General features: G+C 41.2%; 3 protein-coding genes, 1 long non-coding RNA gene, 1 other non-coding gene and 2 pseudogenes across 13 annotated transcripts in view; 3 read left to right on the top strand and 4 right to left on the bottom strand.

Moving 5' to 3' along the window:
* Dnah7 (dynein axonemal heavy chain 7) overlaps positions 1-141,115 on the bottom strand; it is a 275,393-nt gene extending 134,278 nt beyond the window's left edge. The window contains exons 1-24 of one of the 4 annotated variants that reach the window (XM_040753634.1): positions 140,996-141,115; positions 97,828-97,890; positions 89,872-89,934; positions 88,066-88,174; positions 86,741-86,888; positions 80,319-80,406; positions 78,181-78,361; positions 63,558-63,633; positions 59,748-59,873; positions 57,842-57,961; positions 53,143-53,326; positions 52,438-52,617; positions 47,163-47,435; positions 45,919-46,046; positions 43,470-43,548; positions 40,628-40,852; positions 38,079-38,225; positions 35,919-36,604; positions 34,051-34,237; positions 16,529-16,722; positions 14,897-15,095; positions 10,831-10,971; positions 3,524-3,736; positions 2,389-2,498 (exon numbers count right to left, since the gene is read on the bottom strand). In XM_040753634.1, the coding sequence (XP_040609568.1) occupies positions 2,389-2,498; positions 3,524-3,736; positions 10,831-10,971; positions 14,897-15,095; positions 16,529-16,722; positions 34,051-34,237; positions 35,919-36,604; positions 38,079-38,225; positions 40,628-40,852; positions 43,470-43,548; positions 45,919-46,046; positions 47,163-47,435; positions 52,438-52,617; positions 53,143-53,326; positions 57,842-57,961; positions 59,748-59,873; positions 63,558-63,633; positions 78,181-78,361; positions 80,319-80,406; positions 86,741-86,888; positions 88,066-88,174; positions 89,872-89,934; positions 97,828-97,830 (3,860 nt within the window). In that variant the 5' untranslated portion in view covers positions 97,831-97,890; positions 140,996-141,115. Of the gene's footprint in view, positions 1-2,388; positions 2,499-3,523; positions 3,737-10,830; positions 10,972-14,896; positions 15,096-16,528; positions 16,723-34,050; positions 34,238-35,918; positions 36,605-38,078; positions 38,226-40,627; positions 40,853-43,469; positions 43,549-45,918; positions 46,047-47,162; positions 47,436-52,437; positions 52,618-53,142; positions 53,327-57,841; positions 57,962-59,747; positions 59,874-63,557; positions 63,634-78,180; positions 78,362-80,318; positions 80,407-86,740; positions 86,889-88,065; positions 88,175-89,871; positions 89,935-97,827; positions 97,891-103,066; positions 103,219-140,995 lie in introns of those variants that run through there. The other 3 variants (XM_040753633.1, XM_040753635.1, XM_040753636.1) reach the window with 3 other exon arrangements.
* A 5,564-nt stretch (positions 141,116-146,679) lies between these two features.
* Stk17b (serine/threonine kinase 17b) lies at positions 146,680-176,488 on the bottom strand. Of its 3 annotated transcripts, XM_013121108.3 has the most exons (9): positions 176,340-176,484; positions 169,613-169,659; positions 167,511-167,675; positions 162,863-163,075; positions 157,342-157,486; positions 155,446-155,572; positions 153,806-153,854; positions 152,538-152,717; positions 146,680-148,504 (listed from the first exon to the last, which is right to left on the bottom strand). In XM_013121108.3, the coding sequence occupies exons 3-9, from the start codon at positions 167,630-167,632 to the stop codon at positions 148,222-148,224; spliced, it is 1,119 nt and encodes a 372-aa protein (XP_012976562.1). In that variant the 5' UTR covers positions 167,633-167,675; positions 169,613-169,659; positions 176,340-176,484; the 3' UTR covers positions 146,680-148,221. The 3 variants fall into 3 exon arrangements, with proteins under 3 accessions (XP_012976562.1, XP_005080971.1, XP_040609566.1); XM_005080914.4 differs by lacking the exon at positions 169,613-169,659 and having other exon boundaries at positions 176,340-176,488; XM_040753632.1 differs by lacking the exons at positions 169,613-169,659; positions 176,340-176,484 and adding an exon at positions 168,726-168,746.
* Positions 176,489-195,921: 19,433 nt separating this feature from the next.
* Hecw2 (HECT, C2 and WW domain containing E3 ubiquitin protein ligase 2) lies at positions 195,922-552,115 on the bottom strand. Of its 4 annotated transcripts, none has more exons than XM_013121118.3 (29): positions 551,996-552,115; positions 397,562-397,888; positions 330,735-330,842; positions 319,993-320,087; positions 314,435-314,510; positions 310,246-310,415; positions 308,175-308,317; positions 304,397-304,497; positions 302,628-303,995; positions 301,519-301,614; positions 292,953-293,103; positions 292,199-292,302; positions 291,447-291,571; positions 282,605-282,790; positions 270,618-270,752; positions 267,064-267,166; positions 264,891-264,987; positions 253,633-253,716; positions 248,486-248,595; positions 237,443-237,563; positions 235,966-236,079; positions 224,622-224,774; positions 221,719-221,817; positions 217,712-217,841; positions 216,585-216,731; positions 215,715-215,829; positions 213,170-213,255; positions 212,125-212,237; positions 195,922-198,059 (listed from the first exon to the last, which is right to left on the bottom strand). In XM_013121118.3, exons 2-29 carry the CDS (start codon positions 397,851-397,853, stop codon positions 197,948-197,950), a joined length of 4,734 nt encoding a protein of 1,577 aa, XP_012976572.1. In that variant the 5' UTR covers positions 397,854-397,888; positions 551,996-552,115; the 3' UTR covers positions 195,922-197,947. The 4 variants fall into 4 exon arrangements, 3 of the variants coding, with proteins under 3 accessions (XP_012976572.1, XP_040609565.1, XP_012976574.1); XM_040753631.1 differs by lacking the exon at positions 551,996-552,115 and adding an exon at positions 551,512-551,718; XM_013121120.3 differs by lacking the exons at positions 397,562-397,888; positions 551,996-552,115 and adding an exon at positions 343,440-343,814.
* Positions 256,461-256,646, top strand: LOC121143018. The gene has a single exon (XR_005880156.1). It is a non-coding gene; the product is annotated as a U2 spliceosomal RNA (small nuclear RNA).
* Positions 266,296-266,449, bottom strand: LOC121143008 (annotated as a pseudogene).
* LOC121142826 lies at positions 401,798-483,618 on the top strand. Its single transcript, XR_005879939.1, has 6 exons — positions 401,798-402,243; positions 416,417-416,540; positions 471,518-471,604; positions 477,357-477,388; positions 482,658-482,782; positions 483,061-483,618. It is a non-coding gene; the product is annotated as an uncharacterized LOC121142826 (long non-coding RNA).
* Positions 545,579-546,016, top strand: LOC101840842 (annotated as a pseudogene).
* Positions 552,116-576,716: the final 24,601 nt, after the last annotated feature.

The following is a 576,716-nucleotide window of genomic DNA, read 5'->3' as shown; positions in this document are numbered from 1 at the left end:
GAAATAAAATTATGTATTAGGAGGTAAATATGATGGGATCAAATATAAGAAAAGTTAAAGGTCATAGAATAAAGAAGGGAGAAAATGGTGAAGAGGTACAATTTAAATGGTAATAGCCAAGAATCTTCCAGAATGGAAGACATGAACAACAACAACAAAATCCCAAGTAACAAAAATAAAATTAAATAACTCCTAGTAACATTGTGTCAATAATCAAGGGGGAAAAACATAACAGAGATAAAGAGGATGGTTAAAATAATATTTAATTTTAGTGAATGCTATTAAAATAAGTGAATTAAAATAAAAATTAAGGCTCTGGGGATATAAAACATACAGCATGACTATTTTAATGTGTCCAATTAGTTTGCTAATCATATTAAATGTAAGTGAATTACACTCACTCATGAAGCAATGCAGAGAGCCTTTTCATTTCCATGTGATCAAGTCCACTTGTAATATATGATATCCATTCAGACCCTCCTTAGTGCACTGCTTCTCAAGGGATTTTCCCATGAACTCTGTTCCCATGTGGGTAGCACACACCTCTGGCACCTAATGTTTCCCTCTAGTACCTCACTCAGTACACTCTACTGCAATTGTTCTCTAATCTAGCTTCCCCATCTGATGGCAAAACATTTGAATGACACAGTGTGACTTTTTTTTATTTTATGAAACTAAAAACAACAGCATGTTTTTTATTTATCCTATGTCCTGCCAAGGTTATTATTACTAGACAATGAAATGGTATTTTGTATTGTTTTCTAGTCATACTCATTTTGAAACAAAAAATGAAAAGACATATATTTTCCATCTTTGTTCTAAGCTACCAGAGGATATACTTTGTACCTTGAATGAGTAAGTGAAATGTATGATTCCCCTCATAGTTACAGGATGGGTGTGTGGATATATGTTGACTGTAAGGAGTATCCTATACTGTGAAGGCTTCAGTTGGATATGGCATTCCATCATAAGCAATACCCTTCTTGCCAATGGTGTAGCTTCTTCGAGTGAGTGTGCCTGCCCATGCACCTGGTCACCAGCACAAAACAAATGTTGTTTGTCTTGAACATCATCCTGAACAAATCATCCTACTTTACTTCATGCTCCACAGCCCTCATAGACCTATGAGGATAACCATCTATTAGTACTATCCTCTACCTGAAAGGCCTCATAATTCATAAGCAAACATGTGAGAAGTCATAATGTTCCTCCAAAAGTATCCACAATTCTAAGTAGTCTCTAAGAGTCTACTTTAAAACTGCAGTTAAATATATCGTATATAATGCCTCCTTTAAGCCATAATATGTGCTGGTATCGGAGACAAGTAAAAAAATAGCATACAGTCTTTATCCATGAAAGGATCTAGTAGAGAATATAAAATATAATAAGAACGCTTCAAGCCATTGGGATGAGCGGTAAGATAGAGGAAGAAACCAGGTGTGACAGGGCTGCGACAGGGAAGCTGCACATATGAATTAACAATGATTATGATAGCATGCACAAGACCTGTGTACACTCAAGTCAGATACAATCTCATGAAGTCCCGCCTCTAGTTGAAGAACTATTGGTAACTGGTAGATGCTGACAGAGGGAGATCTGTTTTGTTTTTAAAGACGTCACCTCTGGCAGGTCAAATGTGTCCTAGGGGATGTCAACATACCCAAGAGTACATGGGCAGAACTAACTGGCTTAATAGATTAAAAAATAATTAAGAGTTCATAAAGTTGAGTAGGTATGAAATGGTGTCAGGGTGGATCTAGGAAGAGATGTCAGATGGGAATGAGTAGAATCCAATACAATGTGTGTTTATTACCATCTTCTGAGATGTACAGCCTGTTAGTCTAAGCTAATTTAATACATAAAGTGGTTAATCTGTGCCTGGAATAAAATGTAAATTTTAAGGACCTATGAGATATCAGAGAGGGTGTACCAGGCAGATGTGTACACTGTGGATGACTGCAGCAGAAAGATCCAGACACGGTTCTTTAGGACATGGGTAGTTAAAGTCTGGAAATGAACAGTCTGGAAACCATGCAATGTAGAAATAGAACTCTATAAAATTCAGCGTTCAGGGGAAGGAAAAGTAATATACTTCAAGTAATCTAAGGAGAAGTCAGAGAGCTTGAGGCAGAAAGGAGGAAAGGGAGAATAGAAGGTGCTAACCACAGCCATGCCTAAGAACACCCTGGTCCCCAGAAACGACAAAAAGAAATAAGAGGAGTGAGAAAAAGAAACTGACAGGAGGCATAAGAGGTGTGTGGGGGAAGCAACGAAGCACACATTTATAGAATGAAAGGTCAAAAGAACGAAGTACCTTTTACTCGGTGATTGGCCTAGACGGTGGGTGTGGAAGTTATTTCCCATCCGTCTTTGGATGGTGGGGCTTACCTGTAGCAGCGGTCTGTGAGTGGGGTTATGACCAGTCTAGGGGAATTGCCCAGATATTCATAGCCATATCGCAAACCAGCATTGATCATCTTTGTTTCTAACTGATTTTCCTAGGGTCAGTCACATCAAATGGAGTTGGTTAGAAAGCAGTGTCTCAAACAATATGAATTCACAAGCTCTTTTACTAAGAACAACCACAATGCAGACTTTTTTAGAACTACCTTTCAGGCACTGGTTCACCAATTAGGAAAATTCAACAGCTAGTTTTCTGAATGAATAATAGAAGTCAATGGTTCCCATGTTTTTCATAGAATATTTTAAAATATGTTCTCTTTTTCTTCTGTATTACCACTTATTATTCTTCAGTATGGAATATGGCCATTATCACAATTTTGTAGCTGAGGAGCCCAGTGATACATAGCTAAGTTCCTTGTCTATACTCTGATAAGAGAGTATCTGCCTTCTGAAACGCAGGTTGCATCACCCATGTTCCCACCAACAGATACTGTGGTCCTGAAATGGCTTGCACAGTGCAGGTTCCTGGCTGTCTCCTGCTGCGCATGCCTTCTAAGACTCACATGGCACCTGAGAACTGCTGAATCCCCATCTCTTCTGCACTCAGTAGGCTACCGTAACTGTCCCTGCCCCACCCCCTTCCTTCCTATCCATGACAAGCATCACCATCCACCCAGAAAGCTTGAAAAATTCCTTCCTTTATGGGTCATGTTTCTGGCTTCTTTAATGACTAAACCAAACCAGAAGACTGACCTGTACATCACGCAGATACATCAGGAATCTAAAAACACAATGTTAAAGCTGACTAACCCATTTTGTAATAACTAGCATAATAATGCATTGGAAAGTACCTAATTTCTGCTCATTTTGTTGCCTTTACATGGACATATATGTTAATATAATACATTTGAATACAAATATAGATACGTAAATATAGATATTGATGATAATATCTATCATGGATAGGTATAGTTATTGACTGCCTTAATTTTCATTCTGGAAAAACATATATAGGAAGTCATTAGCAAAAGGTCCTGTATTACTGATCTGATTACCCTTCTGTTCAGGCAAGCACAAATTAAAAAGCTATGAGCTGAAATTGCTCTGTGAAACCACTTACTTGCCAGTAATATCTAAGCTGACTTAACCATTCGAAGTCACTGTCATCACTGATTTTCTTTCTGACGAGGTTTGCAAGGACATCTCTAGCATGGACATCCAATACCACAAGGGCTCCCAGAGTAACACGGTTCTGCTTAGACAATTTGCCACGGACCAACGTAACAATATCATCAATTTGAATGTTACACTTATTCAAGTAGTTCTCAAGAGCCTGAAAAAAAAATAATGTACTATTCCCTATGTGATCAAAATCAGAGTGAACGAAATAGTTTGAACTAGTATATTTATGCATATATATGTGGTGGTCTCATATATAGATATGCATGAGATATCTGCTCCATTTTTGTCATAATTTCCATGTAATTTAAAACTAATCTATTTTTGCTACGGCAAAGGAATTAATAAGGCAAACCCATTCTGGAAGACACAGTGGGCAAATGTGACTCATGTCAGCCTCTTATTTTAATTTTACTACTCTCTTCTATTCTCTGTGGTTATGTTGGCACTGTTAATCTTATTGTTCCATCTTTATGAGGGGGAAAACACCCAACCAGCCAAAGCTCTTCCCAGGGGCTCAACAAACTACTTTTCCCTAGTGTAGGGAGACTTTTCTTTCCTGCTCACCAATTCCCAATTAACCAACATGGAGACTAAATATTAATTATAAATGCTCAGCCAATAGCTCAGACTTATTATTAACTAGCTCTTACAACTTAAATGAATCCATTTCTACTAATCTACATTCTGTCACATGACATTACCTCTCTTTCATCTTGCACTTCCTGTTTCCTCTCTGCTTGTAACTCCTCTGACTTCACCCTTCTTGAAAATCCTAACTTATTAACAAGGAGAGCAATACATTTACACAGTGTACAAAAGGATTATTCCACAACTTTCCCTTCTTTTTGTCTAAATAAAAAAGGAATATAATAAGTATCTGTGTAGCTATTTGGGAATGGCTGCCCAGACATAGAGAAATTCCACCTACAAATGGCATTCCAACATGGGGTTAGAATTTCTACATAAGACCTGACAAAGATTTAAAAAGGATTCTAAACATGCAAAAATGAAGTCAAATGCATATTCTTGGTAACTACCTTTTCTTGGATAGGCTCTGTATGCCAGAGGCAAGCAGATGTGTGTAGATCCTTTAAGCGGTGGCTTCCTGGCTCAACTTAATGTGCCAGGTTCTGTTGACTCCCCATGGGAGATCTTACCTTTGGAGAGGAGTGGATAGGGGAGGGCTGGGAGGAAAGCAAGAGGGGATGTGTGGAGGGGTGGGAGGGAGAGTATTACTCAACTGCAAAAAAACACTGGCATAATATTTGCAGGCAAAGGGATGGAACTAGACAAAACCATCCTGAGTTGGTAACACAGACTCAGAAAGACAAACAGTATGTACTTACTCTAAGTAGATATTAAATGCAAAGCAAAGGAAAAGCAAACTACAATCCTCAGCTCCAGAGAAACTAGATAACAAGGAGGACCCTAAGAGGGACACATGGATCACCCTGAAAAGGAGGATTAGATGAGATCTCCTGGATAAACTGGAGGTAGGGGCAAAAAGGGGAAGGGATGGGGGACGAGGACATGAGGTAATGGGATGGTCGAGTTGGGGGAGGGACAGAGTGGGAGAGCAAGGAAAGAGATACCTTGATAGAGAGTACCACTACAGGGTTAGGGAAAACCTGGTGCTAGCAAAATTCCCAGGAATCCAAAAAGGTAACCCCAGCTAAGACTCTTAGCAATGGTAGAGAGGGTGTCTGAGCTGGTCCTCCTCTGTAATCACATTGGTGAACACCCAATACCCCAACTGTCTACATTGAGCCTTCATCCAGTAATTGATGGAACCAAATGCAGAGATCTATAACCAAGCACAAAGTTGAGCTCTGGTAATCCAGTAGAAGAGGGGGAGGAGGGAATATATGAGCAAGGGAGGTGAAGATCATGAAGGAGAAATCTACAGAGATAGTTGAACCAAGCTTGTGGGAACTCATGAACTCTAGACTAGCAGCTGTGGAGCCTCCATGGGACTAAACTAGGCCCTACATATGTGTGGGAGATATCTTGGACTATTAGAGGGGCCCCTAACAGTAGGACCAGGATCTATTCCTGATGTATGAGCTAGCTTGTTGGAGTCCATTCCCTAAGGAGGGATACCATGCTCAATCTTAATGCAGGGGAGAGAGGCCTGGTCCTGCCTCAACAGGTTTTGTTGACTCCCCACGAGAGGCTGAATAAAAAACAAACAAAAATGTTTAATAATCTAAGGCTTTTCGTGACACTGAGACATGTATGCTCCTGTCAACACCAGTTTACTTCAGAGAAAATAATGGGCATCAAAGAAACTCCATATGGAGTTTGCTTTCTTTGTGGTAAAAGATAGCCACCGGGCAAAGAAACTGCTCTTCTTTCAACTTCTGGCAATATATCATCAGAACTGGACCAGCAGGATGCAACCATGGCAATTGTTAAACTTTGCCAAGGTAGGTAGGACAGTCCTTTAAAATATCCTACTTCACAAAAATATCTTTCAGATATACTAGGCCTGTAGGCCAAAGTTGGATGCCAAATATCATAGAAGAACTTTGGATACTGTCCAGGCAGTCAGATATCCCTGCCATTAGGTAATATTATCTTTCTGGGGTCTTTGTTGGAGTTGAAGATTAACTAATTAGACTTAAAGTTTTCCTTAGTTATGATAGAAAGTGAATTAGGTACAAAACTTTAGACTCACCAAGATAGGGTAGACAATTATTTTCTCTAAATTTGCCAAATACAAATGGACTAGATTTTTATTTGTAATTCTTAATAACTGTTTTGTTGTACATAATTTCACTATGTTAAAATTAAAACTTTCTTTTTTAATAAGACAAAAGGGGGACATGCTATGGAATAATCCTTTTGTACATTGTAAAGATTTTTCAATTGAATTGGTTTAATAAAAAGCTAACGGGCCAGTATCCAGGCAGCAAGTATAGGTAGGCCAACCAAATTAAAGACATTGGGAAGAAGAAGGGTGGAGTCAGAAGAGTCACCAGCGGGAGGAAGCAAAACATGCCAGAGAGGTAAATCCATTATCCTCTTGGCAACACATAAAATAATAGAAATGGGTAAACTAAGTTATAAGAGGTAGTTAGGAATAAGCCTGAGCTAGCAGCCAAGCATTTATAATTAATAACAAGACTCTCTGAATGGTTATTTGGGAGTGGACTGTCAGGACAATAAAACTCCACCTACACCCTAGACTTGGTTGACTGTGAGTCTGTCACTCTCGGCTACTGAAAAATGTCATCCTCTCAATAGAGACTTGTACATAGGAGAGACAGACGGGGAAAGTGACACTAGGAAGTGATGGGATACTCGGGTCACCTCTTTCTCCCTTTGATCTCATGGGTCCTCTAAGCATTCTTCTATAAGATTGCTACATGAGGTTTGAAATATCAGTTCTGTTATGGTTGAAATATGATTTGCATGTGTTCCTTGGTGTTTCGTGTGCTGGAGGCTTGATCTCCACTGTGGCAGAGCTGAACTGGTGGAAGCTGTAAGAGCCTTGTGGGGGATTAAGCACCTTCTGGGGGATTAAGTAATTCATGTGGAATTGGATTTAGTCCCATGAGAATGGATTGTGTTCTGCTTTGGATATGAAATATTCCCCCAGAGGACTTGGTTGTTGGTGATGACATTGTTGGGAGGTGGTAGAAACCTCAGGAGGTGGGAATTATTGAAGGAAGTAGATTGATGGGGTGTGTCATTAAAAGGCACAATGGACATACCTCTTTCTCTTCTTTTTCTCTTCCCTTTTCTTTCTTTCCTCCTCTTCTTCCTCTCCCTCTCTCTTTTCCCCCTGAGACAAAATAAGTGCATCTTCCTCTAAGCTGATCATCTAAGGTATTTTGTCATAGTGGTGGAAAACTGACATGGGTCGTTATGTGAAGGGGATCTTGGCCTCTTGTCAGTCCCTCCTGTTTTTCTTATACTGTATCTTTTTCTCTTGTCCCCTCTCTAGCCACAGTGCTACCCACCATGTTGTGATGTAACCAGAAGGTTCTCATCAGAGTAACCAAAAACAGACAGGGCTGCCTAAATCTTGGACTTGCAGCCTACAGATGTAATAGAAGTAACCTCTTTTCTGTATTAAGTATATATGGCATTTTCTTAAACAACAAGGAGCAAAGATGTAAAAATGATAATAAATAATAATAATAGATAATGTCAAGTGATTTGGTTACCTTGCACTAAGGTAAATTCTAAGGACCTGGCTTGCTTTGGAATCTCTCTTCCAGTAGATGAGAAAATTCAAAACTGGAAGAGGATTCATGATGAAAATAAATTGAAATCAATGAAAAATACTGTGTTTAAGGGAATTGTCAATATGTTCCAGTAGACTGGTGGCCAATTTCTCCACTCTCATAATTTTTAATAAATTTTGCATGCTAAGGAGTTTATTTTAGATCTGTTGTTAAGAGGCAACAATTAAACCAAGAAGCCAGCTTCTGAGCTTGTGAGCAGTTTAGAGAACCAAGCGGGGGACAGGACACGTCTTCCTTGAAAATTTTTATCATTTTAATTATTACTTTTGCAAAAGCTCTTTATTCAAGTGCTTGGGGCTTAAACACCATTTCATTTCTATTATTTACATGAATGACTTGCTAGTGATTTGCTTCTTAAGTAATGAAAAATTAACTTCTGTTCCACCCATGTTTAACCATATAAGTGTTTAAGTTTCTTGAACTCAATTAGTGAATTTCTCTATATTTAGTAGCTAAATCAGTAAAGACAGTTTTGGGTCCCATCATACAAGGTTCGTCTTTGTCCTCTCATTAGTACAATTTGGCTCCTCTCAGCCCCCTTACAGTTTCCACATTCTATTACAACATGGATGAGAATTTAACATTCAGACATACTGGGTGAACATACCAACTAACTACATGCCCATATAAATTTATTTGCACTAGAACAATGTATTTTACAGCAACAAAACAATAACGTTCGAACTGAAATTTGGCTCCAAAATACTAAAAACTAAGCTCTTTTGGAATGATGTTATATTATCAAATGAAAATTTAGTCAACTAAACTGGAGAAAATGATATTTCTTCCTTTTCAACATTCTTACAGTGAGACAGAGATGCTAATGGTAACTACCACTGTGTTCTCTGGAATTGATTATTTTTGTCAGGCCTAGATCCTTCTTTATTCGACCCCAATAAACTAATTCAAAATCCCACTCGCACTCTCAACATCCTGAGCTCTACAACAGTGACATTTCTTCAATTTATTTTAAAGAGCCTCTTACATCTCTCATGGTGTCATTTCACAATCAGCACTTATTGAAGAGGGAAATGGACACAGAGATGCCGAGGCAAACATTTACTTATTGTGGATGCAGTGGTATCAGAAACTGTTGTAGTTTTAAGCTTCAGGAATCTCTAGGTGTTTGCAGAATCATCTGCCACTCAATCAACTCAGCAGTTTCAAAGGTAAACCACTCATTCGTTAGGAGAAAATTATCAAAGTATGGAATATTAAAGGTACATGGTAGGGACATCCAGGGACTCCACATACTTACTGCTGCTGCGGAAACTCTACGCTTTGGCATTCTGGCACCTGAAAACCCTTGACCTTGACCTATATCCCCACACTTTCTCTTTCCTGCAGAAAAGTGAGTGGCACGTTGGTGAGGTGCAGTGACTTACACATACATGCCTGCATCCTTCCTTGTTGGGAATCTGCTAGCCTAAAGAGGACAAACAACCCTCTCAAACTCCTGCACTTACTTGGCTTTCAGTAGTGCCTTAAAGTCCTATCAAATTCCTCACCAAAAAATAGATGTAAAACTAACTGTTTTAAGCTAAAGATCAGTAACTTCCAGGTCTCAGATGATCCATTGGTTAATTACAAGTTGGCTTACTTGAACTCTTACTTCAAGTATAGTAAGAGTGTCTTACTAAAGCCTGCCCATGACATGGGACTCATATGGTAGACTATTAATGAGGCTACAATCTGTGGCTAGGGAGGTTACAGCCCTAAGGGAAACCCACTACTATTATTCTGCTAAGTGGACATAGCAATAAAATGAGTCCTAATGATTTTGCCATGCCCATAGATCAATACACTGCTCAGCCTTCCTCAGAGAAGTTTCTTCTTACAGTAGATGGCAATTAATTAAGAGGCCACAACTGGTCAACATGCAGAGAACAAGACACTCTAGACTCTAGTGTTTAACCCTATATGTCAGTTTTCTTCAATAGTGTGACATTTGGTATATAGATCACACTCCAGGGCAGGTCTCACAACCAGAAGTAGTCAAGCAATATGAACTGGACTCGGACTTGATGGGTTTACAAATAAAACAAAAAACTGACCATTTAAATGGACAAGAACTGGATAGTGCTCTGAAATGTTGACTGGCCTGATACATGCAGTATTACAGTATTGCTGGAAAAATGCTAACGGGGCTCTTTAACATGTCTAACACCGGATGTGATTTCTAACTTGCAGCATGCCTCACATTTTCAAGTACAGTATACAGACGAAAATATGCCAAAGAGGCTTTCTTTAACTTTTTCTGCCATTCCCCAAAGCTCGAAGACAATCAAAACTAACAAAGCAAATTTATAGGGGAGACAGGAAATCTTCCACTCCACTGTTTCCTTGCTGAGTCCATACCCAAAACAATGCCTGGGATAATATAGACATTCACAGTATCTGTGATGAATGGAGAAATGTTAAACATTCCTTAAAAAAAAAAGCATTACACTAAGTGTAATGTACAATTTTATTTTTAAAATTAGTAGCAGTTATCCAAATAATAATATTAAGTCCATATGCTCAAATATATTTGAATATTTGGTATTAAGCAGAATTCAAAATATTCATATATTCAAAATCAGTACATTAAAATGGTCAAAATAAGTGAAAATTAAGTGAATTGATGATTTTTCGATACAGGGTAGTTTTGCTTAAGGCACAAAAGAGAATTCTATTATTCTATACCTCCAGATATTTCTGAGCTTTGTAACTTCATTGGTCCTGTTACCATTCTGTTAGTAAAGGCAGAAAAATGTGCAAACAACAACACTGGGAATCCGGTCCTTGACTCTCACATGATGGGAATAAACAAGCGCTTCTGATACCAGTCTTGAATAACAATGTGCCTTTTTCTACACATCTTATTTTTAAAACCTGTAACTTGGCTTACAGCACAAAGTGTGTTTTCAAATGAGCTATCCTCATTTTGTACTTATTCTTTGCATAACAACTATTTTCTAAATTCTGGAGAATGTGGGTAACAAAAGCTTACCGGCAGTCCCTTTGGTATAGAGGATTGGACCTCTGCCGTCCAAAAGTTTTGAGATACACAGAGCACAGTCTGTCCAGGCCACTCTCTTACCCAATTAATTCGTTCATTTTTTGTATAGGCAAGAATTGCATCTCCAATCACCTAATTTAAAAAAAATGTAAAAATGAACATTTTTAGAGCAAGATACCCAGTGAAGAACTGAACTACTAAACGAAATTGACTCACTCCACTTATTGTTTTACAACATCCTTATTCAGTTGATAGACTTACAGAAAATGTGAGTAAATTAACTTCTACTTACATACAAGGTAATTCATATGGGCAGGCATATTACATATTATTGTTGAGCATTATCAATCTGTACAAACCACACTTGTCAAATTATTATTTTATTAGTTTTATCAATTTGTACAATTTTGGAACAAAGCATAAATTCAAGTAATTTTAAAATGAGAGAACTTGAAGTTGTGGCACATGATTTTTTCTCAATTAAATCAGTTCTCCATGAAATCTCATGTGTGTGTGCACACACACAGGTCACACAATCCTCCTGCTGCCTGCCTCTTGAGTTCCAGACCTTAATTCCTTCTCTGGACATAGGTCTGATGCACAAGGCAATGGTGATGGGCATTGGGGACAGATGGGCAGTTCTCTTATGGAAGGGCAAGGACTATAAAGCCACGAAGTCTAACTTATATTCTTTGTTACACATTTTCAGTGGACTGATACATCTACTTTTTCTATACGATATCAATGGGAAACAACTCCACTGTCATATATACCAACCCAAAATAGCAACATCCCCTGGGAAGTGATATTGACCTCCATGTTTAAAGTTCAGAAGGGACTATCAAAACTAGAGTTTCCAGAGACATATATAACAACTTAAAACTTTCTAGACAACTGAGTTAGCTGGATTTATAGAACGATGCTAATGCCAAGAGGTGACTGTCAATGGTAACAACATTTTTTTGAGGCAGTGTGTCTTTGTATAGCTTTGGCTGTCCTGGAACTGGCCCTGTAGATCATGCTAGCCTCAAACTAAACCACTGACAGTACAGATGAAAGCAAACAGCTAAAGAATGGGAGAAACAATGAAGGCACCAGGCATTTCAGACATAGGACCCAAGCTTAATCTAACCTGAAAGCCCCCTCCTCCTCAAGGACTAACCCTCATGGTACCAGATGTTGCCATGCAAGTTTCCAAAGAAGGGAAGCAACCAACAGTCCTACCCAGCTATGAGACCTCTAAACCACATCAATGACCAGCATGGCAAGGTATGCCTAATGATGCAATAGTGGCATGCATACAATGATAGTAACCAACAGCTCTCTAATTTGACTTAAGGCCCTCTCAACACAAAAGAAATCATTCCTGGTACTGAAAACCTAAGAAGCTGCCTGAGGCTAGAGGTGAAATGGGTATTGGAGGAGAATCTATAACTGCCACTTTTCTAAACCTGCCCAATCTCTAACTATATTCTAAATATTGATCCTTACACCTACAGATAAGTATTGAGTATAGTTCTCACCCCTCAGCAAGGAAATGTCTCTTGTCAACAAATGGAGATTAAAAACCCATAAATGATCAAAATTCAGAGTTGTGGAGCCCAGTGCCAACTAATATATCTACCACCAACTTTGGCACTTAAGGCTAAGAGGTTACTGTGTAAGAGGTGGCAGAAAGAAGGTAAGGGCCAGTAGAAGAGAAAGTTTGCTGTGAGACTGTGTCACCTAGACATGAAGTCTCACCAACGTGGCTGCCTAAACATGACCTGAACAAGAATAACACCAGTAGAGATGCTAATGTGGAAGGGAGAAAAGTCCACAGCCTCAACCTACATAAAGAGCTACAGGCAGCAACTTAATGCTGAGAGAAGAGCATATTAAATCCAATCCAAATGATCAGCCCTGAAAACACCCATGTGAGCAACATCATACATACTGAACAGATTATATGTATGTATGTAGGCACACAAACACACAACAACAATTAAAGAAAATTAAATATTAGAAAAAATTAAAGAAAAAAGGTATTGAATATTGTTGCAGGATATATGATCACACTGTGAACCCTGAGATTGTGTTATTTAGTGGAAAAACCTGTTTCTAGTTGTATTGTGGCTCAGCCCTAGCACACACCTTTAATCCAAGAGCTTTCTGCATGAATACTGTAAATTAATTAAGTTAAATTAATTCAATCATGGGTTAAGTGGTAGAACAAGCAACCAGCTGACAGGAAAAAAACCATAGGGAGTAAGAGAGTCAGGAGGATGGAGAGAGAGACACACACAGGAAGTAGGAGGAAGGGACATTGAGTTGGAAGAATTTTGTTTGAGACAGTGTAGGAGAAAGCTGTCTTTCTGGGACATTGGTGGAGGAGCAAAGTCAGCTGGGTGCTTTCTCTGCCTCTCTGAGCTAGCAAGCTTTCACCCCAGCATTTGGTTCCCAAGTCTTTATTGGTAAAATTGAACAATTGAGATTTAGTTAAAAACAACATAATTTGGAAGAGAGCAAGGTAGGTATGGGAGAGTGTAAATGGGAAAGCTTGAAGGGAGAAAGGAAAATAATATTATAACCTCAAAATTTGTTAAATTATTAAAAACAAAACAATGAAAGGAATAAAGGGTAGAAAAGCACAGCAGAGAAAGTTAAAATGGAGTACATGTATTCTAGAAAAACAATGGGCACCAAGAGGAAGGAACTAACATTTAAATCATACAAATAGATTCTACATAGTTTGATATGGAATATGCATCATATATGTAATATATAATATATAAGATACCCTTTCAAGGAAGGTGAAAATACAAAAACTGTCTTCACTATGAGAAACCATCATCAGGAAAGGGCAAATTGAGTCCACTGTGAGAAACCATATATTTTGGGATGACCATTACTATTAACAATAACAACCAATCAATAAACAATAGCAAAAGTAAAGTTTTAACAAGGATGTAGAGAAAGGAAATCCTTGTATACTGCTTGGAGGAATGTATATTGGTGCAACCACCATGAAAACAATGTAAAAGAGTGAATGGGATTAGAATTACTATTTGATCTGACAATGATACTTCTGTGTACGTGCCCAAAGGGAAATAAATCAATTCCTTGAAGATGTTTCCAAGCAAAAAAAAAAAAAAAAAGATACCCTTTCAAGTATGCCAATACAAATAATATACATATCTCCTATTTATAGTATTTATAACACATTTGCTTATATAGTTTACTAATAAAAGTTTGCACATGAACATTTTAGCAAGATGTCCATTTTCTACACCATTTCTTGTTGCCCCATTTTAGTACTAAAGTGACAAACCATACTATTTCCTCTAAGCATTCTGCCAACAGGAATTAAAAGGGAAGATGGATAGTAACAACTATACCTACAATACCAAGCTGTCTCTGCATATCAAGTCACCTAACATGTGACCTAAAGCTGATAATCAGTGGTCACTGTGGAATTCATCTACATTGCTAGCAGCAATATAAGTAGTCGTGTTATTTGTCAATATTTACCAATACTGTCTGAATAAAACTCATCCTCTCAGGCCTGGGGTGGGGGTGGGGGGGCTCATACATATCAGTTACCACAGAAAATAAACATCTCTATCAATGAAACCAACCATATGCAAAGGGACATTCACTGTACTGTAACTCAGGAAAAGGATGAAATGGGGGAGAGTCCAAGTCTAAATGATTTGGTGTACGTTTGCCAAAAGATTTATTTAGGATTATGGCATCATAATACATGGTGACATCAAACACCTTGATTTGAACTCATCTCTCTAATAGTGCAAAGGAATGAGGAAGTAACTAAGTACCAGCATTCTCTATGTTGTGACAGACACACTGTGCGCTCAAACCAAAGTAAACAAAAGCCCTTTCTTCTTTAAACTTCTTTTGTCAAATACTTTGTCATAGCAACAAGTAACCAGTGAATTATTAGACTTTGAATAGCAACTGCTGCCTTAGTTCCTACCTAATGTCCACTTATCAGTGACATGCTCTTAGCAACATAAGGAGTCCATCATTTTTTTTCTAAGATAATAAATATAACAGTTACCTTATGAATGGAATTAATCATAACTCTCTCTAACTCAACCAGCCACTTCTCCACTTGACCTCTGGCTTTGGCTGTTGAAATGGTGTCTGTGAGTTCCACAACTTCTCCTTCACTACTCTTCATGTGTGTAATATCTAAAGTTTCTGTAAACTCCACCTTTGCAATCCCTTCAAAGCATTTCTTCAGGTGAGGCTGTACACTGTTGAGAAAAAATTAAACAGCTGATCAAAGTAATATAGAAATCTAACATCTCAGGCTTCTTTGTACACTAATCTTCACTTAAAATTTATAAATGTGTACAAGGTAGTAGGTATATGTTTGTTTTCAATAGAGTGAGTTGAAATATGCTGAGAGTAGCACAATGAACAAACCAGTTTTAGCTACAGCACTCCAAAAGGTCTTTGAGCCCAGTAAGCCAGCCAGGCTTTCAGTGCTCATAGCCATTTCCAGTGGAATCTTCAACGATTTGGAAACTTACGGACTAGGTTAGTGGTTCAGCAGGTCTGGCATGCCCGCCATCTTTCTAGCCACTACGACACAGACTATGACTGACACCTCACTTTGGTACATTTTTTAGCTGCATTCATCTTTAAATGGGCAAAAAGAAGAAGTGAATAAAATTCAGGTGGAAATTGCAGCCTAAATTTATCTTATTTGTCTAGACCCTGTGACTCTTTCTGTGTAGGCACAAGAGATACAATAAACAAAATTGCTTGGTAAGAGCATTTATTCACTACCTGCTTTAAATTACATTCTTTCCTAAGAATTGAGAAATGTGCTGTTAGAAACAAAAACAAACAACCCAAAAACCTAATGAAAACCCTTTGCCTCTGTGGAGCTTGTGTTCTACTTGCGGAAAAGAAACAGTAAATAAGTCTGTTATAGACCATGCCTACGATAACAAATATGTAAAGGGAAAAGGAGTCAGAGACACACCTCTGGGATGAGAAGTCAGAGAATGCTAGGTGTCAGAGGTATGCCATCTTAAATAGAGTGGGTGGGAAAGGCTCCCTGAGTGGTAAATGGTGGTGCAGTTGTCCATGAAGACCTCCAAGAGACAGACAAAGTCACACGGACATTAAGGGAATATTCTAAGCAGAGAGAATGGCACATAAGGGAAGAGGCTGCTCCATTTATCAGAGAATTGCAAGGAGGTTGGCAATTCTGATTAGAATTTCTGATTAGAAAAATAAAAAAACCAACAACACCCTCTTAAAATGCTAGTTATTAACTTCATTCTTGTTCATGTTATATTTGAGAATGGTCCATTCCTGAGACCATAGCAAGTCATAAAGCACCACGGTGCCTGGCTTTTATGGATATAATCTGAATATGGATGAAAAGATTAATGTCATGTGGATAAGTGATATGCCCTGAAAACCTTAAGAAAATATGTGATGAAATAAGAATTCCACTCCAAGGTTCATCACATTTAGGAATACATATTCAGAGACATTATATGTATTTTCAGTAACTGATAGCAACCTATAATTGCTAATAATGTTTAGAATGTTCTTGTAGAAAGTTTATATAGCCATAGTTTCCCATAATTATTTATGTTCTATCTTATTCAAAACTATTAAATTTGAACAGAAGAATGTAGCCGAGCATCCTGGCATTGATGATACTTACCGGGTAGGATCTTTAGTCTCAGACAGTATCTCAAGGAGCTCGTCATTGGACAAGAAAAAGAACCTGGGGAAGAAGAGGCGCTTCTTTTCCAAGTACTCATTCAGTCCTTTAAGAATGAGCTCCAAGAGTTCATTGGACTTTTTCAGCCTCTCCAGCATTCTCTCGATAGTCACAACCGCCAGGACATGCTTATTCTAAAAATAAAAGGTAAACAGCCCTTGACTCAGTTTGATTTCTGTTGTTGTGATGAACATTATGACCAAAAGCAACTGGGGAGGATGCAGTCCATCTTATACTTTCAGGTCACACTCCATCGGTGACAGAAACCAAGGAAAGAACTCAAAAGGAAACCTGGAAAACAGGAACTGAGACTGAGACCATAGAGGAGTGCTGCTTACTGGCTTGCTCCTAGCGCCTGGCTCAACCTGCTTTCTTATAAAACTCAGGACCATGTGGCACTGCCCACAGGGTGTTGGAGCCTCCAGCATCCATCATTACTAGAGAAAATAGCCCACAATCGCATCCACAGGCCAGTCTGATGGAGGCAGTTCCTCAGTGGCGGCTCCCTCTTCCCAGTCAAGTTAAGGAAAAAACTACCCCGTGCAGCATGCAATGCAAAATATGGTTATTAATTTTTCTTCTAGTTACATTATACTTTAGACTGTAAAAGATTTTAATGAGATTTTAAGAGACTTTTAATAGAACGAAGGTTATTTATCTCTAAAAATATAGTCTTGAATATTCTGTGCCTGCTAAGTTCTTTCATGCCAAAATCATGTTGACTCTTGTCCTCAAGACATGCTGTTCCCAACTCCCACAGTAAGTAGAAACATAGGAAGAGAGAGAGAGGAGGGAGAGGAAGAAAGTTGGAGAGAGAGGATATGCTATCTGAACTCACAAGAAGGGGTGGGAATGAAGAGTGTAGCAGGAGACACACCTTTTGTCCTTCATTCTCGAGGGAAAACACTACAAACTCCAGGTCTGCATAGCTGTTATTTTGAATACTGTTATTAACAACTGGGAACTAACATTAGCCCTGGTTTTTATAATTATAGATTTAAAAATGAGTGTGGGGAAGTTTTCTGGAAGGATTTTGGAAGCAGCCACCTGGTGTCTGTCTACATTGTCCCTCTGCTAGCAGGGGATCATAGGCAAGGTGTGCTCTCCTGAACTTTCTAGAGACAAGACTGTTCTGTCTCTAAGGCTGAGGATCCTGAACTTCTAAGCACTTGCAAGTGTCACCGCAGGTGGCTTGCTTCAAAGTGACTCAGTGATTCAAGCATTTCAAAAGGAGCTCTCTGGCTGCTGGTCTCAAAATTCTCACCAAAAGCTGATCTTAAGAACTCTGGCTTTTGTGGTTTGGAAAGATAGCTCAGAGGTTAAGAGCACTGGCTGTTCTTCCAAAGGTCTTGAGTTCAATTCTGAGCTTTTTTTTTTATTTAAAAAATAAGGTTTACTGACTTCTCAAGGGAGTTGTGCACTAGCCGCTGCATTTATAAAACTCGTATAAAAATATGATCTTGAGTTTTAAGTAAAACTCTTTTCCCCTCTTTTCCGTGTGCGTGCATGCATGCGTGTGTGTGTGTGTACACAACTGTGTCTGTGTGAGGAACACAGAGGCCAACCTCCAGTCTCATCATCAGGAGCTGCCCCTCCTGATTTTGACAAGGCTGCCCACAAGCCCCAGGTTTTCATCTCTGCCACCCTCTTCTGCCGGGCTACAGGATGGTCACAACAGCCAACTTTTTTGTGCAAACAAGGATGAATTTCAGGTCTTTATGGTCCTATCACAAGCACTGTCATGAGTTGAGCAACCCAGCTTCCTCTCTGTTTCTCTAACACATGATTCATATCATCCAAGTCTATTCTCAGTCTTACAATTCTAAGCTTGGTGTTCACAGTAGCAAAAGTAGAGTTCTTTCCAAAACACACTTAAAATGTTTAAGGGGATGAACATAATAGAAATCTCAATCTGACCAAGCTACGAAGCGCATGAGATCACAGCAGGCATCTTTAATATAATAGGACATTCTCAGAAGGTTTCGTGAAATTGAAATGAGAGGATGACATTTTAAGAGTAAACACTGAATTTTAAGATTGACTAATTATTTATATTTTGAATTGTACTCAACCACGACTGGAAGGTAAACCAAAAATATCAGCTGTAAATTATTTCTTGCATGAATGTCATTCCAGGACTGGAGATGGGGCTCAGAGCTAAGTCACTGAGCTAGCATGTGCAGGGCCTTGGGTTCAATTCCCAACACCAGCAAAAAATAACTAACTTTATTCTTTTTCAAGAATCTCAAAATGCTTAATTTTTGTTAATGTGTTTTAGGTTTTTCTTCTACTTTGTCTGTTTCTGACTTGAAACTTGCTATGCAGGCATCCACGAACTCCTCACAGGCGTTCTACTTTTGCCTTTCATGGGCCAGGACTGCAGCTACTCAGGACTGTCAGACTCAGGGCTTTTGTTAATAGTTAGATCATGGCTTTGAACTATGATGGTGTAACTTAGAAACACAACAATTTAGTGAAGAAATAACTCATTAATAGCCATCTTATCAATGAGGCAAAGCATGGAACATGTGCAACGAGAGATTAAGCGACCTCTGACTTTCAAAGGAATTTTATTATAATTCTCAGAGGTTTTTGTGCTTCAAATAGACATTAAACACTACGTCTCCCTCCCCCCTACACACACACACACACACACACACACACACACACACACACACACACACACACACAGACAAACTCAGGCCATAATTTTTAAATGTGCAAGTCATGCAGGGTGGAATGCAGGGTGGACTAGCAGCCTTATACTCCTAAATCTAAAATTCAAAATCGTGTTCTTTGAGCGCCATCTACTGGAAGAAAACATGCTTTTCTTGTTTGTGAAACAAAAAACAATGATTGCTAATGAAAGTGAAAATTTTCTTTCAAAAAGTAACAATAATTGTTTGGTGGAAATTCAGGTAGTTTATCATAATTTGACTATTTTAGGTTTTATATTTGAAGGTTATTGTCTGATATTTGAAAGTACTTTAGAATAAGCAATTGTTTTTGTTCAATAAAAATTAAAACCATTGAACAGCAACAACAAATAAACCAAAAAAAAAAAAAAACTCTTAGGGAAAGGCATTCAGGTAGAGCTGGTAAGTTGAGCATCTCCCATCTGGAATACTTAGGAACACACATGTTTTATATTTCAAAGCTCCGTGGGTTGTTTAGGCTTTACTGGGTGAACATCTTAAATCCGAAAATCAAAAATTCAAAACAAAAACTTCAGATTCTGAGGCAATCCAGGTTTTAATTTAGATGTGCTGAAGTTATTCTGAATTCCTGAGGTCAGTCCTACTTAGCCAGATTAGCTCAATGGCTCTGACTCAAACTTCTAAATGGTCTGCATATGTTTGCATATGGATGAAAACCACAGGAAAGCCATCATTCTATACCTGGAAGATACCTCATGCAGAGATGGACACAGCAAAGACTTGGATAAAGCAAACCCCCAGTGAGCCATGCTGATTTCAATCCTGCCCTTTTCTTCTGTGTGCCCATGCAACCTTATATCTCTTGTCTAATGTCCTGTGTTTTGAAATGAAGAAGAGAGGTCTTTCTCAAAGTTGGTGTGACAATCAGGTTAGATAACATGTCTGAAGTGGGCCACTACAATGCCTACACCCCTACACATGTTGAAAACCTCACTTCATTCCTTTTCCCACCTATAACTGGCAGACAGAGGGGCAGAGAGAGACTGGGAAAGAGGAGAAAGAGACACGTTATCAGCTTTATTAAGATAAAATTAACATTTTATATCTTTAAGAAATACATTTTATTACATTTATTTTGGGGAGGGGCATGTGTATGCACAATGTGTGATGGGGGATGTCCTTCTGTATGTTTCTCTTATTGGTTAGTGAATGAAACACTGTTTGGCCAATGAGGCAGGAAGATAGGCGGGTCTAGGAGACAAGGAGAATTCTGGGAAAGGTAGGCAGAGGGAGCCCATCACACAGTGGAAACACTGAGGAAGAAATAACAACATGCCAGGGCATTACCGGGTAAGCCGCAGCCTCATGGAAATACATAGATTGATAGAAATGGGTTAATAATTAAGACAGAACTAGTCAATAAGAAGCCCTAGCTACCAGCCAACAGCTTTATGATTAATATAGCATCTGTGTTTATTTGGGGCCCAAGGGCAGCAGCACCAGGTGGAAAGAAAACCATACAATGTGTGTCTTGGTTAAGATTATTATTGCTGTGCTGAAATCCCATGGCCAAAAGCAAACTGGGAAGGAAAGAGTTTATTTGTCTTACACTTCCACATCACTGCTCATCACTGGGAAAGGAACGCAAGCAGAATGGGAACCTGGATGCAGGAGCTGATACAGAGGCTATGAAGGGGCGCTGCTCACTGGCTTGCTCATCATGGCTTGTTCAGCCTGCTTTCTTACAGAATCCAGGAACACCAGCCCATGATGGCACTACCCACAATGGGTTTGGCCCTCCCCCATCTGTCACTAAGAAAATGCCCTACAGGCCTACCTATAGCCCTATCTTATGGAGGCATTTTCTCAACCAAGGCTTCCTGATCTCTGATTAATCTAGCTTGTGTCCTGTTGACATAGCCAGCACACTGTTCACTTGGAGGTCACAACACAACCTGTGGAAGCTGGTTCTCTTTTTCCACCATGTGGATCCCATGGATCAAACTTGGGTCATCAGGCTTTGAAGTAAGTACCTTTACCCATCGAGGTATATTGCTTGCTAGAAAAAAATAGTTATCGCAGGGCGTTGATGGCTCACGCCTTTAATCCCACCACTCGGGAGGCAGATGCAGGCGGATTTCTGTGAGTTCCAGGCCAGCCTAGTCTACAGAGAGAGTTCCAGGTCAGCCTCCAAAACAATACAGAGAAACCCTGTCTCAAAAAAGAAAAGAAAAGAAAAGAAAAAATAGTTATCATAAAGTAAGAAGACCTATTATCTAATCCTCTAACTGTTATCATGAACCCCTCAACAAAGCGGGCATTCCAGGACATTGTTAAATGTTTGTATGCTGCATTAAACCTGTGGACATAAAGAACTCAGAAAACACTGGGCCCTTGCACTGTGCTCAGCTGCCAATGGCTAGCTAAGGTCTTAGATACAATGGCTGGTAAAGTGCTTTAACAGGTGTTACTAGAAATGCAAAATTTGGTGTGATTTCCTTTGATCCTTTATGCCTCTCATAATTGTTGGTTAAAGAAACAGGTTTATAACTTTCCTGTGTGTGTTTTCCTTCCTAGCCACTGCCAGTCTGGATAGCCCAAATGAAGACAGATGAGTTGATTGACAGGAATTATCACCAGTTTAGATAGTCCAAATGAGGACTGACGTGTTGATTGACATGTCCAGACAGAGTGACCAGGGTAGGCAGACCCTGAAACTCCATTTTGGCAAATGGAAAAGGCCAGGAGCTTTATGGGAAATATAACATTATGTGCTTAATGGAGTTAAGCTCCAACCTCTTAGTAAGATGGAGGAATTACCTTCCTCAGCTTAAACCCCTGGACAGCAGAAACCTGGACAGGACCTCATTAAATCTGTGGCACTCAGAGAAGTAAGGCAGGTGACCTGCTGGACAGAACCAGAAGGCTTTTCTGACTCCAAGACTCTGATTCTGCCAGGAATGGAAAATTGTTAAGACCCAGAATATTTCCGGGATTAAGAAAGATCCCAGGGACCACTTACCTGAAATTGAATTTTCAGTTATGTTTTTCAAAACAAACTTAGAAATCTTTAGAGCTAGCAATAATTCCAGGATCAGTCCTGATTTTCCTTATTTTTCAACAGTTCTCTCCCTCTCTCTCCCTCCCTCTCCCTCCCTCCCTCCCTCTCTCTCTCTCTCTCCCTCTCCCCCCTCTCCCCCTCCCCTCCCTCTCTCTCTCTCCCCCCTTCTCTCTCCCTCCCCCTCCCTCTCTCTCTCCTCCCCCTCTCTCTCCCTCTCTCTCCCCCCCCTCTCTCTCAAAGGCCCAGCTCTGTGTGAGCCAGTTCTCTGGGCTTGGTGACAGCAGTGAACAAAACAAAGACCCTAGCCTCCATGGACATCGAGGAGCACAAAATAAATAACAAAGATAATGATTGATAGGCCGTGTGCTCATCACATTCTCTCCTGTCTTTACTACTGGGAGGATGTTGCAAATGAAAGGTTTGTGATGACCCTGCGCCAAGCAACTCTGTCAGTGTCATTTTTCCAGTAGCAGGCGTTTGCTCATTGTCCCCGTGTCACATTTTGGTAGTTCTCACAGTATTTCAAACCTTTATCATTACCGCTTCTGTGGTGATCCGAGATCACTGATCCCTGGTGTTAGTACCCTGACGTGCTGAGCAGCGTGTCTCACATCACAACCCATAAAACAGCAACTTAATCAGTCTGGCTGCCCCCTCAACTCCCCCTCCCACACATAGCTGTCTTGGAACTAGGCCAGTTAATAACCTGGTCTCTAACTGTTTAAGGGAAGTCAATATCTCCCGCTTTAAACCAAAAGCTAGAAATTCCAGGAAGATTCTCTGAAAGCCAGGATAGGCTGAGAGCCAAGATCCCTGTGACAAACCGTTAAGGATATTGTGAATTCAAAGGCAAAGTGCCAGGGGGAAAATGAACAGCTTCACATCTCATATGGAGAAGGTCCCCATGGTCTGGAGAGGAAGGGATCCCTGGCCACAGCCTTCTCTTAAGACAAAGACATCAGGGAGAACGCCGCAGAGGAACAGTTAAAAACAGTTAAGTCTACAGAGCTCGACCTACATTGTGTAAGCAAAGACACTGGGACCTGGGAGTGCAAGATGGGGCACTCATTGCCTTGCAGAAGCTTCGCGGCTACCTGGAAGCTCTGGCAGGGGGGTGGATGAAAGTGACCACACCAAATGGCTGAGTTTTCACTACAAGGAAAATGGTCTTTTGTCATCTGAGACTTTCACGGCTGTGAAGAAAAAGCCAGTGCCATGATTTAAGCTACAAAGGGCAGGCTGCCTCCCTTCGTGAGGAGCTCATTCCAAGTTGAAACCGGTACTTATTTACCATTCAGAAACCCTGGGACCTTTGAGGATTATACTAAATCTTCTCAGCCTGTACTCTCTAAATGGAACAACAGAGCCTGGGCAACAGGGCTTTTACAGCATGGATTACTTAGTATTTACCCACTTTTAAGAATAATGGCTCAGAAGGAAAAACAGAAACAAAAAAAATTCCTTTCAAAATGTTATTTTCCTTGACAATACATCTGTTCATTCAAGAGATGTACAATAAAATTAATGTGTTCTTGCCTGATACCACAACACCTGTCCCACAACCCAAGGACAGAGGGGCAATTTTGACAGGTGAGTCATTATTTTAGGACATTCTGTAAAGGCTGCCACAAGGACCTCAGTTAATAAAGTGTTCACCACGCAAGTGTGGAGCTCTCAGTTCAGTCCCCAGGACTGACACAAAAATGACAGTCATGGGTGGCAAGCACCTTTATTCCCATCCCAGGGAAGGGTAGGCAGAGACAGGAGCAGGATCCCTGGGGCCCACTGACCAGCCAGTGGAGTGGCTGAGAAGTGGGGGCCTTCAGCGACAGTCTCCTGTACTAATTGCATCTCCAAAACACCTTTCCTTTGTTTTCAGCTGGAACTTTATGGTGCGAACCACATGTTCAAGGATGCACTCCTAAAATGAGCATGCTTAGGAAGAAATCAGCCCAGGACTCCATGAATGAGGGTCTAACCCCTGAACAAGCCCATGCTTGCTCTGTTGGGGAAGAGCACCACAGTGGACGCGAATCCCATGCTTGCCTTGCCTTGCCTGCTGCAGGTAGTAAACCTTTCTCTAGTCTTCTGTGTGATTAGCTCTGCAGGTACCATGATCCAAAGCCATCGTATTTGGTTACACCCATGGGAGATGTGTCTCAAAAGCTAAGGTCTTTAAAGAATGCCACGAGAAGTTGCCCTCGGGCCTCCATGTGCACATGCACACACGTGCATTCGTCTTCGTGTGAGCACACACACACAAATTTAAAAAACAAACACGCAACATGGAGCTACCAGAGATGGCGATTCCTCTGATCACTTGGGCCAAGAAAATCAGACACCCAGAGAGGAGTCAGTGTTCTAAAGGTCCTTAAAAACAGGAAGAGACCAATACACGCACATTGACAGGCACATGGAGCAATTCCCATGTTGCTTGATAAATAAAAGATCTAGACTGATACTAATACTGGGGTTCAAGCTTCAAGCTGCAGAGCAGAAAAACAAAGCAGTTGAGCTCTAGCTCTTAACTCTACCTCAGACTGAAAGACGATCCTGGCTCCACCAAACCTCAGACTGCTGCCTCTCCTCAGCGTGGCTGGAGAATCCTGAGACTTCACTGCCTCCTTATCTTCAAGGTGACTGAAGAATGAATGCCAACTCTGAGACCTTACTCCAGTCTTACGTACCTTCTAATGTTGGGATTAAAGGCGTGTGATCCCAGGTGCTGGAAGCAAAAGGCGAGCGCAAAGAAAGTGGTTTTTGGGAAGTCGGGTCACTGCCTGAGAAGATGCTGTAGCTATGAACCAAAGACAGAAGGTTTCCACTGGTGTGTAAAATTAGTTGGAAAAGTAGAAGCCAGGTTTGAGATGACTGACTCCAATTTCAAAAGCTATACTGTGGGTATAAAGTAAAATGCCATGCTGCCAAGCCAAGCAGCACTGCATGCTATAGGAGTCTCTTATGAATGGCGACTTCATTGTTGCTGCATTCTCAAGAATTTCCCAAGGCAGCACAGTCTTCAGCAGTCACCACCCCATCAGGCAGCAGTTACCATCAACACGGAGAAGCTCCACCAGCAAAATGATTACAGTGAGGCTAGAAGTCTCTTTAGCATTGCCTGGCAGCAAAGGACTTTTTTTTATATATTTCTGTCCAGATACGTTTCTTTTATTTTCTTGGTCTTTGACAAATTGCAACACATTCTTTTTTTTTTTTAACTCCCATTCTTCTTTAAGTTAATTTTAAGTGAGTTTACAAAGTAGTAGGTTTCATGGTGGCTTTTTCATACATGTGAGTCATTATTCTTTTTCTAATTCCTCCCTTCTTCCATGCCTCCTGCCACCAGCGACTGGTTCCTTTCTTCCCCAAAATAGTCCTCCCTTCTGCTCTCATGCCACAAGGATTTCATTAGCTTATCTTCCCTTCTCTCCTGTCATGATTTCTATTCTAAGACTGGCTTATTTTGCTTAACATAATGGCCTTCGGGTTCCATCGCCACCTTTTTTTCACTGAAAATATCATGATTTAATTCGTCTTTACAGGTGAATAGGATTCTATTGTGTATAGACTGCAGATGTAAACGTGACTTTCATATACACTAGGAAACTAAAAACATCAAAACATTATGGTCCCCTCAAAAATGCACAGCACATGAAAATACAAGTGGGACTTGCTGCCAAGAGGAAAGGGAGCAACAGAAATGGGAGGGGCACAGGAGAGGATAATGAGGACTATGATCAAAGCACATTACACATGTGTACAAAGATCTCACAATGAAACACATTCATATAATTAATTGATATATTCTAATAAAACTTCTTATATTCATGACCTGGTTTATTACATTTTTTGTGTGTACATTAGTCTAGAACAGAGCCAGAGGTATCTCTGAGGCACGCCTGTAGTACGCTAGAAGACAGATACCATGAAAGGAAGGGAGGGGACATGAGGTACCAACAAAAAAAAAGAGAAATTTCATTTTAAATAAAGTGCCTACTACGTGTGTCTCTTCATGATGATGCTATGTGAGCTGACTTCAAGGATGCTGCACTGAAGATGTTTGGACAGAACATTCCAGGAAAAGGGTTCTGCCAATGCAACAACCGGAGGGAAGAGTTAGTATGCCTCGTAGAAAGAGGAGGAGAAGAGAGGGGAGAATGAGGAGGCAGGGCAAGAAAGATGAAGGAAGAAGAGGAAGGAAGAGGAAGAGGAAAAGGGAGAGTAAAAAGAGAGGGAGAGGAAGAAGAGGAAGGGAGGTGGAGGAGGAGGAGGAGAGGGAGAGGAGGAAGAGAGGGAGAGGAAGAAGAGGAAGGGAGGTGGAGGAGGAGGAGGAGAGGGAGAGAAGGAAGAGAGGGAGAGGAGGAAGAGGAAGGGTGGAGGAGGAGGAGGAGGAGAGGGAGAGAAGGAAGAGAGGGAGAGGAGGAAGAGGAAGGGTGGAGGAGGAAGAGAGGGAGAGGAAGAAGAGGAAGGGATGTGGAGGAGGAGAAAGGAAGGGAGGATGATCGGAGCCAATGCAGCTGAAAGAGAGCAGGAGCTACCTGTCCTTCACAGAATGGTAAAGGAATGACACCGCCGATCCAGGTTTCCCACTCAGTGACAGACCCACTGTCACATCCCTACACAGATGTGTCTCTCCCTGTCACTAAGCATACTTCATCTAGTAATGCAGTGCTGCATTTCAACAGCATAAGCCAAAGACTGAGAAGCACTTGTTCTGAGTAGCTTCTTGAATAAACTAGGAAAGGTGCTAATCCCGTTCCCATGTCTCCACTCCCAGCCTCCCACTGTCTGGGCCGTAAGCCAGCTATCTGGAGCTGATAAGGAACACACCCTTAATATGCAGCCATACCCACAAACTGTCATCTTCCTTCAGCACAGCAAGTGAATGAGTGTTTCCACTTATATGAGACCATCTGCTTTTTATAAGGTCAATGCTCATAGTAGGACCTATAAATCTCATGAGTGTCAGTCAATTGCCTCATTTCCCCTGGAATGTGAGTTCCCCAGGAGAAGCAATGTTGTGTGGAAGGAGCGAAAAGGAACAAGTCAGTCAGTGCATCGGTGAATGACAGTGCTCCAAAGAAGCCTGGCATGCAGAAAGAAAAATCTATCTGGTGCCGACCAGTCACGGCTTCCCTCCACGCTGAAAGAGAGCCTGTGTGTTCGTTTCCTTCCTCGTGGCTACCTGGTTCCTGCAGGTGGGGTTGCCTCTCAGAAACATTGTACTACATCTGCTGTTGGAAGCTGGGGGAATCAGCCATGTTGAAGAGTGCACTCTGTAGTGGTTAACCCTTTACACAGGCCCACCCCTGCCACTGTGACTTCTTTGCCCTTTGTTTAGAGTGACCACATAGACACTTGATGAGAAGAGCTTGGGTGTGTGTTTGTCCTGCATTGATTATGAGTGCCCGTGACTCACAGCCGTTCTCCAGGTTGCATAATATATTACATGATCACTCTATCTCATTGCTCACCATGCGCACATGGAATATGTTAACTGATGTTCAGAAAATACAGCAACTAGTCAGCCAGATGGTTACATATGTTCTTTTGCAGCTGTGTCTTTTACTAAGCATTCATTTAAAACATAAGTCCACTCACGTCATAGTCTGTATTGTGAGCCCTGAGGTACCACCTCCTCAAACCTTCATATTACTCCTTTCAATCTAGTTTCCCCTAAGCAGGTTTGCTACTGACCATGATCAATGTAAGATCACACTTTGACCACCTCTCTTCCAAATGAAGTCTAAAAAGTAAAAAGCACTAATAAACTCAACTGTGCACATTAGGGGTCTCCTTCCTACTGTTCTGAACAGCTGTGCTTAAGTGGAGCAACCCTGTCCACTTCTAAAAGGTACAGGCATGTATTGCATAAGTGTCTATAAATCCATGTCCAGTTTCCTTAGGTCATGTCAAAAGATTCTTCTACACTTTCACTGAAGTAAGCCATAGAGGTTGTTTGGTCAACAGAACTACTCATGCCTCCTTGACTAGCATGCTGCACCCAGAGTCTCTGGTAACTGCATTCTCATCAACACCTTTGACCATGTCTGAGAGACTCTTTCCTCCTAAGCAAGCACCATTACAATATATTGCCACCCATATTTTCTGCTGAGCTCTGCTGAGACTTCTAATAAGAGCCAGCATAATTGGAGGTGCTGAGTGTGTCAACCAAACACATTCAAATGTCCCCCTTTCCAGCCCTTGCCATCCTCCTCTTCCTCAGTGAGTAAACCATGTTTCACAGAACAAGTCCAGAAGACTGTATAGTTAAACCCTAAGCCAGAAAGTCATTGGATTAGACTCTATAATATTTTGGGCTGTGTCAAACCACAGCTCTAAGAAAAGTAATCACAGATACTCCTTGTCCTCTGAATACATCTTAAGCAGAGAATTTAAAATACTAAATTATGCCATTTTCTTAAATCCCTCTTAGGGCTCTTGTATTTCAAAGTCCTGTCATATAGACCAATTCCAGGAACCACTATAAAGACTTGCCTATAGACTACACAAGAACAACTGTACAGTTTCAATAACGGATTTTTTGAACTGCATGCAGGGACTACCACCATGGACTACCCGTACAGTACATAGAATCAGAGACATGTGCCAAAAGCCACCACTGGAAGTTAATTTTCAAGATGCAGCCAACTCTCAATGTTGCCTAACCCTAAATAATGCGGTCAGGGTGAAGTCCAGCGGCAGTCAGAGCTAGGTTGATGATGTCTTCACCTACTCACACTGAGCAATTTGAGACACATCATGATGGGGGATGCCCTTCTGTATGTTGTGAATATATGTTTCTCTTATTGGTTGACGAATAAAGCTATTTCAGGCAATGGACAGGAAGGATTTAGCCAGGCAAGAAATCCAAACATATAGAGAAAGGTAGCAGATGGAGTGTGAGAGATGTCATGTAGCTGCTGAAGAAACAATAACCTGGGCATCACTAGTAAGCCAAGATCATGTGGAGATACACTGGTTAATAGAAATGGGTTAATAATTAAGAAAAAGCCACAAAGAAACCTATACTTAATATTGCAAATGGCCTTCATCTCCAGGAGTGCAGGTGTACAGAGCCTCTCGACAGGCCCAGTGCTAGGGGAAGACATGCAGTCCCTGTCTGTCATCAGATCCCCCTGCCCAGAGATGGCTGCAGCAGTGTAGGGTCATGCATGAGTCATCTTAGCAGTAAGCAGTCCATAGCACTTCTGGCTTTGGTCCTAGACTAAGGCTATGCTTGTCTGTGTGCTGAGTATGGTTTTATAGTATTGTTGGCTGTGATGTCACATGGAAACCTGAGGCTGGTTCATCCATGGTGATTCTACATGGAACCAGTCTATACTTCCTGATCACAGCCTGGTTATTATAAATGAGAATGGGGGCTTGGGGTCTTATTCCCCTAGGATGAGTCTTGTGGGAGTAGACTACACGCTGCACTAGTTCATCAGAACAACCAACACTTGCTACACACGCAACTTTGGATCACTCTCTGGTACTTAGACAGTGACCACACACCAGCAACAGACTCCTGAATCCCCGGACCCAGGTGCTTCCCAGCACTAAAAAGAAAATTAAGTGACTAATGCCTCAGAAGTAGACAAGCTGCCCATTTAGAGGTTCTGGAATGACAAGTACAAGGCCACGTCAGGAAGATGACATAAATCTGTACTCCTCCAGTGCTCAGGTGACATCATACACCAACAGGCACCAAGACTTTCAAGAAATTGTATTCTTCCATAACAGTTAACGTGAGATTCCAGGAACTGACCAGGCAGCTATTGCTGTGGATGACCGGGGTGGTGATGGAGAGTTTTTATCAGGTGCTTTAAGAAAACTCAATGAGATCCGAGAAATACAAAAGCAATTCAGTTCCATTACAAAGAAACTTTCAAAAGAGATGAAAGCAATTTATAAAATTCAACCCAAAATCTAATTGAAAATAGAACAAGCCAAATTTAAAATATGGTTGAAGGTATCATGAGCGGGCTAGGTCTCCCCAAAGAAGCATTAGAGAGTGGGAAGGGAGGCGGTTTCACAAATACAGGTTCAGGGGAAGGAATGAAGAAGAATGAGGAAAACTTACAGAAACTGTGGGCCTACATTAAGATAGCAAATATTTCGGTTACTGGGGTTCAAAAGGATACATGAGAATGACAAGAGTACATAGCTTATTAAAGATAAAAAATTAACAAACACGCGGGGCATTGATGGCGCATGCCTTTAATCCCAGCACTCGGGAGGTAGAAGCAAGTGTATCTCTGTGAGTTCCAGGACAGCCTGGTCTACAAACAGAGTTCCAGGACAGCCTCCAAAACAATCAAGAGAAACTCTGTCTTGAAAAACCAAAAAAAACCAAAAACCAAAAAACAAAAACAAAAACAAAAAAAACCACACATACACACAAAAAAATGTAACAATGAAGCACTCCTCAGTACAGCAACAGTAAGCGAACCAGAGACCACAGTGGCATGAGAGTCTCAGGCACTGAAGCAGAAAACCTGCCAGTCAAAAACACTGCGCCCAATCAAAACTGTCCTTTGAGAAGGGAGGAGGGATAAAGCCACCACCACCAGACAAACAGAAGCTGTGAGAATAGATCTCCACTAGACAAACCCTACAGGCAGCTTGGCAGACTTCAAGAGACATTAGCACACGGCGAGTAGAAAGCATAGGAAAGTGTACAGCTAACTGGGGAGAGTAATGACAGTGAAAAACCCAATGGTCCTTTTCACAGTGAGAATGTAAGTTCATACAGTCATTATGGAAAACGGTCTGGAGGCTCCTGGGAAAATCTCAAAATAGAAACAACACGTGATCCAGTAACCCCACTAAGAACACATCTAACATTGAAATCGGTGTGTTCAACAGACGTATCCACTGTCACATAACTGTGTAGCCAGGAAAGGAAAACAACTGAACTAAGGTGACTACACACATTATGTCGAATTGGGATCATTATGTTAAGTGAAACAAACCAGGCGTACGAACGCAAACACTGTGTGATCTCACTCGAGTGTGCGGAATCCTAAAGAGACTCACCATGTAGAAGTCGAGACTGGACTGTTGGCTATCAGAAGCTGAGGAGACGGGGGGGTTGAGCAACGCACAGTGCATTGCTACAAAGCAGGGGCAAAGGTTCGGGGATGCTACTGACTATGATTATGTTATATGTTATATGTTATATATTATAACATGATTATGGGTGGTGATAATACGGCGTGCACTTCAAATAGTCAGAAGAACATGATTTGGAAGCTTTCACCATAAGAAATGATAGCTACTTAAGGATATGGAATTCCCTGAACATCCTTGATACGAGGCTGTTCATCTTATGACCTACCCACAAGAGCAACAGTCCGTGTGGCAGTGAGTCACACCAGGGGTGCTCTTACACAATGCATCCCTTTCCCCACATCCTCTCCAATTCCTACTGCCCTCCTCTGCTCTGTTTCCCTTTAGTTGGTCCTTGTCCCCACACTACATCATATGCATTGGAATGACAGGCACAGAGTGGGGAAGGAGTCCCCTCATCTTCCGGAGCCTCAGGTTTACCTGTGCTGCTTGGGGGAAGAGTCAGAGTAGATATGACCCTGAACTTCTGAAACAGGCAAGTCTTCATAGACAAAAATGTACTAGTAACCAAAACCAATAGGAAATCTCTAGAACTACAATGAAAGGTCTTGGAGTGAGGAAGGTATTTGGGTTATGTACACAGTGAAAAAAACATTAAAATTACTTAATGTTTACACTCTGGCCATTATATGGATGAGAGACTGAGCTGTCAGTCAAGCCTGTCATGCTAACAATAGTAGTGAAGTTCTGTTCTTAACCTCAGGAAGTTTGTCACGGAGAAGTCCACCACATAGAGAACCTTCCTTAGGGCCCCTAAGGGTGAAAGGGAAACCTCTTGTACCAAGCCATTGATCCACTGGCTTCCACCACACAGACTATCTCATCAGACTTCTTGAGAAAACATGGCCGTATGCCTGTCTTCAAAGCTTTAGAGAGTGTGCACAAGACCTTCTCTGACTACTACCACTGAGAACATGCAAAGAACTTTGGGAAGACAGTGGTATCATATGCAGCAAATGTTAATGAAGTGTAACAAAAAAGAGCAGCAGTAACCACAAAACCCAAGCCTATTTGTTTGAGAATTAGTGTAAGAGCTGTTCACTTATTTGAGTTGCACAGTTCCATACGGCCATAATGATCCCTTCTGTCTTCACTCAGGCCAGCATAGCTTCCTTTCTAGTCACCAAACAATGTATAAAACTACAACTCCTTAGAACTATGGGATTTTAAAGGGTATTTGCATCAAATATCAAAAAATTTTTCCAGGAGTGATGGTGCATGCCTTTAATCCCAGCACTCAGGAGACAGGAGCAATGAATCTCTGTGAATTTGAGGTCAGCCTGGCAGCAAGTTCCAGGTCAGCTAGGGCTACAAAGTGAGACTGTGCATAAACACATGCTATACCAATAAGATGAACAGAAATATCTACTTAAAATTTGGGGAAACAAAAATTCTAGTTAATCCTTTCTTAATGAAATTAATACACTTTATAAGGACTTTGCATTGTGGTAAGGAAACTGTGACAGATTATATTTGTGAACTACACTAGAAACGACTCAGTGTTACACAATAACTCACCAATAGTTCTGTTAAGTGTGGCATTAATTACGTTGTGATTAGCTTTGCAGCTTGGTTTGTAGATATTTGACAATAACATTATAAAGCTGAAGTAAGCATAGAAAAACAAACCCATGTTCATCTTTCTGAAATTATCCTGTCAAGTATATAATTGCCTTTGGTAAATGGTGATATGTATTTTGTACTATAAGCATAACTTTGTAACTATGGATACATTGTCATTTCTGGTTAAGGCATTGTAGATGCAGTTCTTCTATCTTCCAGGGTATTTGATCAAAATATCAATGGAGAAGTTTGTGTTCTTGCAATAATAAAACCAGTACCTTTGTAACTGAACCTTGTGCATGTTCTTTAGTGTGACTACACTTTATTAAATTCCTCCTTGACTCAACTTCACCTCTCAAGGATCTATGTTTTTTTTACTTTATTGCATTTTGTTTGCATTTATTAGACTATCTGGATGCATTCTTTATTTTAAACTCCTTAGGAGAGATACTCCTGCCTGACCAGTGGGCATGCTTGCTGGTCATTTCCTGTCACAGTGCATTAGAGAACAATGAGGCTACAGCATGGAGACAGAGTCCGCATAGACATAGCATCCAGAGAAGGTGCTGGCTTCCTAATAGAGCCTCTGGTATAAAGCCATGCCAACAAACAAAGGTCACTGAGTAAACTCCAGGCAGTGTAGGCCTCCAAGAGGAATCAGGACAAAATATCCATTTCTGATTTTCACATTCTTTTCTCCTGGAATTCTAAAATCATAGCTGAAAAGACAATGTATATTGGGAGAACTAATGGCTTATTAGAAACAGTAACTGTTCATGTGAATTTTTAAACATTTATTTTTATTTCATGTGCATTGGTGTTTTGCCTGCATTTGTCTCAGTGTGAGGATGTTGGAACCCCTGGAAGTGGAGTTACAGACAGTTGTGAGCTGCCATGTGGGTGCTGGGAATTGAACCTGGGTCCCCTGGAAGAGCAGTCAGTGTGCTTAACCACTGAGCCGTCACTCCAGCCCTCATGTGGCTCTTTAAAACCAAAAGTCATATAACTTCTATTACATAATCACACTTTCAGAGACTTTTACCTACCTGTACCACATTCTTCATCACGTCTCTCCACGTTTTATCCACTGCTGTAAAGCGCCTGCCTTCTTCTGGCATCTGAGACATGATGTCAGGGGAGCTGAAGATGGGCTCTAGGTAAAGCCAGGTGGCTTGCACCTTTAGCCACTCATCCAGGATCTCCTGCAGCAGCAGCAGCTTGCCCTCCCATTCTCTGTGGGACAAGGACAGTGGCTCTCAGAACGGCAAGCCAGGCAGAGGCTCAGAGAACGACGACGTTCCCACCCGCAGCTGCCTGCCAACCCCACGTGGGACCCTGTTACTCTAATCTCTCCCTCTCAGATCACAAGCAAAGGTAAATCACCAGAATTCTTTTTAATAAAACCTGTTTGAAAAAATAATTACACCAGCATTTAGACTTCTAACCAAACACTAAGACAGAGCTTGTATTCACAAATACACATTCCTCTAAAGATGATGTGGCACACACGAGGGAGAGGAAATAGTTAAATTACGGGGCGGGGGGGGTATCAGGTCATCTCTAAATATTGAAAAGTTCATGACCGAAGTTCCTTTATGTATTAGCACCATAATTACTTCAAAATTAACATTTATAGTCAAAGTTTTAAAATCTCTCTGCATTTTCACCCATCTTTGCAATAACCCTGTGCACAGCATTTCCTTAACTAATGGGGGGAGGAGGGGCAAGGTTATGTGGAAGGTGTCAGTTCTCCCAGATAACAAAAACAGAACCCACAGATGTGAAAACTGTCAGAGAAACCAAACAAGGAAGAATGCCTTATTCATCAGCAAGACTTGGAAGGAAATAGCTTTGTTTGTGTATTAATGCCTTACTCATTTGCAAGAGATAACCTCTAATTTTTCAGCTATTAAAGAAAAGAAGTGTAAATAGTTCTCCTGGCTAAAAGGTGCTTTCAAATGTCTTTTCAAAATGATTTTCCCAGCGTTTATCTGTTAATTGGGCAGCTGTCTTACTGAAGACAATATGAAAGCCTCTGCTTTCTTCTGACATTTTTACCTTTTCTCTAATCCCTTTATGATGCAGAAGAAAAATCCCACTAGATAATAATATTATACCCAGTCCCTCAAAAATAGTCTAGCAATGCCACTCAGACGTGCTTGCTCTCAGTGGGACCTGGAAGGAGAACAACCAATGACAGAGTTTCAGATGGTCTCTCAGAGGCAGAAACCCATCCGGTTTCCCCTACCTGTCAAATGCATACTGAAGATGGCAGTCTGATTTGATTGTCTGTTCCTTAAGGTAAAATGTACATTACAAAACAATGGAAACAGTCAGGGATGGAGGAAAAATTCAACCTATTTAGCTATCTTCCTTTAAGAACTTCTGGTTAAAATTAGTCTGTTTTTTATTTGTTTGTTTTGTTTTATTTTGTTTTTTGCATTTGCATTTGCCAGCTATCATGCATGGAAGTTGAAACTACTGATGATCCATTTGAAAATTTGGGAAATGGCATTATCTTCATTATTATACAATATTGTCATTAAACTATGTTCCTCACAAAATTACTTCTTAGGGCTAAAAAGGTAAGATCCGTTTGCTGGCAACAAAAATGAGTATCTGAATGCTGCCTAAAGGAATCCATACTCTTTCAAAACTATGAAGCTATCATTCCTTACAACTGATTCCACAGAATCTTACACCCTCTTCTGGCCTCCACAGGTACCCAGACATGTGTGCATCTCCTCTCTCTCTGTCTGTCCCTGACTCTCTCCCTCTCTCTGACATATATACAACTAGAACTGAAACAATAAAGTTAAAATATTAAATGTGAAATCCAGAATCAGTCCCCAGAACTTAAGACTAAATGCATGTGGCTTGGGTGATGTCACATAAGGATTCCATGTTATTTTACCTCATTTGCTTTTCATAAGGCTTGATGAAAGGTGATCCTCGCATAGTTTGGGTTTTAACAATGTGGTCATCCAGCAACATCTGAATTTCATCAACTGATGATAAAATGTATGTCCCACTCTCTCTGTAAGGAAGAATGACAAATTCCATTGCCTCCCATTCGGTGATCATCTTATCCATGGCCTTTTCAAGAGAATATTCTTTGCTGGCTGATTCACTAATGCCTTCAAATCTGTCTAAAAATGGTTCCAGATTCATGTCTATGAATGAGAAGACAGTAGAGTCATCGGCTGGCTGCAGGGGGAAGCCAACAATGGCGGACATAGCCTCCCAGTGCCTGGGGCGCAGGCCAGGGTTACAGATCACCTGGATGAGAGGAATGTACTGTTTGAATTCTTCAACTCTTGCTCTTACTTTCTTTGTCATCGCTAGTGCATTTGGAGAATCATGGAAGGACTTCTCCAGCTTATAGAGTCCTCTCCAGTAATTCCCAACATCGCTTTCTACTTGGTCTGGGTTCACCTTGTGATATGGTCCTTCTGTCCAGGCTCTGTGTTTGGTACTAAACTCCACAGCAATTTCGTAGAAACGGAGATAAGGGTTCAGACCATCTTGGATCTTTTTACGCTGGGGATACACCGATGGGACCCAGCCAAATGCCTCCTCTTCTGCATTAAACTGCTCAATCTGAAAAGATGGGTGGTGAGTAAGTGATTCTGAAAGTGGATGCCGTTTACTGTGTTAATCACCAGCTCTCCCTGAACCCTGACAGTAAATCTAGTGAGTGGAAGGACTGAGCATCAATCTGGTTCCTGTTTATTTTGTCTTAAAATGAACAGAACATATATGTTGATGGTGTACATATGTATGTAGTTTGAAATGAGAAACTCAGAGCTAATGGAGTAGGTATTTTTTTTTGGTGGTCATGCTTGGGGCAATGCTTTGCTACATTAGCTTAACAGACAAATAAATCTACAAATAGAAGAAGTTTTACCCACTAAGACAGGCTGAGGATCTGGCTTCATTCATTGAAAGAATGTAAGTGCTTGGAATGAGAACATCATTGTGTTAGATAATCTGGAAAATAGACCAAGGGTCTGATACCTAAGAATTCTTGAATCAGCTCAGGAAAGACACACATAAGTGGAAATACAATAGGAGAAATATTGCAGACCAGTAGCTACTTAATACACATGTAATGTTATGTATGCACATGTATGTGCTGTGCCTCAGACGTATGCAGAGGCATGAAGATCACAGTGCAGGATGAACATGGAGAGACAGAGGAAGCATTTTCTTAGTCATGGATTATGTGAAGACTTGGGCTGCATAATCTCCAAAATTGCAAAGTTGCAGTTGGATACATCAATTAATTAACCAGGTACTTAGACTTTCAGTGACCCCAGTTATAACCCAACTTAAAAGTTTATTTCTTTTTTTGATGTGTGTTTGACCTTTTTGAGATGATTATAAAATATTTAATTACCTAAGTAGACACTCAGGCCTTTTAATGTAAGAACGGTAGTTTGTTTTCATCATAAAACATAATGAAGACTACATTATGTGCGGCAAAGCATATAGCTTTCATCTTCCAGGTTCTAAGCAAGCTGACTCTGATGCAGCAGTGTAGGAACACAGAGGCTCAGCAAGAGCCAATAATGGGTTCAATTTTAAACCAGCTGTGCAATCTAAGCGGGCATCTGAATACAAAATCGCTAAATAGCAATCAAATGCTATTATATGCGAGCTTCTCTCAACAATTACAGTGGAACTACGATGCCGATGATTAAATGATGCAATGTGTGACAAACTGGCAGAGATAACTGTCTTTAAAATAAAAGCCGAAGACCACAGATACATATTGCCACCCACAGAGAAACACCCTGCTGCTTCTCCTTGAAGCATGACTGGAAATTTGGATTGCTTCTATTGTTCTCTTGTTTAACATAGTTCAACTGTTTTATCATTTTTTTTTAAACCACATCTCACTTTGTAGCCTAGGCTGGCTTCAGACTTGCAATCCTGCTACCTCAGCCTCTCAAATACTGGTAGTAAGGTGTGGACCACCATGCCTGGCTAGATCCATTTAAAAGTGAACACTCAACACAAACTTACTGCTCTCTCATTGGGTTACTTCATCCTTTAGAGATTTTAATTGTACCTTGTCTGCTGCTGCATCCAGCTTGCTGTTCAGCATCTGGGCCTTTTTCAGGTACCGCTGCACATCTTGCAGGTCCGCAAATGTATGGAATTCTTCTGCTTGTTTGGCATAGCTTTCCAATTCCTCCACAAACCGCTCACATCGCAACTAATCAAAACAATACGCATGCTTACTATTATTACAAAATGAAAATTTAAGTGTTTAAAGGCTTATCAAAATTATATTTTTTCATGGCAAAACATAAAGACAACCTAAAGAATGATTGGGATCTAGAATACAAAAAAAATTAAAATAGACGTGCTAAAACTTCTCTAGCCCCCTAGTTTATAAGCTGGCCCTAAATAATATAAGGAGTTCTGATTCACTTCAAAAATGTATTAAAATTATATTCTTTAGTATGCTGAAAAATTGATGCAAACAAATGACTGAGCATTTGAAAAACTCCTAATAACTAGGATGCGGTTAGACAAAATATATGTTTATTTAAGGGCTATACAAATAGCCACATCATTTTCATACTCTTTCTGAAAAACTGAACTTCTTTAATTATGCTGTTTCCAAGACAGCTCTTCAATTAGCAACACTGAACCAAGATATCCCAAGGTTATTGCTGTTTCCCATGAGTACTCATGACAAGAAATGTGCGAAGCTAATAAATCCAGGTGTGAAATATTAATGTTTTAATATTCCAACATAAAACAGATGTGTGTGCTACACAAAAAGACACTTATTATAAAACTGTCATGGGCAAGCTATCCCAGATTAGATGATTCTAAAATTATCTATTAATGAAATATCTAGAAGTCAAATCTAGGTTATTCAAAAATAGGATTTTTTTCTATTTTATCGATCCTATATTAGTTTTCTGTCATCTTTTATTTTGTTTCCCAGTAAATTCATTGTTCTGACTTAATGAGTGAAGGAAAATAAGAACAAGATTGCATCAATATTATGTGTAGATTTTTGAAATAGGACATTTCATAATCAACTATAGATAATTCTGGGCTACCTACAAATTTTCTAAGGGTCCAATTATTTTATGATTTAAGCATCTAATATTCATTTTCATATTTCCACATTCATAATGTTGGAAATAGGCTAACTGTAAAAAAATAGTAGCAGTAGTTTAAAAGTAAACAATTTTAAGGCTATAAATTCGTCTCCAAGTAACATAATATATGAACTGAATCTTCTTCAGTGTGGTAGAAAAACCAGTAGCTTGTGATCAAAGAGCACCTTAATTGGCTGACCTAATTAATTTTTAAGATTAATCAATCTTAAGAGTTTTAGATTCTTCTGTAAAACGAAACTGAAAAATTTAGGTGATTCACACATAAAAATCTGTGTTGTGCTCAAGCCCTCTGAAAGCTGGGATTTGAATATGCCCCACATTCACACATTGGAAATAAACGCGGGAGGAGATGGAACTCTAAGAGTGAGCAGGGTCATGGATGCAGTAGCTCCACAATCACAGAAGTGAGTTAACAAAAGACTGGCTCCTAAGGGAAAAGATGGTTTGGTCACTTCCTTTCCCTCCATTCCTCTCTATTATTCTCGTTCTTATAAATGTGTCCCCATATTCTCTCGCCTTCCTTTACGTCAAGGGATGATACAGTATGAAGCCTTCAGCAGATGCTGCTCTCTTGAATTTGGACTTCTCAGTCACCAGAAATGTAAACAATAGACTTCTGTCTTTATTCAGTACCCAGTCGTCAGTCAGTGTGCTAGCCAGTGGGACACAAATAGAGAATAAACAAACATGAAACTCTCAGGAGTTGGCCATATAGTGGCAGATAGACCTGAAAGGAATGATAGTGATTGAGTCGTTAAATTAGTGGCCGTGTGTGAAAGGGTGTAGTCAGGGCAATAGAGAATCGATCTGAGATCTAGGAGATCTCAGAAAAAGCAACTAAGTCTGACTGGTATAGGTCAGGCAGTGTGCTACAGAGTGCAGAGGTAACAGAGAAGGTATGAGAGATGTGCAGAGCAAGGAACTAGAAGGCTTTTGGAGTTAACACAATCAGAGGTGTACCAAAAGGCAGGAAACAGGGCTACACAGAAGGTACAGGTAAACCACAGCTTTCTAACAGAAAAAAACGTCCGGTCAGGGCACTGGGTTCAGGAAAGCCGGAGTGACTAGGAAATATAAAGGAGCATGTCAGCCAGGGAATCTTAACATTGATGCAGTAGAATAATAGAAAATCAATCAATCAATCAAACAAATAAACCCTGAAGTTAGTACAATAAACCGCATAAGACAAACACTGTCCTATTTATGGTCATTTGTGGGCAATATTTTTCAACATTTTCTTTACACTACCTCTAAAAATGAGGAAACGATCTCACGTCAATCAATGCACTGTGGACACAAATCAGTGCACTGAATTGTACATTAGAAAAGATCCAATATGTGTGCACTCTTCTACTAAGATTACAGGGGGGAGAAAGCTACGGCGTGTGGGCTGTGCAGCAGAGGAGCTTCTGATACCATGGAAAGAGTTAAAATCCTAACATTTCCAGAAAATATTTGTAAAATCTCCTACGCTGACCTTAAGGCCTTCTTGATACTGTTCTGTCTTGTCTTTGATGATTTTCCTGTGTTCCTCGAAAACCTCCCCCATCCTGGCATACCACTGGAAAACACTGTTATTCAGCCGAATGTCCGCAGGAGAAAAGTTGACACACTCAATGAGGAAGGCCAGACAGTTCTTAGAATCCACTAGTCTCTGTCCCAGCTCCACCATGTCAGTTGTCTCCACTTTCTGAATGTAAGCCTGAAGGAAAACAAAGGTTACAGGCAGCGCTGGGAGAGCTCTGTGCAAATACACAGCACGTTACACACAGGCACATCAAAAAGTGTGGCCCAGAACTGAGGCCTTGGCACAGTTTACTTCTCAACCATCCCAGCCACTTCACCGAAACAACAGAAAGATCAGAAAATGTGAGAATATACTTAGTAACACACAGCTTTTACCCTCGTGGAGTTTGCTATCTAATGCGAGAGATGGTTATTAGTCAAACAAGTGGGAATGCAAGCCTTCAGCATGGATAGCGCACCAACAAGGGGCCTGCTGTTGCTTACAACATGGTACAGACCTCTGAGACGGCCAGACATGAACAGCAGCTCTCCACAGACACACGTGGAGGCGGCAATGGGGTGTGGCGGGTGGGAGTGGAGCAAGAAGAGGGGGCTGTGTGAGGGTCTGAGTATGCCAGGGCTGCAGCAGGGCACACGTCTAGAATGCTTATTTTTAAGTACTTATTTTTAGTTTGGATTATGTATATGCACGGGCATGGGGGAGAGTAAGGTCATATGAGAATGGGTGCTTATAGAGGCCAGAAAAGAACCTCTGAACCGCTGGGGTTGGAATTACTGGTGGTTACAAGCACCCCAAAATGGGGGCTGGGAGCCAAACTCAGGTCCTCTCCATCTTTAACAGCTGAGCCATCTCCCCAGTCCCAAGAAAGTGGTTTTAGATTGAAGCCAGATCTCACGGGACATCCTGGACCCTAGTCAATTGCCCAGATCAACTGAAGGAAGAAGATTGTACCTGGTCAAAGTTTCTCACAAAACTATCTTGCTTGCATGGGAGAAGACACTGAGTAAGTAGTAGGGAATCGCAGAAGGAGTCAAGACTGTACGGCTATAAAATAAAAATACCCAACCAACAATATCCTAACATACAAGTAATAGAATGCTTTAGAAACCATAGTTTCCACAAGTCTAGTCAAAATGTATATCTTTAAATTTAGCCAATCTGGTTTCTACAGAGCTCAATAACTAGGCTTATATTTCTCCTTATTTATAATAAATGACTATTTTTGTATCGAATAAATCTACCAACTTGTTTGCTCTTATTGGAATAAACTTTTTAAAGGGCAGAGATATTTTAAATACAAAACAATGAATTTTATTTGCTAATTTTGAATAGAAACTCATATTGAAAAACCCCAAGCCGGGCGTTGGTGGCGCACGCCTTTAATCCCAGCACTTGGGAGGCAGAGGCAGGCGGATCTCTGTGAGTTCGAGGCCAGCCTGGTCTACAGAGCGAGTTCCAGGACAGCCTCCAAAGCCAGAGAGAAACCCTGTCTCGAAAAACCAAAAGAAAAAAAAAAAAAAAAGAAAAACCCCAAATCTTTCCACAGAAATTTTCTTCTAACAAAGAGGAAAGTATGATGCAGAGGTTATCTATACTGATTACCAACCAAAGAATTACTTGATGACTGAGGACAGTTAGCAAAACACAAAAATGCCCTCTTGAACTTGAAGTCTACTAGAGCCTGTGAATGTGTTCACACACTGAGAACCCCAGTCCAAACACAGACAACTTTAAAGAAAATAAAAATCTGAGTAAAACTAAAAAGAAATATAAAATTTAGTTCCAATAATTTTAATAAATTTTTATGCAACAACTAGAAGGCTATATTCAGGTAACTATTTTCATTGTTTTTATAATTTCTGTTTATACAGAGTTTTGAATGATTTTTGCATGTTTCCAAGTTCAGTTAAATGCCTAAAAGTAAATGTAAAATGGTTCTAATTTGGATTTGGGGAATTCTAGAAAACAGGAAAAAAAAAGGAATTCCATAAAAAGTAAATGTTGTAAGAATAAAAGGACCATTAAATGGAACTGCTATTAGTTACTTTTTATGACTTTAGACAGAGTTTAAAAACCAGAAGCCACTAGAAAAATAGCAATGGGCAAACAGAAGGACTTGATGCCGGAAACATTTCTGCTGACCGTCACAGTCAGTGTGACACAAGACACAGCCTTTTCAGAAAGAGAAGGAAATATTGCTTGAGGACTGAATTCCTGTTGATGAAAATGAGTGACTGCCCAGGCACATCTCAGGTTACCCTGACCAGTCCTGGCCAACGTCTGCCAGCACGGTGATAATTACCAACATTGTTCTCATGACCGTCCCTGCAGACAGCCGCATCACGGCTCTAACACCATTAGTATCCATATCCCCTTGTTCCCCTCATTCTGACCTGGTTTGGTGAGTGAGATATTAGCTAATGTCACAGCAGCAGAAAAACACGTATAGAACAGGCAGGCCTGAGTGTCTGCTCTGCCAGGGGAACCTGCGCAGGGACCTGCCAGAGCTTGAGAGACCCATGGAGTAGAATCACTTGCCAAAGAGTGTTTACATCAGGCAGCTCAACCGAGAGCCCTGAGCAAACTGAGTGTATTATAGCAGGAGGCCTGATCAAGTGCCCACACAGAGGCCAAAGGGAACATCCAGGAGTAGCCAGACTGCAGGCTTGTGAAGGAAGCGTTTAACGCATCCTGATAACTGGAAGCCGCTGTCTTAACCTTCGGAGTGGCCTGCTCCCCTGCACTAGTGACAGTTCTGATAGACGCAGTGACATAGACCCATCAGTGATACCTTCATCTCCATGAGCTCTGCGGTGTTCGGAGGCGTACTCAGAGCTTTTTCAGCTATTTTCTCAAACTCATCACACAGTCTGAAACAGTGGACAAAATCAATCTCACAAATTCACGATTTAATTTCACTCCAACACATATTTACTATTTAATGTGCCATTGCATGAAAAATAGGTTGTGATTTATCTATATGACATCTGATGAATTAAATACATTTGTGTTCACTTCCTCATTTGCTCAATATAAATTTAATGATCACCTGTCGTATTCCTAGCTGCAACATTAAACGACAGAGATGTAACATAAATAAGATTTTAGAATGACCCCCACACAACTCACAGTCTGATGCCAGAAACAATTCTTTCAAGGAGTGGTTCCTGTGCTCAGCCCACTGAGATGGTAAAAGGGAGGGAGTAACCAACTCTACTTATGGGGAATAATTAAAACAAACAAAACGAAAACAGGCCTGTTGCCCAGAAACGACAGGCATGTACCGATATTTCCTACCAGACAATAAAAGTAATGAGCAAACTTGGAGTTGGTAAGAAAGAAAAACGTTCAGAAGTAAGGGACTCCAGGAAAAAAAAAAAAGATTCTTCACAAAAGCAGGCTGTGCCTGGGAGCATGAGGGCGGGGCTAAACTGAGGGCGGGGCTGGAAGATGGATAAGAGTTTGAACAGGTGTGCAGACCTCAGGGGCAGAGCCAAAAAGGACACGTGTGCCACACGGGATACAGAGGCCATGGAGTTCCACTGGCAGGCATAGAGCTATGAGAATACGGAAACCATGGTAGAGACCTTCGGGGTGAGACTAGGTGACTCTTACCCCGGGCTCCTGCAATAGTCGTGCCCTCTGCACCCCCAGTGAGTCTGACTGACATCATTAAAAATAATGGGGGTAAGGAAGGGGAGCTGCCATGAGCTCAGAGGGTCATAAGAAGGGGGAGGGACAAACTAAAAGTGTAAAACTAAAGCAAGCGCTCGCCCCCACAGTACAGAATCCTCAATAGGAAGCATTTCTACCATTCCTCGGCACTTCTAGGGGGAAAGCTGAAAATACGGTGGGACTCCTGGAGTGTCCCACAAACCCCAGCCTCTTCTGCCGGTGCCTCCCTCGACAGCCTTCTCCTCGCCCCTTTGCCTTTATCTACAGAAAGAAGCAAGGCAACCGGCTCTTCCCTGGTTGCCTTGTTACCTGGCCTGCTTGTTACCTGGATCCTTCGTCTGGACCACTCTCCTGGCAGACTCATCCTTACAAAGGAAATTCCTACTCTGCTTTGTCTCTGCAGCTCTCCCTTGCTGCCTCCTGTCTTCCAAGCACCACACAGAGAAAGCAATCTGTATTTTCTCCCTGTCGAGTGTAGTACTTATTGTACCCTAGTTTGTATTTCATTTCCATTTCTGCACTGTAACATCCCTCAGCACATTTCATTCATAACTTAAGCCGAGTCCCATGTGTAGCGCAGGTTAGGTCAATGAAGCCTCCTTCAGGCTTCTATACAATTTATAATGATCTTGTTTTTCTCTGACGTCAGGGTTATAAGAAATGGTCTACAAGACAGATGTGGTGACTCACATCTGTAATCCCACTAGGATATTGAGAGATGAATACTTGGGAGTATCATGGCTTACAGACCAGTCCAGGGACCTAGTGAGACCCTGCCCTCGAAAGCCACACAAGGCAAGTCCTGGTTACCTGGTTTCCCACCTTGTCACATAGTAGACACAAGGCTCTCTGTTTGAGGACCCGTGATACTAGCTGTGCTTCTTGAGTTAGATAAGCAGGCCAGCTTTACAAGCACTCATAGTCTCTGAATTTAGACTAGCCAGCTTTCCTACCCTCACTCCCTGTTTAGCCAACAAATACCTCTCCAGTTAAGATAACAACTTGTCAAAGCCTTGAAGAATAGTGATAGTTTAACAAAGTTCCAAATTTGACATGTCCTCAGAATCCCCCCAGAGCTCCTATGTCAATCTACTTTGAAAACTAACTTACATGTTGATTGCATACATTTTAAAATATGAGGTGAATGTCTTGTGCAAAAGAATTAAAGCTTGTTTTAATTGCAACAATTAATTTAGACAATTGGGAAGGCATATTTGTGACAGAAATATTACTGACTGTCATATCACAAAATGTCACTCCATAGTTGGGTGGTGGCACATGCCTTTAATCCCAGCACTCGGGAGGCAGAAGTAGGTGGATCTCTGTGAGTACGAGACCAGCCTGGTCTACAAGAGCTAGTTCCAGGACAGGCTCCATAGCCACAGAGAAACACTGTCTGGAAAAGTCAAAAAAAGAGTCACTCGATGTAGAAATAAGTTTAGCATAAGCCTTTCTTTCAAATCACTTGTGACACTGTCCTAATTCACTGCTGTAGCAGAGTGACACAATGACCACTCCCAGCACGCGCGCGCGCACACACACACACACACATACAAAATCTGTACCTTGTGTTCACTTCCTGGTGGTCTCGGAACATCTTAGCTATCAGTCTCCCACAGATAACATCTGCTCGCTTTACCAGAGCTCTGATCAGTTCCTCACAGTGCATTTCAAACATTCCCAAACGAACCATCTGCAGGATGATAAAGACGTAAATAGACACGGACAAGAATAAAGAAGAGATTCTCTTAATTCTTCCATTCTCTGACGTTGGTACATTGTGTGCAACATAACAAAGTTAAGTTTTGAGTTTTGGGGTTTTGTTTTTTTGTTTTTGTTCAGGTCTATAATCCCATGAACTTGGGAGGCAGAATCAGGACTGAGAGAGTTTGAGGCCAGCCTGAGCTACAGTGAGTTCCAGGCCAACCTAGGCTATATGCAAGATCCTTTCTGGAAAAACAAACATCAGAAGACAACAACAAATTCACATGTGGGGATGGGGGAGTTTCTGATACCTATCCCCCACTCTTCTTTATATTTTACAACTGTCTTGTGAATAAATACCCTTGAAGTTTGTTATTTTGGAATCCAGAATTATAATAATAGATTTTAAAAGTTTAGGAAGTTAGGTTATTGTTAAATCATTAAAAATTGACTTCATTTATCTTTATTTTGTTTTGTTTTCTCTTGTTTGTTTTCAGACATTGTCTTGCTTTATAGTCTAGACTAGCTGACCATGAACTTGTGATCCTCCTGCCTCATGAGTGCTGGAATTATATATATATATATATATATATATATATATATATATATATATATGTATATCGTCAAATCCAGCAGTAAGATGGGTTTCAAATATTTTATTTGTTCTATATTTAAAAATAATACATGGGCATGGTAAAGAATTTGGAAAAAAAAGGTGTTGATAAAAAGGCCAAGAGAGGATATGTCAATTTTTGCCCATTATGGGAGGATAGGAATCTAAACACAATGGAAGCAAGTACATTTTGGTTTATTGCTGTAGTCCCCAAATGATTGTCAACATGCAATTAGAAAGTCAGGTTCTTGGAATTGGGAGTAGACGTGGTACACGATATAGGTCACCAGTGGTGCTGGCATCTCAGGCATTCAGCACAAGAACTGTGTGTGTCCTAGTTGTGCTGTACGGAGACTTAACACCATGCCTGACACGTGTCACCATTCTGTGAGTTTGGTGCTGAATTTTTCACTATGGGTTCTAACATTCGATGTTAATACTGAGAAAAGATCATTTGATTCAGTTAGGAGTCAGAATGAAAGGGCCATTTACCTTTCGAGATGTATACTGTATTTCTTCTATTAGTTTTTGGTATTTGCAGATTTCCTCTATTAGTCTCTCGTAACTCTGATTTTGTGACAAGAACTCATCGACATCACGCTCTGCTTTTCTGGTAATCAAGAACTGATACTTGTCGTACAGTTTGAGGTGCTCCGTTGGTGCAATGCTCTCTCTTATCACCACCTCTCTAATTTTTTCTTTATGAGCGTCTACAATTTCATTCAGAATTATGGGCTTCAAGGTCGTTGGTTTAGATTTACTTTCCTAAGAAAAAGGAGAAAAATGATGTTACTTCATGAACCTTTAGTTACACTAGCCCTATCATAGTATCTTTGTAAAAGTGTCAGTCTTCTAACAATGTCATTTTTATTCCTAAGTGTCTGTGACTTACTAGTCTCTTATCTATAGGAATACATTTAATCTAACCCAAAGAAGTGTTGTAAAATGGGGATTTTATTGTGCAATTTTAATTTTCCTTAAAGGCTAGCTGTTTGTACTTTCTTTTCAGTATGGTTGAGAGAATGGGCATTTGAAAACACATGCAAAGCCAGACTTACAACACAAAGCAGCAAAGCCCACATGTCGTCGTGCTAGGTTTCTACGGCTGGCCTGGGCCTGCGCTCTTAAAAAGAAAATGCTCACAGAGTCATCACCACACTCCACAGTTCACCTGTCTGCAAGGTGGAAACAAAGATTGCCACTCACTAGGGACCTTTGAGGCTCATCTTTAGTTGCCAAATTCCTATTCTGCTGCCACCATTAGGGTAACAGTGCGCAAGAATGCATGAGACCGCAATTTTAAATGAGCAGATAAATCTCAACAGCTTGACTCCTTCCCCTTGCAAATAAGAGGATAAGTAATTGTGTTGACATAGCTTATAATCTGCATGGTTACCCTTAGAAACATTGTGCTCTGACACCTAGAAGAGACTTTAAAACTTGTAATGAACAAAAATCATATTCTGTGGTGGGTATTCTATGATATAGAAATTGATCACGCTGATTTAGTAATCCAGTGAATATTTGCCTGCTACGCCCCCTAGTGGGCACTTTGGAAGATCATCTATCTTAAAGCTAGATTGCTCACAGGGGACACTATCAAATGCTGCTGCCTCTAAAGGTCCCTCATTCCTGGATTCAGCTAACACTTGGTGTCGTCTCTTCTACAAAACGGCCTTCAGAACAATGCAGTCCACACAACAGGCTGAGTACAGTGTGGATTTATGGGTTTACTCATCATGGAACACTTCTTACATTTTTAGCAGCTTGTCTAGTTTCTAAAATAGAGCTATCTTTCTAGACATAATTGGATTCTCAGAGTTGAGAAGTACCTTAGAAAGTTTCTAATATTAAATTTAATTAGTACCCATTGAGAGTTAAGGAAAATGACATTTTGTGTGATACCTCGGGTGTTGAAAGAATATCAAATTTGATCGTGAGTCAGTTATGAGCTTGGACTCATGGTGCATTAGCCCTTACCAGGTTTACCTTCCATGGGAAATAAAGGTGTATTTTAATCTATTTTCCATTTCTATCAAATATAATAATGGACAGCAATATGAACTGGCTTCTGAATTTACTGTCAGAGGTCATTGAGACTGGCTGTGTAATTATTTTACTCAAAGTGCTCTTTTAATTTATTTTCTAATCTGGCTGGTCCGCAGATCACCTAGAGACATCTAGGGGTGGTGATCATGATGAACCCCAGAATTTTTATTTTTAAAATGTGCAAGTAAGGTTGACAAAACCAATATTCCACATACAATGTCCCATGCAAGTCCTGTCTCTCAAAATCTGATATCAGAATAAATATCATTCACTTCTTGCAAAGTCTAAAGTGTGTATTTTCATACTAATTGAAACTCACTATGTATCCTCTTTACTCTAGACACCAGGAAGGGAGCAGTCATGTTTTACAATCATGAAATCATAGAAACAGAACTTATTTGGATACTGTGATTGGTACTGAGAGCTTGGTAATTCTTATCTTATTAACTTGCTATGTCAATGTGTTTCATAAGCTATCTTGACATTTTCCACTCTTTAAAAAAAGGTAAAGTATTATAAATGAGTGTAATAAATGAGTTGGGGTTATGCCAAGGCAAAGGAAGCACTGAATTTTGACAGACTTCAAAATTCGGCTATAGGAAGAACTGATAAAAACGATTATCTCAGAATACGTAGGTGCAGGTGCGTAGGGAGTGATTTTACATATCCTCCAGCACCGACCACTCCCATGTGGGTGTGTTCACAAGTATGTAGAAGATATGGGTAATTAGAGCTAGGGGGAGGAGGCTCTCTCTTTTTGGGTTTCAGTTTCGACCTGGAGAGCAGTGTGCAGAGCTTTGGTTCTCAGCTTTCTTGGCTTTTTGTGTAAGTGATTTCTTCTTTCAATAAATGTCATAGACATCCCTAAATTTGTGTAGTTTAATATTTCTGCTTCATAAAGGTGTCTGAAAATTATTAAATTTACCTCTTCCAATGCATGGCTAAGGAATAAAAGTATAAAGGGGGAGTCATGGGGCCAAGATGGGAGAAACTAAATTTAGAGAAGTCACACGTGTACAACTGACTGCAGACTTCACTCATCTCTGTGGTTAGGCTAGGCTCCAGCTCCCCAGCAAGGAGGGATTGGGGGGCAGGGTCTGACACCAGGAGACAGGAGTGGGGGAAGGGTCTGATACCAGGAGACAAATCCTCAGAGCAAAGTGGGACACAGTAATTCATAGCTGCACATTTAGTTAACAGAATGAAGGCTCTCAGGGGACGGACCTTGACAAAACTAAAAGGAAACAGAATCCTTGAATGGGGTGGAGGAGTGAGGGATATGTCAGTTCTTTGCCTGTGAGAGAAAAACAGTTGCCTTAACAGTCCATGACCAGAACTCTATTCTCTGACTTGGATAAACACACAGCCAGTGAGTTCAAAACATTATTAACTCAAAAATCACTCAGCCAAAGCTGAGCCTTCCAGAGCTTTCACACAATTACAGAATTTCTGAGAAGCCGACTTAAACAACAGCCACAAAGACCTCCTGAGAAAATTCTTATGTCTGCCCCATAGTAACAAAAGGAAAGAGTCCAGAGAAATTAGCCGCCATGGGCAGGATTCCCCCAACAGCAGAATCACACAGGTCAAGGGCACTGACAGCTGAATTCATAAATTCAGGATCAAAGAGAATTAGTATATGAAAAGACAAAAATATCCTAATGAATAAGTAGAAAGGACCAAACAAATATCCAAATCTGTTTGCACAAAGAATTAATAAATTAATATAATTCCTAGAAAATAAAATAATAGGAACTCCACGAAAGGGACACAGTCCTACCAATTCTTCTTTTTTTTTTTTTAAGTTCTTTTCACCTTTTATTGAGCATAGATTCTTTTCTCATACAATATAATTTGAATAGTTTCCCTCCCTCTTCCCCCAGTTCCTCCCCACCTCCTCTCCCACTCAGACCACTCCCTTTCTGGCTCTCTTTAGAAAAGTACAGCCAGTGAGTGCATAACTTCATAATCAAAATGTGAGGCAAACTAAACCTGCCCTCGTTAGGATTTCCATTGCTGTGATGAAACACCATGACCACAAGCAACTTGAGAATGACATACTTTCTTTTGCTTATACTTCCTTATCACTGTCTATCGTCTGAAGAAAGCCAGGGCAGGAACTCAAGCAGACAGGAACCTGGAGGCGGGAGCTGATGCAGAGGCCAGGGAGAGGAGCTGCTCACTGGCTTACTCCTCATGGCTTCCTCAGCCTGCTTTCTTATAGAACCCAGGACCACCTGCCCAGAGGTGCCACCATCAACCACTAATTAAGAGCATGCCTGGGCTAGACAGGTGGCTCAGAGGTTAAGAGCACTGTCTGCTCTTCCAGAGGTCTTGAGTTCAATTCCCAGAAACCACATGGTGGCTCACAACCATCTGTAATGAGAACAGGTTCCCTCCTCTGGCCTGCAGACACACATGCAGACAGAACACTGTATATAATCAATCAATCAATCGTAAAAAAAAAAAAAAAGAAAAGAAAAGAAAAGAAAAAATGCCCTACAGACTGATCTAATGGAGGAATTTTGGGCTTCCTCCTCTCAGAGAACTCTAGCTTGTATCAAGCTGATGTAAAAGTAGCCAGCACAGAACCAAATCATGAGTTACATATGTCTTTTAGATAAGCATATGCAGCATTTAAAAAGAAATCATTTATGAATATACAAAAAATTTATAGCTCTCTCTCCCTCTTTCTCTCTCCTCTCTCCCCTCTTTCTCCTTTATAAATTAACAATAGTCACTCCAAAACTCAGAATAGTGATGCTTCTGCTATAAGCTAAGATGGGAATGTGAGCACTATAGTAAGATATGATGGGGGAGAGCTTCCAGGGCAGTGACACTCCATTCCTTAAGATGGGCTGCAACTAAGTAGGCTAACTCTGAGGCTATCTAAGCCTTTACCGCCAGTATCCCGCCTGTACTTTTTGTATAGGTAAAATATGTGTAAGCTATTTTACAAACAGAAAAGGAAGAAGAAAGCCACTGATTGGAGCTATGAAACCTGAAAACCTTGCAAGTTAATAACGTGTTGGGCATTCCTGTGTGACAGATTGAACTGAAGTGGCCACAAGGAAATGTTGAGGCAGGGTCTGTGAGGACAGAGACAGGAGCTTGCTTCTGATAGAAAACACTGGCTACGAGAAGGGCCAGCAATCACAGGACAGTTTTACAAAGCTGTGATTGTGATGATGTCATTGAAGGAGTGCTTCAGCAAATGGCATGAGACATACAGCCAGCACTCATCAGCTCTTCAGACCCCATCACAGCTTGATTTCTTGTCCCACAAAAAGTTTCCTGCTACATCCAGTGGAGGATTAGGCTAGTGTGTATAGACCATGAAAGAAGCTGGTGGGAAATGATAGTTTTCAACAAATATTTCTATTTTTCAGTGTTATATGTGTGAGTGTTTTGCCTGCATATATATGTATACCCCATGTGTATGTAGTGTCAGAAGACAAAAGAGCAGGTAGGATCCCCTGGAACTAGAGTTAGAGACAGTTATAAGCAACCATGTGGGTGCTGGGAATCTAACCTTGATCCTCTGGAAGAGTGCCTTGTGCTCTAACTCATGAGCCATCCCTCCATCCCCCAAGTTTTATTGTAAGCTGGTATTATTAGCTTTCATACTCTGGAGCGGAGAGTTTCTGTGAACTCTTAGTAGGCCTTGGGTGAATGGAATCATGCAAACTCAAGCAATCAGAATGTCCTTGTTACTTACCCACTTGGAATACAGTTTTGTCTCAACTCTTGGCACAAAGCTGACAGCCTTAATCATGACTTCATAAACATTTATAAGGATATCTATGTAGTCACTAAACTCAGGTTCAAACTTAATGCTGTTATTATCAAGAATCAGCCTCATGATGAAACCTGGATGTTCATAAGCTCTAACAGAATCCTATAAAAAATAAATAAAATAAGTATAGGTATACATGGAGATATAGAGAGCAATTGTAAAGAATGAGAAAGTATGCCAGCCCCAATTAAATACACGGAACACATTTCCTCTTATGCCTGAGATACTTAAAACATAAAGGATCTTACTGGAAAGACAACAGGGGTGACTGTCATCCTGACTGTCTGGATCTGGGTATCTGTTTAGACCTACAGTTTAACTAGAGGACAAGCACATTCTGTAGGAAACAGCCCCTTCCAGACAAAAATGGGACTCCTCATGCAAGCTCTACCCAAGGCTTCATGACTCTATCTTCCCCAAAGTATTTACCCAAATCCTCATGATTGTGATGATAATCTTATCAGAACTATGCAGGCTAGGCTAACCTAGCCTTTTAGCGTGTGGGGCCAATGGGTCTGCAGATGACTTTCTGCCGTCTCATTGGAAAAGCTATCTTGCTGTTTTCTTCTCTGAAATAACTGAAAACTCACTATGTAATGTGCAGCTACATAGCTGAGGCACACTTACTGGGGGTTGGGCGATGAGGTCTGTGAAGTCTTGCATGGAGACAAGAGTGAGGTCCTGCAGCTGTAAGGTCATAAGTGTAGCAGCACAATTGAAGAAAGAGTCCAATTTGGCGCTGCTGTCACCAGTTGGCAATTGCTTTTTTTTATTGCCTTGGTAATAAATATTCTGCACTTCTGGAACCCACCTTGAAAGGACAAAAGACATTTAGAAGTCAGTGCTCTAAGGCAATTACTCCATTCACATTACGCATTAACGGTAAATTCTAGACATCCAAAGTTCTTCATAGAGAGGTGTATTGCTAAGTGACATTACCCACTCTCCGAGACCTAAGTGCTAGAGTATTTCAACTTCTCCTAGGAAAAGAAATTTTAAATCACAACCAATAGAAAACGGCTCAATGATGTGGTGCTGGAAGCCATAAATCTAACCCTGCAATTATGGTTCGTGCAGGTTTTGAAGAAATATGAGAACTAACCTTATTGGATACTTCAGGCTCTTAAATGGTCTCTGTGGAATATCTGCTAGCTTAAAGTTATAGAGAACCTACCAAACAAGAAGCTAGCTTCTACCAAGTTAAACCCACATGGTATGCCAAGCTACTGTTTCACAATGGCTTAAAAATAAGGCACAAATCAAAAACAGTATGGATTTTACTTCCCCAATTTCCCTTAATGTGAATAGAGCAACTGACTTAAATACAAGTTTCAAATGGGAATGTGTCCTTCCCATAAAAGAATAATAGTGCAATTTCATATATAGGCACCTCATTCTGAAAATCACTGAAGATTCCAGCTTATAAAACTCCTACCAACACTGCAAGATTAAGGAGTAATGCTACTTTCTGTCATAATAATAGTCTTAAATAATAGTCCATAGGAATGACCATAGTGTTCCAATAGAAGAAATCTAAGCCTATATATATATATATATATATATATATATATATATATATATCTTTTCAGCAACATGTACCATGAGTGCACTTACATCCTAGGAATATTGTTATAGAGATATTACATCATTCTTTCTCTCATAAAGATGAATAGTGTAGAGTTCATCATGGAAAACTAAGTAGGAAGTCAAAGAACAGAGAGACACCCTGTATTTCAATCTTGGAGAAAGGGTTTAAGTGAAGATAGCAGGTCCAGAGTCCTAATGAAGTATCTGAAGCAGAAATAGAATAAAAACTGACAGAATTCATCTCGTGTTTTTGAAGGCCCAAGGTGAAAGAAATTGTACTCAGAGAGAGGACACTGAGACATGGGGTCCCTGCTGCAAGCTCTCAAAAACAGATTAAGAATTTGTATTTCATCATATCCCAGTCTATTCTCCCACCAAGAGCTTGCCCACAGTAACCTAATGTAAACATTGAAAGCCTGACTCCAGTCACAGGGTCAGCAGTGTCCCTTTGAAAAATAAGATTGTATTGGCTAAGTGTTAGAATTCACAAGAGGTGTCTTTTTTCTCAGATATGAAACATTTGCATCAGTTTTATGTTTGTTTAAAGTAATCAGTAAATTTGCTGCTGAAAAGTGGTTGTTTTAATGTTAATTATAGCAGCATGTTAGAAATGACTTGTTTTTCTTAAGTGTTGATACAGTGAAATTCTTTAATTTATCCTAAATACTGTCATGTTAAGTTAATGGATGGAGTTGGTATCTTTGAGTTACTAATTTGATGTAGATTTCTTTGTTGTATGATGCTTCAAAAACCCAACATTTAAAAATATTTGTATTTTTTAAAATAAAGCTGACAATAAAAAGGTTCTGAAACTGCTTAGAAACAAAAAAGGAATTTGTATTTATTGCTTTTCAATTAATGGGAGATGCTGAAATGAAGGTTAATAGGATAGTTTGAAGAGAGAAGTTTCCCAAGACAGGGAATAGAGACACCATTAATATTTTGTAAAGGTCTGTCTGAATGGTGGGCAAGAATTGGTTACAAAGACAACTTAGCTGGTAAAGTACTTGCCATACAAGCATGAGGACATGAGTTCAATCCCCAGAACTCACTTTAAAAATACCAATACTGTACTGTGCCTCAGACCCCATTGTTTGGCAAACAAAGACTGGAGGATCCTGGAGAGCTACTAAAGTCAAAGAAAGCCACAAGGCTCAGCCAAAGAGAAAACAAGCTATAGACACCCAAGTATAACAGCTGAGGTTGTCCTCTGGTCTTCACATGCATAGGGGTGTGTGTACCCCAACACCCATGACTGTTTGCATGTGCATATGTGCACGTGTGGGTCTGCCAATGGTAGAAGCAATGGGAATTAAGATGAAGGGATACATATTAAATGGGAACAGAAGATGCTTTAAAAAAACCTTTAAATGGTAGTCATAAAATAGGTCTCAATAAATATAAAAGGATTGAACTTCAAAATTAGTAATCAATAACATGATGCTTGGAGATTCACAAGTATGTGGAAATAAGATAAAATGAATATACATATCTACAATTCACAAGACAATTTAGAAAATAATTTAGGATGAGTGAATATGAAATTATCATATTCTAAAACTGAGGGATGATCAAAAAGTGAATGAGTAGAAGGAATTTTTACCTCTAAACACCTGCATTAAAATACAAGACAATTCTACTAGACATTTAAAGAGAAGAGCAAACTAAACTTAAGACAAGAAGGGAAGAAGTAAGCTGGGCGTTGGTGGCACACGCCTTTAGTCCCAGCACTCAGGAGGCAGAGGCAGGCGGATCTTTGTGAGTTTGAGGCCAGCCTGGTCTACAGAGCAAGTTTCAGGATAGCCTCCAAAGCAATACAGAGAAACCCTGTCTCAAAAAAAAAAAGAAGAAAGAAAGAAAGAAAAAAAGAAAAGAAAAGTGTGTGTGGGGGGGAGAAGTAATACAAACAACACAAGGAACATAAAAAGTCAACAAATCTCAAAGTGATTTATTTGAAAGAACCAACAACACCAGGAAACTTAGAAATCAGGCATGCCTAGAGTCCAAAATGATAGAAGCAAGACTTCATTTGAGGTTCCCTCTTCTCAAATGTCTCTGGCTTGAATCAAATTGACAAAAAACTGACCAAAACAAGGCTGTACCATAGATAAGCCTGGAAAGCATGTTTCCTGTAAGAAACCAGAAAGAAATGGCCACATACTACATCATTCTGCTAAAATACAATTTACGACATCATTCTGCTAAAATACAATTTACCAAACAGGGAAAGTCCACACGGACAGAAGTAAGATGAGTGATTAGCAGGGGCTTGTGGAAAGGAGAGTGGGGAATGGCCACCAAGGGAGGATGAGGTTGCTTGGGGATAGAGAAAACATTCTGGAATTAGTGGTGGCGATTGCACAACCTTATGAATGCATATAAGCCACAGAACCATATACACTCTGCTAGAGTCAGAGTAGACATAGATTGATGAATAAAGGGGATTTTTGAAAACCAAAAGATTTTAAGGAGCTCTGGCAATGGTCCCCCTTTTAGGGGACAGTAGAGCCAGGAAAAATAAATGAGGGGTGGCATAAAGAATTTAAAAATGCAGAGAGAGGTGGACAGACCATGTTAGCAGCCAACAGGGCACTATGAGAACACTCCACCCTGGAGTTCTGAAAGGCTGTAGTAATTTCTTCACTAGTTTGTCTACTGTGAGCTCATTTCTGCCTTTTAGAAATGATGAATGCTCCTGGCTCACCAAGAGGTGCTTAGCCTCAGTGTGAACGCACCAGGGGATACCGCCAACCAATCTACATTTCTGTCAGAAAAGAAATCAATGAAGTTTTGAGCTCTATTCTATTCTGTGACACCATCTCGCCGAAGTTTGCAGTGGGGTTTGTCCCCAGTGTTATATGTTGAGGGAGTTCATCTGTGTCCTGTCCTGAGGAGGTCACTTTCTTCTCTGCACGTAATTATACAGTACCATCCTTTCTCTTCTTTCTACTTACATTGTTCTATCAACTATATATAATCTTAAATAAAATTATTTTAGAAAATAATCTTATTTTACAGGAGGAAAAAAAGAATATATTTATTCTTAGATGATCAACATACATTTCTATTTAACCTTTAGAAATCATGAGGATGGCCAGACTTTTGTATCTTTTTAAATTTTAACTTGACCTAATTTTAATGTCCTATTTTTAATAAATTAATGACCACATTAGAGGCAATAGTCCCAAGTGGCTGCAGAGTGCAATGTCTGGCACCTGCATAATTAATTATCATATCTGTCTATTCCAGTCTGAAGGACCAATCCAAGCAGATGTTAAATCATGTTTTGGTAATTCTAACACCACTGAGGTTATAAACTCCTCCAAACTGTACACTTTCTCTTCTGGGTCATCCTTTCAATGCTTCTGTGTCTCTCACCCAAAGTCAAGATGACAGAGCACAGCCTGTGCCTGGTGCAGGTGGCAGGAGAAGCATCTGGTGGTGCCTAGTGCATGGCTGTATCTGCCTGGTGTCCAGCGGCTCTCAGGCCAGAGGCAATAGCAACACGTTTACAAAACAGCCACCATTAGTGACAAGCATTTCAACTTCTTTCTGTCTGTCGTTGCCTCAATATCTCAACATGTCACAAACCAAGATAATTAAGGGGAAATTTAACTCTTAGACTGAAATGTGTTAAAAAACTTTTTGAAATGGATTTTCTAAAAGCAGTTAAAATGAAATACTTCATCAACCATATCTCTAAACGTAAACTTTCCCATATAAGAGTTCCAAACTTTACGTTTTAAGCAGAGTATCCTTGGCAGATTCCATGTGTCTCATGACAATGTTCTGAAAGATTGACAGCTCCAGTGAGTCCTGGCGGTTGTGGAATTCTTCTATGTCAACTAAACGCAATTTCCTGCAAGAGATACAAAGAAACGGCAATGTGAGATCAAGGTTTTGTGGTGCTTAGTGATTTTGCTAATTTGTCTGTTCCAAAAAAAAATACTCCTAAATTTATCATCAGAAGTCGTACTCTACAAAATGAAATGGTCAAGAATATGAGATTTTTCTGTGTGGGGCAGCAATCTGTTGCTGTGACAAAATGCCACAGAAAACAAAGCTTTGGCTCCTAGTTTCAAAGGATTCAAGTTCATGGCTCTGTTGTTTGAAGGCCTGTAGTGAAACAGACATGCTCAGCTCAAGGCAACTGGAGGGACAGAGCAGGGAAAGGAAGGGTAGTGGTTAGGGAGGGAGGGAAGCACTTCTGAAGTAAGGGCCTGAGGACAAGATACATCTCTGAGGGTGTGCCTCCAGGACTCACTGTCTTCAGCTAGGTGCCACCTCCTAGGTTCTTGAGTTCCTGTCATCTCCCAATAGGCCTACAGATGGTGAACTCATGAAGGGATAATCTACTGAGGTCAGAGCCCCCATGATCCAGTCCTTCTGAATACTGAGGCACTGGGAACAAGCCTTCAACATATGAGCCAGTGTGAGTTTCTGAAGACAGGGAACTTGCTCAAGTCTAGTTCAGTCACAGTCTTAAGAGAAAAAAATAGGATATGTTTTCATTTCTGTATAAAAATGTTTGTTAAAGACTTAGGCTTTAAGTGTTCTACCAATCTCCAACTATCATGTGTGTGTCTATGCAATGTCTGTATGTGTGGGAGCATTCATATGTATGTAGTTAAATGACTGCAAAACAATCTAGAAAATGTTCACTCCACCGCAACTGTGAATCGGTTGTTTGGGTTGGTGGGAAGAAGTCAAGGATTGAAGAAGGGGAAAGGGGGGCATCCCAGTGATCGTAGATGCAGGGATGGCCCAGGTTTTAGACGCTGTCTTAAGAAATCTGAATTTGTATTATTTTGGTGAATTTTGAAGCATATGTCCATGTGAGCATATTGCTAAGTGTTTCCTTGAGACTTGCAGCAGGCCTGCAAGAGAGGGGACGTGATGCTGGAGTTTCCAGACAGCCTAGTGGGTCCTCCTCAGCCTGAAGGGACAAAGCTTTGCGCTCCAGGTGTACCAAGCAACCTTTATTTCCATCTCTGCCAAGCCCTTCCTGTCCACAGCTGCTCCGCTCCACCAGAATGCCTGTGAGGGCGGTCATGCTCCCCACCAGCTATCAGGGATCTTCAACGCATGCCACTGACTTGGGCAATGTTTACCTTGTTTCTGAGCTAATGTTCCAGATCACTTAAAGCAAGGTATGGACACTGAGTCCCTTAGCTGAGATTGTCCGTAAAGCATATATGTCGATTAGATGGAGAAGACGGGCATAATGTGTTAGATGTAAAAGACAACACTAACTTATTACTTTATACATTATGTATCATTTACTAAAACCATGTTTGAATACTTGCCTTACATTTGTGACTAATTTTAATTTACAGTTAAAATAGAGAAATAACCCGAATGTGATTAAAAAAAAGCTTTCTTTTAAAAATTCTAGTGTGAGGCCTGGAGATGATGGTAAGTGGTTAAGAGCACTTGCTGTTGCAGACTTGGGTCATCTCCTAGCACCAGCATGGCAGGCTTACAGTCAACCATAACTCCAGCCCTGAAGAAATCCAACGCCTTCCTCTGACCTCCCTAGGCATGAGGCACACACATGATGCACATGCACACATCTGGACAAAACACTCACACACATTAAATAAAGCTAAAACGAACTTAGTTTCAGGAAAGTAAAAGATACTCACCTAAAAGTGCTATGCCACAGATCGAGCACAGCCAACATCGTAGGGTTCATCGCATTCAAGTGGTCCCTAATATAACTACAAGCAGACAGGAAAGATCTCCTCCATGGCTTTGGCAAAACTTCCATTCTGCAAACAAAAAGGAAAAGCTGAGTTCTCTTCTTTAAAAATCAAAATGGATATTTGCTTGGGCATTTAGCTCAGTGGTGGAGCACTTGCCTCCCACATACAAGGTCCTGGGTTTGTTCCTGATCACTGCAAAATGTTTTGTGTGTGTGTGTGTGTGTGTGTGTGTGTGTGTGTGTGTATGTGTGTTTGTTTGTTTACAATAAATATATATTTTGAGCAGTGATTATTTTTAATATGATCCATTAGAAACTTAAACTGTGTAGCCCATGCTGTCCTGGAACTTGCTTTGTAGACCAGGCTGGCCTGGAACTCACAGAGATCCACCTGTCTCTGTCTTCCAAGTGCTGGAATTAAAGGCGTGCACCACCATGCTTGACTTGAACTTTCAAGCTCTGTGATGGAAGAACAACACGTTTGGAATTTGCCTTTATCCTGAGCTGGCCATAGGCTCCAGTCAGTGCTTGGCACTATGAAGGAATAGGCCTGGCAGCAGGTAGGACACACATGAAGGGACTGTAGGGCACCAAATCACCAAGCTGTGAGATGGTCAGGTATTTCAGATGCACTTTTGATTGACAGTATTTTCAAGTATCTGTATATCTAATCATTTCCACTTTGTGGCTATAATTTTATCACCCATTTTATTTAAACACTTGGGTTAAGCATTTGACTTTAAACACTTGCAGTTGACACAATTACTCTAAGTGTTAAAGATTTAAATCAAATTCCATTTGTTTGACTGGACCTGGCTCAGCTTCAACACTACTTAACCTATGCATGGGACCTGCAGCTGAGGAAAGCCCATTGTTGTTTTAACCTTTTAAAAAATGATGGCTAAAGTTCTTCTCTCGGTCCTTAGAAGCCACATGGGAAGTACTCACACTGTGAATCTAGCCACCAAACAGCCATCAAAGTGCCTGAAAGTGAATTCTGGATTCATCATTCTTAAGTCCAGCCTTGGAAGAAAGGAACTCAATGGGTAGATGCTGCTGTAAGCACATCGAGTGATTCTAATGAACTCTAATTCACATATTTTAAAATGTCTTTTGTGCTAACTTTTCCTGGTTCTCTGCCTAGGTCTTATGTGCTAGTAACTCTTGCCTTTACTTCTGCCTCTCATCTCTATCCAGTCAAGACTTCTTTTCCCTACATCTGGTCGTTGTATAAATGTAATCACTTATACAATCCCCAGGTCTCCAAGATAGACCCTCTCTCTGAAGGGTACCCCAATTGCCACACATGATGATCCCATGTAACGAAGAGAAGCCAGATTCAGTTGTATCCCAAACTCCCTAACTGGCAGTTAACATTAACCTCTTTTGAGGGAAGATGATGAGGACAGAGACAGAAATGAGACAGACAATTTAAGGACAGGGACTTCCATTCCTGTCTTTGGCCATAAACCAAAAACATTCTTGGTCATGTCCTAGCTGGAGGCCAGAAATCCTAGAAGTGTGTCAGGATTGCAGTCCTTGGTCTGGTTCCTAAATGAGTTAGGGTCACCTATTCAAGAGAGAGATTATCTCTGTGACCTTGATCAGGGCTCTCTGACAGTCCATTAGGGGAAGCTATTTCTCTGGCCTGGACAGAGACCCCACACTCCAAGTTATAAAAACAAATGGGTTGATTCAATTGTGTGGCAACACATTTTGGGAGAAAAAAAACCAAACTCTTACATTAAAAGAGATGGGAACTATCGCTGAAAGTCAGAATTAACAACACACCTCTAGGACACTTATGACTTATGACTGCTGTCCTATTGTATGCTCAGTCTGTTGGTTTAATCTGCATCTGAGAGAACAATGTAACAACTAACATTACTTGTCTTAGATTTCCTATGTAATCAACATTTACAATCTAAGTTAATGCACAGATGTAGTCTTAAATTACATACTCTTTCATGCCCTGACACAAGAGTAATACATGTATGCTTATATATGAGTAATGATAACAATTTGATGAAAGTAGGATAATAGTAACCTTACAAAATGAGTACCTACCATAAATGTTGAAGACAACATAAGATATTGCTTGACAAATAATGGTATGTATAATATTGCTTGTTATCTGGGTCATTTGGAGTCAGTGACTTGCTGTCTTGCAAAACTGTTAAAATATCTCCTATCCCTTCCCCATGTGATGTTTTCTGTGCTGTTCACACGCACAGACACACACACACACACACACAGAGAGAGAGAGAGAGAGAGAGAGAGAGAGAGACGGAGGGAGGGAGGAAGGGTGGGAGGGAGGGAGGGAGGAAGAGAGAGGGAGGGAGGGAGGGAGAAACAAGGACAAACAGAATCAGACTCATATGACAGTATTCAGGCAGGCACTGATTCAAACTCATGCAACAAATAGACAGGACAACAGAAAACACAGGGAGAGTGGAGTAGAGAACTCAAATAAAATGCTTTGATTTTTTTCCCTCAAAGTGACACACCAACACACTATTGGTAACTCTGAGTTTGTTAATATGTTCAAACTGACCCACACTTGGATCAGTCAATCACACAGGACCACTCACTCCTCAGGAAAATGGAGTTTCATGTAGGAAGGTGGGCTCACCTAAACCATGCTAACAAGATGGTAGAAGTAATTACCCCTTTGATGAGGTAATGCACTCTTCCTCCACATAATTCTCTCCTCAGCACTGTCCCTAAGGCTGCCCTGAAGTTGTCAGGTCTGCCTGTCCTTTTGTGTGCTGAATCAGAGATGCTGGCTGTCTCGCTCTTTAGCAGATGTTCCTTTCCCTCTGTGTGACTGCTTGTTGTGACCTCCATAGTAGCCTGAAGGGCATGATTTATTTTCGCTTCTTTTCTCCATTCCCCTGGTCTTGTGAGAATTACCAATTGTTTGTCTTAAGGTTTTTTTTTCCTTTTAGCCCCTAATAAAATGGACCTCCAGTTTTCCTTTGACGCTGTTCTTAAACACCTTTACTAACAAGACTAAGAATGCCAAGGGACCCTAGTATCCGTGGTACCACTTCCAGAAACAGCAGGCCTTAGCTTAAAAAAGGAAATGTTCCCATTCCCTTCCCCCTTCTCCATTTCTACCTTATAGCCTCCAACCTGTAGGTGGAGGACAGCTTCTCATGCCTAGACTAGAGAACTCCTCCACAGGGTTTCCCGCATAAAGCTCATGCTATTGCTGGAGAAACATTAATAACTTTTTAAAATCTATGTTTTATTTTTCAAACATTTAAGAGCTGTACTTCTAAATGCTCCTTTTAAGGAAAATGTACAGCAAATGGTATTACTCTCATATATTCTGTATTTTAATCCATAAATAAATTGAATATTCTATGGATACATTTGATTTTTTTCAGTGTTCCAATTGTTTTTGTAAAAACTATCACCAAATTTTCATGGCTCTACCATGCCTGAAGCCTGATCTACATGCCATGGAGGTAAGAGAGCCGCATCAGGTTCTTTCCACAACAGGTTTTTTTCCATTGGGTTGGTTGGTTGTTTAGTTAGATGGTTTGGTTTGGGTTTTGAGATAGGGACTCATACACTTCAGACTGCCCTCAAACTCACTTATGAGAAAACTATGAAGATAGGTGTAATACACCAATTACAAACACGGATGTGAGAAAGTGCAAGCATGAGTGGGACAGTTTGGCAGTGCTCACACATTGTTGATCATATATAGCGTGAACGCCATAGAGAAACCCTGCTCACTTACTCGGCACGATGAGGAAGGATTTCCGTTGTTTTGCTATCATCTTCTTTTTCTCTGGGGTCTTTTAAAACAAAATCAACTAAGGAAAAATTGAAAAGTTTGTATGAATAACCTTTCATTAATTACATCAGATTTCCAAGAAAAGCAATTCTTTTAGAATTAATCACTTAAACTGTGTTAGAAAATGTGTGCATTTAGGAAGAAACATTTGTGGGAAAAATCTATCAAGTCTGTCTTGAAGAGTGTTTTATTCTCTTTCTTAACAATGTGTTTCTGTAGCTTCATTTGAAAATGATAACTGACTTGAATACTACATTTTCCTTTAGAGTTGTTCCATCAAAAGCACTCTTGTTGAATTATGGGTCAGCAAGAGGGGAGCATTTCTTTCACTGAGGAAAGGCGCATTACCTTGTTGCATTTGAAACTGCATAAGAGCACCACACAGTCATCATAAAACCAGCAAAGCAGGCTCCTTCTGGGCCTGCCTGTCTTCTGTGTTTAGACACAATTGATTCCATTTTCCTGCCTGTGTTTCAAGAACCACTTTCTACAATGCAGAATTTACTGCTACCCTCTGCTTAAAAGTCTTCAGACTATCCTTTTGCCTTCCAATACTTTAAAGGGGCATGGAAACCCCTCTCAGATACTGTCTCTTTCTCGAGATGCACCATAAACTTTGGCTATCACAGTGGTTTGCAAGTCTAGAACACCCTTTTAAACATGTCATTGCCTGAACCAAGCATGTTATCTAGTACTCATGGTTCTAGAATCCACTCAGGATCTGTGAATGCTGTTTATAAACCTGTGATCCAAGGACTAGGCGGGCAGAAGCAGGAGGATCACAAGTTCAAAAAAAAAATCTTAGGCTACATAGTGAATTCAGGCCAGCCTTAGCTACTTAGGGAGGCCCTGTCTCACCCCCATCTCCCATCCCAGCACTCCTCAGTTCAGAAGCCTCAGGAATCCTCCCTAAGTCACAGTGGCCTCCTCTTTCTTACGGATCTCTTCATTGCACTTGCTAGGCAGACTCTCTTATAGTCAAGACATTTGACCATCTCTCTCATTATGATCTTATATTACCAGGAATGCAGTGAATGCCTGTTTACTGAAGTGTTAAATCACTGTAGGCATTACGATTTCACCACCCTTTAGTGGAACATTCATTGTACATGCTCTACTATCACAAACAATTGAAAAACTTTCTTAAAAGTACATATTCCAAGGTTCTGCCTCCAGGGACTTTAGTTTTGATTGGGCCAGAAACCGCTACTTCAAGAAAATAATTCTTATCAACTTAGAGATCTCTATACTTAGAGATCAACCTGTTAAGTCCATACCATGGCTCAACAAATGTCTTACACAAAAGGTCTTAAACCACTTCCACTCTGTGAACCACGAGCTTTCTTCTGTTCAGCTGCTCAACTCTGTTGTAACTCAAAAGCAGCCATATACAATGTGTTAAAAATGTTAGAATAGCTGTGTAACATCATTTGCAAAAGAGGTACTAGTTAGTTTTGACTTCTGACCCACAGGTCTGAAGCAAAAAATATAATCAACCATATTTGAATTTCTTATCAGTAATGTTAATGATAGTTGGTGATGGTTAAAATCTTTGGTAATTATTCACCTACACACATACCTGCATGCATACACAATGCACACACATGTATGCATCCACACATTCATGCACATACAAACACACATGCACACACATATTCACAGGGTTTTTTTCTCTCATACCCATACCAAGAAACTTTTAAACCAGAAACCATCCTGAAGGGAAAGCCTGCTTCACAAGTGTCTATTGTTTTCTGCTGACTGAGATAATAAATATTATGAGGGGCTAAAAATGTTGTCCTTTAATGAGGGACAATATCTTTATAAGTAAAAGAATTATCTAAAACACAATTTATACCTAATTAATGACAGTTGACTGTTTTTTAAATAATTTATTTTTATGTGCATTGATGTTCTGCCTGCAAGTGTGAGGATGTCATATCCCTTGAACTGAAGGTACAGACAGTTGTAAGCTGCTATGTGGTTAATGGGAATTGAACCCAACTCCTCTGGAAGTGCTCTTAACTACCAAGTCCTCTCACCAGCCCTGACTGGGGTCTTAAGAAACACACCAATGAGGTAAGAAACTGCATAATTGCTTGACTCCCCCCACACCCACCACACTCTGCTTCAGGTGAGTTTGGGCCCTTCTCTGGCTCCAACTCCCACCCATAACCCACTCCCTCAATCTTCCTGGGACTGCTCCTCACATCAAGTGGACCTGCCAAGACAGGAAAGACATGAGTTCTCCCACACCCCACTCTTGATTCCCCCATATCCCCTCTGCGCTCAACTTCAGACAGAAAGGAGAAGATTCCTGACACACCACACTCTTGGCTGCCCCTCTGCCCACCAAGCTCTGCTTGAGTGTGGAGAATACCAGGAGAAGCAAAACCACCTAGAGTTGTGGATGCTGAAGTCCTGGCCTACATACACCAAGGAGACCAGTGGAGACAGAGACCCTACCTGCACCCACTTGAAGATGGGATGGGAAGACGACAGTATAAGAACACACTCAGAAAGAAGTCCCCACATCCCGGCATGCCTTCCAGTGACAGGACGGCCACAGAGCTTCCCACCCTGGCAGGAGCCAAACACACCAGATCCCAGGTCTCCTCTTCCACCAAGGAGACCAGGGGACCAGGTAAAACAGGCCCTGCATCCGGGCCTGCATTCCAGTGCCTGGGAACTGTACAGAGCTTCTCATCTCGGAACTAGGACACGGAATAGAAGAACTACCAGAGTATTGGACTTGCTAGCATCCACCGAAAGGGAACTCTGGTCCCTTAACCACCAGACCAGTAAGGGGCTCTTTCTTCATCCTCTAGAAGAAGAGATGGAAAATAGACAATACAAAAATACACTCAGCAACAGAAAAACAAATATGACAGTGCCAGATTCTAGAGACTCCACACCAGCAAGACACCAACATTCCAATGCAAATGAAGCAGAAGAGAATGACCTTAAAAACAACTTCATGAAAATGATAGAGGCCCTAAAAGAGGATATAGGAAAATCCCTCAAAGAAATGGACAAAAAAAACCCCCAAAATTGCAAGAAATGGAAGAAAGAACAACCCCCCCAAAAAAATTCAAGAAATGGAAGAAAAAAACAAAGCAAAAAAATTCAAGAAATGGAAGAAAAAACAGACCAAAAAAGGCAGGAAATGGAAGAAAAAACAAATCAAAAATGCAAGAAATGGAAGAAAGAACAAACCAAAAAATTCATAAAATGCAACAAATGGATGAAAAGATAAACCAAAAATTGCAAGAAACAACTCAAACAGTGGAAGGGCTGGAAACTGAAATAGAGACAATAAAAAAAACACAATCTGAAGAAAGGCTGGAAATAGAAAAGCTGGGCAAATGGTCAGGTACTACTGATACAAGCATTACCAACAGAATAGAAGAGATGGAAGAGAAAATCTCAGGTGTTGAATACACTAGGAGAAATGGATTCATCAACCAAAGAAAATCTTAAGTCCAATAAATCCTTAACACAAAACATCCAGGAAATATGGGACACCACGAAAAGACCAAACCTAAGAATAACTGGTAGAAGAAGGTGAAGAAAACCACTTCAAAAGGGCAGAAAACATATTCAACAAAATCATAGAAGAAAACTTTCCTAACCTAAAGAAAGATATGCCAATGAAGGTACAAGAAGCTTACAGAACACCAAATAGAGTGGATCACAACAAAAAATCCCCTTGCCACATAATAATCAAGACCCCAAATATACAGAATAAAGAAAGAATATTAAGAACAGCTAAGGAAAAATGTCAAGTAACATATAAAGGCCAACCTATCAGAATTACACCTGACTTCTCCATGGAAACTCTGAAAGCCAGAAGGTCCTGGATAGATATGCTACCAACACTAAGAGACCATGGATGCCATCCCAGACTACTATAGCCAGCAAAGCTCTCAATCACTATAGATGGAGAAAACACGATATTCCATGACAAAACTAGATTCAAGCAATTCGTATCCACTAACCCAGCCCTATGGAAAGTTCTGGAAGGAAAACTCCCACCTAAGGAAGTTAACTACAACCAGAAAAATGTAGGCATTAGATAATCTCACTTTACCAACAGCTGAAAGAACAAATGGGTAGAATTCCACACATAATTCCACCAACAACAACCATTCCAAATCAAAGAAGAATGAGAAATTAATGGTCATTAATATCCCTCAATATTAATGGCCTTAAATCACCCATAAAAAGACACAGACTAACAGAATCGATTTGAGACTGAACCCATCCTTCTGCTGCATACAAGAAACTCACTAAACCCTCAAAGACAGACATTACCTGAGAATTAAAGGTTGGGAAAAGATTTTCCAATCAAATGTACCCAAGAAACAAGCAGGGGTAGCAATCCTAATATCTAACAAATTAGACTTTAAAATAAAATCCCTCAACAGAGATGAAGGAGGTCATTACATACTCATCACAGGCAAAATCCACCAAGATGAAGTTTCTATCCTGAACATCTATCACCGAATACAAAGGCATCCACATTCTTAAAAGAAACATTACTAAAACTTAAATCACATATAAAGCCCCACACACTTATAGTGGGAGATTTCCACACCCCACTCTCACCAATAGAGAGGAATACCAGACAGAAACTGAAACTCAACAAAGAAGCAAAGGGTCTAAAAGACGTCATGACCCAACTGGGATTAACACATCTATAGAACATTTCATCCACATAAAAAAGAATATATCTTCTTCTCACCACCACATGGAACCTTCTCAAAAATTGACTACATACTTGGCAACATATCAAACCTCAGCAGCTACAAAAAATTGGAATAACTCCATGCATCTTATCAGACTACCATGCGTTAAAATTAGAATTCAACAACAACACAAATTGCAGAAACCCTACAAACTCATAGAAATTGAATAATGCACAACTGCACCATTCCTGGGTCAAAGAAGAAATAAAGAAAGAAAGACTTCCTAGAATTCAATGAGAATGAAGACACAACATACACAAACCTATGGGACACTTTGAAAGCAGTGCTATGGGGGAAGTTCATAGCACTAAGTACCCATATGAAGAAACTGGAGAATAGTCATACTAGAGAATTAACAGCACAGCTGAAAATTCTAGAATACAAAGAAACAAACTCCCCCAGGAGGAGTAGACACCAGGAAATAATCAAATTGAGGGCTGAAATCAATAAAGTAAAAACGAGGAAAACAATACAAAGAATCAATGCAACGAAGAGTTGGTTCTTTGAGAAAATCAACAAGATAGACAAACCTTTGTCCAAACTTACCAAACAGCAGAGCGTGAACATGCACATTAACAAAATCAGAAATGAAAAGGGGGCCATAACAATGGACTCTGAGGAAATTCAGAGAATCATCAGGTCATACTTTGAAAACCTGTACTCCACAAAATTCGAAAATTTAAAGGAAATGGACAATTTTCTGGATAGCTATCACTTGCCAAAATTAAACCAAGAACAGATGAGCAATTTAAGTAGACCTATAACCCCTATGGAAATAGAAGCAGTCATCAAAAGTCTCCCGACCAAAAAAAGCCCAGGTCCAGATGGCCTCAGTGCAGAATTCTACCAGAAATTCAAAGAACAGCTTATACCAATTCTTCTCAAAGTATTCCACACAATAGAAGCAGAAGGGTCTTTGCCAAACTCTTTCTACGAGGCTTCAATAACCTTGATCCACAAGCCACACAAAGACACAACTAAGAAAGAGAACTTCAGACCAATATCCCTCATGAACATTGATGCAAAAATACTCAATAAAATACTGGCAAATCAGATCCAAGAACACATCAAAACAATCATTCACCACGATCAAGTAGGTTTCATCCTAGGGATGCAGGGATGGTTCAACATACGAAAATCCATCAATGTAATCCACCATATAAACAAGCTGAAAAACAAAAAATCACATGATCATCTCACTAGATTCTGAAAAAGCATCTGACAAAATCCAACACCCCTTCATGATAAAGGTCTTGGAGAGATCTGAGATAACAGGAACATACCTAAACATAATAAAAGCTATATGCAGAAAACCAACAGCCAACATCAAACTAAATGGACAGAAACTCAATGCAATTCATCTAAAATCAGGAACAAGACAAGGCTGTCCACTCACTCCATCCCTTTCCAACATTGTACTTGAACTTCTAGCCAGAGCCATACGACAACAAAAGGGGACCAAGGGGATACAAATTGGGAAGGAAGAGTTCAAACTTTCACTATTTGCAGATGATATGATAGTTTACATAAATGACCCAAAGAAATCTACCAGGGAACTCTTACAGCTGATTAACACCTTCAGCAAAGTGGCAGACTACAAGATCAACTCAAGAAAATCAATAGCCCTACTATATACAGATGATCAATGGGCTGAGAAAGAAATCAGAGAAACATCACCCTTTACAATTGCCACAAACAACATAAAATACCTTGGGGTAATGCTAACCAAACAAGTGAAAGACCTGTATGACAAGAACTTTGAATCTTTAAAGAAAGAAATTAAAGAAACCCTCAGAAAATGGAAAGATCTCCCATGCTCTTGGATAGGTAGGATCAATGTAGTAAAAAGGGCAATCCTGCCAAAAGCAATCTCCAGATTCAATGCAATTCCCATTAAAATACCAGCACAATTCTTCACAGACCTTGAAAGAACAATAATCAATTTTGTATGGAAAAACAAAAGACCCAGGGTAGACAAAACAACCCTGTTCAACAAGGCAATTTCTAGAGGTATCATCATCCCTGACTTCAAGCTATTATAGAGCTATAGTCCTGAAAACAGCTTGGTATTGGCACAAAAATAGACAGGTAGACCAATGGAATCAAATTGAAAACCCTGATATTAACCTACACATGTATGAACATCTGATCTTTGACAAAGAAGCTAAAAATATACAATGGAAAAAAGAAAGTATCTTCAACAAATGGTGCTGGCATAACTGGATGCTGGCATGTAGAAGAATGCGGATTGATCGATGTCTAGCGCCATGCACAAAACTTAAATCCAAATGGATCAAAGACTTCAACATAAATCCAGACACACTGAACCTCTTAGAAGAGAAAGTGGGTGGTACCCTTAAATGAACTGGTACAGGAGACAGCTTCTTGAACATAACACCAGTAGCACAGACAGTGAGATCAACAATTAATAAATGGGACCTTCTGAAACTGAGAAGCTTCTGTAAGGCAAAGGACACAGTCAGCAAGACAAAAAGGCAGCCCACAGAATGGGAAAAATATTCACTAACCCCACATCTGACAGAGGGCTGATTTCCAAAAATTACAAAGAACTCGAGAAGCAAGTCTCCAAAACATCAAAGGATCCAATTAAAAAGTGGGCTACAGAACTAAATAGAGAATTTTCAATAGAGGAGGCTAAAATAGCTGAGAGGCACTTGAGAAAGTGTTCAACATCCTTAGCCAATGCAAATCAAAACAACTCTGAGATACCATCTCATTCCTGTCAGAATGATTAAAATAAAAAACACCAATGACAATTTATGCTGGAGAGGGTGTGGTGAAAGGGGAACACTCCTCCACTTCTGGTGGGAGTGTCAACTTGTACAGCCACTTTGGAAATCAGTATGGAGATTCCTCAGAAAAATGGGAATAAACCTACCACAAGACCCAGCAACTCCACTCTTAGGCATATATCCAAAAGATGTCCATTCATACAACAAGGATGTCTGTTCCATACAATTGGACTTTGGACTCCCATTCAACAATGAGAGATGCACACTCACCATGAACTCTTGGGGGAGGGTCTAGGCCCTTCCTTGGATGAAATGACAGACTATGGACACTCCCATGGAGGGCCTCACCCTCCCTGGGGAAATGAGGGGATATTGGGGGGTTGGTTGAGGGCATGGGAGGAGGGGAAGGAAATGGAGAGGAACCTGAATTTGACATGTGAAGCAATCTTGTTTCTAATTTAAATTTAAATTTAAAAATAAAATATATATAAAAAAGAACACACTCAGCAACAAAAAGGCCAATATGACTCCACCAGAATTTAGAGACTCCACACCAACAAGACCTGAAAAGCACAACGTAGATGAAGCAGAAGAGACAGGCCTTAAAAATTACTTTATCAAAATGATAGAGACCCTAAAAGAGTAAGTGAGAAAAAATCCCTTAAAGAAATAGAAGAAAAACAAACAAGAAATTTCAAGAAATAAACAAATCTCTTAAAGAATCTAAAGAGAACCAAGGAGAAACAAACAAACAAGTGAAGGAAACAACTCAAATGGTTCAAGGCTTGAAAGCTGAAATAGAAACAATAAAGAAAACACAGGATGAGGGGATGCTAGAAATAGAAAAGCTGTGCAAACGATCAGAAACTACAGATGTAAGTATAACGAATAGACTACAAGAGATGGAAGAGAGAATCTCCAATGTTGAAAACTCATTAGAGGATCTACAGTCATCAACCAAAGAAAATCTCAAGTCCTACAAATACCTAACTCAAAATATCCAGGAAATATGGGACACCATGAAGAGGCCAAACCTAAGAATAATAGGTATAGAAGAAGGCAAAGAAATACAGCTCAAAGGTACAGAAAACATATTCAACAAAGTCATAGAAGAAAATTTCCCCAACCTAAAGAACGACATGTCTATGAAAGTACATGAAGTTATAGAATAGCAAATAGACTGGATCACAAAAAGAAGTTCCCTTGCCACATAATAATCAAAATACCAAACCTATATAATAAAGGGAAAATATTAAGAGCTGCAAAAGAAAAAGGCCAAGTACCATATAAAGGTAGACCTATCCAATTACAACCGACCTCTCAATGGAAACTATGAAAGCCAGAAGATAGGTCCTGGATAGATGTCCTACAAACACTAAGGGAACAAGGATGCCAGCTCAGACTACTGTACCCAGCAAAGCTTTCAATTACTATAGATGAAGAAAAGAAGATATTCCATAACAAAACCAGATTTAAACAATACATATCCACAAATCCAGCCCTACAGAAAGTACTGGAAGGAAAACTACAACCCAATGAAGATGAGTACACTCACAAAAACATAGGCAATAGAAAACATAGGCACCAAAAGCAAAAAGGGGGAAAAATCCACACATAATAACACCACCACCAATAAATCCACAACAAACAAGAATCAGCAATTAACCAGGTGCTGGTGGTGCATGCCTTTAATCCCAACACTAGGGAGGCAGAGGCCAGCCTGGTCTACAGAGTTAGTTCTAGGACAGCCTCCAAAATAATACAGAGAAACCCTGTCTCGAAAACCAAAAAATAAATAAAAAATAAAAATAAAAAATCAGCAATCAATGGTCATATTATCCCTCAATGTCAATTTTCTCAATGTGACTATAAAAAGACACAGGCTAAAAGAATGGATATGAAGGCAGAATCCATCCTTCTTCTGCATACAAGAAATACATCTCAATGTCAAAGACAGATGTTAACTCAGAGTAAAGGGTTGGGAAAAGATTTTCTAATCAAATGGACCCAAGAAACAAACTGGTGTAGCAATCCTAATATCCAACAAATTAGACTTCAAATTAAAATCAATCAAAATAGATGAAGAAGGACAATTCATATTCATCACAGGAAAAGTCCATTAAGATGAAGTCTCAATTCTGAACATCTATGCCCCAAATACGAAGGCACCCACATTCATAAAAGAAATATTACTGAAGCTCAAGTCACACTTAAAAACTTCACACACTGGTGGTAGTAGACTTCAACACTCCTCTCTCACCACTAGACAGGACCTCCAGACAGAAACTTAACAAAGACCCAAAAGAACTAACAGAAGTTATGACCCAATTGGGATTAACAGACATCTATAGAACATTCCACCCAAATACAAAAGAATATACCTTCTTCTCAGTGCCACATGGAACCTTCTCTAAAATCGACCACACAGTCAGCAACACAGCAAACCTCCACAGATACGAAAAAAATTGGAATAGCCCCCTGTATCTTATGAGGCTACCATGCTTTAAAGTTATAATTCAACAACAATACAAATCGCAGAAAACCTACAAACTCATGAAAATTGAACAATGCGCAATTACACCATCCCTGGGTCAAGGAAGAAATAACAAAAGAAATTAAAGACTTCCTGGAGTGCAATGAAAATGAAGTCACAACATACCAAAACTTATGGAACACTCTGAAAGCAGTGCTAAGAGGAAAATTTATAGCACTAAGTGCCCACATGAAGAAAATGGAGAATACTTTCACTAGAGGATTAACAGCACAACTGAAAGCTCTATAACAAAATGAAGTAAACTCAGCCCAAAGAAGTAGACACCAGGAAATAATCAAATTGAGGGTTGAAATCAATAAAGTCGAAACCAGGAAAACATTACAAAGAATCAATGAAACAAAGAGTTGTTTCTTTGAGAAAATCAACAAGATAGACAAACCTTTATCCAAACTAACCAAAAGGCAGAGAGAGCATGCTAATTAACAAAATCAGAAATGAAAAGGGGGACATAACAACGGACACTTAAGAAATCCAGAGAATCATCAGGTCATACTTTGAAAACCTGTACTCCACAAAGCTTGAAAATCTAAAGGAAATGGACAATTTTTGAATACATATCACTTACCAAAATTAAATAAAGAACATATAGGCAATTTAAACATGCCTATAATCCCTAATGAAAAAGAAGCAGTCATCAAAAGTCTACCAACAACAACAACAAAAAAAAAAACCCAGGACCAGATGGTTTCAGTGCAGAATTCTACCAGAAATTAAAAGAAGAGCTAATACCATTGCTCCTTAAGCTGTTCCACACAATAGAAGCAGAAGGGGCATTTCCAAACTCTTTTTATGAGGCTACAATTACCTTGGTACCCAAGCCACACAAAGACACAGCTAAGAAGGAGAACTACAGACCAATATCCCTCATGAACATTGATGCAAAAATATTCAACAAAATACTGGCAAATCAAATCCAGGAACACATCAGAAAAATTCACCATGATCAAGTAGGCTTCATCCCAGAGATGCAGGGATGGTTCAACATATGAAAATCCATCAATGTAATCCACCACATAAACAAACTGAAAAAGAAAAAACACATGATCATCTCACTTGGTGCTGAAAAAGCCTTTGGCAAAATCCAACACCCCTTCATGATAAAAGTCTTGAAGAGATCAGGAAAAACAGGATCATACTTAAACAGGATAAAAGCAATATACAGCAAACCAATGGCAAACATCAAACTAAATGAAGAGAAACTCAGTGTGATTCCTCTACAAACTGGAGCAAGACAAGACTGTCCACTCTCTCTAATCTCTTCAGTATTGTACTTGAAGTTCTAGCTAGAGCAATAGGACAACAAAAGGAAATCAAGGGGATACAAATTGAAAAGGAAGAAGTCAAACTTTCACTATTTGCCGATGATATAATAGTTTACACAAGTGACCCAAAAAACTCCGCAAGGAAACTCCTACAGCTGAAAAATACCTTCAGCAAAGTGGCAGGATACAAAATTAACTAAAAAAAATCAGTAGCCCTACTATATACAGATGATAAATGGGCTGAGAAAAAAAATCAGAGAAACATCACCCTTTACAATAGCCACAAAGAGTATAAAACATTTTGGAGTAATGCTGACCAAACAAGTGAAAGACCTGTACAGTAATAACTTTGAGTCCTTAAAGAAAGTAACTAAAGAAGATACCAGAAAATGGAAAGATCTCCCATGCTGTTGGATAGTAAAAATGGCAATCAGGCCAAAAGCAATCTACAGATGCAATGCAATTACCATCAAAATCCCAACACAATTCTTTACAGACCTTGAAAGAACAATACTCAACTTTATATGGAAAAAAAGAAAACCAGGATAGCTACAACAACCATGTACAATAAAGGAACTTCTGGAGGCATCACCATCCCAGATTTCAAGCTCTATTATAGAGCCATAGTCCTGAAAACAGCTTTTTTGGCACAAAAATAGACTGGTAAACCAATGGAATTGAATTGAATTGAAAACCCTGAAATTAACCCACACACCTATGAACACCTGATTTTTGACAAAGAAATTATACAATGGAAAAAAGAAAATATGCAGACATGTAGAACTTTGCAGATAGATCCATACCTATCAGTCTGCACAAAACTTAAATCCAAATGGATCAAAGACCTCAACATAAATCCAGCCACACTGAACCTCTTAGAAGAGAAAGTGGGAGGTGCCGTGCCCACTGCGCAGCCTGTATCCAAGAATGTGGCGAGGGTGTTGGGATTGATGACACAGAGACCAGTCGGTTGCATTAAGAAAACTTTATGCTCCCCAAGAAGGCTTAACAGAACTTCCCAAGAAACGCTTCCCTCCAGAAAAACTTCTGCCACACACACACATTTCCTCCTCCTGGCTGGTGGTTATATCCCTGACACCAGAATCGGTAGCAGCAGCAGGGGCAGGAAGAGGCTGCTAGCCATTGGAAAGATCAAAGTCAGGGTGTTTCAGTGATCAAGCCCTTATCGGTAAACATTTCTTAGGGCACTGGATTGTTTTCAGTAAACATGTATCCAGTAAACATTGTCTCACAGCTGCCTGCTCCTAGGCTGATGGGGAAGTGGGTCTCTGATCAAGGTCTGTTGTTCCCACAGGAGGTACCCTTAAATGAACTGGTACGGGAGAATGCTTCCTGAACATAACACTAGTAGCACAGACATTGAGATCGACAATTAATAAATGGGACCTCCTGAAACTGAGAAGCTTCTGTAAGGCAAAGGACACAGTCAGCAAGACAAAACATCAGCCGACAGAATGGAAAAAGATCTTCTCCAACCCCACATCTGACGGAGGGTTGATTTCCAAAATATACAATGAACTCAAGAAGCTACCCACCAAAACACCAAACAATCCAATTAAAAAGTGGGGTGCAGAACTAAATAGAGAATTCTAAGTAGAGGAATCTAAAATGGCCAAAAGACACTTAAGAAAGTGCTCAACATCCTTAGCCACCAGGGAAATGCAACTCAAAACAACTCTCAGATATCATCTTACACCAGCCAGAAAGGCTAAAATAAAAAACACCAATGACAGTCTATGCTGGAGAGGATGTGGAGAAAGAGGAACACTCCTCCATTGCTGGTGGGAGTGCAAACTTGTATGACCACTCTGGAAATCAGTATCACAGTTTCTCAGGAAAATGGAAATTAGTCTACCTCAAGAACTAGCAATTCCTCTTCTGGGCATATACTCAAAGAATGAACATTCATACAAGTTCAACTATGTTCATAGCAGCATTGTTTATAATAGCCAGAACCTGGAAGCAACCTAGATGCCCTTCAACTGAAGAACAGGTAGATAAAATGTGGTACATTTACACAATTGAGTACTACTCAGCAGAAAAAAAACAATGGAATCTTGAAATTTGCAGAAAAAATGGATAGAACTAGAGGAAACCATCCTGAGTGAAATAACCCAGTCACAAAAAGACAAACATGGTATGTATTCACTCATATATGGTTTTTAGGCATGGAGAAAAGGATTACCAGTCTATAATCCATACCACCAGAAGAGCTAGAAAACAAGGAGGACTGCACGAGAAAAACTCATAGTCCCCCAAAGAAGAGAAGGGGGACAAGAACCCCTGAGCAAATTGGGAGCATGAGGGAGAGGGGGGAAGAGGGAGAGGAGGGAGATGGAAAGATGAGAAGGGGAGAAGGGGGAGGAGAACTGAGACAAGTGAGGAATAGAGGAGGAAAGAAAGGAGATGCCTTGATAAAGGGTGTCAGTACAGGTTTGGAGAGAGGTCTGGCACAGAGGAAATGGTAGGGGATCCACAGGGATAACCCCAACTAAGAATCTAGGCAGTGTTGGAGAGGTTGCATTCGATGCCATTCCCTATAAAGAGATTGACAACTACCTTGGTTACCATTCCTAGTGCCTTGACCCAGTAATTGATTGAAGCAGAAACAGGCACCCCAGCTGAGCACTAAGCCACAGTCCCGGAATCCAGTTGCAGAGAGTGAGATGATCAAATGAGCCAAGACTGAACTGGAGACACCCGCAGAAACAGTTGACCTGACCTAATGAGAGCATGCAGGCCCTAGTTGTAAAGTGGGGGAACCAGCATTGAACTAAACCAAGCCCTCTGAATGTGAGTACCAGCTAAGAGGCCAAGGCACTCTATGGAACTTCTAACATTGGAGTCAGGGTTTATTCCTAGGTCACAAATGGACTTTGGGAACCCTTTCCCTATGGAGGGATACTATTGCAGCTCAGATGCAGAAAGGAGGGCCTGGGCCCTCCCCCAAATGAGGTTATGGACTTTGATGATCCCCACACTGTGGAGGGTCTCACTGTCTCAGGGGAGTGGGTGATGGGTGGGTTGGGGAGTTGGTGAGAAGCATGGGAGGATGGAAGGGCAAGGGAATGGGGGGATGGATATGTAAATAAGATTGTTTCTAAAAATAAAAACAGAAGCTGCATAATTAACAAAGTGAAAAGTGTCACATACAGTTCGTAACTTTCAATTCAAAAATTACCTGTAACAACACACACACTCGAATTGGAAAACAGAGGTACAGCAAATTACCTATGGATTTCTTCACACTAAGAAGATAATCTTCTCTCATTTCATCTGACAAGACTGTTATGCTGTCAGTGAGGACTTTCAGATGTTGTGGAACCAAATCCAATACGTGCTCCAGCCAAGAATCTTCCATCGGGGCCACATGATCTGTATCAATTCCATGATGAATGTAATAGTAATATTTCTGGATGAATGAGGAGAGAGACAGGGGACTTAGTAGTACAATAAGGGAGCATGTTTGTCAAAACACAAAACCACAGGGGAAGTGCAAGTCTGTGAATAAGAAAGAATTTTTAAATCATAAAACGTTTTGTGTAATTCATGTAAGCAATGTTGGAGATCTCTTAATTCTTTTAAATGCTATTTCCTGGGAGCAAAAGCATCATTCTCAGTTTATAACTATACCATAGCATTAAAGTTACATCATCAAATACATGATGTTCTGAATAGAGTACATGCTGAGTTACATTAGGGTTTTTTTGTTTGCTTTTTTGTTTTGTTTTGTTTTGAGTTGGTTTTTTTATTTACAAATTTTTGGAATGTATTGTTAGGTTTGCTCTTTTACTTTGATAACCAGAAGTCAGCCTGAAAAGCTGCCTTCAAGTCAATATCCTTCCACACTAACTTTAGAAATCTACAACAGAGTTAGGATGTTCTAATTGGACTCCGTGGAAGTCTGTTTGCATGCCTGGTCCCCGGTTGATGAACTGTTGAGGACTGATTAAGACCTGTGCCCTTACTGGAGGAGGTATATCACTACAAGTGGGCTCTGAAGCTTCAAAAACCATGCCAACATCCAGTGGCTGGCTGCGCCTACTTCTCCTTCCCTTCCTCCTCTCTCTCTCTCTCTCTCCTCTCTCCCTCTCTGTCTCTCTCTCTGTCTCTTCCTCTCTCTCTCTCTCCCTCTGTCTCTCTCTGTCTCTCCCTCCCTCTCCTCTCTCTCTCTCTCTCTCTCTCTCTCTCCCTCTCTCGCCCGCTCTCTACCTGCCTGCCTGCTTACATACAGGATGTAACTCTCAGCTACTTCTCACTTCTCTAGCACTATGCACTATGCCTACTGGCATGCTGCCATAATGATAATGGACTAAACCTCTGAAACTGTAAACAAGTCCCCAGTTAAATTATTTCCTTTATAAGAGTTGCCTTGGTCATGGGGTCTCTTCATAGCAGTAAAACATTAAGTAAGAGCCTATTTCTATTCTTTATTGTAATATTATAAACATGATATGTGTTACTACTCATTTTAAAATCTGATAATTCTCCATTTATTTATACACAACTCAGGGAAAAATTTCAAGTTCACAATGTTGAAACTTCTGTTTATTTTATGTGTAAGAGTTTATCTTGTGTGTGTCAGAGTGTTTTGTCTGCACGTATGTCTGTTCACTACATGAATGCATGGTGTCCACAGAATCTGGAAAAAGGTATTAGGTCCCCTGGGACTGGAGTTACAGACAGCTGTGAGCCACCATGTGAGTACTAGGGATTAAACCCAGGTCCTCTAGAAGAGCAGCCAGTGTTCTTAACCTCTGAGCCATCTCTCCAGCCCACAACATTGAAGGTTTTATTTGTTTGGTTGCTTGTTTGGTTGGTTGGTTTTGGTTTTCAAGACAAGGTCTCTCTGCCTAACTTGTATATAATTTTGGCTGTTCTAGAACTTGCTCTGTAGACCAGACTGACCTTGAACTCACAAAGATCTGCCTGCCTCTCCCTTCTAAGTGTTAAGATTATAGGGGTATGATACCACCGCCCAGCAACAATGTAGAAATTTTTAATGTTTACATTTCTAAAACTTCTTATGTATTTGAAACACCTGAATTGCTACTTCTAAAATAAGTTAATGTACATTATCATAATTCAGAAAATTAATCGTATGAGAATAATGGTGCACAAAGGTACATGTGACAAAAACGAGTTTTAAGGTGGTATCAGGCAGAATTGAGATTCCTTCACTGTAGCCTTATGGGCAAGGAAGAGGGTGCTTTCTTTCTCCCACTAATCTAACAGAATAATTTGATGCAGCTCTCCATTCCTGCATATATAGTGATGCATAAGGAAAGGCAGAACACTCTCAAGGACATAGACATTTTTGGGTCCTCCAACCATTTGCAGTTCTACTAACAAAAGAAGTGAGTTGTTACCAAGATGTCTTTCTCTATTGCAGAAGTGGTTGTTTTTGAAATCATGCTCTCATCGGGGACAACGGGCTCTAAACGACCATCTTGTTGCCTAAGACAGTGACAAACAAACACAGATGTCTCAAAAACATACAAAGGCAGTTCAAACACAAAACACTGATGTAAAAACACAGGACTGTTCTCTATTAAATCACCAGAAAAATAAACGTCTGAACATATTTTCTTGGTGCAGCATTCCTCTTAGAATGCCCTTTTCTCTGTATATGTGGGAAGACAATTAGAAGTGCTCTCCCAGACCTCCATCATGGGAAGCATGCCCTGAAGAAGCCTTTACTCATTTGCTTTTACTGCTACAAAACCGAGTTCTCTCTTCTTTGAACTTGCAGGGCATGTTCTTGAATTACCCTAAAAATATGTTGTTTTTCATCTGAAATGAAGGGACGACAGAAAGTTCAAGCACTGTTTTGCAGAAAACACAGACACATTCTCTGAAGACCTTTGCCTGAACCCCTAGAGACATCCACAGTGACCCCAAGCAATATTGAGACTCATGCATCCCTTTGCATTTTATTGTGTGTCCTGTTATGATTATAAATCCATTCAAAAGGTATGTCAGATATGAGCCACACTCTGTGACTTTTTCTGAAGCTCCACTGTGTAGCAGGCATAGCTACAGCTTCAGGACAAATGACAGGTTGTGCTGTGCTAGCCCTAACTTCTACATTGTGTTCCAGAACCCAGTGGGGCCTGTGGATACAAATAAATGGTACTTAATCAGAAACGCCTGTCCCTTCACTGACTGAAGAGCAGATGCAGAAAATTTATTGACTATGTTTCTCAGAAACCATATCAAAGTAGGTACCCCGGATATATCTTTTAATTTATCTTTTCTAATTCCAAGAACCAAATATTCTATGAAGTTCATACTTGTGTTTTTAAAATATGTAAAAGAGTCCATTTACTTTAATACATGATGGGTGATCAATAAATCTTTAACAAATGGTAGAATGTTAATATGAAAGTAGTAGGAGATCCTCAAAGTATTCAATAGCCAAAAAGACAAGAATTGATTACTCTAACCTGCCAATGTAACCTCACTGTACTGTTGCTTACGCAGAAAGGAACTAATGGGATAATACTATGTTTTCAGGTCGTCAAGACTGGGTTCACATTCTGCCATTAAAAGGTGCTTGTGATTCTTTTTGATTCATCAATCTCATCCCACAAGCCTTTCTGCATCCTGGGCTCTACCCTTTCATCTTTTGTGAGAATAATGCCTAGGAGGAGGCAACCAACAAGGCCACGGTGGGAAAGGAGAATGCTAGAGTTGCAGAAACCACTGTAGGCATTCTGAGTGAGTGTCAGCATCCTTTTGGCTCCACAATCACATAATTCTATCATTCTAGGTCTACCCACAGAAATTATAAGAGCTATTCATCACCAATCAAGCCCTCCAAAGCTTTGGAAGTATTATCTCTAAGTCTTGCATGTACTGTTGAAAGAAGCAATTATCCCCACTTCACAGATGAAGAAATTTAATATCAGAGAGAAGAAATAGCTCTCCTTTGGCCACCCAGCTAATTTTGTATGGAAAGAGGGATCAGGGTATCACTGTGTGACACTGAGCAGCCATGCTCTTTCCAGGAGAATGGTATTCCATTCAGAACTAAAAACATCTGAGTATGGGATACTTTGGCCAGTTAAGAAAAACAGGATATAGCCAGGCGTTGGTGGCGCATGCCTTTAATCCCAGCACTCGGGAAGCAGAGGCAGGCAGATCTCTGTGAGTTCGAGACCAGCCTGGTCTACAAGAGCTAGTTCCAGGACAGCCTCCAAAGCTGCAGAGAAACCCTGTCTCAAAAAAAAAAAAAAGAAAAAAGAAAAGAAAAGAAAAAGGAAAAAAAATAGGATATGTTTTATTTCTCAAAGGTGAAAGATAACTATATTGACATTTTTCTGTTTATAAAATTAAGAGGCCTTTGATTCACAATAGCAGCACAGCAATCACTTCTTCAAGTGTAAAAACAGAAGGGGAATGATTTTAACCCATGATTATGAGGAGATGAGAAGAAAAAAATCAGTCATTGAGGAGACAGGCTGCAGTGGGTAGACAGCACGGTTTAAATGTTGTAGCCCATCTGCCACAGAAGGAAGCAGGCAACTCCCCTGGAGCCTCACCCTGGAGCCAGTGGGTACCAAAGGCGGCAGAAAATGAGGTTATCTCCATAGCTAATTACACAGAAAATTAGGCAGCTGAATGGGAAGGACACATACCCCAAAGGCAAAAATGTTCCCAATACAGCTCCAGAATAGAAAAAATGACTAGAACAATATCGAGCAAATTAATTGAATTAGTAATTAATAATTTCCCAGAAAGAGAACTCCAGGTCCAGGTGGCCTCACTAATGAGTTCTGTCAGGGAAGAAATCCAAACAGTTCTCCAGAAACTTCTTCTAAAAACAGAGAAGGAAAAAAATGTAAAAAGTCACAATTCATTTTATGAGGATACTACATAGAGATTTGTAACAGCGCTTAGACGCATGACATGGCAGGGCCAAATTGTTCACCTTGTTTAAAAACTCATCGCAAAATAGCAAATCTGTCTCCTCCAGCCCAGCAAGATGCTGGAAGGAAAGGAGGCCAAGAGGAAGACAGAGACCTGAGACCCGCTCCTGTGATGCCCAAACAATAGTAAGTCCTCTGTGTGAGCAAGGGTCTAGGACCAGGGGTACTAAGACACCCAAGGGGAAAGAGGTCTCCAGTGCTTTGTCAGGCGTCCCAACGGCATCTGGCAGCTGCAGTAAACGTCTCTCCCTGGGCTTTGGATGGTCAAACAGCTTCCTGCAGCGTAAGCCAGTGAAAGGCAAGAGAAATAGAGCTTCCCTGATGAAGAGAGCAGTCCTTCAAGTGGGAGGTCAATACTGCTACAACCTTTGTAGAGGTCTAGATGGCTCAACGGAGATTGGTTGCACATGATGTATCTATCCATTTGCTGTTCTTCCTGCCTGTCCTGTGCTACAAACTGGGGGGGGGGGCACCTACTGCGTCATCGAGGAGAAAGCCAGGCTGGGCGGCTGGCGTGCAGGAACATGTGAACCACCGATGCGTTTTCACGTTAACTGGATAAGCTGGCGGAACCTACCAGAACCAATTACAACAGCAGTGGTGGGAGGCAATGTCCACATTGTGTGGCTTCACTGCCAACCTGGAAAGGGCAAGGGACTTGCCACCAAACTAGGTTAGAAGAGCATCGTTGTGTTTTCTAGACATAAATATAGTTTTTAAATTGTCCTTCAAAATATTTAGCAAATAAATTCCACTAATATTATAGAGATGGTATGCAATGACTAAGTAAAACATAGGAGAGCCATTAGGGAAATGCATCCTAATTTGATAGAATAAAGGAGAAAGGCCAAAGGTCATCTCAGAAGGGAAAAAAGTAGCACCTATTCATAATAAAACCTCTCTCAAACTAGGCAAGGAGGGAGATGTTCTCAACCTATAACATAAATTATCTCCAATACTCATCTTTTTCAGAATGAGACTTTTTAAATCTACTCACCTCAGTGACCTGTAGATATATGGCTGTTGTCTGCCATGTTTCCCCCTGCTCTGCAAAGATTCTCTGAGGAAAATGCCTCTAGTTCCTCCTGTGTGATTGCTGCCTTGTGGCCTTTCACGATCTCACACCTACCCACACCCAGCCAGCCTTTGTTAACCTCCGCTATGCTGAGTGAGGTAACCCAGACAAATGTTACCTTCCTCTCTCATCTTCAGCTATGAGTACGTAACCTGGAATAACTGCGAAAACAAGGGAAGCAAAAGAGAACCAGAGAGAGAGAGAGGAAGCCCCAGAATGGGTATGGCAGAATACACATCTCCTGAAGGGGGGATGGGGGATGGGGAGGGGCTGCTGCCTGGGAAGGAGAAAAAGAGGTCACTACAAAACGACAGAGAGGGCAGAGGGAGAAACAACACTAAGAATATTGGAGAAAGCCTTAAGGAATCATATTTTTATTTACCTAAAATTACATGTATGTCTTAAAGGAAGCAATGCCACTTGGGTGGACAATACTCCCCTCAAGAGTCATAGAGTAACAAAAACCCTGGCACCAGGCATGAGAAGCCTATTTTTAAGTTGTTGGCCTTGGGTGTCCAAAAGACTCCCCCAGGTAAATATAGTCTATTGCTGTTGTTCTCAGTTGCCTCTCAGACAGCAAATGTAAGTTTTTATTGCTGAAAACACCATAGAGTAGGACATACAGAATGAGGCAAAACATAGATGAAGAGAAACAGGTTAAATCAAGTTATAAGAAATAGTGGGGCAAACATAAGATAAGGCTGAGCGCTCATAACTAATAAGTCTCTGTGTCTTTGTTTGGGAGCTGGTTGGTGGCACAAAAGAAACCCCACTACAGCTTCTCTTGCCAGCAGATGGAGACCATCACAGAAAATCACAGCAGGTCTAAATACAGGGAATAACTTATCACAGGATACGCATTCCTAAAAAAATATATCTGTAAGACAACTCCCGCACCTAAGACTCAGGGAACATTGAGGAACTGAGAGCAGAAAGATTGTAAGAACCAAAGGATCAGGAAGTCTGCTATGAGAGTGTGTCTCCTAGAAATGACAGGAAGCTATACCCATGATACCTCAATATTATGGCTACATAAGCAATACTTGAACAATGACAACACCAGCAGACATGCTAACATGGAGGGACAAATCTCATAGGGGCTTCACCCTTAGACGTAGAATTACAGGCAACTAACAGCAACTAAGACTGAGAGAATTTGTCTTTCCTATGGCTGAGCCCCCAGTTGATTGACCCACTGGGGTCAGCCTTGAAATCACATACATACAAGTCACACTAAACTGATCCAGCAGGTTGTATTTATCTATTTATGTGTGTATGGAAGGGGTAGGGGTGTGTATATAATAATAATGAAGGAAAAAGGCCATGAACTTGAAAGGAATCATAGGGAGTCATGAAAGGGGTTTAAGGGAAAAGACACAGGAGAGGTTGAAGGAAGGTAAGGGGAAGAGGGAAATAATCCAAAGATTTTTAAATTAAAAAAAATGTCAAGGCAGAGCTAACAAAAATACTGAGACTGTAGCTGTGCCTGTTGGGGCCTTGGGTCTTCACACTCAAGGAAGGAAGAAGCTAAGACTACAAGCCCGAGTGAAACGGGGACTCAGACTGAGACCCTCAATCAAACTGAAACCCAAGATGCATTCTTCTTTCAATGAAATGGGACCTAGAAATTACAAGAAGCTATATCAAGAAAGCTCACTGCAGCCTCTCCATGCTCTGATACCTGAGGGGTTTGACTGGGGCCCTTGTGACTGACCAATCAGCACACCATAAGGATCCAGGATGGTAAGGGAGGAAAGAAAGTCATAAAGGACAAGTAGGAAAAAAAGCAAACTCATATTCCTTGCTAGGTGTGGTGGCACATGTCAACAGTCCAAGCTATTTCTGAGGCTGAGGGAAAAATGATCCCTAGCCTATAAAACAAGACATTATCTCAAAATAATTGGGTGCATAGTTCAATAATTCAATACTTGTTTGGAAGCCTTGGATTCAACCCCCAATAACTAGAAGTAAAGGGAGAAGAGCATTTCCTCCTCTAAGAATTTGTAACTACAGGCTCTTTCTCCAGTTGATTTGGTACTGATTTTACACCATGTGATCTGGATGTGCTCACTCAAAGAAAACAACAAAAGCAACACATATGGGATAAACTGGTAATGTTCTTGTGGCACCTGTTAAAAGCAAGCTCAAAACCACTCTGCAGCTGGATTCAAAGGCAAATGCCTGCATCCCCTCCAGCACTTGGGGGCCAGAGGTAGGATTGTGAATTTGTCTCCATCCAGGGCTACATAGTAAGATCCTGGCTGAAAGTGAAAAGATAAATACATGTTGTGAAACCATGTTCTCAATCCACCTGTGAGAACGCACACATCCCACTCTTTCCATGGAAAGCTCCAAAACTCAGGCAAGGTGAGGTCAGCCATGCGCATACCGCATACCATTCCACCCTAATTCCTGCCCCACATGAGGAGACCATCAACATCATAGAAGTCACCATATCACCCGAACAGACAACATGGGGTGGGGTGAGGACAGCGTACCCACATCCTCTGCCAGTCACCATGATGACAGTCAGAACTCCCAGATAGTCTCTGCTTACTCAGCTGGCATCAATTATCAACTCAGTCACCTTCACAAGTGACGGTATTTAAAAGTGAGACCTACTTAACATTGGTAATCTCAAATTCTTCCAGTCTCTATTTTTACAGTAACCTCACTGTAACAAGGCTTTGAGGCACCCTCTAGAGACATGCAGAGTGCTTGTATTTCAGCTCTTACTTCCCGCGGCTTTGCTAGGGTAACATGCTGGTCAGTTTGTGGAACTCACATAATGACATTGACGAGAGTGCTTCTAAAATTCTCTCGCTCCTTATGCGGAGATTTGACCTTTGATCTAGAAGTTGATGGTCCAGCTCGGCTATCATCAATCTGGTCCAGTAACTTGCCTTTTCTTCCCAAGTGCTCCATGTATTCAGCTTAAATTTTAAAAACAAGTTGTTCTTGTGAAAGGTAAGCTAAAACATATAAGTCCTTAGAATAAGGTGCTGTGCCACCATCAAGAAAAATACTACATACTTTACATTCTAATTTCAAAGAATCCTAATGCATCTTGTTTTACTGTCAAAAGTTATTCAACACTACTTTAAATCATCATAATAGAGCCTCTTTTACTGTAAGAATATTGTTGAATTGTGTGGTGCTTTGTTTGGTGCAATAAATATTTTCTGTTGTATTTCTATCAGTCTCTTAAAAAGATCATGATTTAAACTATGTTAAAAAACAAAGTTATACTGTTCAAGAAAATCTTAAAAGAACCATAATTTCAAAAACATTCTAATTTTAAATGTAACCATTCTGATAGTGCTATGCATTAGAATGAAACAAAATGTGTGTGTAGCTGTGTGTGTACTTGTGTGCCGATGCCAGATCTCTGTAGCCTGGAACTCAAGAGTTGGGCTTGAAAGAATAGCCAGTCAGCTTCAGGGATCCTCCCATCTCATCCCAACACTGAATTTGTAAGGACAAACTACCACACCTGACTTCTTGTGTGGATGTGGGAAATAAACTTGGGTCCTTGGGGCCTCATGTTTTAACAGATTAAGATATCTCTTCAGACCCTATCGTAAAGCTATTTTTAAATGATGAATTTGGAAATGCTGTTTACAACTTAAGACATTCTTTAAAAAAAGTTCTTAGCCTTTGACACAAAGGGCCCATCAACATTATCGAGTAGGGAGGGCTGAGCTCGTAAGGCCTCACTCAGGAGCCTTCAGAAGTCAAGGGTTGCTCCAGGAGGGTAGGGCTGTTATGTCTCAGTAGTAACCACCAGGAAGTTGCCTTTCCTATGCAGACAACCCTAAATGAATGCAGAAGGAATTTGCTGGGAGGAAGTGGCTGGGGTAAGAGAGAAAAGGGGATGTGAAAAGATAATGGAGGAGAATATGATATTATATATATATATATATATTTGAAATGGCTAGAGACAAAAATAGAATAAACATAAATGTTTCTTGAAAAGCATTTACAATGGCCTTAAATAACTATGAACTGGAAACAATTTTCTATATGACCTGTGCTACTTAGACTTCATAATTTTATGGTTTTATTAACTATACATATAACCATACATATTTTTAATCAAAAAGTTCTTACCATATGACTGCTCATTCTTAACAGTATAGGGTTCTGGAATCTGGGGGTCCTGTTTGACATTTAAATGGAATGATGGAGCAGTCTGCTGCCACTGGGGCTTAACTCCTGTCTAAAATAGAACATTTAAATATGATTAGTAAGTCATATCGGAAATGTTTCATTTAACCCATGAGTATTTCTGTGAGCTGCTCTAGCCATGTCCTGTCCTCTCGGAAGATGCACAGTCAACAGCAGTAGATCTTCTTTTGCCTGGGCATCACCAGGAAACATTACAGAAAACTCCACACTACATGGTTATGAATGCCCATTACCCAAACATGGAGTGTCTATTCCACACAGTCTGCTCACTGCCCATGCCAGGCACTGTCTATAATTTCTCTCAACATGTTTTTGACTGATGAATAATGGCATGAAATTCTTCATATCAAAACACATGCAGTGTTTCAGTATTTGCATACATTGTGTAAATATCTAAGCTAGGTTAAACAAATCTCTGTGAAAAATTATCACTTACAATGAGAGCTTTCAAATTCTGTTAGCTTCCTGAAATGAGCAGTGCATTGTAGTTATTTACAGTCACCCTACTGTACACTAGCAGACTCGGCTGCCTCAGCCTGTCTAGCTGTAACTTAGTGCCCCATCCCCTGTGCCTCCTTAGTAAGATGCCTAGGAATTAATTTGTTACTTCTAAGTTGTCAAGTCCATCACCACACAGTTATTCATAATGATCTCTATTAATGTAACAAATATTTTCATCTTTTGTATTTTTGTGATGTTAAGTTGTGGTGTCTCCTTTTCATTTTGAATCCTCTCTTTTAATTTTTTGTTTGTTTGTGGGTTTGTTTCTCAGATCTTTGTCAGAATCCTTCCCATCTAGTTCTGCTCTGTTCTTTCTTAAACTCCTTGGGGTTTGGTTGTCTCGGGGTTCTGCTTGTGAAGATGCAGTGATGGGTTTGATCATCATCATCAAACCTACTTACTGAATGGTGTAGCCTTTCTTAGTGCTACATGCCACACATTGTGGAATATTATCTTCCCCATTTCATTTAATTTTTAAATTTCCTTCTTGATTTTCACTTCATTAATTTGCTGTTCAAAAGGAGCTTCTTTAGTTCCTATGATTTCTGTAATTTGCTGAGATTTACTCATGATTTCTCAGTTTTATTGTACTTTGGCTAGAAAAAAAATTCCACATGACTTCATTTAAAAAACAAAACTTTTTTTTTACTGAAACTCGATTTAAATTTAAATCCCAGAAACTACAAGCAGGTAATTCAAGGCAGTTATGAAAGAGAATAAACATTAAGTAGTCAGCGCTTAACTAAATGCCTGCTGTCTTCCCCACAAGACAATGACCATTCAAAATCAAAATAATGAAAAAGGAAGCCAGGATCCATGAGAACATTGGTAGAATGGCCTTTTACCACTGAAAGGTCCGTCTACACAGAGACAATCAAATCCTCTCACTTTCAGTCCAGAACTGAGGCCCAGAGAGGGTAATGACTCCCCAGAGGTCACACAGTTTTGCTCTGAGCCCTTATTTCCTGGCAGTGATATTTCCTCTGCTAATTCATCTTGGTAATGCTTTTATTTATCCTTAAATACTCTATACACAATGAGAAAGTATCGTTACAATAGTCTTACTAGATATTTGTATTTATTAATATATTTAGCTTAGAGAATTACTCTATCAAAAAAAAGAATCAAATCAGAGCACAAAATCAGAAATTTGGCATTTCATTATAAGTTTGGATCCTATAAACCTTTGAAAATGGCAACATTTTAGAAATTATATAGATACATTACCATAGTTAATTGGGGTAAAACTCTTTTTGGCAGTTTGGCCTTTTCTTTGCTGGCTGGTTTATCCTGCATAAAATACATGAGAGAAAAAAGAGAAAAAAAACATTAACACAAATTTTATGTTGTCCAATATAAAGTAAAGTACCTTTTAGCTAAAATGTTCGAAGGTGAACTCCAGGACGCAGAATGTGTGAGCCAGGCATGGTTGTGCTTTTAATCCTAGCACTCCAGAGACAGAGGCAGGCAGATCTCTGTGAATTCAAGACTGGCTGGGTCTACACAACAAGCTCAGACCAGCCCTGTTTGTCTTAACATTGCCTTCTGTAGTGCAGGGAAACAAACAGAAACAATGTGCAGCAGCAAGACATCAAAAGCCTTAAAAATCAGATAAAATCTTCCCTACATCACCTCTGCTCAGAATTTAATCTAACCTTAGTGTGTGTGGCTTACTCAGCTTTACATCTATTACTAAGATACCTTATTTTCCTCACTGATGTATTGGAATCAGTCCTTCCTGAAGCTACAGCATGTTTGGGTTGATGCATCCAATGGCCATAAGTAACAGCTGTGCTTTTCTGCAATTTCCTTAAGGGAAACACCCGGCAGCAATGATACCATGGGAGAAACATTACCAGTTAGGGGGCCGCACTGCTGGGGTTAGGGACAGAATGTCTGGATGTATAAAATAGATATCAGCTGTGTGTTGGGCCAGCTGTCAATGTTCTGGCTCTCGGCTGCAAACTGACTCTGTTCCCACTGGATACTCAACATTACCCTCAATGTTTCTCTATTGCCAGCCAGTACACTCTTGGAAGATGCTAAAGAGACCTTTAAGATAGGATCTTTCTTCCTGGTCCAGGCGGTTTTTTGTTTGTTTGTTTTTTCATACTCTCCTGGTGTGACTGCCAGCAGTTAGCACCCTGGTCGGTAGGTACCCTCCCCACTTGTGTGTGGCTGACCCAGTGCAGACACCCTCTAGCACATTTCACTGGCCCTCCATGGTGGCTTTCCACTAAGTGCCAGGGAAAGGGGTTTCATTTTAAGATGTCAGCATCCCAGGATGTTGTGAAATACTCCTTTCCACTGTGTCACTGTGTATTTACTATATGACACTGTGATTGGTTTGGTAAAAAGCTAACTGGACAATAGCTAGGATTTTCTGGACAGAGAGAACACTGGGAAGAAGGAGGGTGGAGACGCCAGGAGAAGTCAGCCAGACATGAAATGAGTTGGACCCACAAAATGGGATAGAGGTATAAGACGCGTGGCAGAATGTACATTAAAAGACATAGGTTAATTTAAATTATAAGAGCTAGTTAGGAACAAGCCTAAGATATTGGCAAGCTTTCATAATTAATAATATGACTCTGTGTCATGAATTGGGAACTGGTGGCTGGGACAGAAAAATCTGCCTACACCAGCGAGTGGTATCCATGCTCCTGCAGGCCTGTACCATCTAGCAAATGCCTCCACATCTGGAGAGCCACAGCCACAGCCACACCATCTCAAGAGAAGTTCCAGTCTGAGCTTTGTGGAAGCAATGGGTCTTGAAAGAGTGTTTCTTGAGCACTCTCCTTCAAACCTATGGAGGGCGGTTGTTCCATTTTCTAGCTTACTTTTTACATTTTCACTGCCAAGTGGCACCATTAGTCCTCTGTGGCTATGAATCGCTTGAAATGTGACTGCCAAGAATTTAAATATACCTACAAATAAAATATATGCTGGATTTTGAAGCTAATTCAAAACAGAGGATACAAATTATCTCACTGTAACTCCTCAAATTTATAAGATCATAGTTTATGTTATTATATTTGGCATACTCCACTAAGTTTATATAAAGTAGCATATTTTTGAGATAAATACCATTGTACCACTTTCATGCCTTTTATATGGATAATGAATGGCATCTTTCCTATTTCACATATAAAATCTAACTTCTTCTGTCCAGGACAGATTATTCAGAAGAACAGTCAAGGAAAGTTTTAAAAGGAAAACTGATGAAAGCCAAACCCTGAAACACAATTGGCTCTCCACAGAGAGGGAAAGCAATGCTTTTACTAAGGGCAGGAAGGCATCAGGAATTAGAGGCCAAAGAAGAAAAGCAAGCTTGAGAGAGGACATTGGAGTGGGAGGCCTGGTACCTTGGGTAACTCAAGCCAAAGGCAAGCCATTTCTTTTAAACAAGGAACTACTGAGTCCCTACTGTGTGCTGGGCTCTAGAGCTCTACTTAAGGCAGTGGGTCTATGGTTATAGACAGTCTGACCCTCCCTTCATGATGCATACGTTCTCGCGGAAGTATAGACAATTATTTCAGAATGGATGTATCAAATAATATCAAGAAGTAATGAGACAATGGAGAAAAACAGTGAAGAGATGGTGATGTGCTAGATATTCATCTAGGAATGAGAATAAGAGACTGAAAAGTTATATTTCAGTGGGAACCTAAGAAAAAGAGTGACAGGGAGGGAAAATGAGACTGCATAGGTGGGTACTGTTATATCATGGAGGACACAGACTTTAGGCTCTGGCTAGCAACAGAAACTTACTGTGGTTCCTCTTATGGTGACCCTAGTGACAATTTACAGGCCTCAGTTCCAGTTTATACCTCCTGCCCGTGAGAAAGTAGTAGCCCTTCTCTCTATCAATAGTATGTCACTTTGGATGACAAATGATTCTCTACCCCACTGACCATACAAGGACACACAACATATTATTTCGTACATGTTTCTAGAAACAGTAAACACAATACATATGAAGAGACTAGGGCCAGCAATAGGGCAGAGCTGACAGTAATTTTTTCATTATTTTTATTACATTTTTTTAGAAAAGAGCTTGCTTCACATGTCCCAGCTCCCTCTCCCTCCCTGCTCCCGCACCCCCCACCATCCCCCCCAGCCTCCCACCCTATCCCCACTCCCTTCCACATAAAGGATATCCAGAATTTGTCATTTCGCTCAGGACAGGGTCCAGGTCCTCCCCAAGAGTTCAGGCTGAAAGAGCATCCCTCTTTGTGTTATGGACACATGAAGTCCATTTGTATGCCAGGGATAAATACTGACCTACTTCCCAGGGCCCCATAGGTTGTCCAGGCCTCTTCATTGACTGTCACATTCAGGGGGTCTGAATCAGTCCCATGCTGGCCTCCCAGCTGTCGGTCTGGGGTCCAAGAGCTCCCCCTTGTTCGGGTCAGCTGTTTCTGCTGGTTTCGCCAGCCCATTCTTTACCCATTTGCTCATCACTCCTCTCTCTCTCTCTCTCACTGGGTTCCATGGGTTCAGTTCAGTGTTTAGCTCTGCTTCCAACAGTCACTGGATGAAGGTTCTCATTCCTCTTCTCTGTGGTACCATGCATATCTCTCCTAGGTTCTTTCCTGTTTCCCAGATTCTCTGTTAGGGGAATTGCAGACTGGCTACTACCCTGATCCATGTCTAAAATCCATATATGAGTGAGTACATACCACCACTCAGGATGGTTTCTTCTAGTGTCATCCATTTGCCTGTAAATTTCAAGATTCCATTGGTTTTTTTTTTCTGCTGAATAGATCTCCATTGTGTAAATGTACCACATTTTCTCTATCCACTCTTCAGTTGAGGGGCATCTAGGTCACTTCCAGGTTCTGCCTATTACAAATAATGCTGCTATGAACATAGTGGAACAGATGTCCTTGTTGTATGAATTTGCATCTTTTGGATATATGCCTAAGAGTGGAATTGCTGGGTCTTGTGGTAGACTGATTCCCACTTTTCTGAGGAATCTCCATACTGATTTCCAAAGTGACTCCCACAGCAGTGGAGGAGTGTTCCCTTCTCTCCACAACCTCTCCAGCATAAATTGTCATTGGTGCTTTTGATTTTATCCATTCTGACATGGGTGAGATGGTATCTCAGAGTTGTTTTGATTTGCATTTCCCTGATGGCTAAGGATGTTGAACACTTTCTCAAGTGTCTCTCAGCCATTTTAGACTCCACTATTGAGAATTCTCTATTTAATTCTGTACCCCACTTTTTAATTGGATCCTTTGATGTTTTGGAGACTTGCTTCTTGAGTTCTTTGTAAATTTTAGAGATCAGCCCTCTGTCAGATATAGGGTTAGTGAATATCTTTTCCCATTGTGTAGGCTACCTTTTTGTCTTGTTGACTGTGTCCTTTGCCTAAAGAAGCTTCTTAGTTTCAGGAAGTCCCATTTGTTAATTGTCAATGTCAGTGTCTGTGCTACTGGCGTTATGTTCAGGAAGTGGTCTCCTGTACCAATTTATTGAAGAGTATCTCCCACTTTCTCTTCTATGAGTTTCAGTGTGGCCGGATTTATGTAGAGGTCTTTGATCCATTTGGACTTAAGTTTTGTGCATGGCGATAGACATGGATCTATCTGCAGTCTTCTGCATGTCAATATCCAGTTTTGCCAGCACCATTTGTTGAAGATGCTTTCTTTTTTCCATTGTATAATTTTAGCTTCTTTGTCAAAAATCAAGTGTTCATAGGTGTGTGGGTTAAAATCGGGGCTTTCAATTCAATTCCATTGGTCTACCTGTCTATTTTTGTGTCAATACCAAGCTGTTTTCAGGACTATAGCTCTATAATAGAGCTTGAAGTCAGGGGTGGTGATGCCTCCGAAAGTTCCTTTATTGTCCAGGGTTGTTTTGGCTATCCTGGGTCTTTTGTTTTCCCATATAAAGTTGAGTATTGTTCTTTCAAGGTCTGTGAAGAATTGTGCCAGTATTTTGATAGGGATTGCATTGAATCTTTAGATTGTTTTTGGCAAGTTTGCCATTTTTTTTTTATTTTTCAGTTTAAATTTATGTTAAGAGAAGCTTTTTCCTTGCTTGCCGATTTGGTATATCCCCCGCCAATCGCCTGGGCTCTGCCGCACCAGCCTGGTTCTAGATCCGCATGAGTCCCAAATAAACACACAGGAGGCTATATTAATTATGAAGCTGTTGGCCTTGTTCGTCTCTTACTGGCTAGCTCTGCCTTAAGTAATTACCCCATAATTGTTAATCTAAGTATGTTTCTTACCGTAGAATAGTTCCCGGCGTCCTACTCCCATGGCGTCACATGTTGACTCTCCTGTGTTTCTCCTACCCAGAATCCTTCTGGATTCCTAGCCCCACCTATCTAGATTCCTATTGGCCAGACAGTGCTTTATTAGCATAAGACTTCCCCAACAAATTTAGATAAGAAACAAGGTTGCTTCACAAGTCAGTTCCAGGTCCCTCTCCCTTTCCCTCCCCTCCTCCCATGCCCTCCCCCCAACCCCCCCATTATCCCCTCATTTCTCCAGGGAGGGTGAGGCCCTCCATGGGGGTGTCCATAGTCTGTCATTTCATATAGGGTAGGGCCTAGACCCTTCCCCAAGAGTTCAGGGTGAGAGTTCACCTTACATTGTTGGGTGGGAGTCCAAAGTCCGTGTGTATACTCGGGATGGGTACTGATCTGCTGCCCAAGGCTCAATAGATTACCTAGGCCTCCTCAGTGACATTCACATTCAGGGGGTCTTGATCAGTCCCATGCTGGATTCCCAGGCTGATGCCTGGGATTCAAGAGTTAACCTTTGTCAGGTCAGCTGTTTCTGGGGGTTAAACCAGCCCAGTCTTAATCCCTTTGGTCATCAGTCCTCCCTCTCTGTTACTGGCTTTCTTGAGTTCAGCTCAGTACTTAACCGAGGGAGTCTGCCTCTTCTTCGATCAGCCACTAAATGAAGTTTATGTTTCCCAGACTCTCTGGCCATGGGATTGTAGGCTGGCACTCCCCAGATCTATGTCTAAAATCCATATATGAGAGAGTACATGCCATGTTTCTCTTTTTGTGACTGGGTTACCTCACAAGTTTGCCATTTTTATTATGTTGATCCTACCAATCCAAGAGCATGGGAGATCTTTCCATTTTCTGGTGTCTTCTTTGATTTCTTTCTCTAGAGACTCAAAGTTCTTGATATACAAATCTTTCACTTCTTTGGTTAACGTTATCCCCAGATATTTGATGCTATTTATGGCTATTGTAAAGGGTGATGTTTCTCTGATTTTTTTCTCAGCCCATTGATTATCTGTATATAATAGGGCTACTGATTTTTTGAGTTAACCATGTATCCTGCCACTTTTCTGAAGATGTTTATCAGCTGTAGGAGTTCCCTTATGGAGTTTTTTGGGTCACTTATGTAAACTATCATATCATCTGCAAATAGAGAAAGTTTGACTTCTTTCTTTCCAATTTGTATCCCCTTGATCTCCTTTTGTTGTCTTATTGCTCTAGCTAGGACTTCAAGTACAATACTGAAGAGATATGGAGAAAGTGGACAGCCTTGTCTTGTTCCTGATTTTAGAGGAACTGCATTGAGTTTCTCTCCATTTAGTTTGATGTTAACTGTTTACTTACTGTATATTGCTTTCATTATGTTCAGGTATGTTCCTGTTATCCCTGATATCTCCAGGACCTTTATCATAAAGGGGTGTTAGATTTTGTCAAAGGCTTTTTCTGCATCAAGTGAGATGATCATGCGGTTTTTCCTTTGTAGTTTGTTTATATGGTAGATTACATTGATAGATTTTCATATGTTGAACCATCCCTACATCCCTTGGATGAAGCCTGCTTGATCATGGTGGGTGATTTTTCTGATGTGTTCTTGGATCCGATTTGCTAGTATTTTATTGCATATTTATGCATCGATGTTCATGAGGTTTCTTTGTAGTTCTCTTTCTTAGTTGTGTCTTTGCGTGGCTTGGGTACCAAGGTAATTGTAGCCTCATAAAAAGAGTTTGGCAGTGAACCTCCTGCTTCTATTGTGTGGAACACTTTGAGAAGTATTGGAACTACCTCTTCTTTGAATTTCTGATAGAATTCTGCACTGAAGCCATCTGGGCCTGGGCTTTTTTTGGATGGAATACTTTTGATGACTGCTTCTATTTCATTAAGGGTTATAGGTCTGGCTGACAGCATTTTTAAACAAGGCAGACAGGAAAAGATTTACAGGCAGAGCTGTAACAGAGGGCCACCTCAGCATTCCTGAGAATCTGCTCACTGCACTGTTCAGAAACATTAACAAACTCTCAGTAAAGGAAGAACAAAACTTTAGCTTAATTTTCAAAGCTCTCATCCACAGTCTTCAAATTATCTCACTTCCAAGTTTTTCATATGACCTTCACTGCATAGACATAGCAGTTGGTCAATATGGTCAGTACGGCATAGACATAGAGATGGTCAATATGACCTACTGCATAGACACAGAGATGGTCAATATCACTTATACTGCATAGACATAGAGATGAGCAATATGACTTGCACTACATAGACATAGCAGTTGGTCAATACAAACTATACTGCATAGACACAGTTGGTCAATATGGCCTATACTGCATAGATATAGCAGATGGTCAAAAGCTACTAAGATGTCCTCCATCACTCACCCTTGCACCCACAGGCATGAAGACCATCTAGTCCTAGGTGTCATAAGAATATAACTCAGTGCCACTAAATACAACATAATTAATACATGGTAAGTTTTACTGCAGTGGAATCTAACTTTTCCAATACTTTATCCACTAACAATGCCTGTTAGCTACCTTTTCAATAGACAATGATAATTTATAGTGAAAATAAATAAAACAAAAGCCAATATCTACAAAAATCTCTTGTAGTATAGCTGTTCAGCCTTGGGAGAGCCATCTCCTCAGATATTACCAAATCCTCTCAGGTTTAAACTTTTAATGGTGGTTCCAGGTGACTCCCAAAGATCACAGAGCCAGACACAAAGCTGTAACCACCCAGGTCACTTGGGAATTCTTAGCTCAGCTTGCTAAAATAATCCATCCATGCTAGAAATTATGAATTCAGTGACTTCATTAAGAAAGGGGGTTTCCTGGGATATGTATCACACAGAATTCTTCCATCAGCTAGAACCTAGAATTTTAAATCAGACAATAGTGAGCAAGGCTATCATAATATACGATATATTAACAAATTACCATAGACAGCTGTGGTAGGAATCTCACTGGTGCCTTGGATTTTTCTTTGCCAGATAGTTTATCCTGTGTACAGAAAATTTATTTACTCGTTATTGCTAAATTTAATTTACTCAGCCAAATTTTACATTTTTAATACAGTCAAGCACATATCCAAAATATCCTAAAACATGATTCACTCATGGCATGATCTTATATATAGAAATCTTATAATACACCAAGAAACTATTAGAACTATTTAGTTCATTCAGAGTGTTGCAGGATACAAAGTTCACACACTCACACACACACACACACACACACACACAGATAGATACTAGTAGTAAACAGTCCAAATTTGAAATTAAGGAACAACTTTAGGGCTGGTAAGATGGTATCTCAGGGTTTCTATTGCTGTTACAAAGACCATGACCAAAGTCACTTGGTGATGAAAACCTTATTTGGCTTCTCCATCACCAGGTGAAACCAAGGCAGGAACTGAAGCAGAGACCATGGAGGAACACCACTTACTGGCTTGTACCTCAAGACTTATTCAGCACTCCTTCTTATATACTCCAGGACCACCTGTCCGGGTACGGCACCACCTACAGTGGGTTCGGCACTACCACACCAATCACCAACCAAAGAAATGCCGACATAGACTTGTCTACAGGCCATTCTGATAGGGACATTTTCTCAACCAAGTTTACCTCTTTCTCAGGTAGCTCCAGTTTATGTCATGTTGACAAAAATGAATTAATTGAATAAAATAAAAACCACTTAACCAGGGCAGATGGCCTTGCAGTTAAGGCACTTGCCACCAAACCCAGTGACCCGAGTTCAATAGCCTGGACCCACACAATGGAAAGAAAGAACAGACAACTTCTGTAAGTTGTCCTTTGGCTTCCATTGTGTGCTCAGAAATAAATGTGGCATAAAAAGAAGTGTAAGATATTTTAATTAAGCTATAAGGCATCACTAAAGAAGATTTGAATCTGGGGTCTCACACATACTAGGCAAACACTCTACCAGTGAGCTGTATCCCGCCTCCCCCCGCCCCCAAAGATTTGTGAACAGGAAAATGAACCTACTTATCTTAACTTCTATGAAGGCTTCATCTATTTTCAACAATTTCTGTGACGGTTATGCTGTTTGCCCCAGGTTGAGTCTCTACCTTTTTCCTGCTCTGTGATGGAGAGGATAGATTGTATGTGTGGACGCTATCCTCTAACATCTGATCTGGAATAATCAGTGTTCTCATTGCATCCCAACATACTGACCACAGGAGACAAGGGAATTGGAATATTTATGCCCAAGTACTATTCTTCTGTGGGGATAAACAGTAGTTCTCAACCTTTAACACAGTTCCTTACCTTGTGGTGACACCAAGTAAAAAATTATTTCACTTCTACTTAACTGAATTTTGCTACTGCTATGAATCGTAATGCAAATATCCAATATGCAGGGTATCTGATATGTAGCCCCTGTAAAAGGGTCATTTGATGTCCAAAGGGGTCACAACCTACAGGTTGAGTACCACCACTCTACACTAAAGTTAGTCTCACACTCATGTGTGCTCCCTGAACCCCACCCATACCTCTGCAAAAGGTGTCTTCTGGAACTCTTAATATAAGTTTATATTCCACAATAAAACTGCTGAACAGTCTAGTTCTTCCTAGAGCAGTCAAGTCTAGCTTTGCATCCAGATTTTTCTTTAGTGGTTTTCATCGACTCATCTTTTAAAAGAGATATTGTAAAACCTGTTGTACAACCCAAGCATTAGCCACGGCAATCAAAGGTTTCTGTTAAACTGACAATAATTTTTTTCTGCTAAGTTGACAATAACTTCTCAAAATTTAATAGGGTTGTTGGACATTTTGTCATGCACCTGTATCCCAGTGCTTGGGAAGCTGAGACAGGAAGATTATATACCAGTTCAAAGTCAATCTCAAACACAGAGTAAAACTTTGTTTCAAAAATAAATTTTAACATGTTAGTTCAAAACTGAGTGTCACATGTTAGAGCTATGGTTGATAAAGTTGTCATTATGGGATTGGTCTCACAGTAAACTTTTTCACAGCTTCCTTTTGTTAATAAGATGATATGATGAGGGGCTGGAGAGAAAACTTAAGGTTAAGAACTTGTTGCCTTTACAGAGGGCCTGGGCTCAGTTCCCAGCACCCACATGGCAGTGCCTAGCTGTCTATAATTCTAATTCCAGGGGTTCTAATGCCCTCTTTTCAGCCTCTGAGGGCACTGCACACACAGGCAAAACTTTTATACACATAAAAATAAAAATAATCTTTAAAACAAGATGGCAAACAGGATGACCACAGCAAACAAATGACAATCACTTGATACTGTAACTTTAGAAAGTGCTGAGTGCCACAAGGCTACAATAGTTTCCTCCCTCTGCCCTCAAGCAACCATTAGTTCTCGAGGACTTTCCTGTGTGCATCGACACATTTGAACTCCAGAAAATTCTTCAACAGAATCTCCAAGTGTCTGGAGCTTTTTTTTAAAAACTAGTTTTAAAAATGAAAGGAGCAACTGCAAAAGACCCATATTTTTCTTTAAATACCTAACTTAAGAGAAAAACCCAGACAGCTATCTCTGAAACATGCCATGTCCCTTTCAACCTTCCACTAATGAGATGAATATGTTAAAGCCTCCTCAGTAAATAAAATTCTGCCACCTGCTCACTTCTTCAAATGGAGTGAATACATAAGTAAATGTCATGTTAAAATGGAATTTCCGAAAATTTAATCCATTCTATTTGTTTTAGATTAAAGTATAAAACTTTCATCTGTTCAAAAGGAAAACTGTACTCTAAATTAGCATAGACAAAAGCATCAAGATGACTTTAAAAATTATAAAATCAACCAAAACAGTAGGAGAGAGCCATCTGCTGCTTGAGACAATGGCAAGAATCTAGATGGGTCAACAATGCCCATTCTTGGTGATGCCAAGACTTCTTCAGTGGAACTGGCCCTTCTGGAGGGTGTGAAGAGACAAAGGTGTTGGTTCCAGTCCACTTTTTAGAAAGAGGGAGCAAACAACTTCCAGTGATTGCTTAGTGGCTGCCTCATAGCTCTAGCTGGATAGGTAGAAGGAATTATGGAATATAGCTCTCTAGAAAAACCACTGTATATTGAATAAAAGAAGTATTTTAGATTTGACAGTATAGAATATGTATGGTTCCATGATTGGGCCAAAGACTGACTTGGGCATCAAACAAATGAGCTACTAAATTATAGATGGCAATGATTCATGATTTTGTTAAGAAGTTTGGGCACAATGCTATTGAGGTCTAGTGATGCTTGCATGTATGTTATGATGTTTCCTTTGTTGTTACATGTACATGAAATTTGGGAGGATATGTTGATGTATGAATCATGGTACCTGCTTCTTCATCCTCAATTTATTATATGAATTTCAAAACTACTGAAATAAAATTTTCTTGAGCATTTAGGTAACTATTACTTATTTGCTTAATAAGTTAGAGACTTGATATTGCTATTAATCTATAACCTATATAATCTAGAACTATAGATGCTATATATAGATATGACATTTCTTTCCAAATGGCTCACCACATTGAGGGATGGGACCAACTAATGCACTTAGGAAGCTATCAGGCCATGAGGATGCTATTTTTATCTAATGTAAGTTTATGACAGAATGGGCTGTTGAGAGGTAGGGCCTGGCTGAAGGACATGAGCTATTGGGTGCATGCCTTCCACGTTCTGTTCTTTCTCTAGACTCTTCCTCAGTGATCTTGGCCTTCAGGCTGCCGTGAGGTAAGCATCTTTGCTCTCCCATGCCCTCCTTGGTGTAATGCTTTGGTTCAGCACCTAGGAATGCCCAGAGCCAAAGAACCTAAAAACCATGAGCCAAAATAAACCTTCTCCTCCCTTGAGCTGCCTTGATCTATTTTGTCACACACTCACAAAAAACCTGACTGACACTGTAAGGGTCTAAAAAGTGCTCTCTCTCTCTCTCTCTCTCTCTCTCTCTCTCTCTCTCTCTCTCTCTCTCTCTCTCTCTCTCTCTCTCTCTCTCTCTCTCTCTCTCTCTCTCTCTCTCTCTCTCTCTCTCTCTCTCTCTCTCTCTCTCTCTGTGTGTGTGTGTGTGTGTGTGTGTGTGTGTGTGTGTATGTTTGGTATCCAGGTGTATATGGGAGTACCCTGCCTCCACACAGAAGCCAACCAATTGCTCTCTGACTTCCTACTTTGAGGCAGGGTCTATCACTGAAGCAGAAACTAAGTTGATGGATGGAAAGTCCCAGCAATCCTCTCCTCTCTGCTCCTCACACAGGCAAGCTCAGTAACACTGGGCCTTGAAGTAGGTGCTGGGGATTTGAGTTTATGTCTTCATGGCATTCACATGAAGCTCTTAAGCACTGAGCCATCTCCTCAACCCCTAAGCCACTTTTAAATAATTTCACAACAAACTCAACTCACAAAAGAAAGCAGTATGATGTGATGAAAAAAAAAAGCTGAGTAAAATTTTCAGATGGAAAATCAACTTCTTTTTATTTGGGTTGCTTACAGAGTCCTTTTCTCATTTGTCATGGTTTAGAGAGCTGGAATTTTTCTCCAGCAACCCAGAAAAACGTCTGCACTGTAGCCTTCCTGTGGTGTGCTGGCATCAAGACCATCGACCATGGCTCTATGCTGTAGTTACTCTTAAGGTCAACAAAGAAAGATCTTTATTTTCACAACTATTTATTTTTACAAGCTATTGTGGCATGCATCTTTTATTACACACCACAGGACTAAGTGAGAGCCCTGGGTGGCCTGAAATCTCAGCGCTAGGCTGGCAGAGGCTGCAAATTCAAGGCCAACCTGACCTAAATAACGAACCCCCAGCCAGCTTGGGGTGGGAGGGGTATAGTAAATAGGGCGTCTCTCCTCAGAAAGGAAAAGTCTAAGTGGCTTGCAGAAAGTCACCCTTCTAAGAAGTGCACGCCCACATTGAGATCCCGCCCAGCCTCAGGCTACCCAAGTACTACTCCAGGAGAGCAGCTGGGGTCGCTGTCGAGCTGTTCCCGCAGCTGGTGCGTCCCAGAGAGTCCTGTTTCATAGTTAAAGGTGACGGTGAGATACAGTGGATGGGAAGGGAACAGGAGGGAAATGCTCAACACTCGGGGTGGCACAGGAGTTTAGGGTGGGTCCCCGAGAGCCACAGTCTTCACTACTCCTGCCTCCTGCGCGCTTGGACCCCCGAGACCCGCGACCCTAGTTAGCGTCCCCGTTCTCACCTGCTCGCTGCTCATGGCTGCCAGGACTTGCGAGCCGCGCACGGCGGGGGGCCTGGATCGCTGCTGCGGGACACCAGACCCAGGGACAGAACTGGCCAGAGCTGGAAAGCTCTCTCCACCTGGGCTCTCTGAGCTGGGAGCTCTAGCGTCCCTGCCTCATTTGTTGCTAAGCAACAAGCTGGCTAGTTCCACTTCCGGTCATCTGTATCTGTGTGATCAGGCCCAGAACTTTCTGGGAGGCACAGTAGAGTGGTTTTCTAGGACCACCTGAGGGTGGTGGCAGGCAGCTGTGAGGGGCGAAGACCCTTTGATGACTAAGTGGGTCCTCTGCCTTAAGCCTTCATTGAGCAGTTTCTGCAGATTTCATTGCTAATGTAGGCAAACGGAGTAATGAGAAGGCAGAAAATGTATTCAGGTGCATCGGTATTCAGTGCTGTTGACTCCTCCCACACTGGAGGAAGTGTGCCTTCAAAGATACATTTAAATCAGCAAGTGATTGTAGATGAATGAGTCCAGACAAAACCTCAGGCACAGACTTGCGAGAGCATCAAGCAAGTCAGAGACAGTGCTGTGAATCACAGCTCTAGCCACTTGGAAGACGCGTGATCTAAAGGAGGAGACATGGCTGTGTGAGAACTGCTCCAGGCGGAGAGGAGATCGCACACAGAAACCTGAGACATTTCATGGCTACTAGAAGGAAAAAACAAACAAACAAACAGTCTGCTAGATTGAGGAGTGGGGCAAAAACGGATTAGAGTCCAGTGATGAAGGTGAAGAGATAAATAGGTGCTATACTTCAAAGACCTGATAAAATATGGTGAGGAGTTTAGACTTCAAGGGAAACAGCCTCCCACTGAAAAGTTCTTAGTTTATTTTGATTTGTTTTTGAGATGTTCTCACTGTATAGCCCAGATTGGCCACAAAGTCTCCAGATATTTCTGTGGCAGCCTCCCAAGTGCTGGTATTGCAGACCTATGCACCAAACCCGACTGTAAAATTTTCTGTTGAGAAATGACAGACTTCTAACCTAAAATTTATGTGTGACAGGTTAAGGGATCTCAAATGGCCAAAACAATATTTTAAAAGAATGACATATTTGAAATCATATTTCTGATTTCGATTTTTAATTCAAAATGACAGCAATGGAAACAACAAATGATTGTAAGAAAGGTAGACATCCACACGCACAAACATGAAGTAAACAATCAATGCCACATATAAAAAGGAACTCACATGGATTGCCTAAATATAAGAGCTGAAACTTTAAAACTCTTTAATGAAAACACAGGGAAGACTTCACAGCCTTTGACTTTCTTTTGGTTTTATATATTTATTTTATTGGGTAAAGTATGTGGAGGTCAGAGGACAACCTGCTCTCCTTCTACCATATGTGTTCCAAGAACTGAACCCAGGTCATTAGACTTGACAGCAAATGTCCTCAGCCACTATGTCATTTCACTGGCTCTGTGATATTGGATTTTGCAATAACTTCTTAGGTTGGCACCCGAAACAACAAAAGAAATTAAACAAACTCAACTCTATCCAAGCTTAAATCCTTTGTACTACAAAGAACACCATGCGAAGACTAAAATGGCAATGCAGCTAAAATATCAATTCCATCCTTAAAATGGAATAGGAACTATTCTTTACAAAGTTTATGCTAGTAAGAGGTTTATACCCAGAACATTAACAAGTGCTAGCAAAGGCACAGAGAAACTGGAACTCTGCACCACAGGGAAGTGTAAACTGGTAGAGCTACTAAGAAAAAAAATAGCTTGATGGTAACTCAGAAAATTAAACTTGGCATATGACCTAATTAGCAGCTAAGACACAAGCAAATGTGTGTACACATATCAGAAATGTCCATAATAAAGAGAAAGCAATCCAAATGTGTTTAAGTGGAGGAATAGATTTAACAAAATATAGTATATTCCAAAATATACTATCACAGGAATGAACTACGATGACATTCTGCTACCAAAATATAGACCCTGCAAAGGAACAAATACTATGTCATTCCAACCACACGGCATACGTGGAGCAATCAAGTTTATATAGACAGAAAGCAGACCGGCGAGTCCCGGTGGCTGAGAATGAAGAGACCTTGTTTAATGTTACACAATTTCAGTCTTACTAGATGAGAAAATGAAAGACTTTGCAGATGGGTGACTGGTGGGTGCACAGCCATTAGAGAGATTTAATCCCACCAAATTATGCACTGAAATATGATTAAATGATAAATATGGATATATATTACTTTAAAATTTTGCTTTAAATGTCCTTGAAAGCTAGAGGGGAAAAAGAAGAGAAGGATGACAAGGAGGTAGAAAAGAAAAAAGAAGGAAGAAGAAAGTAAGGTAGGAGAGAGAAGGAATGGGTGAGGAGAAAACTAAGTAAGATTGGTGGTGTTGGTATTTTACACATTTAGCTTTTTTGTTCCTTTAGTTTTTTGGGGGGGGCATCTAGCTGCCAAATAAATCACACCTGAGGAGGCTTACTCTTATAAATGCCCAGCCTTAGCTTGGCTTATTTCTAGCCAGCTTTTAAATCATCCAATCTACCTTTTGCCTCTGGGCTTTTACCTTTCTCTTACCTCTGTAAGTCTTACTTTCATTCTTACTCCTTGTCTGGTTAGGTGACTGGGTGGCTGGCCCCTAGCATCCTCCTCTCCTTGTTCACTCTTGTTCCTTCTCCTCTTCCCAGATTTCTCCTCCTACTTATCCTCTCTGCCTACCAGCCCTGCCCATCCTTTCTCCTGCCTATTGGCTGTTCACTTCTTTATTAGACAGTTACAGAGGGATAGAGCGATAGTTCGTAATGGCAGAACAGAGGCCTGGCAGCTAGAGCCGGAAGCTGAGAGCTCCTGTGTCCACACCGCACAGGCGAAGCAGAGAAAGAAAACAGGAAATGAATGGTATGTCTTTAAATTCTCCAAGCCTGCCTTCAGTGACCTGCTTCTTCTAAACTCTCCAAAAGAGCACCACCAACTGGAGGCTCCAAGTTCAAATAACTGAACTCAAGGGTGACCTTCTTATTTTAACCACCACACGGAGAGGAGGAGAAAGAAGAGGAGGGTGAGGAAGGAGGGACAGAGAAGAACCGTGATGACAAGATCACATATGCATTTTAGAAAGACCACCCTAGCTTCCACAGATCAGAGGCCTGGGGGGCTATTTCAAGAATTCGCTGAGACCAGGAGCTGGGATACGGCAGCAGTGGAGAATGGAGTAGAGTGGACGGATTCAGAGGTGTTCAGAAGGAAGTTTCATTACGATGCTGAAGGTTCCTTCTCCTTCTGATACCCTAGTGGATGGCGGTATCATTACGTAGAGAAAAGAGGGGGAATAAATAGGATTAAAGAGAAAGCAAAGAAGCAAGTGTGGACCATGTGGTCTGTAAGATAGCTGTAGGACATGGGAGTTCATACATCCCCACTAAGTGTTATACACTGTTCAGAACTCAGAAAACAGCCATGAAGCTAAGACTATGGATTCAAAGCTAAATATAAAGATGATCTCAAGTCCCTAAGCTCCAGCGAATAGTTCACAAAGTGTGTAGACCAAGAGCAAATGGAAATCTATTTTTAAAAAACCCAACGACAACAACAACCTAAATATTAAACATCAATAGTTGAAAGCTGGACAGAAGGAGGCCCTAAAAATAATAAAAAAATGTTTTAAAATCCAAAAAAGTGACCAGTGATAAAAAGAACATAGAGCAATAGAAACCTAGGCAGAATGCACAAAACTTAAATCCAAGTGGATCAAAGACCTCAACATAAATCCAGCCACACTGAACTTCTTAGAAGAGAAAGTGGGAGGTACCCTTGAACGAATTGGCACAGGAGACAGCTTCCTGAACATAACACCAGTAGCACAGACACTAAGATCTACAATTAATAAATGGGACCTCCTGAAACTGAGAAGCTTCTGTAAGGCAAAGAGCACAGTAAGCAAGACAAAACGGCAGCCCACAGAATGGGAAAAGATATTCACCAACCCCACATCTGACAGAGGGCTGATCTCCAAAATATACAAAGAACTCAAGAAATCCAAAACACCAAAGGATCCAATTAAAAAGTGGGCTACAGAACTAAATAGAGAATTCTCAATAGAGGAATCTAAAATGGCTGAAAGACACTTAGGAAAGTGCTCAACATCCTTAGCCACCAGGGAAATGCAAATCAAAACAACTCTGAGATACCATCTTACTCCTGTCAGAATGACTAAAATTAAAAACACCAGTGACAGTTTATGATGGAGAGGATGTGGAGAAAGGGGAGCACTCCTCCATTGCTGGTAGGAATGCCAACTCGTACAGCCACTTTGGAAGTCAGTATGGAGATTCCTCAGGAAAATGGGAATCAATCTACCACATGGCCCAGCAATTCTACTCTTAAGCATATACCCAAAAGATGCACATTCATACAACAAGGACATTTGTTCAGCTATGTTCATAGCAGAATTATTTGTAATAGTCAGAACCTGAAAGCAACCTAAATGCCCCCAACTGAAGAATGGATAAAGAAAATGTGGTACTACTTAGTGGAAAAAAAAAAAACAATGGAATCTTGAAATTTTCAGCAAATGGATGGCACTAGAAGAAACCATCCTGAGTGAGGTAACAAAAAAACAAACATGGTATGTACTCACTCATATATGGATTTTAGACTTAGAGGAAAGGAGTAAGTAGCCTACAATCCACACCGCCAGAGAAGCTAGGAAACAAGGAGGACCCTAAGAGAGACATACATGGTCCCCCAAAGAAGGGGAACGGGACAAGATCTCCTGAGCAAATTGGGAGCATGGGGAAAGGGGAGATGGAGTAAGGAGAAAGAGAAGGGGAGAAGAGAAGGGGAGAGGAGGACATGAGGCAGCAGGAAGATTGAGTCAAGGGAAGAATAGAGGAGAGCAAGAAAAGAGATACCATAACAAAGGGAGACATTATAGATAAAGAGAAATCTGGCACTAGGGAAATGTCCAGAGATCTACAAGGATGACCCTAAGTAACAATCTAAGCAACAGTGGAGAGGCTACCTTAAAAGTCCTTCCCTGATAATGAGATTGATGACTATCTTATATGCCATCTTAGAGTCTTCATCCAGTAGCTGATGGAAGCAGAAGGAGACACCCACCAGTTCAACACTGAGCCAAACCCCTGGAATCCAGTTGCAGAGAGGGAGGAGTGATGAGCAAAGGGGTCAAGACCAGGCTGGAGAAACCCACAGAAACAGCTGACCTGAACAAGGGGGAGCTCATAGACTCCAGAGCAATAGCTGGGAGTGAACATGGTGGGTGTCAGTTAGGAGGCCTGGGCAATCTATGGGGCCTCTGGTGTTGGATCAGTATTTATCCCTAATATACAGATGGACTTTGGAAGCCCATTCCATATAGACACATGGGGGAGGGTCTAGACCCTGCTCCAAATGATACCACAGACTTTGAAGATTCCCCCATGGAAGGCCTCACCCTCCCTGCGCAGCATAAAGGGGATGGGATAAGGGGTTAGTGGGGAGCAGGGAAGCCGGGGAGGAAGAGGACACTGGGATTGACTTGTAAAACAAGCTTGTTTCTAATTTAAATTAAAAAATACAAATAACCCAGAAAAAAGAAACCTAGGCAGAAGATATCTTAAGGAACTGTGAAAAAAAATGACATCAAAGGCTTCTGAAAAGTGAGTAATGATGTAAGATGGTCAGTGATGAGCAGACTAAGGACCCTCCGAATGGTGCAGCGTGACACAGCAACACTAGACGGGTACAGATAGGGAAGAGCACCAACAGTGGACAGTACCCAACAGTATGCAAAACATTTGTGAACAAAAGGTAAAGACTCAGGCCTGGAGTGTCTCCTCAAATAAGAACTACATTATTTTAAACAGGAGAGTCTCACTTGTATTTAAATTCAAGTGAAAAGGAAGCAGAGAAGTAAATGAAAGGAGGTAACATCAATTTCAGATAAAGACACCCCTGCAAAGAACGTCTTGTAATGAGAAGGGGTGGGGGGGGGAGGGTAGCTGGGGATGCATCTATGTGAGTGCGATAGTGTGTAGTTACTGGGAAAAGAGGAATTTTGTTTTTCCTGTGATAAAGCCTGGCACCACTTGTGCTAAAGCAATAGGAAAGGTAGGAGGGGAAGACTGACGACAAACCTAAGGGAAAGGAAGCTGGTAGGAAAGGAGGGACAGTGGGAGAGAGGAGGAAAGACCTCACACGCAGTGGGGGAGGCCTCTCAGTTAGTGAGGGCTGCAATCCCCAAGGGCCCTGAGTTGCTTTCTAAAGGGCTGGCCATACACGCTTTGAATTCAGAGAGACAAATGCATCTTTGCAATGCCTGGTACCACAGCAGGATGATGGAGACAGCATGAAAGAGTCTAATGAGGGGAGGGCACGAGAACCTGAAATCAATAGAGGAAGAAAGGCAGTTAAGTGCGAGGAAGGAGAGCTAAATAGGGGTGTGTGGAGCCTCAGCAAGGATAATGATGTGGGAGAAAATAATTGCTAAGGATGAAGGATAAGAGTCAAGAATTGAGCTGGACCTGTAGTGGTGCACGCCTTTTATTCCTGCACTCAGGAGGCAGAGGCAGGCAGATCTCTGTGAGTTCCAGGTCAGCCTGGTCTACAGAGCGAGTTCCAGGACAGGGTCCAAATCTACAGAGAAACCCTGTCTTGAAACACACACACACACACACACACACACACACACACACACACACACACACACACACACACAGCGTCAAGCACTGACTTCAATTGCAGAAGTGTGGCACACCCCTATTTGTCCTGGAAGTCTGCATCTGAGGGAAGGACTTTGACCATGGAAAGTCAAATATGAGCAGTCAAAAGCACAGCAGGAGGAACACTGAACAAGTCCTCGGCAAACAAACATGAGACAGAGGACAACGGGAGAAGGCCACAGTTGGTAAGAACTGGTACTCGAAAACAGTATGCAGCTTGCAGCTAAGGCAAAAAGCAGCAACCAGGAGGCAAAATGGCTTAGAAAGATGTGTTGCCTGCAAAAGGTATGGAGACACTAGAACCATCTTGAAAGAAATGCATCCCTGAGTAAGGGAGACTTGGGGACTTTATTTGTGATACACATATTTGTGTCTTAATACACTTCAGGCATGCACACATTCCTGAGCTTACTCAGCTCAGGAGCATAAAGACAATGAGCTACATGCTTCTGGGCATTCTCAGTTCCATTTCAGAAATCACTTATTTTTAATACATATTAATTGTACACAATAGAGTTCCATTACAACCTTCTCATACATGTATACATTGATGGGAGCAGGCAAAAGCACCTTGGCCTGAGTACTGCCATTTTGACTTGACACTCCATTTTACCTGTAGGGGAAATAAAGTTCATGTTCCCAAGCCTGAGGGGAGCTGAGACCTTGCCAGTGGCTGACCAACCTCCTCCCTAAACCATAGAAATATTCGCTATGCATCTTTAGTTCTTTAGAAACATTATGACTGTTGCTAACAACAGAGGAAAGAAATCAATCTGTTTGGTTGGGCTGAAAGGCTTGCATTGTTTGTCGGTTGACAATGATGGAACAAACAAGGAAGACTTTGATTTCTGACTGGTGAAAATTGTAACTATAACGTGGCAACAAATGTTTGTTACTTTCATGCCTATAAACACTATTTCTGCCCCTGCTTGGGGCTGTCAGAGGCTATATCCCTGATCCACTTATGTGACCTGCTAATGCAGTGAATTATTAAAATCTTTGGGATCATAAGTGTTGTCTCTTTTCTTCTTCATGGTGAATAATGGGCTAGGTGCAACAACATGTATTTTAATTTTATTTTACCCACAATTCCTCAGTCTTCTTCTTCCTACGGAATATTCCTTCTAGTTTATGGGGTTTTTTCTTTTAAATCTAGGTTCCACATGAGAGAAAAACGTGATATTTGTGTTTCTGAGTCTTCTTTGCTGGACACGGTGATCTCCAGCTGCATCTGTTTTTTGGTTTTTTGTTTTTGCAAATGACACAATTTAATTCTTCTTACACTTTCTTCATCCATTTATCTATTGTACCTAGGCTGATTCTGACAGAGTGGCTATTGTGAACAGTGTCTCAGTAAACATGGATGGACAAGCACCTATGTTGTATGTTGACTTAGGTTCCTTTGGCTATATACCCAGTGGTTATACAGGTGAATCACATGACTTACATTCTGCCTTCAGAGTTTCCTTCCTTCCTTCCTTCCTTCCTTCCTCCCTTCCTTCCTTCCTTCTTTCCTTCACCTAATGCCAATTTCCACAGCAACCATAATTTAAATTTCTACCAGTACTACATAAGGGTTCTATATCCTTGCCAGCATTTTTTTTTCCTTTTGAGATAGGGTCTCACTGTGTAACCCTAGCTAGCCTGGAATTTGTTTTGTACATCAATCTGACCTCCCAGACACAGAACTCCATCTACCTCTAATTCCCAAGTGCTGAGATTAAAAGCATGTGCCACCATACTCGGTCAATAAGATGTTTCAATGAGCCAGGTTTACTATTATAACCTTACAAGTGAACCAGGGTGACTCAGTCACCCTGCCTGTTTCTTGCACATTTCTCTGGAGTCTTAGTTAAAACAAAATAAAATAAAGTGAAATAAAAACCTGACAACCCCCCCCCCAAAAAAAAGAAACCTGACAACTCCAAAGTGTGTTCACATATGAGTTTGGCTCCAAAGTACCTGCCTCACATAAGTAGCTAACATATAAAGGTTGTGATCCCAAATCTGGAGTGGAAAGAGACAAGTGTCACCAAGGCTTGGAGGAAGGAGGAGGGTCTGCGAATGAGTTGAAGCGGTGGCAACTCTTGTGCTCAAGGGGCATAGTGAGAAGACTGGAAATCCAGTCGAGTATAGCAGTTTGAGTCGCCCATATAGGAATATTAAAAACACTTGCAAGGTCAGAATATGAGAAGAAGTCTTTTGCCAGACAATGAGCTGGAGAAAGGATGGTGTGGCCACGCTAGCAGTTGACAAGGCCGTCTCCAAGCAGTTCCCAGGGACAGAGGGTTCTTGCTAGGAACCCAGGCTCAACTGGACAACTTCATGGGGGGGGGTCACAGCCCACCTTAGTAGGTCAGGGGGCATCTAGAGATTAGTAGCAACCACACTAGACACAGAAGAGCCTGGGCTTGCCAGCTGTTCCCATCTATAAGCATTCTTAATTGCTTTATTCTCTGGCCACATACTCCAGCCTCAAAGGCCACAGTTGTCACAGCAGGCGACACACTAGTGTGACTCTCTGCATTGCTTCTGCGACCCTCCATTCATACTTCTTCCCTGGCCAACTTCTCATTTGCAGAGCCCTGCTTCTAAATCTGTCTTCATCAAGGCGCCCTGCCAGAGTTCTGGTAAGAAAATCATTTACGAAATTTGCAAAAGCAGTGCTTTTAGGCCTGTCAGTTGTCCTGCACTCCGTCAAGCAGAAGGGACGTGGCGCATGGGGCTGGTGTTCCCACAGTAATTCTCTTCATTGTCTGGAATGCTGCAAACAGTACTGACACCAAAGAAATAAAGCAACCCCTTCTCCTCTTCTCTTTAGGCTAAGGCCAGCTCGAGAGATTTCTGGGAGTGGATTTTAGAGGAGAGATGTTGCAATGCTGGGACGTCAAGAGGCGGGAGGCATTATTCCACTCCTATAGTCTAGTTCCTGCATCAACTCCATCAGCTGCTTGGAGCTTCACTGCGGTAGAGCTATCTGCATACTTCTGATTTACTAATCTGTAAATGTGGAAGCGCATTTCTGGTAAAGTAGAGCTGGTTCCCAGCTAGCTAACTGTGAAAGACTAAATGGAGAACAGAAATCACTTCACATTTTAGTTTCCCTAGCATTGTTTTCAGTTGCATTTTTATGGCCCTATGCTCTCTTCGAAGTTTAGGGTGTTTTACTATTTCTACTTTGTTGGCAAGATGATTTTTATTGGATATTAACCAAATACTTGCTTAAGTATTGTATACCCCAATTTGTGCTGATTTTAGAACCTTTCTTACAAGGAGATGCTTTTAGAGTTTATAATACATTGTCTTAATCCCAGCACTTGGAAGGCAGATGCTGGAGAATCAGTAGTTCAATCAACCTTGGCTATGTGGAAATTCAGGGTGGGACACTTAGACCATCTGAGATTGTGTCTCAAATAAATAAACAAACAGTGAGATGGTTCAGTAGGTAAAGGTGCTTGCCACCAAGCATGATAGCCTGAATTCAACCCCCGGGTCCCACATGGTGGAAAGAGAACCTTCTCCCCAAAGTTGTCCTCCAACATCCACACGCAGGCTGTGACGCATGCGCACACACAATAACATAGGTGAATGTAAAACAAGTTATATCGTCTAAGTTTAAACCACTGAGTTCTGGCTTTTGCGATGCTCTTTGTTACTTTATTTTGTTTCTCTTGCTTTTGAAACTGTGGACACGTGGAAGGAAACAAATGGTGTTGTTTATCTTCCTTTAGAGGCACGGGAAATAGAGCTCAGCAAGGCATACGCAGATGCAGCACGGCCAACTGGAGAAGGCAGGGAGGGCGCAGAGGTGACAGAAAGCAGTCGGGATAGCAGTAGGTAGGAAAAAGGAGACAAACTGGAGATTGCTTTGGGGGAGAAACCGACTGGACTGTGATGTGCTACGTGTAAGGTCAAATGTCAGGGTTTGTGGTTCGGCTTTTGGTCTAACCATTCAGTAGACGTAGTGGACATGCCATGGAAAGTGAAAAAAATGAAAAATTTGATGTTAAATATGTTGGCGTTTAAGATGTTTATTTAGATGACCCAGAAAGATGTTGGGGCAGGGAAAGAAGCCATAGAGCACTTGGGTGTGTTACTAGTTAGGGTATAGATTGGAAGTTCATCCAGAGATGGTAGCAAAAGCCATGGAGACAGATGATGCCATCAAGTAAGAGTCTAGGGAGGAAGTCAGGGATGGAGAAAGAGAGAGAGAAAGAAGGAGGAGAAAAATTGTGTTTATATTTTGGTTCCCTAAATGTCAAGTTCAGTTGGATCTGCAATCTTGACATCTCCCACATAGTTCGAGTGTTTTGTTGTTACTGTTTCTTTTTGTTGTTGACATTATTCATCACGGAGGGGAAGAAGGACAAAGGTAGTTTGAGGACAGACCCGGGGCTCTTTTTTTTTTCTCTTTCGGGAAACTTTAAAAATCGCACATTTTTCAACTCTTTAACAAAGTTATGCAAGTACAAAGTCAAAGTTACAAAAGATAGAACCCTACAAAATGAGGTTGGCAATTCATGCATGTGGTATTTGTTCGGGAAGACATTGAAATATATGTGGACCAATTCCTAGGAAAACAGCGATGTTGCTTTTTTACCACATTTGACCTTCTACTAATCACAACCAGACAAATGAGAGTGAACGCATTATTTTCTTTGAACACTAGAGGGAGATATATTCACTTGCAAATCTGGAAGAGAAACTTGTTTTACATAGCACTTCAATTATAACATGGATCTTTTAATATGGACTATTTAAAACTCTGATAATTTTGCAGTCACCAAGAAACACCGGTATATATTAAGACTGGAGAAAATGACATATGTTTGGAAATTAACCTGATTTCTTTGACAGACCAGGATTTTTATGACTAGGTTGCTCTCAGGCCATACCTTAAGTCATTTTCCTCTCAAGCGATAAGAAGCATTAAGTATACAAAACAGCAAGTTTTAGTTTGGGCACACATCAGTTCTTCCTCCCTGGGAACTCAGGGGATTTGGACACTGTAAGTTAAATAGTCAAAAGCTTCTAGGGATTGGTGTCTATGGACATCTGAATCACCATCCTTCGCCACATCCTTGCCTGTCAGGTGGCTCAAAGGTCATTGGCACAGAGCTCATTCTGGACTTTTGTTTGCCCAATAAAATGTTTTTCGACTTTGCCTGGTAATCACATATATATGTAGTGTTTTCATGATTGCTTGGGGCAACTAAAAAAAACTTTCCCTTTATTTGCTTTGGTAATCTTTCCAAAGAACAGTCTGCAGACGTTCTATTTTTTTTCCTGATCAAAGGTTGTATGTGATCTCAGCCAGTCATTCTTGGCCTGACAAGTGCTTTGTTTGACCCTGTAAGTATTTATAAATTAGTTCTATAAATCTTCCATCCCCTAAGTTCCACCATTGAGGTTGTCCTGGTAATTTAAGGTGGTGGTATCCTTTCTACCTCCAAGGCAGGAGATCGGAGTCTGTTTTCTGGAATCAGAACTGGTATTCATCAAGTCGTAGTCTCTATTGGTTGGTGAATGTCAGCAAGTGACTTTGGATGCCTCCATGACTATTCTTGAGTCTCTGATGTGGGATTGCAGCCCTTCAGAACTATGGGGATTGATTCACACAATATATAAACTGTTCCCTGCTTGGTTTCTAGTGCCAAAGCAGGCATTCCAGGCCCCGTGTCTTCCTTGCTTTCCACCTGAAATGCTATCATCTCAAAGGACCCTACAAAGCATATGTTCTGCATTTACATGCTCTGAAGTTATGTCGCGTGCTGGTGTTCAATACAGAATGTGACCTGGGTCACATTTGCAAGGTTATCTCTTGTAAGACTACAGACATGGTCAGGCTTGTATTGTCCTAGGTTCCACTCCATTCGTGCAGATGGTGGGCCTCACCCAGACCCCAGACGGTACACAGTCAACCTCTCCTACATATGGTCTGGGGAGGAAGGAGACAGGAGAGAGGCAACTGAAATTCAGGTGAAGAGAGGGGCTGTCTTAGACAGGAAGACCTACTCTTTCTTGCCAGTTTGAGGTCTACTTTCCACCTCCATAAACTCCAGTGAAAGCCCTCTCTGTTCCACTTCCGGACTAACTGAACTCACCTCTCTCACACTCGGAGCATCTCCCAGGTCAGTCATCTGGGGATGCATACCTTGAATTCCTACTTAGCCACCTCATTTGTATGTCTCACCAGCCAGAGAGGAAATCATGTCCTATCTTGCAGTGTTTTTCTTAACACATTTTGCTGTGTCCAATATAAAGTAGGCACTGAACACACACTGGGTGTATTTCCATACCAGGTTTCCCACAGTTTACATTGTTATGTGTTTTTTGACAATAAAACTTGTTGGAGTAACTATACAAATACAGTTTGAATGTACTTTTTTGTTGTTGTTGGTAGCATCTGAGGATTATGTTTTTCCTTTAAATTATATATTCTTAAAAAGAAGCTGAGAGGCATGAAATGTCAGGGTTCTGTTTGTTGGTTTTGTCTGGTACCCACGCCAGGGATGGAAAAAGATCTGGAAAAGGACACACCAAAAAAAAGTAGATGCAGAAAAGACTATCGAAGCAGACTCCTTCTGGTCTGCTTCTAATGATGGGTGATGTTCCTAGCTGCAAAACGCATGCTTAAGTGGCAGCTTCTAAATCTATGCACATTCCCATTTGGTTGTCCCAGTTCCCCCAAATGGGCGGTCTTTACCCAAACCCCCTTCCTTAGCATGCTGTCTTCCTTCGCAAACCTCCATGATCTGACTTCCATCTCATGGTCTATAGAAACAGCCTTGTGTCATTAATGGCCAGGAGCTACAGCCCTGTTTTTCTTAACTACAATTCAGACTTTATTACTGCTGTCAGATCCTTAAACTCACCTTCTAGGTGGCCTTGTTCCCTTCACTCTGACATTTCCTTTCGTGTTACTTCTTCCATCCTTGGACATTCCCCAATACTCCCAGAGCCCTTGCTGGCAGCCTTTCTCCCTCTGTTCTCGCACAGAAGGCTCATCTGCCTTTGCAGCTCCATTTGTCACCTCCACGCTATGACCCCAGGTGTTGTATTCTCTCTGCTTTGGTTCTCAATTGCCTTCATGACTGTTCCCTCTCATTGCCTTACTCTTCAAAACTATAGGTCCCAAAGTGGTCCTTTTTTGTTCCTCTGATAATTTACTTATGTCCCCACCAATTTTCTAAGTGCAGCATCTTGAGATCTCACCTCTGTTTTCTCTCTGTCTTAGAATCCCATCCAGCAAGCCTTTCACAGGAGTGTGGCACAGATCATCCTTTCCTGCTAAGTCCTACTTACTGGGTGATGAGCACCTAGGTATCGGTATGAGTCCTCAGTGTCTTCCCTGTCTCTGACCTCCACAACATATGAATTTAAGAGCAGAAAATACCAGTACAATTCAGAAGAGTACTCACCAGCTCCTTCCTCCTTGCCAACCCAGCCAGAGCTCCCACAAGCCTTTTTTCTCAATGCAAACTCTGCACTGGTCATCATGCAACCTCTAGTCAGATTGTGAGCAGCATCTTTTGGCAGACATTACTTCTCTATATGTTTTTTTTGTATTTTTATGTTACACCTGCTTCAGTGATGTGCCATTAATTGAGCTTCCTGCTCAAACAGACAACCATAATGGTTTTGCTTTATAATACGTCATACAGAAGAATCTTCTGGTTTACTAACAATTATAGTTGCAAGAATTCTAATCACTTTTCATATACAACTTTTACTTACTCTTTAGGTCCCAATTGAAACATTAGCTCTTCAATAAAGTCTTTCCTGGCCACTCTAGGCATTTGTGACTGCTAAATTTATCAGATTTAGTTTTACATATTTAATCGAATGAATAAAACATCCCAGTTCTATATTTTGAAGAGTAATGACTTCATTGAAAGCAATTGCCTTCTCAGACCCAAAGGATATACACATAAATTAATAGAAGGCATTCTGTTTCTGGGTAGGTCATTAGTGCCATTACTGTAAGTAATAAATAAAAATGAACTCTTAGTGGTATCCCATTTCCAGTGGAGTTAAGAAATAGCTTATGCTCGTGAAATGCTTACTACTTTATTCTTAGAGAATGAACATCACTTTATAACTTCTGATTTTTCTACTGTAATTTTGGGTAAGTATCAATATACGTTTTTCAGAATTATAGGCTGCAGATGACAAAGAGTGAATCTTAATGTCAATTAAGGACCTCAGCTAACTATCATAAAATCTGTGCTTGTGCTCATTAGTTATAAATGTTATCACACTAATACTGGCATCCCTGATGGAAAGTGAGGTAGAAAAGATTAAGACAGCCTGTGGGAACTCTGTATTGTCCATTGTAATTGCTCTGCAAACCTAAAGTTAGCAGGAAGAAGCAATAATTAAGAAATATAAATTAAGAATAATAACATTCAGGGGCTTTGGATGATAATGTATCCATGCAGGTTCATGAACTGTCATAAATGTCACTCCGTGGGAGAATGTCTACCTTGCAGGAGGCCATGCACATGTGAGGAGAACAGTGGAAGATACAGGAAGTCTCTCTTCTGCTCAGTTTTCCCGTGAACTTAAAACTGTTTCAGATAGTAAAGTCACTACTATCTCAAACCGCTTACAAACCTCTATCCTGTCACACATATAGGGAAGAAAATGAAAGCCGTCCTCAAGGCCCATTGCATTGTCACTGCCAAATTTTTGGTGTCCTTCTAGCCTGCTGCTCACCGGTCTATCTATCAATGGTAGAACGTGGCTTGTTCATATGTAATATAAATATATTTGGATTCTTCATCTTCCTTTCTCAAAATGTTTAGTGTAAATTCTATGGAATATTTTCTGACTTCTCCTGTGGTAGTTTCATTGTGCTGAATTATTATTGAATTATTATTTTTTATTGTGCTAGAATTTCCTTCCTTAACACACTAGATTATTAGCAAGAATGGTTTTAAATATAAAGCAGAGATTCATAATAGATATATTTTTATATCTTACACACCGTTTCCATACCATATGGTATTTCCTTGGCTTACTAGTTGTGTTCACTTATACCAAATGAGACAGGTTAGAAGTAATACTATGTAAACTGGGCCTAGTATCTCAGGAATTTGATCCCAGCTACGCAGGAGTGTGAGGCAGGGGGATTGCAAGTTTAAGGCCTGCTTGGTTATAGAATTAGTTCAAAGCCAGCCTGGACAACTTGGTGAGACCCTGTCTCAAAATAAAAAGTCAAAAATAGTTTGGGAAATCAGATCATCGGTAGAGTACTTGGTTATCCAAGAAGCCCTAGATTCAATCCTTACTGCTAGAAGGATGATGAGGAAGATGAAGGGGAGGAGGAAAAGAAGTAACACCTTGCTGGGAGTTGGTGGTGCACACCTTTAATCCCAGCACTCGGGAGGCAGAGGCAGGTGGATCTCTGTGAGTTCGAGGCTAGCCTGGTCCACAGAGTGAGTTCCAGGACAGCCTCCAAAACAATACAGAGAAACCCTGTCTCAAAAAAAAAGAAAAAACCCAAAAAAACAAAAAGAGGTAACACCTTGGAGGATATCTGTGCAGTATCACAGAGGACCTCAGAGTTGGTACATTTGGATTAAACTGGGTCAAGTGATGGGGCAGACTCTCCATCCATTCTGGTGTGCATTGTTAGTGAGATGTCACATATCTTTCACCTGTGTGAAATGAGAGTGTTTAATATGAGTTAGTTTATATCTTGCTTTATATCGATGAGTTTTCTTGGGTTATAAACATCATCCAGTATGAAAGCCATTGTGAATGGGGATGTATCTAAGATATCTTTCTCTGTATCTTTGTTGGTGGTGTTTGGAAAGCTATTGATTTGAGCAAGTTGATTCTACATCCTGCCATATTGCTGAAATTTTTTTATTCATTGCTCTAGAATTCTGATAGAATTTGTGGGCTCTTTAATGAACAATGTCTTGTCATCTGCAAATAGGGATTGTTTTTTACTTCTTTTTTTTCTCTCTGTATCCTTTAATTTCCTTTCTTGCCTTACTGTTCCGGCTAGCACTTCCAGAGCAATGTTGTACAGGAATGTGGCTATTAGACAGCCCTGACTCATTCCCGACTTCAATCTCATTACTTCAAGCTTTTTTTTCATTTGGGATGTTGTTGGCTGTGGGTTTCTTATATATAGCTTTTTATGATATCAAGGTATGTTCCCTCTAGCCCTACAATCTGTAGATTTTTATCGTGAAGGCGTGTTGGAATTTGTCAAGGGCTTTTTTTTTTTTCATCTTTTGAGATAGGTGTGTGATTTTGAAAGCATCTGACTGGTATTTCCTTAAATCCTTGTCTGTTCTACTCTATTCCTACTATTTAAGGTAGTATGACTGCTTATGTCTCACAGGACACCAAAGTCCTATTTGCTTTTTTTTTTCTCTTGTGAGTCATGGACTCACTGACCTAGAACTGCAGTCCTCTTACCTCAAGCTCGTCTGTGCTGGCAGTTCAAACATGCAGCACTGTGCCTGGCTGTGTGCGTGCGTGCGTGTGTGTGTGTGTGTGTGTGTGTGTGTGTGTGCCCGTGCACACACGCGTGCGTGCACGCGCTTACTTTCTGTGTTCTTATTTCTGTTGTTTTATTTTGTGCTTCAGTTTTAATAGTTCCTGTGACCCACCTTTAGGATTTTTCTTCTATAATGTTAAGCTTCCTTTGTAAATTCATTTTCTGTGTTGTATTTTTCAGCTACAGAATTTCTGCTTTCTTCTTGTCAAAGCAGTCCATTTCTCTGTTAAGGTTCTTTGTTCTGTGCCCTATGCATTTCTTATAGTTAGCTGGTCCTTCACTGCATTCCTTATAATAAAACTGTGATTATAACTCTACAGCTTTCCCAGGGTCTGAGTCATCCTTGCAAATTATTGTTTTACCCTTGCAGGGAGTCCATGGGAATCCCCAAATTTACAGGCAGTTAGTCAGAGGCACACATGACTGTCAGGTCTTGCAACTGGTGTGTGAAGCGAGGGCGATTTTGTGAAGCTGACCAGTTCGTAGAATCTATGCTAACTCTGGGTAGTTAGTGTCAGGATTTGTGGAAAGAAATGCAAATGTAATGTAAACTCGCATGGTATATCCCAAGCTTCTGTAGGTGTTGTGAAGGCCAGAAGCCCCAGGATAGTTGCTTCTCTAACTTTATGAAGACTCATTCCTTTTTCTCACTTCTCTGTTATGTGAAAAGTTAACATTTGGGGGGGATTTTTATTGAGATAACCTTCACTTAAGGAAGTAACTATGTTGTCTTCACTTATACACTCTTCATGAGTAGATCAGATATATTTAAAATGTAGACATCTATAACTGCTGGTAGTCTAATCTTTTCTCCCAGCTCTGAAGTAATTGAACTACTGTTGATATAAGACTCTTGGGTCAAAGTATCTACATTTCCTTAAGGTGGTATTAATCACAGCCAAATCATTTGTCTTCAAATATAAATTTTTCCAGTAATCAAACTTGTATTTCTATTTCCAGTGTACCATCAGGTTCAGAATCAAAGCAAAGAGGAACTACTTGATTTATTGATCTTCCAATGTGCCACTGCATAAATTTTCCAAAGTGACTCAAAACTGGCTGGTGAGTCAAATAGAACTTAAGTGTGTTTGCTGATCATTTTTCTTTACCACAACTCAATGCCCAAGTCTGGGTAATTTATATAAAAATTTATTTGCTTCTTACAAATCTGAAGGTTGGGGATGTATGAAATTTGGTGAAGGCATTCATGTTGCATCAGAACATAGCACAGGGCTTCACAGAGTGAGAGAGCAAGTGTTCATCTCAGATGCCATCAGGGTCACGGATACCATCACAGGGCCCTCATCACATTGTCAGTTCTAAATATGAATCATAGGTTCTATATCAAAATGCCAACAATATGTGAATTTGAAGATTAAGATTCCAAACAGTGAACTTTTGGAGTACACATTCACCCTTAATACCAGGTTCTCCAAAGATGTGCAAACATTTCATAGACTGTCCCCTCCCCTTCTCCTGTCAGCATAAGCTGTCCCTTTAACAACTCCTTAAAACTCTCTGGTCATTGCTGGGCGGTGATGGTGCATGCCTTTAATCCCAGCACTCGGGAGGCAGAGGCAGGCGGATCTCTGTGAGTTCGAGGCCGGGCTGGACCGACAGCCTCCAAAACAATACAGAGAAACCCTGTCTCGTAAAAACCAAAAACCAAAACAAAACCCAAAAACCTCTCTGGTCATTGACCATACCCAGTCTGAGCCATCTAACCTACATTCTGTCACTACTGACACCATGACCAGTGTCAAATGAACCCTAGAGCGGACAGTCCCATTCTCCCCCAGCTCTCTTTTCCCTTTCTCACTGTCCATGCAACAGCCTCACTTCTTAGAGGATTTTACTGGTAGCTCTGCCTCAGGGAGCAGAAGTTACAGTTTTTTCTGCCTACTTGGTTCTCTATTTTTCAATCCTAATTAGCTCAGAACACCTTCTAGAAAGAATCACATCATGAATTGTTCTGGAGCAGACACCATATTAGTCACTTCTCTGTTGCTGTAATCAAACACTGTGACCAAGGCAACTTATGGAAGGAAAATTTTATTTGGACCTATAGTTCCATATGGATGAGAATTCATCATGGCAGGGAAGGGACATGCAGTTAGTATAGCAAGCTGAGAGCTCACAGCTTGAACTACAAGCAGGAAGCAGAGAGAGCATACGAGGAATGTGGCAAGTGTTTAAAATTATCAAAGCCCACCTCCAGTGCCATGCCTCCTCCAATAAAGCCACATCTCCTAAGCCTCCCAAACAGTACCACCGGCTGGTAACCAAGAATTCAAATTATACATCCAATGGGGGATATTCTCATTTAAACCACCACAAACCTCTTCCATGTAACTTTCATAGGGAAGTACTTGAGAGTACAGGCTATTACTGAACACCATCTCCTCTGTAAAGGGGGCTGTCAACTACAATCTAAAGAGTTTCTCCTGGTCATATTTTTGCCAATGTTTGTCCTATCACCCACCATTCCAGTCTCACACACACACACACACACACACACACACACACACACACACACACACACACTCATATACACAATCACACACACACACACACACATTCCTCCACTAGCACCACTGTATCCCCTACTTCCACACTCACAGGAACAAATGCCCTTCCACGAAGCAACAGCTAACATTTATTTGTGTCATGAAATACTGAGATTGTCTTTGGGATCGTTAGTGATGATGTTCCACAGAATGTACTTACTTACATAAGGCACGGAGCCTAGCCAAAGATATCAGGAAGGCTCATGCTGAAGCATTTCTTGTTGGGTCAGCTTTTATTAAATTGTCCCCAGGAGCTGATATTTGGGGGAATAAAATATTATTGGTAAAGAAAAGCATGTAAAGCTTCCAAAAGTAAAAGTGCATGTAACCAAAAAAGGGATAACATTTCAAGGCCTGCACAGTAAAGCAGCTGTGAGGCGATTTACTGGAAAATTTCTCTAAAGCATAATAGGAGCTGCTGCTGCTGCTACAAAGGAAATATTCGCCCTTCAAGTGCATGGTATTAAAGTTCAGTATGCATGCGATGTACTAAAAAACCCTCCCTGCTAAAGTCTGAGATCTTCCACGATAACCTCCCCCTTAGGGACTTGACTCCTGTTCCATCCTGCCGCAGCACCACTGGGGTGAAATTCACGACGTGAACCCTCAGCGCCAGGGACTCATTCCTTTCATGCAGCATCAGTAACTGATTACCCAAGCTCATTCCTCAAGCACACAAGTGACTCCACATGCTAGAGGGTGCAAATCTGATAGCATCTTGCTTTCAACTAGAGAAATTATCTTACACTTCCAGGGGACGGCTGGAGGATGGGCACTGCGTGATTTATGTGACAGCTGGACTGCTTGGAGCACCTGCCCTAGCCTCTGCATATGGGACTAGCGTGCCAGCCTGCGGCCTTCAGTCTCTCTCAGCATGCAGTGGAAACACTGAGGTCAGCAGCACACAGCGCAGTCACTATTCTACATCTATAGCACACAATTGGTACCAAATAGACAAAAAGCAAGCAAGCAAACAAACAAAGACCCTCTCTTAATTGTCCCCATGTAGCTTGTTCCTTGGCTCTGCTAATCCCAAGGGTGGGCAGGCACTTCTTAGGAGTATAAGATTGTCTTGGACTTCATGTGATGTTCTGTTTATACATACAACCCTAGTTGGTTCAAACTGCAAGGCTGACTCCTTCTGTACAAAGGGCTCCATTGCACTTGCGGAAGGCAGTTACTCCAGAGACTTTGGTCTACACGGAAAGCAGAAGAGCACAAATGCTGCAACAGAAGTCATGACAAGAGAGGTCATCATTACTCTGAATATCCCAGCCACCTTTAACCACAGTAGCAGGAGAGTCCTCTTGAGCAGCCAGCCTTGTATCTGGCCATTGATTCCTGGTGAGGAAGCTGCACTTAACTCAGGTCAGAAAACTTGTTTTCATGTGTGCTTCCATTTGATCAAAACTCCAAGCTAAATATCCTACTCTTCTTGAGCATGGAAATGATCTAATCACAGCAGGGCATACATGTCAAGTATCTCAATTGTAGGACCATCTCAAGAACAGGGAAGCAGGAGACTGAGGCACAGAAGGTTGCTTTGCAGGGAAAGCCTGAGTCCCTGTGTGGGTGACTCAGCCCTGCTGTGCTTGGGGAAGATAAATTGTCACATGCTTTACTCTTGGTGAAATAGGTTACTTGCGGTGGGGGTTGTAGAAGGAAACTTGTTTTAAGATTCCTGTAAGTAGCAAAGGGCTTTATCGGAGAAGATACACATTGGGTCTGCAATGGGAGCTTTTCCTTCCTCACGATAAAAGATTATCTTCCAAGTTATCTGGAACTGTTACTCCCCAGACCCTTTGAGCTGGGCAGATAAGAGGTGGAATTCTATTTACCCTGCTGCATTGCTCAGTACAGCCTCAGCAAGCTGCCCCAGCTGCCCCAGATGTCCCAGTGAGGCAACAGCTCTAAAGTCTGTCCTGAGTCACAGCAAGAAGTGGTCACAGGGTCTGGATCAGTCCCATGCTGGTCTCCCTGCCAAGACCCCCTGAATGTGGGTGTCAGAGAGGAGGCCTGGACAATCTGTGGGGACTTGGGCGGTGGGTCGGTGTGTTTCCCAGGCAGACAGATGGACTTTGGGTAACCTTCCCACAATGAGGAATGCTCTCTCAGCCTGATCTCTTGGGGAAGGACCTGGGCCCTGCCCTGGACGAAATGGCAGACTCTGGGGATCCCCCACGGAGGGTCTCACCCTCTCTGGGGAATGGAGTGGGGATTGGGGGGGCTTGGAGGGTTGGTGGAGGGGCAAGGGAGGAGGAGAGGGAGGGGGAGCTGAGATTGACATATGAAACAAGCTTGTAATAAAAAAGAAATAATAAAATAAAAAAAGAAGTGGTCAGAGGCTTTGGGGATGCCTGGCCCAGGCACACAACTGGCTTTCTGCATTAGCCTGCTAAACATCTTGCATTCTGCAGGTAGGCACAGCCTAGGGAGAGCAAGGCTCCCAGGCTCGCTATCTTCTCTCTTCACTGACTCTTGGCTTTGTTCAGGGCTCTGACCAGGAGAGTCAGACTTGGTCATTCCCCTTTTGCCAGGAAATGGTGCAGGGATCAAGCCACTAAAGGCACACTGCTTAGGGCCTTTGCAAATAAAACCTTCTTCCCTAATAAAAGGAAGCTTCACTTGACTAAGTTGCTTAATTAGCTTGCCTCCTGCCCCCAGCTCTTGCTCTGGAGTTCCTGTTTGGAAATGTGATAAATTCTGCTGGCCAAGCCCTCCTGGATGTAGTAAAGTCACAGTTCAATGCACCCTAGCTGGAGAAGTTTGCCTTTTTTTCTGAAAGAGTACTAAAATCCACGGGGTTTTGACTTATTATAAGCAGACAAAATCAGCATTCACAGCTGAATTTGCAGAATGGATATCCCTCTGCCGAATGGATATCTAATAGTGGCAATAATATCAAAGTAATACCCTGATTATCACATGCAGGGAAAGCCCTTAAAGCACCATACAGTAAAGGCTCAGTTGAGTTGTCAAGTGTTGTCACTGAGATGCCGGGCAAGACTGCGCATTCTGGAGTAAATTATAAGGCCCATGATAGATTGCTGCTTCTGCCATGTAAGGGCACCACAGGAAGGACCCACCTATGGCAAGGAGCCTCAGCCACGGTGAATCTGCTAGCATCTTGACGTTGACTGTCCAAACCTCCTGTTCTGTTTATAAATTGCTCAATGGAAGGTATTTTCAGACTGTAGTTCAAACAGATTAAAACAGGCCGTAAGCTGGGTAATGTAGAATATAGGCACTTACTGGAATCTGACAAGAAAAAAAGAATCAAGATTTTTTTCCCCGAGTCTCTAAGAAAGAACACACATGCCTGCTGGCAAAATGAAGTTTAGGCTTCTGACCACCAGAGCTGAATGGGCCTCGATGTGTAGCATCGAGAGCTCCCATTGTAGCCATCCTTTTCACCAGCAGAGGAAAACACATCTAGATAGCAGGCATGGTGTGCTATGATGCTAGCTTGGATATTTCTGCCACAAGAATGGAAGCCACAACTTAAAATGCTTAAATAGGATCTATTGTCTCACACATGAAAAGAGAGTGAGCATCGGAATCAGTGTGTTCCAGGTTAGCCCAACTGTATCGTGAGGTCCAAAGCTCATGCCTGTCTCAGCCTGAAGGCTATACTGGCCTGCTCCTGGTTGAGCTTGTTTGCTTCAGTTCCAAGCATTGGATTCGAACATAGTAACACCCAAAGGTGGAAGAGAGAGCTAGCTGCATCATGTATTCCTTTCCAAGTAGTGGGACTATGTCCTCAGAAACGTGCAGCCATCCCTAAGCCAGTTATTAGTGAAGGAAGGAATCAAGGCTGGCCCACTGGCCCCATGCAAAGGTTTGGTGGCCTCCTTCCTGGTGTCTGTAAGGAAGGGACAGGGATAGAGAGCTATGTGTGCCACAGTAATAAAAGTTCTCTCTCTCTCTCTCTGTCTATGTCTCTCTCTCTGTCTCTGCCTGTCTCTCTCTCTCTGCCTCTGCCTGTCTCTCTCTCTGTCTCTCTCTCTGTCTGTCTGTCTCTCTGTCTGTCTCTCTGTGTCTCTCTGTCTCTGTCTCTGTCTCTGTCTCTGTCTCTCTCTCTCTCTCTCCCTCTGTCTCTCTCGGATCCCTTGGAGCAATCAGCTTTCTGAGTGACAGAGCTGTAGCTCCAGTACCCAATAACAAGGGAAATGAATGAGTTGTACTACAGCCACATGATAAATTACTATTAAATGCCTTTAATTAATGACCTTTATATAAGTCAACAAAAATTAATGTTAGTGTCTTAGTAATATGTCTAATTAATATATTACCAATTAATGGTAAAATTAGCATAATGTATTCTCATTTTCTTTGCTATATATTAATATTAGTGTGTGTTAATGTTACTCTTCATACTAATTGAGACATCGGGCATTAATAACGTGGACACTCTTACATACAAATTTTTGTGTACGCATGATGGAACTAAGGAGGAGGACAAGAAACATGAAAATTGACAGATGATTACCTCCATCAAGAAAGCACAGAGTCAGAGTGGGCTGGGGATGAACAACAGACAGGGGGCAGTAATTTACAATGCTCTCTTCTCTGTCTTGGCTGCCACCAACTGTGTAATCGTGAGTCTCAGTCTCAACTCCTTCAGCTCTACACTTCTCCAGCAGGCATGGGCCACAATGCCTTGTCTAAGGTCACTTTCCCCAGTAAATGACTGGGTAGCACAGACTGAGCAGAACCTGGGTCTTAGAACCACACGTGAGGGTATTTATCCTCACCTTTACTCAAGGGGACATCCAGAGACAGGCTAGTGACAGATGCCCAGATGCCCAGGGAACGGTCCAGTGGTTGGAGCTGCCTCGGTTTCTATCCTGTCTTCCACCCCTTGAGTTTTGTAACTTGGGTCTCTTGGGTCCCATAACCATGAACCTGAGATGACAGAGATGCTATATGTTAATTAGATTCCCATCTATGGGGAACATGGAGCAATGTCTGGTGTGCAGCTGCCTCATGGTACCAGCTGATATTAATTCTAGCTTGTATTTTCATGACTTTCTGCCCTTCTCTTTTCTTGCCACACCACATACTCCTCATAGGTTGCTCTGAATTATTTGGGAAATGAAACAAGATGTAGACAAATATATAATGGAAAATGATCTTTATAGTACTATCTGAATCATTTTAGTGTTACGAAAGAGTGAGTCAAAATGGCACAAAGCTAATATTCTTTTGTAGTTGAAGGAACATACTTCTAGGAATATGTGATAGTATGTGATCTCCACCACTAGCTAGCCTGAATAAGTATCAGCTCTCAGTCCCAGGCTCTGATCTGACAGGTAGAGATGACAACAGTAGCATTGCCTCCCTCAACGCTCTATCCTGGCACTCTTCAGTTGGCTCTGTTCGGTCATCACGTGGCCCACACATGTACTTAGTGGGTACCTACTCTGTATTAGGCTCAGTGGGAGGCATCCAAAGTTGGACATATAAAGTCTCAAGGAGGAGGGACCTACAGTCCTGTACGTATAATGTGGAGAGTCAGTGTGGGTGTAAGTGGGTGTGGTGTGTTCAATGCATACATGTGTGAGTGCTTACACACACACACACACACACAATGAACTCATGAAGATGGACACACATACAGAGATAGGGACAGGACACAGAACTACAACTACAAATGACAACTTTTAAACTTTGGAAAACCCTCCAACCTCAATTAGAAAATAGCCGGTGTTAATGTTAACCATGCAGGAACAGATCCCTCTTTTTGACTCGGACATATACATATTTCCACTAGATTTCCTAACTTCATTTGTCCACATCATAAAAGTTTGGTTTGTGTTTATTTTAGCTCATTGAAAATTCCACAGACCTCACTCCAGCTTTTCAGCCCAGAATATTCCTCCTAAACAGTATTTGGCAGAGATTTTCTCACTTTCATGTTTGATTATTAAGTTAGATAGGAAATAAGGATATTACTGTTCTTTCCTGCATCTCATCACTGACATTTTCCATAAATAGAAACTTTGCTCACGTCAAAGACAAGATCGGGCATCAGTCTCCTTAGATAATAGAATGTGGGTCTCTGATTTAATTGCAGATGGAGCTGAATTTGATAGCTCTAAACTATCTGCTAATAATGGCTTTGTAGCCACAGAACGTGACTACTAAGTGCTAAGATTTGAAGTCAAATGAGAAAAAGTCCTACTGTGGGTCATATTCTACATCTCCTGTCCAATTCTTCACACATTCATCCAACAACCACCATATGTATCTGTCCATAGCAGAAAAGCCATACACTGTTGAAGGCTGTGCTTCAGTGACATCAAGCCTCATACAGTGTATTTCCAAAGGCTTTGGTTTTACATCTAAATACAAAACTCAGGAAAAAATCTAAAACCCATTTTCAATCTGTCATTGGAATTTATTATTGCTTAGACTGAGCCAAAATTATTTTAAAATCTTATTTCTAAATATGAAATAAAAAGACAAAGACAAAAGGCACACAAATGACCAAAAAGGAAATAGCAAAAAAAAAAAAACCAAAAAACAAAGTACTATTTTTTTATAAAATTTAAAACTGGGAATTCAGCTGATGGGTCTTAAAATATCATAATTTTTTTCTAAAAGGAAAAAAAACATTTGTACATTCTTTAACCTTGACATTGTACTTTCAAAAATTATCTTAAGAAAATAAAAACATTCACCTTTAAGGATAATATCTATCTTGTCTTCAATGATGACTACTTTTAAGATGAGATGTCCAAAAGTGAGAGAACTAGTTAAATAAAACATGAGCTACTCACAAAATGCCAAGTAATGAATAGTATTATTAAAAATAATGTTATGTTAAGAAATTTTGTGGAAAGAATAACCTTGTGACATGTTAACTAAGACTGCATGGATACTTTATAGAGCTTTAAATTAAGTTTACTTTTTTGCACTTTCTATGGTAAGTGCATTTTCTGCTTTAATTAAAACAACAAAATGTAATAGAATGCTTTCAGTAAGAGTTGAAACACAATGTTTATTAAATATAAACTCCTAAATTCTGTTACAGTCATGAAAACTCACCTTATAACCTGTTATTAATAGAATATTTTTGTAAAAGTACAGTCTATTAGTTGTTACCAATATAGTTCAGCCAATGCAGTGTTAATTGAAGGCTCTGGGAAAGCCCGGGTTCTCACTGCTACTCTTTAGATGGTTCTATAGTACATGAGTACTGGGGTGGGAGACGCTCCATGGGAAGCAGGTGGAATTGTTGGGTGGGTGAGTAGCAGCAGCACCAATACTCAGGGAGGCTTTATTGCATCCCTTTCCCCGCTCTACCTTGGCTATTACCATGAACTAAATATTTTGTCTCTCTTGAAATCCATGGGTTGAAGTCTCCAGTGATGGTATTTGGAGCTGGAGCTTTTTTGAGTACTAAAGATGGAAGGCCCATGGGTAGTACTGGTGCCATTAGAAGATGAGACAAGATGAGAATGATATCTGGCTCTCTGCACCATGTAAGGATACAATATGAAGACATCTGGCTGAGAATCAGGAACTGAGTTGGCTTTGATCTTGGACATTCAGTCTCCAGAACTGAGGAAAGTAATTTTTGGTGTTTGAACCAGTTGGCCAGTGGCATTTTGTTATAACAGCTGGAATTAACTCAAAGAACTATGAAAGTTTGTTTGGTTCACTAACTCCACAAAGCCTGGGAGAATAGCAAATTTGCCATTTTATTAGCCAGAGTGCAATAAGGGTTGGGCAACAACAGGGGATCCACTTGGAATTGCATGATGCTTTACTTCTCCTTAAAAATTACGCAAATGTTACCATAGTTTTTTAAAGGTTGGATGAAAAGTCTCTGCCTAAATTTGTAAACATTGCTGAATAGCACAGATGAGTTATCTCGACACAAGGAACAGCTGGACATATTCTTGCATGGAGCACAGACAGCTGGACATATACTTTACATGGAGCACAGAAGCAGTTACCCCTCTATGTGGTAAATAATCCACAGCTAGAACAATGACCACTGGAAGAAATAATGCAGGAAATTTTACTTAAAAGGTAAGATATTAGAACCAGGTCATGTTGGAATAGAGCTAGTTGTTAAGAACTAGTTGCATGACCCTTCTACAAAATTCCTTGGCCTTAAAGCAGGAAAAAAGATTTCTCTGCCTTCTTAAAAAAATGCACAAGTTCATGTTTCAGATTTTAAAAGGATATAATTTAGAAAAGGATAACTACAGACAATACTTTCTGCTAAGAACAAAAACTGAAGTGAACAAATGTTTAAGGACATTCCCATAATTCATGCAGAGGCTCTGAAACATCAACATCCAACAGGAAATGAAAGGCCTTTGGGAGATTGGAGGACAGCAGTAGCCTTTCTCCTACCCACACCTCTGTGAACTGCAAAGAAAGTCCTTATTTTTAGTAAGATTGCTATCACAATTGCAAACAGCACTTCTGGACGTGTGTCCACAGCCCTGGGCCAGCATCTCTGTGGTGTTATGCAGCCAAACCCACCAGAACATTCTGTTTTTCAGAAGTAGCGTTGTCTCAAAATACATTCACGTGGAAAGCAGGGGAGGACCACAGTGCCTAAGGAGCACTCCAGTTAGAACAAGGGCAAATCTGGGAGAAGTCTCAAGGAGTCTCCTGCAAGGCTATCGTTTTTTTAGCTCTGAGTGAATTCCTCGGCAATTAGTGGTTTGTCTTGAAATGACAGTAGTTTCGAGAACTGTGGCCAGGGATCTGTTGCTAGGTCGCTTCATGGGAATCTCCTCAGCCCCGGAAAAGCATGCTGCAGGGAATTTTATGGCACCGACGATGTTTTCAGAGATTTATGTGCCTCTCTTTCAAAGATACATGAAGCAAAGAAATGAACAGTGAGAAAACAAAAATGGCCTTTGATCAAAACTTCCCAGATCTTGGAAAATATAGTGTACCAATTCCACAAAGTATTGTTCTGAACAAGGAAATGTATCTCCGTTTCCCAAGCTACCCTCCAAGAAGAAACTTAAACAGAGAAATATAGTCCAAGATAAATGGCTACGGAACACTAGAGGGAAAATGACTCTAATTTCCTGGCTTTACTAAAAAGGTATAATACAGTATCATGAAACACCACCTCAGACTTCCAAAACCATCACAGATCTTCAAAGATAATCTATTATTTTCATTTTTATGCTACCACTGAGACAGTTTTCCACCCCTTTAGCAAAAAGGCCTGGTTATTAAAGAAATGCATGTTCACCATAGATAATTGTAAAGCCTGGAAAAAAACACAGCCTAGATTCCATTATGCAGAATCCAGGTTATCAGACTGAAGTAATTCACTGGACTCTTCTGTGTTCTGGTCTGGATATGAAATGCCCCCACAGGTTCATCTACTGCAGGCGTGGCCCCATTGTGAAACAGTGATCTCCTGACATGTTATGGCTTTGGCCTTCTTTAACACTGAGCAGTTGTGATTACCATACAAACTTGTATGTAGTTGGATCAATTAGGTTCTGTCAGGGAGGAGCAGAGGGAAGTCTGAGACCCTGCTTCTCTCCACCAACATACAGGCAGTAACAGTTACTCCTCCCTGAAGAGATACGGGTGGTTGGGTGGTTACTGGGAGACATTTTCTTCAGTGGTGTAACCTCCTGTACATTGCTCCTAAAATTAACTCCACACCCATTGCACCTGAAAGAAATCCCAATTCAAAACATTGGTTCCCTAACCTAGTCTTGGACACAATTGATTCTTTGGTCTGGGTTGGTGCCCTATCTGGAGTAAAAAGATAATTTGTCTCTCCAGGAGAAGGTCACATCATAGACCCTAATGCAGCACAGCCCCAAATGTGGGGTTTTAGGAAACTGATCAAACCACAAGAGTTCTGTCCTCAGTGAATTAGTCCACTGCTGGGTTCAGAGTTCAGTTGCATCACTGGGAGCGGGGCTTCACTGGAGGAAGAAGGACACCAGGAGATGTGCATCTGAGGGTCATCCCTGCCCTAGATTGATCCTGTTCCCTCTTTCTGCTTTTTGGATATCATGAGGGGAGTCAATGCCCTGCCACACGCATTCTTGTTGCCATGATAGTCCTTCCATCTTGCCTCAGACCTCAGGCAATATAGCCTACCCTCCTATCCCCCCATCCCCCACCCCCATTTAAACTGTTTCTTCCAAGGATTGTCACAGAAAATAGAAAGTCACACCAGAGTAGGCTTCCTACTGCTGTAGGAAATCACCAAGATAATCAGCTTGCAAGTTGGGAAGGGTTACCTCAGCTTATAGTTCAGAGGTTCAGTGTACTCACTTGCCTGTGTGCTTTGTGTCTATGGTGACGTGTTGCAGAGGAGACCTGTTTACCTCATGACAGCAAGAAGTGGTGCAGACTGAGGAAAGGGCCAGGCCTCAAAACCCCTTTGCAGAGTGTATCCACAGTGTCCTAATTTCATTCCAGTAGGCTAACCTCTTAAAGGTTCTGCCACCTCCTGATAGCGAAAGCCCTTATGATACTGTTCAAAAGTCAGGATTATGTGCTATTCTCATGGTATTATTAGATTTCCAGAACCCCTTAAAATAGTTTCTGATTCTCAATATGCAGAAAGTGTTGTTTTTACATGTTGAAACCACTGAACTAATCCCAGTTGATTCAGAATTAACTTTGCTATTTATTCAATTACAAGAAATAATTAGAAATACAAATCATGATTCCTTATATGTAAGATATACCAATCCATAGGGGTCTACCAGACCCTTTAGCTCAAGGTAATGATGAAATTGATAAAGTATTGGTATGAAATGTTCTAGAAGTCTCAGACTTTCATAAGAGACTCCATGCTAATAGCAAAGGTTTGAAAAGTCTGTCAGACACTCTAGGCCTGTAGGTCAAAGATGGATGCCCCAAAGTTGCAGCAGAAACTTGGGTGACAATCAATGCAGCCAGCTGTTTCTGTAATTTGTACAGTTTTGGAAGTTGTTTGTTCTGCATATTATATCTTTCTTGAGTCTCTGATGGAGTTGAAGATAAGAGTTATAATTTTCCTTGTTACCAAATTCAGAAAAGAAACTTACAAAATAGGTATAAATTGTACAAGGTTGAAAGACATAAAAGCTTAAATTGTTTATCTAAAAAATGTTTTGAGGTCTAAAAAGATAGTTTGGGGTTGATAATACAAGTTAGGATAGAAAATGAATTAGATACAAAACTTTGGACCCACCAAGATAGACTAGATAATGGAGTATTTTCTCTGAAGTTGCCAGATGCAAATGGATTTGACATTATGAATTTAATTCTTATTTGATAATTTTTGGAGGCTGTCCTGGAACTAGCTCTTGTAGACCAGGCTGGTCTCGAACTCACAAAGAGATAATTGTTCTTATTGCACATAGTCTTACTGTGTTAGAGTTACAACCCTCCCTTTTTATTCCGACAAAAAGGGGAAATGTTGTGGGATATTTTGATTGCACTCCTGAGACTGCCAATAAAGTTTGCTTTGAATCAGAGAGTGGAACCAGCATCTAGCTGGCCAAAACCAGCCATGGAAGTTTTGGAGGACTGAGGACATAGAGAAACATTGGAAGTAGTTCAAAGGGATTTAAAAAAATTATTGCCCTTTTTTGATTGAGGAAGGAGAGAGAGAGGAGGTCACTGGCCACTTTTTCATTGCTTCTCTGACCATTCCGGTTCTTACCCCAATATCTGACTCCTGAGTTTTTATTAAAAATTGAGGCTTGCCTGTATGTAGAAGGAAAACTGTTCCATTTTAAATTTTGCAGAATATTTGAAGATGGTTTTATGCACACTAAAAAAACATCAAGATCATAAGCCATCATAAAAAGGCACATCAAAGCTATGCAGAGATGCCATTGCCCCCCCACACCACACATATACATATACATATACATATGCATAACATACATATACATAGACATACCACAGACAGTCACAAGGCAGAAGAGAATGTTAAATCTTCAGGGTTACTGCTAGTGTGGGTGCAAACCAGAAAATAATGTGTCAGTTGGTTACAATTAATACCTGGCACTTCTTTTCCTATGTATATCACCAAAAGAAATGAGATCATTCATTCCCACAAAAACTTGTACATACATGTCACTGATTTTTGGTATTTATTTTAATCAAAATGTAGAAATGCTTCAAACATCTAATGATAAACAAAATGATATATCTGTATATAGAGATACTTATTTAGCAAGAAAAAGGAAAGCAAATACTGATTTATGCTATAAACTTTATAAATTTTAAAATACTGAGTGAAAGAAGGCAATCACAATGACCATTTTAGGATTCCATTTATATGAAACGTCTAGAATGGGCTAGTCTAGAGTGACAGAAAATAGATTAGTGGTTGTCACAGGCTGAGAAGATTTACAATAAACGTTTTTATTAGCAAATTCTGGATTTCTCATTGAGGAGGATGTAATGTTTTGGAATTATTGGTGTTGGTTATGTAAGCTGGTAAACAAAAATAATGACATAAATTTTAAATCTTTAAGTGGATCAATTTATAATGTGTGAATTATGCCTCCATAAAACTGTCATCTTAGGCTGAGAAGACAGTAAAATGCCGGTAAGCATGAATGAGGGCCTGTGTCAGATTCCCAGCAACCACAGACAGCTCCAGTGGCAGCCAGTTACCCTAGCCCTGTACTGGACAAATCTCCCAATGCCAAATTCAGGGAGAGACCCAGTGAAGTAGCTTTTCCTCTCTGGATTTGAATGGAGGATGTTCCATGAAAACAGATTCTTTATCCTTCACCGTTCCTCCAATCACTTCCTTCCATCTTTTCTTATCTCTCTCCTCCCACATGGAATCTTACTGAAGAGTCTAGGACTGAAGTGCCAGCATGAACTGTAGAAAATGTTTTGTGCTTCACTCCAGATTACTTCTGCCTTAATCTGAGCTCATCACCTTGTCCTCTTGGAGTGACAGGCAACACCTATATTTATGCTTTTGTGCTCACCAAACTGTCTTTTTAAAAGCCAGCATTCCAAACACGCAAAGCAACCTGAACCGCCTTGTCCATAACCTGCTCTGCCGACATCCATGTTCTCTGTGCTACTAAGTTGACAACTATGCAAATTCACTTAAAAGGAACGCCTGGACTTGATCCTTATAAGACACACTCCCCCATGGGGCACGCCCAAATAATCAGGAGATTCTATCCTTTCAATGTCTCAGACTTTGTTGTTTCTCTCAGCCCCATAACTCCATCCTCTTGCCAGGATATGTGGAACCATGGTCCTAGATGGCATCTCTTAGATCTGACCCTTGTCAACCCATCCTCCACACCACATCCAAATGAAGATCCCTTGAAACATGAAATATGATTATGTGAAACTCAACCTTAAAACTCTTTGAAGAGGAGCTCATGGCCCTGAGGGAAAGGCTAAGCTTGTTAACCCAATCCCTGCCTCCTCTCCTCCTGCCTTTCTGGAGACTCAGTTCCTTGGATGAGTCAGGCATTGTTGCCTCAGAGCAAATGCTGATCATCCTCCTGGAGTAGATCCTGCAGTGAGAACTATGCTCCTCAGATATTTCCCAGACACTGTGATTAAAGAAGATCAGCACTCACCTGTTTCTGATTCAAGTGTAGCCGACAGTATGGGCATAAGTAATCAGGACAATAGCTGTTTATGTACCATATAAATGCCATAGTATAGTGAATTTTTCACATCTCTATTTAGCACTTACTGCATTGGGTACTGTAACAAGTACTGCAATTTAGTATATTATTCTATAAATTTCATTGACTCTGGGATACATTTTCAGTTAAGCATGCAAAAATTAAAATTTTAATCCATTTTCAAACATGATCAAGTTCCAGCCACTTTCTCTAGCCTTTAAACTATTCCTAGAAATTTAGTTCCATTTTGGTATGATAGAAAGGGCAAAGAATATATGAAAAATGTCTTGAAAAAACTCATTTGGTTTACATATAAGGCAGGAAGGAAGAAAGGAATAGAAGTAGGAGGGAGGAGGCAGGAAAGCAGCCTTAGGAGTCAGGGGAACCTACACACAAATCCCAGTACATGGGAATTGGAGAACGTTGAAAGGTTACCTAACTGTCTGAAATCTGCTTCCTCTACTGCACACAGAGTGTGGCATTTGATTTGCCTGCATCATGCAAAGTGCATGAAATAACATGAATAAAAGAGCCAAATGTAACTCCTGACTCATGGTAGGTCCTTCAACACACTTCATTCTTTTTCTTCATGTATTATGTATTTCAGAACACAGATATATCCACAGGCAATACATTTTTTGCACAGACATACAAGCACCCATTCAGTAACGACACATTCTGTTAAGAGTTCAAAATGAGGCTGACTACTTAGATCCAATATTGTGGGGTTGTTTGCCATGTTTTTTCAGGGATACTGGAGCAAAGCCAAAGTAATTAAATCGCTAACAAATTTAGGAATATAGAAGTCCCGGCTACCAGCCAGTGTAACCATTCAACTTCTGGGAAGAAAGAGAGGGGTCCATTTGTAGTATCTCATGCTTAATCATTAGTGTTAAATGAATTAGGACCAGAACGAATCAAAGAAGCAAACAGCTGATAGCTGCTGTTCTGTAAGAGAAAGGAGTAGTTGATGTTCACACAGGTTGTAGCAGCCAAGAAGGCCTCGGTAAATGGCCAAGCGCTTTCTCTCCCTTTAAACTTGTTTTCAATGGTCTTTAGTCTGTGATTACTTAAATATTCATTTACTTCAGAGGCCTTTTTGTGCACATCTCAGTTTAAAACCTAATCACGTTCCAATTAAATTGGGATAACAACTGATTTCAAAAGAAGAAATAAACTATATTTTATCCGTAAAATTTGACTTTGAGTAAGAGAATTTAAACAGTTAATCCAGTTATACAAATTATGAAATTTAGCTATAAAATAACCCAGGTTTCAAGGGTGACACCACAGCAAATCAAAAAGCCTAACAGGCTTATGTGTGATTATTGGTTTACAGAGTGAGGGCTGAGCTATACATTACATGACAGAATATATTGCCTCATTTGTTCAGAAAGTCTATCTTATAATTTCCACTGATATATTTTGTATCCATTGGTCTGTCATTCCACATAACTGGGCTGATTGTACATTTGCAACTTCATAATTGATGACCCAGTTTCAATTTACAATCTGGCTAGAAATATCAGGATAATTAGCATATAGCTTTCCTTTGGTCTTTCAAAGGGGTATTATAATTACTAAATTTAAATTCCAGTGGTGAACCACAGAGGGTGGAATCCTCTGAACTAATTATAAAATAATCTTTTTTTTTTTTGCTCATCCTAAGGGTGAACTGCAGTATAGGTTGGCATAGGCCTGCACATGATTATTCATATGATTCTGGCCATGTTCATGCTTGTTGTGCCCACTGGAGGTCTTTTTGAAGTTTATTTAGCAACACATCCGAAGGGGAAGGAGTTCATATACTTCATCAAGATGGAAGATTGATTGGAAGATTTCCTACTAAGGAAACCTTAGTATTTCCATATAAGACCGTAGCTTTGTACACATATGTAAAACTATACAGGAAAAGACTGGAGTTTTTCTGTGGTCACAGACTATACTTGGTAAGGGCACAAAGATATAAAAAGACCTTAATTTTGAGTTATAGAAAACATCACAAAGAGGTAGAGTGGTAACAGTGGAGAAGCAGTGAAAGTTCTGGAAACCCAGGCACGGCCAGGTTGAGTCTTGAACAAAACTCCACTGCAATGACTTTCTACCTAGGAAACATCTTTGTCATATCTAGGGACCGTGAGAACAAGGGTACATTGTGCCAGACTCTGCTACCGATTCTGAATACGCATGTGAAGCTCCCAGAGCTATGAAGCGTGAAGCAGTGCTTCTCAAAGGGCCTGCCCTCACATTGCTTTCTCTAAAGTGTGGTTTCAGTGTCTCTCCACAGGCTCACATGTTTGGACACACAGCAGCTCTCGAAGGCTGCTGTAAGAAGCCAGGGTTATCTCTGAGGGCTCTCAGCCTGTCCACACGTCTATCCAACCCTGCTTTCTAACAAAGCCTGAAATACGTCGCGCTGGTTCATACTCCTGTCACCAGGCCTCCCCCACCTAGATGAACTACACAGTCAAACTCTTCCTCTCTTATGTTGCTCGTCTGGCATTTTGTCACAGCAACAGCAGCGATAACTGACAGACACACGGAAATGATTTGGCTCTCACAAAACCAAATGAATCCTACCCCTGGATAAGCTAGATTTTGAATAACATTGAACCACATTGCTTTGCATCTAGTACTATGTTCCAAGTTAAGTGTCCATGGCTAGTATCCAAAGAGATGTTAGCTGTGTCAAAGCAATTATTGAAATAGTATACATTAGATGTTTTACTTGGGGATTCCCAGGGCAAACTAAAGCTCCTGAAAAAGACAGCAGCAGCCAGTAGAGGAAAACGTGTGCTCTCATTCTTGACATGCAAATCCCTGTTTCTTTTCCCTCATTTTAAAAACACCTTCCTCCAACATGCTCAAATATTTGCAAATAAAAGTACCAATGGAAGATATCAGTGACCTCCTTCTAGAATGAAGAAGTAATCTTTTAATGTGAAAGGGGAAAAAAACTGGCAGACATCATAAATTTACATTATGAAGATTGCTTAATCACACTGTACGCAACAAGCTATTTAATCACAGACTAAGAGGTTCACTATTTATGACAGACCATAAATTCTACCCATTTGATAACACCACTCAAGAATTCTTGGACCCTTCTGTTGGTCTGTCTTGTCCAACTTAAATGTGATAGTTTTTGTTTTATCTTATTATATATTTTTAAATGAATGAACTGAATGAGAACCTAGTCACTAGGGTAAAGGTTAACAACTGAACTGTCACACTTGTTGGGAGAGGGAAACTCAATTTTCTCCAATAGAGTGACCACCGGTATATCAACCACTCCAAGACAGGCCTCATATTCAGGAGTACTTGACCAACATGTACCAAACTCCACAATTTTGTTTTGTGTGGTTTTGTTTGTTTGTTTCTTGGTGTGCTTTTATTTGGTTAAAGTTTGGTGGATTTTTTTTTTTTGTTTTCTTTTTGGATGTGATTTTATTTTGCTTTCTTGGTTTTGGGAGGGGTTGTTGTGCTGGGTTTTTGTTTTATGAGAAAAACAAAGTTGGGTGGGTAAGAAGGGAAAAGGATCTGGAAGGACTTGGGGGAGGGGAAGAATGTGTTCAAACTATATTTAAGTTTAAAAACTGAAATAAAATGTTTTTAGAAAAGAATTCTTCTGGCCAGGTGGTGGTGGCGCACGCCTTTAATTCCAGCACTCGGGAGGCAGAGGCAGGAGGATCTCTGTGAGTTCAAGGGCGGGCTGGACCGAAGGCCTCCAAAACAATACAGAGAAACCCTGTCTCGTAAAAACCAAAAGAGAGAGAAAAAAGACTTCTTCTGTAGCCTACTATTGTAATGTAAAAGAAAAAAAGCTCAAGAGTCATATGACAGAGCTCACATGGAGGATTTTTTATTATTGACAAGGGAATAGAAAAGGAGGGGGCATGGGGAGGAGAAAGAGGGAGGGAGGGGAAAAGAAGGAGAGAGGGGGAAGGGAGGGAGAGGGGGAGGGAGGAGAGGGGAGATAAGCACAGCCCTTTTAAAAGGAAATGTAGTGAATATGCACAGGTGGTGCCCTTAATGGCTACAGCTGAGGGCGTATCCTGTCAGAACCCCAAGAGCAGGCCAGTACAGATGCCTGAATGCTAACAACCACGTTTTGCTAAACTTTCACTCTTCAAGTTACACTACTCTCCAACTTCTTTACTCTGTTTCTATTTCTAGAAAAACATTTTTCTAGCGAGCCTGACCCTTCTATTTGTGATCATGGTGTCACTACTTTTATTGGCATGTTTTAATCACCGAACATCTTGACAACCTGGGTATATGCTGCTTACAGCAAGTAGAGTCTCCTCACCGACAAACGCTCCTCAAGACGGTTGTTGGTTGCTTTTACTCTTTTGTCTTTTTGGGCTCTGGGGCACCCGCCACCCAGCTCCAAAATACATCACACATGGAGTCTTATTATTACTTATGAATGCCTGGCCTTAGTTTGGCTTGTTTCTAGCCAGCTTTTGTCATCTTAAATTAAGCCACCTACCTTTCCCCTCTGGGCTTTTATCTTCCTTACTTCTGTATTATCTTAATTTCCTTCTTACTCCGTGGCTGGCTGGCTGGCTGGCTGGCTGGCTGGCTGGCTGGCTGGCTGGCTGGCTGGCTGGCTGGCTGGCTGGCCCCTGACGTCCCCTCTCCTCATTCTTCCACTGCTCCTCTTCCTCTTCCTTGTTTCTCCTCTTTATACTCTTCATATACCAGCCCCACCTATCCTTGCTCCTGTCTCGCTATTGGCTGTTCTGCTCTTTATTAGGCCCACCAGGTGTTTTAGACAGGCACAGTAACACATCTTCACAGAGTTAAACAAATGCAGCATAAACAAGTCACGCACCTGAAAATAATATTATACCACACAAGCCCTCTCCATTCTCTCCAACTTTTATTCTCTTCTTCCAGATTTCTTGGAAAATTGACCTATACCTACACCCTCTTTAATTACTTGGAAACTTGTTAGGTTCAATGATTGTTTCCTAATCCTCTCCCTAGAAGTCTACTTGTTAAACAAAGTCAACACAGACATTTTTTTCCTTAGCTGTTGACATTGCACTGCCCTTTTATAAAATTATTTTTATGTATATGTATGTGTGCCTGTGTAAGTTTACATGTACCGTGTGTTTGCAAGTGTCTGCAGAGGCCAGACGGCATTGGATCCCCTGAGACTGGACTTAGTGGCCACTATGAGCAACTTGATGTGGGTTCTGGCTCTCTGCAAGAGCAGTAACTGCTCTTCACCACTGAGCTGTCTTCAGTCCCAACCCCGTCTCTTTTTTTTAGCTCTCCTTACACCTTAATCACATTAGAGCTAGAAGAACAAGTAAAACATCATTGCAATGAACATCTGGATTGGGATTTACTAAATGCTCCTTTGTCTATACATTTTTATTGGAAACACAATTCACATGGTTGGTAGCTGCCCTTGTGCTGATAGTTTAGTAGTTACAGTAGAAATGGTCTTGCTTATGAGACTTGTAATATTTAAGAATTGGCCTTTAAAAGATTTGTAAAAATTCTACTTCTGTGAATTTGTGAGTGTGTCTATGTGCTAGGATGAACAAGCCTATACAGGTGCTGGTGGAGGTCAGAAGAGAGTGTTGGGAGTCTGAATGATTACAAGACACAGTAAGGACACATGAACTCTAAGTCAATGGCTAATTGAAAGAGGTGCAATAAGGAAATGCAAAAATACAAATGACTCCTAGAGGTTCCAGTTTTGATATTTGGGCAAGTGATGCTATCTTAACCAAGGAAGGACACAGATTCAAGGACCTAAATGTGAAGGTTATACTGAGGGGGAGAAGATATGATTTTGTTTAGATATATGCCATAGTTGAGGATGCTTAGATTACACCCAATAGAAATAATAGATAGGACTTAAGATCCAGGAGGAAAATCTGAGCAAAACAGGAAAGTTTGGAACTGCTTGTGCCAGAACAAGACAATAAAGCCTGGATGTTGCAAGGCATGTGATTTAAAGTAGTCCCATGCAGAAATTGCTCCTTACCACAGATTCACTTGCCAAGTTCCACACACCATTTTTCTCAGCACACTCTTAGGCTATCATGTACAGTTGATCTCATTATTCATCTACTTGCTTAAATTGGTGTCTCCAGAAACAACATTCCTGGTGACTCATGAGCATTTACAGACTACTATCAGTGATCAAAGCAAAACCAAGCTGAGCGAGGCTCCTTGCTCTTAGGTTGGCTTGATGGACTTCCTCCTGCATTCAGAGCCTGGGCCTTGGCTTATGCTGCCCCACACTAGAAGGATGCCCCTGTGTCAGGACAGACTGGCTGGCTTGTGAGTCCTCTCTTGTACTTTAAATAAAACTGTCTTTACTTTGATTTGGATTGAAACTTCCTAAGGAAAAAACTGGTCTTATTTTTTCAGTGCCGATAAATGAACCTTAAAGGTTTTCTTTGTCTTTTTCTTGTGGGGTTAGGGTGAGGCTGGGTTTTGTTGTTTTGGTGGTTTGAACTCCAAATTTTACATGTGCTAAAGCTCTTTTGAGTGAATATGCTAAGTATGCATGGGTTTCAGACGATGCTAGTGTCACTATTTTTAAAATCAAGATGAGAGCCTGCATAATGGATTTTTTGAGGAGGGGCTTGAATTAAAAATGTTAAACCAAATTTCTCACCAAAATATGCCTCCTCCCTTTATGCAAGGCAGATCTTCCCAAAGGAATTAGGGACCCTCTTTCTCCTGTACCCACAGTCTAGGTCACCTGCTGCCTTTTGTTAGAAAGTTTACATAAGGGTTGGTCTCATAGAGAAGGCTCTGAGTCTGAAATTGCCAGAAACATATTTGTGGCTTCTGTCATGATACTGTTTGAAAATTTTTTCAAAGAAAAATGCACCTAACAGAACTTGTTCTCTGCCAAGGTAACTTCACACTGTGTGTAGAGCAGTGTATGTTCACAGAGCTTTTAGGACCTCCAAAAGCACATACTAATATTGATTTCGTTTAACATGATGAAGTGTCTTGCTGTGTGTTTGGTCCCTATATCTAGAGGACTGTGATGTGGCTTGTGGAGAGAATTTAATGTTAGAAAACCAAGATTCAGGAGTTCATATGTGGGGACACCAGACCTTGAGCAGAGACCCACTTCCCCATCAGCCTGGGAGTAGGCAGCTGTAAGACAATGTTTACTAAAAACATGTTTACTAAAAACAATACAATGCCTGGGGCAATAAGTTCCTGAAAAGGGCTAGCCCACAGGAACCACCCTGTCCTCGACCTTTTCCAAAGACTAACCGCATCCTCAGACCCACCCACATCCACCTCTGGTGTCAGGGTATATAATAACCAGTCAGAGTAGGAATAAAGGAGAGCCTTCTTGAGGAGCCTTCGGGTCTATGTGTTGTCAATCCCTGACACCCTCACCACATTCTCGGACACAGGCTGCACAGCAGGCACGACATTCATACTTGTAGCCACGAGTTCAGCATTAATGTTAGGCACAGGTTTTTGTTTGCTTTGGCTTTTATGAGACAGGGTCTTGTAAATGTCATTCTGTAAATCTGTCTCTCTTATCGGTTGTTGAATAAAGCACTGTTGGCCAATAGGAAAGCAAGATAGCTGGGACTATCTTGGAGGAATCTGGGAAAGAGGGGAACAGACAGACACCATGTAGGCCACCAGAGTAAGAGGTCTGGACCCTTTTCTCCAGAGAAATACTTAGATTAACAATTATGGGCTAAATACTTAAGTCAGAGCTAGCCAGTAAGAAACCAGCAAACGGCCAACAGCTTCATAATTAATACAGTGTCTTGTGTGTTATTTGAGGACTGCAACTGTGGCAGGGCCCAGGCGGCTGGCAAGGAAGACTACAGGTTACAGGGTCTCACTGTATAGTCCAGCTAGTCTGTATGCATCTGAACATGCAGAAGACCCCCTGCCTTTGTCTCTTCAATATGGGCATTACAGGCATAAACCACTATTTCCAGTCAGTCCAAAGCAATGTAGATTATATATATATATTGGTTTTAGGAGACAGGGTTTCTTTGTATTGTTTTGGAGGCTGTCGGTCCAGCCCGGCCTCGAACTCACAGAGATCCTCCTGCCTCTCTGCCTCCCGAGTGCTGGGATTAAAGGCATGTGCCACACTGCCCGGCCGTAGATTATATTTTATGGGGTCTTTATCTTTAAGCAGAGATACAGTAAGTGAGGCTGTATTAAGATTATCTGCCAAAGAAAAGTGTTATAAGCTGAAGTTACTCAAACCCACCCTTGCGTTTCCTGGGGGGCAAAGCTTCAGAACTCAGAAGAGTGGGAGCCTTATACAGAATGTAGCTGTTACCATCATGAATGATGGGATCAACACAATCTCAGTCACAGATGTAGACCTCTCAGATGCTTACCTTTTATACAGAGTGACCTGCACAGACATGTGTTATTATTAGGGGACAGGCCTGTTTGTTTTCAAACTTGTATGGCTTTTCCAATGGACAGGATCAAATAAACACACTTGTACCAGAAGAGCACTCACAGACTGCCTGTGTCAAGGCTAGGCCTTCTGGGACGGTTTTAAGAACAGCAAGTATTAATATTCTTTAAGCACAAGGCAAATGTAAAGAAAAATGAAGGAAAGTGCTTTTTACTTCTTAGAAACAAGGACCATTAAACTGACAATGAGCAGCCTTTTGGGTTTTTTTTTTTTGTTTTTTTTGTTTTTTGTTTGTTTTTTTACAAGACAGGGTTTCTCTGTATTGTTTTGGAGGCTGTCGGTCCAGCCTGGCCTCGAACTCACAGAGATCCACCTGCCTCTGCCTCCCGAGTGCTGGGATTAAAGGCGTGAGCCACCACCGCCCGGCTCGCCTTTTGGGTTTTTAATCTAGAATGTTCATATAACATTTGTTGCATAAACAGTATGATTGTTCAAAGAAAGGATAGCAGGACAATCAACTTTATGTGAGCTTTACAATTAGTACTCAAAGTAATTTTGTAAATGTATAAATTAGTAATGACTTCCTAGTTGAAAGTCAGATACTTTTAACACAATTTGGAATTAAATACAGTCACACAACAATGACATAATTCTAAGCTGAATATCAAACCCAAACTTCAGGCTAGCGGTAGGACACAATTCTTAAGAACTAAGACTGGTAAATGCTGGATAGAAGGTTAAATGACAACCCACGGACCATTTGTAATCCACCCCAAATGAAGGAGCCGTGCCATAATGACACTGTCACCAGCCGCCTGCCACAGGAGAAATGCTGACTCTAAGACAATGGCTTTGTCTCCTTACAACTGCCGAGCCAGTGCTGCGGACTTGTATTCAGTGATTGTAATTCCAGTTTACTGGGTAACCTCAGCTGGGGGAAATAATGAAAATGACAATCCCATTGCCTTCTATACACCACCTGTTCCAAAATCTCACCTGCCCAGACCCATCCAAAACAGCACCAAGTTTTATGGACTATCCTACTTCAGCAGCTCTCCTGAGATGTGAGGTGGGTGCTTTGATTCCCAGAGGGGCTCTCCAGGTTCCTACTGAAGCAAGAGACGTCATCTGCTCTTGGTGGGCTTGTTCTTCGGGCTTGCAGGGAAAAGATTAAGAATTAAGGAATTTTCAGAGAGATTCTCTCAAAAGACATTCATTTCCACATTTCAACATGGGAAATATTTCAATTCACCTTTATGGAAAAACCGTTTTTATATTCTGTGTACAGCCACTATCTACTGTTTTACAATAAACAATTTCTCAAGAAGAGGTGCCAGAGTTCACAACTTGGTAGCCCATTAACTAAGGGGAACAGGCAAAGTATCTCAGGATTTTTCAGAGAAAGAAAGACAATGAAAAGTGATTTTTTTTTAACAAATGGCTTAAAATTAAATTTTCAAATGTTAACTCTTAGGGTCGGGTATTAATACTTTTTAAAGTTTTACAATAAAATACCACCTTTTGGGAAAGTAATCACTTTCCCTAATGATCAACTAACAACTTTACCTGAATTAACACTGGTGGAAAATACACAAGCATTCAATAATTGATCAACAACTCTTCAGCTTTAGACACACAAAAGTTAAATGTAGCATCTTCAAGTGTTTAGCTTACTGGGCCAACAGATGACTTCCTACAGAGTACATCTTTATTATTCCCAAGACAGGGCTCCTTTGGCACCTGAGTTGAGCACAGTACACAAGCAAAGAGTCTACACAAGGTTGTTTAAAGGCTGTTTTATCTTTCTATGCATATACATACACCTGTACACATACACATATGCACACACATATACAAAGGACGGCTTCTCCTTAAAAGATGACAAAGATAAAATGGACTTGATATTTAGTCAAACACCCAATGCCCATTTAAAATAGTTTAAAGTCATCTAAAGAATTCAGGATTTATTAACAATTTCAAGAATTTACAGGTTGTTAGACTGAACCCACTTCAATGTGGAAATACACAGGTTTTTTTTTTTTGGCAATGGAGTTTAATATAGTAGCATATTCATTTGACCAGTTATCTTAATACGACATTACTATAGACCTTTTATGGACACAAATGGGAAATCACCAGAGCATTCCTCAAGCCCCTCCCATCAGGACTGAACATAGTTATTGACCACAGACTCGATGACAGACTCATTTGTGTTGTTTCCAGCAGAACACACACACACACACACACACACACACACACACACACACACACACACACACACACACACACACACACGGACCCTGAAGACAGCTGCTTGTCAAGCCTCCTCACTCACCAGGAAATTCACATAACAACTCCAAGCAATGCATAATGTCTTATGCTACCTACTAAGGACTCTGGTGTTAACAGTTCTACCTTCTACCAATGTTCTGGTACTTTTGTGGGTGACTAATTGATGGGCTTGTGTTCTTGGACTTAGGAGATGCCCAACACTAAGTAAGCTGCCCAGACTTAACATTCCCTTCATGAATATGTCTAACTGATTGAGTTAGAGCACATTTGGTTTTACCCATTCTCCTCCCCTCTGATATTTCCAAAGGATGAGGAGGGCTCTTTAATTTACATACCACAAATATCCATCTTTAGGTCTGATGTATGAGTGTGCAAGCACATCTGAGTTGGAAAACGATCTATACTTTGACTCAGCTTACAGAGAAGCAGCCTGGATCGGCCTTGCCTCCCCTCTGCTTTGCCTGACAGGCCCTCTCACAGAGTACACTGCACACAAAGGAAGTTTTACAGTTTTCAGTTCGTGGTAACTGTGAAGCATTTTCAACTGCAAATGTCTCTGGAGTATTAATAATGAATAATGTCTCGTTACATATTGTGGTTTATACTTGACACTGTTTCCTCAAACAAATTCTGTCAATAGTCATGCATAGGGCTCGCCTTAGAGAGAACCTACATATTCCAATATTTTCATTTTGTTCCATCTTCTCTAGCCATAATATAACCCATTTTTCTTGATATGTAAAATATTTTAAAAGTTCAACTGAACTTGAATTCTTTAGTTGCATGTAAACTCACATGCACAATTTACATTTTTGTCATATATTTAAATATTTTTCTCTGTAAAACAATTTCAGGACAGGAAATGATATGCTAGCAAAAAGAAACCTAGCATTTAAACTGTTCCCTAAGTTGTTCTAAGCAAAAGTGCATTTATAATATAAACATATCATATATGAAGCTAAAAACACAATCTCACACCAGAGAAGATTTTAACTTTCCAAGTCAGTCCAGATGAGTCACAGAGAAAAGTGCTAACACAGCAAATCTGGAACAAGTTCGTGGGGGCTGGGCAAGGAGTCATCAAAACGAAATCTTTTAGAGATCATGCTGCTATCCTCAGGGATATTCTCCTTGTCCTCCCGGTCTCCACAGCTTCCATTACAGGAGGACTTTGGGGTCTTCTCTTCAGAGGACCTGAGGGTATGATCCTGGATTTGAGAGGAATCTGACGTTTCCTCAGGGTGAAACAAGCTTCCAAAGTCCCACTGCTGCAGCCAAGAATGAGAAAGGCAGGACTCCGCTGTTGGTCTTTTCCTTTGGCAGAAAGCAGAAAGGGAAAAGTGAGCATGTGAAACAAGATGAGGACGTCTTTCAATTACATTTTAAAATGAACATGAAGATAGCACATATCATAAAGTCCCACCAGTATAGTAGAAACAGCTAATTTTTATGAACTGCTTAGGCATATGTCACAGGGCTATTTCACATGCTTCAATACAGTACTTAATAATCATAAGAAACCTAAGAAATAGGTTCCATTATTGTCACTTAACAGATGATTGAAGGAGATACCAAAAGACTTGTATTTCAGGCAAATTTTCCCAAGCTGTCGGTATTAAGTTACAGTCTAGATACTGAATGTCTCCTAAAAGGCCCTGTGCTATCAAACTTAGCCAACAACCTGTGACATTACTGGAAGGTAGTAGAACCTTTAGGATAGGCCTTGCTGAAGGCAATCGGAACACTGACGATAACCGTGGTAGAGATAAAGTAACTGAGCCTTCCTCATAGGGCCTGTCAGGTTCCACCTCGCCACAGCCCCAAGCAGCAGAGACAACTGGCACACACTGAGAGGTCTTGAGTGAACCTCTCCTCCTTGCAAGTGAAGGTCTGTATTATCCTCTCATGGCAATGAAACCTGCCTAGAGTCAAGCGGAATCTTGGTCTACAGTTTGTACTTACAAGTATCTACCTAAGGAAGTGAAAAGTAAAATTATTTTCTCCATGTGACCTCCAGATAGTTCCTCTATGACCATTTTTGTCATTTGCATACCTGATAATGCACCAATCACAAACTATGCATCTTAGTGACCTTCCACATAGTTAGGATGGTATTCTGAAGCAATGGAGCTTCCCTTAGGGTTTTACACTTTCACTGTCAATTACATTTGTATGCACATACCACACACACACACACACACACACACACACACACACACACGGAAAAGAAAAAACTGAGAGAGAGCTGAAACTAGAAAAACAATTGACAATTGACTTTATATGCTCTTTTATGACTCATGAGTCCTTTGGTCTGCATTCTATCCTTCCTTATCACTTAATGTCACCCTGTCTTAGTCTCTTTCCTAAATGTTATACTATACTTACACTTTGAGCTCTTTACATCTATACATGCATATATTATAATCTAAAATACACATATCCGGGAGACCATACAAGCTGTTCCTCTAGTTTGAGGCACCTCGCTCAGTATACTTTCTAAGTTCACCCATTTTCCTACGAATTTCATGATTTTTCTTTACAACTGAGTAATATTTCATTTTGTATATGTACATTACCCATTCATCTACTGATGAGCATCTAGATTGGATCTATTTTCTTGCTATCATAAACAATCATGGGTGTACAAATATCTCTATGGTAGGATATAGGGTGTGAAATAGCTGGGTCATCTAATAATTTAGTTTGAATTTTAGAGAATCTACAAGTTAATTTCTATAATGAATATATGGAGTCTCACAAGCAGTGAATAAGGATTCCTTGTTCCCCAAATCCTCTCCAACATGAGTTATCAGATTTGTTGATAGCCACTCTGACTGACTGAGGTGATAACTCAAAGTAGATAATACAACTTAAGTATCTTTCTATAGCAACACAGAATTGACAGATATTTTATTTGTCACTTCCATTCTGGTATACCACAGTCTGTTTAACCAGACCCCTACTGGTGCTTCCAACATCATGTTGTTATAAACACTGGTCTGATGAACACTAAGGAAACGCTTTCTAGAAACCTGGTTGATTATCTCCAGAACAGGGATTTGATTTTTGTATTTTGAAACATGGTTTTAGGAGTCCTCCCAATTACCTCTAATATTCAACAATACCAGTATCTTCTAGAGGACTATGGAAAACAATTAAGTTCTTATAGTATTCCACATGTACTTTTTGGAACTTTCTTCTTTAATCTTTGTCATACATGTTCGTTTTCAGTCCTAGGGATCAATCCCAGGGCCTCACACAAATGAAGGAAATGCTACCATTTAGCTTCACCCTCAGTCCATGAATTCACATTTGTGTAAGGCAATACAAAAAAAAAACCTGTTTCTATAAATGTCTTCTTAGAGAAAACATTAGTCAATGACAATGACCACGCTTGCTTGCCACTGACTATAGAACAATGGGAATTGCACTTAACTTTTAGATATGCTTTATTACAGAATAAACACTTGCTTTATTTTCTAAGGATGATTGTGATGGTTTGAAAGAAAATGGCCCCCAAAGGGAGTGGCACTATATGGAAATGTGGCCTTGTTGACGGTGTGGTCTTGATAGAGGAAGTGTGTCACAGCAGAGGCCTCATATATGCTCAAAATACTACCTAGTGTCTCAGTTCACTTCCTGTTGCCTATGAATCAGAGACATAGAATTCTCTAATACCATGTCTGCCTGTTATATTCCCAGCTGTCATGCTCCCTCCCTTCCATGATGATAATGGACTGAACTTCTGAAACTGTAACCTGCCACCTCAATTAAATGTTTTCCTTTATAAGAGTTGCCATGGTCATGGTGTCTCTACACAGCAATAGAAACTCTAACTAAGATGATTTTTTTAAGCCAAACTGGTCAGTTCAATACTGCTAGTAAGTGAAATACTGCATGCTTCAATTATACACAAAGACACAGAATGGAGAGAATTGGACAATGATGAAGGAAATGGCTTTGCATTTCCTCTTCGCCTCCACATCTGGTATCTGCTCATAGAGAGGTTCCTTTTATACACGAAGATGCTCCTGTTCACAACAGTTGAGAGGAAAACTGCAGTGCAGATGCTGTCATCCTGACCTATGCTGAACAATAAATGTGTCAGAAAACTAGATGAGAATCTAGTCAAGCTTGAAGGCATGTGCTGGCCAAGCAAAGAAATGTTAGTGAAATTATCAAAATCCTTCAGTTCAGAAAGTCTCTGGAAGAACTATAAATCGAGAATTATTTTCTGCATTAAAGTTTATGCTCTTAAAAATAGTGACTGCTCCTGGGCATTGGAAGCAAACGCCTTTAACCCCAGATCTTGGGAGGCAGAGGCAGGTGGATCTCTGTGAGTTCAAGACCAACCTGGTCTACAGAGTGAGTTCCAGGACAGTCACAACAGTTACACAGAGAAACCCTGTCTTGCAAAAAAAACAAAAAAAAACCAACCAAACAAACAAAAAAACTAAAGGAAAAAAATAGTGACTGCTAAATCTTGAAAAGACTGATTTCAATGATATTTACCCAATACTTTGAGTCTTAAAACTGCTTCTTTATTCAAAAGTAGGGGAAATATGTATAAACTCAAATGTTAAATAGGAATCATTTGGTAGATATTTCTAGTTTTTTGTTTTTGTATATAGTCTTTTATAATTAAAGTAGTAATGTTCTTATTACAAAGAATTTAGACTTTAAGCAAAGACTATTTAAGAAAACAAAAATGGCTTGTAAACAGAAACCACAATATTATTTATATGAAATATATATTCATGTCCAAAATACACAGAGTTGTTTTTGTTGTTTATTTCTTTTATTTCATCTTGCAGATAAAGAAACTGGGTCTTCTAGGAGATTAACTGCCAAGAACAGAAGTCTGAAAAGTATGACCACTGGCCCTGAGGAAACAAGCCAGCCTTGAAGAAGAGCTGGGCCTCTCCTTGCCTTGAAGCTGACAATGGTCAAGGGTCTGGAGGTAGGATCAGGTAGGATCAAGTCCTTTCTTCAGTAAATCCCATGAAGCATTGCATTGTAAGCATATGTCAGGGTGAAAGATACTCTGTGCCCAAGGCTTTCTATTTTTAAGCAACAAAAATTTGAATATTCTTATATATAAAGTGAACCCACTCTTGAGCAGATATCTAATCCTTTAAGATTTAGAACAATGTCACACTTTGCACAAAATACAGTCTTCCCCAGGACCCCACCCACTTTCCTTTCAACTTTCATGTCACCCCATCATGGTTTCCAAACATGGGATAAAACATGTATTACTTGCATTTTTTGTGTGTATAGAATGTATCTTCTTAATAAACACGTGCAATTTGTTTTGTAACTACATTTAATTAATGTCATTACTTACTCTGGATTCTTTACTAGAAGGCTCTGGATGAAGTCTGTGGCCAGTTGTGAAACTGATGAGAAAGTCTCTTCTGAATAATCTACATTAACTTGAGAAATATTCAGGTATGTTTCTTGATTATCTTCTCCTACAAATGGTGATGTATGAGTTAACAACATATATGCTATTATGCCAATATTCCTGAAAAACAAATAAGGGATAAATAAACGTACATTAATTTAACATTTATAGGCAATACAATTAATAGTTCACAAATTCCTGTCCTTGAAACTGTCAGTTTAAAAAAAAAGAGAGAGAGACTTAAAATGCTTCTAGGGATTACTATACTATACAAACAAATAGTTGTTACTTCCATTTGCCTCACAAAGAGAACAGGGAGTCCACACTTATGTTACATATAACATCAACATAATCCATTGAAAATATCATTTTATTTATAGTCTATACAATGTTCAGTATAGACACATGCTGGGTACAAAAACCAGCTGCAGTTTTAAGTCTGTCCAATGACACAATAATGATCTGAGTGATATAACCAGGGTTTTGCGCAAACTCAATCTGCAAGTTTGGCAAAGCACAAGATTGGATGAGCAAAAGTTTTCAAGTTGTAAATATGCTAAGGTCAATGCTGGTGAGGAGCTAGAACAAGACAACACAGCATGCTTTACACATGTGCTAGTCACCAGATCTTCTGTATCATTGTAAACCGTTAGTTTCAAAGAACCAGGAGAATAAGGCTAAAGTCTGCACTCGGTTTAGGAAGTCATACAATCTGTTCTCACAACAGAAATTCTGTTGCCAATTCTGGTGCTACTCCCTGTCGGGGTCTCTCTGAGATAGCTGCGAACCACACAATTCCCTAGAGGTGAACCCTGTCAACTGAGCTTCTGTGTCCATTTGACCTCCTTCTGCTCAGTAATGCCATGACTAACCCTTCTAGACTCGCACAGCTAAGCACAGCATCAGGCCTGGCTGTGACTGACCAGCTGCGGCACCGTAGCTTCTTGAGCGTTTTACTTGACTACAGAGTATGTGTCACTGATTGGGGCTGCTCAACTGATGTGCCTGGACAGAGGGAGTTCCTACTTCTGAGCCTCTGGCTCGAGAGCTTACTGAAAAGAACAGGCAGGTCAAAAGTCTTCAATGATATCTTCTGAATAAAGCCTCTGAAAGAAAGTCTTATTTTTTAGCTATTAATTTTTTAAAAAAACTACATATCTATTATTTGATTATGAAAGATGGTATTTAGATAACCTATAGATTCTTACCACATATCTGTTGCTGTGGTAATGGGATCATAGTTGAGGATTTCTGGAGCTGAAAGAGAAAATTAAATTAAGACTCAACATAGGCAAACTTTAAAATACAATAATCATCTAGCATTAAATTACAGCTTGAATTGCTTATAGAAGGCAGAGTAATACAATGCCAGTAGGAATTTAGTGGAGTTTTAATTATCTTGAGATTATATGCTAAGACATATCTAATATTATGAAAATTGCATGATGAAGTGGGCAGTAGGCCAAGTCATCTCTGCACTTCTCGAGGGGCAACTGTGCATGAGGGAGAGCCAGCGGATCAAAGCGGATCTCAGAAAAGCCATTGTGAGGAGATGAAATGGAAAAACCCACAGTCTTTACAACTGTAGTTTTACTGCTTTGTTATTAATTTATATTATTTTGTTAGCCTTAGGTAAGCTTATCTTTTCATGAATCATGTACTTATAAAGACATTGTAAGAAAAAAATGAGGCTTCTTACAAATGATAAGATTTTCAAGCAGATTATATTTAAATCATCAAAAACCTAACTTCCTAAGCAATTTTTGGCTGCCTCTTTCCTTCCCCCCTCCAAAAGGAAAAGTAAATTCTCTATAGTTCCTGAACTTTACAGTAAATTTCCAATTAGTAAAGCTCAAAACTGAAAACTGTTTCTCAATATGGTTTTATAATCTCTTCAAAAAAAGTTCTTAACTCTAACATTCTCATGAATGATACCTTTGAATCATATACGCTGTCAGCCTCAGTAAGCTACCTATGACCTTCCAGTATACATCCGAGAGCTATGTTATCATTAACTACAGCTGTGTATTCTAGGACACTATAGCCTGTATTAGGATCCAACAGTTAGTAATTTTCATTTTTGGGAGAAAACTGCCTAGCTTATGGGACTTGCTCTGTTAGCTTTATCTTTTCAATGAGGATGTTCATTTGGGCAGTAACAGAAGGTAAAAATATTACTGCTATTTCTAAATATTTGAAACTTATATGCTGTTTAACACATCTTAAGAATCTTTTGTAGGTGTAATCAATATTTTTGATTTAGTACATTACTCCCAGATTACATCACCTTTGGTATCCCTTCCCCCCAACACACCTTTACAGCCCTATTAACAACTCTTACATTTGGAAACAGTAGCAACAAATAACAAATGACACCCACAAAACCAAAGACTGCATAGAGCTTTGGGGCTAGGACCAGACAGAAGTAGAAGTGAGAGCTATTCAACAGGCAGACTCTGGCTCATAGGCCACTGGGTTCTGTTTCTCTCCTCTGCCTTTTGCCTATTTGCTACTGATTTCCCTTTTATACTTTTTTCCTTACATACAAAGCCAGTAGAGACAAGCACTATGCTTTTACACTTAGCCAATGTCCTTGAGTTGTTCTAAATGCTTAATATATCCTTGTATTCACTATAACTCATTTAATGAGTCATATCCAAAGCTGAATACATTAAACTTTTTGAATCAGATGAATCCTGGTATTGTGTAATCTAAAGTATGTGAGGATCTTTCTGGTTTTGGTGCTAAGCAAGCATTCCACCACATGAGCTTCATTTCTATCATAAAATACAATTTTAAAGAGGTATCTATAATTTCAAAATGGCATACAAATCAATTGATTTCTTACCTAAGTATTCAGGTGTTCCCATGATTTCCCGAAGTTCACAAGCATTCCCAATTTTTCGAGACATTCCAAAATCTACAATTTTTATGTCCCCAAGTGGGTATATACTGCTCAATAGTATATTCTGTGGCTAAATAAAGCACACGAAAGGTGATAAGCAACAGAAAATAAAAGAGGACTTTTCTAGACTGAAGATAAAGCAAGTATAACTTGTTGCTTAGCTCTTACATATTTCTTAGAGCACTTCATCTAACATCCTCTGAATTGCTAATTAGGAGGAGTACACATTTAATAATGAAGGAATTAAAAAGGCAGTCAAGATGGATTTTCAGTGTAAGATGTTGGGTTCATTTTGAGACATGAAATACATAGTAATAAAGATAAGGGCAGCACATTCTGCCCACAAAATGTTCAAGTGATGAACACACACACATACCTGCACATATGCACTTGAGCGCGGGCGTGCGCACATACACACACACACACACACACACACGCGCGCGCGCACACGTACACGCGCGTGCACACACACACACACACACACACACGAAGTCTTAGAAGAAAGCTGATGTTCAGGCTGAGCCTCACAGGAAAAGAAGGAATCTGTCAATCAGAAAGGTGCTCTTGAGACAGCATGAAAGGACTAACATGCATATCCATGTCCACATTAGAAAGTGGTCCTATACAGCGAATGGTTCTAGGTGAGCTGGGCCTGACTGTCCCAGGTTCACGGCTTACACAGTAAGATGTGTGTGTCCTCCACTGTCTCCGAGAGCCATATGACTTGACTTTATTATTGGAGGTGTAGAGACAATGACAAAGTGCCCTGTCAGAACCCATTATAAATGCAGAAGCCCTGCTGACCAACTTTGTACAAAAATCCTAATAGCCTTTTAACTTGGGGACATTAAATCACAAGAGACAAGTAAACTGTTGTCGGCTTCATGGTAACAGTGTTAAAAGTCAGGTTTATGGGCCACCCGACTTCAAGTGCTCTGTGACACAGAGTACTGTGTGACAGTTTGCCTTACACAGGACAAAGACCAAACAGCTGCTGATCACAGATAATCACCTGGCATTTACTATGCTGCCTCTTCCCCAAGCATGTGATTACAGGAGAACAGTGGGGAGGCTAGATGGTTAAAAACTTCCTCCCCCTCCACAGGGGAGCACATACAGATGCAGTTTTTGTTTTGTTTTTTAAAGGGATAGGATAAATAGCTGGGCAATATACATCAAATGACATTGAATCTACAGGTGGAAAAAGATTTGGAAATTAGAGATAGGCCTGGGCTATGAGAGGCAACGATTCTGGAATTACATTATGAAAGTGGCAGAAGAACCCAAAGGCAGGCAAACTATACAGACAGAACAGAATCCATTGTTTAACAGATAGGAGACAGGTTCTTTGGACTTTAAGGCCCGTGTGCAGCTGCAGAGGACAGACAAGGAACACCACCACCAAAGCCCATGGCTCTGGGGACTGCATTGAGGACTCTGATTAACCTACAGAGACAAGGGACATGACACCTTAGAGACAGTGAGTGAGATATGGGGGCAGAGGAATGAGGAAAGGTAAGAGGGTAACAGTCAGTAGTCAGAACCAATCACTTCTAAGTGGGGACGTGTTAGGCAATGTCTGAGATGTGCCTCTTAAAGCAGGAGGGATTACATATAAGGGTGATGGATTTTAAGTGGTTTAATTCAAGCTTACCAGGAGTATATCCTTCTCCTGTCTGCCAATACAAAGGAAAGCCCAATGTGGCGCTACACAGGCAGAGGCACCCCCAAGTCTAGAGGACCATGACACACACCTTATTGCTACCAACACCAGTCTGACACTGAACTACCAAGAACAGAGAAGGAACACTAATGTTGTTTTAAGTCACATTGCCATACCTTTAAATCAAGGTGAACAATGTTATTCTGATGTAGATAATAAACTCCTTCAAGTATTTGTTTAATGAGTCTGATAACATCATTTTCAGATACCATTTCAGCCAACTCAGGTAAACACAGGTTGAAAATTTCTCCACCTGCAGCACTGAAAGAAAATTCAAATACAAGTATTAAAATCATCTATCTAAAAATAACCTTTAAATATTGTATACCCATTAGGTAAATGTCCGTATAAATGTTTGTTGGTATGTGTATACCATCTCAGTGGCTGCCAAGACTAAGAAATATGTATATAGGATATGGTGGCCTCAAACCTAAGTTCAAAGCTGAAAGTTCCAAGCACCAATGCTTCACACTGTAACTGTAAACTGTCACTGACTAATCTGTACATAGCATACCAAGGAAAACCATGAGAATTTGCTGCTAACACTTGTTTTATGACAACATGGGAAAAAATTTCCACTGGTAAAGAGCATGTCTGAAGGCACCAATAACATATACTCCACTTCAATCCTACCCTAATCACTAAAACATGAAAATTCAGGAAAACTGCAATCTGGAAAAAGAAATACATTTATCCTCATGGATATTTAATATACTGGCCACTTTTTTCCCTACATTCTTCCCCAAGGTCTCTTGAGGAAGGAGTAGGAATCCATGGTGTAGGCTGGCAGTACACCTTTACCCCTCCCTTTTTAGCTACACTATTTACAATAACTAAAAATCCTACTCAAAAATAGAGTGGTCTAACTACATTCCTGCAATGGTGCCAGGATAAGATTAGCAATTATAACTGCAAATACAATTCTAAGAAGGTAAGAAAAAATAAAAAGATGACACATTAAGTCTTCAGAAACTTGTTTGCTAGGCACTTAAGGGTACAGAATATACCATGAACTGAGAGCATCACAGAAAGCAAGGCGCAGCTCTGCAGGGCACATATTCTGGCTGTTGCTAAATTAGCTAGTACACTGCATTTTTAAAATGGTTTTCTACAGTGACATATTTAATCGACAGAACTTTGTAATTTCCTCACATTGCTGCCATACACAATTGCAGAGTTATTGCTTGTAAATTATAAGCAAGTTCCCTTTTTAAGTTATTCTGTTTCAAGGGCAGCTTTTGTCTCATAGCCTTCAAGAAAATTAACAAGTATATACTAGTTAATTTTAGTTTGCTCAAAATTCAGCACTATTAAAAACTTTCTATGCTTATTTAGAAAACATTTTCCTTTTACTAGTTTTTGAAGGTATTCTCCTATATATGCCTTTAAAGCAGTTAGTGTGGACAATGCCTTCACTTCATGGAATGGGGATGCAGTGACTCATCTATTCTCAAAATCCCAATCTATAAAAGATGTAACAATACCACCTTCTAGAAAAGCAGCATTTACTTATTTATTCAAACAGCAACAACAACAACAAAAAAAGGACTAAAACAGTCACAGACACATTATAACTAGAATGAATACTTTCATGTGGGCTACGTATGTTGGTAAAAAATAAAAAGATCTAAAACATATTTAAAAGTGACAAGGTGATTACAAGAACTTCGTTTAATTTACAAAAGTAAACGCTTGGTTAAAAAAAGGTTTGGATTGCCAGGTGGTGGTGGCGCATGCCTTTAATCCCAGCATTTGGGAGGCAGAGACAGGTGGATCTCTGTGAGTTCGAGGCCTACCTGATCTACTGAGTGAGTACCAGGACAACCTCCAAAGCTACAAAGAACCCTGTCTCAAAAAAGCCAAAAAAAAAAAAAAAAAAAAAAAAAAAAAGAAAGAAAGAAAAAAGGTTTGGATTGAAGCAAAACTCGAAAATACAAAACTACAATAGAACTATCAGAACCCCTAGCTATATTAATTTCTAAAGAAAGTTTTACATATATTTATAAAGTTAGCAAATGCAGTAACTGAAAAAAGTACATTTTAGAATAACCTTGGGGGATTCAGATTTTGTGTGTAGTTGGACATGCACTTATTCTTTGAGCCAGCAATCAGCTTCCAGGAATTTACCCTGACGCTCCACCTCCACAAATAATACCACCTATGTATGATGGGCTAAATCAAATGGCAAGCCACGCAACGGAGTCCTTTGGAAACTAGCCATACATGGGGTTGGGTCATGGCACAGTGATGTAGCATGTGCTTGTAAAGAATGAGGTACCGAGTTCAACCCTTATTAACACACACACATGCTCGCACACACAAGCGCCAAACATTTTTACATGTCTGAGTCTTAAATTGTGCAAACCTTTTTTTTATAGTTAGAATGATTTTTAACAACGTTCTAAAATATGAAATCCTAACCCTGAATATACACAGAAGCAAATGTACCTAACCTAACTGTATAATTCTGACTCTCTGAATATATGCCATAGCAGGCAATACTTTAAAAGAATGGCAAAAAGAAAAGAAAATGGGGGTGGGGGCTTGGGGGGCGATCCAGTCACTTGCTGCTAGGTGTGGCATTAGCAGGTTCGTGCTGAAGGGCCAGATACCACCCCAATGAAAACCAGACCATCAAGTAGAGTGGGCTGACCAGGTTCAGCCAGGGAAGATTTAAGGAAATATTAATGTGCAGAACCAGAAGTCTTCAAACACTAATCCAATCACATCAGAAAGATACAGAATGGAGATTTAAAGCCTACCTGAAAAATTTCAATCTTTGATAAATTAGGCATACAGAAAAATAATGGAAGAATCTGATTAGGGCCTACTAATTTAATCATAATGGGCTATTTTTAATTATTGCTAGCTAACAGTTTAATGAAACCATTAATACATGGTGATAGTCAAAAGGGAGACAGGGAAAAGAAACACTTTGACTAGAACACCAGCTTAATAAATGTAGAATGAATAATGGGATTAGACAGAGCTATGTCCTGACATCCACTGTAACTGCTAATTCAAGCGAGTATGTCAATGGCTACTGGAATTTCTGCAGGAACGTGTGTCAAAGAGAAGGGTATCCACTAGCTCGTCACTCACATTAGTGCCTAACCACAAGAGGCTGTTCCTTTCTAATGAATGCGAGATCTGGCAGACCACATTACTCATCTTCAAATTCAACAAAACCAGCTGACGTTAATGCTACTTGATGTGACGTACTAAGAGACACACATTATCACCCACACTACTGTCCTTATCAAACATGTTACAATCTAATGATGGGATACAATCAGACAAATCTAGAAAAAGTGGCATTTCCTGTGATAAATGATATGCATTCACCACCCCCAAAAGTCAATGTCATAAAAAACAGAATGATTAAAGAGACTTTACAAATAAATATAACTATGTGAAGCTTGACTGGATTTTGAGCTGGAAAAAAATAATTCTTATAAAACATTTTGGAGACCATCAGAAACATTTCAATGTGGACTAGGAATGACTTAATGCATGATTATGTCTGATGCTCATGTTGGCCACACAGAAAAATACCTTATCCTTCAGAACAAATCCTGCAGTATGCAAAAGAGAAATAACGTGCAATCTTCAAGAGGTTCAGTGAAGACAGCAAAATATCAACAGCTGGTGGTAAACCTTCAAAGTGAGCATTTTCACCATATAAAACATATGCTTCCTTGTTAAAAGTAATCTGTCTGCCAAATGGTTAGGATTAAATGAAAATGTTCATTATGACACTGCCAACACAAAAGTCATAGACACAATGAAGCCCCAATAATAACAATAAATCTTAGTCTTAGCCACTTGAAGAAATTAAATACACTAATCCTCGAACCCTTGATGAAAGCTAGTGATATTTACTAATTCAGCGGGCAAGATACCTGGGTCCATTTTCAGATTGTAAACATGAACTATGCATAAAATCCATCATGTTTCTGAGGAATTTTGTTGTAGCTTCATATAAACTCCAAACCGGATTTTATTGACACAGTCAATGTCCTGTACGTATTCATTCTCCACACCTAGTATTTAATTAACCGTTTTTTATGTTAACAACCTTTCCTACAGCTTACAGGAAGGATTCTATTTAGAGGAAAAGCAGTTGAAGACTCTCTGACAAAAGTAATCATAAAATACATGAAAACTGAAATGGTATTGGCATCCTAATGTTCCTATTATTCTAACTTATTCTGAAGGTCCTATAACAGACTTTCATATGTCTTGTTCTGGGAAACGCATACACTACTCATTGTTCAGTAAACTACATGTCAGTTTAAGCTTTTAGAAATCAGCACCTTTCCTTCACGAACTAATTTTAATCAAATCTATTTCCTTGCACAAAACAATTGATCTTCAAAAACTATATAAACAAATCTCTACTTGCTTACAATATAAATACTAAAACAAAACCCTTGGGAGCTGGAGCAGTGACTTGGCAGGTGACAGGCTTACCGCACAAGCTCCAGGACCAGGCAGATGTGGCAGCCCACCTGCAGTCCTGATGCACAGGAGGAAGGGACAGGGAATCCAAGGAGCCAGCAGGCCCGGCAGACCAGCAGACACAGCGAGCTCTGGGCTCAGTGAAAGACCCAGCCTCGACATATAAAGTAGAGACCAACCGAGGAGGACATCTAAACTCTATCTCTGGCCTCTGCATGTCTGTGCATATGCACACATACCACACACACACACTCCATATACACATAGCTGTGCAAGTAAGATAAAATAGGGCAAATGCACTTTTAAATTCAAAGGGCAATGATATACACTGGCAGGAAAAAAAGAATCACTATAGTTTGCAGCACTATTTTCTCTAAATAGTGCTTATCCCTTTTAGTTTATGCTAAATTAGATTTACTTTATTAAAGCCTATCAAAACCTGAGGTAAACTCAGTATTAATTTACCTGATCTCTTTCCAATATTGTTCATTTTCAAAAATTTGTAACTGTATTTACTGGACGTTAATCTATCTATGGGTTAGCAGGCCACTGCAATCAGCACCAAACTCACACTAACTACTTTATCAATTACTGAGCATTTTGGTGTTTTCAATGTTTCTCGCTTTCAGCAACAGTTCCTGACATTCTTTTTTACATCATATATACATATGTGTGTTTGTCTATATATATATATATACATATATATACATTTATGTATATATGTATATATATATATATATATATATATATATTACAAATGTCTTGATGTCAGAGACAGATCTTTCTGCAAGCCTCTTCTTGAATCACTTCCTTGGACATATTTTATTAAAATAAGTTTTAGAAAACATAAAAATGGCTTCACTTTTATTTGTCATTATACCATTTTCTAGAGGATAACCTCAACTTATGTACTATTAATTTGGAATTCAATTCTTGTAATTATATTCTCAAGTTATTGTGTTGTCTTTTATTTATTACCTGTGGTTAGTTAGTTTTGACATTTAAATATGAGGCTATACATTTGGCCTTGTCAAAATGTATAAATATAAACTATGTGTCTCTGTTATTGGCATCTTTATAAATTTTGTCATACTGCTATCACTATCTCTGACATTTCATACCATATTCTACCAGTTAAAATAAACACCTTAAATGTATAAGAAAGCACATACTTACTATTCTAACACCAGAACGATTTCAGTTGCATTTTCGTAGACCTCATGAAGATTAATCACGTGGGGACAGGCCCTGGCCAGCTCCAACACAGCTATCTCATGCAGAATCTCTGCCCGGCAGTCCTGGCCTCTTCTCCTCTTTTTCAGAAACTTTGCAGCATACTCTTGGCCAGTAGATTTTGATATACATTGTCTAACCACAGCAAACTTTCCTCTAGATAAAAAAAAGGGCAATATTATGCCTTCAACTTAAAGTAAATTCTTTCACATATCTGTGCCATTAGAAAATTTTCTTTTCTCTATAAACTTAATCAAATACCTTATCCTCATGGTTTCTATAAAGTCTACATTAAATAACTATCATAGCAGGATAATCAATTTATTTTTACTATTAGTATGACACATTTTCAGGGTACTTGATAATTTTGTTTACCTACAAACTCTATGCTTCTAATAGGCACATAAGGGACATGGAGCCTATGGAGAGTATTGAAATACATTTTATGATCAGCCAAGAAAATTCGGGTTATCAACAGTTTGGTATAAGCACATGCAGTAATGCCATGTTAATCACTCTAGGAAAGTACAAATGCCTTTATCTCTCTAACAGACATACATAGCATCCCACCCAACCTTAAAGCACAAAGATTATTTCTCCCAGCATATGCATGTATTTTAGCATTTAGTTTTACAAAGATGTAAAGCTATTTTGAAGCGAGGATTATCTGAAGAACTAATAAAAAGCTATCAATTTGCATACTCCAAAAAAAAAAAACGCACATACACCCTTACATAGGAAGATTTACATTCAATTCTGGAGGGTTTGCAGGCTGAAACCTATCATAACCCTTCTAGGTTTTACTATAAAAAATCTCATTTAATAACCTCCACACTGAGGATAAACCACACTCTAGTTTCTGATACTAACAGGTACAAATAATCTCCAGAAAGTATGGTACTTTACTCTATTGCTGCAGTTAGTCTCAGAAAGATGTCTAACACCTATGTCAGCTGATAGCAGGGTCCCATTTAACCCACAGCTGGGGGGGGGGTTAGCAGAATAAATTGCTTGACTGGATTTTAGTTCTTACTACTAAGAACCAAAATGACAGACTCCTTCATCATTACTCCCAATTACCTCAAAATTAGTGTCACTAATCTAAAACATGTAGTTAATAACTAAAAAGAAACTACACAAGCTATAATCCAAAGCCTACATTTATTAAAACATACCACAACTAAAGAATGCTACATGTACAAACCTGATCCTTTATTGTTAAGTGCCAAGAAGTAAACCATGAAATATGAATTTCTAACTTTCTTGTCTCACAACTAGGGAACAATTTCTACCCTTAAAATGACTTTGTTTCTCTATTAAGTTTAACATTTACCAATTCTTACTGAGATATAGACGCAAAAACTTTTCTAAAACAAAGGGAATTTGGGATTTTTAGGAAACAAACTAACACACACTAGCCCTGAGATGCTTCTGAATAAGCAGCAGAGGTGGTGTGTTCACTACAACACCACACATTATGCTATGTTTTTAAATCCATTTCATTTTGTGTGTGTGTGAGGAGGAGTTGCTGGAGACAGGGTTTCTCTGTGTAGCTCTGGCTGTCCTGGAACTTACTCTACATACCAGGCTGGCCTCGAACTCAGAGTCTGTCTCTGACTCCCGAGTGCTGGGGTTAAAGGTGTGCACCACCACCATTTGGCCCATATTTGCATTTTTAAAAGTTTGAGATCTTGATAAAGTTTTATCCATATATTAACACAGTTATGCAGGCATATATTCACATGTACTATGAAACAAGATAAATACTTTAGCATAATTATTAGAGGCTTCAAGAGGAAAACTTAAGTATCTATTTCATATTCTAAGATGCTAGTTGTAGTTTAGAAGTAAAACAATAATCTTCAATATATAATGTTCCTGTACCAAATTTAAGAGAGAGAGTCAAGAAAACTCAAAACTTTATCAGTAACAGTCAATGCACACCCTCAGAGGGCAAAGCTGACTAGATTTCCCAGCAGTGAAAGGTCTAGCCGTTACTGTCTGCATTCTAGAACACACAATAAAATATGAAGGGATGGGGAGGGTAAGCCACAAAGGAAGCTGACGTTTATTCTGAATCTGCCTCACCCTTCTAACCACAAGGCCGATGAAACTTTGCCTTAGCTGGGGGAGGGGTGGAAAAAACTTAACCAACATGTTAAAAAACAGGAACAATGCCGTTTTTTGAGAATAGTGAAAAATGAACTTAGACTTACTTTATATAATTTCCTTTGTATTGCTAAGGGGAAATATATTCTCAAACACTGACATTTTAAAATTAAATATTAAAAGCCAGCTGATACAGAAAGATAACTTTGTAGTTTTCTACATGCTAGAATTATGTTTATTTATTACAGAATATGCAAGTCTCCCAGAGAAGCTCCGAACCCCAGCATCACTTCACAAGGCTCTCACACTAAGACTGGTTACGAGTTTGAAAGGATTTTAAAGTTCATCGAAGATTAAAAAATAATATGATTTTGATTGCCAAAGTTGGAATTTAAATGTGCCAATATCTACCATGTTAGTAATTAGCCAAAAGCAATTCAAAGACACAATTTTAGTCTCTTCCATGAACACATGTGATGCTGGCATATTAGCAATCTGACTTTGTTTAAATCAAATCCTACCATGAGCTTTTGCTTTAAAATGTTTAAAAGCAAACTAACTCTAATTCATGATGGTTCCTTATGACATCACCTCTGTAAGACAATTTAAAGTGACCCACTCAAGGTCTCTAAAAAGTTAAAGGAAAAAACCTCTCATTAGCTACTACACCTATTAATTTTCAAAGTTAACTTAATAAAGCTACTCATCCAAATAGTAGCCTAGAAAAGTAAGTACAAATGCTTCTTGCTGCACAGATTAAAACAAGTCATTGTATAAGTATCTGTTCAGATGTTTTGCAATAAAAGGCAACTTGAACACATTAGTCTAACTTCTCAACTAAGAAAAAGAGGCAGCACACAACTAAGAACATCACACAAATTCTGATCCAGAGCAAAGGCAGCTCAAGTAACTCCTAGCTCAGACAGAGTAACATGATGCTGCTATGTGACACAGATTGGCCACATCTAATGCCAAAAGGGGGTGAACGGGAGGAGAGAGGGGAGCAAAGAATAGGAGGCAGACAGGCATCCAATGGCATGCTGGGTTTCTTCAATAGTCTACTTACAATCTAAAAGGAAGCTTTTAACAATGCTGTGTCTAATCCTAGGCCTCTCATTTTAACAGAACCAATCAGAAGCAGAAAGTGGTCCAGAAGAGGGTAACTGCACTAAGGAAGATTTCTGGACAGTGGATATTCAGCTTTTGTTTTAATATTTGAAAGACTATATATATATTACATGCAGCTGCAAAGCAAACTGTCTATCAAGTAGAGACTAGCAGAACAGAAAGCAACACACTCTATGGTTGTGAGATGGGTGGGTTCATCTTTATGTTATGAAAGAAGGGCTGTGTGAGCCGTCTGAAAGAGTGGAAAGGCCAGGGCCTGTCTCTACTCAACATAAAAGACACAAGCAAAGAATTAGTTTTCACAGACAGCCAGTCTGAGATTCCACACTGAGATCTTCAGGTGGAAATTAATCATACTGTTTTATATTCTGCCTATCAACAAAAACGGATTTTCTTAGCTGGGTGGTGGTGGAGCACACCTTTTATTTCAGCACTCGGGAGGTAGAGGCAGGCAAATCTCTGTGAGTTCGAGGCCAGCCTGGTCTACAAAGCTACACAGAGAAACCCTGCCTTGGGAAAAAAAAATGGATTTTGTAAGCCACAGTAACATAAGCCAAAACAATGACCTCCACACACACACACAAAAACTGAAGATCTATATGACCACTGTCCTCTAACCCTTCACAACCACATTTAATTAAACCTAAGAATACACACAACAGACAAATAACTTGGCACAGCTTTTCTAATTATCATATATACTAAATGTCAAGGGCACCCTTGGCCATAAGAAACATATATTTGGTTAAGCCAAGGCAGAATTTATACAGGCTTCTATTTATAGAACACCAATTCTTTGTGATATAAAATTGTGATATTAACATGAGTTAAATCTTAACTTATGAAAGTGTGTGTGTGTGTGTGTGTGTGTGTGTGTAATGGAAAGGCATCCCTCTATTTCTCTTTTAGACAAACACAGTAGCTAGAAACTGAAACAAATGTATTAAGACCAAACATATAATACTATACCAAGCACTTTACAAACACTAAGTAACTTAACCCTAAAAAATGTAAATAATATAAATGTAATTATCCTCATGTCTTTTTCAGAAGACGACACTGGCACGAGGAGGTACTGTAATTTAAGTGAAGACACACAGATAGCCAATGGCAGAGCTCAGATGGGAAGTTGGCAGCCTAAGCTGTCCCTTCCCATTTGCAGATGCAGAAAGAAATGAGATCTGAAGCAGTGGGAAGTTTGATATGAAGACCTCCATAGATCTGATTTTCTAGTCAGTCAAGAAAGCAGAGATAGCGGCTTTCCTTTCCAATCACTGATAATGGTTCCAAGTGAGTTTTAGGGCAGAAATAAAAAAATTGAGTCTAGACAGCTCACATATCAAAGTCTCCTTACCGCCCAAGTTCTTTCGACGTAAGTGTATAGAAATTATTAAAATTTTCCATCTTCATCGGCGTTTGAGGAGTTGTAGTTAGCAAGCCTGAGCTACTTCGACAATCAAACCTTCTCCGAGACATGTTAGATGACTGCCAGGTCTGCTTCTCTGGGCACTTACTTTACCTAGTTAAGAGAAGAGACAGGATGTAACTTAAATGTAACTAAGAAAAAGACACACTATCTCAGGCAGGATGTGCACTACATCACACAACTCCAAATATAGTATTAAGACAGAACCACAAGGCAGATAGGGCTGATTTCAGGGGCTTATGCTAGTCACAAGGAGAAAACACCAGAAGCACACACTGGTACTCCCTCCTCTATGGCACCTAAACAAAACTCCTGACTTCATTTCCAATGAAGTGGAATGAGGTGATCACTTTATTTGGTTGTGAGTTATTATTCTTTAAAGCTACAATTACCTGTGTAATTTAGTATAGGAATGTAATGACTTTTGTTTTAACTTCATATGGCCAAACAAACTTGGTGGCACATTCACATTTTGTGAATTAGATTACAGTCCCGTGAAATACGAGAAATAGGATCTGTTCATGGATTGGCTACTATTAACTGATATAAAAACTTCATTAAGCTTAAATAAAAAATATAAAAAAGCTTTAATAAGTTGTACTATCAAACTACCATTTCATATTAATTGAATTCATGTAATTATGGTGGACTGTCTGCCATGTCTGCCTAATGAAAGATCAGGAATTATTCTGCTAGCACTCTCCCATAACCTTCTAGACTGTTCCCATTGCCACATCTCCCCACCACCACTTCTTGCTTGAGAGCAACTGTTTTTTTTTATTTAGCTTCATTCAAATGCCAACTACTATCTTCTACTTAGCAAAGAGACATTGTGACTGGAGTACAGTTTTCTGTTCATCTGTAAATTGCTTCTCTGTAACCTTTGGACCTGCAGAAAAACACTTCTCTAGGTAGTTGGAGATACATCTCTAGGAGTAAGACTACCAATGCAGTCTACTGAAAAACAAACATCGGAGCTGAAATGCTCTTAGGTCTGCATTCCATTTTCTCTTCATTCCAGCTAGGAAGCCCTATGGTTTTCAGTTCACTACTGTATCAATCTGCTTCTTGTTACTATATTAGAAGTACAATAGAGTCAATGGACTATTTATTAATAAAGAAAATGTGATTATTTTAGCTTACAGTTCTGGAAGTACAAGGCCAAGGACCCTCAAATGATGGCGACCTTCTTGCTGGAGAGTCCCAAGATATCACAAAGCATTACATGGCAAGTGACAGGGAGTGTGTGCACATGTCTGGTCTCTGGTCTCTTTCATAAAGCCACTAGGATGCTTCATCACCATGGGGGTTCTAACCTAAGGACCTTATCTAATCCTAATCACTTCCCAGTGACTCTAACCACAGACTTGAAGTCCTCATCCACTTAACACCTCACAATGACTGGGTGTGATGGTGCTCACACCTATAGTCCCAGCACTAAAACAGTCTGAAGGCAGGCAGGACTACTAAGAGTTGAGGCCAGCCTCAAATATACAGTGAGTATGAGGTCTGCCAAGACTATACAACAAAACCTTGTCTTCAAAGAGGAAAGATAGCACCTCACAATGGGAATTCAACAGGAGTTTAGAGGACAAAGTATATTCAGATCCTAAAAGCTACCATTATAAGCCAAACTACACCTTCCTTGTATTTGTTAGTGAAATATTAACCCCAAGTACCTCACACTGAATCTGCTTTTTCAGATAAGGGCTTTTAAGGTGGTGACTAAGTTAAAATGAGATCATTAAGGTAGGTCCTAATCCACTAAGACTAGTGTTCTTATAAGAAAAAAGAAATGTAAAAGCACATGAAAGACAAGTGACAATATTGGCAGAAAATGAACAAAGTGGACAGTTGTCTGGTTTGTTTGTTTGTTTTGTTTGTTTTTAAGGGTCTCACTATGCAGTCCAGGTTAGCCTAGAAAACTCTGTAATCCCTGCTCACCTTGAACTAGTTATAATCCTATCTCTTCAATACTAGGATTATAGGCCTGGGTCATCACACCTAGTGCTCAGTTAACTTTTTCATACCTTTTTAGTTCTGAAGACATTCAGTTTCACTGGTCACATTTTATTGTCTGAAAAAATCAATACAGTTAGGGTGAAGCTTTTCTGTATCACCTTTGAATTTTAGAATCTAAGATTTTAGAATTTAAAATCTAATGTTTGTACGTATACTTAAAAGTCCATGCTTATGATTACACTTATATTTTATCTCCACAAAAGAGGGACAGGCCTCATCACTGATAACAATTGGGCTATCTTCCCAACACTTTTCACCAACAAAAAAACATGGCAATTAATCAGAGAGACAAGTTTATGATTTTTCATTTTTCTTTCATATATATTTTAGATTCTAGGATGTTTGCCTCTCATAGAAACTAAAATTAATAAACATTTTATGAATAATTATTTTCTACTCTCAGTTTTCAAGAGGTAATATGATCCTTTTAGGGCATCAACAATTTATGTTTAATTAAGCATGATTTATAGCCTTAAAACTACTGCAAAAACTTAAATTCATAAACTCTAAAACCCATATATTAGCACACTCAACAAAATTGCACTTTCAAAGATTACTTTTTACCTCAGTAAGTATGAAAAAGTAAAGATATAAAAGTTTATAAATAGTATGATAAATCAGTTCAAGAGTCATTATTGGTCAGGTTTTTCAAAATTTTTCTTTGCATTTACATACAGCTGATGGTGTTCATTATCCAAATCATAGGTCAGACCTCATGCAGAGACTGTGTACTACTTCAGGCTATATACTAAATGAAAATCAGTATACTGTTCAGTGTTACATAAAAACACTTAGCAGTCTTTAATTAAACTTACTTTTAACTCTATATAATGAGTAAGAAAGTAACTTTAAAATATGTCTTTTTCTCAGGAACATTTCAGAACTGGAGGAGGAGAGTGCAGTGAGATGCTGTCCTTTAGGCAAGACATGGCTGTTGCACTTATCAACTCACATATCACCTGCACAAGATGAAGCTATTAAAAATTCCAGCATGGAGGGGAGGAGCTCCCACGCCCTGCCCCTAGCTGAGGAGCTATTAGTAAGTAGTTGATGACTATCAGAGAGAGAGAGCCACTTTTCTTTAGGAGTGTGACCACCGATAGATTTCCCATGTTGGTGACCTCAGATCCATGCATATATGGACAGCACTATCTGGACTCAGGAAGATTAAATAAATAAACAAACAAATAAGGACACCAACTTAGGAGGGAGACGTGATGGAGTTCTAAAGAGAAAATGGAGGGAGGGAGTGGACATGGATATGCTATATACATTTATGAAATTTTCAAATAATTCTACACACATACAGTGAGTAGTTAGAAAAGTTCAATACTGGGACCCTTTAAGAGCCCAAAATTTGAGATTCAAGTATACTAATAAATTAAACTTTGGCCTGTTATTTAGTTATATGAGGAGGAAAGGAACTTAATTTTCTTTTTTCTTTTTAATAAAAGGAAATGAACTGCATGACAGTCTAAACCAGATCTTACTGATCAGCCCACTTAAAGGACTTTCATAATTGGTCTTTGCTTGTATTAACTTCATACCCTAATGAATTCTGTAACACCTACATGAACTGATGGCCATTATAATGGATGAACATACCACAGGTACTTGTATGACAATAGATGTAGCTAAAAACAATGTTGGGCAAATGTAGCTTTCCAAATACATTTAAATATGCAAATTAGTTCTGATGCTCTGACTCATTTCATTATGGCTCTGTATCTCCTGGGATACAAGCTTTGCCTCAGAAGAAGACATTTCAAGAGACTAGACCGTAGGCACATCTACCTATTGCTAATATACCTGCATCAAAAGCTGTTTAAGGAGCCATATAGCTTTTTGTTTGCTTCCTTTTTACTTAAAAGAACTGTCAGTCTAGGTATTTTGCTATTTCTCCTCCTCTAGCCAATTTTGCCTATAATGGAGCACAAATGTCATCTCTGTCCATTAATATCTTCACAAACAGGGGTTGTCTACCAGTTCTGTCTCTCCTTGTATGTCCTAAAATTATCACCAAATTCTCAATCCAATCCATAGATCTTCTCATAGACTTAAAACCAATTCTAACAAGAATATAACATCCTAAATTCACAAATTGCCAGTTTATCTTCCTCAATTTGAAATCATTTAATATTTTACCTGACTACACCAATGAAAACATTTTAATGGACTTAGTAAATTTGTGTTCACAAGCAATTACAGACACAGTGCCAGAAGGCATAAATGCATAACAGAAGATACAAGTAAGATTTCAATCATACACTAGTATGATGTCATATTCTTTCCAGTTTTCATTAACTCCCATTACAATAATTACAATAAGAATTCAGATATGAATCCATGAAGGAAGGAAGAGAGGAATTGTTAGATTTGATCTGTGCCTTGGCTGAACTGAATGGAGAAAGCCAGTATGATGAACACTAAATAAACATCCTTCTAAACCTCTAACCAGCTCCATTTAAAAGTTACTCATTGCAATATTCATTCCAAGGTCATCAAATGAAAAGAGCGTATGAATGTAGAGATTACAGAATACAGTACTGAAAGCATTTGGGAATAAGTTGCCTGCCTTGGTCCTTTATTAGCTCCAGGAACTATAGCTTAAAATCCTTTGTAGCATGACACTCAAAGACCTGGGAGCTCAGTATACCCTTGCTCCACTTCCCATCATACTTCAGTCTCAGATTTTCTCTCCACTTCTTTGCTTTACTTCTCTGTCTGAAACATCCTTTCCACCTTTCCTTAAATGTCTACTTCTTATACATGCTCTGCCCCAGGAAGCTTTGCCTAAAAACCACAGGTTGACTTAAATGCCTTACACTTCAAACAAGAGGACTCTTGATATACTCCTTTACTGAAAATTTAATGTTAGATTGCAATCACACTTTGTGTCTAAAGGACAATACTTGTACTTGAGCTTAAGCAACTCAGCATGATGTCCCTACTAAGAATTTAGAAATGTTGGATAAAAGTCTATAAATGATAAAACGCAGCAGAGTGCATGCTTAGGTACATGTAAGAAATTAACCTGAGATTCATCTTGAAATTGCAGTACAGAAGCTTCCAGTATAGTCCCTGCCTATTTCAGAGCAGTTGGCTAATTGTGAAGCATTTAAAACTGCTTTTACAGAATTTCAGTTCAAAACAAGGTAGTTACATGACCTAAAATGTGAATAAAATCATTTTTATCATCTATTAAATGCAAAATTGAAAAAACCATGAAGTGTGGACTTACTAATTATTTCAGCCTAGATGACCACTTGTTTTCATGTCACTATCTATGTCAGCTAAGATCACCCTGAAAGCCAAATAGCTGTCCTATCTTCATCAAGTAAATGTGAATGAATATGGCAGGAAGGCAACTTCTCTCTTCTACGTGGGCACCAACGAGACCAAGTTGTGTCTAGGAAAAGATAAACTAAAGATTCACTTATCTAGCATCCCTTGGGAAAAAAAAAAAAAAAAGAACTTTCTGCTGTGCTGAAGAATGTTTTAGCTGGCCAGGGACTGGAAGACAGCGCCAGTGTTAATAGGTGATGACTTCCACGTGCTGTGTATTCTACTGACAGCACTGTACTGTTATGTCTGTTTTTAAATACTCAACAGCAAGAATAATTCAATAATCTAATCCCCGGAAAATCACAACAGGAAGCTGGCCGACTCTGGTCCAACCACTGGGATATAGTTTACACCAGGGATACAGTCCCAGGCAAGGAACCCCAGCCTGACACTGGGCCAAGACAGTAAGGCCTGCCACCACCTCTACCACCTTCAACAAAGAGTAAATCCTGGAACTGTGAAGGGTGACAAGATGTTGAAAAATGGAAATAATGGTGGGCCAGCAATTACACAGAGCTTGTCACTCATCAGATGGAAAATTGGGTTTCTGTTGTAAAATAAATTACCATAACATTTACTAACAGCACCACCAAACTACTGTTTGTTCAGTAACTATTACAATGCAAAGTGGAATCTAATCCTTCAAGGATTAAAAAAGACTTGCCATTTCACCTTTAAAATTTCTTACTGCTTAAACTTACATCCTCTTTTGTACTAGCTGGAAAGAACAAGGGGATCAAGCAAAACATATTATGTATAGTTATTTAAAAGAGAACTCTTTTACATGCACAAAATAACCAAGCATGAATTACATGCTTGGGAAAAGGATAAAGAGAAGAAAGCAATTTAACGAAGTGTGCATTCAAAAGTGCAACTTTTATCAAAATATAATCATATAAAATATATACTTGTAACTTAATTAAAAATAATACTTCTCTGCTTTAAACCCAGGACCAACAAACAAACAAACAACAACAACAAAACCCTATCTTTTTCTAGTAGTCTGGTATAGGAAACAATGTATGGTTGTACATACAGCTCTGTTGGTAACTGCCAATCTTACATGCATGAACCCCACAGGTTCAATCCCCAACACTGCTGCCATATAAACAGATAATCAAAATTGAGTTGGTATAATGGTGCAAGTCTTTCTTCTTAGCACTTGGGAGGCAAAGGCAGGCAGATCTCTTCAGTTCAAAGCCAGCTAGGTCTACAGAGTGAGACTGTCTCAAATAGCAAAAAACCTTGGGATAAGGCTCAACTACAGAGCAAATGTCAAGATGTAGAAAGTAATAATTTCGGACACAGGAAATATGCATTATAATATACCTTAAGAAAATCTAAGCCAGGCGTTGGTGGCGCACGCCTTTAATCCCAGCACTTGGGAGGCAGAGGCAGGTGGATCTCTGTGAGTTCGAGGCCAGCCTGGTCTACAAGAGCTAGTTCCAGGACAGCCTCCAAAGCCACAGAGAAACCCTGTCTCGAAAAAAAGAAAAAAAAAAAAAAAAGAAAATCTAAAGATAAAGTGAAAGTATGTAACTGATTTCCTTGATTTATGAGTTTTAAATTGAGTCTCTACAATTAAAATTGGAACATTATGACATAGAAATCCTCCTTTATAATTATCAAATTGCTACAAAACAAAGTGTTAAAACATGTTTATATGTTCACTTAGTACCGGCAACCAGCAAGCTGTGCATTGTTAGTACGATTTTTTTTTTTTTTGAGATAGGGTTTCTCTATGTAACAATCCTGGCTGTTCTAGAACTTGCTCTGTAGACCAGGCTGGCTCAAACTCACAGAGATCCCACTGCTTCTGCCTCCCGTGTGCTGGGATTAAAAGCTTGTGTCACCACTGCCTGGTTGTCAGTACAAAGTTAAAAATGAAATTAATTAAAAGTATCTGCCATTAAAGGCCTGTATTTTCTATAGGTGTTATTCACATTAATTAATGAAGCCTCTACTAAAATGCCACTTCTACCTTAACCACATTGTAATTTCTTTTTTTCTTATTTTTTTTATTACATGCAAGTGGAGAGATCCATGAGAGTAGGGTCTCACTTCTATCATGTAGGTCCTATGGATCCGGACATTTGGGTTGGGGACAAACACCTTCCGGCAGAGCCATCTCCCCGACTTGGAACTGCAATTTCTTATTTAAAAATCCTGTCACCATTCTATCCACATACCAAAAAGGCTTTCAAATTGTTACAGAAATGTTGTTTTCCTAACTTAAACATACGGTCATGTTAAGTAAATGTACTTTAATAATAAACCTTCATTTTAGAAAAGTATCTACAATGTATGTATATCTCAAAAAATTAACAATTACTTGAAATATCAAAATTATCAAAAAGATAAATGTCAGACAAGACTAAAACTTGGTCACTAGCTCTTTCAAATACACACACAACTTTAAAGCAGTGTGATTCAATTTTTATGAAACTCTTGAAAACCATTTCTGGGCATCTCACCGTAGACTGTACAACGGTGTACCAATGAGAAAGTGAGTTTATACCTCTCTGTCATAAAACTGTGCTCTCTGAGTTCAAAATTCCATGTTTCGTATGCCTTCGCTTGCCTAGTTACCGTTGCAGACCCTGCTGCCCAAGGCAGTCTCTCTCTCCTAGACTTGAAAACTTAAAAAGTCCACACTGTATCAAACCTGCAGGTGAGGTTCGGCGCTATCGGCACCACCGATGTAAACATGACGTCAGCCAGACACTCGGTGAATGTCAAACTCAGACCTAATGTTTGAGCATGATTGAAATTACTAGACTTTCGGACATATTTCTTAATTCCAACTTGCAAGCTGAAGCCAGCGCGCCTCTAGTCCCAACACAAGCCACGGAGACTGGCCACCGGCGGGCCGGCAAGTTTCTTTCAACTTTGTCTCCACTCCTCTATATCCCGAGAGCCTTTTCCCACGGCTAAGGCCGGGGCCGGGATAAAGGTCCAAACCGTGGCCATGATGTGGCTCTCCAGTCTGCGTATGGGTCACAAGCACAGAGGACTTCCCACCTCCTTTTAAAGGAGAGCCGGGAAGTCTCCGCAACAGCTCGGCTCGCCACGCCGAGACTGACAGCGGCCCACGCGACGGCCGCAAAGTTTCTCCGGGGCTGCGGGCCAGGAGCGCCCGCTCGCCCCGACGTGAAGACGCCCCGCATACACAGCACGCAAACCCGGGAACCACAAGGAGGACCACGTCCACACGCCGGGGAGGCGATCGGGCAAGGCCACGCTCCGGGACGCCGGCCCCGGCCGGCTCTCGGGCTCCCCGCCGCGTCCCCGCGCCCCGCACCCCAGACGCTGGCGGACCGCTCGGCCGCAGCTCGGCGCCGCCGCAGGCTCTGCCCTCCCTCCGACGCGGCCGCGGCTACCCAGGCTCACCTCGCACTCTTTCCCGCAGCGGCCGGTCGCCGTCAGCCAGGCCCCGGAGAGGCGACTCCCGGCGGCGACCGCACAAACGCTGACCGACGCTTCTTACAGTTGAGGTTTGAAAAGTGCAGCCGCGTCTGGGGCGCTGGACTTCGATAGGCTCCGCCTACTCGAGTTGAAGAGCCAATCGGAGAGCGCGCGGAGGGTGGGGTTGTCACGTGGGGGCGGGCCGGGGCGCCGGCCGGCCGCGCGTGCTGAGGGGCGGGCCCGCAGTGGGGGAGTGGGCGGGGCGCCTGGAGCCTGAAGGCTTGGCTGCTGGCAGTCTGGAACTGGAGAGGGGGCGGGGTTAGCCCCTCGCGACTTTTTCCACCTGTAGAGTGTGGTCCCTGGAGGTGTGAGTAGTGGGACGCCAGAGAGAAAAGAAGCCGGAGACGTCCCTGCTGTTCGCCTCTGTGACGACCACAGTCCTGTTTTTGTTTGTTTGTTTTCTTTTTAAGACTTCCTCGTCCTCTTCCTTACACCTGAACCTACTCTGCAAATAAAGATTCCAGCTTGCTACCCATTCCAGGAGAAGTTCTTGGAACCATAAACACGACTCTTGGTCTCTACAGCTGGGTGTCCTGAGACACTGGCTCAAAGCACTGTAGGAGAGACCGAAGACGAACTAATTGCTACTTTACTTTGCTCAGGGAAAAGATGAAAACCTGTATCTGCTCAACATGCATTGCTAGCTTCTTTATTTTTTTTTTAACTTTTATGACAGTGTTAGTAGAGTCCGAAGAGAGCCCAGGGCCTTTCGTATGATAAGCAAGGGCTCCACCACTGAATTTCACTCCCAGCCCACAGGATCTGTTACTTCTTGGAGACAGTTAAAAAATTGAAAGTTCCGTGCTGGACACAGTAGGTTTACATAGTATAAAAGATCCTGGGTTACTTATATGTATTACATACATATAGAATCTCATATTGGTGAAGGGGCTATTTTTTTAGTAGGAGTAAAAAAAACTATTGGAGAATGATAAAAGATCTTAGCAATATTTTTAAGGGGAACTGTTCTTCCTCTGTCACATTTAACCAAGATTTCCTCAAGCCATTCGATTGTTCTTCCTCCAAAGATACAAGCATTTAAAACATCGCATCCATTTCACGAAGCCTGTCTGTTGTTCCTTAGACAGGATTCAGTATAATGTATTGATTCTCTAAGCTTTGTTTAACTGAGAAGATGGCATCTTTCTGGCCAGGGAAGCCTAACGTGAGGATGGAAACAAAGTCACACACTGAAATATATTTGCCAGGGTGTCCACAAACCAATAAGACTGTTCCCATATTTTCTTTCAGGAAAAATCGGCTGCATCCCAAAGTCTCTGCATCAAAGTGGGAGCCAGTACCCTCTTGGGGCTCCTTGTGGTGGTTTTTGGTGTATGCATGTGTAACTGTACCCTTTTAGTTTCAACACTTTCTTGGTTGCCAACTTTTGTGTGAGGAGGGATGTATTTGTGTGTTTATGTGGGGTTTTGTACGCCTGTGCGCATACATGTGGAAGCCAGAGGTCTCCTCATTAACTCTCCCCCTTCCTTTTGAGACAGTTTCTCCCTAAGCCACTTTAGCTAAGCCAGCTGACCAGTGAACTCTGGGGATCCATCCACTTGTCTCCATTTCCCCTGCACTGGGATTACAGGAGACAGGTTCAGGCACCATCGCGTCCAGCTTTTTATATAGGGATCTGTGCTGAGGTCCTGGTGGCAGCACAACAAACATTTTTACCAACTGAGACATCTCCCTGGCCCATTGCTAACATAAAACAACAACAATAAACAGTTCTTACTTCAATCCTTTGTATGTGAGGGGTTTGTGCACATGAGTACAGGTGCCAGAAGGGGCTGGAGGAGCTCCCCTCTACCCCACCTGAAGCTGGAGATAGACATGGTGAGCTACCCAATGTGGGTACTGGGAACTGAACTCTGGTACCCTGCAAGAGCAGCGAGTGTTTTAACTAGTGAGTCATTTCTCTACCCACCACCGCCTGTCACCAGCTCTTAAGCCATCTTCTTACAGTCCATTTAGCTTTGAACTGTAAACAGGTTGCCTTCTCCAGCAATAGGGACTCTTTGTTGAGCTGTGTTCTCTGTTTCCAGCATGGTCACCCTGTGTTCACTGGTGCTAGGGTTTGAACTGTGAGTTACTTTTGTGCTCCTGTTCCAGATTCTTTTCTGCTGTTGTGCCAAAAATATCCTGACAAGTACCCTAAGCAACTTATGGAATAAAGAGGCTTATTTCACTTACAGTCTCAGATATAGTTTATCATTGTGAAGAAGTCCAGGCAGGATATTCAAATAACTAGTTATACCACATTCTCTGTCAAGAGCAGAAAGAAACTAGTGCATGCTTGCCCGTTTGCTTGTGCTAGGCTCAATTTCTCTAGTGTTAAGCAGTTTAGGAACCCTTACCTAGGGAATAGGGCTGCCCATACTGGCCTGGTCTACCCACACCAGTTAACTTAATTAAAAGAATTCCACAGGCATGTCCACCACAGGCATGTCCACTGGCCAGTCCAGTGTAGACATCTCTCATTAGCTTCTTTAGGGATTCTAGGTCAAATTAACAAACCTATCCATCAAAGTTCCAGACTTACACTCTTCCAAAGACATTCAACTACATTTGCTTGGTCTCTGGTACTGTGGTTCAAGTGAAAAGGAATATCCTATTCTGAGGAGAACACTGTAACAACCTGTGGTCTCTCAAGAAATTTCAGGATTCGGTGCACTCATAGCCATGTATGTTCTTATTGTTGTTCCTTTAAAGAGGAAATGCTCACGTAGTGTGATGGTCATTCTGCTGTCACTGTCTCTGCCCTGTTTATTGAGCTGATCTCCTTGAACACCACTGACCAGGCATGGTGGTGGTTATAGACTGATGGGATTCTCCCAATTCATTTGCACCTTATATGAACATTAAAATAGGACTGTATCTGGAGATGTGACCTTTACACAGGCAGTTGAGGTCATGTGAGAGGACCTTAACACAGTATGACTGTTGTCCTGCTTAGGAGAGAGTCACTCACAGCACAGACCTAGGGACAATCATGTAAAGATACCATAAGAAGGTAGCCATCCATGGGCCAAGCAGAGACCCCTCAGAAGACCCTCAACTTGACACCTTGAGCCAAGGCTCCAGACTGCAGAAAGGCCAGTTATTGTTCTTTAAGCTCCTCACTCTGGTACACTGACTAGGAGAAGATGGTCCTTCCTGTTCATGCTAGTGAATCGTGCTCATGTCCAAAATGCCCACTGGTCTGCTCTGATCATACTGCTATGTCCACCATACCAGGAAAGTGACCTTCCCCAGGCCCACTATCACATATTGACCAGAGAAAGTAATTCTCATCCATGATCTCATGTTTAATACCTACAGAGGGAGAGGAGAGAAGTGTTCTGCACAGAGAAGGTGGCAAACTCCAACTCCTGCCACCTCATCCTTAAAAGAATATCCAGAATGCCTATCTTATATATTAGGGTATATATATTTATCTAGGTGCTTATATATTAAGGCCCTAACTTCAATCCATGTGGAAAGAGAACAAAAGCAAAACACTTAACTACTGTCTTAGTTAGGTTTTCTATTGTGGTGTTATAACATCATGACCAGAAGCAACTTGGGGAGGAAAGGGTTTATCTCATCTTACACTTCCATATTATAGTCCATTGCTGAAGGAAGTCTGGGCAGGAACTCAAGGCAGGAATCTGGAAGCAGAAGCTGATGCAGAAGCCATTAAAGAATGCTTCTTCTTGGCCTGTTCTCTCATGGTTTGCCCAGCCTGCTCTCTTACAGCATGCAGGACCACATACCCAAGGGTCTGAGCCCGCCCATATGGATCATCAATCAAGGAAATGTACCATAGGCTGATATGGTGGAAGCATTTTCTCAGTTGAGGTTCCCTCTTCCAAAATGACTCTAGTTTGTGTCAAAACGACATAAAACTATCCAACACACCCACCCACAGCCAGACACAAGAGGAGTTAACCGCTTCTATAGAGGTGTGGCATAACGCTGGATGGAGATCAGGCCTCCAAATAACTATTCTCTGAAGGCAAAGATCGTCACTTTAAGATGTCAGAAGAAGACCACAGTGCTTAAGCACATCCATGATGTGCAAGCCCCTCACACCACAGACACTGATTCAGATCTCCTTATGCTCCTAGGCCCTGTTAGCAAAAGTAATTGGGGCAAGTCTTCCAGCTAAGAACAGTGACTCAGGATGAGTCAGGTCTTCCTCAACTGGTGACACAATTCATGACGGACTAGGGCCATTATGCCCATCCAACCACCTACTACAGTTTATAGGGGAGGACCTACAAAGACATCTGAAAAAAATACCATGCACATTAGTAATTCTATGTGTTCTAATAGTCATATTTAACAAAATAAATTCAGTTAATTTTGATACTACATTTTTTGAACTTAGGATATCTAAAGTATTGACATTTCAAGATGGAATGAATTATTAGGATATTTTGCTTTCTTTTTATATTATCTTTATTTTACATTCAGTAGCAATCCAGTTCAACCATTAAATGTGTTTATAGCTCACAATATTTCCCATGGAATAAAACAGATTCACATGTATAAGTTACTCTGAGTATATTAATTTTTAAAGGAAATGATCATAGTATCTATCTCTTAATTAAATCTAAATAAAAAGAAATAAAACAGAAGTTCAGCCCTACTAGTCACATTTCAAGTGCTCTACAGCCACAAGTTGGTGGCTGCTTTACTATATGGCTCTACAAAGCAGGAAATGTGCTCTTTTAATTGGTCTAAATCTCAAATTGTCTAATTCAGTGCTAGCAGTAATACAAGCTTTCAATAAGTCATAGTATCAGAAAAATTTGGAATTTCAAATATCATTAATTCAATAGCCCAGTTTCCTTGGTTGAGTTTTAAAAAAAATGAACAAGAGAAGACAGGACTTGAAGGCGATCGCAAACCTAAACTCATCTTTAGTGCATTCATGAACAAATTTTTGAGTAATATTTTTGTTTATGTTTTATTTATATTGCATTTTGCAATGCTGAAGCTCAAACTCAGGGTCTTGTGCAAGCACTGGATCATAATCAAGCAATGTAGCTTGGTCCTATGTCTCCTGCTACTTAATCTCAAAATATTTTGTTATTCTTATGTCACATAGACACTTCAGGAGAAAAAACACCAAATGTGTTTGGACAATCGATCAAACTCTGTGATCAAAGGAAAGCAACGTGTATCCCAAATGCACTGGTTCCCACTTACACTGTGGTTTGAGGCCTGGGTGGTTGAACCTTGCAGTGTCTCTTACCTCAGCTTGTCTGACACTGTCTCCTCTTCTGGGAGTCACCTGACTGCACACACAGCCTACGCGCCCCCAGAGCATCCGGCCACATTTCTCTCTCTCTGCAGCTGTCACTTCGCAGCTGTCGGCAGCCACACTTTGTTCAAGGTTGTGCTTCAGAAGCTCCTTCTATTTGCAAACCAAAGTACTTAGTAGAAATGGCATCAGAGCAGTAAAAGAGCTGCCTGGAACACCTTGGACCCTGTGAGGAGGGTGAGAGAGAAAGAGGATGTATACATGACATGCTTTGGGTGTGGTGGCATCTGCCAGTTCCTTGGGTGAATTTGGAAAGTCCTTGGTTTTCTTGTTATTAAAATGGAAATAAAAAGAACAGCTACCTCTGTATGATTTAGATGTGATAATGAGTACAGAACAATGTCTGACAAGATTAAACATGGCTTGTATCACCTGATATAGTATCCAAAAGCCTGAAGGCTCTCTGCAGAGAAGGGCCATGTTTGCCTGGTCCGTTGCTAAACCTGTGACTGTCAAATGCTAGAGACAGAAGGTGTAACATGAATACACATCTAATAGCTGTGAGAGATGGCTCGTGAGAAGAAGGCATAGTGAAGTAAGTCCCTGGTAAGGGAAGGGGCAAAGGAGAGGATTGCTTTCAGTGTTTCCCACATTCAAAATGAAACTCTAAACTCAATAAATGGTGAAGCCCCGGGGCTACATGAGATAAAGGTGTTAGGCACTGGGATTTAAGGGAAGCAGACACACGCGGAGCACAGCAGTAAGTGCAGGGTGTAGACTGATATCGAATTGATTTGGGAAGCTAGGTCATGTGTACCAGGTCTCCCCAGCAGATCTCCTCCCATTTCATGTTCCTAAGAGACCCCTCTACCAACACTTGTACTGGAGAGTAGAGCAGGAAGGAAATAACTAAGCTTCCTTCATGATGTTTTCATACAGCAGGCAGTAACAGGTATAGCTGGGGTGGAGCTACCTTTAACCAAGTGCCTTCTTAGGAGTGAGCTCTGTCTCATCTGGGTTAAGGCAACGTCATAATCATTAAGAAAAGTACTCTAAGCACTGAGCCCTTAGTGACATTGTCATGGTATCTCTGACATGAAGAACAGCCAAGTCTTTTTGATGACGCTCTGAGACATAGAGAGCAGCCATTCATAATGTTATTTTTATAGAAAGAGAAATAAGTTTGGACATGTTCAGCAACCCTTTAAGGTCACAGTTTATGGGAAAGTGGCTCCCTAATTTACAAGGTGGGAGACCTTGAGCAAGATAGGAAATTTCTGTGCCTCTGTATTTTCATCTATAAAACAGAGATAATAATATACTTGCCCCACAGTATAAATAACAACAACTCACACACAATGAGCCTGGCAATTCTAAATGTGTAGCTTGTGTTAATTCACGGAGACTCTCACACATCCTCATGAATTAAAGTGCTACACTTTCCTCCTTTGAAGATAAGGAACGTGAGGGTTCTGTTCTACCCTCATAACTGAAGTAGTAATGCATGAATCCAGGATCCAAGCCCATCTGCACCGCACAGCCTTTTTCTATGGATATCTGCTAACTGTAGCTACTAACACAGAAGCACAGTCTCTTGGTGTTTAATTCTCCTTACTGCTGTGAGTTTAACTGGTGGTGCAATGCTGGTCTAATAGGTGTAAGACCCTAGGTTCAGTCTCCACCACGACAAATAAATAATTCACAAGTATCCCTGAAGCTCCTCTTCCTCTCCTCATATTTGGGCTTCCTCACACCTACCAGTCTCAGATTGCATCATTACTAAAAGAATGCTGCAACAATATAAAACTGCAGGAGACAGGGGTTAGACTATTCCCTGTGGCAATGAATCAGACTCATAAGTGTGAATTCATGTTTATCTTCATGTAGATAGATGTTTACCCCTATAAATGTCCATTGACATGCACAGCCTCATAGTGTGCACATGTCTCTCCTTGAATGGTCAGCTCACAAGGCCTAAAAACAATACGCCCAAGAAGCAGTTAGTATTCAGGCCTTGGCTTCCAATTCCATTCCCCAGTTAAAAAAAAAAAAAGCCAAAGCTCCTTATGGAGGTGGCTGGCTTTGTTGAGGACAGTGGTGAGCAGTTGGGCTTAAGTCAGTATGTAGCCAGGAAAAGAAGTGTGGACAGATGAGTGCCATCACACAAAGTGGGGTGTGTTCAAGGGTGTGTCCAGGAGCCAAGTGGAAGCACTCTGAGTGGCCAAGGGTGGAATGTAACTTGTCACCCTTTAGCTGTGACCTATCTAGACATACATGCATGATGGAAGAGAGAAGGCAGTGCGGTGTTAACAGTGGAGAGAAGTGATAACTGCTTCGAACCCTGTAGGTATCAAAGTCAAGAACACTTGTGAGGTCATGCTGATCACCTGTGTTCCTAAGTACAACATGATGAAAATGATCCTTTGCCTCTAGAGACTTCCACCCTAAGATTCATAGCCCTGACTGGTGAACATTCTATATTATACCACGGCTATGATCCTCAGAACAGTTAAAGACATCAAAACTAAGGGACGTCTGAGAAACAGTCACAGATAAGGAGAGTCTGAGGAGCTGTGGAGGCTGAACTGAATGTGATATCCTGCGTGGGACCTTGGAGTGGGAAAATGAGATTGGAAAAAAATAGAGAATCTGAATGACCCATATACTGTAGCTAATAAGCATGCATTTGTATTAACTCATTAGATATGATAAACATGCTCTGCTACAGGGGAAACTGGTCACAAGCACATGGGATCACTATCCTACATTTGCAATAATTCTAGAAATCTCTATCTTGTTTAAAATAACTTGTCTGCCATTTCTCAAGACATCTAAATATAAGAACTACACTATCAGAAACTGAAGATGGAACTAATCAATCTTCCAGATTAAAGGAGCTCAATAAAATGACTAAGAGTCCAGCTCTTGGTTCTGTTATCTATTCAAAACATGAGGAATGCTAGCCCAATGTGTGCTCTGAGTTAATAGACCTCATCTAATTTCAGTCACAAAGTACATCTTCCAACTAGCTGCTTTAGAACTATTTAGAGACACCAAGACCTTTTCAGAGACACCAATATCAAAATTGCTTTCATAATGACTCTAACATGTTGATCTTTTGTCATTCTGAGTCTCTCAGGATATGGTGAGCTTCCAGAGACTGCAAGACATGCACTATTATAATAAGTTAACACAAAGAGTCCATAAAAGACCACTCCTCACTGTGAATGAAGCCTTTTGCTTTCCACCAACTTGTTTGAGATCATAAAATGTTACTTAGTTTCATAATATACAATCGCTATTTTAAATGAATTGATGAATATTTTAAATATGCCTTCAATTTCTAAATAGTAAGCACTGATCGATATAACATATATAAACCAACATTCTTCCAGGTCCTTAGTCATTTTTTTGAGAGTATGAAGTTTGAGAATCAAAATAATTGAAAACCTCTGTTCTAATTACAGAAATCAGGCCTTTCTTTTGGGGAGGGGCAATGGATCTCACTGTAGATCACTTTGTATCTTAACCCATCCTGTGTATAGAGAATCCCTCACCTATCACACCTAAGCGAAAATGTCAGCCTTTGCTGCAGCTTAGGTAGAGCAACCTTAGGCTTATCAGTCATCTGGACTTTGAAGCTGGAGCTACTGAGATGGCGGGGGGGGGGGTGTGTGTGTGGCAGGAATATCAGCTCTCAGGGCAAAGGCTCTGGAGGCACCATCTGTGTCCACTGTGAGTGGCACCCATGGTATAAGCTGTAGCTTGGAGTTCTGTGTTCGGGAGCAGCAGAACTTGTCCTTACAACATCTGCACACAGGACTTTGGATATTGTTCATAGCTCTTCATCCCATCCCTGGCTCTCCTCTTCAGACCCATTCTAACATTCTTAAAATTTCACACATCCCAAGATGCTTGATTATTGAAACCAAGAATTCTGACCGATCCTACAAACAGTTGTAATTACAAATCTTCATCCCAATTCTACCAACCAACCTTTCCGCAACTCCATAAATGTAAACCATTAATTTTAAAAAGAGAAAACAAAATAAACAGCCTGACCTTTAGCCCTTTATCTGCCATTAAAAAAAAAAACTTAAGCAAATGAAAACATTTACGTTTTCAGAGTTTTTTTTTTTTAAAAAGTGCTGGCATTCTACTCCAGCAGTGAACTTTTACCCAGACTTTGGAACTAGGATCCAACTCTCAAGTAGTAGAATGTAAGATTTCCGCTGTTACTTCTCAGCTATGCATTTTCTATAAACGAGCAAGGGGCTCTGAGAGTAGCTGGTGACGCCACGCCATGTGCTTAGTTCGTTAGAAACCATTTCAAGCACCTCCAGCCTTTCGGAGCCAATCAAAACAGAACGTTTGAGAGAATCTCGTTATACAGAGTGTTTAAGAGCACCATGAGAGCCATGCTAGATTTCAAATGTAGCGAATTTTCCCGAAAGGATTCAGGACCTGGCTCCTATTAGGCTTCCCTCTTGTTATTTAATGTGATGTATACAAAACAGTACCACTCCATTTGAGCTGCTTGGGCCAGGAATGGTTCTGGTTTCTATAACTTTGCAAGTATATGTGAAAAAAAAAACCTTTTTTAAAATTCAAATTACCTTCCTGCTAGACATCAAGGGTAAAGAGTGTGCAGCCCAATTAGGCCCTTCAGATCTTTCCATTTTGTCCTAACTCACATTGTTAGGGGTTTAAATTAATTTAGACTAGAAACAGCATCCTCTTTTGGAAGTAGAAATACTGCTTGAAACTGAAATACTACTGAAGATTAAAGATTCTTTGAAGTCTTGAAATAATTCAGAAAAAAAATATAACCAGGGAAGCCTTTTTTTTTTTTAATTTTGTGTACTTTGATTGTTGGGTTTGATGTTGCCGAGGGGGGCAGGGAGCGGGGAGCATCCCTGTGTTCTCAGAAGACCGGCTTGGGAACAACACAACAGAAAGATACAAACGAACTAAGTTGAGAACAGGTTGACACATTGGAAAGCAGGCTTTTATAATGACCAGTGATAACCTGCTTCTTGCAGACTTAAATTATGGGTGCATCTTACAAACTCGAGAGCTCCGAGCTCGCTGTGGCTTATCTCGATGTGGTACTTGACACTGCCCAGGCATAAAATTGTGTGTCTTTGCCTCTTCCTGTCTCTCAACCAGGATGTCTGTCTGCCTTTCTTCTCCGCCTGCTAAGGAAATGGTAAAAACTGTTTTTGATCTGTTCCCACTACTTTCATGAGCGTTGTTCGGTTTGACCTAGGACAGCATCCCATACATGTGATCAGTTATATAAACCATCAGAATAGGCCAATTTTATTTAGTATTTAATTATCTCACCCTCTAACTCTTGAGTTCTCAGCGCTATTAATTAGCTCACCTGTAAGCAGGCTGCTCCAGCAAAGTAAAAATAGGCAGTGCCTCTGAGACCGTCCCCTTTACTTACTGACCTATAAAAATTCCCAATGAGTAGCTGAGCCCTGAGCGGGTATAAGAGCTTCTAGGCCAGCCACGCATGCTGTAGCAGTATCGTCATGTTTTAGAGTTACTAGACTGCCTCCATAGGCAGTCTATTAGCTGAGGCCAGGAACCCTAGGATGACTGCAAGCAAGGCTAACAGTATCCCATTCCACGATGATAAAGGGAACGAGAAAAGTGAGCTGCCCATCCGAGGCTTGGGCTCCAGCTAGTGTTGAAGGTGGCAGGCCCTTAGGGGCTGCACAAAAGGAGGGCTAGGCAGAGATAAAGCTGTGGGCTGCTTCCCTTCCCGACTCTCCGCTTCTGAGTCATGACAGGAGGCCCTCTGACACATCAGCCCCAGGCAGAGGGGAAATGGAAAGCATAATTTGTCAGCAGATGGCAAGAATGGGGAAAATATGACTGTCTCATATGCAGCTGCGTGTAATACCAGAAGACCTGAGACTTGGCCCTTTAGTGAACACATATTCTCTACTGGCTAGACCAAGCTTTCTCCCCTCTCCTGTCTGGGATCACCTGAGTTTGTGAGGGAGGATTCGGCAGGTCAGGGATGATGGACCTTTGAACTAGTCATATTAAGCATAAAATAGGATTGCAAACCAGCAGGCAAGGGAGCCTACTTATTCTTAAGCACCAGCATTTTCCAATTAAAGCTAGATAAATAAAAATACAAAGGAATAACACATTTGTAATAAAATGAGAAAAATCTGCCATACTTTCTCATACTAGAGAAAATGTACATGCCATTTTATAAATTCTTGGAGCATAGATTTAAAGCAGTCTCATTTAGGGAAATCCAGTCTGGGGCCACAGAGCCAGTCAATGGAGACAGATTTTTCAGTTTAGGCTGTCAATCTCATGTCCTTAGCACTCCGTAGTGCAAGCTAAGTGTAGGTCATGTGTTCTCACGTTTTTCCTTCTCATTGTGTCCTAGCTCCAAACTCATTATATAAGAGGTTGCATTACTGTAGAGAAGTCTGCTTTTAACTGGCTGTCTGACGGGTGGAAGGGGAAGGAAGCAGGTTAGATGTTACCGTGCTCAGTCTTCATGAGAAGATGCTCCTGCAAGAGACTCTGCCTTTCATGTGTGCTCTGTAATTATTCTGGATGTTTATGGGGCTGCAATGATAGGATGCAGCAGAGGCTTTCCCTCTGATCTTCCCCCCTTCCCTTCCCATCCTAAGTGTGGCATGCTCTGAGAGGGTTTTTTTCTTCCAGTGCTGCTCCTTCTTTAAAGCACTTTTTAAAAATCGCAATTAGTAATCACAGTACAGCGGAGACTGTGAACTCCCCAAAGGGAGTCCCACATAAGTATATGACTATTTTACGCACTAGTTTCCCAAGCACATATCTTGGTACCCAAAATAAAATAGCAACTCAATAAAAGCTCATTGGATGAATTGATGGGTAGTTGGGTGGATGGGTAGGTGGGTGGGTGGATGGATGGATGATGGATGGATGGGCAGATCATTTCTAGAAGTTCCCAAAGGGATCTGAGGAAGTGGGTGGCTTGATCATATAATCTAGGGCAGGAGGGGTCACATTTTAGATCAGAATAAGACAATCACCAGACCCTAAAAGCAGAAATGACATTTGAGAGTCTCCCAATAACAAAATTCAGGAACCAAGACTGGCCTGTTGGGACAGAGAGAGATGGGAAGTAGCATCTCCAAAGTATTTCCCAAGCACAAAGCAATGTCGCACATGTTCACTGCCTTAATACAAAGAGCAGGGCAGGAGAAAGGAATCATTCCTGTTTTACAAATAAAAATGTGAGACATGGATTGGTGAGGTTGCCTGAGGCTACATACAAATGACAGGGGCTGGGGAGATACTGACTTAATCTGGTTAATGTGCTTAAGAACTAGGACCTGAGTTTGATAACCAGAACTCCCCAAAAAAGGCCAGTGTAATGGCATGCACCTACAATCCCAGTGCTTTGTAAGGTATATAATCCCAGTGCTTTGGGAGGCAAGCTGATTTTGGGGCTCACTGGTCAACTGCGTCTACTTGGCAAGTTACAGGTTAGTGAGAAGTACTATTTCCAAAAAAATGGATAGCACCTGAGGAACACCACTCAAGATTACCTTTTGGTCTCCACATGCAAACATATATACATGCACTCCAACACACACATGCACCTGAACACACAACTCAACACATGCTCTCTGTCTCTGTCTCTGTCTCTGTCTCTCTCTCTCTCTCTCTCTCTCTCTCTATCACACACACACACACACAGGTATCAAAGGTCATGCTTTTTTAAAAAATCACTTTTAGAAGATTTTTCTTTTTTACTAACTATAAAATGTGCTTATATTTTAGGTATACAGCCAATAAAATTTAAAGACATGTATACCCCACAATCATTACCCAGATTAAGAAATAAGATATTTTGAGCCTTCTTCTCTTGAAGCTTCCCTGTGTTCTTTCCCCAGTCATTATCCTCAAGGCAGCCACTATTTTGAGTTCTGTCATCACAGGCTCCTGTTTTAGACTTTGCATCAGTAGAGTTGGACTGTATGTCCTGCTTTTGATGTAAACTTTATGAAATTCACCCATACTGTTATGGCAACTGATTCTTTTTCATCTCTGTGTTACAGTTCCATTAAATCATCAAATCATGTTCAATTTATTCTACTGTGGGTGGATATTTCATTATTTCTAGTTTTATTAATAGTGTTATAGGTATTCCTCAGCATTTATTTCGGTGACAGCAGGTACAAAGCGCCCATTTCTGCTGTATATAGTGAGATTGCTGGTCAGAGCTCTGCATTGTCTGGATGTAGACCCTACTGCTAGTTTTATAAAGTGGTTACATGAGTTTACACTTTTCTCCGAAGTGCAGGGAATGCTCAGTATTCCACCTCCTTCCAACTGTGGTCTCATTACTCCTCACTGTAGTCACTCTTATGGATATAGGCCCTAGTTTTATAGACTTATACTTTGGTGTTTTCACAGGTATCATGAGTCCTCAAAAGAGAAAAAAGCAAGAGTTCATTTCTGGTTTCTGGATAAAGTTGTCACAATCCCACCCCTTGGCTTCTGGTTCAAGAAACTGAGGTTCTCATATCTAGCCATATTTTAAGTTGAAGCATTAGAACCTCCACCAAAGGGTAAAACAAAATGGACTCACATGTGTCACCAGGCCAATGGTCCATTCAGAGATGAACAGACCAGAATGGTCTTCCACCAAAGGGTAGAACAAATTGTTGATAAACTCACATGTATTGCCAAGGCCAATGGTTAATTCAGAGATGAACAGACCAGAATGGTGAGGAAGGATTTGTCCTTCTGGTAGAGACACCAAAACCTCCAGGACAGAGATTTCCTTGTCAACAGAAGAGGTCAGGTGAGGCAGTGGCTGCCTCACGTAGGAGGTGAACTATTAGACCATAGCTACTCAGGTCCACTTTTGAGCAATTACTCCATGCTAGCTGGACAGGCTGAGTCATGCTTTATAGAATGCAGATGTTAGGACAAGTGTGTTGCAAATAACAGAATCTAAAAACACCGTCACTAAGCTAATTAACTAGGATTCATTCACTTGAAGAATAACTATTACTTTGTAGATTTTCCTTTTCTTCATGTGTTTGCTAAAATGTTGACCTATAAGGTAAATACAATCTGTGGACATGGTGGGTTTGATCCATCCAATAGATCAAACAATTTGGAACTATCATACCAACATTTGAATTTCTGAGTTTCTCTTTACAAATCAACGGATTTTCAATGCTAGACCAGAATTACACATGGCTAGGATCTGCTGGAACCAGATATTTGGAAGTCCCATTGGTGTGTTACCCACGCTGAGCCAATTTTCCTACCTGACTTTTACAGACATGAATACATGATCCTCAGATGAAACTGATGTGGCCGATAGTAGTGGAGATGGTGTACATATGATCATGAACTAACGATTCAACATGACCTAACAAATAGACTCAACTTGAGTGAAAAAGCCTATGGTTTATATTAATTAATTCATTTCTGTAACATCCATTGATGCACCACTAAGAATAAAATATTCTTGTAAAGATAACAAAATAGATTCCTAATTATAAATACAATGAAAGGAGAATTTAACATATCTGCAGGATTGTATATGAATCCCAAGTACTTTATTCCTATTTTTGTTCTCCTGAGTTTGTTCTTCCCCCAAACTATGACAGAACAGTCATAATTCATTTTTTAAAAGAAGATTTATTTTTGATTAAGTGATTTCATGATGTAACATGGTCTTAAACAAAAATAGAGATCAGTATGAAAATAAAACAAATTGTACACATTAAAATATCTTTCCGTCAAAGCATTTCATAATCATAAAAAATATAACACAAGAGTCAGGGGCTCAGTTGAGGATAAGAATACAGACTTCCCAGAAAATGAACAACTGATTCACAATTCAGTCCTAAGCTTTGTGTAATAGCACTCACGAAGCCTTTCTAGGATGGCTACCAACACCTATATTATGTGCCTTAAAAAAATGTAAATATAAGGTAAGACGAGGGCTATATAATCTTAATTATCATATCAAATACATCCCATTATTATTCTCTATTAAAAATTACACTGAATAAATACAAAGCTTAACTCAACTCAACAAAACCAGATGTGTAACTATTAACTGCTACCTATGACATAGTAGATGTGATGAGTAGGATTGGTGAAGACAAGTGGAAAGGCTTAAAAAAATACACCACCTGTGCTCTACTGAAATCTTAGAAATAAAATGTTTTTACAGAGCCTTAATATTAAAAAGGAAGATTATTATAAAATTAGATTAATACTTTCAGTAAGAGGCAAGAGAGATGCGTGCATTTTTATTCATTTGTTTTGGAACGCCTGCATCCCTACTATAAAAACATGTACTCCTATGCACTTTCCAGTGTGCTAACAGCCCCCATATTTCACTTGTGATATTGCATAAAGAAAAAATAAGCTGTAATTATATCTTTTAGGGCATTAAAGTCCTAAGAGAACATTCTGTCTTGTGTGTTTCCTGGTTCACCCTCCAAAGGTGTTTCTTGAACATTACCCATTCCTTTTACAGAAGGTGATAATTACCAAAATTTACTGATGATTTCTAACCTACACCAGTAATAGCGGATTCAGTTTGAATCATACAGAATACCTATAACACTCCTCGGGTTGTAGTATCTTACAGGGAAATTGGGTTTGAAGATATCACCTGCCCAAGGCCACCAGACATAAAAACCATATGCAGCTAGAGCCATCCTGTTCTGCTGAGCTATTCAATCACGAAATCAGAATAAAGTGCCTTGGACATCAAAATCAAAAGCAAATGTCCCTGCTGTCTTGATTTAACTTCTCCAGTAGGAAGCACTCATTAGGTCTCCTTTTGCAATTCAGTAACCTCACACTTAGGAGTTTGCTTTCTAGATTAATAGGGAATGTTTAAATCAACAATAGGTAGCTGATTTGAGAATGAGAATGTCTCAAAAGTTATGCTAATGTCAGCTGTAAAAACAAATTAAGCCCGGGAGGTGGTGGCACACACTTTTAATCCCATTACTTGGGAGGCAGAGGCAGGCAGATCTCTGTGAGTTGGAGACCAGCCTGGTCTACAAGAGCTATTTCCAGGACAGGCTCCAAAGCTGTACAGAGAAACCTTGTCTCAAAAAAAAATTAAGCATAATGAAATAAAAGCACTTTTTATTTCAGACAATGTCTGATAGTGGCAACAACAGTTTTCAAGTTAAAAAAATGTAATAATTTAATGCAAACTGTTGAACTTCCTGACCAAGCAATGGTTAGCCTTAACACTGTGGGACTAAGTGACATTTTGCAATACAGAAAACACTAGCCTACTGAAATCATACAAAAGGGTATTTCCCACCAAGTAGATGGCCAATCAGTGCCTTCACTAAACATGAAGGCATTGTTCTCAAAATTCAGAAACCAAAATGGACCGTGTTCCTACCCCCTAACCCCTCAGCGTGCTCGGAGTCTTGTTTCATTGTTCCCTTGGCTATGCTGTGATCTTAAATGTGCCTTCACTCCTAACCCTGATTGTTCTGATAGAGCCAAACACATTCATTATATCCATAATGCCAGTTCCTTGGAATGTACTTGCTATTCTTGAATCTTGAAAGCAGTTAGCAGTAGATTACCAGGCTGCACAACTGCCAGGCGTCTCTTTTCTGCCTTTTGTTTTTAATCACCCTTTTAATGGTAGTGGTTGGCCTTGAGTGACAGCTCAGAAACCTTGAATGTCTCTGTCATTCCTTTGTTTCTATGCTAGACAAAATATCTGGAAATGCAACAGAACTAACTACAAAAGCATATAAATTCCTCCGCCTATAATCTGCTGGCAAGGGACATTCCCGTTAATTTAAAGTCAAGTCACATGGAAGTAGGATGGCTGACTGAGGATGCCACTCACCATAGCTGACCTGAGTCTCAACTGTAGGTGGGGGCTTAGGTTGTATTCTTCAACTGCATGCTGCTTCTTATGTGGGGTTAGTGCCGGTTAATGATAGTGCAGACGCATTTCCTGCCCCTGGAATTTCCTGAATGAAGTTAAGTTGAATGAAACTCTAGACTCTTCATTATAAGTTATGTTCCTTGTTAGAAGTAGCCTTATGCAAAATGCAGAAAAAGCCATTTGAATGAGTATAAGGAAGACAGGAAGGAAAACAGAAGCTGCGGCTGGTCCCTTTCCTCCATGTCTCTGGGATTCAGCTGCCTGGCCTCTGAAGACTCAGGTTAATCAAAAATTAATGATGGGAGCCAGGGCTCTGGTTATTGCCTTTTCCATACTCATGCTTTTACATAATCCCCAAGAAGGCCAAACTCTCAGGTCGTGCAAAGCCACCAAACACCATCTGATTCATCTTCAGCTCCCCCCACGGGCAGTGAATGTGAACACAGCATGCGTGAAGAGCCTTTTCCGTGGACATACACCGCATGCGTGAAGACCGTTTTCCATGGACATACTCCTTTCTCCATGGCCTTTGCAGGAGTGTTACGTTTTAAGTGTGCAAGGGAAAGTGACAGGGGAAGTAAAGCATCTGAAAGTAGAGTATATCAGTACAAACGTTAACCTTCATATTTCTGGAGATAGAACAGGATTGTGACAACAAAGTAGAAAGATTCATCTCACCAGTTCTCATGAAATCAGCCTGATCCCAAGGCAAGCTTGACTCTTCTCCTGGACCAAGCACTGAGGACGGCAAGCAAATGCACTTGAAAGCACTGTGCAAACACCCATGCACTGTGCAAACATACCCTACAGTCACCACCTTCATGGCATTTTCATCATGATGGCAGTGAAGGGGCCTCAGTTCCCTTTCTTCAGTAAGACTAAAATTTAATTTAATGAGAATGTCTGGAGGAGCTACACTTTGATTTTGCAAAATGCATTTCCTTTCTAGTTCAATTGTGTCTTTTATATTTATTTATTACAGAGTGACCATTAAAGTATAAATACAACATATACTAGAAAAATGTGACTTCCATTCATAAGAAAAATGTGATTCCCACATGTATTTTGGGCTCAGGAACTGTGATATTTTACACTGAAGATGGAATGTATGTGTAGTGCAGGGACTGTAGGAAATCTTTGATAATTTGAAAACCTTTGACTTACTCTCTCACAGCTTAGTCCCTACCTACAGGCTTTAAACCTTCATTGTATGAGTGCATTTTGGGTCTCAAGACTTACCAGCAATGATATTCTATGACACCTTGTTGTTACCAAGAGAAATAGTACTTGTATGATGACATTTTTTAGTTACATAGTTTCACATACATGAAGCTGTAACCAAGCTTCTGAGGTGAACAGGCTATTTTCTATTCATTCATGAGATGTCTTGGATTTAAATGCCCCCTCTAGTAGTCTATGAGCATCTTTCTGAAGGCCAGATTTAGAATCTTGTAGCTCCATCAGCAAATAGAGTGACTAGCATGGAGGGAATGCCAATAGTGTGCCTGTGCTCTGAAAGACACATGGGGTATCAAATTGTCTTTTATATCATTAGTAGCATCATTTATAAATCTCTTAAAACAAAAGCAAAGAGCCAAGTTATCGGGGTTCACAGTCCAGAAGAACATCTTTATGAATATTTCTAGTTGTGGAGTACAGTAACATCCAATTTATTCTGTGGATGTGTTGTTTAACTTTTATAGAGCTATTATTTTCTGCCTCTTGTTGTACCCATAAAGAATAACAGATAGGTTATTATGATTTTCTGATATGCTAGCTACAATTTTGATAATTCCCAATTCTCAGAACAGTGTTAACTAGACTAAATCCTCTACTTTAAGAATATCCGGATATGTTTAAAACAAAGAATGTCTAGATACATTTAAAACAGTTATTTGAGAAGAAGTCAGTTGCCTTATCATCAACAAAAAATAGCATTAATTAGAAATAAAGGGGTACATTTTATTTCAAATATCTTCTGCTAGCAATATGGCATGTGGTGGAAGGCAAAGTGTCTCAAACCAAATGAACACTAATGTGGTCTATAAACGTATTTCTGAAAGAAAGGCAGCTTTCTCTTAACAAGCTCCTATGACAGCTGTTAGGGGATGCTCTGATGCATCCAGGGGTGACTCTTTTCTCTTTTGGTTTTTCGAGGCAGGGTTTCTCTGTGGCTTTGGAGCCTGTCCTGGAACTTGCTCTGTAGACGAGGCTGGCCTCAAACTCACAGAGATTCACCTGCCTCTGCCTTCCGAGTGATTTTAAAAGTGTGTTAATGTGCTCTGTTTTCCTCAGGATGAAAAAACACAAACAAGTAAAAGAAGTTTGCAAAAATTAAATATATACTTGTATTCATGACAAATAAGTACAAACTAATAATTCCAGTCAAAAAGTTGTAGTCGTTCTTTTTTTTCTGGCCCAATTATGGTATACAAATAAATGTTCTGTCTTATCTTTTCTAGGTTTCTATAGTATTTTTCTCCTGGAACATTTTCCCACATCCAGTACTTTAACACAATAACACAACATGAGTGTCATTCCTCTTGAGGGTCCCAACAGTAAACACAGCTTAACTAGCAGGAGAGTAACTGTTCTTACAAAACATCTAAAAGAACTGTGCCCCATGAAATGTAAAGTCACCCACATCCCACAACAGGAAGTCCATGATACTCATAAACAAGATTCTCAAAGCAATATGCAGATAATGCCTAGAACCCCCCCCAGACTGGCAAGCTAAATGTTAATCCAATGGTTGTCCCACCCTCAATTCCAAGTCTCTGTATCGTGTGTCTGGTTAGTGATAACATAAATCGAGGAACAAACAACGGCATGGGACAGTCCCCAAAGCAATTAAAATGAAGGATATCCTCTCATCAAATTAGGAAGTCTTGTCAGTGATGTCATGCAGTTTCTGAGAGACCATAGAAAATATTTTCTTGATATTAATAAGAAAATTATGCATCAGTGAAAATGCAGGCTTAGAAATATAGTACTGAGAGTTTCAATTCATGGTATCTTCACTGATGAGGGAAAGTGGAATTCTTACTACTAAGAGAGATGATCTCTCCAGCACTGTTGATGGCTCCCTAACCAAGCTTTGTGTTTGATGGTGCTGTACAAATAAAAAGCAGTGGGGGAATACGAAATATCTGTAATAAATGCCATCCGGTAAAGTATTTGATGGATGGAAGAGAATCTAATGCATTTTAAATAAATGCATATCATACTATCACATATTGTGAATCTTAAAAAATTATTACTTAGATGCACAGTCCTTGCAGTGGTTGACATGGCACTGTGAAGGGAGTTTGATTTAGAAGCTACTTCTATTGTTCTGGTCAAGTGATGGAGCTGCTGTTAGCCATATTATAATGTCCCTTCGACTTTGGTACGTTCAGTGCAAAATATTTGGGGGAATTTTTTTAACCTTTATAAAAATAAAAGGCCCTTTAGTTCCCTTGAGCATGTTTAAAAGGATACATAGCAAAATGCCCGAGTAAGCATGGAACATGAAAATGGAGAGGTGGTACATACAATATGGTATGTAGGTCCTTATATACATTTTAAAGAACAGAAATACAATGAACCTATAAAAATAAACAGAACTCACTGTGTACATTTTCCTGATATGCTGTGATTAATTGCTAGTTATTTTAAAATTGTTTTCATGCATTGTAAAGCATAAAATCTGTCATTAGTAATTCATTGAATAACAGTTTGTCTTCAGCCATAATTACACACATACCACTTGCATATACATTGTTACAGACCACCTTCTTGCAAATCTTTAAAGTTACTTCATACTGACTTGGTTTCATTTTCACTCTTGTCCTGTGAATGTTGAAACCTATAGTGCACACCATGCAGGCACTGGTAAGCAAGAAATGAATATTCTGTTATAACTTAGGGCTTAAACAAATGTACTTCCGGGAAATATATATTTTTATGATACTCTTTCACTTGCGCTAATTTAGAGATTGGGTCAAGTGCTGCCAGTTTGGCTTGAACTATATTTATGGGAGAGTTTCAAGATTCTCTCAAGTCCCTAAAGGTCACCATGGAGTTGATCATGTGCAGGGTCACCTTCATCTTGAAACATAACATTTGGAAAAGGTTTGGCAGTCAAGAACTGTTGATTGAAAGACTGTTGGGTTGTTCCACGGGCACCGAGCTCACCCCAATCCTTCCAAGAGGACACGCAGCCAGTCCCCAAACACACGAGCGCTGAGGAGCAGCACTCAGTTTGTTCTACTGGAACCCTGGGCTTCAGACTACCAGAGCTCTGTCACTCTTCAGAGGCCGGCTTCTGAAACTGCCTGTCCACGAAGAGTTGAGCAGCCTCCTCCCGGGTCACTCAAGTCCAAACGTACTGGTCTCTTCAACTGCTGTCAAGAGTTTCTCATAAAGCATAGAAAAGGAAGGGTATGGAGGAAGATCCAGGCGGTTAAAGCAAGTATGGGCTCTGCAAACAGAAGAAGCATATAGTTTAGCAGGGGGTTGCAAAAATGAAACAGCATTCATGTGATCATGTGTGCACACGTGGGTGACTGTGAGTGTGCTTGTGTGTGTGTACCCACAAGAGTGTGTTTCTCTTTCATATTCAGACTTCTTTGCTACCATTTTCACAGCGATTTCTGGAAAAGTGAGGATAGTTCAACTTTAAAATTCAGAGTTACATTTTTCTTAGGACACATACAAATTTTCTTTACATGTCACCCTTTAGAAGGCCTATTCCATGCCTCGTATTACTTGCTGAGATGTATGAGAATGCAAAAGCCAAGTTTAGTCTTTTTTTTTCTTCCTCTCTGTTCAAAGACCAGAATAAAGGCTTTTGCAAAGTGATTCACTTTGATTCACTTCCAGCACTGCCAGTTGCCTGGATGCCCCTTGGATAGTCTGTGGCTTGGCAGTTTTTCATTTTGTTGGGCAGGAAAGAGCAGCAACTGTTTCTAAAAGCCCAGACTGTGGTTCAGGGTTTGGGGAAAGTCCCTGGCTAGACTTGTCTATGGAAGTCAGTAGACATTGTGAGTGCTTTGAATTCCATGCTATAACCTGCCTTCTCCCTGTTCACAACACAGAAAAAAAATGCCCATTAAATCACAGTTCTGTGCAGCATTCTTTTTAGAAATACCCGCTCTTTTGCCAAGATCGGGGGCGGGGGTAGGGGGAGTTCCTGTTATTTGCACCTGACTCACAATAGAAAAAAAATTAGTCTCCAAATAGTACATCTTATCAGGGAGCAGATCTGCACTTTTGACACGGGATAGGAAGTGCCCTGTCCTGAATGTACAACAGTTTGTTTGTGGGGGTTCAGTAGTTTAGACTTAAGAAGGAAAACACAAAAAGACCCTGAAGTAACATGAAACTTGAGGAGCTGTGATTATTAGTCAGATATTTGTATTAAAGCAATGTGCAAATCTTATCGTTAAAGAGTCATTTTTGACTTGTGAGATAAATATAACTGCTGTTCCGATAGGCAATACAAAATGGGGGTAAGATTAAAACCTTGGAGCTGGGAAATTGTGTTTGAGTCCAACTTCCACCACCCACAACAACTGTGTGATTTGGAGTGTCATATTAAAATTGTCTTATTAGAATTCTGAGACTCAAACTTATTACCGGTTAAGGGGGGGTAATGTAATAAGACAGTTTATCTCAGAAGGGTGTGGGGATTCCCCGAAATAACAACACGATTCAGAGAATGGCTGGCACACAGTGTGTGACTACACAATAGTAGCTGCATTGTTAAATATGTTTCCTTGTCACCAAGAGGACGTTACCCTAATTGCCTTCAATAAATTGCCCAAAGATAACAATGACCCACAGAAAATATGGCATAGTAAAGAGAAAATAAAGCAGGTGTGTGTGAACATGACTTATAGAAACAGGGTTCTGAGGGCTCTGTTAAAATAACAGTGAAATATTAAGGCTCAGGTTTCCCACTCCTGATACCTCAAACTCTTAGGCACATTGGTGGAAATCACCTCATCAATCTTTACAGGCAAACTCAAAGACAAACAAAATAAACAAACCACCAAACATCCTAGAATTGTATTTGTCATAATTCTTCTGCTATCTCCTTATGATGGAGCCCAGACCTAGACCCCAAGGCAAAGATTTTACTTAGTGTGCCAAAACAGAGTCCTGTAGATAGCTTAAAATCTATCTGGTGTGAAACTCTGAAATAAGAAATATAGCTGGGCTGGGTGGTGGTGGCACAAACATTTAATCCCAGCACCTGGGAGGCAGAGGCAGGTGGATCTTTGTAAGTTTGAAGCCAACCTGGTCTTCAGAGCGAGCTCCAGGACATCCAGGGCTGTTACATAGGGAAACTCTGTCCCCCCCAAAAAAAACAATAAGAAAATAATAATAATAAAAGCATATGGTTTCGGTTTTTTCCAGAGATGGTGAGGGATAAATATAGAAGTGAAATATGTTTTACACAGAGTAACATGTCAGGCTTTGTGTGACAACCAGGGAATATTTATTACCCCATTTGATTGACATTTGTAGACACTTCACTGTTTCCTTTCATTCTTGATTTAGCAAGTGTACTTAGTCTTAGCATTCACTGTTTTGTGATCTTCACCTTTTCCTTTGCCTATCTTTCCTTTTTAATGCTTTTATTGCGGTAAAATTTACCATTGTAGCTGTTTTTAATTGTTTCGTGGTATTAAGTGCATTTACATGGTATGATGGTTACCACTGACTGTCAACCAGGAAGGATGGAGAATTACCTAGGAGACTTGGGTGTCTGCAGAGATTATCAAGGTCAGATCAGCCTCTGGGCCTGTCTACGAGGGATTATCTGGATTGGATTAGTTGAGAAGGAAGTCCCGCCCTCACCGGGGAGGCACCAAACCAACGTCCCAAGTCTTGGACTGAGTAAAAGGAAGAAGAGCTGAGCACTAGGAATCCTTGTTCTGCTCCCTGGCTGTGGATGCAGTATTATCAGCCACCTCAAGCTCCTGCCACCAGGGCAGATGTGTCCCTTGACCTGTGAGCTAAGACCCCCTCCCTTACATGCTTTTGCCAGGGCTTTGTAGAGCAGCAGCAGGAACGGGAGCTAAAACTCAGCGATCAGCAACCGGCACCACCTGCCAGCTCCACAACACTGAGAACAACCGAAACCGAGTCCATCAAGCAGTAAATAGATCCTGCTTGTCCTCCCCCTGGAACGCTCTGTTCTGCTTTCTGTCTATGAGTTTTACTATTCTGTGTACTTTAAGTAGAGTCTTGCTTATTTCAATTTGCATAATGTTTTTAACACTCATGTTGTAACCACCATGGCACAAAATTCCCTTCATTCTTAATGCTGAACAATAACTCCACTGTGCATATATATACCATGATTTGTTGGCCTATTCATCCATTGATGGACACAAGCTTGTTTCTCACCTCTGGCTATTATAAATGCTGTTGCGATGAACCTATGAACACATACACACACACACACACACACCTGTTTAAATCTCTCAGGGAGAGATCTAGACATACAATTATGGGACATGATGTATTTAGTATTTTAAGAAACCACCAGTGTTCCATAATGGTCTCATATTTTCCATTCACACCAGCAGTACACAGGAGTTCTAATCACTTGATATTTTCGCTAACATTAATTTTCCACATCTTATTTACTGTATCAGTTGGGGTTTCTATTGCTAAACTGAAACAGCATGACCAAAGCAAATAGGAGAGGAAAATATTTATTTAGCTTATACTTCCATATCACTGTTCATTGGTGGAAGCCAGGACAGGATAACTCAAACAGGATGGGAACCTGGAGGCAGAAGCTGATACAAAGGCCATAGGGGGGTACTGCTTACTGTCTTACTCAGCCTGCTTTCTTAAAGAACCCAGGACCACCAGGCCAGGGATGGCACCACCTAAAATGGCCTCCCCCATCAATCACTAATTAAGAGAATGCCCCACAGGCTTGTCAGCAGCTCATCTTATAGAGGCATTTTCTTAATTGAGACTCAGATGACTTTAGCTTTATGTCAAGTGAACAGCAAACTATCCAGCAATTTACATTTCTTAATCTTTAGACTAGCCACCTTAATGGGTATGACATCATTCATTTTCTGAAGTGTTCATATTGATTAGTCTAAATGTTACATAATAAAAATGGATTCTCTTGCTGGATTTGAGGAAGCAAGCTGCCATGATGCCCAGAACCTAAAGGGATGAATGTCACAATAACTTAAAGGAGCTTGGAAGCACACCCCTCCCTGGCTGAGTCTTCAGATGAGAAAGAACCCTAGCAGGTACCTGATTCCAGTCTTGTGAAGCTGAGAAGATTTCACTAAGCCATGCCTGACCCCTTGCACATTTTAAACCACTAGGTTTGCATGATTTTTAAGTGACCAGAAACTAGTAATAAGTGTCAAGGTCATCAAACATTCAAGCAAAGGTATAGAATGTGATGATGACAATATGATGTGATCATGCATCAAGGGCCAAGGCTGAAGCAAGGCAGACCAGTAATTGTGCATGTCTCTTTCAGTTTCTGTAGTATCTTCACTATTGTAGCTTATCCAGGAGTTTCCACAAGCCAAGGGGTTATTTTCAATTCTCAACACAAAGGGAAGGACTGAATAATTGTGTGTGTGTGTGTGTGTGTGTGTGTGTGAGAGAGAGAGAGAGAGAGAGAGAGAGAGAGAGAGACAGAGACAGAGACAGAGAGATAGAGACAGAGACAGAGAGACAGAGAGAGACTGTTGCATAGGGTAGATTGGAACATATAATGTAGTTCAGGCTGGTCCTGTACTCAAGGCAAACAAACCTCTTATCCTTCCAAGTAAGCTACCATTTCATCTTGAAATAATATTTTTTTGCTTCTTCTTGGTCATGAGACATAATCACCATTACTGCTCCATAATCTAATGTCATCATTGCTTCTCAAGTTACATCTGGTTGCATAACATATAGTTATCATAACCTAACTTTCCTTCTGAGTAAACACAGCCTCTAGAGAAGGTCTCATGAGTCTAGAGACAGACAGTATTCTGGAGGGAGAAGTTATATGGAAAGATTAAATGGTTTTCCGAAGGTCAAAGCTAAGCAAGTGGTCCAACAAAAAAATAGTACCTCAACCTCTTTGGTCTCCTCAAGGAAGACCAACATCCAAATGAAAACAGGGAGACCTTACTGTTCACTGGCTGAATTCTTTGGTTCTGTTAGTACCATGCAACCCTTGACTGTGGGCTGTGAGTTCCCAGCACTCCCCAAGAATGTTGCACTATAGTCACAATCATCCCTGAAAAAGGATTAGAGAAAAAAAAAGCTTTAGGGGATTTTTAAGGAGCTAGTCAGTGACAGTATACAGCCTCTCTGGTAACAATGGTCAAGTTTTGGTCAATCCAGAAGATCCTGGGAGATACCAGGGGATTTTTCAGTGACCAAGCTAGCAAGCTGAATCTCAGACTTATCAGAGAACAGAGGTACTCCATGGGGCATTTTGGAGTGCTTCAGAATCACCCAAGGAGTTATTTACAACAGAGAGTTCAGGTTTTGTCCCTTGAGGCTCTCATTCGGACAGTTTGGGGGGGTCCTGATGATCTGCATTTTAAGGTTCACTCCAATTGAGTCTGATGTAGGTGATCTCCACCACTGGAGAGGCATCAAGCCAATCAGTAATACAGTATCTAAACTGGATCTCCACACTGACATTCTGTGTGCTTGCAAATATTTCAAAACTTCAGACAAACAAGTAAACGTTGCTAATAAGGAAATTGAGGAATAGTGCGGCTAAATAAATTTCCCAATGTTTACCATCAGCTTGTTGTATGAGCCAAGTACAAGAAACAAAGGGGGAAAAAGGCAAACAACAACAAAAACTCCTCTGAGGCTTTTCCCACTCCACCCCACCCCTCCTCAGCTCATTCCATGGCCTAAAAAAGCTAGCACAAAATACCAGGAGGGCCTCTGGGCTGTGTTGATCTTGGCAGCAAGAGTGCACCCAGATTCTCAGTCTCCATAAGAGAATGTTTTCTCAAATCTCCCAAAGCCAGCCACCCTGAAGCCATAATGAGTTTACCTCACTCCAATCTAGGCAGCCAGAACACTCAAAGAAAGCAAGTACCCCCACCCCCTGCCCCATCTATGGTCTGACTTAATGGCTGTCTTGGTGCTTCCTAGATTTTTCTGATATTAAACACAGGGTCCGGGATTGTTCTTGTTTGTGCTTCCTATGGTTAGTTACTTAGACCTAGTGGGCATCACAAGCCACTTAGCCGATGAGTGCATCTCTCCGTCTGGGTTGACTATACTCACGCATTCACTTATTCTGTACCCAAATGTAATTTTTTTCCTCAAGCACCCCAAAATACTAGACAATGTAGAAATTAAAATCAAGATTTTAAAATAAGCGGGGGAGAGGGAGGAAGGGAGGGAGACAATCGCAAAGTAACAGGTGCTATACAAACATAAAATGTGTTGCCATCAAATAAATCCTTCTGTATGCTTTGAAAGCTAGAACGTGTCAACACTCTCATCTTCAACTTGCAGTGATGCCTCACCCTTCACATTTCAGTTTTCTTACTCTTGCATCATGAAATTCACCAGTCCGAATCAAATACTTAAAAACACCCCCAGAGAGTTCCTCAAGGCTCTTGAGAGGCATCGTTTTCCAATGTCAAAATTTCTTTGGCCATGAGTATGGTCTCATACTGATTTTTCTTTGGCCATGTTTATGATCTCAAACTGATTTAGCAGTTCCCAATTTTACCTGCTTGCAAGTGTGTTGCAGGCAACCCTCCAAGAGAAGTGGATGTGCTCCCAGTTGTATCAGCTGTTGTGGCTGGAGGAGATAATTCTGGGCTTCTTTGGGGTATCTCGGGGTTCTGGTATTGCCTCTTACATCTCCACCCTGGTTCTGGCTTTTCAAGTTTCCAATTCAGGGACCATTGGGTGTTCAGGAAGAATCTAACCCTTTCACTGATAGAAAAATACCCATATTGTTTCCCTCGTGAAGGTCCCATATTATGAAAGCTTGTCATGTGCATGCAAAGTGCCTTTGATGATCAAAACTTCAATCTTAAACTCGTATGACACTTTCCTTACTCCTTCACTTGCCGAGTCAATGTTCACTGAGTAGACGCTGCAGGTCAAGCACTGAGCTGTTCGGGTAGATGAGGAAGAAAGGTCTGGTCTCTGTCCTGAAAGAATTCACATGCTAAGGGAATGGAAGCCTAAGGGTTAAGCAGCTTGTGCTCCACATTGGGGAAATCTGCCTGGAGCAAGTGACTCTGAGATCCAGCATACCTTGGTTCTGATGGATAAACCATTAACCCCAGATCTGGGCTGCAGTTTTGGAAAACTAAGACACCTTTGTCTAAATAATCCAAAAGATGCCTGTGGGTTATTCGTGGTTCAGCGTACAGTGGTATACAATGACTTATAAGTCTGTCCAGCAAAGTTGGGGGAGGTTTTGTAGAGGATACTGTCTATGCCAAGGCTAGGAGGACTTGTAGGTGTGCAGGGCTTTTCTGGATCAACAAGAAGGGTGTTTCCCAACAGATGGGCTGGAAGCCTGGAAGAGAAAGCATTGTGTCACCAGGAAACCAGAGAAATTCAAGTGACCAGGGCCAAGGCTGGACAAGGTCAGAAAGGGTGGATGGGCCAGAGGGATGTTGGTGTGCTCATGCGAAGCCTTTTCCGTTTATGTCATGGATGAAAGGGAGCGAGCTTTGGGTGTACAGGGAGATGGCAGAGGTGCTGTGAAACAAGGAAGAGAATATAGGATCTAGATAAGACAAGGTGAACCATGATTATAATCAGCATGAGAAATCCAAAAGTACCAATTACCCAGTGACAGAATTCAGTAAAGTTTTCTTAGCCTGAGTAGCATTATTAGCACAAATAAAGGTATAACGTACCATAACTTAATATTTCTAATTCTCTAAAAAACGTTAATAATTTTTCTAGTATCCTTATTAATATCTTCTTGGGCCAGGAAGTTTAGAATAGAAACTCTTGGTGACACTAAGTCATAAATATCTATTTAACCTATTGAACACCTGACCAGGTGCTTAATAAAGGCAAACTAATGGGGAGGAGATCTACAGTATTTATTACTCCAACAACCTGCTTTTCATATTATTTGGTAGACAAAATGCTAACTATTCATTCATATAGGAAGACCACCACTTATTCTGTTTGAGGACATGTGGACAGAGATCAATTTATATGTCACATAAGTACTTGCTGAAAGCTAGTAGTAGGGAATTAGATCTGTTACTTAAGTCTCATTCCAGTGTCTCATGAGGTCACCTTAGTAAAGATGCCTGATCGATGAGCACAGTGTAAAATATGACTGCAGCTGGAGCCTCTGTCCTGCAGACAACTAGCAGAAGTGCCTCAAGCCATGCATTCCAAGCAAGTTCCTTCTTCACCCCCACTGCTGCTGTGTTAGCCTTCACTGTGCATGTAGAACCTCATTTAGTCCTCAACACTTCACAAAGTGAGCACGAGTAGCAGCCCCTGGCTTTTCAGATGAGCAGAGAGAGTCAAGCTGAAAAACATTCCACAAACAACATGCCGTGGGTGTCAGTTGCTCAGCTCACTGCCAAGATCAAAGCCATGTTCAATTCAAACAAGGTCCTTGTCCTCACAGGGTTATAATCTGGAGAGGGGAAAGGTAATAAGTTTGCTACCAACTGAACTTGGTAAGTGGATTAGGGTGGGTCCTCTGACAGAAATAAGTTTTGCCAGAGTGAGTGACAGGAACTGAGGCAAACGTCAGATGGGATCTTTCTGATGGGGTCTCATGGCAGCCGAAGGCTCAGGGATATGAGAAAGAGCCAGCAGAAAGGCGAGCCGGGCAGCAGGTCCCACAGTCTTGAACTAGAACTGGATCATTATGTTTGAAGAGCAGCCGAGAGGCCAGCAGCTGAGGCACGTATGGGCTGAGGTTGGAGCTGGGGGTGGGCTAGCCGGGTCTCCCCCCCTTGGGAAGGTGTATGAGTTTTACTTAGGCAACTGAAGGATTTAAGTAGGGGAGAGAGATGGCCTTGAGAAGTGGGATGAATACTTGTCAGGGTGGACGGAACGGGAGCATCTGGCTGGCTGGCTGTGGCAGTGATCCAGGTGAGAGGTGAGTGTGTCATGGAGTAGGCTGGCGATAAGAGATGAACCGAGTTTGTGCTCTTGGAGCCAAAGGAAAGGAATGACTATTCTTTAACAGTTGTGTTGTCTGCTGCCCACCAATATACTTAAGGAAATGAGTTATGAAACAGCCCTCAAGGCTTGCTTGTTAGTTTATCTTGGATCACGTCATCTTCTACTGCAGGTAACAAGAGAACTCTCATTAAAAATATGCAGTTCTTTTGGCGTTTTACTTTTTACCCTGGTCCATTTTTAGATGCCCCATTTTAAGATGGGGACTTTGAAAGTGGCTTTGAACATTAGACAATTTGGGCTGTGTTTTCTGGAATTGCAGGTAGGCACCACCAGCCTGGTTTCACAGTCTACCTCCCAAAGACCAATCCAAAAGATTTACCACATTTACACGTGTTACATGTCAATAAGTGGATTAAATGGCAGAATATGGTACAGTCGTTGAATATTGCTGGTCCACAGAACCGAGTGTGAGGGCAGTGGGGACAGGTGTTGAAGAAGGTCACTGTATTAGAGATTCCACTCTGAGAACCCATCACAAGTCTCTCTCACCTTCGCAGTCACCCCAGACACCAGCAGCTGGACACCTCAAGATAGATACACAGAGGAAGTGTAACCAAAGGGTGTTTCTAGGCCTCATCCTTGTTTGATTAGTTTTTTTTTAATTGAGCAAAGTGGCATTTTTATTTCAGCACTCCTCTGCTGTTTACCTATTTACTAGCTGCAAGTTCACCTTGACAGTAGACAATGCTCTTTTGCTGGAGGAGGAAAAACTGCATTATTGATGATACTGAAGAGCAATGTTTAAAGTCATGGAAAGAGGTTCATAATTAATGGTGTCATACACCAAAAGCAGCTTGCAAACAGGTTATGCAGTGCAACTAATGTGCATGTGGGCACTCATATGTGCATCTGAAGGATGAGAAGAAGCAGATTCGTCAAACTGTGAACAGAACTGACCTTACTGTTGGACTATAGACTGATTTTATGTGCACACTTATACACACATAATGTATTTTAAAATCTAAATATTTTCCTTGGCAAAGAGTTTCTTTTTATAACAAGAATAAAGAGTAGAACTTTACAGTGAGAAAAAGGTTCTCATTAAGAGAAAGTAAAGAGAGAAAGAGAGAGAGAGAGAGAGAGAGAGAGAGAGAGAGAGAGAGAGAGAGAGAGAGAGAGAGAGAGAGAGAGAGAGAGAGAGAGAGAGAGAGAGAGAGAGAGAGAGAGAGAGAGAGAGAGAGAGAGAGAGAAGCCATTGTATTTTTCTGGGTCTGTTCCATTGAGTGTGGCAGTGTGTGCTTCTGATGCCAGCACTTCTGAGAGAGGCTAAGGCAGGAGGTCATAAACTCAAGGTCAACCTGAGCTCAAAGATCACAAAATAACAATCCTATTCTATTGTGTAAAATTGTTTCCTTGAGACACCTATTTTGTAGTGAGCTCTTACACTTAATTTCCTAACTTTTGGGTTGACATTTTGTTTTTAATGGTCTCCTGAAACAACTAATTTCCCAAATTAACATTGTCTCCTCTGTCAAATCCCACCCTTCAACAGAGACTGTAGCTTCTAACTCTTCTCCAACTCCATTGGCAAAAGCCTCAGATGAACTTGGGAGCTCTGTGTCCAGATAGGAGAGAGGACTGCCCTGTACTCTGCAGGCTGGCATGGGAACAATCCAATTTTTTTGGACTGTGAAGAGGAAATGCCATAAAATGAGTTTACTCTTTACTCATAAAATCCATCAGGGCTCTGGGGGGTCAGGAAGTTTTCCACAGAGATGCAAATGCAGAGCTAGCCCAACCACCAACCACAAAACAGAGGAAGTGCAGTAATACGTTCAGGCTGCTGGTCTCCATGGAGACACCACTGAGTAAATCTCAAGTCTCTATCCTTATTTATCAACTAAATCACTGGTTACTTTATTACTAGAGAAGAGGAGGCGGAGTCATGGATACAACTTGTTCTGGCTTCAGAGGCTACCATATATACTTTAGTACATTTCTTGGGGGCACATCGTGATCAGGGCTACCTACCCAGGGTTACCGCAAAATGAGAGTAGGTAAGCAAACAGCAAGAGTCACACTTGCTTTGAAGGTTGAAAGACCAAATTGTCTGTCTGAAAAGACCAAGAGGCTCTCTGTCATCACTCTGGCTTGCAATGACAGCTTGCTGTCACCCTTCACAAACTTCCAATTCTGCAGGTTATAGACACTCTCATGAGAAGATGATGCCAAACTTGTTCCAGGTGACTTAAAACAATACATTTACTTTTAGTAAGGAGGACCTCCATCTGTTCTATCTAGTATGTAGGCACACCATCACATCTTAAACATTAGACACAGAATCACTAACAGGGGAAAGAATACATTGAAGCTGACCAGCTGGAGACAGACTGGCTCCAGCTCTGTGACTCACATGTACTGGGAAACAGCAGGAAAATGGATTGAATACATGTATTTGGGTCTTAGCAATACTAGACTCAGTAATAAAAAATATAATATCTTTAGGTTGGAATGAACTTGACAAATCTTTTTACATTCCAATGGTATTTTAAAGCTCATAAAAGACAATGTCCAGGTTGTCAGTGAAAACATTACTTCTGGCAAAACTATATTATCATGAAGTGAAGTTGTTTGTCTTCCGTTTTTTGTCTAAGCTCAGTGTGTGTGTGTGTGTGTGTGTGTGTGTGAGGGAGGGAGGAGAGAGAGAGGGAGGGAGAGAGAGACTTTCTTCTGAGTAGTTCAGTAGTTACAGAGGTTAAGGATTAGAGGCTTGAGAAGAAACAAGAAAGCATACACTTCCTAAGGACTTTCCAATACATTATCTCACTCAAGCCTTAGAAATAATCTCTGAGGCAGGCATTGTTCTTTCTACTCTATGGAGATGGATAACAACACCTTTATTTGTGCTACTTTATAATCATGGTAGAACCAGGTGCTGCACAGGAAGAGAGTACAAATGACAACAGCAGTTACCCAACTGTGCCTTTGCAATGATTCTGAGGAACATCTCCGTCGACAGTGAGTCAGCATGAGAACTTTCTGGAACTACCAGGGGGAAGTTGATATGCCAGTGCAGACAACCCCCAAGAATCTAGAGCAACTTTTGGTGTACCCAATCAACACAGCATCCCCTCTAGATGTCTACAGATAACCCATCTGAACCCTGAAACTCAGAGAGCAGTGGTCCTGAAGATCCCAGACTTTGATAGTGACAAAGTAGAACTGGTCCCAGAATCTCTAACTTCCAGCCTTTTCAATGTCACTGCCTAATTTGTTGTGGTGGTGGCAGATATTGCAGCAACGACCACAGCAAATTCAGGGCCGATGAGAAGAGTGTTTTAGGCAAATGACTTCAGTGAGTCCTCAGTATGAGGTGGAGGAGAAACCAACTATCTCTCTCTGCTCAACAAGTTTCAGGAAAATTACAGTGGTTAAGCGTGAACAGCACCTATACCTATCATTATTGCAGCCAATTCCATAAACTTCAGTGGTTTCATGGAAATAGATTCAGTAGAAATGCAGCACACAGTTAATCTGAATTTTCCTGCTTCTCCTATGCTAATTGTTACATTTCTCAGAATAGTGAAAAATCTTATTAAGATAGGATAAATCTATTTTTAAGATACAAATACGTGCTAAAGGGAGGGGGGAAATACCTCACTACCCATACACAAGTAAAATATAGTAAAACAAGCTAGTTCTTTAAGTAATAAAAATCACAGTCATCTAATTTAGTGTGTCAAATATACAAGATGCTAATTAAGTCTGTGCTGCAGAATTACAATACCTGGTTTGTGGTATGCACAGGTAGGCGAGGCACTTAGGCAAGCCCCTGAGTTGCCTCCATGTAACCTCATACATGCCTTTCTTCACAAGCCCTACCTGCCAGCCTTGTATATTTATTTCTAGCAGCAATAAAGCAATGCTTTTCCACCCCAATAAGATGTATGACAGTGTTGAGAGTCAGCTGCAGAGTATTCAAATGGAATGACATATAGACAGTATGTGCTAGAGAGGTAGACTATATTCACTATACTGAGTCCTCTTCCCTAACAGCAGTGTTTCTAGTGAAGTCATTCTCAACAGTTATTAACATATCTTTAACACATGGGAGCATTGTGCTGGTTAATTATATCAACTTGACACAAGCTAGAGCCATTTTAGAAGTCAGTTGAGGAAATGCCCCGACCACACTGCCTTTGGGCAAGACTATGGTACATTTTTTAAAACTGATGATTGATGTTTCAGGGCCCAGCTCACTGTGGGTGGTACCATCTCTGGGCTGTGGTCCTGGGAGTTATAAGAAAGCAGGCTGAGCAAGTCATGGGAAGCAAGTCTCTAAGCAGCATTCCTCCATGGCCTCTGCATCAGTTCCTGCCTTGAGTTCCTACCCTGGATTTCCTTGGGATATGGACTGTAAGTTGTAAGATGAAATATATCCTTTCCTTCCCAACTTGCTTTTGGTCATGATGATTTTGTTGTTTGTTTATTCATTTTTAAATATTTTTTGAGATCATAATATAGTCACATCATGTCCTTCTTCCTCCAAACCCTCCTTCACTTGCTCGCTTTCAAATTTATGGCATCTTTACTTTTAAGTGTGTGTGTGTGTGTGTGTGTATTCCTAGAAACATGAATACAATTTGCTCAGTCTATATAATGTTACTTGTATGCATGTTTTCATGGCTGACCATTTGGTACTGTATAACCAATTGTGAACTCGTCCTCAGGGAAGACAATTTCTTTCACGCTCAGAATTCCTTGGCTGCCTATAGTTCTTTGTCTAGGGTTGTGGCCTCCTGAACTTTCCTCCATCCATGACAGCATGTCTGTTGGTTTTATTAGTGGAGATTTTGAAAGCCAGAAGCACTGTATTCCAAGTCCTAAAAGACCATGATGACCAACTAAAATTAATATACTTAGCAAAACAGTCTTACATAGTTGAAGGAGAAAGACTTTCCATGATAAAAAAAAAGCCTAAAAAATTACATATCCAGCAAACCAAACTTAAGGAAAATATAGCTAGTGGTCATGGTGTTTCATCACAGCAACAGAACCCTAAGACAAGCTTCTGTTGCCTTCCAGAGTCAAGCCACAAGTGTGACGGCAGATGTTGCTTTACTAAAGTTAATCTTCCACCTTTGTTGTGTTTTGAACTTTGACACACAGATGCATGTTGTTTACACATGACCAAACAGGGCATCTTGTCTCTCCCCACTTTATTAAAGAAGATAATCAGAGAGAATTTCATCTTTCAAATTTTTCAGTCTTCATATAAAACAGTGATTGCTCCATATACACATATATTCATCCATACACATAAGACTACTAGAAAAATATAAATTAAGCTGAGGCTTCCTCGCTTTGTGTTGAGAGTAAAAAAATGTTACTTTCTATCTTACCTGGGAAGAGCGGTGATTTTCCCCCATTTCTCCACACAGAACCTTCTTGGGCCATTACTCCCTCGGAGAGAAGCAAATCCTTCATAGGGAATGCTAGATGTGCCTGTAACAAACTATCAGGCACAGAAACAGAAGGGAAAGGTGAAGCCAGAAACCTCATCTGGGACAGGAACTTCCTAATAGTTGTGTAGCACTCCCGAGAAGGAGGCATAAATAGGGAATTTCAGAAGCCAAAGTTTCACCAACATGAACAACTAAAACAGATGTGACAATCACTCTGCCACACAGAGAAAGAGAAGCGAATTAAACAGAGAAATGGGGTGTAAAGTATTTATGGAAAATAAAGCATTGTCTGCATTTGACCTGCTCGGGTGTTTAAAGCAGGCATATTTCCCAAAACAGATGAACAACATGGGTCTATTAATTGGCCTAAACACACTTAGCATCAGCCTGTCATCAATTCACCATGAGTTTTAGGAATTTTGTGGCCTGCAAATCTGAGTTCCAGATCCTTACTTAATCCAAAGGTACTAAGTCTGAGCCCTGTCTTAATGTCCAAGAGGCTTTCTTGTGTCTAATACTTTAGTGGCACCTTACCAGCAAGCTCCAGATGGAGAACTTTTATAAATGTCACAAAACACAGTGACTTCTCTAAAATTCCCTTGTTCTATAAACTATGGAAAGTCAAATAAGAAAAAGACTATGTCAACAAATGGGGTCCTTTCTTATAGTACTAAACATCTCTTTTTCTGATAAAGATGCTGACTGCATGGTGCCACTGGCTGTCACCACAAGGACCCAACTGTCCTGAGGGCACATGTCAGTCCTGGGTTTCTCAGACTAGCATTGGCACTTCCCCACAGCCCTCAAGAAGTTCTTTGGCTGGTGAGGCAGTACATGGACATGCAGTCAAAAGGGTATGGAAATGTCATAGCCAGATAAACAAGGTTTATATTTATGAAGAATATTTAACAGTTACTAAAAATATGCGTACTTTCCACAATATATTATTGTATTAAAAACTGATGAACTAATGGCATCTTACCTGTAACAACCTTAGTCGTTGTTCATTGTTGAATCGTTCTACTGCAGCCCAGAACCACCGGATTACGATGTGATTGTCATGATACCCTATAAACCACCATGAAAGCTCATATCACTTAAACTACCAAGAAATATAACAAAAGACCACCATGCTACACACAAATTAACACCTTTAAATGTTGTTTGTAATTTAAGATTAAGGAACAACACTGCAAATATGATCATACGGGTATCAAAAGGTAGACAACACAGCACAAATGAAACCGACGGGTCTCTGTTTTCATTTAGCAGAGGGAGGAACAACAAATGAGTTCCTTCAGCTCCACCACTTCTGAAAACTACGATTGCTAGGATGAGAAATGCTTAACTCCTTCGGTTATTTCTATAAGAAACGATTTCCAAATACCATTGCACCAAGCACTATACTAAGCTTGGGGGTTTAATGACAAAGAAAACAGACCCTTGCAGGACTTCCTGGTGAAAGCGAGACACATTAGTCACACAATTTATACCAGGAAAGAAGAATGGAAATTTTTCTGAAGCTGTCTATTTCAATCCCAGTGCTTCCCCAAAAGCTATGTATACTATTCATAATTCATAATAAAACCAAATTATTGAGAAGGAAGATGTAGCTCAATGGCAAAGCACTTTGGGTTCAGCTCCCCAGTAACACAAAAAGAATTAAAATAGAAATAAGACCAAATTATTTTCACACTATTTATTAATAAATAGGGAAGAAACATTTAATTTCTTCAACAAATTACCACAGTTTTACTTTTATTCCATACTTAGAATTTAGTGAAATTTCAAAATTATCTCACATTTTTATAAGATAAATGTCAATATTATCTCACATAAAATGCCAATATTATCTCACAGATCTGGGTAAGCAGTGGTTATGTGTTTTCTAACTTCTCAGTGAAAGATAATTAAGGTTAGAGAGAAGGGCTGACAGGAATTCACGAGCAATTAAGGACTTACATCAACTGATAGTCGTGTTTTATGAAAATTACTTTATTTAATTCTGTGCTATACTCCCAAAACGAAGGTGAGTAGAAGTTATCTTTAATCTGAATGTATCCTCACGGCACCATAGTTACAAAATTTACCAGGAAATCTCATTTTATTGCTTGCTGTTCTCTCAAGGGTACTGATCACCCTTGAAGAAGAAAGTCTTGAGTGAAGAGTAAATAGCACCAGATCAGGCATGGCAGCCGAGTCCAGTCTCTGTAAAGACTTTGTTAGTGAGCAAAAGATCAGTGCATTGGCTGTGTGAGGCTTCCTGGCCTCCCTAGCTAGCCCTTTCTGCTTTGCCTTCACTGTTTGTGCTAAGCCTATTTTGAAAGAAGAGTGATGTCCCATCATATCGTCCACAAACAGCTGCTGTGTGAACAGATGGTAAGTGACAGCACAACTTCCGTTTTATGGGGTGCCAACTCGCTGTGCTGGGCAAACATGGCAGCCAAGTATCGTCCTCTCTCCAGTCTCTTCTAAGGTCTCATTTGGGAACATCTACCACTAAAATAGATCCTTGATTTACTCATATGTAATGAATAAAAATCTTAGACTGTGGAAATATAAAAATGGCTAATTTGATTACTGTATTGCTATTAGAATCTCCTGTGATAATGGAACAAGGAAATAATATTTACCACAACATTTAAGTTAAGTGGGACATCAAAGAAAATACATTTTCATTCGTGATAATTAAAATAATTCAGCTGGTGAAGTTATCTAAAATAACTAATATCATATATGGATGCTACATAGGCCCAGTCAGAGAAAATTTATTACAGCTTGACTTCAGAAACAGCAATTGTGGAAACCTCAATTTAACACCTCAACACATTCCAGAAAATACATACTTCCGTTGCTTGAAATTATTCAATAAAACTCTGGGCTAGGTTTCAGCCTCTTAATAAGGAACCAACCCAATTACATTGGTCCAAATGACTAAGTAAAACTCTGTGCTGATCCACAGAGAGCCACTTCAAAACAGTCCCACTCAAAATGATTTTACAACAGTTTCCTTTTCAGTCAAACTCAATGCTCCAGGGCCTTGCAGATGGACACACTGAATTTTGAGAAGCCTATCTTGTTCCTGTTTGTGTTTTAACTGTGAGGCATACCTGACAGAGAGTTCAAGGAACTGTAGCAAACCCGTGCAGGTTAAGAAGCTCAAAGGGTGTGGCATCTGGAGGTTTAGAATGTAGATCAGTTAGGTGGGGCTTGACCAGCTGGGTATAAGGTCCCCATGCCTCACCAACAACGTCATCCAATAATTAATTGGTGTTCTTAGGATCACATTTCTTCACCAGCAATTAGGAGTTATGACATCCTCAGATGGGGTGTAAACAGTCCTTCCCCTTTTTGACTAATGAAGTAAGTCACTCATACAGAAGGGACTGACCTTGCCCAATGTCTCCAGGAAAACAGCAGCAGACCAGTGATTAAGGCAAGTGACTTTGTCTGCTCTGTGCTCAGACCTGTGTTTGAACTAGGCGCCCCCGTAACGTAAATCTAGACATTTCTAAATCAAACCTCACCGCCTCTGTATTCAGTGTTGTTTCTCCAGTCACTGAGGTCTATTTCAGCGGTGCCAGCGATGACCAGCTCCAGTTCTCGGGCATCGAAGACAGAAACTAGCCTGGCATCTACCACCTGTGGAGTAGAAATGGCACAGACACAGCTTAGGAGCCTGGAGAAATGTCAGCCATGAGGAAGTCTCATCAGAGATGCAGCACAAAGGAATTTCAAGAGGACTATGGCTGTACTCAGTGATAGCACGAAACTTGCCGTACAACTTTCAACTAGAAGCCTGTCGTACAGACGGAAGGCGGGCGTCTAGCTGAAAGTTGGTAAGATTAGCGTCTAGGATGTTTGTGTTGGTCGGTCACCATATCCCACAGAATATTCTAAGTTGTCTCTGGTCTCAGAAGCTAAGCAAGGCAGGGTCTGGTGAGTACGAGAAGAGGAGGGTTTTGTTGTACAACTCACCATTGATCAAGCTAGTTGTTTGCTATTTGTTTTGAAAAAGATCCAGTGACCATGGAATACATGTGACAAATTCTGGCCTGTACATGTAATCATTGCACATAACAAGTATAGGATTTGATTATGCATACCTAAGCATGAGTAAGAATCATAACTTCCATGCTATCAATAGTGATTAAATCATTAAAATGGAAGACCTAAACTCAGTGTAGTATTCATTTCAGTGATCTCTTATGACATGTACAGTAAACTTTCACATGTGTACTTTGGAGACATATCAGAAAATATTTGAATTTTTCAAATAAAAGAACAAGAGTAAACACAATAAGAGAGAAGAGAAAAACTATTCTATACGTGAAGCCTGGTAAAATGGACAGGCAGCCCAGTTGTGGGACTGCAGACATCAGCCACTGCTGCCTTACCTCATAGAAACCTCGAACTAAGCTCTCAGTCTGCTGCACCACACCCCTCTCGATCCTCCACTTGACCATCCTCTCAATGTACTCCTTCTTGTTCTTCTCTGTGACCGGGATATTGGCTCCCCCTGGTTTTAACTCTCTTTCAGTAATCTGTCATTAAAAAGCAAAAGAACTGATCAGAAAACAATACACTTGATGCTAACTGCTACCAATGAGGTGAAGTTAGGCATCCAGCCCTTCTCTGCCCCTGGTGGATCCCACAGGTAGGGAGAAGTATCTCAACCTTCCGAATGCCTACAACCCTGTAATACATTTCTTCATGATATGGTGACCCCCAACCATAAAATGTTTTTTGTTGATACTTCATAATTGTTATTTTGCTACTGTTATGAGGTATAATATAAATATCTGAAATGCAAATCGTTTTAGGCAACCACTGTGAAAGGAGGAGCATTCAACCCCCAAGAGGTCACAACCCACAGGTTGAAAAGGGCTAATCTAAGGTTTAGAATCAACTACACCTACTGAGCCAGTAGAAAAGATGTGCTGAAGGAAAACAGAAACATTTTCAAAACACATAGAGTACAAGATACCCAGGTGAATCCCAATGCCTGGTGAGAACTAATACGGAGCTCGTGACAGAAACCTTTGAGTCTTTCCTTCCATCAAATTTAAAATAGAACCAGTATGTTCTCTGCTTTGAAGCACTCTCCAAAATATTCTCTCTGTTTCAAAGTAAATAGCACAGTTTTTAAATCCAAATGGATCTGAATTTTATATTAAAATTAAATAATTTAATATTCAACTCAGGGATAGCAGAGACTATTCAAATGTATTCTGTATAAGATACATTCTCAAATCTCCAGGTATCTCTGGATATTCCCATAACTCATATCCACTTGAGGTGGAAATAAAAAGATTATTTATAATATATAAATGGTTCCCATAACCTATAAATGAGAACATCTTAAACTGTTGTTGGCAGTTGCATAATCTCTGTACCCAAGCTTACTACAAGTTAGTAGTCTTGGACTAAATCACCCAGTGAGCCACAAATAGACTAGCATTTAATCTTAATCATATAATTCACTTTTCAGCAGCCAAAAGCCTTCAGTTAGCATGTAACAGACCTGTCCAAAGACTTCTTCGTTCACAGTGAACGTGAGGTCTAGGATGTCATGGATGTCATTGTCTTTCATCCACTGCAGGCTTTGGTGGAACTCCTCATCAAGGTATTCCAGATCACTCAGATCACACAGACTAGGATGACAAACAGAAGCAAATACATGGGCCTTGTTATCATGAGGAAGGAAACTGAGGATAGTGACAACAAGACCCACTCAATAGGCTGTGACACTTGAAATATTCCTGAAAAAGTTCGTCAATCACACTACTGAAATAAGACAGAATCATGGCATAAATTTTTAAATCTTAGCTATATACATGTCACAGGAACCACTTACCTGTCTTTTCTCTCAAAAACAGAACCAGGAGGCACAAAGAATGGCTGTCATATACATGGTCATCCACAACCAGTGCCAGATCTGGAACTGCAACAGGCTGACAACTTACACTTCAATTCTCTTTTGCTATGTTATCCTATCAAACCTTACTGTTCTACCAGTGTAAATTTTTTTATTGAATTCCCTACTGTCCTTTAGCTTTGTTTTTCACTTGTATTTTTTAAAAAGACTAGATATTGTAACTGACGTCTATACATTTCCATTTTTCTCATGGTTCTTATTCTACCACTATAAAAATAGTAAGCCAAAGAATTCTTCTATGACTACAAAAGTTTCCTATACTTCATGCCACTGATGTGTTTTTTCTCTTTGCAGAGACAAGAGCTACTTGAGCTAGCTAGAGTTACTATTATATGCCCTGGTGTAAGGTGGAAGTAATTAATTTGCTATAGTTGCTTTAACGTTTCCTGTCCTTTAGCTCAATGTCATGAGTTGTCTGGTTTGCTTTATTTTAGGTATTTATTAGGTAATCAATGTGTGCCACACATTAATAACTGCTTGGTGAACGTGCTGTTATTAGAAGGAAGTGGTCTTGTTTGGGAGACAGGCTCCCCGTAGATAAGCTAACGTAAAGCGTGAGTGACAGCAGAATAGGCAGTGCTGTAATTCATGCATGGTTTCAAATGCATGCTACTTTCAATTAACAGTATGATAAGACTGGACACGGTGAACCATGCCACAGTTCCAACACTTGGGAGGCTTGAATAAGGACTGTAAATCTGAGCCCAGCCTGGGCTGTGGAGTAAAGCTCTATCTCAAAAAGAAGAAAAGGTAAGAACCAAGACCATCAGAGGAAGCAAGAGGTACATTTGCTTTGACTTGGACATTCAGGGAAAGACACTTAAATGAGATGGTGCCTGTACTAAGTCTTTCAGGATGAAGAAAATTTAGAGATAGAAAGGGAATGGGTTAGAGGAAAAGAGGAAGGGAGGAGAGAATAAAACAAACAAATCCAAAGGCATAGAGTGCAGAATACTCAAAGCACATGAAAAGGCCTGGAGTAGTGACCATAAGGCACTCTCAACATCCTAAGAATGCGGACAGAAAAGTAGGTAAGAGCAAGTCTTGAATGCCACTCTAAGGATTGTGGTCCGATTGGGGCTCAAAACAAGGAATGATGTAACCAGGTATGGAGATGAGGTATAAATAGTTCTTCTGGAAGATACTGAAAAGATTATTTTAAATGGATGGAAATCAATTAACAGACCACTTCAGTAATGTAGCCAAAGTAAGAGCAATGTTCTAATGAGAACAAGGCTATTAAGAGTGAGAGGCAGGAACACAGAAATTAGTAAAGGGTTATATTGGAAAGTAGTACAAAGGAGGATAATGTAGAATAGGGATGGCAAATGAATTCATATCACACATAGGCCAACTCTGAACGTCACTCTTAGACCTCAACCATGCTGCCTGCTGCATTGATCAACAATTTTCAGTGAATGAACTGAAAAAAATTTCTGAGGTCACATGATTTCAGTGGCAAAAAAAAACCCACCACACATCCTTTGAAAGTACTCCACATGATGGGAAAAGACCATGATGGATGCCGTGAAGGTTCATAGTGCCAACTGACAGGATGCAGAATCACCAAGGAGACAACCTTTGGGTATGCCTGTGGGGAGTTTTCTAGATTAATTTAATTGTAGTGGAAAACCCACCCAAACATGTGTAGAATCAACCATTCTTTAGGCTGGGGTTCCAGACTGAATAAGAAGAAACCGAGCTGGGCATTCTCCCTGTTTTCTGACTGAGGATGAAACATAACCAGCTGCCCTGCCAAAATGGCTGGCATTCCTCAAATTGTAAGTCAAAACAAACTTTCCCTTAAGTTGCTGTGGTCAAAGATTTTGTCACAGCACCAAGAAAACAACTTGAAAACCTGTACTGTGCATTTGCTACGCTTGCCTAAGGGCCACTTCTGATTACTAACCAGAATAACGAAGATCATGTGTACCATTAACATCTGGTGGACACACAGAAGTTTCACTTCAAGGCCCATAATGAGTTCTGCTTTAATTATGCAGATTTGGGATCCCCCTGAAACACCCAAGAAGCAATGTTCCGAGGACTGTTCACACAAGCCTCAACTCAAGACAGCAAGACCTGGGGCTCCATTCAGTGGTCCATAGGAGAAGAAACAAGTGAAGAAATTCCTTTCTGCAGCCTTAGAGAGACGGGTGTGGAATGGAAGCTTCAGAAACTCCAAGGTTAAGGGCAAGCCAGAGGAAAGGCCAACAGAGGAGCAAGAAGAGGTGAACACAGTGTCATGGGGATAAACTCCAGGGCAGCAGAGAGAACTTTCAGTTTCTGATTGTCTCTGCTATCCCAGAGTTGAATATCCGTATCAGAAGGAGCAAAACCATCTAAGGAGATAGGACTAAGAAGCACTCATCAACAGTTCCCAGGTATTCAAGGAGGGAGAGAAGCCAGAACAACACACGTTGAGGGTGTGATTTAGCAGCAGATATAAACAGTGGAACTTTCAGACAACCTATGAAACCATGAGAAGAAGACAATGAAATGCAAAAGTGTCAAGGGAGCCTGGGAGAAATAGGGATGAAGATCCTTGTTACCTAGGAGGAAAGTCTTCCTACTGAGCACGCTGAAGCCGCATGAGAAACATTCTGTTGGTTTTCATTTGGGGTCAGGACTTCACTTTAGGGATCAAGAGGTCCATGGGCTCGATGGGAGGACGTGCTAGACAGCTCCCAGCCATGATTCCGGACTTCAGTACTTTGCAACTGAAGTCTACATGTCTACTTTCCTCCCACAGCACTTGCTTTCCACTCGGTCTTGTAAGTGACTACCTACTGATCATAAGGGTGGTTTTGCTCTACACTGTACAATAATTGCTCTCGCATTGTAATAAAAACAAAGAAAAAGTTCTATGGATGCTAATTTTTCATCTGCCCCATACACTGCTATTTTGATTTAGGAAGGCCTCAAGAAAAGTACAGCACTGTCTACGCCTAAGAACGAAACACAAAAGAAAACAGAAATTAAACAAAAGAAAATGAACTTGTGACCATGAGCAAGCTATTGGAAGTGCATAAAGCAAAATACAACGTGCACTTCCTAAAGGGGCACAGGCTACGAATCACCAAGTCTAATCCACAACTATTCTATTAATAATCAGCATTGATGCCACAAGAATCTCAGGGCTGTGTTTGAAGTACAGTTGTCTTAAAGAAACATGTGTTGCCACAGATGAGAACCAACTATTTAGGGAAGAACAAAGCTTAAGATTTGGTGGGTAATCAGAAGGGAAGGGCCAGAAGCAAACAACTACGTTTAAAATTGTATTTGTTTTTAAAATCCAAACCACTATTCACTCAACAATCGATCTGTTATAATGTGCAGATAAACAGAGTCCTTGACAAAACTTGTTCTTGTTTTTTTTTTTAATGTGTATTCATGTTTTGCCATGGGTGCTGGGTCCTTTGGAGCTAGAGTTAAAGACAGTTGTGAGCTGCCATATGGGTGTTGGGAATTGAACCTGGGTCCTCTGGAAGAGCAGCCAATGGTCTTAACCGCTGAGCCATCTCTCAAACCCTCTTCAGAAAAGCATTCTTGAGCCTCACATGCCGACTAAGAGAGCACAAACATACGCTTACATTCTGAGAAGAGCCTTATAGAAGGGGCGTGTGAAGAAGGCGTCCAACAAATACTGGTGTATTAGTGCAAGACCGAGGATCCTCCCACTGAACCGGAACCTGTGAAGGAGAAAAACAAGGCAGCTGAACAACACTGAGCAGCTGGGCTGACATCCTAGAATGAATTTCAACTCTATTGTTTGTCCAAGATTACCTGCCCACCAGTTCCACCAGGGTTTTTGGGACACTGTAGTGTGTCTTCGTTAGCCAGTGTTTACTTGTGGAGGAAATCCGTTCCTCTAATGTTTAGGGACATCTTACCCTTACTCCATGTTAACGATGTCACTCTGGATCATCCTGCATTTGACAGTATGAGCTCCCCACAGCATTTCGGTGAAATTTCCCCAAACCACCCCAAGAGATACTAATAAAGACTAAGGCAGTTGAGAAAAAGTCACCTTCAGTTTGTGTTCATGGATATTAGCTCTAATGCAAACTAGGAGCAATTCCCTTCTGAGGGAAAGCCCTTATTCAGATTCAGGAGGTTCCCATCCATCCCTGTTCTCTCCCAAGCCTCACTCCTAATGGTAAATACCATCACTCACCAAGTATTCATACAGACATTGGGGGGCTTTCCTCATGAGACATTCTGTTCTCCAAAATTTCAAAATTGAAGCCTATTCTGAATCAGCTCGGAAACTTTACCAAGACTGGGTTTTCTGCCTGAGGAACACAATTGTTTTCTCCATCACACATTTCTTGGTTTCCAGCTATTCAACGTTTGATGCCTACAAGAGTACTGCCGGCCTGCAATTTAGTCAGGAGTACTGCTGGCCTGCAGTTCTCTGTATACCAGGAAGGCTTTCTGAGGTTAGTGGCCTGCAGGTTTGTCCCTCTTCGTCTCCACGTATGTTAGCACAGCTGCAACAGCCAGAGTGAGGAGGCCTCCAAATTTGTAACTAAACAAGAGGTTACTTTGAGGAGTAAGTCCTCAGAGTTAATCCTTTTCACCCGTCAATAACCCCATGACTCAACCTTTTCCCACTTATGCCCTTTCTTTGTTACTATCAGTGAAAACGACCAGGAACAAGTTAATAGGGGTTATGTAAATATTTAAAGTCTACAAATATAGAGATTTGAAAAAGATGTAAGGACATTTGGAAAGAGTGCAATTTGGGATTTTTCAGAGTAAGTGCCTCCAGATGGGAATCTTGAAATTGTTTGCCTTGGTTTTGTGTGATAAATTAAGAAAAAGGCAATCTCTGCCTCCAAATGTTAAGTGGGTAAAGTGTGCTGGAGTGCGAGCCGGTGCTGCGCGGACTTCCCGCTCCTGCACTTGATCTGCGGTTCCCTTAGGCCACTACCCTATACACAGGCTCACAGGCACACCCACTCTCACACATGCACACACTCGGACACTCACACACATACACTCTCTCACACACACTCACATATACACACACTCACACATACACTCTCACACATACACTCACATATACACACACTCACACACATACACTCACACACACTCACATATACACACTCACACACTCTCATATATACACTCACACACATACATTCTCTCACACACACTCACATATACACACACTCACACACATTCACATGCACACTCAAACACACACACTCACACACATACACTCTCTCACACACATATACACACTCACACATACACTCTCTCACACACATACACACACAATCGCATATACACACATATACACACACTCACACACTCACATATACACACTCACATATACACACACTCACACACATACACTCTCTCACACACTCACATATACACACACTCACACATACACTCTCACACATACACTCACATATACACACACTCACACACATACACTCACACACACTCACATATACACACTCACACACTCTCATATATACACTCACACACATACACTCTCTCACACATACTCACATATACACACACTCACACATACACTCACACACACTTATACACACATATACACACACTCACACACTCACATATACACACATTCACACATACACTCACACACACTCACATATACACATACTCACACACTCACATATACACACACTCACACACATACACTCTCACACACTCACATATACACATACTCTCACACATACACTCTCACACACTCACATATACACACACTTACACATACTCACATGCACACTCAAACTCACACACACTCATACACATATACTCTCTCACACACTCACATATACACACACTTACACACACTCACACACATACACTCTCTCACACACTCACATATACACACACGCTCTCACACAGACTCACAAATATGAACAGGCCTCAGCCAGGGCCCCAGTTGCCCCACCTCCTCTCCCTCGAGGCCAGATTTCTCTAGGCTGTTAAAGAAGCTGCTTGTCCTCTGCCAGAGGGACCTGGGCAGTGGTTCTCAACCTGTGGGCCAGGACCCCTTTGGGGTTGTATATCAGATATTTACATTACAATTCATAACAGTAGCAAAATTATAGTTATGAAGCAGCAAGGACATAATTTTATAGTTGGGGTCACCACGACATGAGGAACTGTGTTTAAGGGAGGGAGGTTGAGAATCACTGGACTTGGGGATTTACTAAGAAACAAGCCACTGTAACATTTCTCCAATGGGATAAAGTTTTGAATTCTATTCAACTCAGTTACAATTGACCTTATGCAATATAATTAATTACTGGCTGAGGAGGTTGCCTCTATAATTAAGTTTGATAACAAAAATAAAAACCAAATGAGATACACAACAGATAATTTAACTTTTATCCAGGAGTGAAAATGTTAAAAGAAATGTGGCTTCTTTTGGAGGGAGGTAGGGGGAGATCTAGCATCACAGAAAATTAACTGAGGACAACCGTCACAGAAACAAAATCCTTACCATTCATGGTGATTGTCTACAAAAGCAGACATAGGACTTATTTGTACTGTGTACGTGTCATTGGCTGAATATTCAAATAAGCCATAATAGGGGTTAAACAGTTCTCTGGATACCAGGAAGAAAAACTCTCTGGAAGGCCCGCTGTAATCTAACCTGTAAAAAAAAAAAAAAGGAAAAAAAATCCACAGGACGAATAAATTAGCTTTTACCTCTTCTAGGTATTGGGTACAGTTACTTCTGTGTTTAACTTTCTATAAAATGCTTATTACAGTATATTCTCATATCAGGACTTTCCAAACAAAAGTGAAAAAATTCTGATCTCAGTATTCTTGACCCAAAATAACAAACTAGATATTTATACAGCATATATCCAAGACTCCAGCTACCCATGAGACATGTAAACAATATGCAATGTACTCATGATTTATATAAAGACATACATATGTAACATACATAAATTTTTAAATGTCCAAAGCAAGGACACAGGGAAGGAAGTGTCATGGGATTGTTTCATCCACACAGAGGAAAGTAGTTATATCACTCAAAGGAAATGAAGACCTTGAGAATTTATGGAAATTTTCTGAATGGGGGAAGAAAAAGATGTCACCTTAGGGAGATCAGAGGCAAAAATTTGGAATAAGATGATACAAGTGAAAAGTATAAATTGTAAAACACCATGGAAAATTACAGCCAAGGAAAAAGAAGTTTTCTAAGGAAGGTTCTTGCACAGGAAGGTTCTGGAACTCTAGCATGTGAACTACGCTGTGAATTCATTCCACTCTACTTGCAATAGCTTCAGGTCAGAACGAAGTAGAATTAAAGACAGTGTAGGGTTTGAGGAATGACAATAGCCAACAATGCCCAAGTGGGAAGGGTGCAGTAAACAGAAGTGTGAAATATAAAGGAACTTGAGATGCTAAATTTAAAATGAAAAATATAAACTCTATCAGCCCTTTGATAGAAAGTGCACACAGAGATTCCATGATGGGAGTGAGGTGGCTAGCCAGCAGCCCCAAAGACCTTTGTTGGCTTTATCCTTCCCACCACCTGTATCTCTTTCCAAATCTGTTATTTGGGTATCATTGCAGTGTGTGTGTGTGTGTGTGTGTGTGTGTGTGTGTGTGTGTGTGTGTGTGCGTGCAGAGGCCAGATGACAAATCGTCAGGTGACACTCACCTTTTTGAGACATGCTCTCTGACTGCCTGGAGCTCAACACACAGGCTATGATAAGTGGTCATCTAACCTCAAGGATCCACCTGTCTCTGCTTCCCCAGGAGTGTCTCTACACCCCCAGTAGTGCTAGAATTATAAGTGTGAGCTAACAGGCCTTGACCAATTTAAAACTGTGAGTTCCAGGTACTGAACTCAAGTCCTCATGTTACTGATTGAGCTATCTTTCTAGCCCGTATAGTCTGATTTCATTATGTAGCCCTGGCTTGGCTGGAACTCACTTGCAGAGATCCACTTATTTCTGCCTCTGAATGCTAGGAACAAAGGCATGCACTACCTCACCTGGCCTCAACTATTGCATTTTTTAAAAAATGAAAGTGGAATCATCTGAGTCTTGTGCAGTGATGGAATTTTATGATCTCGAAAATAATCTTGTTAAGGCAGAAGATTTGGAAAAATAAAAATGTAACCAAATAGTGTGGACTTCAACTATTCATATTCATTTTCCAATTTGTCATATCTGACTATAGAAGCCATTATTTACTTAATATCTATTTTCAATAAATCAACTCCGATTTTTTTCACTGCACACTGTCTTACATAACATTTATATGACATCCATCTGCTAGTTCAACTTTTTCCTAATATACATTAAAAAGAACATAAGTACAGATAAAACTGTCTAGCACAGATGGGTGAAGACTGCAATTTCCTAAATTCATACCCACAGTGCACCTTCAGGAAACTTATTGGGTGGAAAAGGGCAGGTACTTGACTCTAGGGGCCAATCAGGCTGCATACAGTGGCATGGTGATCCTATCCTCAAGGTTACTGCTTATAATGAAATCAACTTGTGGCTCTGGGATAGACTGGGCAAGCCATCCTCCTGCCTCTCCGAGGCCACCCAGAGGTACCCGGAAACTCAGACTGCCCCCATCATGCAGCCTTTTTGTGGCTTCTCTTTCTCTCCTAGGTCTGGCTTCAGAGGTCAGCAGCAGCAACAACATCCTACCTGGATGTTCTTTGCTCACAACCTTCCAACGAAGACTGAAATGCCAGTTCCCGTCTAAGCACTAATCTAGGTCTTCAAGAGGAACAATTTCCAACAAGCTACTCCTGGAAGGACTCCATACTTGGATGCCTTGGTCTCTGGTATCTGTGCCTCTACCTCTTCTCTACTCCTGAGCAGTTCACCTCCTTTAACTTTCTCACTGCCCAGGTGCAGGTGCCCTGGTCTCCTGGAATTGCCCCCAACCCTGAGGCATGGCGAAGGAGCTAAGCAAGTTTGGACACTTTCCTTCAAGGTTGAAGTTACCCCACCTCCTGGGGAAGCCACTTCTCTTCATTTACCTCAACTGAGGAAATGCCTCCATCAGACTGGCCTGTAGGCATGTCTGTGTGGTATTTTCTTGTCTGTTAATTGATGTGGGAAAGCCAAGTCCACTGTGATCAATGCCACCTCTGGGTAGGTGGTCCAGGTAGTATATAATAGTTGAGGGCGAGACTTCCAGCAAGCCAGTAAGCAGCATTCCTCTATGATTTCTGCCTCAAGCTCCTGCCTTGAGAACCTGCCCTGGTTTCTTTTGATGACAGACTACTATTTATAGGATGAAGTAAATAATTTCCCTACAAAAGTTGCTTTTGATCATGGTGTTTATCACAGCAACAAAAATAAAGCTGGGACACCAATTTTCAAAGACATCATGGAAGCAATTTTGCTAAATTATTTTTTTTTTTAATAGAGAAGACTGAGGCCAGAGAAAACCAGTGGACTGAATCAGAGGGGCATTGTAATGAGGTACCAGGTACCGAGCCCTAAATAGGTGTCCTCATTTCAAGTTTAAGGTTATTCCATATGTCTTACCCTTCAGTAGATTTTAGCTATCTATCAAGATTAAAACAATATTATTTATAGAGCAGGGCTTGGAAAGCTATGTCCTGAGGGCAAATCTGCTGGAGCCCAGGTTTTGTAAATAAAGCTATAGTGAAATGCATCGGGCTGGCTTGTTTGTAGCCTGTTGCTGTGCCCTGATAAAATGTGAGGTGTGTACGTGCTATAGAGAGTGTACACTGGGCAAAGTCTAAAAATGTTTACTATCCGTCTCTTTATGGAAAAGTTTTGCCAACTGCTGCTGTTACAAAAACAGGGAAGAGGAAAGTGCTTTCTTAAAACATCTAGTTTACTATAAATCTTAGTGAGACTCCTCCAAGGAGACATCAACACTCTCTGACTTGCTGTGGTCACTCCTCTGCTGGGCTTTTCACTTTGCAGAGACCCACAGAATACTGGGGTCACAGAGAGCTAAAATAACAGACAAATGATAAAGTGAGCTCGCTTTCTTTGAAATAACTGGTATAAGTCAACTTGGCTCTACTATGGATTTTCCATTAAAAATCACAGGGTGGTCCCTAAGATTTACCTCTGAAGATTTCAACTATACTGCACTTACCAGAGTAATGACCCATGTGTGTCTGCCTCTCCCATACATAAATTTAGACTTTGACCACACTGAGAGCAGGTAATCTTGTTTACTCCTTATGTTGGATAGTTTTATATCAACTTGACACAAGCTAAAGTCATCGGAGAGGAGAGAACCTCAATTAGGAAAATGCCTCCCTAAGATCAGTCTGTAGGCAAGCCTGTAAGGCATTTTCGTAATTAGTGATTGATAGGACAGGACCCAGTCCACTGTGGGTGGTTGTATCCCTAGTGGTTCTGAGTTCTATAAGAAAGCAGGCTCAGCAAGCCCTGGAGAGCAAGCCAGTTAGCAGCACCCCTCTATGACTTCTGCATCAGCTCCTGCCTCCAGGAGCCTGCCCAGCTTGAGCCTCCTGTTTTCATTTCTGTGATGATGAACCATGATGTTGAAGGGTAAACCTAATAAACCCTTTCCTCCCCAACTTGATTTTTGCTCATGGTGTTTCATCGAAGCAACAGAAACCCTAGCTAAAACACTCATTTTTGCAGAATGATATTCAGTAGACGATCAATACACACCACTGAATTGTGGCTGGAGCTCCCTGATGCTCTCTGAAGAAAATTAGCATCACTTACATTGCTATTCGGCATTTGGCAGTATGAATAAATGTTAGTCAGAGCCGGGCGTTGGTGGTGCACGCCTTTAATCCCAGCACCCGGGAGGTAGAGGCCGGAGGATTTCTGTGAGTTCGAGGCCAGCCTGGTCTACAGAGTGAGTTCCAGGACAGCCTCTAAAACAATACAGAGAAACCCTGTTTCGAATAACCAAAAAACAAAAACAAAAAGAAAGTTAGTCAGTTTGCTGTGGGGTGGTGGTACATTAATTCAGTGCCATGAGCAAACTGTGCCAATCCCTAAGAGATGATTCAATCTGAAACCACTGTCATACAAGTGAGTTGGCTTAGAAAGTTTGACAATGTAGTATCTTCTAACATGGTACAGTTTGTTAAGACAACAATGACCTTATTGATTTGATTTCTCTTGTGGCTGAAAACAAACATTCTCTCTGAGGAGTTAATCTGAAAAGCAAAACGCACCTCAGAAGAGAAAAAACAAACATCTCCTTTAGAAGGAAATGTATGGTTAACTGGGAAAGTTTTTTTTTTCCTCTTGAAACATGAATAGAGTCACTCTAACACCAAGACAGTCATTCTACTTTAATTTGGTTGTAACTCCAAATGCAGAACTGCATATTTAGGAGTATGTTGTAGGCTGCAATTTCTATCTACATCAGGCAAATTCAATGAAACATGTCACAGCAGGGCATGTGTGCATGTGGTGCCTATAACACCTCTTCCATATAAATAGTTAACGTGACTCATATCACAGGGATCGTTTGTTACATTCCTGTTTTGCCAGTTAGGTTAGTTCCACAACTAAAGGCTTGGCAAGGAAATACAGAGACTCCAGACAACGGGTGTGTAGCCACATAACAGCTGCATCTGAGGGCATTTCTGAGTAAGCACAGATGTCAGGAGGGTGGCCATGGTGTCCCAAGCACTGCCCGCTGACAAAGCATTTTACCCATCATCACGTTGCAGGCCTAGCACACCACATGACCTATGTTAAAATAGTTAATTTTATTCTCCTGTTCTTTATATTTCAACTAAAAATAATGGAAAACAAAATACTCTAATGGGAAGAGACTTTAGAATGAGAACATCTGATAGCCTCAGGAAGTCACACTGCCTTTTTCCATGTTTGTTCAAACACATGTGGCCTGGGCACCTTCTGATTCAGCCAGAGATATTTAGAGCAGAGAGATATTTAGCTTTTGAGCCACTTAACAAGGATTGGAGCTGAGGAAGGGAGCCTCAAAAAATCTAGAAGTTGTTGGTGGTACCCAGCCAGAGTGTGGCTGCAGAGCATCCTTCCTTGGCAGGCTGAGATGATTCAAATGATGCAGATCCCTCTTTGAAGAGGGCAGACAGCAGTCCACGTTCAACCTACAGCTTTACAGCTCAGACCATCTGGTTATATGTGATGGCTACTGGTTAATTTATAAGTAGTAGGAAGAAACCTATTTCAATTCACCTCCCTAGGGGGTGTATTTTTATGTCCCTATCCTAGGAGAATATAGAAAGATACTGAACATATGTCCCCAAAGGAAAGCTATATGCACAGACTAGGCTCCTTCCTAGTCTTAGTGTGGCTGGCAAAACTAATGACTGATGTCATCTCAAGAGCACTTTGTGCATAATGAATTCATTCTTTCTTAAGTAAAGGTGCCCTTGACAGAGTGGAAGTGAAGAAAACGGCAGGTGGAGCAATCATGGGTTAGCACCATCTCTGTCTAGAACATTATTTCTTTAGTTTGGAGTACTAGGAGTTAGGTGGCGGCCTGGAGGCCTTATCAGAATCTACCTGAGTTCTGATGCCAGGTGAGCTCTGGTTGCTAGGATTACTACCTGACAAAAACAAAACAGTGGAGAAGCATACATACCATATATAGCCAGTGCTTTCCTCCATCCCATAAGCAACTCCAAGCCAGACTAAGCCTCCTCAGAAAGAGGCAACAAACCATTTCCCCTCACCTTTGAGCAAAGTGACTATTTTTGGCAATTCTGCCACTGCTGTTCTGCCTCCTCTAACTTTTCAAGACAACATAACCTTACCAAGCTTGGTGGAGATTCTAGTGCCTAGAACACTGCTCCCAGCTCTAGCCTAATTAAACTACTAATAACAAGACAGTGCTTAGAAACTATCTACATTTTGTAAAAAGCCAAGGCTATCACAAATACTAATTTTAGTGAAAAAAAAAGTTGTTCTAATGCATCTCTATTTATAGGCCCAAGGATGATTTTTGTACTTTGAAACTGAAGACAGGCATTTCCAATAGTCTGGGATTAATTCTATCTCAGATAGCATCTGCAGTATCCTATAGATTCCTAACTTCTGGAACAACCTATATGTTGTGTTTCAGATATTTGTGAAGACATAGCATAAAGCATAGCTATTGTTTTTGAGAAGCTGCTAATCCACACCTATTTTGGAGGACAGGTAAATGCATTGTTATTAAAAATATATCCACTCTTCTTTATGTATTAGCAAAGCTAGGCTGACTGTTGTCAGATTGGAAATAAAATCATTGAAATAGTATCAACAATAACTAAAATGTATTAATCCCTTATGGCTAGTATAAAGCTGACACAAAATAATGCTCTTTGAATGCTACTATTAGTCTTAACAGAGATGTCTCCCAAAATTAACTCTATGTGTTACTATACTGGCCGTAATGACAAAGGCCTACACTGAAAACAGTCCCAGAGAAGTCAACCATCTAAAAATAAGGCAACAAGAAAACTCAAAATGAAAACATCCGCTAAATCTCCAAATCCTAACCAAATGTTTTCATTTGCTAAACTTTTTTATTATTTTAGAATTTTTGAATTATAAGAAAAGATAGTGCAAAGAGCTCTTCCACTGCCTTTATGAATTTCTCTTATCAGTATAGAACATTCCTCATCAATACATCTGATGGGAAGCCTAGATAAGGCCTCTAGCCTCACCTGATCTATCACCAGCTAGCCAGGCAGCTACTCAAAACTCACCCACCATCCTCTCTGCTAACAACACCGAAAGCAATGGTTGTTTTTCAGAAACTTGGAGCCATGTTTGTCTGTCTCAAGGGGACCTTACCAGTATGACTTACTTGACATTTTTAGATTACACTAATGGTATGATTTTCCTCAGTGGGACTCCTGTGACAGGGGTGATTATGTATGGAGTGGATCTTATTTTCATTTAACCTTCCCCTACGCATCCAGGTACCCTGTCTCTTTATTCTACCAAGACCTCCAAACCCTATCCCTGGGCAGGCAGATCTGTGACTTAGGGTTCCACTTCCTTGGGAATAAACTTTCACAGAACTTGTTTCAGTGTCTGTCATAGACTGCCATATTAACTAGCCAATAATACCGACATATGGGCCTGGAGAGATGACTCAGAAGTTAAGAGCACTGATGCTCTTTCAGAGGACCCACGTTCAAATCCCAGCACCCACATGGCGGCTCACAACCGTCTATAATGAGATCTGATGCCCTCGTCTGGCCTGCAGGCAAGCATGCAGACAGAATACTATATACATAATAAATAAATAAATCTTTAAAAAAATACCGACGTATAACAAATGCATACTTGATCCAGATTTCATCCACTTACACTTGGTATCTCTACAATCTCATCTAGAAAAGTGTCATTATATTTAACAATCATTTCTCTTCTTGACTATAGCATTCTCTTAAACTCTTCCGTTTTTATTATTTGGGGTTTTTTTTTTTTTTTTGCAATGTCCTTGATGATTTCAAGAATACTGGCTGGGTGATAGTAGCATATGCCTTTAATCCCAGCACTCAGGAGGCAGAAGGTGAGTTTGAGGCCTGGTCTCCAGATATTGTTCCAGGACAGCTAGGGCTATTACACAGAGAAACCCTGTCTTGAAAGAAAGAAAGAAACAAACAAAACACTCCCAAAACAAAAAAAGAATACTGGTAAGAGGTTCTTACAATGTAAGAACTGGGAATTGTCCTGTGTTTTTCCTATAGATAGACTGTGATTATGAGTGTGGGTAAAGTATGATTTTCATTTGAAGGCCACACTGTCAACATGACTAATGACTGAGACATTGTTTCCAGGTTTCAACAGAACAAACTCACTTATCCTTGCTGTATTATTTGGGAAAAAGCCACTATACAATCCACACTTAGGAAATTATCCCGGGTTATTTGGATTTTTCTTTTTCCCATCTACTTCCTCATTTGATCATGTATCCAATCACTTGGAGTACAGTTCAATATTCCTTTACTTATTCACTTTGTAGCTGAAATTATTCTCACTAGGGTCACTGGGGCCTCTGTTGGCTCCTACACCCTGTGGCTCTGGGCTGTTGAAAAACTCCCCTACTTTACAGCAGGCACTAAGAGACACTTCAGACTCCATCTTGCATATACTTCCCAGGCCTAGAATCAACACTGTCTTCAAGGAACCTTGGCATTGAAGAAAAACTAGAAGCCAATATCTGAACAACAGACATACTTCTTTTTAAATGCCAAACAGCAGACTTAAACTTAAAGAACTTAAAAATAAGTAAATAATCTGACAGCACTAAATCTGGAGAAACAGAGAAGTTCCATTTCTAAAATCCAATGGGAAAATATGGGCATTTTAAATAATCCAGAGAGGAACATGTTTTAATGTGATAGTGATTCTTTGAAAAGTCTTTTTTTTTTCTCTCAACTTTCATGTAGTTTTGAGGCTTCTGTGTTCTTCATCAAGAGAACTGTTTTCCTTTTTCAAAGCTAGGAGACATATTCTCAGTATCCTAACTGAAAGACAGGGCCTATATCTTACATCCTATCTAAAGGATACTTACTTGATAGAACCTGAGTCCAGAAACACTGTGTCAATAGCCCATGCATTGAGCGAGCAGATTAGGGGTTGTTTCTGATAACTGAGACTACTCCCAAAACATCCTCTCTCTGTTTTTCCTTTGCTGTCATAGGAAGTAGGCAGGTGACAGGGGCAGGAAGCACTTGATTGCCAGTGGTCACCAAACAAAAAGGATTCTAGCTCTGCTTGGAACTGATACCATCAGCCCAGAATATGGTGGACCGCCTCAGAATGATCGCCCTTGTCAAACATCTGTTCTGTTCAATTGTATCCACTAGGGCTTCTGAAGAGTATGTCTGAGATCTCAACAAACTGTGGCCCAAGCCAGAAGAACAGAGATGTACATCTGTAGACGCAGCTCTCAGCATCAAAAATTCAAGACTAATCTGAACAACATAGCAAGATCATGTGTCAAAAAAAAAAGTCTCTGGTTGAATAATAAAAGAAAGCAGCTGGAGTTCTGGGAGAAGAAACTATTCTCCTCCAAACCAGACTCATCCAGTAAGGAAATACTTGACATCCTTTGCATATCTGTGAAAAGGCTAACAACACTTGCCTCCGTTTTCAACCATGCACCTGCATCTTTGGGCATACTAACACAAGCTCCAAGTCCATTTACATGTGTACATTAGTCATGAAAGGCTTAAGTCTCAGCTGCACTGAAGCCCAAACTTCTTGTGTTTGGTCACCATCTGGAATGCTAAAATGCATTCCAGAGGAAAAAGCAGAACCCAGATGGACTAAAGATAAGGGGCATTTCTTACATCCCACTATGATCCAATGGTGGCAGGAGAAAGACTTAAGGCCTGGGATTGGGCCTTCATTTTGCTATTCTCTAGACCCATGAACAAGTAAGGCATGCTGTGCTTTAAACCCCCATTCTATCTACCACATAGTGGGGGACCAATTGGTGGGATATCACTACTATGGTTAGGAATAAAGCAGCACGGTTTAGGACTGTGTGCGGCAGGTCCCTAGTCCTGTGCTGGGACTGTGAGGACTGGGCCAGTGACGGAAGGCAGGCAGATGGGGAAACAGAGACCTGCAGACATGACTCATGTTGAAAGTTTTATTGAGGGGGAGATAAGAAAATAAGGGAAGGAAAGAGAAACGAGGTAAAGAGACACAGGGACAGGACAGAAGAGAAGGGGAAGGGAGGCAGGATGGGTCCTGTCTGCCCTTCAGAGGAAGTGAGGGTGGAGGATGGGGGGAGTGGAAGTGAGTGGACCTTTTCTTTTAAAGAGCCAGAGCACACATATACCTGCCCTGCACAGGTGGGTAAGAGGCGGGGCCAGGTTTGCCTGGATTACAACAATGGTTCCTTAACCTTCTTCACTATAAGACTCAGAGGGGTGCTCTTTTTTTTTTTAAGTTTTTTTTAGTTTTTCGAGACAAGGTTTCTCTGTGGCTTTGGAGGCTGTCCTGGAACTCACAGAGATCCGCCTGCCTCTGCCTCCTGAGTGCTGGGATTAAAGGCAAGCCACCAACGCCCGGCATGTCAAATTGGAATAAGACTAAGAATCTCCCCATGTATTAAGGCTGGGCATGGCCTTTTAAAATTGTATCTAGTAGCTACAAGCTACAAAGCAAGCCCTGAGTCCTGAGATAGGAAGAAGGAGGGGCCTATGAGGGAGGCAAGCTATCAGTCTAAGGCAATCCATTAAGAAATGCTATGTCTACCTGGGTGCAGCAGAGTCAGTGTGGGAGCCCCAGCCCTTGTTTCTCAACCCTTATCTAGATGAGCACACTCATGTAGGAGTCATGTTGCATGATTTGTTTACAGTAGGTGGTTATATTGGGAGGTATGCTGTCCTCCCAAAGGAAGAGAACTGGAGGCGGGGGAAATAGGAGCAAAGGCATTGGCGTGGTTGCTGTGGGCACTTCCGGACAGACTAGCTGCATCGGTGATTCTGAACTGGGGCTTATTTAACAGGTGACACACATTCTACTCAGCTCACTGGGGTGGAAAATGAGATGTAAACTGTGTGTCCTTGTTCCCTTCCCCCTCAAAGCTCCATTTTTTTCCCCTTCAAAAGATGGATAGATGCAGAGAAAAGCAACCAAACTGACCTTCCAATTGAAAAAATGAATTACTGGTAAGAGTTATTTTAATTAAAAAAAATCCTATGCCAAATGATTTAAAAACCAGAGGAAACGAGAAAAAAAAAAAAAGGCACACTGTTTAAGCATCTAAGACCAACACTTCCTGCAAGAAGGACTTCCTGTTTCGGGAGCCACAGATGCAGAGAAACATCCGCTCTGTAGCCACAGCCTGTGTTGCACAGACCACTTCCCTGTTCTACTTACCCTTCTTCCCCGACGAAGGTGACGTACAGCTTATTCCTCTGCAGGTCTTTTCTGGAGTAGCCCATAATCTGATTGAAAGCATCTTCTAGTAAGTGGTCCCTTCGGATAATTAACCTGTCCACGGAGAGACAATTTGAAAAGTCCATTCAGAGATTAGTTCCTATTCCTTATCTTTCTTGCCATTTAATTTCTATTTACCACAATTAACTAGGTGAGGAGTGAAGCTGCTTAATGTCATTGCTGTCTGTACTTGAATACAAATCTGTGTTTTAACTCCTTAACAGTAATAGCAAAAGTTACATAAGAGAATCATGGGTAAACCTGTGGCCTGTAAAAAACCCAGGAGTCCTTTCTGAGTGGCCAAGACATTTATCCCAGAAGGAAGACCCAGAGAGAGAGAGAGACAGACAGACAGACAGACAGAGACAGAGACACAGAGACACAGAGAGAGACAGAGAATCTTTTAAGGCTGAAATGCACCTAAACATGGAATTCAATTACTGAACGTCCACTGAGAACCAGGAGGGTGTGTGCATGCATACGTGTGTCCTACGAAGCATAAGAGTTTACAAGTGTACTTAAGTTTTAAATTAAGTGAATCTTGAGATTCCCTAATGGGTAGATTAAAATGAATGATGCTTGTGACAATCTACTGTGATGATGACAATTAAAGTCATCTTCTACAGGTATCAGCTTACCCTTGATGTCTACATAATGACAAGGAAATAGCAGGGAGTCTGAACTTAGGAAGATCTTGGTAATTCAAGCATGAGGAAAAGAAAAGCGCGGTTCAGAGAGATATGGAATTGGGGTTGGATTGATGTGTCTGGAGGTCCATAAAAGTGGAACTAACTGAGCAAACATCCCTGTGCCTGGGGCAGTAAGCATGGGGGCTGGCTCTCCCTTGGGTACTCGGGGCATGTAGTGACCTTCCCGCCTCTGTCTTCTCTCAGGTGGCACAGAGAGCTTATGTGGGGACATAGGACGGGGGAACAGAGGTGGGAAGAAGGGAAAGAGGTACACATGGGCAGGAGAAGAATCCTGGACAAGTAAGAGGTGGCTAAAGAGAGGCGGCATGGCATTCACGACAGGCTCTGCTGTACGGTGAGGTTTGTTTCCCAGAACAAAATAGGGTTGATAATTATCATGTGCTCACAGCAGCCAGGGAACTAGTAACATTCGCCATAAAACACTGTGATAATGATACATCTCTTGAATATCAGACTCCCCAGGAGAAAAAAAAATCATCTTTTTATTTTGTCTGTGGTTTTACATAGCCCTAGCTTGACTGAAAACCATAAGCTTGCTTACTAGCTCTTAGTTCCTGAGCATTTTACATCACTATAGTGTAATTTGTAAATTCCGAAGTAATAATGCCAATTAAAATACTCACGTGACACCCAATTTTTCAAACTCACAACTGCTTCCCACCCATTCACCATCTATAAATCATGTGGTTTGTGTCATTTCTACTTACTTTAATTTCCCTGGGCCTTGTCCATATCCTTTAGTCTCTAACTTCCTGTAAAAGTTCCTTAGTTTGGCTTCAAAATCTCTCTTGTAAGGGGCTGGAGCCCGGGCGTTGGCACGCTGAGTACCTGTAGTAACCACAAAGGGATAAGCTGGATCCGTGCCCTGTGCCAGTATCGACACAACACCATGAAAGACTACCACAAGTTAGCAAAGAAAACTTAGGCGCTGCTTTCAGATTCTGCATCACCCTTTCCCCCAATACACCCCAAAGATGGAGGACTAAGCACAGCTTAGGGAAGCTCTTAACAGAAACTCTTGTTAGTAGCTTTTTGGCTGAGAATAAAGATTCTGTTTAAACAGCCAAATATGCTCACTGTTTCTCAGATATGTTCCTCCTTTCCATCCAAACCAGAATGAGTCAGAGTTATTTATGCCTAAGGATAGCTATTCAGAATGGAATATCTTTGCTTGCTGTAGATATCCTGTTGAAATGATATCATGGAAACTGTAAAGGAAGTCTCGCGAAGGGTCATGAAAGTGCTTTTTTATATATGCATTATGTTTAAGAATGATTTTAGAAATATAATTACATTTATTTTACATTGTAGGAGAAAATGATTCGTATAAAAACAGAATTCAAGCATAACTGTGGGAGGAATATATATATCTTGCAGTTGCACAAAGAATAAACAGTATTAATATTTACTGCATTCTCAATGTGCCCAGTACTGACAATAGCTATAGATTAAAAGTATGCCTTCTGTTGTTTAAAAAGTGTTATTAATAACGCATGAATATAACATGGCTTCTTCCTCTTTCCACAGAAAAATCTGTGTATCACATGTGATTAGGTAGCTTATTGAGATGTCAGAGTGATGATGAATAGGGGAATCAGACATGAGACATGGCAAAAGCAGAAAATAAAATACGGTCTTGTTCATTGCATAGCATTCGAGTTTCATGAGATTTCTTTATTTCTGTGTGTGTGTGTGTGTGTGTGTGTGTGTGTGTGTGTGTGCATGTATGTGGGTTCGTTGTTATTTCGCAGAGACAGGAGCTTGCTATTTAGCCTAGATTGGCCTTGAGTTTTCCATCCTCTTGCCTGTGTCTCATGAGTGCTTCAATTACAGGTATGAGTCACGGTGCCTAGCAAAAATTTCTTTAACAAACGAGTTAGCTAGGATGGTTATTTATCGCTAATCTTGTGTTATAGTCAACAATGAATGCCCTGGTTGAGAAGACAGAAATAAAACATATCAAGTAATTAAGTCTTAAACTAGGTGGAATACAAGCTAAAACAGAAGAGTTAAAACCATAGCCCTAGGGCTATATTCAGCCTGACAGTCTACTGTTTGCCCCCTACATTTAAAGAAAAAACAACAACACTAGATAATTGCTAGCATTGAAAAATTAGTAGGAGACTTCAAGTAAAAGAAAAACATCTTTTTCTCTTGAACGTTATGAAAACTCCTACAACTGGCTTGAACCTCCTTAAGGAGATAGGTGACTGCTTCCTTGGACTCCACTCCCTCACATACACTCAGTGAGTGACACAGGCTGCCTGACTTCCTGGGTATTTGCTTTTGAGATCAGTGGGATAGAAGATAATAGTAATGTCACAGAAAAGTAATGTGTGTGAGTAGAGATCAAAATGGAAAAGACCTCAGGGAGGAGCTTAATCGGAGACTAAGTGGTTAATTGCCAAGTCGATAGGATCTAGAATCACCATGGAAACAAACCTCTGGGCATGTCTGTGATGGAATTTCTAGTTCTGGTTAATTGAGGTAGGAGGGCCCACCCTAAATGTTAGTGGCACCATTCCAGAGCCTGGGGTCTAGGAGTGAATAAAAAGAAGAGGGCTGAGTACCTGAAGTCATCTGTCTGCCATTTGATCGAGGATGCAATGCAAACAATCCACCACCTGTCCCTGCCACCATGTCTAACCTGACCTGATAGACTATATCCCCTTGCACTATAAGCCAAAATAAACCTTCCCTCTCTTAAATTCCTTTCTGGCTAGTATTTGGTCACAACAATAAGAAAATTAAATAACACTAAACTTGCAAGTAGAAAAGAATCTGAATTTTATACTGGTTCAGAGCAGCAAGAAATGGACTAAATATTGAATTGTGTTCAACAGATGCAGAGGACCTCTATAACCTGGAGTATGGTGGGCATGCAGGACAGACAAGGACTGAAGTCAACTAGAAAAGGGATTTATTCCTGACGTGGGTGTTAGGGAATGGGGGTGGGGTGGGCACCTCTATAGACTATTGAGGAAACGAAAGGGAATAATGCAAAAGTGGTATCTGATTAGAGAAATTCTCAGTAGAGGGTGTAGGGCAGATTAAGGGTGGGAAAGAGGAAGAAGGACGGAAGGGCGGAGAAGCAGTTAGTTTATACAGCAAGTGAGGCCTGAGGGGATAAGAACTGGTCAGGAGTTTGGTGACTCAGAGGAACACTGAGCGTGCGAAATACAAATTAGTGCCAGTAGAAAAGCAAGGGGGAGGAATGGGCAGCTCTGACGATAACAGTGTTTCTTAATAATAATGACAGCTATTGTCTGATAAGCACCTACTATACATTAGGGATAATGCACTTTCCATAGGGGGAATCTTGAGAAATCCTCACACCAAGTCTACAAAGTGGCTATTAAGGTTTTCATCATCCCTTTGTTACTGAAGAAAATGAGGAAGCAACTTCCTGTCCAAATCCAATGCCAGGACCAGGAATTTGGGATTTGACAAGATCTATTAGATGCTTAAAGCAGTGTGGGGAATGGTGGTAGCCAGAGACACAGGAAGCTGTGTAAACATTGAGTTGCATGTGACAGTCATGGATACTCTACAGACACTGGACAGGAGAACTCCTGAGTTTGCCATAAGAGATCAGTTAGCTCCCAGGGATGAAGTAAGTTAGTGTGCCCCATGACACTGTACAATGTCTATGTCATGAAAAACCCTCTGTTAATGTAACATGCATACATACTCAACACAGGCAAACACGTTGGAGCATCAGGGATGAATATTCACAAGACTGGCTCCTGATTAGTACTCTGGAGCTTGTCTGTAGAGTTATAAACCCTTTGTTCAAAGAGTTAAGAGTTAAGTCAGGAAACAAAGAAATTCAACTTCACAAAATTTAGTAAACAAGGCCAGGTGTTAGTGGCACATGTCTTTAATCCCAGCACTCGGGAGGCAGAGGCAGGCAGATCTCTGTGAGTTCAAGACCAACCTGGTCTACAGAGTGAGTTCCAGGACAGCCTCCAAAACAATACAGAGAAACCCTGTCTTGAAAAAACAAAAACAAACAAAAAAAGTAAACAAAAGAGAATCCTAAGCAGTGGCTCTCAATCTTGAGTGCATATCAGAATCTCATAGGAAACTTAAAAAAAATTCCAAAGTTCAGGCCACACGCAAAGCCATTACATCAGAATCTGTGGGGGTAGGACCTAGGCCTAAGTTTTTCCTACAGTTCTCCAGATGATTCCAAAATACAGCCAAGCTGAAGAATTACTTTTAGCACACAAGGTTAACTGCAACCAGTGAGACACGTGGTCAGTGTCCAATAGCTAACACAGGGCAATGGCTGCCTGTGTGCTTGACGAAGTCATTGCACCACAAAGAGACATGAACCATAGGAGCACAGGGCTGCTGCTGGATGGAGAAAGGTCACCACTCAGCCATCCAGGAAACCCAAGAAAGCTCTGAGAAGCTCTACACTAGTAACCCAAACATTCCAGAAAGTAGCCATAAAGAATCTTCATCAACAGGAATCACTGATGGAAAAAAGAAAATGAAGCTCAAACATTTAAGCTCTTTAAAGACTCAGAAAGAAACATCATTCTTTAGCTGATTACTTTAAGAAGTAGCTTATACACTATAATGAGATGCCTAAAAGGCTGTGGGAAATCCCACAGTGGATTCCGTCATTCTCAATACAGACAAATTAGAAGTTAGCTCTGCCTCCATTTATGCTCTAGGTAAGGGACTTAAAGATGGAGAGTCTGGTAACAAAAATGGTTCAAAGCAAACATTCTTTTGCTAATAGTTCTGTTATAAAAATAATCTCATATACATCACTTAAAATTATAGTAAATAGTGTTGCTGGTCTTTGTCAAATTCTGTATTTGTTTTTAAGTCTCATGTAGCCCAGGCTGGCTTCAAACTCACTCTGTAGCCAGTCATAGCCTGAACTCCTGATTTTCCTTCCTCCACCTTTCAAGTGCTGGGATTATAGGCATGTGCCACCACACAGGGCTCAGAACTTGTATTTAAGAAACTTATAATGAGAGATGGGGAACACACACATGTAGTAGGTGGAAATGTTTTTGGAGGGATCTGAAGTAGGGTTTGAAAGGTTAGTAGTAGAGTACGGATTGTCTTGTGAGCCAGCAGATGAGATAAGATAGGTAGTTGGGAAAAAGACTTGTTGGAGGAAACATTGCCAGTAGGAACTGACTGGAGGGCAAGGTAGGAAATATGACACAGAAAAGACAGGATCCTGAGTGGGCTGGGGCCTCACTCTTTGGTACAAGAGGTCACTGATGGTTTTTCAACAAAACTAATCTTGAAAGAGCTACATAATTCCAGAGGTTAATCTGGCTTTAATATAGACAACAGACTCAGAGAGCTAAGCATTGTATGTTGGAAACAGACTAGACCTTCATGGGGGTTGCTTCGGTAAAGCTGTGATCCTCATTTTAAAGTATGAATAAAATTCTGACCATCTATAGTTTTGAACAAATATTATACTCGTTAATTTTGAGGGGTTAATTTTGTTTTGGGAAAGGATAGTGTTACTAGAGTACATTTAAAAAACAACATAGAAATTTTAATGACATGTTGTTTAGCATAACTTATAAAACTGTTTATGGTTAAAATAAAAGTATTTTAGGAAGTAGTGGGGGCAGGGCTTGCTATATAGCACACTCTGGCCTGCAACTTGAAACACTTGAAATATTCCTGTCTCCACCTTCCCGGGTCTGAGATTGTAGGTATGAGCCACCATACCTCAACCAGCTGTCATATAATTAATACAAGTCAGGTTTAACTGCCAAGAGGTTCCAAGGAAAGAATGAGGTTATTTTGGTTCTAGAAACCAAAAAATGTTCTTGGAAGACTGAGCTGATAGATATGTATGGGAACCACAAACCCAATGGAAGGCCCTTTCTCTCAGAGAGCTCTTTCACAGTCTTTAGAGTCTTTCCAGAGGGAATTGCATGGGAAATGATCAAACAGAGGAAGGACTTCATGGATGGCTAGTACTGTGTTAAGCATTTGCAGGAACATTTTTTTTAGCAACAGCTTATTAGGGCTATTATCCTTTGTCACGGCTAGGTAGATTTTAAGAACTTTCATAGGATCTGTACATTTTCCATACACTATTACAACACTGCATAATAACAAACTATAAAATTCTATCTGACAAAATATCTCAGATGACACTAGAAGAATTTTGGCAGCAAATTCTGGAGAAGCCTGTGTTTTTCTGCTTCTGGGTTCTGGAATCCAGTTGGCTTTATGTTCTGCTCTGAAAGGATTTGAACCTTGACTACACAATTCCAGGCCTCTTTCTTAGTACAGTTTAGAGGCCCACTTCTTCCCTGGTTCCTTTTCCATTTACACACACACACACACACACATACACACACACACACACACACACACACACACACACACACACCACTCTTCTCAATCTCTTGTAGCAAGCTTTTTTTTGTCAGACTATCTTTGGATTGCCAGTCCCCAAATAATGACACAGAGGTTTCTTACTAATTATGAAAGCTTGGCCTTTAAATTTGGCTTATCCCTACGTAGCTCTTATAATGTAACTAACCCGCTTCTATTAATCTATGTTCTGCCATTTGGCTTTCTACCTTTTTTTCCAGTACAACATGTCCAACTTGTTCATCTGTTGGTAAATTTGTGCATAGATTCTTCCTCCTCTTCCTCCCTCTCCCCAGAAATCCCGACTATCCTTTCCTGTCTAGCTACTGGCCATTCAGCTTTTATTATAATACCAATCACAGCAACACATCCTCACACAGTGTACAAATATTCCACAGCAATCCCCATTGGTAATAAAGAACAAGTCAACGAGCGTTACAATAATGCCTAGACAGCCTCATCTTCTGGAGCACAGAACAACACTGTTAAGAGGGGAGCACCATGGAGACAGCTTGGACAAGGCAGAGATGTGAAAGTCCTCATATTTATATCCTATTTCCTAGGAGCAGCAAAAGTCCTGCATCTACGGAAATTCGTACACACACCATTACTTTTTTCATTGTTCACTTTTCTTTTTTTCTCTTTGGTCCTGGGGATTAAATTTTGCGTATGTGTCAGGCAAGCAGTCTATCACCTTGCTGTACACTCAGCCTACTATTTACTTCTATCTTGACAAGGTCTCACTAAGTTGCCCAGGCTAGCCTTGAACTCACTTTGGAGCCCACGTAGGTCTTTAACTTGCCATCTCTCTGTCTTTGCCTCTCAGGTATCTGGGATTGCAGACTTGAGCCATCAGGCTTGGCTCATACCATTTACTGAAAACAAATAGATAAATGTGGCTTTCCAGACTTGACCATGAAGTAACTTACTAAAAAGGGAACACTGAAAGGTATGCCAATAATAGACACCCTATCCTGCCAGTACCAGGGGTGAGGACAAGGAAGATTAATAACAAAAAATAAAATATATACACTAGCTTGACTCAGGACTTACCAATAACAAAACTAAAAAGAGGACATGAAGCTCAGAGGGAGGAGGGTGAGGGTAGTAGGGAAAGTCAGAAGACAGTACTAGTGGATATATTTGATCAATATGTATTATATGGATGTATGGAACTTCCAAAGAATAAAAAATGATTAAAACTAATAGCCATATCATAACAGTACTGAGCAGAGGAGGAAAGACAATGAGAAGGGCTGGGGAGTAACAGAGAGAATAGAAATGTCTCTAAGAGGAGGAGGTAACATATGTGGCCAGTGATATCCAAGTGTTTGTGGAAAGAAAGGATCCTTTTGGGGGAAAGTAAATCCTTCCCATGATCTATTCCACTGAGACAACCATGATGAAGACTCAGGAGGATCCTCAGTGCTCTGAGTCCAGGCACCTCATGCTGCTTGTAGCTCCAACTACTCCAGTCCTGGTGACATCACCGTAGCTGTGAACCGCATTCAGATCCAATGACTCCCCACACACCATGCAGCACCTCAATGTGCTACCAATATGAAAACAAGGAGAAAAACAATACGCATGAAGAATTTCAATAAATGTTACACAAATTCTCATGCCACTGACACCAGAGTTTTAGTGCCCTGGAAAATGTACACAGGAAAGCATATCTCCAATATATTAGACAAATTAGGTGTCATTGCATTTAAATTCCTAGAGATATGCCCTTAGGCAGATTTTTTTTTTTGTTTCCTATTTGGCATAGTAAACCATATGGTGTTTGCAGAGATCTTTTCCTCTGGACACAGCTGAGGTTGGACAGGCATTATAATGGCCCTAGAAAAATAAACCTTTGCATTCCAAAATTTTGACAAGTTTTAGGTGAACACTCTCACAGCTGCAGAAAGCAGTGAGTCAAAGTTTCCAAAGCCCCCTTCTCTTGAAAAGACATGTAAATGTTCTGGGAATGAGGAAAACTATGGAAAGATTATCCAGTTCCTAGGCACTCAGACTGAAGATCATTAAAATTTATTATTGTCATAATTTTCACAATATCATTCTCAAACCACTAAAACGGGTGAAATTCTAGTCACAAGAAAAGCACCAGACCACTTAAAAAATTACTTTTGAGATGTTGATTCTACACGGCTTGCAAAGGGCCTGGTAAAAGCAGAAGCCGTTTTCAGAAAAACAGATTCCTCCACAGGGGAGATGAGGCTAGCGAGGCCTGGCTCTTCTCATGTGGGGTCACTTACGGGTGCCTCCACGATTATCAGGCAGTGTGTCCCAATCTCAACATGAAACCAAGGCCTCTGGGACAGAGCCGCCAAGAATATGGAGATGATCTTCCCTGCAAATTAAAACCACCACAAACACTGCTAGCAATTTAGATATGGCTGGATTACACATGTCATTGGAAAATGTTTAACTCCAGTTTCCAGAATGCACTTTATTACTGCCATGGATTATTTGTGTGCATCTGTGATGCTAAAAAAAGCTGTGTACTCTGTCACCATTTAGAATGTCTGGAAGGAGAGCATGCTCATGCAGTCTTCGAGAACATGCTTATGTGGGTTCAGAAGACAGAATCTGAGGGGCCTACATTTTTCTTAGGGAGGAAGAACCTTGGAAAAGGTCTAGAAAAAAAGGGCTGTGGCTGGCATGAACCAAATTCCACATGGCTCCACTTGTTTAAGCATAAGACATCAAGACAAAAAGACGGCCCTCTAAAATCTTTAGCATACATCGTACTTAGGACAAAAACTCCAAATGATCCAATGCCTAAACCAGCCAGGCTCTCAAGTCAAGGAGAAATCAACTCACACAAGCCAGTCGTGAATGGCTCACTGAGGGACACAGTGTACTTTTGTACATATTTGCAGGAAGAAAGAAAAAGAATAAATTAATGTTTACTGAATATTTGCACCCCCACTGCCAAACAAAATGAAACAAGACAAAACCAACTGCAAGACATGAGGTGATCATTATTACATCCATTTTATTTAAGGAGACTTAAACTTCTGGCAGGAGATCAATTGTCCGAAGTCTTTCCAGAGGTGAAAGAATCCATTGAGGCCAACTATGAATTCTGACGAGCCCCTATAGTGTCAGACACCAATTTCCCTTCATGTGTCATCTACATATGTGTCTCTCTAGCCACTCCAACGCTGATCTGTGCGGTGTACCGCCTTCTCAAAGGCTGCATGGCAGCAACAGCTTCTGTCTCAATCAGCAGCACCCCGGACGTGTGCGAGCACAGGTTTACCTTCCCCAGCGGAGAGTTCCTTCCTTCAAATTTCTGCCTCTGACTGCTGTCTACAAGTTAAACCCTCTTTCTTTCTTGGCAAGTGATGCCAACATCTGCTGGGCACTGTGATCAGGAAGACCTAATCTACCTTGGCTTTGCCTTATCTGAGCTCAGTCCTAACATCTCAGAATGTTACATGTCCCATCCCTTTATCCCTGTGTTCCCTTCACTGCTGCCCCTCCCAAATGACTGCTCAGCCTCCAATCCCTTAGATTCTGCCATCCTCCCCATTGCCAAAAAAACTGATTGTCACAAAATAGGATATCACTGGCATTTTACTGTTTCAGAGATTTCACCAAAAGCCAGTTTTCAAGGCATGGTTAGCAGAGCCAAATGCTAAAGATGAGGTCCAAAGACAGGCCACTGGGTTGACATTCATGAAGTTATTCATGACCTTTGGTCTGTACTGAGTTGGTCACACAGGAAGACCTCAATCTGGCCTGAATTTCCAACCTGAATCTTGAGACCTACCTTCCATTTCTGTTTTCTCCTCAGTACTCCCTATCTGTGTTTAGTGCATGCTACACCTTTACACCTCTTTGGTTCATCTGGGAAGTTTCTACTTCTCCTGATTTTTGTTTGAGATTCCCCCTCCCCCACCTAGTGCTAGGGACCAATCCCAGGGCTAGGCAAGTACACTATCACCCAACAAAATTTCCAGCCCTGCCTAGCAAATGTCTATTCCCCCATCCTTCAAGGTTTCCTCACACCTGTTATCTTAAGCTTCCCTAAACAACTGTTCCCACACCTATGTTCCCAGATGTCTCACCATTACAGCATTGACCACTGAGCTTCATAGTCACTGGTGACTCACTACAAGCCCTTCAAAAGCAGAGGCGATGTTATTCATCTTTAAACCACCGTGTCTAGTTCAGTGCTTGGATCATAGTTGGATGCTCAATAAATCTGTGTTACGTGGACAAATTAATAGAGCTTTTCCTGTCTGCAGTGTTCAATTAGACTGTAGCTTTATTATCAGAGCAACGTGTGAGAACACATGTTACACATTAAAGAGCATAGCAGTTTTCATGACACATCTGAAGTCTGGATTTCTACTGAAATAGTCTTCAATTCTATAAAAGTAAGAACAACACATTCCCTATAATAAAGATATAGTAGATGTTCTGAAAACATCATGGCTACCCTCCCTAAAGATTCACTTTTATAAAGCTCCACTTACACCATTTACTCACCCAGCCATTCACTATCCCTTAATTCACATCTATGCCTTTCAAAAGAGTTCAGATAAATTTTCACTCATCAGCATATTCCATCTGCCCATTCATTTTCCTCGAACCATCTCATACTATAGGGGAAAACACCCAAGTCCATTATACCAAATAATTTAAATTCTATATTATTTCTTGAGAGTGGAGACATGGTTTTTGTTGTCTATCAGATCTGTACCCTCAACCAAACTTTAAATCAAAAGAGCTCACCTAGTATTGTGTGTCTAATATTTCCAAGAAATGTTAGGTACTAGACAGCAAAATGAAAGGTAAATTCTACAATGGGATACATTATACTGTTGTGGAATATTTGTATACACTTCAAAGATGTGTCTTTTCCAAGGCACTTTCTGATTGGTTTAATAAAGAGCTGAATGGCCAATAGCTAGAAAGGAGAGGATAGGTGGGATTTCTGGGGAGAGAAAGAACTCTGGTAAGAAGAGAGGCAAGTTGTCAGCCAGACTTGGAGCAAGTAGGGCTTGTGTGCTGAGGAAAGGTAAAAGCCATGTGGCAGAAGGTAGATTAATAAAAGCAGATTAGTTTGAGTTATAAGGGCTAGTTGGGAAAAAGCTCAAACTAAAGGTCAAACTTTCATAATTAATAATAAGTCTCTATGTCATTATTTGCAGGCTGCTGTTGCAAGAAAGGCCAATGAGAACACGTATTACATTATACTACTAACATTTATCCTCCTAATTATTATCTTTCAGTCCATGAAGTTACAAGGAGGCAAGCTACTTGAAAAGGTAGCCAATGCCACACAGTGTGTACCTGAAGGCAGAGCACTCCCTGCTTGTGCTCCTCAAAGAATTCCCATGTGCAGTAGACAGACTCACCTGGTGAGTTCTGGGGAGATGACACGGGGGAGCCTCGTGGCGACTGACAGTAGCTGGGGTGGAGTAAGGCATGTGGAGGCACATATGACATTATCTCTTCCTCAAATAAGCTAGAAAAAGATGTAAAACAGAATGTATATATTAGTCAAAGAGTCTGAGAAAACTGCTTCCACAATGAGGAGGAGGAAGGATCCTTACAGGCCTCTTGTTCTCCTCCATGATAATTTAACAGGTAGTTTCTTTCTACAATTTCATACTTGAAAACATCCATGTACAGGTTGTAGGAGGAAAACAATGCTGCCATTAGCCATGTGACTTACTAGAGGCGCATACAGATGAGGTAATAAAAGAGCGGTTTACCACACCGCTAACCACACCCACTTTAGGCATGACTAAAGACATATACGGACGGACGTAAAGACGTATATGGACATAGGCGGTGAACTACATCACTTTCCTGTGGGTCCTGCATGTTCAGATTATACAACAACAGTCAAACAGTCTAGGAAAGAGCAGTTTCTTGCCCAAATAACTAATCTTGCCATATTGAAAACAAACTCCATAACGAGCTTCTTTGATGCCTATCTTCCTCTCAGACGTAATTGGTGCTGCCAGGAGCAGACATTTCTCATTGTCAAGAAAAACCCTAAACCATTTAAAATGCCATTTTCTGAAGGTCTTTGAAAGGTTTGAAGACCATCTATCTCAAATATATTTGTGAATATCTAGAAAACCTAACTTACCTAACTATAAGTTCTGACTATTATAACTATCTATAGTCTATATTTAATTATGCATTATTTTTTAAAAGATCAGTATAAGCACAATACTTAATCAAGAGGAGAAGTATACACATCACAAAATTGACCTTGAATTTGTATCAATAAATGAAAAACCATACCCATACCATAATTCTAGTGACGTAGTTCACCGCCTACGTCCGTGTACATCTTTACGTCTGTCCGTATACGTCTTTATTCATGCCTAAAGTGGGTGTGGTTAGCGGTGTGGTAAACCACTCTTTTATTACCTCATCTGTATGCGCCTCTAGTAAGTCACATGGCTAATGGCGGCATTGTTTTCCTCCTACAATAGGTAAAACATATTTTTGCCATATGCATTTTCAATATTTTCTGTAAGTATTTAGCATGCTTGAATTTTGCCCACCTCCCTCAATCAACAGTATTATTGTAGTCTGTGTAGATACATAAGGGTCTAGGCTAGTCCTTTTGCTTGCTGTGTATCAGGACATTCTGTGAACATACTGGTTTATTTATCCCTATTTTTGTGGAAAGTATTTCCTTTTGCTCCATGTGGTAGTTTGGCCCCCATAAGCTCATAGGGAGTGGCATTAGGAGGTGTGACTTAGAAGAAGGTGTGGTCTTGTTGGAGAAAGTGTGTCATTGTCATTGGGAACAGACTTTGAAATCTTCTATGCTCAAGATGCTGCCCAGTGTCTCAGACCACTTCCTGTTGCCTATAGATCAAGATATATCTTATTCCAGCACCATGTCTGCCTGCCTACCACCATGTCCCACCATGATGATAAAGGACTAAACCTCTAAATGTAATCCACCTCAATTAAATGTTTTTCTTTAGTAAGAGTTGCTGTAGTCATGGTATCTCTTCACAGCAATAGAAACCATAACTAAGACACCCAACTGCCTGCTTTTTTTCACCAATGGCACTATGAATTGTTCTCCTGTTTGTGTGAGTTCCTCAGTGTGTATATGATACATACACAAAAGCATAATTGCTCAGTAAAAGCATATATCCACCCAACCTGATGTAACCCCTGCACCAAGCCTTGCAGTTCAACTAGAATTGTGGCTGGTTACAAATCTACACCCAGGATGGTATTCCACCAAACATCTACCTTGACATTTTGGATTGATTAAATCCAAAGGCACCTTCAAAAATTACCCACACTCACTGAGGTGGACTTCAGTGTTTACCAAAAATGATGGCATATACTAAATCACCATCCCACAAGGGTAAAAGTTAAGGATAATGGAATTTCATTTTAAGTGCAGCCATAAGGCCACCTACCTTAAAAAGCAAACTAACTAATATTATTTGAATTCAGTACCTCTTATATTTTAGTTTTTACCGATGTTATTCTGATATAAACCTGTATGTATATTTATAGCTTCTATTAGGTACCTGGATTTTTTTCACTATGTGCTTTCTAAGATGATGGCATTTTTTCTAAGTGTTTAATCTGCAAAAGAATATGAAAATATTATATGTGAAACATTACAGGATTGGGGACGGAGCACTGGCTGACTGTTAAGAGCTTTTGTTGTTCTTATAGAGGACCTAGATTCAGTTCCCAGTAGCCACATGGTGGCTCACACCCATCTGTAACTCCAGTTCCAGTGGATCTGACTCTGCAAGCACAGCACACACATGCAAACTAAACATTCATATACAAAGAGACATGCAATTCTTAAAAATTTAAAAACATCTTTAACCTTTTTAGTTATATAAGATATTGCCAATTTGTGTAACAGAGAGGTTGTCTCAACAGAACCTTCAATCTCCCCAAACCAGACAATACGAGAGTGCCTCAGCCTCATTTGACATCATCAGACATTTTGGGTTCTACAATGTCATGTAAAATGGTGGCTCGTTGTACAAAATTGCATCTTATGGTTACCAGTGTCTTCCCACACAGGTATCAACCAAATACTCGTTAATTCCGTGAGGTGCCACCTCCTTTCCTTTTCCCAGTTTGTGGTTCTCTTCTTTTGAAACTATTGAAAGCCATCTTTCAGCTGCTCATTATCTGTTGTCAAACCACTCTTCCAGCTTGCTGCATTTTTCCTGCCTTTGCTTGAGGCATCATGCATTATACAACTTTAAAAAAATTTTTCTATGTCCAAATTTATTAGCTACTTCCTATGTTAATCCCGATAAAGGTATATTTTAAATGAAATTGGTTATTGAAAGAATATAGGAAATGAATAATCAATAACAAATTCAACAGTCACTTAATATTTTTTATATTTTATAATAGTAATAGCAAAATATCTTAAGTGGGTTCAATTTGATTTGGATAATGTCCCCAAGCTACAGTTTCACACTGTGGTTTAATGACAAGTACATTTTACGAGGACTGATTCTCCTCTCTAAGAAATAAAATCCCAAAGAGTCAGAGATTTGCTCAGGAAGTATGTATCAAGTACACTCTTAAGTATATAAAGAACGGAGAATGTGAATGGAATCCCTATATTTCCAATAAATCGTAAATATTATTTATTAGGTAAGCATAGATAGTATATTTTACCATTGTGGACTCTTAATAGATACATTTGATAATTCAAATGAAATGATGGTCTAGAATTGAGTGCATAACATGTCATAACTATGGAATTATTATGTGTGAATAAATTCTTCAGCTTCTTCAAAGGCCCTTTAGTGTCAGTGAACATGCTTATTTTCCCAAGCAAAAGATGATGTAGTCTTGCTCTTTATTTGTGAGATTTTTAAACACTTCAAAATTCATGTAGCATATAAAAAATTCATGTATACTATGATCTTTAACAAATGACAAATATTTTAGCAATAATTAACTGAAATATTTAAGATTATATCATCTAAAGATTACTTAATTAAAGACAGATAGAGAATAAAACTGTTAGCCATGGCCAAACCATTTTGAGAACCTTTTGGTTTGGTGTCAGTGAGACCACAGTAATCCAAATTCCAGACATATTTTCTTAATTCCTGCCTCTGCCCCCTGCAGACACCCTGATAATGTTTATCTGTCACCTGACATTCTTCACTTACTACTCACCATTCTTTGTTCACGCCTAGCAATGACCAATTTCAGGCCAAAGGGAAACTTTTCAATCTCCTTCCCCATTTCCCTTTCTGCCCTATAACCAGCCCAGCTTGTGTGCATATGGGGACTCTCATTCTCGGAGATTCCCTTCTAGAGATCTTTTTTTCTCCCAAATAAAAGCCTGTATTGTCTTAACTTGTCTGTTTCCTTGTCTGTCTTTCTTGCTGCTGACCTTTTTAGAGATGCATGGCTTTTGTTTTTTATTAACTTATTCTTATGCCAGAAGTGTACACTTTGACAAAGACATCATATTTTGGCATTAATAGATCAATAGTCTTCGTGACTATCTGGCATACTATACTATTTTCAGAACTAGTTCAGTATACCTCAGTTAAAAGGGTTCCTGCCAGACTGAGAAGTGGCACTCTGTCCCCAAGGATCTTCAGAGTAGAGTGAAGACAGTTTTGGAAAGTGATTGTACCTATGGAATCTTGCTTCAATAGAAGCAAAGAGAGTGCTTTTTAACAACAAAGGACTAGCAAGAAATATGGCAACAAACACTAGGAAGGAGAGACTCAGAGTCAGGGTCAAAATAAACAGAAAAAAACCTCACAACTAAACAAACAAACAAAAAACACAACACCTTGTGGCCCTTAGCACTCAGGGATAAGTTGCTTGAGTGAATAGCACACCATTGTTGCCTTTGATCCTAGGGAGACCTCCAGGGCAGTTTCCCCACTTAGTTGTGATTTGCCTGTGCTTGAGAGATGATATCAAACACGAGAAAGTTCCAGTTGCCCTTTCAAAGTACTCTAAAATTTAAAACCAAACCCAATTTAACCACCATGAAAGAAAATACAATGGTTCAGCCCCATGAAGCGCCATCAAATTGGCAGGACCACTGACCAAACTTCAACCTTTTCATTTCCCAAACCTAAACTCTCAAAACCATAAAGTAAATAAGCTATGCCTAAAATCTAGCAAAAAGAGACAAAGCACATTTTGAGGAAGAAAAAAAAAGTGGAAAGAAAATATAGACACAACCTCTGCTCTGCACCAAGGGGTATGCCGCATAGACTTATATGGCCACCTCCTGTTCCACTCATTGAGTGGGCATTTGATTTGTTTGTCTTTATAACCTTTCCCTTTCCCAGTGGTATACAAGCATGAGTAAGTCTTGGGGGTGCCAGATGTAATCTGAAATGAAATATTATGAAATCATGTCTTCAATGAGATGTTTCTTTAAGACTGAGGAGGAAGGAGACATTTTTAGGCTATCAACACTGGCATACGACTTTCTAAAATGCTCTGCAGTATCTGACAGCAGGAGATGTCTCCCCGAAGTCCTAGTGTTCCATACCTCAGTAACATGACAAGGTCTGCATCACTGGAAAGCCTCACCAGTCCAGGGGTCCCTTCAGTTCGGATAAACTGGATCTTCTCCCTGTTGAGTCGAGGAAACAGTGCAAATGGGTGTGTCAGGCTTTGGGATGTAACTCACTGGATAACTACATTTTCTATCACAGCCATAGCATCTTGGGTACCTATTAAACGGCACTGTGTCATGGAACCTTAGAATACAAATCCCCAACAGACAACAGTCCTTGCTTTTGAGAAGAACATGGTAGACTGCAATGAGGTAGCAGAGCCTTTGTCTAGCATGCATGAGGCCCAAAATTCATCCCCCAGCACTACAAGAGAAACAAACAAAAACAAAACACATGTGAACAATGCCCTGCTTCCCGAAAAGTCACTCCACCTTGAAGATCAGAACCAGGAAGGCAGGGTCCCACGAGAATGTTAGCATCATATTTGGAAGCACATGATGGAAATCAAGGCCAATTATTTAGTGAATTCTTTTTATAAGAGATCTAAGAATTAGCTTTAAAAATCTAAATTAGGAAAACCTTATCTTGTAGAAAAATGAACAACTCCTTAACCTACGAAGTCCTGTGTAAGGGTCAATAATGATATGCTTTGATCTTGAAGCTATCTCTAACAAATATGTTCTTTATCTCTTCAGTCTATCACCACAATAAAGCAAGGCAAATGAAAGAAAAGCAAAAAAAAAAAAAAAAAAAAAAAAAAAACAGGCTTGCACATTCCCTAACTATGTTCACTGGAATTGAACAAAGCAATGATACAGATGCTATGATGTTGATTGCAGCATGGCCTGCAGACATCCTGTGAATAAGAAGGATATCATATTACCCATCTGAGTCACAAGGAAGATACAGTGAAGGGAAGAAAGGAGGTTGGCATCAGAGGCAGGAGATCAGTAGAAAAATGGCTCATCACTTTCTACAGACTAACTACTAGGCAATGAAAACAACTGGTTTTGATTTTTCAGATGAGAACATACCAAGGCGGGCTGAGACTAGTTTTCTACCAGGCTAATGTATTTGTCACAGTGACAAGCTATGGGTCATGCTTCCAGGAGACAGTGCTAGAGCACACCATCTGGTGTCTCCCAAATCCTTCCTTCCTTCCTTCCTTCCTTCCTTCCTTCCTTCCTTCCTTCCTTCCTTCCTTCCTTCCTTTCCTTCCTTTCCTTCTCTTCCCTCCCTTCCCCCTCCCTCCTTCCCTCACTTCCTCCCTTCCTTCTTTCTTTCTTTCTTTCTCTCTTTCTTTCTTTGTTTCTTTCTCTAGCTTTCCTTCCTCCCTTCCTCCCTCCCTTCCCCACCCCTCTGTCTCTTTTTTCTGTTTTTAGTTTTTCAAGACAGGTTTTCTCTGTGTAGCTCTGGTTGCCTTGTAACTCATTTTGTAGACCAGACTGGCCTCAAACTCAATCACAAGGTGGTAAAAAGTCATGCATGTCATCTACAGTATCCAAAATATGCTTCTATCATTTTCATTGTTTTGATCACCAAAATGAGAGGACTCTTGTCTCCTGAGTGCTGGGATTAAAGTCTGAGCCACCACTCCCAGCTCTCTAGTACTTTCTTATTCTACTAGTCACACATCTTTTCTTCAAGCATTTCTCAAGCACCTAGTCTGTGCTGGGCACAGTCTCCCATAGACTTGGAATCCAATAAAGAAAACTACAAAATTGTCTGTCCTGGAACTTATGGTGCTATAGAAAATCAGAGGCAATCCCCAATATTATATAAAACTATGCAAAGTGCTCTGTTCATATAACTGAGCTGTTTTAAATTAGACTTACACCTAGCCTAGATGCCCTTTCTAAAGTCTTTTAATGTAAAAATAAAAATGAGCTTAGTTCCTGATGATTAAGTGAATGGACCAAGGGAGAGGAAGAGGAATTCAGCAGAGTGAGTCTCAGAAATGACACATACGTTCCAAGAATGAAGAAGGAAATGCTCCTTGGAGCATTTGCCCAATATCCTATAGACCAGTGTTCCTCAAAAGGCTACCTTTGTCTACTAGAAATCTGAAGACATAGTCCCAGATTCTGCAGCAAGTTTTAAGTCTTCTCATTTGGGTGATCAAAACAATGAAAATGACAGAAGCATATTTTGGGTACTGCAGATGACATGCATGACTGTTTACCACCATGTGACTTCATGTCCCATGATGTGCAGTTACAAGACAAGCACTTAGCAACTAGACAGGGACTCTTCCAAGTGTTAGTGAGCAGGGCTATCTGCCCTTAGGCCACCAAGGCCTTGATGTGAAGTATGACAACAGTGGCTGTTTTCTGCTCCCACACACTTCTCTTCCTGACTGGAAAAACAGAGCTTTACTACTGCACTGTTAATTTATATCATGAAAATGATCAAGGGAAACTAAGTAATATAAGTTGCCATAGGCTAAGGAGAAAATAAGGAGATGGATTTAAAAAGGATATTATGCAGTTATGTTAAATAATGCCTGAAAGACAGCATGTCTTATTCTACCAACAAAAGCTTTGCAGTATCCTGCACATAGAAAAGTGGTGGAATTCACACATCATGAGATGCATTCATAATAGTTTCACTATAATATTGGGGGATATTCTAAGTAAACTGGTGGGCTAAACCAATGAATCAGTAAAAAACAAGGAAGCTTTCTGTTGTGACGGTGTCTGTGATAATGTCTAAGATGCATGTCACAGACCATCAAAGACCAAAGCATAGGATTGAGTCAAACACTGGAGCAACAGAAGACAAGTGTCTCTTTCTACTGGTAATAGTCTCAGCATCAATTATTTGACTCCTGAAAAGAAATCTCAGATAAAGTATTAATTCTATCACCTCTCAGTATCCTGCCAAAGATAAGTCTAGAATCCGTGTGTATCAGTTTAACATGTGATAATCCTCAGCCCAAGGACAATATATTAAGTGGATTTTGGAAGCAGGGAGATGGGACAGGAGCTCGCCTCAACCTCTCCACACATCACCCTGACACAGCACATCTTCAGGGGACTTACAAAAAAAAGAATTAATTTGCATCATATTAATTTCTTAGTTGTAACTTAATTTATACATCTCTTGGTTTATCTTTTATAAGAATTATAATCATAGGAAATTGATATGCATTTTATATTTACACATATTTAAGTTTCTCCAGAATAAAAGTGGCTACAGTCAATGTGATTGACCTATGGGACTTCTTTTCCTTTTAGAAAATGAGATTTGATTCATATGAATTTTCATACAGCTACATAGTATTTGGAATTAATATAGTTTGATACACCTTACTAATACATTTGACTGTAACTAGAAGATTCTGGATATTATTTTATTATATTTATTCAAGTTTATTCTGTTAATATATAGATTTGAAAAACAAAACTAAACAAAAAGAAAAAAAAGGAAAGCAAGCAAAAACCCTTTTGCCTTTGCCAGAAGTGGTGGCACAAGCTTTTACTCCCAGCACTCTCGAGGCAGAGGCAGGCGGATCTCTGTGTGTTCGAGGCCAGCCTGGTCTACAGAGTGAGTTCCAGGACAGCCAAGGCTATACAGAAAAACTCTTTCTCAAAACAAAAACAAAAAATGAAACAACAACAACAAAAAACAAAACCCAAAAAGAACAACAACAAAAAACAAAGAAAGAAAAAGAAAGAAAGAAGTGACCCTGTCACGTGAAGAAATGCTATTCAATCTTAGTGGTTTATAACCAAGATTATAAATTCCTTTTGAGACACGAGTTTCTTGAGGGCAAAGGTCCTTCCTCCTATATGCCTCTGCCCACATACTTCACAGTGTTTTATACACAGGAGAGCTCAGTAAAATATCACTCACATGATCAGTCAATGCCAAAAGAACAGACTCCTATCACCCACACTCCATGCTGGTAATAAACAATATTGCTATCATTTTCTACTGTGGCAGGAAAACAAAAAGATTCGGAAAGCTGATTTCAGATTCGTGACTAAATTGGCATCTACCCAGGGAAGTGAAAAGGCAGGTATGAAGGGATTAAAGGAAAAATGCTAAGCGGCATTAATGACAACTGCAGGAAAACATTGCCCATATGTGCTGCCTCTCACACTCGGCATGTAACCACTTCCTCCCAGGGCGTAGATGTGCCTCCAGAGAGTGACTCTCTGGCAGGAAGGAGGTCATTTGAGGACAAGGAGCAATGTCTTAAGACTGGAATTCCCACAGAAAACGTTCTCACTGAAGCCAATCTTCTCTGGTCTTGCAGTTATAGAAGGCACATGTTGAGGACAATCGGGGCCAGCAGCATGGACTCTGCATACTTGGGTTCCTGCACAGGCACTTGGTAACACAGTTGCTAATACACATGTTTCTAAACCTGCCCTAGGTGGTTGTAGAGACATGCCTGGAGTTCCCTAATGCTAAATAGCCAACAAAAGAAAATTAGCAATGGACATTGATGGTTATCACAGTCATAGGACAGTCTGCCTTGACAGATGGCCCATAATAGAAAGTTTCATTTTCTTCCTATTTGCCACTCTGTAGGTTTGTTTTAGAATGTGACTCTTCTGGACACACAGAAATGACATGAGTTAGTCACATGTTGAGGACATCTTATACATGGATATAAATCATCTACAGGCCAAGGACTAAGACTTGCTTAACTTTGCTTTTTCATCTTAAAACAAGCATATTAGAATACAAATACTTGGCTCAGAGCTTATTATATCATAGGTCCTCCAAAGATTTTAAACTCATAAGCCTGTTATTAGATGGGCCACATAGCTATTTATGTTTTTCAATAGAAGGCTAGGTTTCTGGAGATCTACTCTTTTTTCTGTGATGATGTTGGCAATACATTCAAATCATACTGTTTGTTCATTCCGTGGATATGTATTAAGGATTCTATGAGGAACTGTAGATTAAATATTGACCTCTCCATAAAGTTAGAATGATGCTATGAGTATCAAACAGATAGTTCATATTAAGGGTTTACACTTCTCACAATTCAATGGTGATGGGAACCATGCACCCAATAAAATACAATTCTATACACAGTAGTGCCCTTTTCTCTATGATCTCTCCCTCCCTCCTTCTCTCCTTATGATGTGAGGACCTGCATAACAATGCTTATGGCTTTAAAAATATTTATTTTTAGTTTTAATTACATATATATGTATGTGAGTACCAGTGCCCATGGAGGTCAGGGACACTGGAATCCCTGGGGCTGGAGTTACAGGTAGTTATGAGTCACCAAATGTGGGTGTTAGGAATCAAACTTGGGTCCTCTGAAAGAGTAGCAAGTTCTCTTAACCACTGAATTCACTTCTTTAGTCCCATGGCTTTTTATCTGGATTTCTGTTACCTATGGTCAACCATAGTTCAAAAACATTAAAAAGAAAGTTCCCAGATATAAATGAATTGATATTTTAAATTGTAACATATTGTTATATTTGCCCTATTTCATTTTGGAATTGTTACATTATTGCTGTGCCAAATTTATAGGTCAAATTTTATCATAAGTATATATCATGGCACATAGAGACTTGTGTTCCACAGGAACTAGCAGGCAAATACTGGGCTCTTAGAACTTAGTCTCTTAGGTAAGAATACACAAGTACAACAAAACCATTTTGGACTCTGTAAAAGGAGTTTAACTTTTGTGTGTCAATTATAGCCCATCATTCTAAAGAATCAATACCTATGAATACCAGATTGTATGGTGAGTTTTATATTATTTTGTTATGCATATGATAATTGAGAGTATATTCATAAATTGAAACTATAACTCCCTGTACATTTACTTTAAAATCAAGATACTCCCAAAATGCCCAAGTGAGACATAAGTGTATGTCAAAAGCCCACCACACAAGTATTCAAATAAGATGAATAGGAAATATTTTGTAAAACTTTAGCCCTCAGAAATTTCTTCTGTCTCTCTGTCTGACTCTGTCTGTCTCTGTCTCTGTCTCTCTCTCTCAAGACTCTAGAGACAGGAATTGTTGAAAGTCACTCCAGCAAGCCCTCCTTCACAGAAGTTAATGATGACCTAAAGAAGCCCTAGCTGCAGTTCCATTACACAGCCAGAACTACATGGTCTCATTAATATGTATGTCAGTCTCAAAACTAGTGCCTTTGAAAATCTGAAGAAGTTAAGGACAAATTATCTTCAGCTCGGGCTTTGTGATGGAATCAAGACATAAATGGCAGACAACTAATGTCTAACTTCATTTATGCATGTTTGCTTTCCTTACACACTACCAAGTGCTTCATACCCTCACTCATTTACTCTTTAACAGACACCAAAAGGTAGAAACATGTATCCGTTTTCTTAGAGTAATAACTTGAAAGGCTCTTAAATGCTTCATTCAAAGCCACCTTGGGTGGTAAGTGAACTGTAGAGTCAGAATTCAAATGTAGGTCTAACTATGAATGTGAATTCTTAAGATACACACCTACTACTTCCCAGGAGCCATGACTTCTGGCCTCCTCGTGAGGGTTGAGAATCTTGAACCAAAAGTACCTAATGGCCATTAATATATGTTGTCTATAATTATTTGAATGAGGTACTTTTAAAATTTCAATGGTAATCCCGATATGCATGGTCTGCAGGGAAATAATAGTCCCGATCTAGATTTTCTGTTATTTAAATTGAAAACAGCAGCAGGATCAAAATATCACTACATTGGTCCTCACTTCTAAATGAGCTGTAAACAAGTCAAAGAAGACTGGGAGGCAGAGGGAGGCAGGCATAGGGAGGCAGGCAGACGGAGGCAGGCCTCAGGATCAGCAGATGCAAATTCATGTTGCTTAGACCAGGGAGTACAGATGATAGCTGAGATTAGTATTTCCAGCTCAGGTTTTTTTTTTTTTTTTTTTTTACTTTTTTTTTATTTGTTTTGTTTTTTAGACAGGGTTTCTCTGTATAGCTGCTCTGAATGTCTTAGAACTCACTCTGTAGACTAGGTTGGCCTTGAACTCAGAGATCTGCCTTCCTCTGCCTTCTGAGAGCTGTGACAAAAGGCATGGTGGCTGGGGTTAATATTTCCAGCTCAGTTTTAAAGTGGAAGAAGCCATTTGCAACCAAGCTGAATGAGAAATAGGTTAGCGATTACTAGTACTTAGATTGGTTTTACTTAAGCTAGCTTTTGGGAACTTTGACTTTTAAACTCTACAAAATTCTGGTTTTCTACCATTCCAAGGCCAGCCTAATTTGAAAATATAATCAGAGCAACATTAAACTACAACAAAACTTCAAGTTCTCCAAAAGAGAACAGAAAGGTCTGCAGTTGGGTTTGAATCTTGGGTAGTGAACTGAGGCACATGCCTGCTTGCTTCTTGTGCCTCAGGATCTCTTGGGACTTGCAAGTCATTTCTTTATTAATAACTTAAAATATGAAAGGGGCTTATTAATTTATTATTTATTTACACAAAATGAAAGGACGTCTCACAGATCACATTCTCTATAAGAAGCCTTCGAAGAACGATCAGCCTGCAGCCTGGGGCCACCTGGGAGAACAGTGCTGGTAGGCAACAGGCTTCCTGGCTGGGCCTAAAAACCAGCAAAGAGAAATTCGCAGTTCTTACCTCAGACTGGTGACCCTTACTTATGACAGAGTAGTATTCAAATGCCAGAACTAAAAAATGTATGGAATTTTTATGTGTTATATCCACTCAAAGTATTTTAAAAGGTGAAAAGATATTTGCATTTTGACACTATATTTGAATTTTTCATTTCAGCTCGTCACATACACTAGCTATCAGAGTATGATTGTTATCTTCCAATGAAAAGGAGTAGTACAATTTAACAGTTCAGCTTGGCGGTGGTGGCATACACCTTTAATCCCAGCACTTAGGGGAGGCAGAGGCAGGTGAATCTATGTCAGTTCAAGGCCAGCCTGGTCTACAAGGCTACACAGAGAAATCCTGTCTTGAAAAATCAACACACACAAAAAAATGTACCAGTCCAACAGGGACTTTCCTTCAGATAGAAGTGGTAGCAAATTTTGATGACCATGTTTTTAAGACATTACTTTATCTTTAATTATGCATATGTATGTGGAGGTTGGTGTGCGCATGTGTGAGCTCAGTTTCCCATGGAGTCAGAAGAGGGCATCAGATGGCCTGGAGCTGGAGTTACAGGCAGTTGTAAGCCACCCAACATGGGTGCTGGAAGCCGAACTTGGGACCTCGGAGAGGGCAGCGCACAGTCTTTACTGCTGAATCATCTCCTCCTCTGCACATTCAGTTTTGAACTGGAGAAATAAACCTGCTCCAGGACTAAGAATGTGGAGGGACAAACTGGTACCATCTTAACCTCATGATAAGGTCAGAGAGGACCAAGATTTCACAAGAGCAGTTGAAAGCAAAAGCCATTTTGTGCATGGAAAGCTGTGGGTATTCAAAGGAAAAGAGAGAAGTTGTGTCTCAAGGAAAAATGGCTATGAATAAAGCCCAATCGACTGCTTGCTATGCTGTGACAAGCAAAACAAGTGAAGAACAAAGCAAAGAGATACCCACTCCAGACTCCAGGGATGCCCCTTGTCCACAGGACAAGGAAGGCTTTGGCTTCTCTCAAGTGGCTGTGCTACCAATGAGGAAGAATGCTCAGGAATCTTCACTGGTGTTGGCCATCCCTGGCCAGGCAGGAACGCATAGCTCAAAGACACCCGGGACATACAGATTACCTAGGGGTCTATTCCATGTGTCCTTAAGGGGCAGAAGTTAAAGTCTTTGTTTTCAAGATGGTGCTGATGAGGAAGGGCTGTGGACTTCCAGAAGATGCTTCGAGGGTGGTGTTAAATCAACAGGGTTGAGCTCCCAATGGGGATTGAGAGGCCCTGGCTTCTAAATCTTGCTTTTAGCTTCTCAGCTGTGAGGTGAGCAGTTAGCTTTCTGCTGTTCCCATCTGGCGATCCCTGCCCCAGTCAGAGGACCAAAGACAATAGGTTCACCAGATCAAGGACTAGAAGCACTAAAACCAAACTAAGCTTTGTTTGTTTTGTTTGTAAATCAATTATCTCAGGTATGTTGTTATAATGATAGCCAACTAACACAATCTATTATGAAAGATATCACTTAAATCTGAGATTAAAAACCCCAATTTAGATTCCACCCCTACATTTGTGGGAATGTTCCTTGCCATGCAGTTTTTGACTATACGAAACAGAATGTCCTCTCAACTAAAGGAAGTTCCCCTTTATGTTGTTGTGCTAAGTAAAGGAAAACACAGAGTGACATACGTTGGGGAGGGGAAACAGCATTATCTCATCGAGTTAAGTTCCTGCTCCATTTGGCTTGTCATGCTTGCTTGCTGATCTTCCATGGACACAGTCTGCATAGTCTCAAAGCATAAATAGATGGAGACATCTCAAACACTCTGAAGCAATGTCTCCATTCAAGATACCCTGTGAGATCTGTGCAGAACTGTAGTTAACTGAGGACCCTGAAGGCCACTGAAAAAAACTGATGTCTTCAGCCTTCTCACGGAGTCAGAAGCAGAAAGAAAACAAAAAGCTGGATGTTATCAGCTGGGGCCCTTGTTAACGTTCTTCTCAGTCATTACAGACTTGTGCTAAGTCCAGCCCTGTTCAGGTAGATTAAAACATGCAGCTCCCCTAAGGTGGAGATGTAAAGATATGCTAATTACTTTAAAAAGTAATGCAGGATGCAGAGGAAAAGCTCAAAAATTCTCGTGTTCACATTCTTAGTCTGCTTTTGTAAGGACAGGTGCATTCAGAAAGTCTCTCTCCCTCTGTCTGTGTATGTATAGTAAAAATGAGAGAAACTAAAGTGTCTTTACCTTATGATCAACAAGAGAGGAGGAATCCGTTTGTTTTCCTTTGGGAAGATCCAGAATCTCTACAATCCTTAATTGGGATAGAAGGCTGAACTCACTAACTCACTTCGGCAATTTTATTAATCTCCAGGGGGCCATGGATTGTTGAGGGGCTCCCCTAAGGAAGACACATTGGAAGTCCATATTCGTATCATTTTTAACTTTTATTTTTTCATTTTGGATGATCATGAACAGTACACTTACGTGATGAAAGCACCGTGACTCAGTTGTGGAGTTCTCTTTGTGAAACCAGGATTCTAACACGGGCATTGTTTGCATGCCATACTTAAAATTCTGCATAGTTTCTAGTTCTTCAGAAACATAAGCATTCTCAAAGTAAGACCTGCATAATAATATTGGCATTATCCTCACTGCATAAAAGTGCTTTTAGATATCTGAGCAGCAAGGAAAAGACCTCAAGAGACAGGTGAACTGGGTGTGATCCCCAGCGGAAAGGATCAAGAACCTAACTGAAAAATGAGAAAGTCACATAGTCAAGAATACAAAGAACCATTTCCTATGGCACATGATTGATCATCAAATTAGTGTCTAGCCAGGCCATTCCACGGAGAGGCTCAAAGGAAACAGTAACTGGGCTTTGCCCATGCTTCTTGGATGGAGTTTCTGGAGAGGGGATGGCAGGGAGAGGAATGTGTGTGTCTGATGGGGGGGAGGCCCAGCATTTTGTATTTTATAACGCTCCTACATTAGTGGGGGAAACAAGGTGGCTCAGTTTTGAGAACCACTGCTGCACACTAGGATGGCACCGTTGGCAAACGCATGTCTAGCATTAAGATGAGGTGTAAATTAAGTGGGTGTGTAAGATTTCCCCTTTGCTGCCACCACTGATGCACAGCACACCGAGATGGGGAGACACTGTCCTCTATCATGAATCTAAGAGCCTCTGTGCAGCTGAAAGGCTTCAAAGGCATGGAGGTTTAAAGGAAAGCCCCTGCCTGACAAACAAGAAGAAGCTAGGTCGGCAGGGAAGAGGAGCGCATAACAGACTGGAAGCAAGGCATCAGAGGGAGGATTCACACAGGAAATCAGACTCTCTGCTTGGCTTCTACTGTGTCTTCATTAAGGAAAATGGAATGTCAACACTGGGACTTCATACTTCTCAACAAATACGAGGCTACTCTTGTTGATTCCAGCGGCACTTAAAATGTCAGTGTCATTGTTTGCAAGCTGTGATGTATTCTCGGCTGTGCAAATTTGTTTCCTTTTAACATTTCTTCGGTAACGGAGATCTAGTTTATTTAGCCAATCTTATTCAACTCTTGTACTTAGTAGAGAAACTGGGACAAAAATGAGCTGGTGTTGATGACAGAACATAATTGTATACAACCTTTGTAAACAATGTCAGAAGGAAACCAAGTCCCCAGATGACCGGCAATGCCACTAGGACTGTATATTAGTGCTAATGCCCCTTGAAACAAATCCCAATACCCTGGTTACCTGAGTGAGTGGTTTCTGGTAAGATCAGGTTGACGCTCTTGTAGAATTTCAAAGATGTTGGGTTGACGCAAAAATGCTACAATTTTGTCATTGTAGGCTGAAAGAAAAATAAGAAGAAACAGTAATTCTTTAAAAAAAAATCTACCACCACCTCTATGACAATATAAGTTCAGCCTTTAAAAAAATATGTTTTATGGCTAACTCTCATTTCACCCAAGCCCTCGGGTTACAGCTGTTCTGCCACTGTGGCCATAGATGTTTACATTCTAATTTTGTCTAAGCTGTTACATGAGTCTCAGGCTTACACCTGCTACATGCTACTTGGTATCTTTTTATCAGTTCATCTGATTAGCCATATTTACCTTCAAATGACAAGATTAGTTCACTAACATGATTCTAGATATTCATAAGTTAAAACTTACCAAAATCAACCTGAATGCCAGGCATGGTGGTCCAGGTCTATAATCCTAGTACTTGGGAGGCTGAAGCAGGAGGGTTGAATTTGAGGCCACCCTGGCTATATTCTAGGACTCCGCCTCAAAAACCAAACCAAACCAAAACCTCATATGAATGACAACCATAAGGAGTGGAAACCATCTTCTGGCTGAATAGTAGCTAGCCAGAGAGATAAAGAGAACCAGAGAGCCCCTACCCACCAAAAAAAGCCACCAGTAACAGTGACAGCTACAGCCACAGTGGTAATGACAAGCCACTCTCTAACTCTACATGTAAATAAACGCAAAACTCGAACAACTCCACACTAAACCCACTGTATAAACAATTGCAACTCAAATCACCAACTGGCAAAACATATATTTTACACAATCTACAACCCACTTAACATGGCTATAGAAATCTCAAAATTATTCATTAAGATTTATTAGGAGTTCCATTATTACCTGTTCTGTCAGGAAAATGAATCTGCATACTTAAGATAATTCTACTTAGTTATATTACTAATAATCAGGGATAGGCAATAAATATAATTCAGAGAACCAAGGTCGGGGTGTTTGAATTCACAAAACAACAGAAAGCTCAGTAATTCTATAGGTAGATGTGTCTGAAGTGCCATACTGTCTACACATACATATTTTTGTTAAATGTTTTAGAAGTTTTTAAGTGCTATCTGATTAAACAGAATTCTAATGTCAATGTCAAGGATCTCCATGATATGTGAACTGAAGACACTTTTGTAATGGAATTGTTTTTATATTCCACCCAAGATCAGAGATGAGACTTCTTATGCAATAATTTTATAGCTCTCCAAAGTTATGCATGTAGTATTTAGTAACACATTACATATTAATAATGACATCATAAATGTAGACAGACATCAACCCTAGATATCATATCTTGTGGTTACGAAGTTCTTTAGGTCACGGGCATTATTACACTGTATTTTATGACAAAGGACTGTTTTGTTTCTTTGTCTGTTTCTAGAGTCAAGTTTCCCGTATTTGGGGAAATCATGTGGTCAGCTCGTCTGGAGTACAATGGGGGTGCCTTGCCCCGGGAAAGCCATCTTCATGATCATGGTCTCTCCTCTGCCAGGTAAGCATCTTTGGGATGCAAATAGAGAGGAAGAGAAAGCTGCTCTCTTTAAGGTAGGCAGGGAGTCTATCTGCCTCTCAGCAGTGTGTCCCTTCTGCTTGCCTTAGGGGCTCCAGGTTGGTGGCCACGAATATATTTTAATGTCATCACTTTAATAAGTTAAAAATGGTTTTCACACCTGTAAGCCCACATCCGTCTGCTTCAGCTGACTATCTGGAGGCTTTGTTGCTTTCTATTTGTTATAGAAGCCCTTAAGAATGTGGTAGCCTTACTTCATTGGCATATGAAGCTACCACGGATTCACACACCACGTAAACTCTATCTTAGGATGCGATATAGTCTAATTATATGTTTGTTCAAATGCTTAATTTACGATGATTGCATATTATCTCATCAGTTTTTCTTACCTTCAACAACCCAATACTTGCTATGTAGGACAGGATTTTATAAGGCAGGAGCTCTCTGAGACTCAAGGGACTAGAGTTTTGTTGTAAGTTTCTTAAAGGGAAACCAGTAGTTTTCTGATACAGGGGAAGGTTGGCAGGAGGCACAAGTCAGCACAGTATGCACTCTATGCGATAACATGATAATAGATACACATTTGTAGAAAGAGCTCACATACCCACTGGGACCATGTCCTGGTACTGTGGCCTACTGACTGTATTGAACGTACTGGACGGTCTGGGAAGAACTGGTGGGCCTGCATGCCGAGAGTCTTCTCCTACCTGCGAAGGCAAGCAACATTTACATCTGCACCAAGAGCTACCGGACTTTGCATTGGCATCTCAAGCTGCGTTGTTCAAAACACTTAGGGCAAATAACCAAGTGATGAGAACAGGTGCCAGCTACAGGGCTGACACCAGATCCTTGAAAGGTCTGTTCCTAAGGCTTAATGCTGGTGAGTGAGACAGAAGCTGGGTCAGTGAGCATGTGTGGCTCCGTACTTCTGTCTGCTTGTAGTTACTGAGGCTGCAGAAGTAAAACTGTAGACTTGTTGATCAGGATTATCTTCACGGACAGAACCCCGACCTGCCATAATACAGGCAAAGGAAAGAGCTGTGTGACACAACATGCATTGGTGTGTGCCTGGATGTTCCTTCTTTTACTTAGCCAGGTAGATGAGGGAATTCCCTGCCTCAGCAGAGGAGGAGCTGAGCAGCAGCAATCTTCCTGTGGAGCTCTGCATGAGGACATTATCTCCTGAAGCAATTTTATATGCCCATTAGAGGACCTGGTGTAACAGCTCTGTCTGGTTTCTGCCTCCCACACCAGACAGCCAGCAGTAGCAGGTGTGCAAGATCTAAAAATGTTTCCCCTGGCTTGAATTATTCATTGCACCTCTCATGGGTTTAGAAACTCCTACAAATAGATAACCAAAACCACTCATTTGTGCTCTTACCAGGAAACTCCAACACTGCTCTGGCCTGTGTCCTAGCATGTTCTCCCATATTCCAGGAGTCTTTTAAGATGAGCATCATGGTCATGAGAAGAGGACAGGAGGTGATCCTGGGTTTATACATTTTCAGATGGAGTTCCCATCTCCTCCCCCTAAACTCTTCATAGCCATTTTATCGTATTGCACCAGCTGGACATGTTTTGAGGCCCCTTCTACAGCCCTTCACATTAGAAACAACCTTTCTACCCCCTCTACTCCGCCCCGCCCCCACTTATCCTTCAGGAATGCTCTCCCTCATTCTTCAAAGTATAGTTCAAACAGTCCCTCCTCCATGAAAACCTCCCTTGTCTCCAAGCTGATGTTAAATATAATCTCCTCCGAGACCCCATGGTGCTTGGTGTATATTTCAAAACCAGTTGTTATTATTAACAGTTTTATTGTTTGTTTCCTATGCCCCAAATAAAGCTAGGAACAATAAAAGGAAAGCCTGTATTACTATCTAAAACAGCTATTAAAATACAGCTTTCTTTCTCAGCTACTAAAAAATGTATTTATTATTGTGGATGGTGTTTGGGGTGCCACAGTGTGCATGCGGAGGTCAGAGGGAAAGTCTGTGGAGTGAGCTCTCTCCTTCTACTCTTTCATGGGTCGCAGGGACCAAAGCCAGGCCTCCAACCTGTACAGCAGGAGTTTAGACACCCCGCCCCAGCGTCCCTGCAGGTCCTTCAGAAGTTTATCGAGGATTTTTTTTACTGTTATTTTCATTCATTTAAAATATAGCTTTGAATTTGCTCTCCATATTATGAACGTGGGAAATACTTGCTAACTGTTTTATTCACACTATCAACTGCAATGTTTCTGGACCGCAGCAGACTTCAGCAGAGATAGCAGTATCTCTACCCATTGCAGAAGCTGCTGAGTGAAGCCAGGGGTGGTAACAGCTGAGACCCATTACATAACCAGAAGTCTGCTCAGCCTGCTTCTTCTTTCTGAGGTATTGGCTTTGAGGAACACAGCTAGGCACTTGGGGAAGATTCAATCACTATCTACACATCTTCAGGCAGCGAGCTAAGCAACTCAATACACCAGCCTAGATTATCTCCCACCTGTCAGTAGGCTGCCATGTGTGATCATTTCCTAGAACAGCCAAAGGTCTTGAAGGCTTCACTTCTTAAAACCAGGCCACAAGACAGTGGTCAATTCCTCCAAGAAATATAGGGACTGCCTCCAGCTGCAATGCTCCCCAAGTGCTGCCTTACAGAGAATATTCTTCGAGAAAGTTTGGACAATCATGTGGCTGTGCGCTGGGTTAGTCTCTGTTTCACTCTTCAGTTCCCATCAATAGGAAGAGAGATTTTCATTAAGTTGCTAATATACCCTCCAAGGGCCCTCTCCCACGACTGGCTACTCCTAAACCATAAAAGTAATTCAAAGTTCTGAGGCAGGGACACAGAAAGAAAGTGTAAGTATAGATATTAGTCTCATATACCTTTTCCCATAAATATCATCCTGACGAGACAGAACGGCCAACTTCCATAAATGGTTAAAGTGCACTGTCCATGTGTAAGGCCAGGAGGAGTCCTAATTACGCTATACATACACGCAAGGTCCAAGGGTGAGAGTTCAATTGGATTTGGTAAGATGAATGCTGTCAGTGTCCTCCAGCTTACCACTAATGGTTTACAGGACAGCATGATAAAGATTTATTGGCTGCTCATAAAACATAAATATTTTCATGCATACCTCACCCTGCATTAGACTTATAGATCACTTTTATATGAGCTTCTTGTATATAGTCTTCTATAAACAGTGAACACATGATGCACTAAAGCAGTATGAGCAGCATGAGGGGAAATTCCATGGGCGGAATTCTGATGAATTGAATCCAGCTACTTATTGCAGTCATATTTTTTTTTCTTATAAGAAAGCCTTCAGAATATTTGGCCTACAATACAATATTGGAAATGTGATATGCATTTAGAAACGGCAGGCAGGAAAAGAATCTTAATTCCATATGTCTATGGGAACCTTTAGAAACTGTGTACACCAAGTCACAGTGCGCACTCAAAGCATAAACTTACATGAAGGAGAAGAAATTCCAACCACAAACAGTCCTTTCATGGATTTAAGTTGCTGAAAGCAAAGCGAAACAAGAAGGGATTTTGTGTTTTGGGCCAGGGTACTAGAGCGCCCTCGTGTGGTTACCACAGACCACTGCCGACTGACAAAGTAGAACGCAGGGGAGTGTCCAGTCATTCTTAGTTTGGACCATCTTCTCTGTGCCGTCAGCACATAAATCATCTGTCAAACACATTCTAATTTTAGACAGCTCAATAGAATCCCCCTTGATGGATATTTTAATGGCATCCAGTAAACCTCATTTAAGAAATACTTCCCTGCAGTTAATATAATTTTAGTCCACTAAAAGTTCACTCATTGCTGTACTATGAGGCTGTTCTTGGGTGTGCAAAGGATTTATTGTCTCCGGTGAGCATTTTGTTATTACTGATTCCCTCTGAGTTAAATACGAAACCTTACTCTTCAATCTCTCGTCTTATATCCCAACTATTGAATTTGCAATTTAGCCTAGAGGTAATTTCAGAGAAACCTTGTCAACATTCCAAAACTTTCTAGGCCTCTAAAATAATACACTTAAACTAAACTAAAAACAGAAAACAACACAAACACCAAAGCAGACAACACAATCTCACGGAGCACCATATGCATACCCTGGCAGCTACTGTCAATCAATTGGTAGGTCCCTAAAGGCCGAGACTCACCTCACCGGCACTGTGGCTGCGTTGCCTCGTCAGGTGTTGCCGATGGACCAGCGCGCTTGTGGGTCTACTGCTCTGAAGCGGGAGCCGAGGATCAATGAAAGTGGTAGTTCTGGAGTTGTGGTCGACAAAAAATGCCTAGGATAAATGCACAGGGGAGTAGTCAACACACACTACATACGTGTCTCAGCAGACCGGGAGCAGTGCACAGTCAGGAAACAACCCACTTTTGAGTAATAATCTTAGTTTCATTTTCTCACAATGTGCAACCCTTGGAAGAATTTCTTGATATCCATTAAGAAAGGGTGGACTAGAGAAAGAAAGGCACATTTATCCAGGATCCAGAATAAAGAAAGCAGGAAGGAACATTCCCATGAGGCTTTAGAAAATACTCCAAGACACAGTCATCAAAGATGTGACCTTAGAAGGCTGCCATGGGGTGGACACTTGGAGCTGGGTGTGGTGACACATGCCTGTAATCCCAGCACTCTGACTACAGAAGCAAAAGCATCCTAAGTGGAGGCTACCCTGGGATACACAGGGAGGTCCATTTCAAAACAAAACAATGATCCTAACAGTGAGCAAGAAGGCCATTTGGACTCCTTTAACTGATGCTCTTGGGCCCCACCCACTCCTGGTTATTATAAAATTCTAATCATCTAAAACTTCATCATTAACGATTTCCTTCTTCTCCCTTTTCCGATGCAGTCTGCCACCAGACTCTTCCTGTCTTCCCAGTGTCCGGTCCTCTCTGTTCCCTCCTAGCCTGAGCACCTCTCCATCACTTCAGGGGTTCATTTTACATAAGTAGCATACCTATAGTTTTCTCAGGTGCTCTATCTCCTAAATGCCTTTACTCCTCAAACCTTTTAGAAGACTCTTCCTTCTCAGAACACAGATGACATCACTACTCTAAAACAAAGTCTCTAAGTCATCCCAAAACTTTCCCTAGCTTCACAGTTCCTAAAAATCCAAGTATCTGAATTTTTAACTTCTTTTACCAACAAGCAGAAAAATGACAGAACAAGAATGTTTCCAGTCCCTTCTCACACTATGGGATTTCAAAGTACACACACTGAGAAGGTCTTTTACAACCTAAGAGAGAAAACATCCTCTTTCTCAACACTGTGAAAGGTGCGAGGGTAGCAGACCTTCACAGCCTTGTATTGACAGGCTCTGGCCTCAAATTTCACGCCGGCCTTCATTTTATTTAGGTTTCTAATATACCTGTTCATGATTCCTGACATTATTCAAAATGTCATGAAGTCACTATCATTTTTACAAATAACTATGTTTAACTCCTGCCTTTACAAAGCAGATACTATCAAGTCTCTTTTTTGTATAAATTATCATCAAGGAGATTTTACTACAAACATAATAATATAAGCCATGTTACTTAAGGGAATATATAAAAAGTACTAAAATAGTATTGTTCAATTATGCAGTACCTCAGGAATGCTTTCAAGAGATGGGTGCCAATGAGAGGTACCATGATGCACTTGTAATTACAAGAGCAAATGGGTGTCTGCATGTAGGTCAATGCTGATTTGCATACAGTGTCAGAGCCTAATTCAATGTTAACAGGCTTGTTTAAAACCCATTCTCTAAAGAATTGTGTAAATGCCTCCAGGGAAGGGACTATTTCTTACTCACCCTGTCATCCTCAATAGCTTTTAGGACTGACCTGGGAAAAGGAAAGCACCCAATAAAAAACAAAGTGCTCCAAACACATTGCAAAGTATGAGTGACAGCTCCTACTTAACTAGCCAAGAATTAAAATCTATAAAAAACACAAAAATAGCTAACAATGTAGAAAAATAAAAAAAGAAACGAGAGGGGAATATGAAACATAAGGTCTAAGAAACTAGAGAAGGTAAGAGCTAAATAGGAGAGAAAGTTTCACAACTCAAGTTATAGATAGGAGTAAACTCTCAGACTAAAAGCATTCAAAGTAGCAGGTAAAGTAATCATGGAATGCTTGGGACCCAGAAAAGAACATGCCCATTTCTGAGCTCCACCCTAATGTAATTTTGGGCAAACTGCATCTAATTTTTAAGGTTTATTTATTCTTGTTTCTCTGTTAAATTATGAATGACATTATGTCTATTAAAGAAAAGCTAATGAGAAGGTTCATACACATTTTTAAACACAATTTCTATGTCATTTCAAACATGAGTTACTGCTATTATCATGAAGAATAGTTTTCAATTCTAATCCTTTTTCCTAAACATTCCAAAGTTTCTTGCTGCAGTCCATGCACAAGGGTAAAAACACAAACCACAAGGACCCCTAGAAGACAAGCAAAAGCAATTCTCCCAAGCTCCTTGCATCTGAGGGTTCGAGACTTAGTGGCATATGCCACTTGTAGGAAGTCTCCTTCCTGCTCATCCTCTATCCTGTCCCCTAAAGTAAGGATGTAACAGTCAGCACACTAAAACAATTGGAAAAGAACTAATGGGGGGTGGCTCTTGCAACCCCAGGACCTCCTGAAAAATCCAGCTTGCTCACCTCCGAACTTCCTCATATAAATGAGTACACCTTCAGGTGATCTACCACAATCCAGAAAAGCCAACCCCAGTTGGTCACACCAAAATCTCCACTGCAAAGCAAGCGTGCTCTCTCTAAACTTCAAACTGGAGCCACCATCTCAGCAAGGGATTTTCATTATCTGAGTAATAACGACTATTAACACAGTTGTGTAACAATTGTAGATTTCAGTGATACACTTGGGAACTTACAAAGGGGGTACTTGAACCCACCTTTCATCCATCTACATTGCCTAATGAGCACTCCTCCCTCTCCCTCTCTCCTTTTCATAGCTCCTATGCTGCTCTCTGCCTACCATAACATCCTACCTGCTGTGTTCCTCATGCCTCTCCCACACCTCCTACCAAACCCGGTTTTGGAAAAGCACTTAAGTAAGCCTTGAACTGGGCTGAGAATCACAGCCACTCACTCACAGCGCTTGGTTTCTGTGCTGCTGCAAGCTGGAAAGACTGCCCCTGACTCAGCAGCACAGTCCACATGACCTGCCCAGCTCTCACCACTAGCACGTTAGAGGCATGGCCATGGCCAGGGAGTGCTATGTGTCCATCACAAGGGGTTCTGTTTCAGAGTCAACGGGATGCGTATACTATTTACACATGCTTTCCCAATCCCAAGCACTTGAGAGGAAAAGTCCTGAAAATCTCCATCAGTACCACAGCAGCCAGGAGCAATTACTCTGCATGTGTTTTGGCTTTGCTCAGGGGCCTCTGTGTGACTTTGGATAGGTTTCCTTAGCATTTTGCTTTATATGTGTAAAAGGGGGTGACTCAGGTCACAGTCAAGGTGTGAAAACTGTAGGCTGCTTTAAATGTAGGCCTGGGTTTCATCTCCAGCACCACCATGAGTAAGAGAATACAGATGAAGCATGAAAAATCACCATGCACCTTGTAGGTTGGCTAGTTCCATCGGTGACACACATCAATTATATCAGAAAAGTGGATCACTTTCCACAGGGGAGGCTAACTAGTTCGAGTGGAGCAATGAAGTTGACCTGTCCTTTTTAAAAAATTGGGTCACTTTCATCTCACGATGTTTGAATAGCCTGCAATTCCTTCTGAGTATCTATCTAGCAAGCAATTGTCTGAAACTTCATTTAAAAAGCAATCATCTGAAGAAATAAGGCCTTTTCAAATGAGCTACTCACAGAGAAGCTTCTAAATGCCACCATTCCCTACTGCTAAATTTCATTAAGGAAATCCACACAAGCTTCACACTGCTGGGCCAACTAAGGCTAACAACACAAAAACTGAAAGGAATGTAAACGCACACACTCAAGTCTCATTTTAAAAACATCTACCCTTTCACAGCTTCAGGGCACAGTCAGAGACAAGAAATATGGGATGCTTGGAGCCAAGTGGTATTTTAGCAAGGCCAAACAAAATACATTTCTTTCCTTAGACAATTCTTTTTTCTTTTTTTTAAACTTCTATTATTTTAAGCAAAGGAAAAGCCATCAGTATTTATGAAGAAATGACAACCTCAGACTCAGCAAATCTAAGCTAAAGAAGCTTGAAATTGTTTTCAGTTAATATTTTGCCAAACCAGGAATCTATATGAAGGGACCATGTAGGTAAACACAGAAAAACACAGAGCTGCCGCCCCAGCACCCCCCCCCCCAGACAGGCGGCAGGGACCATCATTCTCCTTTCTCTAATTTCCCTGCACTTATCACTGTGGAAGACTGAGAATGGAGTTATTCAAATTAACACTTTTTCCATGGAAAACAGAGGCACCGGTGTAGACTCTGAAAATAATGTTTTTAAAATCCCAATGTAAGTCATGAGGCTAACTTAGAAACACAGAAAAGGGCAAGTCCATCTCCTGACTTGGGCAATTCCTTCCAGAGTCTAAGAACTTAGCAAACTTACTCAAAAACATCCACAAAGCCCAAGCTTGTTCTAGTTTCTCATTCAAAAAGACACACAGCCCCAGAAAGACACTCTTATCTTGACATTTGCCTTCTACAGCTACTAATTTGTGTTTTTTAAACATGATAAGCACAATATTAGTTTATGCTAATTATATTAGATAACGGGTGTGAGTGTGATCTTTTCATAACCATATCTAATATACTTTGATCATATTTATCTTCCTGTGGGTTTTTTGTTGATGGCACACGCCTTTAATCCCAGCACTCGGGAGGCAGAGGCAGGCGAATCTCTGTGAGTTTGAAGACAGCCTGGTCTACATAGTGAGTTCCAGGACAGCCTCCAAAACAATACAGAGAAACCCTGTCTCGAAAAAAACAAAAACAAAAAAGAAAAAACAAACAAACAAAACAGTGAGCTATCTATACATTCAAAGTTTCATTTCATCTCCTGGGCTGCTGAGTAGCTTGAGGTGATTAAATCAGGCCATTCCACAGAGTTACTTGTAGAATAACAACTAAAGAGATATGCCACAAAAGTAATAAGTTCAGCTAAATAAACAAAACAAAATAAAGAAAACTAGAATAAAACAACAACCCTATATTTTGCAAAGAGGAGCTTATATTCCAAATAGATTTTTTTAAATTCATGTGAGAGTTCCAAATATTAAGATGCCTTTTACCCACTGACTTGAACAGAACTTGACCCAGTAAATAATGACTGTCCGTTTGATGGAAGATGGAGACCAAGGTCAAACCTGGGACACCTGATAGACTCTACAGATTGGTACCTCTGGTCAAACAAAAATCCTCCAGCCGTTAGTAACTTCCTCCAGGCAAATGTTTATTTTGTTCTCAAATCTGTTCTCCAAACCACAACTGCAACATTGGCGCTCATCCAAGTTGACTGTTTAGATCATTGTGATACGAAAATTCCCAGCATCACTCTCTAAGTTACAGCTCTTGGAGTTACAAAGCTTGGATATAGAAATGGATTTCAAATCAGCTGGGATTTATGGAGGGGAAAACACAACAAGCTATGGGGCAGACTTTTTACAAAAAATATTATTACTGCTTATGTTTTTACTTAAAAACATGAAGCTTATGATACATCACTTTTTATTTAAATTAGAAACAAGCTTGCTTCACATGTCAATTTCAGCTCCCTCTCCCTCCCCCTCCTCCTTCAACCCTCCCACCCAATCCTCACTCCACTCTCCAGGGAGGGTGAGGCCCTTCATGGGGGATCTCCGAAGTCTGTCATATCATTCGAGGCAGGGTCTAGGCCCTCCCCATGTGTCCAGGCTGAGACAGCATCCCTCCACATGAAATGGGCTCCCAAAGTTCATGATGCATCACTTTTAAAGTTTGAAATTTCTTAGTATTTTAATTTAGGCCCAGGTGAAATAATCGGGAAAATATACTAGCTAATTCTGTTTGAGAGTACAAAGCAAAGCAACAGAGATGGGAAAAGCCACTTCGTGCAGGGGCTCCACAGACTTCTTCCTAGTGACCAGTCTCAAAATTTACCCATTATGTCTTCATGGGAACCAGTCATGTCCGCCTGGGGCTTTCTGCCTCATGTTTTCCCTTTGAACTTTTCTTCCCCATTCCTACCCTCTCCCTGTAGAGCCTCTACTAATCACCTGGAATACTACCTTTGCTATGAAAATGTTCCACCTATTAGCAGGATTCCCTAGACTGGACTCTTGCAGAATCTAGACCGACCAGCGCTGTGACATCACACCTTTGAACAGTTTTTTTAATTACATTTTATCTAGGTGTGTGTGTGTGTGTGTGTGTAGGCATATGTGAAGGTCACAGGGTAACTGGTAGGAGCTGGGTATTTCATTCCATCACGTGGATCCCAGGGACTGAACAGGTGGGTCATCAGGCTTGGTGGTGGCAGGCACCTTTTCCTCTGAGCCTTGTCACCTGCCTGCCACATGTTTGTAGCCATCTAAAGCAGAGGAATTGGGGTTCAGTGGCAGTGCCTGGAGGGTGTGTGCTTGGCTCCCTCACCATCCTCTGCACCTGCATGCAGCTGACCTAAGTTCTAGTTCAAAGCTACTTGCAGTTTAAGAATATTTTTAAGAACTTGCTTTAATGAGCAAGGCTGATGCCTGGCAGTGGGGGTCCATGCCTTTAATCCCAGCACTTGGGAAAAAGGAAGACACTGATCACCAATTCCACAAGAGGACAAGAGACACCAAATAGAGAAAAGAGGAGTACTCTGGGTTATTCTGCAAGCTTGAAGCAGAAGCAAACACTCCAGGCCAGACTGTCCTGCAGCTGCCAAGAACAGCACACACAACCGAAACAAAACGATGACAACTGACCCACGGTGAAAGGCCATTCCAAGGGACCACCACAGTAAAGGGAAACAGCAGGTCCTCAGAAGAAGGGAACAAGACACTGGCGTTGAGCCTACAGTGTCCTTTGTAATTCACCAAGTACTCGCTGCTCAAGTAAGGACTTGTTCACGAGTAAACCATCGTTTTCATAAAATCCCAAATACATCAGTCAGTTTACTTGCATTGCCCTGAGATTCTGCTCTGTCCAGCTCTGCACCTGGCTGGTGGGGAGCAGGAATTGGCCAGAGAACTTATCCTGCTATGGGCTTAGCCACTGGTTCATTTTGCAGATGTTTGTGTTTCCCATCACAGCTGCCCCAAATGAAAGAACTTCTAAAGGTGTATGAACATACAGACATAATTTTATACTGTGAAACTTAACCCATAATTCAGACGCTGAAGGAGACGTGAACCTTATCATCTAACCTTTAGCAAGATTTGGTGCTAACCACAGCTCTCAGAGCAGGATGGCACGGGTACAATGGCTCACGTTAAAGAAAACTGAGGCTTACAGAGGTCATGCCAAGAAGCTACAGATCCAAGAATCTTCCCACTTCAACATAAGTTTTTCAAATCAATCAAATTAGCAATTGCACACCCAAAACAAAGCAAAATAAAACACACTGAGGAAAAGCTAAGGTATTTGAAAATCAGTGTTTTCCCTATGCGGGTACATTTTTGTTTTCTAGCTGTTATTGCCATGAGCCCTCACTAATTATTAAACTCAGCCACAAACCAGAGATGTTTTAAATAAGTCACATTTTAATAGCATTTGATGACTATTTCTAACATAAATAATAAAATTTTATCAGCACTGCCACTCAGATTTCAAATTATACTTGGCTTTAATATTTCTGAGTGTGCCAAAGTTTAAAAACTACTATTATAAGAAGCAAGAAAAATGCTTTAATTGAGATCTTTGCACTGGGAAATGTGCACACTCTTGGAGACCCAGTACTAGGGAGGCTAAAGTAGGAGGATGCCAAAGTCAAGACCTAACTGGACTAAGGGTGAGTTCAAAGTCAGCTTGATCAGTCTTTTGAGACCTTGTCTCAAAATCAGAAAAAGGACTAAAAGTAGAGACAGGAAGATGCAGCCACAGAGTGTCTGCCCAGCACATACAAGGCCCTGGGTTTAATGCCCAGAGTGTGTGGCGGGGGGGGGAGAACATATGTACGTTTGTCCTAGAGGGAAATTCTGGGTCCTAAATTCAACAGATGTATGCAGAAGTTGATCACACAGTCTTGAAAGGCCAGTTGTGTATAAAACTAAACCTGGATTAACTCCAGCTTCAAGGTTATGGAATTAAGATAATTAAGGAAACAACAAAATAAAGTACAACTAAAACAAATACTGTAATGGAACTTTGAACAAGATCAGGAAGAAAAGCATTAGCATTATAGTTTGGTTGTGCGCTCCCACACCCCACCTGAACTTCCAGGAAGTGCTGGCACAAGAAATAGCATCCATGGGAGGTGGTTGGGTAATGAGCGTGGGACCCTCACGAATGGGATTAGAATGAGTGTGGGACCCTCACGAATGGGATCAGTACTTGTTCAAAGAAGCCCTCAGAGAACTACCTTATGACTTTTGTCACTTACAAGATGTAGGCCCTCCCCAGACACGCAAGACCTGCCAGAACCTTGATCCTGAACATCTCAGCCTCCAGAATTGTGAGGAGTAAATTTCTGTTGTGCGTAAACCATACACTTTATATTTTACTAAAGTACTTTAAAAAACCCCAAGATCATCACATAATTTATATTAAATCACAGTTTAGAACTACATGACCTAACCTCAGAGGTCAAGGAAGCAGAAACCTACACAATCTAAGAGCTTTAAAATGGGAATTTCCACCCTTTAACTGAGTCTATTCATTTTAAAACTAGTTTTCCTGACAATGAATTCAGATACCACACAATTCATTCATTTAATGTATCTGTTTTACTCTTTTATTGTAGACAAAGGGATGTGTAAGCATGACCACTATCTAATTTAGCATAATTTCCACCCCAAATAAAATCCTATACTCATTAGCATTAGGAAGTCAATAGTCTACTTTCTGTCTCTTTGCCTATTCTGGCCATGTCACAATATGTAATCTGTTGAGTAGTTTCTTTTCCTTAGAAAGCATTTTCAAAGTTTATATGTGTTGTGGCATACTATTTCATTCCTTTGTAGTATCAGGCAATGTTCCATTTTATCAATCTACTGTATTTTATTTATTCATCGATACACATTTGACTTATTTCCAACTTCTGCTGTGTAAGTAACATAGCTATGAACATTCAAATGCATGCTTTTATGTTGGGTCTAGCTTTCTCTTGAGCGCATATATAAAATTGTCAGATTACATGACAGCTACTTGCTTTTTCAGAAACTCCCAAACTATTTCCCAAGTTGATGTTTCTACCAGTAGTATTTGAGAGCTCCAAATCCTCTACATTCTCCCCCTCCCAGAATTTAATGTGATATTCTTACTCTTTGATTATTAACCCTTAAACTTATTTATTGACATGTTTATTTTATTTTACATATATGAGTGTTTTGCCTGCAAGTATATATGTGTACCATGCACTAGTCTGATGCCTGAGGAAGTAAGAAGAGAGTGTTGGATTCCCCTGGAACAGGGGTTATGGGTGTTGTAAACTTCTCTGTGTGTGCTAGGATTCAAACCCAGGCCCACTGCAGGAGCAACAAGTACTCTTAATCACTGAGGCATCTCTCCAGTACTGTCAATCTTAAATTAATGTTCTATGCCATTCCCTTCATCTGTGTGACTTAAAAATTACTCCTAAAGCAAACTGGATCTATATTCCTGTGAAATCTCACAGTCACCTGATTAAAAATTATCCACACAAAAAAGAAAATCTCTTCCAAAATTAAAGACACCTAAAGTACACATCACAAACATGTAGTGTAAGCAATCTAAGACAAACTATGAACTAATTAAAAGAGCTTAGATGAAAGGCTTGAAAGACAGCTCAGTGTGGAAGAGCAATGGCTGCTCTTCCAGAGGACCCAGGTTCAAATCCTGGCACCCACCCTCTGCATCTCCAATCTCAAGAGACCTGAGACCCTCTTCTGGCCTCTAAGGCCACTTCATGCACATGGTATACAGAGATAACTGCAGGCAAAATAGCCATTAATAAAATAAAATAAAATAAAATAAAGACATGGGGGATGGGGGATGGGACCAATGGAAAGAGCTATATAAGTAACACATTGAACGTATCACGAGGTGATGAGGACCTCCCCCAGGCAAGCCCTTGCTATTGGCACAATTCAAGAAGATAGTCATTCACCTGCTCACTAGTGAGACTGAGGGGAAAGGAATATTGCTCATTAAATGTGACATCTTGTTTTTGAGCCGAGTTTTTGCTATATATTCTAGGCTTGTCTTGAATTCACCATGTAGTCTAGGCTGGCCTCTAACTCATGCCAATTTTGATCTGCCTAGCAAGTGATGAGATTACAGGTGTGATACTTGGCCCAATTATGGGATCCTGGTCAGTCTAAGTAGTTGCTGAGCATCCTTTCAATCTGTTGAAGCAGACAGTGCAGCAATGCCACACCCTCCCTGGTGTCCCTGCTTTTGTCTTCCTAGTCTCCTGGTAAATCTCTTTGTCATGATTCTGACTCACTGCCACTTAACCTGTGGTCCAGGGACATAATCGCAAGTCCATTCTCTTTATCTCTTCTAAATTCATCCCTGTCACAACTAAACTTTTGTTTGGGAATGAGAGACTTGCTAAACAGCCCTGTAGAAATCAAGTGAGTAGTTTAACGAGTCTGTGTGTTCTTCCTAACATAAAACAAATGCCTCAATAGCAACTGCTTTGGCTGCAAGGGGCTCTCTGATAAGATTGCTGGGAGCTGAATCTGAGAAGAGGAAAAGGTTCCCGTGGTGTCAGAGGTCACTTCGGGGAAAGCATCATGTATTGCATACTTTGCTTGCTCCATTTGCCTTGAATGCTCTACCCAGTATAGCTCACACCTTGTGTCTTTCATGCTTCCCTATCTATCACGACTTCCCCAACCACCCGTATAAAACACCACCCATTGCTATCTTTCCGAAGACTCTGTCCTCTGCTTCAATTGACAATATGGCATTAATCACCTCCAGGCACACAGTTGTTTTATTTGCCTCTTGCCAGTCTCTTTTCTTCGAATAACATGCCGCTACAGTATCTAATCTGCTTTGCATAGGTGCTCAATAAAGACTGACTTTGCAAAAATGCTGTTACCTACTTTAATTATCATCCCATTTAATCCCCCTTTTCAGTGTTATACACAAATACTTCATATAGACAGAGAAGCAGGGGTTGGTTATGCAAAATTTAGAAAATATATTGTCACGGTTAACCGTAGGGTTCATGGAAACAGATGATCTGGGTCACAGCACAGCTCAGTCATAGCTTGTCTTGATGCTGGGCAGGTTGCTGAGCCATTCTGCCTCCAGAATTTCTCATCTTTAAGGGGTGGTACCAACAATGGTGCCTCACTGTGATGTAAGAAGCCTCTATTTATCTATCAAGACCTTAAACAGTACACGGTTCACAGGGGGGTGTCAAGAAAATGTCAAATAAAAATAAAATGTTCACTGGGGAATACCTTCTAACAAAACCAACTTTCTCATTGTGACCTCTTACGTAAAACTTCCTGATTAAAACTGGACTTTCTGGTTCACCATCTATACAGGAACTGGAGATGTCATTACTCTGGTCTTTATGTGCTTCTCATCATAAATTAGGGAGTTAGTTGTTCAAGGTGCAAATAGGCCAGGGCTCTGAACTAAGACTGAGGCTCAGACTCGGCCAGTGGCTTGCACAAAGGCTCAGTGATTCCTAGTTTTCTCACTCTAAACAGTACCATTTCCTCTTATTCTCCTGTCTGCAACACAAGTTACACCACTCAGGAGAATAAGTGTTACCACTCAGAAGGACAAGTTGACACCACTCAGGATTCTTTTCTGTAGTCAGTGGAAAATGGTAAGAGAGCACAGGCAGAGGACTACCCAGGGAAACACGGCTTCCACCAAACCCACACCCCGTGGCACCATATGCTACTTCCACATTTGGAGATCTGGAGTATTTGGAGATTGTAGCAGGTTTGTGCTGATAGAGGAGGTGGAATGTTTGCCCTCACTGCAAAGGTGGAGGGAAGCCATGAGAGCAGCCAGGGCCACTAGGCCGCTCACTAGGATGGCTCACTCGGGTTACCTTGCCCTGATGATCATGTTTCATCTCCCAGCCCCTCGGTAGTTCCAGCTGTTTGTTCGCAAACATGTTGAGGAATCCCACGAGGTCCCTGTTATGCTGATAGCGTTCGAAGTGGTGGGTGTCCCGCCGGACTTTGGTGATCATGTGCTTCAAACACGTGTTGTTTGTAAACATGCGGTAGGCACTCTAGAGGAAAGATAGAGAGCAATTGTTAGGCTGCCTGTGCACACAGGGCATGCACGGGGAGATAGCAGGTCTTCTTTAGGTGTGTAAAACATGTACACAGGCTTTCTCATATCTCCAGACCCACATAATGGAAACAGCCGAAAGAGCAAAGTGACTTGAATACACAGAAAGGGTAAAAAGTGAGACCCTCTCTGTGAATGGTTTCTAGCTTTCCTTTTTTTTTTGTCTGTTTTTTTTTTTTTGTTTCCCCCCCTTTGGATTTTCAAGACCAGATTTTTATATGTAACAACCCTGGGAACTCACTCTGTAGACCAGGCTGGACTTGAACTCAGAGATCCACCTGTTGCTGCCTCCCAAGTGCAGGGATTAAAGGCATGTACCACCACCCCCTGACCTGGTTTCTTGCTTTCTAAAGAACAAGAATGTTGTGGCATTTCTTTTCACATGGGACATTAGATTCCAGAGTTGATTTTAATAAGACACACAATAAACATACCACCTGACAGTGAACCCCAATAGTCTGTTCTTCTTCCCACTTTTGACCAGGTCCCTGGCTCAGAGGGTCACACACCGTAGAAGCACAGAGTTAAGGGCCAAGCTGTATGGAAAATGCTTGCTATATATTTGAACACCACACACATACACACACACACACACACACACACACACACACACACACAAAGAGTTGCTCTGTCATGTCCTTGGAGACCACAGCAGACAGGGACACTTATCTCAACCCTCACAGCCTCCTAGGTGGGTGGGGGGTAGATGCTCAGGGAACCAGAGTGTAGTTAGAACAGCTTGGAGATCATACCTCACTGTTTTGTCTTGTTTTGGTGTTCCCTAACTTAACCCCCTATCCCACATACAGCTGCATTTATTAAAATGCAAGTTTAATAAAATACCACTCTACTACCACTAAAAAAAAAGATTATCTTGTCATAAACACTACTGTTTCAACTCATTATCAAAGATTGCAAAAAACTGCTTATGTCACAGAGTGCCCACACCTTGGTTAGTCAACAAATGCATGAGCTAATACAAAACAGCAGACGGGGATCTATGCTCTTAAATCACTAGGAAGTTCATATCCAGGAAGTTGACTAGGCTATGAGTGACCCATCCTGGAATTGTACTCCCCACTGACACAGTGAAAGGGCTTCTGAGTCCCCTTGTTTTCAGCATCCCAGTACTAGAACTGATTGAGACTGGAGGTCTTTGGGCATTTCTTCATGGGCTTTGTTACTTCTTTCAGTCTTACCCCAAAGCGACTCCCACAGACACCAGAGTACCCGGAAACAGTGCCAAAGTACCAACCATTTACCATCTGTGTTGTGTCGGTACTATGTAGTTATTAGTACAAAAGATGAATATGTGTGACAACAGTCTCTCCAGGGTCCCTCAGAATGGTCACATCCCACTCACACAATTATAGTTCATTGTGGAGCCGTATGGAGCTTCCTTCCCTTTGACATAGCAAGCACAGGAAGTGGGAACTCTCCAGCCTGGTTTATGAGTGTGCTGGGATCCGGAGAATTCTAATAATCTGACTTGGAATGAGAATACACCTTTGTTAGCTTAAGTCATTGGCATTCAATAGTTCTTGTGCTTGGTGTGTGGCAAAAAGTGTTCTGATCAGCTCCTTGTCATAGACAGCTTTTGCTTTGCATCTCAAATATTTTTCCCTATCAAAACACATAGAAGAGAAGGAGGGCAGGAAGGAGGGAAGGAGGAAGAGAAAGAGGGAGGATGGAAGGAAGGGAGGGCGGTCAGCCATAACGAACCAATCTCAGATCTTAGTTCCTTAAACCAGAGTCTGAAATACCGTGAGATATTTCAGCTTGCCAGTCTAAACGATGATTGTTTTTGATGGCTGGAGGCTTTGTGTGGTCCAGAGCCTTAGTACTCAAAGCAGGCAGAGGTTTGGGGAACATGAGAGCCTGGGAAAAATGATACCATGAAAACAGAGGGGGCTAACAAAATAAGAACGAGGTTGCCAGAGAGAAACTTGGACCAGCTACTAGTTTATCCTGTGGTTAGCCCGACTTGAAGTTTTCACCACCATCAGCAGGCACATGCTTCCTGCTTTGGCTCTGCGAGTCCTCATGTTTTCACACAGCCACGGCAAGCTTTAGTGCCTGAGACCGCATCCGTCTGTGAGGTGATGACAAAGAGCTTTCCAGTCATACTGTGTAACAAGCCTCTCTGGGGACAAACTATTCATGATGATTGTGTTGACGAGATCGTGCACTGGCCATTGTTCTAAACGGGTGTAGCCAAGTAGACAGGACATAGTGATTCCCAAGCTAGAGCACCAAACATGTCCCTCCCATCTGCTAAGAGAGGCAGCAGAACTCCAGTAGAGCAGGCCATGGCAGTTAGGGTCAGGAACCCTTGCCAGCCTTGGGCTTCATGTAATTGCCAGTGAATGGACAGACAGCTCCTTAAGCGTGGGAATCTTACCCAGGACTTATAACTAATTATATCCTTTTATCTTCCTCCTCCCCACTTGGTGAGACATGCAACGCTGTGCCAGGTTTGACTGATCTTGGAAAAAGCATCTGTCCAAGTAAATTAAGTGTAAGAAGAATCATTTTCTCATTAGTAAGCAGTAAATGACCTTTAGAATCATAGCCTTTTCAAGTTTGAAAAACATTCACATGACTGTCAGGGGCCCAAGAAAATGCCTCTCCAGACTGCTACATTTTCATAAAGAAAGTATTTTTGAACAACATATATGTAAGCATAGAACACACACACTGTAATGTGTGTGTGTAGGTACACATATACAATGCATAGTGTTCTATATCTATACCGAGATATAGAACAGATAAAGTTTAAAAAGAATGTTTATATACAGTTTACATAGAATTCTATTGTCACGGCTACAGAGACAAAGACTCTTAATCTCATTTGCCTCGATTTGCTCAGCTGTGAAGAGCAATAATAAGTCTCCTGGTTTTTTTGTTTTGTTTTGTTTTCATTAGTAAGACTCAAAATTAGGAGGATAAAGGATGTAAAATCGCTTTGAAGATTTAAAGGTCATTATAGAATACAGGATATATGTAATTAAGACTATCAGGGGGTTATCACAGTCTGTCAGAACAGACAAATATAGTAGTAAAACTGCTTTCTACTTTTAGCCTTTGAAGCTCGTGGCCCAGCAGCCCACTTTCTATTTAACTGAAGGGTCTCACAACCTGTCATTAACTATATGCCAAGTTCTGCCTGAGTGAAACCCCAAGGATACAGACCTAAGCAGTCAAAAACAGGAAGATGGTCTATTATAGGAAGAGTGGTGGGAAGAGAGGTACCTACAGACAGAAAACTGGATTGGAATAACAGAGGCCACAAGGGCAGGGGGCATGATGGAACCAGCTGGCAGACCTAGCAGAACTAAGAGTAAGCCAGTCCAGTCAAGAGACGCTGAGCAGGTGAGCTCAGCCTGGATGAGTGCATCTTAGTGGAGGGTGACTTCGGCAAGGCCACACCTTAAGAGAAAAGAGGACTCCTCATTTCCCCACGGGGGTTAGTGGTTCTAGCTAGGTAAATGGATTGGATTTCTTGTCCAACAACAGCAGCCTAGAAAAGAGTGAATGTTGCATATTTCATGCCACAACCTCATGGCACCACACAGGATGAGCTCACTGGGGATCTGGTTGTGGATTCCAATGTGGTGGAATAAGCAGGCAAACGTTCATGGGACATGAAGCACTCTTAAATGATCTCTGGCCAACAGAACGTTTTGGTTTCCCTTGATGGGAAGTGGACACCCCATTTGGCGATTTCTTTTGTAGTGCAAACTGCTTTTCCCAGCCTCCCTGCTTCATGTCAACAACCTTCCCATAAGACATCAATACTCAGTGGCTGAATCAACTGCTTCCTTAGCAGAATCTTGTTAAATCTGGAGCTTAAAAGTGTCTTCCTTGGCTAAGTGTCTTGAGGTTTTACAAGTGAAAAATTTTGAAAGTAGTTAAAGGAAATGTCTTGGTCTGTTTGGCAGCAAAATATGAAGCACTCAGTTCTTAGTAATCAGCTACAATGCGACTGCAAGTGACAATCTAATCCTGTATTTAGTGGTGTTGAAGTTTTTCTTTAGTGTTGTGGTGGCCAAAGGTCCTCGATTCCTGGTTCGAATTTCACCTAGTTCTGTCAATTTCAAAAATAACACTAAATATACTACTAAAGAATAATACATTTTATTCAGAAACTCTTCATCAAGAACAGGTATTCTGAATTTAGGTTTGGAAATAACATCTCTGACTCAATAGTAAACGCCTCTGGTGTCCAAGGAGCAAATATCTGTGATGTTGTACATTACTCACAAAACATAAATTACTATTAACAAAAGCAAGAAATACTGGTTCCAGAATAGGCCAGCAGGTATATGGAAATAATTCTGTATGCTATAGTCTGCATTAATATGATTTCTAATTAATTTAATTCTAAATTGTTTTCACCTAGCTAAAGAATAATATGGAGGGAAACTTACATTTATTAGCAGAAATACCCATCAGCTCGTCTGCTGTGCAGCAGCAGTAACTCTTGATTTTAAGGCTATGCTTAAGATGTAACTTCTAAACTTTAAAATGATATTTTTCTTCATTAAGTACTAAGGTATTTAGATAATTGAATGAATGCATTTCTAAAGCTTATTAAAAGTCAGGGTAGTAATTTTTTAGCATGCACGTTGAAAACATCATTCTGTTACATATAATTAAATGTACTTATGTATAACATAAGTTAGACAAACACAGGCATCTCAACTCTAAAAGACTGGGCTCTAATAACTAAATCTCTGGTTAGTTTGTAGACAATTTAAAAGTAATCCGATGCCCAGCAGAGGGCAGTACAATCTACCTGGCAGTTACCAAGAAAACATCTGCCAGTTTTTTCACTTATTGCAACTGTATGCCTGTTTACCTTTGCTCTCAGCACATGCTATTATGCAATTGCTGCAACATGGGGTATGTTTTTCATGCTTATCTTTCAACACGAACTCATTCCTCCAGATTGTTTTGATAAAGAGAACAAGGAGAACTTCAAATGTCAACATGTATTTTGAGTGCTGCATAGATACAATAACGTAAACAAGGATTTCCTGAAACACCTATAAGCCATAAAGAAGTGAATCAAAAACTAAAGTAAAAATTAAATTAAAAATTCAAGAAAGTTTACTTTATAGTATTTTCCACTAATCTCTAAATAAGAAAACAAAAAGTGTCTTTCTGCACAGTGGTTATTCCTATTCATCCATAGCTCAAGACCTTAGTGAGGAAAATGCTAGCTACTCCAATTTATGCCAAATATAAGTCAGAAAATAAGAATTCCTAACCTACAGAATTTAAATTTTGTAGACATGAACATCTTTTTAACAAGTAACAAATACAGTTTGGGCAGAAAACAAACAAAACAAAAAAGTAAAACCCTTAGAGAAGAATATTTTTAACTCCAGATTGGCTACCCAGAGAAAGGAACTGTAAAATCACACTCAAGTATAGAACAGACGAAAATGATTGAAAAAAGCCTGGGCTGAGCTGCTCCAGCCAGAGTCCAGCGCTTACAGTCCACAGCTCTGAGGAAGGCAGTACAGACATGTTTACTTAATGACCTAAAGGGCCCCACAGATGCCTGGGACTCACTGCAACCCTGTAAGAGTAGAACCTGCAAGGAATCAACAATTTGCATTTATCTGGAAAAGTCTATCAAGTTAAAAACCACAGCTCATCAACTGCTTAACGGCACCACAGAGTTGAGGAGGAGTTTGTAGCAAAGACCAGGCCAGACAGAAGTCAGAAGCCCCATTTAGTGACGTCACTAGTAGTATGAACTCAATGGGGGACAGCATTCACACTATAGAAAATGATAAATGAAAATCGGGGCTTGATTCATTGTTTTGTGACCTGTCCTGACCACAGGTCAACAGTCTGATTATGACAAATAATTTATCATTAAAGCTGTTCAGGCACACAGGTCTACAAGGCTTTTCTGTGTAGCTTTGGAGCCTGTCCTGGACCTCACTCAGTAGACCAAGTTGGCCTTGAACTCTCAGAGATCTGACTGCCTCTGCCTCCTGAGTGCTGGGATTAAAGACATGCACCACCTCTATTTGGCTAACAAATGCCTTCTTACTATTATTTGTAAAGCATGTACTGTAATCCCTCTGTATTGACAAATTTACTTAAAAAGTACACGGACACACACATATGATTGCACACATGTTCCCCTCCCCCATCCCGCAGGGTCTCAAGAAACTGAGGCTGGCTTCTACTAGACAGGAAGTCAAGGATGACCTGGAACTAGGGATCTTCTGTTTGCCTCTACCTCCCGCTGGGGTTACAGGCATACACCACACTGAGTTCAACTGGGTTGGAACCCAGGGCTCTGGGCAGACTAAGTAAGCACTCAGTGAACTGAGCTACACCTCCAGCCCTGGAAGCCTTTGTCTTTCACGTATTCCAAACGGTTAGTAGCAGGGACATGAGTTTTCCCTCCAAAACACAGCACGTAGCAATGTACCCGAGACAGTCTGTGTGATAGGCACTAGCCCAACTGCTTCTATGTGTAATCACGGGGTCTTCTCAGCTGCCTCCATCACACCAACTGTGCCTCATGAGACCCATTCTCTGCAGACTACTATCATTATGAACTTTCAGAAACCCAAGCCACTCCCACAAAAGAAATACACTTAGAACAAAGCTCATGCGAAGCCTCAATTCTTTTCCAGATCACGTGAGTACTATATTCAGTATCCGTGTGCAGCTCTCCAAACTTAACTGTGTAGCACAGACAACTCCTCCTCTCCCCGAGGCACTGCTTTGCTCAGTAAAGACACTACTGTCCCTTGACCTTTCGCGACAGTGTGAATGTGGCTGGCTCCCTTGGAATGCCTGTCCAGAATTCAGGTTGTCCCCTGCCCCCAACCCTGTTTTACTGCATTAAAATTGTCTTTTTATCCATTATTCTGTGATCTATAGCTCACTCTGCCTGTCTTGTTTACCACCAAGTCTAGGGAAATCATAGGGATTTAATACACAGATAGAATGAATAAATAAAAGCATTGTTACCTGATTCTAAGCCCAAGCAAAGCTCTTCTCTCTACAGCATGAGAGTTTTTGTCTTGTGACAATTATAAATGTTAGTCTATTCCTCTGTAGGGAGAGACCTAGGCACCTGTGCCGCTGAACATGCCCATTTTGGGCATGGCCACAGGTGCGTACAGGCATGCGGAATAAAGAGCTGAGAGGCACTTGCCCTTTTTGGGGGGTTCCGGTCAGATCTTGGAGTGTGGCTGAGGCTGGATTTCCCGGAGCGCCAATCTGGTTATCAGTTTCTCTTGAGAGGATTTTCTTTAATAAATTGACCATCAATAGCCATAACCCGTATATAGTTATCTTTCCATAACATTCCTCTTTGTAGAAAAGTATGTCATCTCCCAGAATCATGCCACACACAAGTTCAGGTTCAAGTTTGACTTCCCGGCTTCAAGCCTGACTTTGCCTGTGTCCAATGGGTACTGTCATCTATATGTTCCCAGTACTTATCTTAGTGCCTAATACATAACAAGGAATTCATAGAAAGTTGGCAAATGTGCAAGAGCCTGAGCCCTTGTGCAAGCTGTGAAGACAAATAGCATGCTATTTACACTCTTCCTCCACCCAAGACATTTTATTCCAAGATAAACCTGTAAACTGGGACATAATGATGAGTAAACCAGGTAGATGCACAGACTTATGACCTTAGACAGAAACACATGAATACCAGTAAACAATACACAGTAGCTGCCCCATAGATACCTCAGGTACTGGGACTATGCTGGTGTCTACTTTTTCCCTTCGGTCTAGTTTGATTTTCCTAAGTTTTGCTGCATTCAGTATTTTCTCTCCATTCTAACTTTCCTCTTATTACCAGTTATTAATACTAGATCATGACTATTCAGGCCATCTTTGGTGTCTAATCTTCTAACCCACCAAATCGTGGTAACTTTCTGCTGCTTCCTCTCTGCTGCTTGTCCTTCTCTAGTGGAGACTCCTCTCAGGTCATGTCATGACTTACAGACAGCATAGCCTTTATTTTAGGTCACTCTATTTAGAATTTAAACAACCTTTCTCCAATTAGCATCTTCAGCAAAGCCATTCGCTCAACCCTCAGAGACTCAATGGAATGGCCCTCCTGGTATGGTCTGATTGTGTGTCATCTGCCCGATTCATTTGCTGAAATCTAATCACCAATATGACATCAGGAGGTTATTCAGCCATGAATGAAGTGTACTGAGGATCCTCCGGAGTAGAACTAGTTCCTCCTAAAAGCAGAACCAAAGGCAGCCCCCACACCCTTTCAGGAAGGTGCCACCCATGAACGATATTAGCAGGACACCACCTGACTCCAGATTAGCCAAAATGATGCTGGACTTCACAGCCCTCAAGACTATGGAAAATTAAGCCTTGCTGTCTATAAGACAGTTAATTCTAAAGGTTTTTGCTTTCATTTGCTTGATTTTGGATGCCTGTTGCACATACTAAGGGCTTAATGGCTTCAAACTCGAGTTACCTAACACAGAGTCCAGAACACACCAAGTGCTCAGGAAAATACTCCAATGAGTTCTTCAGCCTGATGTTGTTTTTTCCATCTTGCTCCTCCCTTTTTTGGTACTCACAGGGTTAGAATGCAGCACGGTGAAGAACTCTGGGCTGATGAGGAACTTCACAGGGGGCGACTGTAACAGCAGCGTGATCCTGGATCTGGAGGTAGAGTGGGGCAGGACGTTCTCCCGTCGGAAGTCTAGACAGACAGACCACAAAGGCCGTCAGAACCAAACAATGCAAATGGTGCCTACACGCTGTCACTTCAACTCCCTAAAACTACATTTTTTTTTTTTTTTTTTGGTTTTTCGAGACAGGGTTTCTCTGTATTGTTTTGGAGACTGTCCTGGAACTCACTCTGTAGACCAGGCTGGCCTCCAACTCACAGAGATCCGCCTGCCTCTGCCTCCCGAGTGCTGGGACTAAAGGCGTGCGCCACCAATGGCTGGCAAAACTACATTTTTTATTTGCCAAAAAATATGTGCATAAGCCAAACTGTTTTTAATGACACTAAAATATATTGGATATTATTTCTAGTTGTTATCAATGCTGTAATGCATTTGTAGCTTTTTTTAAACGACCAGACTCCTCTTGCATTTTAACAGAGATTCAGAGACTATGGTGATTCATAATCTATTTGGTTTTGTGAGTCTTTTCTCAGAACTCATAAAAGGTTAAGTATTAGGAAAGGCTTCTGTTGCATTTTTTTTAAGTTGTCTTATCAGATCTGCAGAAGTGAAGAGTTCTCTTAAAGCAAAGCCCATTTCTTGGAAATCCTTGTTCTTTTTCCACATCTATGAGGTTACAACCAAAGGCGTGCTCTTACCTGCACTGGCTTGGTGGAAGTCAGCTTCCTCCCCTGCCCCATCGATAGCACTGGCATTTTCCTCCGGCCTCTCATTAGTCATGGTTCTACGGATGCTCTGATACCTGAAAGCATGAACCCGGAGTTACCTTCAAGCTGCCCGGAGCTGCCCTACAGCCCCAAAGTCCCAGGCCTCTGTAGACTTCCATTGCTGCATCCCAGGCTACCACCCCCCCGCCCATGAGCTATCTGTTGCTTAAGTAAATGACAACATATGGAAGCTCTACTGTCCAATGTTTATAGACCATGTTCCTGACAAATTAATCAAACTTAAAACAACTGTGTGCCCTACTCAAAGAAAAACTATCTGCAATGAAGGAAAAATCAGGGGATTTTTTTGTTCTACAGCAATTAGTTTTTGACAAAGAATGACTGCTTTGAAAATGTTAGGTGGCTAAAGCTGCATTGCCAGAGAAGATTCCAGAGGTCAGAAGTTCAGCTTCAAATCCTAAATGTGCGTGTCTGCCTTACTAAAAGCCAGTGCATTATGGGAATTATTCACATCATTTTCTCTGTAGTTTCCCAACAATGTAAGTGTGTATGGGTGTTTATATTGTGTTTTCTTTCTCCCCAAGAGAAGTCCGGTGCAGCCTATGACACACACAGCTCAGTGACAGGAGATCAAAGTCGAAAGGAGCAGCCAAGTCTTCTAGTCCGCACCATGCAAAAGCCCAGCCACAAAAGAGAGCAGTAACAGTGGAAGGTGTGTGCTCACCGGCGGTTCAGCTGCTCCATTTGCTGTATGGAGTTAGACCTCTGCAGGACCTGCGGGGCAGGGGGAGCTGTCGGCCGCTGCCACGTCGTGGTTCTGTTTACATGATCCACGTAGAAGATCCTGCCGTGGCTGTCAATGCGCGCCTCCCAGTCTAAAGAGCAGGAAGGTACCAAGAGGGGTGAGGAGGAGGAGCTGGGCCAGGAAGGTGGTTCATTAAGTTCAGCACAAGCTTTCTCTCCCTCACACGCTATAATTTGTGGCTAATAACACATACCTCACTGCAGAGTCCAGCATTCCTCCCAGTCCACTTGGGAAACTGTTGTTACTAGTTATTAAGTCTCAAGCAGCATGTCGGATACAAACCTCCTAAAGAATTTCTAAATGTAAACAATCTTCTCACATCGCCCACCTTCATCACCCTTTACGTGCAAGCATCTCTTAAAGAGTACGTGTAAGTGGTATCATAATATCTTGGTAGTTTCACATCAAAAATGGCATCGGTGTTTATTTTTTGCCCAAATTTTATCTTTTTCTTTCTTCTTCACCTGCAGGCTTTCCCCTTCTCTCATGGCTTAGCAGAAACTTCCATGTGTGTATGCATACACAATGGTGATAAATGTAGGTGTATACATAATAATGATAAATGTAGGTGTATCCACAATGGTGATAAATGTAGGTTTTGGATGGAAAGTAGCTACCTAGTCATCCACACACTTGAGAGTGATCAACCAGCACCATTACCCACACATCTCAATCTGTTCTCTCCTGGAGAGCAAGGGCAATTTCTTCTCTCCAACTTAGATAAATATGAGGCTAAAAAAAGATTATTTACTTGTATATTAAGTATCACAGCAAGTGTGCTAGTCTCTGGAAACCAATGTATAAATGCATGTTGGGTAAAATAGGAGAGCAGTCTACTCTTCAGAACCAGATGTCCTGCTCCTATAGTCATCCTGCTCCTATGACTAGGTGACCTTTCCTTATCTAAACTGACAGAGAACAGGCTGATCTTTTCAAAAGAGAAATTTTCAGAATTTATTGCCATTGGGAGGAGGACTTTATACAGGAAACACAATATACAGGAAAAATATAAACTTACATTTCTGAGTAAATTAATTTAAAGATTAATAAGCAGTATTCTCCTGAGAAGTTCAATCACAAAACTTATCAGCAGACTCCCTGGAGCTAGTGTAGGAGCCCAAGAGGAAGGCATACTCACCACCTGTGGTATTCTTACTGGAAGTGAATGGAACAAGTACCCCAACCAAGTCCTTAGGATCACAAAGCCTGCTGTAGGCTCTGCCTGCACTAGGCTATCAGTGGATGCCATCACTTTATCTGGGGGTGGAGAGGCATCTTGTACTGACCAGTGTACATCGTTACAACTGCCACGAGAAAGAAAAATTGAGTAGTGGTAAAGCACCAGAGTCTCTTAATGCCACCTACTCCCAAGGTAGGATGGATAGAGAGAAGATGTCTATATAACAAGGTAGGATGGATACAGAGATGTCTATATAACAAGGTAGACGGGTACAGAGAAGATGTCTATACAACAAGGTAGACGGGTACAGAGAAGATGTCTATACAACAAGGTAGATGGGTACAGAGAAGATGTCTATACAACAAGGTAGGATGGATAGAGAGATGTCTATACAACAAGGTAGGATGGATACAGAGAAGATGTCTATACAACAAGGTAGGACAGGAACAGAAAAGATGTCTATACAACAAGGTAGGACAGGAACAGAGAAGATGTCTATACAACAAGGTAGGACAGGAACAGAGAAGATGTCTATACAACAAGGTAGACAGGTACAGAGAAGATGTCTATACAACTGAACTCTGGGCGCTGCTACAGTTTCATCAACAGGACATTTCTGAAAGACCGCATCTCATGCTCTGTGTGTCACATGGACACATGATAAGCATGTTTGAGAAGCATTTTCCAACACCCTTTGACCTGCCTGTCTCAGAATCTCAAGAGCCCATGTCTCCCATCTCATTCCTATCTTGTCAGAGCTGGGATAATCTACCCATCAACACTGTGTCAAATTCACATGAAAACAATGAGCAATTTTTCCACAAGACTATTTATAATAGCTCTCAATTAAAAAATACAGAATAGGTCAGTTAGAAACTGAAAAAAAGAAGAGAAAGCTAAGTAGAGGAGTCAAAAAGAAATATAGCCAAGCTTCCAAGATAAGGCTGTTACTAAAACCTGGCTCTGAAGTCCCCACAGCTAAAGAGAAAGAAAACTGCACTGGTGCATACTTTCTACTCACAGATAAAAGAAAGCTTCAAAAACCCAAACCTTCAGAGATGGTCCTGTTTCCTTGGAAATAACTAAATATTTACCTAATGAGATGTGTATGCAGCCTGTTTAAGATCTTATAAGGGTAGCAAAATGGAGAAATTAGAAGGATCCCCTTAATACAGTTATCACTGTGCCTTGTGCAAACCATATAATAAGAGAATAATTTTAAATGATATAATTCTATAAAAAGTTATGAAACTTTTATTTACCTTCAACAAAGACTTGTCATTCATTAAAGACTTTATGTACAGTTAGAAGAATAAGAAACCAGACCATAAATTTGCTCTCTAAAAATATAGATTATTGAATGTTCTTTGCAGGCTATTCTTACCAAATAGCACATCTTCGTATCCACACATTGTGGACTTCAAGTGGATTTGGAAAGACTGTTAATGCTGTTGGCATTCTTCCTGCCCAAGTGGTCAATATCTGTAGGATGAGTCACTACCATCACTACCACCATCACTACCACAGTTCTTGTGAAATGTATACTCTCTTATACATCTTTCTCTTGAACCTGATTTAGTCTTCATACACGAATTCATATGAATACTCATTTTACACCATCATGGTTTCTTTCAGATGGAAGCAATTAAACAGGGATAGTCAGAGTTAGAAGGCAGGATCTGGGTCCTTCCTGCCTTCTCCGGCCACAGTATAACATAAAGTGAGCCACCAGGGTGGAAGGAGACTAAAAACCACATGCTAGGGTGGTCTTTGGGCAGTAGGACATTAAACTGGAGGTCTGGTTTCTAGCTGGAACTTGTCACACACTTGCTGGAAGACATTCATAGAGCTATTATGTCTCAATGGGTAACCATTTTATTTTAAGACAGAATTTTTGTGCCACTTGTCTAAAGTACAAACATATGACCTGGCAGTCTAGACAGCAGCAACAGTAGGAAATCAGTGGCCGAGGATATGAAGGGATTTTCTACTGTAAGGACTGCATGGTGTGTCCTGTTCTGAAGACTACAGGCTGAACATATCCTTTGGTGTTACAATTATTCCAATAAAAAGTTTTAAAAGTTCAAGTAGCTGCATACTTTCTTTGTTTTCCAGGTTTTTTGTTGTTTGTTTTTAAAACATAGTCTCACTATGTAGCCCTGGCTAGCATGGAACTCACTATGTAGGATGAACTTAAACCCACAGAGATCTGGCTGCCTCTCCCTTCTGAGTGTTGAGACTAAAAGTGGCTGACACCAGGCCTTCTGTAGTCTTTGATTTTTAAGAAGTATCTTTTGAAATTAAATGTAACTCTTTTCCATAAAAGTCAATCTTAAACTCCAGGGAATGAGTCCCTAAAATTTTTTAGATTAATTACAGTTTTCAGAGTAATTGACTGCTTTTAGGTATTTGATTTGAAGGATGCTTTAACCACAAAAGTGCAAACCACGAAAAAGTGATGACTCACAGTTCTTCCAATCCTGCCTGTCTATACCCACTATGTAAGTAACATCGCCCTGACAGAGAGGCAGTCACTGGGAGCTATGAGAATCCACTGCCCAGACTGTTCATTCACACTCTGTTCCTAGGGCAACACTGGGGGGGGGGCGGTCTGCATCAATTCCACACTGCCTCCTGTGCGGCAACGAGTTAAGCCACAGTTACCTCAGAGCCAATTTGAAGAGAAAGGAAGTCATCTTTCAGAGGGGCTATCTATGTAGGAGAAACTGCAGCCAGTCTACATAGTCGCCCTGTCCCAGGTCCCCAGGCCAGCCAGCGTGCACATGCAGGTACTTCCTCCCTCAACCAAGCCGCCAAGCATGCCTCGATGCCCAGAGACACTGCAGAAGAGACACCTGACCCGGAGACACCAATGGGAAAAGGACATGCGGCAGAGTCAGCGCCTGGGGGATGGGACCTTGGGAGGGGGTGTAAAAGCAGGTTACCTTCCTGAGTAAAGGAGTCTCCTGCAGCACGCTCTGCTACTCACTGACTCCCAGTGCCTGAGTCCTTGGTGCTGCATCTTCTCACCCCCTCCCCCAAGGGGTGTCCAAGTAGAGCAACCCACAAAAGGGCTATGTTAGTCACCCCTTCTTCACTTTGATCTTTATGTTAAAAAGACCAAGAGGGTCAACCTGATAATGTACCGGGTGGCCTCAGTACCAGAGTTCCTCCATGTGCCAGAAGCAATGATCACTCATGACAAGACACAGAACATTTTTAAGGTGCTAAGTATATACTTAAGCTCAGGCTCTCATGCCCACTCCAAGACTGACTTTTCTTATTTCCTGGGATTATTAGAGCATCTGACAGTCAATGATTGGAGGCCCTCACGGCCTCAGATCACACTCATTGGCCAAAGCAGAAGTAAGCCCTTGAGAACCAACTTGTAGGTCAAATGACAGCCAAGCAATGAACACAAAGTTCAAGTCTGTGCCTGGATTCTGGGACAGGAGAGCAGCCTCAAACAGGTGTTCCGAAACTATTACCAGGCTACGGTGTAGACTACCATGTGATTGGCCACAGTGCTTAGCTGATAATGTCTGAGTGAGTCCCAACTGGGTTTTCATTATAGTATACTAGTATTTTGGTTTGCCAAGTCACGGTTTTGTGTGTGTGTGTGTGTGTGTGTGTGTGTGTGTGTGTGTGTGTGTGTGTGTGTGTAGCCCTGGCTGTCCTGGAACTCACTTTGTAGATCAGGCTGGCCTCAAACTCTGAGATATGTCTGCCTCTGCCACAAGTACTGGGATTAAAGGTGTGTGTGACCATTGCCCAGCTCCAGTTTGGGTTTTTAACTCTTGGAAGAGCAGTGTAAGTTGCGAGGTACCTTTTCTCAGCATATGGTAGGATACGAACACAAGATAAAAATAAGAGCCAAGTTTGAGAGACATTCAAATCCAAAGTGCATTGGTTCCATGGCTTGTCCTGTGAGAATGGGGACAGCTAAGCACAGGCAGAGCAAAGTGTGCTGCTCATCTAGACACAAAGGCTGGGCAGGGCAGATCTATCTGGGTCACTTAAAGGTGGCTCACACAGCCACTGAGACTCCTTTCATAAGACAGGGACTTCCCCAGACAGGGTTCTGCTGCATAAGCCCCTCCCACAAGAAGAGAAAAGTGCACCTCCCCAGGTCTTACCTTAAAACACAATACAAATGAGGTTGCAGCAAAATCCCCAAACCTTCTAATGTGCCTGAAGTGTTTCTGGCACCTAATAAACAGTATGCCACCATAAAAGCCGCCTCAGTGCCTCTGGACAAACTGTCAGCTCTGCATTCACATGTCCACACACCTCGATTCTCTTTAGCCTTGGGTTAGACTGCTGGGTCTAGGAGAAGGAATGGCTCTGATTCAGATTTTCCTAGCCTGGAACCATCAACAAGTTCCTCATTTTATCCAGGCTTCATGCACACGGGACAAGAATCACCCTCGTAATATGAAAAATAGAAACCCAGAGACAGATATTGGGGTAGAAAGCTGAAGGTCAGAGAAGCAAAGCAGCCCGCCATTAGCTCTCACCTCTACCTCAGGCGGAAGGGGCTGATCCTGTCTCCACAAGCTCTCACTAAGCCTCAGACTGCTGTCTCTCATCAGAGTGGCTGAAGGATCTGTCTTCCTATCCTCAATATGTCTGGAGAATGAATGTCAGCTCTGAGACCCTGTTCCTGTCTTAAATACATCTCATGAGTCCTGGGATTAAAGGTGTGGGATCCCAAGTGCTCAGATCATCCTTGTGTGAGCTGTTTCTCTTTAGGACTGGATCAATTTTGTGAAGCTCACTGTGGCCTTGAACAAGGATCCATCTGCCTGTCTTCTGAGTCCTGGGATTAAAGGTGTGTGTCACCACTGTCTGACCTCTATGCTTGTGGCTAGCTTTGCATTTTGATCTTCAGTGGCTTTATTAAATCATAAACAATATATCACCACACACCCTGTCTGATTTCTATGCCTCCTTTGATAAACTACAGATAATGCTTCTTTACCTTTCAAAATGATTGGAACACAGAAAATTAAGGAGAGTATTGCCATATACAGTGGAAAGGTGCAAAGCACTGCATAGTTCTGAGTTATTATTTTTTTTTAAAAAGTACTTCTTTAAATGCAATTGTCAGCCAGGCAGTGGTGTCACATGCCTTTAATCTCAGCACTCAAAGGCAGAGGCAGGCAGATCTCTGTGAGTTTGAGGCCAGCTGGGTCTACAGAGTGAGTTCCAGAACAGCAAGGGCTACACAGATAAACCCTGTCTCAAAAAAACAAAACAAACAACAACAACAACAAAAAAAAAGCCAAAGAAAGTACAATTGTCAGTCTTAAAACAAACCAGGGCCCTTAGTTTAGGCACAGATTTAGGTCAGGGACACAGCCTGACGTAGCAGAAAAAGGCAGGGCAGGGAGAGAACAGACAGCTGGAACAGTCAAGATGAGCTATGAGAGTGAGCACACAGCTGAACAGTCATGAGACAGGAAAACCCCAGCCTCTGGTGATGAGTCTGCAAACTTCCAAGCTGATTGTCCCTGCAACGCATGTATATATCTCATTATCTCATTTTTACAAAGACATGCTTTAAGATCTGAGCTTTTGAAATGAAAAGACCTGGTCATATGTTCTCCTTGAAATATCATTTGCTGAATTATTTGTGGACACGTGCCTCTCCGAAGGCATACTAGAAGTTTAGATGGGACAGGTCTTTGTTGTGCCAGACCGTCCTACCATCTTCAGATGTTTGGCATCCCTGCCCTCTCCTCCTGAAGTCCAGCACCACACCATTATGAAGGAAGGAAGTTGATGGACTTAAAATATCGTCTGGCTGGCACCCAGAACTACTACTGAAAGCAACTGAACAGGTATAGGTCTTCCGATTTAGCTCTGGTACACTAGTCACTCACCAAACAAGACATACGGCTAAATCACTTTTGTTCTTTGAGTTTATCATCTTATTAAACTAAAATGGCAACTGTTTGCCCGAAACCCAATTATCCACATAGTTCTATTTATCAGTGTTTAAACAAGGCCATTGAAATGTCGTGAATAGGACCCTAATTTCAGCAAGAAAGCATCTCTTTTAAAAATGCAAGTTCTACATGAAAATTATGTCCAACAAATGCTAGAGGAACTCCATGCGACTGGAGGATGCTTGCTGCCAGAGCACTCATGCGAAGCTACGCTTCCTTTTCCAGTGCCCAGAGACTCTGTGACTGATCCACGTACACATACAAAGCACGCCCACAACTCTCTCCTGACGTTCCCAGTCCATTTTGCTTTGATTATACCAAAATATGCCCCAAGAGTAGTATTTGATCTTTGCCCAAAGGTATGAAAAAGGGAGGGATCTGTGTACAACAGAATTCCAGAAGGATCAAGCAGTTATACTGACAAACTACAGCAATAGCAATTGGCTCTTGTCAGCTCCTTCCAGATCTCACCATTGAGTATTTCAGCATCAGAACTGCCTACTGCTTCTCTTCACAAGCCCGTATTTAAAGTATATGAAGGCCCACGTGTTAAAGTCAGGTGAGGGGGGAGCAGAGCAGAGGGTGAAGAACAGGGAAAACCACACATCATGAGGGCAGCTCTCCAGCTGCTTCTCCAACACCGAATCTACAGAGCTGTGTGCTCAGCCACCACAGTGAACTACTCTCTACATGTTCCTGTAAGGGACTCCGGAACTTTAAATAGAATTCATATTTCATGCTGCTTAAGAGTGGGGTAGTGCCACTTAGGCTTTGAACCATTTCCCACACACCCCTAGTCCTCAACCATCTATTAAAGTGCTCAGTGTCTTATGAAGTAAAAGAACTAAACACCCCTTAAACCCTCAGGTAATGGTTATATCCCCCAAAACTGGGCTAACTTCTGAAGGTAATAACATGTCTGATGATATATCCTTAAGTGAAAACTAAGACCCTTGTGCTTAGTAGTTTAAACTGAAGGAAGAACGGAAATTCTGTACTAATATTACAGAGTGAGCTTCTTCTAAGACAGTCCCCCATTTTGCCTACTCACTGAATGAAAATCATGCTGCTGTGAGGCATAATTCAAAAAAAATCTTTTATGCAACTAATGCCTGAAATATGTGGGTGAACTCCCACAACGATGGTGTTTACTCCATGGGCAGAACCGTGTCTGCTCTTCCTAGCTGCCCTTTCATTTAGAATAGTACCAGAGAGGAGTGGCCACACAGAGAGTCCCAGATGACAGACACTTGGTCATCTCCCAGACACCTTCTTCTCCAGGACCCATGGAATGGATCTGCCTGTCACCCTTGTGCACTGCCAGTAGGGTAAGCCTTAGCTAAAAGCTGCTCACTTGGTGGGAGAGCCTCATCCACCCTCTGGTACCGGCTGACGTCCTGACGCACTGAAGGTAGCGACCGCAATGGCTGGTGCCCATTGGCTTGAGAACCTAGGATTAAAGGTAATGGTTACCCAAGTTACCCGGGTACTGTTTATTTGAGTACACACACACACACACACACACTTACAATAAAAAAACACACATCTAGGATAGATGTGCTGACATATATACATAATCCCAGGACCCAGCAGATTGAGGCAGGAGGATAGAAAGTTTTGGGCTAGCTTGGGCTAGCCTAAAAAGCAAGCAAACAAACACCTTGAACATGAATCCCAAGCTGTTCGCTATGCCCTCTTATCTCATTTCCCACATGGATGTAGGGGCTCAGAAGCGGTGACCCAAGAGAAATGTCCCCAGCATGCATCTCCCCTTGTCCCTAAACTACCTTTTCTCTTGTACTGCCTCTCTCTCTAGAACATTTTAAATAAATCATTTCTGGGAGCCACATTCACTAAGATCCAGTACAGGGTTTACATCTGAACTTGCGACTTCAGGCACTTACACAATGCTCTTTCCCATTCTCCCCTTTCATGCATCAGAACTATCGCTTAACACAGCTGACATTTCCTGGACAGAGTTTTGACGCAAAACCCACACTATCTGTTCCAGAACTGTAAGAAAGAGGTACTCCTGAAAGCCCCTACACATTACATTCAGGTAGTGACTGGTTTCACATCTTGCTTAAGAGTGAAGACTGCTGTTTGCCAGGCCTTGTGTGGCAGCAATAGATGATCCCCGTTTTAAAAAGACTGAATTTGAACTGAGTTCTATGTGCCTGGAAACCAAGTCCATTTTCTTTCTAAGCTCTGTGAATGGTTAGCCGCGCACTCTGGCCTCTCCAGATCTGGACTGGTAACCCTGACAGACAAGAAGGGTTTCAGCTCTCCACACATTCCTTACCCACTTCCTTAAACCGATTGCTAACGGGTGAGCCCCAGGTGGGCGATTCACCTCTCTATTGGCATGCAGACTACACTGTAATCCACATGGAGGGAAACCCTAAGAGTTCCTTTTGTGCAGTTATGCTTAAACCAAGAGCCATGCTGTCTCCTATATCCTACCTCCAGTGGCGCCCTCCTCCTGGCCAGCGGCCCCTTCGCAGGCACCTTGGGTGTCCCCAGCATCCCCATCGTCCTGGGGCTCTCTCTCAGTGGCAGCAGCAGGAGTAGCAGCAGCCCCCTCCAGGCTCTCCCTCCTCTGCCAGACCTCCCCCAGCTCCCTTGGCTCCGACAAAGCAGCAGCCTCAGCCCCTGCCCCTTCCTCTTCCCTACTGAGCACCTGCACAGCAGGTAAAGAACCGGGAGTGCAGATGGAATCCTGCGACCCCTCTGCAGGGCCGCTGCTGGTGGGCTCAGCCGCACAGGCCCCGTCTTCCTCTTCTTGAGAAGAAAAGGCTGGGGTTTCTGGATATCGTGCACTCTCCAGAGATGAGCACCGTGTCTCCACCGAGGACAGCTGTGTGGTCACGCTGTCATTGCATGAGCTGTCAGCACCTTCCAGGTCACTCTCTCCCTCAGGTCTGGTGCTGGCCTCACTCACACTCTCTGTCCTGGCCGGGTCACTAGGTTCTGTCTCAGAGGACACCTGGGAAGGTTCAGAGCCCTGGTCCAGAGACTCGGTCTCACTGGCAGCTCTGCGGCTCCCTCCAGACGTGTCAGAGGCTCCCGTGTCTGCACCACTCGTGGGCTGATCAGCCTCTTGAGAGCCTGACAATTCAGTGCTGCCCTGGTCAGCACTGGGATGGGGCTCCAGGCTGGCTTCATTGTCATCAGGGGCTGCACTTGAGGGCAAGGAACCATCTGCAACCTCTGGAAGGCTCTCTGGCCTCTCTTCTGAGGAAGCAGCTTCATGAACAGAGGCGTCCTCATTCTCAACGGGGTTGTCCTCCTCAGGCTTGATCTGAGATGCCAGGCTCCCGGCATCACTCCTGGATGCCCTGCTGAACATGACCAAACCTCCTTCCTCCTCCAAGGAAGATGGGTAACCTAGGTCTTGCTGGAACTCGTGGTCTTCTTCATCCGAGTCAATGTGAAGCATCGCATTGAGTCTTGTGTCAGTGGGAAAACTACTCCTCAGTTTGGGAGAGGCTCCTATGGACCGCTCAGAAGAGGTGGCTGCCCCTGGCCTGGAGGGGCCATTGTGCTCAATAGCATCTAAATAATCATTGAGTGAATCCTGGCGGCCTCTGGGAGGTGAGGTTCTTGAGGAAGTAGAGATTAAGTCCTCAGTGTCCATCTCCAGGGTAGAGCTAGTCCTGAAAGAATGCTTGGGGGTTCCCTCAGCAGCGCTGTCCTCAGACACTGGCCCATTGGCACAAACGGTGCTGTCATGATGGCTTCCTGGCATGTCCTCGTCATCTGAAGGACTGCCCAGATCTCCGTTAACAGTGTTGACGCCGAGAATGGTGCCAACGGCTTCTGGAGACGCATCTGAGAGGGAAAGCAACACTTGTGAGCAGGAGGAAGAATACAGAGAGGTCAACTGTCCTGACACTAACCAGTTCCCTGAGTTCTGTCACCCACGTGCCCCGGGCAGCATCACTGGCTGCTAGGATCTACTACTCCTTGCTGCATGAGTACCTTGCATGACGTTTGGTAAGGAGTAGTAGACGCCCTCTCCTGCAAGAAACTTCAGCCTAGCTTCAGAATGCAAATGTAACTCGTGGAGCAGTCTTTGCTAAACCGACTTTGCAAAGTGCTTTGACAGCCCGACAGGCCATCACCAGAAAGCCGTTGCGGTTTGCACTGGACGCACAACAATCCTGCTTACATGCTAACTTATCAACTGAGCCATTCTGACACGTGCTTATGTGTTTACACAGAGACCTCACCTTCATGGACGGAAGACGTGACTTCTACTTTAAACTGGAGGTAGCCACTCACGTGGTCGGCTGGGAGCCTTCTGCCAAGGTTGTAGCTGAGCATTTGGTCACTGCAGGAGGAGAAACGGCCCTTCATCCTGATTGTGCCTTTGCCTTCTTCCCACAGGCCACCCCCACGTCCCACAGACCGCCCTTGGAACTTTCAGAATTTTAAGTGAAAACAGGTTCAATCACAATATGACCCGATGTGTTATTCATTCGCACAAGTGACCCAGGAACAAAAGAAAGTCTTGCTCTAGGACACATTAAAGGAGAGAGAGAGAGAGCAATATGAGAACATAAAAGCAGGCTGCTCCTGTACGGCAGCCCCAACTCCGAGAGCAGGAGAGAGTGCTGACCTCACCTTTCCCACATGCAAAATAAGGAATGGGGTGCAGGAGCCTGGCCTCCCACTGAGTCTCAGGCCCTACCAAGATGCTCTACAATGAAGGAGAAGACTGTACATATCCCATGACTGGTGTCAGAGGGGACCACAATGGTACTCTCACTTTTGAGCCTGCCATAGTGCTAGTCTTAGACTTCCAGATTTCCTAACGATGGAATTATCCAGGTATTTCAAGTGCATATCTATTTCCCAGATTCAAATGCAAGCAGCTCTGAGTCAAATGATTTACTTCAATTACAGAAAACAACCAAAAGGATAATGGAATCACACCATTTCTGCTCTCACACCGCCCTCTACTGGCCATTTTGGAAAGAGACGCATCTGCGCCACTCTACAGTTTAGAGCCTCTGGTTAGCTTTGCAGTATCAACCCACAAAGCTTTGTTTTGTGAACACGCTCTTAAGAAAAAGAAAGAAAAAAAATCGCAGTTTGCCAATTAGTAGGTCACCTGAATTCCTACTCAAGTTCTTAGACATTTCCTTTTATGATATCATGATTTTTGTTCTAGAATGATGCTATCAAATGTTTTGTTTCCTCAGACGGAGTGTTTTACTGAGTGACAATCACATGTTACTGAGGGCTCGAGGGATTTGCTGTTCTTTACTCCCCTGGGTACTGGGTAGGACACATCAACCCTGCTTTCTAGAGGAAGACATGAAGGCATAGCTAGGAAGCTGCTGGGTGACAGATCCGGGATGAGACATATTTTATCCTGCTGTAGAAACCCCCGTCAGGCAGCCTCGATAACAGAAACTCATTGTGGTCTCTGTGATTCCAAGCTGCTTTTGGTGGAGTCCCCTTTACTGTCATTCTTTCTTGTGGGATACCCGAATATGATGCAGCTATGGGCACTCTTGCTGAACTGGGAGTTGAACCAGGCATCACTCTGGAATGTCTGTTGGAACCACAGGACAGCTATAACAGCACAAACGGCACAGCTGCCCTTTCTGCTCCATGCCGCTGCATTCCTGTGTTCCAGGCATTTAGAGAGCACACACAGAAGTGCTTGCACACTTGTGTGCGTGCCCAGCAGCACATACTATGGCCCTGTCTCTACTTCCTGGTTTTTCTTCCATCTTTTCTGATACTCAGTCCTCTAATAAAGCCGTCATTTCCTTGTTTAAAGACTGATGGCTCCTCCCTTGGTCTGCCAAAAAATAACGATGCTAATGATGGAAGCGTCTCAAAAATCGATGGGTAAGGTGGGGGAATGAGTGTTTTATAAGAGTTGATGGAAAGGACTGTGCCCATCTGTTTGTCTCATCTCTTATACTCAACACAGCTCTTGACATTTATTAGGCACTTAGTGTATACATAGTAACCAACTGTCAAATGAGACCTTTGCTTGGAAGAATTTTAACTGAGAAAAGTCCTCAGTTCATCTACTCCATAGGAAAGCTCAGAAAAGCTCCCTATGCCTCAGATCCTCTGTGAAGCCTGTGCTACTGTACCAAGTGCCAGTCTGGGGACTTGGTCCCCCTGGGCTTGTCCAGTCCTACTCCAACGAAAGCTGTTCCTGCTGTGATATGATATCATTATGAAGAATATGCTATACATTACTATTATCATAAAAAATGAACAGTAAAGACATTCCCTAGATACCTGAGGCATTTTCTTACTGATCAGGGGAACTGATAAACACGGGACCATGACAAGTCTTCCAGAAAATAGTCACATCTAAACAGATGCTTTAAAAATAGATTAGGGATTATGGTTTGTCCCATCTACCTATAACCTGGACATTTTCAACTATTTCAGATAGCCACAGTTCACCAAATATGTAACTAACCAACTAGATAGAAAACAATAATCAGGTCAGAAATATTAGCATATGCCGGAATCTGGTATGACAGCAATGCTTTTAACCCACTCACAGAGAAACATCTCAGTCTGATACTTGATGAATGCATTTTGGACTTTCTTCCACTAAATGCATTACTGGGTCTGTTGCTCCTGTGGGTATTCAGCTCTTTAGAAGACTTACTCAAACACTAGAGAGTTCATGGCAGTTTGGGTACTTGATCCTTCTTGCTGTCAGTAATCAAAACCGGTATACATACATTACATGAATCGGATGGTTATAATTAATATAAGTTAAATGAGAAAGATATTAGATTTATTGAGGTTGATCCTTGCCATAATCTTTCACTGTTGATACATGCTAACAAGAATTTCAAAAGCTCTCAAAATGTATCTTCCAGAAGCTATAATTATTTTTCTTAAAAATAACTGTCATCCCTCAGCTTTTACCAGATAGACCATGCTTCTAGAATTCTGTATTCTCCCTTTACTTTGCGTGTGCTGTCCAACCACAAGGTTGACATCTGCAAGTCAAGAGGATCAGAATTCGTTAGAACCTGTGAGTTGTTCATGCTTGAAGGGCTAGAGAGGCTGTGTAGTCTGGACAATTGTTTTCAGATGAGGAAACTAAAACTCAAGAAAACTGTAGTGAAGGTTACGAGTCAGCTCTCCACAGGCAATGATCACAACCAGCACTCAAGATGTTTCAGAGAACAGAGGACCTAGAGCAGAAGGACTGAGTCCAAACTCAGGGCTACCACTAGCCTGCCAGCATCAGATTCCTCAACTCTGAAATGGCTGCCATCATGTTATCTACCTCTTGGAGTTGCTGAGGCCCCATGGGTAAATCCATGCTCTAGTCTGACTGCTGACACTGTGTAACCCCAGCATCCCATGGGTTTACCCTCACTACTACTTCAAGGATGGCATGCACGCTAATTACTCTTGCTGCTACCACTACTGTATATTCAAAAGTTTTTCCTGCTGTGAAGAAAAGACGCCCAAAATGCTCTCATTGAGCTATCCCAGAGTACTTGTGGTATTGAATTTACTAATACTTATGACATAAAAATACATATAGCATAACAATGGATAAGGGTGTGTTGTATTTCTTTACTCACAACTTAGAGACAGCTTACAGGACTGAAAAACTAAAACTAAGTCTCCATGTAAGTTTGTTTCTGCGTTTCAGGAATAAAGATAGGCTCTGTGGATGGAACTCAGAAAGATAAGATGAAGGCAATATGATGCTCATCAAAGGGTGTTATAGCAGGATTTCAACATGCCCCCCAAAAACTGAACACCTTGAGATTTGCTATCTAGGTGAATCTTGGAATGGAGATTGCCACCATAAGAAAGTGTATCATTAAAAACAGGGCATTTTGGGTCCAGTACACTTTATTGATCACAAGGGCACTTTTATTTTCTAAAGAGACATGTTCCACTTCTTATCAGCAAGACACACCCCAGGACTGCCAAGTACTACATCAGCTGTTTCAGCACAAACTAATCTCAAGGTCCCCCAAAGTGAGCGCCAGTTACCCGATGGCTTGACGCTCCAGCAGCCTCTGCACCGGAATGGTCAGTTTCCCCAGGAAACGCTTGATGATGGGGCGGCTCTTGGCAAACTTGTCTTTAATTTCGATTTCTAAGACATCAGTTAAAAGGGCAAAAAAGGAGTATTTCTGAAACCAAAGACATGCAACACGTTGTGTTAGAAAACAAATGGAACCTTTATCATTTTACAACAGAAACTGCTATCTCTTAAACTCTAATGGCACACACTTAAAACCACTAACTGTCATCCTTTCACCCAACAATACACTTTCTTGGTCAGCAGTCACAGGAGATACCCTCACCATCAAACATTAAATTATAAGTGCAACAACTTACTGAAGTAAAAGAAAATACCAGTCACACCACTCCTGACTTTATTTAAGAAATTGACCTTAGCAAATGATGGAGGCAGGACAGGTGTGAATCATTTTACTTTCCTTTGACAGCATCTGCACGACATTTGGGCACCACTAGTTTGTTTAGTATAATAATTAGAGTTCTCCCAGGGCAGAGGAATTTGGCAGTCTGCTCAGTGAAAAACAGCACTTGCTAAGAGTAAGAAAGCTCCACGTAAGCATCTGAGCAGGTAGTCACATTAAAATAAAGCTGCGTTGATTGATCACCCCAGGTAGAGATGGTTAGATCATACTCTCGGCTATCCCATCAGGTCAAGAACTTTGTAAATGCACAATGCTGGGAAGGTTGCTATGTAGTTAGTGCAGAGTGCTTGACTAGCATCTGTTGTAACCCTGGCTCTGTGCTGGGCAGTATAAAAAGACAGACAAGTAAGGGGAAAAGAACATTATTGCTTGTTTTGTTTTCGTAGCTACTATGGGTTTTTTAGAGCTCACAATGAAAAATATTTTGTATTTTCTAGGCTTCAAGACATAATAGCCGAGGTGCTACGATTTTAATGAGTTATTTGCCATTATGATAACATGGTGTTTTAGAACAGGTATAAAAACACAAGCAGCAGCCTGCCATTCAAATAAACACAGGACTTTCAGGTGACATGTCTACCTGTGCTGGCATTCCTAGACATGTAGACCTTTGCTCTAGTTAATTTCATAGTTCCTGAACTATCTCCTTCCAACTAAATATTTCTATAGTATTGTTAGAACATACTTCTGTGGCTAAACATTCAGGGCTGACCTAACTAAATTTGTAGCCAGTAAAGCTTTAGCCAGAAACATCCGAGCACTGGGACATGATGCAAACCTCCTGGTCCTTGAGATATGGTGGAAAGACTTTGCTCGCCAGTGAGAAAGTAAGCTGCAGCTCTTTGATCATCTTTGACTTTGTGCAGCTCTAATGAGAAAACCCTTGCTTGATTTCACTGACACAATGCTCTACGGTGGGTAGCATGATGAAGCTGGGAGGAACCCTGAAGTACCATCAATGCAGTCTGCCCTCACAGGGATGCCCACTTCCTCAATGGCTCATCTAGCAAAAACCTGAAAGCTCATACAAGTGTTTGCTAAAGCCGAGAGAGAGAGAGAGAGAGAGAGAGAGAGAGAGAGAGAGAGAGAGAGAGAGAGAGAGAGAGAGAGAGGAGGGAGAGAGGGAGGGAGACACAGAGAGAGAGTCCTTTAATTTGGACTGAATGTAGGCTAGAGCAAAAAATAAAATATTTAAATATAAATCAGCCTTTTCCCCTTCAATTCTGGCTCTGCTATGACTTGGCAAAGTAATATCTTAATTCTCCTGTTCTTGCAAAAAACTATCATATATTTTGTTCCTCATGACTTTTAGCATTAATTTTTAGTTTTAAGAATATTAAGATATTTATTTTGATAATTAAGCCTCTAGCATATCATTAACTTGTATCCTAGAAGTGAACAATTCACCAGTCTTACTACATACCTGGATCTAACAAGAAGGAAATAGTTTACATGCAGTGTACACTCTTTGCACCAAAACCAGACATCTGGAGCCATCTTGCCCATACCCATTCACAACTCAAGGCTGCACAGAGTTCAGAGAGAAAGGGCCAACTTGTCTGTCAAGTACTGTCAAGCAGAAGACACTCCCTAGCCCCACCCCCAGTCTGTCTTACCTCTCTGTGCCAAATTGGATTGGTGGTGTTGCTGATGATAGTGGACCTTCTCTCCTGCCCATGGTGGGCACAGGTAGGGAAACTGCTCTTCTTCCCTGGCTGAATGGACATCTTAAGATAAGGGTCAGGATTGAAGAACATCCCTTTCTTGAGCCCAACTGCCCTGAGATCTTTAAAGAAAGAGAGAGAGAGAAGTGTGTGTGGGGGTGGGGAGGCAGTAAGGAGGGGGAAAGGACAGAAGAGAGGAAGAAGGGTCCAGACATCCCAGTTAGCACAAGACTCAGGCACTTTTAACTAATCCAAAGATCTAACCAGAAAGGAGCCAGTGACACAGCAGCAGATAGTCGCACTGTGAGCACACAGAGAATGACAAGTGGGTCATGGCAGTAATTCCAAGGTGGCAAAAATAAAGTCAGCCCCTTTTCATTACATCATGCCCCTGCACCTGAGACTCTTTTATGCCATGTGCCTGTGGGTGGTCACCATCTTTTTCATGGTACAATGTGGTTGGTCAGCCAGAATGTAAGACAGCCTCTTCCGAGATTCTCAATAATCAGCTTATAAAAATATGCCCTTTCACAAAAGACCCACATGCATAAAATTGCAAACACACATACTGTAGATATGTATGTTTGAACCAAGCTTAACTTGAGATCAAAATTCAAAGCACACATTCACTTGTACTACATCTTAAATGCCATACACATTTTATAAGGAGCCTAATATGTGAATGCAGTCATTTTAAAGAATTCTTCAGTTATTTTTCCATCACTTATAAAGTAATTTAAATATTCAGTGAGTATCTTACAACTTACCTTATTTTCACAATAAGTTTTACATGATACTGCTAAAAGTCTGTTCAGCAAGGAGACATTTAGATTGTCAGGCTAAAAGGTACACAAATGTCTACAGCTAAAGATGGTTCAGCTGGGCCCACAACACCTCTCTGAGATGATTGGTGTGATTAATGTAGCTCTGGAGCTAAACCATCTGAAAGCCACGGAAGAGACTGCATTTTTATGTGCTTCAGATCAATCTGGAGGTCTTGAACACTCCAGCTTAGATTATGTACAGGGAGACTCTTACCTTGGTTAGATCTGCAGTAAAAGAGATACTATGTCATGGCTCTGAATTACAGGAGATCTACAGGGGTCGGCTAGGCCTTGGGTTTTATGTAGTCCCCTGAGCTCACTCTCTGGAAGAGATGGACTGGCCCACAAGAACTCATGGCCTAGACATGTGATGAAAATAGACCAGGGCTGTCTAATGATGCTGTTAGCAGTGGGAGATATGGATAATTCAACAGAGAATATGGAAATGGTTAACAGTGAAGCTGAATGCTAACAACTCTGCATAAGAGGGAAGGGGCAAGTAAGGGATGAGCCGGCGTTCTGTGAAGCTGCTGTCATTATCCCAGCCACCCCACTTTTGACACTCCATAGGCTATGCAGTCATTATTAAACGCAGAGTTTGACACTTCTTAGGCTATGCAGTCATTATTAAACGCAGAGTTTCATTGGACTGTTCACCAACTGCATGGCTTCTCTGTTGGTACAAAGTAGCTGCAAGAAGAAAGCGCAGCTCACACACTTATTTCCTTGCCCTTCTTGATTATTCTTGCCTCAGACTTGAGACAGATTGATAGCCTCTAGATACTAAGTTTACTTCCAAGGAGGGGTTTTCCTTGAGGTAAATGCAGAGTAATGTGGATAGAAATAGCTGCTCCAAAGTCTGACAGAACCAATTCATTCACAAACACTCCTTTGAACACAAACGCATTCCGCCGCAGATTATAGTTATTGTGATAAAAGATGTCAACGTTAGATAACCTTGTTGACAACGCTTCCACAGCGAGATGCTGCACAGGTGAGTGCATCTCCATTAATGCAGGTGATCTACTGCCAATTATTTGTAATCTGCTGACTCAGCTCCCTTTACTCATTTTTTAAAAAAATATTTATTGTGTATACAATGTTTTGCCTACAGGTGTCCCTGCATGCCAGAAAAGGGCACCAGATCTCATTTACAGATTGTTGTGAGCCACCATGAGGTTGTTGGGAATTGAACTCAGGACCTCTGGAAGAGGAGCCAGTGCTCCTAACCTCTGAGTCATCTCTCCAGCCCTCCCCCCCCGTTCTCATCTTATCTCTCCTCTTGTTTCTCTTTATTTTCCTTTGTTTCATTGTTCATAAATATCCACATCACGTGGCAGACTAGAAAAGAACTCAAAGCCACAAAGGCACACGTGGTAAGTAGCTTACCTTCAACCTTATTTGGATAAGATTTGTAACATCAACCAAGACACAATTTTCCCTGAGACTGTAGAGTTCAATTGTCTGGGTCCTTACTTATCCTTAGATAGTCAGGCATAGCACACTTGCAGGCAGCCATTCCAGTCTGTCAATCTTTCAGATAAACATGTCACCCACTGTCAGTCTACAATCTTGTTAATTGTTTTAGAACCAGCGTTATAGAATCCATTCCTCTCCTATGATCTTACACGTCTCTGTACACTTGGCAAATGTCTATTTAGAAGAAGACAAACACCTTGCAGGCAGCCAGCTTCCATGTGAACAGAGGTGGGGTGTTACAAAAATATTTAAAGATGGGTTTGTTGATGTCCTAGAGCTTATTTCTTATTTTCAGGAAGATGTCCTGTGATGTTACTTTCCAGACAGCAATTCTCCTACAGTGAGTTACCAGAATTCCCTCTGAAGTCAAAATCGATATGTGACTGCCATGTTTAAAGTCATATACATCAACCAAAGACAGGTCAATAGCTCTAAACTACAAAATCGATAGAGTGTAGCAAACCATCATTGGGGCGGCTAATTGACCCCTATCGCCACCAGGGCTTCAGTGCCTGCAACTACTGACAACTTCCCAGGCCTACAGCACAAGCTGTCATCATCAACAAGAAGCATCGTGGAAGGCTATCACAGACAATGGGGCTTTAAACTACCTCTAATTACCCAGATACTTTAAACCAAAGATCCCAAACAAAATATATTTACCAGCCCAATCTGAACCATAAACCACCAGGTTACATCTTCTGAGATTCAACAGGAAATTGAAGAAAGGAAAAAGAGGTCATCAAATTAACAGCCTCATAGGAAAAAAAAAAAAAAGGACGACACAAAATGAACCAGAAAGAAGACAGTGCCCGGCGGCGAGTGGACCTGCGCTGCCCGGGCTGATGCAACTGTTAGGGTTCATGGAGGTGGCTGACATCAAGGATCACCATTCATATGCCAGTGGGATTTACTCGGTGAAGAAAACAGAATCTCAGAGAAATCTCAGAACCACTGAAATGGTTCTGTTTTTACAGAGCCAGGTATAAACTATCATTCAGTCGTCTATTTGAAAACTCCAATTCAAGCACTGGCTTTCTTTGCGCATTCTTGGTTTTATAACTGCCAATTCATTCTTGTTAGGTCAGTGGCTTTCAAACTTTTTTTTTTTTGGCAATGCCTTATGTACAAAATAAATTTCACCTTTTTATGCTGCAGCGCAGTGTATCCCCTTTTGCTTCAAAACTGTCAATTTGTGTAAACTATGTCTTATCAAGACATCATCGGATTAGTAAGCCCCAATTATTTTAATGCCAATTTCAGCCCAGTCAACTTCACAAACTGCAATAGAAAACACAAAACTCATAGCCTGGAAACGGTGTTGTAACTAGGTGGCTGACATGCAAGCGGGTGGGATGTTTTACCAAACAGGAAACCATTATCTTTTTACTTATTGACTTTTTTGTAATTTCATGAAAAAAGCTATCTTCTGTATTCGCAGTTCTCACAGGAAAACGTATGCTGCTTTTACTTTGAGCCTTCAAAACCTTTTCTTTTTTCTAGCTGGAGTAAGCCAAATCCTTTAAAATCACCAAAACTACTTGACAGAGTTATTTAGCAGTTCACATGCTTTCAAAACTATGCATAGTCACACAGTCCTTCTTTCATGAGAAAATTTGGTAAAGAGTTTTTGTAAAACAAAAAAACAACTTTATATTTCTAAACATAATAATTATCTAATTTTTATCCTGGTAAGATATAAAGTTGACTTTACAGAAGTAAGAACAAAAGAACTCAAAATAACCTGGTTTATAGGCCACATACGACATTGTACAAAGAAATGGCTTGCACATTGATATTATGTGTCCTCAGGCTGGAGGCCACACTCTGACACTTACCTGACAATGTGAAGCTGACCAGTTTCTGAGAATGCAGACTTCCAGAAGCACCTCCTTCCATGCCTTCTGCCCCCATCTGAGGAGAAAAATGTGTGTGAAATTTCACAGGGGAATTGTGCTATCAGGCACTCTCATCGTTTGGACATATAATGATTTTAATATCAAAATGCATTGTAGTGCATGTCTTCAAAATTTCAAATATTAGAACAGATACACAAAATAGATTCCAAAATATGGGATCAAATGTTCATATTTAAAGCTAATCTTTACCCCACTTAAAAATATGAACTTTGAAATCTTTCTTAATATAATCAACCTCCTATATCTACTGTATGATTTGTCTTTCCTCTTAATATGAATACATGTTTTATGGTATATATTCCTATAACCCAACCACTCAGGAGGATGAGAGAGGAGAATCACAAGTCTGAGGCCAGTTGTCTCCGTCTGTCTGTCTGTCTGTCTGTCTGTCTGTCTATCTGTCTGTCTCTTTCTGGCTTGTGTTTGTATGTGTGTGTGACATTGATGGTGGTAGTGCTTTTGTTATATTTGAGACAGGGTCTTGTTGTATAGCTCAGGCTGGCCTGCTTCATTTAGAGAGGATCCCAACCCTTGAGATAAGATTGCTCTTGATAACTTACCAAATTTCTCAACTGTCTTCAGTGCCCTTTCCCCTTCCCTGGTGATATCTGACAATTCTGGCCTGTCTTCAGCAAGAATTTCTTGTTGGTTGGTTTGGAAAGAGTCACTGCACCCTCTACCTTCTTAGCAATTGTCATCCATCTCTATACACCCCAAATTGACCTTGAACTCATGATCTTCTTGCTTTTGCCTCTCAAGTGTTAGGATTACTAGAATATACCAACATGCCTGGAGGAATATATTGGATACATAATGAATATATTACCACTGAAACTAAACACTAAATTTCCTTTTTCCTTTGATAAGAAAGCCAGGAATAAATTCTTGACTTAAGTTAGATTCATTGATACATACCAAATCATCCTCCCTTACCTCATGTCTCTGAATGTCCACATAGGTGTCCTACCTACATCCAGGCTTCTGCTGTAATGCAGTGTGGGCACTTTGCTATTGGAGTTAGCAACAATAGGACCATGTAATGCTAGTGTACAATTATTTCCTCACTGAAAATTTTTGAGTAAACTATATCTTACTTGAAACCAGCAATTTATAGACTACAAATAAAATTTAGATCTTTCTCTCAATCTGTATATAATTAGTACATAATTTATGGTTTCTAAGAATAAATTTTTCCATGATTGTGGTAGTTTGAACATATTTGGCCCCCATAAGCTCATAGGAAATGGTACTATTAGGAGGTGTGGCCTTGTTGGAGGAAGTATGGTCTTATTGGAGGAGGCTGGATGATTCACATCTTTAATCCAGGCCTTGAGGCTGGAGGGCACACCCTTAATCTGGGCCACACCTTCTGTTGGAACTGTGTCACTGTGGGGGCAGCTTTGAGTTTTTTTCTGAAGCTTCACTCAGTGTGACAGCCAGTCAACTTCCTGCTGCCTCTGCGACAAGATGTAGAACACTCAGCTGTTTCTCCAGCACCATTCCTGCCCGCATCCTGCCATGTTCCCCAGCATGATGGACTGAACCTCTGAGGTGTAGGCACTCTACCACAATTAAATGCTTCCCTTATAAGAGTTGCTGTGGTCATGGTGTCTCTTCACAACAATAGAAACACTTAAGATAGTGGTACTCTGAAAAAGAAGTCCATATGACCAGAAAAGACAGGATTGAAGCAGAGTAGATTCTGAACTTTTAGAAAATGGAAATCACACACAAAATTTAATTCTGAAATTCATATTAAACTCTACCAAGATCCCATCCTTAATCAAACTCTAGTCAAGTTCATATGCTCCTCAGTTCAACTAAGCCTGACCTTAGGCTTCTGTCTCTAGCTTCTTAGATTACAAAAATTCTACTTTGTCTAAAGAGAATCTCTATCCTCACTATGACATTACTCTTGATACCAGACCAAATTCTTCATCTCTCACCAGGCTCCAGGTACCATGTGATTACCCTGGCCCACCTTCAGCAAAAATTAGGCTTAAGTTAGTTTATCAAGAGTTATCACATCCCCTTGGCCCTCTTAGTAGTTTTTCATCCACTGACTCTGCTTCTTGGCTATAAATCCTCACTTTCCTTTGTCATGACTGGAATTGAGCCATTTCTATTTAGTGGTCCTCTACCCCCCCCTTCCTGCCTCAATGGCACCAATTCATGAACAAAATATGCTTCTCTCACTTCAACCATGGTCTGATGCTGGGTTTCTCTGATCTTTGACACCGTCCTTAGTGTACTCCCTGTGTAAATACAGCATAATCACGTGACCATCACTGACCCAAGTCAATTCTACGGTCTTCTCTGTACCTTCTGCACCTTAGACAAGATTATGTGACAATTAGACAAGATTGTGTGACAATTAACTGCCTCCTGATAATTTTGCATTAGGACCTTTCAGTTCTGGTGATCAGTCCCACCTTCTCCTCTCTTCTCCTTCCCTCTCCTCCCCTCCCCTTCCTTCCCCTCCCCTCCCCTCCCTTCCCCTCCCCTCCCCTCCCTTCCCCTCTCCTCCCCTCCCTTCCCCTCCTCTCTCCTCCTCTCCTCCCCTCCCTTCCCTCCCCCTCCCTTCCCTCCCTCTCTCCCTCCCTTCTCCCTCTCTCTCTCCCTCCGTGTGTGTGTGTGTGTGTGTGTGTGTGTGTGTGTGTGTGTGTGTATGTGCATGCAAAGGCCAGAGAGCAGCCTCAGTTGTTGCTTTAGTCACTCTTTCCCTTTTCTCTGGAGACAAGGAATTTCATTAGCCAAAAACTGGCCAGGTAGGCTAGGCTGCCCAGTCAGCAAGTCTGCCTTTGCTTCCTGAGCATCGGGATTACAAGTGTGTACAGTCACACCCAACATTTTTATGTGTTTTTCTAAGGTTCAATCTCAGGTCCTCACACTTGTAAGGCAAGGGCTTTCCAGACTGAGTTATGTAATTAATTCCCCAGCCCCCTTAATCCCATTCTCTTGATCGTAGTTTACACTCAACAAAAATGTGAGTTCTTACAATGAATTCTATTCCTCTGACTCACAATTCCCAGATTAACAGGGGTGGAGGCAGCAGTAAACTGTCTAGACAGCAGATATCTATGACTGTTTATCCTGTTTTCTGCACACAGGACCTAGACTGTAGCAGACGATACAGACTTCCCCTGGAACAGACAATAGTAACCTACATTCCCTGCTGCACTAGGACCTCAGGTCCACAAAACAGGGCCTTGCCCAGTGAGGGAACACACTGATAAGTAAAACATGTCCCTCCAGGAATGTAACATCTGGGTCTAACCAGGCACTTGCTTGTGCTGAGTTATTTGTGGCTGAAAAGATTAATGGACTACCTTCATTTAAAACTATATCCTCCCTTCTCCTCTCCTCCCTTCTCTCCCTTTTGGGATACTGTCTTACTATGTAGCCCAGGTTGACAATTCACAATCTTGCCTCCTCAGCCTCCTCTTCAAGTGCTAGGATTACAGGCATATTCCTCCACACCTGGCTTATTAACTAATTAAAATATTTTAAGGAACTACAAGGAACAAAAGAAGACACCTGCAATTTTCATTTTAAAAACACAATTCATCATGTGGTAAAAGGCAAATCTAAAAACAATTATCAAAGAATTCATAGAAAAACAGTGCCACCTCTCTGGCAAAATGCTTGTCTCAAATAATACTCGGAGAATACAACTTTATCTCACACTACAATAAGGCCAAGGAAGACCAACCATTATCACTGAATACAGGGCCACTAGTGGTGATAAACATGTCTGCATGATTAGAGGGAGGTTTTTAAATAGGCTACCTCCATAATCCATTTCAGGAAAACCCAGAAGCTGCACTGTCAACCAGAGTGCGTCCCTGCAGCTAAAAGGTTTCCTGTGGCAAGGATCTGACACACATCTCACTGTGGACCATGATGGATGACAATGATGTCAACGTCAACATGCAAATGACAGAGAAGGCAGCGGTTTTCATCCCTGATTCACTGCAAAAGGATATGTGAGAAAGGAGATCACAAGTGGCTCGTTTCCCGACTGGGAGACTCTCAGCTGTTTTCCTCAGCCCTATTCTTTGCATCTGGCATGGAATAGTCACACTAAACAAGCACTGTGAATCTCAGTGCTGTTACTTAAAATAATTCGACGCATGCTACATACCCCAGGGACCACCACTACTGCTACAGCAGCATAGCACTGGTCTCCCCAAAGGACATCAGACCCAAGAATACAGGTCCAAGTACCTTTAGATTGTTCAGAAATCTACTGACCACCACTTCCATTGATGAGTTTCTCAATCAAAATAGCTCTTGATTGTAATGCTGTTGTCTACAGAAATCTCTCAAGTCATGTTGATGCACATTGGTTATTTCCAAACTGCAGGCTTTGGTGGAGTAATCTCACTAGAAAGTCACTGAAATGCATTTAACTTGGCTCCACATTCCCATTGCCTTCAGCAATACCGTGATCATGGTATTACTCAAGTCTAAATGACTCTGAATTCAGGGAGTGTTAGCTTTAATTTTATTGTCTAATGTCACTCAAAATGAGTTTTTCAGAGGTTTGATTAGACACAGCTTTACTCTTGGAGGTATGTAACTTTTTATTTTACAATATTAAAGAGAAGAAAATTTGTTCCAGTGTTACACTGGCATGGCAGATTTTGTAGTCAGCAGTTGTCAACCTTTCTGTGACCCACAAAGTTTTATATAGTAATACAGACTATTCTTTCTATATTCTACACTAACTTTACCAGAGATAGCAAACATTTTTCATGCATGTTCCTCTTTCCTGCCCCTCCCCCTTTACTCTGCTTCCCCCAAGTAGCATCATCCAGGCTACCCTCATTGAGAATGTTCCTGGTCATGACAGATCCTACTGCTACAAGCTGTCACAGGTCCACTCCATTCCTCATACAATGATCACTTAGGTGATCTGACTGATGTCAGAACAAGATTATATCTTTCTTCACCTGAGGGCTTGAGGAAGAATATTATTCCCAGGGCAGCATGTTTTACTAAACAGAAGACTCTCACTCATTCTGAGGAAACTGCCCAAGTATGATTCCCATCACACACTCTCTTCAGGGAAAAGCTCCTTGAGATGCCTGGAAGGTAGAATGATTATGATTTAACTGGGTTCCTTTCCCCCTTACACACTTGATTCTTGCAAATCCGCCAGGGATACAGAGATACAGTATCAAAATTTCCTACTAACCACGTGTCAAAGTCTTCATGACAGAACACTGTGGTTCACTGTGTTCCCTTGAAGAGCTGTTGATACGCAGGACTGCTATGTCTCAAGTGTTTTTCCACTGATTGGTATCGCAGATGCAGTTATGGCAGCCTTGTAAAACATTTCCTTTCCTAAAACAGTGCCCACACTTGTCATGTGTTTCCTTTTCATTGTTCCTCATGACCCTGACAGGGCTGCCCAGGCAAAAATAGAAGTCTTCACAGGCTTCAGGAGGAAGCCAGCAATGAGGGGAACTTACCATCACAGCCGGGTTCTTCACAGTAATACAGGGGGTTGTGGCTCTCAGGGCTCCACTAATGCCATGGTAGTACTTGAAACAGATTTTGATCTCGGCTGCAAAGCAATGGGAGAAAAACAGTTGAATCTGCTGAGGAAATGCCACATCCTCCTCAGGCGATCCTTTCTGTGCACAATTGTTTCCTTTCTGGCCAGCAGCAACCAATTTTTACCAATTCCTGATGAATTTTGCTTATTTGGCTTTTCTCTATTGCCTTGTTTCATGGGGTCTTAATATGTCACCTAAGCTAGCCTGAAGCTCACGCTCACTCTGTAGCTCAGGATGGCCCTGAACTCTGTCTCTCAAGTGCTAGCATTACAGACGTGTGCCACCAAACCTCTTTTTACCTACTTTGTGGAAACTTCATAAGGACATCAAAAATGTATCAGCAAAACAATGCATGCAAACAATATACTGAATATATTATAATAATGTGTGTGGGGAACCTTGGCAAATTCCATGGCAGGCGAGGGTGACAGAGGTAGGGGACAAACATGCCAGGTCGACAGAGCTTAATGAGTTTTATTAGAAAGGGGAGGGAAGGGGGAAGGAAAGAGAGAAGAGCCCTAGACACACAGAAACACAGAGACAGAGAGGAGACAGAAGAGAAGAGGGAGACAGGAAAAGTCCTGTCTGCCCCAGGGGAACAGCAGGAAAGAGAGAGAGAGAGAGAAAGACAGCAGGAAACAGAGAAGAGAGGAGAAAGAGAGGACATGAGCGCGAGGAGCACTTTCTTTTAAAGGGGTCTTTTGAACCTTCATGCAGACTACACAGTCATGGAACCCAGGGCTGACCAGGGCACTGCCTGAGTGCATTCTGCCAGGTGACAGGGACAGGCCAGCATAGTGCCTGAATCCTTACAGAATATACTTTGTAGAGCAGAGATAAGAATGTGCTACAGTTGCCATGTGCTCACAGTGCCAGGCAGTGCTATGCCTCATGCCTGTGTCGTCATGTAACCCTGACTCCAGCCTACTCTGGGTGACAGGTAAGCTGTTCAGGTCTTCTCTTCGTCAGCCATGTACTCCACAGACTCTACTTTTAACCTCTTCAATATGAACAGATTACAGCTACTACTAGAAATACAAACAGCAAATCAGTCTGACAAAGTGGACTGGGTGGACACTCTAGGAAGCCGCATGACTCTAATTTTCCAAGTAACTTAAATGAGCTACTAAATAGGGATCAAATATGGGAGCCAGATCCATGGAGGTAAACATGCAGAAATTCATATACCTTACAAATTGATTTAAATAATTCATCTTGAGGAAAGGCAATGCATACACCAATTACAGTTTTAAAAAAGCAATTAGTTTCCAAAAGTATGAAGTGAAAAGTGTGTGGGTATAAACCTAGAGTCACAGGAATTCCTCTGTTCACTGAGGATGTATTTTCCCTCAGGTGGCCTTCTACAGAGGCAATGGGGCTGACAGGCAGGCAGGCCAGAGAGGGGCAGATCTCGTCTACAGAGCGAATTCCTCTCAACTGACTGAGTCACCAGGACTGTTAAAACAGGGTGTTCCACGTATTTTCCCACGTACCTTAACTTACCATTGCCTTTCTTGATCATGCCAGGCGGCATCCCAGGAAGTACTTGACTTGCTTATTTTAAGAGAACGACACAAGTAAAATTCTCTTCTGAGAATTTATATTGCCACACTCCTTCCAAACCCAAGAAAAATTCCATCATGGGCTAAAATATCAACTCCTTTTATATACATTCATTACCACCCAATAATTCACAATTTAGCACCACCAATCAAAAGACTTTACTACGTATCTAGCAGTATGCAAGCACACCACTATGCCAGAGAGTGCAAGCAAGCCCAGAGCTGGCTTCTAGCTAGTAGGCATTTTACAGTTTAGCTGCTGAGATGACAATTCCAGACATGGCAAATCACAAAAGAAACACGCTAAAGAGGAAAAGCACCAAGAGGAAGGACATGGGAACCTGGAGGACATCAGGAAGGACACAGCCGAATCTCAGGACAAACAGGTCTAAGGATGAGAGTCAGGACTAAAGAGTAGCTAGGAGACAGAGTGGGTGTGGGGTTTGCAGAACTGCGTGCCTGGCTCTGCTGCTGGTCTGCCTCACTCAGAACACTCCTGCAGACGGCTTTCGTGAACACTAACACATGTTTGGAGACATGCTTGAAATCTACAGGTGCAAGCACAGCATATTCCTCCACTTGCTTTCTTTGGTGACAATATTCTGCAAAAGCAAGCTTAATTCGCATGCACAAGGGCTGTTGGAGCAGAGCAAAGTTCGGTGGCCTTAGAGATGAGGTCTATGGGCATGATCTCATCTGCATTACACTCTAAATACTGGAGAGCCAGCTGTCTGTGGGAAACTGCCTGCAGCAGTACTCCAAAATCACACAGTGGTGAGTGAGCAAGACCTTTCTAAAAACACAGTGTGCTTTAATAAGACATCTTCCCTTCACTCTCAGGTCAGACGGTGACAGCTGCTCTTCTTGAAAATTTTAGTAACTAGGTAACTTTGGTGGTTTGAAAGAAAATGGCCCCTACAGGCTCACAAAAGGTGGCATCACTTGAAAGGATTAGGAGGTATGGTCTTGTGGAGGAAGTGTGTCATTGATGGGTAGGCTTTGAGGTTTCAGATGCTCAAGCCAGGCCCAGTGTCACTCTCTCTTCCTACTGCCTTCAGATCCAGATGTAAAACTCTCAACTTCCTCTCTAGCACCATGTCTGCCTGCATGCTTACCATTCTTCCCACCATGATGACAATGGACTAAACCTCTGAACTATAATCCATTCCCCGATTAAATGTTTTCTTTATAAGAGTTGTTGTGGTCATGGTAGCACTTCATGGCAGTAGAAACCCTAAGACAGTGACAGGCCAAGAAAACACCACTGATTGCTTTAATTGGAGGATGTTAACCTGGGCAGCTTTTCCAGCTGACCCACTTGGGGTATTACTTCCTGCTATAACAGCTACAATGACAACAACAAAATCTTCACCTCTATGATGATTTAGATTCCATACAATTATATGATGAATTTATCTTGAACTGTACAAAAGTAGATTTTTGTGGGCCTGGTCACTAAGACCCTTCAGAGCTGTATTGAAGAGGACTGTTGAGGGATTTAAACTGATCAACAGGACAAACCACACACAGAGGCAAGTCATTAGAGAGAGGAGCAGAGTCCTAGACAGAATGGGGATTGTTTATACTTGGATAGGAGCTCACTGTTGCCCTCAACTGGACACCAGCCACGATTTCTACCCCTTAAAATTCAGTAAGAGTCCATGATGAATGGTATTGCTTGCACCTTTAGATATTACTGAATGCTTTAGGAGGACTGTTATAGAATATTATTTTAACTAGACAAAGATGTGCTATATTTGTTGCTGCAGAATATTACTTTTACTTGTAAAGGTATGTTACTTTCCTTTATGCTGCATTTGTTTAATTATGAAAAGCTGTGTTGTATTAGTTTCACTAAGGCACCTGATTGGCTTAGTAAACAGCCAAATGATCAATAGCTGCGAAGAAGAAAGGCAGTGGGCAGAGAGAATAAATAGGAGAAGAAATCTAGGCTCTAGGAGAATAAGGAATGAGACAAGGAGGAGGAGAGGAGGAAGATGCCCAGGACCAGGAGCCAGGCAGACATAGAGGAGCAGTGAAAGTAAGATGTACAGAAGTAAGAAAGGTAATAAGCCCTGAGGCAAAGGGTAGATAGAGAGAAACAGGTTAATTTAAGCTAAAAGAGCTAGCCAGAAACATGCCTAAGCTAGGCTGAGCATTCAAAACTAATAAGTCTCTGTGTCATGATTTGGGAGCTGGTTGGTGGCCCAAAACAAAAAGCCTTCTACAGAGGACATTCACAATCTTTTTATTTTAAATGGTGAAACAAAACAGGAGAGACTGAGATTTCAATTAATGTATTTCAATACCTTGATGGTGGGAAGAGCTGATTGCAAGATTGTTCACAGGGGTAGAAATGAAATGTTGAAGTTCTGGTGGTAGCTATAACATATCTCCTCTAACTGTAAGAGGGAATGTCATATAATAACAAACACACTCTAGAGAAGTACATACAGGGGCAGCTGGGAAGAAGTGTAAACGCAAGGACTAAGCATCCTCTTGGGGAAGAGTCATGAGGCCAGCCTCACACATGAGCAAGAAAGGACCCAGAGAGAGGAGCAGGGTGTGTCCCATCTTCCCTAAATGCTTTCCCCACAACCTGACATGGTTGACAATGCATCCTCCTACTGGCTTCAAACTACATGGAAACAAAACAAAAGAATCTCAAGTTTGGGTTGTGAGCCTAGCCTCAATGGCTGAGCCATCTCCACAGCTCAAGAGGAGGGGAGAGGAGGACATGGGGGAGCAGGAAAGTTGAGTCGGGGGAAGAACAGCAGAGAGCAAGATGAGAGATACCATAATAGAGGGAGCCATTTTAGGTTTGAGGAGAGATCTGGCACTAGTGAGATTTCCAGGGATCTACAAGGATGACACCAACTGGCAATCTAAGCAATAGTGGAGAGGCTACCTTATATGCTCTTCCCTGATAATGAGATTGACGACTACCTTGTATGCCATCCTAGAGCCTTCATCCAGTGGCTGATGGAAGCAGAGGCAGACACCCACAGCTAAACAATGAACCAAACTCCTAGAACCCAGTTGCAGAGAGGGAGAAGTGATCAGCAAAGGGGTCAAGACTGGGCTAGTGAAACCCACAGAGACAGCTGACCTGAACAAGAGGGAGCTCATGGATTCCAGACTGATGGCTGAGAGACCAGCATGGGACTGATCCAGACCCCCTGAACATGGGTGTTAGTGAGGAGGCCTTGGCAATCTATTGGGCCTCAGGTAGTAGATCAGTATTTATCCCTGGCATATAAATGGACTTGGGGAGCTCTCTCAGCCTGGACACATCGGGGAGGGCCTAGACCCTGCCCAGGGCAATATGACAGACTTTGGAGATTTCCCCCATGGAGGGCCTCACCCTCCCTGGAGAGGGGAGAGGGGAAGGGGTGGGACTGGGGAATGGAGGAGGAGGGGAGGGAGAGGGATCTGTGATTGACATGTGAAGCAAACTTGTTTCTAATTTAAATAAATAAAAAATAAACACCATGACCAAGGCAAAAAAAAATCTCAAGTCTATAAAACACAAGAGTATTTTTAACAAAGTGATTATTTACAAGACGTGTGCTGACTCAGAAGCAACAGGGCAGGGCAGGAAGAAGGAAGGTTTCCTGCATTGACCCACAAGGGTCTTGTTGGACTGAGCAGTCCTAGATTCAAGAAGGAGACCATGGCCCATGAGGACATCATCCTCTCTAAGACCCGTTTTGATCCCTGAGGCTCACCATGAGTCACAGAAGTGTATTCTATCACTCTTAACTATTTATGGGATCATTTGCTTACACGGGTACTAAAATAAAGACTTGAAACCTTCTGTTTGGATGTTGACAAGATGGAGATGTCTCTTTATCTTGAAACTTTGAGCCCTCTGATGTTCATAAATACAAATAAAGATTTCCCTGAGGTGATAGCCCCTCATTGTATCCCCACCACAGAGTGTTGGGTGCACGGGAGGGAAGAGGAGGGAGGTGGGACTGCATTGGAGAAGGGGCTTCCTTCTGTACATCATACTTCAATGCATTCATGTTACCATCTGGCTAAGAAATACAGATTTCTAAACTGATACAGGAATAAAATATTTCTAGATAAATAATGTGAAATTAGTCACTAATTGCCTTCAAGGTGAAGAGACTGGTTATTGGTATGATGTCAGAGACTGTTACTTCTACTTTTTACAGATTTTAAAAATCACACCCTTTTCACAAATTAGCTTTTAAAAATTATCTTCTAAAGGCAATCAGCTCAGCCACATCAACCCTAGGAATGTGAGATGACACTGAGAAAAAGAGTCTATAGTTTACCCCCACAAGCAAGATTTTGCTTTCATTTATCACCTTATACAGTGGCAATGTTAGCTTAGGGAATACTTCACAGATTGTTGTCATTTAGAAAGTCTGAATTAACCCACAGTTCTGGACGTTGAATATAAAACTTAGCTATAGTGATTAGTGAAATGTGAACATCTTTCTTCCTTTCTTCATTTCTATTTCATTCAAATGAATGAAATATAAACGGAAGGCTGTTGCTTGAATGCCATCTCTAACTGTAAGAGAAAATGTTATTGTACTTCGTAATTTTCACTATTGTCCTGTATGCTGTCATGGAATTCTTGCCCTTACATTCAGAAGATACAAACTGAGGAGGAGCTTACTTTAATCTTTACACTTCTGGAGACATTTACCCACAAGCCCAGTAGCATAATCATCTGCCATTTCCACATTACTGCAAATTGTCTTATATTTGTTAAGGGACTGTGAAGGTGGAAAGTCTTCCTTGGTGGACAATATCATTATAGGTATGGCAGAAGTCTTATGGGATGGGAGTTGACTGAACCTAAAACATGGTGTAAGAGGAATGACTGTGGAAAGTACCAAGTCTCCAAGCAGTAAGAACATGCTTGTGTGTCAGTGAGAACGATGGCATTAGGGCAGGAGGCCTGGCAGTGAAAAAAGGAGTCTAAAACTACCCATCTCTCCCAAGAGAAACCATCCTATAATGTGCATATTTACCAAGGCACTGAGTTAGGTCCCACCACTGAGGAGTGGTGGGACTGTCGTGCATACTACTCACATTGCTTATGTTGCTTTTAAGAGCTGAGACAGATAAAAGTCTAAAAACACTACAAAATGGATGCAAACACTGGTGTTTTGTTTGCTTTTTTTGCCTTAACAATCACAAAGCAATTCAATATACAGTAATACACAATTGAAGTGCAAAATTGCTAAGTTGACTCATTGATCCAAGATTATTGAGTAGCTAAAAATAGTGTCTCCAACAAATATTTCACAATGATGGGGGAAATTAATAGATGTATAGAAGGAAGGAAAAAATAGTTGAAAACACCCACCTAAGTATGAATGACTGAAAGAAGAACTATGTTTACAAAAGGCTATATTGAATCAAATAAACATCTTGGCATGCCAGGACAACTGTTGAAACTCCATGAACTTTAAAACTGAATAATATATACTGCAGACGACCCACTCAGTTGCTGGAAGCAACTCACTGGAGGCAAATATGTTCACTCGAAGGGTAGCTGACAGGCTTTACAGCACCCTCGCTTTTGGCTTCCTTTTTGTGTGTGTAGGTGTAGTATATGTATATACTTATGGGTTTGTACACGAGTATTAAAGCCGGAGGTCCAATGCCTACCTCATCTTTTGAGATAGAGTCCCTAACTGAACCTGGAGCTCACTGGTTAGGCTTCACTGTGAGCCAGTGAGCTCTAGGGTTGCCCCTGTGTCTGACATCCCTCCCACTACCCAGTCCTGGGTTACAGACAAGCACTGCAGAGACTGATATTTTATGTAGATCACAGGGTTCATGCTTGGCTACTCTTGCTTGCATAGCAAGCGCTTTAATACTGAACTGTGTACCCCAGCCCCTGATTACTGTCCTAAAACAAGTAAATATTCAGGATGCTGATACCTGAGGTCATCTACTAAAATTAAATTCATTTTCTTCTCCCTTCAGAGTCATTCAAGTAGGTTGTAATAGTATAAACGTGGGATGTCTGCATCTTTGGGGGTTTACTGAACAACCTGGGGCATCTTGGCTTCTGCCTTAAACTGATCAATTTTCAAAGACTATTACCTTGCTTGGACTTCTAATAAGCTAAGGATAAAAAAAACCCACATTTCTTTCTTAAGATGAAAGAAAAATTTTGAATATCATATTTTCTAGGTCATGGGTTGAAAATATCCAGAATTTTCAGAAGCTATCTAAATAGTTTATACCCACCTTTTCTTAGACTCTGTGTCATTAGCTGCAAAGATCTGTGTAAAATTGAATTATACTGCAAAGCTCTCTTAAGACTGTCCGAGTCAGACACTGGTTCAAGATGACATTAAAAGGACCTCTCGACTTCTAAGCTTAGAGATAAACACTCCATTTATTTGATGTTTCACACTCCATAGATCGGATGCATCCTTCTTACTCTTCTGGAATCACAATGCACTGTCTAGACTTTAACTTGGACTATTTTCTCAGCACTTCAACACACTGAAGAGTTTCAACTCTACAATCCTGCTTGCAGTGCTCCCAGGTTTATGTATGAAAAAGAAATGAAGAAAGGGGGAACCTACTCTTCTGTGCCTTCTTTAATTCAGCTTCAATATCCAAGCCCATTTCTATTAAACAGCAGAATGAGGTCTGCATACAACATTTTCCAAGACAAATATTTACCATGTGGCATATTGTAATTGCTATATTTACTATTTAGGATAGCCTCAACAGCCAGGACAGTATGAACCTCTAACAGAGAAGGTGGTGCTTTGGACATGTTTTTGGTTTTCCTCATCCCAGATCACCTTGTAATAGAGATGGTACCCCTGGTCTCCAGGCAAGCACCAAGAGTGCTCTTCAGCATTCAGGTGCTAATAGGAAAGTGATTTACCTTTTCTGTGGCATTTAGGTGGCAATATTATTCACCTAATCAATTTCTTAAACCTTAGTATCCTTTTAAAGAAATAATTGAATTAGAAGTAAAACCGGATCTTTCATTGCATTTCCCTCTATGTTTTTACATTATCTACTTTCCTGATAATGACCTTAGATTACTATCCCAAGCCCATAGATGTCCCATGTTTCTTCCTTTTTACCCTACAGGTCCTTTGCATGTGTTATAGTTCCAGTTTAGTGTTTTTATGGGATTCCTGAGTGTGTGAATGAGTGTGTCTATGTCTGTTTCTTATGCATTTTCTTGGGCTCTTTTCCTTCTGTTTGTTTTGTCCATTCTTAAGTGTTAGTTTTTCTTTCATCATACTATATTATATAAATTATATGTTTTATTATTATCGCTTAGAACCTTGTTTATTTTCTAATGAGCGACAGAAAGGGGGTGGATATGGATGGAAGGGGAGGTGGGGAGGGGCACGAGAAAGAGTAGAAAGAGGGAACACTATAATTAGAGTATACTATGTGAAGGAAAATCTAAGGAAAAAGATAAAAAGGAGGAAGAAAGAGAGAAATAGAGAGAGAGAGAGAGAGAGAGAGAGAGAGAGAGAGAGAGAGAGAGAGAGAGGAGTGTCTTGGTGTATGATTGTCTTTGTTCTATTATGATAGATTTTACAGTTACCAGGTTGGGACATGGAATTTGAGCCAACCTGAATCTGGGTGCCATGGCCATGGTTCACCATATTTGTCTCCAGAATACTCTCTTTTACCCTTTTGAAGTCACAGATGTGTTTGTTGTAATTAAAGAAAAGCAGTGCAAGAGAAAGATGCCATGAGACAGGGTTCAAGCAGAAGGTTTTTTATTAGGGAAAGGGATCATAAAAAGGGAAAAGGGGAGGGGGAGACTGGCCTCAGGAGACAAGAGCGAAAGGAGATAGGAAAGAGGGGGAGAGAGAGCTGGAGAGGGAGAGCCATACAGAAAGAGGGTTGGAAAGAATGAGAGGGAAGGATGGGAATGGGCAGGGCCCTTTTAAAAGGGAACATAGTGAATATGTACAGGTGATGCTCTTGGTGGCTGCAGCTGAGGGCATATCCTGTCAGAACCCCAAGGACAGGCTAGTACAGATGCTGGATACTAACAGTGTTTCTCATGTTCACAAGGCTTAAACAGACATCAGACTGTGTAACAAGACACACCTTACAGGGCAGAAGTAGGACTAGGGGAGACTACTGAGCACTGACCCACCAGGAAGGACAGAGGAAGAAACTACCCAATGCCTTTAATGTTGACTAAGGTCAGAGATGCTGATCTTCTAAAATAGCTTTATGTTACAGATGCTTTGGAAGCTTCACTAAAGATGTTTGTACCATTTGTTCCAATTGCACTTTATATTTTGTCTTGGTAAGTCCTTTTATCTCTAGTATTCATAGAGTCTCTTACAATAAATCCTTTGCACACTAAAATTTTAATTTTTAGAGCTCAGTGTTACTGAAAACGTCTCAAAAGCTCATGTTTTCCCATATATTAAAGAAAGAAAACTTCTGAAGATATTCAAATTGATCTGGACTGACTAGTAAACTAGCAAGTCACCAATCCTATTTTATTTAGCTATTTTCTTTCCATCCCATAAAAATACTCCAAGAATTCCTGTATATTCAGGAATATCAGCGGTAAATATATACATACACTTCCTGTCATACTTTACTCAAAATAAGTATATGTGGTACCTCTAATGAACTATGTACTATACAAGTATCTGTATTTACAAATACAACATGGGTGTATTGGATAATGGCTGACTCCCTGCATACAATTTCTGCTTGTTAGTATTTGACATTGGTGGCAGTATGCCCCAGACTATCATATCCATATTCTGTTGACCTACATGCAAAAGATAGCCTTCTGCCAGTAAGAAATGAGGAATATCCAGAGCAAACAGAATCCTTAAGTTAATCAAAACATTGAACTATCCTTTCTAATTCCTAAAATCAATAGTTAATATTAACTGCCCATGTTTGCAATCACCAATGAACACTTTCTAAAAATAATGTATTTTCTAATATGGGTCTTCATGACATACATATATAAATAAGAGCCCAAAACATTAAAACTAACATTCAGATATGATTCTATACATTCAACACACATGTACATTATGTACTTTTAAGACTGTATCATGCTTATCAATTACTTACGTTCCATGAAGTAGGGTCCCGGCTCAATTCTCCATACAATCTGTCCTTTTTGGGTTCCAGTCACACCCCTGTTTTTAGAATCCCAGAAGTTGGCTGGAGAATTCTCATCTGGTAAAAAAAAAAAAAAGAAACACTTTTAGCCTTTTCTTAGCTCAAAGGTCAACACAACTTCCAAAATAAGTAAAAAGAAGATAATAAAGATGGGCAGACATCAGTCAACACTGTTTCTAATGGCCACCTCCTAGCACACTATGGCTTTGAGTTTCTACAGTTGCATCTATTTGGGGAAACTGGGGGTATAACAGGAAAGATGATGGCACGTTTGGGTCTGGCCAGGGTGTTGCCAAAAGATAATATTGTAAAGACCAAAGGGTTGGATTACTGCAGCTTCAGGGCTGAGATGATTTGTAAAAAGGAACTGAAGTAAACTTTCATCTATGCAATCTTTATCAAAAGTAGGGAAAGAGGTAAACTGGGAGAATTCAACAAAACTCATAGAGGGTGAACGAAGGCCTCAAGGACAGGAAGCTGTTCCCGGCAGCAGCATGGCTCTGCCAGACAGTGCTAAGAGGCTCTCTACAAAGTCATCATTTCTTCCAGGACAAAGGTGGCAAAGCTTGAGTTAAGAGGCAGGGTTTCCACTTTGGTACAGAAAAAAGATAGAAACAAGAGAACAGGGGCAGCATCTCCTAGGCTTTCCCCACAGCACACACAGAAACTGCAACATTTGCCTCACATTCTAAAGTAAAAGCTAACATGCTTATGCTTAGGAGAGATAGGGAAGCTCTGACTGCCTCTGGTTCTTCCCTGCCGTGACGAAGGCCAAAGGGAGTGACAGGATATAAGTTACTCATAGTACACTAGCTTGAAGCTTTGCCAAATGATTGAAAAACATATAGTGACACTGGCTTTCAAGTCACATGTGCCACTTCCCCACTCCATGAACAAAAGAATCAGAAATATGCCTCTAAGAGTTGGAGGAAAATAGGCAGGGTAAAGTAAAACCTTCTCTAAAGATGGGAAGATGGAGAAATGATTCAAAGCACAAAGAAATAGTCCTAAGTGAAAAAACAGTCCTCTTCTGGAATTGAAATAGAAAATGGTCCAGAATTGAGGGCTCAGGAAGATGTTGTTGGTGTTTATGTTGGGCTGGGGTCCAGGGTTCTAGAAGCTACAGCTCTCTGGGTGGGCTGGTCTTTTCATGTTATTTGCATTTATCACATTGTAAGTCAATGATTCTTTAGCATGGAAGGCTAAGAAAGACCACAGTTCCTAGGAATTGGAAAGCATGTCCCATCTATGACATTACCTGCTCTCCTGGACAGCCCATCAAACAACCTACTCCATCACAAAACGTGACCAAGCTGCTTATGAAGAAGGCACCCAGGCAATTCCTACACACTGGATTTAGCAGGAATATGTGGTGCTGGGGCAGACTGTTTGCTGCCCGGTCACTCAACTTCTTTGCCAACTTAATTCCAATTTTGTTCAAGGCAACAGTTGTGCCTGGTTAAAAATATTCACATCTTCACAATCCTTTGCATGTGACCTAGATCCGGACAGTTAAGATTTAAGTGAGAGCTTATTGGTAGGACCTTCAGGTAAGATATTTTGGTTTAAAGTGGGTGCAGATGGGCTCAGCATCCTTTTGCTTGTTCCTCTGCAATTTCTTTGCAGAGAGACACACAATAAGGGGGCAATTCAGGGAACCAGAATCAGTTGTGATAGTTTGTAGAGTTCTGAAATATCTGTATTTAGACTTCCTGCTACCTAGGAACAAGTGAGTTCCTGTTTGGCTAAGACACCATGGTTGTATCTGTCAACCTGATGGGTCTATACACCATAAGATCCCCTAGTGATATAGACTCATCATTGCTGGCATCTCCAGGAATCTTGAAGCAAGCCACATGCTCTATATTAGACAAGAGTGGTTACTTCACCTATTTTTTTTAACAATCAGAGATACTTAGATGGGGAGAGGAATTGTAAAATTTTTGCAAACAAATTTACTTTAACTCTTACTCATTGAATAACCACAGGAAGACAGGGAGTAGCAAACGTCTGACTGCTCAAAATGTTTCCATAAAATATGAAGCAAGCAGATGAGAGTGGCCTGTAATCCTAGCACTTGGGAGACAAGGCAGAAGGAGCATAAATTTCAGGCCAGCCTTGTCCGGTCTCAGAAAAACAGCAACAACATGAGAGCGGCAAAGCACACAGACAATTTCCTAAAAGTACATTAGCTATCACCTTTGACCCCAGGAAGGTGGGGGGAGGGGTAGACAAAGCATCAATCTGGCTAGAAGCAGGAGTAAGCATTAGGATCAGGATTGCTGTGACTATAATCGATGAGGAAGCTGTGCTCGTGCAAGGGTGTCTGTCCCATCGAGCTCTTGCTTCTCAAGTAACCAATTAAACTAAACTAAGTACATGCTGTAACACACAACATTGGCAGAGGAGACTACTGTGGATCGGAGAGCACTTGGATAGTAAATGGAATGAGGAGAATCATTCTAAGGGGTTGGATCTCCAGGCCAGCGGGGATCCCAGAGGTGTTACACAATCCTTTACATATCCGTGGAAGGGGGCAGGAGCAGAGAACCCTGTGGGCATCTCTTGACCCAGTCACATTCACTGCGAGGTAGAAATACCAGTCTCAGGAGGGGGAAAGGAGGCCCAGTAAACTACAAGCATTCCATTCACCCACCAGGTCAAGTGAACTAAAAGAATCATGTTATCTCTGGCTTGAATGGTTCATACTCCATATAGAAAACTCCACTTGTGGCTAATAAATACATGAAAATGCATATCATCTTTATCAGCTAGCAGAAAGCAAATTAAAAGTCCTTGGAGAGCCCATCTCACTCTAGTCAGAATGACTGTCGCTAGGAAAACACACAACAGATGCTGGTGAGAATGTGGGGAGAGTGATGGGAATGTAAATAATCCCAGCCAGTGTGGAAATCAGTGTGGAGGGCTCTCAAATATAGAACTACCATATGATCTAGCTATACTACTTCTGAACACATACCTGTGAACCAGGTGTCGCTTACATTAAATATGCCCATGTGTTCAGGTTAACCAAAGCACCATAGACAAGTTATAGCATCGGCCTAGGTGCCCATCAACAGAAGACTGAATAAAAAATGTGGTAGAGATGCACAGTGGAGTTTTAGCCAGCCACAGAGAAGGATGGAATCGTGTTGTTTACAGGGAATTATTTAGCTAAGCAAAATAAGGCAGAGTTGCAAAAATGGTTTGTGGTGGTATATTAGTTATGATTTAATAAAGATTTCCTGAGGGGTCAGAATGCAAAGCCAGCCACACTAGTTAGCTATAGGAGCTGGGCAGTGATGGTACACACTTTTAATCCCAGGATTCAGGAGACAGAAGCAGTAGGTCACCCAAGGCTACACAAGAAAGAATGAATCAGTCTAAAAGATTAACAGAGCTCACGCTTTAATCCCAGCACTAGAGAAGTACATAAGGAAGAAGCAAAGGGTCTCATGGGCAATTAGTCTCCAGCTACGTTAAGGAGAGCATAGCAGTCTAGGATTCTGAGGCTTGGTGTAGAGCAGTGCAGTCTGGAGATACAATCTGAGGTTCAGTGGATCGCCTCTTTGGTCTGAGCCTTGGTAGAGGTGAGAGCTTTCTAGTGGTTGGCTGCTTTGTTTCTCTGATCTTCAGCTTGAACCCTAATATCTGTCTCTGGGTTTTTATTAATCATGCTGCAGTGGTTTTGGTTTTTTTTGTTGTTGTTGTTGTTTGTTGTTTTTTGCTTTTTTTCTTATATGGAATGCAGGTGGGAAGAAAACAAAGGATACTGTTAGGGATGTGGAGAAAAGATGGGCCCTCTAGATCCCAATGTTTAACACATGAGTGTTCAGGCTCAAAAGAACACAGACATCCCATACATGATGAGATATAGAGTAGAAAGTCATCTGTGAGGGGCTATTCCTTGGAGCTATCCCTCACCATAGCTTGTCAAGTAGGAGATACTCATACTGTTAACACTGTGGTAACTGTAGACTGACATTTTCCCCTAAAGAAATTACATTTCTTATACTACACTCCTTTTTAATCTTATCTGTTTAACTTGTTTTTCAGGGCAGGTGATCTTTAAGTCCAGTAAGCAAGCACTTACTCATTGAAATACACAACATTACACACACCAAGTCATTCCCGACAAATACACACCTTCTGTCATCTGGGATCAGCTGGTCTTAAGTGCAAATGTAAAGATCCCTAAAATAAGAGCACTTTAGGAACAAAGATTTCAAATCATTTTGCTGTGTCCCCCCATCCTCCACCATTACCATCACTCCTACCACTGATAACCAGCAAAGACGTGCACACCAGGCTAAAGGACCCAACATGACTCACCTTTTCCTCCACCCAAGGCCAGTCTGAAATAGCCCCTCATATTCTATTTTTTCCTTTGGACAGATTAACATATTTGTTTAAATTGCAATCAATTATATCCTATCCTGACAATGCTTTTGAGGTGATATACTTTCCCTACTCAGATCTTTTTTCTGACAGATTTTTGAGGCTAAATATATCCTATCCTGATTTAAATTAAATTGTTTTTATAACCTTCACTTTCTATTCACATTGTATGATTTAGTCTTTTAAAGATGTCCCCACCCCAAAAGAAGAATAGCAATCAAGTATAAAGAGTTCTAAATTCTCTACAAGTACAATATAGAGGAATTAAACACCCAGTTTTTCCCTATGATCAAGTAAATAGTACCTAGTCTTTAAAATCCATTACAGACTGATGTGTTTACAGTTGGAAACTTTCCTTCCCCAGATCTCTTAAAGTAATTCTAAATCTATCTCACTGCCTCTATGTTCTCCATCTAGTTACTCTCTAACTTACAGAACAGAGCTATGGTTGCCATAGCACCCAAATGATGTAAGACATTAGGCCTGCTCACCCTTGGCTTTTCAAGATCCTCTCTCTATTATCTTTCTATATTCATGCAGCCTGGTTGCCTTGTTCAAGGTTCTACTCCCCTCAATGATAGTGTTGCTGTTCCAATTCCCCCCAGATCCATTACCTTTTGTCACCTTAACCTTTAGCCTCTCCCCATAGAGGGGCCTTCCTTCTACTCTACCTAGAAACACACCAGCTTCCATGGTTTTGCCTTGCTCTTTGCCCACTGTCTTCCCTGTTCCATGTCTCATTTATTTCCAATTTGTCTTGCTGCCATGAATAGAATTTCTGCTTTAGTCTATAGTATATACTACTTTTCTAGTAAAGAAACCACAGCATGAACCTTTTAGACAAAGGAGAAGAGATTTAACGAATTAACCTACCATGTAATTGTAAAGAATATTTTTTCAACTGTTCTCAAAATACTATGAAAATCCCAAAACAGAGACAGAGATGGGCATGAAATTTATAAAAGATTAATTTTTCCTATATGTAAGCTCTGGGTTTATAGGAAACCTACAATAATTATCTTTTACTATAATGACATGTAGGCAATATGGCCAGGCATATTAAACATTTCCAAATGTATTTTGGATTTTGAAATATTTCTATAGCTACATGAATATCTCCAAGACCCCCCACTCCAGATTCTATAAATAAAGTAATAATAGGCAAAAACCCCTTCAAAGATCCCACTATAGTTCTAACCAACCCAGGGGAGTCAAAAGTAGACAAGAAATTTTCCAGAGAAAGATTCCCATGATAATCTGTGTCAGATAAATGAAAAGCCATCTTATAGATATCCCTTGGCTTCAAAGTAACTCTATCTCCTCTCTGTATTTTGGGAAAGAATGGGAAAATAAACATGAGATGAATTTAGCCTTTGAACACAAATTGAAACTATGCCTCAACAGTAGGTCACCAGTTGTGGCTATATTCAGAAGTTGGATAGTCAATTGTGGTAGAGATTCGAAGCAAGCTATGATTTAAATTATTTGAATGAAAGCTGTTGTTCTATGTCTGGGAAAGGCACACACCTTCAGCAGGGACTGTAGGACTCTGCTGAAGAGCTATGATTGACAGCATGTGGTGGAGGGTTCCTGGAATATCACCCTGACCCTGAAAACTGTGACAATGATGGAGACCTGAAGCACACTGCAGAGGGGAGGGGAGCTTTCACCTTTGAATTTACCAAACAGATCATCGATTTTATCATGTCTTTTGAGAAACCACCAACAAACTTCCTCATGGATTGGAAACCCTAGCTCTTTTTTTAAAACTCAGTCTCCCTAGGATTCCAATTTGTTACATCAAAATCCTCTCTGGATGGAAAAAGTAATAATCAGGCATGATAAGAGATCACAGAGGTCCCAGGCCACCCACTGAAAAGTCACCCACTAGGTAAGGGTGGCCATAGAGATACTTGTATGGACACTTTAGATGCCAGAACATTATTCTGAGAAAAATACACTAGAGATGGTAAGGAAGGACAATGGTATATCATAAGACAAAACAGTGACAGAAGAGGAGGGAGGAAGGAGCAGCCTAATTAAGAAGAGCTCATGACAGGACTTCCAGCTCTGGGCTTGGGGACATCTGCACATTAAAAGGGACTATAGAAGGGCTGGGGAGTCAGTTCAGTGATCAGAGCACTTTGAGAGAACCTGGCTCTGATTCCCAGCACCAACATAACAGCTCACTGCCATCTACAAGTGCACTTCCAGGAGATCTAACACGCTCTTCTGGTCTTTGCAGGAGCCAGGTGTGTACATGCTGGACATATACACATGCTGGCAAAACACCCATATATGTACAATTAAAATAATTCATTAATAATAACAATAACAATAGCACGACTGTGGAGGGATGCCTGGTAGGCAGCACTGTTTACTGCTCCAGATGGGAGTCCTGGCAGGGTGGAATCGAGTGGTATGCCCCTCCCTGTTTACTCACAGTGCCACCTGTCGGAGGAGATGCTTTACTGATGTCTCCTATACAGGACATAATCCCTAAAGGAGGAAGCCTACAAAGAAAATGAAAGGCTTCACTAAGACAGAGCCAAGTCCTAACCACAGGCAGCCAGAACACATACAACTCTAGACATTCAGGACAGAGGCAAGAACTCTGCCAAGCACCTTCCTATATAAAGTGTGCATTGTACGCTAGTCCATCAAACGATGATTTTCACAAGGGAGGATGTCACTGAGAGATGAGCGAGAAGATACGTCTGGACCCTTTCAGCAAATACATCCCAGGAATTTCAGCTGTGGCTGAGAATGCGAGAGAATGTGAAGCCGTAGAGCAGTGGCTTGTGGAGGAATCAGTTTCGGGCACAGACGTAATGTGGGCATATGGAAGCTGTATCTGCTCGGCTCAGCTCAAATTTCTCCAGATACCGAGTTCTCAATGAGGGCTTGAAATGCCCTGCAAGACATGGCCACCCACCCGTCTCCAGTTATGGCTCTGGTTTCATTTCGCCTACCTTCCTTCTCTTCCCCCATCTACTAGATATACCAGCTTCCTGATGTCCTCTAAGGACTGGTCAGGACAAACCAATACAAGGAGATCATGTGACAAGTCTCAAGCAAAGGCTGTTAAAACATCCTAAGCATGTTTGTTGTTGTTCTTATTATTATCATTATTTTCTTTGCAGTGCTGGGATCTACCCAAAGCTTTGACATAGTCCAAGGTGTTCCACATGCTAGGCAAGTGTTAACTGTGAGCTAGAGATATCCGCTCCTTTTTTTACTTTTTATATTTGAGTTATCAGGGTCTCACTGAGTTGCACAGGCTGAACTACATTCACTTTGCAGCCTAAGCAGCCTTGAATTTGTGATCCCCTCCTTCAGCCTTCCCAAATCTGAGATTAGAGGTCTGTGACACCAGACCTAGAAAAACTCAAATTCTTTGATATTTTTTCAAGTGAAAAAGTGACTAAAGGTTTATACATGTCAGTCAGGAAACTTGTATTTTATTTGGTTATTGTAAAAATTTATAGCAAATAACGCTGTGAAAGTAGAGTGAATCATTTGCAATAGGTTGTGTCTAATTTCATGAAATAACAACAACAAAAGAACCAGGTGTTCCTTGTAAGATTTGAAGGCTCAAATTTCTAATCACTCTCAAGAGCAGAATATTGTCAGGACACCATGTCCCCTATCATACCATGTGATACTATTTCCAGATATCACCTTTGTTCTTTGTATAACAAATGTAAACTCAAACTCTTCTAAAAAATAAAGTGTGGTTGATAGCCAGTGACTTGGTAGACAGTTTGTCACAAGAGCTAACATTAGGCCCTTCCAGAGGGTTCTTTGATAATGATGGTGAAAGACCTCAATCCTAATCTGTGTGCTGAGGTTGATAAGGAAGAGCAAGAATTCCTACTGTTAAAGAATTCCCGCCACAGAGCGGGGTAAATAACCCTTTCCTAGAAATCTTACAGATTCAGTGAACTCCTCATAAAGCTCCAAGTAGAGAGAACCAAAATTGGAGGTCTCCATCAGATCCTCCCCTCTTCTATGGGTTCCTGAGAAAAGTATCAAAAATATATATGGTAAAAGAACCCCCTCAACAAATGATGCTGCAATAACTGGGTATCTGCATCTAAAACTATGACATTAGAACCATATCTCACACCTTATAAAAATAGTCAATTCAAAATGGATCAAAAATTTTAATATAAGATCAGGAACTCTGAAACTCCTAGAGAAAAACACAGAAAATATTTCAAGACATAAGCCCGGGCCAAAACTCCCATAAACAGACTCCAATAGATCAGGAAATAATGGTAAGAATCAATAAATGGGAATTCACTAAGTTAAAAAGCTTCTGCACAGTCAAGGATGTAGTCAATAGGGTGATGAATAGTATGGAGGAGTCTAGATATAATTATCATCTAGAATATATAAAGAACTCTAAAAAATTAAATATTAAAAATCATCCAACTAAAATATAAGAAAAATTACAAGTAGCCCATACATTTTTTGGGAAAAATGACAACATCTTTAGTATCAGGGAAATGCAAATCCAAACTATAATGAATTTCATTTCACCCCAAAAAGAATGAATATCATCATGAAAACCAAATACAAAAAAATGCTTGCAAAGATATGATGGGGAGGGGGAAGAAATCCTCACCCACTGTAGGCAGTAATGTATATTTGTCCAGTCACTATGATCAGTATGAAAGTTCCTCAAAAAAACTAAAAACAGAACTACCATTCTCTATACCACTTCTGAGTATATACTTGAAGGACTCTAAGTAAACTATAGGATAGTCATACTTTCATACTTATCACAGCACTATTGGCAGTACACAGAATCAGCTGAGATACCCACCACTGAATGCATGGATTAAAAATATAGTATACACACCATGATGTTTTATTCAACTAAGATCGAAAATAGAATTATACGATTTTCAGGGAAATAGACAACTAGAGATGCAAAATCAGACTCAAAAGGAAAAACCTGCTTCTATCACATGCAGAGTCTGCAGGGTTTTTTGTTTTTGTTTTTGTTTTGTGTGTGTGTGTGAGAGAGAGAGAGGGAGAGAGAGAGAGAGAGAGACAGAGACAGAGATAGACAGAGAGAGAAAAGAAGAGGGACAAAGATGGAGGAAGGTGAGAGTCTAAATGAAGAGGGAGGTAGAGGGTAATATGAGTGAAAATGGAAGGGAATATACATTTCTCTTAGATGCAGAATCTGTTGTTTGGGCGTGGGTGTGAAAAGTCCTCCGTGGGTTCATATATTTGGACTCAGGAGGTGGTGCTGTTTGGGGGAGGCTGTGGAACCTTCAGGAAGCAGAGCTGGGAAGAAGTTGGTTGCTGGGGCCAGTGCCTGGGAATTATACTATAACCCATTTCCAGTCAATCTCTCCTCACTTCCTTGTCAGGACCATGTAACTAGCACGGCCACACACTGGAGCTGCCGCAGACATGACGCTGTCATGACACCATTCCTTCCCTGCCGTGACAGACTGAACTACCATGTTGATGAGAAAAGTATTCACACATTATGCTTAATCAGAATATATAGTAAATAAGATCAACTAAAATATCACAGATCAGTTACATAGCAGTTTAACGCATTTACACACACACCCTGTCTGCTGTATGCAGAGCAATCTGTAAGAGGGAAGAGGGCAGTCCTGATGCTTACAAGCAGGCAAACTGTATCCACAGAGCAACCTGTAGAAGGGAAGACAGTCCTCAACGTTATGAAGTAGTCCCACAGCCATAACTTGAACACGGAGCTCCTCCTGACAGTCCTCCTGTGCAGAGAGCTGCTTACATGGAAATACCAACCCTTACAGCAAAAGGCCATGCACCAAGCTCCGACTCTTTAGTTCCACAGCCCTGCAAGCTGGCTCACCCATCTCTTGCCTCTCCACATCAGACTACCATTGGGTAATTTAATTCTTTATGTCTAACATGTACCCCTCTCTTTATCCAAACAATTTCTCAAAGTCCAACTTTCCCCACGCTCAACCTTAGTCAAAACAGAAAGTTCCTGTTCCCCATCACTTAGTAGAACCCTCGATACAGCACATCATTAGTACCGAGTTCAAAAGGACCCTCTATGTACCAACAGATGTGTGCTTTCTGTCTGTAGGTGTAGAGCCCATGCTGCAGATGCAATGGGTACCACACCCCTGGACTAACTATAGCAATTTGACTACAATAGCTGGATCTACAGTGGTAGTTTCTATGGCATGGACTCTGTTTCCTTAGTTTATAAAATACTAACTGTAGTTGGCTTAGAAGAGCTGTAAGGAGGATACGAATAAACTGTAAGCCTGGAACATCATAAGAGTAAAACATACATATTTGTACAATTTTTCATCTACTTCAATCTTCATTCAAAGGATAAAGTATTTTCATATGCAAAAACACATTTCTTCAACCTCACTCCCCATGTTTTCATGTTTTAGTTTTTAATTTTGATTTGGTGTGTGTGTGTGTGTGTGTGTGTGTGTGTGTGTGTGTGTGTGTGTGTGTTCATTTATGCTTGGATACCTGCATCTGGAAGCCAGAGGAGCTCAAAGATGTTGCCTTCAGGAACACAGACAAGGTCTCCCATTGGCCTAGAGCTCACTATTTGGGTTAGACTGGCTGGCAAGTGATCCCCAGGGATTTCCCTGTCTCTGTTGACTCAGCAATGAAATTATAAGCACACACCACTACATCCAGGACTTTTTTTTCTTACAAGGGTCTGGGGATCAAATCCAGGTACACATGCTTGGAAGGCAAGCAATTTACCAACTGAGCTCTCTCTAGCTTCCCAGTCTTAACTTTTAATTTTGTCTAATTTATAATAAATAAAAACAAAGCATGCATATTCTTGTTTCTGAAACTTTCTCTTTTTTAGTATGTGTGTGTGTTTAGTGCAGGAATACATGTACACATATGTGCATGTCTGTGGAGGCCAGAGGTCAACATCGCCTATCTTCAATTTTTCTCTACCCTTATTTTTTCTTTTGAGATGGAGTCTTTCATTGAACCTGGAGCTCATCAATTGGCTAGAATGACTGAGCTGTGAGCTCCAGAAATCCTCCTGTCTCTGCCTCCCCAGCACTGCTGCCTCATTCACCATCTTACATAGGTTCCTGGGATCTGAACTCAGGTCCTTGGGCTTGCAGGGCAAGAACTTTCCTGACCGAGCCATCTTCCCAGCCAAAAAACTCTGCTTTCTTAGCCAACACTTGCTACAAGGCTGCACATCCAAGTCATGTACTTGGATCTTGGTATACTGTGCAATAATTGGACACTACCACAAAGCACACAACTTGGTAGACCTGACTGGTTCTGTAATGGAGGTCACTTGATGCTTAATGTATCTTAAATCTAGTTCCTTAGGAACCACAGGGAGGTGCCCTCATAGCCCCACACAGGGAAGCCGGATTAATTTTTCAGCAGCATGTGTGCAAACAGTTACCAGGAATGATCATGAGCTGTGATTACACACCCCCTTTCCTTCTTGGCTCTAATTATTAAAACACTTTCCGGAGCTGAGAGCATAGTCAACTGGAAGAGCACTTGCCTGGCACATAAAGCCCTAGGTTCCATCCCTAGACCCACATATATTAGGCAGTGTCAACATCTGGAAGCTCCAGGACTCAGGAGACAGACAGGGATCACAAGTTCAAAGTCCTTGGCCACTTCTAGGCCAGCCTGGAATACATAAAATCCTGTTTCCCTCTGTGTGTCTGTTTCTCTATCTCCTCGTGTCATTTGAAGATAATCCTCTTTATTTTTAATTTTAAGATTATCATTACATCCATGCTCTGGAGAACATTGTTACAGACCCTTTCCTTTGAAAATAAATGTGCTGTAATAATACCTTATTCCCGGAAAGAAGGGCTTGCATTTCATCAAAAAAAAAAATACTTTCTCCATCCTGAGACGTGTTTAGACTCAGTCTTAGTCACTTTCCAAGGCACTCTTGGAGGGAGAAGATACCCTTACCATACACAGTAAAGCAATCCACTGGAACTGAGGGGCTCAGGAATTCAACTAGGGGACTTCCTGTTTACTACAGAGGTTTCCTGTCTTAACCCTAGCACTGCTCTCCTGCATTGAGTTGTCAAGTGACTAAATGTGACAACCACACCACAAAGCTCACTAATAACCACCCATTAACAACGGAGAGGACTACATTAAAGAACTTCTCAGAGTGAAAGGCAGACAGAACAGAAATCCAAACAGTTGGGCCAGAAATCAGGTAGTAGTGAAATTCATTCAGCAGCATTTTCCTTAGCCTACCTTTAACAGTGGCAGAGAGTTCCTCTCTGCCTTTGTGGGACAGAATCCATCAGCTCAAACCAGGCATAGGAAGCAGCAAGAAGGAATATGTCACATTCTGCTCAAAACCACGAACCTGGCCCAGCCACTTGGCAGCTGCATCACAGTAGCCAGAACCGAAGCCAGGGCAGGCCTGGAATCCTCAGGTGGGTGTCTCTCAGAACCTGCCAGGTCCACTTCACCAACGCCCCTGCCTCTCCTGATTCCTCCGATGTTCTAGAAATGGTACCCTAGGTAGGACTAGCAGTGACCTCTGCAGAACAGTCCCATCCAGCTGAGAAGAACGCTGAGCCACTCTGGCCACCCAAGTCTTGCTACTGCTCGGGCATCCTGAGTGAAAAGCACATCACATTATGTCCCTTCTGCTGAGGCAGTTCTGGCCCCTCCCTGGAAAGGGCACAGGATGCAATCGGCCCATCCTCCCCTCAGCTTCCTTCCTTTGCTTTTCCATGGGAGAATTCCAGGGAATGAGTTATGTGCACACACACTCACACACACACATGACAGACTGCCTGCTGTCACACAGGGGAGCCTGCACTCTGATAGACTCAGAATAGAGAAGTTGCTATCTGGAATCTGCAGTATACCACCCCCTTCTGTCTGTCACCTTATGGCCCTCCCTGAGGCTAGTGAATGGGCTTGGAGTAGCCAAACCAATCAGAGTGGAATCTGTAGGCGAGGCATCTCCAATTATTTTTTTAATATAAATTTTATTTAAATTAGAAATAATCTTATTTTACATATCAATCCCAGTTCCTTCTCCCTCCCATCCTCCCATGCCCCCCACCGACCCCTCCATCCCACCCCTCATCCACTCCCCAGGACATCTCAAATTTTTAAAAAGGACTTTGCAAACACTATATAGCTTTCATGAAAATCTCCAAACAGTCATCAATTCAGAAGCTATTTTCTGATCTAGTGGCTACAATAATACCTAGTACCAAGCCTTATATGCATTACACATAATTTTAGGTAGATAGAGAATAAAATGATTCTTTATACTTTTATGAGACATTCTTGTTGTTATTTTATTCTCCTCCCTTTTTCTGTATTAATCTCCTTTTCCTCCCTAACTAAAGGCCTCAATTTCCCCTTTCAAATCAATTGGGCCTGCTGTTCTCCTATTTCTCCCCATCCATGGTCTCTTTCTGCTTTCCTGGCTTCTGCAGTTACTCCAGGTTTGGTAAAATCTTCACATCTGAAGATTTGGAGCCTCAGATGAAGGAGAACATGTGATGTTTGTCTTTCTGGGACTGGATTACCTCAATCAATATGGTCTTTTGTAGTTCCATCCTTTTGCCTGAAAATTTCATGATTTCATTTTTCTTTACAGCTGACTATTATTCCATAGTATATATGATTTCCTTGCAATAAACAGAAACCATCACAGAAAATCACAACCAACCAACATGCAGAGAATAAATGACCATGTGTTGCCAAGCCCCAACTGATACATCTATAATTCCTGCACTTAAGCCTCAGGATCATTGCAGAGGATGGGAAGAAAGACAGCAAAAGCCAGAAGAACAGGAGTGTGTTGTGAGATTTCATGTCCTAGAAATGTCAGAAGCTACACATATGAAGACTCACCAGCATGGCTGCCTAAACAATACCTGAAGGAGGATGACATTAGACATGCTAATGGGATTGGGGTAAAGCCCATGGAGCCTTAATTTTAGACATGAACCACAAGCAACTAAGGAACACTGAGAGCAGGAGAAAAGGCCTTCCCCATGGCACACCAACTGGTTATCTACTACCAAATGATCAGCCCTGAAAACATGCATACATGCAACATAGACACACTAAGCAGATTGTATTTATGTATTTGGGAATATATATATATATGTGTGTGTGTGTATGTGACAACAATTAAAGAGTTAGAGACTATAAATTTGAGACACACACACAGAGAGAGAGAGAGAGAGAGAGAGAGAGAGAGAGAGAGAGAGAGAGAGAGAAAGCAAGAGGAGTGCATGGGAAAGGTTAGAGGGAGGAAAAGGGGAAATTTTCAGAAAGCAAAAATAGGCAGCTAGTGTCTTATACTCAAAAGAATATAGAATTTGGTAGAGGAATGCCCAATTCAGATCCCTTAGTATTTCAAGCACAGGGCTCAGTGAAGGTTTCAGTCCACCTGTATTAGACTCTGAAATTTTTAACTGCTGAACGCATTTTAAGACTGCAAAACCTTGTTTTTCCCGAAAAACCTTTCAAACACATGCAGGAAAGTGAGGTGAAATGTCCTTATGTTCCTGGCGAGTCTCCTGGGGGGTGAGGCCGTCAGTGCCACCTTAGATCTGGCAACTGCATTTTCCATAGCATGTTCACTTGATCCCAGCACTCTCCATCTGCAAGCTCTGATGGGCCAAAGAGCTTTGTGCTGCTTTTCATTCCGGATAAACCACCAGTCATAGTTGACAAATCCAGCACAGTCCTGGGACAAACCACCGTGATTCTCTAAGGCGCTGGGGTAACAATAGCAAGAGCATGCAGGGTATTTCCTGTGTGCCCGGAACATAAAGACTTTGCTTTTGAAATGGCCTCTGGGACACACCTGGAATCCCAGCACCAGAGAGGCTGCGAGACAGTGAGCTCAAGATTGAGGCCAGCCTGAGCTAGTCCCTGAGACTTTTTGTAAAAGCAAAACGAGTAACAGCAAGAAAGCAACTTTCTGAAGAGTGCTGGTGTACCGCTCTAAGGATGAAATTGACAGGAGGAAGAGATCCATGTCACAGCAGCTCATCTATGACATGACTTGACATCACATCTAAATAATAATCCAAGGACAAGGCTGTTACGTCACCATGCCTAGTCAAGTAACACTCCTGAAAGCTTCAGCAACCTCACCAATTTGCCAATGGGTTCATAATGGTCTCAGTCACCAACAGATTAGTAAAATAGACTAATAGGAAATACCAATTCATTCCCGTTACTGGCATCAAAGGTGACTGCAGCCAATTAACAATGGGCTTAATAACAGAGCATCTCTGATTTTTTTTCCCACTCAAAAATCGTTCAAAACCTGAGCTATTTTGTGGTGATGGTCCAGCAGATTCTCCTCAGTTTACTGGGAGGCTCACAGAACTGTGTCAGGTCTCCCAAGTCATGACTCCTGGACTTCCAAGTACATATGATATTTCAGCTAACTGATAGGTTCTGATCCATAAATGTACTACCAGTATCCAAAAGGCTCTCTTATATATAGGACCCTAGTTGCCCCTAGCACAAGCTACTTTTGATATGATTGAAAATTTACGACAGGGTGGAGAGGTGGCTCCGCAGTTAAGAGTGCTGGTGGCTCTTGTAGAAGACTCGCGTTCAGTCCCCAGCACCACATCAGGTGGCTCACAGCTCTGTAGTTCCAGCACCAGAGGATCTAGTGCCTCTGACTTCTGAGGGTGCTTGCACTCATGTACACACACACACACACACACACACACACACACACACACACACCTACATATACTTAAAAGTAAAATATTTTTAAAACTACGGTGTACAAATAGAGCAGGAGCTAAATTCCAATGGACAAGAACGAACTTTAGCATGTGGGGTGTGGTAAGACAATAATGTTGGAGCTCGGGTATCACGCCACCAATTGCACATAATCTTTCACAAAGAGGGAACTTTTAAAACACAGGTAATTCAGACACAGCAACCCATCAACCACAGTAAACAACTGCATGGAGAAAGCATATCCAGTGCCAGGCAGGCCCCAGAATCTTCCTATGCTACTTCTTTCTCCAGCCTACAATTGTTTATGAAGAAAGCCAACAAAATCAACAACAGCATTAAGATGGGGAGGCTCATTCATGTGTCACCATTGTGTTTTCATTTACTGTGATTCAGGTGGTACTAGGCATGGACAGATAGTGTGGTCCAAATAGTGTTCCTCTCTTTGCAGAAGTCAAATATGTAATTATATATTGTAATGAAAGCATGTTCTATACAGAACAAAGAGAAGGTCCAAAGATTGAGCTACTGCACAAATGACCTGATCCACGGACTAAGAGGAAGCTCATTCCAGGAAGCAGAGAGAACTGAAGGATGCCCACAAGCAGCTGCCTTGGAGGAGAGGAATGGGATGTGATGGGGAAGGGCCAGGCAGAGGCTCAGCAGTACAAAGCAGTGCTGCCCTTTCAAGGAAATGCAAAGGATCAGGTGATCGGAGCACCGTGGGGTGGGGGAGAGGGGGCAAGGGCAAGCTTTATAAACTTAAGTGTCAGTGCACACAGGGAGAGAAGGCTAAGGACAAAAGAATGAAAACTGGTCCTTTCCCCAGCCAGCCCCATCAGATCACTTCCTGACACCTCAACGGATTGTTTTCAGAGTCCTTAGCATTCAAAACTATTGATTCAAAAGGATGCCTGTGGGAAGCACTGTGGTTTGTGGCCATTGAATGGATTAATCTTAGAAAATTAAAGACACCATTTAACTAAAGTAGCTTATTCCCCAAAGCTCACAGGAGGCTTACTGGCAGTAAAGCTGGGGAGAGCAGACACAATCCTCAGATTACAACACAACTTGACAACCCAGTCCAGCAGTGTCTCCCAGCTACCTATATGCTGCCAACAAATGCAAACCAACAGCAAGGTTTGCACACCAGGAAGGAACAACCCTTTTCCAGAAAAGCCTTCAGGAATTGTTTTTGTGTTTATGAGCCCCACATCACCAGTATACATGACTGGAGCTTCAAGGCACGGGCCTGCCTCTGTTGCATTTTGGAGTGGTAGCTTTTCCCTCTGCCCTTGTGTTTTGGAAAGCAGCCAGATAAACACTCATCTCCTCATTCTGTTTCTGAATTTCCTAATCTCCCAATGGAGATACATTTCTACATAAACCAGAAAGGGTTTTTTTTAATGTACACAAAAGTGAGATCCTTGATTTATAAAAGAATAAAAAGTAGGATTTCAAATCTAAACACAAGTTGATATACATATATGAAATACATGGTTGTTAAAATTTAGCTTAGAAAGAATGACTATTACCTATTAAGAATTCAGCACAGGCACCGTTAGTATACACAGACAACCCATCTACAAACTCTTCAGTGACTTTCCAGAATGCCACTTCAGTCCCTGACCTGGGGAACAAGGAGATAGCGGTTGTCCGTGCCAGGATTTTGGCTAGCTGGACCTTCGCCTAGGTCTTGTGTAGTAACCACTGCTGCTGTGACTTCCTGATTTGCAAGGGTCACGTCTTGTCCAGAAGACACTATTTCATGACATCCCTCCCATTCTTCAGTTCTTACATTCTTTCTGTCTTCTCTTCCTTGATGTTCTGAGCCTTGGTACTGATGATGATAATGATGATGGTGTGTGTGTACGTGTGTGTGTTGGGGGCAGGAGATTAATAAAGATGCCTAATTCAGGACTGAACACTCAATCTCTTTTATCAGCACTTTGGCAAGTTACGCATGTTTCTACTGCCTGCTGTCAATTGCAAAACAGAAACTCCAACCTTTGTCAGAGACGTTATGCTGTTTCTTATCCCAAATACGACATTATTATGAGTCAGGATGGATACTGGCATGGGTTTTAGGTGTGTAAGAATCTGCAATTAACATGAAACCAGTAAAGAATAATGTAAATGATTTTATTTGAATCTATTCCCTTGATCTGCAAAATGGAAACACTATCTTTTTCCAGTAATGCTTTACCTATTATGGAGACAGCAGTTAGTATAGAAACATATGCAACGGATGTGCTACTGAGAGCCTGCACCAGGAGACGCCAACACATTTGCATTAATGAACATGTTTGGGATTGGCATTAGAATAGCATATATGAGTCAGAGTCAAACATACCTTGGTGATTTTTATGCCCTGAATGAATGGTTTTCAAATTTGATTGCACATGCATAAGGCCATCTGGAACTCTTGCACAATCAAAACGGGATAGACATTAGGAATCTGTGTTTTCAAGAACAAATCCATGCAATTCTGATATAGGCAATCCTTGATCAATAGTTTAAAAGAGTGATTTGCATTCTCGGTAGTGTCAAAGTTAGGTGCAGACATATTCCTTATAATTCCTGCTCCTGGTCAGTAGCTGGCATGGAGGTCCCTACAGTTTCTATTTTTGCTATAAGAATGCTGCCAAGAATAACTTTTTTCACTTCCAAGTTAAACATGGTGTTTATAAACCATGTAAGATGGGGACCCTGGAAGTATGAATCTTTCTGCACAATGTGTAACATCATAATAATAACTACCACATCCCAGTTGCCAAGACCTTTACCCAGGAAGACTGAAAAATAAGAGATTTTCCCCAATACAATTGTGTCTCCTATTGAAAAAGGAATAAAGCCAATCTTCACATATCCAAATTTGTTCCTCTAATCTATAAATTAACATACTAAATCTGTCCCATTACATTTCCTTAATGTTTGTTTAAAGTTCAATGTGAGACATTGTCTCCCTTAATTATATGACTAAGAACTCACTGACAGCTTGTGAGGATGGTTCTGGTTATTTTTTTGGAATTAGACACCTTAGCCAAATGATTAACCTTCCTAAATTTTGGTTCCTTGTCTGCACATGCGGGACAGCAACAATATAAAGCTAGTTCCATTCTGAAGGATTGTACAGTGATAGGATGCCAGCAAGAAGGAGCCAGGCACAGAGCCCACCCTTGCCACCTGGCTGCTCTCAGGTGTCAGTATCCCTGTAATGCTCTACGGGGAAGACGACATCATGGCTGTAAAATCTAAAGGCACCACCAGACTGTTCCCACAATGACAAATACATGAGGTGGGCCCGTGGCAGCTCACCGGGAAAGCAGCTGGTTAGGGTGAGTGAGCTCCAGAGTAGTGCAGATCCAGCTACCTCATGGGAGGAGGTCCCACTCAACTTTCCATTGAAACGGAAGCAACATCATTGGAAGGGAGGAACAGCACTCTTTCCACAAACTAAAGCAACTGTGCTAACTCCTTTAGTTTGTTACACACACTTTTTTTCCATAATCATTTTGAGAAAGGTTAAATATCGCAAATAAAACTGGAATCATTGGACATCTTTGTAAGAGTAGATGGCATCTATCCAAGAGGTGCCTTCCTGGAACAAACTGTAACAACCTGGTTCACTTCTACCCTTCCCTGAGAAGCTGTATTTTAAGAGACTCTAAGTGTTTTCATTATAAAATACTAACATGATGATCTGTGATTTTACCTTTTAACCCGCTTCAAGAATTCTGTATAAACATCTGAAATCAAACATCTGAAAAAAGCAATTTTTCTAATTTAAAAACTTCCTTCAAAAAAAATATAAGAGAAAAAAAACAGAAGTGGCAGGAAGGTAATGATTCCTTTACACATGAAAAAAATCATCTGTTATGACTTAATAAACAAAGTCAGATGTATGAAAATGTTGAAACTATTCTTAAAACACTTCCTTTTATGGCTTTTCACACTGGCCTCCAAAACTCTGCAACTCATTAAAACACATGAAATATTTTTAACACATGAGCTTAGAACAACTTAAAACACATATTGCCACTCACCAAAAAGGGCAACTTCATTTAGTCACCATTGGCAGAGCTACAGCATGGAGGGGAATAACGTGTTTGAAAATACTACATGAAAAATAGTTGAGAAGCTTACAGCGTGGGTGTTAACCCACACCGGTGTTAGCATCACAAATAACAGGAGAGCCAGGGGCCTGAGAAATGGCACTGATGTCCAGCCTGATGACCTGAGTTCAATCACCAGAACCTACCTGACATAAGGAGAGAAATGAGAGAGTAACCCTCTATGTGGAATGGGCTCCCAAAGTCTATTAGTACACGAGTCCCCGTTGATTGCTCAGGCCTCCTAACTGACACACACGATCAGGGAGTCTAGGTCCGTCCTATGCTGGTTTTCCAGCTATCAGTCTGGGGTCCATGAGCTCCCTCTAGACACTTGGGGGAGGGCCTAGGCCCTGCTCCAAATGATACAACAGACTTTGAAGATCCTCCATGGAAAGCCTCACCCTCCCTGGGGAGCAGAAAGGGTTGGGTCAGAGGTGGGGCAGGGAAGGAGGGGAGGAAGAGGGAATTGGGATTGACATGTAAAACAAGCTTGTTTCTAATTTAAATTTAAAAAGAAAAAATGTAAAAAAGAGAGAGAGAGAGAGAGAGAGAGAGAGAGAGAGAGAGAGAGAGAGAGAGAGAGAGAGAGACAAGTGATTCCTGAAAGTTGCTGTCTGACAGCCACAGGCATAGTATGTGGTGCATGGCCCTCCATGCCCGCACATACACACATACAGAATAAATAAATGTAACGTTTTAGAGTTTAAAAAAATCAAGGAATAGGAAAGGCAGACATCAAGCATCTTTCGTATCTTTTGATAGAATACAAATGTGCACCACACAGCAACAACATGGAAGCTCAGCTTGATCCTAGTCAAGACCTTGTGGTCAACTCCAATTTACAAGAAATGTGGAAGGCAATGGAAGAGGATAAAAGACACTAGTAGGGAACTGAAACACACATCTAGAAAGTGTGGCAACTTAAGGGACCAATGAGAGAGCTGTCAGTGTGATGGGGGATGTCCTCCTGCATGTATGTTTCTTCTACTGACTGATGAATAAATCACTGACTGGCCAGTAACCAGACAGAAAGTATAGGCAGGACTACCAGATGAGGAGACTTCTGGGGAGAGGACACAGAGAGAGGCCACAAAAGAAACGCCATGTAGCCGCCAAAGCAGTAACATTCTGGAGCATTCTCTGGTAAGATAAGACATGTAGAAATATATAGATTAATAGTTATGGGCTAATATTTAAGAGAGACTTAGCCAGTAAGAAGCCTGAGCCATCAGCCAAGCATATCATAACTAATATAAGTTTCTGTGTGTTTATTTGGGACTAAAGGGCTGTGGGACCTGGTATGACAGAATACTCTAAGACAACAAATGGGCAAGATGAAAATGCCACACAAAAAAATAACAGCTACATAATTCCTTTTGTTTTTACAGTCCCAAGCTAGGCAAATTTGGCCTACAGTTTTGGAAGTCAACTCTTATGAAGACTATAAATTGAAGGGGAAGGATTTGGGGATGATGAAAATGCCCTAAGTCTTAACCTGATGACAGTTACAAGGGCTTGTGTGATTGTTAAAATTCACAGTGCTGCGCCTGGCGTTGGTGGTACACACCATTAATTCCAGCACTCGGGAGGCAGAGACAGGCAGATCTCTGTGAGTTTGAGGCCAGCCTGGTCTACAGAGCAAGTGCCAGGATAGGCTCCAAAGATAAAAAGAAACCCTGTCTCAACAAAACAAAACAAACAAAAAAACAAAATTCACAGCGCTGCACACTTCATCCTGGGGTCTTCTGTGTTAGTCCTCAGTAAAAGTAATAAAAGAGTCAGTAAGTTCTCTATGGTGTGTGAGTCAGGACAATGGCACCTTCAGATGAGGGGGTTCCTGGGAGAAACAGTAGAGAAGCCTCTGGGACATGAGTTCTCAGCTGCCATGCCTTCCTGCCTGCTGCCATGCTGCCTGCCACAATGGCGATGAATACCAATGCCTCTGAAACTGGTCATGGTGCTTTATCACAGCAATAGAAAACAGAAAGCTAAGGTAGCAGGGCTCTTTATACCAAGTAATCTATGAGCCAGATTAAATAAGAGAAATCCAATAAGGGACCAGAGAGATGGCTCGGTGGTCAGTGCTTGCTGCTCTTGCAGAGGTCCTGAGTTCAGTTTCCAGCATCCTTGTCTTGGGGATTATAACCATCTGTGACTCCGTCTCCTTTGAGTATTTGCACTCCCATATGTATACCCAAATACACACATACTAAAACATAAAAATAGATCTTTATATATATATCAAGAAGAGCCATACAAAATAGGTTTCTCTTGAGAGTAGCTGGACTCCTTGAAGGCCGTCTGTTAGGAACCAGGCTTTCGGGTAGCTCTAGACACATTATGGCCTCTTTAGGGACAACTCAGTGTGGTCTTCATAGCTATTGTGGTTGTAAGACTGTAGCTTTCCAGAGCTACTGTGGAGCTGGGGAGAGACATGAACTAAATTCAAATAGAGCACTGTAAGGCCGGAGCCTACTGTGAAAAGAGTTTCAACCCTGGACCCGAACAGACTTCTTATAAACTTGAAAGCCTATGGTTGATTTCCAGAGTTCTGGAAAAGGCAATCGGACAGTTTCTCACAGCATCCTTATTGATGTTTGGAGGAGACTTTTAGAGTTCCTACCTCTACCATTCCATTAAGTCTGTCTCCTCAAAGCCATATGCTATGGTTTGAAGATGAAATTTCTCCCACAGGTTAATGTGTTTGAGCATTTAGTCCTCATCTGGCCACACTGCTCAGCCAGGCTCTGGGCCCTGAAGGAAGTACATCACTGTGGGAAGGCTCCAAGGTTTCACGGCCGGTCGTGCTTCCTGTTGTTCTTGCTGGGCTCCCTGACTGCCAGGCTAGCCTCCCATTCTTGATGTCATGCCTTCCCTGCCATGGTGTATCCCTTCTGGAATGATCAGCCAAAATAAATCCTCTGTCTCCTGAATTGCTGTTTATTGGGACATTCTATTACAACAGAAAATTAACCAATGCATCACCTCTTGACAATTATATTGTTGTTTTTTCTACTGGGCAGCTCAGAACCATTAGCTGCTATTTACAATAAGCAGTTGCTCAGAAGAGGATGACCCCAAAGTCCTAAGTCCTTCCCAGTGACCGTTCTGTGACCACCAACTTCACTGAGAACCCCACCTGACTCTCATGCCACTTATGCCAAGGATTATGTCAGCACAACACCATCCTACCAACCAACCAAGCATGGTTGTATGTCATGCTTCTTTGATGCATTGTCTTAGGTAAGTTTACTATTGCTATGATGAAACACCATTTCCAAAAGCAAGTTGGAGAGGAAAGGGCTTGTTTGGTTTGTACTTCTACATCATAGTCCATCACTAAAGAAGTCAGGGCAGGAACTCAAGCGGGGTTGGGTCCTGAAGTCAGGAGAGGGATGCTGCTTACTGGCTTGCTCAGCCTCATTTCCTTTTGTTTTGTTTTCTTCATATTTAGTTTTTTATTAAATTTTTCTTAATTTAAATTAGAAACAATCTTATTTCACATCCCAGCTCCCTCTCCCCTCCTCCCCTGTTCCCCAAGTTAAGAGAGCATCCCTCCATGTGGATTGGGCTCCCAAAGTCCATTCATATGCCAGGGATAAAACTGATCTACTATCCAAGGCCCCATAGATTGCCAAGGCCTCCTCACTGACACCCACATTCAGGGGGTCTGGATCAGACCCATGCTGGCCTCTTAGTTACCAGTCTGGGGTCCATGAGCTCCCCCTTGTTCAGGTCAGCTACCTCTGTGGGTCTCACCAGCCGTCTCTTGACTCCTTTGCTCATCAGTCCTCCCTCTCTGCAACTGGGTTCCAGGAGTTCAGTTCAGTGTTTAGCTGTGGGTGTCTTCCTCTTCAGCTTCATTTCTTATATATCCCATGATCACCACCCCAGGGATGACACCACCCACTATGGGCTGGGCCTTCTCCCATTGATCACCAATTAAGAAAATGTTTTATAGGCTTGCCTACAACCCAATCTCATGGTGGAATTTTCTTAATTGAGATTCCCTCCTCTAAGATGACTTTAGTTTGTGTCAAGTTGACATAAAACTATCCCCCATTTCTAACAAGATGGGATTCAATCAACAAAATAAAGCAAAATTAATACTCATATGAAATTACCACTAACCGAGAGTCAATAACAATGAAATTCCCAAGCCAGCAATTGTTTTCACATGACATCAGGAGTTATGAAGGAACAGGCTCAAATCTATCAAATCTTTCTTTATATCATAATAATAAAGGCAGAGGAGAAGTTCTAGAAAGTCAGGAAACAAACATCTACCTCCTACAAGGAGGTAAGAGTCTCCCTGAATCCATCCCACTGAGCTTAGAAGGGTCATTTGAGAAGCAGCATTCCCAGGAGAGGCTCTCCGTGGATCAAGACATGTAAGTTTAGTGTCTCAGAAAGTTACCACACTGCCACGAGGGTGCCATCTTATGTAAGGTATGGATGGCATTGAATCCTTCATTAGCTTTAAGTGAAGTACAATTAAATATAGCATTAAACAAGACAAAGTCTTGTTAGAAGTTAAGATTAAAAAGAAGTGAATGGATAAACTACAATATTCCCTACTGTAGCTGGAGCGACCTTGATATGCAACTTTCGATGAAGGCGTTTTAAACATGCTTAGTATTTGAGGCAACTTGAAGCCTATGAAATTGTAGGAGCACTTTGTGCGTGTGTGCGTGTGTGTACGTGTGTGTGGCGCGCGCGCATGCATGCATTCATGTGAAGACCCACATCACAGATTAGTTATATGTACCATCAAGAACAATTGTATCACAAACAGTATCCAGCAATGTATTAAAAGGACAGGACAACTAAAGGGGATTTACCGGAGGAAATCTTAGATGGGGATAACATTTTTGTAACATTTACAATTATCAATCACACTAATACACATTAATAGCAATCTTGGGAATAAAGTGACACAATCCTCTCAATTAATGCAGGAAAAGTACTTGAAATAATCCCTCACCATAGTGATAAAAACACCTAGCAAGCTGAGAGGAAAAGGATACTTCTTCACCCTGATGTAGGACACTGATGAAAGGTTGATGGGAAGCATATGCAGTGGTGGAAGAATGGAGCCTTCCAACGGACACTTCTTAAAGTTGTCTGCATTCTCCACTTCTGCTCAACATTGTATTAGAAGTGCTAACCAGAGAATGAGAGAGAGAGAGACAGAGAGAGACAGAGAGAGACAGAGAGAGAGGAGAGGGAGGGGGAAGAGGAGGAGGAGGAAAGAGGATGAAGAAGGAGTAGGAGGAGGAGGAGGAGGAGGAGGAGGAGGAGGAGGAGGAGGAGGAGGAGGAGGAGGAGAAGAAGAAGAAGAAGAAGAAGAAGAAGAAGAAGAAGAAGAAGAAGAAGAAGAAGAAGAAGAAGAAGATGCTATGCAAACCGAAAAAAAAAAATCCCTATCCACAGGTGACAGATCTTATATGTAAAACATCCTAAGTTTAAAAAAACGAAAATGGGAGCTAATAGGTATGTGGCTTAGAGCACTGGCTGTTCTTGTAGAGGATCTGGATTCAATTCCCAGTACCCATATGGTGGCTCACAATCACCCTTAACTCCAGTTCCAGGCACCAGGTACTTTGGGACTCCATGGACACCAGTCAAGCAAGTGGGTATATATACATAAAGGCAAAAGCTCATATACATAAAATGAAATAAATATACAATAGTATTACTAATAAAAATTAATTTATAAATTTCAAAGTATATACAGACTCCAAATGAAGCTGGCCTGCCATCTTGCCCACAGAGAATGCACTAAACCAGGATTGTTGACACCAGCATAGTGTACTGTAACTGGCTTCTATGTTAGTAGGAATTATATTAGAGATGGTAGCAAGTGACTTTATTTTATTTCCTTTCTTTATTTTCCATGTTTTCCACTGGATTTAACTTTCACGATCATCATAAGATGATGACTCTAGTGATGCCATGAAGGAAGACCCACAATAAGGACACAGGTCAGAAGAGAGAGTGGCCCGAAGTGACAGAAGAGATGACGATGCTCTACATAAGAGCAGAAGCAGTGGAGCAGTAAGCAGACAGGCTGAGTGGACCGACCAACCAAGGGGCAGCAGGTAGGCAGAGGAGGGGTAGATGGAAATGACGGAGAAAGCCATCAGAACGAGTCTTTAACTTCTGAGTTGAGATGTCACTATCAGACCAGTAAAAGAGGTGGGTTTGTTAACGAAAGGAAAGTGAGTCCAGTTTAATCTGGACTATAGCTGGGACTTCAAATACAGATGTTTGGCTAAAGCCATGGGAAAGGGATGAGACAACAAAGGTACCAGGGGGCAACGGTGGAAGAAAACGGCCCCAGGGCAAAGCCCGGAGAACTCCAGTGTTTGCACAGAACAGACTGCAAATGAACAAGTACGAGAAAAGACACAGGCAGGCAGAGGGCACAGAATAAGCTTTCGGGAGTCTAAAGGCTATATCACTTCAAGAGAGGAGATATGAGATAAACAGTATTAATTCCACAAAAATTAAAGACAAAAACACAGCTAAAGGAAATAAGCACTCAGGATACATGCATGAACTCGTTGCTCTCTGCTCTTGACTCTGCATGTGATGTGACTTGCAGCCTCAAGTTCCTGTCACCTGACTTCCCCTCAGTAGGGACTGTAGTCTGGAACTATGAGCTAAGCAAATTCTTTCTCCCTTAAGTTGCCCAACTTCTCATTGATATATACAAAATAGCCACCTTATTCCCAACCCCAAAACTATTTGAGAAAGATAAACTTGGGCTATAATTTCCTGAAGAATTGGACTACGGAACAAATTTATTAAGCGTAGACTTTGTGCCAGGAAGTCAACACCATTGGCCTGAAAGAATGAATTAAATTAAAAAAACAAACAAACGAAAACTTCCTGTGTCCACAGGGTTTATATTACAGCAGGAAAAAGAGAGGAGAGAGGGACCATGAGCTCTAAGCTCTGTAAATCATACAGCTTGTTAAGGAGAAGAGTAGGAGACTAGAGCTGGACTCTGGGCCCAAGAGCTGGGGAGCAGAGAAAGTCTCACAAAAACATGTTGCTTGGGCTGAGACTGGAGTGAGGGCTGGGAGTAAACTCAAGTTCTAGATGCTGCAACGGGTTTGCCAAGCCTGCTTGAGAGGCAGCAAGGACAGCAACAGAAAAGACTGGACAGCACCATGAGGAAACAGACACCCATTCCAACTGCCTCACACTGCAGCCACTGTGCAGTTTTGATTAGAACAGCTGAGAAACTAGAACAAGGGACCAGAAACCCCCTTGGCCTCTGTGTCTTGATTTCCCATTCAACGAAACCAAGGCATCACATCCAAGACCGTCTTCTTCCCAGGTAGTGGATTCTTTTCTTTTATTTTGTTTTATGCAACTTCAATAGATTTGCCACATGATGGAGAATATTTCTCCACTATGATCCTTACCTATGTGTCAACAGTCCTAAACAGATCTACAAAATTAAAAAAAAATAATAATTGTACTAAATACAAGTGAAACACCAAACAACTGAAATTCTAATTAACAGCATCTATTTGCTCTGACTGATAATGTTGGTTTTCTGGAACCAAGTTACCATACTCCTAATGAAACTAGCACCAAACACTGACAGCAAAGGTTAGAGTTCATAGTGATATTAATATAATATATGAGGCCGAGTGACAACTCAAGTTTTTCTTTTAAATTTACCATCAGATCTTTGTTATTGGTCCTTTCTCGGGACAAACATACCACTTACAATTAAAGCTATGCTAAGTGTTTTCCCACAAAACTCATGATTTTCTTGGTGGCAGTAATATTGAAAGAACACATACTAAACTATTCATCTCTCCCAGTGGGAATGGATTTGCATTCAGAGTACCACATCTGAATGCCTGTTGTCTCCCAAGAACCCCAATGTTGAAACTTAATCCCCAATAAGGAGAGATGGTCTCTAGGAGATATGTCCATCATGAGAGTGGAAACCTTGTAAATGAGACTGAATTTCATATAAAAGAGGCCTGGGGGAGATTGTTCATCTATTTTTTAGCCCTTCCACTTTTCTGGCACACAAGTGTACACAGAAGGCACCATTTAAGAGAAGCGGGCCTCACTGGATACCGAATCTGCTGATACCTTAAATGTGGAGACTTGACAGCCACAGCAGTGTGAGAGATAAATTACTGTTGCTCATAAATTAGCTAGTCTAAGTAACTTTGTTACAGCGACTCAAGCAGACTAAGGTTGTTATCATCTCTAGTTTAAGTAACTTTGTTACAGTGGCTCAAGCAGACTAAGAAGTGGTTATCTCGTAAAACAAAACAAAAAAAAAGTGGTTATCTTTGGGACAAAATTTATAAAACTTGTCAAAATCATGTCTCTGAGAAAATGCCTTGCAACTGTAGCCATAGGCACAGATAGATATAGATACAGATGTAAATATAGATATAGAAATAATCTCAGCTGGGCGGTGGTGGCGCAGGGAGGCAGAGGCAGGCCCATCTCTGTGAGTTCAAGGCTGGGCTGGACTGACAGCCTCCAAAACAATACAAAGAAACCCTGTCTTGTAAAAAACCAAAAAAAAAAAAAAAAAAAAAAGAAAGAATCTCCAGGCATTGCATTCTCACAGGTACCAGTTGAGCATTAAGTCAATGGTAGAGAAAATATCTCTTGGGTCCAAGTGGTTCCATAAGAGAAGAATGTGAATGGGAGCATTTGTCTGCCTCGCTGTGACTATGGGACTATCATCACTCACTACTTCACATGAGTATTAGCAACTTCAAAGTCATAATCCCAATATTAGGCTTATTAGCTTAAATTAGCCTAAGGCTTATCAACCTCGTTATCAATAAACATCTCTTAAATTTTCCTTATGATTATACAAAAATATTTAATAAAGACTAATTTCTATATTTTTATGTCTTGTTTAAGGGCATAATGAGGTTCTCTGTATAATGCTTACTGTCTGCCATGCATTGTTTGCTGCTCTTTATAACCCCTGCAGGTTAGAGATGCCCAGAGGAGGTACACAGTTAGTTGCCATCAGAGCCAGAATCCAGCCCTGACCTTTGACTTCTACTCACATGTATCAACTGCTACCTTATGCTACCCTTAGGCACTTGTGGGCCTTTAACCTACACCTTTTTCTTTCCACTTAATATTTCTATAGCATCCAACTATACACATGATTTCTCAATATATAAGGATATATGTTCAACTGTGTTCATAGCAGCATTATTTGTAATAGCCAGAACCTGGAAGCAACCTACATGCTCCTCAATCAAAGAATGGAAAAAGAAAATGTGGTACATTTACACAATGGAGGACTACTCAGTGTGTGTGAGGGGGAACAATGACATTGTGAAATTCGCAGGCAAATGGATGGAACTAGAAGAAATCATCCTGAGTGAGGTAACCCAGACATATAAAGAAAAACATGGTTATGTACTCACTCATAAGTGGATATTAGACATACAACAAAGGATAACCAGCCTACAATCCATAACCCCAGAGAAGCTAGGAAAGAAGGGCTAAGAGAGACACACATGGACCCCAGAGCAGAGGAAAAGGACACGATCTCCTGAGTAAGCTGGTAGTGTGGAGAGTAGTAGGAGAAAGAGAAAGGGAGAGAGAGGGGGGAAGAGAACATGAGGGATCAGAAAGTCTAAGTTAGGGGAAGAACAGAGAAGGAGAGCAAGGAAAGAGATAACTTGATAGAGAGAGTCATTATGGGTTTAATGAGAAACCTGGCACTAGGGAAATCTCCAGGGATCCAAAAGGATGACCCCAACTAAGAATCTAAGCAACAGTGGAGAGGCCTTAAATGTCCTTCCCTATAATGAGTGATGAGTACTTTAAATGCCACCTTAGAACCTTCATCCATTAGCTGATGGAAGCAGAAGCAGAGATCCACAGCTAAGCACTGAGTCAAACTCCTGGAATCCAGTTGTAGAGAGGGGGGAGTGATGAAAAAGGGGTCAAGACCATGCTGGGAAAACCCACAGAAACAGCTGACCTAGCAAGTGGGAGCTCAAGGACCCCAGTCTGAAAGCTGGGGAACCAGCATAGGACTGAACCAGTCCCCCTGAACATGGGTGTCAGTTAGGAGGCCTGGGCAGTCTATGGGGCCTCTGGCCATGGAACCAGTATTTATCCCTAGTGCAAGGACTTTGGGAGCCCATTCCCTATGGAGGGATACTCTCTCAGCCTAGATACATGGGGGAAGACTTGGAAGATGTGACAGATTTTGATGATCTCCCATGGGAGGCCTCATCCTCCCTGAGGAGTGGGTGAGGGGCAGGATGGGGTGATGATGGAGGGAATGGGAGGAGAGGAGGGAGAGAGAACTGGGATAGGCATGTAAAATAAGATTTTTAATTAATAAAAGAAAAATATATAAGAATGGAAGTTTAAAAGAAAGAGAGAGGTTAATTTTTCTACATACCACAACCCAAATATCACAATAGTTTAAGTTTTTTAGAGTGCAGACACGAGTACTGATGGATGTGGGTAGTTCTCAGGTCCACGCCTGTCTTTTCCTTATTTTGAGTTAATTTTTGTTGACAAGAAAAACATGCATTAGAAGCATGACTGCTCACAGGATGAGGAACACCCCAGGACAAAAGATCAGAATCTAAACCTACAGGGTAACAGGAAGTGAGAGCTTCTAGAATCTGCAGCACATACAGATATACTATGTTGGTAAATGACAGAATTCGGTTGATAAGCAATCTGCTGTGAATTAGCCATCTGATGGACCATTCAGGGCAAATTCTTCATCCATAGCTGGTCCCTCTCTCCATCAGGCACAGCCACTGGACACTACTAACTGGAGAATATTTCGTACATGAAACTAACTGTCAGGTTTTGGAACTGTCTTGTCGCAGGCAGAGGGATGAGCCAGCTAGTAGCCTTAAGACAACCATGCATCATTTTCTCAAAGTACAATTTTAGAAACCATAGTGCTTTGAGAAATTACCAGGAAAAAGAGGCTCCTGGAAATATAAGAGCAGAATGGGATGGGCAATCTGTGCCCCCCTCAGAAGGTTATAACCTGTGCTAGGAAATACCAAAGCTCCAGAAGCCTTCTGACCTGCATGAGTCCTGAACTGATTGACCCAGGGAACCTTTTCTAACAGAGCTACCTGGAGAGTGGGAGTTGTTGAATACCCACTATCCTGGATCTGGCTCCCAGCTCCGAAAGATGCTCAGTCCTAACAACCTTGGATAAGAATCAAAAGGGTACAGAGAGCCAAACCGCATCTCTGGTCTTCTCGGAAAACCACAAAGAGAGCCCACTTGGCACGAGTTTCCTCAGGAGCAAGAAATCAGAAAGAGTTCTGGATGAAAGGTTTCTGAAAACCAGCTAATTTATGAACCTCTGGCCCTTGAGAGCACCCAGATGCAGCTCAGGAATTCTTTATCTCCCCAAGCAGTGACTAAGCTGGGCCCTTTCAAAGATTATACTGCTCATGCAATGCTCGGTAGCTACCCAAGATCCTTTCTGAGTTTTCATAATACCATTAGATGTTTCAAGATCTTAGGTCTGTTAGAGTCAGGCCTCGGAGTAATACTGTTTAATATTTCCTCAGTGCCAGGTACTGTGTGACATTCCATCAGGGTACCAAGAAACGATATCACATTAGCTCATAATTTCTCAATGACTCCACGAGGTAAATCTCATTACAGCATCTGTTTTTATTGTTTTTATTCATGCAGTAACTGAAGCTATAGTAACTTCATCAGAGTCATAGAAAAAGGAACAGCTCAAAACTCAGAGGTCTGTATTCCTCACCGGCAGCTTTCTAAGTTAAAGACATGAGAACCCTGTAAAGTTTTAGGGGTTGCTTCAAACAATGCCACCTAAGACCCGAGAACCCTGCGAAGTTGCAAGGGTTGCTTTAAATGATGCCAGCTTCATCATTTAATTCTGGGGGGGGGGAGGCTGTTTTAACATTCTTGCCAGTGTTCCTTTTCAGTCCCCAAATAATCACATGAGTTCACAGTGGCCTCTTGATCACATCTGAACATCAAAAGGCTCTGCATGGAATATTAAACATCAGAAGACCCAACCTGCTCTTCTCACCTGCAAAACCGAAATTGTGCTGGTTCATAGTATGGTAGGGGATGTTCAGCGAAGTGTGCTTATCTTCCCAGGGGAAGTAAACCACCCACAACCTTCTTCTTGTTCAACAATGCAATATTTTCATGTTTAAGGCCTGCTGGAGAAATGTGTTCATGGATCTGAAAACAACTCACAGACCTCTATAAAAACCTGCCATCAGCCGGGCGTTGGTGGCCTTTAATCCCAGCACTCAGGAGGCAGAGGCAGGCAGATCTCTGTGAGTTCGAGGCCAGCCTGGTCTACTGAGAGAGTTCCAGGACAGACTCCAATACAGAGAAACCCTGTCTCGAAAACCCCCCAAAAAACTGTCATCACAGAAATAATATATTAAGTCTTTACAATAGATGATAGGAATGCTTTTATTTATGATAGGAATGAGTGAAGTACTGAATTAGCCACTGTTCCATTGCTGAGAAGAGACACCATGATCACAGCAATTTTTATTAGGGAAAGCATTTCCTTGGGGCTAGCTTACAGTTCAGAGGCTTAGATTGTCATCATGGTGGGAAGCATGGTGGCATGCAGGCAGACATGGAGGTAGGGAATTAGCTGAGAGTTCTACATCTGGATTCATGGGCAGCAGGAAGAGAGAGACATTGGGTCTGGCCTGAGCATTTGAAAACCCCAAAGCCCATCCCCAGTGACACACTTCTTCTAACAAGAGCACACCTACTCCAAAAAGGCCTAATCCCTGTTGCCTTGTACTCATGGGCATTGGTGTGGTTTATTTCCCCTCTCCGTGTCTTACCATCACACTTGTATGCTCTCCATCCTGAAAAGTGATTTGTGTGAATTTCATCAACAGGGAGCAGCACGAGATAGGAAGGAGGAAGGTGGTGTGTGTGTGTGTGTGTGTGTGTGTGTGTGTGTGTGTGACTGAGGGGTTACTTAAACTCCCTGTCCTAATGGCAGCTACCCTTCAGGTCACATAGCTCCTACCAAGTGACCACCTCTACCTGGCTCTCTCACATTCAGGTTGTGGCATTTGCTGGTCTGTGGCTGCTGGTGGAAGCTCCCCTGCAGGTTCTCTTCATGTTGTTTTACCCCAGCTGTCCCCCAACACCCTAACCATGCCCTTGTAAGAAGTCTTTGCATTAAAGACTAACAAAGTTCCTTCACTGAGGTGAGAAGTTATATTCAACAGAAAGTCTGATTGGTGTAGCACTCAATCAAGAATCTCATCATAGGCTCCTATGTTTAAATACTTGGACCCTAATTGGTGGAACTGTTTGGGAAGAATTAGGAGGTATGGCCTTGTTGGAGATGGTGTGTCAATGGGGGTGGGCTTCAAGGTTACAAAAGCCCACACCATTCCATTTGGCAGGCTCTTTCTCTGTCTCATGCTTGTTGATCACATGTAAGCTCTCAGCTACTGCTCCAGAGCCAGGTCTGCCTGCCTGACACCATGCTCTCCACCGTGATAGTCATGGATTCTACCACCCCAGGGAACCACGAACTCCAAATTAAATCCTTTCTTTTATAAACTGCCTTGGTCATGGTGTTTTATCACAGCAATAGAAAAGTCTAAGACAGGTCAATACTGCTGTCATTATAGTATTTAACTCTTACGAATGTGTAACTTAGGTTCTAGGGTCTCACACTTAGAGCCCACAAAGTTTATCAGGTATGATGACATAGTTCTACTTCTTCAAGGTTTAGTTGCCCTGTTTAGTTGCCCTGTTTTCCTTCGCATGCTCTACTTAACTCTTGGGAACTACATAAAGAACTATGGGCACTAGTCTCAAATAACACATAAGATTCCTTGGAACTACTACAATAAGTCCCACAAATAGATTGGCTCCAAACTTATGAAAACTTAGTTCCTCACAGTTCTGGAGATATTAAAGCAGAGACTAAGATGTCAGCAACTCTGGCTCCTCTGAAGTCTCTATGGAACCATCTTGCCTTGTCAGTTCCTAGCTTCCTGGGGTTACAGGCAGTCCAGAACACTCCTTGGCTTGTGGCTGCACCAACTCCAATGTCTGCTGGTCTTCATGTGTTTCATCTGCACCTTTCTGTTCATCCTCCCTTCTCCAAGACAGACAACCACTAGGTTTAAGGTTCACTCTTAGCTAATATGACCTCATCATCACTAAGTCAATCTATTAAACTCTATTTACCAGTAAAGTGCATTTTTTGAGGTTTGGGTAGGTATGCACAAGGGACATGTACATGTATGTGCATGTGTGCTCACAGGAGCGCGCGCACACACACACACACACCACACACACACACACACACACACACACACACACACACACACACACATTTTGTTGTTTTCAAGTAGTATTTCTCTGTGTAGCCCTAGCTGTCTTAGAACTCACTCTGTAGACCAGGTTGGCCTTGAACTCAGACTATAACTTCTCACCTCAGTGAAGGAACTTTGTTAGTCTTTAATGCCTCTGCCTTCCAAGTGTTGGGATTAAAGGTATGTGCTACCATCACCTGGTTAGATACAGTTTTGTTATAAGTAAAAAAACTAACACTGATAATAAAACTAAGTAATTTTTTTCATCTCTTGCCCACTCTGAGAACTGCTAACTGAATATGCAACTCTTTTCAGAATAAAAACTCAGTTTTATTCTACACTTAGCATTCTAGGTATTTCTATTATTCACCTCACATGAGCATGCAAAAGAAAGGCATTTGTGTGTGTGTGTGTGTGTGTGTGTGTGTGTGTGAGCACTTCAAGATGTCCAAGGGTCCCTCCAGTTACTTGAGTTTCAGTTTTATATTCATTGACTGAAATCTATGCACAGAAGCAAAAGGGAAATGCAACTTAATTTTTAGCCGCAAATATCTAAATCATAGAAAGTAAGAAAATTGTTTCTGTTTTGTCAATAAAGTGCATTCCACCTTCTAAAACACAAATAACAGTTTGTGAATCTCAGAAGTAGGAGAAGGTAATGGGAAAAAAATGAGTCATTCTCCTTAACAAAATATAAAATAGGAAAATGCCAAATGCCACCACTATGTTTCAGAAATATTGCTGGCATACATGACAGAAATACAAAAGCAATGAAAGTCAACAAAGAAACAAGTTTCTAAATAAATGGAGGAAACAATAACATGAGAACATTACTCTCTGGGTGCAAAACTTTATACCTAGAAAATTATCCAAGGAAAATGTAGCCAATGAACAAGAGTGAAATCAGAGTAGAATTCATTTTCTATTTGTTCAATTAGGCAAGACATAAAATAAATCTGTTAAATAAGGGGGAAATAATATATCCAGACTCTTCAGTTTTAGAACAAAGTGCTTCCTCCATCTCTTTGTCTGAATTTTGAGCTAGTTTTGTAGTTGTGACAACACAGTAAACTTCACCACCTCAATACCATACGAATTCAGACTGCCCAGTAGACACAGAAGACTGGAAGGCAGTAGTTCCGCCAGCACACTGGCTCAGAAAGGGGACTAGTGCATTAGAAAGCATAGTCAGGAGCAGAGCTTGACATAAATTCCAGTTGGCTTAATGTCAACAGTCAGGACACTACGATCCTTCTTTTGAGAGAAGTAAAAATAGTATTGACGATGGTAACTTTCATGTTGTTTCACATTCAATGGGAGGACCTCTGAACAAGTCTGCCAGAAAAATAAGATTATCCACAGGAAAGAGACTGAAGCTAGTGCTCGCAGTCCACTTGGAACACTGCTGCATCGTGAATTGGTGACACATGAACAACAAGCATGTGTTTCCTAGGTTCTGAAAATGGAAGTCCATGGTCAGAAAACCAGCAAATCAGCATCTAAGGAGGGCACCGTCTCATCCTCAAGGGGAAGGGGAAAGCAAGTTCCCTAAGATCTCTTATAAGGACCCTAATCTCATTCAGCAGAGTGCTCTTCTGACCCAAGCACGTTCCATTTACGTATAGTAACATCACCACCTTGGGGGCTAGGACATCCATGCATTAGAATAGTGCAATCACAAGAACACTAGAGCAGAAAATGCAAGCAACCCACTAATCCCTGGTGAGGATCCTTAATATACAAAGAACTCCTGCAACTCAACAACCAAATAAATAAATAAAACCCCACCACGCAACCAGATTGAAAAATCAGCAAAGAATATGAATAAACATTTCTTCAAAAATTGACATATAAATAACCAACAAGCACATTAGAAGATGGTCAACACAGCTAAACTTTCAAAACACGCAAATCAAAAATCATAATGATACCACAGTTACACAGCACTGTACGTAAATCTACCTCTCCAGTCATCTTTTTACTTTTTAATTTGAGGCAGAGGCTTACTAAGTTGCCCAAGCTAGCTTTGAATTCATGTTATAGTCAAACAGGCCTAGAACTTGAAATCCTACTACCTTGTTCTTTAGAATATCCAGGATTATTAGATTGTATCACCAGATCCTACTCAGATAGTTGCTATTTAAAAACAGAAAATAAGTGTTGATGAAAATGGGGAGACACTCTAAACCTCGTGCTTATGGGAATGAACAATGGTGCAGCTACTAAAGAGAAGGCCAATGATGAAATGATGGATTAGTAAACATGTTTAATAACTGGGCGAAAGTGTTGCAATTCTCCAAAGGTCTTTGTAAAACCAATAGATATTCTCACAGGTATGAATGGATATTTTCAGGATTGGCAAAGTGTATAGCAGGAGACTTCTAACAGCTATGGAGAAAAGGAAAGTAGAGATAGCCTATTATCCTTCATTTCCAACCATCAAAAAAACCACTAAACTCTAAAGACCTGTAACAATTTCTACTAAGTTATCTAAACACATGTTCATTACTTACAGTACTTCATCTGTTACCTACTCATATCCACCATATGCAGCTATGACCCCCGGGATAGTCTCTCCCTGAAGCCTGTCCCCAGAGGACAAAAGAGTCATTCAGATACAGTAGTGTAAGAACTCTGAGGAAAAGAGAACTTGGAGTTCAAAACAGCACAGTGGTTTACACATACAACCCAAGGGGTTAGGAGGCTGAGGCAAGAAGATTGCTGTGAGTTTGAAGCCAACCTGAGCAACTCAATGAGTTGCATAGACTACACAGTGATAGCCTGACTCAAGGAGAAGAAGAAATAAAAGGTTGAAATGGAAAGTAGGGTTCACAATGAACTTGTACAATCCAGTGGTATAGTGTGTTACTCTAACACTGATAATACACTAGCTGCCGAAATCCACCTTTAACTTTGAATTGTCAATTTCATGTGAGTTTCAAAAGTCCTAGAGTTTCTCTCAGGCTACACATCTCAAAGAGGTGAGTAAGTGTATTCCAGAAACACATAAAGGAGTCCTACTTCCCATGCCCAAATCTACCAGAGATACAGAGCACATTCTTGGAGGCTACTATTTTCCCCTGAAGATTGGAAGAAGGTGATATTCCAAATAGCACTGAGTAATTTAATTGACGTTTACAAAACAGCATTACTATAAGAATACACGTGCATTACAGAGAGTTGAAGTTAAAGACTTCAAATAATTTGGACCTACTAGCAGCTTCATTTGAGCTAAACTATAGACCAACATTATGTATTTCCCATCTTCGCAGTCAGAATACTCTGTTGGAAAACTCTGAGCAGCACTATTTTAAGTATTCTACAAAACTGGGGACGAAGTGCCACCCATAAGAATAGCTGCTGTCAATCAATAGCTTCCTCTAAGTCGAGCACCGTACAAGGCACTCTTCAGGTACTCTTCATTCCTCTCTATAGTCCTGCTGTCACCACAGAAGAGGTGACTGAGCTGTGAATCCTACCAAGCATGTTAAGTTCAAGCAGGCAGTCAATGACAAAGGTAGGATTAAATAGAGCCCACCTGAACATCATAAATTTTGTTTTTAACCATTATCTACTAAGTAGGACAGACATGCCAGGACTTGTAGGCTAACTCATTTCAAATTGGTAGCCAATAGGAACACAGTTTTGAACAAATGACAGAATGGCTGCCCACCACTGCCATGTCTATCGATATTTTCAGTCAGGAGAAAAGTACAGTGGGTATTGCCAAACCCAGCTTTCAACACAAGAAAAGATATTCAGGATTCAAATAATCACTTCAGGTCTCAGAGAAGATCCTAACATAATAGAATTAAATAACATGAGGAATTACAAGAGTAGTTATGGTAAAAGGTAGAAGCATGGAGATTTTGCCTTATTGGAAAGTAACAGGCCCCTTTTGCAGATATGAAGAACAATTATCATGTTTTCCCTAACCTCAACATGGCTAGTGCTTGGTCTTAACTGGTCTTAACTGTGGGGCTCTTGCCTTTCTCAAATGGGCAGCCTAGTTACAGCAGCCAATGCTAAGGGGCTGCATCTGTCCCCTTTTAGAACAGCAAGGAAATGCGACAGACAGAGGAAGGAGTTTCAGGGAAGGGTAGGGTGTATGAGTAATTCTGCATGCCTCTGGGACAGATAGTACTCTTTTGCTCTTGAGTGAAAAGATAAGCGTGTGTATTGTATTAGGGGCAAGCCCTCTGACTGCAACAGGATAGTCTAGAAATAGTTCAGAAGCACGGGATACTTGAAACTCGTAAATGTGCTTTCAAGAGAAGGTTATTTTTATAAAGCAAATATGCACAGGAAATTGTGTTGTTCTACTTCTACTCCATAGTCTAAAGATCTGCATTGTCCTAACACAAAGCCCTTCTTGGACTGAATCCCAGTCACAGTTGGTTTACTTAAAAATCATGAAAACTTTACTAAATATCATTTTGACCCAAACAGCATCCTCCTATACAGACAGCCCTTTACTCAACCCTGCTCAGGTTTCCACGACCCAGTGGTGACGTTTTGCCCTCTCTCTGAGCCACTAACTTGTATTCCCATAAAATATTAAATACCAAGTTTAACTTCTATTTTTTATATTTCACTTGTGCTTCCTTAAAACTACAAAATTTTAACTGCCACCAAGCATAACCTTACTCAACTGTGTTTATAGAACATGCCTTGGCTATTCACTTGTAATTTGTATCATTAGAGAAATTCCTCATCTATTTCATTTCCTGCTTAATGGAGGCTTTGCTAAATTGACATTTCTAAAGAGGGATTTAGCAGTACCCTTCAAACTAAATCCACATACTCTTTGCCTTAGCAATTTCATGCCTAGAAATTAAGTTTGTTTAGTAATATTAGCACAAGAGCTGTGTAGCAGCACATTGTCATAATCCCAGCACATGAGAGGCCGAGGCAGGAGGACTGGGGGTGGGAAGGCAGGCCGGGCTACACAGCAAAATCAAACAAAGGAGATGCTGGCATGAATGCCCAAAAACATACGTGCAGGTCGTTCGTGAGCACTTTGGTCATTCCCTTGTATCTGTGGAGGACATGTTCCAAGAGACCCAGTGAACATCTGGAACTGCACGTTACACTAAATCTTCTCTATACTGTGGGACACGCATGATAAAGCTTCATCTAGATTAGGTACAGTAAGAGCTTCACGGGAATAACTCTTAATAGCAATAGAGCTCTCATAACAAGGTAATAATAAAGGTCAAGCTAATGCAGTGCCTTCCTCTCGCCACACGGCTTATGGTGCCTTTGCTCTCAGGGGAAGCAGTTCCACCTCCTCTCTAGCACTCTAGGTCCTGAGCATCGTTCCCTTTCACTTTGTGGCCAGAACGAAGTGAAATAAAGGTGCCTTGAACACAGGCACTGAAGAATTGCTGCAGTCAACCCTATAGCCCAGATGGATGGCTACGGAGTGGCCAGCAGACAGGCAGCACATGCCGTGTGCACAACAGACAAGGGGATTGCTCTCATCTAGCCAGAATAAGAGAGGAGGGGACACGATTTCTGTCATGTTTAGAGCAATGTGTGGTTTAAAATATATGATGAACTGTTTGTTTGGGGGGAGAGATAAATGATTTAATCCAAGTTTTACCTAAGTACCTAAAAATTGCAGAAAGCAAAACTCATGAGTAGAGCAGCTGGAGCTACTGTACTTACACCACAAATGTTGGAAGCAACCCAATGACATGGACGTGGTATGGCACAATCATGTTGAATGCTTTGAAGATCTGAAGGGCAATGAGGACTCAGACAGTTAGTGGCCAAGTGAAAACAAAAGTAATTTAGAGAAAAATATGTGCATGTGCAGTATAATAAACTTTCTTTGTTTCTGTTTGTTTGTTTGTTTGTTTTCAAAACACGGTTGCTCTGTGTAGACCTGGCTGTCCTGGAACTCACTCTGTAGACCAGGCTGTCCTAGAACTCACAGAGATCCACCTGCCTCTGCCTCCTGAATGCTGGGATTAAAGGTTTGCGCTTAAGGCTTGCACTACCTCCACCCAGTGTGATACCCTTTCTTTACGAGTACATTTGTAAGTCAGTTGTCATGAGCAGAGCTCATCATCCCTGTCCTCAGAAGACAGAGGGAAAACTGTTCAAAGTCAGCCTGGGCTACAGAGTAAAAGTCATATCTTAAAATCAAATAAGAACAAAGAGTACTTTTGTGGATGTGTCTACTATATGTAATCCATTGTTAACATTTATTTACTCTGATAGAGAAAGGAAGATAATTTGTATCATTACAAATCATATATATATTAAAAAACAAAGTTCTCTTGTACCATGCATTGTTTGGGTAAATTTTTTCCTTAACAACCTTATTTCTATGCATCAGGTATGCCTCACACCAAATATTTTAAAATACCATGCCAGTAAAAATATAACTTTCATAGAGATCTTGTATACCTACCTATTTAAAGATGAAATGTGAACATTTCCATTTCTGGGGGTGGAGATGGTTCAGTCAGGAAAATGCTTCCCATGCAAGTATGAGGATCTGAGATCACTTTGATACTTCATTAGGTGACAGGTGGTGTGCAAGAAAGATACATTTAATAGACGTATTTTAAGAAACACGCTCACACTACCGAAGTGAGAGTTCATTAAAAATGTCTGCTTTTCAGATAAACTCCATACACAGAGATAAGTTTAAAAAGACTTCTAGGGGACAAAGGATCCAGCTCAGTGAGAGCAAGCTTGTTTGCCAGGGGCAAGATCTGGTTCCAACCCTTAGCATCTCAAAGGGGAAGGGGTAAAACGACTCCCAGGGAAAGGCAGACTATCATTAAAAATTCACCCCATATGAAAGAGACTCGATAACTGTGAACCTTCAGACCTCAAAGATGCCATCCTCTTTTAAATGTCCTTATAAAGACATTTATACTCTGCAGCTCATTTCTGTAAAGTGTGACTTGATTACAAAGCCCAGCACAACTCGCATGATTTATTTTAGGGGACTGAGTCACTTCCCTAAAGTTTTACAGCTATCTCTTGTCAGTGAAGAAAAAAAAACTAAACTAAAGCTCAGAAGCTCTCAAGGAAATGAACCAAAACATCTGGAAAATCCGCTCTCTTTCTGTGCAGAAGATAAGATAACCATGCCTATAAAAACCTGTCAGTTTGAGGAAGTACACAGGGAAGAATGACAAAATGTACAGGGCCCCCGTCCTTTGAAGGCAGGGAGGAGGACATGTTTTTCTTCCAGCTTAATTATGTAGCTAATTGTATACCAGACGCTTTCCTAAGGCTTTTACTCCGGTTTACACCAAGCATGCTGTCCTACTTCCTCATCTTAGCTGTTTCCTAAAGCATACAGCCTTTCTTTAAAAATCAAGTCATGCCGTGCATTTCAGGTCTCACACTCACCAAAGCTCAACATTTTAGCAATATTCAATGCAAGCACTGAATGGTTACAGTCAGCTAACAATGGTACATTGATGTTCTCTAAATGCTATTAAGCTCCAAGGGAATGTCTGATTTCATAGAATGAAGGGATGTGTTAGAGTTGGGCTGCCTGACCCTGAAACAGCCCTATAGAAAATACCTGCATGCAGAACCCTAACCTTCCCTGCTGTGAGCCCAGGGCTGTGGGTGGGTGGTCCCTAGCATAGCAAGTACCCAATCACACTGTATAAATCATAAAACAGACCTGATGGAGAGATGTCTTAGCAGTTGAGAGCACCCGCTGCTCTTCCAGGGGGCGAGGGTTTAGTTCCCAGAATCGGGCTCCCTGTTGCAACTTGCACACACCTGTGTAACCGATACCTTCTCACCCACATGGTAGTGGATTGGAGATGGGCTGTGAGTTCCAACCAGTGCACTTTAATAGCTAAATAGCATAAGTCACTCCCGACCCTCCCCAAGATCACTAACCTGTCCAGAGCATCCATCACACTCTTTGTGTCACATGGGCTATGGATAACAAAGAGGTTCTAACTAAGTTCTACATCTCCTGATGGAAGAAAGTTGTCATCATTTGCTAACACACAGTAACCCTTTCCTGACTTCCCAGATTCAGTCTTCGGATGCTGCCGAGTCAGTAGTCAGTAACTTGAGAATTAATGGCATTTCTTTAAACTGTGACTTAAAAACAAAACAAAACAAAAAAACCTCAAATACTTCTATTTAACTCCAAATGGATATTCACTCCTGAAATATTGATATCATCATGTTAGACACTGTTTATTGACTTTGGGCACAGGTCTATCTATACTTCAGCTGCAGATCTTCCAGCCCTCCAGTAGCAGGATCCCTACCCCAGAAGACCTACCTTCCCAAGACACACAGTCCACTTTTTATTTTATCAGTTACAAGTCATCAAGAGAGGTGATCAGCTTTAGGGTACTTCCAGCTCTGTTACCTGGTACTCTTTAAAAGGTCACAATTAATAACAATGCTACAACATGAAAAATAAAAGATCCAGAGACTGATACTGGGGTTCAAGCTTCAAGCTGAATATCAGAAAAGCAAAGCAGCAGGCCACTAGGTTCTCACCTCTACCTCAAGCTGAATGGGCTGATCCTGTCTCCACGAGCTCTTACCAAGCCTCAGATTCTAACATCTCCTCAGCATGGTTGGAGAATGAATGCTTCATATTGAATACTGAAGACCCTGCTTTTATCTTTTTATATCCCTCTAGTGCTTGGATCTGTTACTCTTTTAGACTGGTTCAATCTTGTGTCTCCCTGGGTGGCCTTGAACATAGAGAGATCTATCTCTTAATCCTGAGTCCTAGGATTAAAGGTGTATACCACCAACTCCTAGCTTCTGGCTACTGGGATTAAGGGTGTGTTCCTGGCTTCTATGGCTTTTGGCTGACTGACTTTGCTTTCTGAATCTTCAGGCAAGCTTTAATAAATCATAAATAATACATCACCATACAATGTCCTCAGTATCTTATCGTCTCCAGTCTCTAAAACTGTTATAGTTAGTTGAGGAAGTATCATACCCAGCTCTGGTCACATCAGTAACAGAAAAGGATGGATGGATGGATGGATGGATGGATGGATGGATGGATGGATGGATGGATGGATGGGAGGGAGGGAGGGAAATGTTTAGACCCTTCCACTGGATCTTTTGTCATGATGCAAGGCAGAAGTAGTCTTTATGGACATCAAATTCTGAGTTACACAACACAGTGGTTTTAAAATTCTTTAGAGCCAAAGGAAACATCCTCCCTTAGAATCCCAAATCTATTAGCATATCTTAATGCAAGGAGACAGTTCGAGAAACATATTGAGAAATCCGAATCGAGAGAATGCAGATTCAGATAATATGAACTAATCAGTGAACAAGCCCTTCATTTAATCACACTATTTCATCTCCCATCACTTTGAACATACCTATTACACAAGACAACAGCCACAAAGATGCTACCAACAATGCCAAAAGCAATAAGCAGGAGAATACAATCATGATATTCTAGAAACTATTGTTAATTGCATCAAGGATTTTTGGAGCTGGTTATTAGATGCTGGTAGCTTGTAATAAGCCAGAGTGGAATTAGTTGTGACTTGCAAATATATGTACAAAACCATGGAGTTGGCTTGTTTTTGTTTGTTTGTTTGTTTGTTTTTTAAGAATTAATCAGTTCCTTAACAATCCACCACCAAAGGATGCTTGGCTAGGAAGGTCTGGAGAAAATATCTAGGTTGTACTTGGAGAGAAGAAAGGCAGGCTTCATAACTTCCCAAACATGAGATTTAGCCCTGATTTTTCTACTAATTGGCCATGAAAATGGAAGCAGTATCTAAGCCTCTCTCTATTGGAATAAAATGTAAGGAGTTTGAACAAGTAATTTCAAAGACATCTTTAGGGTGTAATAATTAGGACTTTCTATTTCTTGGTATAGCTCAGAATTCTCCTCACTCTACTTCCTGGACCACAGTTTGGTGCTGTGTTAGCCTAATGCTCTCAGCCTACCAGTCATCCTCAAACCTTCACACAGTTCTAACACTCCTGAGATCTCTTAGCTTTTGAGACACATTAAAGAATGTTTCAGAGTCTACCAGCTGGCCCAAGGGTTTCCTTTAGTCATAGACTAGAGACCTTCCTACAAAGAAGCATGTGGCCTATCACATGCCTTATCTATATGCAGTCTATTACATGCTATATCTATATCCTGATGCAGAATTATCATCCAATAAGCAGCATTTCAGGCATAAAGCCAGGAATGCAAGATGCCATGCTGCAGAAGAAAACAGAATCTCATGTTTTAGCCTAAGGTCAGCGTTGGTCCCAAGTCACCAACTTGAATCAGTTTTACATGAAATCCCTTGCAAGGAAAACTGGGTATTGCTCACTAAAGCAGCCCAATAATCACAAACTATTTGCTTAAGTTGGTCCTCTGGTTTGGAGTTCATTACCCTGAGACAGCTATGTGGACAGTAATTAACTTTTAATCAAATGTGTCTCCCAGAGGAACAAAGGACCCCTCAAAATAGCCTTCCCTGATTGGGCAGAGAGGACTCAGCCTATGATATAGGAGGACAGTGGCCCCACACAGGGTTTGACCATGGACGTAAGGATATCGGGGCCTTCTCTTCAACATGCTCTTTATTGTGTCCATTTAGTCTGGCTCAAACTTATTCTGAGGGTAAGATCTCTCCTACCCTTCAGGTTTGTAAGTATCATCATTGTTCATCGTATCCCTCTTCAGAGGAAAATACAGATATCACATTTGGGGGGAGAGTAATTAGTAAATGGCAACAGCATATCTGGCCACAGAAAACTAAAAGTGACGATAAACTCTACGTCACACAGCAGGACCTATTTATCAGTGCCAGTCATAGGGAGTGAAACTTGACAAAGTGCCCTAAATTTAGAATGGATTCTAGAAAATGATATGTACTTCATCTTGCTCCCAGAAATGAATTTTTAAGTGAGCACAGCAAACAGGTCTAGGGAGATGGCTCAGGTGGTAAAGCGACTTCTGCGCAAGCGTGAGGATGAGTTCAGATCCTGAGCACCCACCCACGTGAAAAAGCGAGGCCTGCTGCTCTAATCCCAGCACCAGGAGGTGGGAACAGGCAGATCTGTGTGGTTTGCTGGCTAGACTGTCTAGTATGGTTCTAGGATGAGTAAGAGACCCTGTCTCCAAAAGCAAGTTGGAAGCTGGGGTGAGATGAGACAGCTCACAGGGCATGGACGCTTGCCACCAAGCCTGATGACCCAAGCTAAATCCCCTGAATCCATACAGTGGAAGGAGAGACCTAATGCCTACAAGCTGTCCTCTAACCTCCACACACTTGAGAGCATGGGCGGGCATGTGCATACACACAAACATACACACACACACACACAAAGTGTAATGATAGTAACAACAATAATGTGGAGAGCAGTAGGGAAAATCACCCAACATCAAACTCTAGCTTGCATATGCACCAGTACAGGGGGTGGGGGTGGAGGGACGCAGGGGGTTTATAGAGAAAAGGGAAATATTTATGTCAACTGTTATATCTAATCAGATCATTGCTTAAGTCATTCAAAACAATCTTACAGTTCCCTAAGAAGAGAGTCCACACAGTCATGGAAATATCGTCCAGAACTAATAAGACTTTGAATCTGGAAACTAGAAGAACAATCAGGAGCGTGTCAGATGGCAACAGAGGACACTGAATCTCAGATCTCCATTAAAATCCTCTGATGGTCTGTGGGGGCCCACGCCTTTAATTCCAGCACTCAGGGGGCAGAGGCAGGTGGATCTCTGAGTTTGAGAACAGCCTGGTCTATAGAATGAGTTTCAAGACAGCCAGGGCAACATGGATAAACCCTGCCTCAAAACCCCACCGCCAAGAAAAATATTCCTTATGGGTTTAGCAAACCCTTATTGAACTTGTACTGGAAACTAGGCGCTGGGGATCCAAGCGTGATTACAACAGGTCATCCTACATTCTTGACGAGCAGGAACTAGTCCACAAAGGATGACAACCTCACGTGTGGAGGACTGTGACAACAACCCAACCAGAAGACAGACTGGGATCCAAACACCATGCAGGGTAACAGCTCAGCTGGAGCAGAAGCAGCTTCTAATTAAGGGCCAGAGTCTGTGCTGAATTCAAGCAGGGCTCTTCAGTTTTAGAAGGTATTACCACTTCTAAAGGTGACAATTCTCTCTGGCCAGAAGTGCGATGAAAAAAATCAGAAAGTCAGCAATTTATAGAGCAGTCCTGGCCCCACACAAAGACCTCAAGATGACTCAGGGCAATATGGTCCAGAGATCTAGAGAATTGCTCATAAAAGGAGGTACAGCAGGAGGCCCCCTGGGTGAGCGGTGGCTCAGAGAGGAGGAAGCATTGGGTGGGGGAGGGCAGCAGGCAAGGACAGCCTTGAAGCTCAGAAGGAGGCCCCTTTAATTTGAAACTTGGAATGCTTTGATGAAGACAGTGCTTGGTAGAAGCACAGTGCCATTCAACTTACTGTGACCTCAATGACCACATGGGGGAGGGACTCATGGAGACTCATGGCACGTCCTCCCATGGAAAGGAAGAAACATTCTCAAAGAAGAGAGGCGGGTTGTTGTTATGTTTACAGGTTTTAAAAACATTTATTTTTATTTTATGTATATGTGATGTGCCTGAGTTTATGTGTACCACTGGTATGCAGTGCCCATAGAGGCCAGAAGAGGGCATTGGATCCCCTGGAACTGGAGCTACCGGTGGCTGTGAGCTATCTGATGTGGGTGCTTCCAGCTAAATGCAGGTCAAATTGAAGAGCAGCAAGAGCTCTTAAATGTGGAGCCACCTACCCACTCCCATGTTCCCAGATCTTAAGCATAAAAAGGAAAAGTACTAGCTTGTGAGGTCTGTGAAAGTAAAATACCACAAACTGGGTATAGTACAAAGTGGGTATCATGAGCAACAGTAATGCATTTTTTATATAGCTCTAGAGGCTATACGTCCAAAATAATGGTATTGGGAGGTCTGCTTTCTTCTTAAGGCCTGCAAGGGAGATTCTGCTAGTGGCCATCTCTTCTGCTTAGAAATGACACCTTCATGTGCACGAGAAAAGTACAAGTCTTCCAGGGAAACCACGGGTGGATGGAGGCCTATTCTGCTGGCCTCACTTCAGCTTGATTACTCTGATGGGAATGCCTTCTGTACATACGTTTCTCTTATTGGTTTATGAATAAAGCACTGTTTGGCTGGTGGCCAAGAAGGAAGGATAGGTGGGGCTACCAGACAAGGAGAATTCTAGGAAGTACAGGCAGAAAGAAGTCATCATGTGAGCCTGGGAAGAGAGGACTCGAGTCAGTTGTTCTCCAGTAAGATAAGACCACGTATAAACACATAGATTAGTAGTTATGGGTTAATAATTAAGACAAATCTAGCCTATTGGGCTTCTTATTAGAAGCCCAAGCCACCAGCCAAGAGTTTCATAATTACTATAGCGTCCATGTGTTCATTTGGGGCAAGGTAGCTGTGGAACAGGACAGGAAATCCCGTAACATTACTCTCATAATAACTCCATCCCCAACTAAGGCCACACAGCATGAATGATGAGGAAGGGATACAGTTTCACTTGTCACTCACCAACTGCACAGCATAGTTGGTTTACCACCTAACTGTGAGGTCAAGGTTGAGCCATGGGACATACCAACAGCTACACTTAGATATATCCTTGACTGATAGAAGACAACCTCAAACATAACTAGTACTGTGACATTTAAAAAGTGTTCCATCATCTGGAATCCTCTCATCCATCTTAATTCAGCATGAAAGGCAGTACACGTGAAAGACCCCTCTGACTTAGGACATAGTGAGACAACTGGTCTAAACTTGTCCCCATCCACCTACCTTGAGTAAGCTGCTTGACCTGTTTGACTTCTCTGGTTTCCACCATCAATCAGGTTAATAGTTTCCATGAGAATGACACAAAACAATATTATTGAAAGAGTTCTCTAAATATAAAAGCATTATAAAATAGCACCATGGATAAACTGAAGGCAAAGACTTAACCCTTGGCTACACAGTCTTTTTCATCATCTACTCTGTAGAGTTCTGCATTCTCTAAGGTTTTCTACACAGTTGCTCAGCCCACCCCCTCATGCTTCCCTTTTCTTAGCCTGCCTTAGCCTTAGCGCTGCTGGTCCCAACAAGAATGCCAATGTTATTCTTAGGGGAAAGTGACCTCATTTCAACCACCCTGAGCTTCATGCCCAGGACTGGGGTGGGGTCCTGCCCTTGGTGCTTGCTGGCTGTGATCCATACTCTGTGGTTTTTCTTAATGCTCAGATGTCTCCACTAATAAAAAGTCATCCAAAAGCTCTAAGATGATCATCCCCCACCCCTCCCATTTTGATTTTCTGTTCCTGGCTGCCTTTGAGTGTAATGCTTTGCTTGCCCATAAATAGTTCAAAGCGTGATGCCACATGAACGCTTCTTCAAATGTGGTTCTCTCCAGGGGACTTGAGCACAGATGCTGGTCAGCTCAACTTAGAAGCAGCAGAGCAGAAAAATAGTGCACTTTCCCCAGAAGCACCTTTCCTTTCTGCATCCCAGTTTACTCAGCTGTGCTTGGCTCAACTTCAGCTCTGACTCCCAGGCCGAACCCACACCCAAGCTACATTCCCGTAATGCCTCCATTTCCAGCTGGAGAAATCCGGCCGTGGAAAGTTCTACTGAGGATAGATTGTATTTTCTTCCTGCTACGTTGATAATGTTATCAGTGAAGGGTAAGCAACTGGTCAGTGTCACGATGGGAAGCAATGGCAAAGCTAAACACTGTGCCATTAGCCTCTACTCTATAAACTGGGAAATATATGTTAAAGGAAAATCAGAAGAGTGAAGCCTTTAAACAGAAGAAAACTGCTTTAACTATAATAACCTGGAGAAGAAAGTTAAGTCTTGATCTGTTTACTCTGCCATAAAACAGAGATAATAACAACTCCACTATGTAGAAATGAGTTTTATTTCACAGCATCTATCCAACCCCATTCTCAGCAATGTGGTTTATGTATTATCATCAGTGTCGTCATCGCCCCCCCCCCCCGATTCCCAATAGACCTTAAAGGCTCACAGGATAATCTGCATATGTCATTCTCTTAGTCACAGCAACCAATTCAGGGAAGGGTTAGATTTGTTATTTGATAAGTTCCTGATACACCAACCCATAGGGATTGCTTTAAGGGTTAAATAATACAAGATACATAAATCATCTAGTTTAATACCCCATTTAAAAGTACATCTTAATTAAATACTTTGCAGTGGCAGGAGACATTGATTGTACTAGAGGATATTAAGCTGGGATCTCTGTGGTGGCTGATAAAAAATACCTCAACAATGAGAATTAAAGGGATAGTATAGAGAAATACACCCAGCTGAACACGTGAATCATTCAACAGCAGACTGGCTGATCAGATTAAAAAGTAGGCTAGGAATCAAAATATGGGCCAGGTTTTCAAGCTTGAGTGACTAGAATATCTATTTCTACTAATAAAATAGAGAATTCAAGAGCTGGTTTGTCAGGTCAATCATTTATTTGGAACAAATGAGTCTAAGGCATGAGTAGGACACAGACAGAACAAGTCTCCTGGGAGTGAGAGCTGGGATTCTGGCTGACTGGAGGGAGAGCTGTGTGAGGGAAGGGTTTGCTCTCTGGGGCTTCTCATGGTGGGAATGCTCCCGTGGCAGCTGATGGAAAGCTCTGGAAGAGGACAGAGGGCACAAACGAGGAGCTGGTGGTCCTGAGGGGTGTGGGGAGAGAGCGCACTTATCAACAGTGGTGAGAGATAAACTTCTGCTTAAACCGGCTCACACCAACAGAGAAGGAATGCACACAAAGACAGTGCGTTAAAGGAAGGAAATCCACAGAAGCCTGAATAGCTCAGGGAAGGAAATAAGGACACTTCAGGAGAGCGGAAAAGACTGACTGGCCAGGAAATGGGGATCCAGGGCAGTAGCGCAAAAAGAGCACCAGGAAACAGCTCCGAGGCCACAGGGAGGGGTCTCCAGAGTTACTGGTGACTTCAAAGAGCATGGTGTGTAGGTGAATAGTAAGGATAGGGGCTCTAATATTCATATGTAAGAATTATATTACATATATATAAATAGATATATAAAGCTATCATTAATTTCTTCATTATCTTTCTTTGTTAACTGAGTAGTAAGAAATTTTGTTGACATAGTTCAGTTCTTGGACACTTTTGGGAACTGGTCACAAAACTGGTGACTTCAGAACACAGTAAATTAGGTCAGTTACAGGAAGATGAGCAGGTATGCATTCTTATGCAAGGAGTTTCTGTATTGTAGAAATCTTCATATGTCTCAGGCTCTCTATGCCTAGAGTTCATGTGAGCAGGCTCACAGCCTGGCACATTTACAGTCTAAGCAAGGACTGGGGAAAACGCTGAATCAGCAAAGTGCAGCACGTGGACCTGAGCTCGATGCCAGGACCCATGGAAAAGCTGGGTGCTGCATTGTGCACCTGCAATCCTAGTGCTCTCTGAGGTTGGGGGCTGGGGGGCATCCCTTGTGCTTGCTGGTTGTTAATTTAGCTGAATTAGCAAGTTTCATATTCAGTGAAGACTCTGAGAAACCTAACATCCACCATGGGCTTCACACACACACACACACACACACACACACACACCACACACACACACACACACACACACACACACACGGAGTAAAATACAATCCGGAGGACTGTAAAAGGAAATGTATGTTACCACTGTATATTTAATATTAAAATTATCTGAAAAAATAACATAAAAAATAAAGAACTCCTTTCACTGACCTATCACACACAAGTATATTTTAAACAGTGCAAGAAAAAAAATAATTTAAGGAAATAAAGTAAATGAAATTGATGAGCCTTGGTTTAAGGAACTAAATCATCTTATTTCTGAAACATTCAAGGGTTAAATGTTCCAGGGAGCAGACCCACACAGGCTCCACAGGTACAAGCTGGAGGCTGAGTGCAGGGGAGCTCAGCCTTGCCCTGCTTACTGCCCTGAGAGGAACTGGGTCTGGAAGTTCTGCAAGCATCCTAAAGATCCAGGAGGAGCATCCATTTCTAATGGTAGGGTCTAATTTGTTTCATTGTAATGAATCCGGCCCTTGACCATACCCCAGTTTCTTCTCTGGAGGAAAGCCCGACCTTAACTAGGCGCTAAGCCATCCAGCCTTCCCAAAAGTGGTTCCAGGGAAAGATCAGGTTGCGCTAAAAATCGGGTACTGTGTGTCCTGATCCCCCCACACACACACACACACACCACCACTCTGAAGACACTAGGATGTTTTCTTCATTATTTCACTGATTCCTATGGAGTTCTCAGTTTCATTTGCAAATCCAGAAAGGGGTTGAGGGTAGTAGAGTAAGCAATCCAATTTTCCTTCTAAACCTAGAAACTCTAGGATGAAATTTTAAAATAGACTTCTAGCCAGGAATAGTGCCACTCACTTGCAATTCCAGCACTCAAGGCAGGAAGGGGAGGATTACCCTAAGTCCTGGCCCAACCTCTCTGCAGAGTAAACTGCAGGCCAGAGAGTCTGGGGAAGGGGGGGGGGGGAGAAGAAGGGAGGTAGAGAGAGAGGAAGGAAGGAGTGGGAGAAGAGACTCAAAAATCAAATTAAATAAAATAAACTTCAACAAAAAGATATGCAATATTTAATGACTCCAAGTGGGGAAAAATGCAGTACTTGCTTATCAGCCTCAGGCTTCCTTAAATAATACAGCTTCCTTCCCTTTGAATGAAACTTCCTTAGCAGGAAAATTCCCAAACACACACCAAGCCTAAGCTACTGCGCAGCCTAGTAATGCTGATGTTCTGGAACAATATTAACACACATCTTGGACAAGACTTTTGCTTGTTTGGCAGTACTCCATTCAAGAAAGGAATCACATGACATTCAGAAAGCCCCGCCTTGCCTGGCATGTGCTCACCTGTAACCCTGCTCAGATCAACAGACACAGTGGGTCACGTGCACATCACAGTTACCTCGCTTATCATACATAGTTGTGCAGTAGCTCCGCGATCGCCTGTACAAGCGTGTCTTAAGGTTTGACTTTACAGAACTGTAGTGCACAATTGAAGGGATATGAATGAGAGCCCCATAGGAACCATCCCCTGGAGCAAAGAGGGCTGAAGGCATATTTAATATCCTTTTCAAAATACATTAGCAGTATGAGGCAGATTTTGGAAAATCAACAGAATTGGATATTTAATTTTAATCAAATGCCCCCTGCCTGTATTTTTTTTTTCAATACAATACCTGCTGCGGGAAATCAACTTAGGTTATTTTACTAGGTCAGTTTTTGTTTGGTTTGTCTGAGGGTTTTTTTGTCATATGTGAGATTTTTGGTTTTATTTTTGGGAGGGGTATTATATTTTTAAATCTTTGAAGTATTTGCTCATAATAGACTTGTTTTGTTGAAGTTTGTTATACAGACAATGTAACTATCCATGAAATAATCATCACCATCATCATCACAACCAGTGTTGCAGAAGAAACTCTGTGGACAGAATTAAATGTTGACACTAATGGAGCAGATAAGGAGGGAAGTGACTGGGTTGAGAAGATCTCAGGTTCTGATACACTGGGGGCATTTGGAGATACTGACTCATTGCCACCTCGGTTAACTCAATTACATGTGTCAAAATGTAAAAGATAACCACTACCAGAATTAGACTAGAACGTCTAGCTGCCAAGAAAACAGACTAAGAAAGAATGCAAGAATGGAGAGTAAAGAAAACCTGTCCCTCCAATGGAGACAGAAAAACAGGAGAAATTAATAACTAATTAATACACAAAACAAGTAAGATATAAGTTCAAATGTCTGAAACACACACAAACAATATTTCAAGTTTAAAAATGCTCCTTCATATTGGATGAACATCCTACATCTTGAAATGATTCATACCAGATAAATGTGAAGCATGCCAATTGATGACTGAAAAAAATTAATGGAAAAGAAAAGCCAAGCAAAATTAACCCAATGAAGATAATACAGCTAGTGTTAACAAAGAAAATGGCCTTCCAGAAATATATGAGGATTAATTAAGGCATTATAAATATACTTGTTTATAGATATGCCTACTATTAATTTTTAGGAAACCATGAAAAGCTTACCACAAAATCATACCTGACCACAAAACAAAAATTAAAGTAAGCAATTGTTTTGTGGGTTAGTAATGGTTTTGATCAGAAAGAACATCTAATCTCCATGCTAATGTTATCTTAACTCTATCCCAGAATATTTGCAAATATCATTTGGTATTTAGTGATTGTATCAACATAAGGCTCCTTCAAGAAACAGGGATATGAATGAGCATAGAATGGGGTACAACTTGAGTAATATTTCCAGAATAACCGAGCGAGAAGGAAAAGTTATCTCAGTGACTTCACAGCCCTGCAACAAATATATTAAAGGATGCAATGCACAAAAGCTTCTTTGAATTCTAGAATGCTGACTGATATAACTTTCAAGTCATATAAAATGTCTACAGAAGTCTATCATACCCATTTTGGATACCTAGATAAGTTCTCTATGAACCAGACCTTCAATATGCAATTAAAAGAGAACTCAAGGCATGGACATCAATGAGATGCTGTGAGATCTAATTCTGCTAAGGGCTATTTTGTCTACACAATGATACTGTCATTTGGTACTGCCCTGGGAATTCTTACACACACAATCCCTGAACATCCCTGCACCAAAATGTGATACTTTCTATATCCAAGAATTTTTTTCATGCAATGACTATACATAGATGTCTATCTTACTTTTCTATTACCGTGATAAAACACCACAACCAAAGCAACTTATAAAAGAAAGCATGTAAGTGGGCTTGTGGTGTCAGGATGTAAAAGTTCACTTTGGAAGAGCAAAGCCATGGCAGCAGAACAGCTGAGAGTTCACATCTGATCCACAAGCAGGTGGCAGAGCACAGACCAGGAATTACAAGAGTCTTTTGAAACCTCAAAGCTCACCCCCAGTGACACACTTCCTCCAACCAACAAGGCCATGCCTCCTATCTATCCTAACCTGTTCTACCAACTGGGGACCAAGTATTCAAACTGATGAGACTATGGGGCCACTCTCATTCAAACCACCACAATATCTTAGGCTTTGGAACAAACTGAAGGACCAGACACACTGCTTGCAAATTAGCCTACTATAGCAGAGACACTGACTCCTGGACAAACAGTCAAGCTCGTCACATTTCCAAGTCCCCTGGCAGCTAGGCAGAACCACTCTAATGACACTGAATGAGGGACTCTGGACAGAAATGAAATCTGTAACCTTGGTGCCAAGGAATTGGAGAGCTAGACTGAGAGTCCCCATCTTTTCTGGACTGCTCCCTTGAAAGGTCGTATGTGTGAGGTACTACAGTGACAAGACTGTGTAAGCTTTATAATCAAACGTGATGAAAATAAAAAGACAACAGAGAACCTGTGACACAGTATGAAGCAAGCCTGTGCCACACAGAGGCTCTGGGCACAGAACAATATGGAAGTGTAGGCTTCTGCTGTGCTCAGTTGCTGAGGATTCAGGGTTGGTTCATTACTAAAGCATAATCTTACTTACCTTGAATAATGCAAGCAGGCTACAAAAGTGACTTAGATACGCTGAGTTTTCACACTTCATAGTCAATGCTTTTCCCCCAATATCATTTTTTAAATTTTATGATATGAACTAAAACACCTTTTTTCATGTTAACCATAGAAAAACATCAAAACTGCCTAAGAATGGGCACTCAACTATATTTAGTTGCTGTTCTAGAAACTAGATACCTAGTACATTAATTCTTTGTTCCATTTTAATGAATTTCAGATTAGTTCAGCTTTCATATCATCACAGAAAGTGTATTGATTTACAGCCCACATAATATTGAATTTTAAATGCTCTATTATTGAGCTTTCATTGTCTTTGTGACAGTGTCTCTCTATGTAGACCTGTTGGGCCTGGAACTTGTTATGTTGCTGAGAGTGACCTTGAATTCACAGAGACTTACCTGCCTCTGCCTTCCCAGTGCTGGCACTAAAGGCATGTGCCACCACACTTGTTGAGCGTTCACATTTAAAGGACAATATTATTTCTACAGCTATGTTTAAAATAAACAGATTTTGTTGTCTGTAAGTGTGGCCCAGTATACTACTTTATCTACAAACTCCTCCTTGTAGATCAATTCTACAACCTGCATTGTAGCTTTAGGCCATTGGCAAATTATTTTGTAATATTGTTACCATTCATAGTAGCTAAAACAATGACAGTTGAAAACCAGGCACCTGACTGACCAATGTGGTATCTCATCTTATTCACTTGATGTTGGTACTTGGCTTAGCAACTTTTAATGAAAAAGGAATCTGAGGTTTTAAATGGTTAAATAATTTGTTCTAGGCTATTTAACTACTTATTCCTTGCAGTTACAGATCTGTTTGTCACAGATTCTCAGTCACTGATAACTTTGATGCCCCAAGGTATACTGTCATATTCTTCATATTTCACAAGCAAAGCCATTTCTTAACAGCATGCTAGAGAGAAACGTACCTAACACAGTAAACCTCTTCCTAACACCCTTACTTAGAACAAAGCCATGATAGAAACTAGTTCTATATTTCTGCTTTTTCTCCTGTGTGTGTGTGTGTGTGTGTGTGTGTGCGCACTGTGTAGCACACTCATTGTGAGTGCAGGCATGCACGTACAATAGCACATAGTGGATGTCAAAGGACAAACCCAGGTTCTCACTGTCTATGTTGGCCCACTACTGCGATCTTACTTCATTTAGTACCCAAGTGCAAGGAAATATGAACGTGTCATAATACATCAACCATAATACTTTTTGAAGACTAGCAGTCAAAATACAGTTGTTCTATCATCCATCCTTGAATAGATAGTCAATACACAGACACCACTTCAAATAGTCTGGCAAAATAGTGGTCAATTACTTATTTCTGATCCTATTGACAGAAGAAACTTGAGCCAAATACAAAATGCACATCAACAAACTTATGATTTAGGTCAGGTGATTTCTCTTTCATTCCAAGTGTTTCTTATTGATTGTTCACTGAGTCACATGTTGGAAAGAGTGCTTATGTTAGTCACAGGTCAGCAACAGCACAGACCAGCATTCTGGGTAGCATCAATTCAGAGCACAGTCCATACTTTTAAATTTTTGGGGGGGGGTTGAGACAGGATTTCTCTGTGGCTTTGGAGGCTGTCATAGAGGCTGTCCTGGAGGCTGTCTGGTAGAACAGGCTGGTCTTGAATTCACAGAGCTCCACCTGCCTCTGCCTTCCTCATGCTGGGATTAAAGGTCATATGCCACCACTGCCCGGTAAGTCCATACTTTTAAATATTAAATTTTCCTAGTTTGTATGGTACCTAAAGTTGCCCACAAGTGAGAAATGACAAATCAGGCCTTTTGAAGTATTATTTTTTCTTTTGAATACCCACAGGAAAAAAAAACTCACAAGACAAAAGTTCAAGGGAATTAGCTAGTGAGCCTGAAACTAATTTAATTTGTCAGCTTCTTTTTCAAAGTTGTTTTTTTGTAAGGAACCCATCAGTGCTGCTGCTGTAGTTTGGATGTGAGATGTCCCTGTGTCCCTCCCACACAAACTCATGCGTCGGACACTTAGTCACCAGCTGGTGGTGTTTTTTGGAAAAATTGTACCTTTACTATGTCAAGCACTGTTGGAGGAAGTGGGTCATTGGGGGACGGGTCTTGATGTTTCAGAGGCCAGCACTACTTCCTGTTCACTCTCTACTTTCTGACTGTATGTTATGAACACCACCTACCATGCTGGAATGTATCCCCTAGAACTGTAAGCCAGCATTTACAGGCATTTGTTACAATATCTGCCCCTTGAATACCCTGTCCTTGAACAATATTTGTACCTTTTATGTCATGAGATCAGAAGAAGGCAATGAATAATACTATCAAATCTGTAAGGGATCAATTCTAATCTTATAGAACAATAACAAATCATAAATTCAGTGATTTCTGAAAACCATCTACAAGGAAATCATGTCTAGAAATCTCAGAGAATATGTGAGATTTTCTGGAAAGAAAGTATAGTTAGCCTGTGGCTTTGAGTACTGTATTTACACTCAAAGTCTCTGAAAATAGTGCTTTGATATTTTCAACTTTTTCTTCCTTTGTATTTCCAATAGAACCTATTTACTAACTAACATGCCTCTAAGATGTTTATTGTTCTGATCCAGGTGTGTATGTTTTTCCTTCAGATTATTACTCCTAAAGGTCATCTGGAGTAAGTTGTACAATGCCAAACATTATTAGAAACAAAACAAAACCTCACACTTTGGAAGAAAGTCTAAGCCAAGAGAAACACAATCAAAATATAGTCAGTGCCAATAAGCCACACGTCACCAGCTAGATGTTCCACTAAACCCTTCTCCTTTGGGACTTATTTCTATAGAGACCATCTCTCTGTTCCATAAATAAAACCAGAAGTTGCTAGGAGACAGTCTAGCTTCTCAAGACACAACTAAGGGGTGAGGTGGTTTCATACCCAGTAGCAGAGAAAGCTGAAGCTATTTCTGACATACGTGCTTTTGTTATGAAACCCAGGTTCTCAGAATATCTATTTCACAGTCATTAGAAGACTGTTATGGAGTCCTGTGCAGAGGCACATGCCTGTAATCCCGGCCTCTAAGGAGGCTCAGGCAGGAAGATGGCATGAACCTAAGAGTTCAAGGACAGCCTGGGCACCCAGCAAGATACTGTCCCCCCCCAAAAATGATTATCTATTTTCCTGTTCATCTGTAACAGCATTTTCCCAACACTAGCCTTGTCTTTCTGCTTTTCTCTTAAGTCGCTCCAAAGATGTCATTTCTCCACCCTTGTTTAACACAACTAATGAATTCTTATGAATTTTCAAGGGCTAATTACTCAAAACTTCTTCCCATCACACTATCAGTCCTATTATCTTCTGAAAATTTCTGTATGCCTTAAATTTGTTAATCTCTATTGTCAGGGGTTGGGGAGTAGTATGCACATGTATGTGCCCTTTTCTTTTTAATCATTTTTTATTTTAACTTTAAATGGCTTGTTTTACATGTCAATCCCAGTTCCCTCTCTCTCCCCTCCTCCCGCACTCCCCTTCCCCCCCAGCTTCCCCCCCTATTGCCAATTCCTTCCACATAGGGGATATCTAGAGTCTGTCATTTCACTCCAGGTAGGGTCCAGGCACTCCCCTAAGAGTCCGGGCTGAGAGAGCATCCCTCTTTGTGCTATGGGCACACGATGACTGTTTGTATTCCAGGGATAGACACTGATCCACTGCTCAGGGCCCCATAGGTTGCCCAGGCCTTCTCGCTGACACTCACATTTGGGGAGTCCAGATTAGTCCCATGCTGGCCTCCCCGCTGTCGGTCTGGGGTTCAAGAGCTCGCCCCTGTTCAGATCAGCTGTCTCTGCTGGTTTTGCCAGCCCATTCTTTGCCAATTTGCTCATCACTCCTCTCTCTCTGTCACTGGGTTCCTTGGGTTCAGTTCAGTGCTTAATTGTGTGTTTGCCTCTGCTTCCATTATGCATTCATCTATAAGTGTGCATGTAGAGGCCAGAGGTCAATATTGCATGTCTACCTTAAAATTTTAGAGCAACTCTTTCACTGAACCTAGAGCTCTCTCACTTGGCTAGTGTGACTGGACAGAACCACTGCCCCCCAGAACAGCCTGTCTCTGCCCTCAGTGCTGGGATTACAGATGCATGTCACCTTGCTGGGATTTTACATGGATGCTGGGTACCTGAGTGTAGTTCCTTGTCCATTGATGTATCTTCTCCAGCTCTGTTATATTTAATATTAAAGTGGTCCTAAGCATTCCATGAAGTAGTTAAATACTGAAGCAACAACCTTCTTCATCCTTCCTTTGAATGCAGTAGTTGAGAAACCCACCTGGGCCCTTTCTCATCTTGCTAGTGGTGCTTTCAGCTCAGCAAGGGAGAGCTACAGATATACATAAACCTCACTATTGATGATGGAGGCCAAGGGGGTGTTTCTTCTACCTATAATATGGACTTTGGAGTGCCACTTAAAGCTCTATCATTCTATTCAACAAGACTTAGCTTTGTATCTTCTAGATTAATGTACATCATGGACAGAGAAGCTCAAGATGTCACATCCTTTCTCAAGAGCCTCAGAAAAGAAACAGAGGTTAAGAAATGCTCTTTTCTATACAATTCCCCAGTGCCAGATTTCTCTTTAAACCTAGAGTGGCTCCTTCTATTGATGTGTCTCTTTTCTTGTTCTCCTCTATTCCTCTCCGCACTCAATCTGCCTGATCCCTCATGTTCTCCTCCCCCCTCCTCTTCTGCCCTCCTCTTTCTTCTACCTCTCTCTCCCCTTCCCCCATGCCCCCAATTTGTTGAGGGGCTCTTGTCTTTTTTGACTCACTTGGGGACCATGTATGACTCTCTCATAGTCCTCCTTGTTGCTTCTCTGGAGGTGTGGATTGTAGGCTGGTGATCCTTTGCTCTATGTCTAAAATCCATATATGAGTGAGTACACACCATGCTTGTCTTTCTGTGACTGGTTTACCTTAACTAGGAACCTAAGCAATACTGGACTGGCTACCTTAACTGCTCTTCCCCTATAATGAGATTGATGACTACCCTAAATGCCATCCTAGAGCCTTCATCCAGTAGCTGATGGAAGCAGAAGCAGATTCCACAGCTAAGCACTGAGCCAAACACCTGAAATCCAGCTTCAGAGAGGGAGGAGTGACCCACAAAGTGGTCAAGACCACACTAGGAAAACCCAAAGAAACAGCTGACCTGAGAAAGTGTGAACTTATGGACACCAGTCTGACAGCTGGGGAACCAACATAGGACCAGACCAGGCCCCCAGAATGTGGGTGTCAACTAGGAGCAGTGGGCAGTCTATGGGGCCTCTGGTAGTGAAACCAAGATGTATCCCTAGTGCACAAACTGATTTTAGGAGCCCATTTCCCATGGAGTGATACTCTCTTAGCCTAGATACGCAGGGAAGGGCCTAGGTCCTGCCCCAAATGGCTTGACAGATTTTAATGATCCCTCATGGAAGGCCTCACCATCCCTAAGAAGTGGATGGGGGATGGGATGGGGAGTTGGTGGGAGGCATGGGAGGATGGGAAGGAGAGGGAACTGGGATTGGTATGTAAAATAAGATCATTTCTAATTTAAACAAAAATATATAAACGAAAGAAATGCTGTTTTCATAGGGAACCAGTGAAGACCCTGATAGCAAACACAATCCTGAGCAAAAAGACAATGCTGTCCGGATTACCATTCTAGATCTTTAGATATACTATAGAGCCTTAGGAAGTAAAAAGCGACGTAGCACTAGAAAAAAAAAAAAACAGACATGTAAACCGATGAAACAAAATCAGAGACCCAAACATAACTTCAACCACTTAATAATTGACAAACGTGCCAAAAACATGCTAGGGAAAGAAAAGCATCTTCAACAAATGGCGCTAGGAAGCTGATGCCCACATGCAGAAGAATGATGTTAGATGCAAATCTATTGCCTTGCACAAGACTAATTCCAAATGGATCAAAACCATAATGTGAAACCTGAAACACTGGGACAGAGAGAAGAAAACATGGTAGTGCCCTATATGACAAAGGTGTAAGAAAGGACTTGCCAAAGAATTAAGGCCAACAATTGACAAGCAGGACTTTATAAACTAAAGTTTCTTCACAGCTAAAGAAACATTCAACTAAGCAACGAGAAAGCCCACAGAATGGAAGCAAATCTTTGCCCATACATCTAACAGAGGGTTAATATTCAGAATATACAAAGAACACACATGCACACACGAAGAGGGGAACAAGCAAAAACAAAAACAAATGGCCCCTTTGAAATACAGACTTGGGACCTGAATAGAGAGTTCTCAAATGAAGGAAAAAATGGCTAAGAAATATCTCAAAAAAATGTTCTTAGTGCCTAGCAATGAGGGAAATGAAAATCAAATTGCCTTTGAGACTTCATCTTACCCCATTCAGAATGGCAAATATCAACAAAACAACTGACAAAAATGATGGAGGGATTGTGGATAAAAGAGACCTCTCATTAACTGTTGGTGAGAATGCAAACCTGCGCAGGTACCATGGAAATCAGTGTGGAGAATTCTCAAAAAGCTAAAAATAAATCTTGCATGTGACCCACATATACCACCCCCTGACATATGCCCAAAGGACATCTTACTTCACAGAGAGTTACTCAGTTATGATCCCTGGTCCTCTAGTCACAATTGCTAGGAAATAGAAACAACCTAAATGTCCTTCAACCAGTGGTACAACTAAATTATTGAATATCATTTAGCTGTAAGGAAAAATGAAATCATGAACTCTGCAGGTAAATGGATGGAATAGGAAAAGATCATATTAAGTCAGGTTACCCAGACCTAGAAAAACAAATGTTCTCACTCATCGGAGGCTCCTGTCTCCAAATCTTCAGTTGTAAGTACATATCTTGGAGTAACTACAGAAACCAGAAAAGTAAAAAGGGAGAGAGGGAGTGAGAAGAATAGCAGGGTACAAGTGATCTGATTAGGGAAATGGGAAAAAGAGAGAGCCTCTAATTAGGGAGGAGGAGAGAGAGAAATAAAAGGGGGGAAGAGAGTAAAATAACAGTAGGATGTCTGAAAAAGCAATAAAGAATCATACCGTTAACTATTTACTTAAAAATAAATATATATTACATATGACTGCGTATAAATATGCACATATAGTTTAAACGAAATTTTCTAATCAGGGCTGACAATGCTCCCTCCAAAGACCATCTAACAAAAACCACAACACTAAACATTAAAAGTCTTCTTTTGAGTTGTTGGTCAGTGTGGTAGTTTGAATGTAATTGACCCCCATAAGCTCATAGCGAATATATTATTAGGAGTGTGGCCTTGATGAAGTAGGTGTGGGCTTGTTGGAGGAAGTGTGTCACTGTGGGAGTGGGCTTTGAGGTCTCCTTTGCTTAAGCTTCACTCGGTGTGACATTCAGACCACTTCTTGATCAAGACATAGGATTCTCAGCCCATCTCCAGCACCATGTCTGCCTGTGCACTACCATGGCCCACCAAAATAATGGACTAAACATCTGAAAATGTAAACCACCCTAATTAAATGTTTTTCCTTTATAATGACAGTAGTCATGATGCCTCTTCATAGTAATAGAAACTATAACTGAGAAAGTCAGGATTGTCCAAGAGGCTCCAAAAATATTTATGACTATTTTCCTTGGTAGCCCCCCTCTCAGAGGTGGAAGGTAAGTCCCTATTGCCAATACCCTGCACTTCAGACACAGGACCCAGAGGTCCCTGAGCTGGAACTGACCTGAAAGCCTCCTCCCTAAAGGCTAGCTTTCATGGTACCAGAAGGCACCAAATAAGCTTCCAAAGAGGGAAGCAACAATTGTCCTACCCATTGAATCACATCAATGGTCAGCATGACATGATAACCCTGAAGGTGCAATAGTAGACATGCATATTTTGGCTGTAACCAACAGCTGTCTAATTGTACATAAGACCTTCTTAACAAGAGGGAAACCATATCTCTACTGAAAACCTACCAACTACCAGGGATTATTGAAGTCATGGATAATAGGGGCAAAGCTATAACCACCAAATTACTAAATCAGCATAATGCCCAACTGCATTGTAAATATTTGTTTTTATACCCACAGATGTCCTCACCCCCTACCAAGGAAACTTCTTTACAAAACAGATAGAGACTACCACATGTAACATGCATTCTTCCCACCAGCCTGGTCCCAGGGAACATTACAGAAGAGGGGACAGAAAGATCCTAAGAGCCAGAGGTTCAGGGAGTTTGCTATGAGACTGTGTCCCCTAGCAACATCAGAAGCTATGCCCACAAAGTCTCACTGACATGACTACCCAAATGCGACCTGAACAAGAACAACAATAGATGCAGGAAAGCCCATAAGACTTCAACCCTACAGAAAGAATGACAAGCAACTAAGGAATGATGAGAATGGGAGAAATAGTCTCTCCAAGGAGGACTGTGCCAATTGGTTATCCAATACCGATGATCAGCCCTGAAAGCATACTCACAAGCAGCATTAAACAGACTGAACAGGCTATACAGGGCACAGTAGGATATGGTATAGTTAAAGTCCACTGTTATGCCTCCTATCCCTTTCCAAATGGGACACCTATCCTTGCCTATTCTCCCCCAGAAGTAAGGGAGAAAGAGTCCTTTCCACCCCTGGAGGAAATACTATCTCTGCGTAAAGCCAGGTCTCTGTCCACTTGGTTTGAGGACCCAGGTAAATTAAATCACTGCCTCCCCACTTTCAAATACAGCAGAGGCTTCCAGAAATAAATCACACTGAATGCCACAGACCTGGCACCCTTGCCTTTTACGACCATTTACTGTAGAAGATCTCTAAGATTAACAGTGTGTGCAAGAATACCAAATACCTGAGGCTACTCACTTGGCATTTCAATGGACTTCCTAGGCTGTGTTAGCCCCAACCCTTGAGAGGTTTGAGGTGATTGCTGCTTGCTACTCTGTCCTGCCTAGAGATCTGAATGAAAATTCTAGAAGTTAAAAGTCAACTATCTGAAAATTTCAAATCCACCAAGCATGACTAACAACAGAAGAAAAGAGAAAAAAAGATAATCAACTTGAGGATAGATAAATAGAGCCTGTGTGGTGGCCCACTGCTATAATCTCAGCATTGGGAGGTGAGGATGAAAGGGAAGGGTTGTGAGTTCAAAATCATCCTCAGCTACACAGTAAGTTGAGGCTACCCTGGGACACACACGAGACGCTGTTCCCAACGTGCGTGCGTGCGTGTGTGTGTGTGTGTGTGTGTGTGTGTGTGAGAGAGAGAGAGAGAGAGAGAGAGAGAGAGAGAGAGAGAGAGAGAGAAAGGAGGAAGAGGAAGATGGATAAGAATAAATTATGAAATGTGAAAATCATGAAGAAAATAGATCAATGAAAAATGGATCAAAACCACAAGTACCTTACAGAAAACAATGTGAACTAATATAATTTAGGTCTCAGAAAAGAGCAAGAATAGTTAGAAATATTAAGATAAAATGCCAAAAGCATTAACATAAACTTCATATGTTCCAACCAAGATAACTAAAATGAAAATCACATCTGGATGTGTCATAGTCACACTGATGGAAACCACTATAAAGAGCAAATATAAAGTCGTCAGGACTGGGGGCGGGGGAGTATGCTGCACACACAACAGCTCCGAGCAGCAGTGATTTATGTGAGTACATATAGAAGCTTCTCGAAGAAGAGCTAACACCTATAAGAGATTTGCTTCCCATTCCTGCTTTCCTAACTCTAGTCATCGGTTAATTCAAGACGTGTAACTCTTTTTTTTTTTTTTTTGGTTTTTTTTTTTTTTGTTGTTTTTTTTGGTTTTTACGAGACAGGGTTTCTCTGTATTGTTTTGGAGGCTGTCGGTCCAGCCCAGCCTCGAACTCACAGAGATCCACCTGCCTCTGCCTCCCCAGTGCTGGGATTAAAGGCGCATGCCACCACCGCCCGGCAAGAAGTGTAACTCTTATACAGACTCCTTCCTCTAAAAGGTAAAACACAAAAACACTGAAACCTTATGACTTTGGTCACCTTGCTTTGATTCCTTAGTTCTTTCTGATTAGACAGGAAAACAGAACAGTTTGAGTAGAGTAACAAAAAGAAAGGATGAGAAAATATTAAATAATAGGAGTTAATACCAGCAGGATTGTAGCATCTTACAGACTATTACATACATATATAAAAATTAATCTTACACGAGAAAGTAAAAATTAATGATTTTTTCAAAGAAACATACATTTTAAATCACCATATTCTATTTGCATGTTTTTTGTTATAAAATGTAAAGTGAAAAAAAGAAAAATTTTGTAAGAAAGTAAACACAGAATTTTTGTGGAGCCCAAAGGAGCTCTGACATCTTATAAAAACTACATGCTCTTTTACGGTCAGAATAATATGAACAAGAACTTTAAATTGTATGCTTTACTCATTTTTTACTATACAATTAAATATACCCAAGAAAAAAATACAACTTAAGACTTTTGCCACAACCCCTTTGGTTATGACAAGGGGTGATAAAGTTATTTATTCATAGAAATTTTTGCTATCTTAGTTTTTTTTTCTATCCAGCATGATTAATCAGTCCCCAAAGAATGAAAGTTTCAGTATGTTTAACGTTCCAACAAAACTTCAGCAAGGATGTAGGTGCATCTTAAACCAGGTTTCTCAAAGTGGCACTACTAATATTTGGAACAAGATGACTCTTAGGGAAGACAGAGCTCTCCTGTACATGCAGCTCTGTGGAGTACCTCTTACCATCATCCCTCTAGAGACAAAAATACAGCAGTCAAAACTGTTCCCCCACACTGCCCAGTGTCCTCCAGGAGGGGTAAGGTCAGCCCTGTGTAAGAAGCCCTAGCTATAAGGGCCGTCAACACATTACTTCTCCCTGTTGGTTCATTAAACAGCAACCGAAAGGATGCTTGACCAGTAAGTTACATTGCAAACAGTATCAGATGTCAATTTTAAAGTAATTTCCTTCATTCAGTCACAAAATCTTCCAATTTTGAGTAACATGAGATTTTTATTCTTGTGTTAGATTTAAAATTTATTTGTGGTTAATTGATAGTCTTGGTTTTGCATTCAAATAATACTAACTTTTTTTTCTGGGATGTTTCATTCATCACTCATTGACCTATGAATAACAGATCTGAATATGGCTAAACAAAGCTGGGACTGTTTTTATCAAAACAAGTAGATAACTATTTTCCTGTCATAAAAGATATCCCAGACTATATATAGATTGTTTTAAGAGAATGTCAACCTTTAGAAAGCACATTCTTTTTATATCAACTTAACAGAACCCACAACTGCTAATAACCTCCCTTTTTCTGACAGACACATGACTATGTCTCAAGGGCAATGAGAAACTGTAAAGAAAATACTATGGTGCTTGCGTAATTTGACATTTAATTTGGTGGAAATAGAACCACAGGATACATATAAGCCACACTTGCCTCTCCTCCAGAGGAAGAAAGAACGCTCCCAGAATCTTCTTTGTCTATTTGTGTCTGAAAAACTTTTTTCTTTTTATGCCAGCAGAAAACACAGAATGTTTCAAATTCAGAGTGAAAATTTAGGGTGAGCCACATGTACGTCTTTGCTTTGACTCACCTATGTGATAGAGTCCAATCCAATCGCTGGGGTCTACCTCTTCCTTAATGTCCCAGAAGATAATGAGGTTCTGGGCTTGTCCCAGGGTGTATTCGTACATGCTGGCAGTCAGGCTGGAGCGGCTCTCAGAAGTCACCAGGTCTGTGTCACTGTTGGCTCGCTGTAGGGCCATGTTCTCGGGCATTGAGCTCTGGGCTGCGAGGCTCTGGAGGTTCTCCGGGCTCAGCGTGTACCGCATCTGTGGATTTCGACGCCGCACAAAAAGCAAATGCTCCCGGGCAGAGCTAGCCATCCTGTCTGCCTCTCTGAGGTTGGTTTCCTACAATGCTGCAAGAGACAGACAAGCATAAAATGTTAGCGCTACAAGTAGAGGAACTGGGATTAAGCATCCCAGACATGAAGCCTGAAGGAGAGTTTATCGACACCCCAGCATGCAATAATCTGCTGTGGAAATAAACGACGCCATCCTACTGTCACCAGATGATATCAGAAATAACTCCTACAGAGGTCGCATGATAGTCAAGCTGTCACACACCTGTGGTTCCCAGTTTCCTTTGGTATAGTTCCTCCAAAAAATTGAGGAAAAAGTTTTTTTTCCCTAGCATCCCCTTTAGATCTATGCATCCACACATATTCCAGCATGCTCTTTCACTTTCTATCCCACACGTGTTATTTATCTCCTTCTGCAACTAAATTTTCAACCAGCAGGATACATGCTAACTTCAGTTGATATATGCTACTGATGGAACGCTCACTGCTTCAGCTTCCTTGCCACGAGGAATGTAGCTCACTGAAGCCATTTTTGGGAGCTTGATCAAATGTCACCTCTGCACCTAGATACAGAGGAATGGTGTTATATACAGAATGGCAACAGCCTGGAAATCCCTCTTTATGTTTCTCTAAGATCTGACTGGCCACAAGATTACTCATCTGGCCATTGTCTATTCCCCAAATAAGAATGTAAGTCTCACAAAAGCAGTGATTTTTTTTCCTGGTATCTACAATGATGTCAGGAGGACAGAAGGTGGGATCCACTGTTAACTGAACAGGCAAAGAACAGTGAGCATCTTTATCCTAGAGACTCCGTGGTGTGACTTAAATCTGCAGTCTCTCTTCCGAGTGGGCTTCTTGTCACCTTGAAGGACCCAGTGGTACACGTCATTCCTTTGGCTCCAGCAAGGACGGAACTTCCCTGTTAGCACTTGTACCCAGCCTAACTTGCTCGCTGGGAGTCTCCTCCCTCAGGACTGCCAGCTGCTTCTGAGGCTCTGTGTAAGGCATCTGTCCTTTCGCCCAGGGCCTTCTAGTCCTCACCCCTCCTTGTTCATGGGTTCACTTTACATTACCCAGATCCTACTGGCTTCATGTACAATCTGCTTCTCTTGCACACCCTTTCCAAACAATAAACCACTTGTGTGTTTATAGGCTTCGACATTTATTCGGTACCATCAGTCTTTTTTGGAACCTCTTATATATTTCATTTAAAGCTAACTCATTGACTCCTGAAAAGTCTGCAAGAGATTCTAGTTAAAAGCAAACCAGCTACCCTCCAGTGCTGAATTGCACCACAGCTACCAACCTTGGATACTGACTCTGTGAGCAGAGAAAGGGGGAAATAGAACTCCCTAACTTTTTCCATTCCCCCATCTATGTCATACATTTTTGGTGAAATGCAAATTCTGATTTGCTTTCTATTACGATGACAAACACCATGACAAAAACAAAACACAACAAAACAAAACAAAAAACCAACAACTAGGGAGGGAATAGCTTGCTTCAGCTTATACAGGTTTCAGTCCATCATGCAAAGAAAACTCAAGCATGAATGTGAAGGCAGAAAATGAATGAATCAGGGACCAGAGAGAAATTCTGGCTACTAGCCTGCTCCTTGGCTCATGGTGAAGTACATTTTTTTATATAGCCCAGGCCCACCTCACTAGGGATAAAGCTGTTCACAGTGTGCTTGGTCCTTCTACATCAATTAGTAGCCAAGAAAACGCCTCCTGGGCATGCCTAAAGGCCAGTTTGACAGAAACAATTTTTCAATTGAGGTTACTGGCCTGGCCAGTTTTATGTTAACTTGACACAAGCTAGGGTAATATGAAAGGAGGGAACCTCCATTGAGAAAATGCCTTCAAAAGACCCAAATATAGGGTATTTTCTTAATTAGTGATTAATGTGGGAGAGCCCGACCTATTACGGGTGGTGCCATTCCTGGACTGGGGATCCTAGATTCTATAAGAAAGCAGGCGGAGCAAACCATGAGGAGCAAGCCAGTAACTAGCACCTCCATGACCTCTGTATCAGTTCCCGCCTCCAGGTTCCTGCTCTGCTTGAGTTCCTGCCCTGACTTCCTCCAATGATGGACTGTGATGTAGAAGTGAAGACAAAATAAACCCTTCCCTCTCAAACTTGCTTTTGGTCATGGTGTTTCCTCCCAGCAATACAAACCCTCACTAAAATACTTCTCTTTTCCCAGATGTGTGAAGTCGACAACCAAGATTAGCCATCACACTGCTCGTATTTCCATTAATACAGCTAGTGTACTTGCAAAATAATTTCTGCCATGAACTTGATCTCATGGTTTGAGCAGTATTCCTTGAGTCAAAATAACTTAGCAGTGAGATGGCTCAGCAGATAAATAAATAAATTTATAATAACTTAGATTGGTAGACAAGAAACTATATGAAAAGAGCAAAAATAAGAACAGACAAGACTGTTTTTCCAGGGTAGTGGCCTGAAGTTAATGGCATGCTTGTTCACATTTACACTTCTGTTTTGCCTGGTTTACACAGGAACTCAACATCACTATATACCCCATGACTACTAGACAGTAGCTGACCTATGAAGCCTAAAGCATGGGTCAATGTCTCACCACTTTCATTTCAGTGGATTTCTGTAAGCCAATATTTCTTTATAAACTCAGGGAAGCAAATGTCACATCAGCTCCAGCAAGAACTATAAATAATTAACTCCTAACACATTGCAGGCAAACAGCAAATGAATGTCGTACATAACAAAACTGTTTTCCTGAAAGAAATAGGCCAGAGCCTTCATAGCATAAAAACACAACAGACCCAACTACTAACAATTATTCTGCTCTAGAAACGAATGAAAAGACACAGACACACAACTGAATTGTGTGTTTTAGCACAGCCTATATTTAAACAGAGAAGTGGGTTAGCATTTGTGCATTAGGGAATGAGATCCAAAGCCTGGATTTTGTTTATGTCTCCACTATTCATTCACTCTGTAAGCACTGACATTTTATTTCAATATCTTCTTCTGTTTTCCTACTGTCATTAATCCCTGTCTCTGGGACTTTGATGAAAACTAAATTAGCTACTGTAGAAAAAATGAATCTAAAACAATGTCTAGCATAAATTAAATGTTCAACTAAGTTTAGCCACTATTATCATATTACTCCATTCTACCAAACAGACTGGTTTGTACATTCCCATGAGTCCCCTATGTTCTTATTCCCAACCCCTGTCTATTACTTACTGGAGGAACAGGCTGTCAGTATCTTCCCCTACCCAAAGGACAGCACCAATCAGAAGCAGAACTGTCCTGTAGCACAGAGAAACTCAACTATCAAGAAACCTGTCTGGGGTGCAAGCCCCAAGCAAGTGCTGTTCTTCAGGGCTCAAGTCAACGCTAAAGGCTGAGACTTGACTTTCTCACCAACAGAGAATGCATGGAGCACCTCCCATGTGGAAGAAGGTGTCAACGAAAAGACACAAAGGACAAAAGACAAGTGTCCCACCCATGGGATCACAATGTACCAAGGAAAGACATAAAATAAAAAAATCAAAACCTGAACACATTACATACAATTTATCTCAGTTAGAAAAACAAAAACGGCTGGAGATACGTGAATTTACCTCCTAAATGGAATCCGAAAGGCCTGTATGAAACATGTGTTACTGTGCGCAGTGTATCAGGCCAGAGGGGATACTAAACAATAAAACCTAAGGGAATTTTGTTTTCCAGATCATCTTCTTCCTATCACATATGGTATGGCTCTCACCTTCTAGAAACTTGAGATTTTTGAGGAGACCAAAAGCTCTTATATGAAAGAATTCAGTATGCTACCGATGTCACTTCTCACACATGCACAATCTGTCCCAACAAATGTGTTTAAAAAAAAAAGGCATCAAATGCTGCAAAGTCACCGCTGGCAACCTCGGATTTGTAAAGTTTTGTTTGATTTCCAAAGCAACATGATAGCCGCAATCCAAAGTGAGACCCCAGAATACTCTGGATACAGCTCGAGAGCATTATCAGCTGTTTTAAAACAAGAAAACTGACCCAGGAGGCAAAGGGTTGACTGAAAGAGACAGGGAATATGTGAGGTGGACCTTAGATGAGAAGGAGGAAGAACATTCTGGCTGCAGGCATGGAGATTGAGAAGCTACCAAGAAGAGGGCATGGGAAGGAGGGAGAAACAGGCTCCACAGACCTTGAAGCAGATGAGAAAACAGCAAAGGAATTCAAGTGGAATTCTCTGGAGTGGGAGGGGCAGGCAGCACTTGCAGCTGACACCCGTGAACTTATACTTGGCTCCGAGCACACTGATGTTTCTGGAGATTTACTCCCAGGGCCCAGTCACAAACAAAAGAGGAGACACTGAAGATCAAAGAGGAGCGACTCCCAGGAGATACACAAATGTCACAGCCAAGGTAAAAAAATGCAAGAAACCTAAGAACTTTGTGGTCTTGGGGGAAATACTTTTAATAGGCTATCGAACATAATTTCTAAGAGCCAGGTTGTTGAGATTTGAGGAAGAAGGCTGGGATGACAAATGGGGTAACAAGCCCTTCCCCTAAAAGAGCAACTCATAGTAAAGAAACAGCATGAAGAGAGGAGTGTGGATGGATACAGAGCTCGGCTAGCTTGCCTTTGACTTAGGATGACAGGGAGTGCATGTTTATAGTATTGCTACAGTACCAAAAACTCAGAATGCAATAGTTGCATGAATTAAGCCTGAAAGAAAAGAGGAGACACGCAATTGGGCAAGATAGCTAAATTAAAAACAGGTTAGAGCACATAGGACAGGTGAAGGAGTCTAACAGAACAATATATTCTGTTAGACAGCAAGACAGCATTGCCTAACAGAAATATAACACAATCCACATGTATAATTTTACATTTTCTAGAAACAACACTAAAACTATAAAACAAGAAGAAATGTTAACAGTCTATTTTCACTCAATGTACACCATGTTATTTCAGCATTAATATAAACCATTGTGAGTGAAGCATTCTGTTCTTTTTTTCCTCCCTGAGGCTTTTGTCTTACTGAAAACAGGATGAATTAAGCACATCCAAAGCACTCAGTGGCTACATGTGGGTAGGGGCTCCTGATGCGTCCGCACAGAACAGATCTAAATGATGTAGGTGCTTGTATTGTGCAACCCAGCTCTCCTCCATCCAGCTTCTGCCAGCTGTCTCCGTACAGCCAAAAGGAAAGCATCACTGAGACGGCTGACATAACCCGGGAGTGGGCATGGATTCCTTAATCTGCCAGGGTACTTCTTGGTGCATCTTGGCATGAAGACACCTTTTTAGTCAAGTCTCTAACTGGGGGATCATACGTTCATGTGAGATGAAGACATTCAGTCTGTTTTCCCAGAGTAGACTAGTGGACAGGGGCACTGGCAAGTCTCAGAGGTTCCTACGCTGTCCTCCAGCTTCTACCTCAAAGCTGGCAGTCTTCAAATAAAAAGCCCCAGTGGTGCTTGTGTAGGAGGAGGCAATGAAGCAGTGGAATGATGGTGTTATCTGTGTATTTCTTTAACAAAAACTCAGGGCACTTACTCCTTGTAAGTGGCTTACAAATATATCAGTTATAAATAGCCCAGTTAGGTATAAAACACATAGAGAACACAGGTTAACTCTTAAGTACCACATTGATAAACCAGTGGCAGTATAAACTTCACGCTGTTTCAATATATTCATTTATTACACGGAGTTAACCTTAATGGGCTGTAGAAATTGGACATATTGGACGTGTGTGAGTATATCCCATGGGAAGCAGCTAGATCTGGAGCTCTATTCAGCCACAAAGAATGACTAGAACCAAAGATCATCCTATTAAAGTAAATAAGCTAGAAAGATAAATAGCACATGGTGTGGAAATTGTGTGTGTGTGTGTGTGTGTGTGTGTGTGTGTGTGTGTGCTCACTCACTCACGGGTGCATGTGTCCATGCATGCACACACACACACACATGAAAGTGGAAGCGGTATTATTTAGGAAGAGGACAGACATAACAGGAGGACGAGAAGGTATACAGATGTAAATCTGATCAAAATATAGTATATGCACATATGAAAATATCATAAAAACGTTTTTTTGCCACTCCAGTTAGAAATGGTAGTAGTTTTCTTCTGGTTTGGTCTGGTTTTGGTGTTTTGGAAAAGGATCTCATGTAGCCCAGGATACAATGGAGCTCAACAAGTAGCTGTGCCTGGGCTTGAACTCCTAATTCTTTTGCTTCTGTCTCCTGAGTTCTAGGATTACAATTGGGTACCACATGCCCAGTAGTCAATCTAGTTAGCTTTGACAATTAGTACATACTAATCAGAAAATCTAATGGATGTCTGGTGCTATAAACCTGTAATTCCAACTACCTGGGAGTCTGAGATAGGAAGATTATAAATTCTAGACAAGGCTAACCCTTATGCCCACAGACAAGGATAGTTTTCACCTATCATCAAGGAAACTTCTGTTTGCAACAAACAGTTGTGGAGCCAAGTCCCAAATGTTACATCTAAAATACAACTCCTGCTCCTGTGGCTCCAAGATCATTGAGGAAGAGAGGATAGAAAGACTGTAAGAGCCAGAGCAATAGGGGAGAGGTGATATAATTATATCATAATGTCACAAAATTACAAAGAAAAAATAAAGACCTGCCTTGTCTCAAAAATGAGAATCGGATATCTTTGGATTCCTGCGAGTGCTGCCTAGTTCAGGATGGCCCCAGAGACAGAAGGCAGTAGGCATTCCCTGCCTCCTTCCTCTTCCCCTTGCCTCCTGGCCTCCAGCATGCCATGAGCATCCACAGACTCTGAGTCACATGTGGGAAGAATGGGCTGTAGTGACAGGGAAAGGAAACATAAACCAGCGTAACAAGAAAAAGAAAAGACCCAGAAACTGATATCGGGGTTCAAACTTCAAGCTTAAGATAAGAAAAGCAAAGCAGATGGCCACTAGCTCTCACCTCTAGCTCATGATGAAAGGACTGATTCTGTCTCCATGAGCTCTCACCAAGCTTCAGACTGCTGTCTCTTCTCGGTGTGGCTGCTATCTTTGGTGTGGCTGAAGAATGAATGCCTTAATACTTCACACTGAAGACCATGCTTATATCTTTTATGTCCCTCTGGTGCTGGGATTAAAGGCATGTGATCTGTTACACTTTTAGAATGATTCAATCTTGTGTATCCCTGGGTGGCCTTGAACTCACAGAGATCCATCTATCTCTTAATCCTAAATTTTAGGATTAAAGGTGTGTACCATCACTTCCTAGCTTCTGAGATTAAAGGTGTGTGTCTGGCTTCTATGGCTTGTGGCTGACTTTGCTTTCTGAGTGCTCAGGCAAGCTTTAATAAATCATGCATAATATAGCACCACAGATCAGGATTTTGTTGTTGTTTTTGAAGAACACAGAGGATCTGCAACCAAAGAGACAACAGAATCCCAGAAACAATGACAAGTCTGAAGAAAGCAGTCACCTTTTGGGAGAATTTAAGAAAGAGACATCCAAGTATGTCCCAAGCATCTTATAACTGGGCCAGGACTGCCGGAAATTATAGGCACAGGGATAAGACAAATACCCAAATGCAACTTTCTGCCTGACAACAACCTGAACATTAATTAAAACAGACTGTGCCAATGTGTCCCTGAAGGGCTCAGCAGGGGTTTGGAATCTTCCCTATAATGCTTTACTCTCAGAGCTTACATCAATTATAAAAGAAATAAAACAGCAGTGCTTACAATACCATGAGGAACTTTTACAAAACCACCTGAAAACTTTGATTTTTCTCATATAGAAAATGTAATGGGTTTTTTGTATATTTTGGTTGTTGTTTCTTTGGTTTTTCGAGACAGGGTTTTTTTCTGGCTGTCCTAGAACTAGCTCTGTAGATCAGAATGGCTTGGAACTTCAGAGATCACCTGCCTCTGCCTCCAAAGTGCTAGAATTAAAAGCATGTGCCACCAACACCTAGCAATCCATCTTTTAGAGTTCATGTTTCTGTAAAAAACAACATCAAGGTACATACAGAAATTCCTTGTAGCCAGGTGATGGTGGCCCACACCAAATCTCTGATTTTGAGGCCAGTCTGGTCTACAAATCAAGTTCCAGTACTAATTCTCCCTGCCCCCACCAAAAAAAAAAACAAAAACAAAAAATGGGGAGAAATGAATCCCAAGCACTCTTAATTGCAACTTTAAAGTTGCAATTCTAACTCACAGGAACTTCATTCAACGCAGCCCCCGGCGCCACTCCAAGCATAGAAAGCAGCGCTCTTATATCTTCTCCTGCTGAAACAGAAAACTCTTGATTATTTCTCTGTCTTACATCTATACCTTCTGTAAGAATTAAAGTCTTCCCCCAAAAGTTATAAAGTTGTGAAGTACTTTAGAAGAGACAGCAAGGGGGCCTGCAAAGTGTCTGTCATCTTATCCCGGTCCTTCAAGGCATCTGGGCCCCTGTGTTGACTATCCTGTGGCCACACAGCCCAGTTCCAACAGACACAACCTGACACAATCCATCACACGAGCAATATATATCAAAAGACAAAATAAACAAGGAGGTACAATCTTCGTTCCTTAAAATGAACAGGATCAAGTGAAGCTCAGTGGGCTGAGCACATTTGTTTTGGAAAGGCAGGATTGTCTGCCTGTGTATTTGGAGGGTGACAGCAGGGTGCTCTGTGATACAGCCCTGGTTAGCTTTAACATAGCAGCCAGAGCAAACCCACTCAAGTCAGCTCACATTGCTCTCTATGCTAGATACTCTGAGAGAAAGCGCCAAGCACAGGCTAAATGTCAATGTCTGAGATTACCTCCTAATCTTTATCATCGTTATGTAAGTTAACACAAGATGCATTAAAGCAGACAAACAAAGGACCAGGGAGATGGACCAGTGAATAAGACTGATAGCTCCACAGTCAAGTTTAAGTTCATACAAAGAGGTGTGGTCCTGCACCAGCCTAGAATTGTATTGCTGTGGGTTAGAGACAGGAGAATGGCTGAAACTGTCAGGGGCCAGTCTGGCTCTAGGTTCAACGAGAGACCACGTCTCAAGAAACTAAAGGGGCAAAGTAACAGAACAGCGCATTTGAAATCAGCCTTTGTCTTCACACACCTGCACACACACATGCACATACATCACACATACAAACATACACACGCCATAAATACACATATATTTGAAATAAAAGGGCAAGATGAAATAAAACAATAAGGAACAATCAGATTAGGGATTGGAAGCAAATATAATTCACGAATGTGGAGTGCCAAGCATGCTGGGTTGTCTACATGGCAGTTACCTGACAACTGCAAAGGACAGTGCATTGTTTCAGCTCCAGGGACACCACAAATGAAAAAGACTCCATTCTCATTGATGTGAAACTTAAAAACAAAGGAGGAATCCTAGCCAGGTGTGACGGCACATGTAACCCCAATACTGTGGAGTCTGAAGCAGGAAGACGGTGAACTCCAGAGCAGACTGGGCTACACGGTGGGACTCTGTGTCAAAAAGAGAGAAAAGGAAGGATGGAGGGAAAGGAGAAGAGAGGAGGGGAGGGGAGGGGAGAGGAGGGGAGAGGAGAGGAGAGCAGAGGAGAGGGGAGGGGAGGGGAAGGGAGGAGAGGAGAAGGAAAGGGTAGAAAAGGAGGAAGGTTTCTCCATTCTACAGTCATGTAGAAAAATGAAAAACTTAAATGAAAAATCAATACATAGTGTGTGAGTAAGAAGATAGTTCTATTCAGTAATATTTTAATACAAGTACTAGGATCCCAAAAAGATCACTTAGATAATACAATTGTTTTCGAATGATTTTTATTTTAAAAGCCCTTTTATCTACATCTTCATGGTTCAGGCTCATTACCGTAGTAGGCGGTAGAAGATGAAAGCAAAATGTATCACCAAACACTGGAGACTTTTAAAGTTAATTCTCGTTCAACTGCTTCTCTCAAGCAGCGACAAAGTCCCTCAGGACTGTCACATTGCAGAAAGCCAGCTATCCCAACTGTACCCTGACTATGAAAGGACAATGAGCCTGCAATTCCAGCACTTGAGAGGCTGAGCTAGGAGAGACAATGAGTTCAAGGCCAGCCAGTGCTACAAAATGAGAGCCAGGCCAACTGGGGATGCACCGGAAGACTCTGTCTCAGAAAAGCAAAAGAAACTGCATGAACTGCTGAAACAGTCAGGAGTTCTCAAGTCAGCAACCATGAAGAACTCCGTGGGTCATGGTAAAACACCAAGTCCAGAGAACCTGGAAAGACGAGAGCAATTCACAACCGAAGGGAAAATAATCTGAAGATCATAGAATTAAAAAGAAGCAGGGAAATCAAAATCCTGGTATGGTGACTGAATGATATTATTCTGATGAAAGCCGGAAATCTTGAAAGAAGTTAGTTCTTCCAACCCTCTAAAAATTCAAGTTTTGCTTATTATTTGTTCCTTCTAACAATTAGCTTATCCTTATGATTATAACCTAGATTTTTTTATAAGATAAACTAGGATACCACCATTTGAACTTTCATTTGCAAAGATCACTTTTTCTCCTAGTCACTATGAAAGTTGGCTTTCTAAGAACTAGAAAGAATCTGTCTCCATGCTGCTCCCACATAACTCTCTTGTTATCACCACAAGGATTTACCAATGCCAGATTTGGTTTCCAGGTAAGGATATCAAAGTAGAGGGTGACTCTGCGGAGACCAGTGCTCGGGTCATTAAAGTTCACCCCTCTCCCAAGGTCTGTGGTTCCTGTGGCTTCTGTAGACCTAAGATTTGATGAGTTTTTCTCCTGCCGTAACAAAATAGACATGACCTGATAGCTCAATGGTAACACTGCATTAGGCTAGTGGTCTGGACGCAGGAAATCCAGGAGAACAGTGCAGGCATCAGCCTCATCCACTGCATCATAGATGGCAGGAAGTATCATCAAGTGAGAGGACCAAGCTTGGGTCTCTGCCTCCTAAAGTCACTAATATCATCACTGGGATCCAATCCTAATGATCTTCCCAAAGCCCTGTCTCTAAATACGATCAGCGATGGGCTTAGGCATTGTTTCTATATACATAATTTTGGGGGTACACATTCAAACCATAGCATTATGGTGCCTAGGCTAACACAAAATTTGGAAAAACACAATAAACTCCTTACAAATTTTAGCCAATGCCTTGGATCTCAAGGCCAGTCAACCTAGAACTGCTCATAGAAAGTTCATGAACTCCATCTCCACACATCATTGCGCTCTGCAGACACAGAACGAGTAGTTATTGATTTTGTGTGAGCCACAGACTGATTTCTGTTAACTTCGTATGCCTGTAAGGCTACTGAGAGGCAGCAACTTCTCTTCCTCAGGACAGCCTCCCTGGACCTGACCACTCACTGATTTCAGACACAATTAATGGACTTAAAGGAAGCTCTGCTTCTAATGGCCAACCAAAGAACCCCAAGGAAAGTCATAATGGTTTTGCCCCTTCCTTTTCAACTACCTTATTTTAAAATAACGACACATTAAGTAAAAGTAAGCTAGACACATAGACATTTTGTTAAACCAAAGTATTGAGATGCTTGGTTCAGGGACGGAGTTCCCACAACTATCAGCATCAGAAGAAAGCAGCAGCTGGAATACAACTGCTAAACCAGGCCTAGGAGCAATTTTTATGATGAAGAATTGAAAAAGAAGACATAAAGTATTTTTACATTGGAGAGGTGGGATTGTGCAAAACAGGAAAAGCTTTGGGATAGGTGGACAGTCCACAAGTGAACTGGACTGGTTGGAGTTGACAGGTTGTTTATGTATAAAAGGGCTTGATCCTGGGCTATGATGGGATTAAGTTTTCAATATAATTAGAAATGTAAAACAGCCTCTTTTGGCTTCTCTCACAGCTCAACAGTAATTAACTTCCCTAATCCCTGCAGGACAGTGGTGGGCTTGGACCTAGGGCTTCCACAAGCTAGATAAGTGGCCTACCACTGAGCTATATCTCCTGCCTTCTTCTTTGCTTTTTATTTTGAGACAAAGTCTCATCAAATTGCCCAGACAGGTTTACTCCTAGGTTTATTCTGTAGCTCAGACAGACCATGAGCTTTCCATCCTCCTGTCTCAGCTTCCTGAGTTTATACAGGATTATAGGCCTATATCATCAAACCTAGTAAATACCCTTTATTTATTGAGATCCTCTATCTAGCCTCCAGCCCTTGTCATTAGATTTAGTAAATCTCTGGTTTTCTTTTTATCACTTTACACACTGCTAACTTACATGGTGGTTTGAATAAGAAAGTCCCCCAGAGGCTCATGTATTTAAGTGCCTAGTCACCAGGGGGTAGAACTATTTGACAGGATTAGAAGAATTAAAAGACAAGGCCTTGTTGGAGGAGGTGTGTCACTGGGAGTGGGCTTTGAGGTTTCAAAAGCCCATGCCAGATCCAATAATCTGCCTGAAGATCAGGATATAGCTGCCAACTGCTTCTCCAACACCATGCCTGCTATCCCTGTCACCAGGCTCCCCACCATGATGAAAATGGACTAAGCCTCTGAAACTGCAAATAAGCCTCCAACTAAATGCTTTCTCTTATAAGAGTTACCTTGATCATGGTATTTCCTTACAGTCATAGAATAGTGACTTAGATGGAAGCTGGTACCAGGGAGTGCTGTGAACTTCTGTGATAGACCTGACCATGCTGTTTGTTGGAGAAATACAGAAGGCTTTAGAGCTTTGGACTAGAAAAGCTTTTGGATGCTTTAAGTAGGGATTAGTGGGTCATCCCAGCAGGAGAATGGAAGACAGTGCTGAGGGTGATTTGAACTGTTGGGGCCCAGATAAAGAAGTTTCAGAGAGGAAAAGTATTAGTCAGTGGGCTAGAGAACATTCCTCTGATATTTTGGCAAAGAATGCGGCTGCTTTTTGCCCTTGTCCTAAAATTTTGCCTGGGGCTAGAAAATTTTGAATTAATGGCGTTGACAGAGAAGATTTCAAGACAGGCTAGTATTGACTGTGTCCCGTGGTTATTAGTAATCACTCTTGTGTAGATCTACAAAGAAAAGGAGCAAGTCAGGTAAGGACAAATACAAAAGGTACAGTTTTAGAAGAAATGGAGAACCAGGAAGTGTAATAGAGCAAAGTCCAGTGTTCAAGAGGGCAAAACCTTTAAAGAAAAGCCTAATGCTAAATAGAATATAAAGAGAGTGGTGACCTCAGGGCAAGACCCCACCCAGCTAAACTTCCAACTTGTGAAAAGAAATTAAAGACAAGCTTAAGCAGTGAGGGAAACCATCAACAACACAAAGCTGTTGGAAATGTAATTCAAAGAGGAGGCCAAGTTCCAGTTCAACCAGTAGAACTTGGCAGCTATGGCCATAGGCTTCAGAGTCAAAGACACAAAAGAGGAGCTGTGGAATTTTCCACCACGACTAAGGAAAGATGATGAGGCTAAGTGTGTGTTAGGGTGTCCCCACATGGAGACTCAGAAAGGCCATTGTGTGAAGCTATGAAGGTAAAGCCTGGATTGTGTTGAAGACACCAAGATACTGGAGAAGGCAGAGTTGCGGGATACATGAAAAGAACACAGACAGGGTGCAGAACCAGTCCAAGAGAGAGAAATGTGCTGCAGTCAACAAAGCTGGAAGAAGCTGGAGATCTGAAGAGTGTTTTGACATCAGAGATGGAGATGGCAGGGTTTGAAGTTTGCCCATTTTTTTGGTTTTCCTTTAGTCCAGTATTTCTTCAATGCTCTTTTTTTCCCTTTTAGAATGATAATGTATATTCTGTGGCGCTGTATGTTGGTGTCTGATCTACTTTTTCATTTTGATTTTACAGGGGATTACAGTTAAAAGATTGCCATGAATCTCAGAAGAGACTTTTAAATAGTATTGAGACTGTAATAAAAGATGGGGATTTTTGAAGTTAGACTAAATGCATTTTGCACTATGATAAGGCCATAAGCATATGGAGGCCAGGGAGTGGAATGTAGTAGCTTGAATAAGAATGGCCTCCACAGGCTCATATACTTAAATGCTTAGTCACCAGGGTGTAGAACTATTTTATAGGTGTAGAAGGATCAGGACACAGTGGCTTTTTGGAGGAAGTATGTCACTAGGGGTGACGTGTCAGACCTAGTCTCACACTCTCTGCCTGCAGATCAGGATGTAACTCTCAAATATTTCTGTAACACCATGCCTGTCTGCCATGCCTGCTGCCCACCATAATGATAACAGACTAAACGTGTGAAACTATAAAAAAGCCCCCAGTTAAATGCTTTCTCTTGTAAGAGTTGCCATGGCCATGATATCTTTTCATAGAAATAAAATAGTGACTAAGATAGCCTATCATAAACTGAGAAACTAAGGTCTGCCCCTCAATATCAGGAGGGATAAGTAGAGTTGACCTTCAAAACATGTGGCTCAGCCAAAGCAGGGCAGAGAAGAAAACTATGGAAAACTGGGGGCTAAAATTAAGTGTGGGGAGCATCTTCCCTTGAGAATTAGGCTGAGGAAAAAGAAAAAAAAATGAAGTAATCAATTATCACTACTTACACGTGACAACAGACAACACACTAAACTACCGCAATTTAGCCTCCAACCCATATCTGCTGATTATTATCCTGATCAAATCATTCCCAACATCATGTAGTTTGCTAGGGTTTGCAAAAAAAACTACCAGAATATTTGATTTAACAGAGAGTTTTAATTCAATGTCCTTTCTGTTGTTTAATATAGAACAATATTTCAATATTTTGTGACTGTGGCAGCCCGATCTTGGGAATTAGCAAGTGGAGGCTTAATTTGTAATGACATCTTTTATATGGATACATACTAGTAATCTTTTGTTGTTCACAGATCTCTAACACCCAGGCTTGGAAGTTTCTGCAGGAAATAATTAATTACCCTCATCCTCAACACCACAGAAATTTAGGTTGTCAGATAATGTTCAAATTTTTAAGATGAGTTATTAACTTCCCTGTTGCTGGATTTTCTTGTCTTGCCAGGTCCTGTCAACCTTCTTAGCCCCAAATAAGCACACAGAGACTTATACTAATTATGAAACTATTGGCTGATGACTAGGGTTTCTTACTGGCTAACTCTGTCTTAATTATTAACCCATAACAACTAATCTATGTATCTCTACATGGCCTTTTTCTTATCAGAGAACACCTGGCTTGTCCTATCCTCCTGGTCTCCACATGGCAATTGTCTTTGGTGGTCTCTGCCTATCTTTCCCAGAATTCTCCTCATCCTAGTCCTACCTATCTTCCTGCCTTGTTGGCCAGACAGTGTTTAATTCATCAACCAATAAGAGAAACACATATACAGAAGGACATTCCCCCATCACTTTCCAAGAAGACATTCAAAGAATACAGCCAAATAAATCAATTTTTTTCTTCCAGTTTTAAGTCAATATGTCAAATCTCTGACAGAAAACAAACTAGCTAGACACATTGACAGCAGACTCCAAATCCAGGATGAGCTGCAGGGTGATGGAAGATCCACATCAGGCATTTCAACCAGGACCCACAGGAAATCCCAAGAGAAGCATTCTGATTGACAATTTTCATTATTATTGATAACACTTGTTGGCTTGAAGTGCATGCAAATTACCATTTGCTCTAATATTCAGTGACAGCTTATATTTCATTTAAAAGAGATCTATTTTTATACAAATTAAATCACAGAAGAGTCGTATTTAGATTAAGAGTTGAGGTCAACTAGAGTGTCATCCTGCAGTTCAGTTCAGAAACCCTACCCAATGACAGCACAATCCAGTGTCTTGAGTAGTTTCTGATGAGGAAATAATAAACCCTCTTAGTCAAAACTTTAAAAACTCTATTGTGACATGGAACTTTTCAAACTCCATATACAACCGTTTCACATTCCCAAGTCATAATCCAAATCAAAACTTGCCAACCTAAATTTCTTATAAAGTAAGAGTGGTGAGACAGGGAAAAGAAACACCTTTGTAGGAAGCTTTGCCAATTTTAAAAATAACACATACACACTGCAAAAAATATGATAAAAGATTAAAAAAAGAAATGAAAAATCCTTAAGGCCAGCCCCCAGACATGACAACCCACGGCATTTTGGTCTATAAATACATGCATTGCTATTTATGTATAGATAAGATGAGATCATACTACAAAGCTAAATTGCTTTAGAGCCTGCTTCTTTTTATACAAGTGTGATGCGCACACCCATATTAACAAACAGCACACTGTAATATTCTTTTAAAGAGCCATCGTATGGTATGGCAAATTTAGCCACCTCAGGATGGTTAGTGTAAATACAACTCATACTTCCATTTTGACATTTTCTGAAGGCAAAAAGTTTGAGTAGAGATGAGATGGTGTTGGAGTGGAGTAGATTAAGTAAAACTTAAGGATATCTGGGAAGGACTTATGGAAACCCACTGCTTTGAAATGTAAGTTTTAAAAAATAAGTTTTTAAATGGTTTGGACAGTGGTACCTTGTAGAAAACAATGCTTCACCTAGAATACATGAGTTGTTAAGTGAAAAATATCAATGCTGTGTGTTTGCCCTACAAATTATTGGACAGGGAAGTTGTAGCCCTCCCTCCACAAAAAAATAGGTTTATGACATTGCCATTGATTTCTCACCGTGGCTAGACGATGAGACCTTACTGAAGAAAACATTCCAGCATGGAATGAGGCTCCATCCTTAGCCAATGGCCGCTGGAGGTGTGACCACTGTTGGGTTCCCCAGGATGGCCCCACACCCATAAACATATGGGCAGCACTAAGCAGGAGAAAGAAAGAAAGGAAGGAAGACATGAAGTAAGAGAGGTGAGTGTCCTGGGGGAATTTAAGAGAAGGGGAGTATTTAGGTTAGAGGTGATCCAGATACATTGTATACATATAAGGAATTGCCAGGGAATAAATGAAAACATTAAAAATAAATAAATAGTTAATTAAAAGAGAAAAGAATTAGAACCACTAACTCCTGGCTATTGATAAGTGCCACTAGAGTCCCCTCCAGAAAGAAAGCACAGCACATGCAGAAACTGGAACTATTTTCTCCATAATGCCATTAAAAATGCCAACTCTTTTCTCATGTCTGCAGACAGTTTAGTGGACACACTGTGGTTCTAGATGTAGGATTCCATAACCAGCTTCAAATCCTAGTTTTGCTGTAACTCACCTCCATTATCTTCCTCAGCTGTTCCCAGATTTCTGTAAAACGGATGACATCACTGCACCTGCCTAAGCTAACATGGCCTACAATAAGCTCTTAGTGCACTGCACTCTTATTAAACCAGATGGTGTCCACCAAACGACTTTAAAAAATGGGGGGGAAGTTAATTTGTATTTTCTTTGATTTTTACTGGAAATGATTACAGAGTGCTGTACTTAATTTTTATTAACTATCTTTATTTCCAAAACCCTGTCACATCTATCAAGTCAATCATGATTTACAAATAAATGTAAATTGATTTAGTTTTCTTTGATAATCACATTAAACTTCTAAAATAATAGATAATAAAGCAGCGGTCATAAAAATCCCCATGAGTTTATGTGATAAAAATACTAAGTGTTTCAAACTATAAAACTGTAAAAAGTTACAGCATATACATTTTTCTGTATGTTTTTCTTATAAAGTTTCTTTAGCTGCAACTGTATAATTTCTAAATTAGGGCATTGCTGTGGGGGAGTTATGAATAATTTTGTTAAAGTAATCTTTATTAACCAAATTCAATGTGTACTTTCAATAAAGACCATAGCAAATTTTTCTAGCAACAAAATAGTCTGTCTTATGAAAATAGCTTTACTGTATCCCCTTGTTGGTCTTGAGCCTACAATTCTCTGGTCTCTGCCTCCCAAGTGCTGGGATTATAGGTATGTGCCACCAAACCAGGCTTAAACAACTGTAAATTTTGAACACAAAGATTAGCACTTAAAATACACTACTCAAATTAATTTGCAAGGCAGAAGAAACATGAAAAAAATGATGGATGGTGTCAAGTAACTGACAATTATTTTTGTTCAATAAGTATATATCATAAATAAGAGAAAAAATAAACCACCATTTCCAAAAAAAACACTGATCCCTTTAAGTTTATAAGGAGCCATACTTCAGTGCCCGTCCTTCAATACTGAGACTCACGCATGCCAAGCTCAACTGAATATGCCCCACACTATATCTCCAGCACTGATGGTCTTACAAAGTTGCCCAAAGAACAACTAGGATTATGGTCTACTACTTAATGTTACTCAGTTCTCATCCTAAAGTAGAAACATATGTTTCTTTTTGACCCTATTTCCCACAACTCACAGCCTGTATTCCCATGCCCTGGGAAGGAGCATGAATTTCTACATATAATCTACATATAAAAGACTTCAGCATGAGTCAGGCTTCCAATTGCTAATTACCAAAATCAGGGTCCTATAGTCACAAAATATTCAAATACTGTTTTATATCGAACAACAGAAAGTACCCTGTATTAAAATTCTATGCTAAATCAAATATTCTGGATCTTTTATACATCCTAACAAAATACATGAAAGAAAACCTAAGGGAAAAATTGTAAATCAGAATAAAAACATATTTATTAAACTGTGGGCTTGCATAATCTTCTGTCATCAGCTTACCTTCTTCCAATAGGGAAACAGCCACAAAGTGGACTTGCCTTTGTCTTTGGTATCCAGTCTCCCAGAAGCACTTTGAATGAGCAGACTGCAAATGGCACTTGGGGAGTCAGAAGTGACCATCTGTCCTACGCAGAAAGGTAGGGAAACCTTAGAGCAATGGCTCCAACCTTCCTAATGCTATGACTCTTTAATACAACTCATGTTGTCGTGACCCCCAAACACAAAATTATTTCATTGCGTCTTTGTAGCTGTAATGTTGCTACTGTTATGAATCATAATTAAATATCTGATATGCGGGATGTCTCACACATGACCCCTGAGAAAGGGTCATTCGACCTTTACAGGGGTCATGACCCACAGGTTGAGAAATGTTGCCTGAAGGTTCTGGAGTCAACGCCTGAGCTAATGAAAGACTACCCAGGGACCACTGCAGTCTGCAAATGGAAGTAACTGTATCCCAGTGTGTATGAAAGCAGGCAAGGGACAAGGATTCCCAAATGTGACCAGCCACTCTTCCTGTTTACTGCTCTCACGGAGAGTGCCCTTTGAACAAGGAAGAGCAGGGCTAAGAAGCACTGGATTTATTTGTCTACAGATCGTTCAGAAAGTCAAATGAAGGAAATGCATTGTATCAGCTGAGGCATAGCAAGAAGCCAGTCCACAGGGTAGCCTCGATGCTTTTTGACTGAAGATGCTGGCAATTTAAGCAGCCTGGCTTCTTCTTTGTCAATGCACCAATATGTTTACTGTGCATGTGGGTACATAGTTGGAGGAGCCAAAAGATTCTCCAATAATGGGTTTACTGATCCATGGAGATTGGTTTCTAGAATTTATATTCCTGGGACATGCTCTAAACAAAGAAAAAAATGAATTAAGCCTAACAAATTAAAAATACTAAAACAAAACAAAAAACCCCCACACTCATAGTGTCCACTATGTAGATACAGTATGATATAAGATATAAATTTCTGAACATCACTCTGCTAGCATGTGTCAGAGAGACACTCGATGTATCTGCCTCTGATGTTATAAAACTCTGATCATGGACAGGCATTGGTGACGCACACCTTTAATCCCAGCACTCGGGAGGCAGAGGCAAACAGATCTCTATGAGTTTGAAGCTAGTCTGGTCTACAGAGTGAGTTCCAGGACAGCCTCCAAAGCAAGGAAACCCTGTCTCGAAAACACACACACACACACACACACACACACACACACACACACACACACACACACACACACACAAACCTCTGATCATGTCAAGTTACAGTGGTATCTTATCAGTTCACTTTTACATAGAAGTTTAAGATGAAGGTCCTTCAGACAGTCTAGTCAAATACATGCACATCTGAACAACACTATCTGATGTTCTTGGTGTTGGGTGACGGGATGACTTTTTCTAAGGTAGCACAGCTTATAAAAATGGACCTAGAGTGACCGTCTGCATTAGTCATGGTGTATGCAGTAACCCAGTGCTACCTTCCCTAATGGGGTCACTTGTGACCTCACTATGAGTCCTGTGGGGAAAAGAAAAGGTATTTCATCTTTGCTCATGAGACTAGAAATAAAGAGAAAAAGCAACAGTAGTTATTACTACATGCATTACACTGTCAGTCATAATTGTTAGTATGGTTTCCTGAAGGGTGACTTTTATTTGTTTTTTCTGTTTATATGTCTCTTTGACTCTGTGTGTGTGTGTGTGTGTGTGAGAGAGAGAGAGAGAGAGAGAGAGAGAGAGAGAGAGAGAGAGAGAGAGAGAGAGAGAGAGAGAGAGAGAGGGAGAGAGAGCCTGTGCATGAGAGCTGCTGTAGTGCTTGGAATGTTTGGGAAAAGGTTGAAAAAGACCCAAACTGGATTTGTCATGCAAGTCAGGCTGAAAACCACCCACTACCAACCCCCTTCCCTTCAACAAAAGAAAATAAAAACTGCAGCTGCAAAGAGAAAATTTAATAGAAGCAGAAGTTCAGAACTATGTGCAGGGCTTTTTCTAAATACTAAGGTAGCCTGGCATCCATCTGCATTCTGACTAAAATGGTAGTGATTGTAGAGAGAGTGCTATTTTTCATCACTGTTTTAAACCCGCTTATATAATATTCTATTTTATGTCATAAAGTGAAACTGCTCCTGAGATAATGAACTGAAGTCCCTCATATCTTTGTTCTGTGAGCTTGGCTATGCAGTCTTCCTCACCCAGAGATACTTTGGTGGGGATCTGTAATGTGACTCCCCCTCCTCCGAAAGTCCAAAGGGGCAGCCAAATCCAGAGAACAACATTCACCATCTGGGCTTCATTTTGATCCAGGAAACAAAGATTAAGAGGTGCAGAAAAGTTTCTTGTACCAATTCCCTTTCCTCCTCTTCCTCCTTTCCTCTTCTCCCTCCTCCTCCATATCCTCCTATGAAAACAGGTCCTTTTCTTTTACTTTCAAACACATATATAAGTTTTTCCAAACCTATTTTCCAATAATTTTAAAGCAGATACATTTAAATTGCTTCCCACTTTGGGGCCCATTATCAACTAAACTCAACTTAACTCAACTGCTTCTAATTTCATTCTGGAACTTTCAACATGAAATACATGAAAAATGGCAGCTAGGAGCACAGTCAGGCTGACATTGTGTCAGCAACTGTCATTGCCTTGCCATGATTCCCATTGTAGAGGTCTTTACTGTCCACACCCCAGAGTTTCCATCTATAAAATAGTAAAGACAGAATAGGATGGGGGAAAATTAGTGAAGGGCTAAGCCCCATATTAATGCTAGGAGTTAGACTTTTAATCTAGGCACATAGTTTTTCTTCTAGTTTACCAACCATGAAGACACCACCAAAACCTAAGCAGGGTCTATTGCTTCTCAAGATATCAAGTGACAGGATTTTGGTGACTAAGCTTAGACATTCAATCCTCTTTCTATTACAAAACAACCAACCAAAAAGGAAAAACAGTCAAAGGGAATCTTAAAGTATAATGCCCACTGTTTTAAAACAAGAGGCAAAACTAAGACCTGTAAGAATTCAGGGAAGAAAAAAAGGTTACTACCATAATTTCTTCATGCACATTTTAGGAAACAGAATGGCCCTCAAATAGGATGTGGCAGCACCCTTGTAGAGCTCTTGCTGGATAGGGGCTGCATGTATTTGCCTATATCCTCAAGTGCTCCAGGGAAGGTGGTTTGATGGCCCCCTCAATAGAAAATGAACACCCAAGAACAGATGTAGGAGTAGGCAGGTTTTATTTCTTACTAACAAATTAAAGAATTTGGCAATAAATTTTTTAAGCAGATGGATTGGAATATTTTGGGAAATGCTAAGGGGTTGATTTTGAATTGCATTTTAGAACCTCAAGTTATATAGAAATAAGATTTTTGGCTAATGTAATTGCCTTCCAAATTCAGCAGGGTTTATTAAAGGCAGCAGTCATTACTTTAACTTTGATCTAGAACAATCTATTAAGCAGTAGTTAACCTTAATCAGGAATTAAGGTTCAAATAGTTAAAAATAAAACTAGACTGAATGTCCTTTTCAGCAAGAGGAATAATTAAAAAATAAACATGTGCCCTAGACAAGATGGGCCTGACCCAAGACAAGACGGGTCACATCCCATCATGATTTTGGGGCTGTTCTTGAGGTGAAAAAAAAAACAAAATAAAACAAAACATTACTTCTGCCTTTGAACCTAATCTTTCATTAGGGAATCTGTTTTATTGTTTTTTGTTTTGTTTTTTTTTGGTTTTGGTTTTGGTTTTGTTTTTTTGAGACAAGGTTTGTCTGTATTGGAACTCATTTTGTAGATCAGGCTGGCCTCAAATTCACAGAGATACTCCTGCTTCTGCCTCCCAAGTACTGGGAGTAAAGGCGTGCGCCACCAACGCCCAGCTGTGCCACCAACGCTGGGCCTGTTTTATTGTTTACCCTGTCCATGGTAAAAATTTAATAAGCTTTCTCTACAAGATTGTGTCTGCATTAAACTCAAACTTGTGCTTCCTAAGATTCCTTGACAAACTCGTGCCCATTCTGGTTGACTACTAATCCAAAAAGACACAACTAAAATTCAAAGTTTGAAATGTTTTATTTTCTTCAACCTTTCTGTGTAGCAGGCTTCCTCAGACCAGCAGCCCCCACATCATGACAGAGAGACTTATTAATTATGAATGCTCGGCCTTATCTATGCTTGACCCACTACTTCTTACAATTTACTTTAACTTGTTTCTTTTCATCTATGTTTTGTCTTGGGGCTTTTTACCGTTCTTTATTCTGTATGTCCTAATTTCCTGCTTCTTCCATGTCTGGATGGCTGCCTGGCTGGCTGGCCAGTCCCAGTGACTTCCTCTATTTCTCCCTCCTTCTCTCTCATTTTCTCTCTCAAGCCTAGATTACTCCTCCTACTACTTATTCTCTCTGCCTGCCAGCCCCTCCTAGCCCTATACTGCCTGCCTATTAGCAATTCAGGTTTTTATTAGACCAATCAGGTGCTTAGGCAGACAAGGAAAAACAAATGTAACACATCTTTACATAGTTAAACAAATACAGCATAAATGTAACACATCTCTACATAGCTAAACAAATATTCTATTCCACAACATTTCTCTTTCCCACTGTATATACAATGGAGTCATTGTTTTTTCTTTGGCTCTTTTCTTAGATCAATTGCCTAGTTAATACTTACTAAACATCTGCTCCATACTCTCCTTCAAAGCAATTGCTTTCACGGAATATCCAAATATACAACTATGAATCTTCATTCAAACCTAATCCCATAGCCTCTTAATTGGCTCTCTAACATCGTACCTTATAAAAACGTATTTTAGAGGCCACAAAACTAGCAATTCTTTCCTCCACAACAACATGCCAGTGATCAATTACAAGTGACCCTCCCTACTCTCTGATGTTGACAATACAGGAAATCATGTTAACTAAATCTGTAAATGAGCCCTAAAATGCTCTACTGGGGCTGGCTCTGACTGGCTCAGGAGCCATCTTTCCCCAGCCTTCAGAGAGTCTGACTTGGCAGCTTGAAATAAGCTCCCAGGAAACTCTTTGTACTTGTGCGACTTTCCTCTAAATAGTCCTATCTCCAAAACGTTATCCAATATGCTCACTTTTGGGCACTCTGAGGGTAGCTACACTTTACTATTTACATTAAGAGATTATTGCTCCTACAAAACAGAACTTGTAGCGAGAAAGTATGATTCTTAGCACTCTTGGAACATTGGGAGTACTCTGAGGGACAAGATACAGGAAATAAATTGAGAGGCATGTGGACGAGTGGTGGACGGCAGGAACCCAAATCACAGGAGAGAGTTGAGAGAGGAAAAGGACTTGAAGCAAATGGTAATTGGTGGGTATTGGTTCCGTCAGGTGCAGAGAGTGCAAACCGTCCTCCCTGGTGGAGAAAATGAATGAGCAGAAAAACAGGCAGAAGAGCAACGTGACTTAAAAATGGACTTAGGCACAGAACAAGGCTATGGAGAGGCAGAGGGAGCCACCAAAATTTGTGAAAAGAGGAATGATGTATTTTACAAATATTATTTTTTCCTCTTTTTTTTTTAATTTAAACTAGAAACAAGCTTGCTTCCCATGTCAATCCCAGCTCCCTCTCCCTCCCCTCCTTTCCCACCAACAATCCCCCCCAGCTCCCCTTCCAGCCCCCATTCAGCTCCCCAGGGAGGGTAAGGCCCTCCATGGGGGATCTCCAAAGTCTGTCATATCATCCAGGGCAGGGCCTAGGCCCTCCCCAATGTGTCCAGGCTGAGAGAGCATCCTTCCATGTGGAATGGGCTTCCAAAGTCCATTCGGATGCCAGGGATAAATACTGATCTAGTACCCGAGGCCCCAGAGATTGCCGAGGCCTCCTCACTAACACCCACATTCAGGGGGTCTGGAATAGTCCCATGCTGGCCTCTCAGCCATCAGTCTGGGGTCCATGTGCTCCCCCTTGTTCAGGTCAGCTGTTTCTCTGGGTTTCACCTACCCAGTCATGATCCCTTTGCTCATCACTCCTCCCTCTCTGTCACTGGGTTCCAGGAGTTCAGTTCAGTGTTTAGCTGTGGGTGCCTGCCTCTGCTTCCATCAGTCACTGGATGAAGGCTCTAGGATGGCACAAAAGGTAGTCTTCAGAACTGCTCAACTCATTGTTTTTCTGCTCTTAGAGTATGATCTCTGATAACCCCAAACCCCTCAGTTTGCAGACTTGCTGGACTAGGATTCTTACTTGTGCTGAGGGCGCTGTTGTGTCACCTGGTCACCAATCACAAGCCTCTAAGATATAAGCACTCCTCATTCACTCTGAGAGCTTGTTAGGGGTTTACACAGGCACGGTTTAGGATTAATTTCAGCCTAAATTTTATCTTGCCTAATGTGATGGCTATTTTTTGGTTGTCAATTTTACTATATCTGGAACTAACTACAACCTAAGCAACTGGGTACACCTTTGACAGATTTTTTTTTTTAATTAAATCATTCAAAGGACGAAGACAAAATTTTAGTCTGGATCTTTTGAGGTAAAAGATATACCTTTAATCCAGATCTTTTGAAGATAAACCTTTAATAAACCTTTAATCTGGGCCATACCTTGTACTGGAAGCCTATATAAAGGACATGGAAGAAAGAAACTTGCTCTCTTGGGCTGTGTGCTTTTACACTCATTCGTAAGTCTATTCCTCCACTAACATTAGAGCCTACTTCTTTAGGATTCTGGTGTGCACCAAAGACCAATTGAGACAACTAGCTTCGTGGATTGAGCAATGACTAGAGATTTGAACCTTCCAATGGTAGATAATCATTTTTGGACTAGCTGAACCAACAGCCTAATAAATCCCCCCATCTATAGCTATCTATGTATCTATATCTGTATCTATATCATAAATATATCTAGAGGATATATTCTATCTATATCTATCTATATACATATATCTAGATGTAAATTCATTCTACCAGCTCTTTTCCTCTAGAGAATCTAGGTAAGTTGTAATTATTGTAATCACACTGGAATTAGTATTCTAGCTTAAAAAGAACCACTCAGGCACAATCAGTTAATAATTTTTGTGTCATATATCAGTGGTATCCAAAGAAGGTGGCAATGGACTTTAAAGAAGAATATTGGAGAGCCAGTAATCTTAGCACTCAGGAGGCAGAAGCAGGAAGATTGCCTCGCGATCTAGTCCAGCCTGAGACCTGTCTCAAAACAAGAAAACAAAGAGAGAAATTTCTAGGTTCTGTCTCTGTTTCTGTCTCTGTCTCTGTCTCTGACTCTCTCTGTCTCTCTGTCTCTCTGTCTCTCTGTCTCTCTGTCTCTCTGTCTCTCTCTCTCTGTGTGTGTGTGTGTGTGTGTGTGTGGTGTGGTGTGGTGTGTATTCCTTTCTTCCAAACTGGGGACCAAACCTAAGCCCTCATTTGTGCTAGGCAAATATTATACCCCTGATTATACACCTCTAGCCCTATATATAACAGATGTGTGAATTAACTTATGTGATATGTATGTACTATTTAAAAATGAGTTTTGTAGCTCACAGGGTTCACAACTGGTTGGTGATGACTTTTGTCCTCTGGTAGAGGCATGGCATCTTCTAGCACTATGAAAGCCAGCAGTAGGTATGATCCTTCTATGTCAGTGTCAGCTTGATTTCTCCATGGTCTAGGACTCATGTATGCCAATTACAAAAATGATAAGACATGTTTTCTGGTGCAATGCTGGCACAGATATCATGGGAATAACCAACCACTTTCTGACTGGATTTAAGGAAGACCTGCTCCACAAGATGAAACTCATATCTAACGCCATTTTCAGGCCAAGAACCAATGGCTAGAAATAGCACAGGTTCTAGGTGAGGGCCTACTTCTACTATTCTGCTAAATGTACACAGAATTAAACCAACTCCTAACTGCTTACACCCATAGATTAATGCATCATTCACCTGTTCTCAGTAGATGATGATCGACACAGATACCCACAACCTGCTAAAGCACAGAAAAGACTGCAGAGTATTTATCCCTAAATGGAGCACACACATTGTACCCTTCTCTAAAGGGCCATGGGAATCACTGTAGAAAAGGAAGAAGGAAAGATATAAGAGGGAGAGGATGTACATGGCTACAAGGAAGCAGTGTCTTCAAGACCCAGTACGACAGCTGCACATATGAACTCACAGTAGTTACACAGCATGGACAAGACTGGTGAAAGCCCAGCCCAGACCAAGTCCCAGCACGGAGAGGGGATCAGGGCATAATGTTCTACCAATAGCTGCAGAGAAGTTCGTTGTTGTTGTTGCTGATTTTCCATCGTTAGCTGCTGAGAGAGGAGGGGTCGACTTTCTCTAGGCGTATATCCCCTGGCAAATCCGCCATGCTTCAGCAGAAAGTCACACATCCAGGAACGTTGGGCAGCACACACTGGCCTTCAAGGACAGAGAACAAGATGCAAAGTTGGATGGGAAGGAGAAAGAGAGGTGGGTGTGGCAAGAATCGAAGCGGGGAGGGCAACTATGGTCAAAGCATGCTATAATTCTCAAGGAACTAAAAAATGAAAATAGGATACAAGATTAAAGAGACTAAGAAAACGGTTCACCCATGTTTCCTATACCAAGGCAGGTGTAGAAGTGCAAGTAATCCAGCAGTCTGAGGCAGAAGGTTCAAGGGCTCAAAGCCAGTGAGACCCTATCTCAAAATACAACCAACCAACCCGCCAGTAAGTAAGAATAGAAAGGGAAAATAAGCCCTTTGGGAAAAATATCCATGCAGGAGCAGGTACAGTAGTCTAGAAACTGAGTGCAGGAGCAGGTACAGTCTAGGAACTGAATGCCACTTCCCAATGAAAAGGCAAAATTAACATTCTCCAGATTAACACAATCTGCTTCCAGCTATTGATATTCATTTTGGATCAGACAGGACATATTTAGAAAATGGCACATCACCAGAAAATGTGGGTGGGAGTGTAGGATTTTTGCCTAATACAATGCTTCTAGAATTTTTTTTAAGCCAGAAAAGAAATCTGTTTCCCAAATCATTTGGATTAGAATACAGCCCTCCATTAAACAACTATATGAAGTAGAGTAGCATCATTTCACTAAAAATAACCACTCACAAAAGCTGTACTTAAAACACAGCCTTGGGGGCCCTGGTGGTCCTACATCTGTGTAGTATGCTTGAGCCCAATGTTTGAGTCCTAGGACAGGAAACAAACAAACAAAAAACCAAACAACCAAAACATCAAATATAGGCAGCACACTAATCATATTGGCTACTGTCAATATATTCACAGTTAAAATAATATAGTTTCATCAAATACTTCATAACATATCATAAAATATACCAGTGGTGAAAATTAAAGTATTTAAATATACCTACTGATAAAAATGGGATGCCTTTTATTAACAACGTGCAGATATGCACATCCACCAGCTACCATAAAGGCTTGCATGCTAGCAGAAGCAGAAAAAAGTGGGTGGATATTACAAATGTCATTAAGAAATAAATTAAAGGAAAATTGATGCCTTTATTAGGATACCATACATTTTATTTTAATGATAGCAAGTTTTCAAATTAGATTAAAAAGTACTTCTAAAAAATCCTTCAGAGGGGATTGCTGTGCAGGCCTGAGGACCTGAGTTCACATCACAAGCACCCATGCAAAAAGTCAGGAAACATTGTAAGTGCTCGGAACCACAGGACCGGAGGGCAGAGATAGACAGATGGTAGGAACCCTCTGCCCAGTCTGAAAGGTGAGCCTTGGGTCAGTGAGAGACCTCATCTCATGGGAAGAAGGCAGAAAGCAACAGAGGAAGACACCCAAACCCCCCCTCTGGATATTGGGACACACACACTCATGCATGACCCTCCCATCACACACACTGCACACAAAGTACTTCAGAAATATTCACTTGCTTGTTGTGCTTTGGAAACATTTACTTGCTTGATATCTCAGAACAGTTTCAGAGGCAAATCAGAAGATGAGAGTGGAAGGAAGGAAGACAAAAATGGGAAGAAAGGAGATGAAGAGAAAGATCAGGAGGCAAAAGGAGACTAAGGAAAGAGGCTCACGTCCTAACATTCTAGGGTAGGTCTCAGAGCTGGATCAGATCTCAGATCGTGGTCTCTCACGGATGCTTTTCTCTCCAGGGTCCACCCTTTCTAAAAGACTCCCGCCTTAGTGATGACAACACACGTGTTAGCAACTGCAGCTTCCATCTTCTTGGTCTCAAATACAGTGAAAAAACCCCTTCTGTCTAAAGAACTGCACTAAGGTGTCCAGGGTGCAAACTCATCGTTCCAATTGTGGGTTAGAGCCGCGTACAAATGCATTGGTGCACCTGAGAGGGCCAAAAAGACATACCTGGTGGAACCACACGGGGGGGGGGTCGCATCCCCCTAACTCCAGGCATAGGAGGAAGGGAAGTTCCAAAAGACCAGGTGGGTACAGCTTCCGAAGACCAGCACTAGACAGCCTCGGCAGACCTCAGGGCTCTCCTCATGCTGTCTTCGTCTCCAATCCATTCACAACCTTTCCCCATCCCAGGAGCCTTCAACCTCCAACATGTGTGTTCAGCACAGGACTTCTCTAACACAGGAAAATGCTATTTAATGAAGGGAATAGCCCTAGAGTCACAGGGTTTGAAAGGTTCAGGCATTACTCTGGCCTGCCCTGCTACCTGGCAGGATTCACTCAGGCAGTTCTCTAGCCAGCCCAGAGTTCCTTGAGAACTAGACTGCATGCAGGTGCAAAGGACCCTTTAAAGGGCAGACCCCTGCCCACTCACGCTCTCTCGTCTTTTCTTCTCTCTCATCTCATCTTCTCTTCCCTTACCTTGCTCTCTCCCTCTTGTCTGTCTCCCCGCTTTCAGTCTCGGTCTAATAAACACTGGTTAAAATGCTCTCCGTGGCTCATGCTGTATGGCGCCGGTTCCTGTCTCCTGCAACACTATTTCCTTTTTTCTAATTTCTAATCTTAAGCAAAATAACAACAGGGTTCAAGTTCTCATTCTGCCTCTGTCACTTTAGCAAGTGACACAATCTTTCTACGTCTCAGTTTCCTCTCCACAACTAAAGGCAGGTGACAAAAGCAAATATAAGTTGCTAGGACAAAAAAAAAAATGAGTTGACATGTGCAAAAACGCCTAAAATAGTGCCTAACACAAAGTTATCTCTCAACAAAGGACATCGATATCCAGTGTTTAGTTAATAGACAATTAGCACTGTCTTGCTTACTTTATCCAGAACCTTTAGGTGGTTCTAGCATATTCCTAACCTCAATACTCAAGAGTTAGAGATAGGGGAGTTTGAGGCAGTCCTGGGCTATCAAGAGACCCTTCGTAGAGAGAGACACCATCATGCTGCAGGGCTCATGTGGAGGGTTTTTCGGGGGGGGGCATGGGAAAGCGGGGAGGGGCGGGGAAGACTGGCCCCTGGAGACAACAGCAAAGGAGGAGAGGAAGAGAGAGGCAGAAGGCAGGCGGGTGTCTTTCACAAGGAGACTTCAGCGTGTGCTGTGGCAACGTAGCTGAGGACATTGTCAGGACCCTGAACAGGTCAGAATACTGCCTGAGTGCTAACACCTGACACAAAAGACACCTGTAATTCATAAGATATCACATAAGGAAGCAGGTAACAAGTACTGGGCCACACAATGGGAGCTCCTTCTCTAAGATTACCCTTCTAACTTACAGCCTTCCCACCAATACAGAAAGGTGGCAGTTTCGCTGCCTCCTTACCAAACTGTGTTACAAGAGAAAAAAAACTCTGCAAAGTATAGAAGGCTTTCACAGGTTACAGGAAGTCTCTGCTACTCAAGGATTTCCCACTGGTCCTTTTCAAATGCCCTTGTCTAGACACCAGAATGGATGTTTCCTACACCTTAAAAGATTTGAATAAGAAGAGAGAAGCATTCTTAGTTCCTACTGTGTGTGTGATGGATGGGGGAGGAGTACAGTCCACCTAGTATCCCTGGAGCTCAGTACCTCCCAGAGGGCAAGGCCCTACTCAGGAACCAAGTGTCCAGTGAGGCTTGGACTCTAGCACCTTCCAGAGGGAGGTCACAGGCCCTACTCAGGAGGAACCAAGTGTCCTGTGAGGCTTGGACTCCAGCTAGGAAGATGCAGAAACAGCGATGAATTCAAAAACAGAAACTAGCAACAGGGTGTGGCTCTGGGCAAAGAGAGGACTTGACCCAGGCTCTGAAGAGCAGAAAGATGTAAGACAGGAAAATGGAGATGTAAGAAAAGACACTGCACTGACATTTCTGCTCAGCTCACAGTGGTTCTTGTGAGCACAAACACATTCCTGCTGACATGTCTCTGGGTGCTGCATGCAATTATCATTACTTTCTCTACTGTTCAGTCACATCAAAGGCAGGGTTACCATTTCCAGGAGTCTTGCAGTGGCTGTTTGACTGCGGTTCTTTAGCATGTGTTCAAATACCCTGCTTTTAATATCCAGCAATTAAATAAACAGAAAAGGAAAGCGGCCGAGAACTGTTCTTATTGAAGAGACCAGGCCCCTGCTTTAGTAGCCATGACTCAACATGTGCTTGCCTGACCCTGCCCCTCCTCCCAGTCACTAGGAGGTCAGATACCCTGGTGGCAAGGAACCAATCAGAAGTTAGCTGGTGGGGTTGTGCTTTATGGCTCTGGGTGTGCTCTACAGACAAGTGCACAACAGTGATGTGCATAGCATAGCAACCACCCTGGGAGGGCCTATAGGCCATAACAACCAGTTGACCAATCAGCACAGGACAGGTTGCCCAAGCCCAGAGTTCACCAATGCTGAGACTGTTGCGTGCCCCTAGACACTCCCCTTGCTCTACCCAATACATTCCCTCGACTCATGGTTTCTCAGGGTCCTTCTCTAAGCATCAGCCACGATGAACAGATGAAGGGCCCAAGCTAATGAGGTTAGCTCATTAAACAACAACAATTTGCATTGAAATGGGTCTCTTGATGATTTGGGAGTTTCAGAATTTGGATGTAACATTTATCACTATTCATTTTAGCTTTACTCTCAACAGCTTACCTTCCTAATCTTCACAAGCAGTTCATAAAGATCGGTATTACCAAAAAAAAAAAAAAGTCAGAAGAGCCAGAGAAATAGTAATTCTTAACAATCCATTCCTGCAGTTTGAGAACGGAGCAGGGCTGAGACACGTAGTCTTACACCCATGTTCTCAACACAGGGGCATCCTGCCCTGCTTTGTGACTCCACATGGAAAACATTGACAACACCTGTAGAAACAGCCAGCAACCAAGACCAAGGCAAAGATACACTATAGGATACAGAGAAGGGCCAACTTCCAGCACCCTGATGATGACTGGGGTCAGGCGCATGTGCTAATTCTTTGTAATAAAAATAGCAAACCAATACCACGGTCAAAGAAAGGGGTGCATATCTGAGAGGAGGCTACAAGACAGCAGAGTGCCAAGAGACTCTCCCAGGCTATTACACAGGTGCACGGACTCACCCCCTCCTTTCCTGATGCAGAGGATGAAGACACAGAGGTGCAGAGCACTGAGCCCAGACCAGGCAGAGAATGAGACAGTGAACCCAGAGCTATACTCAGCACTTCTAGCATTCTCTCTCTCTCTCTCTCTCTCTCTCTCTCTCTCTCTCTCTCTCTCTCTCTCTCTCTCTCTGCCTCTCCCCCCTCTCTCCCTGCCTCTCCTCATCCCTTCTTCTCTCTCTCTCTCTCTCTCTCTCTCTCTCTGCCTCTCCCCCCTCTCTCCCTGCCTCTCCTCATCCCTTCTTCTCTCTCTCTCTCTCTCTCTCTCTCTCTCTCTCTCTCTCTCCCTGCATCTCCCCCTCCCTTCCTCTCTCTCTCCCCCCTCTCTCTCCCTTTCCCAAGAATGAAATTTCTTATCCAAAAGCAGAAAAAAATCTCTACTCCTTGGTGTAGTGTCACCAATTCATTTATAGACATTAAACAGGACTAAGAAGGCATGCTTGCATTAAGGTTGCACACCCCTTGTCTGCCAAGACACTGAGGCTGACTCTCCTCCCTGAGGAGTTTTCACTCTCTGGACCGGAAGAGTTACTGACATTTGGGCACACAGGTCTTTCTTGTGTAGGATGTATGGAGCAACATAGGGCAATGTCCACTACATCCCAGCAGCAATTCCCAGTCATGATCAAAGTCACCCAACTGCTTCTCACTGAGAATCAGTGGGTCTCTATGTTGTGTGGTGCTCTTTTACTCCAGTAGCCATGGCAACTAGAACAGAACAGCACAATTGTAGCAAGGTCTACTATAATGGTCCCAGAGATTAATATTCCCTTGTAGATAGAGGGAGGAATAGATGATCAAGAGGCCCTCATCTAGGATTCCAGTTATGGTTCCTGCAGCCTGTCCCCCAGCTGCAAGTAATCTTGGGAAATGTTAGAGTGTATAGTAAGTAGAAGGCTAATTGAAGGCAGATCCATGAGGTTTCCATCCATGACTGAGTAAAATTCTGTAGTGATGTAGCTGTTTTGGTGTCACATATGTAACCCTTCACCCCCATGTTCTTTAAAAAAAAAAAGTTCAATAAGCTCACAGGTCTCATCAAATCGGACTTCGGTGAAATTGTACTTAGGGTTGCTGTTGGTGTCTACCTGGGGTCAACAGGTATTGGCTATGTCGTCCCCCCCCAGGAAAAATTATGCGATACCATGAACCACAGCTATTAGCTCTGTTCTCCAAGACTTTATCATTAACCAGTGCAACACCAAACACATTATGCTTTGACAGCACAGAATTTAGTATCCATCCTCAATGACTTGTAAAGCAACTGGAACATTCCCCCATTAAGAGTTGTGGCCCTCTCCCTTCCCCCACTCATTTCTGTACCCCAGGCCCCAACTCAACCTTCCCCTCCCATGCCATGCCCGCCAGAACACAAGACAGGCTATTTGAAGACCTTCTCCACTCTCTGTTCCCCCAGACCCAATCCCTCAAGCTTCTCCCTAGCTCTGCAACAGAACATCACTTGCAGACTCATTTCCCCATCTCCTATGGATCCCACAGGCAACACACAGCCATCACACACTAAAAATCCTGAGAAGAAACAGAAACCAAGGAACAAAACACCCACCCAACAAAGACAAATCCACAAATCAGCACGTAGACCTACAATCATCCCAAACTCAGATGTCTAATCCAGTGTAAGAAGAAAATCAACAACAACCAGTGCAATATGGCACCAGCAGAACCCAGCAACCTCTCATAGCAGGCCCTAGATATTCCAACATGGCTGAAGCACAAAAAAAGTCCTTAAAACCAACTATATGAAGGTGATAGAGGTCCCCAAAGAGGAAATTAATAAATCCCTTAAAGAAATTTAAGAAAACACAAACAATTGGAGGAAATTAATAAATCCTTTAGAGAAAGCTAAGAAAAAAGGAAACAATGAAAGGAAACAAATAAAACCATGCAAGACCTGAAAATAGAAATAGAAGCAATAAAGAAAGCCCAAACTGAGGAAATTATGGAAATGTAAAATTTAGGAATTTGGAAACAAACTAGGGATGTAGACTTCAATAACTGGATACAAGAGATGGAAGACAGAACCTCAGCCATTGAAGATATGATAGAAGAAACAGATATATCAGTCAAAGAAAATGTTAAACCTAAAAAATTCCTGATAAAAAAATCCAGGAAATCTGGGACACTATGAAAAAACCAAGCCCAAGAATAATAGGAATAGAGGAAGGAGAAGAATCCAAGCTCTAAAACCCAGAAAATATATTTAACAAGGTCATAGAAGAAAATTTTCCTAACCTAAAGAAGAACATACCTATAAAGGTAAAATAAGTATACAGAACAACAAATAGATTAAGCCAAAAAATAAAGCTCCCCCATCATATAATAATCAAAACACCAAATGTAAAGAACAAAGAAAAATTATTTAAAGGTGCAAGGGAAAAAAGGTCAAGTCACATATAAAGGCAGAATTATAGAATTACATCTGACTTCTCAATGGAGACTCTAAAAGCCAGAAGGTCACGAACAGATTCTAAATGAGTACAGATGTCAGCCCAGAGTGCTATATCCAGGTAAAACTTTCAATCACCACATATGGAAAAATAAGATATTCCATCATAAAAAATATCCATCTATAAATCCAACCCCTACATAAGGTAATATAAGGAAAACTCCAACCCAAGGAGGTTAACTACAGACACAAAAACACAGGAAATAAATAATCTCACACCAGCAAAAACAAAAGAAGGGAAACACACACACACACACACATACACACACACACACATACTACCACCACCACCACCAACAACAACAACAATAACAAAATAAAGGGAATCAACAATCATTGATCATTGATATCTCTCAATATCAATGGTCTCCATTCCCCAATAAAAAGACACAGACTAACAGAATGGATTAAAAACAGGATCCTTCTGCTGCATCCAAGAAACACACCTCTACGTGAAGGATAGACGTTACCTCAAGGTAAAAGGTTGGAAAAATATAGCAAACAAACAGACCTAAGAAGCAAGCTGATACAGCCATTTTAATATCGAACAAAACAGACCTCAAACAAAAGCAAATCAAAAGATATGGGGATGGACACTACAGAACCTGAGCAAAGAGAAAGTGGGGAACAGCCTTGAAAGTATTGGCACAGGACTCTTATAGTGCAGCTTCTAAGAGCAACAATTAATAAATGGCACCTCTCAAAACTGAAAAGCTTCTGTACAGCAAAGGGTACTGTCAATTGGACAAAGCAGCAGCCTACAGAATGGGAAAAGATTTTTTACCAACTCCATATCTGATAGAGGACTAATATCCAAAATATGTAAAGAATTCAAGAAACCAGATATCAAAAAATCAAATAATCCAACTTTAAAATGGGGTGTAAACAGAATTCTCAATAGAGAAATTTTAAATGGCTGAGAAACACATAAAGAAATGATCAACATTCTTAGCCATCAGGGAAATGCAAATCAAAACAACTTTGAGATACCATCTTACATCCATCCCAAATGGCTAAGATAGTAACACAAGTGACAGCTCATGCTGGAGAGGATGTGCAACAAAGAGAACACTCCTTCATTGCTGATGGGAAGTACAAACTTGTACAGCCACTATGGAAATCAATATGGTGGTTTCCTCAGAAAATTGGGAATTGATTTACCTGAAGACCCAGCTATACCACTCTTGTGAATATACCCAAAGTATGCTTCATCCTTCTATAAAATCACTTACTCAACTATGGTCATTGTGGCTTTATTCATAATAACCAGAAACTAGAAACAACCTAGATGTTCCTCAATTGAAGACTGGATCAAGAGTACACATGGAGTATTACTCAGCTGTTTAAAAAAAGCATCATGAAATTTGCAAGCATATGGATGCAACTAGAAAAAAAAATCTGAGTTAGGCAACCCAAACCTAACTAAGCAGGCTCGCATGGGCTCACAGAGACTGGAGCAGCGAGCACAGGGCTTGCAGGGATCTACACCAGGTTCTCTGCAGATATGTTGTAGCTGTTAGCTTGGTGGTTTTGTGGGACTCCTAACTGTGGAAGCAGGTGTCTTTTTGACTGTTTTGCCTGCTCTTGGGACTTTTTTCCTCCTGTTGGATTGCTTTGTCCAACCTTGATATGGAGGCTTTTGCCTTGTCTTGCTGTATTTTGTTTTGATGTGTTTATGTCTCTTAAGGCCTGCTCTGAAGATGGAAACAGGAGGAATGGATCTGAGGGAGAGAGCAAGGGCAGGAGCTGGGAGGAGTGGAGAGAGGGGAAACTGTGATCAGGATGTATTGTATGAGAATATAATTCATTTTAAATTAAAAAAATAAGCAGTTGAGGCCCTAAAAGCATCTAGAAGATAGCTGAACTCGGAAGCAGATCTCCATTCTGAAAATCCAGTCCCAAAGCTTTTCACCTGAAGGGCCAGTATATGGACTGGAGTTTCAGTCCTGCTCTCATGAATAGCCTCTGACAAGGATGCTCATTTAGGGAAAGAGAGGTTAACAAGAAGCCAGAACTCTGTGTTGGCAGCTCTGGCCTCCAAGCTGGATAAGACCAAGGACTTTCTTGCTTCTTGCCAAGGACAAGCATGGAAATGCTACTTTTTGAGTCCCTGCCCTGAACAGATTGATCCATTTCTACCCCATTCTCATCATTATTTGTGTACCACCTATGCTTTTAATTCATGAATGTGCTGCTGCCTACTAAGACAATAATAAACTTACCTAGCATTTCAGGCCCTTTGAACTTGACCCAAGGAGTCTTGACCAGTATTACCACAACTCCTGAAAATAACATCTATCCTCCATACCGTATATTTTCCCCAACCAGTTCCCTTCCCGGCCATACTTTCTCCATGTCTCCCAACAACTGAGATGTTTGCTTGAAATGTCTCTCTTTCCACATTTTCAGTTAAGTCACACCAGTTCAGGGATCCTCTACATGGGGTCTTCAACCTCCCCTGTGTAAGACTTATTTCCCTCTTTACACACACAGTACTTCATACTTTCCTGAGTTTGCATTTCTTCGTTGTTTTTTTTTTTTGAGATATAGTTTCATTATACAGCCCAAGCTGACCCCAAACTTAAGATACTCCTGCCTTCGCTCCCCATATTCTAGGGCCTCAAATATGTAACACCACAGCCATCACATTTTATAATTTCTTGTCATAACGTACTTGCTTTTGTAGCTACTCATCTGTTTTAACTAAAACCTGTTGAGTTGGAGTCATTCATCCTAGAGACAAACCTGGTCTCTGCTTGGTAACCCACGTCTTCCATCCTCAGTCCACTCAAACTGGGGGAGACCTCTCCCAAGGCTTCCAGAGTGGAACGGAGGAGCTCAGCCACATCTACACAGCATGTTCCCCCTCCTGGTAGCAATGGCCTTACCTGTGCTCGTCTGAAGGTCCAGACAGTGCTCAGTATGTATGATGGCTTGGATGTCAACTCAACTACATCTGGAATTAACTGAAACCCAAAAGGATGGGTGCCCCTGTGAGGCATTTTTCTTAATTGAACCATTTGAAGTGGGGAGACACATCCTAAATCCAGTCTTTTGAGGTGGGGCGATCCATCTTAAACCTTGGCCACGCCTCCTAGTGGCAGCCACTATAAAGGACATGGAAGAAGGAAGCTTGCTCTTTGCCTGCTGGCCCTCACTCTCACTGGCAAGTCCATTCTTTCAGTGGTATGAGAGCCTACTTCTCAGAATTATGATGAATACTGAAGACCAGTGGGACATCCAGCCTCAGGGACTGAACAACTATTGGATTTTTGGACTTTCTATCAGGAAATAGCCATTGATAGTCAAACCAGAACCTTTCAGCCACTGTAAAGGAATATACATACATACATACATACATACATACATACATACATACATACATTCTGTCAGTTCTGTTTCTCTAGAGAACACTAACAAATACAATCTATCTCAGTTATAAATCAGCCCTGGCTTTTCTTCCACTGACTATGGAGGATACACGGATGAGATCCAGAACACAGAGCTGCAAAGGGAAAAACCTACAGCTGAGCAATCTGCCTGACACCTGCACCTTACCAGACAAAAGCCTAGGCCCATCCCAGACATCTCAGTAACATGAGAAAAAAATTACTATAACGTTGCTTAAGCAAGTGGGAGGCCTCATAGCCACAGAGGTAACCCTTCAGCATCTCCACTTCTGCTGACCAGGGATGCCTCGTATACCTTTGCCAATCTGTCCATGCGTGCTCAGTACCACTAGATCATTGTACATTAAATGTGTGTGCATATGCATCCATGCATAGCACTGAGCAAGGGCTTTACTCTACAAAATTTTCACATGAGTTGGGGAATAAATATTTTATCTGGAATGAAGCCAAGGTTTTAATTTTAGCCTCCTGCAGTCTCACCGTCGCCTTCTTACTTTCAGTGAGTAGACAACGACATGCATTAGGGAGCTTCAAGAAGGCTTTCCATTTGTAATTAAACTCTTTTTGTGAAAACCTGTCCTTACCTTCAAGATTGCTGAAGTACTTGTGGCATATGGGAAAGCAGGTGTTTGGCAGAAAAATGTTTAAGATCTTTGAAGACCACAAACTTGTTTCTCATTCTCAAATTAGGTAGGACAGTACAGTTGTAGCTTGGCTTCCCCAACCCACTCAAGTACGCATCAATGACCCTGCACTACGAAGCCACCGGCTTGTTTAGTGCTGACAAGGAAATGCATTCAGGCTTGCTCCACTCTGGATCCAAGTGAACACACTTCTTATCTACACACAAAGTGAAAACGCTTCGGAAGACTATGAGCAGAGGTTCCCTGCCACATAGCGATGCTGGAAACTCACAGAGGAAAGCAGCAGAACACGCTTTTCCTCTGCAGATTCACTCACAGGGCTTGCTCATTCTGCGATTAACTGACCATGGCCCATGTCCTTTGGCTTAGGAACTGAGAAATCTGCATGTGGCATCTCAAAAACAAAAAGTGGGTGATAGTAATAAACATGGCTTCAGAAAATTCGTGGAGGATCATGGGTTGTGACGTGGACATGTGCCTGGTTTCCATGTGCATAGGAAAAGTACTGAAGAACTGTTTTTGAAATCTTGCTTGACTTACTGAGCACCGATTTTCTATCAGGGCTAAGCAATTAGTCTTACATCTTCCAAATACCACATACTTTAAGTCACCAGCTTTTCCTTTTCTAAAATAATGGACCATAATCCCAGGCTGCCTAGCACACCTGGAGCCTGCAGAGCATTGCTTAGTAGCAGTCCACCACTTTCCTATTCCACTACTGCCCTCCAGGTGCAAACCCACATATGCTTCTTCCTGTACTTTGTCACTCCTGTGAACTTGAATGGTGCCATGCCAGGAGTTGCCCAAATAGGGTTCCAGTTCTTCTACTAGGCTAAGCCTCTTTGGAGCAAAACCTCTCAGTTCCTATATTCACTCTCTAAATTTTCGCTGAAAGATCCAGGAACCACTCCATCCAACCCCATTTTGGGAAGCAGCAAGCTCATGCTTCTTCCACTCCAGGCTTGGGTTACACGTTCTGGGATTCAACATTCATCCTTTGCTGCTGCTGCTGCTGTCCACAGCCTGCAGACTGATAGGGCACTTTCTAAGTCTGAAAGTCCCCACCTTGTCCTGCACTTAGAGTCCTTAATCTACCAGGCTGGCTTACACCTCTGTGATTTCTGTAACGCTGCTTACACAGTGGCCTCCATACTAAAGAATTACAAAAATCTTTGCTGAGTATGGAAGGCAAGTCTAACATTGGGTGGGCCTGGGAGGCAACATGGACAACTGTGAGAAAGGGGGTGATACTGTCTTTCCAACCTGCTCCCCTCAAACGAGAAATTCTAATTACCCCTAACCTCAGCAACAACCCTGGGTTCTTTGTCATAATTCTGCTACTAATTAATAATTAGGACACCAGGTGACTGACTTTACCTCCCCAAGCCTGATTTTTCCACCGGAAACACCAAGTGATACAATCCTACAGTCTCTAGAGACTATAATAACACTAGAGGTATGATTTTAATATAAAAGATAGTGACATCAGCCAGCCATGATGGATTATATTTGTAATAAAAGCACTTGAGGAGCTGTTGCAAAAGGACTGAGCTCAAAGTCAGTCTGGGCTATGTGATGCCATGGTCACAAAATAAAAGAAAACCTAAGCACTTTAAAAATAATTGAAGTCACCAGGGACATATTGCAGCTGGCAGAGCTCTTGACTAACTAGTGTGAAGCTCAAGTTTGGTCCCCAGCACCACAGAGGCTGGGGCATGATGGTGTATGTCTATAATCGCAGCACTTGGCAGAGAGAGACAAGCCGGTCAGAGATTCAAGACATATTGTAACTACATAGATTAGAGGCTAGCCTAGGTTACATGACATTCCATCTCAAAACAATATAAATAAATAAATAAAGCTACTAGATTCCATATTGCATCTAATATAGCAAGACTCAGTCACTAAAACCCTTCTTACAATAATCATTATGCAAAAACATTTAATGACTACCGAGGATACTTAAAGGACTAACACTATTATAAATCCCAATATTATAATACAAATATGAGTTGCCATATAGACATTTAGATGGCAGGTGTAAGCGTCATAGGGTATTATTAGCTAATATACAGTAAAATGACAGGAATAACTTTAATACCAGTAATTTTCTATCACAAAGCCCAGTACATGTTTGGAGGCTAAGTATAACCCTTAATTCTATCATGGTAATTTGTGTGTGGTCGGCAACCCAACATCTACTGATTCATTCCTTTAATTAGGAATTATGCCACCAGCATTACCTTGTTCAGGCTTCAGAGACTGCACCTGCTACAGTGAGGTAGCCTTGGCTGAGGCGAACACCCTTTTATGTCTTTTCCTCTGTTCTCTGAAATTTAGGTACAAATTAGGACTATTTTCATTGAATGTGGGCTTACCTACACATCTTGGAATGCATCCAAGGCGATAAAATATATCCAGAGGCACAAATGCTTCCAGGAAATAGAAAAGGAGTAGATCCAATGTTTATAAATAGAACCACAGGCTATTATGAAGAAGGACTCATTGCAGCATCCTTCCCAGTAGGACCTGTATGGGATCTACAATTCTACCTGAACGGGAAACTCCATAACAAGGAATCACAGAACTATGGCAAATGAAGGCAAGATGTGTCAGATGCCCCAGCAAAACTCTGCCTCAGCTATAATAAAGGTTAGAGAGTACTTTCGGGAGAAGATGGAGCTAAAACTGTCACCACCCTGCTAACAGGCCACACCAGCACTACTTGGGAATTAAGGGCTGGCTGTACATAGAAAAACAACATCCTAGTGACAGACATCAAGCCACAGTTAAGTCTTCCTTTGCACCACACGATGGCAAGACAGAATGGAAGAAAAACCTGGACACTTTGGCTCAAGAGGTATCTCTCCATCAAGAAAGACTTAAACTTGGTTGAGTCAACTGCCCCACTCTGTCTCTCGGTTTCCTTAGTTCTGGAATGAGAATATGGGACGAGCAACCTCTAAAATCCTTTGTGAACCCAGCAAGTGTGAATCTGTGACATTCAGTCAAATGTCAAGGTTGGCACAAACCCAGGGCCTTGGACACGCCTAGCAAATGTACCACCACTGCTGAACCACATCTCCAGCCCGAGGGAGCCATTTCATCCTTCCTCTTTCAGTCCCATACCAATGCCTTTGGTGGAATTTACCACTACAGGCATTGTTTTTACAAATTCGCGTACTATGAGTAAAGAGGTCAAAGTCAACAGTTAAAATCCGATTCCTCTTGGGTCAGCTGACTTTCTGTTCAGCCAGAAGTAGTATAGCTCAATGAAGCTATAGCCTGTTTTTTTTTCCATAAGTGAAATTTTACTGGCACATAGTCCCATGTACATGCTTAGACACTGAGTGTGGATGCTTTCTCCTTCTGCAACAAGACGGTACAGCCAGCAAAGTCCACCATGTTTATTATCTACAGGCTGCATCCTAGCACTTTAGAGTCTGCCAACTCCTACCCTAAACCCATGTGTGGCAAGCCAGCATTAGTCTGATCTTCTTCAGGTTCCCTGGATAAGGGGACATCCTGAAAGGAAAATGACAATCAACATTCACTACAATCTGCTACATGCTAGGCACCATGCCAGCTCTGATGTGCTGTGTACTGGGAAGGTCCACTAAACTACAAACTTCTTTAGGATGGTAAGCATCTCTCCCTTTATCATCTTGGCTCCTAGGAAACTTCTTCATACCAATCAATACACACAGCAGACACCCATGTGCATTTGTTGAACCTCTCTTATTTAGACCGCACAATAACCTACAAAGAAACTTAAGTGTCAGTGAATTGGGCAAGACATGAGATAAGCCCCCACTGGTCAAAGCTTCTCCAATACTTGAGAATAGCTGAACCCAGACAGTAGTCTTCCTGGGAATTGAGCTATTATCACCACAGCCTGACAACATACAGTTGGATGCTGTTGGCTTTCCAAATTCTTCTTTCAATGACAGTTCTATACAAGGCCATGCAAAATTATCTGAGTCATTGTTATGTACCATGTATTATTCTATCCACTCTGTAGATGTAGACACCTTTATTTTCATAACCCCATGAGCACCGGTTATTCCTGTATGAATCGTAATAAAAGCTTCAAATGTGAAGCCCAAAGGCTTAAACATCTTAAAGTACGGTGTAGCTATCAAGGAGTAGTGCCATATTTTAGCCCAACAAGTAAAGATTCCAGTGCACTAGGCTTCTGCATCACCTCAATTTTTTCCCAGTTCTTTCCCTTATCTCTTTTCAAGACACATGCCTTCCACAAAAACTGGACAATGTGGTGCTTGCGTCTGTCATTCCAGCATGTAGGAGACTGAGGCAGGAAGATTACAAGTTCAAGGCCTGGCTACATAGCAATTGTAGTTCTGCCTAAGGTATAAGGTATAAGTTATAAACAAACAAATGAAAAAAGTTGACAATGAAAACAAACATTTACTCCTACATCTGCTATACAATTCATTAAAATACTAATGGTCAATCATTTCATAGACTTTTTATCATCCTTTTTATATTTCCTAATCTTTTAAGGTAAACACCATTTTCAAAGAAGTTTAAGCCTAGCAACTTAAGTAATTATTAAACAATTGTTCTGATCTGCTCTTCTATGAACTTTACAAAACAAAACAACAACAACAAATAGAGCTTTCGTTAGCTTACACTTTGGGTATAACAAAGGATAGGCCTGGGAAGTGTATGCAGAGGGCTAGCACGCACAAGTCCCTGGATTCAACCCCTATCATTGCAAACATGAAATTAAAACCTGAAAAATTGAGGCACATGTACAAATCTCTAAAGTAAGCTTTATTCTTCCTGAACATTCAGGTTATATGCTAATATTTAGAGAAGGGGAAGTGGGCAGTATCACAGTAAGTCTGTTTATAAAATAAAACTTATTTATTGCCTGTGTTTTTATTTTTGCTAACTAAATCTTTTTTTTAATCATTTTTATTTTAACTTTAAATGGCTTGTTTTACATGTCAATCCCAGTTCCCTCTCCCTCCCCTCCTCCCGCACTCCCCTTCCCCCCCTCCCTCCCACCCTATTGCCAAATCCTTCCACATAGGGGATATCTAGAGTCTGTCATTTTGCTCTTGGTAGGGTCCAGGAACTCCCCTAAGAGTCCAGACTGAGAGAGCATCTCTCTTTGTGCTATAGGCACACGAAGACAGTTTGTATACCAGGGATAGACACTGATCCACAGCTCAGGGCCCCATAGGTTGCCCAGGCCTTCTCACTGACACTCACATTTGGGGGGGTCCAGATCAGTCCCATGATGGCCTCCCCACTGTCAGTCTGGGGTCCAAGAGCTCTCCCCTGTTCAGATCAGCTGTCTCTGCTGGTTTTGCCAGCCCATTCTTTGCCAATTTGCTCATCACTCCTCTCTCTCTGTCACTGGGTTCCTTGGGTTCAGTTCAGTGATTAATTGTGTGTTTGCCTCTGCTTCCATCAGTCACAGGATGAAGGCTCCCGGATGGTTATAGACATCAAGTTCATTATCAGGAATGGGAATTTGAGGTGGTCCCTCCACTATTGCTTAGCTTGCCAATTGGTGTTATCCCTTTAGATCACTCGAGGTCACTCTGGTGCCTGATCTATCTTCGATCCTATGATTCCCTCTTCCCCCTATTCTACCCTCACCCCCTCAACTTCCTGTTCCCCCATGACCAACTCTCTTCCTCTTCACCCCCTCTTTTCTTCCCAGGTCCCCCTTCCCACCACCCCTCACTGTGTTCCCCATCCATTCAGAGGATCTTGTCTCCATCCTCTTCTCTTGGGTACTATGCATATATGCATATCTTTTAGGTCCTTTCCTGTTTCCCAGACTCTCTATCTGTGGAAGTGCAGACTGGCACTATCCTGATCCATGTCTAAAATCCATATATGAGTGAGTACATACCATGTTTGTCTTTTTGTGACTGGGTTACCTCACTCAGGATGGTTTCTTCCAGTGCTATCCATTTCCCTGCGAATTTCAAGATTCCATTGTTTTTTTCTGCTGAGTAATACTCCATTGTGTAAATGTACCACATTTTCTCTATCCACTCTTCAGATGAGGGGCATCTAGGTTGCTTCCAGGTTCTGGCTATTACAAACAATGCTGCTATGAACATAGTGGAGCAGATGCCCTTGTTGTATGAACTTGCCTCATTTGGATAAATGCCTAAGAGTGGAATTGCTGGGTCTAGTGGTAGATTAATTCCCATTTTCCTGAGGAATCTCCATACTGATTTCCAAAGAGGCTGTATGAGTCGGCACTCCCACCAGCAGTGGAGGAGTGTTCCTCTCTCTCCACATCCTCTCCAGCATAAATTGTCTTCGGTGTTTTTGATTCTAGCCATTCTGACAGGAGTAAGATGGTATCTCAGAGTTGTTTTGATTTGCATTTCCCTGATGGCTAAGGATGTTGAGCACTTTCTTAAGTGTCTCTTGGCCATTTTAGCCTCCTCTACTGAGAATTCTCTATTTAGCTCTGTACCCCACCTTTTAAGTGGATCCTTTGGTGTTTTGGAGACTTGTTTCTTGAGTTCTTTGTAAATTTTGGAGATTAGCCCTCTGTCAGATGTAGGGTTAGTGAATATCTTTTCCCATTCTGTGGCCTGCCTTTTTGTCTTTTTGACTGTGTCCTTTGCCTTACAGAAGCTTTTTAGTTTCAGAAGGTCCCATTTGTTAATTGTCGATCTCAGTGCCTGTGCCACTGGTGTTATGTTTAGGAAGTGGTCTCCTGTACCAACTCGTTGAAGAGTATCTCCCACTTTCTCTTCTAAAAGTTTCAGTGTGGCTGGATTTATGTTGAGATCTTTGATCCATTTGGACTTAAGTTTTGTACAAGGCGATAAACCTGGATCTATCTGCAGTCTTCTGCATACCAGTACCCAGTTATGCCAGCACCATTTGTTGAAGATGCTTTCTTTTTTCCATTGTACAGTTTTAGCTTCTTTGTCAAAAATCAAGTGTTCATAGGTGTGTGGGTTAAAATTAGGGCTTTCGATTCGGTTCCATTGGTCTACCTGCCTATTTTTGTGCCAATACCAAGCTGTTTTCAGGACTATAGCTCTATAATAGAGCTTGAAGTCAGGTATGGTGATGCCTCCTGAAGTTCCTTTATTGTATAGGGATGTTTTGGCTATCCTGGGCCTTTTGTTTTTCCATATAAAGTTGATTAATGTTCTTTCCAGGTCCTTGAAGAATTGTGATGGAATTTTGATAGGGATTGCATTGAATCTGTAGACTGCTTTTGGCAAGATTGCCATTTTTATTATGTTGATCCTACCCATCCAAGAGCATGAGAGATCTTTCCATTTTCTGGTATCTTCTTTGATTTCTTTCTTTAAAGACACAAAGTTCTTGATATACAGGTCTTTCACTTCCTTGGTTAACATTATCCCCAGATATTTGATGCTGTTTTTGGCTATTGTAAAAGGTGATGTTTCTCTGATTTCTTTCTCAGTCACTTCATCATCTGTATATAATAGGGCCACTGATTTTTTGAGTTTACCTTGTATCCTGCCACATTGCTGAAGGTGTTTATCAGCTCTAGGAGTAATCTTGCGGAGTTTTTTGGGTCACTTATGTAAACTATCATATCATCTGCAAATAGTGAAAGTTTGACTTCTTCTTTTCCTATTTGTATCCCCTTTATCTCCTTTTGTTGTCTTATTGCTGTAGCTAGAACTTCAAGTACAATATTGAAGAGATATGGAGAGAGTGGACAGCCTTGTCTTGTTCCTGATTTTAGAGGAATTGCTTTGAGTTTCTCTCCATTTAGTTTGATGTTAGCTGTTGGCTTACTGTATATTGCTTTTATTATATTCAGGTACGTTCCTGTTATCCCTGATCTCTCTAGGACCTTTATCATGAAGGGGTGCTGGATTTTGTCAAAGGCTTTTTCAGCATCTAGTGATGTGATCATGTGGTTTTTCTTTCGCAGATTGTTAATATGGTGGATTACATTGATAGATTTTCTAATGTTGAACCATCCCTGCATTCCTGGAATGAAGCCTACTTGATCATGGTGGATGATTTTTCTGATGTGTTCTTGAATCCGGTTTGCGAGTATTTTATTGAGTATTTTTGCATCAATGTTCATGAGGGAAATTGGTCTATAGTTCTCTTTCTTAGTTGTGTCTTTGTGTGGCTTGGGTATCAGGGTAATTGTAGCCTTGTAGAAAGAGTTTGGCAGTAAGCCTCCTGCTTCTATTGTGTGGAATACTTTGAGGAGTATTGGAATTACTTCTTCTTTGAATTTCTGGTAGAATTCTGCACTGAAGCCATCTGGACCTGGGCTTTTTTTGTTTGGGAGACTTTTGATGACTGCTTCTATTTCATTAGGGGTTATAGGTCTGTTTAGATTGTTTATCTGCTCTTGATTTAGTTTTGGCAAGTGATATCTATCCAGGAAATTGTCCATTTCCTTTAAATTTTCAAATTTTGTGGAGTACAGATTTTCAAAGTATGCCCTGATGATTCTCTTGATTTCCTCAGAGTCCGTTGTTATGTCCCCTTTTTCATCCCTGATTTTGTTAATTAGCTTGCTCTCTCTCTCTGTCTTTTGGTTAGTTTGGACAGAGGTTTGTCTATTATGTTGATTTTCTCAAAGAACCAACTCTTTGTTTCATTGATTCTTCTCAGTGTTTTCCTGGTTTCTACTTGATTGATTTCAGCCCTCAATTTGATTATTTCCTGGCATCTGCTCCTCCTGGGGGAGTTTGCTTCTTTTTGTTCTAGAACATTCAGCTGTGCTATTAATTCTCTAGTATGACTGTTCTCCAGTTTTTTCATGTGGGCACTTAGTGCTATAAACTTTCCTCTCAGCACTGCTTTCAAAGTGTCCCATAAGTTTGTGTATGTTGTGTCTTCATTCTCATTGAAATCGAGGAAGTCTTTAATTTCTTTTTTTATTTGTTCCTTTACCCAGGGATGGTGCAATTGTGCATTGTTCAATCTCCATGAGTTTGTAGGGTTTCTGCGATTTGTGTTATTGTTGAATTCTAATGTTAATGCATGGTGGTCTGAGAAGATGCAGGGGGTTATTCCAATTTTTTTGTATCTGTGGAGATTTGCTATGTTTCCTATTATGTGGTCAATTTTAGAAAAGGTTCCATGTGGTGCCAAGAAGAAGGTATATCCCTTTGTATTTGGGTGGAATGTTCTATAGATGTCTGTTAAACCCAGTTGGGTCATAACTTCTATTAGTTCTTTTGTTTCTTTGTTAAGTTTCTGTCTGGAGGTCCTGTCTAGCGGTGAGAGAGGAGTGTTGAAGTCTCCTACTATTAGTGTGTGAGATTTTATGTACATTTTGAGCTTTAGTAATGTTTCTTTCACGAATGTAGGTGCCTTTGTATTTGGGGCATAGATGTTTAAAATTGAGACTTCGTCTTTATGTATTTTTCCTTTGATGAATATGAAGTGCCCTTCTTCATCTCTTTTGATTGATTTTAAATTGAAGTCTAATTTGTTAGATATTAGGATTGCTATGCCTGCTTGTTTCTTGGGACCGTTTGATTGGAAGATCTTTTCCCAACCCTTTACTCTGAGATAACGTCTGTCTTTGATGTTGAGATGTGTTTCTTGTATGCAGCAGAAGGAAGGGTTCTGTCTTCGTATCCATTCTGCTAGTCTGTGTCTTTTTATAGGCAAGTTGAGGCCGTTGACATTGAGGGATATTAATGACCATTGATTGGTGATCCTTGTTTGCACTTGATTTATTGTTAGTGAAGTTATTTTGTGTAGTTTCTCCTCCCTTTTTCTTTTGGTGTTTTGTAAAGTGTGATTATATATTGCCTGTGTCTTTGTGAATGTAGTTATCTTCCTTGGCTCTAGGTTTTCCTTCTAGCATTTTCTGTAGAGCTGGATTCATGGATACGTATTGTTTAAATCTGGCTTTGTCATGGAATATTTTGTTTTCTCCATGTATGGTAATTGAGAGCTTTGCTGGATATAGTAGTCTGGGCTGCCATCCTTGTTCCCTTAGCGTTTGTAGGACATCTGTCCAGGATCTTCTGGCTTTCATCGTTTCCATTGAGAAGTCAGGTGTAATTCGGATAGGTCTGCCTTTGTATGTTACTTGGCCTTTTTCTTTAGCTGTTCTTAATATTTTCTCTTTACTCTGTAGGTTTGATGTTTTGATTATTATATGGCGAGGTGACTTCTTTTTATGGTCAAGCCTATTTGGTGTTCTGTAAGATTCTTGTACTTTCATAGGCATATCTTTCTTTAGGTTAGGGAAGTTTTCTTCTATGATTTTGTTGAATATGTTTTCTGTACTTTTAAGTTGAATTTCTTCACCTTCTTCTATACCTATTATTCTCAGGTTTGGCTTCTTCACGGGGTCCCATATTTCCTGGATATTTTGTGTTAAGGATTTGTTGGTTTTGAGATTTTCTTTGGTTGACGACTCTATATCCTCTAATGAGCCTTCAACACCTGAGATTCTCTCTTCTATCTCTTGTATTCTATTGGTGATACTTGCATCTGTAGTTCCAGATTGTTTACCGAGCTTTTCTATTTCCAGCATCCCTTCATTCTGTGTTTTCTTTATCGTTTTTATTTCAGCTTTCAATCCTTCAACTGTTTGAGTTGTTTCCTTAATTTTTTTGGTTGTTTTTTCTTGGTGCTCTTTAGATTCTTTGAGAGATTTATTTCTTGAATTTTTCCCCCATTTCATGGATTTTTTTGTTTGTTTTTTCTTCTATTTCTTTAAGGGATTTCCTCGTTTCTTCTTTGAGGGTCTCCATCATCTTCATGAAATAATTTTTAAGGTCTGTCTCCTCTTCTTCGTCTATGTAGTGCTTTTCGGGTCTTGCTGGTGTTGGATCCCTGGATTCTGGTGGGGTCATGTTGGTGTTTCTATTGCTGAGTGATCTCTTATTCTGTCTTCTTCCCATCTCTTCTTCCAGTGGGTGCTGGTGGGGTCTTTCTGTCTCCACTGGTCTCCTTCCTTCCTGCAGCTGAAGCTGAAGCTGGACTCGCTGGGGTTGGGGTCTTGGAGGGGCTGATGTCTTTCCTGAAGCTGGACTCGCTGGGGTTGGGGTCTTGGCGGGGCTGATGCCTTTCCTGAAGCTGGACTCGCTGGGGTTGGGGTCTTGGCGGGGCTGATGCCTTTCCTGTGTGGGCGGGTCTTCTGGATGCCGGGAGCGGCCCAGAAGATGGAGGGGGATGGGTGATGGGCGGGCAGTCCCCGCAGGAGACCCAATCTCACCTGAAGCTGGACTCGCTGGGGTTGGGGTCTTGGACGCTAACTAAATCTTATCTTGACAATTCAGGAACTATTAGTGTTACAGTGCCCAGCCCCAATGTGAGTACATAAAAATTCACTCAAAATTACACCCAGGAATTTTTTCCTTATAGATACATAGCAAGGAAAAACAGATGGATAAGAAACCAAACACAGGAAGACAGAAACTCAGTGCCAAATCTATCAGTCATAAACTGTATGCAATTGACCATGCTGGTATCTACCGGCACCTATGTTACCACCAGAAATATTTCTTCCTTCATGTTCATGGTCATGTTTGAATGTCCTAGGTATTTAACAATTTAGTACCTTCCCTCTGGTGGTGGTGGGGAAGATAGGAGTGGTGATGGAGATGATGGTGGTGATGATGATGGTGTGTGTGTGTGTGCGTGGTGTGTGTGTGTGCGTTGTGTGTGTGTGTGTGTGTGATATAATTCTCTGACAAAGCAATTAAAGGGACAAAGGTTTTATTGTGGCTCACAGTTCAAGGGAAGTCAAAGACTATTAAGCTGCTTACCTCATAAGCAACAAGGTGCCATCCACACTGGAAACATCTTCCCACTTCAACTAATACAGGTAACTGATATTGGCATGCCCAGAGGCTAACCTTAATCTACATAATTCCTTCTCACAGGTGTGCCTAAAGGTTAGGTGATTCTACACCCATTGACAATTAACACTAGTCACAAACATATATAACCACAAGTGTGTGCATGTGTGTGTGTCTATATTTGATTACTAGTTATAATGAGTTGATTAAAAACAGGTTTGTCTTATTGTCATTTAAGACATTACAGTGTAAAGAGTGTATGCAGCTTATTTTATCAATGGCATCATTTTATGACTAATATTAAATAGTTTCATACTGTTAGGATACCAAATATACTTGCATGCTTGCTATTGTGGAGAATGGAGATGGTCTTATGAGCACCGAGCTAATTTTGCTTTGTTTTTTTAATACATTGCTTCAACTGTGCAGCATTGTTAGTTTGCAAATTCTCCATAAATCTCAATTTGAGTTTACAAGGTTTCTTTTATAACCTTCCCAATTTAATGAACCTATTTTGATCTTAATCCAAAAATATATTGATCATGTGTGATGGTTAAATTTATGTTAGTATTTCTGGAAGTGTCTATGGTGGTTTTTCTGGGAGAGACAGACTGGCATTGGAATCAGTGGATTGGAATCAAGAAGATCCTCCCTCACCAATATGAGTGGGCATCACTCAATCTGCTGATGTCTCAAATAGAACCCAAAGGCATAGGGTGTATTCTCACTCCAGCTCTTTGAGCTTGGGCATCCATCTGTTCCTGCCCTTGGACATGGGTACACACACACCCCACACCATGTTGTAAGGCCTTTGGTTTTCCATGGAATCTTATCACCACTTTCCTGGGTTTGCAGCTTATAGACAGAAGGCAATTGCACTCCCCAGCTTCCAGAAGTTTGTGAGCCAGCACCTTGAATTAAATCTGTTTTTATGTATCGATATATATCCATTGACTTTATTGTGTTGAAAACCTGGTTTAACATGCCTTATCAATTCCAAGCAACTTAGCCACTGGACAGTGCTTAGAAAGCAATTTACAAAGTGACTTCTTTTGGTGACCCAAGAGCATTTGTACAGGTGACAGCACCTCACTCACTCATTTAATCACATAGTGAAGACCCATCTAAGATGGAAGGCACAGAGTCCAGGAACATTTGAGTTCCTTCCTGTATCAAGGATCCTGCTGACCAGCCTATCAGTGGACAGGCTACAGCACAGAGACACACTTTCAACACAGAGATATGCCCTGACACACCAGAGACCAGCCAAGCCAGTCTCAGGAGCCAATGGCACCTGAACTAGGAGAATACATTGAACACTTGAGGTCATGCAAAGTGATCTAACATGGGTGCTTTCAAAGGAGAGAGGGAAGTGCCACAACAAATACATAAGTTGTTTACGTTTCTGAAACTGAAATAGAAGCCTAGGCTTCCGCATCCTAAATTCTGGGATTACAGTTCTCAGCCGTCACACCAGGATGAAAACCCTTAAATAAAAAACAAGGTAGGTAGCTACAAGAAAGCAAAGAAAGGAAAAAGGCACCAAGAAATAATGACATGTATGCTGGACCTGAATGGAGGCAAGGAGTAGTCTTTGAAGCAAGAAGCTTAGTTCCTAGAGCTATACAAGGGCCTTCAGTGAGAGTTCATCTTGTCATCCAGCAGCTTCCTTATCAGACCACTGTTGGCAAGGCTTATAAATAACCTTCTAAAAAGATGATTGCTTAGCTATGTCAACAATCTTACTAAGAAAATCTCCCACCACACATGGTAGTGCATGCCTATAATCCCAGCATCGAGGAGGCCGAGGCAAGGGAATATTAAGTTCAAGACCAGCCTGGGCTGTATATAAAACCAAGGGAAGGAGGGAGAGAAAAGGGGTGGGAAAATGTCACAATGCAGTTAGTTCTTGGGAAAATGTGAAAGTTAATTGTTAATTCTAAAAATGTTCACAACATACTGTATTATTTTCTCAGGCTACCAAAGCAAAGAGCCACAGGCAGGGTGCATGGCTTGAACAACAAAAATCTGTTTTCTCAAAATTCTGGAGGCTAAAAGTCCAAAATCAAGGAGTCAGGGTAGGGTTGGTTTGTGGTCTCCCTTGTTTATTTATAAATGGTCATTCCCTCCATACTTTGTGTGTGGGGGGGGTATACAATGGCCTACATAGCTCCATGATTTCAATGTAATGTAGTCACTTTCTTTACAGACCCTTTTTTCAAATAAACTAATTCTAAGATATTCTGGGTCTTAGGACATCCACACAGAAATCCTGACAGTACAACATATACCCACTCTGTGATATTGTGATAGACAATAGAATGGATATAGGGATACAAACAAGACGTGAAAACATCAGTGCTTTCTCCATCACTGGCACACACTTTTCATTATGATCTTTCAAATGCTTGTCACACATAATAAGGCAACGTTCTTGGAAAAGAAGTGTGGGAAATAAGAAAGGAATGACCTAGCTCCGATGTATGTGTCCTGTGTACCAAATCATCCTGGACATTGTCCATGGGTTCTCAGTCTCCACCTACAAACTAGTGGGCTGATTCAGTCAATACCATGAATAGCACAGATACAGATAATCTATACTACCCCAACCCTGGTTGAAAGAAAAGCCCGGGTTGGTTTTTCATACTTCAAATCTGTTAGACTGTGTTCTTTCCTCCTACTTAGGAAGCAGGTAAAACCACATGGACTTGCAATGACTATTATCACTTCCAAGTGCCCATGTCCTGAGGAACAGCACATCAATAATGCCTCCAGAGGCCAGGGTTACAGAACTCTCACTAGGACCTTTCACTTTTGCTGCAAGCCCTACAATTCAACGCCCTTGATTTTCCTTATTCTTTTTGTTCATCCACTTGGGGCCACAAGTTGTATTCATTACAGACTCAAATGAAAAATTAATGATTTAAGTAGCAAAGCAGGCCAGAACTTAAGTTGATTTCATGAAAACAATGATTTTTTTTCTTTTTTTTTATTCTTTTTTTTTTTAAATTTAGATAAGAAACAAGGTTGCTTCACAAGTCAGTTCCAGGTCCCTCTCCCTTTCCCTCCCCTCCTCCCGTGCCCTCCCCCCATCCCCCCCCCCGTTATCCCCTCGTTCCCCCAGGGAGGGTGAGGCCCTCCATGGGGGTGTCCATAGTCTGTCATTTCATATAGGGCAGGGCCTAGACCCTTCCCCAAGAGTTCAGGGTGAGAGTGCACCTCACATTGTTCTATGGGAGTCCAAAGTCCGTGTGTATACTTGGGATGGGTACTGATCTGCTGCCCAAGGCTCAATAGATTACCTAGGCCTCCTCACTGACACCAAGATTCAGGGGGTCTTGATCAGTCCCATGCTGGATTCCCAGGCTGATGCCTAGGATTCAAGAGTTAACCTTGAATCAGCTGTTTCTGGGGGGTTAAACCAGCCCAGTCTTAATCCCTTTGATCATCAGTCCTCCCTCTCTGATACTGGCTTTCTTGAGTTCAGCTCAGTACTTAACCAGCCACTAAATGTAGTTTCTGTTTCCCAGACTGTCTGGCCATAGGATTGTAGGCTGGCACTCCCCAGATCTATGTCTAAAATCCATATATGAGAGAGTACATGCCATGTTTCTCTTTTTGTGACTGGGTTACCTCACTCAGGATGGTTTCTTCTAGTGTCATCCATTTGCCTGCGAATCTCATGATTCCATTATTTTTTTCTGCTGAATAGTACTCCATTGTGTAGATGTACCACATTTTCTCTATCCACTCTTCGGGTGAGGGACATCTAGATTGTTTCCAAGTTCTGGCTATTACAAATAAAGCTGCTATGAACATAGTGGAACAGACATCTTTGTTGTATGAATGGGCATCTTTTGGGTATATGCCTAAGAGTGGAGTTGCTGGGTCTTGTGGTAGGTTTATTCCCATTTTTCTGAGGAATCTCCATACTGCTTTCCAAAGTGGCTGAACCAGTTGGCACTCCCACCAGCAATGGAGGAGTGTCCCCCTTTCACCACATCCTCTCCAGCATAAATTGTCATTGGTGTTTTTGATTTTAGCCATTCTGACAGGAGTGAGATGGTATCTCAGAGTTGTTTTGATTTGCATTTCCCGGATGGCTAAGGATGTTGAGCACTTTCTTAAGTGCCTCTCAGCCATTTTAGACTCCTCTATTAAAAACTCTCTATTTAGTTCTGCAGCCCACTTTTTAATTGGGTCCTTTGCTGTTTTGGAGACTTGCTTCTTGAGTTCTTTGTAAATTTTGGAGATCAACCCTCTGTCAGATGTGGGATTAATGAATATTTTTTCCCATTCTGTGGGCTGCCTTTTTGTCTTGCTGACTGTGTCCTTTGCCTTACAGAAGCTTCTCAGTTTCAGTAGGTCCCATTTATTAATTGTTGATCTCACTGTCTGTGCTACTGGTGTTATGTTCAGGAAGCTGTCTCCTGTACCAATTCGTTCAAGGGTACCACCCACTTTCTCTTCTATGAGGTTCAGTGTGGCTGGATTTATGTTGAGGTCTTTGATCCATTTGGACTTAAGTTTTGTGCATGGCGATAAACATGGATCGATCCGCATTCTTCTACATGCCAGTCTCCAATTATGCCAGCACCATTTGGAAAACAATGATTTTTATAATGTTTAATATGTGAATAACAATAGCAACAAAGAAACTAATGCCACATTTCTGAATAAAAATTGAGCCGCATACATTAAGTTAGTTGTCATGAAAAGTGACCTAAGTCCATGAATAGAGATGCCTTTGGCTTGATCTCTTGATTTTAGAATATAGTCTTTACTTAAGATGATCCTCATAGTCTATCTGTCAAAAAACATGAGAATCATGACAGCTTGATAGTGAAATTAAAATGAGTAAATCCTGGATGTCAGTGGAGTCACTGTGGAATTCACCTGACTGTGAGCTATCAGGAGGGGGTGGTGTGAATGAATGCAAGGCACCCTCATGCGGGCTCCCTCGCTCCTCACTTTCCTGTACATCAGTGCTTCAGCAATTTTATGTATCTCGTGTCTAACACACATAAGTTCTTCTAACGCTTTCTTCCACGATTGAATAACTTAATCCCCAGACAGTAATCTAGACAGAAGACAGACAGACAGACAGATAGATAGATAGATAGATAGATAGATAGATAGATAGATAGACAGACAGACAGACAGACAGATAATAGGCAGGTAGGTAGATAGATAGATGCATACATACATACATAAATAGAAACATACTTATATAGATGATAGAAAGTAATGAAGGTAGACAGACAGATATCAAATAGATGTCAGATAGATTTCAAAGGTATAGATATCAGATAGATAGATCATAGACAGACAGATTAATGATAGGAATTGGATACTATATATACAGCGGGTAAGCAGTGACAGTCTAGGTAAATGTGTTAATGTCTTGTGAATTTCTACACCAATTATATTGCAATCAGAAGGAAATTATAGCTTAAAAACTGGGATGCAGATGTTGTCTGCTCCTATACACCTGAGTATATTACAAGAAAACCAGATTAAACCTTATCTGTCATTCCCATTAAGGAACCTGACCCATCCTACTCAAAGTGTCCTGCAGCACGTTAAGAGGCCACATCTCAGAACTGCTGTCCCTCATTAAGTACCACTCATGGCTCTGGGTCTGGAGTCCCTCACCTTTCACCTTTCCTGCCTCTGCCACCTCCGGCCTGTCTAAGCAGCTGCCACCCCATCCCTCTCTAGTGTGCGGTTTCCACCTGCTTTTAAATGAAAACCTAGGGCGGTGGTGGCGCACGCCTTTAAATGAAAACCTAGACGACTAAATCTGTCAGCATTGTTCCTAAACTTAGAAAGGCTACTAGCTGGTGTCTACTGTCACTTCCATGATCTCAACACATGTGCTTCTTATTTTCACTGTGCTGAGGACACTGTAGTGCACACAAGAAGCAACCCCCTCACCCTCCAGCAACCCCAAAAGTGTTAGTGTCCCCAGTGCACGAATGAGGCCTCACACAGTCAGCCTTATGGGAGGAAGCATAAGCCCAGGACTGTTCCTTGCTATGCCATCAAAATGGCTGACCTCGGGGTAAATGAGGGGCTTTTGAAGGAAATGATCTGCCAAAATCCTCTAATCCAGGGAGTAATCTTGTACACTCACTAGATCTCAATTTTCATATAATCCTGACCATCAAAGCCACCTTCAAAACCATTTCAGTCACAAGATCAAAGTCTTTGATAACAATAGATTAGTTTCATCTTAAGCCTTATAAAAGGTCTGTTTTCCTTACAAAAGAAGAGACTGAGCTAGTTTACATTAGTCTCTCTTCTGAATTCAAGGGTCTTACTGGATGAATACTTCAAAATGCTCCAGTGGTTAAAACATTCACTTGGAGGACAGGCAGCCTCAATTTGAGTCCCACTTTATAAGCAATAGCTTTTGTAACTCCAAGCAGAAGCCTATAACTTCTGAGTCCAGGCTTTCTCACTGGCCAAATGCTGGTAACTGTAGCTGTTTCATTGTGTCTTTGGAAATAAATTGTTAGATAAAAGAACACATGGAAAGTACCAGAACACATGGAAAGTACCAAAACACAGTGCTTGCCACTTAGTAAAAGCTAAATAAGTGTCTGCCACCTTTGTCAAATAGTGTGACTCTCAGTTCCATAAGACAAGCAGGTATGTAAAGTTAGTTCACTATAAAATACTATTAAATTATAAATCCCCCATTACTTATTAAGAAGAAAAATGGTGACCATCCTTCTAATTACACTTTGGAAATCAATGAAAACTACAAGATGAAGATGAAAAAAAAAAGCAAGCAAATTTTAACTTCAAAGATCATTTTCCTTTAAAGTGAAAATGAAATATTAGACTCTTGATAACCTGGTATGTTTTCAAAGTAATCCAACTTTCAAAAACCTGACGATCCTGTATTGTTACTGCACAATTTCCCACTTTCTAGTCCAGCATGTGAGTGGTATAATACTGAGGAAAAGCAAGCTGTCACTTGTGCATATCTCTGGTTATGACATGAAGCATCCTCCAAAAGCTTACATGTTGAAGGCTTGGCTCCCAGTACAGCACTGTTTTATCAATGGATTAACCCACTGATGGGTTCGTCATTTGGCATTCTTTTGGGGAGATGATGAGAGAGGCCTCACTGACTTAAGTAGGGAGGCATTCTATAGGAAGATATACTTTATTTGTTTTTGCCCCCCACCCCAACCCCCGCACACACACCAGAAAGTGGGAAGCTCTGACATGCATCATGCCCTTTCCACCATGATGCTCTGCCTCACTACATGTTTGTAACAACTGAACAAAGCTCCACAAAATATCTAAATCCGTGAACCAAAAGAAATCCCCGGGTATTTTGTCAGGCAATGAAAAACTGACTCTCTCTCTCTCTCTCTCTCTCTCTCTCTCTCTCTCTCTCTCTCTCTCACACACACACACACACACACACACACACACACACACACACCGCGGGGGAAGGGGGCTGTAAAGAGTTAGGACTCAACATCTCATCTGTAAAATATCACTTTTCAACTCACTGGATTTTTGTGGGAATTAAGACAACCAGTGTAAAGTATCTCTTAACTTTAGTTTGTAAATCATGCAATGTTTTCAAACAAAGTACCAAGAAGCACACGCAACATAGATTGTTACCATATTCACCAAATATTTTTAATTTTTCTTTACAAATTGAACAGCCCAGACCAATAGTATTTAATTATTTAAGTCTAATCGTATGCAGGAGTGGAAAGCAACGATCGTGAATTGGGTAAAGATTGAGAACTCCAAACAAGCTCTCTCGGTGATAAGTCTGCTGGTCTGCATCAGCATAAAGGCTCTGCATTATTAATACTGAAATGGCATCTGGAGCTTTTGCCTGTCCCTAACAACCACTGGTCATCACTAATCCACAAACCGGGACATAGTTATTACTTGATATCTGCAGGCTCAGTGTTTGAGTCCTCAGAAGTACAAGCCATTCTTCCCAGCACGAATAAAGCATGGGCAGTAAAGCAGTAGTCCTGGCGATGCATAACAATTACATGGAGAGGGGTGCTTGAGACACAAGGGACCTCAGTCTCTCTTAAGACCAATTAAAACTGATTCTCTAGGGTTGGGCCCAGGTGTCTGCAGAATTTTGACATGCCCTGGGTAACTCTAATGTACAGTACAGCCTGGGAATCACATATTATAGGAAAGGAGAGAAAGAAAGAAAACAATCCTGGAAAGAAGAATTGGGCCACTTTATGGAAAGCTCTAGCTGTCCAATTCCAGAAGAGTGTGACTGAGAACTCTAGAGAAAACCACACAGTCCTACTTTTATCACTCGTATGTAAAAGATCCCCCATATGTTCATGGTACTGCATACTTGGTCCCCAGCCTGTGATGTTTTTTGGGGAATGTTGTACCTCCATTAGGAGGTGGGGGCCATGCAGGAGCATGCAGGTAGCCGGGGAATAGGCCTTGAGGTTTCCAGCCATGCCACTTTCTGATTGTTTAGGTGATGTGACCTTCCATCACTGCTCCTTCTCCACCATGATGGACGACGCCTTTATAAAGTCTGGACCAAAATAAACCCCCTTTCTTTCCCTTAAGCTGTTTCCTGTTAGGTACTCTGTGATAGCAACAACAATAGTGACTAACGCACGTCATATTAACAAACGAAAATCACACATGCTTAAGAGTTTCTTGTCTACACTAACAAGTCTTTACAGTGTCACATATCAGGATGAACTAAACTCTAGAACACAGTACAGATTCTGAAGGAATTACAATGATCTCTACCAATGAAGTAAGAGTCTGGGGAGCAAGAACTCAACCTACTATAGACAACATATTCCCTTTCTTTTGTAGGCACTTGGATCACTCTTGAGTGATGCCTACCTACACTGCAGGACAGGACCACCAAAGAGGCAGGAGACAAAGGCTATCTCTGAGTATCAACTCCCCAGTTACTTCTTCACAGCAATTTTAGACTTCCTGTGACATGGATGACAGCAGATGGCACCTGATGGAAAACAGAAGCAAGCAGCCAGCCTGTAAGCAGCAGGCAGAATTGTTGCTTCAGTTCAGAAATGTGGGCCAAAGTGTAATGACATATAACTCACGAAGCATCAACAAAGCCAGCAGCTACCCAGCAGCTCCAAGTCCAGTACGAAATCCACTGTAAGAGGAGGCAATTGAGGCAACCCATTAGTTGTAATCTCATTAACCAGCAGGTACCACACAGTATGTAGAAGACCAAATAATAAAACTGACTTTTAACTGGGTTCAGGTTATGACACATCCATTTCCAGAGTTTGTACAACAGTAGAAAAGGCCTCCCTACTCCATGGGCACTGGGGTACCCAGGGATGACTAGTTCTTGGGGTGTTGTGTTTCCTCATTACATTAACATATGCGTGTTGGGGCATGGGAGAAACAGTAAACACCAAACTCATCTGTTATTTTAGAGAAACACCCACCATGAATCCAGGCAGCAACATCACATGGACAAAGGACTTTAGACAGAAGAAAAATGATAAATAAGGAAGTCAAGCAGACAGACCAGCAATGTTTCCCTCATCTCTGCTTCTTCACAGTCATGATGAGAACTGCTCTGCCTGGCCACACCTTCCCTATCATGATGGACCAACACCTTTGAGAATCTGAGCCAACACAGACCCTTCCTTTTCCCTTCAGTCTTTCTGTCAGCATTTGGGTCAGACAACCTAAAGCAACTACCACAAATGCCAACAATGTGCATATTGTTGTACAACAGATCTTGCAAAACTGAACCTCTGTACTCACTGAACAATTACTTTTGATCCCTGGCAAATATCACTCTATTTTCTGTTCTAAGAATTCTGACTACTTGAAAAATAAAAGCATTAGCATTCAGAATGCGAAGGAATTTCTCTCAGCAGAGACAATGTCTTAAAGGAAAACCGTAAGAAGACAAGTTACAGGGAGAAGGAAGATCAAGAGCTGTATGTTGTCAGATCCAAATCAACAAACAAATACAAAAGAATTAGAAAAGAAGGTACATTCATGGAAATGCTCTGCTCATCTGCGAAGGAAAGAAACCCACCCCCACCGTGTGTGTGTGTATCCGTGTGTGCATGTGTGTGTGTATCTGTGTGTACATGTGTGTGTATCTGTGTGCGCATGTGTGTATGTATCTGTGTGTGCATGTGTGTGTGTGTGCATGTGTGTTTGTGCATGCGTATGTGTGTGTCTGTGCGTGTGTGGTATTCACGTGTATGTACAATCTGTGTACATGTGTGTGTTGTACAAGAACAAACAGGTTTAGGACAGGAAATATGCTGCAAAACAGCAACACAGAATATTGATGAAGACTGAGAAGTCAAAAGATCAGAGGCTCTAAAAGTGCAAGACTTTTAACTTTAACAACTGAGAGTTTTGAGGCTGGAAGTTCTGTTCTCCTTGGTGTGCTGGCTGAGTTGTCTGTAATTTGGGTGGGTGGCAACACTGGAAACCAACAGAATCCTAAGTCAAAAGTGCAGCAAGTCTGACAGCCTAGCGTGAGGGCTGGGGACACTGGGAGAAAGAAGTCACCGGCTACTTGACGGGAAGCACCACCAGGTCTCAGTTATGGAAAGGACACGCTTACTAAGAGGAGGAAGAATCCAGAACAACTTCCTGTTTTATGAAGAACAACACCACAAAATAAAGAACATGAAAAGGGAAAATGGTGAGTCTCACTTTGAGATGTCTGCTGCAACCTTAAAAGTAGAAGTTTGCAGAGAGGTGTGGTCTGGAGAGGGAATGATGGGACCATAACCCAGCTGACATCTTAGACACAAGAGGGCTGGATCAAGAATGGAAGAGGGGACTGTCTTAGTCCATGTGCTCTGCTCTAACAGAACAGCTGAGAAAACATAACTCACAGGGAAGAGATATGACTAAGAGTCCAAGATGAAGGTATGGAAGGGCTGCTGGGGGCTCACTCTCTTTGTTCCCAAGGTGGCAGCTTCCCGCTGTGCTCTCCCTCAGCAGAGCAGAAGATAAGAGAGAGCATCTAGGGGAACTGCTAAGCAGGGAGAGAAATTGTCTGAGTCCATCTCTTAGCTACCTGATTCCAAATAGATAGAGAACCTTAAGCACCTTTACCCCTCTCAATGACGTCAGAAAAGTAGAACTACTATTACATCCTCAAGTAAAAACCTGAACAAAATGTTATTGTTGCTCAATGGATACTAAAGTTCACAAAAGGCCCACTTTATTTCCAGAAAAAATTGTAAACACATCTAGACATTGCTTACTGTTGTCTCACCCACTACACAGAGAGTGAGACCTCAGCTTGGACATGGGACCTCCGAGGAAGGAAGATGAGGCACACCAGCAAAAAGAGCCTCTGGATAACTAACTGCCTTACCATACATCTCACACAATGCTCTGCCAGAACATGACTTTGACAAGACACGGGACAAAGATTCAGCCACCCAGAACCTTAGCATTTACCATGAGTTCACATATCTTGACACTGTTATGAGATTAAATTTACGGATTAGCCCATTTAACCAGGCAGTGTTAAGAAACAGTACCAAAGACATCCACCAAGAACACACCAGCTGTAACAGGAGTGCTTCGGGCTATTTTACACTTCAATTAGCTGCCTAGGAAAATGAATAAACCTTCATTTAAATAGTGATAATTGAGGCATGTGTGACAGTATGTGCCTACAACCCTAGCACAGGAGAGCTAAGACTAAGGGGAGGAAGACTGAAAGTTCTAGTCCAGCCTGGGGTACAAAGAGAGACTCAGGCCTGTCTTAGTTAGGGTTACCATTGCTATGAAGATAAAAATATCATGAACAAACAGCAACTTTGAGAGGAAAAGGTTTATTTCACTCACAATTCCATAGAACAGTTCATCACCAAAAGCAGTAAGGACAGGAACCTGGACTCAGGAGCTGATGCAGAGGCCATGGAGGGATGCTGCTTACTGGCTTGCTCAGCCTGCTTTCTTATAGAACCCAGGACCACCAGCCCAGTGGTGGCCTCACCCACAATGGACTGGACCCTCTCACATCAGTCATTAATTAAGAAAATGCTCTACATGTTCAACTGCAGCCCAATCTTATGGAGGAATTTTTTTAATTGAGGGTTCCTTCTCGGAAACTTGTGTTAAGTTGACATAAAAGTAGTCATCATAAGGCCAGTCTATGGCATATAGTGAGTGAGCCCCTATATCACAAAAAGCAAGAATAAATAGATCACATTCCCATGCAAAGCCTATGCTGGAGTCACACCCAAATGCCAACCTGCTTAGTGAGTAACCCTAGACCCTTGACATCTCCACTTCCAATTCCAGGCCCACATGGGTGGACCAGGTGAGTTGGCCATGACCTTTATCCATGATAGCCATCCCTTCATGTCCAGGCTTTCCCAGGAGTACCACTAGGTGAACTGCTAAAGACTATGTCCTATGCCCCTCAATGCCCAGACGGAAGTCCCACTCGTGCTCTATCAATAAATCTATCTGTTCAACATAAGCGAGTCAATAAATTTAATAAATCATATGGACTTAAAGACAACAATTAAATAGTCATCTCAATAGATGCAGAAAGGCCTTTGACAAGGCCTACATGCCTTCAAGATAGAAGTCCTTGAGAAAGGACTAGAAGGACCATACCTCCACACAGTAAAGGTTACATATGACAAATGTACTCTAATATCCTAAAAGGAGAAAAACTCAAAGCAACCATATTGAATAGCAGGGCTATTCAATAACCAACCTCCTCTGCTTCAATATAGTGCTTGAAGGTCTAGCAATAGCAATAAGACAAAAGGACATTAAAGGGATAGAGATATGAAAAAAAGTCAAACTATCCCTATTTGTAGCCAGCATGATTATACATAAGAGATGCCCCAAATTCCACCAGAAAACATCTAGAAATGATCAACATTTTCAGCAACTTCATCAACAGGACACAAAAACAACATAGTAAAAACCATAGGTTTTGTACACACCAATATAGAATGAGATATACTTAAGAGTGAGACCCAGGAAGCACTTCCACTCACAACAGCCTCCAAAATATGCATCTGGGAATAAACCCAACCAATGAGGAAACAGACAATTTAAAACTCTAAAGGTCCGAATAAAGACCTTGAGGAAGACACTGGCAGAGGGAAAGATCTCCCATGCTCATGGATTGGTTGATTTAATACTGTAAAAATGACCACACTACCATAGAAACAAAGAATAAATAATCCTTGTGTCACAAAAAGGAACACATAAACCAAGTGAAAGTATCTCAGCAAGGCAATCTCTTTGCACAAAGGGTGACTCCAGAACACAAACCAGGCTAGCAACACACTGGGGCTGACATGGCGTCTATCTTTTAACCCCGACACAGTTGGCGGCTGCATCTCATCCTGCTGGCAGTCACTTAACTTCAAAATCTGACATGATTGACTAATTGGCAAAAGGGGAGAGGGAAGGGGAAGGGTGAAGAAATAAGTCCTTGCCAGACTAAAGTGTAAAAGAAAATAAATTTTTACACTATCAAAAGCAATTTACAGATGCAATACAATCCATATCAAAATTCCAGTCAAATCATTCACAGAAATAGGAAAACCAACACAAGAACAAACACCCTAAAACTCACATGGAAGCACAAAGATCTTGGAAAAGTCAAAGCAATACTAAGCAGAAAGAACTGCCAGAGGGATTGTCATACCAGATTTCTAGTTATATTTCATATATTACATAAAAACAGCATGGTACTGGCATAAAAGCAGTCATGTCGGTGAACAGAATTAAAGTGCTGCATTTAAGCACATATAATAAATGACATTAATACTGACACCGACAAAGATGCCCCAAATACACAGTGGATAAAAGAAGGTAGCTTGAACAAAAGGTGCTGGGATAATTACATGTCCACATAGAGAAGAATGAAATTAAACCTATATCTATCACACTGCAGAGAAATCAACTCCAAATGGATCAAAGACCTCAATGTGAACCTGGAACTCCTTGAACAAGATAGGCAGTAGCCTACAAGACACTGGTGCAGTAAAGGAAAGTTTCTGACCACACTGCATTTGGGCAGGAATACAACCAATAGCTGACAGGGGGGCTCATAAAACCAAAACACTTCTGTACAACACAGGAAACAAGCACATACTCTATGGAGCTTAATATCCAGAATATACAAAAAAATCAAGGAACCCACTGACCCAGTCCAAAAAAATATGATAAGCTATGAGTCTGAACAGAGTTTCGAAAAGAAGCACAGATGGTTACAAAACATCTTTTTAAACTGTCAAGGTGTTCATCATCCTTAGCAATCAGGGATGTGTAAAGTAAAAGCACTTTGAGATCCTATCTAATTGTAGTCAGAATGGCTGGCAACAATTGCAAGGCTCCAGGCCAGCCTGGCCTACAAAGCAAGTTCCACAGCAGCCAGAACTACAGGAAGAAATCCTGACTCAACCCTGTAAACTGCCCCCCCAAAGAAAGAATTGGGGGAAAGGAGAATGCTCAATTCACCATTGGTAAGATTTCAGACTGGTGCAGCCACTATGAAAATCAATGGAGAAAAATTCTCAAGAAGCTAAAAAATAGATCTACTCCTATGGAAATCAATGTGGAGACTTCTCCAAGTGCTAAAAATGGCTACACTGTTATCCAGCAACGCTACACTTTGGCATAAATCCAAAGGGCTTGATAGCCTTCCCCAGAGATACCAGCTCTACCATGTCCTCTTTCACTGTCTCCAAAATATCTAGGAAATTAAAGTAGCCTAAATATCATCAGTTGATGGATGGATAACAAAAATATAGTAGATAGATACAATTGAATTCTAACCAGTTGAACAGAAAAATTAAATCATGAAACTTAATGGGTAAAACCATAAAATGTTATACTGAGTCAGATCACAAAGATCCAGAAAGATAAGTGCCACATATTATTTCTTATCTGTGAAAGATAATCTTTCTGCTAAGTCTTCCAAGTGTCATGATGACGGGTATGAGCATGGTGGTAAGCACTTGTAACCCCTGTACTGGGGAGGCAGAGAGAAAGCTCCTTGGGATTTGCTGACCTGCCAGTCTAGTCTGATGGGTGAGTACAGGTCTCAAGGAGACCCTACTACAAAAAACAAGGTGGGGTGATAAGGTGATTCGTAAATAGTATTTGTACCAAGGCAGAACACCTGAGTTCATCCCTGGTCCCACATGGTAGAAGGAGAGAAGTGACTCCTGCAGGCCATCTTCTGACCTCCATATCACACCATGACATGTGTATATGTGAACATATGCACACACACACATACACACACACACTCACACACACACACTAATAAATGTAAATGCAATTTTAACAATTAACCAAAAAGTAGACAGCTCCTGAAGAATGACATCAAAGCAACTCTGTTCATAAAGAAGTAATTCCAAAAGTGAAAGGTAAATATCACCCCCAGGCTATATTGTAGTAAAACCCACACATTAAAACAAAAACAGAGATTTGGAATAACACAAATAAAATAAAAAGCTGCCTTTTCTTCCATTAATCTCAGACCCTTCTCATACGTGTATTCACACAAGGACATGGCCTCAAGAAGCATGAAATTACAGAAGCAGCAAGTCCCTGGCATCTGTTTGCTTTGTTGACCAGAGGCGGCAACAGCATGAGAGTGTAATTAAGAGGCCTCTAGGAGGGTATGAACACACGTTCTGAAGTGTGCTTTGTTTTTATGCTATGGGCAACTGTCAGAAGGTTTCCCGACGACTGAAGGAGGCAGCTGTTCCCACCCTATCATAACAAACCCGGGGTTTTCTGTAACAAACACTGCTTTTCTCCTAAAGTCCTCATAGCTAGTTATTTCCAGAGGCACTGCTGTGATTCCGTACTGTCAGAGGGACACAGCTAAATTCAAAAAGGACTAATGAGTGATCATAAAAAATGATCTGAAGAAACTACAGCACAAATCCACACCAAAACAGCTGTCTTAGTAGGCTAATGTCCTCCAAATCCTGCCCTCTCAACCACTAAGGCCCAGAGTAAGAAGAGTCTCTAGCCCTGGGACTTGCAGAGTGGGTCTTGTTAATCAGGAAATAAGTCAGAGACACTGAGGAATGTGGCAGAGAAAAAGATCAAGCTAAGGGCCCACTGCCCTCTTGTCCTCTATTCCTTGGAAACACTTTAGCCATCCGCGGTGAAGAGTACCAAGAAGGCAGAGCCAGGAAGCCAAGGGAAATGCCCTTGTTCATCAGATGACCAAGGAACTTGCAGTTTACACTTCAGGGGAGGAGATAACTTTCAAAGCCAAGGCTATCTTTTGTCCAGTTTACTTCCCACTACAACCATGGCAGTGCAAGAGATGTCAGCAGCCCTGCCCTGCGCTGCCCACACTCGGACCCCAACACAAAGGTGGGGGACAAATCTGCAAGCCACTCGAGTGAAACTAGATACCGTATTGGACTAAAGTATTAGAGTGTTCAGTAAATCACCCTCGGTCATAGGCCAAAGGACTGAGGGCAGACGAAGGAGGGCAATGACCCAGACAAAATGTGTTTCTCTTTCTAATGTGCTCAAGTTAGAGTTAGGGACACTGAGGATTTCAGACATACAACTGACTACATGAATCCAGAAGTTTCAGACTGCACAACTTAAAATAATATTTTCTATTATCAAAGCACCCTCTTGTAAAACTCTGAGAAATTTCTAAAGAGACTGACGTCAGCGGGAGGAAGAGGGGGGCTGTCGCTTCTCTTACTGTCCTTGCAGTCTTTAATCTTGCACCTTTGAAGCAGACAGAGAACCTGCTGCCTCAACAAGAAAATGTCATTAAAAAATTTGAATAGACTTACTTTACTGACAAAACAACAAAGGCTTTTCAAGTGTGAGGTGTGAACAAGCAGGGATGTAACAGTAACAAAGACCTTGGCTCAAAAACAACAGACAAAAGCCTCGCTTTAAAGTTACAGGGGAGACAGAATAACGGTGGCGGCGTTAAAGCTACTGGGGTGGTGAGAAGAATAACGGTGGTTCCATTAAAACAAGTGCACTGAGGGTATTTCAGAAGACTAAGCCTGAGATGACAAAATAAACAGAAACTCAGACACGGCTCTGGCACAGAGGGGACAGTTATAGAAGGACTATTGGACTTCACTCTAATAACTTCTCAATCCAATTACTTTCCAGAGTAAAAAAGGGATGTTGCAGTATTGAGTATTGTTCATTTCTTTCTTAAAACGCGTACACTCTCCTCCCTGCAAGAACAGTGTGATGCAATCTTCATAGGAATCAAAGAAGTTCAAACACGAACAGACTAATTCACCAAAGGGTGATGAAACCTGATCAACGTTCAGAGTTATTTTAAAAATACGATGCTTCTCTTGTCTGACAAAGGTTTACCTGGCCATAATGGAAACTTGAGATAGGACAAGTGTTTCCCAGATACTCTGAATGCTCTGGAAAAGAAGGCTGGGGTTAGAGGTGAACAAGACTGTAATCAGATGCCGACAGCAGTTCACCAGTAAGCAGCTATTAAAGTTGAGAGGCGAAGGATCCCAGCTATTGCACCTGGCACTTGGAGTCCCAAGATAAGCATGGATGGAAGGAGCATTCAGTGTTACCTGCTCAGCACTGGGCCACCAAGACAAGCTGTTAATAATCTAAGGGAAGAAGTAGCCATGTAAACAGATCTACTAACGTTGAGCTCTAAATTCAAAGTGAGATGGAGACAGGGACATGACTAATCTCCTCCAGTGGTTCATAAAGTTCCCAAAAGCACGGCTCTTGAGTTCAGTCCTGGAGGATAAGTAGAAATTAACCAGGTAGATATTTTTAGGGAAAAGGAATTCCAATCATGCAATCAGAGGAATGTGATAGCACAGCTTATTCAGTAAAACAGTTCTGCAAAGAGGAAGATAATTTGGAATCCAGTTCATAAAAGTGACAATTAGCTGGGACTGAGGAGCCACTAAAACAGAGTTTGCAGTCACATGTAGATAAGATCAGGGTTTCATGGTGAAGACAAAACCTAAAGGCAACTGCAACAGCCCCATTACCTGGAAAGATGGTACAGATTCAAGAGACAGTTTTAAAACATACAATTCTAAGTACTCAGAATTGAATTAATTTGATTGGAGAAATGGTCACAGAAACACAGGTATAGAATGAATTTCAGATTTTACTGGTCAACACCAGTAAACCTCTGGATACACACAGAGGAAGGTTGGCTACCACATCCAGCAGGGCTTGGTCCTAACTGGGGTGACAAGGAAATAAAGAAAACACATAAAGGGATGACATACATACCTACACACAGGAAAGCTGGGATTTGGTGGGCCATGAGTACTTTAATGGAGTGGTATCAACAACACTACAACATCACAGGACAGTGGGGGAACAGGAATGGGGGGACAGCTAGTCTCCATAGGAAGTCTCCAGGTGAGCAGTCTCAGCCTGCAAACATCCTGGAGGAGAAAGCTGCCAGTTGCTAGTTTTTGCACACACAATCATTTGTAAACAGCTGCCATTGCATACACTGTCAACATTTGCATTCAGACCAGATATTTTCCAACAATACAGTCACCCCGGACTTCATCTGCTCTTTGAATATTCACTCAAGGCCTCCTTGGTGCCCCACAGGTGGGTCTGCCATCGAGGAAGCTAAAGTCACAATGCATTCGGAAGTCTGAGACAAATATACAACTGCATATATGAAATTCCAAACTTGAATACTATTGCAACTTTCCAGTGTTACAGTAAACACAATGTGTATATTAAAATAAATGTTAAGGTGTCAGAAAAAATTTAGGTTGCAGCTGAACGCTCAGAGGCTAAAAGCAGTCACTGCTTTTCCAGAGAAGTGGAAGATTCCTAGCACCCACCAGATGGCTACAGTTCCGGGGTATCTGACACCGTCTTCTGATCTCTGGGGGCAGGCAGCAAGCATGCTGTGGCACACAGACATACCAAACATGCAGGCAAATTACCCATAGACATAGAGATTAAGTTAAACTTTATAAAAAGCAAGGTTAGAAGCAATGAGGAAAGCAGATAGAAGAGCTTGCACGGGGAGGATGTTGGAGGAAGTGGGGGAAGGGAAAATCAGAATCAGAATATATTGTATGAAAAAAATCTATTATCTAGTAAAATAAAAATGTAAAGCTATATTAACTAAAAAGTAAAAGAGTTTGCAGCTGAGATGGACAAGTTGACCAGGTAAGGAGAGGGTAGAGGTAGTTAACATATGACTGTGACTCAAGTTGCCTCAGTGCCACACAGTAGGGAGCTGTATTTGCTCCTACTGGGTGTGGTAGAGATAGGGGAGGGGCTTCCTTATAGCTTTCTCTACTTAAGATCTAAAGGTCCTGGATGTTCTAAAACTCACCTGATAAATACTTATAAGTGTTCATATAACTTCTTAAAACTCCACAGCATAGACCCCTAGACTGTGCCACACCTTAGGGTAGCCCAGGCCAGCCTCTCCTTGGCCTGTTTGCTTGCTCAACTTCACTAATTAAACTACTGCTTTGCTAATTAAACTTTTGTTCAAACTGCCAGGCTATGGACTGGACCCATTTCTCCACGGAGACAAGAACCAATGACCCCTTAGGCACATGCCACGTCAGGGACTTCCACATACAGATCTGTTTTAGGGGATCCCATGCAGAACTCTCTAGGTGGCTGCATGGGGGTTCAAGTTTATTGATCTGACAGATTATTGCTCATGCCTGTATTCAAGGCACTCACTCCACTAGATTTTTAATGAGGTTCTTCATATGGTGAAAGAGACCCAGACTTGGTGTCAGGACCCTCAGATTACAAACCATTGCTGCAGCAAGCTTTTTCATCAGCTGCTAGCTCACAAATAACGACACAGAATTATTATTAATTATGAAAGCTTGGCCTATAAGTAGGTCTTATAACTTAAGTTAACCCATGTCTATTAATCTATATTTTCACCACGTGGCTTTTTACCTTTTTTCATTCTTTATGTCTGGCTAGCTCTGTGTCTCTTTGGTGTCTCCTTAATTATTTCCTTCTACTTTTCTCTCTGCCCAGAAATCCCACCTATACCTCCTGCCTAGTTATTGGCCATGCAGCCCTTATTAAGCCAATCACAGCAATATATCTTCACCCAGTGTACAAATATCCCATAGCACATTGCTCTGGATCTGCACTAGGGTCTCCCCAGCAATCACGTAGCTCCTCCCACAGCATGCAGATGAGTTAGCTCTTCCACCAGCAATGCTGGAACTGTTAAATGAGATAATTATATGGAAGCCAGAGCATGACACTAGACACACAGTAGTTGATCAATAAAATCACCGTTTCTGATGATTTTTAAAATAATTTTACTGATCATCTACAATGTGTCTAGTATCAATGACTGGGTGGTGGTGGTGAAGGCCTTTAATCCCAGCACTTGGGTGGCAGGCGCAGGTGGATGTCTCTTACTATGAGACCAGCCTGGTCTACAGAGTAAGTTCCAGGACAGCGAGGGCTACACAGAGTTCCACACAGCCAGGGCTACAAAAATAAACAAAATAAATAAATAAATAAATAAATAAATAAATAAACACAACATTCACCATTTTTTCTTTTGGGCTCCCCCCCTTTTTATTTAAATTAGAAAAAAGCTTGCTTCACATGTCAATCCCAGATCCCTCTCCCTCCCCTCCTCTGCCTGCCCCACACCAGCTCCCCCAGCCCCCCACCCAATCCCCACTCCGCTCCCCAAGGAGGGTGAGGTCTTCCATGGGGGATCTCCAAAATCTGTCATTTCATCTGGGGCAGAGCCTAGGCCCTCCCCTATGTGTCCAAGCTAAGAGAGCACCCCTTTATGTGGAATGGACTCCCAAAGTCCATTTGTATGCCAGGGATAAATACTGATCTACTACCCAAGGGCCTATACAGTGGCAAGGCCTCCTCACTGACACCCAGATTTAGGTAGTATGAATCAGTCCCATGGTGGCCTCTAAGCCATCAGTCTGGGGTCCATGAGCTTCCCCTTGTTCAGGTCAGCAGTTTCTGTGGGTTTCACAAGCCTGGTCTTGACCCTTTTGCTCATCACTCCTCCCTCTCTGCAACTTTCAGTTCAGTGTTTAGTTGTGGCTCTCTGCCTCTGCTTCTATCAGCCACTGGATGAAGGTTCTAGGATGACATTTAAGGTAACCTCTCCAATATTACTTAGTTTGCCAGTTGGTGTCATCTTGTAGATCTTGGGATTCTCACCTAGTGGCAGATCTCTCCTCAAACCTACAATGCCTCCCTCTATTGTGCTCTCCTCTATTCTTCCCCTGACTCAATTTCCCTGCTCCTCCATATCCTTCTCTCCCCTCCTCTTCTCCATCTCTTTTTCCCAGCTCCCTCTCTTCTCCCCCCATGCTCCTAATCCAGGAGATCCTGTCCCATTCCCCTTCTCTGGGATACCATGCATATCTCTCTTAAGGTCTTCCCTGTTTCCCAGACTCTCTGGCAAGGGTATTGTAGGCTGGCACTCACGTGATCCATGTCTAAAATCCATATATGAGTGAGTATATACCAAGTTTCTCTTTTTATGACTGGGTTACTTCACTCAGGATGGTTTCTTCTAGTGTCATCCATTTGCCTGCAAATTTCAAGATTCCATTGCTTTTTTCCACTGAGTAGTACTCCATTGTGTAAATGTGCCACCTTTTCTCTATCCACTCTTCAATTGATGGGCATCTAGGTTGCTTCCAGGTTCTGGCTATTACAAATAATGCTGCTATGAACATAGTGGAACAGATGTTCTTGTTGTATGAATGTGCACCTTTTGGGTATATGCCTAAGAGTGAAATTGCTGGATCTTGTGGTAGACTGATTCCCATTTTCCTGAGGAATCTCCATACTGATTTCCAAAGTGGCTGTATGAGTTGGCACTCCCACCAGCAGTGTAGGAGTGTTCCCCTTTCTCCACATCCTCTCCAGCATAAATTGTCATTGGAGTTTTTGATTTTAGCCATTCTTACAGGAATAAGATGGTATCTCAGAGTTGCTTTGATTTGCATTTTCCTGATGGCTAAGGATGTTGAGCACTTTCTTAAGTGTCTGTCAGTCATTTTAGACTCCTCTATTAAGAATTCTCTATTTATTCCTGTACCCCACTTTTTAATTGGATCCTTTGGTGTTTTGGAGACTTGCTTCTTTAGTTCTTTGCAAATTTTGGAGATCAGTCCTCTGTCAGATGTGGGGTTGGTGAAGATCTTTTCCCATTCTGTGGGCTGCTTTTTCGGCTTGTTGACTGTGTACTTTGCCTTACAGAAGCTTCTCGGTTTCAGGAGGTCCCAGCTTTTTTTCCATACAGGGTTTATCTGCATTAATGGTGGCTGTCCTGAAATTCACTACAAAGACCTGGCTGACCTTAAACTCACACAGATCAGCCTGCCTCTGCCTCCCCAGTGTTGGGATTAAAGGCCACCATGTCTGGTCAAACAGACACCACCATTCTTTCTACTCAGTTTGTAAGCGAGTGGAAAAGAAGAGAATGTGCTGTGGGAGGTGACAAATACTTAAAAAGTGTAATCAAGTGATGGGCAAGGAGCGAGAAAGAGAAAATGGAGGGAGGACCTTTAGAAAAGATGGATGGAAAGTCTTCTATACACACTCCACCTGCACATAGGTAGGATTTACACATCCAGAAACAGAGTCCAATGTGCCTCCCACGCAACACAGGAGAGCCAAGGCACACATTTCTAGTGAGACAACCTGGTCTTACATTTGAACACTAACATTCATGAGTCAAGCATCATGAACTCACGTGAGAGTAACAGCAGCTATCTTTCAGTTGCCTGTAGGATTCTGTGATACAATACACAAGTCAGCACCGGGCACATGGCAGCTAGCGTGGAATTCAGCAGAAAAACGGAGATAGCAACTATCAATGTGACCACAGCATATACTTCACAGAGCCAAAGGCATAAAGTGAAAAACACATTGCAGGGATTTTTAAAAACAAATTTTGAGTTTTATTCACATGGGAGATGCTATTGAAGTAGAGCATGGAAGGACGATGCCTGCCCATTGATCTTCTCAAATATCAGACTTTTTATTTACAACATGAGGAATTCTAATTATAGAATGATCTGATTTGCACCCAATGCTTGGAAGCATGCAAACTTTCAATAACTACACATCAAGGCTGAATATACTAATTATAAACATGTTTTGCCTTTTAAGTTGGTGAAAAATTTTTAGTTCATGACTGAATGATATTTTAACCTTACTTGTTGAATGTCAGTATGTGAACACACAAATCGTATGTTAACAGATGTTTCTGGCTTTGCTTTTTAGAGGAGGGACTCTCACTGTGTAGCCTGAGCTAATCTTGAACTTGGAATCCTCTGTTTCAGCCTCCTGGATAGCTGCTATTACAGGAATGGACCACTGCGCCCACCTGATTGTTTTCCCAATCACAGCCACAACACACTGATATTAAGGTAAGATTTATGGAGAACATTTCTTTTCTTTTTCAAAAAATTTATTACAATTTAATTTTTAGGTTTCGCATCTGTTTGAGTATATGTCACATGCTTGCTCATGCCCTGGGAACCCATAAGAGGTCATTGGGCCATGGAGCTGGAGTTACAGAGTTATGAGCCACCCAATGTGAGTACTGGAACCTGAACTCAGATCCTCTAGAAGAGCGGCAAGTGCTCCTAACTGCTCAGCCATCTCTCCCCCACACATTCTATATAAACAGTTTGGAACTTCGTGTCCACAGGCTCTAAATCCTCAGATTCAGTTAACTACAAGTTGAAAACATCTTCTAAAAATTACATATCTACTGAAAGTTTTTGTCATTGTTTCCTAAACAATGTAGCCTAACTATTTACATGGTATTTATATTGTACCAGATGGTATAAATAATCTAGAGATGATTTGAAGTACATAGGGTATATGTAGAGAACACATGCAAACACAATTTATATAAGGTTTCTAAATATCTGCAGCTTTTGGTATCTAATCTAACTCTGTAACCAATCCACCCTGGGTTCTAAGTAACAGCTATCTAGTTTACATAGGATAGCTATGTTTATATGTGCACACTTACATACATAGTAATTCTCACATGTTTCTCTTCTACCAGGGTGACTAATCTCAAGCAGTTTTTATAACTGTCACACATATAGCTCATAATCTTTTTAGTCTGTTTTCATCCAAATCTTAGGCCCTGTTTTCTTCATTATTTGCCACTGAATTTCCACTAAAGTCAAAAATAACCAAATTTCCAATTCAGATGCGCATGACACTTTTCTTCCAAGGAGCTTAAAGTTGCTGTATAATTAGTTTCAAGTTGTTGAGGCCTGTGAGAAAGTAGGCATGAGATACTATATGACCTCAGTGGCCCACAGGAGAAGCTCACCCAGAAGAGTGATAGCATATGTAGGCTGCCTGTTTGGGTAATGATAGTAGCTTATACTATTGGGGGCGGGGGTCTCTTGGACATCCCTGACAACAACTCAAAAGCAAGTTTCACGTGCCCGGCACTATGTCTTTATATATACCCCTTGTTAAATGGTAAACTGCTTTTTTTCTCCACACGTCTGTGCTCTACACTAGCAGTGAGCAGCACACAGATCAGTAAGTCACTTCTCCAAACATCTACTGAGCATCCATAGTTTGCCAGACACTATGAGAAGCTGCGTTCAAGAAGAATAAAAGATGAGTTATTGTTGGTACGTGTCTTAGGAATTCTCAGTTAAGTGAGGAAGGTGGGCGCATCCCCAGTTGACAGCACAGACTAATGAATACAAACAAGACTTAGTGTTTAAGGATTCCCAAAGAGGGAGAAATGTGGGTACATAAACAAACATCAAATTTTACTCCCAAATCCCAATTCTAGGATCTGTTGCTTTTCCCACACCCATATAAGCATGCTGAAATGCCCAAAGAAGTCCTCTTAATATTTCCTGAGGTAACTTTAATCTCCTGGCTTCTTTCTACTGAACTTAGGTTTGTTCTGTCACGTTTCTTAAAGCAAACACAGCTTTTCACCCAGGAAAGGAACCCGGACTGTGATATTTAACTAGAATGCTACAGTTTACCAGTATACGCTTACAATTAAACACCAAGTTTGTATTCAATACTGAAGCTCTTGGGCTATTCATCTTTGTATCCCGCTCAGCACTGGGCACCATGGATGGGAAGTGAATGATGGCTGACATGACTAAAGAATTGCAGTCAGCGTAAAGTGATAGCAACGTTCCTACCCGCCAGGACCGACAAGAGCTACCAGCACTCTTAGTAACTTAAAGCTGCCTGAATCTTAGATTTGGTTTTTGTTTTCATTATCATTTTACTATAAGTATTTTCGCAGTTAATTAAACATTTTCAGCATATGTTTTTTTTAAAGAAAAACCATATAAATATCACATGACTCCATCTTAATCTGTTTACTCATTTCCATTTGTTATGTAGTATATAAAGGTGTTTGTTTTACCGGACCTTTGACAGTATTAAGCACTTTTAACTTTCTTTTTTATCTGTCTGCCTGCCTTCCTTCCTTCCTCCCTCCCTCCCTTCCTTCCTCTCTTTCTTTTTGAGACAGCTCTCACTCTGCAGCCTTGGCTCATCTGAAGCTCACTAAGTTAGACTAGGGTGAGCTAAAACTCACTGAAATCTACCTGCCTCTGCCTCCAGAGTACCAGGAATAAGCAAGTAGGCCATAACACCCAGTATCATTCTTAATGTTTTTAAAAATATTTAAAAATATCTTGATAAAAGTAAATATTTACATCATAAACATAAATAACGACCTTCTCATCTACCGGTTACAAAGCAAGAAGACCCCTTAAAGGCTTCAGAATACAAAAGGAAATCAGCTACTTAGACCAGACTTAATTCAGAGGGTAAGACTGGTTTTATTTTTACAATCTACAAGCAGCTTTATACACACTCTGTCTCTACTGCTAATCTCACAGAAGCTAACTTAGGGTCTTCATTCGGTGAATTCTCACATTGAATTAAAAAAGCATAGCTGGGCTTCTTTCTCACTGTTGGGCTCAACAGTACATTAAAACCCACATATTTTTAAAGGGATAAAATTAGCTAAAAACATATACACCAAATACCTAAGTATTAATGCTGACCAAAATCTCACCCCTCCCTAAGGATTTCAAGTTCTTCAAGAAAGTTCTTTTCCTTGAGTGCTTTGTTTAATTTTATTGTTCTTATTTACTCTGAATTAAGGGTCATCTTCCATGACCTTTCAGAAAGGGCTGACTTGCTTCTGTGTAGCCCCTGTGTATTACATTTCTCCTCTTTCTTTTTGCTGCTGCTGCTGATGGTGCTGGTGGTGGTGGTACCTGGTGGGGGCGGGGTAGGGGCATAAATTCTATATATCCCAGGCAAGTCACAGTACATTTATTTTTATCAACAAGTATCCTCAAAATATCCCTTTCCAGAAAAAAAATGGATGATGTAAACCTTTCGCTCATAATAAAAATTTCAAGATGAATAGTACTTCCTTTACCTCTCCAATTCCAACTGTAAAAACAAATGAGTTAGTACACATGAAAATGCTCTAACCCATGGCCCTCAGATCACAGGTTCTGACCCAATATGGAGTATACACAATTGAGTGTGAGGGCTGCAAAAAATGTTGAAGCTACAAAAATGTCCTCACTGTCCAGTGATCCAAAATTGATCCCAAATCAAGCAGACAGTGAATGTGGACTGTTTTGGGCATGTTCCATCACAGTTTCCCCTCAGTCTTGATGCTGGACACACAATGTGTACTCTGCATTGTGCATGCTCTAACGCTTGTGGCACCAGCAGGTGTTGTCAGTAACACCATGGTTCAGATTTGAAACCAATGTTTGTACCAACGCAGTCTCTTCACTACTCACACAGTTTTCCACTCTTAGATAAACATGATGGCTCGATTACAGGAAACAAAGACCTTAAGATTATCCTGTTAATCATTCCTCTACGAGAATCAAGTTAGTATATTTCGACATATATGTTGGATAATGGAGTGCACAAGTCTCATTAATATGCAAACTGGCTTTTAAGATTAATAGTAAGTATGTCAACGAATCTGGGGCCCTGCAATATGACACAGCGGGTGTAAAAGAGCTCGCTGCCGGGCCTGGTGCCCTAACTTCAATCCCAAGCACACGCATGGCGGTAGGCAAGCACTGACCCAGGACTGTCTTCTGATCTCCTCATACATGCTATGGGATCTTTGGACACATGCGCAAGCAGTAATTCTCTTTCCAATTTATTAACAGCAAATGTGTGATTTCTGTACTCATCTCACACATCTGCAGGCTCACAGCTGCATAAAGATTTCTCGGATGAAGAGGGATCATGAGTGGAAACTTTTAAGAAGCCCTGGTCTAAAGAACACTGGAGCATTCTTGGGTTTTTAACGAAGACCTAACTCTAGTATATCTCCTTCAAGGAAAGGAAGGGCCCAACTCTCGGTCCCCATCACCTGACCTCAAGGCGATGTCTCTTCTGTACACATCTTTCGTGACAAAGAATCTTTCACTATTCTAGGATGTGAGCACAGAACAATTCCCACTAATAGACAACAGCTTCGCTCACTAAGAGAGGAAGTGGGAGATCTGAGAGTTTCACTGAAAAGAAGAATCCCCAGATTTTCCAGGTGCTTTATTTTGTCAAAGATGTTTGACAATGAATGTACAATTAGCACCAGACACAGTGGTGCATGCCAGCAATCCTAGTCCTCTTGGAAGCTGAGACAGGAGAATCTCAGTGTGTAGTCCTGCCTGGGCATCACAGCAAATTCCAGTTAGCCTAAGCTACATACTGAGATACTGTCTCAAAATTAAACTAAGTTAAACTGAACAATAACAACACAAGCAGCATGACTAATTTCATTTTGCACATTTTGCAACCTAGCTTCTTATGGTGATGAACTAAGCTTTAGTAAAAACGGCCCATTTTCTGTTTTTCCGAACTCACTGAAATGTTCTCAGGACAGCACTCAGGAAGGACTTGCCTAGACCATACAGGATTTCAGGCAGTCCTCCACCAAATCTACATTGCTTGACCGTGTTCCTGCTAACTTCTTCTGGCTTCTCCTATCCCCCAAGTTTCCCTCAACTCAGTGACACTGACTTTCTAAGATTCCAGATTGCAGAAGGCATGGTCAAAGTAGGCTTGGGTGGACAGACACCAGGCCCCAGATGGGAGGCATGGCTCCAACAGTGACAACAGCCTTGTTTTCCTGCCCTAATTGGCTAGGTTAAATCAAACCCCAAAATAAAGATTTTTCTCATCAAAACATAATGGAAAGGGGGAAAATAAAGATAAAATAAAACTGCCTCCTTTACCCTTATTTACAAGATAAGTTCTTCTCAGATATTAATCACAGCATAAAATTTATGTAATAGAAAGTACCTCCCTTGGCAGTCATGCAGAAACATATTTTAATGTATCCTTAGAAAAACTTGCATATCAGAATGACAATACCAAATTACAACTAGTGTTTTGAAATCGCTGTCTTTGCTATAAAATTCTCTTTTCAAATACTGCAGCCTGTCAGAGAGACAGTAGCAGAACACAATTACAGAAGTTGACAAAACAGAGTTTTTTCATTTATGTGTGTTTCATAATAGGAGAGTACAGGTTTTCTTCTGCTTTTTATTTTTAAAAAATAACTCTTTTTAAATATCAAGGGAGCCAGGCATGGGCCCTGTTATCTTGTCACATAGAACCTAAGGCAGAAGAATGCAAAGTTCAAAGTCAACCCGGACAACCCTTACTTAAAATAAATTGATAAGTAAATGAATTAATTGAAGTGTAAAGGACTCTCAAAATCTTAACTCACAGGTACTAGCCAATACCAAGAAACTCAGGCTTCTCATTAAATGCTAGACCAAAGACCACCTGTTTCGGAAACATAAACTCCACACTTCTCTCAAGCATTTGATACAGTTTATGGCACAATCTTTCATGTTAGAAACAAGAGAAGTCATAACAATTTTCTAAGCCTCAGTCTCTAACCAGTCCCCCAAATGAACCAAGACCTCGCACAAATCTTGCTGCAAACATTTCCATTACATGCACAGTCCCTCAAGTAAGTTGGCGTGTGTCCTTCAGCAGCAAAGCCTTGGCTTTCCTTGACTCTGACTTATATGGTTTTATTTTTTTAACTGCCCTTAAGATTTCCAGTGCATATATGAAAAAATGTCATAAAACATATCTCGTTTTCTTTAGAGGAGCAGTTTCAATGGGCAATAACAGTCATGGTAATGTATTTCTTATTTATTTGTTTCCTACTTCGTTTTACATAATTGTAGTGTGGATTTCTGTTTGTTTTGTTTGTCTCTTCCAATCTCATTAAACTGCGTATCATTCAATAATGGGTATTTGTGAGGAAAATCAAAATTGGGAAATTACTATGAAGTCCCCATACCTCAGAGGGAAAATATGCTACTGATAAATGGAAAAAAAACCAACAACCCACATAAACCCACATACCATTAGCTGAGAACGTCTAATGCCATCCCCCAAATTCAATGTTCAGATGAGCCACAGAAACCAGTCACTGGGGGGCACCCTGGAACAGCTGTCTCACTCAGCCCATGACACATCACTGCAGCCAGTAGCTTTGGCAAGGGTACTTCCCTGGGCAAGTCTTCCCACCCACTAAGCCAGGATCTCACAACCATCCCTCCAATCAATAATTATATGTCAGGCATTGTGCTAAGGAACAATGAATGGTTCCTGGCAGATGGAGCATCTGAATGGGTGAGAGAAGAGTGCTCTTCACCTGAGCTCTATCCTCCCAAGAGTATCAGGTAGGGCAGCATGAGGTTGGATAATGTGCTTAGTAGGCCTACCTCTACCATTTGCCAAGTTCAGAGCAAGAGTAAAAGTGAAGGCCTATATCCATGTCTAAATATTTCAAGGCTGTAAGTTAAGCCAATAAATATTCCTATTCTTATATCTTGAACCTGAAGACAAGGTTAGAACCAATTACTCTAGCCAGAATGTAGAGGTGCTAAAGACATCAGGTTCTCCTCTCTCTCTTCTCTGAGCTCTCTCTACCCAACAGCACAGGGAACTCCCCGGCACATCACTTTGGAGCTCACCAAGCTCATCTGTGCTCCCTGCAAATAGCTGCTGATTAGAAATCCCCTGGGTCTAAGAAAGTGCACACTGCTTCCCAGGCTACCCTCAGACACAACCCTATGAAGACACCAAGTAAGCTATAGAAGGAGGCTTCGAGTTTCTCATCAGGAAAATCCTGTACGCAAAGTAGCTAGATGGTATTCTAGAAGGCAGGACCCAGTTCCAGATGAATGTATTTCCTTGGCCCTGTGATCCTATAAGTCTGGTGACTATGAGGACGGACAGGATTAATGAGGCCAAAGGAGGAGGGAACTTTCTACCTCCACTCTAAGAGTAGTAATGAGCTCAGAAAGGTTGGTGGTAGATTAGATGCCTCAGTGTCAGCCCTGTAAAGGGGAGAAGGGTGAGAAGAGGAACCAGAAACAAGAGAAGAAAATCTACTGTTCAACGCTATCAGGTGACCGTCACCAGCCACCCTCATGTCTATCCCATCCAGCACCACAGCAGTCAACAGCAGCAAAAGCTGGGGAAGGGAAGAGCCAGTGTTCTGTTCAAGGGTGAGGTGGCCCCTGTTGTAGCAACACTTACAGCCCGAAGAATCCAGTAGAGAAAGGGTAAAGGAAGAAGGAAAGAAGAAAATGACATCCATTAAGACTTACTCAGGCCGGGCGGTGGTGGCGCACACCTTTAATCCCAGCACTCGGGAGGCAGAGGCAGGCGGGTCTCTGTGAGTTCGAGGCCAGGCTGGACTGACAGCCTCCAAAACAATACAGAGAAACCCTGTCTCGTAAAACCAAAAAAAAAAAAAAAAAAAAGACTTACTCAGGGACAGTCCTGTAATCTCAAAAGGAAAGCAACAACACAAGCAGAAAACACATAAGCAGCAACATTTTATTACTTTTTTAATTTTATATTTACAGATGTTTGTTTCTAAATATGCTTGCCATAGTTTTACATTCACCCCATTTACTCTTCAATGTTACCAATCATTATTACTAGCCAATTTTATAAAGATTTTATTTTATTTTTAATTATGAGAGCACGCATGCGTGTGGGTGGGGGGTGTCATGTACCTACAGTGGCCAGAATAGGAAGTCAGATCCCCTGACATGCCTGGAAAGAGAAAACAAACTTTTCAAAGGTGCCCTCTGACCTCCATGTGCACCGTGTCACACGTCCCCCGCATACACACATCACAAGGCAGCTGGGAATCACCTGCTGTAGGTGCTGGGAACCAAACCCAGGTCTTCTGCTGGGAATCAAACCCAGGTCTTCTGCTAGAGGAATATGTGCTCCTAACCACTGAGCCATCTCTCCAGTTCCACTATCCACAATTTTTATCCAAAAAGAAAGAACCTGAGCTCCCAGGCAGTATGCAGGTTATTGAAAAGCACAAAGCCAGGAAGTCCAAAACACACCATAGTTATAAGCGAGTCTGCAAAACTATGGTTACTCTGGTTCCACTTCTGAGCTGTCTGTCTACTGATTAGGTCTTAGGCATTAACAGAAGGCATGTTCAGCCATGACTCCATAGAGTTTTAAGCGGGATTGCAATGAGTAACCCACAATAACATTAATAAATATTAAAACAATAGCCATGCTTTATAGTTTACAAGTGAACTCTTAAGGGTCAACTAGAAGGCTCAGCAAGTGAAAGCACTTGCCAAACACATGATATCCTGAGTTTGGATCCTCATCCCTCCTTAGAAAGAGAAAACAGACTTCTGAAAATTGTCCTCTGACCTCCACATGCACCGTGTCACATGTACCCTGCACACACACACACACACACACACACACACACACACACACACACACATGCGCGCGCACATACACACACATCATACACACATACAACAACAGCAATGATAACAATAACCCAGTTTAACATAACTTTAAAAGTCATTATGCACTGTGTGTATGATGTGTGAGCTTTGGCACATGTGTGCCACACTGCACATGTGGAAGCCAGAAGAAGACAATTTCTCAGTCAAGCCTCTCCTTCTCCAGGGGCTGAACTCAGGTTGTCAGGCTTGCAGAGCAAGTGTACTTACCTGCGGAGCTATTCACCTACCATGGAAGACAGCTTTTAGGAAGTATTTGCAAAACAGCAGTCAATGAAAGAAAAAACAAAGAAACTAGACAACAATACTATTTTGAAAGGACAAAGTAAACAAACACAGGTTGGTCTAGTTTATAGTAAGAAGAAAAACACAATAAGCTACATTTAAAATGAGAAAAGGTGACGTAATTGCTAATTCAGTATTACAATAATTGTAGAGAGCTCTACCAGGAGATTACTGCACACGGATATGTATCTATAGAGATGCATTGTGATACTGAGAATAGTTAAGGAAAACGGAGATGGTAGAGATAAAAGACAAAGAAACAGGGACACATTTCCAATGTAACAGTCATAGAAAATAGAGATACTGTAAGTCAGAAGGAAGGGACTGACGTGCTGAGTTTAGTTCAGTGAAGAGGGGCACAAAGGAACAGTAGGACAAAATGCACCTCTAAGAAGACATTCCAATGAAAGAAAACCCTCAAAAGTTTAAAACATTTCATAAACCAACAAATTTGGAAGAGTTTAGAAAATTATCTTTAAAAAACAGAAATTCTCAAAAAAATCCAAATGGTTTAACAGGTGAATTCCACCAGTCCTTGGAAGAATATATAACCCCTGTATGAAAATTTTGAAGGCCTGACAATACCTGTGGAAAGACTGAGCATTTATGAGACACACAGCATCTGTCTTAGTCAGGGTTTTATTGTCATGAAGAGACACCATGATCACAACAACGCTTATAAAGGAAAACATTTAATTGGGGTTGGCTTACAGTTCAGAGGTTTAGTCCATTATCGATATGGTGGGAAGCTTGACTGCACTTCCAGATATGGTGCTGAAGAAGGAGCTAAGAGTTCTACAGGAAGTGACAGCCACACTGAGTATGACTCCAGCATCTGAGACCTCAAAGCCCATCCCCAGTGACACACTTCCTCCAACAAAGTCGCATCTATTCCAACAAGGTCATATCCTGTAATAGAGTCACTCTCTTTGGGGGCCAATTAGTTCAAACTACCATAGTATCTAAGTGTCTTGTGGGAAAGCCAACCAGATAAGGCTATACACTGAGCTCTGCTTCCCAGCCTTATCCCCTTTGCCAAACATCATACCTGCTTTATAGACAGATGGTCTTCATGGCTCAGTCATTTGAGTATCTACTTCATGACTACTAGCATCACCAGAAACGTGTGTGTGTGTGTGTGTCTGTCTGTCTGTCTGTCTGTGCCTGTGTGTCTATATCTTTGTCTAATATCTCTGTGTGGCTGTGTGTATATCTATGTATATCTATGTATGTGTGTGTGTGTGTGTGTGTGACTGTATGTCTGTCTGTGTGTGTGTCTATGTGTCTGTGTTTCTCTGTTGTGTGTCTGTATGTGTGTGTGTGTGTCAATGTGTCTGTGTCTGTTGTGTCTGTGTATCTGTCTGTGTGTGTCTAAGTGTGTATGTCTGCATCTCTTGTGTATGTCTTGTGTGTGTGTCTGTGTATCTGCCCGTGTGTCTATGTGTGCATATCTGTATGTGTGACTGTGTGTCTGTGTGTCTGTGTCTCTGTGTATATATGTGTCTATGTCTCCATATGTGTCTGTATGTCTATGTGTCTGTGCATAAACATTATCTGATGTTTACTTAAACTGACCACACTAAAAGATAAATTTGCAGCTAGTGCCTTTACAGCAGAACACTTCTCGAGCACTAAAAGAGAAATTGATATCACTATCATAACTGGAAAATCCATGTCACTTGCCAAATTAAGCTAACTGCCTAACTAATAAAATTTTGAAAATGTTTATCTGAATACCACCTAGGAGTAACTCACATTCTGCCAGCATCTGCTGTTGGCACATGGGTGAATTATTTGAGAAACATTTTACGGGCCAAGCTCAATGATGAGTCCAGGTGCAAAAAACTTTTCAATCCAATATTAGAAAATATGTCAAAGAACAATTTAGCATGACAAAATAGACTTTATTCCAGAAATAAAAAGGAATATTGGAACAGCTTCTAGAATGTGTACTCCAGACATAAATGGAAAAAACCCTTTCCTCCCCAAGATTCATTTGGTCCACGCGTTTTATCACAGCAATAGAAACCATAAGACATATCAATAGTAACAAGGTTGAGAAAGCCTGACACAGGAAACAAAGCAGCTAACTCCAAGTCAGACTGCAATCCAGAGCTACCAGTGCGTCAACACAAGATCCCATAGGAATCCATGCAGGTTTTATTTAAATAACCCACTCCAAATCACACGTAAGCATTACACCTAACCAAAAGGTTACAATTAGGAGAGAGGTCAAGAAGCTATGAAGAACATTCCTCCCACAGGAGGACCTTTGCCCCATTAAGGAAAGTCAACTCACTGTTTCTCCCTCCAGACCATCATCAGTCCACTGAAGAATTTGTCACAGTCTGCTCCTGTGACACGGCCATGTATTTTTGATCCTGATAAACAATGGAAACCTGATTTGTTCTATAAAACTGCCATAGGAAACTGTGAAAGGTATGTCTTAAACAGTGTTTGCTTTTGCTATTTCTACAATTTATGTATTGAAGGAAATAACTGGGTCAATTTACACAGGTATTTTTATCCCTGAGAAGGGCTTTGAAAGAATGCTGTTCTCTGAAACAGGGAAGGAGGCATACATGCATGACTTTACATTCTTCAGTTAACTCTCTTGACCTATTTTTACTAAGCTGCTTTCTACCCCTTCATTACAGCCGTACGGTAGAGAAAAGAACCATTAACAGGCCTGCTTGTGTGTGTCCATCCATGTTTAGGTACTCTGAAGACAAGCCGAACATTTCCACCCCATGGCACAGCTAAAAGAGGAACCACTGAATATTTTCTTCAAGTTCATGATTTTAGAGCTGGCAAAAGAAAGCTACTGGGTTCTGCCTGGAACTCATGGGCTGGGAGGGCTGACTTTCAAAGTTCTTGGACTATAAAAAGCTCCAATGTTCACACAGAGTTCTGTGTAGGATGAGTAGGAGGGGGTATAATAAGAAAGAACAGTATTTTGGTCCTTTGGCAGATTTTATTCCTTCATTCCAGCCTCCCACTGAGATGGGTTAGGATGTGCAAACCATGCCAGAATGCCCCCAGCCTCCTGGCCTGCCACCCTCTGTCCTGCAGGCCTTCTTCTTCCTCATTCCCAAAGAGAGCTCCAATATTTCCGATGGGGTTTCCTTCTATGAGTATTTCACCTGGAACATTTACAATCACCACAATTTCTATCCTGTAAAGCATTTTCTACCAAACTCAAGACAAAAATAAACCATGGGATGCTTAAATAAGCCTCCGGTTCAAAGGCATGAAAATAAAAATGGTTGCAATGAGACTACGTTTTTTTTAAAAATACATGTTATTGTTACACTTCATAAAAAAGACTTTCATTCCTCAAAACTAACTACTTTCATTTTCATAAATATTTTCCACAAATGACTATTATTATAAACACATTTTAAAGACATAACTATCTGAACAAACATTTTTAATTATTGTGCAGCACCGGCTTTAATTAATAGTAAGAAACTAATTTAGCACCGGCATTATTCCTCTCAACATTAGACCCACAAGCATTTAGTAGAGAAGACTTCAAGGGTTCCCCCCTCATTCTCTTTGGAAACCTCTAGAAATTAGACTTCCTATTTGATCAGTGATGATGGGACCCACACAGTAAATTATTCTTGGAAACACTAAATGCCAAATTACTAAACATAAAGCCACAGGAACTACAGAATAATTAAACAAACAAGAAAACATCAACCAGTATTTTCATTCATTTTTCTAGAACCATTAAAATAGATATCAACTTTGAATTAAGAATGCTGCAATGCTGTGCAGAGGTGTAAATTAATTCCACACTCTATTCTCAAGGCCCTGTATCAAGTCATTCCATTCACCCAACAGACATCAGGACCTCCTGGACACCAGACTCAAAGGAAAGAGTTGAAAATTCAGGGAATAAGGCAGCACTGGGCCATAATCTGGCTTATGTCCTGAGTAAAGCAAGTAAGTGTAGGTGGCTTGTCAGAGAACTTGTAATGGTGACCACACCTCCTTGGGCGTGGCCTCAGACAGTGGAAGGAGAAAGAGAAATGTAGGAGGAAACAGTATTCCGCCATTAACCATGTGACTTATTAGAGGCGCATACAGATGAGGTAATAAAAGGGCGGTTTACCGTACCACTAACCACACCCACTTATCTTACTTCCCTATTGGCCAACAGTGCTTTAATGACATATACACAGGATTTCCCCAACAGAGAAAAACTTGAGGGAAGGGAAACACTTCAGCAGTTCTTTGTATTATTCTGTGTAACTGTTCCCCAATAAGCACTCGTTAATCATTTAACTTGGGTCTGGTGATATAATTACATCCTCACCTTCAGGTAAGTGCATAAATGCATGTCAGTACAAACCATGACAGGTGTGACTGAAGAGACGGACAGGAATGAAAGAGTATTTCAGAACAAGGAAGACACCAGATTACTGCAATGTTAGCGTCACATGAGAAAACGATGACCCAAGGATAGGGCTATAAGAGGCAGGCAGACACTCAAGGTGGATAGAACAAAGAGAGATGCAGAAGAGAAATGGGGGAGGGGACCCGGGAAGGGTAAGGAAAACATCCCTCAGCTCAAGCTTCGGGACCATGGTGACAGGGGTTATGACATTCCTTGTGAGGCAGCACAAGGGATTTCTTTTCAATAGTGTGCCTCCCAAATGCTAATCATTCACCAAATAGTTTAATGCATGACTCTGTACCGGAAGTCACAAGCCTTAGCACCCAGAGGGACCAGGCAGGTGAAGACAACTCATGAAGCTGTTTGCCAGCCCTGTGTGAGAGATGGGGGCTGTGGCACATGGAAAACTGGCAAGGAGTAACTGCAACACATGGGACGAAGGCCATGTAAAGATAAAAGCTGAGGCTTTCCGTTTGTTTTAGAGACAGTCGGCAGGACGGACAGAAGACTCAGCAGCGAAGAACACAGCTCACAACCACCTGCAGCTCTAGCCCCAGCGTGATCTGACTCTTCTGGCCTCTGGGTACCTGCACATATACACAGACATGCAACATAATTAGAAACAGTGTTTAAAATCTAAAAAAGTAAATATCTGGACCTTTTTCCTTTCATGTTGAACTCTCCAGGCTGTTAGTACTGTGTGAGGTGTACAGTAAGCTTGAAGAGTAATCCTTTGCAACCTCCCTTCAGTATTTTACAATAGTTAGCAAGATACAGAGGATGACACTTTATAACCAGGCCTTTCAACTGGTTTGACTTTCCATATAACACTCACAAAAGATTTCACACCAAGAAAACAAACCCTATAGGACAAGCTGTTCTACAACTGTGCTTTACGTATGCCATAGGCATGACTAACTTCATAGAAATGATGCTACATTTGGTACATTTTGGAGTGGGTTTTTATTTTTAAATTTTTATTTTACTTTGTGTATGAGTGTTTTGACTGCATGTACATATGTGCACCACACCCATGCCTGATGGCCAAGTGGTTGTGAGTCACTTTGGAGGTGCTGGGAATTGAACCCACATCCTGTGCAAGAGCATCAAGTGCTTCCAACCCCTGATCCATCTCTCCAGTCTTAATGATGATATTTTCTAATATTCTATAGTTTGTGCATGAGTTTTGTTGTCTTGAAACATAAATCTACCATAATGGTGGTGGTAATTAACATGCCTAGTGATCCACACAGAATAGTAGTCCATAAATATTTACTGCACACTCAGCACATTCCAACTCCCTATGGTGAAAGAGCTCCTCTTGATTCCCACTAGTGAGACAATACTCCCATAAACAATTAGAATACAATGCAAAACAGTATACAATGGAACAGTTAATTGCAGAAAGAAACCATCAGAAGCCTCAAATTCTCAGAGGCCTGAAATAACTATGAAGGGTTTGGATAGACCCAGAAGAGAGAGAAATGTCCAGTGTTGAGCAAGAGGGGTGAGGCAAGGCAATCACCCACATCAGGTCAACTCAGGGTAACCCACAGACCCAAGTCTGCTGGCAGGTGGCTTGCTATTGCTTGGGGAAATGGGGGAAAGTATGCAGATGCCTTTTTAGCATTTTGAGACCGCTCTGATGTCCTAGCTTGTGACATATGTACTGTGACACTAAACAGGTCATAGATCAGTCAGGACAGTATGAAACACCTGGAGGAGAGCACAAATGGCATGAACCTCCCACCAAAAAGGTGCAGCAGGAGCATTTAATAACATAACATGCTTAACCAACAACCACAAATAGCATAAGGTGTGTAGGGGGCATAGGAGTGCGTACAAAATCAAGAAATTATTTTTCCAAAAGAAGTAAACGATCTGAAGTTGCTAAGAGTAAGTCGCAGATTAGCTTTGAGCATAACAGCTTCATTTTGGATCAAAGTTTAAAATGAATATCCAGAACTTGCTCAACGGTTTCCTTGGCTTCTGGTATCCTCACTGCATGAGTGGTGTGCCAGCGAAAAACAAAGCAAAAGCCTACAACCCTGCTTCCTGGACATCACACCCTGTGAGAATTGTCAGCATTAGTGCTATGTTCGTTATACTCAGAAGCAAGATGGGAGCTCAGCTTATGAGTTCACATTCCGATGTGGGAAGTATGCGTGCAAAGCCATAGGAGAGGGATTGCTGCTACTGCACTAAAAATCATTGCTTTAAGTGTAATCCTAGATCAGCAAAGTTACTAATGCAGCTACAAGTTTCTATGTCACTGTCTTTTCATGTCCTTTTAAGAACACACATAAAGTTTAATTGTGATTCTTTTTTCTCTTCAGTTGGCCTTAATTTTGTTGGAATGCACCTTGTGCAATGATCCTAACATTAAAGAATTTGAGCTTACATTTCATCAGAGCTCTTTCTTTTTCTACTAATTCATAGTAACAACCCCCCTTGCACTGAGAAGTTAAATTCTAAAAAAGAAAAACCAATCCTCCACATATTGTTTGAGAAATAGTTCTCTACCCTAGATTTAGAGAATCCTTCCCAGAATTGTGCAATTATAGCTTTCCTTAGGCCCATATTTCCCCCAAATTCAAGATATGTTGCTTGGTAACAGACTAAAGTTAAATATATTGTATCCAACAGGAATAAAGTCATCCTAAAGTCTTGGTCCTTTACCAGGCACCAGGTGAGTCACGTATAGACTTATAGTTCATTCCTCACAGAATTACAACTGGGTCACTATCACAATGAAAAGGAGCCCTGGACTAAACTCAGCCAAAGACACATTCATTACCCAGCAGACACCCAATGTTTCATAGTTTAAAGAAGTCCCAATTGTTCCTCAGTTACTTTCAGCCTCCCAATATGACAGTTAACAATGCCAATTGGACAGGATCTCAGATCACAAAAGAGAAGCTCTGGGCATGCCTATGAAGGACTGTGATCATCTTTATTCGGTTAATTGAGGTGGGAAAACCCACCTCACTGGGCAGAGCTTTTCCCTGGGCTGGATAAGGAGAGAGAGAGAGGAGAGCAGTCACAGTCCTCGTGCTCTGCTCCTCTACTGCAGGTGCAATGTGACAACTGGCCTCAAGTCCCTGCCTCTGCCCCCCTTGACACAATGGAGTAAACTCTGAAGCTATAAGCCCAAATGAACACTTCCTCTCTCCCTTAAATAGCTTTGATCAGGGTATCTTATCATCATAACAGGAGAGTAGGCAAGTCATTTCCTAACCTGAAGGACTCAGTCCCAGGGAGACACCAGGGAGCTCTGATGACAGGACAACCCACTGTCCTGGAGACAACACAACATTGGTGACCTTGGCCTTCCATGTTTCATACACACAATTTGGCACTCATTTCATAGATGAAAATAGTTTCCTAATATCACTGGGGTTAATTAAGTTCTACAAGATAGAGGTCTATCACAATATTTGATATTGTGATATTCATGAGTAATGCATTAATTCTTCATTAGGATGCTTGAGAGTATAACAAAGGATGAAATATAATAAGGTAATAAAAGTAATATTAAGAAGAAGAAAACTAGATGAGGAGTCCACAATTTTACTATAGCACTTCCAAACTAAATCACCAAACCTACAATGCAAAGTCGTATTCCAATGATTCTTAATAAACTCTCTGTTGAATGACATGATGCCATTAATAAATTTTCAACACCTGCTAACTTTCCTATTTTAACAAGAAAGCAGAGATTTGGCTGAGAGTCTTTGGCAACTCTCAGTATCCAACTGAAGTTCACTCCATTGTTTTCTTTTCACTGTAATGACTGTTACTGTTGACATCTCTTAATCATGTTTCTTTTTTAAATAATTTTCCTTCAACGAAAATGAGCAAATATAAGATGCTACATAATCAAAGAAGAAACAGCGCCTGGATAAAACATAAGACAATTGTTCTGTCCTAAGTTAGGATACCCCAAACCATTTCTTGTCACCTCCAGCCTTGCCTCCCCAAATCTCAGGGTATATTTCTTGTCATTGTAACTCAAAGCACTGCCCAAGAATAAAACCTTATGAGGTAATCTCTCCACGAGGCAATGTCTTCCTTTTAGCAAAAATGGATTTACAATTCAGGCTTACTTTAATGTTTGCATTAATCAAATTTTCCTAACCTAAAACAGAAAGGGATCTTTTATACAGATAGGGGATGAGATGAAGAAGACTGAAATCTACTGCACAAACACAGCCCAGGACCCTTGGGCTTTTTCTTTTCTTTTTGCCTTTTTCTGTTTTTAATTTCTGTGGATTATCTTATAGGTCTTTCATAATCCAAAAACGGTGTTAAGAAAAGGTTGAATTAGGGCTGCACCTCATTGCAGAGTTCTAGCCTAGCATGCCCAAGGTCCTAGATTGATTCTCAGCTCCACCACAGGGGGAAAAGAGACATAATACTGAAAGGCCTCTGCAGAGACATCAGAGTCTAATACGATGGAAAATAATGAAATGCTTGAGTGAAACTAACAAGAGCTAAACAATGAATGATATGTTCAAAGCTATTTATATCATTCCACAGGATGCAAGCTCCTTAAGTTCCCTAATTTCTTGGTGCCTTGCCCCTCTCTCCCTTAGTAACCCAAACCTGCCCTCACTCTTCCAGCAACATCCTATCCACCTGCACTGATACAGGATATGCCATGTGCATACAACACTTAAGAACCAAAAAGTGATTTTCCTCTGCTTCCTCTGGAACAGCCCAGGGCTGACCACATAGAGGGGTTGAGCTGCTGCCTGGAATGGTTTCTCTGACAGTTATTTCCAGACAATACCTGTTAAATTAATCATAGCTTCCATATGCTTAAGTGTTTGGTACCCATCATCTCCATTCTGGACCCTTTGGCCTTTTACTGCTCTATGAGCGTCACAGAGCAGGAAATGGGTTGAGAAGGGGCTACAAGTACAATCTCAAGCTCCATCACCTGAACTGGCTTCCCTCTGATACCCACTTCCTTTCCATGGGCAAGGCCACAGAAATTCATTTCTGCTCAATTGCATATCACTCACTCAACAACTACACCAACTAACCAACAGAGAGATGGCAGCCATCAGCCTGCCTTCTCAGAAACAGATGCCCAGTGTCCCGTTCCTGAATACGCTGAAGCATACATTTCTATAATTAATTATGTTTAAATAAAAGTAGAACTTTGGGCTGGAAAGTATCTTCTCTCCTTGCTCCTGGAGGTCATCCCATACCATCCCTGAAAAAGCATTTACATATTCATTTAGAGAAATGTGGGGTCATGATCTGCAAGTACTCCTGAGGCTGCATTTGGTACTTGGGGTGGTCACAGTCATCAGATTTAGGGGGAAGTTAAGTGTTTAAGCCAAGAAAAATGTTTGGTATGAATTATGTGAATTAACCACATTTCTATATTTTGCAAAGTTCTCACAAATGAATTACTTATATTTTTTTTGAGATGCGGCTCTCTGTGTAGTTCAGGCTGCCTCAAAAATTCTTCTTTTTATACAATGGAAAATATAAGTTTATTTTTGAAATATTCCTTTTCTTCTGGATTCTAAGCACAAGTTCTTAAACAAAGGGAATTTGTACACATGAAGATATCAACATTGATTTCTTAGTTTTGACAAACACACTATGTAGTAGTCTAATAACAGGTATACACAGGTAAGCAAAATATATATTTAAAAAGTCTATTATCCTTGAAATTTGTCTGTAAATTTCAAACCATTCTTCCTTCCAATAAAATAATTCTAGAGGACATGACAGTGTGTGGCATGAGCCTGGCACCTCACACCAGTCTTGACTCTGCAGGGTCTTGAGTCTAGTCTGGTCCAGTGGGTTCCTGTCTGCCTGCCCCATCCACTGCCATGACCTAAAGAGCACTCCAGAGGATGTACAGCCATGACTTACTTCAGTTGTGAGACTGTTTTGTGCCTGCTTATGTGAAATGTCAGGGGTCTGAACCCTGCCTTTGTTATACGCTGGTACGAGAGTCACCCTTAACTGTCAGAGGTTAGCGGTAAGAAGCGAAATGAGGAACCTGATTGTGCTCATGCCTTACCAAGATGGCTTACAGCAGTTTGTAAACACGCTTTCAACTTGACCTTTTCATGACAGGCATCTATCAATGTCTCACAGCTAAAGAAGAAGGCTAACATGAAAGGGGGGGAGCAAACCAGTTTAGAATAACTTTCAACTGATGCAGAAGAATATAGAAGAGAAAGAACTCACCATGCATGAGACATAAATTATCTATAAGGTCAGGAGCAAAAATACATTACGACCAGGAGAAAAGGGCTAGCTCAAGTGTGTGGCCTGGGGGTTCCAGAACAGAGTAGTATTTGAAGCTAAGAAGGAGGCTCCCATCTAGTCCTTCATTGCTCCTTTTTGTACAAAATCCCAGTGACACATAATCAGAGAGCACAGGGTTCAGAACACAACAACATGCCCATTTCACCTCTGTGGGCTAGGGCAGTAGAGATTATCGCTCCATGTTGCACGTGAAGAGTTGAAGCTCTACTGTGGGTACAGTAACGAATAAATGACCTAAGTTCTGAAAGCTGGTGAGTGGTACACACCACCAGAGCCTGCTCACTCCAAAGCATCCCCTCTGTGTAGCTCAGTTCCCCTTCACTGCATCCTCACTCTGCAAAGGGGACTGAAGGGAAAATGTACCACCAGCTGCTGATGCAAATCTGATTTTATTTGGAAAACTTCTGACAGAAAACAGACTTCACAAATTTTCCCTCGGTAATGTTTTAGACGCATGCATGAATCTGGGTAACTCACTTTGAACTTTTCAGTACAACCCCAGACACCACATAGGAGCTCACACTCTGGACTTGAGGGATGTTAAGGCCACTGTAAACCTCTAAAAAACTTCCCTGGAAAGTCCAATTTTACCCAATGTTGAATAATTTAAAACAGTGTTTTGTATTAAAGCAAAATATGTATTACACAGAGAGTATTACATTTGCATGAAATTTTGTAAATAATATATTTCAGAGAAATTTTAAAATTGTAGGAAAAATTCAACCCGAATGATGGGAGTCCATGCCCAGAAGTAGTTCAGAATGGGGAGGGGTTACAGAGTTCTAGAAAGTCTTATTAAAGAGAAAATTTACATGAGGTACTTTTCACTCTTCCATTCCAGCATGCCTCTAATACAGTGGCTCTCAACCTTCCTAAAGCTGGGGCCCTTTAATACACTTCCCCAACCATAAAAATATTTCCGTCTCTGCTTCATATCTGTAATTTCCCACTGTTATGGATTGTAAGCAAATATCTGATATGTGGGATATCTGATGGGCAACCCCTGAGAAAGGCTGTTCAACCCCAAAGGGGTTTCGACCCATAGGTTGAGAACCGCTTCTCTGACGATACCAAATCACTTGGATCAACAGCAGTCAAGTGCATCTTCAGTTACTGCCCCCCCCAGTTCCATATTAGTCCCACCATAGTGACGGACACAAGTTTTACTAACACGGCACAACACTTGGTCAAATTTCTACAAAGAAGGGAAGTTCTTGGGGATGACCAATTTCACTTTGTCTGATCTGCTCATCTCCAGGGCCTACCAGCGCCCTAGTTCAGTCTTTATGTTGCTTCCCTAACAACCTGAAGCCCGACATCGCTCACCTCTGGTGACTTTTTCAACTTCCTCCCAGACGCCATTTTTCTTTTTCCTCTTTCTTTTATTTAATTTAAATTAGAAACAAGTTTACATCACATGTCAATCCCAGCTCCCTCTCCCTCCCTTCCTCTCCTGCCTCCCAACCCCCTCCCCAATCTCCACTCCAGTCTCCAAGGAGGGTAAGGCCCTTCATGAGGGATCTTGAAAGCCTGTCATATGATCCAGGGCAGGGCCTAGGCCCTGCCCCATGGCAGACACAATTTTTCTAAAAGCAGCTGTCAAGATGGCCACAGGGTAAAAAAGATCAGGGAAAGATTTTGTAAAATATAATAAGTGATTTTTAAAATATTTTTATGAAACATATTAAATGATTTTATGCCCTGGTTGAAATTGCATAAGCAGTCCTGTAAATTATGCTCAAAGACATGATAAGTATCTGGTCTCTTCTTTGAAAATCCTGACATTTTAAAAAGATAGAAGTGGGGGAGGACTGAGGTTCAGCAGGTGAAGCACTTGACACAGAAGCTTGGGAAACTGAATTTGATCCCCAGAACCTCACATGGTAAAAAGAGACCCAACTCCTGAAAGTTGACCCCAGACCTTGATACAAACAGCATTGCATGGGGACACATACCCCACCAACAATTAAAGTTAAATTACATTACACCATAAGAATTTCTTACACTCTTGTTCTTGGGGGCTGTGAATTAAGTTGTTTTTGTCTTAAGATTCATGCTTTTTTTTCTAGAAACTGAGTCCCACAGCAGTCTCAAGTGGCAAAGACTGAAGTGATGGCAATTATAATGGTGATGGTACTAACATAGACTCAAGTTTCTATTTACCGGGAGCCTCTTTAAATAAACACAGTCTGGATTTTCAGATACATGTCTCTAAATCATATAAATGTAGAGATACTGCCAAACAAGTAATTAAATACTAAGTTCATACTAGTGTCTACATTTTTGGAAATGTAGTGGGTACAGCCTAGCCCACTTAAAAATGATTTTGTTTGCCCAAAGCAAACAAAAGTTAATAGATTTTCAAAGTCAGTGCTGAAGGGTTGTTGGCCAAAGCATTGGAGCTAGAACTCTGATATCTTAGAATTATTACCCCCAGGCTGCAGAACACGATGCTCCTTCAAAGTAAACAACAAAACAAAACATAAAGGAAGGCTTTTCTATTGTTCAAACCCAAGGCTTTGTCAGGGCACCACTGTTCATTGTTCTGTGCACTCTCCATCAGAACAGTTATAGTTGCATGATCATGCCTGGTCCTTTCCTGATCCAAACACTGTGAGAGAGACAAGCCCACATGCCTCTAACAATCCACCCTCCTGCACTCCAAGTTCACTATTTAAAAGTTGCACCCAAAGTCTTAGGCAAACATGAAGACAGCAATCAAGTAGCTAAACATTCTGTAGCTTTCTCTCTCTTTTCTGTTTCAGTGAAATACCTCCTAAATTTTCAAGTGATACTTCATTTATCTGTGCAGGGAGTTGTGGTTACCCAGAAATGGGGTGGGGGAAGGAATTTAACTAATGAAAGGGATTCTGGCCATGCTGCTCTCAAATAGTTTCCTCAGAAACAAACGGACTGAGGATAAGTGTTATAACCACTCAAAGAAATCACACCACATGGAATCAATGACCCTGTATCTAATTAAACTGTAGCATTGACAGTAGAACACTCTACTACCTTCTGAACAGAATCATTCAGCTGTTCTCACAGGACTGGTAGATGATCCTTCATGGGGTATTCTCCCATAATGCCAAAAGTGACCAGAAACGAACCTTTAGGAAAACATCACAGCACATCCGTGGAAGAAATCCAGCTCGCCATATTACTACATTTCCTTACAGTAAGAAAAGGGAAACAACGGGAGGAGAGGGAAGAGGAGAAACCATTTCAGTAGGCATAATTAGTCATGGCTTAGTGAGCCTTCCTGTCTAGATTTCTTCTCAAAAGATTATGTTAAGAAATAAAGCCTCTTCAAAACCCATCCCCAGTCTTAGTAAGACCTTCATCACATACTACATATAATCAATGATAATTCTCTGAAAACACCATGTGAAATGGATTCTCATCTAACAGGAGAACAGGGTGTAGACAGGATTTGTAATCTACACTGACTCTATGTGATGACATCAGGAGCTTGAAGAATTAATTGCCTGAACAAGAATGACTACCAAACAGCAAAAGCAGTTTACATGGGCTTGAGTCTTCTTCGTTTTCAACTAAGGGTTCTAGGCCTATATCAACAAGTATGCCATCTTACATGGCAATGACTACTGATTCAAAGACAAAATGAAAATTAATAAGTTCTACATCAAATGCTTCATTAAAATCTGAAGAAGATCATGGATTTGCCAAATGCTTTTGACAGGATAATTCAAGTGATAAGCTCTTGCAAGCAAATAGACTGGAAGTGGGCTATAAAAGAAACACCAGCAAAATAAATTGACACATGCTTAGAAAAATTAGAAGAAACACTTCTAAACAAAATATATACTAAAAAGTGTTGATGTCCTTTGCCTGGTATTTGTCCCTGGCAGAAATGTATTTCCGGTCTTTGAAAGAAGGCTATCTGAAACTGTTTCCTCAAATATTTTCAGCAAACAAAATGAAGCTTCTTTTGTATTTAAATAAATATAAAATTACAACAGGTTATGTTTTCCATTTCTCCAATATTTGTTACTCTTGAAAATCCCCAAGTCAGCATGATGACAGTAGTTTTACTTCATGACAGCTTGATTAGGACATCTTAGAAAATGTAGTGAATTAAATTACCCTTATTTTCAAAACTAAGGAGACTTCAGAGGTCATAAGATTATGGCCAAGATTTATTTGGTCTTCTGTTGTATGTCATTTTGTTGTTTAATTCATACACATGATTTTACTTTCTAAAACTTTGATGTAAAAATACAGATATATGTGCCCATAACATTGTAAATGTTGTTTAAATACCTAATAAAAACTAATACTCTGTTTAAAAAATGAAATACATTCATTGCTGAGAGTGTACTTCAGTTATGAAAGTACAGGCTTAGCATGCTTGAGAGCATGTAATCCCCTACATGACCTCACGGACATGTGTATACACATGATTCTACATATTTAAGGGAGAGAATTGAGGAAAATTAATAGTCACCTTAGATATTATTTTCAGGCCCAAAGTATAGAGGCCAACTGCATAGGCCCTCAGCACCTTCATATCCTATATTTGCTATCTTACATAATGTATATGAGTTCCTTAGTCCTTTTTCCCTTAAAACTAAAACCACTCATCTGTATGTATCCTTTCTTGATTTAAATCTCACTTTTCATGTTCTTGCTTTCCCCATCAATTTTCAGACTGAGGAATGGAAAAGTTCCTCTTCCCAAATCTCAGCAAAATCACATATCCTCATCCATGACACCCAAAAAGGGACTATATAGGTGTAATTTCATTCGCAACTTTCCATTAGCAATGCTTAATTAGGCAAGTAGATGTATTATTATTACCTTAAGCTTCACTGACATTTTCTAGTTCAACTTATTTCACTATAAAAGCTATGAGGGCAATGCTACCTTTGAGAAGTGCATGGAAACAAGACTTTACAATCACTTTACTTCGTTTTGCAAAAGGACAAATACAATATTAGCCTTACTGGAAATGAGGAACCTACATAACTGATTTCTGCATGGCCGTGACCTACATGATGAGTTCGTCTGTCACTTTAACCCTGTCTGTGGACTGGGGTTTATTTTTCTGCTAATGTACCCACATTTACAGTTGCACTATTTCCAGAAATCTGATTTCATTTGTGTCTGCTAAGAAGTCAGCATTGTGTCCTAAATTGAAAGAGATCAGACAATTTGAAATTGGTGTGCGACCTTTGACATCTTTATAATCAGCTATGTGTTGTCTTATTTCAGAGATGTACTTCCTGGCCATCGGAAAGCAGCAATCTGGGTCAGTCTGGCTATAAGTGAATTTTTAGTGCTGGCCATGTGCTATGGGGAAAAATGTTTACCTTGCTCCCCTTCTTAAATTATACACGCACCCTTGCCACATGGGCTAAGTGCTCACACGTTGGCCTTAATAAGCAGGCATACATTATTAGAAGAACATACTGTGAGATCTCAGTTGTCTGAGCAGGAAACAATTGAGGGGATGTGTTGTCTGTCCCTTTAAATGACACACACCTATGGTCTCTCAGGAGCTTTTCAGCCTCACAAAGGAGCAGATTGAAACAATAGATAAATCTTAGTCTTCGCTGCCTTGATCCACCTCCCATAAATATCAGAAGAGATGTGGATACTCTGGTGAATGTAGGCCAGCTGCCGTGACGCAGGAGGGAGATGTGGGGCTCGAGATATAAATTTTTCAAAGAGCTAAAAGTAGCTCCTAAGAATCCTCTTAACACAACTGCCTGCCCAAGCTTCAGCCCTCTCTCCTGTCAGATATGGAGACACCGGTCTGTTCTGGTGCAGGGGGCAGGGACCAGCTCACCACCAGCCTGAGATGGTAAGATCAAATCCTACTGCAGTGCCCATAGAGCTCCCCACATCTAGAGAAAGAAATTTAGAATGGTAAATATTAATTGGTCCCTTCCTTCTGTACCTATTTGCCCAACAAAACAATGTAGAAAACAGATCATCAATATGACAGAAGAACACTCCAGTCCACAGCTGCAACAACTGACCCCTAAACAGCCACGTGTAAAGTTTCCCTGGCTTTTCTTATCATATATTGCCAAAGAGGGGTGGCAAATTTCTCAGTTTGTAGAAATCGGGGTTACTTTCAGCAAATTGACAAAGGCTCTGATTGAAGAAATGTAAAGTCAAGGTCAGGATGGTTCTAGCCAGATGTGACGTAGACCGCCCACACCCGGCTTATTTCTGTAGTGCTGTTTCCAACATAATGGGCAGGAAAGCATAAGATCCCAAACATGGATACTCGGATATTTTACTCTGTACTCCAGTAAATATACACGCCAAACCACAGCCTCCACAAATCACTATCATGCTTCTCATGACACCACTGGAAGATAAAGGAGATCTGCTAAAGACAAACTGTAAGAAAGCTTAATTATAATCCTACTGTGTGCAAAGCCTACATGTGAAATGTATGTGTCCTGGTCCCTTAACCTCTTGTCACATCCCTTTCTAGGTCTAATGCCTGTGGCGCAGTCTATCACTCTGAATGTACAGGACAGCCTTGGTCATTCTTCCCTTCCCTCTCTCCATCAACCTGTACTCACCCCAGCCTTTTGCGATGCTGTCCTTAGAGCAGCCACAGCAGGAATAGTAGGGGAAGCAGAGCTGTTGAAAAGCTTAGAGCTCAAGGACTATCTACCATACATCGGGGTTATGTTGTCCCTTCACTGCTGTCCAGAAGGTCTGAAATTGTTCCTCTCATTATTAGACACTGCCTCATGAACTGAAGAGCTGAGTTAAGGTACTCACTTAGAAAAGAAAATGCTAACTCCACCGGGGTAGCTCCACTATTGGAAGAGGAGAGCTAGACAGCTCTCTGCTCCAGCACTTACCTCCAAAACCACTACACAGGGGGAAAATATGAACGATTTAGGCTTAGTAATTGCGGAGCAGTTTAAAACGACTTAAGAAAGTAATGGGGGACTTTCAGAACTATAGAGCAACCTGGAAGACAATGTTTCAGGGGGGGGAAATACATGTGTTTCTTAATGGCCAAAAGCAGAATGTAAGACACACTGAATAAAGGAAGTATTAATTAATAATTAATAATACATGCTGAATAAAGGAATTATTAATGGACCCTGTGGACATATAACTTGATCTAAAAAGACTTTGATTGTCTTATCAAATATAAGAGACCCTTTCTGCCTCTATCCAATTTGGAATCTGTTTGTTTCCTTGGTACATGGTTTGTCACTATGAACTATGACAGTGTTTTGCACAAGGGAACACAGTAAATGGCCACAGGACCCCAGAAGAGCTGGAAAGGATAGCAATGTCACTGGTTCTGTCCACATGAGTATCTGATGCTTCATCCTTCTACTTCCAAAATTCTAAACAGGAAGAGAAAAGGTAAAAATGATTTTTTTCTTGGTAACCAATAGAATCTGTCTTTTTCTTCCTTGGCCTCACTCCCATGATTCACCATCAGTTTGAAGAGGGGAAAGAGATCATGTAACACAAAAATTACATTCAGAAAATACATGATACTGCTTATTAAACTAGGTCCTGAGCACCACAGGGTCATTAAATCTCAACATTGTTCTGCCTACACAGAGTATCAGCCACCCTCCAAGCAAGAAGACCCTAGCCATTCATCTGACCTTTGAAGCTGTGTGGAATGGCAGTATCTATAGAGAACAGCAGCAGTTGCAACTGAACAAGCCCAATGTGCCCAGGACACAGATCAGTCCTCAAATGTGCCAAGGACACACACCATTCACATCTCACATTTCCATCAACTCATTTCAAATATAGAGGACAAGAGAGGTTATGCTAACAAAAGGGGGGGTTGTTCAATTATCAAGATAAAAAGGGGGTGAATTTTATCACTTATGAAGATAAAAGAAAATTATTCTTTACTTCTTCTCCCTCCTTAATGTTACAGGCATCTTATTTTGAAGAACAATTCAGTTTAGAATCTGAAGGGGTACTGTGTCTCTGTATAACAACAGGGGGGATAGAAAAGCCCTAGACAGACAGAAGGCAGATAGATCCAAGATTCAAACATCCCACTGGAGATCAGCTAGCAAGAGCAGAGGGATGTATATTCTAACTGAAGCTGGAAAGTGGGAGGTGGCAAGCCCTTGACCTGCCATGCACACCCAAGAGATATGCTTCATGAAAAGAGTTCTGAGGAAACCAGAGGCAGTGTGAATCAGAGCAGAGCACAAGCCATGGAGCGGTGTGGCCAGCACCAAGTAGACGACTAAGGAGTCTGGCTCACAAGAATTCCAACTGATGCTCTATTTTATAGGTTGTTGCCCTGTACCCTCCCACCTTCTCCCACAAGGGATTTAGACTGAACGCATCCTAGCTCTCTGTTAAAAAACAAACAAACAAACAAACAAGAGAAATGATGGAGCCACTGACTACTGGCTCTTGAGGCCTGTGTGCCCAATTGGAGAGCTTGTTTAAAAGTTAAGAAACCCCAAGAGATTCTGACCCCGGCAGACTTAGATGCAGTCTATTCTGGACCACACCTCGGCAAACACCGAATGGTGTAGGGGCAGCAGGAAGGGTGACCTGCTAGCTGCAATGAATCACACCCTGATTCATTCATCCTGGCATCATAAAAGGTACATCACACACTCAGCAATCCTCAGAGAGCTCTCAGCCCACACCACACTTGGAAAAGACTAGGATTCCCACTTGCATTGTTCTTGTATCTCAGTGGTCACCCTGCTGCTTGGACGTCACAAAGCTTAGCCAGTGGACCTTCATTCCCAGCCTCAAATATTTAGGGAAAAGTTACTAGTTTTCTTAACAACTTTTTGTTTTTAAAACTATACAGTGGTCACATGAGCCAACACACTCTGGTAGTTCTGATTTGGCTCCCATAAGCTTTCCACACAGGCACCTTCCTTCCCTCCTTCCCTCCTTCCCTCCTTCCTTCCTTCCTATGAAGGACAAATCATAGACAACATAGGACAAGTTTCAGGCTGCTCATCGGAGCTTACCAAATACAATCGTTTAGTATTCACTTGGGAACCTGTCATCTCCTCAACCCACCTCCACAGCAGTTCCATTGAAGCTGAAAGATTCCTTGAAGGAGGAAAATATAAAGGGTTTCCTAAATATCCTTGAACAAAGAAATCAAGTTCTTCCAACTGTGAAAAGTTGTGGTCTGAAAACAAAGAGTCTCTCTATTATTTTTAACTTCCTAAAGTCAAGAACTATTGCCCAATAGCACCAGTAACAGAAGCCCAAAAGCACACTACAGTCTTAAGCTAACACTAAGGATGGATCAGTGAAGCAGGCATGTGGAGCCTATCCATAACCCCAGGATTCAGGAAGCTGAGGCAGGAGGATCCACAGTTCAAAACTAACCCAAGCTATGTAACGAGTTTAAAAGCCAGCCTGAGTTAAATAGAAAGACCTTGTCTCAAACCAACCAACAAATGGGTTGCTTGTGAAACTCCAAATATGCCCAAACTCTTTTGCGAGAAGCTCAACCCTTATAGGACTACGCACTTAGCCACTGATGTCATTAATCAGAATTTCACAGTCAAAAGTAAGGACGGAGGAACATTTGTGTACAAAGAATCTAATCGCTAAACTTCAGATGGCATCTTCTTTGATTGTACATCTATCTACAACAAAGAACAGAAATAACTATGAAGAAGTACAGCATATTCACTCACTAAACTTTCTCCACAGAACAAACGCAACAAGAAATGATTGGCCATCCCAGCTATATGAAAGAGAATGTGGATGCCACAAAAATGAAAGAGAAAAGGATGGATATGATTGCAGCAAGAGACTAGATATAAAACTACCCTCAGCTTGTCTATGCCCTTCAAGATCTTATATAAAAATTCTGTTGCCATTTTCCTACAGCCATAGAAACCACCACCTTAGGGTCTTCAGAAAGATTTGGTAAAGGCAAGTATCTAAACTTATTCTATCAAATTAAGAATGACCATGGATTTGAAGAAATATTAAAATTTTAAAATTCTATTTCAGGTTGTTTCTCAAGTCTTTGACACAGAGACCCCTGAAGTACAGCAGCCAGACAGCCTAGTCAGTCACTGCAAACCCTTTCCAAACCAAACAACAACAAAGGAATCTTTTAAGTACTTTCTGACTTTTTTTAAATTTTAGTTATTTAAAAGGTTGGTTTTTTTTTTCATTTTACATACCAACCACAGTTCCCCCTCTCTTCCCTCCTCCTGCTCTCCCCTCCATCTTCCCCTCACCCAAGCCCCATCCACTACTCTGTAAGTGTAAGGCCTCCCATGGAGAGTCAACGAAGTCTGGCATATCAAATTGAGGAATGACCAAGCCATACCCCCTAAGGCTAAGCAAGGTATCTCTCCATAGGGAATGGGATCAAAAAAGTCGGTTCATGCAATAGGGATAAATCCCGGTCCCACAGCAAGTAGCCCCACAGACTGCCCAAGCCACAGAACTGTCACCCACATTCAGAGGGCCTAGTTTGGTCCTACACAGGTTGCCCAGCTATCAGCCCAGAGTCAGTGAGCTCCCACTCGCTCAGGTGAGCTATTTCTGTAGGTTCTCCATCATTATCTCCAGCCCTTTGTTCATTTTATCGCTCCTCCCTCTCTTCAGCTGGATTCTAGGAGCTCAACCCAGTGCTTAGTTTTGGATCTCTGCATCTGCTTCCGTCAGTTACTGGATAAAGGTTCTATAGTGAAATTAGGGTGGTCAACAATCTAATTACAGGGGAAGGCCAGTTCAGGTACCCTCTCTACTATTGCTGGGAGTCTTAGGTGGAGTCAGCCTGTGGATTCCTGGGAGTTTCCCTAGCACAAGATTTCTCCCTAACTCCATAATGAGTCCCTCTATCAAGATTTCCTTTTCCTTGCTCTCCCTCTCTGTCCCTCCCCCAACTCAACCATCCTGTTCCCTCATGTTCTCCACCACCCTTCCCTTCTCCCCTTTCTCCCTCCAACCCCCCACCCCACCCTTACACTCCCAATTTACTCAGGAGATCTTATCTATTTCCCCCTCCCAGGGGCATCTAAGCATGTATCTTTTAGGGTCCTCCTTGTTACCTAGCTTCTCAGGGGTAATGGATTGTAGCCTGGTTATTCTTTTCTTTGTGTGTAATATCTGTCTTTTCTAATGAAGAAACTACATTGGAAATCATGAAGAAGGTATTATGGGTGTGGCTGAAAACAGCAAACCGGAGAATGTACTCAAGGAGGTAAATATCCACAGGCAGAGAGCTCCTCAGCCGCCCCCATCAGAAGCTTAGTGACTTTACACCAGCAACTCAAGCAATGCCCACTCACCATCTTCTGCTCTGCTGATGGTATTGAGATTAAATAACCCAATAACAAAGCATTCAAAGATGTATTCACAGAAACCAAGAAAAGACTATACATCTTAAAAAGCAAAGCTTTTCAAAAAATGTAAAAAATCTTTTCAATGGACTAAATTTCTTCAGTCATGTACAAGAATTACCTGAAAAGTAACAGCATAGAAAAGGTAGAATAAAAATATTTTATCTCTATGCTTTATGAACACATAAAAATAGCAGACCAAGTTGCAATTAAATTACATAAAGAAAAAGGCATAAATTAAAGGGAAAGCATGGCAAACAAAAAAGAACACAAAAGATACATCAATTAAGACCATATCAGACATAGAGAAAGGCAAAGCCAACACTGAACAGAATGAATGACATGAAAGAGAAATGCAAGAAAATTAAGCAACATAGATAACACTAAAGGTATTTTGAAAAAACCAAATGGAAACCTACTATTATAAAAGCTTCCCAAAACACAGATAAAAAGATATGCACAAAAAGAGTTAAAATTGAGTTACTCTATAATGGGGCAACAATGTCCCACAGACTAACAAATAAAAACCCCAAATGCCGAAGATGGATTACTCTTGAAGCTGTTAGCCAGTGAGGTCTCACAGATTCCCCCAGAGCACAGGCTATTCGCAGTGCTCTTGGTTCCTCTCCAGAACTTGACAGTAAGGCCATAATCCTTAATACACTTCACACATGACTCATACAGGATAGAGAAACAAAGCTGGTACTAATCTGGAAACTTTATCCCTATTGGCTACCTTTCATACTGCTGGACCGTGCTGTGCATGCTACTGGATGAGAAAAATAACCAACACTTTTACACAGCTGTGAACCCAGTACGCTACAACAAGACTTGCTGACAGGTACAACAGTGGCACAAACATCATAGGAGTAACCAGTAGCTTTCTGATCCCATTTAACTTCTACTTCACAAGATAAAACCCATACCTGGCACCATTACTAGGTCAAGGACCTACATTCAGATAGGTCATAAGCTTTAGGGGAGAATCTACACTATTTTCCTAAATGGACACAGTATTAAAACTACTCCTAATGACTTATTATTTTAGTCATAGAATACTACATCCCTCAGCCCTCATCAGAGAAGCTTCTGTTTACAGTAAATGGTTATTAACAGACGCCCACGATTGGCCAAGGTACAGAAAACAAGAAACTGTAGACTCCCCAGACATAAATGGAATATATAAATGGCACCACCTCCTCCCAAGGCTCAGGAATCAGTTTTCATCAAGATATAATCCTTGGTAGTTGACCACACTCCAGGTGAGGCCCCGCATTCAAGAGTATTGAAGCAGTACAAATTGGACATGATGGGGAAAAAAAGGAAGGAGCAGGAAGGGGAAGAAAGGGATGAAGGAGAGAAGGGGGAGGATGAGGAAGAGAAGAAGGGGGAAAGAAATAATAATAAAGATCTTCTTGGAAGTTGGGTGGATAAGATGGTACGGATGAGAGGGTAGATGACTGAGGAGTTAGGAGAGGGAGGAGTAAATATGATCAAAATGCATTGTATGAAATTCTCAAAAAGAAAATTTAGCAGCAGTTAAAACTTGAGTCATAAAAAATACAACTGACATGGAAAACTTTGTAATGGGATATTTAGGTAGTTTAACCCTATTTTAGAAAAAAGTAATATACTCACATAGTACAACACTTAAAAGTAACCAGTCATCAGACTTCCTAGAAATAACTACTGCTAATGACTTTGTTTCCTCCAAGACACATTTTATTTATGCAAATATACATGAAAATAGTTTAATATTTTTGCTAAATAAAGCTGTTTTGTTTTTATATAATAATATAATTAAAATTTAGGTGACAAAAAATAGTAGAGATAGGTAAAAGAACAGAGAGAGAGAAAAATCTATATGTCTATAGGAAATAGGATCTCAAAATTCAAAATGACATTGAGAGAGAAAAATGACCATAGAAAAATGTGTCGTGAGTTAGCATTTGCTGTCACTGAGAAGTGATATTCAATGACTGTTATTTTTCATTTGTGCTTTTTCATATTTTCAAGATTCTGTGTGACCAAATCATGCTATAATCAAAAAATATCTAAAATATCATTACTTAGATACAAATGTACAAAAGGGGAAAGTTTCCTAGATATGCATATAACTCTGGAATAATACAGGTATTTACATGTTTCCTCCATAAGACATTTGATGAACTCTAAAAGCCTACCTATGGAAAGATTAATATGGCAATTTATATTACAAATTAATGTCCATGTAAATGTGCAAATGCTAAACACACAAGACAACCAGCCTCTAGTTTAGTTTCTCACAGGATCTATTGCTGAGTTCATGTTGTTGGCCTTTGCCCCTCCTCACCTCCCTAACATAGCTTCAAAGTGCCAGAAAAAAAATGTTCATCTTGTTTATACACCAAAATTACACAGTAAGACACTATTGCTAAAGATGCAGCTCACATTGGATGTAGGCTATAAAGAAATTAATCTCAAACCAACTGAGAAACTTCCTCCCTGGTAGCTGGCTTTCATAGCGCCAAAAGGATGCTGGGGAAGACTTATGTAGTATGGGATCCTGCATGTTACAATACTAACATGCTGGACTTGATGTACCCATTGGTGCATAGTGGCAGCACTGTTAAGGGGTAACTAATAGTTCTGATGGGAAGTGAACTTAACTCCATAGGAGGGAATTTCATGTCTGGTACTGTAATCCTAGTTAAAAGTTCATAGCCTTGGAGATCACAGGTCCCATGGTAGAACCTTCTATTTATATTTTGCTAGATAGTCATGTGTTCATATTGCCTTCTAAATATTTACACTTATTATCAATAGAACTGGTATGATCTCAACTTTGTTTAGAGGAGCCTCTTTTATCAGTAAACAGTGATTATTGGAGAGATGCATAACTGGTCAAAAGGCTGAAAATAAGAGACTTGGTGTTCAGCACTAAACGGTACATGTGTATTAACCCCACCACCACCAAGGCTCAGGGAGCATTGCTTTGGAAGACGAGGTGGACAGAATGTGAACCAGAAGATGGAAGAAGTATAAAGAAATAAGCTTTCTGAGCATGGCATGATTAACACAACCATGACCTCATGGCAGCTGTGCCTACCTGCACAACACCTACACAAGATCAATCTAGGAAAAACTGGTAGACGATCTCCAGACTCCACCTCTTACTGAGAAGCTATCATCAGTAGGTAGATGTTGGGGGCAGGGGACTCATTCTTGCCTGAGGATGTAGATGCTGGTAGGTTTCCCATGCTCTAGTGGATGTTCCCCTACACATGCCACATGCGGGCAGTGCTAACTAGACTTAGCAGGTTATCGAAACAAAAGTCTTGAAGTTGCAAGGGGGTATAGTAGGGAGAAAAGGTGAGGGTTGGAAGGTAGAATGGAGGTAGATACCATATTTCATTATATACTACATACATAGTATATATTATATATTATGTTTGAGGTATATATATGTGTGTGTATGGAGGTATGTGCCATATTTCATTATATATAATATATATGTTATACTGGAAATATATATATGTGTGTGTGTGTAATTCTCAAAATGAATAAAAATTAAAGAAAATTTAATAGTACCTAAGTAGTCTGTGAATAAATAGACTTTTTGAGTTAAAAAGTGCTAGGCTAGAATGGTAAGGCTCCATTTGCCCTTGAGCTAAGAAACAGGAGTCTTTCAATGTGAAAGGGAAAGGAAGAAACAGGTCCCCCTTTCCTGTTTCAGCTTACACCATCAACTCCCACACAAGTGTCTCACCTCCTCCCTGTGTTCTAGTCACTCTAGAAACCCACAGCCCACACAGTATGAACGCAAAACTACCTTGCAATTCCATGGGTACCATTTCTGAGAAATGAATCTCATCCTAAGTTGTATTTGCACAACATGATGTATAAAGGGAAGAACTATAGAGCTCTTTCTCAAACAGCAAGTCAGTCAGCTGTCCCTAGAGAGTATTTCTATTAACTCCAAAGCGAGACGGCAGGTCTGATCTGGTGTAGTAATTCACATCTTGCTGTCATGCCTTTTTTGAAAACAGGTATACCATATATACAGTGTGGCAGGGTGTGCAGGAGTCTAAAAGACAGAGCAAGCGGAATAGCAAGGCAAGAGACTACACGGGGTCTTGTGCCTAATACCTTTTTTTGGTTCAAAAGTCTCAACTTTTGGCTCAGCTTCAGGAGACATGGAATCTGATCAGTTACCACCTTCACAGTAAACCCCTCTCTCAGGGACCAACTCATCCAGTAGAACTCATAACACATGGATTGATGTGGTAGTGTAATCGCACACTTATCCCCCAGAGGGGGATATGACTACCTGTCATAGTGTAACTCATAACATATGGATGGATGTGGTGGGGTAAACATACACACACACACACACACACACACACACACACACACACACACACACACACAGCAGGACACCTGTCATTGCTGCCTCTTTAAAGGACTTTCCTTTTTATGTGATTCTAACATTTTACTTCTGGGAACTTCTCATTCATTGTGGGAACGCACACTTTGACAACCATTTGAGTACTAAGGCTAGCCCTTAGAACCTGAATTCCCAGTAAGACCAATAAACTGTGAGGCTCTGAATAGCTGAACTTTACAGGGGGGCCACCTGGAAGACAGTGTGATTCAAAGTGAAGCATGAGGAAGAGATGGAGAAACATTGCCTGACAGTGTCATTCACTATAAATAAATATATATATATACTTGTGCATGAGTGTGCATGCATGTATGCACATTCCCGTGCATATGTTTCTGCCATGGCATATGTAGGGAGGTCAGAGGACAACTTGCAGAAGTCAGTTCTCTCCTTTAACCAGGAATTGAACTTAGGTTGTCAGAGCTGTGGCAAGTTCCTTGTCCACAGAGTCATCTTGCTAGCCCTGAAGGCTTTTGAATGACTTTTATTTGTTAATTGATTCAATTATTGGTGCATACATGTACACAAGGGAGGGAGGAGGGACATGAATGTGTGACAGTGCCCTTCAACGTCAAGGTCAAGCTGTGCCTAAGAGCAAGTAGACTTAGAGCCCTCCCTTATGAAAGCCAATGTACTCTTTTTGCTTAAACCACTTTTAGAGTTTTCACATCTTGCAAAAAACAAAAACACCCCTTTCCCCACACACACATAACCTAATTGGTAAATGAAAAGTTGTATCAATAACAACAACAAAAAAGCAGAACCATTCTATGTAGAACTTAAAACATTGGATTAGTCTACAATAGCAACTATACTGATATCTAGCCGTGATGACCAAGGCTCATCTTTGTGTGTGTGTGTGTGTGTGAGAGAGAGAGAAAGAGAGAGAGAGAGAGAACCTGACCAATCTCCCTTACCACCAATGCTTTCTCTGCTAAGCCCTGTTTCTACATTCAGCCAGTCTATCAGGGTTGTAGTTTTCTGTCTCTGCTCTATTACACAGCAACTTGAAAATGTGCCACTCAGAAGGCATCAGATTCCCTTGCTCCCAAGTTCTTAAGGTGATGTGTCACAGAATCCTGAGCACTGAAAGTAATTGAAAACCTCTTAATAGATTATTCAATTCTATAGTGCCCAAGAGAACTCATAAATCCTCTGAATTAAATGCAATGCATTCCTTTTAGTAAATTCTAGCATTAAAAATCATTACTGTAGCAAAATGACACACTCATTAGTTTCCAAGCATCAGGATAAGCTCATGCTGCTTTCAGTGAAGGGGAACACACAGCTCTCCTATTCGTTATTTCTCTTGCTGCTGTGACCAAAATGGGTGACAAGGGGCAAGTTTGGAGGCAATGCATGGAAGGAGGATCCATTCTGGCTTACAGCAAGGGATACAGTCCAGGGTGGCTGTGAAGGCATATGGAGGCACGGTGGCTGGTCACATCGTGTCCACAATGTGGTTGCAGAGATTCATCCTGGTGCTATGCTTGCCTTCTCCTTTGTATTCAGCACAAGACCCCAGCCCTGGAAATGGGGCTGCTCACAATTAGGATAGGTCTTTGCATCCCAGTTAACCCAAACTAGAAACACCTTCATAGACATACCCAGAAATTTACCTCCTTGATGACTCTAGATCCTATCAAGTTAACAGTGTTAAACACACAAGTAACTCATGACCTTAGGCTTCTATAACCCACATTTTTCTCAGGTACAAAGAGTTGTTCACAAGAAAGTCATAGAACAAGGCGAAAGTGTATTCATTTTGTTTTTTAGTTCCTATTACAGGTACAGGTTGTACAAACAAAGGCCTTTTCTATTTCATTGTAAGCACAAATCTTGTTTATGGTTAGACTCATTGAGGACCACTGCCAGGGATACCTCCCAGCTCCTTGTCCTAATTAACTGGTTGCATAGTGAGAAGCAAACTGTCACTGTCTCCTAAGAAGTAGCATCATTTATTTATGTGTTTCCTCCACCAGGCTCTTTTTCTTGGATGACTTGGTGACGATTACAGCAAGCATCTGGCAGATAATCTATAAACACTAGTTGCATGAATTTAAATAATTACACTTGTCAGAGTTCTACCAAACTATCAAGTCTGTGTCCCTTTCCTTACTGTGTGGTTTCAAGCATCAAGGAAAACATTGCAAGTTTTAGAAATGTGGTATCTGGGTCAGTCATTGTGATGCTGGCCCATAATACCAGCCCTCCTAAGGCTGACACAGGAGTGCTGTGAGCTGGGATCCAGTCAGGGCTACATAGTGAGGCCCTGTCTCAACAAACCAACAAGCAGGGCACTCTCATCACTTCAAGAACAAATAGTACAGAAATAGCTTCCTGCAACTCTGTCTGATACAACTATCTGACTCGGGGCTCAGTGTCTGACCTAAAAATGTGACCCCTAGACTAGGTGTGAAAAAAAAACATCATCTTCAATCTGACAAACAAGAGAGCTGAGCTAGACCCCATGGGGGATAAAGGATAATGAAATGCTTAAGTAATCCAGTGTAATGCTCTCTTACGTTCTGTAAATGCAATGTGCACAAAAAGAACTGTCAGACAGATGGGAGACACAGGGTGGTGGTGGGGCAATAAAAACAAACTCTAGAGCAGAAGGGGCCAGGAACAAGGAAAGGTTGTGAACCCTCAGAGAAGGGAGCCTGCAGTACTGCAGGCAAAGAAGGGACTTGACTGGAGACAGAAGCAAGGGTCAGGAAGTCCTATGTGGCCCCACGCTCCCATTAAAAATATAGTGACTGGTCGGGTAACACATGGAATCCATTATGATCTAACAATTTTGTTTTCAGCTCTTTACTTCTAACAGTGAGTGGCAACTATGAGTTATACAGCATGGATATCAAGACTAGTGAAAGCCAAGTGCAGCAGCAGCACACACCTATAACTGCAGTGCTTGGGAAGTGAAGAGAAGACCAGGAACTCAAGGTCATCTTCTGTCACACAGTGAGTTTGAGATGACCATGCACTCCATGAGATCCTGTGAATTCCCTAGCAACCCATCAGGAGAGCCTCACTCTTCCAGGACAGGCTATAACCCGCATATTCAAAAGGCTGGATTCTGTAAAGAGTTAAAATGAGTTAGAGAAGGAAATCACCAGGAAGACAAAGAACAGCGAATGAAAAAGAAGAATAAAGAAAAGGTCTGAAGGAAACTAAACAAGGGGAGGGACAGGATTGTATACTCAGCTGGGATTGGCTTGCAAGATTTTGGCTGCCCAACGTCAACTGTGACTTCACCTCTGTAATTACAGAGATGCCTACTTAGTGATTTCATTATTTGTTATGCTGTGCATTTGTGTCTTAATCATTTTCTCTGATGTCTTTCTAATTTAAAAAGCCTTAGAAGGAATGTAATGACTGATCACATTGAGTACATACTCCTCAGTCTGGGATTTAAAAGGCATCTAAGTTTCTGCCCTGGGTTGAATTATGTCCCCTCAATGTTTTCATGATATCATATTTCTCTCAATCAAATCTTTTAGGCAATCAAAGAACACCTATCAACTATCTACTATCAACTCCACAAAATATATTGTAGATGTATTTTTATGCACTCTTACAGGGAAGATTTACGTTTAAATCATTGCTGTGAGACGTATAGTCTTCACCTAACCTTAATCATTGCCATTATTAGCTGTGAGTATAAACTCAGGGCTACAAGACACAAACTCAAAAGTGAAACACCTTGAATAGGATATTTCAATATTTCACATTTAATAGTGATTCGTAGATAGAGATTAGTAATCCAGGCTTCAAAGGTTTCTAGTTCTAATTCCACACCCTTATTTTCAGTCTCACTGCAGCAGGAAGAGTAATGGAGCATGCCCTTTCCCATTGGCTGTATTTTATCATGTGATCATGACCAGTTTCAAAGGAAATACATATCTATGCCTACAAGCAAGGTACAAAAGGATAAAACTATGCTAACATATACCATCTAGGTGTCTTCTCTCCCAACACTTGAGGAAAACTGAATGAAGTCTATCTTCAGACTTCGAGTGATTCTCATTTGGTAAAGCCATTCATTGTTTAGATAACACCAAGGAGAAATAAACTATGACATTGTACATAAAACACAGGTTTACAAAACAAGAAGTCAAAGCTCTGAAAGATCATTAGATAACAGAAGATTAAACAAATAATTGAATAATTAAACAAGAGCTAGATGGGCTGAGAATAAACCACAACCACAACTAACCTTCTTCAATGAGTTTCCTTAAAAATTCCCAAATGATATGGGGGAAGTCGGTGCCTGCCCCACTTTGAAGAGCCCCAATCAGGTCACTGCACAAGTCAAGATGCTGGTTAAGAGAAGAAGGAACATCTTTCTCAGTCTTCCAGATTGTTGTTTTATTAAAGCTTCAGCAACAACAGACACTTTTTGTCTCACTGCTCTGGGGGCTGGAAGTTCACAATCCCAGCAGAGCTGGGTCTTTCTTGAGGGCTGCAAGGGAGAGGTCTGTTCCAGGCCCTTTCTCCTTGACTCTCTTCCATCCATGTGTTTCTTCCTCTCATCCCCTCTCTGAACATCTTCTCTGTACAGATTTCCCCTTTAATACTCACCCCATTTACCCCATTTACCCCATTTACACTGGAGAAGGGCCCAACCCAGGCACTTAACTTGATTATCTCTAGAAAGACCCTGTCTCCAAATAAAGTCACAAGCTGAGGCCCAGGGGCATAGAACATCAACATGGAAACATTGAGGGGACATAATTCAACCCAGGGCAGAAACTTAGATGCCTTTTAAATCCCAGACTGAGGAGTATGTACTCAATGTGATCAGTCATTACATTCCTTCTAAGGCTTTTTAAATTAGAAAGACATCAGAGAAAATGATTAGGACACAAATGCACAGCATAACAAATAATGAAATCACTAAGTAGGCATCTCTGTAACCACCTTCCAGTCAAAAGAAATGCCCTGGATCCCCAACCTCCTGCCTGGTCACACATCACCCTTCCTCCAGGAAGTCTCACTATTGTTCTTTCAGAAGTGACCTCCTTCTTGTCCTTCACAGATCTGCCATTTTTAAACACCTCCCTCATGAAAAAGTTTGGTCTCATTTTAACTGTATGTGGGATGAGTTATATTATGATATTATCTACGGTCCTCTTCCACTCAAGACTGTGCAATATTTAAGAAAATGAATTTAAATGGTTTTAGAGACTACTCTATGCACCTATGCCAACTTACCTACCCAGAAAACTTCCTTTTTCAATACTGCCATCCCACTCGTCCCTGGAATCGCCCCATCCTTCAGTGTCTACATCAGTATCTTATCTACACAGAGAATTCATTCTAAAAGTTTATTTTACAGTTTTCATCACAGAAAAAAATTGTTTAAACTTTGTGTAGACATGTTACAATCTGAGCTTTTTCCTTGTCACTGCCTCCACACTTCCCCACAGAAACTGAGAAGATGCTCCCAGAGAGCTGTACTTATCAACTGACCTGGACCCGGTACGGTTCAAGCAATACAGAGCAGAGCCCAGGCTGAATTGGCACACCCATGTCAGCAAGGCGTGTGAAAAGCCAGAGAGAGGAGCGTAACACACTTCACTGGTGAGCAGCGTCCCTTAAAGGAAAGATAACTCAGCCTGCCTGTTGTTTTTCTTTAACTGTTGCTGCCTTTTAAGCTGTGACTATCCTATTCAGCAACTGCCACTCTGCCAATACCAGCAGCAGCAGCTAGGCCACAAGAAATGAAGTCTGAAGGAATTCTGATCCCTCAGGCACCGACCCTTTCAAAGCTACTAAAAAAAACGTACTTAAGTCTCTGTCCTGCTTTAAAAAATAATAAAAAAAAAACCACTCAAGATTCAATGGCTGAGGTAGAACCCTGCTTCCCAGAGAGACTGAATAGCAAGCAGCTCACCTAGCTCACCTCCTAGCATCGCCCAAAAAGTCCTTGCCACTCCTTATAAACCCTTCACCTGGCTTCTCCCTCCAACTTTCTGTCAGCTAGTTGCCGACCCAGTCTCCTGACCGAAGGTGAATTTTATTTAATCAAACACATCTTTGCATGGTTAAACAAATGTTCCAGAACATAAACAAAAGTAACACATTGAGACTGGCTCGATTCTTGATGGGGTTTCAATGGTCAAGGAAAATTTGGCCCTTTGTCAGTTCAGTTCCAGTTTTTTCTCAGTATTCTGACCATCCACATCTACCACTCTGAGGAGTGTGTCAACCTGCATGCCCAACTAGCAATCCATTAGACTGATTCATCAAACTGCTAGCTAGTGGCCTCGCCATGAGGAAGCTGACCGTCCCACCTTTATGCCAATATTCTAAATGTAGATGCTAATTCCTGCTTAGAAGTCTCCATCCAGTTTTTATTTCCTGTTCCCAATGACCTGTTTCTTTTCTTTTTTTAATATAATAAAAGTTTGTTTCCTTCACATGCAATTCCTACTAAGATCTCATTAATAACCATCATTTTGAAGTAGCTCTTCTCTGTGAGACTCGGGGACCCAGTTACCTTTAATTTGGTAGAGGCGTTGTCATCACCCTGTGTCCTGAAGCGGAGCATGAACAGAGTACATGCTCTCAAAGCACAACTCAAATGAAAGTTTCAATAGTGATATCATTAGCTGGCGCCTACTGGCTGGTTTTGGGTATTCTTTGGGTTGAAAATTAAAAACAGTTGGCTACATGACTGAACCCTTGTATCATGGAAGGGAAAGGAATCTTGAGCCCCAGGTAAGGTTCTGGGTCCTTAGAGCGCCAGAGTGCCTCAGCGTGTTCAACGTGAACAACCATGTTGGCGAACTTGAAATAGGACCTATACAGATAATGGGAAGATTGTGCCCACCCACTCTCACCTCCCACCCCCCAACCTCCTCCCCTCTTTGCATAGAGCAGGCTTGTGTCAGTTCATCTGCATATCCTGGGCTTTTCCTGGCATGCTCTATTTTATGTAACTCTGCATACAACTTCATGCACAGTACATCTGTTACCATCATGAGACTCCACTAAGGAATGTGCATTTTAGTACAACAAACCATAGTCACCTTGAGGCACTCTGCAGTGCCTCTGTACCCTCACCACTGGTCCAATTTTGCAGCCTTTGGGTAAAAGTTCGAATGCTTTAGTATTGTCTTGTGTCCGTGGCAGAAATAAAATGGGAAGCATTTAAAGTTGTCACTCATCTCATTAGGAATTCCTTTCAGTTATTAATTTTCTTGGTTGTAACTGAAGTTCTTTTAGGTCTATTGTATTTGACTGTTTGGTCTTCAGTTGTGAATAGATTGCCAAGGTAAGAACAACTGGTTCTTCTCATTGATAAGTATGTGTGGTAGTTTGGATGTAATTGGCCCCCATAGTCCCATAATCCCATAGCCTCAGGGAGTGGCATTATTAGGAGGCGTGGCTTTGTTGGAATGGGTGTGGCCTTGTTGGACGAAGGGTATCACTGTGGGGGGTGGGCTTTGAGGTTTCATATACTCAGGATACCACCCAGTGTGTCAGTTGATTTCCTGTTGTCTGTAATATGTAGCTGTCTCAGCTCCAGCACCACGTCTGCCTGCATGCTGCCTTACCCCTCATCATGATGATAAGGAACTGAACCTCTGAAACTTTAGGTGAGCCACTACTCTTAAATGTTTCCTTTGTAAGAGTTGTCATGGTCATGGTGACTTCACAGCAATAAAAACCCAAACTATGACAGCATGCATCTTCCCTCATGAGTTATAACACATTCCTGCAATGGAATTCTACTCTGTTGTTAAAAATTAGGCCAGAACAATGAAGTTTACCATCACAATATTGCCTTTGCAATATTTCTTGCATTTTTATTTTGGTCTGAGGATTGAAATCAGGACTTTCTGCATGCTAGGCACACATTCTGCCATTGATTTACATCCCAACCCTTCTTTCCTTCTAGAGAGAGAGAGACAGAGACAGAGACAGAAAGACAGAGAGAGTGAGTGTGTGTGGGGGGGTGTGGGTGTGGGTGTGGGTGTTGTGTGTTTATGTATGGGGTGGGAAGTCAGATCCGGCAAACTATCTACCCAGGTCATATTCATAGTCCTATTTTTAAAAATTCCTTTTTAAAGTTCTTTACTGTGTTAGCAATCAAATCCATGACCTTTTAATGCTAGATAAGGATCTACCATTATCTTCCCAACTTAATTTTTAACCCTACCCTCCTGCTTCACCCCTATGAAAAGAATTGCAGTTGGGAGGTTTCACTGTCATTCTAGATATATGCATATGAAGTAAAAATGAGCTGAGTAAAAAGAAAGGTATGCTGTCACACACCTACAATCTCAACACTTGAGAGACTGAGGCATGAGGAGTGCAAGCTCCAAGACAGCCTGTGCAATAGTGAAGCTTTGTTTCATTCTTCCCTAGAAAAAGGAACTAAGAAATTACTAGAGGTATGAAGTTTTCATTAAGTTAAATAAAGCAGTTTTTCTTTTCAAGATTGCCATTAATTGATACCATCTTAAGACATAATTCATCCTTGGGTATAATACTCAAAGATGACCACTGCTTACATCTCAACATATATTCTTTCCCATTCTTCCCTTTTGTTCACATATACATAGGAAAATGGATGCAAAAGTATATACCAAATAAAATAATGATATTAGTAGTATTTTGTGACTACCTGTACACCTTAAAAAATATACAGCAGTTCCATCCCTGGCTATTGGAATCCCTAGGTTCCATTCCTGACACTCAAACATACACATGAAACCCACACACTCAAACCCACTCCTTCACCACCAGGTTTTTCTAAATAAACAAATGGGCTGGGGTAGGGATATAGTTCAGTGCTAGAATGCTTATCTAGGATTAAATGGTCATTGGATTCAACTGATAACACAGTAAGAAACTTTAAGAATTTTTAAAAATAGCACAAGAAGTACACACTAGCAGGTCCTGGTTTCTATCCTCAGACTTTGAAAAATGCAAGAAATATTGCAGAGACAATATTGTGATGGTAGACTGTGTTGTTCTGGCCTACTTTCTAATGACAGAGTAGAATTGCATTGTAGGAATGTGTAATAACTCGTGAGAGAAGATGCATACTTATCAATGAAAATAGCCAGTTCTTACCCTTTGCCTTGGCAGTCGTTCACAACTTAAGACCAGACACAGTCAAATACAGTAGATGTTAAAAGAACTTTAGTTACAAACAAAATTAACAACTGAAAGGAATTTCTAGTGAGATGAATGACAACTTTAAATGCTTCATATTTTGTTTCTGCCATGGACACAAGAAAATAAGGAGCATTTGAACTTTCGATTAGGTGGGAATCTGTTTGTCTTTTCCCCAGTAATTCCATTGCCTTCAATGACAACTAGGAAATTAAATGAAATCCAAATGTCCACCCTGTCTGTCACAGCAAACCAAGTGACTAGCTCCAAAAGCTGAGTAAGTTAAGGAACATTTTTAACTTTACCTCTGGGACTAAAAAATAAGTCTCATAGTGAACACAACTATATTATCTCATTTTATGACAAAAAAACTAAAACATTCTATCCAAGGATGGAGACAACGGACAGTTAAATGAAAAATAGTAATTTTATGCTATTTTTCAGAAACACTGTATGAGACCTTAACAAAAATTAAACTATTGTTAAAAGGTGACAGACTGTGGGAAACCGTTTCTTTTTTTTATTTCACTCTAGGAAATTGTCTCAGTTACTGTTCCACTGCTGTAAAGAGACACCATGACCAAGGCAACTTATAGAAACAAGCAAGCATTTAACTGGGGTTTTGCTTATGGTTTCAGAGAGTTGGTCCATGATCATCAATGTGGAGAGTGTGGTGGCAGACAGGCAGACATGGTGCTGGAGAAGTATCTAAGAGCTTACATTCTGGTCCACAGTCAGGGGGGGGGGGGGGGGGGGAGAGAGAGACTCTGGGCCTGGTATGGGCTTTTGAAGCAAATCAGCAACACACCAACTTCAATAAGATCATACCTCCTAATCCTTCCCAAATCATTCCATTGACCATAGACCAAGCATTCATGCATATGAGTCTATGAGGGTCATCTATGATGGCTATTCCCTATTAAACCACCCTAGAAGAGAATAGACAAATATTTGTAGACATGACCTAGCAGAAGATGTCTTCTATTTACTTCCTAAATATTGTTCCAGATGATAATTAAAAACACACAAGTGCCTGGCTTTCATGTGCTTCCATGTATGTATCTTCTCCTTATATACACTACATATGTGTGTATCTTCCCCTCGTAACACTACACAAAGGCAAACTTACATCTTTGCAGTTTAAGTCACCCAAACACAGCAAGCAGATGCTTCACTGAAATGTTTACACAACATAATTATTGATCTCTTTTAGACTTTGATGTAATTACTCCTTGATTCGGAAGACAGTTAAGATGAGTTGAAAAATTATACTAACTTTTTAGGAAAGAGAATGTTTAGCAGTCGTGGGTTACTTTTCTTAAGCCTGTGCCATCCAACTTCAGAATCCAAATCGTGCCTCAAATTCTCTTCCTAGGCCAGCAGTGACTTCACACCATATGCAGTCATTCTCATTCTTCATTTTTCTTTTCCTAGCAATTCTTGTTGTTGACTCAAGTTCTTTCCTAACATTCTCCACCCCTCAGCTTTTCTGACAGTCTTCCCTGTCTCACCCTCCTCTCCTCAGTTCTCTCACAGAGCACCCCAAGCCTCGCCTCCCTGTACAGAGAGAGGGGGAGCAAGCAGCGCTGCCTTTGAGAAGTCAGATGTAAGAATATTACAAGGCGTGGCCATGTTGTCGGGAGACAAACAGGAGGAGAGATTTAAGTTATAATCAAACAAAAAGGATTTATAGCCACAGAAGCTGAGCAACACTAGGTTTGGGCCAGGCCCATTTATATTCCCAACAAAGTAACCCTCAAGCCCTTGGCTGCCTGGAAATCTTTGTGGATTTTCTTCAGGCAGATTTTTGTTCCACTTTAATGACAAGTCTTTCTGTTTCTTGTCTTCAAATTTCCCAAACAACCTCTAATCTGTCTCACTTGCAGGAAATGACCCAGCCTCCAGCTTCAGAGAAAACACTGATGCTCTATTAGCAGAGAAGTCTGACTCTGGAATGACAAGCACAGAGTACAGAGGGTAGCTCCTCTACTCTGCCTAGCATCACCTGCCTACGCCTACCACCATCACTTTGAGAGGCAACTGAAAACCCCCTACTCCCTACTCCCACTTCCCTAAGAGTCCCTAAGTGTCTTAACTCTTGTACCTGAGTCCAGGTTCCCTCTAGCCGGAATGTCCACTAAGCCTCCACTCAATATCTTCACTGGGTTTTCCTTGAGTCAAAGGAGAACAGGTCAGAATGGCAATAAAGGATAGAGAGTTGTCCTTTCTCTTCAGAAGATCAAGAGAAAGAGACAATCAGGTTCAGCCTCAAATTGCAAGTACTAGGATCCTATTAGCATATCCTAAACTAAAATCCTTTCCAGTTAGCTATCCGACCTCACCAAGGCTGTATCTATTACACAGGGAGATGGTCATGCCATAAACCCCAGAAAGGCTGGGTGGCCAGAACCACAAGGAAACAAACACTTGTCTTGCTCGCAGGCTCTGGCCACACTATCACTTGTTCCTCAGAATCAATTTATATCAGCTAGAAGCTAATGATTGCTTTTGCCAGGCATAAAAAAATGTTCTTCACACATTTCCTCTCCAGAAGTATCATTCTGTTCAGAGTCTTCCTGAATGTGTGGATTACATTCAATAACTTAAAGGATGCTTTAGAATTCAAAGTTGCAGCTAGTGGAAAAATATTGTGTCTGTAGCGTCTCTGTAATGAAAGGGGACAGAGGCTACTTCATGACTATTTACCCACTCAGCAAATACATATGAAGCACTAGGCCCTGCACCAGGTCTGGGCATACAGTAAAACAGAGATGCTACTGCTCACAGAGGAGCAGAAAATAAATAAACAAGGAAATGGAGCATTACAAATGGTAATACATGTCTATATTACACCAGTCAGCAGAATTACATGTCCAGGCACTACCAGGCTCCCCAGCAGGATGAGTAGTGACCAAGGAAACATAGGAAACTATCAAATTGCTGATGCAGGGTACATTTGCATTTCTACTTGCAAACGGCTGTCTGGAGAAACCTTTCAGGCCTATGGCTTGCCAAACAAATGGGTGATTCTTAGTAGAACTCCATACTGAACCAAAAAGATGCCTCACATACTACATAAGGGTTTTATTTTTGTTTGTTCTGAGACAGACTATTATCAGTGCAGGCCCGCATCAAGCTCACAATCATCTTGCCCCAAGCTGCCCAGTACTGAGATCCCAAGTATACAACAACCACTTCTGACTCACTGCACAACTTTTAGCATAACAGACCATTAACTTGAATCACCAATATCCAATACACACAAGCCTCAGAACACACATTTGATAAGTCTCATTTCCATGAAACCAGTACAAAAGGTTCCAACGGTAAAGCAGGTACATCACTTAAACAAAATGATGCACCAAAAGTCTCCAATCAACACAGCAGACACCTCACTCAAACAAACAGCAGCACACACCTACAACCCTTGGGAGGTGGAGGAAGATCAGGAGTATGATGTCATCCTCAGCTCCACAATGATTTCCAGACCAGTCTGTGGTCCATGCGATCCCATCCCCACAAACAGAAATGGAGGAGGGAGGATGGCAAGGAGTGAATCCAAGCCAAGAAGACGGGATCTCCAAGTTTTATTACGTGACTATAAAATGTTTTGTTTTTTCACTTCTGACTTATGAAGGCAAAATCTATCAAATTCAATGGTTTATGCTCACTGTTTCGTTATCTCATCAATGTCTTCAGGTCCTGGAAAGTTGACAAATGACTCAATGACCTATTTAAACACTGAAAAAAATATTTGCTAACTGTAAAATTTCTGCAGTGCCCAGAGGTAACTCAAAGTACATGGGTGGCAGTTGGGCAGATAGAATTCCTTCCACCTCTTCAAAAAATGTGTCCCACCTTTCAGAACCTGGGTCCTACACAACAGCAAAGAAAAAAGAAATAATTGAGAATGGTATTCTATGTCAGTACTTTTTTCCTGGTACTAATTCTGCTTTATTTTCTTTCTTTCCTTCTCCTCCTCCTCCTTCTTCTTCTTGGTTTTTCAAGACGTAGTTTCTCTGTAGCTTTGGCTGTCCTAGAACCCGATCAGTAGCCCAGACTGGCCTCGAACTCACAGAGGTCCACCTGTGTGCACCACCCCAACCTGGCTTCTGCTTTATTTTCAATCAAATTTATATCCCAGCATGCAATAGTACTAGGGCCACTTGGATCCACAAATAATAAGTTGATCACTCAAAAATTTTACCCAAGAAAAACAATGAGCTGGGGACTCATTATAGTACACAAAATTGCTGGCTAGAAAATGACTCTTAATGCCTTTGCATGGCACAGGAAAAAAAACCCCACCCTAAAAATACAACCAAGATAAGAGATCAGAAAACCTTTGTGTTAAACAACAGATCCATGACTAATAAAGACTACAGTAAGACAGGTGTTGGTGGTGCACACCTTTAATCCCAGCTCTCAGGAGGCAGAGGCAGGCGGATCTCTGTGAGTTCGAGGCCAGCCTGGTCTACGGAGTGAGTTCCAGGACAGCCTCCAAAACAATACAGAGAAAAGCTGCCTCAAAAAAAAAAAAAAAACAAAGTAAAACAAAAAAACCTACAGGGCCACCCAGAATAAAGACACCAAAAAGAAGAAATACGTCCGGGATTAGGGATGAACAGATCTCCTCTCGTGTAAGACTATGTAAAAAAGAAGAAACATGCAAATGTTTTAGTCTGTTTGGCCATAAACTAGGTAGCACATAAACAACAGAAATTAACTTCATTCTAGATGCTGGGAAACCCAATTCTCCAGGTTCACCAGCTGGCAAGAGTCCCTCTCTGGTTTACAGTGGCTACCTCATCATCTGATGCATTTCATGTGGTAGAAGGGACCAAGTAGCTGAGGCCCCTTCCTTCCTTCCTTCCTTCCTTCCTTCCTTCCTTCCTTCCTTCCTTCCTTCCTTCCTCCCTTCCTTCCTTCCTTCTCTTTCTTTCTTTCTTTCTTTCTTTCTTTCATTCTATCTTTCTTACTCTTCTCTCATATATTACATTCCGACTGGCGTTCCCTCTCCCTTCCTTCCCCGTCTCTCCCTCCCACCTTCCCCCTTCCTCCAGATCCAGCCTCTTCCATCTCCCCTCAGGAAAGAGCAGTTCTCCCAAGGACATCAACCAAATAAGGCATAACACACTACAGTAAGATCAGGCACATCCCATGGCATCAAGGCTGGATGATGCAATCCAGTAGGAGGAAAATGCTCCCATAAGTAGGCAAAAAAGCCAGAGACTGCCTCTGCTCCCACTGTTAGGAGTCCTAGGATAACACCAAGCCACTAAGACATCAAGTTCAAGTCCAGACCAGGTTACATAGTGAGTTCAAGACTGGTGTGGGCTACAACAACAACAATATGTTCAAATATATTGTACATTATTAAATAAAGTCATTTGGGTCCTATATTAAGTCTTTAGGACTTTTCAACGTATAACTAGAAATTCAACCACATTTCAACTCTACTATCCATGAGATCATGGAGTATTTCTCCTCCTGTGTCTGGTTTATTTTACAATATCCTCATTAAGATAGACTATCTAGCAGACTGTAGATCTGAGGATAAGTACTTTTACAGCATACACAAAAGTGTATCTGGTCTTTGCTGAACAATTCTTCTTCCAAGGACTTTGCCCAAGAGGGGAAATTTTCTTCCCTGGTCCCGGCATTGGACCCTGCATGCTGCAACAACAACAACCTGTCAGAGGAGATTCGCCCACTGACGCAATAACAACTTTGTTGAAAAGCTTCTTTCTGAAGTAGGCTGCAGTGCAGGCACAGACTCCTAACTGGTCAAAGGGCTCAAAATATTCGATTGCTGAGTGATCAGCTCTACACAGGACATCTACAGCAGCAACCCCATCCTCAAGCTCAGGGCACATTGTGAGGGAGAAATATAAAAAGAATGTAAGAACCAGAAAATGTGTGGGAGCACTGGGAATGCTGTCTTCTGCACATGGCATGTCCGTTGAACACATGAACTCTTATGTTACCTGCACAAGACATGCCCAAAACCAAGTCAGACAACATTTCAGCATGGATAGGGGAGGAGCTCATGAGGCCTCCCTTCTGAAGAGTGACTGGCAGTTAGTGCTACTGAGTGGGAAAGAGAACATTTGTCTTGGAGGGTGTGGCTGCTGGCAGGTTGCTCAAGCTCCAATAGATGGCTCCACACCATGTGCACGCAGGCAGCATTGACTGAACACAATGAACTATTTAAAAAAGAAGAAGAAGAAAGGACCATGATGTGGGGCACATGTTGGACTGGGTCTGGAGGGCTGTGGGAGGTGGGGAATAGTTATGATCAAGATACACTGTATAAATATATGAAACTGTCAATGAATAAATTAAATTATTTCTTACAAGAGGAAAAAAGAAGTCCCTGGATTCTCCAAGTAGCACCTCCCTGAAAGCTAATTCCATGTTAGGAGATGAAAATATAATTTCACTTTAATCAACAGTTCAAAAGGCATAGAAATATATGTGATGACCTGTTTTTAAGATTTTTGTGGCTATAATCAAATATTCATGCTAAAATATAGAATAATTTGGAATTTGTGCCACACCATCCAGTGTTCCAGTGTAGGCAGGGTTCTAGACCTACAGAGCCTTATAGGGAATGCTATACCATGTCTAAATCGTAAAGATAACATTCTTTCCAGGAAATCACATGAGCATACTTTCTCAAACCAAGAGCCCCATTATAAGCCCTGTATTTAACTCTTTGAGGATTTCCATGCATGTTTATGTCTTGATAATATCCTTTTTTAGGTGGAGAATGGCGAGGAGACAAGGTCTCACTCTGCAGCTCTAGTTGGCTAGAACTAGCTACATAGTCCAGGCTGGCCTTGAACTCGCAGATAATGCACCATCATGCCTAGCAATCCTTCTTAATAAATATTCACATTCAAATTTAGAAAATATACCATGATTCTTCAAATTCAGTTGATGCACTAAGCTCATTTCATCACATATCATTGTTTTAAGCACACATTTTGGTTTTCCTGCCTCTGGCTGACAAGTTGGCATATCCTTGGTGAAAGACGGAATAGTCTCAGCTGTGTAGACATATAATCCCAGCTGGCTCTAAGCCAGTGATGAGTTGGCCAAGCTGGAAACACTGCTTTTGGAGGGCAGTGTCTGTTATCATGACAGTAACTAGCAAAGATGTATTGGAGATACATTCCATGGGCAAAACTACAAGAAATTACCTAACTCTCCACCAAGCAGACATGGGAAAAAGCAGTAGGTGTATATAGCATGGATAACATCAGAAGAAGTTCACTCTGCATTGGGTACTATATTAGGCTCTTTCATAAAATCACAATTATGTACTTATTATTTATTTGGGATGTGTGCATGCTATGATGTAAATGTGGAGGTCAGAGGACAACTTGAGGAAGCCAGTTCTCTCCTTCCACTTCAGGTTTGAAGCAAGCACATTTACCCACTGAGCCTCTAACCTGGCCTCTGCTAGGCTCTTAACACATTATCTCATTACAGCCTCATGATAGCACTGGAAGCTATAACTCTACTTTTAGAAGTATTGTACTAAAAAAGAAAATCAGAGCGCAATTAAGTGCTAACAGGTCATAAAACTAATAAGCAAGACAGTTACATCCTGCTAATTACAAGTCAGCATTCTTTTTACAGCATACTGCTACCCTCTGATAGAATATCACCCTGGATCCAGGCCCTCCTAACTAACTAAACCAGAGGAATGTAATAGTCCCACATTGTTTTCAAGCATTTTCTTCAGCAGCATGGAAACCAGCCCTCAAGGGTTATACCCCAGCTGTCTTTTAAGAGGGAAAGAGGCCCAGTCTTTACTCCTCATCTCATAAATAAGACCTCTACAAGGTCAGGGAGCCCTCATTTACTTCAAGCCTCCACCAACACTACTGATGGTAATGCTGTCCATCTTGTGGCTTCTCATACGGTCCCAGAGCCTCCGCCTAGCCCTCCAGTGTGGCGTCATCCCACAGAGGCCAAGGGGCCCCAAAACAGACAGGACATGAAACTACATAAGGCCACAGCAGCTGCACCAGCTCCTTGCTCTGTAAGCTGAAGCAGAGTAGCAATGATAACAATGTCACACGAAAAGGCACATAAATCAGGAAAAGGAGGGGTGTTCAGTATTCTAACCCAGTAACAACAACAATCACTTTTTAGAACAGCACCCTTCACAATTAGAGACATCTCCTTAAATCCTGGAAAGAACAGTGTGAGAAAGTCAGTATGCACATGCGGCATGGGGCCAGCAGTTGCTATACTTGAAGTCCTTTCACAAAGAGGATGTCCTAAGGCCTTTACTCAGAATCTGCAATGACTTCAGAGTTTATGCCTGTATTCTCAACCAGTTAGCCTGAATAACTGGACTGTCACATGAAAATCCTCCCCAACAGGTCTCAAAACTATCTCTTATGAAAACCTCCTGAAGATCGTGCCATACTGTAGACTTTTTACTCACTGGGTTTAGAGTGAGGTCAGACACTGCATTTCTGACAAACGCCCACGTGGTGGGAGTGGCGGTGGTAATGACAATGATGCCGCCACAATGACCACCCTTTGCCAGCGAAAAGCATCTCTGTTTGAGGTCATCGCGTGCTTATGATCCCATAGATCAGAGTGAACTGTCCCCAAGAAATTGAGCTTTAAGATGTTCCCTAAAGCATACTCATTTTTCTTATTCACGTATATTATATGTAACATTTTAATATAACGTTTTATGTTATATCTGTGTGCAAATATACATCTCAGTCAATGAAAAGATTTTTCTTTTATGGGAATAACTAATGAGCTTTTTTGAAAACTAATTTCTTAAATTAGTCTTTCTCAAAATGGACTCTGAGACATTTTCTTTGTAGTTCCACAAGAATGAGTCTGCCATAACAGAGCTATCCAATGACTTCTTAGAACAGCACACACAAAGGCATGCATGCAGGTTCAGGAGCGGGGTAGGGTGTCTGGAATGGGCAATGGTCAGGAGGAAAGTAAATCCTGAAAAGCCCAGAATTTGATGCTCCACCCTCCAAACTTGGAGTAAGTAGCTCGTGAGAACTTCAGAACAAGAAGAGACATTCGGTGGACAGCCACGTGGTCTTGCTGAGAAGGAGGTAAGCCTAACAGTGCATTTCTTTGGATAGGTATATAAAGGCAGAAAGTTGTAACACTGCTATAAACAGCGTATCTAGGTTTCAGCAAGGTATTTGTGTCTCTGGAAACACCCTTATGTATGGTATGGTCATTATGCAAGTCTTATTTGAGGCAACCACACTGCTGAGATTTCGTGGCTGCAGCATCTTGTTATGTCTAGAAGACGTTCTCTCAAAGCAGGTGCCTAGATCCCCTGGCTCTTCCAATCTTTCCAGGGAAATTTCACAAGGCCCCATCCTGAAATGAAGAACTATGGGCAGTCAATGAATGCTGATAGTGGGAGAAACAGTTCACTGGAGTGACAAGACCCCTGATTGATGATCCAGTCCTTAGTGGCAACCCAAACGCAAGTAAAGATAAGCAGCACTAAATGGGTTCAGTAGGGTGTGTGTGTGTGTGTGTGTGTGTAGCAATAATAATTACAGAGGCAGTGATCATGAATCTAAAATGGAGTTGGGGAGGAGGAAGGAATTGAACAGAGAAGAGGGAAAGGTAGGAATGGTACAAAAGAAAGTTCCACTCACATATGAAATTCTCAAAAATATTCAAATTTTTTAGAAGTCATAGATGCCACGCACACAAAACTTTCTTGGGACTGATAATATAGAAATGCGGCCTAAAGAATAATGAGTTAAACAGACTCACAGGTGGTTAAACAAATGATCTAAAGAAAATGGACTGACATGACAATGTCAGCTTGCAAATAAGTCCCTTCACAGTTCATTTCCATCTCCACTCACATGTCACCCCTCCAAACCTTCGAGAACAATAGAAGAAAACACCAGAAATGGTACATCATGAAACCAACGTTCTTACAGATACTCCAAGGGAAAGCAGAGTCCAGGGGCAGTGGCTTATAACAGAGAATCTAATTGCATTTTTCCTGTGTGTGTTATTTACTCAAGGTGATTCTACTGGTAATGATGGTAAGACAGACTGGAAATACAGAAGCAGAATGAATGAGGGCAAGCAATTGGGTCTTTCTGTTAAAATTTAGGAAAGATGATAAACAAATGGGAACCAGATCTTACACTGTATTACCAGGCAGCATGGAGGGGGAACACCCAGGACCTACACTGTATCCCCAGGCAGTATGGAGGGGGAACACCCAGGACTTACACTGCATCCCCAGGCAGTATGGAGGGGGCACACCCAGGATTTACACTGTATCCCCAGGCAGTATGGAGGGGGCACACCCAGGACTTACACTGCATCCCAAGGCAGTATGGACTTACACTGTATTCTCAGGTGGTATGAAAGGGCAGGAACAGAGCAGATTTGCACATAAGGACAGCTGTCCAGGGCTTTCTTTCCATCATAAGCATCCACATCACTCAGCATCTATGGGCCATCAATGGTCCCAGGAGGAAGTGCTAAGGAGTTTTTATACTGAATTACAGATCAAATAAGACACAGCTTCAAGAAATACACCAAACACTGGGTCCCTGATATTCATAATCTTTGGTGAATCAAAGATACATATGCATCAATGAAGCTAAAGAGTAAGAGAACTTTTGTTAAGGTTTGGATAGGAAGGGCTCTCCCAAAAGACTCACATGCTAGGAATTGGTCACCAGCTAGTGGCACCATTTTGGGAGAACTTTAGGTGACAGGCCATAAATGAAGAAGTAGGCCACTGGGGATTTGCACTGGGGTGGGGGTCTCTCTGCCTTGACATTATCTCTCTGTTTCCTCTCTCTGCTTCTAGGCTGCTGTGAACAAACCTTTCACCAGCACACACCTCAACTGCATGAGTTCTGTCAGATCATTGGAGCCAGGGACCATGGGCTGCAATCTCTGGAACCATGAGTTCATAAGCTACCAAGTCTTTCCTTCTCCTGAGTTGTGTGTGTCAGAGACTCGGTCAGTGATGAGAAATCTAACTAACACACCTCATCTAATGATGGGATATTGAGAACAATTTAATTGGGTAAATATTGAGGTTACTTTTATGTGCCCTATTGTTTTCTTACCCTTAACTTTCTCATACAATATATCCTGATCTCCGGCAAGTCCTACTATGGTGGGCTGGGGCATGAATCACCATGAATTTTGAAATTACCTGAGAAAAATCATGGAGAGCACTGCATGGCCACTCTCTGGTGGCATGCAGGAAATGGTATTACCTCCCCTGCCTTCCTGCCAAAAACTCTCAGCTTATGTCAAAAATCAGAAAAGTAACAAACCTAAAATATTTTACAACTGGTCCAAACTCTTCTCACTATCATCATAAAGCAAAATAATCTAGAGGATAAAAAGGGGCCAATGGGAAAAAGGAGGGGTCAAAGGGAAGGTGGTTGGGATGGAATATGTCCAGTGTACAATATATGCTTGTATGAAATATCCTTGTGTAACACAGCACTTTGCATAATAAATATTACAATAAAATCAAAATAAATGAAAACCAAAATAAAACATTTTAGAAGACATTAAGAGAGAAGACAATAAAATCAATACACAACTTCTTAGTATATCTTGAATCCAAAATATGTTATAAGATAACATAAAATACATATATAATGGTATTATTAAGGTATGGTTAGTTAAATTAAGGTGCAACAACAGTAATAATAATATTAGGAATGGTAGGGGAATGTCTTTATTCTTGGAAATTAAAAGTATTTGAGGTAATGTTTCAAGATACCTACATTTATACTTCAAACATTCAGAAAATATACATACAAAGAGATAGAAGCAAAGTAATAGATTATTAATACCCAGTTGGTCTACAATTGTATTCTTTTTCTTTTCTTCTAATTTTTCATAGAAGTTTTCAAAATAAAAATTCAGGGAAGAGAAAAGTTTTAATTTAAAACACTCATAATATTTTTGCTTATTTCCTCAGCCTTATTATTTTCTCGTATGGAGGAACATACGAGAAGGTGAGACGACTCAGTGGATAAAAGCACTTGTTGTAGACCCTGACAACCCAAGCTCAGTACACACATGGTAAAGAAAAAAACTGATTGATTTGACTATTCTATGACCTTCACACAAGTGCCCACTGACAGATAGACACACACCCTAAACAAATGTTAATTTTTCATTAAAATAGTTAAATATATAAATTGATACTTGTGTTTTTCAACTCCTGTACTTTGCTAGGACCTGGTTTTATTCCTGGATCTAGTTTTAACTTCTCCTTGGAGCTTGGTAGCAACTATGGTAAGTTCTACACTGTGCATTCGGTAGTCTATATTTATACAAGTCATAATAAAACACATTTAAATATGAAATTGGGCATCGGGTAAAAGCCTAGCTGTACATTGAAGATTGGGTGGTGAGGCCTTGCCTTGTCTAGACACTTCCAGGAAAAGGTAAGTGGTAATTTCTGTTTCTGTGCCTTGAATTTTCTCCCTAATTTAAAACTGACTTTGGCCCACTGCTGTCACCTCCTACCACGTTGACAATAAAGTCCAATTGGATGACAAGGCTGATGGCTGCAGTCACCTGACCTTGTCTCACTAGATTTCAAGATCACCTCATGATCACTAACAAAGCCAGCCAGGAGCCATTCCAAAGGTGTGGGGGCGGGGGTGGGGGGAGAATCAGATGCTGCTGGTAGTAAGAATGTAATCTAAATTTGGAGAATGTGGTCTAAAATAGGGATGACAAAGCTGACGGCACACAGATTCTCTCTCAGCATCTTGTCCAAAAAAACAGCAAACCAAGGAAAGATTCTTATGTAACAGGTAACGTTCAGAGATGCTAAATTTAGAAAACAAAATTTTAACTTCACATGTTTAACTTAATATGTTCTCATTTTTCCCTTATGTTCTTTTGTTTCACTTTTGCTACATATTTATTTTGTAACTATGTGCATATGTGTGTGCCTGGGGGGGCGAGGCATGCCTGTGGAGATCATAAGACAACTTGGGGGAACCAGTTTTCTCCTTCCATAGTGTGGACCCTGAGGTTAAACTCAGTCTTCCAAGCTTGACTGCAGGCAACTTTCACTTGCTGAGTGTGGTGGTTTGAATAAGATGTCTCCCATATTCTTGGGCTCTTGGGCCTTTGGTGATGCTCTTTGGGGATGCTTAGAAGGTGTGGCCTTGCTGGAGGAAGTGATTGTCGGGGAGAGGGCTTTAGGTTTAAAACTTTCCCTCCAACTTATTAGAACTTTCCTTAATTTGCTATTGTTTTGGACAAGGTGCAGAGACACAGGTTGAAGATGACTGCAGCCCCCAGTCTCCTAAGTAAGTAGGGCTTCGTGGTGAACTTGGTCAGCAGCCATGGCACAAACCTTGCCTACAACATCAACTTTTCTGGTGCTCTTTTGCTCTAGAAACTCAACATTTTGTATTTCTTTCTGCTCAGTTTGCTCTTTTTCATTGTAGATCGGCATGAGAATCATTAATAATAACCACACCACAGATTCGATATTATGCTACCTTGAAATTGCCTCCATCAAAGAAATTATAGCACATTCCTTTTCAAGTTAGACTTGGGCAATTCTTAATGCATAGGCAGAAAGCAGGGGGAGTCTTTGCCAAAGTATTACAGGAATGGGCTCAAGCCCAGCTGCTGTTAAGCTCCTCGCTTCCCCCACAAAACCTTTTATGATGGTTCTCTAGGGTCTGCTTTGCTTTTAGCTGTTTTCCGGGCTCCTGGAATTCGACTGTTTTTCTCATCCAAAGTTCCCAAATCTTCCACATTCTTCCAAAAACCAACATGGTCAGACACTTGACAGCTGTGATGATTTGAATGTAACTGGCCCCCATAAACTCCTAAGGAGTGGCACTATTGGGAGGTGTGGCTCTGTTGAAGGAAGTGTGTCACTGTGGGGGTGGACTTTGAGGTCTCTTTCGCTCAAGCTTCCCTCAGTTGCTGCCTGCAAGACGAAGGTCGCTCAGCTATTCTTTCTGCACCATATCTGCCTGCATGCTGCCATGCTCCACTCCATGATGATAATGGATTGGACCTCTGAAACTGTAAACTGCCACCTTGATTAAAGGTTTTCCTTGATAGGAGTTGCCATGGTCATAGTGTCTCTTCACAACAATAAGAAACCCTAGCTAAGACAACAGCAATAACCAACCCTGGTACCAGGTTCTGTCTTAGGATTCTGTTGCTGAGACAAAACACCAAGCCAAGGCAACTTATAGAAGAAAGTGCTTATTTGGGGCTTGCAGTTCCGGAGGTATAAGAGTCCGTGACCATCACGGTAAGGAAGTGTGGTGGCAGCAGACAGGCACCGTAGCAGAAACAGCTGAGAAATCATATTGAATGTCAGACAGCAAGCAGATAGAGGAACTAGGGATGGTTGGATGCTTTTAAAGCTCAAAGCCCATGCCCAGTAAACTCTTCCTCCAGCAAGACCAGGGTTTCTCTGTGGCTTTGGAGCCTGTCCTGGCACTCTTGTAGACCAGGCTGGTCTCGAACTCACAGAGATCTGCCTGTCTCTGCCTCCCGAGGGCTGGGATTAAAGGCGTACACCACCTACACCCAGCTCAAAAGAACAATTTTCTAAAGCTGGTTCTCTCCTTCCCTGTTCACACGGTTCTAGGAATTCAACTTAGGCCATCAGATCTGTTCAGCAAGAGCTTTAGCTACTGACCATTCCACAAGCCTATCTTGATTTGTATTTCCAAAGGAAACAGGATCTGCTTTAACCATATTAACATACAGTTTCATGAAACTAGTGAAAATTCATAAGTCCTGGTCATGTTTCATCTTTATCTCTAAACAAAACACTGGCTTCTTTTAAAAACAGCAATGAGTTGAGTGTGATGATACATGTCTGTAATCCCAGCAGGCAGCAGAAAGAACAGGAGTTCAAGATTGGCTTTAACTACATGGGAACTTTCAGACCAGCATGGGCTAGAGAAAGACCCAGTCTCAGAAAAAAAAAAAAGGAAAGAAAGAAAGAAAAGTAAAATAATGGATGCTCTTTAACAACTGAGAGGTTAAAATTAATAAGGAATAAAGTTATCCCTATATTCAAAATAACAGTATGATTCAAGAATATTTTGCTATTGATTTAAACATTCGATCTCGATATAGGTAGCTCGACTAGTCACAATACAAGGTTACTTTCCGTACTGTGAGAGTCGAGTAGTTTGAAATATTAGCACATCCTCTCCAGTTCTGTGTATGGTGGAGCTTCTGTTCTCTCTTGACTTATAAAAGGGGTTTATAGTTTACACCCATCAGCCCAATACCAAGAAGCAACCTTACATTGACATGGGCATCTTAGAATTCTCAGTTCTGCAACAAATCCATATGCTAAGAACATCTTGCCAAATAAAGGAATTGCTTCCAGCCATGACCCATTTTAAATGAGAAAAAAACTAACTAAAAATTTTTTGCAAGTGAAATTAAATTACTCTAATGGACTACTTACCCCAAAACCTACTTATGTTTTCTCTACATTAAAACCCGTTCTAAGAAGTGGTGTGAAAGGTTGTTCCATTAATAACACTGCTTGAAAAACCTACATGCTATCATCCTATAATATCTATAGCATCCATGTATTCAAGTCAGTGTCTTTTACTGCTTAAAATAGTCTAATTTTCCTGAAGTAAAATAAGAATTGATTATAAGTTCTCTAAATATTAAAAACAAAAAAGAAGTTATTCATGTTCCAAAGTATCCTTACTATTAGAAAAATACCTTCCTAATTACTGCACTGATCAAGGCTATCATCCTTGGTAAAGGCTTCCTTCACCCTCAAGACACCATCCTGAAACAGATGCAGTTATCATGACATTTTAGAAGTGAAAGAACTAAGGTCCTGAGGTGTCGCATGACTGTGGCAGTCTGCAAGACCTCAGTCTTGCCCCATATCGAATCTCTCCTTTGCTTGCTCCAAAGTTTTAGCTTCACAGCGAGCAGACACATGTTCCAGCTTCAGTCAGTCTAGAGGTGTGCAATGTGGAGGTGAGACAGTTTCCACCACACAGGTGACATCATCACAGTCATGGGGCACAGAGCAACAGATGACCTCAGCAATGGTCCCCTAGACTATCCACCCTGACCCACCTGTCTACCTCAGCGTAAAGAACATAAACATGTTAGAGACAGACAAAATCAAACAAATTCCCTCCTTACTGGGATACTACGCTTCCCATAACAATACCTTAGTTCACCCAATCACAGGAACTCACACCAGAAGTAGGGTGAACTTAACTTGAGTATGAAGTACGAGGCACTGGCTCAGCAGTTAGATTTATCACTTCATCACTATGGATGGCTCTATTTTTGGGAGTGATAAGAGGTTTAGAGGTGGGAACTAACTGAAGGAAGGAATTCATGGGAGGAAACCTTTGAAGGTCCCTGCCACTTCCTGTCCCTTGATGCTCCCTGGCCATCATAAGGTGAGCATCTTCCCTGCAAGATGCTCCTGACACCACTGTGTTTTTCCAAAGCACATGAGACCAAGTAATCGTGCTGTGAACCATCTGAAACCATGAACACAAGAATCTGTCAAGTATTCTGGTCAACACTATACAGGAGTAACTAATAGTCAAGGGAGGCACTCTGCTACTGAACTACATGCCTCGCGAAGGTAATGTTTTAATCCTACATAACATAGGCATTCCAGAAAATCTATTTTACTTCAATGCCATGCATATCTAAAAATAAAGCAATTGGTAAAATGCATTTCAACCATGTTTCCTTTAGAAGTACTGAATTGTTTTAATCACAGGTTTTGCATATTTTGCTAGGTTTGCTCTTTCTTATTATCTTGTTTTTATTTCCAAATTTAGCTAAGAATCCATTAAAATTTCATTCAAGGTCAAGTTGTATGTATCTTTCTCTTCAGACCTGGGGAAACATCAATAGGACACACATCCGTACAGGAGCATTCTCTTTGCTGCGCTGGTTATTTCTGTGTTCTCCTTACATAACACACTCGTGTCTGAAATGCTGGAGCCACGCTGAACCTGTAACCTAACGGTGCCAGTTCCCTTACTCCCACCCGTGCCAGAACTCTGAGGAAAAGTCAATGGAAGAAAACAAAGAGCCTCACAAAGCACTAAGGGGAGGAATCCAAGAAATAACACAGAAATAAAAGCTGTCACAAATGTCAACTTCCCCATAAATAAACACCAAAATTCTCTGAGAAACGCCTCCTACCAACTTTTCCCATGTCACCCTTTTTATCGTTCTGCTCTTTTCAGCACACACATTATTTTCCCCTTGGAAGCTTGTATTTTATCATGCTATTTTTCTTCCTCTGCGATGATAAAGGTTTTTAGGAAGTGAACCAATATCATTTCTGTCATGAGAGGGGGGCCTTATATCCCAGCCTACCTGAGACCACTCCAATGACTGCCTGCTGTCCTAATGTAATTATCACTCCCAATTGTGTCCCAGGCTGTAAGAGAAACTATAATGGACATGCTACCTCTTGATAACCAGCTGTGTGACCTTAAGCTATGAGCTTCTTTGGAACTCGGTTTCTTTCTTCACCACACAAAACCAAATAACAATTTGTGAGTCTGATAGCCACTGGAAATAACATCTGGAAGTGCATGGAGAAAGGTGCCATGTAGACATAGCCCACACTAAAAAGTAGCACAAGAATACTGATGAGATCTGGGCAGCCCATTCAGAGACAGAATGTTTATCTAATGGCCATGAGGCTCTGGGTTCAAGTCGCAGCAAGAGAAGCTGGGACGACCACCCTCCTGCTTGTTTTACATCACTCCACGAGCTGAGCAGATATGACACAGAAAGTCATGCTGCTGTTCAGAATCCTGGTTTCCTAACTACAAAAAACGGGAGAGACTGAGGGACACTTATAATCCTTTTCAACTTGAGAAATTACTTATAAAACTGTAGTTCATTTCTTAGATTACCATGTCCACTTATGTTGTATCTATCCAACAAGCCGCGCTGAATTCCAAAACCTCCTGACTTCTCTCAGAAGTATATATGAAGCTTACAAACTTACTCAGGCAGACAGCTAAATGTTTAAAATCTTTCGAGTTATTTGCCCTCTTTTTTAAAAGAAGACTTCAAATAAACGCTATTTCTGAATTTTCTTGGAAAACAGGCATAGGTTGCATTTTAGGGAAATAATCAGAAGCAGCAATAGTAGGAGCTTGTGAGCCTCTCACCCACTGTATCCACAAATCTACGTTACTTCTCTACAAGATGCAGGCTCTATCCCGGAAATACAATGAAAGAATGGCCACACACTTACATCTCCACCCACGACTACAACAGCAACCCATCCTGCAACATGATTCCTGACAGCCTACTAGCTCATCAGTAAAATTTAAACTGGAATGTTGTTAGCTGCTTGTTCGAAAGAACTCCAATAACTTTTCCCTTGTTTTCTTTGTTTTGTCTAAATAATACAAAGCAAGCAATTTATTTAACCAGGAAACAGAGGTCAGATTACGTTTAGCTCTGTGATTTATTCATTTGCTAACCCCAATGAACCTTATCACACAAAATTTAATGGAAAAAAAAGCAGGGCAAGTGAGGTAATGTCTAATATCTGGAAACAACCAGGAAAGGGTGGCTAGTCATGTCTCCAGGAGACACTGTACATTTAAAAATGGGTAAGACAGGAGTGGTGGCTCATGCCTTTAATCTAAGTGTTTCAGAGACAGAAGCAGGCAGGTAACTGGATTTGAGGCCAGCCTGGTCTATATAACTAGTTCCCGACTAGCCAAGGCTACATAATGAGGGGAAATATATATATATATATATATATATATATATATATATATATATATATATGGTAGTAACATTGCAATACATTGAATATTTGTGGCTCCCTGGAGTTCTATATTGAAACTCTACTCTCATTGTCCCATTGTGACAGCAGTGGTGGGTGGGCCTCTTGGAGGGAATTAGATCATAAAGGTAGAAGCTTCATGAATAAAACTATAGAGCCAACTAGTTCCCCTTTCAGCCAAAGACACTGCAGGAAGACAGCTGTTTGTTACCAAGAAAGAGTGCCCTCAGTGCCCCTAACCCTGGCACTCTAACCTTGGCCCTCTGACTTCCAGAACGTTGAGAAACAAACATCTGCTGTTTAAGCCACTCAATCTTGCTATGTTGTTATAGCAGCCAGAGCTAAGACCCAAATGTTCTGCCACAACTCGTGTTTCCTACTGAGCACAGAGGCATGTCCCCAGGGTCCCCTATTCAGAGGGCTGGGAGGGGCAGTGGGAAGGGGCTCCTTTGACCCTGGGAGTTGGAGACTAGCCTGAGCTACTTAACAAGATCCAAATCATCCATCTACACATGGACTTTTTTTTTTAAATGGATACCACTGTAGGGAGTAACAAGAAGAGAAGACAAACAAGCAAAAGGCAGCAAAAAATAAAAGTCCTTGCTTCAGAATTTAAAAAGGAAAAAGTACAGTCATGGCTACTTTAAAGTTTGGAGTAGGGAATGCTGCTTCTGAAATAACTAATAAGTACCTCCAGGAATGTGCTTCTCCATGACATTTAGAACACCCACCAAAAACCTTGCCCAAAGCAACATTTCACAGCACTGGAAATTGACAGCAGGAGGACATTTTATTCAAGAAAAAAAGTGGCTGTGTCTTAGGACATTGCTTGATGGCTTTTTATAATTTGTCTGTTTTCAGCATTTAGTCACAAGGTCATGGCACCCTTGAAGCCAAGATAGGACAGCCATGGCAACTATGGAAACCAGCACTCTGGCAGAGTCAGAACAGGCTTGCAGCTTCTCAAAGAGGCTGCGTGAAGGCGAGGATGTAATTATATCACTAGACCCCAGATAAATGATAAATGGGTGTTTATTGAGGACAATTACACAGAAAAATACAAGAACTACTGGAGAGTTTCCCTGCTCTTCCTACCAGATCCACTGACCCACCAGAAAGAGTGGCCAAAGGAAAGTCATGCCTCAAGCTCCTCTCTTTCTGATTTATTTGCCTGAAGCCACACCCAAAGGGGTGTGGCCCCTGTTTCAGATCCACAGAGCAGATGCCTACAGCTGGGTAGCACAGGAAATTGCCATCTCTGACCTGGTGGTTGCCTGGGAAAGACCTATTCTCAAGACTTGTCTTTGTTAAACGCTACTTAGTGCCCACTCAATGTTAAAGTACTTACCATACATGTCTAAAAACAGTCATCAACTGTATGCCTGCAGCAGCAATACCAGTTGGAGCAAACAAGAGACAGGCAAAGGAAAGCAATAAAACAAACAAAAAGATAGTTTTTTCTTCAAGTAAGTGGCCTGTGGTGACTTTCTTTTGAAAATGGCTCACCAGTCATTTTTACAAAATCACAGCAATCAAAGGTTCAGATCTTGGGTTCACTTTATGAACACTGGGGAAACTACCTGAGACACCAAACTCTCATATGTGTGAAAAGCCCCCAAGTACCTGAATGGGTCACTTTAAAGAAGAAATAATGTGTCATTCTTGCAGGACAATGGTGGGGTTAGTGGGTGTGCCCTGTCCCGATCTAGAGGCTGGACAGGACACAGCATCAGCAACACAAGAAAAGTGCTAAATGTTTGCATCGCAGACCTAAAAATTTGAGTAATGCTGAAGTGGGGATTTGGATTCAAATTTTCTAATCAGGAGACACATCAAGGTGAAGAAAACAGCCCAGATGTTGCATGGGATTCACCCATAAGTTCCCTCGCCACACCGAAATGATCCTCAGAGAAAAACAGTGGGCTCTTCCTAAACCAGAAGAGGAAACTACACAGAAGAAAAAAACCAAAAACTTACAGCATGGAAATCAATTTAGCATAGAATGAGCACAATTAGAGGAAGGGAGGAAGACAGGAAGGGAGGGAGGGAGGCAGGGAGGGAGGGAAGGGAGGAGGAGAGGGGGAGGGGGAGGGGGAAGGGAGAGAATACAACCTAGTAATGAGAGTAAAATTATCTCTGTTCAAAGAGGGTATGATTACACACACTCACACAGACTTTACAATAAGAACAAAAACATAAAAAGTTCTTAGGAATAAATTTGATTAACAAGATAAAGGACTTCCACACTGATAATTATTAAAAATTACAGAAGAAAACTGAAAGAAGACAAGTTTCAAAGATACCTCAAAATCAGGGACCACACACACACACACACACACACACACACAAACCACCATCATATGATCAGTAATCAACAATCCCATCCTTGGATATCTATCCCAAGAAATGAAATCAGTATCTTGAAGATACATTTCTGTGTAGTTACCGTGCAGTTACTGCAACATTATTCTCAACAGCCTAAGTGTCCACCAGTGGATGAATGGAAAAGGAAACATGCTGTATATATGTGTATACACATATGTATAATAAATATTCTACTATATGTGTGTATGTGCATATGTCCACTCTTACAAAAGAAGGAAATGTGGATAATTTGCTACACCATGGATGAATCTAAAGATACTATACTATTCAAAACAAGCCAGACACAATGGTAAGTACTGCACAGCATTACTCATATAGCGAATCTAAAAGATCAGACTTGGATGCTGGAGACATGGCTCATCGGGAAGAGTCCTTGCTGCTATTTCAGAGGACCCAAGTGTGACTTCCAGCACCAATGTTGGGCAGCTTACAAATAAATGTCTGTAACTGTATCGCCATGGAACCTCATGTCCCATTCTGGCCTCTGCAAGCACTCACATACCTGTGGCATTTTACACACACACACATGCATAAGCACATGCATGTACACTCATGCGCACACACATAAATAAAAGTAAAATTTTAAAAATAAGTTAAATTATCAGACTGATAGCACAAACTAGAAGATGGTTGCCAGGAGTTGGGGGTAGGGAATATAAGGAAATGGCGATCAAAGGATTTACCATTTCAGTCACATAAAGAATGTTCTGGAGATGCAACTGACAGCCCAGCACCCACAACTAGTAACACTACATTGTAGACTTGAAACTTGGTAAGAGCATAGATCCTAAATAGCCTTAGCACACAAGAAGTAAGAATGTAAGCAATGAACATGCTAACGAGCATGACTGCAATGATGACTTCACAGCATGTGTGCATGTCAAAACATTATACACCTTACACATGTGTGATTTCTATTTGTAAACCACTTGGGGCTGGAGAGATAGACCAGCAGCTAAGAGACCTTGTTGCCCTTTCCAGTACCCACATAGGCAGCTCTCAACCATGTGACTCCAGCTCCAGGGGATCTAGCACTGTTTGCTCTATCTTCCACACTTACACACACACACAAATATACATACACAGAGAGGGAGAGAAGAGGGGAAGAGGAAGGGAGGGAGGGGAGAGATATGAAAATAATTGTGTAAAACAAACCATTTGATTTATTAAACTATTGATATTTTAGTCAGCTAAAAGAAAATTATATTTTATAATTACAGAAGAAAGAAAATAACTAAATTTTCTCCAACAAGAGTATGACTCATTGCCAGGCATGCAGGTACTCATCTATAATTTTAATTGATGGTAAGCAGAGGCTGGGGAATCATAAGTGTGAGTCCATCTTTTGCTATACAAGTAGTTCAAGACCAACCTAGGCTGCATAGAGAGACTCTCACTCAAAAAAAGTAAAAAATATGGCCCATCAATATTTCAAAATGTTTTATATTTTTGTTACAAGACAGCAATTTTAGAGTGTATGAGTTATATTTCAATAAAACTGTTAATTTTTAATCTACCAGAGAAAATGAATTCTTATAGAAGAATTTTCAAGGCAGAAAATAAGCTCCTATGTCTTACAATCAGTTCCTCTCAACAGACATGCCAGACCATACTAAATGCTACACCACAAAGGCTAATAATAACAGACTGCCTTTGCACGTGGGGAATTTAGTTAAATAAAAAATTAATGAGTAGCAAACCCCGAGATAAGGTTCCAACTCCTTCCTACTTTCACACATGCAGCAGCAGGCTCTGTAAGTCAGCAGTCACCTAGTGCCAACTATCCGTGTAGAGATAAACTAAGGCAGTGTTTCTGCACAAGCAGGTGCGAGCTTCGATCTGGGACCGTGACTGCCCTGCTGCAGTGTGTGACCCTAACATGGCAATGCCTGCTTCTCCCCATATTTCAGCTTCTACAAGACCTAGCTTTATATTTTATGACACCTCCATCGTTTTTTTCAAAACACTACTGAGGTCCTCAAGGTGAGCTGACAAAGCAAACGTGACTCCATTGTTTTATGTCTTTTTATTCTTTTACTTAGTAAAAACCCCTTCTGCTCACTAGGTCCGAAGCACTGCCTGGTGCCTTGCACTGACTCTACCAGGGATTGTCATCATGTGAAATGTGCTTGTGAGTCTGAACAGAGCTGCAAACCAGATGCAGGCAGCACGTGGATTTTCTTTGCCATGAGCTACACTGAAAGTATTTTAATTACTTGTGGATGAGCTGCACTCAAGATACCTTACATCCATACATTTTTAGCTTCATTTTCAGAAATCTGGCACCATTGGTGCAAGCCAATTCCATCCCACCTACTTGGATGAGCTTGTAGGTCTGTGATCCACAGATTTCCATGCATAAGATATCCAGCTGGGTTCACTTGTAATTAGCTAATTCTGAAGATACTGAAGTTTGAGAAAACCCAAGGCCAGGAAGCTGTGCTCAATGCCTAGAGGAAGAGCTCTACCCTCATTGCTAGGTTTAAGCAGCAAATCCATACTCCCCTACCCTTTCCACCTCTCCTAGTCTTTCAGGACCACAGCTTCTCTGTCTCCCACTGTAACATATGCCTATCATCTCCAGCCATAAATGACTCTATGGCATCTTTCAACCTCAGAGCTTCTACATAAAGCAAGTTCCAGCCACAGGGCAGAAAGCTCCCATGTCTTGCCTGCAGACCAGTGAACTCTTCAACTGGAGATCCTCTTCACTTTGAAGTAATTGTTTCTCCCAAATTTCTAAATTCTGGTGAATTTTTTTAAATACCCCTCCAAATTTATCAAGAAATTCAATAACAAAAAAGAAAAGTCTGATTTTAAAATGGACAATGGATCTAAAAGATGTTTCTCAAGAAGATATACAAATAGCAAACAAATGCATTTAAAAAATACCCAACAAGGTAGGGTAAATCAAGACCACAATGAGATATCACTCATTCCCAGAAGAGTGACTATCATTAAAAAGACTAATGATAACAAGGCTCACGGATCGATTAGAAAAAGGAGGTAGAAAAACTGTAAGAACCAGAGGTGGTGGATGACTCCAAGGCACAGCAGGACTGATGAGCTCATAGCGCCTGTGGCAGCACGCACAGGGCCTGCCCAGGTCACATCCAGGTGGGGTCTTAGCCCTGAGGGGGAAGTGGCCACAGGATCACACCCTTAGCCAAAAATGCTATTTGCAATGTATATCTGCAGGCAAAGGCATAAACAAATTTCCCCAATGGAGTGTCACTCAAACCCTTGGCAGGCCCCATGCCCAGGAATAGTTAGCCAACACAAAATGAACTCAGTGATATTTTTGTGAACTTTTTGTTTTGCTTAGGCCGTTTTTTTCTTATTGGTTTTTGCTTGTTTTGATTTTTGTTTTGGGGTGTGTGTGTGTGTGTGTGTGTGTGTGTGTGTGTGTGTGTGTGTGTCAAAGAAAGAGAGAATGAAGTTGGCTGGGTAAGTAGGTGGGGAGGATCTTGAAGGAGTTGGGAAAGGGGAGAACATAGTTAAAAATAATATATGTAAAAAAGGAATTTTTGAAGATAACAAGTGCTGGTGAAAGTATGTTAAAAATGGAACCCTTAAAAAAGGGAACCCTTTCCCATGAAAAGTCATACGAAGGCTTATTTCAAAACTAAAAAGAGCTACCAATGATCTAGAAATTCTAATACTGTGTATGCATATAAATTATCCCCAAGTTGATTGTACCACTGTTGACAAGGCCAAGAAATAGAAACAACTTAAGTGTTCATAAACTGATAAATGGATAAAGAAAATGTGGTTCTTAACCGAGGAGCACTTTGTGGCTACAGAAAGAATGAAATACCATCACCGTGACAGCATTTACGGACCTGGAACTCATTGGGTGAAGTGAAATAAGCTAAGCCTATAAAAACCAGAAGATCTCACTGACATGTACACTCTAAAAGGCCTGACATCACAGGAATTGAGAGTAGCATGATAGTCATCAGATGTTGACTGGATAACATCGGATGGATAGAGAGAGATGGGGAGAGGTTAATAGGCCCATAGTAAACTGCAGTTCAACAGGAGTTAGGTGTGGTGTACTATTGAGTAGTGGGCTCACTACACGTAATAGTAATATGTCAGACAGAACTTGAGGGTAAAACCCTATTGCTGAAGACACCACACATTTCAGACACAGAACCTAGAGGAATCAGGCTGGCATCAACTGGGAAGTCTCTTTCCTAAGAACTGTCAGAAGGTACCATGTTAGTGCATGGGAAGAAACACTATCAGTAGTCCTACCCATCTATAAATCCTGCCAACTACAAGACCTACCTAGAAAGATAACCCTAACAGTGTACTAGCAGCACCACAGCTGTCTAATTGGACATAAGAACCACTCAATGGGAGGGAATTTCTTCCTGGTATTGTAAACCTCACTAAGAACTCACAGCTACAGACGTTCTAGACTTTAAAGGAAAACTCACTACTATTACTGTGCTAAATTAATACACTTTCTAACCTTCTAAATACTCATGCTTCTACTCGCAGATAACTAGCTCTCACCCCATCAAAGAGGTTTCTTAAAGCTACAGATGAGAACTATTACAGAGAACCACAAATGGGCAAATACAGAAGACAAACAACTGTGGATGTGTAGCCCCCAGTGGGGCATCTGTAACATATTCCCTGTAGTAAAGGCTCAGGGGACATTGCAGAAGAAGTGGTTGGAAAGTTTGCAAGAACCAGAGGACACAGAGGACTGGTGCAAGATGGCGCTTTCTGTATATGACAGGGATGTTGTATCCATGCATTCTCAAGAATATGGCTGCCTGCACAAGACCTGCACGTGTCCATACCAGTTGGCATAACAACATAGCTGAGGAAAGGCTCACAAGACCCCACCCTAGTTGAAGAGCTATAAGCAGTAAGTAGCTGCTTAGGAGGGAAGAGTTAGTTTACTTTAGGGATGATCTCCTATTAGGTCACCCAAGCCTTAGTGGTGTAAGTTTGTGTGTGTGTGTGTGTGTGTGTGTGTGTGTGTGTGTGTGTGTGTCTGTCTGTCTATCTGTCTGTCCATCATAGTCATAGAATTATGAGAAGAGAATGTAGCAGAGGAACATAGGAAGAACTAGAAGGGGGGACAGGAAAGGTGGAAATGTTCTAAGTACAGTGTATTCATGTATAAAATTTTCAAAACATGATTTTTTAAACTTTCAAAAAGATAAATGTTTGAGGAAATAGGTATGTTTAACTTTACTTACCGAAACATGTTACCCCATGGTATGTACAATTGCATTATATACAATTTACAAATAAATTTAATAAGCAAAGGAAATATTTGATATGTGTAAGGTGCAGGCACTAATTCAGTATGTCTGGCAGGAAGCCTAAGAAGTCACTGCTAGCTGTGAGCCTCGTTCAACAGCAGGGAGCCAAGAGACCTTTGATGGAAGGTTTCTGAGAAAAAGTTATGTAAATGAATTAGACCTCCAAGTCACACTCTGTCGTTTTTAAAATAATACAAAAATGCTCACCTCTTAGCATTCTGTGCCAGCTTAACATCTGATAGCGTAAATAGTTGCCTTTTATAAAGATCCACACGGAAGAAAGCTATTAGACATTGACTATTGTATATTCTCTATGTGATCAATACCGGGCATTATACAGAGCACTGACTAGACTTCCATATGTTCACAATGATCACAAACCTAGATAACAAAAAGACTAATGGGAAACAACTCTCCAAAACAGCAAGATGACTAAATCTTAATTGCTAATAAACGAATAAAAGTAATGGAGCCAAGAAGGAAATATCAATATCATAGAGGAAAATATCAAACTAAACTCACTCCCTTCCATCCCTTCTCAGAAAAAATGGATACTCAACTCACCTCCTGTCAGTCACTGGCATAGAAGCTACTAGTGAGTCTGTCCAAAAAGGAGAGGGGGAATGAGAACCACTATTTTCAATTGTATATGAAAAGGCAATGGGAGTAAGCGAGAACTGATGGGCATTCCAGATCTTTCCTGTGGCAGAAGTACTGAGCAAGAACTAGGATATTCAGGAGATGGAGGAGTCTTCCTCCTGTATAGAGGATGCGTGGGACCAGTCTCCCAGGAACCTGGTGAGCATCCTTACTACACCGCTGAGGCATTACTTTGCAGAAAGACTCTGGTGGTTTGTCTCTTGGGCCCTCTCCAGCTTTTCCTCAACTCCCAGACAAAAATTCCAGTTTTCCCCTAAAACAACATCCTCACCTGAGTCACCCCAGTCATTCCCCTTCTTATGGAAGGACTGTGGATGTATGCAAGTCTATATAAACAAACACAACACCTACTCACTCCCTCGGACAGGGCGCTCTCCTGTCCTCAGCATACCTAGTCCTCAGCTCTCACAGATCTTATTTTCATTCCGTCTCCAGTGTCTCTATGATCCTTCTCTGAAACCTGTCAAAGCTACCCTTCCCCTTCTCGTGCAGTGGGTGATGAGTAAGATTTCAGATTGACCCAGCCATTGCATCTAAGAGGTCTAGGTTGCACTTTATTCTCTACCAAAACCCCCTCTCCCAAAACACACATCACACGGTCATCTGCTTTTCTTATTTTATTTATAAAATATATTTCAAATGTATGTTCAAAAGTCCTTCTAATTCAGAAGTTCACCCAGCAGTAGCCATATCCAAAACCCAGACTGAACAAGTGTTAACAATCCCATCACATGTGCATTATGAGTGCATGTTTGCTTGCTCGCTCTAACAGTGGTTGCGGATTGGGACACAGCTTCCTGTGCCTTCAGGGGCAGAAGACCGAGGCAGCAGCTTTACCTTTTTCGTGTGAATGATTCCCCCATAAATACCTGACTTCCCTTTATTCTGAGCTCTGGTGGACTCCCTTGATACATCCTCCCCTCTGAAGCATCTTTCTAATTTCATAAATGGTGGCTAACCAGAAGGAAAAATCTTATCCTTTGTAGCATGAGTTTTCAGTGATAAGTAACAAAGCTTCACCAAGCACTCCTCCCTGAACTAATGCCAAAAGCTGATTCATGCTCTCATGACACGCTATTTCACCCAAGCATCAAGCGCAATGTCTGCTAGCATGTACTGGACAGTACTCACTCTTCCACACTCTAGTCCAGGATGAGGTCCAGCAGCCAACCGCATAGTTTAAGAAATTATGTTGAAAACTGGTTTATACGGAGAATGTCTGTCTTTAACTTCCCAGCTGATCTTCCAAGTGCCTCTTCAATAAGATGCCCGCACTTGTTTTCACCACAAGAGTGCTTTAACAAGACTAGTAGAGCTATGGTCTCTGAATTGCCCTTAGTAATATAACGTACAGAATTTGTAAGAGAAGCGTTATTATGGCTTGCCCTGGAAAACCTCAATGGTGTAACAGAGAAGCCACTGTGCTTTGTTTGAAAATGACACAAGGACATCCATGGCTTCACGCCACTATTGGGGAGGTTTCATAACAGTAATTAATTAAGGATTTGCTCCCAACAGAGATCAGGAATGAATGGATGATGAATCCACTAAAAAATTGCTTTGAGTTTATCATATTTCCATATGCACTACACAGATCCTGCTGTTCTCATGTGTAAAGATTCATAGTGTATATTTGCATCAATACTCATGTCCCTAAACATGATGACAGCATGCTGGACCATGGCACTTAGTTCACTGCAGGTTTCATGTCACGTCATGGTAGAGAACTTTCTACTTTTGTGGTACTCACAATATTTCAGATTTAGAGCATTTTGGATTTCAAATTGGGTATGCTCAACCTGTTATTTCCAACACTATGGTTATACTCTGTGTACCATTTTTGAATGACTGGTCAAATTTTATGAAACAAAAATACAACTTAATAATAGCAATAATAAGGACTTGGAATATAGCTCAATGGTAGACTGCTTGCCTAACATGCATGAAATCCTGAGCTTAGTTTCTAGTTATACACACACACACACACACACACACACACACACACAAGTGGGAGAGATAGAAATAATAAAACACACTTTAACAAGTAAAAACTAAACAAAATAGAATTTATATTAAACATGAAATGGGCCATTAACAAAATGTAGGTTATATATACTGATTGGTAGTATTCTTTATACTATGATGAGCTTTACAAAAATATAATAGGGAACTGGAGAGATAGCTCTGGTTGATCTTCCAGAGGATCTGGTTTTGATTCCCAGCACCCACATGGTATCTCACAACCATCTATAAGTCTTCCTGGCTTCCACAGGCATAGCACACATATGGCACACATACATATACATATACATATACATATACATATACATATACATATACATATACATATACATATACATATACATAGGCAAAAGATCCATACACACACAATAAAAAAAGTTTAAAATGTTTTTTAAAAATATAAACAGCCCTCTCTGTCTTTTCCACTCTAGGAGCAGCTCTCCTGCCTTGGTCCCTCACCCCTGAAAATGTATGCCTGCTCCAAGTTCATCTCCACCTGCTCCTTGATCGGGAGCGCCTCTCAGCTGCTGAGTCGTCCCCTGTCTGCAGTGGAGTTGAATTGACCACAGATGTGGACAGATGAGGGCCTCAGCAGCTTGGCAGCCCCTCGTTCTCTGACCTCACTCATCCCTAGCCGCAGCTTCCAAACCAGCGTCATTTCCAGGGACATCAACACAGCAGCCAAGTTTAATGGAGCTGGGCTGCTACAGTTGGGGTGGCTGGCTCTGGGGCTGGGGTTGGGACTGTTTGGGAGCCTCATCATTGGTTATTCCAGGAACCTTCTCTGAAGCAACAGCTCTTCTCCTACACGAGTCTGGGCTTTGCCCTCTCAGAGGCCATGGGCTCTTTTGCCTGATGGTGGCCTTTCTCATCCTCTTGGCCATGTGAAGCAGCCGTCTCCACATCCACCTCCATAGTCCTCTCATGTCCCGTCTGCTCTGTGTGTTCCTTTTCCTGTACCTGCCCAGGAAGTCTGGGGAAAGTGCTTAGCTCAGGGTTTGACAGAGAGAAGATGAATAAATACTGTATTAATAAGAAAAAATATAATGCAATACCTGCTGAAGTCACACTCACTCTCCTATGTCAAGGCCCTACACAAGCCCTACCACTCCATGTTACTTCTCTGCCTCACTGCTGATCCCAACCCCACCCCCACCCCGGGCATCTGCAGAGCATCATACTAGCCTCCTTGTGGATCTCTGAATACATTCAAACACAGACCACCTTATAGAGCAGACATTTGTACTGGCAGTTCCCTCTGACTGCAATTCTCTCCATTGTGTATGTACATAAATGACTTATTTTACTTCCTTTGAGGTTTGTTTGAGGTCACTTTCTCCATGAAGCATCCTCTGCCACATTTGCCGTTCTACCATGCTACATCATTTTCTTTTTTATTTGACTTCCTGTTCTGGCCCTCAACAGAATGAAAACTCTGCGTGGTTGGCATTCCTTGTTTTAGTATCTGGTATATAACCAGCACCAATATCAGACACTAACTCATAAAAACCCAGTTGAATCAATAAGTGAAATTCTTTCTTTTTCTCTGTTACCACCAATCTGTGTGTGGATCTTTCTTTAAGACTTAAACAGAAAAATCATAAGCTATCGAAATTTTAAGCAAAAGCATAGCAACAAGTGGTGTTAAAACCAGACAAGATAGGGATTTGATTCAAAGTTTGGAGAAACTAAATGCAGACAATTAGTTTAAAAAGTCAATCCACAAAAGAAATTAAACATGCAAGTTTCAAATGACCACGACTTCTTGGTAGCTTTTTTTTATCCACACAATTAGACATATTTACAGACATTCTGTCGATATATGCAAACAAACACATAAACATACAAGTGGCATCAAACCAGAAGAAACTAAGGATATTTTTCCACCAGGTGGATATACTTCATTATAAAAGCTAGCAACCTGAAATCCAGGTGTGGAAGTGTATGCCTATAATCCTAGCACTTAGAGAGCCTCAAGTTCCAGGCCAACCAATGCCACATAAAAGACCCAAGTTCACATTTTTCTTCTTACACTTAGTTACTCTTTTTATTCATGTGTATATAAAACATGGTTTATACATGTGTGTATGTGTGCTTGCCTAGATTTGTGTGCACCACTTGTGTCAATTTGCCTGTGAAGGTCAGAAGGTGATGTTGGATCCTCTGGAACTGGTTGTGAGCCACCTGATTTGGTGCTAGGGACCAAACCTAAGTCATCTGCAAGAATAGTGGGCACTCTCACCTGCTGAGCTATCTCCAGCTTCCCAAGTCCACGATTTGGATCACCATTAGGATGGCCATACATGCTAGTTTACCTGGTATGATGCTTAATCTTGGCTGTAAGCTTACTAGGATTTAAATCACCGTGGAAAGGAATCTCAGGTCACACCTGGAAGGGGGTTTCCAGACAGGCTTAAGTGACATGGGAATTGAGATGGGAAAACTCACCCTAACTATAGATGAACAATTCCGTGGGCTGGGGTTCCAGCCTGAATAGAAAGGACAAAGTCAGATGCACGTTACTCTCCGACTCCTGCCTGTGGATACAACGTAACCAACCACCTCGGAAAATGCCATCCTCCCCGCCATGATGGACTATATTCCATTTAGCTATAAACCTAATAAACCCTTCCTTCCTTCCTTCCTTAAGTCAGATAGTTGATCATAGCAGCAAGAAATGTAACTTGAAAATCTGAGCCCGTCCAGTAGGTTGGCTTGGTGCTCTTTCCAGTTAGCACCACGTTTTACTCACACACACAAAAAAATGTCCCTGGTTGAAAAAAAAGTTACTTAGTCATCACATTTATAAAGGAGAAAAGTAAATTTTATTCATATTCAGACATGCTGACCAAGCTGTTAAGGACTTTGGTGGACTGTGCTAGAAGGTAGACAACCATAGTAATACCTACAGGCCAGCACTACAAATGAACCGTTACAAACGGGCACATTTTTTCAGCAAAAGTCACAAAAGCAAGTGCCTCAAACCTCATATATGCAAAACCCAAACCCTCATCAGGTTACTTGTGCAATTAAAATCTGCACAGGATGGAGAGATGAACCAAGTATTTTCTCATATGCTCCCTGGGAAAAGCTGAGCCCAGAATCCAACTGGAGACAGAAGAGAGCACAGAAAACAAAAGCTCCCCTATTGTCCTGGGAAACCACAAGAATGTGGAGTCAAGACTATACAGGAGCGTTTGTGTTCTGGACTCCCGGTAAATATCCAAGAACTGTGTCTAACACTAGATGGTAAAATAGGCATTCATGTGTGTAAGCACAATGTAAACATTCAATCTATAGGCAAGTTTTGGAGCAACTGTCCTCCCAAATCACAGGAGTAATTCCAATTTGTGTCAGCCTTAACTAAAGGACAAGTGGTAATTCTTGTCTTGAAGACACTAATAGGGACTTAGAACCAGGACAGACACTCAATGACTTAGCACAGCTTTTCTCTACATGTGTAAAGAGATCACATTTTATCTTCCCTACTATGTCTTTTTCCTTTGTATTTTTCAGGTTCAAATGTCTTCTTATTTTCTTACTAAATATTCAAAAAGTAAAAGACTGACATTAAGCAAGCTCAAAACCTGATGTTAGCCAGGAATGGTGGTACACACCGGAAATCCCAGTACTTGGTACACTAAAACAAGAGAACCTCAGATTCAAGGCCAACCTAAGCTGTATAATGAGACCCTGTCTCAAACAAAGAAGCGAAAGGAAAGCTGGGGTCAAGAGAGGGCCAATGAATATAAATAACCACGACACCTTGATTTACACAGTGATCATGTAATTTATCATCCATTCCAGAATCCTTTTTAAAAGTGGAGATAAGTTGGTAGTGACAAAATGGCAACATCACAGGCAAACCTGAAGGTCTGGTCACCATTGTACCCTCTCCTTCATAGCATTCACATTCTGATGTGGCTTCCTGGGCAGCTTCCCCCCCCCCCATAACCCCACCCCCACCCCAGTTGGAGTCACTGAACTTCATGCCAGGCCTAGTAACAACAAAGTATCTTAAGCTGCTAGTACCTATCTGACATACCACCACCTCCACCATCACTCATACATCCCCACTCCCCCATCTCCCACCCCCCACACACACCTCATTCCCACCCTACCCCACCCCATTAAGCAGGTAGCAATTCACTACTGAGCAGCACAACAGGCCAGGTCAGAGGCAAGCCCAACCCAGGAGCATATTTCCTTTTAAAGGAGCAATTCACAATGGAGACGGTCACCACAAGAGGACACGGACATCGGACACAGACTGAATAGCAAGGATTTAAGATATCAGATCACTGTATTGATAATAGAGTACATTCAACACCAGGCAGAGCCCCAAAGCCACCCCCTGCCTACAAAACACAGTCTCCAAGAAAGAAAATCACTGTATCTGTCCTCAAATACAGTAACAACTTGGGTTTCTTTTTTGTTTGCTGAGGTCAATGTCGTGGAGCAAAAGATTCTGGAAAGTGTAAGAAAGAGTGCTTTCCTTCTTAGAGCACACTGCCCAAGTTCTCCAGAGTTGAGCTCTTTATTTCAAGCCTCTGGTTCAGCTCTGTCAAACACCACCACTTGATCATCACGTTTTAGTCTCGTGGCTGGTAAGCAATCAATTTGCTAAAATATTTCCCCTCACATTCATAACAAGGGAAAGCCAATGCTTGATCAAGTTGCAGTCCTAGAGCATGAAATCTACAGAAGCAGAAAGCCTACAGCTGAAGTATTCAATGTTTACAATGACTGACATTATCATGCTTCACAAAGATCTCCTGCCAGGAGGCACCCCAACCTATGATGGGTGTCATCATGAAGCAAATGTCTAGGGACAGGTAAATCATCATGGAAGTAATGTTCATAGATACTATGTTTGGTGTCAAACTCTGGAGGTCAGGAAACCACTTGCTAAGGAGATAAAAAAGAAACAAATTCAAACTGATGTAGATAATAGGAAAGTCCTTGCAGCTTGGAGACATTTTGAGTCCAAGGTGCCAAATCTATGCAAGGACCTCCCCCCATCACCAAAGTGGTAAGATACTTTTTAAGTTCTAAGGCATCTGTGTCCCTGCAACTGTTTAACCCTATGCCAATGTAGTAATAAAACAAACAGTTCAATCATGGGTTCTTAACCCTGGAAAAGGAAGAAATGATGTAGGTTGCTGGATACCAAATGTCTCCTTTAAGAGGTCAAAATGATGTCTTTCTCACCTCATGCCTCACTTTGGTAATACAGTGGCAATTTCTGAAGTGGGCAATGCCCCTTTCTGCCTGGCTCCTCTTGTCTGCTAGGGACACCATCTGTCCCACACTGTATAAACAATCTCTGCAGGAATCCTCTGATGACCACACAGATTAGCAGCATCCAGATCCTGACACCATTAACAACATCCCCATCAGATTAGGACTCTTGCTCTCACAACTCCAGAGACAAACTTCAGAACTAAGCTCCCTTTGTTTGTAAGTAATGTGAGTGACATTTTAAAGATAACCTCTTGGCACATAAAGCCATCTGTTGGGGGGGGGGGAGAGGCTGACTGACTCTCTAGGCAATAGAAGAAATGAGCCCTTTAGGGAATAGGAGAAGCAGTAAAAAGAAAACCATATTTACACGGCAAACTAATACACCAGATTTCACAATTTCTAATAAACGACTGCTGATTACTCAATTTTTCTTCTAAATGACAAAGTACACCAAAAATTTTCAAGAAAAAATAAAAACAACTTGTACACTTCGGCAAAGGCATACGTACAAGAATTCCAAGTTTGCATGACTCTAGAACGGCAAAGCAGTAATCTTATCCACAAAGGCTAAAGGCCGAGGTGAAGTTTGCCTCCTGTCCACCTCCGTCCATAGGATAGCCGACGCTGTCCTTTTCCAAGTTTATTATTGACTGAACCCTTATAACTGTACTCGTGAGCTCTCTGGGCTGACTCCAAAGACTCCCAACTCGAAAAGAAATAACTGTGCCTGTGACGGCGTTCCTAAAATTAATCATAATAAACCAAAAGCATCTGAGCACCGCTAACGGAGGAGACAAGGCATAAGGAGCCAGACCTCTGCAGCTGCACGTCCTCCCAAACGTCTACGTCTAAATCTGCAGCCCGGGTTTCCTCCAGGCCTCAAGCTAAAGCAGAGGATGCTCACCACACATTCCAAACAGAAAGCAAACGAAGCCTCCTCTCCCTCCAGTGATGCTCACATGAGCCCCCAAGTCCCAGTTCCTGGGGATCACCGAATCAGCAGGCGCGTCCGGCGCCACCAGTCCGCGGCGCTTCGGGAGCAGAATGTCAAATGAATGACCGCGCCAGGGCGCGAGGGAGCGAGACAAAGCCGCCGCCCGCTACCTGCGGCGCGGGCGCGGAGCACGGGCCGCGCACTCACCTGGGCAGGCGGGCGGGTTGAGGGTGGGGACCCGGCCGAGGCGGGAGCGCGCCCCGCAATCGCCGCGAGCCGCCAGTGCGCGCCGCAGGGAAGGCGGCCGACCGGGCGAGCCTGCCGCTCAGGGCTGCGGCGGCCGCGGCCACGGAGCCCACTCCGCTGACGGGGCCGGCGGGCGTCTCAGCGGCCGTCCCCGGCTCGCCTTTGAGCCGGCATCCTCGCACGCCGCAACGACCCTCGGAGCTCTCGAGGCGGCTGTGCGCCGCCGCCCACCCGCGGTTACGCCGCGCGACCCGCCGATTGTGTCGAGTCAGCGGCGGCGGCGGGGACGCGCGGAGCCATGTCTCCCCGCGCTTGCTCGGGGCCCCGGGCGCCCGTTCCGCTCGCACTCCAGGCGTCGCCCGTGAGCCGCGCACCAGCCGCCCGCGTCCCCTCACTGTCGCCCGCCTCCCCCGCCTCGCCACGGGTCCCTGGCCGACTTGCTCACCTCCAGTTGCTCCCCCGTGCCCGCTAGACGCCCGGGCGGCATCTGCTCGCACCGCGCTGGGGGCGCTGGGCCGGGGGCCGCCTGCACGTCGGGGACCCGGGAGCTTGCCGGAGCAGAGCCCGGGAGAAGCGGCCAGACCCGGGCAGCGGGACCTCCCTCAGGACGGCGCTCCAGAGCGGGGCGGGTGCTGCTGGGCGGAGGACGAGTTAGGCTGCCGAGCAAAGGACATGAGCATTCCTAGAGGCATCGCGAAGGATAAAGAGGACTCGCTGAGGTCATGGAGACAAATTTGTCCCTAAATTCTACCCGAAAACCGAGTCAGGGGCGTCATGCCTCAGTTTCCCCATCTGTAAGGACAAGGCAGTAACACATATGTCACATACACGGGGTGGGGTCAAGATGAAAAATGTATCAGTAAAATTGCAATTGGCTTAGAGAGGATACTAAAAACTAAATTTTGCTGTATAGATACTTGGCGCTTTCCATGTGTTTCTTCTGCAGCCTTTTCTTTGAGTCAGCTTCATTTTAGAAAAAAAAAATGTGCAATGCTGAAATATAAGACTATGCCTCACAGTACTTACATGGTACCTATGTAGACATGGGAAAGAGCTGCCTGGTTTGTATCTTAACTATGTTTATGCAGGAAGTAAAACAATACATCTTCACCCAAGTAATGGGCACGCATACTTTTTGAATGTGTGTTCAGTGTTATGAATCTCCCTAACTCTCCTTTCCTAGTAACAGTGATTCAGATCGCTCCCTCACCCTCAATGAGTCTGTGGTTCCGAACACTGTCAGACCCCTCGACAAGCCTGTGGTTCCGAACACTGTCAGACCCCTCGACAAGCCTGTGGTTCCTGAACACTGTCAGACCCCTCGACAAGCCTGTGGTTCCTGAACACTGTCAGACCCCTCGACAAGCCTGTGGTTCCTGAACACTGTCAGACCCCTCGACAAGCCTGTGGTTCCGAACACTGTCAGACCCCTCGACAAGCCTGTGGTTCCTGAACACTGTCAGACCCCTCGACAAGCCTGTGGTTCCTGAACACTGTCAGACCCCTCAACAAGCCTGTGGTTGTCTTCTAGATCGCAGTGTTTGACTATGGGCTGGATATATTAGCCCAAAAATTCAGTGTGAGGCTTTCCTCCTATCTGTTCAAAAAATATAAAACTAGTATAATTAAATCTGGAAGATCTAAGCCAGACAACAAGGACCATGTTGCCAAGAAGCCAACTTAGGAAAGAAAGGTTGAGATGAAGAAGAGGTGTCTGGACCTGGACGGAGGCAAACGTGTCAAATCATCTCCCTTTTTATTTCAAATCAGTTTCACTTATGTTCCGTCACAGGTCACAAGAAAAGCCACGATGCCTTTGTCCTTGGATTTATCATCACAGGCATCATTGGTGGATCACATCCTACCAAAGGCTCAATTCCAGTTTCTATTGACTGGACTTGGGGTCAGCCTCGTCTATAGTAGGAATCCCATGGGATGCCATGAACCAATAAGTCTCTACAATTTAGACCCAGCAGCCCTGCACCTGCAACCTTCAGCACCCCATATTGATTAGTCATTGCCACAACCTGTTTTTTAACTAAAATGTATATAAATGAATAGAGCTAAACTGGATACCCTGGGTTGTTGTTTGGGTTTTTGTTTTGTTTTGTTTTGTTTTCTTAGAAAGCAGTCTCAACTGTCTAAAACTTTCAATATATCAGTCACAGTGACTGAAGTGACAAAAACTTACTTTGCTCAAAATTTGTATTGCAAAAATCATCCTAATATTGTAAGACTCTAAAGTCTAACTGCCACCACTATCGGTGTGGATTGTCCCCTGATAAGTCTGCTGCCTGGATCTGAGTCTTTCCATGTCCCACTCATTCCGATAAAGAATTCTGAACTAGTCAACCAGCTTAACAGTCAAAAGTCTCCCTTTTAAATTAATCAAATACTTTTATCTCACAGGACTCCAAGCACTTAGTGGTTACTTTCTCAGGGTGTTTATGTGGCCCTTCAGGTCACACATGTCCTAACCTTCCCTCAGTTGTCTCCTTTTTTCTGTGGATATGATCAAGTTTGTAGGTGTTTATCCCGACCCTTATCCAGAGCAAAACCCAAATGCATATTTCAAGAAATTTAAATCTCAGAGGCCTCCCAGACCCATAGAGGTGCCCAGAGGCATATCCCTGTGGTTTTGTACATTTATGAAAGTTTCAAAAGTAAAATTTTTTGTTACAAGAAATATGTTGTGGAGTGAGTGTTTAGGATCCCCCAAAATTCAGAGGTTAGAAACCTAAACCCCAATATGAGGTGTTACAGGGGACAAGGCCTTAGAGAGAATCATAAATCATGAATGCAGTCCTAATGAGTGGGATTAAGAAAAAATGCTGGGACAGAGACCCAGGAGAGTTCTTTTATGCTCTTTCTATCATACCAAAATAAAGAAAACAATTTGCAACCTGGAGAGAGGCCCACCCAAGCCCAAACATGCTAACCCCTTGATCTTGAACTTCCTACCTTTAGAACCATGAGAAATGAGTTTCTGTTGCATGTAATCCACCAGTCCATGCAGCCTGTACTAATTCAAGTCTTGTCTCTTTTCATCTTCACTTCTCCTTTATCATAATTCTTCTCGTGTCTGGCAGAACTGGAATAGTCTGAAAGCATTTTAGGGCTCAGACTGCTCAGTTCAGTAAAGGGATGTCGCCCCTGACAAATCCTACATCTTCGTTCTTTGCATCTCAAAGGAAGCAAATACATTTTCCAAATGTGAAAAAACTAAATCAGAAAAATGCATGTGACTTCCCCAGTAGTAGTTTTTGCACTGGAAAGCACCTCCTAAACCAAAAATAGCAAGAAAAATTGACCCTTTGAAAAAGAAACTCAAGCATATAAACCAAAAGTGTAAAGGAAAGAAGTATCACATAGACCTATTAGGAATTAACTAACTTTAAAATATTGTGAGGTTTTTAAATGTGTGATTTGAGAGCCATTTTAAATTCTAAATAAAATATTATGTTTTATACCTCCTCCTGTATTCCTTAATGAGTGCTCCGGATTGTGTAATGTTCAGTTCCCACAGAGCAGTTCCCAATTTTACCTGTGTCTGTAGCCTAACTATAGCACTCAAAGAGTGGAGACTTTAAAGAAATTGATGATTTAAGCACAATATGGCCTTAGAGCATCTGTTTCTGTAGCAGTTCATCTATCAACTATAAGAAGAAAGTAAACAGATAGTTGTAACTAGGGAATCAGGGACCAAAAGATATCCTGGAACTTTGTAGACCAGGCTGGCCTGGAACTCACAGAGATCTGCCTGAGTGCAGGTATTAAAAGGGTGTGCCACCACACCCAGCCAACCCTGTGGGATTTTTGTTGTTGTTTAAAAGATGTGTGTGTGTGTGTGTGTGCATGTGCACACACGCGCGTGCGCTTGCAGTAAGTTTGAGTGCACCATCAGTTTTGTATGTCTGTGTGCCCTTGCAAATTTGTGTGCACCGTGATCGCACAGGTGCCGTGAGGACAGAGGACAGTCTGTCCCCTGGAACTAGAGTTACAGTGGCTGTGAACTTCCTGATGTGGATCATGGATACTGAACCCAGGTCCTCTAAAGGGCAGTTAACACTCTTACCCACTGACTCATCTTTCCATCCTTTGAGGAAGGTTTCACTTTATAGGCCTGGCTGGCCTGGGACAAGCTACATATAGCAGGCTGACCTTGTTACTTTTGAGGCAGGGTCTCACTTTATAGGCCTGGCTAACCTGGAATTAGCCACATAAACCAGGCCAGCCTCAAATTCCCAGAGGTCTGTTGACACTGCCTCCCAAATGCCACCATAGCCAGATAACCTCTGGCTTCTCTACTTATTTTTTACCTTGTTTGAGACAAGGTCTGGCCTCCCTAGACTCCAGGAAGGTGGCCCCTGATCTTCTAGGGATTCTCCTGTCTCTGTCTCCCATTTCCCAGTAGAACCAGAGGGATGACAGAGGCCCCTGCTTTTATCACAGCAGCTATGATTAACTTACCGTGATACACAGATGCCTGAAAGAGACTGTAGGTATGCGTGGTTTTGTTCCTAAACTACAGCCTCAGGACACAATACCTTTCTGGAACCAACCTCCAACTTGTGTTGATCCCACTACCTCTGCCTCCTGAGTGCTAAGATTACATATATGTGCCACCACACCTACCTGTGCTGTCTTAAAACTAAGTTTCCTTACCTGAAGACTGTCTTGCTTTTAATGTATTGTTTTTATAAACTTCATTCGTTTGTTTACTCAAACAAGTTAAGCATCACAGAGATCCCCTCAAAAACACGAATGCATTGTGAATAAATTTGTTATTCCATTGCAGAGGTGTCATTACTATCAAGGCATCTGTGGGTGTGTTACTTTGTGTTGTGCTTGTTTCTAATTCAAACTTTACTTTTTGTTAATAAAAGATCTTTAAAAGAAAAGCCAAATTGGTGAAATTAATTCAATAGTTTAAAGAGATCTTTAAAAATTAATTCTCATTTCTTTTCATTTTAAAATGCTCAGATTTCTACATTTTCTCCCAACTCTAAGCTAACAGTGGTGAGCACTGAGATTATGTGACAGCAGCTGTGTTGCTATCCCCAGATGGCCCTCGTAACCTCCAGCATACCTCCTCCATGGTGGGAGTGACCATCTGGGCTGCCTAACCACCAGAAGAAACTCAGCTGGTTCCACCTCTGGACACTCCTTCATAAAGCCTGTGGCTGCTGAGATTCATCCTTGGAGTTCCCAACTTGCAAGTGGCTCGGCATTGTTCCTGGCTAGTCTGGCATCGTCTCAATTGCCACTGTTACTCCAGACGCCTCTAAACTTCACTCATCTGTGTTATGTTCATATTCGACAGCCTAGCTCAGCAATACTAAGCACAGGGGTTCTCATCCTCTGGTTCCCATCACAGTACCTCTTGGATCTGTCCTGAGGCAGCCGACCTCAACGCTACACCTGTATAACCTGTGGCACCCCTTACTAATGTTTAAATGTAATCAATGAAAGAATCCCTGCTTTAACATATCCATCCACCCTTCTGGGCCCAACTGAATAAAGGACATATACTTTGAGGTCTACATCTGTGGCATTAGAGTCCTCTTCTGTTTCTGCCTGCTTCCTTTGTCTATGACCTGCTATAACGCTGTTCCTTTCCCTTCCTTTTTCTGTCTCCCTGGGACTTCCTATAGAAAGCTGCTGGGCATCCCAGTGCTGAGCAGAACTAAGGGTGGAAGAAAGAGGTCTCAAGGGGGCCAAACTAGAAGAGCTTTAAAAAATACTATCCTTCGATTACCGGCAAAATATATTTTAATTTCTCCTTTTCTCAATAAGCTCCATATATTACTTCTCTTTTAAAGAACCAGCTTCACAATATTGGAGAGGCTACCTTAAAAGCCCTTCTTCTATAATGAGAATGATGAATAAATGCCATCCTAGAGCTTTCACCCAATTAACTGGTGGAAGCAGAAGCAGAGATCCACAGCTAAGCACTGAGCTGAACTCCTGGAATCCAACAGTAGAGACAGAAAAGTGATGAGAAAAAGGATCAAGACCAGGCTGGGAAAACCCACCGAGACAGCTGACCTGAGCAAGTTGGGAGCACACAGACCCCAGTCTGACAGCTGGAGAACCAACATAAGACCAAACCAGGCCCCCTGAACGTGGGTGTCAGTTGGGAGGTCAGGGCAGTCTATGGGACCTCTGGCAGTGCAACCAGTATTTATCCTTAGTGCATGGACTTTGGGAGCCCATCCCCTAGGGAGGGAAACTCAGCCTAGATACATGAGGGAGGGCCCAGGCCCTGCCCCAAATGATGTGACAGACTTTGATGATGCCCCATGGGATTGGTGGGGATGTGGGAGGGTGGGATGGAAAGGGAACTTGGATTGGTATGTAAAATAAGATTCTTTTTAATTTAGATTTTTAAAAAAGAGCCAGTTTAATATCTGGGTAATGGTGGCACACACCTTTAATCCCAGCACTCAGGAGGCAGAGGCAGGAAGATCTCTGAGTTTGAGGCCAGCCTGTTCTACTGATCCAGTTCCAGGACAGCCAAGGCTACAAAGAGAAACCCTGTCTCAAAAAACCAAAACAGAAGAAGAAGAGGAAGGAGGAGGAAGAGGAAGAGGAGGAGGAGGAAAAAGAGAAGAGGAGAAGGAGGAGGAGGAGGAGGAGGAGGAGGAGGAGGAGGAGGAGGAGGAGAAGAAGAAGAAGAAGAAGAAGAAGAAGAAGAAGAAGAAGAAGAAGAAGAAGAAGAAGAAGAAGGAAGAAGGAAGAAGAAGAAGAAGAAGAAGAAGAAGAAGAAGAAGAAGAAGAAGAAGAAGAAGAAGAAGAAGAAGAAGAAGAAGAAGAAGAAGAAGAAGAAGAAGAAGAAGAAGAAGAAGAAGAAGAAGAAGAAGAAGAAGAAGAAGAAGAAGCACTGTTATTACAGCTTAGTTGGAAAGAAAACCGAGACACACAGAACAGCTATGTCCTTTACCAGGACTATCACTGTGCCTTTTCTGTCTTAGTCACTGTTCTATTGCAGTGAAGAGATGCCATGACCAAGGCAACTCTTATAAAAGGACACATTTAATTGGGGCCTTGCTTGAAGTTTCAGAGGTTTAGTCTATTAGCATGGCAGGGAGCATGGCAGGAACTCGGCATCACTCCTGACACTGGAGAAGTAACCCAGAGTTACATCCTGATCTGCAGGCCAAGAGAGAGACTGGGACTGGTGTGGGTTTTTTGAAAGCTCAAAGCCCAGCCCCCAGTGACACACTTTCTCTAACTCCAATTCCTCCTCAAATATTGTCACTCCCTGATGACTAAGCGTTCAAATATATGAGTCCATTCTTATTCAAACCACCACATCTTCAGTGTGCTTTGCATCATGGTATATTGATTAGCTCTGTGTTAAAACAAGATAGCTATTAAACTAAGTTGTACTTCCTTAAGACACCTAAAGTCAGCCCCGCTCTCATTCAAATCACTCACTTGGATTTCTCTTGCATTTGCTTAGTTTCCTTCTGCCAGATGTGGTAGCACAGGTCTGGAGTCCCAGCCTTGAGAACCTGAAGGAGGAGGATTTTAATTCCAGGCCAGAATAGATTGTATAGAAACACCTTGTCTAAAATTTAATATTTTTTTTACTTTTAGTCTCAAGAATTACTGTTTTCAGTTTCTTTCTGCTACTGCTTTGTACTGGCTGGTTTTATGTCAACTTGACACAAGCTAGGGTCATTAGAGAGGAGGGAGCGTCAGTTGAGAAAATGCATCCATAAGATCCAACAGTGGCAAGACTGTAGAGCGTTTTCATAATTAGTGATTGATGGAAGAGGGCGCAGGCTACTGTGGGTGGGGCCATTCCTGGGCTGGTGGGTCAGGGTTCTATAAGAAAGCAGGCTGAGCAAGCCATAGGGAACAAGTCAGTAAGCAGCACCCCTCCATGGCCTATGTATTGGCTCCTGCCTCCAGGTTCCCATCCTGACTTCCTTTGATGATGAAATTCAGATGTGAAAGTATAAGCAGCATAAACCCTTTCCTCCCCAAGTTGCCTTGGTCGTGTTGTTTCATCAAAGCAATAGTAACCCTGAGACATTTATAGCATTTTCAGGCATATAGGAAGAGCCCCCACATTCTTGTTGGCTGCTTGACTATATTTTCACAGTTCTGAAGATGAGAAGTAAAAGAAATTAAGATATGTAAAGTTATCACCAAAGAGAAAAGTATTTACATTACATAGCTAAAAATATCATGAATGATTTGCATATTTTCTTGCTGCTGGACAAATACTTCAGGAAAACCCAGCATAAACTTGATTTAAAATTCTAACCCAAGACATGATTCTGTTTACTGAGAAGGCTGTGGCTATAGGTTTTGGCCGAAGGCAAGACAGTTTTTCCCACAAGCTGTGTCATTACTGACAGTCATGCCAAGAAGTGGTGCTGTGACACAGCAATTAGTCTAAGGAGAATTGAAGTGGAACGAGAACATAAGAAAGTACAGTGTTAAATTAAAAGCAATGGTGAAATCACATCAAATATAAGCCGTTTGATTATGGGGCCTTTTAAGTGTTGTCCCTCACTTATGTCCCTGGGCCAATGTGACACCACATCAAACTTACCCTCTGACCATAGTTTTCTCTGTACTTCAAGCCAGTCCTCAGGACTCCAGTCTCAGCATTCTCTGCCCTCCCTTGTGACCTGGGAGGCTTACCCACGTAGGCTACACAGTGGCTCCTTCAGTCACTGGCACTGGGGGTCAGAGTGTCCCTCACACCCATCCCTCCTTGATTTCCATGTCAGGAGTTCACCTTCCACTGCTCCAGCCCCTCCTGGACTCCAGGGACATGCCTCCCCTGTCCTTCTTTGCTCATGGATAACAGCAACTTTCCATTGTTGCTTGGGTGCCTCAGTGGTCCTTGTTTTCCTAACCCTTCCCAGAGGCCTGGCTTTTCATAGCAGTCCCCACAGCATCCAAGCCTACAGACCTGTTTTCTGCAGGGTATCCTGGCAGACAGTTTCAGGATATTCACACTTTGAGAAATGATGGAGTCACAGAAGTGCATTTGGACTAGAAGTCTTTGTAGTTCAGATCAATAGATTTCAAATCAATGGACCCTGAATCAATTGTCATCAGGTAATCTGAGATCTAGTTTCATTGAGTTTTTACCTGTTTTGATACTGAATTATATGTCCACATCTCCACTTAGTGGCCTGTAGATGAAGAGAATTTTTGGTATTAGAACTTTTATGTCATTAGGTCACGGTTCTGCCATCTTGTCGAAAATAACACGGAAGATTTTGCAGACCAGATGTTGGTTTCATGTTATTGTGGGATCACATTCAGAACTAGAGACATTGGCTACTTTAAGGACTTCATTTTTTTAGGGTTTTTCTTTTTTAATTATTTTTTTATTTAGGTTAGAAACAATCTTGTTTCACATGTCAATCCCAGCTCCCTCTCCCTCCCCTTCTCCCCTGCCCTCCCCATCAGGTCCCCCAGTCCCCCACCCAGTCTCTACTCTGATCCCCAGGGAGGGTGAGGCCCTCCATGGTGGATCCCCAGTAACTGTCATTTCATCCAAGGCAGGGCCTAGGCCCTCCCCTGTGGAGAGCTGCGATGTGCCTCGCATTAAAGATGGCACAGGCTTTCACCTACCACCCTCCCGACGATGGTGAGCGATGGTGAGCGCTCTCGAAGTAAACAACTCCACATTTGGTCAAGGCTCGGGTCCACGGCTTGCTTCCCTGTATGTGGACCTATCTGCTGTGGCCAAGTGGGGCTATATAAGCTGTGGGCTGGCTTTCCCCGGGAAGAAGAAGAAGACTGTTTCAAGATTCCTGAATAAACCACTTGGAGAAGAGTTCCTGAGTCGCATCTTCATTGCTGGTCGAGGTGGTCGCAACACTCCCCCAAGAGTCCCGGCTGAGAGAGCCTCCCATATTGTGGCATGGGCACTCAAAGTCTATTTGTACACCAGGGGTAAATACTACCCAAGTGTGATATGCTTTTGTATTCTTTGGATGTGTGTTTATGTTTTAAAAAAAAGGAGCAAGAAGGACTTAGATGATTCAGTGGATAGAGGCACTTGTTGCCAAACCTGAGAACCTGAGTTCAAGCCCCAGAGTCTCCATGGTGAAAGGAGAGAAACAGCTTCTGTGAAGCTCCACATACATATGCAACACACACACACACACACACACACACACACACACACACACACACACGGTAAGAATAAGCCAATTACAAACTAAGTAACAATATCAGTGATGGCTACAAGTAAGATGTGAATAAAAGACAACACATGCAAAAAGACATAAGGGGTGGCTTGGGTTGCAGTTGGATTGGTAACATGCTTCCCAAGCATTCACAAAACCCTGGGTTTCATTAGCTATAACCTAAGATACACCAGACTTTGTCTCAAAAAATCAATACTGTATAAATATAAAGCCAATCAATGTCATTTGGAAGTTAGAATAGTGGTAACTTTGGGTAGATGTTATGTGTAGAACGGTGGTCATGTGGGGGCTTCCTAGACACTAGTGATTTCTTCCTTAAGCTGAGTGCTACCCATTGTGGGAACACCAGACCTTGAGCAGAGACCCACTTCCCCTTCTGCCTGGGAGTAGGCAGCTGTAAGACAATGTTTAGTAAAAACATGTTTACTAAAAACGATACAATGCCCAGGGCAATAAGTTCCTGGAAAAGGCCTTCCCACGGAAACCGCCCTGACCTCGACCTTGTCCAAAGACTAACCGCATCTTCAGACCCACCCACATCCACTTCTGGGGGCAGAGCAGAACCAGCCAGGGGAGAGGAGAGAGCAGAAGCTTCTCTGGTGGGAGCTTTTCTTAGGAGGTTTTCTTGAACCTTTTTGGAGCCTGTTTAAAGTTTTCTTTACATCTTTGAACGAGTCTCTGTGTTGTCAATCCCCGACACCCTCCGCACGTTCTCGGACACAGGCCGAGCAGCAGACGTGACAACCCATGGAGAGGGATCCATTTGTGAAAACTTGTTGGAGCATCTTTATAACGGGGTGTGGGTTTTTGTACTTATACTTAAATAAAATAAAATGTTCTGAAAATAACAACATCACAGCTTGCTCCTATTTTGGACAATGATGTAGAACCACTGGCCAATAACCACTCACCTATAGTTGTATTTCATCTGGAAAACATCCAACAAGTATAAGATGCTGATGGAAAACTGCTGTGATGTGGAATCTTTGTGCTTGAGATGATATAATGTAAGATTTTGGTATTGTTGACTGGTACCCTAGTAGACAAAGTTGATTAAGATGGTAAAATTTTATGTTTCCTCAAGTCTTAGTCACCTTTTTATATAAAAATAAGCCAAAGATTCATGCTATTAAGTAAAGAACAAAAAAAAAATCAAACCCAAGACCCTCCAAAACTCACAATGCCTGTAGATGCTAGTTGCCCCCAATGTAGAGTTAATATTTCCCTCACTTCTGCATTTGGAGATGGAGTTCATTGAGCTCCTTATTGGTCCTTATTTACTGTATCTGAATAGAGACATGAAACCAAACTTTATATGCTCACCCTAGGGGCCACACAGGGTGCCTCAGCTTGTTGAGTCAAAGCCTCTTCCCTGTGAACACCTTAGGAAGCTGAGCCCTACCCAGCAACAGTTGCAAGACTTTGTTTAAATGGCACTCAGATACATCACGAATGAACACTAAAGAAACAGTGCAATAAATAATCGGGGGATTTTATTCTATTTTGCCTTAACTATACTAAAAGGAAATATTGTTTTTCTCCAAATAGTATCATATAATTGTTTCTGATAATGATTAGAGTTTATTAGTTTAGATATTTGATTGTTTTGGTTTAGTTTGTTTATAATAAATAAGATTTATATTATGACCTACCTATCATGTGAAATAGAAACGCCATGTAGATTTCTTCTTTTAAGGAAGAATTCTAGTTATTATGATTTCTTTCATGGCTATTCAACGCACAAAAAAATCCCAAAATATTTAGTGTCAACATTACAAAATTAGAAAATTACACTGTGATTAAGATTGTCCAAATATCCCCTTTGCAACCATTGTGTTCATGGCAATCAGGCTTTTAGTGCTAAGTTTTCTAATACAACTCAAAGGTCTCTGATCTACTCTTTGATATCCAATTACAAATACATTTTCCCTTTGTTAGCTGAAGCTGTTATTATTACGTCTTGATACCATTCTGCCACCATTACCCAGATTGTCTTCCCTGGGAACTGATGAAATGACACACTGTGTCCTTCCCAGCTAATTGGAGTTTAAATTTAAAGTGCATTCATTTAAGACAAGCCTCCTCTTAGGTGAACTATACTTCTATGATTGGAAGAAAGCAATGGTGTTGGTCTTGGAAACTGACTGTCCCCAAGCAACAAGAGGTCTGAAGAACATATGCTATTCTGGATGTGGGATTCCTCCCACTGCATAAGAAACCAACAGAGCTATTTCTGTGGTCAGAGAAAAATTCACCTGACATACTTTATTGGTATCTCATCACTGTGGTAGCAAAGTGCCACGGATCTAGTTGCTTTTTAAACTAAGGTGTTATATCTTCCAGTAGTGGAGTGTGAAGTCAGTGTAGATGAACTTGTCAAGTGACAGTTCATCGTGCCTGTCCTCTGTAGATACTATGGGGGGGCAGAATTAATCATTTATTACTCCCTTGTTTTTTTCCAAACCTTCTAGAGGTTGCCTGCATTCTGTGGCTTGTGACTCATCTTCAAAACTACTGGCTCCCTCTACATCAGAAAAACCCCTTTTGATCTGCAGTGTAACATTCTCAGGCATCAGGGATCCCTTCAGTCATTAAATTATCTGCTACAGATGGCTACATCTACAGAAAAAGATACATTTATAAGAAGGCACCAGATATAGTTGTAACGTTTTACCATTTCCCAATAATGCCATTGAGTTGTGAATCCACCACATATGTGGACTTCGCTAGAGCCTTTGTGATTCAGTCACCTCTCCCTGAATCTAGAAGCCTTGAAGACACTAACCATTTTATATCTACACACACATAACCTGGTCAGAACCGTTGCAATCTTAGGAGACCTCATAGGCACTTCAGGAAGATAGTTTTTCCTCCTATTTCTCTGTACTTAAGGAAACTGGATATGAGGAAGGTGGTGTTGCTATAATCACCTTGCTTGTCTGATGATAAAGTCCGAGGGCTAAAGTCTGGGCATGCTTGATATACGTTTCAGTAACAGGAGCCCACCCACACCCCTGCTAAATCTACCTCCATACCACAAGTAATACAGAGAGGCACATAGTGTACTATGAATCTCACCCACCAGTCTCAGAGCTCCCTGTTTATAGCATTGCCAAACAAGGTTGTCAGTTTCAGTTAGGTGAGGACTGTTTTCGCTTATAGCAACATAGATGAGAACAGTGGCTTATGTCCCAGACTTTGTTCTGTCCTGCATAATAAATCTAGAGTTTGGCAGTTTAGGTTTGTACCTTGGTTTGCAAAGGTCACTTTTTGCTTCACTACTTTAGACATGGACTCCTTAGGTACCTTACACCCCTCGGGTATGGTTACTAGACTATGTGTTCTGAGACGGAAGGGCTTGAAGAAAGGGAAAACAGAAGAAGGACTCTTAGCTCTATCCGTGTTTTGAAACTACTCTTCCCAGAAGACTCTCTCCCTCCTCCCCGACTTAACAAATCATTGGCTAAGTATTTTTTAATGTTTTAAGTTTTTAAAAGTTTTTTTTATTTTACATACCAACTACAATTCTCTCTCCCTCCCTTCCTCCTGCCCTCCCACCATCCCCCCACACAACCCACCATCCATTCCTCAGTAAGGCTAATAAAGGAACTGATGGGAATGGGCACTTTCACAGAACAATAAAATGTGAAGCCCTTTCCCTCTCAACTTGAAAAGTCAAGAGGAGGGGATAATGTTTCTGACCCTGCTATGAGGGTGTCTATGGAAGGGGGAGCTGATGGCCTCCAGAAGAGTAGTTAAGGGATCTTGGTTGTGACACAAACCAAGACATGAGAGAAAACATTGTCCAAGCTCTCTTCCTGTCTCCTGTCTGTGCTTCCATTAGTCTAAACCAAGCCTGGAGAGCCTGTATGAAAATGATGAAAGTGTACATAAGGAGTTCCCTGGATACAGAAAGGGAAAGGTGAATAGAAAATAAATCTAAAAGACAAGCAGATAATGATGGGTAAATAGAAAATGGATCTAAAAGGCAAGCAGATAATGATGGGTAAATAGAAAATGGATCTAAAAGACAAGCAGATAATGATGGGTAAATAGAAAATGGATCTAAAAGACAAGCAGATAATGATGGGTAAATAGAAAATGGATCTAAAAGGCAAGCAGATAATGATGGGTAAATAGAAAATGGATCTAAAAGACAAGCAGATAATGATGGGTAAATAGAAAATGGATCTAAAAGACAAGCAGATAATGATCAAGGCAACAGTTGGGTACATTCACAATTATCTTGTTGTGGAATATTATTTTATTTATGCAGTGGAACATTTGTTTAATGATGCAAAGATGTTTTGCATTCTTTTATGTTGCATTTGTTTAGTTCTGTAAAGCTGTGTCACTTTGCCTGCCTAAAACACCTGATTGGAATAATAAAGATCTGAATGGCCAATAGCTAGGCAGGAGAGGGATAGCCAAGCAGAGAGAATAAAGAGAAGGAGAGAGAAGAAAGAGGAGGAGCTAGAAAAGGCAGGGAGGAGGATGACAGGGGTCAGACACAACCACACAGCAAGTCATGGAGAAAGAAGTAAAGGAAGATATACAGAAATAGAAAAAGGTAAAAAAGAAAAAAAAAGATAAAGGTAAACACCCAGAGGCAAAAGGTAGACAGGATAATTTAAGTTAAGAAAAAGCAGGCTAGACAGTCTACAATCCCACTGCCAGAGAGTCTGGGAAACAGGCAGGACCCTAAGAGAGATATGCATAGTACCCCAGAGAAGGAGAATGAGGCAAGATCTACTGAGCAGGTTGGGTGCATGGGGGGAGGGGAGAGGGAGGGAGGGGAAAGGGGGAGGAGAGGAGAGGAGGGGAGGACATGGGGAACCAGGAAGGTTGAGTCAGGAGAAGAATAGGGGAGAGCAGGATGAGATATACTATAATAGGAGTCATTATAGGTTTGAGGAGACACCAACTGGCGAACTACGCAATAGTTGAGAGACTACCTTAAATGGCCCTCCCTGATAATGACTTTGACTAATTTGTTATATGCCATCCTAAACCTTCAACCAATGACTGATGGAAGCAGAGGCAGACACCCACAGCTAAACACTGAACTGAAACCATCCTGGAACCCAGCGACAGAGAGGGAGGACTGATGAGCAAAAGGATCAAGACTGGACTTGTTTAACCCAGAGAAACAGATAACCTGAACAAGGGGGAGCTCTTGGAGCCCAGACTGATGGCTGGGAATCCAGCATGGGACTGATCAAGACCCCCTGAATGTGGGTGTCAGTGAGGAGTCCTAGGCAATCTATGGGGCCTTCGGTAGTACATAAGTATTTATTGCTGGCATACAAACGGACTTTGGGTGCCCATCCCACAACAATGGATGCTCTCTCAGCCTGGACTCTTGGAGGAGGGCCTGGGCCTTGCCGTGAAAGAAATGACAGACTCTGGATATCCCCCATGGGGGGCTTCACCCTCTCTGGGGTACAGAATGGGGATTGGGTGGGGGGCTGGGGGTTGTTGGGAGGGCTTGGGAAGAGGGGAGGTGAGGGAGCTGGGTGGGATTGACATTTGAAACAACCTTGTTTCTAATTTAAATAAAAAAAGTTTAAAGAAAAGAAAAAGGAAAAACTGGCTAGAAACAAGTCAAACCAAGGCTGGCTGGACATTTATAAGTAATAGTAAGAATCCATGTATTTATTTGAGAGCTTTGAGGCAGGCCCCCAAAAGAATTAAGAGTAGAAGAGAAAAAAAAAAGAACTATATTACCTTGTTTTAAGGAAGCATAATTTTATAGGCATATATGAGCTGTTTCCAGCCTTAAATTTCAAGTTATTAAATTAGAAGTTGTTGGAGGGAGGAAAAGAGGGCGCAAGAGAAAGAGAGATTAGTTTGAAGAAAGGTGTGTATGTGTGTGTGTGTGTGTGTGTGTGTGTGTGTGTTTACATTTGTTCCTCTGATATCTTAGCATTAAGAATAGAAGCTTCCACCTTCTGTCAATTGATTAACTTCAGGATCGCTGCCCTTTCAGCAATACCTGTCGCCTTGCCCTAGTGAAGGACAATGCTATGGCAGCTGAAACACGTGCTATTAGCAATTACACACTTAGGTCCACTTTTCTCTTTTTAATGGTTTCATAGGGATATAATTCAAATACTATACAATTCACTCCTAAAAATGTACAATTTTATGTTTTTTTAGTATATCCATACCATCACATAACCATCACCACAATCAGTGTAGAACACTTCTATTAACCCCAAAAGAAATTCCATACCTTTAACCATTACCCCAATACCCTTCTTGTTCAATTTTTTTGGATCACTGCTCTAGCACTGTAAAAACTAACATTGGCACATAATTTTTATAATTCACAAGTTATATGATGTATAATTTTCTTAAAGTTTTGGTTTCTAAAATAACAAAATGAATATACTGTTCTAATTTTAGTACATGCACTAGTAACATTGTTTCTCCTTTATTTTCCTTCCACAGAATTGCCCAAATCAATTTGCTAGACATGTCAATAACTACATGTTCACTTCTTTCTCTTTATTCTGAGAGTCAAGTGGTGGTGGCACACACCTTTAATCTCAGCACTCAGGAGGCAGAGGCAGGTAGATCTCTGAGTTTGAAGCCAGCCTAGTCTACAAAGTGAGTTCCAGGGCAGTCACTGCCACACAAAGAAACCCTATCTCGAAAAAACAAAACAAAAAGAAATATTCTGAGGTTTTGGGTTCTTTGAGACATGTCTCAGTATTTTTATCTTTCAGTATTATCTAAGGTAAGTGAACGGTCATTTGCAACTGAACAAACTTTAAAAGTTTACATGATATTGAGAGGAGTCAAAAGTAGGCCATAGAGTACTTTAAGTAGTTCTACTTTCTAGGAATTGATAAAAAAGTTCTTAATATTTTGCCTCTGTCACACGCCCCCAGACACAACTGATGCCATGATGGAAGATCCCTTCAGGTCTTAGAACCCAGCATGTAGCCAGCAACAACTGCCAAAATGAGAACAAAGTCCATAATTCTGGGAAAGTCCCTAAATGTACCAACCTTCCTTTTTGGCTTCTGTAGTTCCACTCCTGGCTACCAGTTCTTCTAACAGAGATGTGTCAACACAGGATGTGATTTTTGTGCTGAAAGGCTCACTCTGAGAAAGGAGTGGCACTGTGTTTGGTCCCAAACACCCAGTGTAGTCTCTGGAAGGCTTTCTACTGGCTTGAACCCATGTCTGAGTGGTTTTCTCTGGTGAGTACCTCAAAACACCTCTAATTTTACTTCCTTTAAGGGCAGTATATGAAAATAAATGAAAATTCTGAGGCAAGCCAACAAATACAAAGATTAGAAAGTAGATTAGAAGATAGAAGAGGGTCTTATTTTACTACAGAAACAAGAGTGTTGAATTTAAAGAGATGACATGATTTTGTCTCTACCTCTGTGAACATCTATATTCATTTTATGGTGCATATTCACTCAGGATAATCTCACGAGTTTCTACCATTTGTACATCTGTCAGTGGGCTCTGAATAGCTCCAGTCCTAATAAGCTTTTCCTCTGGTTCTAAACCCAAATGCCTTCCTGGGTGTTTTCACTTGGATATCTTATGACATTCAGCAGATACAAACTGAATTTGTATTTTTTTGACTGTGCCAGCAACACCCTCAGGAAGCTCCTGGATCCCAGCAATATGGTGCTTATGTCTCTATGCATCCCTTCCCCCTGAAGCATGAATAGGTCCTATGAATTCTGTGAATTTCATATAACCATTAGAATGTGTACCTGAAACGACAGTGGAATATCACCATGCTCACACTGAGCAATGTAAGATCCCAGCAGACTCACTTGGGAACTCCCGTGCATTGTGTAATAAGGCCATATTGGTGAATCTCCATTGTGATGGTTGTTCTTAGCTGTCAACTTGACTACATCTGGAATTAACTAAAACCCACGTGGCTGGGTTCACCTCTGAGGGATATTTTTTTCTTAATTAGGAGGGAAGATCTGCTTTAATCCAGACCTTTTGAGGTGGGAAGATGCACCTATAAAGTGGCCACACCTTCTGCTGGAAGCCTATATAAAGGACAGGAGAGAAGAAAGTTAGTTCTCTTTTCCTGCTACCTCACACTCTCACTGGCAAGTCTAATCCTTCACAGGCATTAGTCTGCTTCTTTGTGATTCTGGCCTGTACTGAAGTCTAGGTGAGGCTTCTGGCTTCATGAACTGAACAACTATTAGATTCTTGAACCTTCTGTTGGTAGACAGCAAATGTTGGAGTAGCTGGACCATCAGCTGTAAGCCATTCTGATAAATTCCATATATATTAAAAGTTCTGTTCCTCTAGTGACCCCTGACTAATACACCCATTTAAGCACTCATCAAAACTATGGTCTTACAATCCTAAAATCCACAGGATGAATGTTCAGACATTTTCTTTACTTCATACTGGAAGTTATCCAAAGGAAACAGATTGGACTTAGCAAAGTTCGCCTGAGACTGAACTGCAACTGAACCCATCATACTGGTGTTTGCATACAGGTGTGGTGATATATTGTTTCTGATCTAATAAAGCCACTTAAGATCAGAATACAAAGCTAGCCACAGCCACAGAAGTTGGGCAGTGGTGGCCCACACCTTTAATCCCAGGACTCAGTAGACAAAGGCAGATGGATCTCTTCGAGTTCAAGGCCACCCAAGGCTACATGAGAGTGAATCAGTCTAAAAGAGAACAGGGTTCATGCCTTTAATTCTAGCACTAGAGAGGTATATAAGACAGGAGCAGAGCATTCAGTACTCTGTCTTGGTTTAGGCTCCTTCCATATTGAGGTCAGGATCTCCCTAGGCCTGGCAAAGGTAAGAACTCTCAGGTGGCTTGCCTACTTTGCTTCTCTCATCTTCAACTTGAACCCCAGTATCTGTCTCTGAGTTTTTATTAGTCATGCTACATACAAGTTTGAAGGGTAGCAATTATCTTGTCTTTACTTTCTAGTATTGGTTACAATTTCACAACTGTTCAGTGTGCAACTCCTGCGTTGATGTTGGATACTGTGCTCTAAGATGTCATGTTGACATTATAAAGGCCATGGCTATTTTCACAAGCCATCATCTTGGGAGAAGAAATGTGACAAAATACAAGAGGGAATGTTGCTGTTGTTGTTATTATGGCCTGTATATGTAATGCAACAATAACGCAATGTAATGCAATGAAGCTACTCATAGTGGGCAAAGGAAGTCACATCTGCTGCAGGGGGACACATGGTGACCAGGGAGAAGAGTAGCCCTGTGAGTAAACCATGGCCACAAAAGTGATCATCACTGTTAGTTACATGCCTGAACCTCATCTACTTTGCCTCTCAGTCACACGTTGTCATAGTGCAGAGCCTAAATGCAGATCTACACTGAGTTAGGAGAGTGGACCTGAACCTCATCTGGGCAGCATAATAGAGCTGACGCTGTTGATAGGGGCACAGGTGAGCCCATCCTGAGGGCATGAAAGCAGGAGAGCCAACCCCTCTCTTGTCTGCAATGGGGTAGCATGGGAAAGATGCCCCCCACCTGATGCAAGTGAGAGAGTTGACCTCATGGGCCCGAGAGGAGAAGAGCTGGCACTGTCCCTCACCCACTGTGGCAGTTGGAGAGTGGGTCCTGCATCTCGTCTGGGCAAAACAGTAGAGCTGGCCCTGGAAGTGTGAGCATGGGAGAGCCAGACCCAGGGGCATAAGATCAGAAGAACTGTCATTGCTGCCTGCGACTGCTGGGGCAGTGCTAGAGAGCTCATCTGGGTGATGGAAGAGAAAACTGGCAGGCTGACCTACCCAGCTACTATCCAGGCCCAGAACCAGAGCTACAAGTTGGCCCACCACAATATCCACCTCATCTATGATCTGCTAGATTATATGAGGGGGCCAGATCTTTAGACCCAAAGATGCAGGATCTCCATGACACAAGGAAACAATAGGATGTCCAAGAGGAGCCCCAGTGAGGGGTCAGTATTGTTAGTGTAGCAGAAGCCAGAGGCCTGGAACCAGACCAATGACTCATTGCAATGAACACTTACATGTAAAGATGTATGGACTAAAGGGTTTACTGCATGACTCACTGGGCCACACTATTGCTTCCACACCAAGATTTCTTTGTTTGGTTTGGTTTAGTTTTTGTTTTTTTCTTTTAAATTTTGCTTTGTTTTGAGGAGGTTTCAAGGGCAGAGGGAAGATTCAAGGGGATGGGGGAGACGAATGGGATCAGGATCCATGATGTGAAATCCACAATCAATACAAAGTTTAAAAAGTATATCCGGAGTATCTTTAGCTAGGGAGCCAGCATCCAGTCTGCAACAGGGTATGCAAAAAACCCACAATTGTGGCGAGGACTAGACTTTTCTACCTGAGGGGTATGTAAGGAAACACACGCTTTCTGATGGCAACTTTCTCTTTTACCTTATCCTAAATAATCTCTGTCTCACACAGCTACATTCTTTACATAAAACCACATATCTTTCTTTATATACATATATATCTCTCCTACATAGCCATACATCTCTACACAGTTACATGTATTCTCACATGGCTACACATCTTTCTTTTACATACATTTTATGTCTCTTTTCTATACAGCTTTATCTTCCTTGTCTCCACACAGTTACAAATCTCCAGACAGTTATGTTCTTCATGCATTCTCCACGTAGTTACACACCTTTCAGCACACAAACACTCATTCACACCCTGCACAGCTCTTTTCCCAGCAGCTCCCTACAGCTTCCCAACCTCACAGCCAAACTCTGAACAATTCTATGTCACATTTTCATGGTCCAGCCCATTCTTATAAAACAAGATAAGTCACACAGTTTTTCTCAGGCTTGGGAGGTTTCATTGACCAGTCAGGGAGTAACCCTTGGCCATGAACATAGCTCTAAGTTGTCAAGCATTGCCAGACAGCAAATGACATTGGAATTCAAGACTTAACAATAACAATTAATTAGTAGAACCTTAAGTGCAGAGAGTCTATTACTGCATGAAGTTTATTTCTACCAAAATGGCCTTAAGCCTGACCTTGAATCCACACCAAACGCCTGGAATTCATCCTTGTGTATTCTCTACAGGGGCAGCTAGTCTGTTTTGAATTTGTTCTGAAATCTAAAATAAGCTGTCTTTGTGATAAAAAAACCTATTAATCTCTGAATAATGAAAAAATCTTAATATTATTTATATTCATCAAAATTACAAAGTTAAGTATAAACCACCTTCCTGACTATCCACGACTATAAGTGTGCTCAGTAGATGAAATATTTTCACAAGATAAATACACAAGCAGTGGGAGTAATGTCCATTGCTATTATTAGGGAAGGAATGTGGCAGCACATGAGAGAATTATAGCCAGAGGCAACTGCTCGTTTCCAGTCAGTAACTCCACAGCTTTGGCTAGTGGAGCTGCCCAACAGAGAGTCATTCATCTGGTGGCTCAACCTGCTGAACACTAGTTGTCACCTGCTGTATACTCCCATGTCAGCTCTCAGGCACTGGAGGAAAAAACCCAACTTAAATGAGAGAAGGCTCACAGTTTGAGGGCACAGGCCATTGTGGCAGGAAGCCTGGCTGCAGGAGCCTGGGGAGCAGGTGCACAGGTGGGAAGCAGAGTACATTGAATGCTTGTGCTCCCCTCACTTCCTTCTTTATCTCCAGCCTATCCCCATGGAATCACCTCAATTAACTTAATCTCGATAATTCAAAGGCATTCCCAGAAGCTAAATAACCAGTCCCAGATGTCTATAGGCTCATTCCCTAGGTGATCCCAGGGTCTGTGGAGTTGACAATGACCACTGTCCAGCACATCCTTACCACTGCCCAAGACTCACTCTGAGCAATGCGTACATGGGGTAAATGCAAAACAGCATAGGGAAGCTTGCTGACAACTGAAACACTAGAACCTTCTCACAGACTCTATGATACAGCACTTGGTGTGAACCTACTTCTGGTTTATTGTTAAAAATAACTGACCAACATTTTTAAATGACTTTAACAGGTTCCAAAGTCCCATCAAATAATATCCAAAACACCCTAGATGAGTCCAGAATCAGTCGACACACCAACCACCAGAAAAATGTGATCAGTTCTTAAAGCAAAAGGCACCAACAGATGCAAAGTCTAGGATAACCAGATGCAGGGGAAGACATTTATGTAAACAGTCAAATGGAAGGAATATTTTAGAGTATGAGGAACATGTGCTCTCTGTCACAATGACTTAATTATTACTGTAGTTCAAAATGCCATACATTACATGTAAATAAGCAATCATGGTTATAGTTTAATAAAATTTCATTTACGGAAACAAAGTTTGAAATTCATGGGTCAAAAATATTCGATTCTTCCCCCCAACTACTTTAACTATGGGGAAATCCCTATTTTTTTTACAAGCTATATAAAAACAGCCAGCAGGTTGGATTTGGCTTATAGGCTTTGTAGTTTCTAATCTCATGGCTGAAAAACTGTAAATCAACAATTATAGTCATACTCCATTAAATAAAGGTAAACATTCTTGGACAGACTGGAGTGATAGAAGTTGTCAAATGAGACAGAGAAACTACTAAAAATAACAGAGTTGGAATTTTGTTTTGCTAAGATGGGATCTCATAGAGCCCAGATGTCCAAAATCACCATGTTCCTGAGGAGGATTTGAAGTCTTGATCTTCCTGTCCCCACCACCTCCCAGGGGCTCAGATTATAGGCACACCTAAAGGCAAAGAAGAAAACCACCATATCTGAAAATGTATGCTAAGAAACCAGAAAACATCAAATACAGGTGGAATGCTTTCCTAGCCAACATGGACAGGACTAGGCTTTTGCGTGCAGTTCAGCCTGTGGGGAAAGGTCACTCGTGAAGCAGAATGAAGCTCTGAAGGGGGGAGATCTTGAACCTAAACTTGTAGATCTTACTTATTTTGCCCTTTTGTGTGCTGGGGGAGAGAGTCATGAACTAACTACACAATGCCTGGAGGATAAACACAGCATTGTTAGTTTCCATTATTTGGTATATATTTTAAATGATTTATTTTTCTTTATTTCTTTGAGATTTTAATATAATTACAATATTTCTCCCTTCCCTTTCATCCCACTAAACCTTCCCACATACCATTCCTTGCTCTCTTTCAAACTCATGGCTTCCTTTTTCATTAGTTGTCGTGCATGTATATATGTATATGCAGATGCCTATAGATTCCTAAATATATAAGTATGACCTGCTCAGTCTGTATGCTACTTGTATATGTGTTTCCATGGCAGATAATTTGGTATTGGAAAACCAATCGGTGTGCTCTTCCCTGGGAAGACTGTTTCTCCTGCTCTCAACATTCCTTAGTCGCCTGCAGTTTTCGTGTAGAGTTGAGGCCTCCTGAGTTTCCCCATCCAGTCCATTGTTGCTTCCACCTTCAGCTCATGTTTAGGCAGTCACGTTGGTGAGACTTAATGGGTGTAGTTTCTGACATTACTAGGAGACACAGTCTCACAGCAAACTTCCTATAACCCTGGCTCTTACAATCTTTCCTTCCCCTCTTCGATCCTGAGTCTTAGGTGTGGGAGTTGTCTTGTAGGTGGATCGGTTGGGACTGTTACTCCACTGCTCTACACTTTGGTTGTTTGTGGTTTTCTGTAATGGTCTCTCCATCTGTTGCAAAGAGTAGTCCCTCTGCCTTGCAGGGGTAGGGAATAAGCAAGCAATAGGCAGCAAAATAGCAGGGTGCAAGTGATATGAAGGAGGAAATTGGAAAAAAATGAGAGAGGAAGGCTCTAATTAGGGAGCGGGGCAAGAAGATAAATACAGAAGAAGGATAAAATAACAGTAAGGATGTTTGAAAAAGTCAGGGTATGTAACGATAAACAACACACTTGATGAGGGTATAGGTAACTATTTATTGTAGACACTACTTACAAGAAAAAACTGGCAACCACAGTGAGTCAGAAGCTTTCACTACAGAACTGGAAGCCCAAAAGAGAGTGCATGTCTCTCCTGCACTGCCTTTTATTACCACCTCCATAAGCGCCTCTAGCCACGCCCAAAGTGGACATGGCTAGTGGCACAGTCCTAATGTCTCTTCCTACAAGGGTACATATAATATTATTACCTATCCACCTAAAATATCCATAATGCACATTAGTCAGTTTATAAATATATGCATATAGTTTTTAATTAAAATTGCCCATCTGATCTGACAATGTTCCCTCCAAGAGTCATGAGCATCAAATAAAAAAATGCACAAGGCATGAGAAGCCGTCTTTTGAGCTGTTGGTCAGGGTTGTCCAAGAGACTCCCAAGGCATTACAGGCTATCACTGTTGTCCTTGGTTAACCCCTTGAAATGGAAGGTAAGTTCCTATTGCTGAAGATACCATCCACTACAGATGCAGAGCCCAGAAGGTCCTGAGCTGGATCAGACCTAAAACCCTGAGGACTAGCTTTTATGATCCTGGAAGGCACCATGCAAGCTTCCAAAGGAAGGAGTCAACTAACAGTTGACTACGAAGCACAGCATGACCAGGATGGCACAACAACCCCAAGGATACACACATAATATGGTGGTCACTGGAGGTGTTACACTCTTCCACTTTTACCACTGAATTTAGGATTCAGTTCTCTGCGGGGGCAAACAGGTGTCTCTCCCAACAAAGGGACACTTATCAACAAATTATATTCAGGGTCAGGGGAGAGAACATGAACAAGTCCTACAGTCAGCCCCACAATGTTGCAAGGACAAGTCCTACAGTCCTGCTTCTGGGTCAGATCCAGACTTGACCAAGCTCATACAGATGTGCCCAAAGTTAGAGCCTCAGTTAATTAAAAGTATACCAGTGTAACTGATGCTTGTTTAACCAACTACTTTGAGATGACCTTACTGTCCCTGAAACTCCCCTTTAGCGATGCTTGAAAGGAGTCTGTGTGGTCTTTTCAGGGTTGCCATTTTGTCATGTGGCTGCCCCCCCCACGCACTAGAATTTTTACTCTCAAGAAATAAATTCTCTTGTTTATTGCCT

This window comes from Mesocricetus auratus, unplaced genomic scaffold (assembly GCF_017639785.1).
Source record: "Mesocricetus auratus isolate SY011 unplaced genomic scaffold, BCM_Maur_2.0 Super-Scaffold_100010, whole genome shotgun sequence".
NCBI lineage: Eukaryota > Metazoa > Chordata > Mammalia > Rodentia > Cricetidae > Mesocricetus > Mesocricetus auratus.
Note: the sequence above shows the minus strand (reverse complement) of the source record. Positions and strands in the feature narration are given on the sequence as shown.

Coding starts and splice junctions, on each gene's coding strand:
- Stk17b (XM_005080914.4), bottom strand. CDS start 167,632: ATGTCTCGGAGAAGGTTTGATTGTCGAAGTAGCTCAGGCTTGCTAACT. Junction 153,855..155,445: donor GGGAACACCTGAATACTTAG/GTAAGAAATCAA, acceptor TTTCTCTTTCAG/CTCCAGAAATCCTCAACTAT. Junction 148,505..152,537: donor CTTCTAGTAAAGAATCCAGA/GTAAGTAATGAC, acceptor TTTCTGCCAAAG/GAAAAGACCAACAGCGGAGT.
- Hecw2 (XM_013121118.3), bottom strand. CDS start 397,853: ATGGCTAGCTCTGCCCGGGAGCATTTGCTTTTTGTGCGGCGTCGAAAT. Junction 267,167..270,617: donor GCAGCCACAGTGCCGGTGAG/GTGAGTCTCGGC, acceptor TTGCCTTCGCAG/GTAGGAGAAGACTCTCGGCA. Junction 215,830..216,584: donor TAGTTCGAGGTTTCTATGAG/GTAAGGCAGCAG, acceptor TCTACTCCACAG/GTGGTAGATGCCAGGCTAGT.